Source organism: Epinephelus fuscoguttatus, linkage group LG21 (assembly GCF_011397635.1).
Source record: "Epinephelus fuscoguttatus linkage group LG21, E.fuscoguttatus.final_Chr_v1".
NCBI classification, from domain to species: domain Eukaryota; kingdom Metazoa; phylum Chordata; class Actinopteri; order Perciformes; family Serranidae; genus Epinephelus; species Epinephelus fuscoguttatus.
This window is the reverse complement of record NC_064772.1, coordinates 12,860,820-13,411,337: the sequence shown is the minus strand read 5'-3', so window position 1 is coordinate 13,411,337 and position 550,518 is coordinate 12,860,820. Positions and strand designations below refer to the sequence as shown.

Here is a 550,518-nt window from a genome sequence, read left to right as displayed (position 1 = left end):
GACATCGTCAGCGCCCCACCAACTGGACCCTGCTCTGTCCTGTGCCGCCATTACAAGGTTAATTCTAGCCTGAATGACTTCACTGAGGTTGAATTTGTGTTGTATTTTCCCAATAAAAACCCGCAGTCTTTCATTTTGAGGTCACAGAAAGGAAAACATGCATGTAAACATCATGTATCTCCCATGGGGACTGACCTACATGGGCTGAATGTTGTCACTCAAACCCTTGACTCAAACGCCTTTCCTTGTCCGCTCATTTTGTACACTGCTGCTTAAACAATTTATACAAACAGTATAACACTATGCAGCTGTCCCTTTCCTCTCCCTGTACTAATGATATGGTCATACTCGAGAGCTCAGAGTGAAATAATGGCACAGTGTTGGACACAATCAGGCGAAATCAGAGATCGCTTCAAGGAGATTTAAGGAGGGACGCTCTGATTGTTGATGCCTCTGTGATGCAGATCAGTGGATGGCTGGCTGGTTCTGCAGCACCCGAGTCGACTCCGTCTGTGAAGACTGATTGAATAAGGCTACTGATGAGGCTATTGTGGCCGTAGGTACGTGGTGTGAATGCCTGACAGGCCCGTGGCTGTCGTCATTGACTGGCTGCCATTGTGGCAGTCCACTGGGCCGTGACTTTCCCAGCTGTGGTATATAGCATATCATGAGCCACTTAAGTGAGTATTGGGATTGTGCAGTTGATAGACGGATCATTAGGATATCATTGGCACGACCATACACATGCATGAAGCTCTGTTTTTAGCTGATTTTTTTTTCCCTTGCTATGCCTTGAGCATTTTGGAAAGCTTCGCATTTGGGACACTTTATTGCTGCTTTTTATTCTCATCCATTTTCCATTCCTTTTTTTTTTTTTTAAATTAGAGGAGCAGAGGACAATGCAGTCTATAGCATTTCACCTTGTTTGTTGACTAGCTAAGTGGAGGCAAAAATGCCCTGAGGTGAAACTGAAAATAATAAATAAATGCTTGCATAAATTCATTCAATTTAATGCAGCAGTGAGGAGCACAAGCTAATCTAACTGTGGAAGCATAGCAATAGATTAGGAGCCAAATGTGATGCTAATGAATTTGTTGCAGGTTGTGTGATGTGAGTCGGCTCAATGACAGTGTATTTATAGCAGCCTTTGATATACAAAAAAAATGAATTCTCATTTAGACGTCCGTAATTGCAGATCTTAACAACACAGGGCTTCTTTGAGACATTTGTTCATAGCACCCTCTGCAGCTGTGCAGATGTTGATTTCACCTGCTCAAGGGTAGTGACATTCAGTTTGTGGTTATCTGGTTATTTGTGGTTACTATCTGTGTTCTATAAATGTAGAAGGACAACCACTGTTTTTAATGTAAAAAGCTCACAGATTTTTCTTTTCTTTTTCAACGAAACATGAACAAGACTAACGCCTCATTTCCACATGGCTGTGTCACATGCAAGTCAATCAGAAGTACATTCATTCCTATGGGAACCTCCATGATCTCTGACATGTTTGTGAAACTCCTCCTTCTGTTTTTATTTTGGTCGAGAATTTGCCTCGAGTACTTTGAAAATTTTAACTTTTGTGGTAGATTTTGGACAGACTGTATGCACTGCTACCAAGCCCCCAGGAGCAGCGCCAGGTTTTGGAGCCAATTTTACACAGTGGCCAAAAGTAGAATTACACCATGTGGTCACCATCACGTGATGCCATTGGGCCCAAAAAGACTTTCTCCGATAGACTTACATTGTGAAAGAAGAGTCTGTACATCAGTGGATACATTTTTTGTGCATCACAACTCCCGCAAAATGACTCACTAGCAGGTTGTGATCCATTTGGTCTGATAAGATTTCAAAAGTCTGGAAGAGCCGAATGATTAAATCATTTTATCCCAATTCAAGTTAGGGGAACACCAAAACAGGAAGTTAGCCGCTCGGCCACACTCGGCCACGCTTGCTCTATGGACCTCACAATGCAGAAGATTCAGGTAGTGTCATTCCATGGAAATCAAGCTTTTTTGCTCAGTGAGCAAGTTTTGCAGGAATGAACGGGGGCACACCTGCACCTAGAACGCTGTATCCAGGTGTCTTTATACATCCAAGCATAAAAACGAATTAGCTAACAGATAAATGGATGTAATACACCTCTATTCAGCCATTTTTTTTTTTGAGTGATAAGCATGTCGGCATGTGCTAACATTGGTTGCATGCTAGCTGTGTAATATATACAGTGGATTCATAGGGGATCATACATCTTTTGACAAAATAGTTTAAAAAAAAAACTGGTGACACACCTGAAAAGCAACCTCCTCTCTTATTTGTCGCCATGCACAATTGGTCAGTACTGCTCCCTGTGCATTTTCCACAAGACTGGATGACAAAAACACTAGAAACACTAAAACACTAAAATTAACTTTTTGCCACATATCTGCAATGATGTTATTCATCCATAAAGTGATGCATTTACTTGCATTGAACACTAGGGGCGTACTCTGCATACTAAACAATAAGGATACAAAACTAACTGTGTGAAAACAAGGCACAGCAGTGCTTTGAGCTAAATGCAGGGGCACACCGTCAGTGAGGCAAGTCAGGGTAAAAGTTTGGGGTCCTAAAAAGAATTTGGGAAAAATGGCCTTCAATGGCTACCCATATTGGCACATTTTGCAAAGCATCATAAACTGCCTTGACCCTACCAAAGAAGGCACTGTTCAGCACACAGCCACTTTCCCAAAAAACCCTTAAAAAGGGCCCCTTCTGTTGTATGACCTTGATGGGCTTCTAGGATCACCACTGGCTAAATGCTAATGTCTAAATGCTAACATGCTCACAGTTCACCATCTTTGTTTGATGTGTTAGTTTGCTAACATTTGCTAATTAGCACTAAACACAGCATCTCGATGAAGCTAAGGGGAATGTCATTAAAGGTGCAGTGTGTAGGATTCCAGAGGAGCCATCATTGGCAGAAATAGAATATAATATAATAAGTATGTTTTCTTTAGTGTACAATCACCTCAAAATAAGAATCACTGTGTTTTTGTTACCTTAAAATGAGTTGTTTATATCTACATAGGAAGCGGGTGTTTGTCTATGGAGATCGCCATGTTACACCGCAATGTTACTACAGTAGCCCAAAACGGACAAATCAAACACTGGCCTCCGCACTGGCCACCGTAGTTAACCGGCCTTCTGCAACAAGAGTGCCAGAAAAACAGATTTATTTATTTATTTATTTTTACATGAAACTGCTTTATACAGTTTTCACTGGTTTAAAATCACTGGATCTATTTGGTTTTGAGAGGAAGAGACCTCTATGAATAATATAAGTTATCAGAGAAAATAGGTGAGCACACATTAGCAGGTGCTAGGCTGGCAGTCCATCCCCAACATGCCAAACAGCTTCAGGGAAACATGGATTTGTAACATGAAACTGCTTTATTCAGTGTTTTACTGGTTTAAATCACCAGATCTGTGTGTTTTGGGGAGGAAGAGACCTCTGCAGAAAATTTGGCTCCTGGTAAAAAATGATAAACACTAAAGAAATTCTAACTGGGAGAAGTTTCAGCCAGTTGCAGTCTGCAGTCCTCACCACTAGATGCCAATAAATCCTCCTAAATCTTACACACTGGACCTTTAATTTTGTGGTATCTAGTCAGATTTTTCATATTGGTATGTAGTAATGGCCAAATTAAAGTTCTGATCCAGTGATGGAGCTTCATGAAAAATTAAGCGATCACCTAAGTCATTTTCACATTTGCCACACATTTTCATGTGTGGCAAATTTCAAGGCAATCGAATAGTTGCCGAGACATTTCACCAAAAAACCACAAATGTCTACCTCCTTTTGATGCAAGAGGGAATGTGAGGAGATCAGCAAAATCATTATAATATATCATCTGGGAACCATGAACACATTCACATAATTTCATGGCGATTGTTGATATTTCATTCTGGACCAAAGTAGTGGACTAACACAATGACTGCATTTATTGCAACATTGCTGTAGATGGAGCCAAGCCAGTACTGTGTTTAAAGAAATCTTCTTGCACAAGTAGTTCAGCAAGTAAGTGCATTAAATGCAGAAAATACAACATGAACAACAAACTGCTTCTGACCTTTCCCCGCCCACTCCTCTGCCATCCCACATAAGTACAATCAGCGGGGTACAGGACATGATGCTGAGTAGTTCCAACAGTGACTCATCGTCAAAGAGTTTGTCCTCTTCCCCAGTGGAGAGGAGTTGTATAACTTGCTGATGATGCAAATGCCCTCTTCGTATTCACCTCTCTGTCCAGATTTTAGGAGCACATGTGTCTGTGTTTTCATCTTTGCATCCCTGCAAGTCCTGGTAAAAGTTTGTTGTTTTCAGTGGTTGAAAAGTTTACAGTCAAAAAGAAGCACTGCATCAGCTTGTGCTGGATTAACACTTTCCAAAATATTTGTAAAATATCTGTTGACTTTCCTTCCTCAGCTTATTTTGCAGTGCTGGAATTCCCTGATGGAACGAACATATTGAACACTCTGATTAAACTGAATCGGCTTTTGCTCCATATGGCTGCAGTACATGGATTTCCATGTTCTGCAACACTGCCAAGTTTAGCTGAGATTCACAGCCGCAAGCAAATACACCCACCTCTCATGCAGTCAAACCGCATGTGGTCACACAAAAAAAAAATCTGCCAGAACACTGCAGAGTGCGCAAAGATAGTGTATTTTGTTAAAAAACCTAAATGCATGTTCTGAGAGTCTGTAAAAAGGAGGGGACATGCAGGGGTGAACCTGCAACGTGTGAGAACAACAGGCAGTTTCATTGGGAAACCCAGCACTGTGTAATTAGCATCTGTTATCATAATAGAGGTCAAGTAGGAGACAATACACAGAAAAGCCCAGCTTCCCCTAATCTGACAGAATCCCTCCTTCCCAAAATTGAAAAATACAGACCTCAGATCATATTCAGAGGCAGTGTGTGGCATGCAATCACCATCATATTCCCAAGCGTATCTTTCTTACAAAACTCCGGCCTCTATTGGGCAATACAAGACTATTATCATGGCAGATAGTGAAAGCATTTCCCCTACAGCCAAACCTCCCATCTGTCTGTGTTTCCAGATAATATGACAGCTCTGATCGGCGGTTAATGGCCGGTAGCATTTTAGTCACCCCACTCCTCCACTTGCCTTTTTTTCCCCTTTACATTCACTTTCTTCTTGTCATTAACCCTGCAAGTGACGACCTGAAGAACTGTGATAGAAGCATTCAAGTCAAACAACTTGCTCAAACATATCAGGAAATAGACACCACCACAAAGATGATGTTTTGATGTCTTCAAATCATCCCTGCTTATCAGGAAATATTCTGAAACATATTGTGAGGCACCCTGAGCTGTGTGTCTGCCTGGATTCACTCCCCGTCAAATGATTTTTCTTTTCTGTGCCAAAGATGTCTTTTTTTGTCCTGCGTCACTGGACGAACAACCAACAGGGTTTGAGGGTGGGGTTGGGGGGGGGGGGGGGTTCCTTCATTCTGTCATGTTGCGTATATTTCTACGTCACATACCATCATCTCCTCTGTGTCCAAAAAATGATGCATGCTAGGATGAAGCTGTCATGAGTTTGCTAGTTTCTGGGGAGGAGAGAGAGAGAGGGAGAAAAAAAATTCTCATTCAGATCCTTTACATCAGTAAAACCACTAATGCCAAACTGTAAGAATACTCTGTTAGAAATAAATGGTTCAAAGTATGTAAGTATAATCAGGAAAATTTACTTAACATATCAAAAGTAAAAGCAGTGAATGTATAAAAATGTCCACTGTGGTTTTGTACTATATACTATATACACATTATGTACTATGTTACATAGTGTTTAGTAGGAAGGGGGTCTTGAGTGTGTGTTTGCATCTGAATAAAGCTAATCTCACAAACTACTGGACCAATCAGCCTGATGTTTTGTGTGAACATGTATGCTTAAGGACCCCTTTTTGTTTGCAATGATTCACAATTGTTGAAAAACCTGTTTTATTGACTATTTCATACCACCATTGACTGCTGACCCCTCATTCCTACAGAAACTGGCTAGGCTAAACACAACAAGCCTTACTGTCATGTTGAAACACGGTTCCTCGCACATCAACCAACAGCGTGCAGCCAAATCGGGTGCCTCTCAGCTCAAGGACAGGGACTTTCCAAGGGAGAAGAGAGGACTGGAACACACTGATTGATTTACAGCCTTTATTGTGCAAACATTTCAATACCACCATGTCTTCAGAAGGAGAACAAAGACAGACAAGCACACACATATATAGTCAACCTACAACAGGTGGGCAGTTCTCATTGGATAATTGGTTGAAAAGGATTTTAAATCTATCGGACAATTCACAGAACACAGAACAGTAGTTAGAAAAATGTATAAAATACAAATATAAAAAGTACAAATTAGAAAAAGTTTGAATACTGCACCCATCATGTGGGACAAATCAGAGAAAACATGACAAATTTAGTGTTTCATTTAAGCCAAAGGGCTTTAACTATGTTAAGAGTATGAATCCAGTATGCCTCTCTGTGGAGTCAGTTAACAATGTCACCACCTCTAGGGGAGGGTGACATTTCTTTTATTCCCCAGAACTTAAATGACGCTGAAGAGCCATGGTTAACCCAGGTATAGTGCCGGGCATTGTTCATATATTGTGTACATATTGCAATTTTGTGTTATGTGGAAAAGGCTAGAATTAAAAGTTTGGTTTTGTTTGTGTGTTTATATATATATATATATATATATATATCCATCCACCCATTTTCTAATCGCTTATCCTCTTGAGGGTCGCGGGGGGGCTGGAGCCTATCCCAGCTGACATTGGGCGAGAGGCGGGGTACACCCTGGACAGGTTGCCAGAGTATTGCAGGGCTGACATGTAGCGACAACCATTCACACTCACATTCACACCTATGGACAATTTAGAGTCACCAATTAACCTGCATGTCTTTGGACTGTGGGAGGAAGCTGGAGTGCCCGGAGAAAACCCACGATGACACGGGGAGAACATGCAAACTCCGCAAAGAAGGGCTCCCACGCCCGGGATCGAGCCAGGAACCCTCTTGCTGTGAGGTGACAGTGCTAACCACCACATCATCATGCCGCCTACTTTGTATATATGAAAAGAAAAAAATAGTGGTCTCACCCCATAAAGGTGAAAAATGGTTTAGTCCACCCCTACACTATGATTTGTCTCTGAATACAGCTAGACCCATTTACAGGCCTGGAAAAGAGTTTTTCTAATTTATAACTTTCCATGGGAACACTGGTAGAAGTATGACGAGACACAAGATAAAGAAACCCACAGAAAGTACAAGAACCCCCCTATTTTCTTAAGTACTTAAGTCAATGTACTTAGTTACATTCCAGCACTGGCAGTTTCATAGTTTGATTTTTTATTTTGTCTTTGCAGCAGTTACCTTTTGTCTTTGTCAGAAAATAAATTCATAAAATAACCATACTACCATAAAATATATAGAATATACTATTGTTCAACAACCTTTTCGAGCCGCCAGCATACAACCATTTATCATTTTTTGCTCTTTCATCTCCCATGAGGCACCCCCGTCAGTCTGAGGACACCTGGGGGGTACAAACCAAAAAACAGTCAGTGCCTCTGACCCTGAAAATAGAGGTCGTACCAGTTTTACATATTTCCTCCAGTGCAAAGAGACGAGGCCATACAGGTGCTGCACAGAGAAATAGATCAACTTTAGTATAGAAACTCAGCCATAGAGCTTTGCATCACAGCTGATTACCGTACCGTAAACGTGCTGGCAATTGCTCATGGATGTACCTCATAATGTTGTTGCTGAGTGCAGCCATCTTGTCTCTCTAGGAATGAAATCACGCTCAAGGCAAATCATGACTATGGCAGCATGATGTCCCCACCCCCCTTCCCACCCCTGCTGGCTCTATCGAAGGGGCTGTCTCTACCCGAATGTGCTCCGAGGGGGGAGATGAGGTTTGGTTTATAGGGTCCCGTTTGCTGGATTCACCCCCACGAATACATTATGCCCCCTCCTCCTGCTTTTAAGCTTGTGAGACTATTATCCAGCAGCCCCCAGTAAGTTCTTATCAGTGGCAGCCAGATGGAGAGCACACCAGCAATACCTCAAGACTTGTTGATCGAGCTGCGCTGGCAGAGAGGCTGTCATTGTGGAGAGGTTCTGTGGTTTCAGATTAGCATCTTTGCCTTTTTTCTCTATTTTTTTTAATTGCCAAGAGACGTTTCATTAATGAGTATTATTTCACTGGCTGTGTGGACAGCTTGAAGGGTTTACAAAAACATCAGGGAAGAAAAACTGACACAGCAAACATTTTGTCTGCACGTGTCTGTGTTTTCCTATCCGTGTCTTTAGCTTAATATGCATATTTAAAGACTATAATAAGAGTCACCCGACACTCTAGTGGAAGCTTATTACAGTTAACCCATCAGACCAAATCTAATCAGCTGCGGCAGGGCAAACCGTGCATCGAGGGGTGTGTGATGTGTCTGGCCACAAACAATAGAACATGACAACAGTGAACTGGATACAACACTGTCCTCTAGCGCCTCTCATAGCTCGCAGCTCGGGGGGGCTACACTGAACCAGTCCTGCTGTTATCAAGTGGTTTCCTGCAGTAAATAAAGCACAAGGATTAGACATTAGCTTGGAGAACAAAAACATGTCTGTGTGTGTTTTCACTCCCAGTAAAAAGCTGAGGTGGAAACTGTTATGGTGCATTGACAAAAAATGTTGTTGACTGCTCCACCAGTCATCTGATGTCACTGCAGAAAAAAAGGACAAGAATAGACACCCACCAGTACGCAGACTCCAGCCCCCATCTCAATTCTACCACAGGGGGAAATACCCATAATGCACTACTTGATGCTTTTGTATTGAATTGGCGTTGCATTGGTGCTCTGACCCACTTTGCAGGTTATTTTAAGATTTCATTAGCGGAAAGACCAAGGGCGGAGGAAAGGTGAAGAGGCTCAGACGCAGACTCACATCAGCTGTCCGTTCATTTTTAGGAATTCAAATCTGACCTGCTTCTGTGCAGCCTTTTAAAATGTGTGCTTCCAAATGGAGGGCAAGATATGAGTAACTCTGATGACTGCTGGTATGTTGTCAAGTCCTGTACTTATTAAGATTTTTTTTTTTTTTTTGCTCAGGGGAATGCATCATACAGTTTAAAGCTTGATCCTGTCACTACTGCTGTTTAAAAAAAAAACAGATGCACCCTGCAGCCATACTTAAGATATAAAGCTATTCAAATAGCAGGGGGAACTTGAGCTGAACTTTAAAACCAGACTGTATTCAATGTGTTCTCATAACAGTAAAGTATAAAAATAATTTGGTCTAAAATGGAAAATAATGTCTATAAGATGGCAGCAGTGTGGGAGATACTCTTATTCGCTTTCCTGCCAAGAGTTTTATAAGAAGATTGATACTGCTCTCATGTCTGTACAGTAAATATGAAGCTAAAACCAGCAGCTAATTAACTTAGCTTAGCAGCATGGAAACAGTGGCTAGCCTGGCTCCGTCTAAGAGTCAGAAAATCCACCTACCAGCACTTCTTAAGCTCACTAATTAGCATGTGATATCTAGGTTGTTAAACCTTCACAAAATCTTATGCAACTTCAATCGATCAATCAATTTGCCATATGAAATCAAAAAATATGACTACAGTGATTGACAGTTCCATCAACTCACACAATAAATAAATGTCTATGGAGGTTAGATTTCAGATTAGGCAGGATCTGAGGGTGGAGGCTCTTCCTGAGTCTCTTCGTGCTGGCTCGGTGTAACAGTACCTTTCTTCCTGACTCCCCAATAGGGAGAAAAAGCAGTTACAGTTAAAGACAGTTAAAGCTCAGGTTGGCAGTGTAATTTTGGCATCACTGGGCAAAAATGCCTTAATAAACTTTGAGCAATTGAGAGAAAACTAGACTTCTGCACCTCCTCTTGGCTCTGTTTTCAGGTTTTAGAAAATCTAGCTTGTGACATGAGAGTTTGGCCAATCACAGGTTTCAGAGAGGGGGCGTTCCACAAATGCAGATGCGTGTGCATGTCCCTTTGCTGAAAGCCTGATTTAATGGTGGAGAATTCTGCACAGAAAGTTGCTCTTCCAGCTTTGGCAACAGTTGCCTGCACTGCAAAGCAGCCTAAAAAGGGAGAATGACTCATCAGAAAGACAGTCTGACAATAAACACATTAAAACATGTCCGTATTGAGGAAGTGTTTCAGAGATGGAGAGAAAATGTTGCTAATAGTTTAGTCCTCTGCTAACTGGAGTCAAAGGCTCATGTCAACAGCTAATTCAATCTCAATATTATGTAGCTCAGCTATAGCCTTGAATCACAGTGTGTCCTCCGCCCCACTTCCCGCTGATACCGACCACCTCACCTAAAGGAGAATGAGCAGTAGAATGACCCCCAGTCAGTGGCCATAGCAACCCCAAACCCTGCCAGCACAAACCCCAGGAGGACCGACAGTACACATTCCCCGCCGGACCAGCAAACTTTCTGTTGCTGCTGGTACATAGGTAAGTCTTGGTGGTGGTGCTGCTGCTGGCCACCAGATGCTGTGACACCTGCCGCTGAGAGGTTGCGCCCATCAAATTAGAGCCACTACAGCTGCTGACCAAAGGTCCTTCTAAGGAGCTGCTGCCCACTCTCAACCCAGCAAAAGTTGTCAGCAGTGGTGGAAAGCAAGGCAAAGGTGCCGTGGGGTAGGCAGCTAGCTAATTGTATAAATCAGTGTATGGGATAGACTGGTTTACTGTATGGAGCATGAGCATATGACTGCAGTCGTCTGGTGGGAGGAGCTTAGGACTCAGAGAGAGGAGAGTTGCAGGAGGAGATTGTATTTCTAAAATCTGATCAGATTTCTTCCTAACCCAGCTTTAGGGTGAATCCAGGAAGTAACTGCACCCCGCCAGGCTGGCTGTTTTCCCTCATTTCCAGTTTTTGTGCTAAGCTAAGCTCAACAGCCTAAGGTAAGAGGTCTGTAGTTTCATATATATCACACGACCCTGAGAGTGGTCTCAATCTTCTCATATAACCCTCCACAAGAAGGCAAATAAGCATATTTCCCACAATGTCAATTTACTTATTAAAAAAAAAGACTGTACTTTGTTATCCATAAAACAGAAACAGATTAAATGTGCTGCTTTATATGGCAGCAGTTTAACAAGACAAAAACAGAGAAATGCTATTTACATGTAAGACTAATAAACATACGGCGACAAATCGGTTTTCTTCTAATTACTCCGATTGAATGCCAAATGTTACGGCACAATCTTTAAAATCTGCTGGGCAAACAATAAACCATAGAAATGCCAACACAACTGGTTACTCAATATCTTGCAGTAATCTCAATAGTTGTGACATCACACGCAGTGTTTTTCAAGCCAAGGACTATTTTCCCCAGAGAGCATAAAATCAATTGCTCAAGTCTGAGCTCTTTTGGTCCATTACTTTGTAATCCTTTATATAATGTGTCTGAGGCAGTTATTACGCAGCAGGTCTGGCACACACTGCCAGTGTAACAACAAAACATAACCCCGGTCCATCTGATCTCACCAGTTCAAACACATTTTACTTGCATCATTAAGAGGGTGATTGGTGGTTATTACAAGCTACTCTCCGTGAGAACGTCCAGATGCTCTTCTTGTCAAGGTCAGGATCAAAGCTGGACAGGGAAGAGGGGGAGGAGGGGGTTGATTTTGTACCCATCAGGCACTTGGAGCCTCCGCAGTGACGTGGCACCTGCAACCAGGAAAGACACAAAATGGAGTCCCAGCTGGCCTCACACCGGTGTGAGTCAAAAGGCCGGGGGAGGAGGAGAGAATGCTTCAGGCTCGATTAGGCCTGCATCCTATCTCCATCTTCAGCCCTGAGCTCCATCACCCTGAGTCATTAACACCAAATTCACAGCTGCCACTCTGGAGTATTAGCAGGTGGAGGCTGAATTTTGCTGCTTTTTTCTTGGGGACGGGGGGATGGGGGTTCGCAAGAATGAAATAGTCATATACCTCGATAACATCCTCTACTTTACACCCAGCATCCTTTTTCCATTTCAGGATTTGCAGAAAACCTGCCTTTCATGTCTCGTGCTGGTGACAAGGAAAGCAGAACTGACGTTTGCATGCCTCAGGAGGTGGGAAGATATGAGTGCTGCCAGAGAGATACACCCACCTTTTTCTACCTCATGCTGCTGAGCAGACCAGCATGCACCTGTCCCCTCTGGCTGTGAACAGGCTGAGAGGAACTTCAGGTTGCCTCTGCTGTCGTGAAATGCTTCCAAACTCCACCTAGCTTCTTTTTGGTTTTGTTTTGGGTGAAAAGATGAGACAGTAAGAAAAGGAAGGGTGAGGAAGAGATGGAGAAGTGATAGGTAATGAGAAATGACTGAATGAGTTCAAAGCAGGAGAGGGCGGGGGTTAGTGGGGGAGGGGACAGACAGATTGGGATGTGAGAGTGAAAGATAAGCAGATAGCCGGCGTGTGAATGGGAGTGACAGTGACAGAGTCCCATGCAAAGATAAACAGCCCGGGTGCAGCCCCTGTAATGGCTTTGCACGAGTAATTTGTCACTCCATGTGAAAAGCAAACAGCAGGGAAGGCAATGGCAACACTTTGCACTGACACTTACCATTGCCCAAGGATGTCTTACCAAGCTTTTCCATCTGTCTACAAAATTGGTGCGGCCCTCTCCTCTGGTCAAGAGACAGAATAAATATATGCCTCTGAGAGAAAATTTAATACCATTTACATTTTTTTTCTGCATTTGCTGTCAATCAAATTTCAGCTTACAGATGACAGAAGTTTTGGTTGGATATTTTACTTCAGGGGGTCCCGCACCATCCTTTGACCTGGAATCAAGTGACCTCCTTTCTGAAAGGTTACAGATTCTTCTAAAGGTCACGTACAGCAGAATCATGTGTCTTGATACAGGACACTTAAAGCAGCCTGGGATAAACACAAAGGCAACACTGAAATCTCTGTATGAACAAACAGTTCTTATTTTCATTTGCTGGCAGTTCAGAAACATTAACACACTTTGCAGTTTTCAAATCGCTCGGTTCAGTTACAGCATATGAATCACAGGATAATGTTGACAAAATAAAATATTTTCACAAAGTCTATAAACAGAAACTTACACCTCCAACAAAAACCAGGTGCTGGAAAATGGAAATTGACTAGCCACCATTTTGGAGAGAATGACAAGAGGAGTGATTTTGAAAACATAATCTAACATGTGAGCACTGCCATCTTGTGGGTGTTTCTAAAACTACACACGCTTCTGCTCTTAAGATGAGACACACCAGGTGAAAACAGGTTTTTTTCATGCACTGGTTAATTTTTTTATTTTGGGTTATTTTGCTTTCCGAACATGTCTTCTTTTTAGACTAGTGGAAAGGAAATGTCCAAAATACAAATATAGGTGTTTATTTAAGTTCAGATTACTGGACTGGGGGGAGCTGACATTGGGCAAGAGGCAGGGTACACCCTGGACAGGTCGGCAGACTATCACAGGGCCGACACATAGAGACAGACAACCATTCATACTCACATTCACACCTATGGGCAATTTAGAGTCACCAATTAACCTGCATGTGTTTGGACTGTGGGAGGAAGCTGGAGTACCCATAGAAAAACCCACGCTGACATGGCGAGAACATGCAAACTCCACACAGAAGGGCTCCCCCACCCTGGGTTCGAACCAGGAACCCTCTTGCTGTGAGGTGCAACAGGGCTGACAACAGAAATCAAGTAGTAGTAATGACGTAACGCAACAGATGCAATGTATGAAGGTCCGCTTGCTGCAGCTCATTTACAGGCCAGATGCAGCCCCTTCCTTGGGTAAACTAAGGTTGACAATGTAAAGAAAAGGACAAACAGATTCAGGCTAAAAAAACCACAAATGATCAGACAGACATGTGAGTGCAAGTGTGGTGACATAATGTGTGTGTGTGTGTGTGTGTGTGTGTGTGTGTGTGTCTGTATAAAGTAAATGTAGATGTAAATGTATGTGACCAGTGGATCCAATCAAAACCCATTTACAGTCACCTTTGATGATATATAAGCCATTGTTTAAAATGATACCCTTGGTACATGCACGCAACATTGTATGTAGAATAATGTATGCTTCCTTAAGTCAAGTGATGTGTCAAACATCATGTGGGGATAAAGATGAAACTAAGTTACACAGTTGGATTATTCCTATAGAATAGTTTATATATCATTCATAGCTTGATTTATAGAACATTTTACTTCTAAGAATGGCAAAAATTTATTTTTTTTCTGGCTGCTGATTATATTTTCTTACCTGGCTTGCGCATGTGTTTGTTTGGAGGATGAATGAAACAACAAGACGGGAAAACTTTGCCCTCGCTCCTATCGGGGATCCCAGCTCACCTCTGCTGCGCCCCAGCTCCACCTCTCCAGCGTAAGCGCCACTGCCGCCGGGGTAAACGTAGCGATCGTTTGGCGAGCACTTCCACAGCTTCTTGGACTGAGTATGGAGCAGTGCCTCGTCTCTTTATTTCTCGGCACTCGCTGGACCCTGTCGACGCCTGGCTGGTACCTGTCATCGGCCCGGATGAGGTGTTCCAGCCCCGTGTCCCCTGCTCTCCTCGTCCCCACTGGCACGGGGTGAATCTGCGCAACCTGCGGCCTCTGTGTGTGGCTCCCCAGACAGCTAACGCTGTGGACCCGCCGGCTCCTGCCAGGATTGGGCTGGTAAATGCTAGATCGCTAGTGAACAAAACGTTTATCCTGAAGGATTTCCTGACTTCCCGAGGATTGGATTTTCTCTGTGTGACTGAGACGTGGCTGACTGTTGGTGAGTCCAGTGCTTTCACAGAACTTTTACCCGATGATTGCTGCTATTTTAACTACCCACGGACGTCGGGTCGAGAAGGAGGAATAGCGACTATTTATAAATGTAAGCAGCTAGGTAAGATGACGCGTGCCATCTGAGTGCCGTAAATCATTTCGTCCTGGAAGCGACCTGGTGCGGACCCAGACACAGTTTCCTAAAGGTATGGATATACACTATATAGAAATAGCTTATCTTCACACCGATGGTCTCATTTGCTGTTGTAGGTCACGCACAGACATCAGCAGAAACGAGAGACTTTTGCATATCCAGTTAAAGTTCCTTGTAGCGGCTTTAAGTAATTGTCTTACCATACTGTAAGTCATCAACTGGGGAAGTTACATGGTGATATCAATTAAAGAAATGTACCCTATTCACCTGGCGTGTCTCCCCTTAGGTAATAATAATAATAAAAAAAAACATTAGTCACAGCAGCTGTAAATTATTTTCATGGCTGTTAAGTACAAAATATACATCCTTAATGTGTTCATGTACTAAAAATAATTTGATTTTTGTTCCCCTTGAGAATCAACTTTTAAGAAAATGTAAAAATGCTACATAAAACATTTAAATCCAGCAGTTCAGATTGGTGGAAAAACAAACAGAATTTTGTGAAGGCATTATGTTTCACCTCCTCCTCCATGCAATGAAATAATAATCAACCTATTAAAATGCTCTCTGCAGTGCCCCCAAGCTGCTGCAGGTGAGAATGCAACACCCTCGGCCTTTTCCCTGAGATGGGCAGAAGCTCGCCGTTAGCTTTCATTTGGTCTATTTTCCTGGACAGGTCGGCGTCGCTGTCAATGACCAGGGTGCACCTGTGCGCGTAGCTGACCAGAGTCTCTTCTCCTTGGCGAAACATGCCCACCAGGGGGACCATGTCTTTGCCAGCCATGTGGAGCTCGGCGATCGATGCCGTGTTGGCAATGGTGTTCCGGTCGATTCCAAGATGGCGGAACGCTTCACTCATGCTCTTCTTCTTGATGAAGGCTGACAGGACTTGTTTGTAGCGATGGATAACATACTGGACACCGGTTGCTGGTGGAATGAATGGAAATGGTCATTACAGAAGTGATGAATAATATTCAGTTGCTACAAACACAAAGTTGTCACGTGTGAATTGACAAAAACTTAAAAAAACTTCAACTTTCAGAAAGTGTTTTTCATGCATTCCTGTCTAACTTTGTCTTACTTATTAGCAATTTTACTTTTTCTTCCTTCATAATTCTACGTGAACTAGCTTATGCTTCCTACACAAGATTACGCCTATTTCAGTTTCATACAAATAAATTAAAAGACATGCTCTAATTCACTGACTAAGCTCCATTAATCTTTTTACTTATGTATTAGAAATTTGAAGAGAGAGGTTTGTTTGCCTAATCTAACATCCCACAACTATTTTTTGCCCTGACAACTGTAGGATTGTTATTTAGAATTATTAAAGGGAATTGACTTGAATCATCTAGGAAGAGTTTATTGTGTTTACATTTACAAATAGTCAGTGTGCATTCCCAATATACCAACTTTCTCGTACTTGTTCTTGTTGTTACAACAGCTGGGCTTCTGAGCACAACATTATGCAAACCTTCTGCTGCTACGATACACAAATTGTGTGAAGGGTCATTTTTTCCCCACAATTTTGCTTTGAGGATACTGTTGATGTTACTGACAGCAAAACATACAATACAAATACACTGAAGATCTAAGAGTTTTTCTATGCATACAAAAGGCTCATTTCTCTGAAATTCTGTGCAAACACAAAGTCTGACACCCTCTTACACCTTAAGACAACAACTACCTACAAGACTACAACTAGATTCCTTCTGAGACTATTTCCCATCCTGCTCCTGGTGGAAAATATTTTGCCAAACTCCTTCTAAGAAATATGACATATAAACAATTCCTTATGTGTCTGCAAAAACACACAACTCTAGAAACAAGGTAAAAGGTGTCATATGTCGACAGTGTTCTTGTTAATTCTGCATCAGTGTAATCTATAAAAATGAAATGCATAAAAACTTTACATTTTGGATTTTGTTGCCTGATCTTGCTGACAGCCTTTGTTGGTTCCCTCTGGTCATGCTGCGGCTAACGCTCTGCTAGCCGCTCCCAGCTAGCCCCGGTTCTCCGTTTGGATCCAAACGGAGAGCCGGGGCTAGCTCAGAAGCTAGCGGAGGCTAACTGGCTGTGCTTCCCTCTGGTCATGCTGCGGCTAATGCTCCGCTAGCCGCTCCCAGCCAGCCCCGGCTCTCCGTTTGGATTCTAATGGAGAGCCGGGGATAGCTGGGAAGCTAGCAGAGGCTAACTGGCTGTGCTTCCCTCCAGTCGTGCTGCGGCTAACGCTCCGCTAGCCACTCCCAGCTAGCTCCTGTTTGTTATTTGGGTTAAAATTGGAAGATGCAGTGGGTCTGTGAGCAGCTGAATGAAGTGGAGCCTGAGGAGGAAGCACCGGTTAGCCCTGGTTTCACTACAGGCAGATTCACTCGCTACAGGACCGAGGAAATAAAACCTGAACAGCCAATCAGAGTGATCTCTCTCACAGACAAGCTCTGCCGGCGATTTAACATGCTCAATCGGCCAAAAAGCTGCCGACGCCGATGCCAAAGTGCAGATGGTGCGGGACACACCGCAAAAACTAGGCCGACAGACGCTCACCGACGGCCCGACTTTGGTCGATGGCTGACCATCAGGGCCTTAAGACAGCTCAGACTGAGCTTTTTTACCACCTGGCACCAAACAATCAAGATCGTTACCTCAACTAAGGTAAAACTCTGATTGGAAATATGTCTGTGACACAGAAATCACTTGAAAAGTTGTTTAATGTAAGGCAAACATTAGTGAGTTCTTTGCCAAGATAATCCATCCATCTGACAGGAGTGGCAAATCGAGATGCTGATTCAACAGCATCATTACTACAGTGCCTTGGGCTGGTCACAATAAAAGGCTACTCTACACTGAGGTACCTTTACAATGACACGACCTGAGTATTACCTCTCTTCCTGCTGTAGTCCTTCCCTTTCTTTGATCTTTTCTTGTCCTTATGGTGTTTCTTCCTTCTGTGTTCACTCGAGGCCGCTGAAACTTCAGATGAGTCTGACGCTTCTGAGCCGCTCTCGCTGCTGTCAGAGGAACACGAAGAAGCTCTCTCTCTCTTCCGAGACTTGTTTTCTGAGTGCTGCACTTTGCTGGGTTTAGGAGCTACATATGAGCAACAACAAAAATGGCCCAAATGACGTGAATAAGAGCATCCAATAAGTGTAAATATTATCAAGTCAAACACTGCTTCACTTCAGATACTGACCTTCAGCAAGTGGACTGGGTGATGCAAAAGTTGGCATGGAGCGGTTGCTTGTGAGGTTTTCAATTTGGCTCCTCAGGAACTTGCGGTCTTGCATCAGGTCCTCCACCTGCCTCTCCAGTGCAGCAATGCGCTCCTGTTTGCTTTCCAGCATGCACTGCAGCTTGGTGATGGTCAGCAGCACCCGCGGGGGCAGGCTTTCAGCATGTGAGCCAGCTGGTCAAAGAAAAGACAACCATGTGGAGTGAGTGAAAATAGCTTCATCAGATATTTTCTTTGGCACAACACTGTTTGTAGAAAAAACTTATCTTGTGATGTAGTGTGGTTGTTTCTTTAAGCTAGAGCTCTGATTCTCTGCCTGAATCCACCTGGATCTGAACCAATCTGCCGGGTTTGGGATGGGCTGTGATTTCTCAAAATTAAATTCTTAGGCTTGAATCGGATTCACCCAAAATTCCTTTTTTCCCCCCTCCCCCCAGCAGGCTAGACAGATTCAGCGATTTATTTTCGTTTGTGTCGTTAACAGGGACAATACCAACCCGATTTACAAGAAAAAATGTTGCCATTACATGTTTCAGCAAACGGAAGATACATTATATTTGCATATTATTATCTAGCAGATAATGTTGGAACAACAATGGGGTTAAACATGTGGTTATGTTTAGGTGCCAAAACCACTTGGTTATGGTATGGGGAGGATTATATTTTGGCTTAAAATACCTTGTTTTGGGGGCAAAATCCCAGCAAGAAAAGTAGCAATATCGTGGTAAAAAACACCCACTTTTCATGCCACAATTCCTGCCAACGAGTAACTACAAAGCACCCACGCTTGGAGCCCAAAAGCCACTGGTACAACACTGATGGGTTCCCACAAAAACCCCACTTTTGGAGCCTAAAAGGTGCTGGAAACCATAAATGGGTTGCTACAGATCTCTACAAAACACCCACATTTGGAACTTACAAGACACTGGAAACACACCGGCAGGTCAGTACAGTACACTTGCGTTTGGAGCTGAAAAAGCTGCTGGAAAAATACCAATGACTCACAAAAACACATCCATTTTTGGTGTTTGTTGGTTTGAACAGTGGTCTGCAGCTTGGCAGCTGTCTTGCCCAATACTACATTCCTGCAGTAAAGGAGGCTGCACTTTCAGGACCAGAGTTTCAGGACTGCAGCTCCAGGACCCCAGTGTTTTGCCACAGTACAACCCACCGTATTGATTGGCTGTAAAAGTGCAAAGTTTTTACAGTTTTGAGGGTTTGTTGTATTCAGTTCTTTTAATAGTTTCTAAGGTTTATTCCATCAAAACCCATGACCCTCAAGAGGATAAGCGGTTATGAAAACGGATGGATGGATAGTTTTAAAGGGTTAGTCCATCAAAATACAACTTTCCATTTCATTTTTTTAATCGTTTTATATATTTGTTATATCCAAATACGACTTTCTATTTCATTTTTATAGTTTTAAAAGTTAATTCCATCAAAATATGACTTTTTATTTCTTTTGTTGTATAGTTTTAAAGGTTTATTCCACCCAAATACTTTCTCATAGTTCTAAAGGCTTATTCTACCCAAATACTACTTTGCCTTGCAATTCCACTTGGTTGCTAAGACAAGGCAGTAAGCAATTTGTTTAATTAGCAACATTTGCTCAGTATATTCAGGGAAAATAAACACTGCACATACAGCCTAGGCCTCTGTGTGAAAAGTACCCTGAGACTTCTGAAATGATTTGGTGTGATGTTAATAAAGGTAACTTGACTAGATGTCAATCAGATATTTTTTAAGTTTAGAAAGAGGCAAGACAAAAGGATGACTCTTGGGGCACATATATTTATTGTACACAGGTTCACGTGTGCGCTTGCGCCAGACCATGAGACATGGGCACCGTGTTCATGTGTGTTCACACGCTTTCGCTGGTCTTGCGCGCAAGCCCACACACATGAACATGGTGTACAGAGAGGCAGTTAGAGCTACAGGCTACAATGAGGCTAAAAACAAGTTCAAATGACGTTTTTTCCAAACAACTTTTTATGTCAGGGCTTCAGGATACTTGGATCACTACGAACAAGCAGTATGGAGATATTTTGTGGTTTCAATTATGTGTTTTTGGACATTTGAATCTGGGGCACCGTAAGCCTCCATTAGGTGGAGTTGTGTTGCTACCCCCTGTCCCCTGGGATTTCCGCAAGTGTTGTGAGGACTCTAAAACTTCACCTGAGCCTCCATCAACATATGGGTGAGTAGATAATGGCTGAATTTTCATTTTCAGGTGCACTATCCCTTTAAGTGAAATATCGTAGGCAACTGGACTTGTTTGAGTTTCTTGATGACATTTTACCTCTCCTTTAATGAGGTTTCTTCAGTTCTGAACTGAAATACAGTTCAGTGAAATACATTTCTGGTGTGGTGCACAGGAGATAGAAAAAAAGAGACAGCATAATTGGTCAAAATAAGATTCTGAGATCATTTCACAGACAATTAGGCCCGAGCCTAGCACTGGACCAAAAGAAACTTTGAATCTTTTGTCTTGGTTTAAGCTTAGTTTGTGTCCCTTAAATCACTTCATATGTACCTTAACATGATAGAACATGTGGTAATATGTAGCATAGGCCTGCAGAATAGGCAGTAATACCTGTTAAAAAATGCCACATCTCATCCAATATTACACAACTATGTCAATCAAAGAACTCTGCCTGGTAACATGTATTGTGGGGTCAACAGGCAGGATGCACAGTTGAAGACTGTTTAAATGTTATAAAAAAGGTGAATAAAGAGTATTAAACAAGCATTTACACTGACGTTTGTTTATTTGTTTATTTGAAAGGGACAGTGCACATTGATGAACATGTTAAAACATGTAAAGATGCCGGATTGTAGCTTGACGCTAATTTCCATCCGTAGTCCCATTAACATAAAAACAAATTAAGACAGTACAACATTTCACAGTAAGAAAAAAGGAGCAGTAGCAATAAAACAAGCACTAACAGTGGAAAACACATTGAAAAACACAAACCATAATATACAGACAGACAGGTAAATTGCAATACAGATTGACTGTGGGTGGAGAGCTAGCCCACAGGTAGGGAGACCATAAGAGTTTCGTTTTGTTTGTTTTTGTTTTGAGTAAAGTGCATAGGTGCTAGGTAAAGTGTCAAGTGCTAACGTGCATGAGTGCCAGATGAAATTGCACAATGCCCTAAGGTGCACATCAGTTTAAAGTGCCAGTTTGTATTGCACGAGGCCCAGTACACTCAGTTGCACATGCAGAAGAGTGTAATTATTGCACTGAATGTGATACATAAATGTATTATGTAAACACTACTGATGAGGAAAAAATCATACACAAAAGTATTGCGTAATTTTTATAGACATATAACGGAAAAGAAAGAAACTCTGATGATGACCCAACAATTGCATTGCATTACAGGTTACAGGTGGTCGCATGTTTGATTTTCTAGTAACCATGCTTTCAGCTTCCCTTGAAAGTGCTAAGAGTGGTGCTCTCTGATAATAACTGGGAGGTTATTCCAGCTTTGCCCACCCTTTATGGATAGAACATTCTGACCAAAGGTGGTTCTTCTATGTGTAATTTCACAGTCACCTCTTATGCCTGACCTAGTACCTTATCCTGTGAGTCTTTTTTTATGGATGAACTCTTTGACCGGAGCTGGTGCTGGTCCGTATGAACATTTGTATATCACACAGGCATTTTTGAATACTTTTAAATTTTCAAAGTCTAGAAATTTGTGCTTTTCCAGGACCTTACAGCGATGATGGGAGTTTGGTTTCCTGTCAAATATCTTTACTGCTCTGTTATACATCTGCTCTATGGGTTTTAAAGTTGAGGTGCTTGCAAACGCCCAGTTTGTGAAGCAGTAGTCAATATGAGAGAGAATCAGGCTGAAAAGATAGGTTTTAGCTGCGTCATCTGTTAAGAAGGGCCGAATTTGTCTAAAATTTAATAGATTAAAGTTTACTGTGTTTCTGACTTTTTTAACGTGTTTCTTGAAAGTCAGGTTTGAGTCCAAGACGACTCCGAGGTATGTGAAGTGGGAGACCAGCTCTAATTCCTCCCCATCAAGAAACACATTGGACCTTTTGATGTCAGTAGGGCGTTTGCCGAACATCATACACACTGTTTTTTTTGTGTTTAACTGCAGGCAGGTGTTTTTCAGCCAATGTTGTATGTTGTGCAGCGCATCCGTGAGCCTTAGAGAGATGTCTTTTGAATCATTTCCATAAGTAAAAATGACCACGTCGCTCATGCGATTTGTGCATTAAAATCAGTACATACATTAGGCAAGTCATTAATGTACAGTGAAAATAGCAAAGGTCCAAGGATCGATCCTTGTGGGACACCAACTGTGTTTTTAAGAAAGGGGGATTTTACACCATTTACCATGACACACTGTTCCCTGTTTGACAGATATGACTCAAACCATTCCATTGTTTCAGCTGAAAAGTTAAAGTATGTTAGTTTTCTCAGGAGGACTTGGTGGTCTACTGTGTCAAATGCCTTTCTGAGGTCTAGGAACACAGCACCCACATGCGATGTTTTATCCAACATACTTTTTACCTTTTCTAAAAACACACAGTTAGCTGACTCAGTGGAATGGTGGGGACGAAAGCCAAATTGCATCGGGTGGAGTGGGTTAAATCCCTTATCTAGATGTTCAATTAGTAGTTTCGATACCCATTTTTCAAGCACTTTGGATAACACCGGGAGAATACTGATTGGACGATAGTTGGCAACTGATGTTTTGTCCCCTGATTTAAAAACGGGCGTCACCGTGGCTATCTTCCAGGATGGTGGTACTTCCCTTGAGGTGATTGACTGATTTACTAAAATAGTTATCGGTTTTATCAGTGCATCAGAGTATGTTTTGATGAAGTCGGTGTCCAAGTCAGATATATCCTTGGCCTTGGAACATTTCAGAGCAGAAATAATCTTCTTCACCTCAAGTTCAGTGATTTGCTTTAATTTAAAAACAGGATGGTCATTTATGATTGGTCTGGGAAGAACATTGGAGGTGGCAAAGAGCTTTGTTATGTCTTTTACACTGTCTAGGAAATATTGGTTAAAAGTTTGGGCCAATACTGCAGAGTCATTGACCAGGATATTACCAATTTTCAGTGCTAGAGTAGTGCTCGCCTCTTTGTTTTCTTTAACTAGTAACTTATTTAATAATTGCCAGGCTTTCCTGCCATTCCCTTTGGCCCCTTCAATAGCATTCATAAAAAAAGTAGCTTTGGTCCTTCTTAGTAGCTGTGTTACCTTGTTACGTGCATGTGTAAATTTCTGTCTGTCAACAAGCAGCCCAGACTTGAGACTTTGCTTGAGGAGTGAGTCTCTTTTCTTCATCATAGCTCTGCAATTTGAGTCTAACCAAGGAAGGTGATTTGTGTTTTTTGCTCTCTTTCGCCCCCTTCTGCAGAAAGCAGATTTTATCTCAGAGATCTTATCTAAGAACAACCTGCAGTTTTCCTCTGTATTTTTAGAGGAGAGGATCACTTGCCAATCTGTCCTTTTTATTTCTTCCCCAAAGTGCTGTTGCATGTGTTTGGGGATGTAATCGTTGGGAGGGGACGTTGTTTTGGAAGTGTTCAGAGAGCGATTTTTCCTTAGTTTCCTCGAGAACAAAATAAAGTTATGATCTGAGATACCGGTTAGAATGTTATGAATTTTACTTATTCTGTCTCTGTTATTTGTGAATAAGAGGTCATGTGAGGTGTTTGTCACTCTAGTAGGTTTTTCAACAAGTTGTGTTAAATTGTGAGCATCCATAATTTGCTTAAGATTCTTTCTGCTTTGTTTATCATCCCAATTTATGTTGAAATCACCTACAATTATTTTCTCTCTGTTTGAATCACATGAGTTTAGCAAGAGTTTTGACTGATCATAGAAATCTACCTTAGCAGTAGGTTGCCGATAGATGCAAATCAGGGAGAAGGACATTTCTTTAGAGAGAGTGATTTCAACACCGACACAATCAAAATTGAAAGCAGTTGACCAAACAATCTCTCTACATGTAAGGGTGTTTTTTACATAAAGCAGTACCCCTCCTCCTTTACCTTTCAACCTGTCTTTCCTGAACACATTGTAACCTGGCATAGATACAAGAGCTTCAGGGGACTGGGTTTTTAACCATGATTCAGAGATTGCTAAACAGTCGAGATTTGACTCATGTAAGATGTGCTCCAGTTGTTCACGTTTGTTACAGAGGCTTCTGATGTTTTGGTGACTGCACAAGAGACCCTTTGGTTTGTGTTTGGGATCCCAAACTGTTTTAGCTTGATTAAGGGTTTGAAACAGTTTTGTGGAACGATGCCTTTTTAAAATAGGATTCCTGGGTTTTACCTTTGATTGATTCAAGGAGGCTAATGCTGGTGGCATCTGCGGCCCCTGAGCTGCTGGGCTGGTCGCCGTGGGCGCGACTCCGCTGGGGGCCGCAGTTGCTAGTGGTGTCTCGGTTAGCCTCCCGGCTAATGCTGGTGGAGCCTCGGTTAGCCTCCCGGCTAGTGCTGGTGGTGCCTCGGTTAGCCTCCCGGCTAGTCCTGGTGGTGCCTCAGTTAGCCTCCCGGCTAATGCTGGTGGTGTCTCGGTTTGCCTCCCAGCTAATGCTGGTGGTGCCTCGGTTAGCCTCCCGGCTAATGCTGCTGGTGCCTCGGTTAGCCTCGCGGCTAGTGCTGGTGGTGCCTCGGTTAGCCTCCCGGCTAGTGCTGGTGGTGCCTCGGTTAGCCTCCCGGCTAATGCTGGTGGTACCTGCAGCCTCCGAGCTGCTGGGCTGGTCGCCGTGGGCACGACTCCGCTAGGGGCCGCAGTCATCATCAGCCTCTCGGCAAATGCTGGTGGTACCTGCGGTCCCTGAGCTGCTGGGCTGGTCGCCGTGGGCGCGACTCCGCTGGGGGCCGCTGTTGCCAGATGCTTCTCGGCTAGCGTTGGTGGTGCCTCGGTTAACCTCCCGGCTAATGCTGGTGGTGTCTCGGTTAGCCTCCCGGCTAGCGCTGGTGGTGCCTCGGTTAGCCTCCCGGCTAATGCTGGTGGTACCTGCTCCGTCAGCGCGACCCCGCTCAGGGCCGCAGTTTTTGTCAGCTCACCGGCGAACATAGTTCGGATAGGGAGGATCAGCAGTTGGAACACCGGAGGGGGGAGGTGGAGTAGAGATAGCACATTGCTAGCGTAGCTGTTCGGTTGTTGACCAGCTGTTGTTTGTTGGGCGTCCGCAGTTTGCAGTGGGGTAGTTCTCCCAGTAGCTGGTCCCGGACACGGGTGAATGTCGCCAGACAAGAGCAGGCACAGAGAGATAACTGCAAGGATGTCCTCCTTACCCCTCCGTGCAGGCAGGCGCAGCGAGTGACGTTCCGGTGTCCCATGGAGTGCCGCATGACCAAAGCCGAGGTGTTTGCTTTCTGGCCGGTCTGGTTGGATGTACCGGTTAGGAAAATTTTCCATGCGAACTCCAACATGAGTTTTCGGAGTCGGGATGCAGCGCAGTCGTGCTAACAAAATTTGTGCGGTGAAAATCACAAATAGTCCACGAATTGCACAAGCCGCTGCACTCCGCACTGCTCCTGCTCTCCGCGCTGCTCCTGCCGCCATGTTGCCAGATCCCTGTCTTTACGTCAAAGTGTAAAACAAATAAATGCACTAAACTCACATCTGCACCTTGAAGAAAGACTTGGGGCATTGGTAGCATAGTGGATAGTGCCGGCACCCCATGTACAGAGGCAACGCAGAGGTAGCAAGTTCAACTCTGGCTTGTAACCATTTAGTGCATGTCACCCCCCACTCTCTCACCCTGTTTCACTCTGTCCTGTACATTAAAGGCAAAAAAATAATCTCAAAAAAAAGAAAAAAAGAAAGAAAGACTAGGAGAGTAGTCAAATTTGACTTGTTAATATTATTTGGCACACGGACATGTGAAAATGCCCTCTTTCAGTGTATATTCTCACAATTCACTGTCAGTATGGGGTTAATGATAAGTGACTGCAACCACCTATATAACCTGTGTTGTGCTGTGTTGATTGTGAAATTAACAGAATAGACCTACAGGCTAAGTAGACCTTGTCTGAAACGCCCATGTGGCGTCCATGTAGCTAAAACAAATGCAAATATAAATAACATATTCGTAGATTGCAGAAATGTACAATGGCAACATTTTATTCTGGCGACTGGGCTGACAACATACATGTTGTTAAATACTAAGAGGTAATGAAGTAATGCAACAGGTGCAATGTAAACAAAATGTAGACAAAACAGATTCAGGCTAAAAACAACACAAATGATCAAACAGACATGTGAGTGCAAGTGCGGTGACATAATGTGTGTGTGTCTGTATAAAGTAAATGTAGATGTAAATGTATGTGACCAGTGGATCCAATCAAATTCCATTTACAGTAACCTTTGATGATATATAAGCCATCGTTTCAGAATGATACCCTTGGCACATGCACACAACTTTGTATGTAGAATAATGTATGCTTCCTTAGGTCAAGTGATGTATCAAACATCATGTGGGGATGAAGATGAAACTAAGTTACACAGTTAGATTATTAGTAATGAATGGGTTTTTAAAAGGAGTTGTTATAAGAGTGTATGTGCATGACAAAGACTTAGGACAAGAGAAAGCTTCAGTTCTGTGGGATGAACGTAAAGATAATTTTCACAGACATGTCCTTTTTTATCCTACAACTGACTACTATGTACAGTACAGGCCAAAAGTTTGGACACACCTTCTCATTCAATGCGTTTTCTTTATTTTCATGACTATTTACATTGTAGATTCTCACTGAAGGCATCAAAACTATGAATGAACACATGTGGAGTTATGTACTTAACAAAAAAAGGTGAAATAACTGAAAACATGTTTTATATTCTAGTTTCTTCAAAATAGCCACCCTTTGCTCTGATTACTGCTTTGCACACTCTTGGCATTCTCTCCATGAGCTTCAAGAGGTAGTCACCTGAAATGGTTTTCCAACAGTCTTGAAGGAGTTCCCAGAGGTGTTTAGCACTTGTTGGCCCCTTTGCCTTCACTCTGCGGTCCAGCTCACCCCAAACCATCTCGATTGGGTTCAGGTCCGGTGACTGTGGAGGCCAGGTCATCTGCCGCAGCACTCCATCACTCTCCTTCTTGGTCAAATAGCCCTTACACAGCCTGGAGGTGTGTTTGGGGTCATTGTCCTGTTGAAAAATAAATGATGGTCCAACTAAACGCAAACCGGATGGGATGGCATGTCGCTGCAGGATGCTGTGGTAGCCATGCTGGTTCAGTGTGCCTTCAATTTTGAATAAATCCCCAACAGTGTCACCAGCAAAACACCCCCACACATCACACCTCCTCCTCCATGCTTCACAGTGGGAACCAGGCATGTGGAATCCATCCGTTCACCTTTTCTGCGTCTCACAAAGACACGGCGGTTGGAACCAAAGATCTCAAATTTGGACTCATCAGACCAAAGCACAGATTTCCACTGGTCTAATGTCCATTCCTTGTGTTTCTTGGCCCAAACAAATCTCTTCTGCTTGTTGCCTCTCCTTAGCAGTGGTTTCCTAGCAGCTATTTGACCATGAAGGCCTGATTCGCGCAGTCTCCTCTTAACAGTTGTTCTAGAGATGGGTCTGCTGCTAGAACTCTGTGTGGCATTCATCTGGTCTCTGATCTGAGCTGCTGTTAACTTGCGATTTCTGAGGCTGGTGACTCGGATGAACTTATCCTCAGAAGCAGAGGTGACTCTTGGTCTTCCTTTCCTGGGTCGGTCCTCATGTGTGCCAGTTTCGTTGTAGCGCTTGATGGTTTTTGTGACTCCACTTGGGGACACATTTAAAGTTTTTGCAATTTTCCAGACTGACTGACCTTCATTTCTTAAAATAATGATGGCCACTCGTTTTTCTTTAGTTAGCTGATTGGTTCTTGCCATAATATGAATTTTAACAGTTGTCCAATAGGGCTGTCGGCTGTGTATTAACCTGACTTCTGCACAACACAACTGATGGTCCCAACCCCATTGATAAAGCAAGAAAATTCCACTAATTAACCCTGATAAGGCACACCTGTGAAGTGGAAACCATTTCAGGTGACTACCTCTTGAAGCTCATGGAGAGAATGCCAAGAGTGTGCAAAGCAGTAATCAGAGCAAAGGGTGGCTATTTTGAAGAAACTAGAATATAAAACATGTTTTCAGTTATTTCACCTTTTTTTGTTAAGTACATAACTCCACATGTGTTCATTCATAGTTTTGATGCCTTCAGTGAGAATCTACAATGTAAATAGTCATGAAATTAAAGAAAACGCATTGAATGAGAAGGTGTGTCCAAACTTTTGGCCTGTACTGTATATGTATGTATATAAGAAGAGAGTGGCGGTTGGAGCTACAGGCCTTTGAGGGTTCTGTTTACACAAATGTTCAGCTTTTACTTAGACAACTGAATCCCAAAAGCAAACACACAAATTAGAACAGTTCATCTTGGCCTTATCTTACCTTATCTGGCTCTCTTTTCAGACAGACTAAAGACTGTATACACTAAATATACTCTACTACAGGCAGAGATGGAAGAAGTACTCAGATCCTTCATTTAAGTCAGCTTGGTTCCCTCAGCAAAAAGCCAATGGGATTTGGATTTTGGATTATTGCAGGAAATATGCTCTGTGGCAAACCAAAGTTTGATATTCATACATTTTGTTCTTTAAGATAATCTTCACAAATGAACTCCACTTTTATGATTTTTTAAGCTGGAATGCCTTTGCCAGAAGTAAAAAGCTAACATTAGACTATAAATGAACACCACCACAGGTGAATGACTTAGGGTCCCTTCCAAAACAAGGCTGTGAAGTCATGTTCAGTGTGAAGGCAATCTGTGGTCTAATTTAGCCACTTGTTAGCAACCGCCTTTTATAAGATATGCAAAAGCTTCAAAAATCATGAGTTGGGTATTTACTGATGTATTTTATGTCTTAGAACAAAACATAAAAGTCTCTTAAAATTGTGTAAATCACAGACCTTGTTTCTGGCATCTTACCAAAACCGGACTCATTTCTGCAGAATGTCACGTCATGCATTGGTTTATGAACTCCTGTTCTGAAGCCTCGAGTTTGGCATTTTGGCCCTCGCCATCTTGGGTGTTTTTGGAGCCAGGAGTGACCATATTTGGGTGAGAGGTGAGTTTACCATGGGGGTCTATGGGGATTTACTAGTACTACTACTACTACTACTATTCAGTGTGTATGGCTCCCGCATGCCTGCACGCACTTCGACAAAGTCTGGGCATGCTCCTAATGAGACAGCAGATGGTGTCCTGGGGATCTCATCCCAGATCTGGATCAGGGCATCAGTGAGTGCCCAGACAGTCTGTGGCGGTACTTGGCGGCGGCGGATGTACCAATACATAATGTCCCATAGGTGCTCAATTGGATTTAGGTCAGGGGAACGAGAGGGCCAGTCGATGGCATCAATGCCTTCATCATCCAGGAGTTGCCTACACACTCTGGCCACATGAGGCCGGGCATTGTCCTACACCAGGAGGAACCCAGGGCCCACTGCACCAGTGTAAGGTCTGACAATCACTCTGAAGATTTAATCCCGGTAACCTAACAGCAGTCAGAGTGCTGTTGGCTATGACAAGGAGGTCTATACGACCCTCCAAGGATATGCCCCCCCACACCATCACTGACCCACCACCAAACTGGTCACGCCGGATGATGGTACAGGCAGCATAATGTTCACCATGTCATCTCCAAACTCTTTCACTCCTGTCATATGTGCTCAGTGTGAACGTGCTCTCATCTGTGAAGAGAAAGGGGCGCCAGTGGCAGACCTGCCAATTGTGGTGTTCAATCAAGCTGCACAGTGCTGGGCTGTGAGCACAGGTCTCCATTGACCATTGTTGCGTCACTTTGGTCCTGACAAATTATACATGTACAGTACAGGCCAAAAGTTTGGACACACTTTCTCATTCAATGCGTTTTCTTTATTTTCATGACTATTTACATTGTAGATTCTCACTGAAGGCATCAAAACTATGAATGAACACATGTGGAGTTATGTACTTAACAAAAAAAGGTGAAATAACTGAAAACATGTTTTATATTCTAGTTTCTTCAAAATAGCCACCCTTTGCTCTGATTACTGCTTTGCACACTCTTGGCATTCTCTCCATGAGCTTCAAGAGGTAGTCACCTGAAATGGTTTCCACTTCACAGGTGTGCCTTATCAGGGTTAATTAGTGGAATTTTCTTGCTTTATCAATGGGGTTGGGACCATCAGTTGTGTTGTGCAGAAGTCAGGTTAATACACAGCCGACAGCCCTATTGGACAACTGTTAAAATTCATATTATGGCAAGAACCAATCAGCTAACTAAAGAAAAACGAGTGGCCATCATTATTTTAAGAAATGAAGGTCAGTCAGTCCGGAACATTGCAAAAACTTTAAATGCGTCCCCAAGTGGAGTCGCAAAAACCATCAAGCGCTACAACGAAACTGGCACACATGAGGACCGACCCAGGAAAGGAAGACCAAGAGTCACATCTGCTTCTGAGGATAAGTTCATCCGAGTCACCAGCCTCAGAAATCGCAAGTTAACAGCAGCTCAGATCAGAGACCAGATGAATGCCACACAGAGTTCTAGCAGCAGACCCATCTCTAGAACAACTGTTAAGAGGAGACTGCGCGAATCAGGCCTTCATGGTCAAATAGCTGCTAGGAAACCACTGCTAAGGAGAGGCAACAAGCAGAAGAGATTTGTTTGGGCCAAGAAACACAAGGAATGGACATTAGACCAGTGGAAATCTGTGCTTTGGTCTGATGAGTCCAAATTTGAGATCTTTGGTTCCAACCGCCGTGTCTTTGTGAGACGCAGAAAAGGTGAACGGATGGATTCCACATGCCTGGTTCCCACTGTGAAGCATGGAGGAGGAGGTGTGATGGTTTTGCTGGTGACACTGTTGGGGATTTATTCAAAATTGAAGGCACACTGAACCAGCATGGCTACCACAGCATCCTGCAGCGACATGCCATCCCATCCGGTTTGCGTTTAGTTGGACCATCATTTATTTTTCAACAGGACAATGACCTCAAACACACCTCCAGGCTGTGTAAGGGCTATTTGACCAAGAAGGAGAGTGATGGAGTGCTGCGGCAGATGACCTGGCCTCCACAGTCACCGGACCTGAACCCAATCGAGATGGTTTGGGGTGAGCTGGACCGCAGAGTGAAGGCAAAGGGGCCAACAAGTGCTAAACACCTCTGGGAACTCCTTCAAGACTGTTGGAAAACCATTTCAGGTGACTACCTCTTGAAGCTCATGGAGAGAATGCCAAGAGTGTGCAAAGCAGTAATCAGAGCAAAGGGTGGCTATTTTGAAGAAACTAGAATATAAAACATGTTTTCAGTTATTTCACCTTTTTTTGTTAAGTACATAACTCCACGTGTTCATTCATAGTTTTGATGCCTTCAGTGAGAATCTACAATGTAAATAGTCATGAAAATAAAGAAAACGCATTGAATGAGAAGGTGTGTCCAAACTTTTGGCCTGTACTGTACATGTATACATGTATCTCATCATTTTTTGTCCAGTGTGCCAAATGGCAATTTTCCTTGTTTCAATTGTGTTCAATGCCCAAATCTGATCAGAGAAAATTATTTCTCACATCCTAAAACTAGTAAGATTGTGAAAGTCAAAGGTAGAATAACATGCAACACTAAATTTGTTGTATATTTATTGAAGTGTCCTTGCAATCTGTACTATGTTAGTAAAACAAAACGGGAACTAAAAACTAGAATCTATGAACATAAACATTCCATCCGCAATCATGATTCTAAATCGGCGGTAGTCAGACATTTTAACAACTACTACCACACCACAGCAGATCTCAGATATATGGGCATTGAGGCAGTTAAGATTCCACCTAGAGGTGGAGATCGGGATAAAATCCTTTTGCAAAAGGAATGTTTCTGGATTCATTTCCTTGACACTCTAGAGCCAAAGGGACTGAATGAGGAGTTGGTGCTCACTTGTTTTTTGTAAAAATGTTTTTTGTACAAATGTTCTTGACCAACAGGCCTACAGGTTAACAAGAAAACTGTATTAAAACAATTAGACATTCGCCTGTTCATTTTTTGTTAAAAAACTTTAAAAACCTTAAAAATGTTAAAAGCTAGAAAAAGCTAGAAATTGATATGCATTTCATTGTTGAATAACTGTTTTAAAAAAAAAAATATATATATATATATATATCTCACTATTGTTACTTGATTGTTTGTGTTGATATAAGAAGGGACACATTGTTAGGTTCCTTTTTTCTTCTCTTGCCATTACCTGCAGCTGCTGTGTCAGCCTAAATACTGATAAGTGACACCTGTGTGTGTGTGATCCATTCACTTTGTTGCTTGTGCACGCTGAGGAAGGGTTTCACCCGAAACGTTTGTGTGGCAATAAACACTATAACTGGAGTGCTGTCTTGTACCTTTTGTACACAATTTTACATTTTTTTGAGGATTCAGCACCCATTCATATTTCTGAGGGTTGAGCGTGTTTGTTTGGACTTCTGAAGGCTAAAAGAATAAAAGCCCCTTAAGGTTGCACTAGCCCAGGAGGTAATCATAAAAAGTGCAATAAAAAACCTGTAGTAGGGCCTAGGGTAGTGGATCCACAGCAGTAGGCCTCTCCACTACCCTAGTAGGGAAAGGGGAGGGGTGGAAGGTGCTATCAGCATCAGAAGTATGTATTTGTTTACTAAGTAGTGAGATGGAGGTGGGGATAAAGGACAGTTTAAAACGGTTACTCTTAATCTGCTGGGTCTGTAGTGCCTCCCCAACGGTAACAGTTCATATTGGAAAAAAGAACATGTGAGGGATCACTCAGGATTTTTTTTTGGCTTGTCTGACTACTGTGCCCTCATAAACTGATGGGAGAGATTGGAGTTGGTCATGTTTCCCTATTAACTTCATGGCAGTTGTCACCATTTTTTGAAGTCTAGCCTTGACTGTAAGGGAGCTGAACCCCACTGCCATACCACATCTTATAATGCTTGCTAATACGGCATTGCAGCCTCCGAAGAAAGTGAAGCCTCTGTGCTAATCTGTTACACAAGTGGTAAACATGAACGCTCCAGCTTACCATTCTTTATTGTTTATTCGGATCCCCATTAGCTTCCACAAAGTGGTCGCTAGTCTTCCTGGGGTCCACTCACAAACATTAAACATTAAAAGTACATCAATGTAAAATCACACAAAATCAATGAGACAATAGAATTCAATATCAACCCAAAATTAGGACAAAAACAGAGTAAGAAAAACAAGCTGCCATAAACTCAATGCACCAAGTAAATGAAATAAGATAAAATTCACAAAAATGCTCCAGAACTGCCATAACAAAATTTACAGGTGATTCATCAGTTGTAGTTTTAGTGACTCTTTGAAGGAATATCTATTATGAATCTGTCTAATGCTAGTAGGGAGCATATTCCAAACTGAGACGCCTCTATAAAGAACAGTTATCATCATAAAATGTGAGCTCTTAAATTCATTCCCAAAATGTTCATGCAACAATTCCATCGCCCTTGCATATGAACTGTCAGGAGCCATATGTTGGCAGCTACGTACAAAATCTTGTGGCTGCCCTCTTGTATACTGCTGGAGGAAGTACAGACAATCACCCTTATTGTTGGGTTTTTTCTTCTACACAATGTTGAAATGCTCTGATGAATGCTCTATATGACAGGGGATCTCCATCAAACACTGGTATTTCTCTTGTTGGCAGAGAATTAGAGTTTTGCTGTTGCTGATTGCTGATTTCTCATTTTGTCTATTCAACAAACTGTAGAAATTATTATCCTGATTGTGAGAAGATGATATCAACAGACCAGAATCCACATGTTGAATTGTTGCTCCAGGTGCTTGAGATTTTGTGGCTTTAACCTTTGACTTGTTTACTGTTTCAGATGTTTGTTGACTTGGTTCCATTATCCTGTGTGAAGGTGAGGTCAGTGTTTTTCCTTGCAGCCTCTGGTAAGGAATTAAATTCATCAGGATTGAGAGGTGTGGATGCTTCCTTAAGCTTTGCTCCTTTCTTTTTGTATGATTCCATCCCATCAAATACAAATATGAATACCACTAAGAAGCACCTCAGTACTGATGATGATCTGGAGAAAGCAAACGAACTGAATGACTTTTTTTCTCAGGTTTAAAAACCATGACTTTTCTGAGGAATGTAATAATATTATGGAAACTATTTTAACTGATGCTACTGTAATTGACCCACACAAGATTCAGTCCATCTTTAAACATGTGTGCATTAAAAAATCCACTGGCCCTGATGGCATTTCTGCACTGCTCTTAAAGGCATGTGCAGAAGAGCTCACTCCAGCTTGGTGCCCTATCTTCTAGCAGTCTGTGGATTCACACACTGTTCCTGCCCTTTGGAAAAAATCCACCATACTCCCTGTAGCTAAGAAACCGCGTCCAGTTGATAACAATAATTTTAGACCTATGGCCCTGACTTCAATTGTTATAAAAAGTTTTGAGAAATACATGTTGTCTGTGCTTAAGGCAGATGTCAATTTGGCACATGACCCATACCGGTTTGCTTATAGGCAAGGGAGAGGTACTGATGATGCCATCTACAGCATCACCCACTTCACTGTCAAGCACTTGGAATGCCCAAAAGCACATGCTCGGATTTTATTTATTGATTTTAGCTCAGCTTTTAATACACTTCAACCCCATCTGCTCATCTCAAAAATAAGGCAGATGAGTGTCAACCCTTTTTTTTAATCAAGTGGTATTTTTCCTTTTTAACTGATCGAAGTCAGCAGGTAAGAGTCAATAACACCCTCTCAGAATGCAAATCAATCAGCACAGATGCCCTGCAGGGTTCTGTTAGCTCCCTGGTCCTTTTTACACTTTACACAAATGAATGTACAGCCCCCCAGGGAACCTTGTTTTTAAATTTTCTGATGATACCACCATCCTCAGCCTACTGCACAAAAACTCAAGCCCTTCAGCCTATTTTTCTGAAATAGAAAATGTTGTGCAATGGTGTGATGCTCACCATCTCATTTTGAATGTTAAAAAAACTAAAGAGATGGTCTTAGACCCGAGTTCAGTAGGGGACTATAGTCCTGTTGTCATACATGACTCCCCCATTGAACAGGTCAGCTCATACAAGTATCTCGGAGTTCACTTAGATGACACTTTTAGTTGGAATGTCCATGTTGAAGGTCTGTGTTCTCGTTTACAGCAAAGATTGTATTTTTTGCGCAGACTTAGAGTGTATGGTGTGGACAAAAGCATCATGTTTTTTATTTTACCAGGCAGTACTAGAGAGCCTAGTCCGATACAGGATGTCAGCCTGGTATGGCAACCTCACTGTAAAACTGAAAAGTGAGCTTGCTCATCTGGTGCACACAGCCATGAAGGTTATGGGAAAAAGGGACTATCGCACCTTACATGTCTATTTATGAGCAAACTGTTTTAGGCAAGCCCAGAGGATAGTGACTGATCCATCCCATATTCTTAATTTAGAATATGACCTCCTACCCTCAGTCAGACGATATAGAGTCCCTAACTGAGCCTGTCTGATTTACAAAACTCTACACGATCTGGCCCCCCTCCGCTGAAAGAATTCATAAAACGTACAAACACTCAACCCTCAACCAAGGTCACTAGAGCAGTAGTTAGAGGAGACTGTGCTGTCCCTTATAGGCGGACCACTTTTGGCCAGGCTGCCCTGTCTGTCATGGGTGGTAGGTTATGGAACAGCCTGCCACTCACAGTCAGAGAGTGCCCCACTTATAGCTCCTTTAAAAAGCATCTAAAGAACTGGTTATTATCAAACCAGACCTGTACACACTATTAGTAATTATTAGCTGAAATTATTATTAACATAGCCAATTAGATTTAATTATAAGTCAGGGGATGTAGTCATTATTATTAGTAGCTATTATTATTAGTATAGCCTATTAGTCATAATAATTAGGGCAAAGTAATTAATATCACTAGTCATAGTGATTGTAGTTATGGCTATTATTGTGCAATATAATTAAATATTACAGGTACAATGCATATAAAAACGGTGTAATTTAGAATTACATTACTGAATGTATATTTGACTGATACTGAAACATGTTTACTTATTGACTGCTGCACTTAACTGTTATCCAGACCGTTGCACTTAGTACTGCCATATGCACTTTATTAAGACTGACTGCACTTTGTTATTGTTTGTACTTGAGGCATGTCGGCACTTTACTAGATGTATCAAGTGGATGTATTGTTGTTTTGTTTTAAGAATGTGATTATCTGTTTTTATTTGTGTTTTACCTAGGGAACATCTGCTAGGGACAACAGATGGAAATTAGCCAATGGCTACAATCTGGCATATTTACGTCATTGTATTGCTCGTATTGTGATGTTCATTAACTTGCACTGTCCCTTTCAAATAATAAATTTCAAAATTTATTCACAGGGGGATCACACTCCTCAGCCTACCCGGTAAGGTCTACTCCAGGGTGCTGGAGAAGAGGGTCCGGTCAATAGTTGAACCTCAGATTGAGGAGGAGCAATGTGGTTTTCGTCCCGGACGCGGAACCGTGGACCAGCTCTTTACCTTCGCCAGGGTGCTGGAGGGGGCATGGGAGTTTGCCCAACCAGTCCACATGTGTTTTGTGGATTTGGAGAAGGCTTACGACCGTGTCCCCAGGGGCATCCTGTGGGGGGTGCTCTGGGAGTATGGGGTTGGTGGCCCCTTGCTAAGGGCCATCTAGTCCCTGTACCGAAGGAGCACGAGTCTGGTTCGCATGGCCGGCAGTAAGTCGGACCTGTTCCCGGTGAGGGTTGGACTCCGCCAGGGCTGCCCTTTGTCACCGGTTCTGTTCGTGGGGGGTCCTTCCTCAGGTGGAGGAGTTTAAGTATCTCGGGATCTTATTGTGGTGAAGAGGGAGCTTAGCCAAAAAGCGAAGCTCTCGATTTCCCGGTCGATCTATGTTCCAACCCTCACCTATGGTCACAAGCTCTGGGTAGTGAGCGAAAGAAGGAGATCACGAGTACAAGCAGCCGAAATGAGTTTCCTCCGCAGGGTGGCTGGGCTCAGCCTTAGGGATAGGGTGAGGAGCTCGGACATCCGGGAGGGACTCGGAGTAGAGCCGCTGCTCCTCCACATCAATAGGAGCCAGTTGAGGTGGTTCGGGCATCTGGTAAGATGCCTTCCGGACGCCTCCCTTGGGAGGTGTTTCGGGCGTGTCCAACCGGGAGGAGACCTCAGGGCCACCCCAGGACATGCTGGAGGGACTACATCACCCAGCTGGCCTGGGAACGCCTCGGGGTTCCTGCAGAAGAGCTGACGGAAGTGGCTGGGGAGAGGACTGTCTGGGCTTCTTTGCTGAGGCTGCAGTGCAGTGCATGCTGTTGAAATATGACCTCTATTTCAGACGCATCAGTTAAAATGAACCTATTATGCTTTTTTTCAGGGTCATATTCATATAAATTTGTAATATTGGGGTCTAGTGGAATAGATTTATGTGCTTTACTGTTCAAAACACACATTATTTGTCTTGTACTGCTCACTGCTGCAGCACCTGTCTGAAATGCTGTGTTTGAGCTTATGTCCCGCCTCCCCAGCAGCCCAGTCTGCTCTGATTGGTCAGTAGGCATGTAATGATATATCGAATTTCGCAGTGTCGCAATAAAATAAATTCTCGATACCGTCGTGGGAATGCCACAGTAGTTGTATAGCTGCGTTCTCCTACAGAGCCGGTATGTATGACTGTGCGACTACATTCACCATAATCCTTTGCATGCAACTGCGCACGCAGGTGAGAGCAGACTCGTGCAGCTCAGCCTCTCAGCCTCCGACTCTGACCTGTGCGTGACTGGAGGAAACAGCAAATAAAAGTAACGAAATTGATTGTTCTTCTCTGTGGAATTTCTCCGCGACTGTTTGTCATAGCGACAAGCCACACATATCACGTGAAACAGCGGAATCGTGGCTTTCCGACAAGACCAACCTTGTCGGTAGTCCAAAGTTTTCACAGCGAAAAAAAATGATAAAGTTACACTAAAATAATGTATAACAAAGCTTTCATACAGCTTTGCACACACATTACTTTTGGATGGATTACTCGCGAATGCAGGGTCGCACAGAAATGCCACGCATATCACATGAAAGCGCAGGATGGAGGTCTGCCTGCCTAGCAGTAATGGGGGGGGATGAAAGCACATGTTCAACTGTGTGTTGATTTGTTTATGATATGCTTCCAAGTTACAAATAACATGCTGTACAGTGTACATGCACTATTTTTGAATAAAATAACTATTTTTAACAATAAATTTTTCCCTTGTATAAATATCGTGATATATATCGTACCGTGGACTCTATCGTGATAATATCGTATCGTGAGTTTCTCGTATCGTTACATCCCTATTGGTCAGCTTGCTCAGCCTGTTCTGATTGGTGCAACGCTTAGAGAGTGAATCGGATACGTCACATCCCTTACCTTATCTGACTTCACCTCTGGAGGTTGCCTCAAAACAACAACAGAGGCTAAAGCTAAAGACTGCGACTGTCCGCTATTATTAATTTGAGTGAAGAAACACGAGTCCACAGACTCTGAAGCCGCTTCAAAACAAACACTGGAGCTGGACATTTCTCCTCAGTGGTAAGTTTTTATTATGTAGCCGTCTTATATAAGAGAGCTGCCTTTAGCCTGGACTTTTTGATTTTTTTACTTAGCAGACCTTATAGAGGCAGAAAAATACTTTATAACACACTAAAAAAAGAGGGAAAACCCCAAAAAGCATAATAGGTCTCCTTTAAAGTGCCAGTGCCTAACGTGTACTCAACTGTAGCAATTTAATTTGAACAAACCTCCTCTGGCTGTACTTGTTATATACTGTAAACCACATGTTATGTTATCCGTTACATAATTACATTTTTTTGTGAATCTCCTCAGCCACAAACTGTTAAAACGTCTTAAAGCAGTTGATAACAAAAGTATTCAAACAGATTAATTGTATATCAAATTAGGAGGATATTAACTGGTTGACAACTAATCGACTGATTGTTGCAGATCTAGATATGATTGCTATAGGGCAACTTGCTAAAGCTTACTTACTCTTGCTTGATTGGGCTTTTAAATTCAGGTTAAAACAAGACTAGAAAAGTGCACTCAGTAGAGTGCAAATGTCAGCCAGGCGGCCACCACTTTAGACAATTTCAGCAGATGCACTGCAGCACGTTTCAGAAGCAGATAAAAATTAGGGCTGTAGTCTCCTGGTCGATTATTTGGTCGATATGCTCTCATCTGACCAAATTCTCATTGGTCGAATAATCTCGTGTTACTTTCATCAGGAGAAAAGTGCTACATCAATAGCTTTCCAGGTTTAATGCATTATTTCCTGCGGCGGGAGGGACAGACTAAGTTACCTGTGAAAATGGGGGTGTTTTCAAAACACCCCCTTTGTTTACACAACGTTGAACTCGCCCATCCAAATGCTGAGCGTCGCGGGGATGCAGACCTCCTGTCTGTTTCTGTATACTGACACCATTTCCCTCAGTGGAAACGAAGCTTGTATTTACTTGTATTTCACAGATAAGAAACAATAAATTGTGAAGACGGTAAAGCCTCAAATCAAATCAAGCAATCAAAACCATATCAGGAAACCCCTGAGAACACAGAGAATCAAAGTTGCTTATGTATCAATCTTTCACAGGTCATCTTATGCTTATGTATCAATCTTTCACAGGTCATCGCAACCTCAGAAACAAGCCAAGAGACTTTAGATTCCCTCCTAAACTTCAGCAAAAGTCTTGGAAAAATACCAGTGTCCTGCAAGGTAAGATTTGCTGTATAATTCCATTACAACTATAGTTTCTTAAAAATATCACAGCCCACTCAGCAGCACCCAACATCTCGTTTATCAGGATACACCTGGATTCATTGTAAACCGCCTATATACTCCCTACCTAGTGGATGCCATGAAGCTGCATGAGAGGGGTATGTATACAGTGATATCAATAGTAAAATTGCCATGGTTTGTGTATTGAGATTATTAACCATGATAAAATATCTACAACTACAGTGGGGCAATGTTTGGAGGAGAAATAGCTCTGCATATGAGGCTTTTCCATCAAGGATCAAATACATTTCAGTCACTTTATTGCACGTTACTTTTTTATGGACTAAAATGTTATCACATCTTCATGTGTAGTTTTAATGTAATAGTTAATATCAATGTCTGCTGTAATTTTCTTGTGAAATATGATTAATGAAAAAATGTTGAGTACTTATTTCACCAAGTGTATTTTTTTTTAGGGATTTTAAGTTAAAAAACAAGACCGCAAAATAACCTCAGTCATTTTGAGAGGAATTAACAGAGGCTTTATCTTTTTTTCAGTTTCTTTATCTCTGTATCAAAGACAGTGGTTGAGCTAAATAAAATAGAAGAGAAACAGAAACTAAAACCTTTACACGAACAAATCAACAGTTTACTGACAATTAATAATAAAATACACACTTTAAGTGCACATACAAAATATTCACATGTAGAAGGTGAATACGTTTTACTTCTACCCCCTTTGTTTATCATTTCTCCGTTGGAGAAGGTTCTATAGGTTTACTAAAAAATCCTGTCAGTCTAGTTCAGTTTATATGGTTATTTAAATTAGAATCGGTCTACATTTTCCTTTGTTAACAGCTTTTAATTTAACAGGTTAGACTTGGTTATTTTAGCTTTTTCCTTTTGAGTTATAACTATTTTCTTGTTTTCAGGTGAACAGGTAAGTACCCATTCAGATTCCCTTTTTAGGTTCAATCGTCATCATTTATTTATCACATGAAAGTAATACTTGGTACAACTCTAGTGAAATGGATCCCATCAGCTCCTTTAACTTGTGTTCAGTAATTTACTCCTTTTTTGTGTCTTCTTACATCATTGGCTGATGCCTTATCATTCTCTTCTGCAAATTCTGATTTAATACTTTTTCGCTATGTCTTGTGAAACTCTTGTGGTTTTATTTCTCGTATCAATGGTACCTTTGGCAACAAGAACAATCCCTTTTTGTCCTGGTTACATGTTCAACAGACAGTTGCTGAAGACAAAATTTAGCTTAGACTTGTTGTTAGTCGTTATAGACACTGACAGTGCAACAGGTAACATTAACTAAGTTAACAACATCTAAGTTAACATAGGTTAAATATTTGTTAAAAAAATAAATCAGTATTTGCTAAACTGAAGGCAAATTACTTTCGAAAAGAACCAGCGTAGCCACTGGGACAAACCACAGACAGTCTATGGGACTAACTAGCTTACTGCTACTTCCGCTTTCTCATATAATCATTTCTACAGTAGTGCCCTCAGGAATAAGGTGGCTAATTGTCCATGATTCCGAATGGTTCTGTTATTTCCACGATTTCTGATCATGGAATGATTTAATTGTTCACACATCCCAACCTCAGCAAGACGGACACATGCTCGCTCTTTCTGAAGATAGCGGCACTGCACCGCAGCCTCTTCTGCACGGTGAAATGTTACAGCAGTTATCCACAGCTGGACCGGGAGCACCTCACATTCCCACCGACACACGCGTCTTTATTCACTGTAAAGCACACTCCTCCTCTCCTTCTCATGTGATGCTTACAGTTAACCCTGTCACTGTGTGTGTGTGTGTGTGTGTGTGTGTGTGTGTGTGTGAGCTCTTGTCCTGCAGCAGTAGTCTCATGATAAATAGAGAAAGAAAGACAGGCTATGCAAATCAATACACTAAACACAGCTCTAAAATGAAATATGAAATAAGATTTTACCCATTTTAAATCGTCAAATTTGCAATGCAGCTCAATTATGGAAAAAAATCATAATCATGATTATTTTGGTCAAAATTGAAATCACGATTATGCGGCGCACAGGATGACTTATATTGTTTATACAACGGCTTGTCATTTCTGTCTCTACACGGTTGCGTGTTTACAATTCTCCTCTGCTCACACACACACACACACACACACACACACACACACACACACACACACACACACACACACAGACCAACTTCTCTCGCTCTCCCTCTGATATTTTCCGCACGCTGTTTTTGAAATCCTCTGCGATCACCTGCCCCTCGCATTATTCATAGTTCACCTTTTTCACTGGCTCGTAGAGTGAAAAGAGGAGAGGAGAGGGCGGTATTTTGTCTTCCATAGAAGACAAAATAACATCACGAGGTGTCTGTGACCAAAAATCGTTTACCCTCGATTTCATTAATTTTGAACTCGTTTGACCTCAAAATCGTAATTGCGATCACCAGACGATTAATTGCACAGCCTTAGTTGCTGTGGTTGGATAAAATTGCAAGGTTGCACAGAATTAATGAGGACTGGCTGAATTTGCATTGCAATTGCAGCATTGCAACATCCTGGAGGGATTGGTAAGTGGTTTCCACTGTATTACTGAGTAGGTGTCTGTGGCACTCTCACATTTGGTGCACAGCCAATAATAATCTGCTCTCACACATACCGAAACACATGCACACAGACACGCAAACACAGACGCAGTTTATGCTATGGCAACCTTTCATCTCGCCAGCTGCAGGGCGAATAAGACAGGGTGCTATAAAAAACAATTCCTGGTCTGTTTCAAGCCTTATGAGAATCAGGTCATTCATATCATATCTAATATATCCTTCGTTCATAATAGAGTATATGAGTATATATGAGTGTTTTTTCTTGCAAGAATCACTCAGTGCTGCGCTGCGTCCAGTTCGATCAGCCCAATTGGTTAACATGGGAAGTATGAACTTGGAATTAGTCTGCCAACAAATACACTGTCATTACCGCTTATCACAGGTGCTGCAAAAGAGAACGAAACAGAAATTGTCAAGATAGGTTCAACCTTAACAAGAAAAAACAATCAAGATTTACCTTTTAACTCAACCTGGCTTGTAGGGCATACAGAAAATCAGTAGGTCTTGCAGTGTCTCAGGAGCAATTGCCAAAACAAAAAAACTGCATCAGCTGCATTCGGTGGATCACCACCAGCACATAGAAAGTTCCCTAGGATGTAGGACACTGCATTACATATTGTCCGCTGGAAAAGCACCCTTGAGGAAACTTAAACACATTTACTTGCACACTGAGCCACAGTAAAGGGCACTTGTTTTATATACCACAGGAGCATGCAAGAGGCCATTTACGGCATTTTGGTGGACTCAAGGTAGTCACCAGTGAGTAAACAGTAAACAGTTGACAAAAGAAATATACTACACTTTTACTCTGTTTTACTCCACAAACGTTAGCTCAAATTGGCGGTGCGTGAGTTCAGTATCCCTGTAGTTGTAGTTTTTGGTTGATTTTGCAGCTTTGCATGGTTACAGTTTTGTTTTGCTCTTTTCTCCATCAGGTCACGGATCCATAGAGGACAATGACACCGTCATTAAACTTGGTCTTGGGAATCCCATGGGACCTTTTGAGCTCATGGATCATATCGGACTAGACACTATGAAGTCCATCATTGATAGTGAGTAAAATAATGTTAAAAATATAGGTCTAACTAGTGGTGAAACTTCAGTACAGTACAAGAGCATTTACTCAAGTAAGCAGAATAAGTAGGATTTGTTGCAATTTAGAAACACAACATTCAAAGTTGGCCCCTCCTCTCCCAGCTCATTTAATGTTAGCTCGTTTAATGTTGCAACAACAAAGAGCTGGTTGAAAATTAGCCATATTTACAGTACATGCTGTACAGCTGACAGTGTGGATGATTTTACACTCTGCAGCCCTAGATCGTAAAATAGGGCCCAGGTTGAAAAAACATTAGTTCCCCTTTAAGTTTATTTCTCTGATCATACTTGCATACTTTTACTTAAGTAACATTTCAATTCAGGGCTTTTACTTTTAACAGAGTATTAGTACTTTTACTTAAGTAAAGGATCTCAATACTTTCTCCACCAAAGGATATGGCTTTAATTTTTAAGGGGGTGATAATATGAAACAGCTGCAAGGAAGGAGAAACAAAGATAATTCAAATGAACTTATAAATTAAATCAAAATCCCTATTCCTTTTTGTTATTGCACATCTAGGTCTTCATGTTGCGATTCCTGACCACCCACTCTTTACCCCACCTGAACTGTTCAACAAAATGGTTGCAGAGGGCAAATTGGGCAGAAAGACAGGAGAGGGATTCTACAAGTACAAGTAATTTACTCAGAAAACAAGCCATCCAGCACTGATAAGAAACAGTGCTTGTGCCTTCTATAATTCCTAACTTCTCACTTTAACTTGTAACTTTGTCTTTAATTGCTTTAGTTGGCTCTAGTTCTTTTTTTCTATTTACCTTTACTCATATACTTGCTGTACCTCTTATTTTGTTTATTCTTGTTTTGTTTATCTGAAATTATTTCAATTTCTTGTCCTGCTGCAACATCTGAATTTTTCCTCTGGGGATAAATAAGGCTTATCTTGTCTTATCAAGATTGGCTTTTATCTGTTATTTCATTATCTTATGCATGTCCACTGAATGACTTCTTTTGTGATAGAAGATTATAGATTAAATCTGACTGAATTACTTGTGTCTGGTTTCTCTTCTTGTTGTCAGTGTGAAAGGTGTTGACTGCTGTGTAGACACACATACGGACCTGGGTGATATTTAACATGAAATGTGAATGCTTCTTATATCTGCTAACATCAGTCAAATTAATATTTGAAATCTAACAACAATATCACTTGAGATGGAAGATAAAACTTTTTTTGGAGTTACTGTAGAATATCTATCAGAAATGACCTCAATCCAAAGTGATGTCTTACAGTAGGTATTAAATTTACAACTAGAAGGGTACTCAGAAAGCGCAAACCTCCTCCAAGGCCAAATGCACCCTTTCACCATGCTGAAGGTACAATACACAACATTCAGAACATGAATATAGCAGCAACTAGGCCTACTATTTGCTATGTAAAGATATAGCGGAGTTATGACATAATGAGCACAGTAGCCTTAGGAGTTTAACAATCCATCAGTCCGGACTGATCTATCCAGGCTCTGGCGGTATCACGGTATTAACTGTATACCAGGCATAGGTGCCAATTCCATGGGTGCATGGGCGCCCAAGCACCCATGGAGAAGGCCAAGGCTATATGCACCAGCATACAGTTAAGGCCAATGGAAAGCCATCTCAGATCGTCTTTTTCCCACCTTACTGACTAGCCAATCACACCAAGGGACCAAAGCACCTCTGGGAGAAAAGAAATGCGTGGCAACTCGTTAAAGGTTAAAGCACAGGGCTGCAAGGAGTGACACTTTCCTCTTAAAGAAATAACGTCAATGGTGAGTGAAAAACAAATCCAATTTATTCAGTGGGTGTGTGGGTCTACATGTTGGTTAAGTGCTTTATTATTATTAATGTATTTCACTGTGTGCGCCTGTATGGTTTCTGTGCATGTGTAATGACTTTAGGTAGCCTGTTCTCTGGCCAAGCAATCATAAAGGCGCATTCGCATTGGTTAAAGCTTACCGGGCCAATCACAGCCGTTTATTACTTTGGGGCGTGCACGTCGTCAGAATAGGAGGGACAAGGAGCGGAGTGAATGCATTTCGTAAACAACCAACATAATTTTGAAACTGCAATGGTAAATGTGTTGAACGAACTGGAATGTACATTTTCTTTAAAAGCAGAACAAACGGCTGCACTGAAAGCTTTTAAAAAAAAAGGACATGTTTGCCGTCCTTCCTACGGGGTTTGGTAAAAGTTTAATTTACCAACTGGCTCTGTTGATCGGGAAAAAGATGGGACTCAGTGAAAACCCAGTGGCTATTGTTGTCTTTCCGCTAGTTGCTCTCATGGAGGAGCAGGTCAGGGAAGCGACCAAGCTGGGAATCACAGCCATGCGACTCGGAGTCCACAGTGAGGAGGAAAGATGGCAACACTCTATCCCAGACATCATCACAGCTCATCTCTGCTGCACGCTGCACTTGCTTGCTGGTCTGTTTACAGTGGCGTTGTGCTAGCCTACGTCACATGTTTCGTTTACTCTGATTGGTTTTCCGTCTTTCCAATTGCGTGAAGGGGCACTTTGAGTGACAGCCATTGATACCGCCCCCCGGGAATAGAATAAAAGTACACTCCGTGTCCAGACCCATTCGCGCTTTGTGAATTGGGTCTGGCAACGCCAGGCTAGTGCTGTTTGGGCTGAGAAAGCCATGTTTAAGTAAGGAATTAAGTAAGGAATAGGAGGTTGTTTCAAGGGCTCATCTTGGGGAGGTAAACTGTACAGCCTAACCCGTGGGGGGGGGGGGGGGGTGTTATAGCCTAACAAGGCTTCCTTCCCTGGGTCTACCTCCTCTTTGGTAGTATAGGTAAGTTAAAGGAGGTTGTTCGGTTGGTGCGGGGAGCAGTGAGACCCGGCATTAGGGGAGTGTCTCTGGGACGCCAGAGATCACTGTCTAGCGTCCTGGAGGTGTCGTGTCCCTGTCTTTCTTTCAGTGTACAGCTGATCCCCATCACTCCTCATCAGCATAGTGCCGCTGCCAGTGGGCCAACAGGCTGTGACAGAGTTGTCATTAAGACGTGCGTAACAGTTGAGAGTTTCGGCATAGTGTTGTGATACAATTGCTGGCTGTAGTTAATCTTTTCTGTTTTTGTGTGTTTCCCTGATAGGCAATCTGGTTCCCTTTTGGAACCTGTTTTTCATTGGTGGTCCTTGTTTGCACATTTTTGTTGGAAATAAACTTCCTTTTAACCGGCTATTTGTCTGGCTGCCTTTTCCTTTTTTTGAAAGATCCCTCTATTTCATGGTGGATATTCTTATTCTTGAAGATGATGACAGTCTAGCTTAGGGATGGGAATTGATAGGATTTTATTGATATCAATGCCATTATCGATTCTGATTATCGATCCGATTCTTTATCGATTCCCTTATCGATTCCTCCTCTGAATTTTCTGTGTAGAAGAAGTAGACCTTACAGGTTTTTGGTGTCAACAAAACAAATTTTATATTCTAAACAAGAGATAAGTGCTTGTGTAAGTAAACAAATATGAAATTGGTCCACCGCTATCATCTAAAATGGAACAAATGAAAGAATATTTGTAGAGCATTTGTTTTCATCTACGTCAAATAACGTTACAGAATCTGTCATTGAATGCATTGTGCTATCGTTGATAGCAGATGACTTCAGTAGCTCTACTTGGTGAGAATTAATCATTCTGAAATTATTATGCTGATATTGCTTTGAATGTAACAGCATAAAATGTGCTGAAAATAGGCATTTGTTCAGCATGCAGATGGCAGTGTTGTGTAAATGTTGTTTACAAAGTCAAACTAGATGTTTGATTTTATGTGTTTTGGGCCCGCCCTGTGTTTTGTGTTTTTCCCCGTCTTTCTTTCAGCATACAGCTGACAGTTGAGAGTTTCGGCATAGTGTTGTGATACTGTAGCTGGCTGTGGTTAATCTTTTCTGTTTTTGTGTGTTTCCCTGATAGGCAATCCAGTTCCCTTTTGGAACCCGTTTTTCATTGGTGGTCCTTGTTTGCACATTTCTGTTGTAAACAAACTTCGTTTTAACCGGCTATTTGTTTGGCTGCCTTTTCCTTCTTTTGAAAGATCCCTCTATTTCATGGTGTTACTCCCCCCATCCCCTAGACCTCAGGTGGGGACGCAACATATTTGGGGGCTTGTCGGGGATCTTTCAAAAAGAAAAAAAAAAAGGTTAGTAAAATGAAAATAGTGTTGGTGGTGTCTGTTGGAGAGGTGGTGGGCTCTTTTGCATTTCTGTGCCCTGGGGCCTGTTGTCTCATACTTCACTCGCCTTGTGTACATTTGACTTTACAAAGTCAACATACAGTTTGCATAAGTATGAAGCCTGTCTGCCTGGGTCTGTTTCAGTCTTAAAGTCCTGCAGCAGGCTGATCATCATGGCTTTCTCCATTCACCAGATCTGCAGAGGTTTTTCCTCTTCAGCTGTCAGAAATGCTGTTATTAAGCATGTAACAGTCATCGGAAGTGGGCAGATGGGTGCAGGAATTGCACAGGTAAGAGATGAATTGCCTTTGGTCTGTTTAACCATGTAGCTGGCTAGAAAATAGCTTCATTATATTTAGTCCTTTAGTTCGTCACTAGTGAAGCAGCTGCTCTTTGACTTTTTAATTTTGTGACTTTTCTAGTTTGAACAAAGTACATCCATGTCTGCAGACTCAATATATTGTATGGACTTGGGACACAGCTCTGGTTTCCACTTACATTTGTTGTTTAGGTCTCTATTTATCATTGCTCCCACCTGAACATCACTGACACTGACAGCTGCGTTCCTATTTATCTTACTATATAATGACGAAAACTCTGTGGGTGTGTGTCTGTTCCACGTTTTTCTCCTCACTGACTTGGTCAATCCATGTGAAATTTGGCACAGTGGTAGAGGGTCATGGGAGGATGCAGAAGAAGCAATATTACATCAATTGGCCAAAGGGGGGCGCTATAGCCAGAAATTGCAAACTTTGAATGGGCATATCTCATGCCCCGTATGTCATAGAAACATGAAACTTTGCACAGAGATGCCTCTCCTCATGAGAAACAGATTTGCCTCAAGAACCCATAACTTCCGGTTATATAGATTTTCCGCCATTTTGAATTTTATGAAAAACACTTAAAATCGATCTCTTCCTAGGAAGTTTGAACGATCTGCATGAAACTCAGTGAACATAATCTAGTGACCAATATCTAAAGTTCCCTCTTGGCAAAAGTTGGAAAACTTACTAAAACTGAGCTTCTATAAGGCAATGAATATTGCGGAGGGCGTGGCTCATCACATAAAGGTGTATAACATCTCAAGGGTTTCACCGATCACCACACAACTTTGTAGGCATATGACCACACATAATCTGAGGGGACTCCTCCATTATTGACCCCATCAAACAAAATGGGGGCGCTACAGAGCTAATTTCTTATCTAGGCCTAACCGCCACATTGATTTTTACTTAACTTGGTAGATATGTAGAAGAGGACGCCTCAAGGTGACTGGAGAAGTTTAACTCTAATTGGCAACTGGGTGGAAAAATGCTTAAAATGGCTAAAATGCAACTGATCGCTGTGGCTCCCCCTGTGGCCGAATGTTTTGGGGTTTTCTTTTTTCCAATTTTTGGTATGACTAAGTCATGGTATGGTATGCTGTACATAATCACGGAAACTGTCAGTCAGTCATTCTGTCTGTCCCATGTTTTTCTACTCACTGACGTGCTCAATATATGTGAAACTGCACACAGGCATTGACGACTGGCATAGGTAGAAGGTGACAAAGCTACCAATGGGTATGGACTAGTCTTGAAATAATTTATTTCTCAAAGGCTGCAGCATCAACTGGCCACTCAGTGGCGCTGGTGGACATAAATGACGACATCCTCAAAAAGGCTATCAAAGGAATTGAAGGGAAACTTAAAAGAGTGGTGAAGAAGAAGTTTGCTGATCAGCCAGAGGTGAGACACAGAAGACAGCCAGACAAAATCAAAGCAAAACAGTGAGAGAGTCAAGTGTGAGTTGTTAATGGGTCATGTTGACACATTTTTTTTTTGTTTCAGGCAGGTGAGGAGTTTATTCAGAAAGTCCTGCAGAATGTGTCAACATCAACAGATGCCGAGTCTGTAGTTCAGGACACGGATATTGTGGTGGAGGCCATTGTGGAAAATCTAAAAATCAAACAGGATCTCTTTGGTCGGCTTGACAAGCTGGCACCAGCGTAAGCACTGTCCCATTTCTGGGTCATTAATACATTTATAAAAGTGTTAGATTAGAGGCTGATTGCTGTTTGTTCTGGGTTTCATGGTGCTGTATGTGTGTTGTTATTGAAAGCATGTTTCTACTGCAGTTACCAGTATTTAAAAACACAGAATAAACTCATGTTAATTTCCAAATCCAAGACCACTTGGGTCAGATGCATACAATTCAGTATAGATTAGGCCTGGGACGATCAGCAATAAAATCGTATATTGGCAATTGGAGGGTTGCCAGGCAATTTGTTGGATATCAAGGCGATTTTGAAAAACAACAACAACAACAACAACAACAACAACAACAAAAAAACACGGCACTCTACCGTGCATTAAGAGATGTTTTTGGGGAAATACATGACTGTCAGAGAAGCCCTGTTTACAAACAGACCTACAATCCATCTTCTCTCCTCTCTCTCTTCTCAGCGGAGGGTGCCCTGTCAGCCCTGCACTGACAGTGGCAGGGCGCATCTCTTTGATCCCAAGTGACACAGCCCGTTTGCTCATGCTTCAGGGTCGTTCAATAGAGTAATTACAAATAAATATTGTTTTAATGTGTAACTACTGAAATGTTCACAAGGTCTTTCATAAATTCCTACAATGTTGCGGCACTGCCGCCTTTGCAGGTTAAAAGTTAATGACAGCGACTTGAAGTGAGGAGGAGCAACACGTCTCCGGCTAGAGACGCTCACTTTTACATGTGATGCAAAATATTAAAATAACGTCATTATAACACAAAAAATATAAAAATGCGGTGGTAGGCCTAGGCTATAGCCTATATCTTTTAGCCTATTGCATTTAAGTTCCTACCGACCAAGGCCGTAACCCACCCATGTGCCAAGGATGTAACCCCCCCCTTAGCGATTTAATCGTGTATTGGCAATCTAGAGCAATGACAATCCACAATATAAATTTAGAGGCAATCGCGCAGCCCTAGTGTAGATTCACAGCTAAAACTGTGTACACACACAAAGGCAGAAATGTGCATACACACTCTTCTCCTTAGATTCATAAAGCCATGCGTATGCCTGATTCTGTTTTGTAAAACTCAATCATTGTGGCACTGGGCACACATGCACAAGCCTTATTGCACACCCACAGTTTGACACAAAAGGATGTAGAAATGCTGTGTTCACATGGAATCAGGCAAACTATAGACAGCAAATTGGGTATCATTTTAATAGATGAGAACAAGGCAGTTAAATTGGGTAAGGCAAGCAGAAAATACAAAATTTACCACTGAATGTAATGTAGCCCCCCCCCCCCACACACACACAAGGGGAAAACCTGGGCGATCTGGACAATTACTGGACATTACTAGATTAATTATATAAATGAAAAAACACTTCCTTTTTTCCCCTCAATATAATTAAATAATTATTTTTTGTAAATAATACAACGTCACCATTGCAACATGTCGTCATGCATGTTTCGTTTTACTGTCCAACTATTCTGTTGGACTGTTTTTCTTGTGCCATCCAGAGGATGTTCTCTGTCTTCTGTCTACCATCTGCCTGAGTCAACTGAATGCAACATTAAACATGCATTTGCATAGCAACACTTGTGTCCCTCCTCCTAGAACTATCAGTGAATAATATAACAATAAAAGTTCCATTTTACCGACTATGACACATTGCACGGTTCTCTAGTAGTGCCAGAGCATCATTACGCACTGCTGTAGTTATTTGTAGTGTCAGTACCACTAATTCATCACACTTGTGCACACCATCATCGCAATAAAAACTCAATCATCATTATTGTTAAATTTCAGAAGGATGATCAATGATTATTCACATTTATTCACAATCAGTGAAACTGGCAAACGACTTAAAAATGATGCTATCCATTTCTCTACCTAATTTCAAAATCTTTCATATCACCCACTGCAAAAACCCAGTGGTAGCCTGGTCTGTAGATTGCATAAGGGGCACACATTCTCACCACACATTCTTCCTTTATAAATACCAGTTTATAAGTGGGAAAGGTTAACGTATGGTTGTTGAGCTTACACATCATTTATGCATCTGACCCCAGGTCTGGGAGGGAAGAGGACATACAGTATATTACATTTGGTGGTCTTCATTAAAGACAATGAAATGGAAAGCTCCGAATGTCACATCTGCCTTTGATATTAACTGCTGTCCATACTATGTTTTATGTACTATTTTAGACACACTATCTTTGCCAGCAACACATCTGGCATTCGCATTACTGACATTGCCAGCTCCACCAGCAGGCTGGATAGATTCGCCGGCCTTCACTTTTTCCATCCGGTCACTACAATGAAGCTTGTAGAGGTACGGCCCCAGAAAAAAAAAACAAAAAAAACAGTGTCTTTAATTTTGTTTATTTGTTTGTGTAGATAAAAGAGACAATACAATATTGTTTTATACTAAGATGTAATAAAACATGCAATTGGGGTGCAACAATCAATCATTTTTCTTTGCCCATTAATATGTTGATTATTTTCTAGAATAACTGATTAGTTGTTTGGGTTGTATAATGACTGAAAATGGTGAGAAATGTTGATCAGTGTTTCCCAAAGACCAAGATGATGTCCTTTTACAAAACTATATATAAAACTAGCGCTTATTCCGTTAGCTCGATGCTAACACATAATGGGAAGTACCATGAACATGGTAATAGACATTAGCATGTTTAGCAAGATAGTTTTCACAAATGAACACTACTCTTGTGATTTCTGAAGCCTAAATGCAACTGCCATTACTAAAAGGCTAATTTTAGGCTATAAATAAACTACACCATGGTTGCATGATTTCAAAGTTGCCTCCTACAAAGATGCTTTTTCTTGCATTGAACACTAGGAGCGTACTCCCTATGCTATATGTAAATATATACAGAAACCAAAATCATGTGGAAACTAGGTGTTAGTCTTGTCATCGTATTGATCATGTGATTACAGCCTTCCTGATTTCGTGGGTTGTGCACAAATTATTGACTCATGATTATGTGGGAAATAGACAAATTGTGGTGCATTACTTTTCGGAGGTATACATACAAACAGCACATGAGAACAGCCTGGAACAATTGCAATATTGTGCATACTGCAAACAAGCATATAAAGACATCTGCCAGGAGCTGACGTCAACTTGTCTCAAAAGAATGAGAAACAAACAAAAAAAAAAAGCCCTTGGAAACAGTGTTCAGAACAGTCTGAAGCCTGAGGTTTTTGCTCACAGGAATTACTTTTTTTCATCTAGGTTTACCTCATTATTTGAAACTTTGGCCATATTTAATATGAACATCTGACACTGAAACATTATGACCATATCAGGAAACACCTGGGAACATCTAGAATCAAAGTTGCTTAAGTATCAATCTTTTACAGATCATCGCGACCTCAGAAACAAGCCAAGAGACTTTAGATTCCATTCGAAACTTCAGCAAAATTCTCGGGAAAACACCAGTGTCCTGCAAGGTAGGATTTACTTCATAATGTCATTACAGCTGTTATTTCTCAAAAATATTACAGCCCACTCAGCAGCATCCAACATCTCTTTCATCAGGATGAACCTGGATTCATTGCAAACCGCCTAATTCTTCCCCTCTGGTTAGAGTCCGTGCGGCTGGTTGAGAGAGGTATGTGTATGAGCAATATCAATTATAAAATTGCCATGGTTCGCTTATTGGAATTGTTTACCATGAAAAAGTATAACTATGTTTCTGTGGGATTTTAAGTGGGAACACAAGACTGTAAAATAACATCAGTCATTTTGAGAGGAATTGAAAGTCATTCTTTTCTTTGTTGTAACTAGGGATGGGAATTGATAAGATTTTATTGATATCAATGCCATCATCGATTCTGCTTATCGATCCGATTCTTGATCGATTCCCTTATCGATTCCTCCTGCGAATTTTCTGTGTAGACAAACTAGACCTTACAGGTTTTTGGTGTCAACAACATAAATTTTATTAAGTTTCTATTCTAAACGAGAGATAAGTGCTAAGTAAGTAAGTGCAAAAAATATGAAATTGGTCCACTGCTATCATCTAAAATGGAACAAATGAAAGAATATTTGGACAACATTTGTTTTCATCTACATCAAATAAAGTTACAGAATCTGTTAGTGTTGTCAAAATTGTGACCCACAGTACAATACCAGTGAAAGTATCACGGTTCTGAGTAGTATCACGCCTTTCGTTTCTGCTGCTGGTTGAAATTTGTACTCGCACAGTGTGCTGAATGATTTCTTTTGCTCACACAAAACTATTTTTAGTCGCAAATGCAAGTAACGTTAAAATGCTCACACAGTAGAGCTCTGCAGTGGAAAACAATCACTGTAGCATTGGTGGTGTTTCCGCCCTTGCATGTAATTATGGTGCTGCAAAAATTGCACGTCATGCTGTTGTGATGAATGAAGTCTTTTTTGGTGAAGTGTAGCCAAGCTTTCCACCGCTTCTGTCTCTCCACCATTACGTCTTCTTTGTTGTTGAACGTACTGCTGACTGACGAGCGTGACGTGCGTCATCGATGTAAAGATTCGGCGTAATGAAAAGAATCAATAAGGGAATCGTTAAGAATAAAGGCTAATGATGTCGATGAATTGAACCAGTTGGAACCGGTTCTTGATTCCCATCCCTAGTCTTAACACATTTGTATGAAGGACTAGAACTAAATAAAATAGCAGAACAGAGATTAGGGCCTTTTAATGAACAAGTCAAGAGTTAACATACAAGTAATAATAAAACATACTTTTAGTACCCATATAAAATATTCACAGGTAACAGATGGCTGAATTAACACTTAAAGCCCCCTTTATTTATCGTTTTTCCTGTTCAAAGTAGCTTGCCAGTGTAAGTATGTAAGGTAAGTACCCATTCAAATTTCATTTTTAGGTCAACCTTCAAAGTAATAATCTTGAACATTTTCAATTAAATAAATGTCTGTCAAGTAGCCGTTTATCCCCAAATGATGTAGGCCGTAACACACAATGATTGAGCCTATGGTCCACTGATGAAAGCCCTTGCATTTGCAGTACTAAGAACTGGGCGTCTGTGGCAACATTTCCAGGAAGGAACACAAGCGGCGCACAGATATTGATGATCTGCTCTGGCACACAGCAAAACACACACACACACACACACACACACACACTATGCCCTCATCTTGCCAACTGCAGGGCTCATAAAATGAGCTGATATAATAAAAAAAAACCTGCCAGCTTGGTTTCAAGCCTTACGCCACATTCACAATGGACATGAAAGCACCTTGATATATTAATTGTCACACAAGGAGTTCTCTGGCCGTGTATTATTAATTGTCATTCTGTAGAAGTAAGAAGGGGTTCCATAATCTACAATTCATAAGAATAATTTATCTCAACACGCCACTTTTCACTCTCTTAACTATGCTGGGTTACAAACAGCATTAAATATTTAAGGGATAGTGCAACCAAAAATGAATTTCAGCCATTATCTACTCACCCATATGCCGATGGAGGCCCTGGTGAAGTTTTTTTTTTGTCTCAGTCGAAACTGTGTAAAACACTCACTCTTTCCAGTTGGTAGATCTGCCATCTAACTAGCTCTCCGCCATGCGCTCCAATCGCGGCTCTTTTAAAGGGAATGAGAGGTGACACTCTGATTGGCTTATTGAATGATATGCCCAAAACACACCCATGACTAATTCACAGAGTAAGTCCAGCCCTTTTAGACTCTCCGCCATGGCGCGCAGTCTAAAAATGTGCTGTCTAACTAGCAAGTGACAGTGACACGCCCATGCGCTGCACACCTGGCGCTTTGTGTTTTAGACCATTTAAATAGGGCCCTTAAAGGGATTGTGCACCCAAAAATGAAAATTCAGCCATTATCTACTCACCCATATGCCGATGGAGGCCCTGGTGAAGTTTTAGAGTGCTCACATCCCTTACAGAGATCGGAGGGGGAGCAGCCAGCACACCTAATGGCATACAGCGCCCCAGACTAACATCCAAGAACACAAAATTGAATCCACAAAGTATCTCCATACTGCTCATCCGTAGTGATCCAAGTGTCCTGAAGCCCTGACATAAAAAGTTGTTTGGAAAAATGTCATATGAACTCTGTTTTTAGCCTCACTGCAGCCTGTAGCTCTGACTGCTTCTCTGTGCTCCGAGCTCACGTGTGTGCGCTCAGGGTGATCGGTGATCTCTGAAGAGCAGCAGTCTCCTCAGTACTGATGTCCAGATTCTCAAGTGCAGGCATCGCCAATTCCCAGTCTGAGCAGCAAAGACTTTCCTCATCCGTTGGCATTGCTTTGCATTTTAAACTACACCACTAGGTTTCCAGTGCTCGACTCCAGTATTCTGCGGCTGGCTGAGGCTAATGAGCTGCGGCGGCTGCTTCGTCCAGTAGCCTGAGTTCCGCGTCCGTATACTCGGGCTCAACAAACAAATGCTGTTCCTCCTCAATTTCAAGGTCTTCAGACATGTTGGGCTGTCCTTTGCTCAAAGACCATAGTGCAAATTATCTTTTAGCTACTAGTTACCGTTGTCTCCCCCTGCAGTGCACGTGTCACGTGATATAAACACGGGTAAGCAAAGCTCATGCTTTCGCTGGTCTTACGCAGGCGCGCACACGTGAACGCTGAGCACAGAGAAGCAGTCAGAGCTACAGGCTACAGTGAGGCTAAAATCAGAGTTCATATGACATTTTTCCAAACAACTTTTTATGTCGGGGCTGCAGCACACTTGGATCACTACGGATGAGCAGTATGGAGATATTTTGTGGATTCAATTTTGTGTTATTGGATGTTAGTCTGGGGCGCTGTATGCCATTAGGTGTGCGGGTATGCCACTCTACCCGCCGATCTCTGCAAGGGATGTGAGCACTCTAAAACTTCACCTGGACCTCCATCGGCATATGGGTGAGTAGATAATGGCTGAATTTTCATTTTTGGGTGCACGATCCCTTTAAGGGCCCTATTTAGATGGTCTAAAACACAAAGCGCCAGGTGTGCAGCGCATGGGCGTGTCACTGTCACTTGCTAGTTAGACAGCACATTTTTAGACTGCGCGCCATGGCGGAGAGTCTAAAAGGGTTGGACTTACTCTGTGAATTAGTCATGGGTGTGTTTTAGGCATATCATTCAATAAGCCAATCAGAGTGTCACCTCTCATTCCCTTTAAAAGAGCCGCGATTGGAGCGCATGGCGGAGAGCTAGTTAGATGGCGGACCTACCAACTGGAAAGAGTGAGTGGTTTACACAGTTTCGACTGAGCCTTCAGTCTCCCTCAAAAGCGTCAGCAGCACGTCGGATGACGCTTCTGAGGAAGACTGAAGGCTCAGTCGAAACTGTCAAGCAGGTAAAGAAACATCTCCTTAACTCTTTTGTCTGAAGAAAAGAAACCGAACATTTCTTTAAAATGGTTGTGTTCAGTCATAGCGTAACAGGTAAAATCAGCGTGGCATTAATTAGACTACTTAAAGTATGGAAACCTGATCACTAATACAAGAAAGATCTTACTAAATAGAGTGTGCCAGGGCTGACGTCAAAACCCGGAAGTTTAGCATCGCGCTGATTCCCGGAAGAGAAAGTGGATGTGATTTTTGCATTGCGTTTTGGATTATATCAGAAAATAAGCTCTGTGGCTAACACAAGTTTATGATACTTACAGGTTTTGTTCAGCGAGATAATCTTCACATATGAACACCTTCCATACCGCATTTGAAGCTTAAATGCGATTGCCAGAAGTAAAAAGCTAACGTTAGGCTTTAATGGACTACATGACTACTCCACGGTCGCATGACTCTTGACGTCACCGCCACTAAGCTTTCAACTGATTTCGGCCGCTTTATTTTAAAAACATTGTATAATGGGGAAATCGGACTGTTTAAGCTAAATAAGAAGCTGTAATGGCGGACTGCCAGCACTCTCGCCTGTTCGGGGGTGATGATGTTAACTGTCCCCGACAGGGTTTTTAGTCGTATTGAGCATCTTGTTAGCAACCGCCTTTTTTACAACACGTAAAAGCTTCAAAATTCACAAGTTGGGTATTTACTGACGTGTTTTATGTCGTAGAACAAAACCTGAAACTCGCTTAGGCTATTGTTAACCACAGACCTTATTTGAGGCATTTTACCAAAATCCCATTCAAAAAATGTATTGACTTTTAGACGAGAGAACCAGAAGTGCTAAAAGCGCTAACGGAGTTCCGGGTTTATTGGCACACTCTATATCTGTGGAATATTATTCAAACCTGTTTTCATCATATAACAGTGCACAGCTGTCAGGACTGCCGCCGAGCTCCCCAAGGTGCTGATCCTGCAGCTAGGACCTGTTCAGTGTTTTCTCCCCCACCCACATTTGTTAATTGTTTTCACATGTTTCCTAGAGCTGTGTTTTGCCTCTTATTTGCATGTGTGTCCTCTTTACACTCAAAAAACAATATAATAATATAATATAATGTAGCCTAGTATATAATGTAGCCTAGTATAACATGTTAAAATAAATGCAACATGTGGGCTTTGGGTTTCAATCAAAAAAATCAGTTTGCTTACCAGGCTACAGATGACGCAGCTCTTCTGCCAGCTGATTCAATTCAATTCAATTCAGCTTTATTTAAAGTGTAAAATCACTATAATCATGGTCTCAAAACACTCTACAGTTCACATAGACAATAATACATTAAAAAAATACAAATTACAAATAAAAAATACAATTTACAAATAAGCACAATTATTTACAAAAACAATTAAAATAAATAAAAAAGTGCTATCAAGTTGTACCATATGCTTGGGAAAATAAATAGGTTTTTAGTCTCGATTTAAAGATGTCAACGGATTCTGCATCCCTTACTGATTGGGGGAGCCGGTTCCAGAGAAGTGGGGCACGGTGTTGGAACGTATGGAATGATTAGTTCAGATAAGTATGGGGGTGCTAGGCCATGTAGAGATTTGTAGGTGAGTAAAAGCAGCTTTAAGTCTGATCTGGACTGGATCAGGAGCCAGTGAAGAGTGATTAAAGCTGGGGTTATATGATCATATTTCCTGGTTTTGGTTAGTATATCCTGGCTGATCTCTCCTTGTCCGTGCCGCTGCTGGCGTATTTGGGTTAATTGGGCCTTCTTAAGTCTCTCTGTCTCTCTCTGTCTCTGTCTCTGTCTCTCTCTCTCTCTCTCTCTCTCTCGACGTCAGTTTCCATATTGACAGACACCCTCAACCTGACAAGTGTGTTAAAATACCTACGTGTGTTGCCATGATTGGTCAGATAATTTCACATTTCATTTGTCATTATTACAAATTATGATGATCATTATTACTGCGATTAGATCATTCTGATTAATGACTGAGACGTGTTTCTGATAAATATTTTAATGTGCACAATAATAACCTTTCACATTGTAATCATATTTTTATTTGTTATCTTTTGCATATGTGTGGCTGCTCCGTGTGTGTCTGAGCAGAGTGCACGCGCGTTGTGCACCCGCCTAGAGACGCATATTACTAAGTTGTTTAACAGCGAAATACTGCACCGTTGACTTTAGACCAGGTTTTTGTTGGTCACTGGAAGCGCAAGTTCATTTGCTAGTTAGACGACGAGGGCGCAGGGCGTGAAAATGACAACTGCGCCTGCATCTAAATAGCAATGGCACTTGCAACATGGATTATGCGCCCTCTGCCGTCCGCTTTAGACCATCTAAATAGGGCCCTAAGGCTCTAATTCAGTACCAATACTGTTTTGTAGTTTGGGGTTGATTTCTGCAGCTTTGCATGGTTACTGTTTTGTTTTGCCGTTTTCTCCCTCAGGTCATGGATCCATAGAGGACATTGATACAGTCATGAAACTTGGTTTTGGTCATCCCATGGGACCCTTTGAGCTCATGGATTACGTAGGAACTGACACCTTAAAGTCCATCATGGACGGTAAGTAAAGCTATGTGGAAAATATTTGGGGTGTAACAATCCATCTATCTGTATCGATATAGCAATTCAGTGATCAACGATCCAATATCATTGATGCAAAGTGAAGATATCCATATCATCATCTTTAAGATATGGCTTTATTTTGAAAGTCTGTGTCACTGTCAAACAGGGCCAAGCAGATGATGACAAGCAGCCAAGAGAAAGATGACGAGAATAACATTATTTACTCAGGAATAAATCAGCAGAGTGGAAAATATTTTGGATTTCAGAGAAAAAAAGAGGCCAACTATCGCTATTCTCTCTCTCTCTACCTCCTTTTTGTAATCTGCACTATCAAATCACTGCGTCTCAAATCGAATACTTCTGTACTTATACTTGATATTTTGAGTTAGCTGACTACTGTGGTGAATGCGAAAGCATTGTTCAAATACATATGTATTTGCTTTTGGAGAGAAGCAATCAGTCTATTTACTGAGTTAATTCTGTTAAATATGTTACCTGATCTTGCTAGCTAGCTAACAGCGGCACACTTTATCATCAACCATTTATGTTATATGCTGTGGAGTAAGCTATATAGTCATAAGCCCTTGAGATATTGTGCTCACAGGAGTGAGACAGATGCACAGTCACGTTGACCTTGACATTTGACCACCGAAATCCCATCAGTTCATCACTGAGTCCAAGTGCATATTTCTTCGAATTTTGAAAAAAAATTCCTTGAGGTGTTTCTGAGATATCATGTTCACAAGGATGGGACAGACGGACAACCTGAAAACATAATGCCTCAGGCCACAGCTGTCACTGGTGTGGAGACATAAAAATAGATGTTACCAACCAGTAATCAGATAATCAGAAATACTCTTGCTTTATCAAAGAGCAATATTAAATATACAAAAGAGAAAATAACACAGGACTCTTATATGAACATCTAATTGGTTTCCTTTTTAGAAAAATCTACATCATTATTGGTTTAATTGCAACAATAATTAGGCTCCAACTGCTACTTACATCACATGACATTTTGCCTTTTGGAGAGTTTTATGCATTGTTGTAAGGTGAGAACTGTGGGTGCATGTTCTTGCGTGTGTGTGACCATCATGATAATAACATAAATGAAGCTCAGGCTTTCACAATTGACTGCAGCATTTTATCTTCTTTGGTTATGTCCCTAATTTTGCTCAGCTTTGCTCAAGAAAAGAAACACAGAAAATAAAATGCTGTAGTCAGTTTGTGAAAGTCCAACCGTCCAACCAGTCAACAAATTAATTAACGTTGTTCAAAGGGAAACATTTCCGATTTCCAACAGCTTTGTGTCACTGCAGTGTGGGCAGTTTGTGCAAAAGAACGTTGTTTGGCTTCCCTCCGTGCTGACATTAGCTCCCCGTTCATCTGCTGGCAAGGGTCCAAGGTTTGCCGGCATCCTGCGGACTTTTACTGGCAAATGCGGGGAGCTTCAGACGCTTGCAGCCCGGAGGGAAGCTAACATTGTCAGATTCTGTTGGGTCTGCTTCGTGGACAGGATGCTTCATGCTAAGGTGCTATTGTGGTGAGCTACTTCAGTTTCATAGCAGACACGACATATATTAGACAGACATATTTACAAAAAACAAAAAATAAATAAAATCAATCAGTTATAACATTTCAACTCAGGACCATTACTTGTAAAAGTATTTTACAAGTATTGGGTATTTTTACAGTGTGCTATTAGTACTTTTACTTAAGTAAAGGATCTCAATACTTCCTCCAGGATATGACTAATTTTTCAGTGTGTGATAACATGAGACTGCTGCAAGGAAGGAGAAACAAAGATAATTCAAATGAACTTACAAATTAAATGTAAAACCCTATTCATTTTTGTTATTGCACATCTAGGTCTTCATGCTGCGAATCCTGACCTCTCAGTCTTTAACCCGTGTGAACTGCTCAACAAGACGGTTGCAGAGGGCAAATTGGGCAGAAAGACAGGAGAAGGATTCTACAAGTACAAGTAATGTTCTCAGAAAACAAGCCATCCAAGACTGATAAGAAACAGTGCTTGTGCCTTCTATAATTCCTAACTCACTTTAACTTGTACTTCTATTTCTATACTAGCTGATATTATTTGATTTATAATCATTTTGTGTTTTGTTTTTACTTCTTTATTCATTTGAATTAATTTCTGTTTTTTTGTGCTGCAACACCTGAATTTCTCTTTGGATCCATGAAGGCTTATCTTATCTTATAAAGACTGGCCTTTGTCTGTCATTACATTATCTTACACACGCACTGAATTACTTCTTTTGTGTGTAGAGACATTAAATCTGACAGATTTCATTAAATACTTGTCTCTTGTGTCTCTTCTTGTTGTCAATGTGAAAGGTGTTGACTGCTGTGTAGATACACATACGGACCTGGGTGATATTTATGTTTAACATGAAATATGAATGCTTCTTATATCTGCTAGCATCAGTCAAATTAATATTTGAAATCCAACAACAATATCACTTGAGATGGAAGATAAAACTTTTATTGAAGTTACTGTAGAATACCCATCAGAAATTACCTCAATCCAAAGTGACGTCTTAAACACAATGGAGGATTGTGCTTTTTACCTCACGGGGTCCCCCTACAGACAAAAAACGGTATTGTCTGTTAAAACTGTCACACACTGTCACTGTGCACATGCATTTGCTGACAAGCCAACAATACCAGTGAACTTCCTGAAGCTGGCCGTGTAACGCATGATCATCATGTCTTCAGAACAGATAAAGTAGCCTTATAGAGACAGAGCACAACACGTCATAATCTGAAAGCCATGCCCCCAAAGGGGAAACGAGGCCCGCTTTCCCGTCTGCTTCTTCGCTCATTCGCTATCGTTCTGCCTCCGCAGCCGTAGTGTTAATTTTGACAAGAATTTTTTAATTTCATTTTAGTCTTAGTCACTCACCAAAGACTGGATTTAGTTAAAGTCACATTTTAGTCTTTTAGTTTTGTTTTGTTTTGGTTAAAATTTCTCAGTGGAAATGAGTTTTAGTTTTAGTCTCATTTTAGTCTTTTGACGTAATTTCACAGTTTTGTTATACTGTAATAGATTTTACAAAAGGATGTTTGTCATGGTAGTAAAAACTCCATTGTAAGCATACCTTTAACTGTGTGTTTAGTCATTTAAACTAAGAATGTACTATATTACTCTTGTATAATAAAAATGAATGTCTAAGGCTTGTTAGAAAAAGTGCAAAACATAATCATGTCCTTCACAGGTTCTTGTTTATTTTCTGTACATTTGCACAACAAATGACTTACAATCTGCAAGAATAAAGCTCCAATCCTCTTAAGACATCAAAAGAAGATCATAACAGCTTAACTGTTATGCCCATTTTAATTTAGTATTTTCTTACAAGGGCATCAAAACCTAGCCAACACATTTAATCATATGCCCATTTTAATTCAATGTTTGTTAACACTCCAAGCCCCTCCAAGGGCCGCAACGGTCATAGTAATTTCATTGTTTATGCTGTCCGTGTGCTCAGAAGCACACAAAAAATGCATTTTTGAGTAATTTCCGAGAAGTTATGATAAAATAAAAAAAAATATTACAGACTATAGAATAGGACTGACAACCTCTCCAAAGTCTCATGTCAATTAATTAACACTATTTGTCGGCTTTTTATAATGCCTTTTTTTATTTTTTTATTTCTTTTGGCATGCTGCGCCGTGTCTCCAGTTGAAAGTTGTGATTTGCTAAATACATTCTACAATAATAAATTACATTAACTTTTGGTCTATAATATTGCTGGCTAAATTGCGCATTTTAATAAAAAAAACGTAAGAATAAAAAAAAATAAACACCGAAATAATTAACACACATACACACACACACACACACACACACACACACACTGAACACGCGATTGAATGAATGAATGAACATTGGGTGCAGTTCAGCTGCAGTCCCACCGGCCAGCGCGGTCACTGTTGAGATTACATTCGTTTTTTATTATTAACAAAATGTTTTTTATTGACCGTATGAATGGTTTTGTTTTCAAATAAATATTTGGAAACGAAAATGTATGCTTTGGTGTATTTTTACAGAGTTTTACAGGCGTTGTTGTTCCCGGCTTCCTGCTGTGGAGCCAAGGCTTCTGTGTGCCAAAACTGGACGTGCACTGCCACAGCGCGGAGGGCGGGGGGAGGTCATCCAATCAGAAAGATAGACTGAGAGTTTGAATTTGAGTTAAGATTATTAATTGGTTAAAAAGGAAAACAATCAAGGCATTGAGGATGGTTGTAATCCAGACTGTCCGGCCGGCCAGCCTCAGCTTTTTCGTCATGTTTTTACTCGTCACTTCATAATGAACAGAGATTCCGTTTTAGTTTTTGTTGTCAGTACTTATTAAATTTACGTTCTCGTCACAAATTAGTCACGCAATAAAGGGTCATCAACAGAAAGTTTTCGTTTAAGTTTTAGTTGACAAAATTAACACTGCGCAGCCACGCATTCAAGTCCCCACAACTGAATTGCTAGCTAGCTAGCTAAAATTATTAGCTATAGCTAGCTAATAATTAGCTAATAATAAGATGGCATAGGATTATTTTAGCACGCTATGCCTACCAGAGAGGCAACGGTATATTGATAAGCTTAATATTGCCAGTCTACCTCAGTGTCCCTTCTCCTTACCTTGCTCATTTTGGAAAAAACACGATGTGGAGATGTGTCAATGCTTTAGCTTAACATACATAAATACAGTTAACTGTTACTCTAAAAAAAATACATTTGGAGGGTTTGACAAAGTGTTTGCTGCACACATAGGCATACCGAGTGTCAGGATCCCACAGTTTCTTCCCTGTTGAAGCCGTTTTATTGCCTGTATCCACTTTTGTCTCCTACAAGGTTCTGTTTTTCTGCTCGGCAGCTGATAAAAGCTCAGTTCTGGGTTTTTATTGGCCGTGCAGCCCACCACACAGCAACTTTTCGGCATTTGGACTTAGGGAAAACTCAACAGGCTGGAAACGGAGGGGAAAGTGCAAGGGGAAAGCCAGTCTTGTTTCCCCTTTGGGGGCGTGGCTTTCAGATTATGGCGCGTTGCGCTCTGTCTCTATAGCATTTTGTACATACATTATTAGGCCGACTGCTTTATTTATTTATATTTATTTATTCATTTTCGAAACTCAGAAATGAGTTGCTCTCTGCATGTCAGGGCTGACCTCCTCCTCACAGCGCGCGTGCACACCCACACTCACACACACACACAAACTCAACTCAGTGAAGTCAGACAACAGCAGAGAGGCCACGGTGCAGATGAAGGGAATATAACTTCAAGATTTCTCTAGCTGACGACAACTACGCTTGTTACTGTAAGTAAGTGCAATAAAACCTCTGCCAGCCAAGCCAATACTTTATCAACACATGTGATCAGCATGTAGAAAGCCATATTTCAATCTGCTCTGCTGAGTCTCCTTAGTAGAGGGGGGACAGCAGTAACAGTGCCAGGTCACCATCGGTCAGGCATCCCTCCTCCTCTTACAGCTCTCGCCAGCATGTGAAAGCTGATCCAATATTAATCCTTGCTCGAGCTTGTTTTATCGCTCTCCCGTTTTCTTTTCTTCGTCTCCTCAGACAACACCTTCACCTTCTTCCTTTTCTTTGTGGCTTCAGCTATGACAACCATGTCTAACTTAGTTCACCTCGGTTCGGCTACACTACACTAAAGAGAGGAGGGGGATATGACGAGAGGGGGATATGATGTATGCCGTAAAGCAGCCAAATTTTGTAGTCTTTTTTTGTGTCTGGGTTCCTACCCGAACCCCGAAACTGCATAGTGCCAGTGCAAGTGAAACAGATGCTCTCAAGCAATGATGGAGGTGTCATCCAAGCTATTGTGAGTTGATGTACCATCACAAGGATCTTGGATATATATTTTGAGGGCTCAAAAACTCCATTGTGTTGCTTTAAAGTACGTATTAATTTACAACTAGAAGAACACTTGAAAAGCGCAGACGTCTGCCAAGGCCAAATGCCCAGTGGTGTGTTGTTAGCTGATAAGGTGAGTGCACTACTAGGTAGATGGGTAGGTTACCGAGGAGGAAGCAGCCAGAAAAAGCGGTGAGTATACCCCATATACCTGCATATACCCTGCTTTACACCACTGCAAATACCCTATCTTGCAATTTTGAAGGTGCAATACATGACATTCAGAACAAATATACACAATATATCAGCAACCACTATTTGCTATGTAAAGATACAGTGGAGATATGGTGTACTGAGCAGAAAATTAAGTCAAGCTCCTTCTGTGCGTGTTGTAATCTGAGCTTCTCTGTTCTTTGTTTTGGTAGCTGGTGGGGGTTTAACGATGCATCAGTCTGGATGATTCATTCATCAGTGAGCCAATATCGTTGATGCAATTAAGATATCTATCCATATCAACCCCTTTATTTTGAAATTTCCATGACCTGTCTGTGTCACTGTCAAGCAGTGGCACCAGGCAAATATCTACAAGCAGCCAAAAGAAAGCAATTACGATATTTACTCCCCTCTCGGGAATAAATCAGCAGTGCAGACATACTTTGGATTTCAGGGTAAAGGCGGGTCAACAGACAAAGCATGTCATATGCAAACAATGCCACTGAAATACTCAGGAAACATGACAAACTTGGATGGGTATGTCACTCCACTTGCTCTTGCTATGGCAACATTAGCTGCTCTGTTTAAACAATATCAGGCTAAAAAAAAACACGTGCATACAGGCTAAAATTCAACTGTGCTGTTCTGTCAGGAGATGCAGTGGCTTAAATCAACAGTGAGTAAGAAAAAAGTATAAACAACCCATGTTATTGGTTAGGGAGGTAAAGTCTGCGAGCTGCTAGGCTGATTCATGCAATGTAAAAGTGTTTAAGCTCATAATGTTGACTTGCATAACTAAACTAAAATTAGTGCTTTATGATTGTATGCCTCTGCAAACCAGTCAAGTTGCATTTACAGTTTACATCCATGTGTATGAAAACATGGATGCTCCACACACATCTTCCCCCTGGCAGCACAGAGGATCTATCCAACAATGGTATCCTGCTGCAGAAAAGCAGCACACAGAGAATGAAAGTGCTCTCACCAGACATGGCACTGCTGGGTGTGTTGTCCTGAACAGCATCAGCTGAGGTGCCCGTTTGAAAGTTCTCCCACTTGATGATCCGAAGGTCGTCTTGTTCCTGCTTCAGCCAGACCGGAGAGGTGAGCCTGTCTTTGCACCTCACAGAGCTGGAGTCAATCTCTACACAGGGGGAATAACCCGACGGCTCCTGCTGCCACACGGACGACATCTCTTCAAACCTGGGAGGGTAGCAGAGGGGAGTTATATGGGTCTTGTAACAGACGGATACTGATTCATTAACAATTTAATATCCTAAAGAAAGGCAATGTCAGAATTCAGAACTTATACTTTGCACCCCTTTTGCTCAAATTACATTCTGGGTAGTCTCACTGAACTAGCCTACAATCTACTGTATTTTATGTATTTGACAAATATTGTGTGGGTTTATAAAAATGTGCTAAGTCAAGACTAAAACCTGAACTATATCATTGTAATGACAAACTATACACTATTTCAAATTTGTGGCTTTTTAACTACACATTAGGTTTATACTATTTGAAGTATATGTATAATATAGAGCTGCCCTAGGGCTGGGCGATAAATCGATTTTATCGATTAATTCGAATTTGTAGTTTAGATCGATTTGTTTTAATGAAAATCGAGTTTCTCTTTAAAGTCCGCCACCGACGCTCCCCACTGGGCTCCCGTAGTTCAGAGTGGGCTCATCCCTCCCCCCCCCGCATGCTTGATACACAAACATCATGCGGCGAGCGGGGAAGAACTCGTTCCCTTTCTTGGGAAGGTTTTGTGGCGTCAGACACAGAACAAACAGCACCCCGCTGCAAAGTGTGTTTGAAGGCTGTTGCTACCCAAGGTAGCAGTAATACCAATTTACTGCAGCACCTCAAACAGAGGCATGCTGCTGAGTGGGAGAGGTGTTGCTCCCTACGAAAATATTGTACGTCATTTGATATTTACGTGACAACGCCTCAACGCAACACAGGTTTCACTCCATAGACTGTGTGGGCAATATAATGGTAGGGGAAACACTGCCATATGATGAGAAAGGGGCCCGATGGAAAGCGATCACAGATGCACTCGCAATGTATCTTGCAAGAGATATGGTGCCCATATTTACCGTGGAAAAGCTGGAGATTGTTCACATGCTGGAAGTTTTGGAGCCCAGGTATGTGCTACCAGGCCGCAAATATGTTCCTGAAAATTGATTTTAAGTAGAGGGGGAAAATCGATTTAAATCGTGAAATCGGATTTGTTGTGAAAAATCTGATTTTTTTTTTATTTATTTTTTTTGTAGGCCATATCGCCCAACCTTAGGCTGCCCTTGAAAGTCGGAGACTTGAATCATCAGTCAGAGACCTAACAGCTCACAAATACTTTATATGACACTGTCTCTGAGTTTTGTTTGATGTCTAGCATCAGAGAAAATACTTGTTGCACATTTCTGATCCATCATCAGCGCTGTTAGCTTGTTCACGCTATTACGTGAATGCTGCAGTCACACTGAACGTTCTGCTGAGCTCCGATCAAACTTTAATACTTAATGTGTGTGTGTGTGTGTGTGTGTGTGTGTGTGGGGGGGGGGGGGGGGGGCAGAATCGTTGAATATTCATATTGAACAGCCAAATCTGATTTGACTGACATAGTTCTGAGTCAGGTACAGTCCTAGTGTAATAATACTGTACAAATAAATGCAGTGACAGACAAATGACAAACGCCGTTTACTGTCAGCAGCTGGCAGCGAGTAAACTTGGACCAGTGGCAACATGTTTTTGTTTACACATGTTTATGAGATCTGACTCCTATAGTTATGAGAGGAGATCTTTAATAAAATATTGATTATGTAATTACGAGATGCTACGACAAAAGTATGAGATACGTAACAATGGGTCCAGGCATAACATAATCGCAGCAGAGCGCGTGACAAATACTGAAAAAGAGGTGTAGTAATGGAGGAAGTATTCAGAGCTTTGAAATACTGTAGTACAACAAGTAAGAGTGAAACAACTGTCAGCTGATATCTCTTATCTTCTGAGAATTCAATTAAAATATATATTTTGTTAAAATTGCAGGAGTCAACCAGAACTTACAGTGTGCTACTTATTTGCAAAAATAAACACAAAAATGTAAACGTTTTCGATAACAAAAGCTCTAGTTAAAGTTTTAAGTAGGCTAGGTATTTGCATTAATTCGTATATGAATTTCTGCATAACAAAAGGCATGAATTTATGCACATGACAATGAGTTATGAGAAACGCATACGATTAACAGCAACTGACTGATGCAAATCTGAATACAAGATCACTACACTAGTCAATGCAATGACAGATCTTTTTATCACTGTAACAGAAATTATGTCCAGCACAGTCATGTTCTTCTGTTATTAAATTAAAATGTTGAATATTGTAATCTTCATGAACTGCGTTTGGCGTTAGCTCTCAATGACATCATCAGGTTTGTGGGCCTTCAGTTAATGTGGTGAACTTTTTTTATTAATGATTGACAAACAATCCGTCTACTAGTCCAGTACCTTTGTACTGAATAACTTAATAATGACACACGACCGATAGTGGCCGAGTCATTAATTAATCATTACTGAGCCTCATGAGTTCATGATGTATGAACCATTAATACATTCATCAGAACATGATGAATCATGCATTAGTTAAGCATTAATTAAGAATAAGCAGGGAACCACACATATATTTTTGCACTTACATTTTAATTATTTTAGAAACAGCTTTCAAAATTTTATTTTATCTACAGAAATGTTGTTTTCCCCTTTTGATTTAGAATTTCCATTTTCCTATACATTAATATGGTCCTCTACTGTAGCCTACACGCGAATCAGACTTACGTGATATCTTTTTTTCAGTGATTTAAGTCAAGGTCAATTCAAATTTATTTGGCTAGGATGTCTCAATGACCCAAACCTCTCTAGAAAAGCCCCCCCCTCAAAAAACTGGCAAATGGCAGCATGCTCACCTCTTAAATAGCCATCACTGGTCTAGACTCATGCCTCATTTAAGCTAAAATATAATAAGGTGAATGCCAAACATAGGCAACAAACCTAAATATCTCTGATGGTATCCTCAGTATAATTTACACAAACCAAACAGCTGTTTCTGTATCAAGGAGTTACAGCATGTAGAGACATGCACTCTGTGATTGACACTTCACACTAGGGCTGTGATCTCCTGGTTGACTAGTCGACTATTTGGTCGCTATGCACTCGTCTGACCAAATTCTCATTAGTCAAATAATCGCCGTGTTACTTTCATAAGGAGAAAAGTGCTACATCAACAGCTTTCCAGGATTAATCCATTATTTCCTGCGGCAGGGGGACAGGCTAAGTTACCTGTGAAAATGTTTTTTTTTTTTTTCAAAACACCCCCTTTGTTGACAGAAAGTTGGACTCGCCCACGCTCAGCGTCACCAAAGATACTGGATTACTACAAGATGGCCCACCTACAATATACTCCCATTGTATAAAATGGTATACATTTCCGGTCTCCTAAGTAGGCGTTGTCCCCCGTACCCCAATCAAAGACGATGGAGAACCGCCAATCAAAGACGAGTATCCCTAACCTCGCTTGGTTATCGTAGATTAGCTGGGCTAACCATTAGCTGTTAGTGATGTCTGTATTAACTCAGTAACTCAATAAACAGCCCGTGAAAAAAAAAAAAAATTTCCAGCGGATATCTTAGTTACAACATAATTGAGCTAGCAAAGCAGTTTTGTGTTGCTATGTGTGGTATTTATTCAGTTTTGGAAAATCACGATGTCTAGAAAGCATCAGTGGCTGCAGCTGACAGGGACAGCTAACAGCAGCAGCAAAGCTAACATCAGGATGTCATCTGTTAAAAGCCTCCCATTGTCAGATATGACATGAAACTACTTCAGTTAGCTCAACCCAGTACAAGATCGTAGGATTAGTCTGATAATATCTGTTTTCTCCTCCAAAAAGAGTTCAAAAGTGCACTGATTTCAGCACCAGAGAGGAGCTATCTGTTGCCCCGGATCTCGTGAGAGTGTGTTGTTGAGACAGAGACAGGTCTTGAACAAAGTTAATTTTCTCCTGATTTGTCGGTCTGAAATTTGCCATTTTGGTGTCGGAATGTTCTGAAGATATTCGGCTTGTGATAAATGGGTCCAATATTTGTTTCCGTGACTATGAGGCAAAAGAATCGGCCATAATCTGTAATCACGTTCATTTCTCCCACTGAAGTCAATGGACTCAGGACCTGCTGTTAGTCTCCTAAAGGGGCGTGGTGGTCGTGAACCCCACATGACACTGATACTGGAAACTGACTCGCAGTGGACCGTCTTGGTTTATCCACTGTCTTTGGCGTCGCGGTAACACAGACCTCCTGTCTGTTTCTGTAAGCTGAAACTGTTTCCCTCAGTGGAAACGAAGCTTGTATTTACTTGTATTTCACAGATAAGAAACAATAAATTGTGAAGACAGTTAAGCCTCCACTAAAATAGCATTTTAAGTCTTGCATGTGATTTATACTTTGGGATTTATCCTGGCTTCATATGAGCAGAGGAAATCTCCGCTCATCGCTAGGCTAATGTATACAATGTAAAATGCCAAAGGCTGGCAGTAATAAAGTTTTGTTTTGTCGGTGAACCTTATGAGTTGTAATGGACCCAAATCATGTACCATTACCTTTGTTAAATGTTGCTATTGTCTAGGGTCGGGTCGGTTCTCTGTAATACCAATTTGGTCCGGTACTCCGTCTTGGACCGGGTTTTATTTTTTGAGACCGACCGGACCGCATACTCGGGCAGAACGTACGCGGAAAAGTGGACGTCCGCAAGCCCTCTGTGCGCAAAGCACAACCGCGTGGACTTCGCTCCACGCACCAGTGTCACACAAAAGACTGTTCGGCATGTATTTTTCACAACACAGGGATTTTTCACGGACATTTTTACACATAGTCCGCTCTGCTTATAGTAAGCCCGAGTCTGTGACTGTCTGCCTCTTCACCAAGCGCACAGCAAGCAGGAGAGAGAGTGGGGTGGGGCAGGGACTGAGCTAGGAGGTGCGAGTGAGCATGCGCCTCTACTGTAGCCTGGAGTTTGTTTAATAGTGACGGGGAGTCGATAATGGCGGACAATTTAGTCTTGACGAAATCAAGGAATGCGCCACTATGGCAACACTGGTTTTGAGCCAGACGAAGGAGGCAACCCTTGTTTGCACTGATTGAGTAAGCTGCAAAATTTATTTGTAAGGAATAAAAGAAACAACCTGTTACTGTCACTCTGTTGTCCTAAGGTCGTTTTTTATTTTAAATGAGTCAACTGCGCCCCCAAGTGGCGAAAATCTGGTATTACCAACTTGATGCGTTTTTTTTTTTACAAAAACCGGACCCTTTTTTTTTTTCTCATACCGACCCAATCCTACTGTTGTCCCTGGTTTTACATGAGAAGAGGAAAGATCGCTAGACGCTAGGCTAATTTATACAATGTAAAACGCCATAGATTTGTGCTAATAACGTTAGCATGTTGTACTGGTGGGGGAAATGTGTTCAGATAAAAACAAGTGTTTGTCTGTCAGTTCTGCAATTTATAGTGAAGTCAATTAGCGTACTTTTATTTTGTTTGAAATCGTCTCTATTAAGCCATATTTAATGTGTGTTTTGAATCAACTATATAAATAAAGTTTGATTTGAACTAAACTTTACAGCACAGTCCTCCACCGTCAACTAGTGTTTTGGAGGTGTAACTGCAGAGTGACACAGACACACCACCGCAGAAGTAAAAATAAGGTGCAGATTTTTTTTCCCCACAACTAATTGATTAGTTGAAGAGTATGTGTGACTTGAGTCGACCAATATTTTCTTTGGTTGACTACAGCTCTACTTAACACTGAGAAGTTAGGGTTAAGGGTGGTTGGTTTTCCATTGAAACAAAAAACTGTAATAGTAGGAAGGTATGAGAATCAGTGACATATTAAGAAAGACATAAAATATACAGCACTTTGTAAAACAGACACATGTTGCTTCATGGCCCAACAGTCTTTATTAATTGTAATGTATATTATATATATGGGCCAGCAGCCAGTCTGTGATGGGTCGAACAACATAAAAAAACAACAACACTGATTTGTAAAGTGAAACTGCTTTACTGTCTGTTTGCTCTGGAGAGGAAGAGACCTCTGCTGATAATTCAGCTCCTGGTAAAAACCTCCTGAACCATGAAAACTAGGGTTGGGCGATACGGCCTAAAAAAAAAAAATCTCTGATTTTTCACAACAAATACGATTCACGATTTAAATTGATTTTCTCCCTCTACTTAAAATCAATTTTCAGGAAAATATTTGCGGCCTGGTAGCACGTACCTAGGCTCCAAAACTTTCAGCATGTTAATAAACCCCGGCTTTTCCACGGTAAATATGGGCACCATATCTATTGCAAGATACATCGTGAGTGCATCCGTGATCGCTTTCCACCGGGCCCCTTTCTCATCATATGGCAGTGTTTCCCCTACCATTATACTGCCCCTCCCGAGTGTGAGACAATTATAACCGAGCCTGGCCCGAATCTGCAGCATGGCACCGAACACACAGTCTATGGAGTGAAGCCTGTGTTGCATTCAGGCGTAAATAACAAATTCAAGCACTTGAATGGGGATATTTTCGTAGGGAGCAACACCTCTCCCACTTGGCAGCATGCTTCTGTTTGAGGTGCTGCAGTAAATTGGTAGTACTGCTACCTTGGGTTGCAACAGCTTTCAAACACTTTGCAGTGGGGTGCTGTTTGTTCTGTGTCTGACGCCACAAAACCGAACTCGTTCCCTTTCTTGGGAACGAGTTCTTCCCCGCTCGCTGCCATGATGTTTGTGTATCAAGCGCGTGGGGGGGAGGGGTGAGCCCACTCTGAACTACGGGAGCCCAGCGGGGAGCGTCGGTGGCGGGCTTTAAAGAGAAACTCGATTTTCATTAAAACAAATCGACCTAAACTACAAATTTGAATTAATCAATAAAATCGATTTATCGCACAGGCCTAATGAAAACTGAAAGAATTCTAACCTGGAGAAGTTTCAGCTGGTTGCAATCTATAAGCCTCACCACCAGATGCCACCAAATCCTCCTTTCATCTTACACACTGGACCTTTACATCTGATTGTTACTTGTAAACTAGGGCTGTACCAGACTCAGAATTATGTCAGATTAGATTTGGAGCGGGGACATTCATTGTGACAATGAAACTCAAATAATATAGTAAACAAGCCAATGGTGCTAACAATAAGGGCTGCCCTTTGAAAGCCGGAGATTTGAGGTTTTGGGGGTTTTTTGCTAGTCAGTGTGCTGTGCAGTGTACTTCTGGGGATGTTTTGATCCCCAGATTTTGCTGTGGAGCGAGCGCTCTTGACTGTCATGCTCCTCTTCATTACAGACAGCCGTGGACTTAATGCAGCGATACAGAGGAGGAGAAAGTTTCCACCATAAGGCTAAAAGATAACATTATATCTCCTCTTATCTGTTTGGCATTGGTGAATTTACAGCCTACAGATACTTAATATAACATAGTCTTCAGCTTTCGTTTGATATCTGGTGTCGGCAAACAATGTTGCACATTTCAGATTCCTCTATTAGTTTGTTTACTATATTACATGAATGCTACTGTTGCACTGAATGTGTGATGAAAATGAAAAGCGCTAACTGTCTGGGGACAAAAATGAATAATGGATTAATTAAAAAAATCATGTTATTCATTATTTACATTTTTTTGTAGCCATATTATTTGTTGTTACCAAATATGGTTAATATTGGCTGCAGAATATCTGCGAGAGGTGATGCATTCAGGTGCATGATACCTGGATGCAATATCGAAGTACAGTAGTTTATCTTCATGTTTTTGTTGCAGGAAGTAAAATCACTGTTTTACTTCACGTCTCCATGGAGATAATGATGGATTCCGCTATTCTTAAACAAGTGCAAGCTGCAGCACCTAAACACACCATGCTGCAGTGATAAATCTGAACACCTGACACAATGTGTTAACATGAGAATTACTCTCACAGAAGTGAACTACCACAACCTATAAAGGTATTTTACATTTTTCAGTGATAGGACATGGGGTCAAAATACTCATAAAGTGCCATAATTCAACGTTGAAGTCAGCAGGCCCATTAACTGAATCCTTACTGATTTATTAAGGGAATATAAAGGTGTTTTAATTGCAAAGGATTTTAAAAAAGCATACTGGACATGACATAAGTTATAAACCTCATAAAACACACAAAGGTGTAATGTTTGGTAGGCAAAAGGAACAACCATTTCTCCTTGCAGTGGTTTTAATTAGCTTCCACCAAGATGGATGCTAATGACTGTAATTACCAGCAAAAAGGGGGAAAAGGAGCAACAAAGCCAATGAAACACACAGAACAACGTACCTTCAAGGGACTCCAGCGGATAGAGCCGGTGTGGGAGATGTTCCTGTGTTTGTGTCGCTGAAAGCTTGCCTCTCAACTCGTTTAAAAATGCCCCGTTTTTCCTAAATATAAACAGAGACGAGTGAAAAATGCGCGACTAGAGCACAACATGCATGTCTGAGTGAGGGGCGGCGCCAGAGAGCAGTGCACTGACGCCTCTGAAACATTACGATGCCTTCAGGGACTCGACGGAAAGTCGTACTTTTAATGTCCATATGAAACTGGTGGGAGAAGATTTTTACCTATAAGGAGCAACTCCACGTGGTAAATATTATGTTAAAAGTATGAATCCTGTATTTAAAATCTCGCTTAACCCGTTCAGTATGTAATTATGTTCCAAACACACAAAAACATATTGTATTAGTAAATTTATGCTCTAAATGCACTCAAAAATCCTTCGCAAAAATTGCTTTGGATTAGGATACTTAATTATGTATTTTCTGTCTATACCAGTGGACCATCTAATAGTAATAATGACAATAAATAGTCTTAACAGACCTTTTTTCTAGGGCTGTAGTCTCCTGGTCGACTAGTCGAGTATTCTCATTGGTCGAACAATTGCTGTGTTACTTTCCATATGGCAAAAAGTGCTGCATCAACAGCTTTCCAGAATTAATCCATTATTTCCTTCGGCGGGAGGGAGAGGCTAAAATACCTGTGAAAATGGGGGTGTTTTCAAAACACCCCTGTTATTGACAGAAAGTTGAACTCGCCCAACCTCACCAACGTCGCGTGACCAGACCTCCCATCAGTTTCTGTAAGTTGAAACCATTTCCCGCAGGGGAAACAAACCTCGTGTTTATTTGTATTTCACAGATAAGAAACAATAAATTGTAAAGACAGTGAAACCTCCACTAAAATAGCAGTCTAAGCCGCGTTAGTGATTCATCCCTTAGGGATTTATCCTGGCTTCCTATGAGTAGAGGAAATCTCCACTCCTTGCTAGGCTAGTATGTAAAATGCCATAGGCTGCCGCTAATAACGTTAGCATGTTGTATTTGCTTGGAAACGTGTTTAGTGTGACGGTTGTTTTGTTGGTGAATGTTGTGAGTTGTAATGGAGCCAAATTATGTACCGTTTCCTTTGTTAAATGTTGCGGTTGCCCTTGGTTTTACATGAGAAAAGGAAAAGATCGCTAGACGCCAGGCTAATTTACACAAAATACCGTAGGCTTGTGCTAATAACGTTAGCATGTTGTATTGGTGGGGGAAATGTGTCCAGATAAAGACAAGTGTTTGTCTATCAGTTCTGCGATTTATAGTGAAGTCAATTAGCGTATTTGTGGTTGAAATTGTCTCTATTAAGCCATATTTAATGTGTTTTGAATCAACTATATAAACAAAGTTTGATTTGAACTAAACTTTACAGCACTTAACACAGTCCTCCACCGCCGACTAGTGTTTTGGAGGTGTCACTGCAGAGTGACGCAGACATCACCGCAGAAGTCACTAGAACAGCACCCTGTTCCTTGTCCCATTACCACCTTTCCTGAAAATTTCATCAAAATCCGTTCATAACTTTTTGAGTTATTTTGCAGACAAACAGACCAATGCTGGCAAAAACACAACCTCTTTGGCGGAGGTAAAACTAATATGCAGATTTTTTTCCCCACGACTAATCGATTAGTTGAAGATTATGTGCGACTTTAGTCTACCAAGATTTTCTTTGGTTGACAACAGCCCTACTTTTTTCCCAGCATAACACATTAGGGTGATTTATTTTTCATTAATGGTTCATTCAAATCAATGAAGTGATGCTCTAAAACACACTGCCTATGCCTGAACAGGTTAAGTAAAAGTACATAAATATTTGCACCAAAATATACTTATACTTATGCAGAATGGCCAATTTTAGAATATATTATGGTACTGCATGATAATTACTGATGCATTAATGTGTGCATCCATAATGTTGCAGCAGATAAAGGTGGAGTTGGAGTTAACTACTTTATAGAATTACTGCCAGGTAGTTTAATATAAGCTATGACAATATATCATAATTCATTAGTTGATTTATATTTCTGTATTAATAATCTGAATCTGCAAAGTACTATCACCAAATAATACTTAAGAACAAGTATCTTGAAATTGAAGTTAAGAACAGTACCTGAGTAAATGTACTTAGTTACATCCTATCACTGAAAATAAAGTAAATAATAAAATAAAAATAAAATAAAATATCAGGTTTACCGTTATTCTTTCCCACTCTTACTGGGTTGACCAATTGAAATTTGTATTTTCCGACAGTACCTGAATGCAGCAAGGCAGTGGTGACAGGCTTTGAGGGGGCGTGTCCCTTCATATGAGGGATAGAAACATCATTCACTTCTACAGTCTTCACTGTTTGTTTTTGGAGCATACATAGGACAGCTACTGAATTTTTGATACGGTTATCATAATAATCATATTGACATGAGAGGTTGCCATGACAACTGCGTCATTATGCATAAAGAATTCTGTGGCAGGTGATCTAAATATATGATGATTCACAATAAAACTCTCACGTAACTTTCTAGACACTGAACCCCAACTTTTTTAAAATCTTATTTTAAAATGCCCTTTTTGCCAATTCCAGAGCTACGTATACTGAAAATAATGAAATAAATAAATAACACCAGATGTGCTGACACTACAGGGAACTTTATTTGCAGTTTAACTAAAATTCTTTGGCTATAGAGAGACAAAAACTAGTCCTACAGCTCCAACTGATGCCCTGGTTGATGCTGTATCTATCTCACTTGAGTATCTACTCAGCTTGTTGCAAAATCTTTACAATAGTGGTACTTTTTATCAAATCTCAGCTGCCTTATAGAGACGCACAAATGACATCAGACTGTCTAGATGTTAAAGGTTTCTTCTCTTATACCCTCTGGCCTACCTAAAACAGTAAACTAAATGATATATATTAAACACTCTACTGGGTTAGTTGCAAAATACAAAAAAATATATAACAAGGTGAGGTGTATTTGGATTTGTCAAGTTTTTCTAGTTATAGTAAAGGATAAAAACATTGAAAATCAATAGTTTCTTTCAATAGGCAACTGATGAAATATATATTCATAAAATTCATAAAATCCATTCACATAACATTGCATAACCTTCATAATCCCAGCTAATATTCCTTCATGACAAACGTTCACATTTCTTCAGTCTTAGCACAAACTTCAAGCCACATGGAGTGATTGCATTAGTAACAGCAGTGATCAGTCACTGAGCTTTACAGGCATGGAGGGTGAAAGCTATAGAACAAAAATCAAACATGAATACAGAATTATTTGATCTATAACAGTGTAATACTTGTACGGTGGTGATTATGTAACACTAGTGTTTCATTACAGGAAATGCAGCAGCAGAAAGACTTTTTTTTTGCCAGTGTACAAACATGTCTTATGTTTACAATGTGATTATCTTGTCAAGCATCACACCACCTGATCAAATCACACTCTGTAATCGCATCAGTGTGACGACAGTCAGCTCTTGGAAATGTATAAATCTTGGTGCTTGTGTACAGTGACGAAGACGAAACATATCACTGTGTAAATGCTGGTAAAGATATTCGGAACTGGAGCTAAAAGTTGACTACGAAATGGGCAGTAATTGACAGACACAAATGAGTAACTCCAGTTCAATTTCATAATTAACATCTGTGGAAAAAGTTTAAAAAGAGAGCCACCTAAATTCACAGAGTTTGGACAAGTCAAGCCAAGTTAATTATTCTATCACTTCCACCCTCCTGCTCCCTACATAATGTCACATGGAGAGACTGCGTAGTATTAGTGTGTTAGACAGAAAACAGCAGTGCCCTCAGTATAAATATACTCCGCTGTCTCTGCCTCTGCCGTCCACGTCCACCCTGCCTAACTCCCAGACTTTCAGTGGCAGATCGCCAGGAGGAGACGTTTGAAGTCACCGCTGCACTCGTCCTTCAGGGCTTCCTTCAGAGAAACGTCGTACTTCTCCAGGTACATGTCTTTAATGGTCTCCAAATCGTACTGTTGAAAGCAGGACAAAGAAAAAAAAAATAGAATTATGGCTTTGTGGTTGTATGCCTCCACGAACCACTCAAGTGTCAGTTACAGTATGGCCTATAACATGTTTTGTGGGGGTCACAGTGACCTTGATGTTTGACCTTCGACCACCAAATGCTAAGCAGTTCATTCTTATGTCCAAGTGGACGTTTGTGCCAAATCTGGGGAAACTCTTTTTTTTAGGGCCTTTTTGCAATATTGCGTTGATGAGTATAAGATGAACGCAAGGTCAAAGTGAAATTGACCTTTAACCGCCAAATCATCAGATTTGAAGAAATTCCTTAAAAATATTCTTGAGATTATACATTAACAAAAATGAGATGAATGCAAGGTCACAGTGACCTTGACTTTTGACTACCAAATCAAATCAGTTCATCGTTCAGTCCAAGTGAAAGTTTGTGCCAAATTTGAAGAAAAAAAAATCCCCACAAGGAATTCTTGAGATATCACCTTCATAAGAATGAGAGGTCAGCATCTTACACTAAAATCTGTCACAGAAAACACAGGCATTTTGGTTTCCTCAGTACTATTGAGCATTACCTTACTTATCCCACAACAACAAACAACACCACCAACTTTCAATATTTAGCTCCACCTGTTGATGTTTTAGTGCAATTACCTCAGAGCGAACCACAATAATGCGAATGAGGGTGTCCTCATCAGTGCCTGCTCCCTTCATCGCATCGTGCAGACGTCTGGCAAAGTAGAGCTGAGGGTTCTTAGCAACTCTCACTGAGGGGAGGAAAGAAAAGCGTTCATTAAATTCTACTGCTGTTTACCCCCATACAGTCTGTTTATTCAACACTATGCTTATCCTGTGGCTCTGTCTATACACACACACACAGTTATTATATTCTACCCATGTAATTCTGTGCTGGTTTTTATGTAACCAAATATTAGTAATCACCTGGCTTATTCTTTATGCGTCATCTTTCTTGGACAAGTAAATGATTACAGGCCTGACTTGAAGTCGTAGACTGAGTATATACTGTATTTCATATTCAGCTCTTTGTATTTCATACTAACCAAGAGCTTTGTAGCATTTCTTCAGTGTCCCAGAAGTCTCACTCTCAATGGCATCCAGGATTTCAGTTCCAGAGAGCTATGGAGAGAAAATGACACGTTCAGTCTAAGTACTGGCAATGACCTTAAAGTGGTAACGTTTCATTTTCTTGGTCGACACTGCCCTCCTAATCCTACAATTGTAAATGTTCGGGACATTTTAAAGGGCCAAGTATGGAAGCCCATTTCTGCTTGTGTGATGAAAAAAAAAAGATCCTGTAAACTTTCTCAAAATAATTAGAAACTTGACCAAAATAATGACTTACTTATCCCAAAAATAAAGAGTTACATATCCCAAAATGACTTGTATCTCAGGCTATCTGAAAATAATGACTCAGTATCTCAAAGTTATGAGTAACCGCCTAAAAATAATGAGAAACTAAAGAGTCATTATTTTCAGGATGTTTCTCATTATTTTTTTATTTATTTATTGCTGTCAGTTGACACCAGTTCAGATCTGAGGACCAAACCATGCCTTGCCGATTTGTGTTTCGTAAGTCAATTTAAACATTCTGAGCAGCGCCAGAGATGGACCATCTGTGGAGTCTGCCAAAAGCGCGCCAGACCACTTCCAACCAGGTAGCAGTAATGTCTCGCCAACTGCAGCAAACGCCTCACGACCCCCCGTCTCCCCCCCGTATTGTGTGTTGCGACATTAAACTCGTGTCTGTGCAGGAGACCAGAGGAAGACATTTTTAAAAGTCTCTGTGTGTTCAGCTCTCAGTACTTCTGTAGTTCTAACTCAATCTCTGTGGTTTGGGGTTTAGTTTCTCTCCTGCGTCCTGTTTCTGCTTTAGATATCTGCTCTTTTTTAATGTTTCATGTTGGCGTTCAGCTATAAAGGAGTCGTGTTAAGTTACTGCTGATGACAACCCAACATTTCCTTATTTTGCTGCCATACAATAAAGGCTAGTCGTGCTCTCAGCATTCCATATTTTCAATGGACACTTCGACACTGTATGGTACTTCACTGTGGCTGCACAGTGAAGTATGACTTGAAAAAAACATGGCTGTATAGGAAAAACACACATGATATCCCATATGACTGTTCTCACAGCGGCTGCATGGCCAGTGATCAAATATGACTCAGATTTAAGATCACATTCATTTAGGATTTCAGGATATGAAAGTGACCCATCTTATTGAAACAGAATTCAATTTCTTTGTCCATACTACTCTGAAAGAATCTGATCTGTTTCCCATGAGAGCAAAAAAATAGATTTGGTTGGAACATAAATAGGAAAAAAATATGATTTGCAGGTAATATTTTGTCTTAATTTTATTTTCAGGTTTATTTTCACGTGAAAATTAACATACAGGTCAGATCACAGTTGTTGAATGATACATAAAATGAAATAAAAAACACAAAATACTAGAAGAAAACAAAACAGAATGATAATAATAATAATTTAATGTTGAAATCCTCTGACTGCTGACTTTGTTTTAAAATATAATATCTTAGTTTTGCATGCATGAAATGTTCCAAAAAAATCACTTTAACTGTGCTGCCTAACCAAATTATTTGAACAGCGCATGGTTATTATAGATTCCACAGTTTCAGGTCGGGTCAGGTTGCAAACTAACTGGTAAAATGTGTGGGTGCTGGGGCGGGTCGGTATTGCAGGTTGCTTTCCGGTATTGCATGTTGTTTATCATTATTTTGAGGCACTAACTCATTACTTTGGGATACTATTTCATTATTCTGAGGAAAGCCTCTTGTTATTTTGAGGTATAAGTCATTCTTTTGGGATAAGAGTGTCATTATTTTGACAAATATTCTCATTATTTCAAGAAAGTTTCTCATTATAATGATGACAGGATCTTTTTTTCCCCATCTCATTGGCGGAAATCGGCTTCCAAACCCAAGGAAGCGTAATTAAGTCTGTCTGCACATACATGAGCACCCACACCAGTTCTCAAGGGTAATGTAAGACACCAGCCCTGATCAATTCACATGCTAGCTGAAGATGAAATGTCAGGTCATATATATGTAATATCACTGCAGCTATCTATGGACAGTGTGACACCAAAACCTACCTGCTCATACATCTTGAAGGTGGCCTGTAGCTGCAGGTAATTCCTGGAGGCCAGGATGTAGCTGAAAGTGGACTCATCCGTCCCAAAACGACCCTCACCAGCCTGCATCAGATACAGAAAATATTAATATTGTTCAGGATTAATGAGTCTGCAATGGAGTTATTATGAATATAACATTACAGAAAGTGTACCTCGAACAGGCTGGTAGCATCTTCTTCAGCCAGAGCCTCATCCACCTCGTAACTCTCATCTCTGTTGCCCTGCAGGACAAAGAGCAAGGTGACTTTTGCTGTGTCATGAGGCCTTTAAGTCTGACTGAAGGAACTGTATCTGGCCTCCGTTTTACTTATGAGAGGGTGTCTGGATTGTGGCCAGTGTGTGTGTGTGTGTGTGTGCGTGTGTGTAGGGAATGATTGGGCACAGGGAGAGTGAGCTCGATTTCAGTCCCACAGCAGACGGAGGAATTCAGTTACAGGAATGGAGTAGAAACTCAGGGCCACTTACTTCCAATAGAGCCATGAGCAGGTTTCTTACGTCCCCGCTTGTGTCTCCCTCAATATCTGCCTCAAGATCGCGCTCATGCACTGAAATGTAAACAAAAAAAGAGTCAAATACAACCACAAGTCACACTATTTATATTACGTCTCAATATTTAAAGGGGAAGTCCACCCCTTGATAGTCTTGTACCATCAGACACAAGTTTTGGTGTACCACCATTCCCTTAACCAGCCTTCACAATCACAATGTTTGATTACAATATCTTCTGCGGAAATCCCTGCGTAACTTATATTAAAACAAATGGCGCAGGGCGAACATTGCCTCAATTAATTAGTTTCTGGCCACCAAAAAAAGGCCTCCTTTTTGACAGGAAACTCAAGGCTTTATCTCAAGCCCACCAGGCTCCACTGACAAAAACACTAATTTTACTTTGTAGCACACAGGAGCTGCTGGTCTACCGCTGTCTCTGTCAGTTAGTGTGCAAGATAAAGCAGTAAAAAATTTCCAAATATAATGTACATTTAACTATAATTATAGATTATTTTTAGGTGGTTAAAATACGTCTTGATGTGGCCACCGTCCACAGCAGTACATTGCTTTTCTTCTGCTGGTAGATTCAAAGATTATAGCAAAGCAACACAGTGCACAAAATGAACACAGCAGAAACGTCAGGTAGGTTTGACGACCATGTTTAACTGTATATCTTGAAGCATTAGTTACATCTGAAAATGACGACAGAAATAAACAAATTTGGCCATTTCACATATCTCTACATTGAAATAATTTGCCGGATGTCTACCAGGAAGTGATGGTTGTTAGCAGACGTTACAGTGATTTGGTCTAATGTAGTGCTCTCAGTTCTGAAACAGAAAATGTACCCATTTACTCAGAACTTTCCCCTGAGTGCTCTCAGTGTCATCTAGATGTTCTGAACTGGTCTAGTTATGGGGTCCAGATTTCTCCATAGTCATTATAGTTCAAGGTCCACACAGTTTAATATAGTCAGCATTTGGCCATGTTGTCGAGCTAGTTTGCTTTCTCTGTCAAGTATTCACAGTACTTTAAATTACAGTGTCACTTGTGGTCCATTCAGAATAGACCCGTGACCCACTTTTGGGCTGCGACCCACCAGTTGGGAACCACTGATCTAGAACATCTTTCTTAATTTATTGTCCTAGAGTAGCTTCAGTCTTTTCACTTGATGACATCACAAATTTGAGTTTCAACATGCTAGTTTTTAGATTGGGAAGAGAGTTGCTCATGTTTACTAATATCTTTAGACTGTCAGAGGCCATATGAATAACATGTATACATTTCAAAAATGGGCATACTTCCCCTTTAACGGAACCACCAGTTGCTATCTTGGCCTTTTCGATGATGGCTTCCTGCCTGTATCACTGAGAATTTTGAGTCTAGAAAGCATCTTTCACATTTTTATTCTCAGACAGTGACATCACAATTTAATACTTTTAGATAGCTGAGAATGTTCTGCAACCAAATTCAATTAATTGTGATAACAAATAAAAAAAATATGTGGTCCCTTTAAATAAACCAAAGGTACTGTAAAATACATTAGTACAGTGACAAGAAAACGTGATTCGCTGGGTCGGGTCTGAGCTGAGTGAACAACGCACGCACTTGTGTCTATAACATCAGCTAAGAAACATGCTTGCTAACCAAAATTCCTCCTAAGCTATCTCACCCTAGCAAGCAGCACAGCTACCAGCATGCAACAGTAGCTGAAAACAACCAGCTAACAACCTGATAAGCTAACCAGCATGTTGCACGCACAGGCACCTCCAGTATCTCTGCCTCAGTCACTCATTCATTCAATTAATTATTAACTTCTTAAACAAAATCTTGTATCTAGAGTGACAGTGAGATACTGTTATATTTGGGATCCATTTGGAGGAATTACAGCATTCCTTTCACACACTGCAAATGTCCCTGGAGTAATGTTAAAGAAGATGTTGGTATATAATCAGCTATCAGCACTGGTATCATAGTGGACAGGAAGTTACAGCAGGATGGGCCTTGACTAAACACAGCGTGACTGTACATTAGCTGGCTAAAGGGACAGGAATAGTACAGCATGTTACGCATCCAAATGAGTCACCCCCAGCCATTTCCTCCAGGGTTCAAAATACCAGGAAGGGAAATTGTGACATTCATAACATAGCGGGGTGAAAGGTTTAACAACTGCACAGCATGATTTATCTACGGCCTAATGAAAACAATATGAATGGGTGGATGTTGAATAATAAAGTTTGCAAAAGACTTACCTTGAAAGTAGCATTCCTTAAACATGGCGATGTCCTGTGGGACATGAATAAGAAGTTAGAATATTCTACATCAAAACCCATTAAACTAATTTAATTGTTTTAACACCAATGTTAAAAGCATCTGACATGGCACACAGACTGTTGATGTGTTCACTCTTAAAGGAGCAGTGAGTAGGATTTTGTGGCAGTTAGTGGTGAGGATTGCAGATTGCAACCAACTGAAACATCTCTCCCGTGCCAAGCGCAAACTCCCTGTAAGAATTTTCATGTTACAAATCAGTATTTCTTAAAAGCTGTTCGGCATGGTTCAAATGGGCTGCTGTCCCCCCACCTGCCCCCTCTGTGCTAACCTTTTTTCTTTGATAACTTAAGAGCCAGAAATTTAGAAGGTTTAACTGAGAGCAGAATTATCCACAAAGGTCTCTTTCTCTGTGTTTCTTCTATGGAGTTTGGCATGACGAAGACAGGCTGCTAGCCCAGCACCTGCTAATGTGTGCTCACCTGTTTCCTCTCATAATGTAAGATCCAGACATTAAGAGGCTTTTTACCCTGAGCCGAATTATCCACAGAGTTTTCCTCCTCTCAAAAACAAATGGACCATGTGATTTAAACTGGTAAAAACACTGAATAAAGCAGTTTCACATTACAAATCAGTGTTTCTTCAATGCTGTTTGGCACATTGCAGACAGTCTGCTAGCCCACCTGCTAATGTGTGCTCACATTTTTTCTTATCCAGAAGTTCCGGAGGTTTTTATCATAAGCCGAATTATCCACATAAGTCTCCTCCTCTCCAAAATAAACAGACCCAGTGATTTAAACTGATAAAAACACTGAATAAAACAGTTTAACATTAAAACTCTGTGTTACTCCGAGGCAGTTTGGCATGTCGAAGACAGGCTGCTAGCCCAGCACCTGCTAATGTGTGCTCACATGTTTTCCCTGATAACTTTAGATCCAGATGTTCAGGAGGTTTTTACCATAAGCCGAATTATCTGCAGAGGTCTCTTCCTCTCCAAAACAAATGAACTCTGTGATTTGAACCAGTATATACACTGAATAAAACAGTTTATGTTTACAAATCAGTGTTTCTACAATGCTGTTTGGCACATTGCAGATGGTCTGCTAGCCCACCTGCTAATGTGTGCTCACATTTTTTCTTATCCAGAAATTCAGGAGGTTTTTATCATGAGCCGAACTGTCCACAGAAGTCCCCTCCTCTCCAAAACAAACAGGCCCAGTGATTTAAACCGATAAAAACACTGAATAAAACAGTTTAACATTAAAATTCTGTGTTTCTCCAATGCTGTCTGGCATGTCCGAGACAGGCTGCTAGCCCAGTGCTGTGTGCTCACTTGTTTTGTCTGATAACTTAAGCTCAGAAGGTTTTTTACTGTGAGTCGAATTATCTGCAGAGGTCTCTTCCTCTCCAAAACAAATGGAGCCAGTGATTTAAACCAGTAAAAAGCTGAATAGGGGCACCCAGTACCTCACCCGGTAAAGCAGGTACCCCACATGCTAAGACTGTGTCCTTGCCACAGTGGCCCAGCTGAGGCTCAGCTGCGGCCCTTTTCTGCATGTCATCCCCCCTCTCTCCCCCTATGACACTAAAGCTGACCTGTCACATAAAGGTGTATAATTTGTTTGTTTACAATTATGACTCTGTTGTTAAGTATTGTTTGCTGATTCCACCGAGGATCACTTTGGAAATAAGTGTTACAGGTAATGCTTTCAAATTTCCAACATACTTATTATATATTATTGCATATCCCTCTAAATCCTACACACTGCACTAATAATTTCATTTGACGCTTTTAAATTTGTGACTGACAGCGTTGGTGGCGGTGCAGAGAATCTCCACTAGGACATCTTCATCAGTGCCCGCTCCCTTCATGGCTTTCCTCAGCTCCTTCACAGCGAAGATAACGGGCGGGTCCAGCATGGCGAGGATGGCGTTCTCAAAATTCCCCGACAGCTCGCTCTTCAACACATCCACCAACTCCTACCACAGGGAGACAGATTTAATTAGGGATTGGTGATTGAATGGGGCAGAATATATTTCAAATTAGGGCAATAATTAGAATGGTTGTATTACTGAACGACACTCACATCATCATACTTGTCAAAATAGGCCTGTTTAATTTGCTGTCGCTGAGCTGAGCTGCGGTTTGCCAGGATGTCAATGATGGCCTGCTCATCAGTTCCTGTAGGGAAGACAAAACAAAAACAGATGCAGTGCAACGATAAAACTAAGTAATATGCAAGTAACCAGAATTTCATTCAGTATGTTTCTAACTCACCAAACCCTTTGCAGGCTTTGCGGATGGCCTTGATGTCAGCCATGACATCAAAATCCTCATAGTCCACGATTGTGGGCTGCGAGAATAAAAGATTATGTAGATGAAACAAAAGGCTAAAAACAGCATCCTATAATAACCTAATTATATCAAACTGATTGCTGTGGAAGTAAGTCAGCGATGTAGGAGCAGCTGGCGGACGGGGAAGGGGGAGGGGAGGACACAATGCTTTGGTTGAGGAATTCGGGGCCACAAGTCTTTAAACAAACTTAGTGGGGGCTGCATGAATGACGGGCAGTAACTAAAGTGCGGTCCAGAGGCCAACGGTGGTGTGGGAGGCAATTCTAAAAAACTATCTATCATCCCCAGTAATGAAGAGGCGTTCAGTGCCACTTTTCTGTCCTGTAACTAAAAGAATTTGCAGTAAATTTCACAGAATAACAGAAAAAAAATGTGTAATCATTTTGTTTTTTGCTGGAAAACCAATTTGAATTATTTGACTATGAAATTAGATGCTTTTTGTATTGTAAAGCACTTAGAAATACGTTTTTAGCACTTACTTTATAATTAAACATTAAAATAAAGGCGTTGTTAGATATTAAAAGCTTTTTTCACGGTGCATTGGTGTGGCTGAATTTGCAGTGAGTTAAAACAATAAAATAAATGAGCATAAATGCACCAAAAAGACAGAGATCTGACACAAACTACTGGGCACCCTCCCCCATCTCTGCACCCATGGACTCTTACCTAACACATTACACACAGAGCCCCACTCATTCATCTACACACGCACACATCTAACGGGGCTGTGATGCATTCCGCAGGGGAGTGGCCCTTTCCTCTGCGTAAACCCAGACACCACTGTCTGTCACACGGTGTCATTCGCGACGTTAACATTTAAAGAAACACCAAATATTATTAATATGATATCATTACTCTCAATTTAAGGTGGAATAATAAGATAAGTGCGATTTTTATGATGTGCGCAGATTGACGGCGAATGGAGGCGCTGCAGTGTTGGATCCATGATGCAGAGTCAGCACCAAATACAACATCTTACTGGATGTTAATCCCAAAATCTAACGTTTATCCTGGAATAAAATCTCGATCCTAGTCGTCAACCCGAAACTCTACCGCTCTTGGAGCAGAAGCCCAGACTGCTTACTGTTACACAGGACTTTCTCTTTCTATACCCAGCGCGTCTGTAGCACACACGCTCTCAGACCATGGTACCTACTTGACAGTTGCCCATTTTCAGGATGTTTTTCCGGCTGTAGCGGGTGATCTGTTAGGAGTGAAGTCGTAGAGTAGTTTAAGACACTTGTCCTCGTCCTGAAATACAGGCAGCGGCCCAAAGCAGCAGAAACCAGCGTGTGACGTCACCGCGAACCCGCTGCACCGTCGGGTTAACCATTTACATCCACAACCACTGACTGTACCATCACATGGTGCGCTTGATGAGAGCTAGGCCTACACGTCTGTGGCAGTGCTGGAACAAGTACTTAAAGCAGTAGTATTCATAGTAGGCATAGCGACTCCAGTAGTTAAATTAACTTTTATGTTATTTTATTTATTTATTTTTGCCATTTTGTGGGGTTAACTACTTAAACTACAAACAATTTAGGGCAATGAATGGAAATAAATTATTTTCTATTTTCATTTTACCATTGCTTCCCTACTACAATTCAACCTACTGAGACTGCAACTTAACTAACTGCATTTTCCCTTTTTTATGTATGACCTGTGAACAAGTTTGCACTTTTACGATAAACTTTTCTCGCTGGCATGTGGCTTTTTAAAAATTATATTTTGTTATAATTTCAGATCACATGTATTGCACATTGTTAATTTGATTTTTTTTTTTTTTTTTTTTTTTTTTTACAAAGTAGTTTGAACTAGGGGTAGGCGATATGGCCCTGAAATAATATCACAATATTTCAGGGGTGTTTTTTATGATAACAATATTCTTGACAATATGACCAATTAGTAAAAAAAAACAAAAACAAATAAGTGCTATAGATTTACAACAATTTGCCTTTAAATATTCAGTAAAAAGTAATTTACTGTATATAACTGTAATTTCTTTAGTTTGTAAACAAGTTACTCAGATTCACATTCTGTACATAATATTAATAGTTCCACATAATAAAATCTACCACAAATTACACGTTTAAATAGCTCTCAAATACAAAAAAATGTACCCTGGAGTCTATATATATAAATCAACAGATTTCAGCAAAATTCTAAATGACTGAGTTGGGGTTTTTTTTCCACCTGGACCTTTATGCTCTACCATTTCTCCTCTAATCATCACGCTGTAACCTGTGACAGGCTGATGCTACCATAGTGCACGTTCACATATATTGTTTTTTGTTGTTTTTTTTTTTGAGCCACAAGTGTCACTTAGGTTTACATTGTCAAAGATTTATGACAAAATCACTTAATGACACTGACTCTTGTGCCCCGCGGCGAGAGAGGAGAGGGAGAGACGCTGTGCTGCTGCCAGAGGAGCCGTTGAATGAGTTCCCTCTGAACGGTAACTCACTAAAAGAGTCTGAGAAGTCTGTGGCTGTTCATAAACATTCAGGACACCCAGGTCTAACAACACCACAGTTTATTCAACACCATCAAAGCAGCTTCTCTCTTTGAACCACTGCGGAATCGCTAATAATTTTGCTTTCAGCCATGTTTGTTGTTGCTGTGGGTCTAAATATCGCGAGCACCACGACATGAATTTTTCATATAATATTAAAAATCATACCGGTATTATCGTGAACAAGATGATATGGTACACCCCTATTTTTTTATTTAATAATTTAAGTAGCTGTAGTTAACCAAACTAGAGTTCTCCCTAGGATAGCATTGCTGTAGGTAAACTTCTTCCAGTGTGAAGTAATTGGTAATTTGTAAAGCTATGCTTTCAAACTATCTTCCCCAACACTGGCAATACCACAGTGTAAAAATGCTCTGTTACAAGTAAAAGTCCTGCATTCACAATCATATTTAAGTAAAAATGCAAAAGTATTAGTATAAAAATATACTTAAAGTACCAAAAGTTAAAGTATGCATTATGCAAAATAGCCCATTTCATACCATTATGTCTCTCGATTATAAATGATGCATTAATGTGCAAGTATCACTAATGTGATACCAGCTGCAGCTGGTAAAGATGGAGATAATTTAACTTCCTGCCTGGTGGCTCAATATATAATAATCAATTTGTAAGTTGATTCATATATTGTATTCAGGGTGTCTACAAGTGTCAGACACTTATATTTAGTGCTTTTTAAAAACCTTTTAATAATTTTTTTCAGCCAAGTACCTTCTGGCCAACCAAGACATTTTTGGCAGAAAAAAGGCCTATATAAAGAGGCTCCAAAGAGGCCCAGGGTTCTGACGGCAGGTAAACTAGTCCCACAACTCAACTTCAACTATCTTCGACTCAACCTCAAGGAGCACATCTACAAATCATACATAAGACAACGTAACACATGCTAATGCAGCCTAGTAGGCTACCTCCTCTCAGAGGGATCATCCACTATATTGCCCACATCATGCAGCAGCGCTTGGACACTGTGGGAGACTTGACAGGTGAGCCTACAGTCAAGCGAAACCCACCACATTTAGAAAACTAGGCTGATTATAAATATTTATATTCTTTAGTGTCAGCTCAATAACCTGATCCTTGTGAGCCTCATGAGACTAGCTAGGATGACACAGTCTGTACAGACAGGACCACTCACTGGAAGAACACCGCCACAAAATATTTTAACGACAGTGTTTTAGACAGCTTAGTTGCTGCGGCAGCTTTGATTTATAAATTGATGTTCAAGTTTGTGGTTTGTTTTGGTGTTAAATTTTCTGTAACTGTTTTAAATTGTTGTTATAACTATTAAATATAAATTATCCTGACCTTTTGAGCCTGCCCTGTCAGCACCATGAACAGCTAAACAGCTATGTGTGTGTGTGTGTGTGTGTGTGTGTGTGTGTGTGTGTGTGTGAGAGAGAGAGAGAGAGAGAGAGAGAGAGTGCTCCAATTCTTTATTCTGTTTATTGCTTATTACATTTTATTATCTGAAATTAATTTCTAATGTGAACTTAATTACTAAAGGGGAGACACTACAGGTGAATAGGGTAACATTTTAAAATAATAGATATCATCATGAAACTTCCTCAGCTGATTACTTACTTACAATGACTTTACTTATTACTTTTAAAATTGTAATGTTCAAATATGCAAATTAGGCATTATCTAAAAAATATGCTCAAATTTGCATAGATTTTAGGAAGATAAATCTGACCATCTGATAAAGGCAGGTGCAAAATTATTTTTTCATTTTGTTTATATATAAGATGAAAAAAATATTACAGAGGGATTTAAGGATATCTGCTTTTATTACCTAGAAAATCAAAATATACTGTCCATAGCCTTAAATTTTTGCCATATTTTTGGAAATAAAATGTCATATAAATCAGGCTGGGAATGATTTATTAACAAATCCCTCTGTAAATATCTTCAGAATATAGCTAGGTGTATAACTGGAAAGTTTGGTGTACATAGGTGCTACAGAGGCTGAGATGTTTGACTTGGAGTATGACAAAAAACTCATTTTGAGAAAACGGCATTCAAAGATTTACATAATAACATAATAACATTATACAAGTAGACAATGTTTAATAAAATAAACATCTAAATGTATAATTTGAATGTTTTCTTTATAGCAGTTTGAAAGAATACATATTCAAGGAGTAAACTAGCCCAAAATCTCAAAATTGACCACTGCATGAAAAATTGATGTTTTTGCCTGCCATGTCTCACCTAAATTTGTCAGTTTTTTTTGTTTGTTTGTTATATGATGAACTTTAAAATGTTTTTTCTCAAATGCACCTTTTTTTGATCTGTAATGATATAAAGCAATTGTAAAATTGTTAAACCCCCCAAAACTGAATATTTAAAATACATTTATTTTGTCAAGTCTTACTTGTTATTTAAAAATAATATGAACGTGAACAACTTACCAACTTCAAGAAAAACATATTTGGGTTAATTGATGCAGTTGCAGCAGGGTGTAAAACTGACACCCTCCTGGCAGTTCTTGGAGGTGTTAGAATGCTGGCAATTTTAGTGTTAAATGCTACATTTCAAATCTTTACAATTCATCATTACATTCATGGCAAAATCATGTTTGTCATCATGCATTAACACTTAAACCGGCATTGTAGTTAGGAATTATGCATGACTGATATCATTTAAATTAGCCTTTCAAAAAAAATAAACAATAAAATCCACACCCCCTGCAGAACTCCAGGGGTATGTGCACTCCCATTTACCATTTGAGAAACACCGGAATATGGAAAAAGAATTGAATAAAATACTTATTGTGCAGTTACAATCCTCATTCACAAATTGGTGAAAGCACTGAGAAAGTTCTAACTTGAGCAGTTTCTCTTCTTTAGTGCACAATGTTTGCACGAGACAGCAATGACCCCAAAGGAACAAGTTTACTTTTCCACAGTATAATTACCAACCTTGCAGTCTAACCATTGGTATTTCACTGTCCCTTATAACTGTCCCTACATGACAATTACCCACCCACCAAGGAGGCGAGCTGCTGCTGCTGCTGCTGCTGCTGCTGCTGCTGCTGCCCTCCACAATAAGGCCCTTTAGCCTATGCAAACTAAATACATGCAGTGTCTGAGTTAACTGTGCCAATTAAGAGCTTGCTAACGTCACGCACAAAGCCATGCAATTAGAGGGGGCTGATTCATCTCCCTTCACCATATAATTACATGGAAATTACCTGGAGGATCAATCAGGGGCTTTCTGGACAAATAATTCAAAGTATCTCAGTTAGTTATTCAAACAGTGTCGCTGTTTATCACAGTACACACTACCAATTACAGTAACACCATTCAGCTCATCAGTAGGGTTTAAATCTGTGGGACGACAACATTTTCACTGACCTGTGTAGGCTGATGTAAACCTGGCAAGCTTAAATTTTGCAGCAAATCAGAATCAAACATTAACAATTATACTAGTTCTTTGCATTGTTTGTGTCATATGTTTGATCAAACTTTAACTTCTCGTTCATTGTTAAAGGTTTGAATTCAGCTTCTGTTCTCAGTCATGCAGCTCAGCTGTTGTAAACTTGTCCTGTAGTTAAAGGGTTTGTGATTTGATTCCCAGGACTTAAAGGAACAGTTTGACTTTTCTGGGAACTAAACTTATGTGCTGTCTTGCTGAGAGCAAAGGCTTGTTTATAGATCGAATCACTCACTATGTTCACTTACAGTAACTTTGGCCTAGAAAATCCTTGTGTCACATACATAAAATCAAATGGCATTGAGCAAACGCTGTCTCAATGACTTAGTTTTTAAGCCGCCTAAAAAACAGAGGCACTGTTGTAGATGGCCGTGGTTTGTGAGGCCATTAAATACATCAAAACAAGTGGATGGAGAATTATTTTCATGTCTTGGTGATTCTTTCCGTTAAGACGGTCGGCTGTCGTTTGAGCGACACTTCACTGTCCCCATGATGTCAGGTGGTACTGCTCTGTTTCATCCTTATCCGTAAGTTTTCAGAAAACATGCATAAGTATGGATGACATGATGGCAGGCTTCATACGTATCCATAGACATTTCTAATGTTGACCATAAATAAGCCTTTAAATGAGAAGATTTATGCCCTAAATATGTGGCTGGAGCCAGCACCAGCCAGTTAGCTTAGCTTAGGCAAATTTTGTTACCTTTACACAGAGCCAGCTAGCTGTTTCCAGTCTTCATGCTAAGCTAAGCTAACTTGGTGCCAGCTCCAGCTCCCAATTTACTTTACATGAGACTGGAATCTATCCTCTTATCTCACCAAAATATCAAACTATTCCTTTAAGACTTAACTTGGACTTGACTGCTGCTAGACTGTTGCATTATGGGAACTGTAGTATCCAGTGTGTTTGGATTTTGAGCCAAACTAGAGACTAATGCTGTGTTCACACTACAAGCGACACAGTAACCGACTCGAAGCCATTTTCAATGGAAGATAGCGACACAAAGCTACAAACTGACACCTGACACTTGTCGCTGCTGATGGGTGACACGCTACAACAAAATGTGAGCTAGCCTCAAGTTTTTCAGTGCCCTGGCGATGCAGTGAAGCATCAACCAATCAAATGCCTGTATTTCTAGCTGTGGTTCTGTGTTATTTTGCAAACATAGCTGATGCTATGCTAGCTCTCTGTGTATTGCGGCGCACAAGATGATGCAATAAGGCGGCAAAATGTGATGTTAAAATGGGGCTCAGACGGTGATCAAAAGCATATATTGTTTTTTGACCAAAGACAAACGTCAGATAACCTTCAGTCGAGGTGCTGTGTGGCCTTTAGGAGATACACACAAGCATGTGACACCATAACTACGTTAATGAGCGCTTGAGTGACACCTCAGTGGCAATTTGACGATAATGTAGCTGGACACGCTGTTGCTGTGTTGCTGGTAGTGCAAACACAGCATAAAGTCCTGTCTAAACATATAAAGATATTTTTATAAAGACATATTTCCATCTGTTTTGGTGTCTCGTTTCCACACAAACGGAGTTTAGGTCACTAAAGCAGAGATTTTTTAAAATGCCTTTTAAAGGCGCAGATTTTTCACAACTCTGGTTACTGTGTGGACATGTAAAATGAAGTGTTTGGGTACGTTGTGTTTGTGCTTGGTCTAATGAATACTCTGGAGTTAAAATTTGTATTGCTGTACCACTTCAGGGATTAATGGAGGCAGAAACGATGTTTTGGATCTGCACCGGTCGAACCAGCTGATGGTGGGACGCTTTCTAGAGTGGGATTGTTCTTGAGGAGGAGTGGAAGGAAAACTTTCACATGACCAAAGCAGTGATGAGATCTTCAGTTGGTGTTTTGGAGAAGGTAACTTTAGTCTGTACTCTTAACTACCTTTGTGACGAGGGCAGACTGCTGAAGACAGCTAACACTGGTGAGCATTTAAAGTTGGTTTTGTGCTTTTGTGTGGACAGAGAGATTTCGTAAAACAAAGGTCATGTGGACAAAACGATTTCTTTAAATGACGGGGAAAAATATCTGTTTTCAATATGTTTTTGTGCATCATAGACAGGGCCTAAAAGTCAGGATGTGTTAGACTCTTCTTCTGCAGTGATTTTGACATTCTAATTCAAATCTATTTTTTCTGAGTCCCCCAGCTTTATAAACTAAATCACTAAGTGCCCCTTTATAAAAACTTGACTTCAGACTTAAATCCACCTCGAGAAGAATCGATAAGGGCCACAAGCCCCTTCTTGGTATGTAAAGAGGGAAATGTTGCTGTTGCAGGCACCTGTTCATGCAGAAACACATGCAGCTGTAAACAAAAGGCTCACTTGTTCTGAGCTCTCAAGTTGTTAATACTCTTAATGTAGTTTTTTTAATTTACATTCAGCATTTTTTTATTTTGTCACCATCACTATTTGCTGCCGAAAAAGCCCAAAACTGCTAATGGCTGCAAAACTATCATCCCGTGAACATATAAGTCAGAGAGTAGTATTTGCCTGGTGGCTCCGTGGTGCTCAGTGGTCTCAGATTGGGCATGTTGTGGTCTTCATTTCACAGGCAGCGGAAGGGGGTCCCACTGAAGCCTTTATCACGGATCTGGAAACAAAGACAGCATTCACAAACACCGGCTGGAGAAATGGGGCTGTAATGTGATGCTGGCCCAGGACCCAGACTCATGTTTAGACCTCAAACACAGCTTGTTTAGAGTCTGACCAGCTCCTACTGTTAAGAACCACAGACAGAGGTTTGAGTTTCAGCTGCTACGAGATGAGTGCGATGTGTGGAGAGGAGGTCAGACTGGAGTTTTACCTACAAAAACATTTTGGAGCAGCAAAACTCTGCAGGAGGCTCAAGTCTCAACGGGACAAAAGTAAAGAAACAATGTCAAGTGGATTTTTACTGTACCCGTATTTTTGTCTTGTCATTGTGGACAGTGTGTTGCCGCTTGTATCTAAAATAAACACAGAGGCGACACTGTGTCTTACAGCACAACAATCCTCATTTGTTACAGATTTGCGTGGCTGCAGACTCTTTCATTTCTTTCCTGTCAAAACCGGCGCGATCAGGAGACCTTCTGAGTACACTGGGCTTTTGTTGCATGGAACAATGCTCAGGGTGATAAACGGTGCATTGTTTACCTGCTCCTGGGGTAAAATCCCGGCAGCGTGGAGGCTTTTGGTCCGTTTCACTGTGCCCAGGTGGTAGTTTGGGGCGCCACTTCCTGGCATCCCCCAGACGGAGTGCTGCATGGTCTTATTGTGCTGCGGACGGTAGGAGAATTGTGACACCATTAGTAAACATATAAGTAATCTACCATCAATCTTATCATGAACATTTTAACTTATTCAGAATTGTGCTGCTTAACCAGAACAAAGAAGCATATTACCCCACTTTCAGCTACATTCCAGTGGCTCCCAGTATCTTTTAGACTAGATTTGAAGCTCTTAATGGTTTGGGACTGGCTGACATTGCAGACTCTCTGTCGTTTTATAATCCCTCATGAGCGATCAGATCTTCAACTGCTGGGTTTTCAAATACATACTATTACTATGCACCAAAATGATGGACTACCCTTCGAAAAGCTATAAAATATGCTAGCTCAGTAAATATTTTCAAACGACAGCTAAAAGTGTGACTTTTAAGTATAACTTTTAATTGATGTAAATCTTTTTTATTATTATTTTATATTAATTTTTACTACTGTAACTGATCTCTGTACTTTACCTTCACTTTTATATTTTGTTTATCATCCACTGTCTTTTTATTGGCTAACCTTGTTGTCCTTTTTGCTTTTGTGTTGCATCTTTAGTGTACAGCACTTTGAGCTGCCTCCCTTGTATGAAAAGTGCTCTAATTTTTTTTTTTTTATTCATTAATTATTTATTAATGAAAGTGCATCCTTCTCGTTATAAAGTCACTAACCTTTTGCTCGTCAACAGCATTGCTGCCTATGATATCTGTGATAACACCTTTGTTGTCCTAAAGAAACGCAGGTAACACTTTATAATAACCATAATCATTATATGGTCACTGATAGTTAATTGAACTTAATTAAAAGTTATTTAACTGTTAACAAACAATCAATAGATAATTAATAATGTTTTGTTATTATCAGTAATGCTGTAATTTATGGTAATTTAACATCTTATTTTTGCAAACATTATAACTTTTTATATACTATGTTTAGTATTCTATAATGGTAATAATTGATTTGTAAATCATGTATAAATATTATTTGGATGGTATTGTAAAGGTGCAAATTCTAAGTATAATAGTGCACCTACAGACATTGAAACTTTATAATGGCCAACAATTTTTTAAAAGTTTATAGGCAGTTTACAAACAAATTATGAACCCTTAACAAAGTGTCATAAATATCTTGTCCATTTATGTAATGATTAAAGTTATTAAAGGTTAAAAAATCATTTCAGAGTCACCAAAAACAACTTAATAGGCCTGTAGTATATAAAATATTATATTTGCAAAAATAAACTGTTAAAATACCAAAATAGTTAGTAAACATTATTAACTATCAATAATTGTTTGTGAACAGTAATATAACTACAAAGTGATAATTAATAATAATGCTGTTGAGCAGCCCTGCAAGAAACAGATTAAAGTGTTTCTTTGTGGTATTATGAACAAGTTTAAAAATAACTGCTTACCACAGATCAACACCTCCATCTTGTGGTCATATCCATCAACTACAATTTCAATTTGCTGCAAAGGATTGGGAGGTCTGCAAATATCCTGTATGTTTATTACTGTCAGCTAATCCCATGAAAAGACAAAACCAACAATGAACTGAACTCTTCCTAACAAGTACTGCCTGTGTGGTCTGATGTATCTGTGCCATAGAGCTCCACTGTTGCCAAAAAACCACATCACTGAGTCATTCTGTTGCAGAGGACAGCACCCTCATGACGATGAACACTGCCACTGTAGTTTATTTTGGGTCAATACCACATTCACCATCCTGATGCCTGAAATATTCTCAAGGGCAGTGAATGTGTATTTATCCTCTGCTGAAATAATCCTTAAAACATGCAATATATCCGACTGCTACTGTTTGAGTGATTTACTAAAAACTACAGAGGACAGATTTTTTTTAGAATAAAAATTATCTAGCATTTATATCTTCAGTAGGAGACACAAACCAGTTGGGGAAGTCAGGAAATATCAAGAGATGAACTGGCACATTGTGGTTTTAGCTTTTTGTGGGATTTGTTGACAATGACCTTATGATTTACGTTTACGATTTATATTTTTCTCACATGCCTCCACAATGAACGAAGAATCCAAAAACTGAGTAAAATTTTGATGAATTGGAGTTAAAGGGGTCTGCATTTAACAACAGCAAAACTATGTCAAAACATCAGTTTACAAATTCTCACATAATTCATGCAGTATAATCCAAGTCTCATTTATCCGGTTGTATGTTCAGTACTTACCAACCACATATTTAAAACACTTCCCGCATAAACAGTGTCAGACACAGACAATAAGCACACCTTGGCCAGCACGTGTCTTTGAAGTCTGCTCAATGGGGTGTACAAGCAGAGTTCAAATGCATGCTCAGATGCACTACTCATGAGAGGAGGTGTGTTGAGTAGTAACATTTTAGTGAAAATGTATGTGTTTGGAAAGTACTGAGCATACGACTGGATAAATGAGACCTGGATTCTACAGCATTAGTATTATAAGATTTTTTCAAGAATTCAACATAACATGGGGTGAGTAATTGATATAGAAAAGATCATTTTGTGGGTCAAGTATTCCTTTAAAGCTGTAGTTGTCAACTTTTCTAAAAAAAAAAAACAAAACATTTTTTCATATAGACAGTAGCACATGAGACAGATCATTAGTGGGAAGAGAAGGGAGAAAAAAAAGAAACAAAGCAGCAATCTGATGCATTTGTTGTAAAACCAACTGTGATGGATGCACAAATGGAAGGGATCCCCCTGGGGTCTGTGCTCGTCACACTTGCAGTCCCTTTGAGTACAAGCAATGGCGGAGGAGCTGAGGGAACAAAGTAAACAGGAAACAATTACATTCAACTAAAATGACACAATATCAGGCATTAGTCATATCTGGACTTGAACATATTTAATTGGTGAAACTGATAATCAATAAATTCATAATTTAAGACATTTATCAAGCAAAAATGCTCAAACACGCTCTAGTTTAAGCCTCTTCAATGTGAGGATTTGCTGCTTTTTTCATTACAAACTGAACATTCTTTTGCTTTGGGATTGTTGGTTTAGACAAAACAAGCAATTTGAAGCTGTCACTTTGGACTCTCTCACGCTTGTTTTCCTTTTTTTCTGACATTTTATAGACATTTTTTTTTTTAATAGATTAATTAAAAATGAAAATAATTGTCAGTTGGAGCCATAACAGTGTCCAGATCCATGCACTCTCAACATTTCATTTTATAACTCTGCCTTTGTCATCGTCTTTTTTTTAATGGTATAATGTGAAATCTGAGCCCTCGCTGAACACAACAGTCTAAAAGATATGATTTGAACCTAAATTGCTCTTCGGTGAAAAAATTCCAAATCTTAATAGCATGGTCAAGCAGGGCCTCGCATAACATAAATCAATAAATCTATTTTGTAACCCAGACAGTCTCCTCAGCTGAAAGAAAAAAAAGCCTTTCTATGAGTTATCCATTTAGCTCCCACTGTAGTGGAGCCCACTCATAATAAGTTGTACTACTAGGCTGACTCATGTTCACTCTCAGGCTGCGACTCTTCTCGTACCGTGCTTCCCCATGAGTGGAGGTGTGTGTGTGGTAGGGCTGTACCGTCATAATGGCAGACAGTCTCAGGCTGAACTAATTCAGTGCCTCTGTAATGTGGATTTAATCTCATCTCTGTTCTCCTTCAGCCATAAACACCTGTCTTCTTTATGTCCAGTTAAAACAGACCAAATGTACTGTGTGTTCATTATGTTTACACTATTTTATCTATCCTGAGATTTTATTCTTTATCTTTAACAAGCTCATTAACAGCCACTGTGCATGTGTAGTCCATAATTAAAGCAATTGCACCTGCCTAAGCTAGTTAGTAGCTTTAAAACGTTTGTCATATTGCTGCAACTGTCACTTTATTCACACAGTAGTGAATGAGACATATAATCTATGAAAAATTATCATGCTCCTCCTCCTTGTAGTGCTAGGCAACTAGGCAGCGCTGATCCAATATCAATCAAGAGACTGTTACAGTGTCGCCTATTTCTCACCTCAAATGTTTTAGAAACACATTTCAGTGTACTGTTTAGCTGTTAAATGAGACAGATATTCTTATAAACGGAAATTTTCCGTTCAATGTTTTGGCCTCTTGTTTCCACACAAACAGAGATTTAGGTCAAGAAAGCAGAGATTTAAAAAAAAAAAATGTTCTAAGGTGCATATTTTTAAAAACTCTGGTAGCTGTTTATCTGCGTGGACATGAAACAGTAAGCATTTGGGAAGGATGACGTAACCTCCTCACTTTGCATACGCCCACTGTTGCTCTGAGTGATGAGCATACACTCAAAACACCAACAACAATGGTGAACTGTTGGTTTGCTAATGTTTATTAGCACTGCTTGGTCTAACAATTACTTTACACTTAAACGTAGGGTTGCTGCACCTCTTCACAGATGCATATAAGTGTGTTCATAAGCACATACATTGAGCAGCAGCATCAACCCACCGTGAGGATGGAAACAGAGGGCTCAGGAGGGACGGAGCACCTGCCACAGCAAGCGAACACGCCGTCTGCTGTCATTTTGACTTGACCAGCAGACTTCACTGCAAGCCGACTGGCTGTTGAAACAGGTGATGCACTTTACGTTCTCAAACCAGCTGCCAGCGATTTGACCAGCTGAGTTGCAGGTGACACCCCCAAACTTGAGTCAAGTTCAGGTGGTCAGTTCTCATGGCTGCAACTTTTCTCTGCAATGTTCTAAAACGGTTTTGTCTCATTGCAAATCTTTGGTCTGAACTGGGCTTAATGTGGACAGATATTTTCTAAAACAAAGGTCATGTTGACAGAATTATCTTTTAAAACACAGGTTCTGTGGTTCTGTTTCCAACATGGAGGCCAAGTTGTAAACATTCTCATTTTACAACTAAACGGTACACTAAAATATGAGGTGAGAGACTGAGGCGAGAAATAGGCAAACAGAATCTTGATCTTGATTCATATTTGATCAGCGCTGCCTAGTTTGACGATTCACAAGCAATGACTGACATGATTGACAGCTACGCTAGAGACTCCTCGGCTCTGATTGGTTGTTTTCGTTCACGTGCGGTGGATTCTTGCAAGTATCATTAGAAGCATTACGAGGAAGAGAAGGAATATGATTTTTTCCACAGGCCATTTGTCTCATGTACTCCTGTCTCAATATAGGGACAGGTTCAGCAAATATGACAAAATGTTATTTTAATTAAAGTTACCAACAGACTTTTGCTTTTAGTGTCATGTCTGCACATATTTTTTCACATGTTGAGTTTCAAAGACCATCCTTGACCTTGGATGGACAGGGCTTTGCTTAAACCGTTGCTAAAAAGTTGGACAGGGTTGTCCACATACTTTTGTCCACACAGTGTGAATTCACTTGCTCATATCATGCTTGTTTTCTTGCCCTCTGAGGCCTCTAACTTACAGTAAAGTTTCATTTTTACCTTGCATGTCCTCGTGTCATGTTATCTATTGAGTATTGTGAAACACCATGAATACACCATCACACTCACACACACTCACACAGTGTAATTCATGTATTTTCAGCATAAACGATTGAGAGTGAATGACTAAGAGCGTGTGAATGATCTCACATTGGTCCCTGAGAGAGGCCGCCTTGCTCCCATCACTCAGCTGCCTGCATGTTACCTGGAGGCAGACACAGTGAAAAGATAAAGCACAGTTACCTTCTGGAAATTGCTATAATTGAGTGATTAAGACCGATGACGTCAAATGAAAGCTTTTTTTTTTTTTTTTTTTTTTTTTTTTAACTGAATGAGCGTTCACTTAGCCTTCATTCACACACACCGGTATGACTGTGACTCACCAGCGTCCTGGCCTTGGGCTTTGTGCTCGGCATCTGTGTTTGTGCTGCAGCAGTCGCTGATGAAAGACTGAGCAGTGACGGTGAGTCAAAAAGGCCATTTTTGCACCTAAAATCAAAAACAAATTGGATTATTAGTTGAGTGGACCTGCCTTTGTCCTTTTGTGATGATTCAGTACCGGAGCCATAATCATCCTCATGTTCATCATCATCACAGTGATGATGAGCCCTCAATTAATCACACTCATTTACTGAGCTCCATTTCAAGTACATCTCTGGTGCCAAACTTTTACTGTATGTCACTCACACGCAAGCTTCACTGTCCTCACAAAAACACGCAGAAAACTCGACTGACATTTCGGGTGTGGATGTTTTCACCCTAACCAACAACTCAACCCTCTCATCTCCAGACTGCTCGCTTTGCACCTCCACATCCCTCCTGCCCTGTGGAAATCACACAGACCCTCTTCACAACACTGACTTTTAAATGGAATCAAAGTCAGACAACAATGCAGTAAATATTTGTGGAGGGAAAAAAAACTATTTCAAGTTTTTCCTTTTCTTTCTTTTCAAATTATAGCTACTAGGCTGAACAGACGGTGAGTTTATGTGCCGCTTGAAATGTCTGTCATCTGACACTCCAAGGTCAGTAAACAGTTTTTGTTGAAATATTGAACAAACACAAACATTTTAAGGGGATAAAAGTGGTTGTGGATGGTCCTGGGGAGGAAATAAGTGGCAGAGAAAGTGGAGGAAGTACATGAAAACATAAATAAAATAAACATATACGCAGAGGCAACAGGCAATAGACTGCAAATGTACAAACCACTGATCCAGGTGGACACTGAGGAAAATGAGATGGTGACTTCTCATCACATTGCATGGTTTTCCATAGATCATCATCACATTTAAATCCAGATTTTGACTTTTAAATAATACAGCGACACCCTGATGTGATGGTTCAAGCTGGGGAGACAAAAAAGCTAGAGAGGAGACAAACTGAGGCTGAGTGGAGCAGTTTGTAAATATTTGAAATAAGCACAATCATGACGGGAAATACGTCATCGCCTCAGGACGTCAAGACGTTGAGTTCTCCCGCCGCTAGGGGGCGGGGCCGAGCCGAGCGTTACTTCTCTGTGCAGGTGAAGTAAAACCCCCAAATGAGAAGATGTTATTGAGGAGTGGAACTGAACTGCAGACACTTTATTTCTTTCTTCTTTTTTTGTATACAGTACGAACAGAGATATGTATGTAAATAGGCCTATATATAAATAACGGTGAACATAAAGACAACAGACTTTCAATAAGCAACATAAATGAACAATTTCATATCCAAAATGGAGGAAGAAGCAACATTCTTCTTGTTTGATGATTTAAATTTGGAAACGGTTTTATTTATTTCTATGTTAATTGTTTAATAATTCAGGTTTTCTTTGTTTGTTTGTTTATTTGTTGTTTTTAATTTTATATTTTATTACTTCCTTGTAATCTTATTTTGCCTTTAGTTAAGAATTAAAGAAAAGAAAGAAAAAGTAAGAAAAATATTGTGTATATATGGAAAATGTACTACTACTAATAATAAAAATAACAAAAAAGAAGAAAAATAAGGACAAGAAAAATTAAATTTAAAAATGTTTTATGTTATGCTGTCACTTAGTAATTTGATATTTTATTTTCTATTTATTTATTTTGAACATGTTACATTGTAAAATAAAACTACTAAAATGCCTTGTTGATGCCAGAGGTCAGAGGAGAATGGCCAGACTGGTTCAAGATGATAGAAAGGCAACAGTAACTCAAATAACCACTGGTTACAACCAAGGTCTGCAGAAGACCATCTCTGAACCAACAGCACGTCCAACCTTGAAGCAGATGAGCTACAGCAGCAGAAGCCCACACCAGGTGCCACTCCTGTCAGCTAACAACAGGAAACTGAGGCTACAGTTCACACAGGCTCACCAAAACTGGACAATAGAAGATTGGAAAAACGTTGCCTGGTCTGACGAGTCTGGATTTCCGCTGCCACATTCAGATGGTAGGTCAGAATTTGGTGTTAACAACATGAAAGCATGGATCCATCCTGCCTTGTATCAGCAGTTCAGGCTGGTGGTGGTGGTGTAATGGTGTGGGAGATATTTTCTTGGCACACTTTGGGCCCCTTAGTACCAACTGAGCATGGTTTAAACACCACAGCCTACCTGAGTATTGTTGCTGACCGTGTCCATCCCTTTATGACCACAGTGTACCCATCTTCTGATGGCTACTTCCAGCAGGATAATGCACCATGTCACAAAGCTCAAATCATCTCAAACTGGTTTCTTGAACATGACAATGAGTTCACTGTACTCCAGTGGCCTCCACAGTCACCAGATCTCATTATAACAGAGCACCTTTGGGATGTGGTGGAACGGGAGATACATCTGCAGCAACTGTGTGATGCTATCATGTCAATATGGACCAACGTCTCTGAGGAATGTTTCCAGCACCTTGTTGAATCTATGACACCAAGAACCAAAGGCCATTCTGAAGGTAAAATGGGTCCAACCTGGTACTAGCAAGGTGTACACATTGGTCTATAGACAAATTTTCTCTTATTCTTGTTCTGAACTTTGAAGTTAAATCTGAAGTGGAGGGCAAAATTCCAACCTCATCTTCCAGCCATTTTATTTTCCTTTTTTCTCTGTTCCCTCACTTTCTTCCTTTGTTGTCTTTTCTTCTCTTTCCGTTATTTTCCTAATAGCATCGAGAAGGAGGGTCCCTTAAGTTGCGTTCAGACCCTTGGGAGGAAGTAAACAAAACTGACAGATTAAACACATGCTCAGTCACAAAACAGATATAGAGCGACACTGAAAGACACAAACACACACACACACACACACACACACACAGGCCTATACTCGGACAAAAACACAAACATGCTGTACGTTCACGGCTGGAGTGTGTCCATGTGTGTGTGTATCAGTAAATGTGTTTTGTCTTCCAAATGGCAGAGATAGTATATCGTCTGACAGGAGTTTTCTCAAAGCAACGAGGCTCCTCTCAGCACATGTGGCTGAAGGGCTTCCCTAATTGGGAGAGGTGTCATCAGGCTCCGGCAGTTAATCACAACAATGTGAGGAGAGAGCTGCAGCTGAGGAGGATTCACCATTTGGGGGAAAGGCTCTCATTTTTCCTGTGTTTGCACATCAGGAGCAGAGAAGTCACATTTCACGTCTGGGAGGACTGTAATTGACACTGAGTCCAAATAATTTTAATCAGTACTGTCTGCAGCTCCAGATAATGACCGTAGAGCTGTATCCTACAGGACTGTGCGTCTTTGTCACTGGTATCATTTGACTTGGGCAAGCAGTTTAGATATAATTTGGCTCATCAATATCTAATGAGCACTGGTTGTAGAGGAGGAGCCCGGTGATTTATGACATCTCAGATTTCAGTAACACTAATAACATCATCGATTGCCAATATTTGAGGAGTTCATCTCCAAAAATACTGCACATTGGTCTGGGTCGAAGCCATTACCCACAGTTAGTCAGTCAATATCAGAGAGGAGCCAAAACTGGTCTCATCCCGTCAACCCGGCGGATAAATTGCCTATTAGCCTTTTGAGTTTATGATAATTTTGTGCAATCAATCATGATGTAAGAACAGGTGCCAAACGGAGGCTCATCTTATTTTAGAATTACAAAAACGTCCTTAATTGTATTCATAAGGAGTCTATTTCTGTGAGATGAGTAGGAGTAGTGCTATTATTAGTATTTGCATAAGGCTGCATCTGCTTTCATAATCCATTAATCCATCCATTTTTCATTTTTTAATCCTTTTTTATTATTATATACTTAATAAAATGTGAGAAAACAATGACACATTCTCACCACTATTAACCAGAGCCCAGTGTGTCCCAACTGATACCCCATTTCCACAATGATCTGCATTTAATTAATCATTCTGTTTATGCACTCGCCTTTGTTGTCATGTCAGACCCTGTTGTTTTTCTCCCACCCACCACTCGTCCTCAGAGTGTTCCTACCTCCTTAAGTCACCAGATCCTCCACACCTGACACCAACAGCACACACCTACCACCTTACCCACTGGACTTTTCACCATGGTAGTTTACAGTTTAGCTGTTACACATGAAGACGTATTCAGATTGATTTTTTGTTCGATCAACTGTCCACAACCCCAGGATATTCAGCTTGCAATGGAAATTGTCACAAATTGCTTGGGTGCGGTGGATCTCTTTAAAATTTCGTAGACTTTGTCATTGGCATTCTCTTGTTTACAGAGCTATTATTGGCCTGCTTCCAACATATTTATGTGCGTAGGCCTACATTAAGCAAAAAATTAAAAAATGTGTATGCTCTCTGTTCACAGAACATGTTTTTATTGTCTATACCAAGGGTACCTACAGAGTTTGGCAAGCAAACATTTATGTATGCAGCTCCTTATATGTGGAATCCTCTGCAGAAGGACTTACAGTTGCACTCATTGGTTTCTCTCAGCTGTATTTTATGAAGTGACTTTTGCTCTTTTGGGCATAAAAAAATAAAATCTGAATCCTGTTAGGTCAAGGGTCAACAACCTTTACTATTAAAAGAACCACTATTGGCCAAAAAAAGAAAGAAAAGATCTCTTGAGCCGCAAGTCATGTTTGAATAAAGGTAACAGCCTATGAAGTCTAAATTAGCCCATCAGCATTATGAATAGGTCTAAATGAGCATTCATTAATATGATTTACTACAAAATGGCTACTCTATAGTTAGGCTATTTATACCTCTTTAGTACTTTAACTTTGCAGCATTGGTGGTGAAAGCAAATGAATCTGTCCACACTACTAAAGCCTCTATTTTCCTTCAAGACTCTTCTTTTGTTGGATTTGGAATCCATAGCTAGCCTTGCTAGAGAGACCCCAGGCTAGCTACCGCTACTGAAGATCAGCAAAATTTAGAGAAGAAGGTACCAGGTCGTAGATGTATGATGCAACAGTTGCAACATTAAAACATTTTTTAATTAGATGTACAGGCTGCACATATTTACAGTTGTGGAATGCAATAATCACCTCAGGCCTACAACAATGACAAATCAAAATCTGAATATTAAAAAAATAACTGTTATTCATTTCCATATAATGTTATGTCAAAGCCACAGGGAGCCAATGGAGAGGGGCTCAAAGAGCTCCGGAGCTGAAGGTTGCCGTCCCCTGTGTTAGGCCAACTAAAATAATATGAGGCATTCAGTATCTGAATTTGGTCCCAGCCAGGCATTGTGGAGAAGGCTTTGGAATAGCATTCATACTTACAGAAAGTGTAGTTAAAGGGATAGTTCACCCCCAAATCAAAAATGTGAGCTGCAGAGCGTTGGAGATATCGGCCATAGAGATGTCTGTCTTCTCTCTTCACTCTGGAACTAGATGGCACTCGGCTTGTGGTGCTCAAAGTATCAAAAATACATTTGAAAAAAAAAACTCAACAGCAATGTCTCTTTTCAGAAATCGTGACCCAGTTACTCAAGATAATAACTGACCTTGTTGTGAGCAGTTTCATGTTGGAACTATTTTCTTTCTACCAAACTACACCCACCAACCATATCACTGAGCTGAACGAAGCATGCATCAGGATGCAGCATGCAACAGTCCATAGGGATCTTGTCAAGACTAAAACTCTTAATCGGGTCAAAGAAACCAACAGTTCAACAGAATATGATGTCACACCAATTGCTGAACATAATTTATTTCACATTATTTCTCTGTTAAGTAGTTCTCTATTCAGATTAAGGGCATGAAAAGCGGGTGATGTTTTAACCTCTTAATCCAAATAATAGCCTTTTTGTTGTGTTTTAGGACTTTAAACAACACATTTCAGAAGATACTGATCCTTTGGAAAAAGTCTTAAAAGGTCCAGAAGTTGTGAAAAAAAGGAGTGAATGTCAGTTCAGCTTTTAGTCCTGGATGAAGTCAGTTGCATGTTTTTGGATGTTTTCACATGACATGAATTTGATAGTCCTCCACAGATGCGTCAGTATGTGCTAATAGCTGATCTGCCTACATTAAACATCAGCAGAGTGACGCCAGTTTCAAGGCTCTGATGAGCTATAGTTCCAGTTATTCATCTCTGCAGCTGTCAGATGAGGACATTTTTTGACGTGGGGCAAAGAATTACTCACTGGACGACCTATTCATGCGTAAGTAATTGAACCATGAGTACCTGGACGGTGAATTGCAAATACATAAATGTGTTAATGTGTGCATTGTGGATAATGTTCCAGCTGTGGAGGTGGTAGTGGTGGCGGAGGAGCGTAACAGAGGCTCTCTGTGAGTCATGTATGCTCACATCACCAGGGGCTCCTCTAATGATGAAGCCACCATTGAGGCAGGGAAAGCGTGTGTAGGAGTCCAGACCAGAGAGTGGCTTCAGAGGATGGAGGAACGGGACCTTGTGGGTGGCTCTCTGCCTACTGGCTGAGGTCAAACATTACAAGACTAGGTGTTGCAATACATTGAGCATCACAGGAGGCTACGCTTTCTCAAAACCAAGACTTTTTTTTAACCAGTTCTGGTTGTGCAAGACGGATCATTTAAAGGGGACCTGTTATGCTCATTTTCAGGTTCATGCTTGTATTTTGTATGTTTACAAGCTTTATTGTAAAAAAACCCAACAACTTTATTTTCCTCAAACTGTCTGTGCTTGAACACCTGTATTCACTGTCTGTTGGAAACGCTCCATTGTAGCGCCTGTCTCTTTAAGCCTCCAGTCTTTCATAACTCAGTGTCTCTGCACCTTTATTGCAGCCAGGGAATGACTGTAATAAAGTATAGCAGCATTTTCTACCTGAAAAAATAAATAAATATATAAATAAATAATTAATAAATAATAAAGGTTTCTAAACCCCAGACTTCACAACTGGACATGTTCCAGCAGGAATATGATCTAAAATCAGGGAGAGATTATCAATATCAGCAACCAAGATTACATGTTTCCCTGAAATTAGCATATACAGTACAGGCCAAAAGTTTGGACACACCTCCTCATTCAATGCGTTTTCTTTATTTTCATGACTATTTACATTGTAGATTCTCACTGAAGGCATCAAAACCACCCTTTGCTCTGATTACTGCTTTGCACACTCTTGGCATTCTCTCCATGAGCTTCAAGAGGCAGTCACCTGAAATGGTTTCCACTTCACAGGTGTGCCTTATCAGGGTTAATTAGTGGAATTTCTTGCTTTATCAATGGGGTTGGGACCATCAGTTGTGTTGTGCAGAAGTCAGGTTAATACACAGCCGACAGCCCTATTGGACAACTCTTAAAATTCATATTATGGCAAGAACCAATCAGCTAACTAAAGAAAAACGAGTGGCCATCATTACTTTAAGAAATGAAGGTCAGTCAGTCCGGAAAATTGCAAAAACTTTAAATATGTCCCCAAGTGGAGTCGCAAAAACCATCAAGTGCTACAACGAAACTGGCACACATGAGGACCGACCCAGGAAAGGAAGACCAAGAGTCACCTCTGCTTCTGAGGATAAGTTCATCCGAGTCACCAGCCTCAGAAATCGCAAGTTAACAGCAGCTCAGATCAGAGACCAGATGAATGCCACACAGAGTTCTAGCAGCAGACCCATCTCTAGAACAACTGTTAAGAGGAGACTGCGCGAATCAGGCCTTCATGGTCAAATAGCTGCTAGGAAACCACTGCTAAGGAGAGGCAACAAGCAGAAGAGATTTGTTTGGGCCAAGAAACACAAGGAATGGACATTAGACCAGTGGAAATCTGTGCTTTGGTCTGATGAGTCCAAATTTGAGATCTTTGGTTCCAACCGCCGTGTCTTTGTGAGACGCAGAAAAGGTGAACGGATGGATTCCACATGCCTGGTTCCCACTGTGAGGCATGGAGGAGGAGGTGTGATGGTGTGGGGGTGTTTTGCTGGTGACACTGTTGGGGATTTATTCAAAATTGAAGGCACACTGAACCAGCATGGCTACCACAGCATCCTGCAGCGACATGCCATCCCATCCGGTTTGCGTTTAGTTGGACCATCATTTATTTTTCAACAGGACAATGACCTCAAACACACCTCCAGGCTGTGTAAGGGCTATTTGACCAAGAAGGAGAGTGATGGAGTGCTGCGGCAGATGACCTGGCCTCCACAGTCACCGGACCTGAACCCAATCGAGATGGTTTGGGGTGAGCTGGACTGCAGAGTGAAGGCAAAGGGGCCAACAAGTGCTAAACACCTCTGGGAACTCCTTCAAGACTGTTGGAAAACCATTTCAGGTGACTACCTCTTGAAGCTCATGGAGAGAATGCCAAGAGTGTGCAAAGCAGTAATCAGAGCAAAGGGTGGCTATTTTGAAGAAACTAGAATATAAAACATGTTTTCAGTTATTTCACCTTTTTTTGTTAAGTACATAACTCCACATGTGTTCATTCATAGTTTTGATGCCTTCAGTGAGAATCTACAATGTAAATAGTCATGAAAATAAAGAAAACGCATTGAATGAGAAGGTGTGTCCAAACTTTTGGCCTGTACTGTACATATGGTAGAAAATAAGAGAAAGCATAATAGGTCCCCTTTAAAGCATCAGTTTACTCCAAGGTAAAAAAAAAAACAACAAAAAAAAAAACAAGAACAAAACATGTATGACAAACTAAACTCAAATGTCCATTTACAGGTACAGGAAGTGATTGCAAAATTAAAACTTTTGTGTAAGACAAACTTTATGCTTTCACGGGGCGTTGGTGGCTTAGTGGTAGAGCAGGCACCTCATTTATAAGGCTGTTGCCGCAGCAGCCTGGGTTTGACTCCAGCCTGTGGCCCTTTGCTGCATGTCACTCCCTCTCTCTCTCTCCCTTTCACACTTAACTGTCCTATCAATTAAAGGCAAAATGGCCCAAAAAATATCTTAAAACAAACATACCAAAAAAAAAAACCTTAATGCTTTCAGGGTATTCAAGTATTTGGGGTCGTCAGGTACAACACCTCTATACTTCTAATTATGTTGTACAGTGTGTGTTTTTCTACACGTGTATGTCTCCCACCAGGTGCACCCACACACACAACCCTTATGTGTGAGTCATGAATCCACCACGACACATGACATGTCCTTGTATCCTACCACCACCACCACCACCACCAAGTCCCGCCAGACCGCCCCTGCATCCCAAAGACAGATGAGTCATTCATGGAGCATGCTGGCTTGTGCCAAAGTGATCAGCTTCCTCTCATCTCCTGTCTGTCCTCCTCCCCACCGCCGTCCATCTCTACCCACATGGCCCTGCCGCAAAAAGCTGTGATTCATGCACCGATCACCGTCTAAGGTTTAAAAATATGTCCTGCCATGCTAGAGTATGTGTCCTGCTGTACTGAAAAGACGCCAAAGAGACACACAAATGTCAATTGTCATAAAGCACCTCGGAAGATCCAGAGTTACAGGGAATGTTGGATGTGTCTTTTGCAGGAGGTGGTTGTTCTCTCACTGAGATATCACTGGAACAAAGAGATGGTTTCTGTCTTTTGAACTTTTCTGTTATTAAAATGTTTTATCTGGTTTTTGAGAAGGGCGCTTAGTAGAAATATTGCATATAATACTACCAGTTACAGTCCATCTGCAGGCTCCAGTAGCAAGGGAGGGTCTGGTTTCAGTGTACGTTGACTCTGTGGTTTCTGGGTGAAGGAGACCTTGAGTCTCCTTCAAGTAAGCACTGCTTTTATGGGATTAAAGACATCCTGAACACAGGTTGTTTTCATCGAGTGAAATTTCAAACTGAGGCATCAGCCCAGTCGCCAGAAGAAAATATTGGCATAGTACATTTCTGCAAACTGTAATATGTATTTGTACTTAACATACATACCATATCAACATTTGTAAAGTAACATAGTTCTGATTACATGTCTATGTACTGAGTGTCTTATCAGGAAGTGTATGGCCTGACACTACGGCAAGATGGCTGCCAAGCTGCAGCACACTGCTTGAGACCCTATGACAAACTGGTTTTTGTGTCTAAACATAACCACATGTTAACCACGGGGTTGTCACCACATAAAACTGACAATCTAAACATAAAGAAACATAAAGTTTCAACATATTTGCTACATATGAAACATTTGAATGTGACTTATCTGTGGTTTGCAGAAACGTGCAATGCCAACATGTATTCTGGCGATTGGGTTGCAAGCACATATTGGATCGACTGAATATATCTACTAGCAGCAAGGTAGCAGTGTGGTCATACACACTCTTGAATCCATACAAAGACTAATTTGGAAATGTTAATTTTGAATCGCATGTTTTGCTTACCTTAGAAAGAGCTGGTTATCTGCAGACGGAGTGGGTCCTCTTCCACAGAGTCCACCATGTTGCACTGCCATGTTTCTACAGTAGCCCAGAATGGACAAATAAGACACTGACTCTAGATAGGGCTGTTTACCTTGTCCTGTCGTTCTCCTACATGCTTGGCACACGGGAGACATTTGAGTTGGTTGCAACCTGCAACCTCACAGCCTCTAAATCCTACAATCTAGACAGGGGTAAGCAACCTGTACTATCAAAAGAGCCAGCTTTGAACAAAAAAAACCTGCCTGGAGCTGCAAAACATTTTTAAGCCTTATAATGATAGTAACAGTAAGTCTAAATTCGCAAATCAACATTACTCATAGGTGTAAAAGAGCATTTATTAATATGTTTTACCACAAGGTGGCCACTCTACTTTATGAGCAAAATATCTTTAAAATATTTAAAGGGGCAAAAAGCGAAATCATTTCACCGCTAGGTTTTCTGTTGTGCACTGCCTGTAGACCAAAACAAAGTGTGTCATGAGCCACACCTCCCTCTACCTCTGCTCTCCACCCCCACCCCTACTCCCCTGTCTAAACTTAGTTTAGCAGTGAGCGATGTCTTTCACTCACTCTCGGTCTCTGCTGTGTTTAGCTATTTCCCTGCCTACTTCAATGATGATGGTACCTGTAATAAATATAATATATTTGCTGAGATGGAGGCGAGGCTCAGTGACTAGAGGAGCTGGTAGAAGCGCTCAATAGCTGTAAGTTACTCCAGTAGCCGGTGGCAGCTCACTCGGCTAGAGCCATTGCCGGATCCAGGCTAGTGCTAACACCGGGAGCTAACGCTAACGTTCCTACTCTTCTCCATGAGTGAGAGGGATGTTTTAGCCTGGCTGCATTTTACAGTGCTAATTGCAAATGTTAGCTGGGCTGCCGGGCTACTTACCTAACACAACCATAATGCCTGACCCATTGCTGGGACCGAGCCGCTAATAACTCGAGCTCTGGACATTAACCCATGCTACGACTGTAACATTAAATTTAATTGAATCGACATAGCGACATGTGCTTAACGTTATTGTAACACTAATTAAAACAGACATTTGACTTTATGTTGTTACTTAACGTTACCTGTCTAGAAGAAGAAGAAGAGCTAGCTTCGAGTAGATTGTAGCCCCTTTAGCTCTTGCAGTGCTCTCCACCTTGGAAATGCAAGGCCAATGTTAATCCGGGTTCTGTCCCTTTCTTTATCCGACAACTTCTTTGCCAACAACCGTTGTTTCATAACAGGTAATGTCAGATCCTGGTTGTCTTCAGGTGGACATTTTGTTCTGCTCTCTGCCATTTCATTTTGAAAATACGCGCTGCCATTGCTCACTGGCTGTGGCCTTTTATAGGGAGGGAGGGCCAAGGGCTCCGAGAGGAGGGAGGGAGGCGATTCACATGAACATACATGAACGCGCAGCTGGACCGGCTTGTAAACAAGGGGCTGGAGATCAACACAGAGAGAAGGTGTGTGAGGTCATGCTATACTCCAGATGAAATTACACCTCTAGTTCTTTACATAGCGATTTTTTAATTCCTTCAATCTAGAAATGATAAATTTCTGCTTATTGCCCCTTTAAAAAAAATTCCTTGCCATTGTTTATCTGTATTTAAATGAACTCATAAGAGTATGGTCTAGACTTGCTCTATTTGAACAGTGTCCTGAGATAACTTTTGTTATGATTCAATGTTATATAAATAAAAATTTACTTTATCTTTAACTCAACTTTAAATGTTCCATATTTATATTTTATGTTGCTGGGAAAACATATGATTTGAAACCCAAGTTTTAGGGTTATTGATAACACACAGATAGGGGAAAATATATATATGTCTTTTAAGCTGCTAAATGCTCCACTATGGTCACCAGTTAATCTCTCACTGTGTCTGTCTGCTGTGTCTTGGTGCTGAGCAGTTAATGTACAGCGAGTTTTGAGAGCAAATACAAGTGATAATTCTCTGCAGGATCATCATTACAAGCGACCTTTCATATTTGACATTTCATACGTTGTTATCATGAAAATATCTATTATTTAAATGATACACGTACTCCATATTCGTGGAATGACTGCCATCTCACTGTAATGAATATCAAATGGAACATCAGTATCTCCACGTAACAGGTTATTTCTCATAGTTATCTGTTTTCTTCTCTGATGTTTCTCTGTTTTAGTTCCCTGCAGCAACCTGTATTGATCTTCTATTTATTAGAATGGCTCTGAAAGTGCTCTTGTAAACAGGAATCAATGCTAACATGTTTGCTTTACACAATACCCTTGCAATGTTACTTGGCTGCATCACTGCCATATTCATAGAACACATGAGTCCTGGTGACAGCGTAGACACCGTCAGTTGCATGTATTGCTAATGATGCTGAATTTTTGGGGCTGAAAAAGTATTAATAGAGCAAGAGATGTTTTTCCCTTTGGCTCGGGGAATATATAATTTCAGCTCGGCCAATAATTATTTTGGGATTGGAAAATAGCAGCGCTCAGTTTTTCTGCAGGGGTCTGGAGTCAGCGTTTGATAGCATCTTGTATCTCTCACTTCCTGCAGAGCCTCCATTGATCTCCGTCCAAAAGACCACATCAAGCCATAAAAGCATTTCAGGACAGTCGCCAAGATGCGCATATCCTAAAGTGGTTATGATGCATGAGGCTTTTAAAGGCCACGGTTTCTCCCAACTGCATGTCTACATGAGGAATAAGCAAACAAACCTGAGACAAGGATGATTACTAAGCACAAATGCATCATGGATCGTGTCTTGTAGAAACTTCCTGCGGGATTAGAAGTAGTTGTAGGAACAGAGACTCTGCTTCAAGGTTCTCAGCAAGCACATTTTCAGTTTGAAATGCAAATCATAACACAGCTTGAACCGCAGTAAAAACATCCAGAAGCACACTTCATTTTCATATAAATATTTATTGCAGAGGAGGTATCTTTTATGTACATGCTATCACAATATAACACAATATAAATCTACCAAATATTCCCATATATTGATGCTATAAGCTTGTCATAGAGCAATAGTTATAACAAGCACATAATACAGTGGTTTAGGGACAGTATCACTCACTATACAACTTGTAACAGTCCATAAAAGATCAATTTTTTTTCTTTTTTGTTCTATCAAGGGCAGTGAAACATCGGTCCTATTATTTATTTATTTTTTTCTTGAATTCATGCAGAAGCCACAAGAGCAAGATTTACGACGTTACAGCATTGAATAGTAGTAGTAGCAATAGTAGTAGTTGTGTTTGTTGTCGGGTGACTTGGTTTGGTCACAAGAGAAGAGAAGTCAGGTTGAAATGAAAGCAGCTAGCCAACAGAACGCACCATGGAAAGTAAAGATCCGACTGGTGGACAAAGAGCTACGGGACACCGTGTCACCTATGTCGAGATGGATACAAGAACAATGGGCTCCATTTGGGATTCAGACCTTCACTGATTCATTGATGATACGGCTAAAATACAATGATCATCTGCGGAGAAACAGACACCGGTTATGTATACACAAGTTAGTACACACACAGCTATGGACTGACTGAACTGAGGGATGCTACAGCAAGCACACTACCTGAAATTATGCAAATTAAACAATGACGTAGATTGAACCGAGCACGTGACGTCTTTCATAGTGTAATGGTGGGATATTGCATTGTTATTTTCTGCTCTAAGACAGTATGACTGTAATCGAAATCTCATGGGTCCACTGTGTAAATAAACAAAACATTCTCAATTCCAACTCGTCAAATACTGACGCTTGGTCAGTGGTCGTACACGTCAAACTCTGCAACATGTTCTTATCCCATCTCGTCAAATACCACTGCTTTGTCAGTCGACCTTTGCATCTAAATATGACACGTTGGGAAGTTCATGGATGGTGTGTCAATTCACACTTGTGTAATACATCTTCTTATTTCAAAATACACTTCTGTTTTAACAGGAAATGTTCAGTTTCTGCTCGTTGCATACATAGTCTGGTTCTCAATAAACTTACTATCTTAGTGAAACACCTTGATTTTGGTATTGTTCTTTAAGGTTAGGCAAGAAATGCACATGGTCAGGTTACAAAAAACGATGGTTTGGCTTTAAATTCACACAGGAAATGAACAGCAGACTCCCACGTGAATGTCTGGAATTTGTTGACCCGCCAGCCCTGTGCCGACTTTCTCGTCTTTATTCTTCGGTAGTTGCTCAGAGCTTAAAAAAATGCAGCCACCCAGTGTTTCACGCTGCTACTAAAGGATGCCTCTGTGAGTCACTATCTGACGCTGAGGGCCACTGACCAAGTGTTGCTGTTTGATGAGTTTGGAGTGAAATGGGGTTGAAATAAATACATGCCTGAATAAATTAAGTATCAACACTAGCTTGTCATAATATATTGCTTGTTATGGTTCTATTTTTTCTAACAAATGGACTGAACTTCAGCGAAATCAAACTTGTTTCAGAGCATATGAGCTCGGGATTTCAAAATAATCATCATGAAATAAACAGTTAAAATAACTTTCCTGTGAGGACAAAGCAAGCAGCTCATTTTAAAAACATACAGCATATTATTTATCACCCAGGGCAGTAAGTTCCAGTGCGGCAGTGGTTCCAAAGTCACTTTAAAAAAAGAAATAAAAGAAAGGAAAGGGTTTCTGAAATGTCGTTGTCTGACCAGGGGTCCAGTGGTATGATCCTGCATTCACTACCACAATGCATGTGATGGATGACGCCTAACATGAGGTTCATAAATATCACATAGATCCATCATATCATTTACAATCAATCAATGCACGTCAACAGTTCTTGTCTTTCCTAAAGGAGCTCATAAAACAGAGGCGATGACAAATCTCGTGCTGTGGGGCAAACACTCCATGCTTGAAATATTTCAGACAAGCCCCCAGCAGGTTAGTGGTGGAGATCATTTCTCAGAGATATAAGACATAGCATCTAAATCATTTTTATAGAGAGGCTAGCTGTAGAATTAAACACAATCGGACAAGGAAGGCTACAAATATTTGTCACTGGATTATTTTGATCCAAAGAAATTTAGCACTTGTACTGCGTTTAATCAAATAGGACTTTGTGAAATTCTCACTGACAAGCACTGACATTTAGTAAGGACTCCTACAGAGATTTGGATATTGAGGAATTTGACAGCAATTATAGATAATTACAATCAGTGACAACATTCAGTGATACCATGTAATTCTCACAAGATACCGTAGATGCTATATTGATACATAGTTTTCCTCACCACTGCAGTTATTGTCAGGTGTTTTAACAGTTTAAATGTACGTGGGAGATTTCTCTTTTTTTCACTTGGATACTGGATGATGAATATTTAGACATTTTGATACAAAACATCGAACAAATCAAATCCCTCGAAAGGTTTAGTCAGATTATTATTGATAACCACATTGTGAAGCCTAATTATCAAATGATCATCTTAATTAATCAATGGGGCATTAGCCTGCTTGTGTTAAAGGGTAACTTTACTATTTATCAACCACGACCCTATTTTCCCATGTGTCTTAGTGATTTATGGAGCCAACAATTTTTGAAACAGGTCCAGTGTTAAGAGACAGAGCTGCAGCAGGCAGCCACCAAACAGGCTGCAATGAAACCAGTCCACTCTGCATTTGCACCTCATCACTTTGTGTCCGCTAAAAGTGCTTGTTTTTGTCATTGACAGGCTCAGATTGTTAGAAGTTTCTGACAACATTATGGAAATGGTCCCTAAAGAGGCAGACCTTTCTTTACCTCATATAACGCCTAATAGAACCACCCTTATAGAACATTTTAAGGCTATCCATGGAATTATTTGAATAGAGAAATTAAATCTCGCCAGGTGATTATAAATGAATGTTACACTCCACCAACCTACATGAAACATAGACATGTCATATATCTTTATAAACCTGAGGTTTCTAACTATCTATTTATGAGGATTTCAATGTGTTTTCATTCATTTACAAGTAAGTCATCACCATTTGAAAGCCAAACACGGAACCTGTTCAAATGGGCGTCAAATGTCGTCTTTAACAAGAAACTTTGTCTCTGTGAGGATCCTTTCCATAACGTTGTCAGACACTTAGAATCACAATCTGAGCCTGTCAGTGGCAAAAACAGGCACCTTTACTGAACGCACATTGACAGTGTCAACATGCCCCAGGTGGTTATTTTACAGCCTGTTTCAGTTGCTGCTGGACCAATTTTAAAAACTGTTGTTCCCAGTAGTCACTTAGACACAAAAACGGGAAAATAAGCTACAGGTTCAAAAATAACAAAGTTTCCCTTTAAACTGGGAAGAACATGTCTTACGCTATTTGTGAACTTTCAATAAAGAAACGTACAGAAAAAATGGCAGTATAGTGCTTACACTCTGATATTTCAAATATGAAAGGATACTACTGCTGTATATTGGTGCTATAGTAATATTATCATATCTAAATATTACAGGATAGCTCTGCTTTAAATGAACTTGGGTTTTTATTTTTGGTGTAATGACCACTGTTTCTATTCGTTATAACAACATTGTACTCACCAATGTAAACAAAGTAATTAAGTCTGACAAGACAGGAAACACAACTGGGCATGTGATTAGACAGGTTTAGCCAAATCAGAGCAATTATTATTTCACGTTAAAATATGTGAGTGAGTGCACCTAAAAGGTCAAGGATCATCTAAGACTGGTTCTAGGTCTCTAAATCGTCACCTGCTGTATTTCTTCAATTTATTACATAATTAATGACATCTGGTCTTGTGGTAACTGATGGCTGTTTCCCTCCATTGGAAAAACAATCAACCAGTTAGAGCTTTTTAGATTATTTCAGGGCCGTCCAAACCAAGAATGATAACTATGACAATAACTACAAACGTATAGTTTTACAAATTGTTCTAAGTCAACTGAATGGTGAAGTCCACACCACAATTATCGCTCTTCAGTGTGGATGCTAATATTGTTGTTGCTGTTGTAGTTATCGTTCTTGGTATGGACAGCCCTTAATAACAGCAGTGTCATCTTTATATGTAAGTGCCGTAAAAGGCTTAGTAGATTAGATTTAGCTATTCCTAAATAGGAATAGCTAAATCTGAAAATAAATAAATGGCCACAAAAATGGCCGCGGGTGAGATCAAGGCAGGTTGTAGTATCCGACTTACAGGTACAACAATTATTATACGGTTATCGAAGACCCGAGGTTGACCAACGGCTGACAGTCAGCTTGGTGTGTCAGGGCCTCACAGGACCACTATGTCAAGGCGAAACAGTAAGTATGGTAGGTCAAAGGTAAAATGATACATTTTATACTGTATGTATATCCATCTGACTACTTATGTTTCTTCATTCCAGGTCCCAGCAAGTACAACGTTGTTATTACCAATTGGAATAATTTCCAAAACTTAGAAAATAAGACCCAAGTTATAATTAAGCGATACTATCCTTTAAGCATCAGCTTCTATCTGTTCTCTGTCTGAAAATTAAATCATTACCTGCTCACCTTTTTTTTTAGTTTGGGTGTTTGAGACAGTGGGAGTGTAAGGACAGAGAGCGCTGCCAGGACTTGATGATGTACAGAATTACATTTTCACTTTAAATTCATGATATTGTGTCCACAGACACACACACACTTGGTGCAAGCCAACACAAAGACCCATGCTGGATTTATAAAGAAAGCTGGTGCAAATTATTTCCTCAGTATTCCCCCAGTACTTATCTATTCCTACTTTTTACAGTGTACATATGAGCCATTTTGTCACACATTCATGTTAATGCTGCTCTCATATAATCGTCACCACCCTGAATGAGCTTCTGGAAATATGAAAGCAGGAAAAGGAGAAAAGAAACATCATTATATATTTGTCAACACATTAACTGTTTTAGTTGACAAACCGGTAGGATCCAACTACTCTCGATACCTGGCTGTGCATGCTGTTTATATAATTCACCGTCACAAAAGTGCTGAAGGAGAAGCCACTTGCTTCACTTCAGACTGATACAAGACAATGCTAGTAAGTTAGGCACATACAGTACATCTCTGCAGACCTGGAAGCATTTTAATCTGCCGAGAACTACAATTAAATAGATCTAAACAAAAACATGTCTAAGTTTGGTCGGCGTGTGATATCCTGTGTGGAATCATGCCGTGAAGTTGAAAATAAGAAGACAAAATGTACAAGAGGAACAGAGTCTGTCCTCAGTTCTTAATTTATGGAGTTGGCTAAAGTGCTATAGACTGATATCCTCACTGAGTCCTTCTCGCTGTGCCAAGAGTTGGACACAAACTAATAAATTAACTTTACCGCCTTAAAACCAACATCCCTCTTTGCAAAATGTTCCCTTTTTCTTTGGCTTTCACTTTTGCTGTTTTGTACATCAACCTTACTTTTCTCTACAAATCCTTTTCTCATGTCATATCCATTAACTGATGATGTTTATAGACAAAAAGAACTATGTAAGAATTTATGACTGAGTACAGAATACATGATAAATGCAGATTTTCCAACATTGCTCGTGAAGTGAAAAGGCTGAATCAAAAGTTGCATAATTAGTCTAAGATTTATCTTCAGGATCTTCCTGTAATAATCTGGAATGCTCGTCATGACTTTGTTTTGTTTTTTTGTACATTTTACTTATTTTCAAAATAGGTAAAACAGGAACAAAACCTCGGAAAGGAAGGCAACTTGTGGAACTTGATCAACTTTTCTTCCAAGTCACCGTACTAATAGTAAATATTTAACGATTTCAAAGTGAAAAAAAGTATACATCAATAACTATAATTTCAGTGGTCCGTTAAGGTTGAGTGTCATGCCTTCTTGCTCGATGTGCTATCCTCAAAGTCCCAGGGACAAACATCTGCCTTTTTGGCAGCACTCGGAGCTCCGCCTTTAGGATTTGGACTGCTCTGTTTCACTACTGAAGCACTTTTGTCTGTACCTTTTTTATCTGATGTATCCTCAAAATCCCACGGACAGACTTCAGCCGGCTTTACTTTGGCTGCTCCCACATTCGCGCTTTTCCTTTTTTCTACCACTGGCACTTCCTGATGACTCTCTACATCCCACGGGCATACCTCAGCCATTTTTTGCTGGCTCACGTGTTTCTCTGAAGATTTACTCTTGTCTTTCGCTTTTGTTCTACTTTTCTCATCATCAGCGTCTTTTGATTTCTCTTTCTCAACTGTTCTTGTGGAAGGGGTATCCTTCTTGTTTGATGGGGATTCCTTGGTTTTGGGTGCTCGAGAGGGACTAGGTGTCCTCTCAGAATTTGGAGACACGGCAGTGCTTTCGAAGTCCCAGGGACAGACATCAGCTTTTGAAGGTGGTGGCTGGAGTGAGCCTCCTGCTTTGGATGGATCTGAAAGGGTACTCCTCCCTCTCCCATCCACAGGAGAGGGGCTTTTTCTTTGTGATGTCATATCCAGTGATCGAGCTGTCTCTGTTGTCTTTTGAGCCTCTTCAAAGTCCCATGGACAAACATCCATCCGGTTCGTTTTGGAGCTCTCTGTTGTAGAATGTGGCTGCTGTGTCTTAGCAGGTTTGCTAGCCTGACTGTTTGTTTGTTGCTTGGATCCTTCCACTTGACTGCCTTGACTTTCACCTCCATCCTCCCACGGACATACCTCTGCTCGTACAGCGGTTGACCTCTGTAGCTCCTTTGAATGCCTTCTACTCGACGGAGGATGATCAGAAGCTTTCTGCTTCTGCTGATGAGATTTGCCTCCCTTGGTGCTACCCCCATGAACCGTCGTGGTTTCCTTTGGTGCAATAGATACATGCTTTTGGACCTTGTTTTCAGACGGAGTTGGGAGATCCTCCACCTCCCAGGGACACACTTCAGAGAGATCATAGAGGTCTTTTCCCTTGACTGGATCAGAGCAGATTGTAGGCTGGCTACCGCTCACCGGCTGTTTCATGATCTTGCCTGCTGCCGCAGTCTGTTTGTACTCAACAGACTGACTGATAATCATTTTGGGTTGGCACTCGTTTTCCGGGTCTGCATTGGCCTTTGTGTCTTTGCTCTTTGGCTGACTCTTCTTATTGCTGTCCTCCGTGCTCTGGGTCTTTCCTGTCAAGCCCAAAGTCTTCTCTTTGGCACTGGCAATGACACTGAGGGACTTCTGCAGCATAGAGGCTCTGGGGTGAATTGGTTTCTTGTCTGCAGTGAGGTTATGGGCACTGGCTGACTTACACACCAAAGGAACTGATTCCGTAGATTCACTGGGGGCACTTATATTCTCACTGGACTTCTTCTTGACCAGCTTTTTGCCCATAAGTGTATCCAGGAGAGAGCCTTCAGCTGGGGTCACCTCCATCTTGTCTGTCGCTGAGCTGTTGGAGTCCTCACTCTGGTCACGGACGTGGTCGTAGCTGCTGTGAGACTTCTTGAGGGAGAAAACCTTGTTCTTTAGAGTCTCCTCCTTCGCTGGCTTTCCTGGGTGAGCTGGATCGAAAGGGTTCTTCTTCAGCATACAAATGCTGTTACGGTTGCTCCCATGTTCTCCGCCCTCCTTATCTTCACGGCTGCATTGCCGGTGCACCGATTCTGGAATCTCAGTGATGCGCCTCATCAGCGAGCGACCCAGCCCTTTCTTGGAGCTCCGCTTCTTCTGAAGATGAGGGTTGTTAGCCAGCATCTTCTTCCTCTTGTAAATCTCCAGCTGGGAGTAGAGTTTCTTCAGCTCCTCCTACATTTTCAGAAAAGAATCAAGGGGAAAGACAGAAGCAAAGTTGCCTGTTTAGAGCAAAGAATCAAATTTAGTTTTGCTTAAAAAAAGGGATTTCTAATTAAAACACTGTTACAAAAAAAGCAGACATTCTACTGCACAGAGAACATGCAGTACAGGTTCATGACACGTGACTACAAACGGTTGATAAAAGATGCACTACGGAATATAACATGCGTGCTGAAAAAAAGCAAAGACAGGACAGTCTTGAACAGCATCAAATAAGGAGTGTGTTTTAATGTTAGGTCTGAAACAGCCTCGAAGCTCAGGTCTTTAATTTACTTCTGTCTCTATGCCCATCCAATACAATGAATGTCCTCTGGTAAATAGGCTTTCCCAAATATTTTGGTAGAGAGACTTCTTCAGCTCTAACAGACAAACAGAAATCTCTGCTCACGTTGGTACGTTTTTCCCAAAGACTGTCGCAAGACCTTACGCCACAGCCATTAATAGAACTGAGATGGCCCATTTCGTCTGGTGTCTGAAATAAAAAACTGCCATGGCTCAGTATTTTTGGACGATTTAAAAAGATATGACCAGGTTATACAATAGAGAATAAAGAGTTAAAGGAAACACTGCTCACCCGAATGTCCTCAGGGTCCAGACTGTGTTCGCTCCATGCTGATGTGATGCTGCTATTAAGATAGGATCCAGAGCGACCCATGTCCAGCTCGTCCTCATAGGCCTCAGAGGCTATATCATCTCTCATGTGGGTGCCAGCAAACAGGAACTGGTGGAGGAGCATATAGGAAAACAAAATTTCTTGAGAAAAAAGGTGAACGGTAAATAATAATACTTATGACTTTCTAATCATCAACAAACAAATCTCATGAAACATCAAAGCCATCAATGTTTTCCCTCCTGACTCTCACCCCAAAGCCCAATGTTTCCTACTGAAGATTTAAATCTTGAAAAACATGTCATTCATTTTTAAAAAGGCTAAATTATTTCCTAAAACAGCTGGGCACTGTAGTGCATCTGTTTGGAACTGCTCATGAATACACATTTGGTGCTTTAGTTAGTATTTACAGCAGCAGGATGGTGTATGTGGGCTTGGCTTAAAGGGACAGTTCAACCTAAAATAATAGATATTTTCCCACTTACCTGCAGTGCTGTTCATCAGTCTAGCTTGTTCTAATGTGAGTTGCTAAGTGCTGGATATATTGGCCATAAAGATGTCTGCCTTCTCTCCAGTATAATGTAACAAGATGGCGTAACACACGTATCACTGCGCAGAAAGAAGCATGCATCTTCTTCTAGCTCACCTAGCATCAGGAGGACGCCATTATTGTTTACATCTTTCGCTGCTGTGAGCAGGAACCTCTTGTCCATGAGTAGATGCACACTTCCTTCTGCATTGTGATATGATTAGCAGGTGTAACTCAGTAGAAAGAAAATAGTTCCTACATGAAACTGCTCACAACGAGGTCTGCTATTATCTTCAGTAAATGGATCACGATTTCTGGAAAGAGACATTGCTGTTTAGTTGTTTTTTTTTGTCATTTACTTTTTATTGAGTTTTCATTTAAGGTATTCATACAAATGAAAAGAGACACACCCCAACAAGGAGGGGGAGAAAACAATAAACTAAACAACATAAGAACAAACATCCTGGGGAGGATCTGGAGGGTCTGAGTTTTGTATATCTGGCATTGTACTTAAATGTTCGTGTGCACTTATATCTTTTGTTTCTTAGAATTACATTTTACATTCTCAAGTCTACATTCAAGAGAGAGAGAGGGGGAAGGAACAGCAAAATGGAATTAAAATGAATTTACATATTCACAAGTCAGGCCTTATAGTTGACACATGAGCAAGCCATTGCTGTTTAGTTTTTTTTAAATGTATTTTTTTGTCTCTTTGAGCACCACAAGCAGAGTGTATTCTAGTTCAATTATACTGTAGAAAAGGCAGACATCTCTGCAGCTGATATCTCCAATACTATGCAACTCACACCAAAACATTCTAGACTGATAAAGAGCACTACAGGTAATATGAAAAATATGTATTTTTGATTTTGGGGTGAACTGTCCCTTTAAAACTAACTACAGTTGCCACGTTCATTGTAATGCGGAAACGTGTCATCCAGCAATGGATGAAAGTTGATGATGAAAGTTTTTGGATAACAATGGACCCAGAAGACAGATGACACAGAGGACTATGTATCATTGGATTTATACACATTACCTACTAGGACCAGTTTATTGCTGTTTTTCATGGGATTTGTTGACAATAAGCAAAATGTATAATATTGACAGCCTTTAATTTATGTCACACTCTCAAAAGCAGGTGACAAGAGGCTTGACAAAGAAGACATAAGCAGGAAAATGCAAAGATTAGGAAGAAATAAAAAAAGTATAGTTACAGCAATTTCTTTTAGCATTTGTTAAATTAAAGGGCTGTCCTGACGTTTTGTCAAAAAATAAAAGCATTATTTTTTCTTTAACTTTTCATTTAGGGAAGTAGAATAACACGTGAAGCATGACTTGTAATGTTTTACCTTAGGGATGAGTAGCAGACCCAGTGTTACTGTTACAGTTAAGTGGGTGTGGGTGAAGAACAGCAGCAGCATCCAGTCTGGATGGAGCTCCGGCGCAAGGGTGAACCTGTCAGGATGTAAAGACAAAACAAAGAGGAAGACAAGTCAAACTCTATCTGCAGAACACATTTAAAAACCAACTGCAGCCGACCAAAGTGCTGAACAGGCACAAAATACCACAACAAAAGAATTCAGTGGCAAACAACAATAACAACAGATGAAACAGTAAGCATAACAGAGATTGAATTGCAGCACAACAGAAGATAAAGTCAATTAAAGGTGTCAAGCTCAAATCAGAGTATGCCAACAATAGGGGTGGGTCTTCAGCAGCAACTTAAAGGTTTTATATAGGTAAGCTTTTACAGAGTTTAGGGGCTGATACTGTTTTGGTGTCTTTATCTGGGAACATCCAAAAGCATCTGATCTAGCGCTCTAACTGGAGTAGGAAGATGCAAAAATTCTGCTAAATATGGCTGCACCAGTCCTTTGAAAACCTTAGAAAACAGAGAAAGGATGGCAGAAATAGGAAAGAGAGAAATTTAGTCAAGACTACAAGAGCAGAGATATCTAGAAGTTTAGCTAATGTTTATCAGATACTTTGTTGGCTGCAGATAGCTTCACTATTACTTATTCGGACATCAGTATATATAATAATAACCCAGAGTCATTAATCAAGCTGCTCAACCTCACCATGACAGTGTGTTTTAATATCTGTGCTCACATTTTCCCTCCACTACAGTTTTGTTAATAAACGCATCCTAAACATCTTTATGATAGCGGACTGTCAAATCCAAAAGGCACACACAGTAAAAGCAGCGAAGTATGACTAAATTATGCTGCGATATTCACACACGTTGCTCAGTCTGCAGTAAACCTCTTAGATACAGATGGAGCCGGGAGAGACAGACACCAGCAGACTTAATGTGTTTTCAGCCAAAGTAGATTTATACACTGTCTGTCTAGGCGTCAATTCCACTGCCTCATATAATGTTCCACTCGGGTGATCCTTTTGCCGGCAAGGACACAATATTTTCCTCATTCTTTCAGTTGGATTCACAATAAAGGGCAGTGACCTTGATCTAGTCACAAGATTCGGCCTATTTATACATCAGACAATAAAACACAGCGCTGACTGTGCCGCAGCAGTCGGTGGAAAATGAGATAATTACTGGCAGAGACAATAGTAGTGCGAGGAGTAGCTCCAGCCTTTTATTTAAAAATGAACAAACAGGCTTTCAGACCTCATGTGCACTAAAGATATGAAGGTATGCCCTGTCAGATGCTAATTCAACCACCAGAGAGCCTCTATCCAAGCAAATGTCATCTAGCGGGCTCATTACGTTGTTGAAGTCTGCAAATGGCTAATTAACGAACAGTTACTGTGGTAATAGCTGCGAGGCATGAATGAAGGCAAAGGTCCAGCTTATGAAATGTCCCAAAGCTTTGAAGTCTTCCCTCATTCATGTTTTGTGAGGAGTTTCTGTGCAGATGAGGATTTAATAACATTGGCATGCTGTCTCCTCTCAGCCTGCAGAAACACTCCTAATCACTTGTGCCTCGACCTCCAGCTATTACACTCCCTTCGTTTTCTCTCAGCGCCCCATTCACACCTGGCTATAACCTGATCACAAACAAGGAAACCCGAGCTTTAACTGGTCACTGTGGGATCAAATAGCAGGTTCTGTGAGTAACACAAATGGATGGCGGATGCCTCTAACAAGCCCCAGTGTACGCTGTGGTCTCTGGTGGCAGCCTGTCAGAATAACTAGCCACACCAGGCAACTTTCCAATTTATTAGGGGTCTCGTTTGACCATTTTCTGCAGAAAAGCCTCACAACAAGGCTGAAGAGGCAGATTAAAGGGGTTGGCAAAGTAATCATGAGAGCCAGATGTTCAAATACCATCAAAAACTATCAGCTTTTACGTCTATGATACAAAGATTTTTTTGGTAATGGATGTTAATTTATAACTTGAGTATGGCTGCCAATAATTCAAGCTATTTATGCCATCTTGTAGAAAAAAAAAGCATAAATCATTCTGACACGGTTCATTAGTAATAATGTGATGGAGCTGAGCTCTCAATTAGGGGGACTCCAGCTAGGAAAGGCTGTGGCAGTGTCAGCTGAAACGCCTCATTTATAAACTGCGTGCTGCAGCTATTTGACATGTATACTGGAGGGAGCGGGTACTACAATAAAAAATAAATAAAAAACCTCCCAGATGAGCAGAGGGGTTGAGCCTCATGTGGGAGCCTGTATGTGATGGAAATGAGACGATCTACTGGAGGACAAATGTCAAAATGACAACAGTGAAGGGCATTCAAAGACTATGATATTAAATATGAAGGTAAATGTGGAGTATGTTGGGAATGTAAGTGACAGCATCTGCATGTTTTAGAAGACGCTTTTGATAGTAATTATGTTTGTTTTATCTTCCTTGGAGCCCCTTGATATGGGGGGGGGGCTTACTGCACCAAGCTCATAAAGATAGCGCCATGATTCGATATTTATGATATATTCTTACATAAAGTTTAAAGGGAAGGTTCACGCAAATTACACAAAATGATATATGGCATCTGGGCATACAGACATTTTTTTCTAAGATTTTAGATGTCTATCTCTGATATTCATGTCTCCACATCAATTTGTCATTTTAATCAGGCGATACATTGTGCTGCATCCGCCCACACCACGAACAAAATCCCACCACATTCTGATCATATACCACCATCATTTATTATATCATATATATCAGCTGTTTATGACATGTTTATCTCTCGGAACTTGCAGGAATCAATCAAATCTAAAAATATCCCTTTAATTTGGACTATTACTGTTAGTAAAAATAATGTCCCAAAAAGATAAAGACAAAACTTGCTGTAGTTAAATCACTTTTTTTTTTTTTTTTACAATTTATACATATCACAGCCTTTGTGTAAACATTTAATTCTTCTGTCAGTCTTTGCCCTGTAAAATCATATCCTGTGAATCAAAAAGAGCAGATTAAAAAACTTTTAAATAATGTTTTATTAATATTTATTTACAAAAACAGTTATCTTGAACAGTTCACTAATTATTTTATAGCAGCTTCATAATGATAATGATACTACTAACATCATTATTACTATAATTAATAACAGCCTGGAGTTGAAACCAGGCATTGGAAACCTGTCATAAGGGCCATTTTTGAAAAAAAATGTATTTAAAAAAAATCTGCCTTGAGCCATTAAAAAAAAGCCTTGTCATAAAGGTAACAGTATATGAAGTCTAAATTAGCCCGTAAATAGGTCTAGGTCTAATAGGTCTATGAGCTTTCATAAATATGTTTTACTACAAGGTGACAACTTTGCAGTGGGCTTTTTATGAATATTTGGTACTTTAACTTTGCAGCTTTGACAGTGAAAGTGCAAGAGCCCATGCAAATGAAACTCAGATAAATCCCTTTTTATTCAAGGTTAGAGCAGGAAAAGGCAAAACTGACGATCACATAACAAAACCAAGGATCCAAAAAGGACTGAACTGAAAACCAGGACTTAAATACAAACTAGTCTGATGAGGGGATGAAGTGCAAGTGGAGAAAAGGGCGGAGAAGCTCAGGTGGGGAGAAAAGGGTGATCATGCAGAAGAACAGGCAGGGGGCTGATCGGCCCGGGAAAACTATGGAGCAGGGAAGGACCCATGATACAGATAGAGGGCAGGTACATGGATGGGCAAATGAAGGAAAGGCAGCAGAGGAAGGGGAAAACACAGTACACAGAAACCAAAAAAAACACAATTCTCTTTTAACTGGAGTGAAAATGAAGACAGACTACAAGATATAGGCAACTTAAATGATTCTATAGTCTATTACAGATCCTCCATCTTCCTAAAAAGTCTGAAGGCATCGGGACACAGAGCAGACAGAAAGCAAATAAATCAGTCTGTGCACTATTAACTTCTCTATTTTCCTCTGAGACTTTTCCTTTTTTGGTTTAGGTATCCATAGCTAGCCTAGATAGGTAGACTCAAGACTACCCACTGTTATTGAGGTTCAGTGAAATTTAGTGGAAAAGGCATCAGGCTGTAGAGGTTTAATGCATATTTTAGTTGACGACATGTTTAAACACTTTTTTTGTTTGGTGTGTAGGCTACACATCTTTATAGTTGGAGGATTGAAGAATTACCTCAGGCCCCAACAATGAAAAATGAAAACTAACATGGTAAAAAGTAACCATTATTTATTTCCATGTATTTTTTTTGTCAAAGCCACAGGGAGCCACTGGAGAGAGGCTAAAGAGCTACATGTGGCTCCAGAGCTATAGCTTGCCCACCCCTGGTTTTAGACCCCAGGCTCCCAACTCTAGATCTCCTGGACCTACCTGTTCATATGCCACTTCTCTCTGCTGTAGCCAGCCCGTTCTCATTTTAAAGTTGTCAAATACTGCTGCTGTGTCAGTAATGTTGACGCAAGACACCTTACGCCAAAAGCCACCTTTCATGGCGGTATGATACGCAGCTAGGTGGTGTCAGTAGGCAATGACACACCACCAGTCAGCTGGCCAGCACCTGTCGTGTCAGTATGATATGCAGAAAAGTGGAGTAAGTTCATAAAGTGGCAGGACAGCAACTGTCGTGGGGTATGATATGCCATTGGACAGTGTCAGGTTAAAACACTACCAGTAATGACATAATATAAGGAGCTGGAAAGGGGCTGTGGATGGGTCCAACAAACTCTGGACTTTCACCCGGGAGCCTGGTGTTCACTTCCTGTATGAATATAGAACCAAGAACCAATGTAGATGTTTTTTTTCCTAAACCTAACCATGTGCTTTGGTTAAGGTCCCAGTGTTGAACATCAACAGCAGATGTAGAAGGATACATAGTGTGTAATATGTAGACGTGAAAGGTCACTGACAAAGCAGCAATATGTGACAACTTGGGATAAAAATGTGTTGCACACCTGAACCAGCAAAAATCACACTGTTCAGTCGACATACACCCACTCAAGGAATCCAAATGACTGGAAGGAAGGAGTTCTCACCTGATGACATAGAATATTGCTGTCAGGACAAGTTCGTTGTGAACAGCGATGGCCATGTACCGAGGCTCGTGGAACGCCGATGGCACCGTCCTCACGGCGTAACACAGATACACTGCCCACAGCAGGAAGAGAAACTCAGCTGTGAAGTGAGAATGAGAGAGAGGCAATGAGCACAATGAACACACGGGCCAAGAAATCATTTTTATGCAACGCACGAGCTTTGCAGGCCAAAAAAAGGGGACATGCACCCACCAACCAGCCACTTCACAGTTCAGTGCTCTCATGGAGCTGGTGCAAACTATTGTACAACACAGGTATACAGGAAAATGCCCTGTTTAACACAAGCTATCAGACTCATTTGTAACAGCTGTGGCTGTATTCTCTGGACAATAAATGAATTCCCTGTGCACCTCCATGGCAACCCCATGTAATGTCTCCTAGGTAGCCAACTCCACAGCAATAAACACGCTGCCTTTTTTTCCATGAAAACCTGTTGCCATTATTTTCACATTTATAGTGTCGTCTGTTGAACTGTGGGGAGTGAATCACATGTATTTCTCACAATAGGAACAACAGTGAGCATTAGATGCAATTGGCCACTCAGAGGAGTTATTTGTTAGAGTTGTGAACGGCATGTAAAGGTCAAAATATCTGAAATGAATGAAAAGAGAGAATGCTAAATAAATCCACATTTTTTTCAGGCTGTTTCGGGTATATATCTGTGTCCTAAAACCTTATATTCTTTTTTTATGTATAACAATCTGACAGAAGAATATTTCAATTGGTTTCCCATTGAAATAAACTTGTTTCAAGTATTTTCTAGAAATAGGTGGACCTTTGTTGCACGTCACACTCCTTTCTTTCTCTCTTCCTTCATGTTCTGTCTGCCTATATACTGTCAGCTTTCCAATAAAGGCAGAACGCCCAAAAAAGAAATGCTTGTCTCTATTTTGAAAAAAGACAAACTGAGGGAGGCAGATCATTTACTGCAGCTTAATACATCAGTTTTATTTCAATAATAAGAAAATGTTAGGTTTGAAAACCTCTCTGGCTGGTCTACATCCTCCTCCAGCATGACAGCATTGATTTGATTTTTAAAGCTAGTTTAAAGCAGCTGGACTGTTTATCAAAGAAGCTGTATGTGACATTCTGTGCATTAATATAGCACCAAACAGCCTGTTTGGTGCTATATTAACGCATTAACGCACTAAGCACTAATTTGTTAGATAGTATACGAACCATTGTATGAGGATATGCTGCAGCAGACAACTATTTTCGATATAAAGATATAGAAAAGTCATGGTGTCCTGAGCAGAGACTGAGGTTTCCAAGTTTCTCTGTTCTTTGTTGTGGTAGCTGGTCCCACTGCGCACGTGAGACTCTGTGTCTGTATTCCACTGGCTAGCTAATCACATCACATTCTGCACTGTGCTCATATCGCAGTTACCGCTGATTTCGGGACAGTGGCGGTGCAGAAGTTTACACAGAGGAAAGGAAAATTCAAAATAAGATCTCTTCTTTGTCTAGCTAATTTCTCCTAGACATAACAGAGCTTCATGTAACATCAATATGAGATTTTGGCCCTTTTCGCATTTTTTCCTCTCTCACTGCAGTCATTTTTATTTGTCTGAAATGATCAGCTTTTCAGACGACAGTAAGATCCAAAAGAAAACTTGATTGGCTTATAAATAAGCCTGTGCATTTCAGACATTTTATCTGTTCTCAGAGTTGACAAACCTCTGAGAAGCCTATGAGCACAACAAAAGAACCCCTGCTGATTTATTCTTTTGCTCCTTATTTCTCCTGGGGGGTGGAGGAGAACATATCACTATTTAATCATTCTCCAAATAAGAAGCTAATTTTTTTCTGATAAGATAAAAAAAACAGACTGTTGACTCTGGGTAGTGCCCACCCTTTGGTTCTCCCCCCACACTGATATCTAGTGTTCTCCCCATTGTTGCTAACGCTAACGCTAACTCAATAAACACTGTTTATTGAGTTAGCATCATTAGCTGCTAGCTGCCAGCTCAGCCACCTCCATGTTGGGAACCACATGCAGACAACCCCATACCAGACTCTGAATCATAGCTATGCCCTGAATGTTACATACAGCTCCTTAAATAACACATTAACAATTATCAGTGCTTACTAGAAAATACGAAACCTTTGAAACTTTATCAATTAGAATTCACAACACTTGAAGAGGATGACCACAAGCCAAAATAATGATTCATTACTAATTTATAAAAAGTTACTAAACAATTTAGTCATAAGTCCTGATATATGAACGTTTATTTTTTTAACTTGTTTTGAAAAATAAGACAAAGAGGACTCCATTATAAAAAAATGACTTGATCAAAAGGACATTTCAACACTTTATAAACCAGGAAATATTCTGGCGAGTCTGCAAGAATACAATAAAAATTTAATAAATGGAATATCATGTTTTAGATAAAATGCACCAGTTCAACGTTAAAGCTGCAGTGTTGTTGTGCATGCTTGAGCTAAACATTAAACCCTTACTGGTTCGATTTTTTTTTTTTTTTACATTTTGTATAGCAAAAAAGTAAAATGTATTACAATTATACCCCTGACTGCGAGTGAATGCAGGTGCAGATTTCTACATCAGAACGATTTATTGCGCCTGGCTGTGTGTGTAATTTATGAGCTGTATGTAGGTGACGTCAGAGCTGACTCACAGCTCCCTATTACCAGCCTATTTTTACCCTCTAATAAACAGAATGAAATTGTGACTTCAGTATACAGTATCACAGCATGAAGCCTCTGCTGGGGGTCCATCTGTTTTCCCAGAAGTCAAAAAGGATTGCAGTTCTCTCTCATTTAAGCCTGAGTCAGCAGACGTAAAACAGCATGCAGATTTCCTCAATGCAAGATGCTGCTCCCCTCCGAGCATCTTTGATTTCTCATCTGCCTTTATCAGTTACTGGTTGCCTTCTCCACCATGCACAACGCAGGAAAATATCCAAAAGTGAAGTACCGGTGGAGAGGATTAATGTCTACCTTTGGGAAACGTAAGAGCATTGCCTAATGTATGGGGAGGCAAACAGTTTTACTCATCTTGGAACTCCAAATGCTATCACACCAAACAAATTACTTCTTGATTTTATGCCATGAATACCTCAAATAACCCACTCACTGTGGTGTTCGCACATAGAGTTCAGTGTGTATAAATCAATCCACAACACCCTATGGAGGTAGAGGGCAGTAACGGGGCTTACCAACAGCCATCATGTAGTCCCAGCGATCCAGCAGGCACATGCTGAACTGCAGCCCATCAGGCGTGTAGCCCACGTCAATGAGAGCCAACTTCCTGTCCGGGTTCTGACAGACGGCAGATGTCCAAGCCACCAGGAACCAGCAGACGATGAGCAGGATGATGCCCAGCAGACGCAACACTCGCCAGCTGGTCATATAGGGGATTCTCTGGGCGGTGCGGGAGAGGAACACCTTCAGCACCCTGTGGGGGGAGTTGAGATGCTCATTTGAAGAACATTACAAAAAATAATCACTGTAGATAATAATAGAATAATTTTCAAACAGTAAAGACAGCATCAAATCAGGGAAAATCTTTACTCTTTCTTCCTCACTACCCTCTTCCCCCGAATGTTCCCGAGGCCTGCTTGTCTTAGTGAGTTCCTACATGCCCAGAATTCCCTTCAGCAGCCCTTATTACCTGTGCATTAACCTGCTGCTGTCACTATGTGTAAGTATACATGATGACAGCAAACTAGAATTACCGCCTGGCATTGTGCCTCCGTGACCTGTCAAGTTGCTTTTACAGTTTACATCCACGTCTGTCAAGACTCGTATGTAGTCATGCGGGCAGACACTTTTATTGGATGTTGCTGCAAAGAAGCTAAAAAAATAAAAACACACTTTTCCCCCAGCAGCACAGAAGATCCATATAACCAGCACAGTTTCAAGATGGACACCCAAGATAAGTGTCACCAATTCAGTATTTCATCTTCTGTTCCTGAGTTATGACATTGAATAAAGGCTTGAAAAGTGTTTTATGCAGAACATTATGATGTCACAGTGAAGTTGACCTTTGACCATTTTGGATAAAAAAAACCTATGAATTCTTGAGTTATAGCCAAAAACATGTTATGTGAGGTTACAGTGACCTTGACCTTTGAACTTCAACCAACTCTGATCAGTTCATTCTTGGCCAAGTAGAACTGTCCAAATTTCATTCACGAGAATGAGACCGTTGCAAGGTCACAATAACCTTGACCTTTGATCCATTTCTATTTCCCACAAAGAAGGCAATATAATATACAATAAAAAAAGAAATATAAAAAGAAGCAACCACTAAAACATTTCCACTGGCCTCCATGCTGCTTTCTAACTAAGTTCTTTTCTGGCATGTTTGTGCTGTCGAAGGTGACTCACCAGTAAAAAAATAGAAAGGCATACTTGTCCACATGCAATGACAAATGAGTAAAAAAAGTGTATTGTAGATATCTCACTATGTAATCGTGGTAATATAATGTAAAATGCTCTGTAGCAGGTATTAACTATTGTTCGGTGATTTCACGAGTTTGACATCAAAAGTTTGAGAGTAATCTTACCAGAAGAGTGACAGCATTGGTCACTACCTCCAAACCTTTAAATTGATATATATTAATGTTTTTTTCTGACCAGGACCTCTTGTGGCTTTGCAAAGATGGTGCAAAATTAACTTTATTGTCCACTGGCCAAATGGCTTATGGATGTTCAAATTTTACCAGCCACTCAATAAATGATTGTTGTATTTTTGGCTGGAAAATGAAGCAATTCTACCAGCCACTTGCATATTTTCCATATTGGTTGGTAGATGGTGCTACTCTTTTGTACCTTGTTTGCAAATAACGACTTGTGTCTCAAAAGCAAAGGAGGAGGGAGTGTGACATGCCATTAGCGCTCTTAGCATGATGTCAGATTACCATTGATTTACAACTGAAAGCAAGCCCAGAAATACACAAGCTTAAGCTTAAGTATTTATGGATGTATTCTTCCTTCAGTTTTAATATAATGCAACACAGCAGAATTTCCAGCTCTGAAATGCCACATTATTTTCAGCAGTTATTTCTATGCATTTCTCCATGACAGTACGCAGCTTTAACTCAACAGACAAACACAAAGGCTGTGTAACAGGAATTAAACTGTGCTCATACACATGACCAGCCGCTGCTATTCTTAGGCTCTGCCCTTCACGCACATTGATGAAGTGTCCACTGCGCTCCCCACTAATGAGCCCCCCATCAAAAATTGATCTGTGCAATATGTTAACTTGCACCTCTAAGGGTTTACTCGGCTCCCGCTCGCATTAGCCACATCCTCTTAATCAGCATCTTCATTAGGCCTTTTTGACAGATTCACCTGACAAAAAAGCCCCCTCAGATGAACAATTTCAAGTGCATTACTTTAAATACAGCAGACCCCCTGTCTCATTATCAGCTATTCAGTGCTGGATAACCTCCCTCTCATCTCTCCCTCACTGTATCCTGCAGCAGTCCTTCCCCGTCCTCTGATCTCACACACATTTATCTCACTGTTTTGTCTCTAGCCAACCATCATTCAATACCACGTTATATATGGAGATCATTTGGGGCCAAAGCACCCCGTGTTTTCTTAATTACCTTTACTTGGCATTTCCCTCTTTCACTTAATGAGGCAGTGAATCCACCCCTAAACATGTGCAGCAATGTAGTCTGGTGATGAATTAGCGGAGGAACGTACTGCCTTGACACTTCATAAGGCTCTTATTTATAACAATGTTGGACAAATGGCTTTGTGTGGATGTGTGTGTATATACTATGTGTATATATGTGTTACCTGTACAACTTAAGAGTCAGTGTCCCGTAGACGGTGGCAAAACCCAGCAGTCTAACCCATCTCAGCAGGATGCAGCGGAAAACACTCGGCTGGAAATAGAGAATCCCGACCTGCAGGAGGACAGAAGGACATAGGTTGTGTAAAGAAACAAAGTAAAAATAAGTAAGCCAGCCATCCAGCTGTGAGTGTTTCCCATCGAGATGATAATGGGCCCTCTATCTTTGGTAAAAAATGAAATTGAAAGTTGCTGCCTGATTGTGCCATCAGTAGACGCTCTCTGAACAGTGGAGTAATCCTATTTAAATTTTGCTTAAATGTTTCTCCCAGCTGTCCTCCTCTGGCATATAGCAAGTGCACGAGCAGGCTCATATTATATGGTTTGGCCTTCTTTATCTTTTTACTCCCCTCAAAGCCTTGTTAAGTTGAACTTTTTCTTCTTTCTGTGCCACCATCAAACCATGACAGGGAATTTAAAATGATGTAAAATCAAACCTTAAAGTTCATTTGCAGTATTCACGATTAAAAACAACTTTATGTTCTATCATATAATAGAAAATTGTCTTATTCATAAACAACATAAAAACATACACCCATAAAAGACTCACATAAAAGTACACTAAAACACAAACAATGTCATGAATAAATGTGCAAATGCAAGTGGTGGAGGAAGTATCCAGATCTCTTACTTAAATAAAAGTACCAATACCACACTGTAAAATTATTCTACTCGTAGTAAAAGTCTTGTAATGAAAATGAAAAGTATGTGAGTACTCAGCTAAAGATGATCAAAATAATTGGCAATTAATTTTCTAATCAATCAACTAATAGTTTCAGCTGCATTTGTATATTTTCATACGGTTTGTGTGCAAAAATCTTAAGTTGTAAAGTAACTAGTAAATAAAGTCATAAAATAACTGCAGTACAGTTAAAACAACATATTTTCCTCTGAAGTCAAGCGGAAAGTGGTACAAGATAAAAATAATCAAATAAAATAAAAGTACTTCAGATGTGTACGTAGGTACAGTGCTTGAGTAAATGTACTTATTACATTACACCATTGTTAAAAAGTAGTGACATTAATCTGGCTTTGTTCAAAATGGATCTTGCTGTGGGATTAAAGGAGTTTTTGTAAATTCTCTTCTTAAACTTGGATACAGGATTTTGACAAAACACAGTCAGCTAAATACTTTCACAGTAACTCACTGCACCTCACTGTTTGTCTACTAAACTGCCTCAAACACACTGCAATGTTGCAGCCAGCTGTGAAGTCCTTTGAAGTTGTACTAGTAAACAAACAAGTCCTTAATGTGCAATCGTTGCATAATACAGCAATTAAGCATTTTAGCATACTGTGTACACTGTGACATCTCAGATGTCCAATTTAATCAATGAAAGGCTTTGAAAAAGAAAAATGAAGGTGATTTAACATCTACAACATTTACTGTAATTGGTCTGAGTAGTAGTACCACCAGTGGTCAATTGTTAATTTTTAACAAGGGGGATGCAATGTAGCTTTGATTTTTTTGCATGCACACATCATCAAACATGACAGCACAGATGTCCAAAATTAATCAAGATAAAGAAAAATGGCATGACCTATACCTGCTGCCTTTAAAAGCACAAATAATGCAGTAGTATTGCTATTGCAATACAGACAAAAAACATTTTAGATTATTCGTAAAAGTAGCTCTGAAATAGCTGTGAAAATTAATCTTAGAGTCACTCTTATCCTATAGACATTTCTTTAGCCAGTTATAATTTCTCCTAATCTGTGAAGCCTTGGTCTGATAATTGGTGCTGCTGTCAGGTCCCTGTCCCGATACCTGCCTGGTTTCTCCCTGTCCCTCTTCTATCTATTGCAGTAATATAGATAATAAATGTGCAAAGCAAAATTTAGAAATAGAATTAAGAATAGTAGTGGTGACATAGCTGTAGAAATTAATCGCACAGTCACTTTTATGTTATAGATATTTTCTCTCAGCCAGTTATAATCTCTCCTCACCTATAAGGACCCTGCATGATCATCCTGGCTGGCCTCTGGTCCACTGTCTCCTCCCTGACCCTGCTCTTTTTGTTGTGGCAATGAAGATTAAAAAAATATGTGGAAAGCAATAGTGAGCACAAGTTCTTATTAAGAAGGAGTGGGTTTATTCCTAGCATGAAACTAGCTAGCAAGGTATTTAACATAGGTAACAATAACATTAGTGTTCTTGTTAACTAGCTTAACTTGATATATTGGCATCTATTAATTAGTCATCATTTAGCTAACATTATCTACATGCAACAGCATTACTCAACTTACACGGGTTGTTTGGAAGAAACTGTGCAACGTTTTTTGCTTCTTGCTGGCTGCTTTGCTGAACATAGTTAACACTCATCAGCACTGCCCTGCAGCACATGTCTTGTCTGTGTGGACTGACTCTGATCACAACATGACAGCGTGTGTTTGCGCCTTCTCATGGTGCGTTTAAAGACGGCTCGGAAAAACACGTTGGCACATGTTAAAAACGAATTGGACGGTTAGGTGCGGGGGACGGAGGGCACAGATACGGGAAGTGCAGTGGACATGTACCCTGCGTCCCCCCCTCAAATTACGTCCGTGCCTGCACACACAGATTCTAGATTAACAAGGGGGATGCTTTTTGGTCAATTTTCTAACAAAGGGGATGGCATCCCCCCTCATCCCCCCTCAATTCGACCACTGAGTACCACTGATATCACTACGTGACCTGCCATTACCTCCCTGTCTCCTAGAAATTAGGTGTGTATATTACTAAATTGCATTCATAACTACATTGTGGTGACAAGCACTCTGGTTAAGGTTAGGGAAAGATCATGGTCACAAGTTAATAGAAAAGGTAATCATAAACAAAAGAAAAAAAAAACCACATTCTCAATGGCCCTACATGTCAAATGATGACGCTCTAGGTACCCCCTTCAGCATCACTTTTTGACTCTCTGGGATGGCGTGTCAGTTCACACTTGTTACATGCAGTGTATCTTTTCAAAACAAACTTCCATTTTCACATGTAAAGTACAGTTTCTACTCATTAAGTTCATACAGTCTCTTTTCAAAATAAGCTTAGAACGTAGGCTAAAATACTTTGTTTATAGGTTTACTTCCTCATGTTTAGGCGACAAAAGCACGTTGTTATGTTAAAAAACACATTCTCACTCCCACCTCGTCACATACTGACGTGCTTGGTCTTTCCACATCCACATACGACGTGCAAGGTACCCTGTGTGCGTTGGTTGTTGACGTTCTGGGACACCGTGTCAGGTTGTCGTCTTTCAAGATACACTTCCATTTTCACAGGAAATCTAACATTTCCTTTTAGTCTCTTTCGCAATAAACACACTACGTTGGTACAGCACCGCAAATTGATGTTTTTTTCCTTCAACACACATGGTTGGGTTTAGACAACAAAAGCAGGTAGTTAGGTTTAGGAAAAAAGAACAGAGTTTGGCTTTAGGGTGAAAGTTGGTGTTTGTTGGATCCATCCCCCACCTCTCCTGCCCAACCCCCATGGACTCTGCCACCTTAACTAACTTGCTTGCTTGACATTCTCCATTTTTATAGTTTCACCAGTTGCTGGGAGCATCAAAAATGTCACCACCTGGTGCATCTCATACCACTACTAAAGGATGCCTCTGTGTTTCCTCATTATGTTTATAGAAAATGTAATTTGCTCTGCATTTTATTTCCCACAAACTTATTTGCTGTTTCTGTCTAGCTGCATATAAATGTAATTTCTTGGAGACAGGGATGCTATCACTGCAACTATTACACGGTGGTAAAATAATTTCTGCAGTGGCATTTTCTGAAGAAATTTACATGCAATACATCAAAGAAAAGACATTTCTTTGGCTGTAACGGTTAAAACCACATAGAGCAGTGAAGTGCAGTGTCGTTTCATAACCATCCTTGGCATTACTCAAAAAACCAAATCCATCTGAGCCCGCTAACATCATACAAAGCTTGCCCTTGAGACAAGGAGGAGGGCTTTCACCCATGTTTGCAACAAAGACCTAGAAACATACTGAAATGGTGCCCATCCAAACCCACAAAAAAACACTGATGGTCTTCCAAAGACATGAAAAGCGCCAAAACAAACACACACACAAAAAAGAAACAAACATCTGAGGCAACATAATTATCTGTCCGCTGCAGATGTGCAGCGATTTCCCCTGTGGGATTGTTAATGTTAATCGGATTAGCCGAGGCATTATTACGCTCCCTCAGGCTGCGCAGAAGACGCAGGCATGTGGATATTTTTGCTCACTAGGTTTGAGTCAGTCAAGGGACACGGAGGACCCCACGGGAGTAAGGGTGGCCCACATCCTCATCTGCTCACAGATGCCGGTCGACCAAACACAGAAACTTCTGACTCAAACAAAGCTCTAGTTGACTCAGCTTTGCAAAGGGAATGTGGCACAGAGCAAATAATGAATAGATGAGTGCTCGGTTGTTAATCTTAAATGCATACAGGGTGTTTCATGCTGAGTTTTACTCTAGGCAGGATTGAAAAGCCTCAGAATAGTACATTTTTGACTATCCATGGACACCAGAACTGACAAGGTTAAAGAAAATATCTAAGTAACAATGCATGACTGCTCCTCAGTGCCATCTTTTTTTTAAATGAAGGGAAAGGGACAGGAGCCGATAAAGAGATAGCAGGCTGGGACAGCACTAAGCAACTTGCTGACGCACATTTAGGTCCGAAGGGACAGAAGAGGGCACAGGAAGATGAGTAAAAATACGCTGAGGGAAAACACAGCTCATGACTCCGTTTTAGATAAACTTCCAAATGGCATCTGGATTGTTGTCACGTGCCAGTTTAAGGCTAGAGTTGTTTGTGATGAGATAGAGACGGGGTGGTGTTATCAGCAGCACTGCTCCCTCGAGGCCCGACTCCAAATGATCTGAATGAGTCGTCATGAAGTTTTTTAACACATCTAGCTTCTCTTTTAATGGTGCGATCTCACCTGCTGTTTGTTTTCACTGGTCAAAACCACAAAGAAAAAGTTTTAGATTTAGTTGTTTTTTCACATTCGCCAACAATAAGCCAGACTGTGCCAATGAAGTTGTTATAACACAGTTTTGTAAGTTATCATCACACAAAACATTTTGTACAGCATCGCTTTTGTCTCTTGGAGGCCTTTCTCCTTACAAGTCTATTTAATGTTGGTATATGTTTCTTGGCCCACAGTTTGTATGCAGGCCTTCTATCTTGCTTTATAATACTAACTTTGTAACTCCTAGCAATTACATCTCTTAACCCCCTGGGACCCTGCATCCTCATATACGGAATTACATTTTGGGTTTCCTGCACCTTATACTTCTTTCTGCTTAACTAAGACCTGATGTTCGTGTTTGTGGACACTTGTGCGAGAAACCAAAACACACTAATCCATGTAAAAACGATGGCAGCCATCTCCGCCAATCAGTCTTCAGCTGATTCCGATACAAAGGTGGACAAGGTACAAAACCTGATATGATTTTATGTTGATATTTATGCTTAATAAAGTTTGTAGTTTTTATTACGGCATTATTGCAGCATTTCACACCGGCCAATTAGGTGTGACGGACTACAGGCAAAAAGGACAATACTAGATTGGAGTATGGATGTCCTCATATGAGGACATCATTTAAAGAAAAATAAAATACTTCCTGTTTAAATACACTACTTCATTTTTCATAACTATCAGGTTCTACTAGTCCCAGATAGCTAGGAGAAATTAAAAATGTGTACCAAACAAAAGCACAGGTCTCAGGAGGTTGAAAAGCAGATATTATTTTTAGCCACGACAGCACCAAAGCTGGAGGTGGTAATATTGCTTGGACCACAACTTGGTTTCAGACTAAAATACCTACATAAATATTTGTCAGCCATTCATGGTGCAGCAAGGATGAATCCTAATGACCTTGGTGATCCCTTGACTTCACTTCTAGCACCAGCCCAAGGTCAGAATTTTACTGTCATTGCTAGTTTCAGACCAACACTGTTGTCATTTCCGTGGACAGCACCCATGTTGTGTAGGTATCAAATATACAGTGGTGGACACCCTTAAAATTTTACACAATCTCAAATATTATCATGAAATATTTGTGGAAAAATCTTTTTTTGTGTTTCAAAAGGTGTGGCTGCATTAGACAGATACAAACAAATACAAATTATATTTTTTTTTGTTTATTGTTTACAAGAAAAACTAACAAAACTAAATTCTTGACAGTTTCAATATGTCAGTTCTCAACATTGTCGGTATCAAAGTCAACAAATAACAGAGAATGTGTTCAAAACTGAACAAAAAATAAATAAACCATCACATCATCAAATTAATATTTAGTAGTCCTGCCATTGGCACGTAGTAGAGCTCTAATCCTGGCTGGCATGTTCCCCATGAGCCTTTCACACTGTTGAGGGGTAATCTTGTCCCATTCTTCTTGAATTACTGCTTTTAATTCTTCTAAATTCTTTGGTTTATGCTTTGAAACAGATCTTTTGATAATCCACCACAGATTTTCAATGGGGCTCATGTCCAGGGATTGAGCTGGCCACTCTAAGACCTGGATACTGTGCTCCTGCAGCCAAGTTCTACTGGCCTTGGATGTGTGGCAAGGCAATATCTTGTTTAAACATCCAGTTTTTACCTCGACGGAACAGTGCACGCGCAGAAGGGAGCATGTGTGTTTTGAGAATGGTACAATACTTGGTAGAGTTCAATGTGCCATCACAGACAGTGAGATGACCAACACCAGCAGCACTCATGCGTCCCCAAACCATGATACTGCCTCCACCATGCTTGACAGTAGGTACTGTACATGCTGGAGATAATGCTTCGCCTGGCCTTCTGCGTACCCTCACATTAGTAGGAGGAAGATAAAGCTGGAAACTGGACTCATCTGACCACAAAATCTTCTTCCAATTCCTGGCTGTCCAGTTCTTGTGTGCCTGGGCCCAACGACGCCGGGCTAACCTCTGTCTCTCATTGATCAGGGGCTTCTTGATAGCCTTGTAGGACCTTAAGCCATGATCTAAAAGTCGGCCATGTACAGTGCGGGTGGAACACTGGACACCAGTTTGGTTTGACCACTGCTGCTGAAGCTCCTGTGATGTCATTCGGCGGTTTTGCCTGCACATGCGGATCAGGATGCGGTCATTTCTTGCTGAAGAAACCCTTGGATGCCCAGATCTTGGTTTGTCTTCCAAGCTGTTGGTTCGTCTGTATTTCTGCAGAGTGTATCCAACTGCTGAAGGACTGCATCTGCACTTCCTGGCTATCTGTCGGCAGCTGTACCCTTCCTGGCTGAGAATCTTTATCTTCAGGTGTGTTTCCTGCGTTAGGTTCCTTGTTTTAGCCATTTTTGTGTCTGAAGAACTTTCAAATGTGCTGGCTTTATGTAGACACGAAGCTTGGCAACAAAAATTGTGTCTTTTAATAAAAAGAACGACCTTCATCACTGGTACCAAAATGACCCAATACTCAAAATTTCTTATGTATTTTTATGGAACCAATCAATTTTAAGTTTTTAATGGCTTTTTTTAGGATTTATTTAGTATTTTGGCTGTGACTGTACTAAAAGAAATTGCACTTGAAGACCCAAGAGTGATTCTTAATGCAATATTTCACAAATGCATGGGGTGTCGGAAAACTTTTTTCCACCACTGCATTTGCAACCATCTGTGTGTCCATGGGTGTGAAGGTCTTGAAATGAGGTGTGGTCACCTCATGTTGCCATTGACCAACAAAAACCTGGTCTAAAGTCAGAATGAACTGAGTATTTCCTGGGATTTGAAGGGTGGCCTCTGTTTGTACTGTGGGAAAAATGACTGCATTACTATGTGTGATGTGTTTCACTGGACAAAAGGTTTTCTGTTCAGAAATCTCAGTAATTTTATCTTCATGTTTCGTCGGGCAGGTGAATCCCTATTAAGAGAGACACTGTGTGCATTTACACACAAGAGGCAATGTTGCTTCGTTGATTATTTCAGAAGCTAAAAGTTTAGTTCTGTTTCCTCTGCCAATTAACTACAGTTTTTAGTTTCACTGTCTAAATGTCCCACAATATTTGCTGCAGTGAAATTACTGCTCTTACTCTTAGCAAGAAACCATTCGCTTCTCCAATTTGCCGAATCCAACATGTAAATAGCAGTACGCAAGGTGCATCTAGGACCATGAGATGACACTCTCATTGGTTGAAATCATGTTATGTCCAAAACACATATTAATTAGTTAAGGGACTAAATTCAACCCTTTTGCCCCTTGCGCGTTACTTTGTGTCCAGATTATGCAACCACTTAAAGGGCCAGTGTGTAATATTTGGCATGGTTTATTGTCAATCTGAATCTGAATCTGAATATTCTACCCATTAATATGTTTATACAAGTGTATAATCGCTATAAAATAAAATTCGTTTGGTTTTCGTAGCCTTATAATTAAGCAATATCACACGAGAGGGAGTGATGTTGTACTATGATATCGTCACGGCTGTGATTCGGTCGTAGGCACGAGGCTGCACAAACTCGAGTGCTTTTATACAACAGTTCAACAGTTAAATAAGCAAGGCTGATTAAGAAATGTTGAAAAATGAGGACAAAATAGATAATTTAAGAATTTTATTTGTCTTCCGCCAACAAAAATAGTTCCCTCAGGACTCCGCTGTCACCGTTGCCATGTAACGCAGACATTGTGCACCAGGCACTTACTCTTTATACACAGTTATCTGCACATTTCCATTAATTGTGCAGCCGGTGAAATAAGTCTCTGGTGACTGCATGATGGACTGTTGCTTCACAGGCACAGCCAACTCTGCCTTCTGATCTGACAGTATGTTGCTTTTCTCCAAGTCATTGAGCTCCGCTGATGAAACACTGACAAACCTGGATGTGTGCTCAGATGGATTCAGCTTCTCCTCTCCCTCATCTTCCTCTGATGACCATTCATAGTTCAATTCAAAACTTATTTTAGGAAATAAATCCATATTTTTGGCTGTTTGACAGTGGATGAATTAATTAGCCTACAATGCAACTGCTGACCTAACTAACACTAACCATCAGTTTTGATTTGATTGTTGATTGTAATCAGCTGTGAGGCGGAGTGATACATACAGAGTGAAATAACCGTGATGTTGTACTCCAATATCATCACGGTTTTACTGTCTCTCAACTGATCAGATTGCAGGGCCGGAACTAACTGTTGTATAATTATGCTTTTATATATATATAGCAAGGGTCTTGCTTTAGAGAGGTCGCCATCTTGCGCCGCCATGTATGTAAGGCAGCCCGAGCGGACAATCCAGCCAGCCAGAGAACGTGTTTCGCGTGTATAAATGAACCAACAAAGACAGTGGAAGGAAGGAAGAAGGAGGAGGAAACAGCAGAGAATGTTAGTAGTTCGTCAATAGAGAGTAGTGAAAAGTTTTTTTAGTTATAAAGTTTGCGTATGGACCACACTTACCACGCAACAGGAGAGAATGAACCCGAACCGTCATCTGCGAGGAAAAGAGGACGCAACTTCACTCCTTGTGATGCATTCTCTACGGCGCTTTTCCTCCTGATGATATATCTCCCCAGCGATGGTAGCAGTAGCACCGAATCCCATTCTGTGCATTCAGCCTCTCTTCTCGCCCGCTCAGCATCAAACACATGGAGTTCCTCATCTGTATGCTCCGGCTCAAACAGGTATGGCTCTGGGTCTGTGTCCGCTACAAAATCGCGTTCAAAGTCGTCCATTGCAGCTACTATAGTCCGGAGATATTGCTAGGCTAAATAAACAGCTGAGCTCTGTTTACAGGCTACGCTGTCAGTCAGTGTGCGGGCTGGAGATTGGTGGAGCAGAGAGGGGAGGGGTTGCCCGCTAGGTATGGTAAACAAGTATGTGTGTAAAGTTATGAAGTATGTCTTTTACGCTAGAAGAGTCAGAGTTTGGGACGGAGTCTTTTACCCCCTGGAGTGTTACCGGAGTTTCTGGAGTGCTCAAATAAACTGGCCTTTTTCCCGAACGCTACTCTGATCTCCTGCTCATGAGGGATTCATTACAGTATCGTAACATGGCTTAGATTTCTAAATAAACATTCACCTCGTCGCTAGATAGACCTACTCCTGAAAAACTTGTGCGCAAGGCTTTTTGTCCCTATGAGGCCACCGTCATTTACCCGACGGGAGGGGTGAGCGAGTAAGCCCTGCAATCTAGAATTTGACCACTGATGTCACTGTTTTCAACCCATTTTACACACTGGCCCTTTAACTAGCAAAAGTGGTTTAACACACCCAAAATGCACTTTAGACCATAAACTATAGACAGGGTTCCCACACATTTTCATGGACAAAATTTCAAAACTTTTCCATGACTTTTCAAGGATCCTAATAACAGTTTTTGTCTTAGCTGATGTTTTTCAAACATATCAGATTAAATTTCTATTCAAACATAATTTAACCTAATTGGCATACATGATGGGAGAGATGAAATGTGGGGAGAAAACGAAGAAAGGTACGAGATGGTAAACAAAATGTCACACTCTACGCATATTACATTGGCAGCAACAGAAAATAAAGTTGCTGTTATATTACATGAAGGGTTAACCACGGAAGATTACGGTAACAATTTTACTACGCACAACAAAAGTCCATTACTTTTCAAAAACTTTCAATGATGTTTACAATGTCTATGACTTTTCTTGGCCTAGAAAACATGATTGCAAAATTCCATGAATTTTCCTGGATTTTCATGACCCTAGGAATCCTGCATATTATTTATATAGGGACCTTGTCTTGTTTAGCACATTAAGGTTTAAGCTTTTCAAACAGTTATTGCCAGCTGGATGTCAGCATCTGTCTTTTTTATTTCACAGGTAGTTACATTTCAAGATGAAGCAGGGAACCTACGTGGGCTCTTTTAAAACTCTTGGGGTCATGGGTTCTGTTTGATATATCTTTGAAAAATCTTGCATAAAAAGAATATCCTACTCAGACTCACATGGCAGCTTGACAGATTACAACAACTCTGCAAGTGCTGAAATGAGAATTATGGAACCAGACATGGTTGAGAAACCCCGCTACACTCGTAACAATGACACAATGTCACTTTTGACAAAGTACACAGCAGCTCACTTAGAGAAAATGCATTTTCAGGCAGCCTCTTCACTGTGATTTGGTGCCACCTGACTGGATTATTATTTACCTTTTGAGACAGTTGACAAAAATGCCTAATATGCTCAGTTTCCATGCAGCTTACACCACACATTGAAGATTCTGATGAGTTTCATTTTGTCCAAGAAGAGGATGGTCAGAAAATATTACAGAATATGAAGAGGCTAAAATTCTAGATCCACTGTAACACAAAACCATCAACCCATTCCCTCTGGACTCTCAGCTTTCCTCAGTTCATCTGATACAATAACGTTTATCCTCATCCCCCACTGTCCTCATTAATGTTCAGACCAATGGCAAAAGTAAGCAGTCGTTGTCCTCAAACATTGTCATGACCCTCTGACCACACACTTCTGGGCAGAAATTCATTACACAAGCCATGCACTTTCCATCAGTAGGGTTTCTGGGAAGAGACTGGCGGTGATCCCCCCGACAGGTTTCTCTTAACGCCAATGTGCATAAAGAGCAAGATCAGTTTCTGCCCCCCTTTTTCTTTTCAAACCTTCCATTAATAATCAATGCTAAGTGCTGGGAATCTCAGATTCAGCACTGTGGGAAGGGAAAGGGATCAGGCGTTGTATATGCGCATGCAAGTGTGCACGTAGGGGTACTGAGAGGATCAGGGTGCTGTAAACCTATCTAATGGACATCAATATCAAGGAGACAATTATCAACACACTTACTACTCTTCAGCAGGCCTCCCCTCGTTTGTCTCATCTCAGTTACAGCATGAGTAAAGGCTTCTGGAAATGCTGAGTGAACGTTGCCAAGAAGCCCTCTCAGCAGCCGCTATTACAATTTTCTGATTGTTCTACATTTAAGATCAGTGTTACAGATGTATATCTGTTTTTAAGTGCTACAATTTCATAGAAGTTCTTCAAGCTCAGTTGGCACAGATTTTATAGCTGGTACTGAAGACATTTTTTCAGAAATATCTAGGGTTTTCTAGGCAGGTGAACACGTCCCAGCTGGATGTCTGCCCTGACCATTATGTTCATCTGCTGACCTGTTCTCCACACTCCCCAGACACCTGACTTAACACAACCTGGTTCAGCATCTGCCCTCCAAAACAAAGCCTTTCCATGTGGAAACTACAAAACAGAACAGCGTGTACTACAGATGCACACCTGAGAGGAGCAACATTTAGCTTCCATAGGCAGATTAAACTTTTTTAAGTTGTGGAAGTGCACAATGGCACATTTGGAGGACTGCTGGGTCGCTATCCGGCTGACGTAAGCACTCCTCCGTGGCTTATCTTTCTTTCAAGGGTTTCAGTGAAATTATTCATAACCAGCCTTCTGCCCACGTCTTTTTTTTTCCATCAGACCTCTCTTTTACCTTTCATTAAGGGGAGCAAATTGAGACCAGATGTCTGCAGAAAATTAGTAACTTGATTGCTAAGAAATTAAGTCATCCAAACCCTAAAATGATTAGTTGGATTTTTTGGAAATATGCTTAACTTGGTACCACTTTCATTCTGTATTGGTACGGTAAATATGTACATAAATCTCCATTAATGTATAGCCAGAGAAAGCAGCCAGTTTACTAAGCAAAAAAAAGCAAAATGTGAAACAGCTCCTCTAGATATTTAAAATTATTTCTCTTTGATCTGGGGCAAGTGCAAGGTGCAAATATGGTTGCCTGAGCTTTAACCACTGGAGTTTCATTGGATGTTACCCAGTATGCCCCAAAATAGCAATGACAATACAGTAGACAAAATGATCACCTTTCTTGAAAGGTACTGGTCCCTATCTCTATTTGATTATATCAGAGAAGTTTTCAAAGACTTTTAAAAGGGTATCATGGTGTGACACTTTATACAGGGTAATATACACTCAGTTTATTTAACTTTCTGGTTGCATCCATGCAAGCTGAACAGCAAAGTCTGTCAGTATACCATGCTCCACTTTATAACACCACAGACTGTATGGCTGCATGTGTGGGAGTGGGACTGTTAGCATCACATGGATAATGTTACCTAATGGTTGTTGGGGGTTAAATGACAGAGTGTCAGTGTGAGATACTGTGACCTTTAAGCGGCTCTGTGTTGGATGTTAGCCACTGCCTTAGCTAGTGTTTACCAGGCAGATGTTAACCTGACTGTTCACTGGAGAGCGGCTCTGGACATGGCAGCAACAGAAAGTTTACTGATCTGGTGAGGATGCAGGACAGTCTGGGATCCGAGCTCAGAAATAATTAAATGTAGGCATAGTTTGACTGGAGATGTTTCAATACTGCTTGGTACTGGGTTACTTCAGTTGATACTTTAAAGGTTTGAGTACAGATAACAAGCACTACCTGCAATAAATCCTAACTTCATGACGATTGTATTAGTAAGTTTTTGTGGAAACTGTTTCAGAGAGGTGCTGATTCAGCTCCATGATCATGCTGGAGGATGCAGTTTGTGGAATTGTTGAATTGTTGTATTGCATTATGCAGAGAAGAGTTTATGTTATTTTGATATAAATGGGGCTGACAAAATAGTAGAAACACCAGTCAGTATAGCGCAATACAATTCAACAGCACCACAAAGTACATAATGACAAATGACAATACAGCTGAATCAACAACTATGAAAGTTCTCCTACATAAACTGGCATTACATAACGCATTAGTTGAAGTCTTTTATTGAGGATGCACATGGACTGTTGTGAAAGAGATATTAACCTGACAGCAGACGTAGCTAATGCTCTTATCAAAGATGACTTGTAAGACAGTGACTAAGCAGGTGGGTGGTCAGTGTTTTGTTTTTTGGACGATGACAGGACATGATGGCTGCTGATGGGAACATCAACTGTTGTTGGACATTTGAACCTGTGATGCTGTGGATAAAGGGCAGCCTCTTTAACCACAACATCAGTGTGCCACCAGTCAAACTTATTATGCGTACAGAAAGAGAAGACGGTCCCTGAAATATACTTACTTACTCAACTAAGATGTTGTTTTTTCACTCAAATATTTACGACAAATCAAAGACTGTCAGACTAGCTCACAGACATAGCCATACAGACATACCAGTAGATTCCCAATCCCAGTAGATTCACACTAGTAAAATGCATGATCCACATATTTATTGTTCCATCTATCCATCAGGATATTTGACAATGATCACTGGTTGAATTTAGAGTGATGGGACTCTAAAAGAACAGTAAAACCTAACAAGAGCAAGATTCACACACTCACCCACTTACTCATTCAATCAATACTCAGTCACTTAATTTGCAGTTATCTTTCATTCCTAATCATCTCTCATTTCAGCACCCACCAGCTGGCTCCACGCACACACACATTCAGTGGGTTGGTGTCCCTGTTGATATGACGGTGACGCAAGGCAGCCAGCTGTGGTGTGAGCAGTAGCTTTCCAGGGAGCTGTGATGATGTTGGCTACCACTGTGTTGGACCACCTCTGTGTTCGGCTCTCCTGTCGTAGTCATTTAAGTTGATTTTAGATTTTTGAGTTATCTGTTTGTACTTTCTATTTTGAAAAGTTTAGGGACTGTCTCCTCTGGTTATCTCTTATCTGTAAAGCGGTGAAAATATTCTAAATAAAGCATACACTTAAACTGATACATTCTTTTTTAGGTTGGCCGTTTTTTAGGTGGTTAAAATATTTTTTGCTCTTGCCCTCGTTCACAGCAGTACAATGCTTAGCTTCTGTGTTGGTACTCCTGTATGCTTCTCCAAACTGAGGGTGTGCTGATCGCCATCTGCTGTATGTGGTACACTGACTATGAATAAGCACCTCATACAATCCTACTTCAAAAAATCTGAACAATCCTTTTATAGTAGGCATGACTTAAATGTACTAAGTATGTTTTCTTTAGTGTACAATCACCTGAAATAAGACACATCTCGTCTACCATACCTTAGAACGAGCTGTTTATATCTATATATGGCATGGCCACTGACCATATTGCACCGCCATGTGTCTACAGTAGCTCAGAACATACAAACCAAATACTGGCTCTAGTTAGGGCAATTCTCATGTGTTTACCATAAATGCTTTTGAGGAGCAACTGTCCAAAAGTGTGTGCCAGTACCATCTTTTGCATGATGTACTGTGTCTCGTCTCTTCTTCTGACAGCAGGCTTCTCCCCCTTGCCTTTGATTATGGCCACTCAGAAAAGGTATATGACACTGTACAACCAAACAGGTTTAAAACATACTAAGCCCTAGAATATGGCCTAAACTGAAGCACAGATAATAGCCAGCTTTACCACATAAACAAAAGCACAGCTAATACTAGTGCCTAACTTAAATGTCACAAAAACACAAACTCTGGCACTCTGCAGTCCCCAAAGGCTTCATGTGAGAACAGTAACACACCCACAACCAAAATATGACACCCGACTGGATGCACCACAGAGCATACACAAATAATTTTGTGCTAGACCGCTTTAGATAATTAGCTCTCGCTGTAGGGCAAACAGGAGATATTCAGCAAATAACACTTAAAAAAAAAAAAACGAAAAAAAAGAAAGTGGGTGGATTCTTTTATTAGACTAATGCAGTTAGCAAAAGAGCAGCAAAAGAGCAGCAAAAAGCAGCGCTGTGTAATTAACTTGTAATGTGTAGACAATAAAAATGCAAATGTGTGTGTGTGCATGGGGGGTCGATGCAGAGGGTGAAAGCTTCAGGGATTGATCCCCTTCCCCGTGAAGGTCAGGGTCCCACAGGGTATCGATCACATAGGATGCCAGACCTCTCCCACAAGGAAAAGAAATGAGTTTACCGCAGTGAAAATACCTGTGGTCTATTTTTCTATATACTCAAAGTCTCACTTTCATACTTCACAAACAGTAGACTGTTTACCTGTCTAAATTTGTCTGTAGATGTTCTGCAGACATTGACAATATACAGCTCACTAATTAGGTGATTTTATTGGGAACATTATACCTAAAGATTTACTTACATATATACTATCAGTCGAATCCAAGCAGCAACACTCAAGGCTGAAAAATGAAGCCAACACAAGAAATGCAGTTCCTCTACTGGCCACTTGAGGCTGGCACCAGAAGTGAGTCAATCCCCATAGACCCCTGTTAAACATGTTTACAGTCTAAAGTAAGATCATTTGGTCTCTATGGCTAATTTCAACATTCATGACAACTGTATAAGGGATTTTCTTTTTACCTAACTCACCTCTTTAGATTATATTAAAGCTTAAAGTTATGCATAATTATGGGCAGGCTGCTCTGATTGACAGGCTGTCCATGAGGCATCATCACAGTCTACAAGTCAGATCCATCCCTTGCTCCTCCACAGCTCTACCATCTCATCCAAATATGGTCACTTCTGGCTCCAAATGTCCAAGATGGCCACTGCCAAAATGCTGAACTCAAGGTTTCAAAATGGGAGCCCCGGTAGGTGATGTCATGGTGGCTACATTCATTATTTCATACAGGCTGTATCTGGTAGCAGCTGGATATGAGGTTGTTGAGAATGGTAAGAGTGTATTACAACAATAAAGTTGGCGTTCCTAAAACCAAAACAATGAGCTAGAAGATGCTAATTTAGACCACATCTGTCATAATCCTTGCAACATTCTGCCTCAAAGATGATACTCCATCACTCTTATTCTCCGCGTTTTCAACACTTTTGGTTTAGTACCCTTAAAACAGTATGTAACCTGTATGGAGGACATGTACCTAAAACACATATCTGTTGTGCGTTTCCACCAAAGAGAGTAATCTCAAATGGTGAAGGGGTCGTTACCAGACGGTAATAGATGTAGCTGCATCACTGTTCATTTAGCTCTCCCTGTTTTTCCTTTTCATCTATGATGCAGAGGAACACCTACACCTCACCGTTTGTATCTGGAAGGGGGTTGCGTGACATTTTCAAAACAAGCTGGAATACTCTGAGCTTCTGTCGCAGTCATTGGGATATTTTAAAATAGCAGGTTTTTTGTTTGTGGATTTTGTCCTTGTCGAGCATGAGTGTAAATTTTCTATTGACACACAACACACTGCAGTGTTTCTAGCCCAACCTTTTAGTATAGGATAAGTGCTAGATACCTCGACAGAGGGGTGACGAAATATCGGGAAGGTATGGAAAGGTTCTATTGGTACCATCCTTTATGAACTTATCACTGTCATCCAACCCCTTAACCGACTGCTTAATAGAAACAAGACTTTAGTTTTGACTTTATTCTTCCTGCATTGTGCCATAAAGATATTCCCTTTGTGCCACCAAATCAAACCTGATGGACAACCGGAAATTACAGTGTAGAACCAAATTAACCAATTTGGTTAATATCTCTAAATGCATGTGGTCAGAACTTTTTGAAGTTAAGACTCTGATAGTGTGACCCAAATGGTTTTAATGGCTCTAAATTGTGCCTCTGTTAGACATCGCAGAAATTTAAAATTATGGTTTGAATGCTGAATTATTATTCTGGCTGGCAGCTATGACGGCTAGAAGAGCAACCTCATACTAATGGAGCACTTACTGAAATGAAAATGCCAAAATAAAATATCATATATTAGTCATCTGTCAATGATGCAGTATAAACACATCAGTTTGTAGATTTTAAAAATGACTAAAACTGAAAACGTTAGCCAGTTCCAGTCAGAGGAACAGACGGCGCTGAATATCAGCCTTTTGTTATCACAGTTTCTTTGGAAACTGCTACCAGCTAAAAGGGGAGAAAAATTACTTTCAGCCATTTAGTGTGTCTGTCTCCATCTGAGTGGAGAATGGGATGGTGCAGCCCCGGGAATCATTCTGTCACAACAAAGCTCTCGTGCTACTTTTAATGTTTTGACATGAAATAGTGACAGCCATCCGGTCCGCCCATGCCCCGCTTTTTCTGGTCATCATCTCCTGCTCATTCCCCTTCTCTTATTATTTTTTTTTTCCTAATCTACAAAACACCTTCAGTGTGAGAGAGTGGGAGGTGGGAGCAGAGGAGAGGTGGGGTGTTGTAATAGCAATGGATCCATTTTTATATGAAAGCCGACACTCACTGCCACATGGGAAGGGCAGCTTTCTGGAGGGAGGTAATGCTTTCTTCTGCTCATGCTGCTCCCTGAGGTGGGCCGAGTGTAAATTACATCCAGCTCACCCTCTGCACAGTCAAGACCAGAGCTGGCTGGCACTCGCCTCCCACAATTCCCTTCCCTCCTCATCACAAGTTAGATCCTGAGAGATATTCCCATCTTGCTTGGGCACAAAGGGAAACATATCAGATAGGGAACAGCCTGCCTTCATGTGGTGATGTTATCTTTCTTTTACCAATCTCTTGTCATTTCTATCTGTCTGCCCGTGTAGATAGAAGGAATACGCCAGCTGCAGCAGTGCATCTTCAACTTTGTATGTTTTAGGGGACTCCACTGGACTTTGCAGAAGCAAAGAGGGGAAGTGGGGTATGACGGGAGAGGTGGAAATGCAAACAGCAACCCTCCAGATCCACTTAAGTCAGATTGAAGGTGTCAGAACAGCTTGGATGGAAGGCAGAGCAGAGCACGGGAGAGACATGGCTGGCAGACTGTGTTTCATGGCCTGTCAGGTCAGGATGCATTATCCCCTGGCCATACTGTTTCTCATTAGCCCCCTGATGTGCTGTGAAACCCTGCCTGCCTGCCTGCCATGCATGGCAAAGCCCTGAGTTGGGCTGAGGTGGCACCTCGGCCCAACTTGGCACCAAGACAATGCTGAGATTGGACAGGTGGAAAGACAAGGAACGAAGAACAGGGGAATGGTACCCAAAGGTCACTTGTTTCAAAACCGCAAAGGTTTTCTTGAGCAGGACATGACGCGCTGTACTCGGCCCCTGACAAAGGGATTGTGTTAACAAGGGAAAGTGGAGTGACGCAGTCTTTCTCGGAGCATTTTCATCATTTTAGGCAGGTCCAAATTTGTCAGCCCAGTAGCATTACATCTGTCTTTATTAGAAAAACAAATGTGTTGGTCATTTGCCCCAACGCCCAAAACAGCCTATGACCTAAGTGCTGAGGTACAAATGACCTCTTGTGGGGAAGGCAGAAGTAGCAAGACACTGTTACGGGGATAGAAACACAAAACCTCTCAGTGTGAATGATTGGGTTGTGCAAAACCCTATGACCTTGACACTTTGACACTATGGTTCACATCCTCCTTCTTACTAACACTGGTGTCTTTAAAGACTGGAAATTCCCTTAACCAAAACCAAATAGTTTTACACGTCAAACCAAACTAAAACCATAACCGTAGCAGGTTAAAAAAAAAAAAAAAAAAAAATTATATATATATAATTATATAAATATTTTGTCATGTCATTCACAATGGGTTCTAGAAGGTAGAAACTATGTCATCTTGCCAACAGGGGCATCAGATCAGAAAAGAATAGAGCAGAAAATATGTTTGTTATCCATCAGGGTGGAAATTTGTAACATACAAAGCATAAAAACATAAAAAGCAGACAAACAGTGAAACAAACATCTAGACAAGGTCATTAAGAACACTTTACACAATAAATCAGTTAATTTCAGTGTCTGTCTGAATATTGATGGCACTTGGGATGAGGGACTTCTTAAATACATTTGTAGTTGCCAGAGAGCAACTATAGCTCCTCCCAGACTCAAACTGGCTGAAAACAGGATGGGAGCTATCTGCCAAGATACTCCTCACTTCTTCCTTTCTGTAGGAGGTTGGGTCAAGGGCTTTCATGGTTTGCCAACTATTTTGCTTGGCATCGACACAATACTAGAGAGCTTATTCTTAGAACTAGAGTTTAGGTGAGCAGAAAGGTGTAAAGTTGAAACACTCAAACATGTTTTTGTATGCTAGTTCTAAAATCTGCTGATTAACACAGAGCACACTAGATGTCCTGCTCAGTATTTCCAGCGATGCTCACCTGAGAGAACTATACTGAATTTTTCCACACTTTCAAAACTGGCTCTGTTTTCACATCTCGCTTTGGGCAAATAATTAATTATTTTTCCTTGGCCACATTCATTTCTCATATGGGTTTACAAAGGTGCTAAAGCAGTTCTGTTCCATTTAACAGCCATAAGACTGGGAGCAAATACGGTGATGTGTCCTAACAATCGAGACTGGATCATCTGCTCAACTAGTGACAGGTACTAAAAAATTAACATTAAACAATAATTTCACATAATAAAGTTTTATGTACATTCTTTTTGGCACTGAGAGTAACATAATTATACCAGAATGCAACGCAGCTACTAACGTGCAGCATTTTCAGCAGTATATGAGGTTTTGAAACCGTAACCAATTTAAAAAAAACAAAGTTGTGAAGATGTGAAGATGTTAACATATTTAAACAGCTAAAACAAATAATAAATAAATAATAATACTAATACACTTTATTTATAGAGCGCTTTTACTCAAAGACACATTCATGAATTTGAATACAATAAAATACACATATCATTCACACATTAAAAGGCGTTTTTTTTTAATTTCTCTCATTTTCATTATTCTTACTGTTACTGTCTTACTATTTCTTTTTTACCTTCATTTATATATCTTATCATCTGTTGTCTTTTATTGTCAAATTCTGTTGTCCTTTTTACTTTAGTTTTAATGTGTTATTTTTATTATTAAGAATTGGGTTGTAAACATGAGCTGTGAAAACAGAGACTCGTTATTATCAAAGGTAAATTTTAAGGGACAGTCTGATTAACAAGTTGTCTCTGGGAAGTGTAATGTGAAAAAACAACACCGCAGCAGTGGATGCTTTACACAAGAGGTGTCATCAAAATTAAAAATAGAAATTTGCACATTCCCACTTTTACATATGAGTTAACATTTATGAATGCACAAGCAGCAGAGCAGGAGGTGTGACATGTCTCACAGGGGAGAACATGCAGGGACTAGAACTATCTGTCTCTGCACTGGTGCACACACAGATGGGGAGGAAGTAGCAGAGGGAAAATAAGTCTCATACGAGACTGTGTTTACATGCAGTGGAGTGACTCGGTTATTGTCAGCTTTCTGCAGTAACTTCATCTGATGTTTTGGGGACCAAATCAACCAGGCTGACCTACTCCATCTGTGGTCTTGATTGCTTATAATACGGTCACCTGATCCCTCCTTTGCTAGAGTGCTTTGTCACTTGAGCATATGTCTGGTTGGGACGTTTGTTGAAACAACTGTTGTTCTTCTTTGGAAGACAGTGTTCGTATACATTGGCTTTACAGTAGCTTTGTTACTGTAGGGGATGAAGAAGTTGCTATACTACAGGATTTGTGCTACAGCCTTAAGCCCTATTCGGACAGGATTAGTTTATCGTGGAGACATGGGGTAAAATAATTATTACCAGGGATTTTAGTCCTGTCCGAAGGCCCCTGTCTGTAAACATTACGGATAATGTCAGTAAAAAAATTACAGCAACTTTTACCTTCTGTGAAATGGTCTGGCGAAAATACCTTGGGTAATATTAATCCCATGTGAACGCGATCCTCTTTAAAAATGTATGCAAATATTTCGCTAGTCCTGTTAACAACCATTTTTCCGCGTTAACAACTAGTTTTCCACGTTTTTTTGATGATGGAGGTTGCTTGAAGAAGCATTCGGTGATAGTGGACATTCTTCTAATGATCGCATAGCCCTATGTGGGAGACCAATCAAAAAGGTCGAGAAGAAAGCACTTTTCAGAGCCACAAGACTTCAGGTTGTAGGCCTAATATAAAACCATATTGCTAATTGTTGTGTACACACAATCCTGATCATGGCAAAATTTCATATTGGGCTAATGATTAATTATTATTATTACATAGGAAGCACGCATATGCCGACAGGGAGGTGACACCAGGGTGCAAACCGAATTACCACTCCCATCTCTGGTAGAATTACAGAGATTTCTTGTCTCGTGCAAATTGGACATTTATATTACAGACATCCTGTGGTAAACTGACATTGGTCCACATCCCTATGTAAAACTAATCCCGTCCGAATAGTACTTGAAATGATGATGATCCACTAGAAAAGTGGCATAGTTTTAGTCAGTATTAGTCAGTTAATCAGTACATTCATTAGCTGTCAACTATTAAATTACTCACCACCTAATTTGATAATTGATTAATCAATTTGAGTAATTCTTTAAGAAAATGAAGTAAAAATTCTCTGATTGCAGCCTCTTTGATGAAAAATATTTTCTGGTTTCCTTACTCCTCTATGACAGTAATCTGATTAACTTTAGGGTGTGGAGATATAAGATATTTAAGGACATCATCTTGGGCTTTTGGAAAACACTGATCAACATTTTTTATCATTTTCTGACATTTTACAGGCCAAGCAACCAATCGAAGAATCAAGAAAATAATCAACAGATTAATTGACAGTGAAAATAATCATTAGCTGTAGCCTTAGGTGAGGTTGGGACTTTATAAAATGGGAGCGAGCAGGTGCTAGACTGTACAGGCAGCACGCATCCAGTGAGAACGCTACAAATATCTTGGTCACAGCACCAGAAAAAACACAAATATAGCGAGGCTAAAGCCAAGCAAAGCTCATGCCAAAACAAAAGTGCATCTGAGATTGGCTTTTATTTTTATTTTCACTGGCAATGCTGTTCACGAACAGTAGCCGGTATATAATAGTATACAGGTATATTATCCTGCATAGTCTTCCTCTACCAGTTGTATGCATACTCAGATTAAAGGAAATGAGAAGCAAAAGTGAGGAGAAACTTAGAAACGTCAGCAGGAAATCAAGTGTCCGAAATAAACATGAGTACCCTACTGGAAAAAGACAGTGACTGTGAGGTAAGAAAATAAAAAAACAAAGTAAACGTGGAAATGTCATTGTTACCTTAAAGGTAATGTATGTGAAACATGAGCTACAAATATTGTTACAACAAGTGAAATCATGTTTAATTAACCAGCTTTTGCTTTTGCATTTTTCTCCCTCGTTATAGTGAAGCACCTATCAGTGTCTTTTGACAAGATGAGGCCAGGTGGCACCACGATGCCTCTGACTCATTACTCTTGTCTGTATATATTCCTGGCTTGACTGGAGGAGATGGTGGCATCTGGAAAAAACAACAACAACAAGGAGCAAAGTCTGTCACTTTACTCCCATCTAAGCCTCCCCAGCAGCGTCAATAAGAAGCTGCAAAGAGACAAATGCAGGGCTGGCAAGCTAATCCAGGGATCACATTGTGAATCACAAATGCGTGTCCGCTCTCCCCCTCTCTCATCTCCACAGCCAGACGGAAATAGCCGGCTTTGGCACTGCCATAATTTTGCCTTGCTCCTTCTGCACTCCCTGTTCCTCCCTCTTTATTTCAGAGCGGGGAGGGGGGGGTTGGGGGGTGGTGGGGTGGGGGGGGGGGTGAAGTTATTGCATGTGACACAGTCTGGAGAGAAAAGGGAGGGGGGGGAATTGCATTACTCCAAAAATCTGAATGCCATGGGAGCAGGATGAGATGTATCTCCTGCTGCTTAATAACAGTGGAATTATTTAAAATAGAAGCAGCAGCAGCGGCGGAATATTTCTGAATCTATATTTAGATTGGGAGTGATGCGTCTCACCCTCGCCGCTCATGTGGGATTCGCAGGGGAGACATGGAAATGCATCAGGGTGGAGATCAATCTAGCGTGCTGCACAGAGCCATGCAGAAAGATGCTGTTTTCACATGATCGGGCTGATATGTTTTGTCAAAATAACATCGGTCGTGTTCACAGTGAACCGTGCAGAATAATCTAATAGAATGATCTAATCTCTAAACCAGGTAGGATTAATAGAGTCAACTATAAAGCCAAGTTCTCTTTGCACTACCTTTTTACAAGCAATCTATTTTTAGCACTCGCTGCCATCACTACACCAGCTGGATACAGGATTATCATCATCCATTCACTAACCAATAACCTGACTCCCGGCTTGCTTTCACTCTGCAAATTTCAAACATTATTACTTTCCAGGACCTTGTCGCAGCAAATTGCATTGATTAGCCAGCTCTAAATCAGTTGGCGTTAATTACATTTACCCTGCATTGCTTCGCTAAGCATATAGCTCCACATGATTGCAACTAAATTGCAATTAGCCAATGCCCCATGCACCCAAGAGGAAGACATAATGGTAAATTCGTGTAAATCAACGGTATGTGGGTGTTGGACAGAGTCTGGTCAGCTGCCAGGATAATGAGGTGCTTCGAAAGTTGGCAAACCAAGTCGCTGTTTATCATTTCATACAGAATAACTTGGATTGATTTTTGCTGATGCAGATTATTATAATAATGACTGGACTAAGTTATTGTTTTCATGTGTTTAAGTGTGCGTCAATGACACTCAATATCTGTAGAGCGCTGTTTGAAACTACTGCTAATGCAAACTGAACATTTCCTACTGCTGCAGCTTCACATTAAAAGGATTTAACTGGTGAAACACGAATTGACTTTTATTATCAGGTGGTCACAGGAAATGTGTTTGTCAGTGAGATTAGCACTACCATAATGTTGTCCATCAAAAATGCATCTACAAAAGGAGAAAATGGGATTTTTTTGGCATTTGTTGACAGTGGATCGGTCTGAAACATGGCAGTGAAGATTCTCCGTCATCCAGGTCATAGTAATTGTAAGTGCTATATCCAGTGCTAACTGGACTTGCTTGAGTTTCTAGAAGACCTTTTGCCTGAATTGAAGAAGCCTCTTGGATGAGAGGTGAAACATCTTCAAGAAATTCAAGCAAGTCCAGTTGCCTACGGTATAGCACCTATGAGTTTGAAATATGGCAGAGAGCAATGGAACAAGAGGGAGCAACCTAAGTAGGCAATGTAACCAACTTCTTTTCCATCATTAACATTGTCAGGTTACCTTTTAGCATTGGATTTAAATCCAAAATATTGCCTAAAGGGCACTTTTGCTTTTTGCTTCGGAACCAAATCCACCACCATCTGCTTGTCAGTCAATTCTCCTTACTCTAGTCACACGATAAGTGAAATCTGACTCCTGCTACTCTGTGCTGCACAAGCCCCCAGGAACAGCGCTGGTCTTTGTAGCCAGTAGTGGCCAAACATCGAGTCACAACACCCAGGTCCGTCACGTGATGCCATGGGGGCCAAAAACGACTTTTTCCCACAGACTTACATCACAAAAGAGACATCTGAAAATCATGGGATACTTTTTTTTTTAGCATCACAACAACCGTGAAATGACTCGTTTCATTACCGGGATTTGATCCATTCAGTCTGAAAATATTTCCAAAGTCTCAAAGAGCCTCATGATTAAATCATTTTTAACCCCATTTAAGTACAGGGCTACAGCAGAAGTTAGCCGCTGCTGTAACTCTATAGTGCTCTTGCTTTATGGGCCCAACGCTGCGGAAAATCCAGGTACTTTCATCTGAAATTAAAATTAAACGTGATTTTTTTTTTTTTTGCTTCATGCGCCACTGAGCATCTTCCACAGGACTGAGTACCTCCTGCCTCAAATGCATGTATCCAATTCACTTTGTACATCCATGTTGCTGCATCTCTGTTGCTGCTGCTGCACGGAGCACAGCTATGACTGCAGCGTTTATCATTTGACTAACTGATAAAAGAGGCAAAACAATAGTAGGGGTGGTGTACAAGTAATGTATTTGGTGTATGCCTCAACATTGTGTAACACCAATTAATGGACTACAATACAATTTATTTGTGTAATCTTTTATATTAGAAATGATACAGGTCCAAAGGAAACAACCAAAAACCAATGCCAACAGTGAAAAGCGAAGAATGCTGTTTTCATTGATTGTCTGCTCTATAATAATACATCCACTAACTTTAGTCAATACTTTGATACTTTAACCTTTTACCACCCACTGTTCTGCCCCTGGGATATTTTCACAATATAAAACTTTAAGAGACTGCTAGTGTGGAAAGTTTTATGGACATAAACATGCAATATAATTATTGATCAATTGGATTCTTGTCTTTTCACTCATTGTGGTCATTTTGAGAAAACGCCATGCCTGACATTTCCACAGTGTCATATATCCTTGAAAGCTTTATGTCCAAATTCATCATAAGGGTCTCATGCAACAATTATTATCATTATCGATTTGTTTGACAATTATTTCCTCGAATAATCAATCACTTTGTCAATTAAATTTCAAAAGCCAAGGTGATGTACTTAAATTGCTTTTTTATCTGACCAGCAACCTCAAAGAAATTTAGTTTATCATATTTATAACATATTTACAAAATTAACTTAGCAAATATTCACAGTGAAAAGCTGGAGCCACCTGATTTTGAGATTTTTGCTTGAAAAATGACGTACACAGTGAATTGTTTTAGCTCTAAAAAATTGTCAGCTGTGTAATTTCGGTTGAGCATCCCAAAAAGAGAGGTGGGTGCTAAAAGGTTAATTGCTGGGTACTCCTAAGATCCCATACTTAAGAATAAATACATACATAATTCTTTTAAGTGACCGGTTTGATGGGGAAAAAAGGAAAAATAGGTCTTAAATTAAAAATGGAATTAAAATGAAAAGTCTTATAAGTTTAAGGTCAAATAAAATGTAATGGATTTTATTCTGTGTGAGGTCTGAATGAGTGCAGTCTGTATGAAGCAACGTGAGTGGCTGGTCAACAGATGGTAGTGTTGACAGGCTGCTGGGTTCATTGGCCAGCTCTGTGTACAGTTAGCAGGGGGTCACCAACAAGCCCTAGGATGTTTGTCTCTGCCAGTCCCGTTTTATCACACGCACACCTTGGCTGTGAAAACGCTGCTTATCACAGCTCCATGCGGCCGTCAGAAAAACCCACCAGGTATGATTTATGGACTGAGGTTTGTACTATCTGACAAGGCAAACAATCCTGCTCTGTGCCGCCGCTGCAGATAGGAAACTTTGTTCTGTTTGAGATGAATGAGCGACAGCGTGAAGTCAAGGTCAAACTGAATGCCAACCTTCAGTCGAGGAGCAGAGTTTTGTTTTAAGCTCAAAGGAGCATGGCATGAAGATCATCAGCTAACTTGTCAAAAAATGAGCACATGAAAGGATGCGAGCCTGCACGCATGCACACACACACACACAAACTAGCGAGTGTCTCAGGCTTACCGGAAAGTAGAGAAGCAGAGCTCCACACAGGATGGCCTCCAGTAGCACTAGACCTGATGCTCTGATGCTCTGCAAAAAAAACAGAGAAACTTATCATTTATAAATCATACTGCAGTCATTTATTTTCACTTGGGGTTAGCGCAACAAGCTGTTGTTGTTGTTGTTGTTGTTGTTGTTATGGTTGACGTGTAACTGAACAGTTGCATATTTACACATCCAGCAGACATGGAGCAACATTAAAGGGCCGGCCAATTATTCTGTGTTTTTATTATCCTGTAGCTTTCCGCTGGTGTCCCTTATGTATATATTATATTGAAATCGGAATATTCAAATTTTGATCAAAGCATGTTTTAGTGTCACAATGTTATTTTCCTTAGCCCCTCTTAAAGTGTTTTCTTACATGACCTGACACAGGTTTGTGCATGATGACGTTGCTACATATAAACCCCCTAGCCTGCATAAGGTGCCTGTTCGTGACCATGCCAAGTGCACATGGGAGAGGTTTTCCTTGAAGGCTTTCTCCAGACATCTATTCATTTTAACCCAAACCACAACTTTTTCCCTGACCTTTAAACCAAAAAAGCCCTCTAAGAAAACTAGAGGGCCAAGTTGTCTTTAGAAATTGTATGTTATCAGACCTATGCCCCCAGTTTGGAGAAGCAGAAAGGAGTACCGGCACAGAAGCTAAGCAATGTACTGCTGTGGATGCCAGGTCAGTTAGTTCCCAAAGTATCGCAATAACACAAACAAGCTAACCAAATGGGTGGTAGGCTAGCAACACTTCAGGGCTGTCTGACAGCAAGGTAAAGAGGTAAAAAACTATGGATAAGTATCACATAAAACCCCACTTTATAAAATCCATACTAATCGTTTCAGTTATTATAATCAGCGCTTGCCACTCCAACCCAAGTCACTGCTTTTTGCTGAGAGCTGAGTGGGTGTTTTCATTTGAAAAAGGGAAAAGGAAATTTGAAAAGGAAAGCAGATGGACCATCCTTTAATTTGGAGTTGTGTTTTTGGCCACCTGGCAAATGTAAGTCCAATATGCACTTTTGTTGAGTTGGGTACATCCACAAATATCACAAATACATCCGCAGTGATAGAGCCACAAATGAAAACACAAAATACATCCCCAAATCAGCAGCTAAATGCTAGAGGAGGCTACTGTATGTTTACCAGGTAGCTGCTAGGTCTGCTGTCTGGTGGAAAGGTTGTGTCCAGGGTTTTTATCAAAGCTTTTTCACTAAAACAGCTGACTGCTGCTGGAAACAATGCTGATGAGAGCTGTGGGACAGACAAATTAAAAACAACAGGCTCAAAGAAGCTAAAATATTGTGTCAAGATAACCGTTATCTTAACATAAAAATGAGAGAAATTTGAGTCTTTTTTTTTTGTCCAAAATCTCAAAATTATAATAGAATATTTTTCCTCTCTACAACATGGATAAAAGGCAGAATGGAATATAACTCCTGAAATGCCCCTCATACTGCAGCAGGTCTAAGCAAGTCTAAAACAGCAGGATATCATAATATTCCAGGAGGATTTAAAAGGGGAGCAGCGCTTTCTTCTTTGTTGGTTGAAAGAGAACAAAGTACAGTGAAAGCTCCTGCCTCAAGGACTTTTTATAGAAGGGTTCATCATTTGAGGCACTTTCTGTGCTCCTCTTGTGTAAGAATTTTAACAAAATATCATCCCATAATTGACGAGATGCTTGAGGGGGCTTTCAAAGAGCAGAGGACAACTGTGCCACCCATTTAAGAAAGCATACAAACACAGAACACCAGCCAGAGCTACCAGATGTGTTTATCTTGTGTAAAATATTAAAATCTGCAACCCAAATGAATTCATCTGTTTATGAAAATGAACCGTTTTTTAATTTATCACAAAGTCTGTGAGACGCTTTGAAACTAAGCTCCTAAACTTAGTTTGATAAGATTAATGGGGATTACATAAGTGGTGTTTAAATGATGACAAAGCCCCGGAGTATCTAAAACTTTTATCTGCTTTATTAATGAGAGCGATCCTTTGTTGAACTCTGGTTGAGATAATGGCAGAGTCTTCAGGTGTGTGGGAGATAGAGCAGCTAGATGCTCCCCTGTCAGGAATGTGGTGAATCTTCAGGCTAATCCTCGCATGTCTACTGCTCAAGACAAAGCTTTTAATTAAGCCAATTAATTGACAGTAGCAACTAGAGGCTCAGAGGATTTCACAAGTTCGGTCAAAAGTTTACTTAGGTGGAAAGTCAACTCAGGAAGTAAATTACTACCATCACCAACTTTTATTTAAGTTGAGCACAGCAGTTCTGTAAGACAACTCAAGGGTTTTGCCAACATGACCATGAGAAATGTGACATATACAGTGTTTACAGTCACATACAAAGTGGTGGTTAAATACAGCCGAAGTTTGGTGTTACTGCTCTATGAAACTTGTTGTATTTGCAGGATAAAATCTTGCATTCTCAGTAGAAACTGCAGCAGTTTTTGGGGGGCAAGACTTGAGAAGAAAGCAGTAAACAGATGTCATGGCTGAGGGGGCAGAGAGTTTATCCACAAATCACTTCACTCCACATCGTCCACTCCGATTCTGAGAAATACATGCACAGAAACACAGCTTTGGATAAACAACCAAACAAGGAAAAAAGGAGCTCATCAGTTGTCATTTTACTCAATAATATTCCAGTACTTTGACAATTTTCTGGTGATCTGGATGAAGACAATCCAACGATGTTAGCACCTTATCGTGCATATGGCCTCTGAAGTAAGCAAGCCTACTCTGTCTGGATATGCATAGGTGGAAATCACTTCATATAACAAAGGAATCTCTCATTTCTGAACTTAACTTTAGCAAGTGAGTATTGAACATAGTTGCAGCCATTTACATCAGACAAGGCAACTATGCAGGTTGATTCAAGCTCGGGAATAACAGCAGGCTATAACTGTCCATCTGATGAGCCATGAGCACCATTCAACCTTTAGTAACTGACTCTTGTTAAATCTGGCCATCTGACATACATGATCTTGTCACGTTAAGTAATAAATAAACCGGCTACATCTATCACCAAGCAACACATATCTTTTGTGGACTGGCACATGGACCCTAATATCCCGCTAATAATCAGAATAACAACAGCCCAATCAAAATTAAAATGCATATGTATCCACCTCAATCAAAAGAGACAGGACTGGTGTGGTACCATCTGATGGAATTTTCAATCAGGTTAAGAGGGGTGGTTTAAACCTTTGATAATCCATTCAACAGGAAAATATTAGCACTTAACAACCGTGAAAACACTAATCCACTAGTTTCTTTCTGGTTGGAATGAATATATCCTTTCTGCACATGTTGCCCCACATGGGGGTAACATTAGGTGAAATGCACCTCCTGCTGCAATCCATTGCACTCAGAACTCTGAATAAAACAACATGGAAAAGTAATGGAAAGGTCATTTCAGTCGGAATTCCTAGTCAGAAACTCAGGCAAGATCTAGCCTGAGTTTGCCGACATAAACACACGACATTGTTGCATCACGGCAGCACATGTAGCGAATCAAGCAGAATGACATTTTATCATTTTATTACTTTATATAAATTTATGCCATTTCTAATACTACTACTTACTCGAAATTACTGACTATGGATTGCAGCATCATTCTGCTGATTTTGACAGAGAATCGCTCATAGATTTAAAAAGTATTTAGTTCTCTGCTAATGCTACGTTCTTATTTGAGTGCTCTGATTAATAAATGTATTTTGGGATTTCAGAACATATGTCTGATGTAAGATTGTTGGGACAGACTGCTATGTGGAGTCAGTGGACATAACTGGATATGTATCGTCTGTCGCTACCAGTAGCCTGCATATGAGACGTTTAGGGAACGATGATAAATTGTAATGTCTACTGATAGTCCGCATAGAAGGTGTTTAGGGACATTTGTAATTTGCAGCTACAGAAAATAACCTGGGTGACACTACGCTACTTATTACTAAATTGAAAGCGAAACCACTTCTTCTTCTATAACTTATGTATATCATAAATTGAATTTTCTCAAGAAAGTTGGAAAAATAAATTCAAATTCAAGTCAAAAAAGGCATATTCTGATTAAATGCTCTGGGGCATGTAAATTCACGTTATCAGATTACTTTATTGTCCATCCATATACGCAGTTAAGTTAGCATCTCTAATCAAAATGATTTCAATCGGATTGAATAAATGTTGCCCATGTAACCGCAGCTATTGCTTTGAGAGAGACCTGATACTTTGCTTTTATGAATAAATCTTTTATTTCCACACAGAAAGCTTTGTGTTTGTGAAGTAGTTTCACCTTTTGATGATGCAGTGAAAATGTCATTACCTGTCATTACCTATTATTTACTCAGTCGAATAAATTAGACAGCGATGACAGTGTCAGCCAGGTCAGAACATACAAACTGAATCAACATTTCTCACTGCCACATTTCACATTATAAATAGATTTGATGAAAATATATGATAAGGATTTCATCCTTAGAAAGCTATATGCTGACATGTTATCACTGAGAAACTGTAAAACACGAGGCAGTCAGTGGCCTCCATGTATAAATCAGAGTAGATTTGTTTTAGTGGTCTCATTTGCACACACTGGTCGCTGTCCAAGTTGCTGATGTTGAGTTGATCCATGGTGCCTGAGCTGTTTGAAATGATTTCAAAGCTTTATTGTGACCACCCACATACAGTTTCACTGGTTTATTGATCCTAAGGGCTTTGATGACCATACGGCCCACAAAACATCAAACACACACTGATGTGGTGTTGTAATTGTGGATCTAATCTGTGTAGTTCCCTCTCAAACTTTCACTTTAATGCTGACAGAACAGATTCCCTAAAAGCTGAAGAACATTAGTGTGTGGTCACCTGTCTTAAAGGTTTTAATAATGGAATAATAAAAAAGAAAGCACCTCTTTAGCATTTGCAGTTTAGTCACAATTACTACGTCTATCAATAATTCATTAATCACTCACAAACTACAGCAGTTCAATTATGAAAAATGAAGTAAACTCTGGAAGGGAATGTTTGTTATAAGCATGTAGTGATTCATACCTTATTCCTGCGGAAGTGGTAGATGAGTATCATGCTGACAAAGACAATCAGCATGCAGAGGCACTGGAAGGAGAGCACCGCCAAGCGTAGAGCACCGTCTTCTCGTGCCACACAGGGGGTGTCGTCCTTGCAGTAGGCGCAGCCCTGCTGGCATGGCAGGCAGTCGCTGGAGGACCCCTCGTCAGCATTGGGGCCGCTGTCTGCAACCTTTCCCTTTCTTCCCATCCCTGTCAAAAACAAGATGGAGAAATAAAGGAGTTTAATTGCAAAATAGTTAAGCCAAGAAAGCTTAGCAATTGATCTAGTAATCTTCCTCTCACTGGCTGCGTTTACATGCACACCAATGTTCCACAGTTATTCCAAATATTCTTGAATTGATCAGGGTCATGTAAACAGCATATTCCATCTGAATATTCTAAATCAGGCCTTATTCTGAATGAAGCATCTTCTGATAAAGACGTGGAATATGCCGGTATTATTTTAGGATGTAAAATGTAAAATGCATGTAAGTGTTAATAATAGTGAAATACTGTTTTTTAAAATCATGCAAACAGCTTGGTAGGAATTTTGTCTGTTTTGGAATAATGGCAAAACCAGAAATATTTTGTGCATGTAAACATCCTCACTGACATTGATCAAAATTATCAACCCTCTGCAGATACCATTACTTCTGTGCTCCAAGACAGATTCCCAACCAGGGGTACATGTATCTGAGGGAGTTTGTACAGAAATGTTGTAGAGTAGCTCAGCTAGTTTGGAAAAAAACAAAACAAAAACAAAAACAAAGTTGATGTAAAGCCTACAAACAATAGGTGTTGCTAAAAGGGACCAAACAATGGTTGAAATCACTCTTAGTCAGCTTCAAGCAGCTGATGATAAAAACAGGGTAAGTTGTAAGCTTAAATAATGAATAAATGGTTGACATTATTGAAATAAAGTAATGCACTATGTACTTCAATGATTAAAGTTGTAATCCATGCATTAATTTTAATCTTGGCCCATCCACATGAGGTTACAGTTCAACAGAACTCAATTTATATACTCAATTTAAGGAAATTCTTGTACCAGAGAATCCCTCAAATTACAGTATCACTAAGTACAGTAATCACATTTAATATTCACAACTAATAACAACCAGAACAACCAGTGGGTTGCCCAGGTCAGGGTCACTCACTGGGCCCAGTTTTAGAAACAATAGAGTATCAAATATCTGTCAAAACATACAAATAAACAAGACAAGAAGTGTTTTCAAGGAGCAAAAGCAGAACCGGTGCCTAATAGAGTAAGAACAGGAGTAAGATAAGAATTGAGTTACTAAAAATAAACTTACATGATGGAAAAAGAGCATACTGGGCCTGATAATCAGTGTTAACTTGTATTGTGTATGATATAACAATGAGAAGCAGCATTGTATATGATTTGAGAAAATGATGCACTATATTGATTATTGATCATGATTTTGAAAAGTAATGGTGCACCTAAGGTAGGTGAATATTGTTGTTAGTGTCATTACAGCTCTCCTCCCTACAGAAGGGGGAGGACAGCTGAGTTTCTACATTGTCCTGATAAAGAGCTTTTTATCTCTTCTCCCAGGCTTTCTCCAGATGACTCACTAATTTATATGTTTCACATGTGAACAGATATCTCAGTCGTTGTGACTCTTCTGTATTTACAAAAGCAATATCTATTTTTATCTTACTAAACAAAGCATTGCACACTTCACAATAAAAAAAAGACATAAGAAAACAAATTGGAATCCATTTTCTGTATAGTTTAGAGAGCACATTGGACAGATCTGCTTTTCTTTTTCTAGATTAACATCCTGTCAAGTTTCAGCAGTCGAAGGTAAAATACCAGATCTCAATGGGGCACTTTGAAGGTACACAGGCATGGATTTGTATGAGAGGGAGGCCAGAATCGTGACCGTAACAGATGCTCTGACACAAACACAACATTAATTCATAATTTTTTCATCATGTTTCCATAATTTTCAGAATAAAAGCAGGTTGTGTAGCAACAACTGTCACTGTCTTAATGTTTCCTTGTTATTGAATTTTCCTCTGTATATGACACCGGTGAAGATAAAGGAGATGAAGTGCTTCTCTGACAGACTGAGTACATATATGCTTATCCCTCACTGACCTTACAAGGAGTCATCGACATTGTGTCAACACGAAGGAGATTGATCTATATGTGTGAACATGAAACGTCAACACTGCAGCACCTTGTTCAGTCACTGGCATTTCATACAAGGCTGATAACCATGGCTTCCACGGAAAAAAGCACACAGAGAGGCATGCCAGAACTTAGTCATTTTTATCCTGACAAGGGCAGAGACGATGGGGAGTCTGAAGACAGGGCAGATTGCCTGAAACTGTGAAAAAAATATGCTGTTTGAAGCTAGGCGCAAGATCTGGGTGGAGAAAGTAAATGTATTTAAGAGTTACCACTGAGGTTGGGGTATAAACCAGTCACTAAACACGAGCTGCTTCAAAAGGAGTTTTTCTGTTACCAAAAGTGGATGGGTTTGGTTGCACTGGACAGCAGTGACTGCTAAAAAACCTCCTGGTAAAATCCCTCCCAGGGTAAACTAAGGTAAAAACCAAACAGTGGACTTGTGATTGGTTTGTATAGAAATCCCCCTGAGAGATGCCCATATGGTTGGATAGATAACGAATGGTGGACTTATATAGAGCTTTTATGGAGGCTTTATTGGAAACAGCCATTGTCTCAGAGATTTGCAGGGATTTTGCCTTTAAAAAGAAACTGGCCTATTTTTCAAAGCTATGACTCTGCACATCATTGATCCCTTCAAAAGGACTACTTATCTCCGTAGCAATGAGTCATATCCTTCAGCTCGCTCTCATTGGTTTGTTGCTCCTGCAGTTAACTGACAGTCAGAGGAAACTTCAACAACTCCTCCCGTATATTTATATGCGAGATCCACAATGGAAGATCACTGGGAGACAAAGGAAAGTGAGTTGCGCTGGCTTTCTCTGCAAAGGAGTGTCAAGGATGTCCCCTTGTGGATTAACAGGCTTGTTATTGGCCCCATGGTGGGCCAGACTGCAGCACACTACGCCTCACTAACAGGCTTGCCTCTCCTCTCTATTATTGTGTTCTCAAACACACACACACACACACACACAAACACGCACGCATGCACACACACTTTCATGCAGACTTGCACACATGAACACGCAAGTTTGTGTGCACAGCACACTGCACAAACAGGCAGAAGCAGACGGCACAGATACCCAGCTCTTTGGGAAAGAAAATGTGGAGCTTTTTTTTCCTTTTCGGTGCATAAAGGGAAAATATTTTAGGGTAAAAAAAAGGATGCAATAAGATGGAGAGGGAGGGAGGGAGGGAGGGGGAAAAAACTGAGGGGGTAAAATTGAGAAAGACACAGAGGAACAAGCTATATGAGGTTTGTGTGGGATGAGACAGGAGGGAAAGTGGATCGAAATGAAAGTATGAGAGTGATGGAGGGCAGGTGAAAACCACTGGGGCTCTGTGTCTGCAGAAGCCTTTTTTAATTAACTCACAGCAGACAGAATAAACTGGGAAAAGTAACTACCATTAAAAAGATATTTCCCACCTTGAACCTGATTAGCCTCCCCTGGTACAGGGCAGTAACACGTGCTTCTTTCATTTACATAGTAATAAAGTGAAGCCGTTATATAATGTTAACATATGAAGGTCAACTTATAGTTCTTTTGCTAACAGCTGATGCTAATCTACATATATGCAACTTTTAGGGAGAGTCACTATCGAATAAAATGAGCTCATCTGCTACATTTGAACAAACTGGATTTACATGAAAAGACCTGTCTCCTCCAAACAGGCTGCTTTGTTGTTTTTTGAACTTTTGCTGGCAAATAACGTAAAAGAAATATGATCTCATAAAATTTTGTGATGAGCTCAGAGTCTAAAATGAATCTCAAGGTTGTGCTGGATACAGGACAAAACTGTTCAATAGTAATTCAGTTGTTTATGTGTTATTGTATTGACATTAACCCCTAGAACCCTGGGTTGGCTTTTGATTCATCAATTTATTTTTTTGCAGTCAACATTATACTGTATACATTACATTGTATGTGTATAGTACACTTATCATTAACAACTTTTCCAGTTGAAGACATTTTTAGAAAAAACACCACTGAACCACTGAACACCACTGAAAGAGAAACCTCAGATGATGATAATACTGATGATCATCATCAGCATTATCATCATCTAAGGTTTCTCCTTCATTGCCACTATTTTTTCACCAAATGTCTTGTGACCCCAAATTATAGAGCTGTTATGTGATTTTGAATATTAATCACGACAATATGTTTTCAGATTCACACAGGGAGGTCGATCTAAATTCTGTAAAAATAGTATGGGATTTATTTATGTGACAGATTTCATGTGTTTAAAGTCAGTAAGTGTAAAGTACATTCACCAAAAGTATTGAGGTAAATACTAAAACCCTCAGGCTTGTTCAGGTTGATCAAGGTTTGAATGCTGATCTTTGCCAATCAAAACAACAACAGTTTAACAAAATAAGGTAATAAGGTCTTCTTGCTAGCTTTTTTATAGAGCTTTCAACCACATCTCATGATCTTAATCAGCAGTCTTCTCAGTAAATGAAGCTCCAGAAAAAGCTGTAGGTTCAAATTGTTTTGTCAAACTTTTATATTCAAGGTCAAGAATTAACTTTGATGCTCAAAACTACAATTAATCTACTTCTGATTCATTACCCTAAAACACACCAACAAACCAGTTAAAATTTTGAGATGTCATGTGATTTTCAATGTGACATTTTTTGTTAATCTACTTTCAGGCACATGTTGTGAACCTCAAATTGATTATAAAAATAGTCATAAAAATTGTCCACTGAATCATCTTTCAGTGACCAATCAGCCTTATTAAAAATATATCTGAACAGGTGATTGATTTATCAGTGACTTACTTGTAAAGCCGTTGACAGCCACTCTGTTGGGGTGGTAGAATCCCTTCTTGCAGTGGCACGTATACTTGTCCAAGACAAATCCATGACCATGGATCGGCAAACACTGCAAAGACACAAAAACATACACATCAGCCACACAGAGAAGACAGGGAATGCAGTTTGACCTTCAGTTTCCTTGATAATAAATTATTCATTTCATTTATAGAACTTTAAACATGTCAGCCTGTATTACAGACTGATAAGACACTAATATAAAAGCAATTAAAATATGTCAATACTAAACCAAAAGTAAATGCCATAGCTGGAAATGAGTGAAGAGAATGTGGGATCAAATGTCTTGTAGGACGGATAAGGGTCTAATTATTTAAGCTGTGAGATTCCCCTCTCTGTCTAACTGTGCCTTCTCACCACTCAATATTAAATTAGTAAAGCTGCTTCCATTTGATTGAAAGTCTGATAGGAAACAGACTGAGGGCTGCTGAGAAAAACACGAGGGGCGTCAGGGGGCATCCTTGGCAGACTTTGTGTGCTGTTTGCCAAATTACAAGATATAATTAATATCTAAATTAAGAACAGACTTATTTGCATGATTAAAGGAGAACCATTAATTCTATTTCTTGTGGGAATGAGATTCCATCTTCTCTTCTGTATGAACACATTTGGGTCACTGCCATAAAGCTCTAATTTCTTTCCTCGCTCTTTCCCTAAAACTACATAACTGTCTTATTTTCTTGTTTCTCTAAGCAGAGATGATAATGACTTATGAGTCCCAAGGAACGACGAGGGGCCTAGAATAGCAACGTGCTTCAGCTGACACTTGACACGTTATGAAGTGTTTGTGACCTGACTGTGAGATCTAGAGGCAAGGCCAGTGGCAGCGTCTAAATGAAGCATCAGTCACTGCGATGCTCTTCACAGCGGACTGGACTCTGCACGTCTTAAGAGGCAGCTATTTCTGACTGTCTCTCAAGGTCCTTGCTGAGGTCTAGCTGCTGAGAGTGTAGGCCCTCAGTCAAAGCCTTGGAGAGGCTGGCCAGGGTTGAAAAGCACAAGGTAATTACCAGGTTACAATTCAGCGAACAAGTTCCTCAAACAAATTCCACTGGAGAGACCAAAGCATTTTAAAGTGGCACTACAGTAATGTGTTGAAAACGGTTCCTCATTTCAGTGGTGACAGTTGTGACATCATGGTCTTTTTGATCTTAAAATTGTAAATCTGTGTACAGTGCTTTGCTGCAGTGTAGTTAGACTTCAGCAACATATTACATCCACAAGACTTCCAGCAAAATACTTGCTTATGTCAAGGTTTCTTCTGTTTAATTGTAACTGTTTAACGTATTTGAACATCAGCCCCAGATGTTCTGAATGTGTATCACCAACAGCAGCTCAACTTGCAGTGCAGGTAACTGCAAACCTGACTTTGGTAACTCAGCCTCTCTTTGAGTAACCTGCTTATTCACTCTTTAGGACACAGTTTGGGTTACAACAGTTTAATTTAATAAATCCTGTGTGCATCACAGTGTACATTTTATCCAGGCAAATTGGATGTATCTGCAGGATAGACCGGCTGTAGACTTGTGTATCCCTTCATAAAGATCTGCCTGGTGCAACTTTAAATGAGCACTGTGGTGCAACGTGATTTCATCTCTGATTCCCCAACAGTTGTCTCCTCAGGACAGGTGGAGCGTGCCGCAGCTACTGCCTGCCACTGTTAATATGCCCACCTCACAGAGACACTCAAAGAAACAGCCAGAGACAGGTGTGTGTGTGTGTATGTGTATTTTTTCATGTGTGTGACAGGGGGAGCCAGGAATAGCCCTGGCAGTGCATCCCACTCCTGCCTGCTGCGGTGATTGATGCGGGGGCTCGGAGAGGTGGAGCATGTTGAACGGAGGAAGCGGTCCAGACAGTGCAGCCTGCCTCCCAGCTACTTGCCATTAGTCACATGTGATCTTAGCGGTCCAGCAAGGAGCCAGACTGTTATTGACGATCATAAAATGGAGCATTCGGACCAGATCTGTAAAGGTCTCCACACAGGGTAGAGGAGCTAAGGAGACACCTGGGATTATGTCAAGGTGTACGGTTAACATGAAATGAAGATTGGAGATGATTTCTGTTTCTAAATTAAACAATCATAATTTAAAAATAACACCCGATCCCATAAAAATATGAGTTAATTTTTTTTATGACAATTAAAAGTAATCTAAATGTACCAATGTACAGTACAGGCCAAAAGTTTGGACACACCCTCTCATTCAATGCGTTTTCTTTATTTTCATGACTATTTACATTGTAGATTCTCACTGAAGGCATCAAAACTATGAATGAACACATGTGGAGTTATGTACTTAACAAAAAAAGGTGAAATAACTGAAAACATGTTTTATATTCTAGTTTCTTCAAAATAGCCACCCTTTGCTCTGATTACTGCTTTGCACACTCTTGGCATTCTCTCCATGAGCTTCAAGAGGTAGTCACCTGAAATGGTTTCCACTTCACAGGTGTGCCTTATCAGGGTTAATTAGTGGAATTTCTTGCTTTATCAATGGGGTTGGGACCATCAGTCGTGTTGTGCAGAAGTCAGGTTAATACACAGCCGACAGCCCTATTGGACAACTGTTAAAATTCATATTATGGCAAGAACCAATCAGCTAACTAAAGAAAAACGAGTGGCCATCATTACTTTAAGAAATGAAGGTCAGTCAGTCCGGAAAATTGCAAAAACTTTAAATGTGTCCCCAAGTGGAGTCGCAAAAACCATCAAGCGCTACAACGAAACTGGCACACATGAGGACTGACCCAGGAAAGGAAGACCAAGAGTCACCTCTGCTTCTGAGGATAAGTTCATCCGAGTCACCAGCCTCAGAAATCGCAAGTTAACAGCAGCTCAGATCAGAGACCAGGTGAATGCCACACAGAGTTCTAGCAGCAGACCCATCTCTAGAACAACTGTTAAGAGGAGACTGCGCGAATCAGGCCTTCATGGTCAAATAGCTGCTAGGAAACCACTGCTAAGGAGAGGCAACAAGCAGAAGAGATTTGTTTGGGCCAAGAAACACAAGGAATGGACATTAGACCAGTGGAAATCTGTGCTTTGGTCTGATGAGTCCAAATTTGAGATCTTTGGTTCCAACCGCCGTGTCTTTGTGAGACGCAGAAAAGGTGAACGGATGGATTCCACATGCCTGGTTCCCACTGTGAGGCATGGAGGAGGAGGTGTGATGGTGTGGGGGTGTTTTGCTGGTGACACTGTTGGGGATTTATTCAAAATTGAAGGCACACTGAACCAGCATGGCTACCACAGCATCCTGCAGCGACATGCCATCCCATCCGGTTTGCGTTTAGTTGGACCATCATTTATTTTTCAACAGGACAATGACCCCAAACACACCTCCAGGCTGTGTAAGGGCTATTTGACCAAGAAGGAGAGTGATGGAGTGCTGCGGCAGATGACCTGGCCTCCACAGTCACCGGACCTGAACCCAATCGAGATGGTTTGGGGTGAGCTGGACCGCAGAGTGAAGGCAAAGGGGCCAACAAGTGCTAAACACCTCTGGGAACTCCTTCAAGACTGTTGGAAAACCATTTCAGGTGACTACCTCTTGAAGCTCATGGAGAGAATGCCAAGAGTGTGCAAAGCAGTAATCAGAGCAAAGGGTGGCTATTTTGAAGAGACTAGAATATAAAACATGTTTTCAGTTATTTCACCTTTTTTTGTTAAGTACATAACTCCACATGTGTTCATTCATAGTTTTGATGCCTTCAGTGAGAATCTACAATGTAAATAGTTACGAAAATAAAGAAAACGCATTGAATGAGAAGGTGTGTCCAAACTTTTGGCCTGTACTGTATGTATTTTTTATTTATTTATTTTTTTTTACCACTATTGGCACTATGAAGCAATGTTTTGATGGGTTAAATGTGTGTCAATTTACGCTGGCATTGTACCTTTTCAAAATACACTTCAATTTTCACAACGACAACAAAATTGCAACAAAAGCACGTTGTTAGGTTTAAAAATAAACAAAAACAAATGGTTGGCTCAACATTCACACAGGAAATTAACACCGGCCTCCAAGGTGAAAGTCCAGGGTTTGTTGGACCCATCAACCAGTGTCAGAAATTAGCAAGGGCCATGGGCCATTTGGCCCGCAATTTATCCAAGTATGACCCCAAAAGCCATGTTCCGGGGGCCAAAATTGCCCCCAAGTTTTCGAAACAACTATGTGTTTTTATATTTTTAACAGTATTACAATCTGACATTAAAGTATAATTTTATTTTCATTAAATTAATTTACCATTACGTCTACAACTCATTTTCCAGACATAATCAACGAGATTGCACTGATTACGTGAGAGTAATCAGACAGAGAAGGGGAGGGGGCTTTGCTGTACCATAAGTATAAATGAACCATTTCTTGGGTGATCTGTGTCTACACAATGACAAATTAATGAAAAATTAAGGTAGAATGAATGTTAAATTTTAAATTAACTTACTTCCAGGATTGCATCTAAGGAATTTATAGTAATTTGGCCTTTTTAACAGTGAAAGTAACTGTAATGTGGTGAAGCATTAGTACTGCTATCAGTAGATTAATGGTTAAATCATCACATTTAAACTGGTTGAATTATAGGAAATCTGAGTGACATTTTGCAACCATAACTTTATGTAACCCATTATTTATTTCATTTATAGTGGTTTCTACTGAAGAGTGAAGACACTATCTTAGTTGATTTTGCTTTTCATGTGCTTATTGTTAGAACATAATTACAATTTTTTGATGGCCCCCAAACATTTTGAAAATGCCCCCATTTTTTAGACCGTGGGGGCCAAAATTGCCCCCAAAATATTTTGTTAATTTCATACCCTGCCATCAACCCTCCCCTTCTGCCAGTGCTATAGGGACTTTCTGGCCAACACATTCTCACTCCAACCTTGTCACATACTGACGTTTGGTCATGGACTTTCCACGCCTAGATACAACATGCTAGGTACCCTGGGTGCTTTGGTTGTTGACGTTCTGGAACTCCGTGCCAAATTCTGCCTGTTACATGCATTGTCTTCTTTAAAAATACACTTTCATTTTAACAGGAACTGTATCTGTTTGCATTCAGTCTCTTTCAAAATAAACACATGACGTTGGTACAACACCGCAAATTGATGTTTTTTTCCCTTCAACAACAAGCGCACATGGTTTTATTTTGCCTATATACATGTGGTTGGGTTTAGGAAAAAGAACAGGGTTTGGCTTTACAATCTTACGGAAAGAAACCACCGGCCTCCCAAGAGAAAGTTAGTGGTTGTTGGACCCATCCACCACCCCTCCTGTCTGCCGTACCCGGACTTCCACCACCCTTACTTTTGTTGTTGTCCCCGTCGCATTACCCTCTAAAGCTGCTGGGCACCGTTAAACAATAATGGCGAGCAACTGCGTGTCATGCTGATGTGAAAGGATGGCTTTTTTGTTAGTGTCTGACCAAGCGTCAGATTTCGACAACTTTGCCGTGAGACCAGGTTGTTCAGGCTCCATATATTACATTGTTACTGGCAGTGTTTAAAACTGACACCATCTGCACCTTTGGTGGTGGTATACTACGCCACATAACATATCCCTAGAAAAGTTGCCTTTTTGCATTGGTGTGCGAAGCAGAAATCATTGAAAAAGCAGCTGGACAAGTTGGGAATGTGAATGGGGTTTTACACAGAACAGATAGGAAGACAAGAGTAGTATAAGTAGAGGCTGTGAAAATGTAAATAGTTCCATATACAGTACATGTGGAGATCCCATTTTTTGTGTGGCACTGGTAAAAACATCCATCCATCCATCCATCCATCCATCCATCCATCCATCCTCTAACCGCTTCATCCTCTTGAGGGTCAGGGCTGACACATAGAGACAAACAACCATTCACGCTCACATTCACACCTACGGACAATTTAGAGTTATCAATTAACCTAGTCCCCAATCTGCATGTCTTTGGACTGTGGGAGGAAGCCGGAGTGCCCGGAGAGAACCCACGCTGACACGGGGAGAACATGCAAACTCCGCACAGAAGGGCTCCCACGCCTGAGATCGAACCGGCAACCCTCTTGCTGTGAGGCGAGAGTGCTAACCACCACACCACCACGCCACCGTGCCGCCCGGTAAAAATGTTGTATAAATTAATTTCTTTTTCTTTTTTTTTAAGTTCCACTTCAATTTTTTTTAGGTTTAATGGCGTTATAGCTGAGATATACTGCACAAAAGACATCTTTCAGTTCTACTTCCCTCTAGCTGCTGTTTCCATAGAGGTGCAGGACTTATATAATGCAGTAAAAAAACAAGGCCACAGTAAGTAAAATATGACAGGAGCAATAAATGCCTTGAAACTGCTTGGGGTTTGGAGACCTAAGAAAAGACTCCAAAGGGAAATTTTTAGTCCTTGGTCCTTTCAGTCCTTTAAGTCCTTTAGTTAAATGGGCACTGTGTAGGAATTTCTCTCATCTAGTGTTGAGATCGTATATTGCATTCAAACAGATAGCGCACTCTAGCGCCTCACTGTTTCAAACCAAACGTGTATTGCAACAATGGTAGCTGCTGTGTACCAAAAAGCTATGATAACATTGATGAAACCATGTCATCCGATACATTCATTCTTTCATTCATCTTCTAACCGCTTCATCCTCTTGAGGGTCAGGGCTGACACATAGAGACAAACAACCATTCACGCTCACATTCACACCTACGGACAATTTAGAGTTATCAATTAACCTAGTCCCCAATCTGCATGTCTTTGGACTGTGGGGGGAAGCCGGAGTGCCCGGAGAGAACCCACGCTGACACGGGGAGAACATGCAAACTCCGCACAGAAGGGCTCCCACGCCCAGGATCGAACCAGCAACCCTCTTGCTGTGAGGCGACAGTGCTAACCACCACACCACCGTGCCGGCCCCTGTCATCTGATACTGATTCAGGCTCCTACACAGACACACGCTACGCGAGTTGACTAACCCCCTCCTCACCATGCTGGCTGTGTTTACAACGTAGGACGAAACAAACCAATCACATCTTGTCTTTTGACCACTGACAAGTGGCTCAACCTCACACACCTCATCCCTCTCCTCGCAACACTGCGTTGCTAACAGCTGTTAGCAACCAGCACCACTAACAGCACTAACAGCACTAACAGCTGTCAGTGGCGCTGTTAGCGGAGCTGGTCGCTAACAGGTGTTAGCCGCTGTTAGCTGTGATACCCGATGTTGACCCTTGTTTTTTGAAATTGACAGTCACATTGCCTTTTTGCCTTTTTTCAAATGCACCAGCACTTGTGACTAGCCTGCTTGCTGCTGCTTTTCGTCACACTACCTGCAGGCAGAAACTGGAAACTGACAAGTGAAAACGCGAAAGGTGATTCCGTATTTCTCAAGTATGTCCCTGTACATACCTGTATTTTGAACATGCCGCACGTACATGATGAGACACCAGTCACAATTTATATGGAAATGAGAATTTCGGAGCTTACGGACATACTTAGATACGCTGATGGAGGTAAATACACATGTGCTAGGACACACTTGTGACTGCAAAATTTGTTTGTCTCAAAGAACAATTGAAATTGTCACACATAGTGCCTTTAAATAAACTAAATTTTAGAGCTAAAAAGATAAGTTGATTCGTCAATTGAAACTAAATTATTTAGCAACTACTTTGATAATTTCCCTTTGCAAGCAAATATGCCAAAGATTTGCTGGTTCAATGTGATCTAATAAGTCTCTTAGTTGTCATATTTAGACACTTTTTAGACTGTTTGCATGAAGTTGATGGTTACGTGTAGAGAAGAAAACTACCTGATTAGCATTAGGAAAGTTGGCTGAACGTTGGTTGAAAGACTGACATAACAGGATTATTCAATGTTCACTTAGTTTCACAGGCTCCTGGGTCAAGGTGCTGTGCTTGTTGGACCTGTCCGCCTCCCCTCCCACTCACCCTGGCAGACTTTTTCACTCCTGATACTACTACCCACTTCTCTCTCAGTAAATATGAAATAGTAAATGGAATATCTTAGGACAGCTAGTCAAACAGGACAGTTGCAGACCTTTGGCCCTGGGAAGTTGTTGTTTTTTTTATTTCTTCACAGTTTTGTGACAGTAATTATTTAATTGCAAAAATAATCAGTAGATTGATCAACAAAAAAAGTAGAAATGAACTGATTTAATAGTGCTACCAAACTTCTTTTTTAAAATCAATGCAGTGTACAGAAAATCACTTTTGAAATACTGTTGTGGTCTATATATGATTACATTATTGTAAATCCCCTCTAATTATAAGACATGTTTCAGTATTTTAAACAGAGCACACATAGGCCATGACCTACTTTTATGTGAATGGCATGTGATATTAATTATGTTTGATGATGTTCTGTTGATAGCAAGTAACTCGGGCAGCCATATTGTTCTTTCTGCTGAAGGCACTGACTGTGCTGTCAGAGCGCAGAAATCACGTCAAATTAACAGAGAATTAATTAAGCCTATATGATTGAAAATGATGTGTTTGACTACAGAATCTGTGCAGTTGTTGCTGATAAAATCTGACACGGATGCAAGAAAAATTGCCTTTCAAAACTGAGTTACAATTTAACTATGATAAGAAAATAAATGAAAACTAAAAAGTGTTTCTATTCCTGTCGCCTGTGTCATCTGCTACCTGTGGATGCAGAGATAAGTAAATACCTCATTCATTCTTTATGACAGTCACATGTAAGAGAGCTTGCATTGTGTGTTTCCGGCGCCCCAGGTACCCTCAACAGCACCACTCGTTGTTTACATCCCAGCTGTGGCAGCTGTCAATCACATGCACTCTGACACATTAATTGCCATGGTGACATGTGTGTGACCGCGAGCGAGAGCCTTTTTATCGGAGTGCGTCATGTTGTCAGGCAAGCATGGTCTGCCTGTGACAGAGCACTTACAAAAGGGCCGCAGGACTCAAAAAAAGACAGAACACACTCGGTCTCTTGTTCTGTTTCTCTCTTGCCCTCTGGCTCGTGTGCAATTTCTTCTAGCAGTGGTGCTTGTAACATCACTGTGATCAATTCATAATTTAATAGTGACCTAATATCAATTAAACTCATATTAAAGCAATAAACAGAAACCAGAACATCTTCTCAGCACTGGCACAGGGAAAACAGCGTTGTACACTATGTGGCCAAAAGTGTGTGGACACTGCTGTCTCATTGTTTTCTTTTGGTCTGGGGGTATTTTTCATGATTTGGGCTGGACCCTTAACTCCGATTAAGGGAATTTTTAATACCATAGCACCTGGGTCTACAACAGGGGGTCTGTGACAGGTGATTTTTGTTTGTTTGTTGTTCTCTTTCAATTAAAAAAAAATTGAAATATGTATGAAAATACACAACATTAATGACAGGCTAACTGTTACCCATAAATCCTAGTGCAAAACCACTGTGTGGTGCTTATTCATAACAGTGAGGTGAACAAGTTAGCTAGCAGTTACATACTATTGAACCATATTGGCCAATTAGCTGTATCATTATTCCAAGTGTATGGATATTCATGTGAGCCACAGTGGATCATTTAGTAACTTTTTGAGCATGAGACTCTACCATCAGCAAAATTTAAGGCGAGGCTAACACACCTAACCATGCTGCAACTGCTGCTGATTGAGCAGCTATCCAGAGAATTATCTAAAGTGCAACTCAATTTTATACAATATATGTAGAAGGAGGTCCCTGCACAGTCTCTTCTTGAACTAAGGGGTCCTGAGCCTGAAAAATGATGAAGACCCCTGCAATATCTAATGATATGTTAGACAGTGCTCAGTATTCAAACTTTTACAATTCAAGAATATTAAAAAAAACACATATCACCATCCAACACCTCTGGGATAAACTGTAACTACCACTGCGAGCCATGGGCCCATTTCACAACAGCAATTTGTGAGCACTACTTACACAAAGACTGCAAATAATGCCATTAGCTGTTTCACAAATTATTATCACTTGCAAATTGCAGATAAATTGAGAATCCTACAGTCCTCTCACATGCTCATGCGTTGGTCACAAGTACTGGGTTTCATTCATTAGTTAAACGTGTCAAACTTAGTGCAAGAGGAAATTATCACGTGTTGCAAGTCGCAGCTTGTACGTTTGAGATTCAGTGAAACAGGCCACTGCTTATATCAGTCCAACCTTACTCATGTTCTTGTGGCTAAATGGGAGCAGATTTTAAAATATTTTGGCGGATGACATGCAAAAATATTTTACAGCTGGACGTGAACTAGGGAGTGTCGTATTAAATTCAATGAAATCTCCTAAGTATAGCCTTTTTATATATCTTTTTGTGAGTTTTGTAAATCACAAATGAGATATAAGATATGTCCTGGTTTATACAAAATACATCAATTATCTGTTTTGTTGTATATACTATATTGCCCAGAAGGCATTTGTTTGACCCTTACTGACACTGCAAGTTTAAAGCCCACCAGCAGGCAGACACGTTTAGTGGTGGTGTTGTGAGAATTATGACTATATACTGGATTCCAATTATTGGCTTTTTCTTTTTATTTATGGCTTTAGGCTGTTTTCAGAGTTGTATGTTGACCTTGACCTATTCTGGAAGATGACCAGATACTGCAAAGTGCATGACCTCTGAAGTGCACACTGACAGGAAATATTCTTCTCCATAAAAAGTATTGTATTTCACTCTAATGGAGAAACAATATATTCAGATCGTTAAAAGTGAATAAGAAAAAAAAAATTATCTCAGAATTCGGATAATAATCTGATTACCTCAGAAAAAAAGTATAATGTTTTTTTCCATAAATGTTTTGAATGTGTGATAAAATAAAAAGTATATTTTTGTAAAATCAGAAGAGCTTTCAAAGTATGTCTTGTTTAAAGCACAATATAGTGTAAATACTGGTGCTAGCAAGACAATTAGGACCTCAATAACTTTTAAAGTAAATTCACATTATAAATTCACTATTGCTGCATATTGCATAAATCTTACTCTCCATACTCTTCCTCCTGACATCAAACACAGCCGTTCTCCTCCATCACCTTTCTGTAACATGAAGCAGGGGAATTTAAACCAACTCTAAGAGCAGCACTAATTGATGCAGAGGCCAGTTGTCTTCCACCTGACCAGGAAACCAGGAACTAGCTCAATTCTGCCGGCTAATTAATGCCTGCTGAGGACTCTCCCTCTCTTTGAAATAAGCCCACGCTCTTCTGGTCCAGCACAGTGCCTAATCAACCACTAATAGGCCTCTGTAGATATTTGTAATGATCCTACAGAGTGCAACATAAACCCTGAGGAAAGCTCATCCAATAATTACAGACTGAACTATAGAAAGTACAGAAAGGAGGTTGGAAAGAGAAGACTTGGCCTGGAGGTAATTCAATCTGCTCATGCAGTGCAGTTGGGTCTGTGCGTGTGTTTACATGTATGTGCGGTGTGTTGCTCAGGATGTATATGAAGACGCTGGGGAAATTAGACGGTGTTTGTTTTAAAGGATGAATGAAAAACAAGGAAGTTTTACCTGCTTTTCTAAACAAGGAAGTTTAATATCTTTTGTGGTTCTGGAGGAGATTTGTCAAGTCTGAGAAAATAATCACCAGTGTTATCTCGCCTTGGGCTTGGAGAGACATTAACCAGGCATGGAGGGTCTAACAAAGAGACACTATCAAGTTGCATTTAGGGATGTCTGGGCTCCAGGGCTTTGGGAGTTTGACCCATTCTGAGGACTAAAAGTTGGGCTTGTTGGTCTGTATTTTATCTTGGCCTGTGTTGACCTTTTTTTCTTGACTCTTGCAAGTTACTCCAACTAATGGGAGGAAAATTGCTCAAATAGCCCTTTGACTTGGCTGTGTTTGGATGGGTTCAAATTTTTGATGACATCCAGCTCTTGTTTCTTTTGAGTTTGGGTGCACTTTTTAGACATCCCTTTGGACAAAAGCTTCTGCCAAATAAATGTTATGCAATGTAATGAGATGGGAACCAAGAGGCTTGATTAAGGCAAGGTTTTAACCAAAAATATAAATATCACCATTAATCATTAACTGTTAAGTGATATGTTTTATCAGGGAACAAACTGGAGAAATCTAAGGAAGACCAACAAGGATCCAAGTAGGATCCCTGTTTTCAGGCTGAATAGACACGCAATAGCTTTTGTTTGTAGAGAGTAAAATATAACAGTAGTAGTAGAATTTTCAGGAGAAAAAGAATGACAGGTCAATAAAAAATAACATACAGTATAAAATAGACAGTGTACAGATACGTAAATACATGCTCTAAAATGTGCTTTGAAATGTATTTCTATTAGGTTACTCAAACTTAGTGACATATTCTAAATACTTAGTGTCCTGTGGCAGGTGCACTGCACACGCCCTCTGTTTCTGGGAAATGCGTGCCTTGAATAAATTTTACACTGTGTCCCAACAGCAAGCCAGCGTCACTCTCTGTCTACACTGACTATGAAATATGCACTTCTGTATTTTATGTTAACAAACCATGAAACTATACCTATTAGCTCTGCGGTCAACTGGAGACGTAACTACTTAAAAGATGGGCGAGTACTTTCTATCTCCTGCACTTTTCAAACAGAAAACACACATTACTGGAAATGACAATAAAGCCAATAGCAAGTAGGTTGTTATTAGTGATGGTCATTTTCCAGAAACTTTCAGCTCCTCTGTGATCTCCCTCCAGCCTGCCACCTTATTTAGGTTTTTGCTGTTAAATGAGAAGGTATCATACAGATAATTTCTCATTTTAGCTCCATGAATCTGCTGTCCTTCGTCCATTGCAATGCTTTCAAACTGAGCAGGTATAAAGAGAAACAAAAGTTTAGCTGAAAATGGCAGCGCTTTGTCACTCGCAGCCAGGTAAGACATTCAAACAGAAAACAATTCAATTGAACTGATGCTTGCTTGCGTCAGGCTCAGCAAGGACACTGTGTTAGAGCAAATAAAACAAAACAAAAAATGCAGTAATCCCTTCAAGTAATCTATTGTTAAAGACAGTTATTATATTAAAAAATATACCACAGATTATAACTGTAACTGTTAAAGAACACAGTTATTCCTATTCTGTTACCTCCCAACCCTGAAAGCAGATGCATATGAGAGAGAGCAAACGAGACAGAAAGGAAAGCAGAGAGAGAATAAAGAATTTTGATGTCAGTATCTTTGCTTCAGGCCATGTTGATTCTAAAAAAAAATGTTTAGCTATTGGGCAGGGACTGGGCTAAATAAATTGGAGCTTGGTCTGGTTTAGACCACAATTTCAGGCCTGTGCATTACTGAAACTCAGACACACAAAGAGACACTGCAGAGAGCTGGATGGCTGTGGCTCTGTGCTCAGAGGGACAGCTAGACAGCCAGCCAGGCCTTTAAATGAGGTCAACTAGCAGAGTTAGCTGGAGCAGAGCTGCCCGGACAGCGGGACCTCGCTTTGGGTGAAGTCCAAAGACTAAAGCCTAAACACCAGTAAGATAAACACTCAGGCCTAGAGGGAGCTTAACACCGCCATCAGGCTGGGACTAGTAAACACACAACAGACACCACTGGGATATTGCTGTCATAATCACATTCACAGCTTATGTAAGTGTCAAAGTGAACCAGGCAGGCATATATTCATTCCACGTTCACACAGTAAAATGCACAGTAATGTTGACTCTTGCAACTTGTAACGGACAGTCCTGCAAATAGACATGTACACACACTCGTGCACATGAGCACAGAAAACAAGAACAGTGAGTACTGAGGGATCAGGCGCGCACAACGTTTTCTGACATCCTCAAAGCAGCCTTCAGGGATGACAGGCACAAATAGTGTCATGGGTGATGAGGAACAGGGAAGTCGGAAGCTATCGTCCACTCACCCAACACTTAAACTCCCCTCATATACAGTAACTGCAACAGTAGCAAGTCTCCTTTATGTGAAATCCCTGTTATCCTAATTTGTAGCTTGACAGGGATTCAAGGAAGCCTCATTTAAAAGTTTTAAGTCACCACAATTTAAAAATCATACTACAGAATATGAATATACAGGCGACCCTCCGGTTCCCAGCCCAAGTCCCTATGGACTGAGCTACTGCCGCCCACAGTAGACTAACATTGTCAAAGAGACTCCTGTAAATCAATGGACACATTTTTTTGAGAATCAACACCCACAAATTGATTCGTTTCACCATCGGGATTTGATTAATTCAGTTTGATAACAATTCTATATTATTAATGAGCCGCACTCTTAGTGAAGAGCTAAACTGGAAGTAGCAAGCTCGGCCAGCAGAAGACTCTTGTCTGCTTGCTCAAAGGGCCCAATAATGTTAAAGATCTGGGTCTTTTTACACAGGGGAAGTCAAACTTTTTTGGCTTTAAGTACCACTAATCAAAAGTCAAAGAAAGAAATGGGCCCAACCCCAAGCGCTGTATCCAGTTCTCTTTATACATCCATGGGTAGGGTACTTGCTCTTACCCTTGCTCTGGATGAAGGGAAGGCTCGTGTGGCCAGCAGTATTAATCTCCTTTCAGTAGTTTTTGTTGACAGCTGGTCTTGGTGGTATTTCTTCCATATTTGTAATTGGACAGCTGGGTAAAAAGTGACAGTAATAAGTGTTTTATCCAAAGCTGAACTTTTTTCAACTCTTGGCAGGCAGAAATAAAAAACAAAAACAAACATGCAGCGCTCAGCTCAGACACTTTGCACTTTGGCACTCCCATTGCAAAAAATTCAAAAAACAACTTATGACCACTGGAAAAAATGCTTTCGCGGACATATATTGCTACAAGGTAAACTGCACTTAATGCACTTTGATCGATTAAGTTCATCTGGAGAGAACGTGCAGATTTTTTCCCCGTTGACCAATGGATTAGTTGAAGAGTGGGTAGAGTTCCAATTGATCAAGATTTTTTTTGGCTGACAACAGCCCTAGAATATGTATTTGATTTTGTCAGATTGATTTTATTTAATCATATGTTCGAATCCAAAACTAGTGTATTTGCACAACATGGGATAAAACTGTTCGTCCAACCTGCTGCAGGTCATAAATATTAACTTATGTAATGCAAAATGGTTGTGCATAACAGATAATAATAACGACAACCCATTTGTGATTTAGCACTACAGATGAAAAAACCCCAGATACAGAAACAGTTTGCTGACCTTGTAAAATGCAACTGCTTGTGTCCCTGTATTATATAGCTTACATTAGCAAGTTACTAGAGAGCCAGTAGCTTGTGTTCATGAGATCTGGGTAGCGATTGAAACTAATTCACTTCAATTACAAGCAGTCGAAAAAGAGCTTGCTTTGGTGTCTGGAATTACCATTTAGGCACACAGTGAGCAGCTTCGATATCAGCAAGAAGCTTGGACTAAAACCCCTGCTCTTTCATGTTGAAAGGAACCAGCTGAGACGTCTTGGGCATCCGATCCTCCTTGATGCCTCCCTGTGGAGGTATTCCTCCACAGGTCCAATTGGGAGGAGACCGTGTGGCAGACCCAGAACACACTGAAGGAATTATATATCCCTACTGGTATAGGAATGGATGTAGGATGTAGCAGTGGAGAAGGAGGTCTGGGTTCTATTGCTCAGCCTTGTGTGGACCCACATAAGTGATGGACAGATGGTCCAAAACTTCATGTGGAATATATGTTTGATTTGTTGGATTTTATATCTGTGTATATCTGAGTCACCTTTTTGTGGCAACACTGAGGCTCACTGCAGGGTTTGGGTTATGTAAACATCTTAATCAAACCTTAACCCAAGTGTAGTCATCATTCGGGTTACTTCTGTATATGTAAATCAAGGTACTGTCAATCTTTTTGTCTGTATCCCTTATTCTTTCTCAGTCTATTTCTATCCTCTGTGAGCATATGGCTGTACTCATTTCACATCCAATCTCATGGGTCCCTAGACAAATGTTACCTCTACATTCCACTCTTTTCCAATCCTCCCTGGACGGAGTGTTTGCTTTCTGCCTTGGTTTACGGTATGCTGCTGAGGCTGGGCACAACGAATGTAAGACTGCGCCCGGGGGCGACTGTACTCAAGTCTTCAAAGTGTTTCCATGTAAATTCAGAGTTCCAGCTTTATCCGCAGAGCCAATTAGAGGGACAGTGGTTCAGGAAAGGCTGCACTGCTGAGGGCCGGGGGCCAGAGTTTTAAAACCAGAAGTGTCCTGTGATCTCTCGTCCCACTATGTTATAGCCAACGGCCCTCAACCTTGATGTTTTCATCTCTAATACCCCTCAGGAGATAGGATCGCTTTACACAGAGCATTTTTCTTTCAATGTAAAGGCTGTGTATCAGTGGTTTCATTTATTAGTTACACAAAAATGTCCTTAGATGACAAGATAGAGCAATTACAAACTGAATCCTCTAAACTTTTATGGATACTGAATGATGAAACGTAGGCAATGTTACAAAAATTTTCAAAGTATACTCAAGTTGTCTGACCCAGACTGTGTTGGCAGGACATGCCATTGGATGTTTCATTTTTTTGCTGCTATAAAAACATTTTGAAAAAAGGTTTCTTTTCTTTCTCCAGCACTGAAAACTTTTAAAAAACATTTCCAAGATGTAACACTCCATCCATCTGCCAAGCTGTGGAACTATCTCCATCCTTAAACTTCTTAAAGTGCTTGCTACAGTGGAAGGAAACTAACATTCACTGCCTTTTTCTTTTCTGGTCTTGAGTACAACTTAATGTCTTGGTCTCCCTACTTTAATACAATGCGGCATAATTCACCCAGCACAAAAGGATTTGCTCAAATTGAAGGGTGGATTTATATCTGCTGGCGCGCAGCAGTATTCTATTTCCTTCCTGTCAAGCCCCCTTATCAACTCTGAAGCATAATCACAGCTTTGGTGAGATCACTGTAGATAATTAGCAATTACCCTATTTATAGACTCCTGAACATACTCTAATAGGCAACATACCAAGGAATGTAGTTAATTAGGATGCTTTGTGTCCTTTTTCTCCACCCAAACTGCTGAAACGAGATCAGCAGGTTGAAAGGGCTGTGGCCTGGTGTGAAACTACCCTTGATACAGGTCCCCTGAGGGAATCCCTGCCCCACTACGATCCCGTGTTTCTCATAGCAGGGAGATTCCCAAGTTGCTAAAAGGCTATTTTTATCTTACGATACGTGGATGGGTCTGCAGATGAAGGGGTAAGCGTTTTTGTTCAATGAGTGTAGAGGGAATACTCGGACGGGGAAGCTGTCAGAGAAACAAGCAGATACTGCGACTCACCTAATGTGCATCACATTTACAAAGGGGTTTGGGGAATTTACAGGATGTCAAATGAACACTCGACTACCAGAAGAATGAGATATATGCAACATAAAACTATGTGCTACCTTATGACTTTGTCTATGATTTCAAGAAAACATGACCAAACCATGACCATTTAAAATTTGTGCTTTAAAAACAATAAATTCCTGGTTTTCATCATTTTTAACCAGGAATGAAAGTTTGCGTTTTTGTAAGCAAAGATACCACACTGATATAGACATCATAACAACTGTCAAGCCAGAAATCATTGTATCATAGAAAGTTTGTAATTTTTATGAAACAGTAGAAAAGTTCTATTACACACACACACACACACACACACACACACACACACACACAAAAAAGGACATTTAAAATAGATTTTATATCGTGCTCTGAGCTAGGTTGGGAAGTAACGGAATTTGAGAAATGGCTTTACGTATTCAAAATACAAAATATAAGTAACTGTATTCTGTTGAGTTAAGATGTGGTATTATGAACACAGTTAGTGTCTTTAAAAGAGGATTACTTAAATAGACTGCTATATCTATTTTTGTTTAATTTAAACCTTTTGCGTGTCTTAACTGAATGGGACACAAGCGAGCATCAGTTTGATTGAATTGTTTTCCACTGGAATGTTCCAACTGGTCACAAGCAACGCAGCGCTGCAGTTTTAAGCTTGACTTTGGTGGGATGCCCTGTTTTTCTTTATTCATGTTGCCCGCTATGATAGTGCCGCCATAGACAAGGGGGGGCAGATTCATGAAGTTGAAATGAGGAATTATCTCTGCTGCATCTTCTCATTCAAGTACAAAAACCTAAATTAGGTTTCAGCTGGCTGGAGGGAGATCACCGGGGAGCTGAAAGTTTCTGGTAAACAACCATTGCTTAAAACAACCTACTTCCTCTTGGCTGTATTGTATGTTATTTCCAGTAAATATACCACTATAAAAAAAAATGTGTGTTTTCAGAGAGAGCACGACTCGCTTGTCGTTACCACATGGTGTAAAGTTCATATGAGGCATGCATTTCCCATAAATAGATTTTTTTAAAGTGTGTGCAGTGCACCTGCTGTACGACACTGGCAGCTGAGATGCACAGCCAGGATGCTGTCATGTGTTTTTGGCATGGAAATAAAAGATCCAGGCAGATGAGCTCAGCAAGACGATTTTGAAGTATTCCAAAAATAATCCAAAGTATTTAGAATATTTCACTTAATTCAAGTGATTAAATAGAAAATTAGAAATAGAAAAATGCATTAAATTACATTTTAGGGCACGTGTTTGGTAACCTGGAGTGGAATTCTCAAAAGTAACACTGTCTCAGAGATACATTACTAGCTTTAAATGGGATTATAGAAGTAAAATTCATATAAAACAACAATTTAACTGTATATGTCATTGGTTTTGTTTTTTATGTTGCACACAGCGTTCATTTTAGCAATGAAATACTTACTAAGCCTGACAGTTTCATTTACAGTACAGCTGCCATTTGGATTTTCTTGAAGAAAATGATTGCTGACACAAAAGAAAAGTCATTATGGGACTGAATGAGGCCTAAAACCTTTGCATGCAAATGAAGCAACAATTCTGATGGCCAAATCAATCTTTTTCACTGACACACACTGATTAATGAATTTCAGTTGGCAATCAGTTTTCAAAGTGTTTTCAAATGAATCCCATCAATTCAACCTGCCATATGTCCTTCTCAGGCTGAGAGAGTAAACCAACCGAAACAAAAAAAAGGCTCTTGTGCACTTAAGTAATTCATCCATAATTCATAAGTGTACATGACACTCTTGTGCCAGGACCCTGGGAAATGTTTGTTCTTCTGTAGCTGTTGCCATCCTTTGCTGATAAAGGACTTGTTATAATAGCTGCCAATAAAATACATGGCCTTTGTCTGATCTTCACAGCTGTAAGTAAAGATTGCAGCACAAAAGACAATGGGATGTAAATCACAGGAACAATGTGTAACATGAATGGCTGGGCACCACTGGGGTTAATGCCATTTATTTTTAATCCAACTATCACAGCTCAACTACTGTTTTATTTCAACAAGGTTTAAATCGCTCTTAGGATAGGATAAGTGTTTATTTAGGATTGGTGATACAGTGGTTGTGTTTGGAACAAAGGTAAGCCATCAGAGAATGAATGTAAGTCAAAATAATGTCCTTACAAGTGAGGACAACAAGTGTGTGTTGTGTGCACTTTTCTGTTTGCAAAAATAAGACAGAGAGACAGAAGGTGAGAGCAGACAGAGCAGGAGGGTAGCAGCAGTTGTTTAACACTGATGGCGTTATTAATTCAGCAGCACAAGGTACACAGCGGAGAAATCAGCGTGTGATTGAGATGATAGCCGGCTGGGCCAGGACAACCTTGTGAACCAAGGTCAAGATGTAGCAGTGATTCAACAGACAGAGCTGGAATATCCACTTTGGCTTTTCAACAACAGAAAGAGCACCAAGGCAAGGCCAAAATAAACCACACATGCTGTTGAGTGTACAAAACACAAGGACCATCACATGTCCCCTGCCACGTGGTGGTTTGGCTCCTGTTGTGGGTGTGTTTGGGGAAGGATGTGTATGTGAATAGTGTGTGACATTTACAGCCATATGGGTTATTAGTTTTAGTGCAGGAATGAGTGAAATTTTATGCAAGTGAATTTGTACTTTAATGTCACATCCAACTGGTGGGAATACGTTGACTGGAAAAAGAAGAAACCAAAGACAAAAATGACAAAGGGGACTAAAAGTTACTGTCAGGTTTCTGAAAGTACAGTCACATCATGAACATGATTCCAGCTCATCTAAAATGGCTAGAAACATGGTTAACTCACAAACAAGAGTTGACTATCATGCTAGTAGCTCTGTGTTGTTAAATTAGGCTAAATTCTAATGCTAACATACTGAAACGGACATGTAAGGCCCCGATCAGACAGAGTTTTAGCAACCTTGGGCAGCTTTTTGTTGTTGTTTTCAACGAGAGTTAAGTGTTTTGCTCTTTGCTTTTGTGTTGCTGAGAGCCTCACATTTTTCTGCCCTATGTGCCTTGCATTTTTGGAGTAGGGCCCTGAACACCTTAAGCTGAAAAAAATTAAAGTTAAAGCAAAAAGACACCCATTGTCATTGGCATTTTTCCCATTTTCCAATCAGATGAATAGAGAGGCGGGCCTTCTGTGGTGGCGATGACAACAAGTGGTAGCAACATGGTTTGTGTTAAGCTAAAGTTTGCTTACTTTCAACGTTGTCCAGGACAAGCTGCTAGACATATGTTAAAGAACTGCACCCCTTTAACTACTTTGACCAACCACAAATCGGCTCTACAACTGACAGCGGATTGTCAGGCTTTCCCCATCTCTTCCTTAAATAACCCTTGAACCGCCCATCATCCAAGCAAAGCTTGTGGACCAGCTGGTGGTACTCCCTGTGATTTCACCTCTCTCTAAGGGTCTCATGTACCCGCACAGATCTCTGTCTCAGTTTCCCTGTGTCCAACGTACTATTTGGAAACATCTTCTCACCCTCAGAGCCAGGGAAAGTGCAGCCTCTCAATTTTTAAAGCAGATTTTAAGGTTCAGATCTGTGAGTTTACTTCGAAGCAAAATAGTGGTTAGGCTGAGCAGAATTGATTTGGTGGTTGCCTCGCAACAACAACAAAAAAAAGATGCAGGCTGCAAAATGCGCTATGTCTGATAAGGCCCTTAACATGCTGATGCTTGTCAGGTGTGTATTATGTTCACCGTCACCGTTAACAATGCTAACATTTGCTTAATAGCACAAACAGTACAGCTGAGACTGAAGGGAATGTCATCAGCATAAGTAGGACTGGACCATCATATATTTTATAAACTGATGATGTCTCTAGGTAGAAGTCAGGTAATCATCAAAGTATTATAATTACACTTAGAGGGTTAATGAATGTGTGTGCCAAATATTCAGTGCAAAGCGCAAGTGTCAACCTAATGGTGGTGCCAAAGGAAAAGTCAAGGTTCCATGGCTGAAAACAGGTACAAGCCAGATGATGCAATGCTGTCACTGATTTTAAACAAAATCTATGCACTACATTTTTAGATTTAAAACCCAAAAGGTATTATGACACTACACAACACTTTCACCTCTGCAAACAATCAAGATAAGAATAAAAAGCAGTCTTTCCTGTATGTCTGATCAAAGTCTGATGCTTTCATCTCATTCTCAATTTATAAATGTTCATTTCTAACCAGTGGCCCTCACTCCTCTAACTCAGCAGCCCTCAACAGGAAACAGCGCAGAGTCAGGAGTCCTTGTCGTGCCGGCTGGAGTAATCATTCAGGTTATGTGTCACTGCCTTTCACAGCCTACAGTCCCCCAGGGCCCCACCACTTGTTCCGAGCAATAAGCTAATTGATTGAAACATTCATCATCATCCACAGCCGCGTTCTCGTATGAAAGGTGCCCCCAGGGCGGCAAAGTCCTAGACTTTTGAAGAACAGTGAAACACACTAATGGAAGTGCCATTAGTGAGAGATGAGAGGTAGGAAGAAAGACAGGAAAACGTCAGCCTCAAACAGCATGTATACACCTTTTCAACAGGAAATTAAGTCGAGATTGTAGTTGATAATCTTTGGGCACCATGCTTGGTTATGTAATGATTCATCTAGCTTCACCATGATTGGCATAAATCAGAGCTGTACTGTGTAGTTAATCAAAGAAAATACAATGTTTGCTCTTGGCTTAATACATGCAGCGACTGGTCTGCAGTCAGAGTTTATAATAAAATTGATTGCTGTGTATTATATTGTCCTTGACAGCAGCGTTGGCGTATTCTGGCTGATTTTCTCTGTTGCAAGTTCTCGTAATATGATGGTGATATATGTAGTGCCTGTTTGCAAAAGCTTGCAAAGCTTATCTACAACAACATGGGAATTGTGTACTGTTTTTTCCTCAGCAACACAGCAGCATTTTATCAAGTCATATTTGTACATGATTAAAGCTGCAGTAGATAACCATTTTTAGCAAATATGACAAAAGTTATTTTCTATATTCTTACAATATTACATATGGCAGATATTCTGTGTGTTTCTTTATAGTGCTCCTAGAGGCATTTGCAAGAATCTCAAATATAACCAAAAACAGGGTCCATAAAGACATTATTAAATGAATTTAAGGACTTTCAAGTAATTTTTCAAGCATTATTTTTTTCATTTTCAAGGATTTCACTCAAAGCAATTATTGTTTTAATATAGTTTTTGTTTATTAAACTTAAATAGTGTCATCAATGTCTCTCTTTTCAGTAAAGGGTTACCTATCACACTCTTTTCAACAATCATACATACTTAAAAGGCTTCTTTTTAAGAAATTCATTGTTAAATAAACTAAAAAAGAGAAAATCCTATAAACAATATTCACAAGAAACAAGCTGCTCAAAATTCATAATAATAGGTCATTTTACACAAAATTCCTGCAGTTATTGTGTTCACTGTGTGTTAATTATGCGGTTTATTAGGTATTCTAAAATGTTATTGTTATGCATTAAATATAACATGTAATATGTCACTTAGTCACGGGTCATCAATCTACTCAGTCATAGAAAAAACGTCCCTTAAGTCCCTTAAGGAAAAGATCGGGAGCCTGGAAACAGAGCCAAGCAGTCCAGTTTCTCTCAGATCATTTGAATTACAATATGCTCAAATGATATTATGGGATTTTTGCCCAGTGATGCCAAAATTAAACTGCCTGCCCCAGCTTTCAGCCTGAAAACTTCTTTTTCTTAAAAAGGCAGGTCACTTTTATTTATACAGCACCAAATCATAGCAATAGTTCTCTCTGTACACTAGCATACTCTTTTGATGTATGGTCTAATGTAACATATATGATTTAAAACAAGAGTTTGGCTGGGCTATTTCTATAGCAAAGCTCAACTGCAGCTCCACTGAGAAAAAGAAAGGGCTTTGTGAAAATGACCAGTGAGGAAAGACTCGAGGAGAACTGTTAACAATTGTTGGATTTTAAAATAGCACGGCCATCAAATAACCATAGGTTTCTGACACTGTTGGGTTGTTGTATTTTTCTTGTCAACAGTCCGAGCCTCACTTTGTTTTGCCTTCCTCTGCTTGCCTGCTGAATCAGTCATCCATAGCATCTGCCTCCATCTGAGTTTGGGCTGCCTGCATGCTTGGCTGGGCAAACAGCAGCTTGAGAGGCAGGATGTGAGGGGAGGCCAGGGAGCCGGCTGGCTGGCTGGAACGACTGCATTTTGTCAAATTCAATCGCTGGAATGGTGGCACTTAAAACGCTGCTAAGAAGCAGTAGAACAACAGCGGATGTGTGATGAAAGGAATTCATAGACGTGCATGCAAAACAGAATGTGTAAGTGTGTAAGTGCAGTGTTGCTTCAAATGCTGTTATAAAGAGCATCTGAGGGTGGAATGGAAATGTGACTACGTCAGTGAAACACTTTAGTAAATAAACGGCGCCAACGCCAACTGAGCCAACGGCTTTGTCTCCAATAAAACAAAGAAAATAGTCCTAACATGGATCTGTAGCAGCCCAAAGTGATTGTCTTTTTTATTCAAATGGCCCCAAAGAAACCCATTAAACAACAAATCACTGTACGTGTGGAGGGAATACCTGCATGAAAAAAAAAATACAGCAATAACACAAAATGAATCCCTGTTTGTAAATACGGGGCATCCCTCCCAAAGCTGTTTTTATCACATTACCACACACACACGCACACACACACACACACACACACACAGCCCAACAAGACTTGATTACACTCCAGTTGAGCTTTCTATTCATAGCTGGAGAGACATCAGCCTCCCACGTCACCTCCGATTTACATGGTCGTGCACTTTAAGACCGGGATGGTAGGTAGTTAGCTGTAATGGATGCGGAGATGGCTTGCTGCAATTCCTACAAGACTGCTAGTGTGTGAAGGGAGATCTTGCTTAATTTATGAATTATGATACAAACTCTGCAAAACACATTCACAAGATATAGTGAGGTGGTAAAATCATTCCTGTTCTTGTGAAATTTACCTTGGGAATGTTGCAAGAACTTATACTTTGGGAACAAGTCGATGCCAAAATTCTGAAAACATGATGGTACTCGTTCTTTCTACTACTGTAGGTACCTTGGATGCAATTCTTCTAGACTTGACAGGGCAGTAAATATGCCTACACGAGTGCTAATCTGCAGTTAAATACCAAAGAAAGAAAAAGAAAGCCCACCAGCATGGAAGAAGGACAACAACCCGTGGAATATGGCAAAAAGCTGCAGCAGCAGCTAGGGCTACAACAACAGCTGACCTTGACTCGTTTGAAGGAGCAATTTTCCGAAGGCCAGCGTATTTTGATAATTCTTTGTAATGGGAGCAGCAACGGCAGCAGTGTGATGAAGTGCTTTTTCTTGTCACTGAGAGTTTCGGTAAAACACAGTGCTCATCACTGTCACTCTTTATCCAGTTGTCCAATCACAGTGATGGGAGGGGACCAACTGTCACATCTTACTATACAAGTGCTGAACAACAACAACACTGCAACACTGAAGGCTATGTGTTAATATATGTTCCCTCGCTCACAAAATTTCAGGAACCCACACAGACGAGTATTTGCATTTAAGACAGATCGAATTTATATAATTTAATACAATATGTTTAAGTATGTGGTTTTCATTGTTTGTTTGTTTTTTTACCATGGTTTTGAAGTGGGTGTCAAGAAATCTGCAGTTTCACTGATATTGTTATTGAACACTAAACTTCTGGTATTGTGACATTTTTCTACAGGATTTACCTCCATGTGTATGTATTCCTAGCACCTCTATACCTGTCCTTATCTATGATGATGTGGGCTGATGTGCAGATAATGAGCATTCTTGTATGATTAAGATGATAAAAGTCACACCCTGCAACATGCCATGAACACAGCAGATTTCATCATTCAGCTGTAAGCAAGAAAACTAACACACTCCTGCACTGTAAGCACACAGAGATCATTATTTTGCAAACCCAGCTAAAATCTATACCAGTAACAATGTACTTCTCTCCTTGTAGCCTCCCTACACACACACACACACACACACACATACACGCACGTAAGCACACACACTATGTCAAATGTCTCTGGCATTGACTGTCCACGGAAAGGTGGAAGTACTCAGACAAAGAGAGTGATTAATTATTCAAAGAGGCTCACTGCAATCCATTACATCACATGCATTATGAAGCAGTCTGACTCTGATCTACAGCACCTCTTCAAAATCTATCGCTCTTAATGATGAGACTGAAAAGACAGGTAAGAAGCATCGACCGGAAGACTAGCTGCTAGCTAGCTAGCAGTAATCTGCAAATGCGAGGTAGCATGACAATCACGCTGTCATATAACATGCTATTATCAGTTGCAAGGCTACATGTTAGTGAAAATTGAAAAGCTTGTTTTTTCTCTTGTATGTACTGATTACAGTGAATACATTGGTGTAAAAACAGCTATAATCAATAGTTTTATATTACCAGTGAAACACCAACTCTGCAGGTTCCATTGGTGCCATGCCATTGTTCTGATGGCCCAAAATTCTGAAGCCCCATGAGTCCGAAAAATCTCCCATTGGACCAAAAGCCCATTTCCGTGACAGCCAATTATCTCAAAAACAAATGCCCATTGCTCCTAAGTCCCGTTTCTCTGAAGACACACACTCCTTGCAGTTAATTTCAGTTTCCCAGCACATTTGAGTCTTTAAATCGACCCTCTGTGGCGTTTCCATGCGGCATTTGAGCAACCAAACCCAGGTCTTTTTCACCAACCCATCCCTGCTTTTTCAGTGACTTTTGTGCCACCAAATAGGTTTTTTTTAAGCCAAAACACAGTCTTTCCCTAACCATAACCAAGTGGTTTTTGAGTCTAAACCTAACCACACATTCACCCCAGTGTTACTGACGAATGTAGCGTTTCTGTGGCCTGCAGAAACATATGATGCGAACATTTTTATTTGTGAATGGGTTGTCTAACTACAGACAAAGTGTATTTTTGGAAAGATGGGACTTCTGAGCTATGAGTGTTCGTTTTTGGGATAATGGGCTGTCGGAGAAATGGGCTTTTGGTACAATGCAACATTTTTCTGGTAAAAGTGGCCAAAGAATTTTGGGCCATTGGAAAAAAGGGCAGTCCCAGTTCCCTCAGCTTCAAAGCATTTAGCATCTATCAGGCTAACTTTGTGGTTTTACAGTCATACAGTCATTTTAAACTTTCATTGTGTCATTTCCAGTTATATGCAATTAAAAAGTACCACCCACTGTACACCACACCTGCCCAACATCAAACAGCAATTAAACTAAGTGAGCAAATAGCTGGTGAACATAGCAGAGCATTTAGCAGCTAAAGAGCCAGATATTTCTCTCAGGGGTTGGTTGAGACCAAAAACAGAGCTAAAAGAGAGAGAATATTGGACTTACAATCATCAAATAGGCACAAACACAGCTCCCAATGAACAATAGTGTTGCTCTGGAACAGCTGGAGTAAGACTAAGTACGAAATATTAACTTAAAAGATATGTTGATGACATGTTTCAGCTGCCTCCAAGATGCCAAACAATTAGATACTGTGCAGGTTTAAGTCATGCAGCCACATAAAAGCAGAAATATTTTGACTTGCAAGTTGTGTACATTGCAAATTGGTTGCTATTTATTTTACCTAGAAAAATACAAATGAACAACAGTTCTTCTATTCAAAATGGAGGAAGTGGATTTTGACATCCTCTTAAAAATAGCAGAGAGCTGAGAGTTTTATTATCTTGTCCAAGAGCTCTGCCCACATGTTCCAAGGCCTTGAGACAGACTATTTTTCATCAGTATTAAAATGGCCAGGGCTAGTTTCTTCTCTGCTGAGACTGAGCATGTCTCCTTCACTATCATCACTTAAATTTTAATTTAAATATATTTATTGACCATGTAAAACGACCCTTATGATTTGGAGACATACTGTTTCACTGTTAGTTGTCTAAAACAAATATTGGTCATCTGGATGAGAGGTAAAACTACAAATGAAGTATTGGGCCCATCTGTCAACATAGTTTCATGCAAAGCTGTGCATTCAGTTTCAACACACAGACACATCATACTTCACACTACACAACCTTGATATAGGAAGGGGTGTTAAACAAAGCTTCAGGTGTGACCAAAACACATTTTCTCACTGCAACCTTGACACATCAAGGGATACATTTAAAAAAATAAATGCTGTGTGATTCGTTGCACAGTAACAGCTGTAACTATTGTGCAGTGCACTTAATATATGTTTGATGGAAACACAAAAAGCAAGCAGAGATTTTACTGCTACTGTCACATTTTGCAGAACACTGATCTGCTTTGGAGACAAGTCAAACTAATCCCCTTATACACATTTCTTATCTAAAAGAAGATATTAAAAAAGACATTTTTACGTGCATACTTTTAAACCGCAGCATATAGTGTTCAGTTAAGTGGAAGTAGGTTGTAAAAGTATCATTAAAGAGGATTTACCACAAGATGTACAGATTTAGTGCTTTTCCGTTGAGTGCCTTGTGGAGATGTGACTAAATGCGTGTACGTTACACTTCAGTTTTCCAGAGCGAATCAATCTTCTGTCTAATCCGCATGTTCGGCACACTCACCTCCATAGTGGTCAGGTTGCATCGATGGGTTCCAGCAAACCAGCCGTCAGTGGAGCACTGGTCGATATCAACATCCTGCAGATTAATGTCCACTCTCACCACGCCCCTGCAAGACAGGAGGACACCATTAACCCAGCTGTTGAGGAATTAAGTGTGTCAGTGCAAAGTGAGGAATACTGCATTTGTCCTATCCTCTAAAAATTTGGGGAAATGACAGTGATTTTTTTTCTTTTTTAGGAACGTAACAAAACTAACTGTTAAAATAAATTTGATAGATACCGATAAATAAATGACTGGATGTCAATAACAGATCGAGTCCCAAAGTGTCTATACTACAGATACAAAGTCTTGTTTTGAGTCAATATGATCGATACAAATTAAAAATGGATCTAGCACATCCTGGGTACATGTGCACTCTTCTTATTGCTGCAGTATGTGCGTCTCTGCTGCCGTTGTGAGCAAGCACACAGCTATCACCTCGTTAGTTCAGAGAATTCACATAATGAACATTTATTATTTACCATTAAAAACTGTCTTGTGTTTAAACATGCATGTAATTAAGTAATTAACAGGGAAGAGTTAAAAAAAAACTCATATTAAGCAAATCACAATGTGGTTATTAGAGTTTTTTTTAAAAGTAGCGTATTAATATAGCATTCACCCCATAAATAGTGATATATTTATCTCCCTTACATGATAGCACATTAACTGCTTTTGACAATAAAAACTATCAATATCTGATTTTTGGGATTCTGACCCTGGAACTACTTGGTGTTTTCTTGTATTGCCCAGCCAAAGTAAAAAAATCTGAAGAATTCTCTAAAACTACTGACACATTCTTAAGAAACTCAATACAACTATTCAATGTAACAATCAACAACAAGATCCCACTTCTACAACTTCTAACATTGGTGCTCATGTTAACAAGAATTACTACAATATAATATCCAGTGCAGGCATTTAAACAAAGAAATGAGGCCAGATATGAGGAGGGAAAACACCATCCACATACAGCACCTTATCCAAAGTCAATAAACCATATTGACAAAAAGAGAAACCTAATATTTGTATTTGTGTAGTTAAAAATAGGGCTGGGTATCAGTACTCAATGCCTTTCATGTATTGACCAAAATACCCCAGTGCCAAGTAGTATCACAACTTCTCCAGTCAAATGATACCTACCTTTACTCCTTTTTGTACCTAGCTCTTAAAAAAAATAGACTATTTGTATGGTTTGCTTGCAGCCAAGCACTATGAGCACCTACAATTTATTGCAACATGATTAACCCACTACAGCAGCAGCTACAACCCATACAGTCTGTGTTTTGGTGAAATTGGTGAAGGTGAAGATGGGTGTAAGACAAAGGTGTCAAATAAAGATTAGATTCAGTGTGACTTACACTTTCTGAGGACATCATTGCAATGAACATCCACTACAAATAAATGTTAATAAATCATAGAAATCGTAAGTCATCCAGTGATAGTTGTCTGTATCCATGGATACACAAACAGGAGCTGCTAATTAAGTTAATTCAACATGGTTTTTACGGTGCCAATTTCACAACATGTAAACAAATATACAAAAAAAATGGGGCTCAAGTTGGAGCCCACAGCTGACTGACTCCATGACAACATTACACTTCCTGTTTATACTGCCCCCAAGAGGATGGGGGCAGTGTCACACTTGAAAAACCCTTGTTCTGAACTATTCATGTACACTAATGTAATTTATTAATTTAATTATTTTCAAACCACACATGTAACATAATAGGCTATAATGCAAATTTTGAAAAGGATATGTATTGGTAAGGAACTGTTTAAACTGTAAAACAAATGTGCTTTTTGGAAAACAGAAAGAAAATGTGTCCACATCTTAATCTCCTCTCTTCCTGCTCAGCTGAAACTCAGCCTGACAGGGAGACGATAAACTGCCGATAGATCACTTAACACAACAAAACACTCAGCAACGGTAGCTTGGAAAGGCTTGAGTCTTTGTTCCATTTCGGCCAGCTGAGCCAGGCAGGAATTTCTAATGGGGCTGCCGAGGATTTACACTTACTTAGCTGCCTAAAGCTCTATGAAGAGAAGGTCAGCGTCTGTGATTCTGAAGGTCAGTCTCTCTGATTCTGACCGTCCTTTCACTGGCGTGGCATATGTCTTTTCTACCTGACAGCTGCAGCACACAAGACAAACCAATGGCCGAATACAGCACATATGGGTATACGAGAAAAACAAGCAAGTATACACTAGATCCCTGTTTTATTCAGTTTGTTAAATACACTTCTCAGACATATGCAGTTCAGCAAGAACCCCTGAACTGTCTCTTGGCGACCCCAGCCCACGTACAGGCTTTCCCTCCCAGCAGGCTTAAAAATGGAGCGCAGCCTGAGGCAAAGTGTTGTTACAAAATCCATACTGGCTTTAAACTTTGTAGAAGACATAGTCTAGAGTTATAGGCAGGATGAGTGGCATGACACCAAGATAATGTGCAAACACTACACAAGACATTTCACAGACACATGCACACAATTTGCATAAATAACTGATGCAAAAGGAGGAAAAAATGGATATTCTTAGGTAGTTTTCAACAAAAATCAACAACCATATCATCAGAGAGTTTGATCAGTATGAAAAAAATACACAACTCTCCTCCAAAGCGAACAGCTGTATCAGTGTCTGTTTAATCAGGCAAAACCTGGAGCTGCTTCACTGACAATATATCAGTGACTGACTTTGTAATAACCTTTAACTGTTTGTTTGAGCATTGACATTCACATGGGTTTTATTTTGTTAAAGGATTAACAGACAGAAAAGAGAAAAGCAAAGTGCACAGTGTACGAACTTTGGTTTTTCAATTTCTAGCCTGAGCTGTAGTGAGGATAAATGTCACCTCTGTTTCAGGGTTGATTACCCCTTTAGAGTAAATGTATAAATTTCTACCAGTGATCATTGGGTAATAAGGCTTCTGTTAGAATGCTATGATTTGTATTATTAACGCATTTTGCCCCCGGTGCCACTTTGTTAAAGAGCCCTCTGTGTTCTCAGCAAGATTTTAATTGAGGACAATGTTACCTGTGATATGTTCTTAAATGAACAGCACTCATACTACTCTTCTGGCAGTTTTGATGAATGAGTAAGAGGATTTTGTACACAAAACACATGTACTGTACAATAGCTGTTAAGGGCTTGGTATGGGAAAGGTACAATCCTATGGATTTTTTTTTTAATCCTATTACTGAATAGAGCTATCTGTACACTTGTATGTCCACCGGCCAAATGGCTTGTGAATATTCAGATTTTACCAGCAATGCAATTGACTCTTAACAAAGTCTCGACCCCAGACGAGCATCAGGCCGGCTCAGACCATGGTCTGAGAACAACACAGCTGTGCTCCATTGACTCTAATGCAGTTGTCTCAGATTGGTTTTGTGGATTTGGAGCTAAATCTTGTGCATGGAGCATGTCGTGTATTAATGATACTCATTACGTGGAGAGGTTGGAAAAAGATATACGTTTCTTCTCTGTTCCAAAACCAAAATCAAACCCTGAAAAGTGTAGGGTTAGCTAGCTAGCTACTGAGGATATGGCCTTCTGAATGTAAACTTTTTAATGATTATAACAGTGAAAAAAAGACCGACCCTGCTGTACAGGAACCAGTGAAGGGAAGCAGGGAAACTTTGCTGATATTCAACCAGCTGTGTGTCATCACAGTGTGTGCAGATAAACAATGTTCATCTGCACACACTGTGATGACACAGTGTGTGCAGATGAACATTGTTTGACTCCCCAATGAATGGTTATTTTGTACTCAGCTTGTAAAGTAGTGATGCAAAGAGCAAAATACAAGACAAAAACATGCCATAATGTGTGGTATGAGAAAGAAAAAGTTTTACTAGAGCTATTAAACATGTTACGATCTGCTGTCTATATTCCCTTTAATTATTGTGTAAATGGTCTTTTTTCGAGAGGAAAATAATCTTAAAAAAATCTAAACTATTTATCTCAACGACTGCATACCAAGTCAACACAAATCTCAAAACTCTGTCTCCATAACTTGCACCAAAATACAAAGTTCCTTCAAGGAAACTGTCTAGGAAATTATTAGGAGGTGGATTTGTAAACCCAATCTGGATCTGACTTGACCCCAAAGTCCGGTCTGTCCCCAAGTCCACTTGAAAAGGTGGTTAGGGTTAGCTATTTAACGTAACCAGAGTTTTTCACCGGTTATGAAACAGTCTCCTGCAGCCGTAGCTCCAGCAGGAGGAGGAAGCAGTGTGTGTCTGTGGTGCCCTTTTCTACACTTCAGCACAACAAAAATGTCACGTAGATGATGATGATGCAAGTGTACTCAGGTAAGGAACAATGTTACTAATGTGAAAGCAGAGCATCGGAGTAGTGGAGAGGGGAGGCAATCATACTCGGGCACTGTATGAATCAGTCATACCATGTATGAAAAATGCCCTAGAAATGGCAAAGAACTTTGCAGTTAGCATGACCAGCGATAGCAGCCATAACTGAAAACGCCATGAAAAATGCCCTAACAGCACCAACTCAAACCTCATCAACAGAAAAAGGTGCTTATTGACTGACACCAGATTAATTTACATACTGAATTTTGAATTCTTATCTAGAATATTCCATCTTTTTTCTCAGGTTGAGAAATGTAAATGCCAGGATTATATCCTAAGTGTTAGAAAAAAATTCAACAAAAAGACAATGCAGATATTAGCTGGGACACCGAGGCATGTTAACACCTTGTCCCATCTACTGCTCAGTTTTGGTTTCCATAGTAACGCCCCAGTCAAAGCATCCTCTTGTGGTAACTTAGCTAAACATCACACAAAGGCAGAAAGTGGCAGAGGGTGTTGTCAGTGTCGCTTTATCACTTTGGGGAAGAAAGAGTTCCAGTTTTCTGTAATTACAGAAGAGATGGCAGAAAGCACCAAAAACTGTGACTGTGACAAACACTTAAAACTCACTACTGATCTATATTAGGCCTTTTTAACAGCGCACATTTTGACACGTCACAGCAAAAAAAAAACAACACACAGGTGTGTAATAACAGTAATCACATTGCTCTGGTTGGCATGGTGTAGTGGGATACTGAAATAGACCGGAGGTGTAATTAGTGTTGCTGGTTACACCTCACCTGTGCTTTCTCTGCTGTGACAGGTCAACGGTTTGTTCCACAGTCTTGTATCTTTTTATAATAAAATGGAAAACACTTGTTTCTGATTGGCTGCCAGATATCTGTCAAAACTGCATTAAAAGACAGTGTAAAAACTGTAAAGTTTGACCTTGGAAATGTACATTAAAATCCAAGTAATTCATAGCAGCAGTGCTATGGCTTTGCGTCATATTACCAGCTAATGCTCACTAGTGAAACAGACCTAAACATGGCTTAAACTGACTACAAACTTGGATGACAATTTTTAACACAGCTTATTTTTTGGCATGGTCATGATATAAGCACTACAATAATAGACTCTGAGGGGTTCTGATACACACAATGACAAATAATAACTCCTAAAGACCTAAACTTCTTATGAAATGAATGTAAAATAAACCAGTAAATGAGCAGTATTCAAATTCTGCTGCCCTCCAACACACCTGTTACACATTAAGGTGTGCAGCGTTTTTACAGCATTCTTCAGTCTCCATTGTTTTCATATATCAGCAGCACACCTCTGAATGTATTATCATAGACAAAAACTCCCTATTTGTGGTAATTTAAAGGTCTCGCATGTGGGATATAGTGGCATCTGTTGGTGAGCTTGCAGATTGCAACTAACTGAGACTTCTATCGTGTGTGTGAAGCGTGCAGAGGAACTGACTGACACGTGCTGGGCTACTGTAGAATAACATGGCAGACCTCGTGGAAGTGGACCTGCTTGGTATGTAGATATAAAAAGTTCATTCTAAGGTAAGAAAAACAAAACAGTTCTTATTTTCAGGTGATTACAAGCTAATGAAAACACAGTTATGAATGTTAGATACTAGGCCTATTTTTCCTCAAATCCTACAAACTGGCCTTTACTTTAACGCGTATTTATTTAGCAAGTGCAAATTTTGACCATAAACTAACTGACACACAGTCTGAGGCGTATAGGGCCTTTGAAGGTCTGTAGGTTAAAGTATTAAGGCCCGAACATACTCGGGCAGAACATATGCGGAACGGACTCCGCGAGGAACCGCAGTCATTCGGGCTTCCATAGTTGAGCGCACTTCCGTGTTCTAGTTTCCTGTAAAAATGTCCGTGAAAAATACCCGCGATGTGAAAAATACATGCCGAGCAGTCACTGGTGCGCGGAGCGGAGTCCGCGCGGTTGTAAAATCTGAGCTCTGCGCGCACAGGGCTTGCGGATGTCTGCTTTGAGTCCGCGCGGACCTCTGCGGAGTCCGTTCCACGTACGCTCCGCCCGAGTATGTTTGGGCATTTAGGCTACAACATTTTTAGCAAGATAAATAAAAGCTCCATGGTGAATACAATGCAAAAACCATACATCTAATATGTGGATCACAAATGTGAACCATTATATATAAATGTATCTATTGTGAGCTCCACAGCTCATAGCCGATCATTGCTTGTTTGGTCAGCAAATGTAGCCACTAACAGCGCTGACATCTCACCATGTCAAACAAATGCAAATTCCCAATAGTTGAGACCATATACATGCATCCATCCACAAACATACAACTTCACACTTAACCTTCATGCCAAATTTCAGCCTCCCAAGGCAAAAGTTGTAGCCATGAAAGGGAATTTTTTTGTGGACTAGCCAACCAACTGGCTTAAAAATGGCTTCAATTCTTTTTAAATATTGACAATGTAGCAATAAAAACATCTCAATACCTATCAATAATTTAGCCATTACATCATTACATTACATCATCAAGAGGCAACCTCCAGGGCAGAAAATGAAGATAAAGTTAAGTGCCAAAAACTGCAGTTCTTGGAATGGCCACTTGAGGCTGGCGACAGAAGCAGGTCCCTCCGCAAAGACCCCAATATGGCCAACTTTACAGCAACAATAAACATGTTTATGACTGGTACAAAAACAGTTTTGGTTCCTACAGCCAATTCCCCTGTTCATGACAACTGTACAGAGGGTTGAATGTTTAATTCCCCCATTATGTTACCAAGGCTTAAAGTTACAAATAATTAAGGGACTGCCCGCTTTAAGTCAGCCTGTCTTGCAGACAGCGCTCTTGGGTTCTCACTATGATCTGACCCTTGCTACTCCACAGCTCCAGCCTCTGGTCCAGATATGGTCACCTCTGGCTCAAAAAAACTAAGATGGCGATGGCCTATATGTCACATTCAAGGCTTCAAAATGGGAGTCCACAAACCATTGGGTGACATCACAGTGGCTACATCCATTACTTTTATACGGTCTATGCATAACATACAATTATTGACATCACTGAGAGGCCAGAATTCTGTCTGTCCATTTAGTGTTCTCTTTCTTAGGCATACACACACACACACACACACACACACACACACACACCCACACACTTATGAATACTGCTGGTGTGGCATGTTCTCCAGGTGTATAGGAGCTGGTTTACTAAAACCAGCTCCCAGTGGACACAAAGCGAGTACACTGCTCACGTTGCCTGTACTTATGTTATTAATAACTGCTGCTCCGGTCCTGCCTTGGGGCAAACTGACCTCACTTTTTTCTCGCTGCACTGCTGGTTGTTTTGCTGAGAAATTACCTCCGTTTCAATTCTCCTGTATGTAATAAGGGTAGGAGAGAGTTCACTGAAACGCACACAGCACAAGAACAGGATGTAGGATTCATCAAAATGTCTTTTTCACTGGCAGCTCAAGTACTACCATTTGCTTGGGTTTTGCTTATAAAATTGAGAGCCTATACAAAGAATAAAATAGCCCGTTTTCTCCTTTTTTCCTCCACAATCGCCTCCTTTTTCTCCTCCAACTCTCCAGGCAATCTTTAGCATCCCAGCCAAAGTGGACATATGGTGTATTAAATAGCTTGTGAAAAAAATTGTGGAGCTGGGTCTAAAACAGAAACAGCAACTAAAGATGCATTCAGCACAAAGAACGTTTTAAACTGAGAGTGGCTATGAAAAATGTGAAGCAAAAGCATCATGGTGGCCATCAAGGCCCTCAGGCATAAAGACGGGATTATCACAGAGAGCAGGAGATAGTGGTGCCCCAGGATTCAGAGTGCCCTCTCCTTTCATCCTCCATTCTTTGTGGGTCTAAAGGCCAGGCCAGTAAAGAGAGGAGCATCCCACCAGCAGGGGCTCTGGTCTTTTCTGACAGACCAGTCAGACTGTTCTAATGTTAGCCCCAGCATTATGAAGTTGACCGTAGATACAGTATATCTGGGTAATTGCCTATGGGCTTAAAAAAGGACATTCACCAAAACATTCTTGCAATGAGGGTCTTCATGTGCCCTCTGTTACAAGTCAGTCTTTGATGTATTCATGAATGAATACTGAATGTCAGGCCTATATGCTTTGAGCTGTATGTCTCTATTCAGGCCCAGAAAATGGTCTCTGAGATTGATTTGCCCATTTAGCCACTCTGTACAGAGCAGGAGGCTGTGGTTAAGTCTGCATTTCAAGTAATCGCTGCACAGAAGAGACACATTCATATTATATTAGACATATTCATATTCATTTTGGTCATAGTTAATTTCATAATAAATCCATTGGCACGGAGATGTGGTAAAACAAGTGCAGTGAACGGATTAAGACTAATACCAGCTCAAGCGCTGCATGAGAATCTATTCTATTAACAGCTATTATTAGCTATCTCTCAGTGGAGACTACAGAGTGATAACATGAGGCTGATATGAGCAATGTAGCTAATCGTTTTTAGTGCTTTCCATATGCAATATCATTTACATAAACCTTTTTTTTTTTTTCAAATACAAGCATTAAATGTTCCAACCTGGCGTGGTTGTGCACATCCCTGCACAAAACTGTGACTCTTTTACTTTAAAAACAGATGCATTTTTTTTAGTGAATACTTATATAGTAAATAGTTTTGCTGTTATTAAGTCAATTAACGTTTAAGTCAATTAACATTTTGCACAAAATGTGCTGGCTAGTAATGTACTAACAGGTCTGCTTGTCTGATGTCTTAGCAAGACTTTGACAAGATGGCTGCTTAGCATAGGAGCTAAACTCACACTGAGCTGCTAGCCAACAACAAACCAGGAGAAATACACTTTTCTCATACTATAAAGCACTGTAGCAATGATGTATTTAAAGGTCAGCTTGTTTGTTGTCTTACCTAGAGTTTGACTTAAGGCCGGTATCATTTTTGTTTCTGTGGGCTAAGTGGACAAACTGGTCCAAGATGTGTTAGCTAAGCATAGATGCTACAGGTTAGCTGAGGCTGCTAGCCACCAGCAAACAAGGAGTAATGCACTTTTCTAATGCTAAAAAGTACTGTGCCAGTGATGTACTTAAATGTCAGCGTATTTGTTGTCTTACCAAAAGTTGACAGAGGGCCAGTATAAATTTAGTCTGGGTGGAAAGAGACTGGTCCAAGGTGCGTTAGCTTAGCAGAGATGCTAACGGCAGCTAGCTGGTGCAAAATAAGGAGGAATTCGCCTGTCTAGTAGCTGAAAGGTTGTCTACACATTTTCTTTTCTTAGCTGCTAGCTAGACGCTGCTAACTTTACATTTAGAAATATAAGATAAAGTTAGGATAGCTGTTGTTGTCCAGTAAATCCATCCAAACTGTGGGCAGTGTTGCCAGATTTCACAGACAAAAAGTAGTTTTAGCCCAATCAGAGGCTAGAGTACATCCAATCATATGAAAAACAAAATAAATAGCCTAGTATATTTGTGTGTTCAAAAATGTTTGTAACTAATTATACTAATAAATAATAGGAGAAATAAAATAGTATTTTAGATAAAATTACATTAAACATAAAAAGTTTTCACTCATATGAATAGAAGCGTTTCCACGTTGTTTATAACAGAATAATAGTGGAAAATTTCAAATTACTTGTAATAAACTGGAACCATGTTTGGTTTTGACAGTCATCAGTTAGGCTATTGACTATTGCCAGTGGAGACACTGTGACACTGTGCCATGTAAATCTCAAGCATATTACTCATGTGAGATTCACTGGAATAAAGTCTAACTTTTCGTCCAAATGATTCAAAAAGAAGCCCAAATATCACAATCTGACCGTAGGCTGACTGCACGTCAATCTTTTATTGTGACACATATTTAATATAGAAGATCTGACATTTGATGGCTTTATCTTTGTAGCACATTTCATGCAAAGATGCTGACCACAGTACTTTAAAAAAAAAAAAAGTCAGATGAAATAGCTAGCTGTATTGAAAAAACAAAAACAAAAAACAAAACAAACAAACAAAAACAGTTAATAATATTAGAATAAATAATATCGGTATTATAAATAATATCACTGTGAATTAAGGACAACTTATGGACATAAAAACTGATACAGAATCGTATGCAAAAAAATATTTTAAGACTAATTGTTTACTGGGCAGTTTTTAATGTAAATGTCATAGGAGTGTTTTTTATATCTTGCCTATATTTGCACCAAAATGAAGAGCATCTGGATGTTTCCTCCGAAGCAAAAGAAATAAGCTCTGACGTCTCCAGCTACATCAACTGTCTGCAGATAAATCAAGAATATAAAGGAGAGGAGAACATGGAAGACTGGCACAAGCTTCAATATTATCTTTTAGCTTGTCCATGTAGCCAGGAGTCTTGCACGCCCAGATGAACTTGCATGCACATTTCTCCTGGCCCAGTGTCTTGACAAGAACACATTGCTGTCCTTTTTAGAAGGGCACAGTTCATGCATTATGTCGTGGAACAATCACAATGCAAGAACTGTGCGGCCTTCCCAAGGAAAATGTCTCTTATGTGATGGAAATGCATTAAGCTGACAGGACGAGCAGAAGCTAATGTGAGTGTAGCCGCTGGGCAGGATGCTGCTTGTCTACCAGCGTTTCAGTGCAACCTGGGTCATTTTATTGAGTTCTGTCACTGGTAATCAAAAAAAGACACAGCGCCTGTGGCGAAGCAGCTGTCACAGAAAGCGAATAAAGACTTGTTTTTTTATTATTTTTTTGAAAGCTGGCACTTCTGGACTCTTGACACTCTTGTCATTAAAAGCACTCCTCTGAAGACCAGACACCAAGTTGGAAGATCACTCAATAATTTGAGCTGCTGACAAAGGAAAGCTGACAGTTGTGAGGAGGGCATAAGCTGATTGATAGTCTGACTGTAAATGGTGACAAACTATATCTAAAGAAAGAGTTTAATTCTGGAAAAAGAAAAAAACCTAAAGCACAATTTTGAACAAATAGCACTTTCCCTTGGTGTTTCCACCAATATCATTCTGTAATGTTCTTAAAATTGGTGACTTCATCTTTCAATTCATGCAACAAACAATATTAAATTATCCAACGTTATTCTGACACTTTGCAAATTTAAATTACATTCAAATTACTTTTCCATTTTGCAATATTGCAGACAGCTGCAGGGTAAAAAAGGACAAGATGAAACTGTTACAATCACTCTGTGGAAATATTATAACAAGATACACTAACTGACAAAAGGACAAAGGGATATCTGCCAGATTACAACACTTTTTATGTATTCAGATGTCTGTAAGCTGCAAAATGCCTTTTAACTTGTCTATTTTCCTTATGTGCTTGTCCTCCTTTATAATTGTTATATATTTATTGTGAGTCAGTAACTAAAAATATGCATGAAAGGACGACGTTTAACCAACCCAATGGCCAGAATAAATGTTGAAATGTATGTTTCTGCAAACCGCAGATATGTCACATCTGTATGTTATTATCAAGCAGATTAATTAAAACCATACCTACCTCTTTATGTTTCAGTAACACTGTGGTTAACATGTTGTCATGTTTAGGCACTAAAACCATTTGATCATGGTGAGTAAAAGCTCAGGATTTGGCTTAAAATACCTCCATTTGGTGGCACTATCTCAGCAGGAAATGCAGCAATTTCTCAGCAAAAAACAACCACTTTTTGAGGAACTATTACGGCAGGAAATGCAGCGATGTCTCTGTAAAAAACAACTGTTTTTCATGGCATTATACCAACAGGAAATGAAGTGCTGTCTTTTTAAAACAACCGTTTTTCATGCCACTATCCCAGCAATGTCTCTGCAAGGAACAACTGCTTTTCATGGCACTATCCGTGCAGGAAAAAAGAGATGTCTTGGTTAAAAACTTTTCATGCCACTCTGCCAACTGGAAAAACATTGACAGGTTGCTAAAAAATACCCACGTCTGTTAGCTAAACAGCCGCTGGAAATGCAGCAATAACTCAGTAGAACACAACTAGTTTTGTTGTCTGTTGGTCTTGAAAGGTGGAGGTATGAAATGTTGGTATGATACGTATGAAATGTACAAATGTTTGTGGTTTGCAGAAATGTACAGTGCCAACATTTTCTACTGGTGACTGGGCTGTGTTTAAAAGGAAGCTTCTAGTATTTTTGACGACACCTTTTGTCCACAAATGCACAAAACTTGAAAAAAGCTTAATTCCTTTTCCATATTTTGCAACTGCAAACTTTTCCAGCGCAACAAACCACTCTGTTGTCCACCCTGAGGCCTCCAGATTAGTAGTACAGTAACAACATTACAGATTTATAATCCTTTGAGAGGAATAACATCACCATAATAGCATCAAAATCACTGAGATTATTCCCATCATTAGCAGTATTATTAGGAATACAATATCTCTTTACAGAAAGCCAAAGAGGCTGGTATTTGGATTTTCTGTAGCAATGACATTTACTGGCTGAGGGCATGGTATTGACAGGCAGCCTTACTAAGCAGCGGAGTCCCAGTGACGTCAGCAGTGGAAGAAGCGGCACCTTAGGGATCTTTAACCCCCGTTTGCTTTAGGTTGCACTCAGTGGAAAGTCTTCAAGGTTAGACTCATTCCAGGTGCACTTATGATTTCAACATTCTTACATCTTTATTGGGCAAGAAAGCTTCCTGCTCTTAAATACACTCTTAGAAATAAAGACTCTAAAAGGGATCTTCCTGGAGGGCTGAGGTTCTTCCCAGAACCATCGGCCTCTGAAAAGCCTTTTTTAGAAGACAGGGTTCTTCAAGCATTCTTTGTAAGACTAAGAACCCTTTTCATCCAAACAGCTCTTCAAGGATGGTTTAAGGCATTGGTGTTAAAGGCCCACCCCCATAAATGTGATTGTGAACCATGATTATTGTGGGTTGTGCTGGACCACATCACCCTGGCCCTTCAGAAGCGTCATGAAGCCAGAGACTGATGGACGTGATTCTATTGGCCCTAGGGTAATATGTTAATCTAAAACCATGAGTAATGGGAGAGAGATCTACAGGGGAATGTAGTCAATTACTATTTTTAGACCCCCTTGGTGGGGTTTTGGAATACAGAAGGAGTCTCAGTAGAACCCCCTATAGGTAGATTCATGTTAGCATTCTTAGTAGGTTTAAAGGTTCTGGATAGGACCCCAAGAGAGATTTCTGGGTTTAACCACTACACTATAGAGGGGTTCTCTGCAGCAACTCTCACATATCCCTTTTCCACCAAATTAACTCTGGTTCTTGAACTGGTTCTGTACAGAATGCTTGGAACCAGCCTATGTTTCCATCAGTAGGTACTGCGATTACATATATTGCTATATATTGCAATGTATTACCTTTTTTTTTCAAACACAAATTATGTCGTCAAAGCAAACTTTGTCAGCATCTGTTTTATCGATCTCAGTCTGTTCATCTCACTTCATTTTTATTGCAGCAAAATGTATCTAGCAGAGTATAGCTATTGATGTTATTATTCTAATAAGCTGCCAGAAGGTTAATTTGCATTTGTAATATTAGTAATTTAAATAATATTTAAATCGGCATTCCTCTATCAATACAATAGTGCCATGCTAAAATATCCCAATGTTATGCTGTTGTTTTGATTTCTTTTCCCCAACCCCTAGTAGCAAGATGGCAGATCGCACTGATCATCTGCAAACATCTGTTCTATTAATACAGATATTTGCTTTTTTGCCACTGTGTGATCTTATTTTGGTGGATAATTTAACTTTATTGTTACCTTCTTCATCCTTTCGTTCCAACCTGTAAAATATGACTTGCCCACTGATGTTGTCACAGTTCGTACTTCATGTTTAAAAACGAATTCCTATTTTATGGTTCCAGCTGGGGTCCAACTTTTCAGGTTCCATACCAATTTATTTTTGGTCAAAATACTCTGAGGGTTCCAAATTTGGTGCGGGAACCAGAGCAGAACCTGTTCCATGTTGGTGGAGAAGGGATGACAGGGAGTTCTATGGGGAATATTTGACAAATGGTTATATACACAACCCTTTATGTTGAGTACTTGGTAGGACCTTTGAAAGGGTTCCAGTTGGAACGTTTATAAAAGGTTTTACGAGGAACCAAAAGGGTTCTCCTATGGGGACCAACCAAGGAATCCTATATGGTTTTACTTAGCATCTTAATTTCTACGACTGACTTAGCTGCGAGTGTCTAATAATTTTCCTCTTGGATGCAGATTTTTTTCTCCTGCTCTCTTTCATCTCATCACATATTATGGTGTTTGGCCTCGGGAATTGTGGGGTTTCCTTCCCATTTGTTGGTGGATGGTGTCCATCTAAGCAGATGCTGCCGGCTCCTCCTGGAGCTTGAGGCCTCCCACTCTGTTAGACGGCTGGGCGTCCCACAGCAGCCAGGCTGTCCAGACTTTAGCTGCTTGTACAGCAAAATGGGGCGCTAAGCCAAGCGTAAATGAAGACCATCCTGCCATCTAATTAGAACCTATTTGGCCTTTGGAGAAATATGTGGCAATAAAGATATATTTCTTTACAGTTTGGTTTTACTTTGTAGATAGTTTTGACTAGTTTGCCTGATTATACTGCTGCTGCCTGAGCTTCAGCCTCAAAGCAATTAAGGTCTGTGCTGTGAAAGGTGAATTTGAAGTACAGTGTGTCCTCACCTAACACATACACCACCTCCTCCTCTTCCTTGCTGCGTATTCCCACTTTGTGTGTTTGCTGAAACTAGTTTTTGAATTTGTGTGTCTGTGTAGTTACAAGTTTGCATCTGAAGTCAGAGTGATCTGCCAATTAGGACGCTTCGTATCATCCTGAAGAATGTCTCAGCCTCCGACAATGGCATGCACACACACTCCGATACACACACTGCACGCTTGAAAACAGCCAGCCCTCTCTGTGTGGTCTAAGCTGCCTCCCCTGTGCCTCGAGTGCAGCTGAAGAGACAGACGGAGAGAGAAGAGATGAAGTGTGAGAGGTGCGATTTCTTACACCTTCACGGAAACAACAGGTCGATCTATCACAAACACATGTCCACACACTCCAGCTCTAACAAGTCGCATTAGTTGTTTAGCACCTGCGCGTTCAACAAACAAATGGGAAAAAGAAAAAAAAACTGCTTTAAATCTGTGTTTACTTCCATGTGCTAAATGCATGAAAACAAGTCACCTTGCCTCTCGCAACATCATCACACCAAACAGGAAGTGACTGAAGCATTAAAAGGCTGGAATCAAGATGGCCTTGCAGTGTTGTTGTTCTACATCTTTCATTATTAATTCATTGTTGTATTGATTGTGTATTCATCTGGAGGGGAAGCGGAGGAGAGCCGATGTCTGAGGCAGCTATATTATCCCTTCCTCTCCTGTTTCTTATCTGGCAGGGTGCTGCTGAGGCAGAGGGAGGATGGAGAATGAGCTGCCTGCCACTTTGATATGAGCGTCTGAAAGATGGCTGTTAGGGAACAAACTAAGAGAGGGAAGATGCATGGCAAAAAGGACATGACAAAGGTGAAATTTTTGTGGGCTGAAATATTCTGCTATTTACTCTGTGAGACAATATAATGAGGAAGCCTGACTGACTAACTAAGCATAAGTGAGTAAGCATCATTGGAATTGCAGAGCCATACATAGAGCTATGACTAGCAAGGTTTTTAAGGCGTTTTGTGGGCGACATGGCAACATAACTGCATGGCAATCTACTCTGATGAATGGCCATTCAAAGAACAACATGCTTTTGGTTGTTGAATTTTGTAAAAATGTGTAAAATTTGCACAGAGGATCAATCTGAAAGATAGAGATGACATCATCACATAAGAAGGCGGAGTTTCAGTCATAAAAGAAACAGTTTGATATTTTGGGAAAGCTACCTATTTGCTGTCCCACAGAGAGCTACGTTGAAAACAAACCAAGCAGTGGTGTCAGCAGCTACCGCACCGAGTTCTGGCTATTTGATTCTGTGTTAAAGTTCAGCCAAACTAAAAGTTGAGGACAGTTTAAGTTTAAGTTGCGGCCAGAGAATACAGCAGCCCATCAGTAAACAGAGTCCTATGACTCCTGTGACATGTTGACCTATGCTGCAAAAATTTCTTCCCGCCTGAAACACATGAACACGCCTCCCAGCCACAGAAAAATGTAACTACTGCAGCAAGCTGAGCTTCGTCACTGCTTGGTGTGTTTTTGGCATTGCCGAAAAAGCAATAGCACTCTAATGTCTGTACACTAAATATGAGGCAACTAGCAAATGGTTAGCTTAGCTTAGCATAAAACATAAAGCATAAACACGTCAAGTTGTGGTTGTAGGAGAGGTTATGTTACAGACTATTTCTTGGCCAGGAGCCACGACTTTCTGGAGTGCAGCACAAGCTAATTCCAAGCTAGCTGCCTCCTTCTGCTTCCAGTCTTTATGCTAAGCTAAGTTAACTGGCTGCTGATGGTAGCTAGCAGTACCAATACAAGTACCCTAAGTTTCACCTTAGGGTACTTGTACCAATACAAGTACCCTAAGGTGAAACTGATACCAATGGAGTCTTTTATTTGAAATAATCCTTTCACATTTTATGCATTTATTTTTCCAGACATGACTGGCGTGTAGTATAACCATACTTTTGAACAGGATGCTGAACTGCCAACTCCATCACAAGCACTGGTCTGACCTGACATGATCTGAGCCTTACTTGTGATATTTTGATGTGGGAGTTTGATGGGTAGGTTGAGGCAACAGAACTAGCCTACTTGGTTAAGGATTAGGGAAAGATTGTAGTTGATGGGACACAAACATCGGTCTCCTGGGTCAAAGTCCTGTGCTTGCTGAACCAGTCCGCCTAAGTGGACTTTCACACTCTTAATGGACCGTTTCTTTGCTATTCTGTTGCTGGGGTAACAGCTTTGGTCCCTGTTTACTTCCTGTCAGCTACTCCATTAACAAAAAGTCCAACAGGAAATACACTTGAACCTATTTAGAATGACTCTCAAGTTTAAAGCAGTCTACACTACATCTGTTGCTCTGAACGTCTAATAATGAATGGGTTTACATTGGAGTTGGCTGGAAGTCTGTTACATCTCATATGGATGCCAAAGGGATTATTGGGCATCTATAACTGACACTGACGGCCACTGCCCAAGCAGCATTTCTGACGCACTGGGAGTGAGACCAGGCTACCACACAGCAGACTCTATGGGTTGTAGCTGCTGTAGTGGTGGGTCAATCATGTGTCACATTGAATCAAAGAACACTTGTAGTTCAAATGCAGGTATTGTTTGGCTGGAGAAGTTTCAATACTATTTGTTACTGCGTTATTTTGCTCAATACCTTAAAGGCATCATGTAGTGATACCCAGCCCTACCATAACCATATATAATCGTCTCATTTAACTCTCCAGCTAGCTGTCTAACGGTAACAAAATCCACCCACCAGCTCCTCTAAAGCTCAAGACGATTTATCCTGCGTCTTTAACAAACTAGTCAGACTGGCTATCTCCCCTTTTTTCCCCAGTCATTATGCTAAGCTAACCGGCTGCTGGTGGTAGCTTCATATTTAGTGTACACACATGAGAGTATCAATTCTCATTTTACTCTAGGCAAGACAGTCAATACGCGTATTTCCCAAAACAATTCCTTTAAACACTTACATCGCTCTTATGTGCAGAGTAGGCTAATACTTCTCCAAGCAATCCATACGATCTATACAGTAAGGACCTCCAACTGCATTATTTACAGTAAGGTTACCAGAAGTGATGACAAAGTGTGATAATGTGACAATGTCCTTAATTTTGATCGGTGCTGCAGTCACCTTTTTCCTGTGTAGAGAAAACAATTTCATGAATGGATGTTGCTGTCCTGCTTCTTGAAGCACAGCGGGATGTTTCTCTTAGTGCACTCTCCAGGGACATTAAACAATACCAAACGCCCACGCATGTCGCACCTTCGATCTGATGGAGGAGGCCTCGAATAGAGGAGAAAATGGAAAGCAAAACGGCTCCTTTGCCCGTGGAAGAAAAGCTTCTCTGACACAATTATTTGGAAAAATCTGCAAAACAAATATGAAAGGATTTGGCTTCACACATAAACTGGAGCTCTGACTGCTCATCAGTTGAGTGTACAAGCTAATTTCCTATCAGATTGCTTCAGACTGAGACTGAAGCTGCTGTGAGAGGCTTTAGTCTGGGATCACACCAGGTAGCTGATAGCCTATTACAGTAGATCACTGCAGGTTTTGACTCATTTGCAATCTGTGCCTGCCTGTGAGCGACTCCAGTGTATCAATTAAAGATTCATCGAAGGCAGTACACACACAACTAGTGATCTGGATTAAATATTCATTGGGAAGATGTTGGTCAGGATCATATGAAGCCTTAACACTTGACAATTCCAGTGCACATCAGGACTGATGGCTTAAACATGGCACATTAACACAGGCACGCTGCAGCAGAGGTGGCTTCAGGACATGGACTGTACAAAATATCACACATATTTCAACATTTCTTCATCGGCTGATGCTGGCTGCTGTTCTTCTTTAAAAAAAAAAAAAAAAAAAAAAATTGGCTGTCTCTCATCAGGAAGGTTCTGACTCATTGCAGATTTAGCAGCCTCCTTCAAAAGAAAGGGCACACGACATTTCCTGAGTAGTAAAGCATGCAGCCGAGTGAGTTTTTGAAAAATGAATTAGGGCCTGTAGCCAGAGGTTTCCACCGCTGCTACATCCAGTAACATCCAGGGTTATTTTTAGCACCCAGCCGCCTTGTCAGACTGGAGGAGGGAAGAAAACCCCCCTGGTGTAACAAGGGGGAGGCCGGTGGGAAGCTGCGGTATGTTTGGGGAGGAGGGAGAGGCAGGTTTATGTATGCGAGGCTGGAGATGTAGTGGTGCTTTAATCCACCTGAACTCACCTTACGGTTGACATAAATCTCTCTCTCATACATATGGAGTTTTGTAACACAAGCAGGCTAAGGTAATACAGCCTTAATGAACACTTTAATCAAGGGTGTAGGTTTGGTTTTTACATTGGAGGAATACATATGAAATGGGAAGGGGGTTGGAAGGTGCACCACCAGAGAGTGTGAGCATCAAACACTTAATTTCCTGCATATCGGTGAATTTTTATGCACCACTGTTTGCATGGGTGGAAAATGAGACATATGGGCCCTTGGGCATAAATATGCAAAGGGCCCCACCACCTCTCCTACACAGGAGCAAGACAGGCAGACTTGCTGGTGGTTCTGCATCTCTTCCTAGTTATTATGCGTCTTTAAATATCTCTTTGTGGTGATTTGTGTTTTCCTTGTGGTTGTTTTGTGTGTTTTTTGCAGTGGTTTTGGTGTCTTTAAGGTAATTTTGTGTTTTATGTGGTTGTTTTGCCCATTTTTGTAGTTATTTTGTGTCTATTTGCACTTCCTTTGCATCTCTTTGTGGGCTTTTTCCTGTCTTTTTTCTCATTCCTGGTTGGTACATGTTCATTTGACGTTTGGTATTTTGCAAGGTAAGGCCTCCTGACACTTTGGCCCCCTGAGCCTTTACCTGGCAGACCCGTTCAGTAATCCATCCCTGAACTTGTGCCGTTTTTGTATCAGTTTATGGTGTACATTTATTTAATTTTGTCAAAATAGAAGTCCTCTGTTATTTTTGTGTCTTTATTCGGGGGGACAAATGCCTTTATTATAAATATTGAGAGGGACGTTTCCCCATGTGTCCCCCAGAAATCTACACCTGCTTTTAATAACAAGGCAAACCTGATGTTTTGCTGAGCTTGTTGTTATTCATACAATAACATCAGTGCTCAGTTTTCAACCATCTGTGTGCCTACCTGAATTCAGGAGCCAGGTTGGGCTTCAGGCCATAGAAAGCAGCCGATAAGGTCAAAAGCCAACGGGGAACAAAATTCCCATTCTCACACTCCAGGTAGGGCGCAGACCATTTGACATGCGTCTTGTCCGGGATAAAACTCTCTCCTCTTTTTAAAGAATTGTCAACTGATCTGATATCTTGGCTCAGCACCCTCTTATGGAAACTGGGCTTCTTCCTGTCTTTGACATCGTGGTACCACTCTGTGTCTACTGTGCGGTTGTGCAGATGGTGGTGAGCCATGCTGGAGAGGTCTTGGAGGACTATCTCTCCGCCGGCCCTGGTGGCTTGGAGAAGCACCGAGGGCCCCGTCACGGACGAATCCGCGTTAAAAGTGACGACCGCCCGGTGAATCTTGGCGTCTCCTTCCAGTATACTCCTCACTAAAGCGTGATACCACTCAATGTCTCGCCGGAGACTGTGCTCCCTGGACCTGTTGGCTTGCAAGATCATGTTGAGGAAGTTTGTGGCGTGCAGGACCGTATCCAACACGCTGCTCATGGAGTAATGCGGGGTGGCTTGTGACCTTCCCCGCAGAGAGGTGAGCTCGTACCTCCGCGAGCAGTTGGCGTGCTTTAATGTGGTCGAGTCCCCCGTGTGAAGAAAAGCCGTGACCACCCGGGGGAGATGCTCCTCGATTTTCTGCGGCACCTCCGCCGTCTCCCCGGGTGGAGGATGAGGCGCACGGAGATGCGCCAGCTGCCGAAGGTGCGTCTGAGCGCCGTAAATCGCCTCCCGTGCTCTGATATCTTCCCCATGCGCTGACCATTCCGCGTATTTATGGTTTGATCCGATCACAAATCCCACTTGCAGCAGCAACGACAGCCGGAAAACAGCCATCTCCCTGCAGAAAAGCGTCCACAGATGTTTGGGGGATTGCTGCACGGAATTACAGTGTCGTTGGGCGGGCGTGTTGTAAAAAAAAATCTGCCAAATTGCTCCGCTAAAGCATCGCTTCACCACTTGTAGGATATTCTTGCAAGCTCCACGCCTCTGATCTTGGAATCAAAAAGCAAAGGAGGGGGGGAAACGGAAGGAACCCCCTCTCTGTCCGCGCTAAATCCCCTCTTCTTCTTCACAGATGCCTCATACAGCTTGTTGATGTTGAGTATCCGCTTGCAGCTGTTTCCCCCCACCTCTCTCTGTCTCACTGTAGACAAGACTGTCTTGGATTTGCTGTGCGGCGGCCGCTCTCCCTCTGCGCGCAGGCTACATAGGCTGAATCAAAACGAGGAGGAAGGGAGGGGTAAAGGGGGCAGGTTATTCTTATATTTATATATTTTTCAGGAGGCACCGAGTCAGGGAGCTTCTCACTTGGATGGCAAACGCACTCCGCCCTCTTCCGACCACAACAAGCATTAAGTAGGCCTACAGAAGCCACGAAGAGACACATCAGGAGCTGCGCGCTCTCAAAGCCCGTCTTCTCCATCATCTCATAGGGCTCCAGAAGCAACATTGATCCGCGTATGGCCGCTTTTTCTGTCAATCACGGCGCAGTGTTCGGTGGAGCCGTGAGGGAGCTGTCCGGTGCTGAAAGTGATGAAGTCAGCGGCGGCTGATTTATCAAAATTAAGCACTTAATTTGGATCAATAGGGAGAGATCTGTTCTCACTTTGGCATTCAGGGGTCGTTTTCTCACTGTTGATCACTGTACAAAAGCTCAGTTACACCCACTTTAATTTAAAGCTGTCAAATCATTTGAAGAAATATTGGAAAAATCGAATTCACTGATGGTTAAGAGAAAGGGGTATCTATTTTTGCATATTTATTTTCAATTTGTTTTTGGCTTTCTTAAGGTATTTGGGGACAAATAGGTTATCAACAGGATTAATCATGATATGTGTTTTTTCATATATAAATACCTCCATGATAGCTATGGGCGATATTCACATCATCCTATACTACATCCTAAACTTTATGTCATGTGTAATTTTTGCATTACACAATTTGGCCAAAAATAGGGGAAACAAACAGGAAATAAAGGTAGCGGCATATTCGGGAACTCTGAGGCTTTTTGTTGCAAGATATGTGATGGAAGATGGCACATACACAGATCTGGGGACACCCCTGCTAATACATGGGGACCAGACCCCTTAAATTCAATTAAATCCCCTCAGAACTTGGTTTCAAATCTTCTGTGAGATATAGAAAATATATTCATGAGGATAAAGAAGAAGAAACAACATATTTAGGTGTTATTGGTTTAGAGCTTAACACACAAACTCAAACTAAGTAAATGTGATTAAATAGGATTGTTTGGTTGTGGTTTGGTCACATTTCATTAACAGTGGTCAAACCACACATCAACTGTCATCAGACTCTAATTTAAATCCTGATTGGTGCATGTAAATACATGACATCACCTTTTTCCAACTGAGCCCCCGCCCACTGCAAGCCAGTGTGGAGAGCCCTGGTATTTAAGACAAAAGTGTGCTGCCTGCTTTGTGGCAACAGTTTGGGCAAGCCTGTCCTGTTTCAGCATACATAGAACAAACACAGTCGGAGTGGAAGTATCACCCTACATACATTACATTTTGTATGTTTCATACTTATCATATCAACATTTCTAAAGTGATGTAGTTCTGCTTACATGTATATGAGCTGAGTTTGTTACAGAGGAGAAGGGGATGGTGGATGTTAGAGAACAACAAACATCAAAACTGGTTGTTTTTGGCAACACATCGCACAATTTCCTGCAGTGGTTGTGCCACAAAAAGCATGTTGTTGTTTTAAGATTATTTTTTGGGCATTTTTGCCTTTAATGGATAGGACAGTTTAGTGTGAAAGGGGGAAAAAGAGAGGGGACGACATGCAGCAAGGGGCTGCAGGCTGGAATTGAACCCGGGCTGCTGCAGCAAGGACGGAGCTTTTGTCCATGGGGCACCTGCTCTATCCACTAAGCCACCAACACCCTGAAAAGCATGTATTTTAAGTCAACACATGATCTTTTCCTAACCCAAATCACTTGCTTTTATGGCTTAACCTAACCACATGTAACAGCCCCGCCATCTAGCTTCATGTGCTGCTCTGTCTGGTAGTTGCACGAGTAGGCAGCTCATCAGAGCAACTACTACACCTGAGAAGTGTGAGGGCCCAAAAGCAAATCCCTGCAGCCAGGCTCCACAATCTTATGAAAAGCCTTCCCAGAAAACAGCAAAATAAACTATAACATACCAAATAGATGATTCTTTGTAATGCCTAACCATACAACTGTTTTCTTTTTAGTCTTAGATAAAACTGGGACTCCATTTCTTAGAACCAACAGGGCCTTTCTGTGGGAATGCAATCATGCCTCACCTGAAACCTACACATGTTTCTAATCAATAAACTCATTTATGGTTGATGCAAGCTGCTGCTCCTTCACATGTTAGCCAAGCAACTACTCAGAGGGATAAGGAGTTTATTATGCAACAAAAAGGGGGGGTTCTGATCTCATTCTTTACTTTGTCATTGATCTATCAGTCTTTCTCTTTCTTATTAGTTTAAGCTCCAAGGTTGCTGTCTCTCTCTCTATCTCTCTCCTGGGTGTAGGGGCATGTCACGTCACGCTGTGTGGGCCAGAGGCATCTCGTCCTGGATACCAGGGCGAGGAAGACAGGCGTGACGGAGGGTGACAGAGCTGAGAGTTGACCTGCACGATGCATGGGCCACCAGGGATGCTGGGAGCTGGAACCTGAAGGCCTCGTGGATTTCTTGACCAACCTACAGCACGTACAGCTGCATCCAAGAGCCTGCTTGTTTGACTTGTCTTGAAATCCTGATACTGACACTGTACAGAAAATAATTGGGAAAACTTGATCCTGTATAACCTTACAGCCAGTATATAGAAACAGCTCACTGTAGAGCTGTGCATCAGTAGAAACCCCCAAATCAATGCCTGTTTGTTTGTATCCTTTTAGCATCTGGGTTCATTACTTGCCAAAGATGCCTGCATGAATTCAAGGTACCAACTCCTCTTTCAACTTCAGTCATCCTCAGTCTTTCTCTGACCCTAACAGAAACATTTCTTTCTCTTCTAGTTTTGATGTTCCTGCTACCAAAATGCTTGGTGTCGTGGCGATGATGACAGTGATGAAGGTGTACCTAGCACCTTCTTTTGAGGTGTGAACCATCTGCATGGGCGGTGGGTTCTTGATGTTAATGTGTTGCCAGTTGGAGACATACGATATGTCCTCAACACCAGTTCCTGGAATTGAGAAATTGTGGTGCAGCTTAATTACGTGCAGTTTTGAATAATGAGACATCTGAAAAGTACGACAACCTTAAGTGAAAATCTTTTTTTTCTGCCCCTGATGACAGGTTTGATAGTTTAGACTATGCAGGTGGTGTTTCACGCTGTTATAGTCTAGTTGAGAGTTAGCAGCACATTAATATGCCCTACTTATTACAAATTTTGATCCGAGTTGCTTAATGAGAGGCATTGTATTTTAATCAACACAGTAATGATAATAAAATGTTACTAGGGCTGCTCCCTGAAAGTCAAAGATTGAAATCATCAGTCAGCAATCCCTCAGTCAACTGAGATTCTTTTTTGTTTGTTTGTTTTGTCAGTGTGCACTTCTGGGGATGTTCCCCAGATTTTGCTGCAGAGTAAAAATTCCTCACTTTCATGCTTCTTTCTAGTGCAGGCAGCTGCAAACTCAGACCATCAAGTATAAAAATGACCTGGATGCAGTGTTGGAGGCAGGGCCCTGTTTATTCCTATGAAAGTTGCTAAGTGGTGCATGAAGAAAAAAAGAAAAAAGAAAAACATTTTGATTTCCCGGATTAAAAGGAATTGAATGAATTAATTGTGCGACTCTTTTAGACTTTCAAAATGTTATCAGGACTAATGGATCAAATCCCGACAGTAAAACGACTGGGTTTTGATGCTCAAAATATGTATTCACTGATCTCCATTATCTTCACATTGTAAGTCTATGGGGAAAAGTCTTTGGGGGCCAATGGCATTACTTGACGGACCTGGAAGTTGTAAGTTTATAGTTTGGCCTTTACAAAAATTGCCTTTAAAGCCTGTCACACCTCGTAGGGGCCTGACCCCAGACCCAGGGTGAATCTGAGTGAGAAAGAGGCAGCTACCCAGGGGAAGAGAGGCTTTGCCCAGTCATTGCTATGCCATTGTTCCAATGGCCTAAAATTCTGAAGCCCCATTATTCCAAAAAATGTCTGACTGAAAGCCCATTTCCTTGACAGTCTATTATTACAATGACAAATGCCAATTGCTCTAAGGTCTCATTTCTTCAAAAATACAGAGCTACAGTTAGTTTTGGTTTCCTTGTGGCATTTGAGGCACAGATCCAGGGTGTTTTTCCCTGACCCATCCCTGCTTTTCCAGCAACTTTTGTGCCACCAAATGCAGGTGTTTTAAGCCATATCATGATCCTTTCCTGACCATAACCAAGTGGTTTTTGTGCCTAAACCTAACCACACATTCACCACAGCATTGTTGATAAATGTAACATATCCCTGGTTTCCAGAAATGTACAGTCTGAGCATTTTTTCTGGTTGTGTAACTGCAGGGAGTGTGTATTTTCAGAGAAACAGAACTGCAACTAGCATTGTAACGAGCTGTCGGACATTTGGTCCAGTGGGATGTTTTTCAGACCAACAGGGCTTTGGAATTTTAGGCTGCTGAAACAATGGTCAGTCCCCACCTGGTCAGGCTCAGAGATATTTTTCTTTCTTCTGCTCAGAAGTGGTGAATTTACAGCAACGTAAACCAACAGAGGAACCTTATACAATTTAGTCTCTGGCATTTGTTTGATATCTAGTATCAGCACAGATGTTGCACAAATCCCAGACTAACTTGGCTTGCTCACTATATTACGTGAATGTCACCGTCACTCTAATTGTCGTGCCGAAACCCACTCAAACCCTCAAACTCTATATGGAAAAAAAGGAACAACTAGTTGAATATTCGTATTGAACAGCCAAATCTGATGACTGATATAGCTCTGAGCTGGGTACAGTCCTAGTGTCCTCACAGAAACAACACATAACAAACAATTCAGGGTGAAACAGAAGGCTTTATTGTCACGTATAAAATACAGTTTGCTATATGATTAAATTCCACTGATTTGGATGCAAAATTGCTATGTACAAAACCAGTGAAAATTGTTAATTGTTAAACTCATCCATTAAAAAAACACAACAACAAAACAAATAACTTACAAAATATAACTTATACATGTTCTTTCCAGAAAATGAAAACATTTTTATGAATGGATCTACAAGTAAATGTACCTATCTAATATGTCTAACTACCTACACATGCAGTGTAACTGTGGTCATAGTTTGCTGATACTCAAAATTTTGTCTTTACGTTCATCTTTCTGTGAGCTACTGCATGTTGCTAATGTCAGAACTACCGGAATGAAACTGAGGCCATGAAGCATCCCAATAAACATGACAAGAAAGAAGATCTTAAAAAATGTTCTGAATGTGTGAAATTCAGACGTTGCCAACACCACCACACCTAAAATGGTGGACAGGGCCCCCTGAAGTATGGGATAGCCTAAACTGGAGAGAGCGTCCACAGCTTTGTCGTCAGGACTCGTTTTCTTGCTGGAGGCGAAGACATAAGAAACGTGAGCTGAGAAATCGACTGTGAAGCCGATGCAGACGGTAAAAGCGATCATGGATATGGAATCGAGACTGACGTCCCAAAGCGCCATGAAACCAGTAACCCCTACAGTCACTGAACCAATCGAACAAGTCACCCACAATGCACAGAGGGGGTCTGGAATCAGCAGGAGGGAGACAACCAACATCACAGCTGTGATCACGCCAACGTTTTTAACCGTGCTACTCACTACGACGCCATACTGGTCGTAGAAGATGAATTTCTGATTGTAGACTAACATAGATGCTGTGCTGCATTTGCCTGCAGTGGTTTTGAGACCTTTAAGCATGTCAATTTCCATGTTGGCATTAGTGATATTGATGGTCTGTATGAAGAAGCGGGATGCATACACGCCATCTCCAGTGAGGTTCACGTCTTGTTTGAAAAAAGGAAATACATCAAAAAATTGAGATAGATTTTTGAGAAAAACATCTTTATCATTAAGGTTTAAATGTGTTTCTTGTCCATATGACAAATAAGAATCCAGCCAGGATGAATAGACATCCTCATCTACAAACTCGAGCTTCTTAAAGTCCTCTATGCATTCCTGAAGTTGGTGCCTCTTAGTTTTATCCCAGTATGGGTATTCCTCACTTACAATTACCATCACAGATGGACCATAACCTGAAAAATACTCCCTATCCTTCATAATAAACCTGGTAACGTGGGAGTTATCAGCTGCCAGATCATAAAGCTCAATCCCCTGTTGTATGTGAAAGCATCCATAAATACTTGCAGCTAAATACACCACATAAAGGAAGATTACAACTCCTTTGACACAGGGTTTGATCAAAAACGGGCCGTAGTAATCCTTAAAGAAATTACTCGCTGCTTGTTTTTTCTCTGCTCCAGTGTTCTTATCATAGTCGCCTCCCACGCAGCAGATGTTATATATCTCAGAATGATGATCAGAATTGTCTGATGGTATTTTCATGCAGGTCAGCCAGTGCCTGTTGCTGGCTTCCCGCTTCCCGTTTAGAGCCAGGAAGGCTCCAAAGAAGGTGATCGTGTAGATGTAGGAAAATATGATGGAGGTGCAGGTGTAGAGGCAGAACGACTGCACGGCTGGGAAGTCGGACATGATGCCGATAGAGAATTTGAGGACGTCGGTCAGGGCAGTGATGGTGATGGACATGATGGCTTCTTTGTAAGCGTGAGCCATCCGCTTTGGCACTGAGTCTTTCACGTGGGTGTGCTGCCAGTCGGACACCATTATGAACATGTTGTTGAGACCGATTCCTGGAAAAATGATCAGTGATGTAAAATTAATGAGTTTCCCATTTGTGAGACTTTAAACATTTTACAGGATTTTACAGTAAAACATAAAATGCTCATTAAACATGATGGAGTGCTGCAGTTTAATCTACCTAAGACCACATGAAGCGGTTCAAATACTGCTCAATTTAATGCCTTGCAAAACACCATAGAGGTATTTTTTACATTCACTTTTATGTAAATGCATTACATTACTTGATGGATGTTGCATGCCAAACTACAAGCTAAAACTACAGTCTGGAACAAAACAGGACAAGGCTGCTTTTTCTCACCGAGTATCAGGAAAGGAGAGTTTGCGACTGTAATAACAAATGGCACTCCGATGTAAAGCAGCAAGCCAAAAGAGGAGAGGACAGCCAGGCCAGAGGAGAAGACGCCAAAGACGGCCACCCACACCTTGTTCCTCACATTGTCCAATCTGTCACGGAGGTAGAAATAGGATGTTATTGGTGTAGAAAGCAAAATCATTTAACTATTCAGTAAAAATATACTGTAAGTGAGGTCCATTTATACAAATGTTATCTTGATAACTTCAACCTGAGCAGCCTCAGAACTAACCTGCTTAATGTCGGAGATTTGTGAAATAAATTCATTAAATAAATTCATTTTTAGCAAGTACTAAAAAGGTTTTGATGAGTAACTTAATACCAAGGTAAAAAAGATGGTGTTCCACTGCCCTCTTTGGTTGAAACCTTTGAGTATGTAACACCTTTACCACACCAAACACTGATGTCAGCGGGTACATACGAGGCAGTGTTTTATGTGGTGTCCTCATATGGTTTGTTCTCATGCATGTGCACGTTTCACACTATAATGCTGATCTATAGGTGGTAGCAACCAGTGTTTTATGTGAACTCAAAGTTCAGTTTACACCCATTAAAATGAGCTAGTTCACATTCATAGTTAACCATTTGAATTTTGAACTGGATTCACCCTCCCAACAAATGAACTTACACAGCTGTCATCTGTTTTTTCTTTTTCTTTTTCTTTAAATAAAATAGAATCTTGTGATCATCATTCACATATATTTCCAAAGACTGATTGGGTGCCTCAACTCGAAGTCTCGTTTCAAGTTTGTTGCAAATATGGCTGACATTTGCACTTTGTTTTTCAGACACATTTTGCGTGAATATGAGAGATTTTTTCCGTTGGAATCTGTAACTTACTAATCTGTGAAAATATAATATAACACTGATGCGTTCTATTCATCATTCATCAAAAATATAGGCATGTTCAATAAATTCTATCTTTTAGCGCATTCATGCACAACATTAGCACGCACCAAGACACGCAGCAATGTGTTAACAAAGGAAGGGAAGGAGAATGCTGTCTCAAATCGCGTACTTCTGTACTTACACTTACTATTTTGAGTGCATCAGTGCGTTCACACTGAGAAATATGGAAAAATGCAGTGCACTATGGATACCTGGATGGTGCACTCAATGGTCGCCATCTTGGCTACATAGTGGAAGGGGAGGGACCACTTTTCAAACAGGATATAGCGGCAGAGGACTGTGCGACCGCGAACGTTGCTGCATTGTACAAATACATGTGTTTTTTGCACTAAGCACCGCTATACTGTTGTCGGGTATAAGCCGGCAGTATGTTTATTGGGTTAATTTAGCAGTCTGTAATGATTAAGTACTGCGAACAATAACGCGAATGCTAATGCTAGTTTGCTAACTAGCTAATTTGCTGTCGTCATTTCTGGTGAGTGCACAACGGCTGTGTTTGGTTTGAGACAACACTACCCTGTCGAAATCTGCGCACTACGCCAATACATAGTGCACATAGAATACTACGTGGAAGTGTACTAACGGAAGTATGTGATTTGAGACAGCACTAGACTGCTAGCTAGCAAACATGGACGTCAACAATGCAGGTTTCAACCTTTCAAGAAAAATCTGATTTTCAAATGTTTTATGAAGAAGTAAATACATTCAACATATCTATTAGCCCTGAAGGATTCTCACAATTCATTTTTCTGCCTAACATGTAAGGTAAACAGGACCTTAAGTCGCTCTTTAAAGCTGGGCTTTTGCACCTTAAATAAATAGCTGCCACTGTGAACACATGATAAATATGTTGTAAAGGCCTCTATGGTAAACTGTAATTTGTAATATGAATAAAATTGAGTTGAACTGAATTAATAAATAGCCCACAGGATACTGCTAAATGCTAACACCTGCATAGCACAAGAAAAGAAGAGTCATGAAGTTAAAAAAAAATTAAAAAGTCAATTACAAAGATATATATATATCCTTATTTTTAAGTTTGCTAACATTAGCTATCATTAGCCACTATATGCTACTGGTCATTCCAGACTAATTAAAGCTGTAGCAGCAAAACCTCTGAGTCTGCTGAACTGAGACAATTTGCTGCTGAATTCAACCTTTCATGTGTAATAGGATGACTGTGCTATTTCTTCTTTCAAAAGTTACATAGTCTCGCTTTAAAACCAGCGATAAAGTTTTGAAAGTAGGCATACAACAATAACAACAAGACTTCTGGGGAAATTAATATAGTAGGCTAGCCTACGTATACCGGGCCCTCAATCAAGTTTGATGGAGAGAAAAAAAACTACCTTCAATATATCAAGCTTCATGTTCAGCTCTATAATTTTTGATTTTTTTTTAAATTATCAGGTACTTTTTTCCATTTCATGTACAGTCCCAGTCTACTGTAGCTGTTACAGACATAGCCTGTATAAAATTCCTAACCTGAGCTGTAAATCTTTACATACACATTGAAATAACTAAAAAAATAGAACTTAATATGAATGAAAACAAAACCTTTTTGAATTGTAGCTTTGGACACAGCGATGCTGAAATTGTTAGGATAACTCCATGTAACCTGCATGTGGCTTTCCTGTACCAGTCACTTTGATAAACACCAGCTCTGTGTGTTTCGGACTTGGCCCGCGGTCAGGAAATCGTTCACTGTGAGACAGTCTCTGATCACTCCTTACCTCAGGCAGGATATCACTGAGAAGGTGATAGCACAGGCATAAGTGATGAGGAATAAAGGGAAGCCATCTGTGGTGTGACTGTCAATCTCCTCCTGCCTGGATTTGGAGGTGTAGTGAGACACCTACAATGGAGTACAGCAGAGAGACGCCAACGTGAAGTCAGACAAAAAGTGTTTACACATGGATGTCACGACAGCAATAAAACCAGTGTGACAGCACAGCTTGGATTTCAGGACAAAGCAAGTGTGTCTGCAACACTGCCAATAGCATTATCTGAAAAGGAGGTGTAAAGATACAGTGAGAGCAGACAGGCTGTGGCTAATATGTTCAGAAAAAGCATCTATATGCTTATTTTTTCCATATTGACAGAATTTATTTTAGATTAATATCTAAGTGCAGCAGCATGTTCAGCTATGAGATGAAATCCACCTTTATTACAGTGATGGTTATTCTCCATTTTGTCATCTTAAATGTGTTCAAGGAGTTATTTTATAATTACGTGTTACAATTTGTGATTGTTTCTGTTTTTTCTAATGCAAATATTTTTAGACTTAACATCTTTGAATCTACATGAAATAAAATGTAATAATTTTTTTCTCCACCAGAATTACATGCATGATGGCACAAGAAAGTTTTAAAATCTTTACTCTTGTAAGCAACACAGCCTATTAAATCTAAATATAGCCTATCAACATTACTGATAGGTCTAAATAAGCATTCATTTACATGTATTATTGTGGCTACTCTGCAGTAGGCTATTTATGATTATTTGGTACTTTAATGTTACAGCGTTGGTGGTGAAAAAACAAATCTGTTCATGCACTATTAATGTATCTATTTTTCACCAATTTTCCTTTTTTGGATTTGGAATTCATAGCTAGCCTCACTGGGAAGACTCAAGACTAGCCACTGCTGTTGAGATTCAAACTAGAATATTTTAGCCAACAACAATGATAACTAAAAATTAAAATGTTCAAAAGTAATTGTTTAGGGCACTCAGTGGTTCAGTGCTGTGAGCGGGCATCACATGTACAAAGGCAGTGTTCTTGCTGCCATGAAACGATTCCAGCCCATGGCCCTTGGCTGCATGTCATTCTTCTCTCTCTCTCCCCCCATTTCATGCTTAAGTCTGTCCTATCAAAAAAGCCACAAAAAGTTGTCCATCATTTCCATATTTTTTTAGTCAGTGCCAAAGGGAGCTACTGGAGAGGGGCTAAAGAGCTGCAGATTCTCTACTCCTGCATTAGACAACCACTTAGGAAGATCAGTTTAGCAGAAAATGAAAGTGGACAGTTAAAAGGATAAAGAATTGAAAGAATCAGAAAATTTTATGTAAACTCTTTCGGGAATTTAGACTTGTGAGTCATTCCTGGTTGTCCGTTTTTCATATGGGTGCAGAGCATAAAAGTTAGTAGAATAAAAAAGAAAAGTTTAGTTAGGCAGCTAGTTTTCATCTGTAGTCATCACTGGCCATGTGCAAAGCTGGCAGCCCAAAATCAGCCTAAAATAAGAGCATTCAGTCAAAACAGCTCTTCAGAAGTCTTGTTTGTGGTCCAGGCAGACAAATTTTCCATTATGATATTCATATACATCACTGTCAAAAAAGAAGCGTTTGATTGAAAAAAAAAATGAAATAATTTTTTTGCACAATGATCTATAACATATTGTCAAAAAATAAGAGTAGTATCAAAATGTTTTAAAAATGGAATGTACTTTTCATAGATGGTCTTGACTGACCATCTACGACTGACCGAAAAGCTGAAAATACTCAATTGGTACACGTCAAAGCCTCATGGGAGCACGGGTGGATTATGGGACAATGGGTCTTGGAGTACAGACATGCAAAAGGCTCCAGCACCTCTCTTACGTAGGAGTAAGATACACAGACTTTGTGGGGGTTTTGTCTCTTGTTATTGTCACGTCTTTTTGGTCATTTTGTGCCTCTTTGCAGCAATTTTGTGTCCCTTTGAGGTAACTCTGTGACCTTTATTGTAATTTTGTGTTTCTTTGCAGTTGTTCCATGTCACTTTGAGGTAATTTTGTATCTTTTTTTGATCATTTTATGAGGTAGTTTTCTGTCTCTTCATTAATTCAGTCATTGTTACTTAAAGCAAAAAGGCTCAACAATTATCACACACAGCAGTGGCAAATACATGAAGTTTTTCAGAAAGACTAATGAAAGCAGTTTGATACTTACGTCAGTGTGTTTGCTGCCCGTCTCATCTGATAGCAGTCTCTTAAATCCTCTTAGCCATAACTTTGAGGCATCAGCTGTGCTTTCCTTGTTATCTAAGTAGTAGAAGAGTTTTACAGCCTGAGCACTTACGACTGAGCTGTTGGCATCTGTGATAACCCCGCCGAGCACAGAGCCTAGGAACACTGAGCTGGATCTGTGGGTATATACGGGGAAGGTGATGTTGGTTTGATCAGTTTCATTAGAGCTAATAATTTCCAGGAGGATGTTTGAGATGCATTCTCCATTGGCTTTTGCGCACAACTCACTGAATCCAAGGCTCCCATTGTTCACAGTGATATTAAGGATCTTATTGTTGAGTCTGATGATGTCCTCAAAGGCTGGATTTGTTAGTATATTTGAGCCGTTAGTCGACACAGCAATGAGGGATGCAAAGTTGCCCTTGTCGTACAGCCTGTCCTCTGAAAACATGGAGTCATTGTAAGGGAAGTTCTCCCTGACAAAAGCTCTCGTTGCCTTCGAGGGTCCTTTTGTGGGTGTGTACTGCCGTTCAAAGTCATTGTCCTCCCTGTCTTCGAGAAAAGTGAAGCCTCCACCGAGCGCCGCTGAGAGTATAAGGGGAATCACAAAAAAATAAAAAGGACAGGAGCCTACAAGTGATCCAAGTTTCTCAAAAACCCCTGACAGAGGCTTTGCCAGGCAGTCAGTGCGTCTGCAGCCCATCTTGCACAGTTGGACAGTTTGCACACATGTAGAGGGATGGCATCCTTTTAAAGGCTGTACACACCTGTTTTGGAAAGTTGGAGGAAGTGTCTTTGGTCAATGAAGCCTTGAAAATACCAGGAAACTAAAACAATGGGGAAAAGTATGTGGTGTTACTGGAAATCTCGTGCCTCTTGGTGATAATCAACTCTTCAAACAGACAAATGATAAGACCTGATAAAAATGTGACTTGCAAAATCACAGGCAAGGAAAACGTATTTTATTACTTTATGATGTAAGTGTGCCATTACTAAGTAACTACATAAGTAAATCAGAGTGCATTCTGCCACATCATTGGTATTCCTTACGAAAACATCAGGCAGCTACATGTGAATACTGAAATAAAAACTAGGTAATAAAGAAGGATCTTGTTGCACATGCTTGTTTCTTATGTTGGAGATTAAAGTTCAACTATGCTGTGTGTTGTAAATGTCAGTAACTGTGCAGCAAAATAGTAGCTGTGTCGAAATCGCTCCCTATTATGGATATAGTGCACTATATAGTGTGTTTGCCATTTTGTAGTGTTGTTCGAATTCTCCGCGGTTAATTTCATTCACTATATAGTGGACTATAAAATACCCACAGTGCACAGCAAATGTGAGTGAACAAACGATGTACCCTACATTTTACTCCTGTATACCACAATGCAATGCGGGCTATTGTTAGCTCACGAGCTAACAATAGCCACTTAGCTAGCACAAGCCAGATAGCTCGTAGCTCATGCACAATCGTGGGCTATTACAGCTCACAATGCAGACACACAACCGTACCTGACAAAACCAAACGTCCACACCACTGACATTTCAACAATTTATTGACAAAAAGTACAACCACCATACAGTTCGATCATCCTCAAAGCGCCCGGTTTGTTTACATGATGCTCGGCGCATCCACTTGCGTCACAGGAGTATGCGGCACAGCTACTGATGCAACGACGTTCAGAAAATTTCAGTTAGTGTCCGAAATCTCGTTCAGTCTTTCCCCATGTAGTGCACTATATAGTAAACACGAAATAGGGAATAGTGAGTGAGTGAGTGGACGGTTTCGAACACAGCTACTTACCCTCCACAGGGTCTGCCCATTGGTCCGACATCCCATTGTTCCGACCATATTAAACCCATTGTTCCGACCGTATTAAATCCATTGTTCCGAAGTCCCGTTGTTCCGAAATCATCATGATGCCCTGTGGTTAAGGTCTGGTTAGGTTTGGGCACAAAAACTACTTGGTTAGGGTCAGGAAAAGATCATGGTGTGGGTTAAAATGAAAAAGAAAGTGACAAACACATAAGCTGTGAGCCTGCTTCGCCTCAAGCCTTTCCCAGCTGACCCAGAGCCGGTTGCGGCGCACCATCAAGGCAGAAATACGCCCACTAGGAGCCGTTCAGCACCGCGGAGAGCTCCCCACACAACCCGGACCCCAGAGTTAATAACAGGAGGTTATGGTGTTTCACTGTCTTCTCTCTATGACACTTGTATCTCGACCAGTAGCCTACTTTTGTTGCGTTTGCTGATCCTCTATGGTACACAAATACAGTATAGCCTAGTATAATCACATATCGGAACAACGGGACGTCGGACTAATGAGAGATCGGAACAATGAGAGGTCGGAACAATGCTACGGCACCCTCTCCACAATGAGAGCTGGAGCTTCCTCGAATTAGGAAATACATTAACAGCTTAATAACTAACCGATAAACCTATTTCCTACACAAACTGTGACTCAGCAGTGAAAAGTAACTATGGCCAGTCTGTCAAGCTTTGGATAAAGAGTTTGAGACGAGGTGTATATTTTGTAAAAATAACACTGCATAGATGTAAGTCTGCAGAAATCAATCTTTTCTACCAGTGTAGACTTTCCAAAAACCAAAAAGCACAAGGGCAAAACTGTGAGGAATAAATTAATCAGTGTGTTTATGTGTTGAGATGTAAGCTGCAATCGTTAGCATGTCAGGCTAACGTTCAGATGTAAGCTGCAATTGTTAGCATGTCAGGCTAACTACAGTAACAACTGAGTCTTACTTCCAAGGCCAAAAGAACATCATTGGTTTGTTGGGTTACAAGTTATGTTTTTTTGCTGTTGTTGTTGTTTTTTTACACAACTAGCACATCCACTGTGCAGTATTTCATCATTGTGTACTGTATAAGCGATGTCATCTGAGAGTTACCCTCTGATAGGAAGCATGACCCTGGCAGAAAGAGTAAATTCAGTGAAAGTGGACCCACGTTACTACACTTTGATTTCACCTAAGTAAATGAAAAATAGTAACATGTGGATTGTTGAATTTAAAATGCCATAATGTTGTTTTGTCAACTAAATGTTTTTGCAAAGCAACCTAACACATGACTCAATTATCAAAATGCTTTGAAGGTCCAGTTTGTAGGATTTAGGGAGATATATTAGCAGAAATGTAATATTCAATTACGTTTACATCACTTTAGAATCACGTGAAAATAAGAATTGTGTTTTCCTTACCTTAGAATGAACTGCTTATATCCATATGGAGCGAGTCCCTGTCCACAAAGTCCGTCATGTTGTTTTTACTGTAGCCCAGAACAGACATACCAGACACTGGCTCCTGTTTTTGCGTCAGCCACCGTAGTTCTCCTACACACTTGGCAAGTTTAAGTTCTGTAATCTCACCACTAGATGCCACTAAATCCTACACACTGGACCTTTAATTCCTCTGTATGTGTTATTGAACCTCATATTATTCATTACACTGAACTGAAAATGTCTACTGAAAAACCAAGCCAATCATAATTTCCCTCGTAAAGCTAACATTTTTTCATGCTATTTTGACAATGTTAAATTTAGTACAGTCAATCGAGTTGATTACTTAGACATCCTATGTTACTATTTGGAAGCTAGAACCAGCCACGCTGTAATTCCAACTTTTGTAGGGAATTTGTTTGTTCAAATACACAGTCAATACTGTAACGTCAGGATCACTGCAGACTAGTTATTACATTGCTTGCCTTAAACGGAGTTCAGCATCGTTAACAAAATTGTGTCACTCTAATCCAAGTTTCCAGTGCTAATGATAGCCTATCTTTGAATATTGTTCTAAATGATTCTGAATTGACCCTCTTTAAAAATGTATAAAGGGCTTTTATAATGCAAATCAATTGTACCAGGCTGGACATGCAGTCTGTCAGAAGATGTAACCCCTCAATACTGCCCTACCATCAAGTATTGTATTTTGTATATACTTCAGATCATGCCTAATAACCTTCTTGAATATGTCATGTCACCCACATAGATTACAAACTGACCTTTTGCCCGGGACGTGCACCTTTAGCCACAATCATGAGCACGTCATCATTTATAGCCATCAAGTAGGCCTACATATTTACAGTAAGAGCTCTTTCACAATAGCTTTAAAATGAGTAAGCTGGAGACATTAGGTCAGCAGGAGACATAAGCCAGATTCCCATCCAAAGGAGGTTCAAATATTAACCACATTTTCACTAACTCATTCATTGCACTGATCGATACACCAAGAAGTCCACCTTAGCAATGTGTATAAACCTGTCTGTGATATTTTGAGGGTTTTTTTCAGCATTTTTGTTCCGTTTTTTTTTTTAATGTTTTTTTTTTTTTGAGTTTTCATTTGATGGCATTTTGTATGCAGTACACAATGTCAATGAATATATTGCTGAACATTGGACAGATGCACTATACCAATGAATATAAATGTGAGGATAACCTGCCCTTTCCCCACCCAGCTACCCAGCCCAACCCTCCCAACCGTCCTACTTATACTGTTGACTCCAAATCTTTAGGGGACATAATAAGATAAATGATTATGTGTTTTTAAACTCATTCAATGGTACTTGTAAACTCTCTAAGAAGGGGGTCCAGGTTTTCTTAATTTTTGCAAGGCGCCTTTTAGAGTGTATCTGATTCTCTGAAGTTTGGGGAAATACATAGAGTCTCTAATCCATCTCCTGAAGTTAGGAGGCGCTTGTTCCTACCAAGAGAGAAAAATTAAGTGGGATTCATACTTCTGCCGTTGATGCCGTACCTACAGCGTAGGCTCTGCATCGACTCAGACGCTACACTGTACCCTACGCTGTAGCCTGACATGCACCTCCCCAGAAATGTAACTACACGTCGGTGCAACGCCGATTTCGTGAGAGAATCTAGGCTCTGGTTGATGATCTATCGAACACAGTTAACTTTTATCAAGTTGTAATTATTACTGCTGGGAATTATAGAGAACAATCTGGCAATAAAGTTACAATCGTCATAATTTTGGGTGTAGACACTGACCAAAGTGACAAGACTGCCAATTAAGTGGGTCGAGACAATGATTAATCTTGGTTTAGCATTGAAACAGGAGTGGTATACCTGATCAACCCAGCTTTTCCAAGGTAGCTGACATCATCTTTGAGGTGCGTTTCCAGTTAATGTCTGACTGACTTGGCTTTGGAGTACACCACTGTTTGCCTGTCAGCCTCAGGTTACACTCCTTGTTTTGGTAGTGGTGAATCTGCACAATGAATGGCCATGAAGGTTTGTCCTGTCATTTGCAGTTGCTGGCAACTCTATAGGCCCTGTTGACTGATGGAAGAATAGAAAAAGCCTCTGCAACGAATATCTCTCTCAGGAATACCTCCATGAAAGCAGATGGCTGCGAACTCTGAATTCTGTCAGATAAGCCAATTATACATATGTTGTTGCACCTTGATCTATTTTCAAGATCATCCATCTTGAGTTTAAGAGCAGCAATTTAATCTGACAGGGATATGCAAGTCGATTCGAGTATTGCCAGTCCAGTCTTGTCCCCATATCGTTGAGGGCTATTTCCATGTGCTAAATTATCTGGTCACGTCCGTGATAGTTGCTCAGTCAGCAGAGACTTGGTCAGAAAGTTTGGATAGGTTTGGCTTTGGTTAGCGGTGCGTTGCTAGTAGCACACATTGCTAGTAGCTTCTGTCCTGTCATCCTAATTATTATGTGTAGACTGTTCCTCTGAAGGTTTGTTTTGTCTTCAAGTAGGTTTCCTCGTGTTTACCAGCCTTCTGCACAGCTTTGGACGGGTTGTCTTTGGCAATAAGCACTTTGACTCAAAGTTAGGCAGGATTTCAACAGAGCTCTTCTGGTGTGTGACCTACTCTGACATTGGCCTAACTGGAATACTTGTTTTTTAAAGCAAATAAAAAATGGTCACAAAAAAAGGTGGATGAAAATGTATCTTGTTTTCAGCAACCTCATTAAGCTATTGTATTGTAGCTAGTGATGACTGATAAAATCTACCAGCATCACTTGGCGTCTAAGGAAGATCAGTGATGCCAGCTGCTTTTGTCTACCTGACTGAAAGCAGGGATGTATTGTTTTAACAGCAACTGTGAATTTTGAGCAGCAAATCTGCTACTATTTTAACTGTAAACTACATACATGCTGTAAGGGACAGAAGCTTGACAGGCGTAGCAATAAGGGGTCAGGGCCTTGGCTAACGGTCGATTACAGGAATATCTTGGGGATTCAGCAACATCCGGCCTGCATGTCTCAACCCTGCCCTCAACACAGGGTCTGAGAGGGTCAGTTTTACACCTCCGAGCCAGTCGGCCTTCCCTGGCAGTTAACCTCTGTCAGTCAGCTGTCAATCTGAGCCCTGGCAAGTCCTCAGAGACGGGGCTCATATCTCATTTCACACAGATCCAGCTTGGGGTCATTGATTTCTCATTCTCCGAGTGAGAAATGGATTCTCTTTCCTTCATCACAGAGAGGGGAAGATCCTGGCAGATGGTCGCCAGGAGCTTGATGGAGGCATCAGTTAAATGTAATCTGTTTCAGGACCCTGCAGTTATTTTGTTCACCTTGAATTGAATCACTGCTTTTTGTCTGTGTGCTTATCAAAGACTGTTAACAGCAGATAGGCACCGACGGGTATTGTTCAGCCTCGGAGTTCACATCAAAATGCAAATGACTTCAATCCAATAACAATCATCTTCTGGTGGCAAGCTCCCGTTGACACCTTCATTAGCTCTCTTTTCTCTCCTCCTCTTTCTCACACTTCCACACGGAGGTATGTTGGGTGCGAATCAATGTCTTAGGTAATTAGCAGGGAAGCCTCGGGTGAACATGATGTTGAGATGTGTTGGCTGATTGTTTGGCTCCCGCTTCCAGGAAGAAACCATTGATCACAGAGAAAAACACTTCACTGTGCAGAATAAAAATCTAAAGAGAAGTCACTACACATAAACACATATGACATGCGCACACTGTTGTCACTGTGTGAGATCAGATTACTTTGACTTGGTAAGAAGATGAAACATCCTCCAGCCATTTCATAGAGAAAGGTCATGTCCCCATGTGTAGGATGTTCTAATATTTCACAGTCAACCATGTTTAAGTATAGGCTACTTTATGTCGCATGAATCCAGAGTTCAGATTATTTAAGATGCAGGGAGGAAATGAACACAGAGAGTGACAACATTTTTTATTACAGAGGACAATATCCTCGAATTTTTGTGTGTTTTTAATGACAAAAAAGTCACTTCTTATTTTAGTCCAACCAAAACACACAGCCCACATAGTATATGAGCTAATTTTGTCATCAGGAGTTGGAGGAGATGGTGGATGACATCTCACCTAGGCAAGATATCGGCAAAGCTGCAGACCACCGTTCGAGACCAACAAACAACAAAACTGGGTGTTTTTGAGCAAGCCATTGCTGTGTTTCCAGCTGCTTTTAGCAACCAGCAGGGAAAATGCCACCAAAAAGCGATTGTTTTTGTATCAAGACATCACTGCATTGCTCCTAACACACATTAACCACAGCATGGTTGAAATGTTAAATTTTGAAGTATCCACCACATAATAACATTCAAATGTTACGTATCTGTGGTTTGCAGAAACATATAATACCAAAATTTTGGTTACTGGGTTGAAACATACACACATTTTTCACATTGTGTCTATCAGAAATTGCAAGTGTACTCACCTCACATCTTCAAGGGGACATTAGGGGTGGTTTAGTTAGTGACCTACTTTTGGTAGCTCCTCCCACATCTTCATCTATAGGGCAAGGGCAGCAGGACCACACTTCCTCCTCTTTGTCTTCAAACATTCCATGCTGCCTGAGTGTTTGATGGTGTTTGCCATGTGTCTTTGAGACTTAAGTAACATTTCCTTTTATATTATGATGTGTACACAATTGGACTGAAGTTAAGGATGACATTTGATTAACTTGATCAAGTACACGTCCAGCTAATTATTATTCAACATTTATTGTATTTCAATGTGGAACAATTTAAAGACTAAGATTTATGATTCAATGATTTATTTGCAAATATTCTAATGTATTTCTCTCTTCATTTAGAGCCATGGCAAACATTATGATAAGCATCTAATCAGCATCTGTCATCATTTCTGAACAACAATAAGTGACAATAGAATGCAATAGTTGTCTCCTGATTGTTTGTGGCTCCAGTTAGATACATATATCTTTAATTTCTGTAATTATTTAATCTCCTTTTGCATCTAAAAAACACTTTTTGGTCTTTGTTTGTGTATGAATAGAGGATGCAGAGTTTTTTTTGTTTTTGTTTTTTTTAATCATTAAAATGTCCAAATGGGTTGAAAGTCATATAATCAACAGCTTTTCTGATGACAATACAGCAATCTAAGGTGCAATACTTTATCTTTTCATAACACTAAGAATGCATTAATTGCATTATTATATTCAAGGTTATAACATCTTATACCATCAGCTACAAATGTTACACCATTGGAGTTGTTATTGTAATAAACATCATAGCTAAACAGAAATGTAAGTAAATCCATTTTAGACAAACTGAGCATTACACGGCAGCATACTGCTTCATGCACAATGTGTTTGTTCAACCCTTTTGCATTATGACTGAGTGTGTGTATAACTCTATTAATACAGTGACAAATTACATATTTCTCTTTTGTTTGATTTTTCAAAATGTCCCCAACTCAGTTGTTGCAAATTCCCGATACACTGCAGTCTCTGTCATCACAGACCACTCTGCTGCCCTCAGGAGGGTGTACACCAACATCTGAGCTGGTCCAGAACACAATCCCTCACTGGCTTCCCACTTGAATACTCACAATCCCAAGGCAGAGGTGCTGCTGCCAGCAATTTAACTCAGGTCTTTGCAGTGGTGGGCGAGTGTTTTACTTCCACTTCAGAAACGATGTTTGGTGCCAGTGTTTCATGCCAACATTTATAAATGTGACGATTTTTGGTGCCAAGACGAACAAAGATTCTGAGTTTCCCCCACGGGTTTTATTCTTGGCAGGAGGGGGAAAGCCTCTGAAATAGAATTTATTCAAACCATCATGGGACAGAACAATTCCACTGAAACCAATGCTAATGACTCTCTTTAAGGATGAGTTGATCCAATTCACTTCCTCAATGGGGACATTCAGAAAAGTCACTTATAAAACAAATTATTGTGCAATTAAAAAAGTTTAACAAACTATTTTACATAACTGCAACAAGGTAGGGCCCTCAATCATGCCAACAGAGGATAATATGACCACCTGACTACCTATTTTCTAGCAAAACATGACATCAGCCCAATATAACCCACAAGGTTTTTTAGGGATTGACTCTAAAATCTTCTGAATTACTTTACCAGGCCATGAAAGCTCTTCATGGCCTGGCTCCAGATTACATTTACATTCTTCAGACAGAGGTCTGCTTGTCCCAGGGTCCAGGCTGAAGACCAAAGGGGACAGAGCTTTTGCCACCAGGGCCCCGAGGCTCTGGAATGACCTGCTTGAGGAAATAAGGCTCTCTGAGTCATTGGCTTATTTTAAGTCTCTCCTAAAAACATACTTCTATCAGAAAACATATCCTGACTTTATCTGAGCTGTCTATTTTATGTCAGCTGTCTTATTGATGCTATTTCCAATTTATTATCTTGATTTTAGTGTTGGCCTTTCTTATTTTATCTTTTACTGGATTACATTTTATGGCATGTCTCCTTGTGTTTTAATTGTGTTTAGTCTAGGTGCTATACAAATAAAGCTTATTACTTTACTGTCAGATCACAGTTGTGGTAAATGCAATCTGCAACCAGTGCAGTACAGATCCATGCGGGCATTGGCTATCGTGTCTTCTGTGTTCTTCTGAGAATTTAAGCAACCTGGGGTGTTCTACTGTTCATCAAAATTAAAAATACACATGATGCATCCTGAAATGGGTTATTCCAATTTCCTCAGATTCAGTAGGCCCATATATGAAGGTATATAAAGGTACATCATGCGCAATGGTTGGTTACAGTTTGCAGACACATTTAAACTTGGACCTTCCTATACTGATTGTACATAGAGAGCAAGTTACTATAGGAACATTACATTTGTTGTAATACAAAAGACGATACTTTAGCGAGCTAACTGCTGGCACCTACCTGTCTGACAGAAAACAGGCCAACTCAACACTGTTCTTCTTCCTCTCCTTCAGTGCTCGCCAGCAAAAGTGAACATGACAGCCAACACCAGATTCACCCTGCTGTCAGAATGAGCTTTGTTTGCTTTGTGTTTTGCCTCACCGTATTTGTGTTTTCTGGTGTTGTGTCCACTAATTTTGTAGCTTTCTCTTGGATGCATACTGCTTATGGTCTGATCATTAACTTTTCATAACGTCCCAACCTTACCTGTGCGCTGTTATCAGGTGGGGGCTACATGCCACTAGATGTCTTGACCACAGCAAAATAAAATAAGAAAATACAAGCAGAGGACGGATAAATACACCACCACACACTTCTAGTGGGTCATCAGTGATGACTGAGGAGGATTATTTTTGACTCTACACATTGTTTTTAGGAAGATCCTGCACAAAATCTAGTAAATTCACCCCACCCCAGGACGTAGTCTAAGCATTACAGCAATGATTTAGGAACAACCAAAGCTGGATTTGGGAACCTTGGACTTAGGTCCTAAAATCTTGGCTACACCCCTGCACCCATGCACAATGAAATGCACATCTTTGGACATGCACTTTTTAAAATTTACAATATTCTATGGAGGAAACTTCTTTCAAACACTTGTATGAGATTGTGGATACAAGCGGACAAATTGAGTTGCCTCAGTAAGGTGGCTGGGCTCAGCCTTAGAGATAGTGTGAGGAGCTCAGATATCCAGAGGGAGCTCGGAGTAGAGCCGCTGCTTCTTTGCGTGGAAAGGGGCCAGTTGAGGTGGTTTGGGCATCTGATCAGGATACTTCCTTGGTGCATCCCATTAGAGGTTTTCCAGGCTTGTCCAACTGGTAAGGGACCCATAGACCCAGATCACGGCAGAGGGTTTTCATGTCTCATCTGGCCTAAGAGCTTCGGGATGACCCAGGAGGAGCTGGAAAGCGTTACTGGAGAGTGGGACGTCTGGAGTACCTTGCTCAGCCTGCTGTCCCGGCCACACGGCCGTGGGTAAGCTGATAACAAAGGATAGATGAATGGACAATATTCATTTTTTTAGTGTTGAGGAGTTATTTACTTATGTGTAGCGGTGCTGACGTGAATTGCAATTTACTGAAATTAGTTTCCAACTTTCAGTCAGTACAAGGAGAAGAAAATATGGTGGCTGCAACCCCTTCAAAATGTTGTAGGAGACCCTGTAATAACCAAGACAACAAAGATGAAAGTAGCTGTCAAGCTGGTGTGCCCATATTTTGTTATTGAGTATATCTTAAACAAATTAAGGCCTGCAAAACTGATATTAAGGCAAACTGTTTCAAGTTATAGCCCTGTGAAGACAACATTTGTAGACCAGCTTCACTGATGCCTGCGCCAAATTCTGTTTATCATAATCTCAGTATTACATTAGGGATTTCAAAAGAAAAGAAACTATAGAGTCAGGGATCTTAGGAGCAGAAGCTCAAATCAATCCGGTTCACCGGATCCTCTTTCCAAACTCCTCCAATGCGTTAATTTCCTCCTCTCTCCTTTCTATTTCCCTCCACTGTGAAAGAGCAGTTTCCATTATGCCACAGGTTCACATTAAGGAGATGGGAACAGGCTGGTACCTGCAATTATCCTTGCTCACCCAGCCGTGGGCCTCTAGGTGCTGAGCAACAGCTGGCTCTCTCTTTCCCTTCAACCACTCACACGCGCACACACACACACACACACACACACACACACACACACACACACACACATGCACCTGCACACTACCCTCCTCCCCCTCCAGACACTTTACCCATCCATTCCTCACATTCACCTGCCAAGCAAGCAGCTTGATTAATAAGGCCAATGCTCACAGCGGAGCAAAGCACAGACACAGAGGAGAGGAAGGCTGCAAGAACAGAGTCGGTACAAAGAAGCCTCCAGTATGTGAGCGTGTGCTGTGTAATATATTCATGCACAGTAAAATAAAAAAAAAGGTGATCCGTCATCCTGTAAGCATGGAAACACACTTAAGTACAGTGTGAGGGGTGACTGTAAAATATTGCACTGATTCAAAAGAATAAGTCGTAATTTATCTTGATGTCCCTCAGCGCCTTTCTCCTTCTGTCTCACCACAACAACACCACAGCTCAGGTCTGTCAAGAGCAATGGATCACTTCAAACCACAGAGACGGGATTCTCCCTGTTGCTCTCTCATTTTCACACAAACACTGTCAGGTAAGCCGACAGGCTGCTAGAGATGGGGTGCCCATTTCTCACACACACTTCTGTAGTTTTTGACTCTTTGTGATACTTTGTGCAGTATGAGGCCTCGGGAAGAAAGCAATATGCAGCATACTCCTGTTGTGTTTGTTATCTCTACATCAGTGGTTACCAACTGGTCCAGCCACAGGGTCCAGATTTCTCTTTAGTCATTAGTTCAAGGCCCACACAGTTCAATATATTCAGCGTCATACTTGCAGTTAGCCATGTCTTTGAGTTTGTTTGCTGTCTCAGTCGAGCAGCTTTCAGTTAATCATTCACCCTACAGCAGGAAACCACACTTGAAAAATAAAAACTCTGTGCTGGAAATTTATTGTATTTATAAAAAGTGTGTTTTTTACAAACTTAACACGTTTGCAAGTCACTTGAGGACCATTCAGAATGGATCTGTGACCTACTTTTGGACCACAACCCCCAGTTGGAAACCACTGCTCTAGATGTCAATGCAGAAATTGTTGACTTTTGTTCTTTTTTGCCTTTTGATATTTAATTTCTTTTTGTGTGTAACTTTTTGTGTGAGTTGTAGGCACCTCTGTTCAGATTCTTGTGTGTGCTTTTGACCTGGCACTTTTTTTTCTCATGGTTTGGCCTCTTATTCCAGTTAAAGCCTTTTTGGCCTGTGATCCCTTAAAACAGACAAAGTCTAACTCTTCATAATGTCACTCTTTGTGACAAGTTAAACCAAAAGGGAAGTTTATTTACCATCAGTCTACTACACTATATGTGCAATACTAGTTTTTTACCTGTGAGGATTGGATGGCTGAATGTATAGAGGATGTGGTGTTAACTGTCAGCATCGTACAGGAGTAGCACTCCTAATTTTGTTGTACTTTTTAATAACACTATGACAATAAAAGGCACTCTGATTTTGATTGTGAATACTTTTTTTTATCAGTCAAACTTAATTTTTATTGTGTCTTTCATCCAGGTTAGTTTAAAATGCTTCAAAAGATAACTGACAAGCTGATACAAAGACAGTACAGATGTTAACAGTGAAACCTTGAGACTAATGCACACAAGAAATAAAAATGCTGGAAATAATAAATCATAATAATAAAAGTAGTATGTAGTAGTAATATTTTTAATTTTAATAAAATCAATAAAATCAATAAAACCAACAAAACAGAGGAGTAGATTTTTTTTAGTTAATAAAAGACAATAACAAATACAAGCAAAACTTTTTAAAGGAAAATTAATGAAAAAAAATGACCTGGTATTTCATAAGAAAATTTTAAGTTTTAGATGAACGATACGATACAATACGATATGATGCAATACAATGCCATACCACACCATATGTCCCCGTAGGGATATTGTCTTGACTCAGGAGCTCTTATACATTTTGAACTTTGTGTAGAGAAATATGTATCTTTCTTTTTTCCTGCATATCAGGCAGAATTGTCTCCACACTCCATTTCCATCTTCAGTCTGACATCCCACCACTCTACCTGATTCCCGTGTGGAGGAATTTGATATTCCCTAACCAATCATTTTAGACCAACATATCCAACTGGATCTTACAGCATTTTAATTCAAAACACACCTGTGCGGCCGCCATGCCAAAATACTGGTTTAAGAGTTTGGCGGAATTAAAACAAACTACGATGTTGGGTGATGTCGGCACAGCTTGACAACACTTAACAACAGCTTGACAGTGGCATTGGTCCCCGTGTGGCACTTGTTGGAGTGATCGCCTTGGAGTGGGTGAAGTAACGGTCTGGACCTAGGCAATGTCTTTTTCATGCCTCTGTGCTGGTGACAGCTGTGGCCCGAGGCAATACCTTTTTTTGGGTTGTCTGTCTGGCCTGCTGTCTGTTCCTTCAAGATTTTGGTGGTCAAAGGTCACTGTGACCTAACAGAGCACATCTTTGGCCATTACTCAAGAATTTATACACTAACTATGACAAAATTTCACAGAAATGTCTAATATAACAAAAATTATGAAGTGATGACATTTTATATCCCAAAGGTCAAATGTCAGCTTCACTGTGACATCATACTGTTCTGCAAAAACACCTTTCTGGCCATTACTCAGTGTCTAACATAACTCAGGAACAGAAGGGGAGACATTTGGTCAGATGCTGAACTGGTGACACTAATCTTGGGTGTCCATTTTGAAACTGTGCTGATGGTATAGATCTTCTGTGCTCCCAGGTTGGGAACCACTGTCTTAGACAATAGTGCACCTCACACAGTGTGTCAAACCTTATACATCACATCTGGGGACAACAGAGTTGTAAGAGAATAGGGTCCCCATATGTGAGTCTGTTTCTTTTCTGCCACAAAATCCTAAAAGCAAACAGGCCGCTTCTTTTACAGTTGAAAAGAAGAAGTGAAGAAAACATTTTTCCTCTCAGTCCTGGCAAACCCTCGCAGAGACAGTGATCCAGATCAGAGGGCATGCTAGCAAAGTGCTTTGTCAAATCTGGCCTGACTTTCCATCTATTTTAACAACTGCAGTCATAAGCAATCCTGGAGATCTATGAAACTTATCTTCCGCCCTCTTCTCCCCACTCCTGCTGAGGCAGCACCTGGATTTAAATGACTCGACTGATAGCCACAGAGACTGGAGTCATTTCGGGCTCTTCTGTTATGGATGGTGTGACGTCGGAGGGTGGAAAATTACCCTCGGGCCCACTCCGCCCCTGCTCTATATAACAGGATGTTGCTTCTGACAGATGTCTGGCAAAAAAGAGCAATGTGGTTTTTTTTTGACAGTAACAGAAAGCTTGTATCATATTACCAATGTCCATATAACCATCCTCTGATACACCAAAGTCACAAGCTGTAATTTTATTATTTAAATGATTTGGGTTTGTAACTACTTTCCAATTCACTCCTTTCCAAAATGATTGTCTTTATGGAATAATACATATCGTACAAGACGACATGACCTTGGTGCCCTTAATTCTTGTTAAATCCAGTGCACAAGCTGTTGTATTTAAATAAATAAGAGGAAAATAACTTCAGAAAAGCAGAACATCAACTAATTGGGACAACTCTCAATCAGTCTGTCAAAATATAATATCTTTAACCCTTTGAAATCTGAGCAAATTGCATTGATTTCTTTTAAAAACGTGGGAAGAAGGCAATGAACAACAAAAAAATATTAGCAGGAAATTAGTAAAAAGAGACAATTAAAAACAAGAAAATTAGTGAAAAATGAAATTGAAGTTTAAAACAAACAAATAAGGAAATGACCTGGAAAGAATGCTTAAAATTATAATATTTCTGAAACATAATTTTAAAATGTAAAAACAATAATTACATAGTTTTCCTCAGCTTTTTTCCTTTTTCTCCCTATTTTTAATTTTTTTTTTTAAATTAATTTTCTAAATCTACTCACTTTTTTGCACTTTACGGGACATGTCTTTCCAAGTTGCTCACTGCCTTTTTTTCCCATGTTTTTGAAAGAAATCGCACCAGGGTTCAAAGGTTTCAATACTCGCGAAAGGCATCTGAAAACAGCACAAAAACTGATGTCACTCCAGGTTTCAAGGGGTAAATATAACACAAAATTATTGTCAGAAAGGTAATATCTGTTTATGACATTACAGCGAAAACACGGTTCACTGCGTTGGTCAAACAGTATCAGAAATGAATCAGTCACAGGTGTTACTATGCCCTTCCTTGTTGATGAAGTCAGAAGGAAACATGAGCTGAGTCAAAAAAAAAACCTTTTTTTTCTCCTTCCTTTACCTCTGGAGGCACAGCCCGGAATTTTTTGACTAACGGAAGTGCAGGCGCCTCGGTGATCGCTCAGACCCTTCACTTCCGGCAGTGCTCCCAGGGAATCGCTGTGTTGTTTACAAATACTTCAGGTAGAAAACCAGCAGAGTTTAGCTATATATCACATTTTTTTGTAAAGTCTATAAACACAATGATTGAACAAACGTTGCTATTTCTGTGTGCACGTTTTGTAATTAATAACATGGTTATTAGCTGGGCTAACCGCTAGCTGTTAACGTTAGCCATTAGCGGTGTTTGTAATAACCATAGACTGTATAAAAATAAGGTATTAACTCAATAAACGGTCCGTGAATAAAATATTTTTTCCAGCAGCTATCTTAGTTACAACATAATTGAGCTAGCAAAGCAGTTTTGTGTTGCTATGTGTGCTATTTATTCAGTTTTGGGAAATCACAATGTCTAGAAAGCATCAGTGGCTGCAGCCGACAGGGACAGCTAACACTAGCAGCAAAGCTAACATCAGGACGTCATCTGTTAAAAGCCTCCCGTTGTCGGATACGACATGTAACTACTCCAGTTTGCTCAATCATGTTGTAACTAAGACATCCGCTGGAATTTTTTTTTTTTTTTTCACGTTGACGAGACGCCGTTTTGGGTGGAGCGATCACTATGGGCACGGAGCTTGCTGTTTCTGTAGGTACACATTTCCTGGGGACACCTGCACATCTTGGCCACGCCCCTTCCATTGTGATTGGCTAAAGCGCAGCATCGTTCAAACTCAAAGCACCGCCCTCCGCCCCTCTCTAGTCGTCTTTCACACAGGGCTGCCGACAGATTCTACAATGTAGATTGCAGAATCTGTCTTGAGAGATTAGGTGAAAGGCAACATCAGGCTTGACTTAAACACATGCACATTCACATCAGACAAAGATTTGAACTGAATAGATCGATTCTTAGATTCTAACTAATAATTGAGTCAGCTATTTAAGTCAGTATCGGCCTTAGATCTGATATCAGTATCAGTGCATCTATTGTTTCAATACAGTCTTTTTAAAGACTTTATGGTCCTGAGTGTTAAAGCTAAGAAATGTGAAGGAGAAAGGGACAGATGTGGTTCAAAAGGTTTTATATTAATAAAGCCTTTCTGCCTTCTGTGAAGTGGTTAATGAGACAGTGGACACTGATTGGATGAGTGTACCAGCTCAGGAGCTTCACCTGGCAATTAGTGGACTGTGGAAACCAATTCATTAGCTGCATTTTAATGTCACATTGTGAGATCCACCATGTTGCTTCAGCGCTCCTCACATCAGCCGAAAAAAGTTTAAGTCATAAAAAAAGAAAAGATTAGGTAAATAAAACATTTTAATATAATTAAAAATATTTTTCATGTCCATATTTATTACAGTGTATACAGTAACTGTCCTGAACAAAGACACAACAGAGCTTGACAGATATCATTAAGGAAATATACGGCACATAAGTATTGTCACACTGTAATGCATAAGAATACAATTAACTGGAAAGAGATGATTATCTCACTGACTGCAGATATTGATTTCACATCACTATTTACTAGTTTACTTGACCTTCTGACTTTGCCAGTGATTAATTCTCCTCATAGTGATAGGGTTACTGCAACACTTGCACCAGTGTTCCTACACAGCCACAGCAGTGGCTAAGAGGTAGACACCCCCATCTAGTGGGCCAGGGCTCTGATAATGATGTAAAGAAATGTTGCATAATCAATAGGCTTTAAATTGAGCTTAGGGCTCTATTACAGTGTAATCAGAGTGAACGTATTGTTCATTTTTCTCAATCCTGCAGGCTGGAGACTTTTAAATTATGTCTTTAAAATCAATTTCATGACCACACCTGCTGATAAGTGGTGATTTTTCTTCAATTTTGTCATTGATTTTTTTTTCTGTTTTAATTTCTTTCTTTTTTTTTTTGCCAGATTTGATCTTTCATGTGCTTTTATTTGTTAAATTTGCTTTAAAAACATTACAAATTAATTGGGAAAAAACAATATACAACCAGGATACGTAAAGACTTTTTGAAAATAATTAATTCTGATTTATATCAACATTAATTTAAGGTGAAACAATCCTACATAACTTTCAAGAAGGAGTCCTGTATCATGCTCTCCACCTCGTCCACCAACACGCCGTAATCTGCCTGACAAACAGCATGTTTCCTCCTGCCACTCTCCTTCAGGCACTTCATCATGTCTCTGTGGATTTCAGGTCTGGATGCAGTAGATCCGAGCTTCTTCAGCTGCTCGACGGGATCCTCGGGAATATTCCGGATTTGCAAAGCTTTGAACACAGCAGGTGCAAATTTCCCGTAGTGAGCGGTGGAACAAAGCACCACGGGACACGCACTGTCCTGCAGCCTATCAGCCACCACTTTCGCCACGGCGGTGTGTGTGTCCATGAGGTAGCCCGTTTGTGTGTGAACGCTCTGGATGGCGGCCAAGCAGTCGTCTTCAGAGCACCAGCCAGCCAGCACTTCCTGCTGCATCCTGCCAAGAAGAGGCTCAGGAACCTGAAAGTGCTGCTGCCTGTCTAAGCGTGTGAACAGCTCCTTGACAAGACGGCCGTCTCCATCTGAGACATGGAAGATAAACCTCTCGAGGTTGGAGGACTTGAGGATATCTATAGCCGGGGAGTGGGAGAGCACCAGAGGCCGTCCCCGGAGATCATACTCGCCTGTGGTGATAAAGTCCGTGATGATGCGGTTGTGGTTGGACGCACAGATGACTTTTCTTATCGGGATGCCCATTTGCTTGGCGTACACGGCTGACATGGCGTTGCCGAAGTTACCAGAAGGGATGCAAACATCGACAGGCTCCCCGAACTTGATAACACCGTCCCTGCACAGATCCAGATAGGCTGAGGAATGATAAACCACCTGCAAGACAGGGAGAAGTTAACAAAACTGTCACACTGCATGTTCCAAATAAAGTGAGCTGCTGCCTCACAAAAACTTTTAGAGTGTAACTTTGCAAACTATGTTTAATCTGCACAAATGATGGAAAATCAAGTGGTAGAAAAAAACACAACAGATGACAAATCAATTAAAAACACCACAATATAAAAGTATATGAGACATTTTTTATTTGCCAGTGTCAAAATATATTAAGTTCTGAAATGTTACAGATGGTGCAATGGTCTAATAAAGCTGTGACATTTTAAAGAGATGCTGTATCTGACTCAACATGTAAGTTAATTCCCTTGTTGCAGCCTAAATCACTGTAAACTGAAAATCTTTGGGTTTTGGCATTTTGGTCAGAATAAACAAACATTTTGAAGACATCACTTTTACCTCTTGGAAAGTTTGTGCATTATGCCTCATGTGCATTTGGACATTTCATAGTCTAACTATTCAGTCACTGATCCAAACAATCAACTGATTACTCAATAGCATTTTAGGGACGTTTTTTTTTTTCATGTCACAGTAGGAAAAACACAGGTGTTAATATTACAATGAATGACGGCAGAATTCCATTTAGCTGTTTCAGCGTCAGGCTCCTGGTATCATGCATGCTGGCTCACTGTCACACTTTAATAGAATACAGCCATAATTAATGTTATTACTAACTACGGTTACAGTGTGTGTTTCAAACATGACATGTTTGTGAGTCACTGGTGATCCATTCAGAATGGACCCTCAACCCACTTTTGGACCGCGACCCACCAGCTCGGAACCACTGGATTAGCAAGTGTACAAGGTGTGATAACCATCAATGAAACCAGAATATGCAACTCTATTAGTGACACCTAAGCTTCCCCTGCCATTAAAGGGTAACTTCCGTATTTTCCAATTTGGACTCTATGTTCCCATGTTTTTGAATCAAAATGACCAATGGGAACACAGTTTTTTTTAACTGGTTCAATACTGAGCAAGACTGCTGCAGCCAGCAGCCACGAAACAGGCTGCAATGTAACCACTTGGGGCATTTGGGGACTGTCAACTTATGTTCACTTAAAGTGCTTGTTTTTACCACTAACAGGCTCAGACTGTTACTCTCTGATCGCTTATGGAACAGATCCCTAAAAAGATGGACCCTCTGTTAAAGAGTAAGATCCTTTATATTCAACCAGAAACAACCTGACATCAGTGATGTCACATCACCATCACCAAACCCACCAGACTCCATTTAAAAAAAAACAGTAATTTTAGCTTGTACAGAGTCAGTGTATTTTTACATCTTAATGGGCGATTTAAGGGTTTATTTAATCCAAACCAGGATTGGTGATTGTTGGAACAGTGAAAAGAAGAACCAAGATGTTTTTTGTGAGTTTTATTTTGTTTCCGTCAGCTCTGAATGAAGTGTGTTCTACTGTGATTAAATGACTGTTAATTTAAATGGAATCTGGTGAGTTTGGCAATGGCAATTTCGAGCTGTTTCTGGTTAAACAAAATGATCTTACTCTTTAACAAAAAGGTCTGTCTTTGTATAGATGCTTTACATAAGTGGCCAGAAAATAACAATCTGAACCCTTCAGAGGCAAAAACGAGCACATTTAATGGACGTAAATTGATGGTGTGATACTGAACCAATTTCAGATATTGTTGTTCTAATTAGTCACTTAGACATGAAAACATGGGAAAAAGGGTCCAGGTTGAAGCATACCAAACCTACCCTTTAAGTCAAAATCTTTGTTATGGACAAGCCCTATAACAGAAAGTGGTTTTTTTTTCCATGGAGTTGTACTCAGTTATAAACCCACCTGTGGCAACAGCCGGGCCCAGTTGATGGAGTTGGCGGTGCTGAGGACAGTGCCGTACTCCACAGCGAGGTGTCCGGTCAGCCCAGACTCTCCAAACATCCTCTTTATGGTTCTCTGACAGAAATCAAAGTCTGTAAGGACGCTCACGGCCCTGGCGTTGCCCTCCCTGAAGCTCGTCATCTGAAGCTTCTGAATCTCACTCACACCGTCCTCTGGGAAGAACACCAGCACCCCTGTCCTGTGTTTGTCAACGCCACTGAGCCTGCTGAAGCCACTGAGCACTGCACTTCCTGTGTCCCCAGAGGTGGCCACCAGAATGAGGTAGTTGCACATCTGTGGGAGGCAGTAAGCAAAGAGCTGGGGCATCAGCTGCAAGGCGAGGTCCTTAAATGAGGCGGTGGGGCCGTGAAAAAGCTCCTGAACATACTGGTTGTGGACGAGATGTTTCACGGGTGCTACTGCCTCACTAGAAAAGTTAGATCCATATGCTTTGAATATCATCGTTCTGAGATCGAAAGCAGAGATGTCCAACGGGTGTATGCACTTTTCAAGTAAAACTAACGCTCGTTCTGGGTACGACATGTCAACTAGTCTCAGCCATTCACGAGCATCGAGGTTTGGGAAGCCATTTTTGGGAACATAGAGGCCTCCATCTGTGGCCAGACCCTCAACTACCACATCACTGAAGTATGCTTTTTGATTGGACGATGCCACGCTGTCACTCCTGGTTGACACATATGTTTCTGCAGCATGGTTCTGATACCTCTCCAGAGCCTTCAGCACCTTGTCTGCCACTTCCTCCACTGTGTCCCCTTTTCCACACAGCACCCGCACATCAAGCCACTTCTCATAAAACTGTTTCCTGTAACACAGAATGTCTTTCATGGACACCCCTGCCTCCTGGCCCACTATCCTGTTCACCTTCATCCTAGCAAGTCTCTGTATGATGTCTTCGCTGTCCACATCCAGGTAGATCACCAGTCCGGACTCTCTGATATGCTGCATCGCTGCAGCGTGAAGAGGGTTAGAGCCTGTCAGGGAGACAACACACCCAGAGGCAGAGAACTTACACAAAGCTTGGCCTTCTTCCTCCAGGAAACACTCACCACCAACTGCTGCCAGCTTGGCAGCCACAGGCATCCTCCATGTCGTCTCCAAGACATCATCATCAACGTCAATGACAGGTAGCCCCAGTCTGTGGGCCACTATCCTCCCCACTGTGGTCTTCCCTGCTCCAGGAGCACCCATGAGCAGGATGTTTGTGTCCCCCAGCAGGGAGGCTTTGGTGGAGAGGCATGATTTGGATGTTGGAAAGAGGCTGAGGTAGCATCTGACAGCTCTCAGTGCATTCAGGAAACCCATTGAGGAGTCAAATGACAGCAGGCTTTTGTCCTGTGAAAAATAAGGACATTTAAAATAAAGTAACACGTTTGCCACCTCATGTTTGGACACTCCTCCCTGACACTGCTTTAACTTTGCACGTGTTAGCCAGGACAGTTGATCTGTCATCATATAAGCTGAATGAAAACGACACTCACGTGAAATGGCGTCTTTCCGTACTTCAAACCGGATTATTCATGTTTTTAATGGACTCTGTGGTATCTATATGGTTTGTTTTAACGGTAAAGCACCATGCAGCTGCACTACAACACACTTGACCGGAGGATCACTGCACTGTGAAGTATTCACAAACAACTACGGTCAGCCTGGAGGGACAAAAGTGATGTGTCCTCAATGAGAAGTCGATTTCCTGTTGCAGAAAATATACAGTAATTCAACTATTTTAGTTTCTATGAAGTCTAACCGGGGGCTTACAAATTGAACGATACATGAACGTGAATCACTTTAACTACCATAGGTTTTTTTGCATCGCGGAACGTGCTAGAAGGTAGTCACCTTTGTGCTGCATTCAGGTGCTCCTCGGAATGTTGTATTCCGCTGAGCCGAATTCTAAAGTAGACTCACTTTCATGTAAGGAAAATGCAATTTTATGCTAATTATGATAAGGCAAGACATGGAAACAGAGTCAGAATCAATTAAAAAAAATATTCTGACCCTTTTTTGTGGTTAAGACTGATTTTTTATAAATTTGTAATTCAGTGGCACAGAGATTGTGTGTGCCGTAGCATTTGAAAAAAATAAAGGTTTTAATTGGATAACTAAAAAGAGATGTATCCGAATTCTTTATCAAAACCATGACACTGTTCGTGAACTTTAGCTTTACTTACATATGAATCTAAATTTACAGCTTTACAACTGTCTTGTAACGCAGCATTTGCTCCCTCCGTTGCCTAGCAACTAGCCGGCTGCGTGTTGTGAAACAAATTACTCTGACCCCAGAATTTAGTCCATGTTAGCTTGGCCAAGTTAGCTAGCCAGTTTTTTAGTTAGTTAGGTGAACTTTCACCGTGTCTTTTTAATCCTTCGCCTGCTCAAAGTCTGTCAAAATGTCGGAAGTTGTGTATCCAACGGAAAGCGTTTACAACCTTCTTACAAAGGAGGAGGTTCATGCTCAAAAGCCGCAAAGGTACCTACTCTAAACCTTATGTTAAATTAACCTAGCTTCATGTAGCTAAGCTAGTTAGCAGAAACAAGTTGGCTAGACTACAGGCTGTAACTAAGGAGTTGTTCATGTTCAAAGAGTAAAAAGACCTGTAGTTGGGTGAAGAAGTTAGGCCCTTAACATTGACAAACCAGGTGGAAATTAGCTAAGATATTTATTGTTACTTGGCTAACATTTGGCCTATATCAGAAATAAGCTAAAATGAATAAGTAATAAGAAGCATTTATCATTGTGTTTACCTGCTGCAAAGTTTGTCTTAATTGTATACACATTTTATTTTATTTTGGCATATAAATAAAAGAAAGTTAACTAATCTGAATTTTACTGTCAGCCTGTTTTATTGTGTTTAAAGAATGTATTCTTGTGCTGCACCTGAAGGTACATGTCCAAGTACCGGCCAACAGTTATTCTTGAGGAAAAGTCAAACAAGGGTGCAATGAGGACAATGGGACCAGCAAAAGTAGAGGTGCCCTCCCCAGAGAAGTACCTCAAGAAGCACTCAAAGGAGCCCAAATTACCTGAAAGTGGGTTCTCCTACTGACTAATTCACCAGTGAGTGGGTGCATCTTTGATCTGTTGTTCATTCAAATTTATATGCTGTTTCAGAGACACAGTGTTCGAAAGAGGTCCGAAACATCTGCACTATGAAGAGACTGCCTGTTCCTGCGAGGACAGAGATCCCACCTATGGGTATTCACACCAAGAGAGACTTCATAAAGACAGCTACAGTGGTGCCAATGAAGCCCCAGCCTGTCTGTGTGGACACCAGCAAAGGACATAAGCAGCCTCTTGAGAATTCAGGACTTGTCCCCAAATACATCAAGAAAAAGGTATTTTTCTACAATATTTGACACTTTAATCAGCTATGGCAGTCGGATAAGTTTAGAAAAAAAAATAGAATATTACATGACAGCACATAGAAAAAACATAATTACACTCCCCTTTTTAATCTATCTTGCCACTGTGAAAGTATTATCTAAAGTTTCCAGTTCCTATTTGCAGCATTACGGAGAGGTACCAGAGTACCTGCAGCAGCGCAATGAACAAGAGCGGAGAGCACAGGAAGAGTATGACGAGTTTGTGAAAGAACAGCGGGAGCAGGGAGTCATGAAACACCTGTCTGACGAGGAGCGACGAGCCGTCCTGGAGGTACTTAACACATGGCTGCATGATGCCAGTTCTCTTCCAAAAAACAGCAGGGGATCATACAACTGGAGGAAATGAATCTGATGATTTCATGCCTTTGATGTTTTTAGGAAAATACTTTTTTCAGTCTTAATAAATCAGGATAAAATGGCCTACTGTATGTGTTTCCCCCATGCAGATTTTTGTCACAACTAGCTGAATTAATACCATATGTCTAAGCTACATTAAGTGCTGAATGCTAACAGTCACATTATCAAGCTGATTTTATTGTGACAGTTGTGTGTTTGACCATGTGGGTTCACTATGCAGGGCCTGAGGAAGAACTTGCATCAGCTGCACCGTGAGTACCAGGGCCTCTCTCTCGTCACGGACAGCCTGTCCAAGAAGTCCCGCAAGGAACGTCTGGAAGTGGCAATAAAGCAGCTGGAGAACGACATCAACCTCTTCGAGAGGTTTAAGACCATCTACATCTCCAATAACTAAGATATTAAAAAACATTAAATTAGATGTACTGTACTGTCTTGAGACCAACACCCTTACTTCACATATCATGTGGGCTTGAGTAAAATAAAATTCTGTATGTGTATATTCTCATGATCTGTCACATGAAACATGGAAAATAGATGAAACTCCAGTGCGAGTTATTGAATCATTTAGAATTACCCTCTGGGGAGTGTGTAAATTCACAGCAAATTCAAAAGCAGTCTGGCCAGTCAGTGAGAGAATTCACAATGGACTATTGCCATCGTTACATCTACCACTAACAGGGCAAATCATGTTTTTAAAGTGATGTACTCTTGGTGAAATATAATGTAATTTTGAAGGAAATTTTGTAATTTAAAGCTACAGTTTTTAACTTTATGAATCAAAATGAATCATTATGATGAAATAAAAATCAAGATTCAGTAAGAAAATTTACTTCAGCTGGTGGGTCGTGCTCACTTTTCGGCTCAACTGTCGTTTGACATGGCAACCAGGTAGCAAAAATTCTCATTTTACAGCTAAACAGTACCCTAAAATATGTTTGTGAAGACATTTGAGGCAATAAATGGGCAATGCAGTAACGGAATCTTGATTCATATTTGATCAGCGTTGCCTAGTTTGACAGTTTGTTGGCAGTTCATGACCTGATTGACAGCTGTGTTAGTGCTTGTGTCCACATAATTGTTTTACTTTGGCCGAAAAGCTGTGGCAGAAAGCGCTCCCAGTGTCTTGTTTGATGACGTTATGTGAACAGAGGGTTGACTACACAGCTAACAAGCTTATACAAGTACTTGTGCTTTGGATATCACTAAATCATTATGGTGTAAAGCACAGCACACACCAGCAACATCCAATGTCTGATCTGCGCCCACAAATGAGCTTTTCTGTTGCAATGGTTTTTGTCCAGCGCGAATAAATGCGGCCAGAACTAGCTTCTCCTCCACCTTGGTTTTTAGGGTGATGAGTACTGTCCCAGGTGATTGATTTCCTGAAAGGGAGCATCACAGATGACACCAGTGGCATTCTAAAAAGTTTAGAGACTGCGCAAAAAAAAGACGCTGGGTGTGGCACTTTTTTTTCTAGTCAGCTGCATGCGGCCGCATTAGTTGGACTTAATTGGAAATAATTGAAAGAAGAGCTTGAAGAAAAAAAAAAACACTGTGGACATAGGCCCTTTAAGACTCCTGTGCTCTGATTGGTTGTTTTCATTCAGGCCTTTTCTTTCAGTCTTGCAGATACCATTAAAGGCATTTGAGGTGCTTCTGAGAGCAGTAATTTAAATTTTTCACATATTTTGTCTTACTGTGTATGACAGTTTCAGCCAATATGACAAAAGTTATTTTCATAAAAGTCACCAACTGTAGCTTTAACGCCTCTTTGTATTATAGAAATATTACATTTTGAGCTGCATATAATGGCAAACAGCTGTTTCTTGTAAATGTGACTTCTTGGGGAACAAAAGACTAAATAGTTGGCTGTGTAGTCTATAAGAGTGTCCTTAAAATCAATTGAATTCTGACTGAATAAAATGTCCTGCATAGAAACTGAAGCAAATATTTGTTGTCAGTTGTTTTCATTGTCCTGTTGCAGCTCGTGAAGCCAGCATCACATGCATCTGATTATCCCTGTAATTCTCTACGACTAAAACAGCGCTGTCTTTTTATGCAAATGACTAAAGCGTGATCCCACAGCCCACGAGGCTGGACAGGACAGGACGTCCCCAGATATCTTTTGACACTCTTGTTTTCCTCCTTGGTTTGTGAATGGTGGCTGGAAAGAAGGCAACAGAACTGTGAGTATGTTTCTCTTGTTTCTGTTATTGCTTTTTCATGTACCATATCATTACAAGGAAAGATGGAAAGCCTTCTTTATTTGATCCAGTGTATGTGCAGTAAACTATGTGTGTTTCCTCTGAAGGTCACTGCTACCTGTGTCCTATCCTGAGTCTTTGTCCCAGTGAAGACAGTTTTCACACCACTACAAATGGACAACACAGGCATGAAAAGAGGAATTGTGGTATGTTCAACACAAACACATGATTCAGCCAGATTATCTCGTGCTGTATTAAATGTAGGTCACATTATTGTCAACAGAGAGTGATTATTTATTTGTGTGTAATTATTTGCTCAGCTGCTGTAAGAAGATAACATATTTGCTTTTCTCTGAATGAATCCCTTGAAGTCATTATTTGATTAATTCAACAGTAAGCAGCTTTTAAAGAGCTTTCAGGGTTTGTGTTCATTCATGAACACAGAAGAATATGATTAAGATAAAGTCAGTAATTGTAGTTAAAATGCTTCGCTGTGTGAGGGTACAGATGCTGAGGGATAACAATGCTTGTTAAACTAGAGCACAAAGCTGTGAAGTTCTGTCGGCAGCTGCTTTGAATTTAAGTTTTTAAGACTCCCGGCTTTTAAAATGCCTCCACATGACTTCCTACTGCGCTATCTCAAAATTATGCAAAGAAATACCACATTTTATTTCTGTTTGACCAAATAATATACTTACACATCTAACAATAAGCTGTCTGTCCCAGATTAAAGATGACTGGCCAGGATACAGCCTGGACCTGTTCACCTACCCTGAACACTACCACGAAGACATAGAGAGTGTCTACATACCACATGGTGTCATCATGAACAGGTAAAAATTTGCATAAACATACCTGCAAAGTGACTTTTTAAAAAATAATTTCCTAGTAATTTGTTTTGATGGGATTTTTCTCGTGCAGGGTAGAGCGTCTGGCCGGCTACGTCATGGATGACTTTGGGGACAGCATAATGGTACTGTGTGTCTTGAAGGGAGGCTACAAATTCTGTGCAGACCTGGTGGAGTTCATCAAGGTTCTCGGCCGCAACTCCAACAAGTACCTGGAGACCCGGGTGGAGTTTATCCGTCTGAAGAGCTACCAGGTATGTGAACTGCAGTGTATGAAAATACTACTACATTACAGCAGGGGATGTGAGTATGGAAGCCAATAACAGCCATGCTTGCACTTATTTTTGATCTATTTTTATTTTATTTTTTATTTAGTTTCACAAAGAAAGACAAATGAAAGTTCAATATGCAGTTGTGCAAAGCTTTTTTTGCCCACTCAGCCACCACCCTCTGCAGCCCCCCTGCTCCCCATGGTGCGAGTAAATAAATAAATAATATTTAACAATTGTAAATGAGTAAAATAATGAATTAATTTTAAAAAATCAAAGAGCGACATGGTTTGATTGACATTAACCAGTAAGGAAGTTGTGCCACATTACATTACAATTTGCGCTGAAAAGCTAAACATTGCCTTATATTTCCATAAACAACAAATGCAATAGAACACTGCATTTTCTTTTCTTTATTTTATTTAATAGGGATTATTCGATTAACATTGTTCCCAGTTAGGCTTTTACATATAGGCCTACAATGTTAATAAAAATGAACAGTTTTTAACATCATAAAACCACAACACACCAGAAGCATGGAAGGCACAATAAAATACATAACCACGATCCACATAGTACAATACTCACACCAGTACATATACCACAACACACATCACATCATTCACAACATATACTACAATACACATACCACTACACTCCATTACAAACAGCGCAACATATACCACGTTACACCTACTACTCATGATAACAGGTCATTTTAGGTCAAATAGAAATGCTGAGTTGTCAAGATGACAACATCATTTTTCACAAGAAAACAAAAGGATAGTTGTGGAGAACTTTAAAATTAGTGTCTGGTTCATTTGATCACACCTGATTTTATCATTGTCATGACTGTGGGGGAGGATTCATAACTGAACCTTGATTTAAGTTGAGTCCAAGGCATTAATAATAGATACTCCTTGATCTAACATTTTCAGCTGAAATCAGTCGCTACAGTTGTCAAGACGCCATCTATGCATGCGGCTATGGCACTCCTGCTCTCTGATAAACATCATAAGTAATAAGAGGAAACAACATTTTGTTTTCTTGTGATAACGACTTGATTATTTCATTATCTCGTGAAAACAAAGCTTGTTTTCTCCTGATAACAAAATAATTAACTCATGATCTCAAGATAATGACATGAAAAAAATAATTGAAGGCACAGCCGTTCTCTGCTTCTGTAACTGAGTGCATTTTCTTTCTTTTTTTTTTTTTCTTAGAGGTTATTGCAGATGGATGTCAAGCACCTGACCTGAGTTATGACTGATCACTTAAACCTTTATTTCAGTGGCACTAGCCATGATCTGCAATGTCCCTTGTTCAAGTCCAGCCAGGAGCCCTTTTTTTCCAAGTTATTCCCCATCTTTGTTTTCTCTAATGAAGGCAAAATATTGCCCCCAAAAAGACAATAAAATGCAATTACATCGTGCTGAAATTATGTAATAAATGGAACATTTAGTGAGTTGATTATTTGATTACTCAGTCAACAGAAAATGAACTAACAAAACTGATCATTTTGAGAACTAATTAAAAGCTATTTATTGAGTGAAAATGCCAAATATTTACTGGTTTCGCTTCTCAAGTGAGAGGATCTTCTGCCTTTTATGACTGTTAACATGATAAAGTGAACATCTTTGGGTTTTGGACTGTTGGATGGGCAAAACAAGCCATTTTCAAGCCATTTTAAGAATTATTTTTGTACATTTTAGACAACACGACTGGCAGATAACATAATAATCGAAATAATCCTCAGTTACAGTCCTTACATGCATGTACCAAAGACACTTTCCCATCTTTACATCTCACATCTGACTAAATATTGCATCTGACTTTGGCTCAGCCACCAGCAGATGTCACTGTTGTTCGTGTTTCATGAGGACAGAGCAACATTAGGGCAGGACACCTCAAGGAGGATTGATTGTGGAGCCGCTGCAGAGCTCAGTTCATGAAAATACCACACTGCTAATTGGCGCTGTTGCCGCTGCCAAGAGAAACAGCTTATGACACTGTCTAACACCTGGAATGCATAAACCCTGGAATTAACTCTGGGAGTGATGTAGTAATGTTTACAGTGATGTCTCTTTGCACTTGTCACCACAGTCCATTATTATTCTTTAGTGTACTTTGGCACAGAGCGCATCCAAAATGATGTGATTTACATTTCTCTGCATGTGGTTGCATTTTGTCTTTTCTCTCCCTTCAGCACAGGGGAGGATTTTAAGAACTGGCTTTTACAGAGGTTTAAGGAGCTATATGGACAGCATAAACTGAATTATTGTTATTGCCTTGCTGGATCGCTTCAGCCACAGTGAGGTCATATTGTAATGTCACAAATTAGATTTTTTACCATGCAATAGGACAAAAAGAACAAAATATACCTGCAGGGAGTTGACAAGGCTAGGTCATAATTCTGAACTCAATTCATTTCAAAACAACTTTAATAAGCCCTGTAAAGACAATCGTATGCAGCAGCATGCCACCCAGATGAACAGATATAAACACAGAACAAAGATAGAATAAGAAAAAAAAAGAAAAAAAAATACAAACATGGAAATAATGAAAGGCTATAAGCTCTCTTTCTTTCTTTCTTTCTTTCTTTCTTTCTTTCTTTCTTTCTTTCTTTCTCAAGATCCCTGTTAGCATCAGCATCCTGTATTCCTCCTGAAGTCCACAAACATACAATGATACACAACTTACACACACTATAACCACATAAAAACAACAAACAAAACAGCTCATTTCATTGAATTAACATTCTAGTATGGAAAACTCAACCATAAATCCTCAAAAATTCACTGCTAACTTTATTTTTTTAGTCTTCATACTAAGAAATAGTGACTCTAAATGGGTAAAATCCTTGTCTGAATGGCCTTAAATTACACATTTATCCATCCTGTGCTTTCACACAATTAATTCCAAGAAAATAGGAACTTCTCATTCCCTTCCAAATTGGGATATCTGCTTTCACCCAGGTTTACATTTTATCTCTTACATTGTTTTTTTTATAGTTTACACACACAATTCAAGCTTAAAACTATATGTGAAACTGGTAATAAGTACATTACCACAATATAAGAGAAGATAAGATAAGATAAGATAACTTTATTTGCCATTTGCACACCTGGACACAGTCTGAGTACACAGGAATTCTTGTGCAAAAAACAGTCATGTCAGAAACAGTAAGGTAATAAATAGTAAAAGATAAAGTGCACAAAAAAGGTATAAAAAAGTATGTTAAATATAAGAATAGAATATAGAAGAATATAAGCTCCACCTGCAGGGCATTCAGATGTTTGTTTTTTCAAATTTTAGGTGTTGCACATTTCCAGTTTTTATTGCATGTAACATGAGGTAGATAAGTTTGTGTATTTAGTTAGTCCTTTTTTGCTTTTACCATCAGTCTCACTGTGGCAGGGAAAAGTTTTACATAAATCAATAAATCAAAATAAAGTATAAAAGTAATGAGGCTGCACAAAAGTATAAAAACACTAAAATAATCATTAAAACACTATAACAATCCCAAAACATAATAATTACATTCTGATGTCAACAAACAACACGGCAGAGTCACCATTACGACACTAGAGGACAGTGTCTGAGTGATGACGCTGTTAGTCAGTCTCACAGGTCATGATGGAGTCATGTGACTTGCCCCCAGGGCCAGGATTTTGTCCATGTCACTGCTCCTCTTATCCAAGTGATGCATCTGTAGCTGACCAAATCTAACTTCAAAGCCTTCAAAGCCGTCCTTCAAAGCTTTGCCTCGCTGTGCTTCCCACAGGGACGGAGAGAGCCTGTCTTTGTTTAGGGTTGAGGGTAATATTTTGCACTCTAAAGTCTTGTAAAATAAATTTTGTGTGGCATTTTTGCTGCAGACAGTTCTTTCTTATTTATTTTGCAGTAGAGCCAAATTATTGAGAAACACTCCAGTTACATGTCCATAAGAAAACATACAGTGCGCTATTTCATTCCACAGCATTTATTGTCATTTCTGGCCGCTGGAAAGAATAAATCTTGATTTCATGTAAAGAAACTGCTGAGGAAGAAGCAAAAGTGTAATAAATCAGCACAGATTTAACAACTTGAGACATACTTTATTTAGAATAATTGCATAATACGAATCATCTTTCCATTTTTGTCTTCTCCGCCCCCAGAATGACCAATCGACAGAGGAGCTGCACATCATAGGAAGCCGAGATCTGTCTTTCCTACGTGGAAAGGTGAGTGTAATCAAGTTTCCTACATAGCTGTTAATATTATGCGGTCAATGGGGCAGTGCTCTTTGTCAGTATTTTGATTTCTGTTAAAGGGACAGTTCACGCCCCAAATCAGATCAGCAGTTTTATGTAGGAACTAATTTCTTTCTGCTGAACTACACCCGCCAACCATATCAAAGCACGGAAGGAAGTGTGCATCTACTCACTGACAAGAGGCTCGTGCTCATGACAGTGTGAGATGCAAACATAAATGGTGTCTTCCTCAGCTTAGCTGTAATGTTAGGGTGCCATGCCATAGTTCCGACGACCCAAAACTCCAAAGCCCCATTAACGCGGAAAATGACTTTGGATCGAACGCTCATTACTCCAACGGCCCTTATCCCAAAAACAAAGCCCCATTGCTTCGAGGTCCTGTTTCTCAGAAAAAACACACTCCTGCAGTTAGTGTCAAGAGGATCTTTTCCCAACCAAATCCAAGTGGTTTGTGCCTAAACATAACCACACCTTTACCATAGCATTGCTGACTCATGTAACGTACCTGTTATTCCAGAAACGTACAATGAAACCATTTTTTAACTGTTTTGAGTGTGTATTTTCGTAGTAACAGGAGTTAAAAGCAATGAGCATTCCCAAAAGACCACAAAGAGATGCAAAGGCAATGCAAAGAGACACAAATTAAGAACTAAATCACTACAGACAGGCAAAATGACCAAAAAAGACTTCAAATTACCTCAAAGAAACACAAAATACCTCAATAAGACACAAAATGGCCTCAAAGAGTCCCACACGACTATAGAAAGACACAAAACAAACAACAAGGAGAAACAAAATGACCACAGAGACACACAGAACCACAACTACAAAGAGATATGAAATGCAAGAAATGTGCTTTCGTCCAGTGGGACATTTTTTGGACCAACAGGGCTGTGGAATTTTGGGCCGTCAGAACATTAGGCAGTCCCCAAGGTTAGCTAGCTCAGTGGTGCTAGGTGAGCTAGCAGTAGATGCACGCTTCCTTCTGTGCGGTGACTCTCTTGGCGGGTGTAGTTCAGTAGAAAGAAAATAGTTCCTACAATAAACTGATCACCATGAGCTGAGTGCCATCTAGTTCTATTATATTGGAGAGAAGGCAGACACACCTCTGCAACATCTCTTCAACATTCGGCAACTCACACCAAAACAATCTAGACTGATATAACCACAGGTATTAGGAAAATATTCTGATTTTGGGGTGGACTGTTCCTATAAGTGAAACAGCCTCGGCCTCAAGAGGGAGCTGTCAGTCAACTGTCAGGTACACACAGGTGAACAATAGAGACTTTCTTTCTGAGAATACATTGAATCTTTTAGCTAAAATAACAAAACGCAATCACATTTCTCATCCTCAATCAATAAGTGACAGTGTTTCAGATATACTGTCATTGTCCCAAACTTGCCCTTGGACCAGGACACACCCCTGCACCTCAGTTTTTTAAGCTTTCTCCTCACAGCTGTCCTCTTCATGCACGCCTCCTGAGTGTCACTTTGTTAAAGTGGTTTGCCCTTCACCAGCCGCACCATGAATCAGACGTTTCAGGAAAACAAATGTTCCCACAAGGCAGATTTACTGACTGTTCATCCCTGTTGAGCTCTGGCACAGAGGACTGAGGAGTCTGCAGAGGACAGGGGATCAAGAGGAATGATTCTCTGAGATAGGCATGAGACAGAGACTTCACTTACTCAGCTGAATGAGTGCGCAAATATGCCCAGACATGTTAGCTTTAAAGAGACTGATGCTGAACACTGTTAACTGAGATGTCAGCATGTGCTGTAGCTAAGATGCATTTTCAGCGTGGGTAAAAAGGTCAGTGGGAGTTAAACCAGAAAAGCTGGTCACCACCTTGCACAGAACACATGAATCACTCCACTTTGTCTGTGCTACAAAAGTCAGTGCTCTTGTTACATCCTTCACCTTGGTGAAAATATTAAACCTCCCACAAAGTCTCTTACAGCATATAATCAAAAACTAATCATGAGTCATCTGTCTTTGTTGCACTGAAACATTGTTGAGTCACAGCTCCAGGTAGATAATAAGTGTGGTGCTGCTGACACTGCTCCTTCTAAACCTATTAATTTGTGCAATGATCAGGGTAACTTAATGACAGCATATAAAAAGTAAATGTTATGTTGAAGAGTGGGGTGGCATGAGCAAGCTCTCTGGTTTCAGTGAATTGAATCCTGGCCAGCAGCATTGACCGGCACTGCTGAAAGTTTCTCATGCAATTGTTACTCACGGTGGATTCCTAACACTTAGATGTCTTAATCCCAAGTGTTAATATGGTAATCTGAGTAGTTTAAATTTAGCACAGTGTTAAATGGAGCTGTTGGAGCATGGATAAAATACCTGTTTTTGCTGAGGAAGAGATGATTTGTTGCTCCTTGAGGCTGATGGAAGTCATAGCACCCCTTTGTGTTCACAAAGAAATAGAAAACATTTTATATCATTGTCCAGGATTTATGTTTATGAATGTCAGTCTGTGATATTCCGTTCAATCTGTTGTCCAAACTGAAATTTCTCAACAACTATCAAATGCTCATGCCCAGGTAATTTTGTATAGACATTCATAGTCCCCAGATGAAGAATCCTAATGCTAACTTTTCATCTAGCATAGGGGTGCTCAAAGGTTTGATGCCAATTTATGGAGCCAGCATATTGTTGAGGGCTGAATAGTGCAATTGCAAGTTGTCGAGTGAAAACGCTAACTTTAGCTACGAGCACTAGCCCAGAACTGACAGAATTCATTAGGGGGGTGCAGTTTCATGCATTCTCCTAGTAGCGTATTAAATATAAGCTATTGAAAGTGAAAGTACTAAAACAGACCGCAGATGATTCACATTTAATGAATGCATTTCATGTCATGTATGGACGCCACATAAAATGTTTTTGGGGGCTACCATTGGCGGATTTTGGCAACAATGATCTTGCGCCACCATGAGGTTAACATTTGTGGTTATGAGTAAAATGTCACAACTATTGGATGAATTGCCATGAATTTTCGTTCATGTTCCCAGCCTCAGGATGAACCATAGTAACTTTGATAATCCCCTGACTTTTCCTCTAGTGCCATCATCAGGTTGAAATGATCATTACACTGCTAAATAGTAGCATGCATGACATAAACATAAGCACTTGGTTTGCTGTAGCCTCTTAGGGGTGAATTTACAAAGAACATATTGCGGTAGCTGATAGCACCATAAAGTGCACATCACTTGCAACAGCTATCTGCCCCGTCATAAGGTCCAGTTCACAAAAGATACTCCAGTTAGATATTGCAGATGACTGTAGTTTGCCCCTTTTCTTTGCGTCTGACTGCAGTTATCCATGTGGTAAATGTTGCTTTTGCACCAAGATCACGTTCAGGCAAAACAAAGGCAGAGGGAAAACTGAAATTTTCGGGCCGCTAGCTACACGTCCTGACTGATGGGGTGCAGAGACGTTCCTCATAACTTCAGGCAAGGAATTTAATTGTGAGATTTGGGATTTATCATCCCAGTCTGTCAGTGTGCCTCAGTAAACACCAACTCTCTGAAGAGGGGGCTATGAAGTCTGATCTTTGTGTATTGGATGGCTCATTTGCAAAGACAGGGGCCAATTTTGCACCAGAAGCATGGATATTACCTTGTTTAAATACATGCAAATAGCACGGGAGCACCAAGACGCCATTTGCTTGGCAGCACAGTTAGGTTTCATCCTTTGCAGTTGCTTTGAGAATTACACGGTGTCTTTTGTCTTTTTTGTGCAGGTTTAGCAGCCGCAAAATTCTTTTGTGAATCTGCCCATCACTCTTCCAACTAATGAACCATTTACAATCTTAAATTGTTACCTGACCCTGGGAGAAGATAAAGAGAAAATAAACACCATCGCCAGTGTTTTGAATTGGCCCTCTTCAGCTCTCTGTACTTTTAGAGGTTTTTAGTCAGTGCCTACTTTTAGTAGCAATGATTTATTATCAACAAAGTTTTTGCCAGAGTCAGGACTGATCAATTGAGCACACAAAACTTGAGATCCAGGGATCTAAGGAGGACTATAAATTCCCAAACAATGGTGCTAAACACAGTCAAATAACTGCCAGTGCACAGTTATTGTCCACCTGGCTGTATAGTACCTTTACAGATTGCAGCATCCATCAACACAGGTTAGTTATGTTGAAGTTTTCATGTTTGTTAACACTTCCCTGTTGACTTTCTCTGAGTGTTGTATAACAGTGTTCAGGTGTAGACCCAGAGAACATTGGCCAGGCGCCTGCATTCTCTCCGATCACTCTCCCTAAACCATAGATACTCTCCACTGGTCTCACAAAGAGCCCCATACACCCAGCCAAGGGAACAAGGAGTCATTTGAAACCCTGCAGCAGGGAAAGTGTGCAACACCCGGACACTTTAGAAGTGACTTTTGCTCACTGTAGACACAGATGTTCATTACTGTTGAGGAGAGAATGAGTTGTTCTGTGTTTTTGTCGAGGCGCCGATGTTGCTGCCAACATTGTTGCTATAGATACTGTCTGTAAGAAATGTAGATCTTACAGACACAATCTCGCCTTTGTTTTCACTTTGCTTGAACTGTGCTAAAATTCAAAGGTGATGCTTTACTAATGGTTGTCTTCTCTTTTTTTACACGTTACCAAGAGTGTGCTCATTGTCGAGGTGAGTGTCCTCAGTGTTGTCTCTTTAGTAAACTAAATTAATTCTATCAAGCATGACCTTTATATTTACACCTTGTTTGATGCCTTTGTTATGTTTTGTTGCACCTTATTTGGTGCCTTGTTGTCTTAGAAGCCATTGTGCTTTTTTGTTTTTGGTCTACAAAAGGACAAAAAGAACAAACTCCCCTCTCTTCAAGATCATGTTTCAGTTGTAAATGTTTCTGGACGAAGGCAAAAACACATAAGCTTGATAATACAATGTATGTTTACTGCAAAAATCAGTTTTGAATGGGAGGCATCTTAAAATTATGTCACTGAAAATTTCCAATTTCCCAGTAGTAGTACATACCCAGTAGTTCTTTATTCATTGTACAGTTAATCAAGGTAGAAGTTCTTCATCCTAAGATCTGCATATTTGGCTGCCATTTTTTCCCCCTTCAAAGCATTCTGAACTCAAATGTCCCTCATCCCTCCCTCTTCATCTCTCCCTCTTCCTTTGCTCTTCCCTTCCCTCAGGCCATAGTTGACACAGGAAAGACCATGAAGGCCCTTCTGAAGCATGTGGAGACCTTTGAACCCAAGATGGTCAAGGTCGCAGGGTGAGCTAGATTTTCAGTCATCTGTGTTTGTCCGCACCAGGGGAAATGCCAAGCGTGTGATGAACACAAGAAGAAGATATCGCCTGTCAGCGGTCACTATCTGGTGTCCGTGGGCTGTTTCTATGCACTCCAAGATCACAGACACAAGATAAACATCTTTCCTGGCACATGGTCCATGTTGAAAGTTTATCTCTTCTTGTACTGTATGTGTAACACGTTTGAAGTGTTTGCATGTTGCATGGATGTAAGTTCTGTCTTTGGATTGGGATGCATATTTGTTACAGTGTAAGACTATTATAATTCTTTAAAAAAAATACTAGATATACTTCCTAGGTCATGGTAAGTTATTGTAGCACTGAAGCATTTTCTAAATGATGTCTATATTTCATGTGTTCCAGGCTGCTGGTGAAGAGGGTCCCTAACATGGCTGAGAGTCTGACAGACTGTAAGTACCTCTGTTTTTTAGTCATCTGTTTCTCTCATATTATTACAGTTCTATGTCTGAGCTCAATAATCATTTATTGTACGCCGTCTGATAGGTTTTCCATTCAGTTGCAATTAAACAAATGCATATTTCTTTCATTCTTTCTCAAAGCAGTTGCATAGTTAGTGTGGTTCTACACTTTGTAATGTAAGTAGTAGCAGGAATATGTTCATCATCAAGAATATTGTCTGATCTGATAAGCCTCCTTGATTAAATCCTACTGACAAAAAATAAGATTCATCTGCAAAGTGTCTTTCCTTGTGGATTGTGTTGCGGGCGGTCAGGAAGAAACCATTTGGTGATTTGGACACCCAGTAAGGAGATGTACTAGGCAGAACCAACAGGGACAGCCCAGTCACCAGAGGGAAATGTTGACATTGTATGTTTCTGCAAACCACAGATATGTTACATTTCTATGTTTCAAATGTATCATTTTAATCATTTTAAGTAGCATGGTTCTGATTACATGTATATTTGCTAACAGACGGCTGCCAAGCTACAGACCACTGCAGACTCTTTTTCGAGACCAACAAACAGAACCGTGTTTTTTTAGCAAGACATTTAGGGCATTTCCAGTCATGATTACACCACCACAAGTGCCAAGCTGTGGACCACTGTTTGAGAGCAACAAACAACAAAATCAGGTGTATCTTATCCAGATATCGGCATTGTTCCCAGCCGTGACTGTGCCACCAAAAGCATGTGTTTTAAGCCTAAACCTGATCTTTTCCTAACCATAACCAAGTGTGGTTTTTGTGACTAAACATAACCACAGATTAACACAGCACTGTTGAAACACAAAGAAACAGAGAGTGTCAGTATACCAAATTTGTAATATTAATTATTCTGGCAATTTGGTTGACATAGAAGAGACATCATGGTGAAAGGCAGCAAGCAGCATCCACCACAGCTGAGTGGTGAAGCTAGAGCAGAAGTGCTTTAAGCTGCAGTTGTTAGACTGGTGGCTACACCCTCCTGTAGCTTCAAAAAACCTTACATTGAACTCCATTTAGAAAGTACCAACTTCAAAGGTTGTTCTCATCAACTAATGGTTTAGGGACATACAGCAGTATGTAACCACAGTGCACCTGATTCGATCTCAGCTTGAGACCTTTGTTGCATGTCATGTGAAATTTATGGTCTTAAAAAACACAAAATGTATGTTTTCTTATGTCATTCAACCTCAAATTAATTTCAGAATTTACACACACCATGTTACTCTTTAACATTCATACCTGTGTTTCCTCTGATAGATGTTGGATTTGAAATCCCCAACCGCTTCGTTGTCGGTTATGCCTTGGATTACAATGAATACTTCCGTGACCTGAATGTGAGTCCTGACTCTGCTGACACTGCTGCACATGGCACATGACCTTTTGAAGAGCTAAGAGAAAAAGATGAAAGAGACAGGAGGGGTGGGGGGGGTGGGGGGTTAAAGTCAGTAAATCAAAGAGATGCACTTCTCTGCCTGAAACCTAAACTCACCAAACAGGTATCCTTCCTGCCTGAGGAGACTTAACATGTAGGCAAAGCAGCTAAAATCACCTTTCATCAGGTCAAATGCCTAAAATAATACTATTCCCGTCAGCCTCTGCTGTACTTTGTGTTTAGCATTAATAAGCATTTTTTTTAAAAAACCTTTTATTTAATTCTTAATTTTCAACAGAACAATCCCTGACAGGGGACCTCAGATATACAAAAAATAAAAAATGAAATAAAAAAAATAAAATAATATAATTAAATACCAATAATAACAACAATAAATAAAACAAATAAACAAAATATATATAAAAAATAAATATGTACATTTTATATTTAATTATGTATAATAATATATAAATAAAATATAACAAATAATTTAAAAAAAATAAAAAATACTTGTTAGCAAATGTTAACATGTTAAAACACTTAAAATGCTCAACATTACCTGCTAAACATTAGCATTTTAGCATTGTTGTTAGCGTTTAGCTTGAATTTTAGGCCTCATAATTACCTAATTGGACATGGTGACCACCTAATGTACTCTGAATCTGGTATAGCTATACATCAACTCGCTCTTTTTCCTTTCTTGCTTTTATATTTCTCCGTGCAAAGAAGTTTAACCCCTTTTGCATCTTAAAACCATGTCTGGTATTTCTACTAGTCTTTACTTCTTTCTCCTCTGACCCCTTCACTGGTACATTTGACCCATCTTACACCTCTACCAGCTTTGAGTCAGGAGTGCAAAGTATCTATGTTTTTGTTGTTGCACCTCCGACATCTTATTTCAAGCCAGATTTCACAGTGTGAAATTAGTAAGTGCAAACTTATGTGAACTTTGTCATTTTGATATTTGTAGAGACTTGGCCTCAAATTTACCTCTGACTCATGTGAAACACTAAGCCAAGGTCGACTCCCAGAGCTTTGTATGCGTGTGTGTATTCACATGGGTGTGTGTCCTGTGTGTACTGTACGTACTGTATGATCGTGTGTGTGTGTGTGTGTGTGTGTCTGTTGTGCATGTTTGAGGGGGTTGGTTTTCATTACGAAAGAGTTAAAGCTTCCCCTTTCTTATCTGTACTTATCCTACAGCAGAAATATGAGTTGAACCCCCGGGACGCCCAAAGTTAGATTAATGAATGTGTCATATCTTTGCAGATTACCCTCCTGGCTTTCGCATGATTGCGAGCTTCATCTTTCCTTACTGTATGTGGCATATTGAGGCTCTAAAAACATGCTGGAATTTCCCATAGGGCAGCATGATCTTAAACAAATATTTTGCCATCACCAGATTTTGGACAAGATTGAAACATACTGAAAAGTAAAAATCTTACATCAAAGTCACACATGCTAATTTTGTCTTTCTGCCACATCTTTCTCTTTCAGCATATCTGTGTCATCAGCAAGACTGGAAAGATGAAGTACAAGGTTTGAGAAGTTATGCACAGTTTTACATTAGCAGCTAAAGTCTGCCTGACTTTAAATTTGTAGACGAATCCTAACTTTTGAGGTCTTTATACAATGTTTTATAAAATAAAAAAAAATAATGTGATGTCTGCCTCCTCCTCCCTTTCATATTTTGTTTTGATGCACACGGGAACAAAGGAACAGATAAATAAAAGAATGAAATGCTGACCAACAGGAGAGGACTGTTGGTGACAGATGGAGAGAGCTTATGGACGTTGGCATCCCCGGTGCCCGGATAACGCCCACTCTGACTCATGGAAAACGCTCAGTGGGCGCAGCAGGCAGGCCGAACTGCGTCTCCTCACCATACTGTGTCTATTTGTTCCCAACTTTAATCAAGTCTTACTGGAAATCACAGCCAAATACATGAGTTTAACTGAGCATTTTGGGAAAAAATTAAACTTTGAGTGTCTGTTTATTATGAATAACTACTTCTACATGCAATCTCATGCTCATTCCTAGACTTTGGGACAAACAAACTAAAGGGAGACAAAACTTTTTCAATGTCAGATTTATATGAAACCCATTAGTTCTTTCATCTGATAAAAAAATGTCTTCATTCAACTGAATTGCACATAAACTGTTGTCTTTGTAACGCTGCAATCAAACTCTGAACCCTTGATCTCAGGGGGGGAATTGCTCGCTCTATAGACTTTAAAAAACCTACACTAACACACACACACACACACACACACACACACACACAGAGGTATTTTGTATGTTCTGTTGCCATTGTTGGGGCGACTAAGAGAGTCAATTGTGCATGTCGACAGACAGACCAGAGCATGCTTCACCTCATGCAGCGTGCACTTGACGAGTGTTATCATGTGGCTGTGCACTCTTGATTCTTAATTATCTGAAACTCCAAACAGCCGTCACATAACAGGAACGCATGCACACACTCAGGTTTCATGCTAAGTGTAAAGATCTAGTGCAGTAACAGCCCAGTCACCATAAGAAGATGTTGGCATCTTACATTTCTGCAAACCAAAAATGTTACATTTGTATGTTTTATATGTATCATAACGTTTCTGAAGTGATGCAGTGTATGAGCTGACTTTGTCATCAGGAGGTAGAGGGGATAGTGGATAGCGTGACACTAAAGCAAGACCTGCCAAGCTCCAGGCAACTGTTTGAGACCAACCAACAACAAACCTGGTTATTTTTAGCAAGTCATTGCAGCGTTTCTAGCAGCTTTTTAGGCATCAAACGTGGGTGTTCTTAACAACCTGAGGCTCTTTTTCCAGCACCGTTTTAGGCACCATACATAGGTGTGTTTTTGGGACCCGTTTCTGTTTTTTTTGTGGCTTTTTAGCCCCAAAACATAAGTGCAAGTTTGGCTCCTTTTCCAATGGCTTTTTTAGATACCAAATGTGGGTGCTTTTTAGGGACTTGTTGCTGTTATTCCTACTGGATAGTGCCACAAAAAATCAGTTGTTAAACCTAATCTCACATCAACCACAATGTTGTTGTCATCTCATAGTTCCACCTGAGATAGCAGCAACCAACTTATGACCAGACCTGGTCCTCTGGTCGAAGTCTTGTCAGTGTGCTTTCCTCATACAACTAACTGTCCCTTGGGAGAATGCCATTGAGGAGGTGTATGAAAGCAAGAGACTGCACTGCGCTGACCTCGTAACTGAAGTGGCGCCTAGAGGCTGGAAAGCTGAGGTGTGACCGATAGAGGTGGGCTGCAGAGGCTTTGTCGCCAGATCCACCACTAGGTTTCTCAAGGAAATTGGGATTAATGGGCAGGTCCAGAGGGAAGTGGTCAAGGATGTGGCCAATACAGCTGAGAGGTGCAGTCATTGGCTATGGCTGAAGAGAAAGGATCCCGTCTGGGCCCCTGGGTTACCACGGAGGAGCCAACGTTCTGATACACACCCAGGCCTGATAGCGAGGTTTTTTTCCTAGGATGGCAAAGGCAAGACCCACCCTACTCTGCCTTAGTCTGCCTCCGATTGACTTACCCTGACATTCTTACACTAATCCTAACCAATCTCATTCCTCATGCCTAAACCTAACCAATCCAGCCAAAAAAGGCAATGACTACTGGCCAATCAGAGGGAGAGTAGGGTGAGCCATGCCTTCGCCATCCTAGGAAAGAAGATTGTGTGGCCCAATCAGCTTGTGGTGGGCATCCCTTAACAGAGGGTGTCTTGTGATAAAGGCCGAAACACCCGATGATGTTGAGGTGCACAACTGATTATCTTGGTCTTTCTCTAGAGCACAAACTTCTTGTGTTTATTTGAATACTGCTGGGTGGTCACGACTGAAACACCTATGCTCTGGCATGCAGCGTCCTGAAACTCCAGGGATTGTAACACCAAGTCCTAACTGATGAATCATGTGTTTCAACGTATCAGCTATTCACTACAAGTGTAACATATCACGTATGGTTTTTAGAGACATGCAATGGCAAAATGTTTTCTGGTGGTTGGTTTGGCAATAATTAGTGTTCATCTCTCCACCCCAAGACCCCTAAGTGCTCCATGTACAGGACACCAAGGTCAGCAGTGACTAATGACTGATAACCTTCAACAAAAAATATTGTCATAACTTTTGTATAATTCAGGTATCAGATTATACAAACTGTGTGTGTTTTTCTCACATTTCCCAAACATGTCTCGAAGCCAAAGGTAATGGTTCAGCTCCAGCGACAAGGCCTGTTCAAGTTAAATGACCTGAGAAATGAGTTGCTATTTGGATAACATGGGTGGCTGCAAACAAAAGAGAGTTCTGGGGGGTTCGGAGCACTTAGATTCTATGTTGTGCTTTCAAAACACTCTCAGGTTTCACGTCTGTAGTCGTAAACAACACCTTCAGTAATTCCTTTGGAGGAACCCTAAATGAAGCCAGGCTTTATTACTTGTCCATGACCCCTGAGCTACAGAGGAGCGAGATAAGCAAGAGGTAAGAAACTTTACAAATTACACAGTTTTTTGGTTGGGTGCTATCTGTGCAGGCTCTGCCACAAAGACCCCCATTGTACCTCTGGCTGCAACTCTGTGTGTCCTTATCACAAAACATCAGCACTTGGCGGTCGTGGTTAACTTATCCCAGCACTGATGCCCCCCACACTGCCCTGAGAACCCAGAGGCCATTGTCTTTCACCTTGATGCAGGGCTTGGTGAAAGCGAGATGGGACAAAAAGCCCTGCAGGTTTCACATGCTGCGGCTTTGTAGTACTCCGTCAGGGGAACTGAGGATGGGGCCGACCGCAGAAAGTAGGCTACAGGTAAACTGGGCTCAGCACAAAAGAAACAAAACGGGAATTGTACATTTGAATGGCCGCACATTCATGCATTTGACATATGAAGCCTGTGGTTAGAGGCACAGCAATGGGATTTTATTTCACATGACCAGTACAAGAGACAGACCTTGTTAACTTCCTAAACTTCCTATTTTTTTGTTCTGACTTTAAAGAAATAGGTTATTAGGAAATAAGCTAATATCAATGGCTAAGATATGGGAAGCTAAATACCATTCTTTTATGTTAAATATAAAGCTACAGGTAGGAGACAGCTAGCTTAGCTTAGCATGAAGACAGGAGGCAGAGGGACTTCCTGTGGTCCTACACTTTGATTTTTGTACAGATTACACAAACAACGTTATTAAGTGAGCTTTAGAGTTGTCCTCAGGTGGATTTTTGTTACATTTGGAAAGAGCCAGGTTAGCTGTTTCCCCCTGTTTCCAGTTTTTATGCTTGGGTAAGATAACGGCCTTCTGGATGTAGCTTCATATTCGAAGGAATAGTCAGACATTTTGGGACATACTTACCCAGGCTATGTCCAAGAGTAACAAACCCCACTCCCCAACACTTGTTTGTTTAATCAGCACAAAAATCAAAGTGTAGAAATTACAATTTGTAATTTTACATGTGACTGTGTGCCAAACTATTTCTTTGCTGGTTGTAGTAGTGACATTAGGCTTTGAAGCCAATTTTTGTAGTGGCCAAACAGTGGAATTACAACTTCCAAGCATGTGACATGATGCCAGTAGGCCCCAAAAGACTTTTTGCCATAGACTTAAAAGAAAGAGACATCTGTTAGTCAGTGGATACATTTTTTTGAGCATCATAACCCTCTTGAAATGACTCGTTGCATCATTAGGATTTGATCCATTCAGTCCGATAACATTTAGAAATGGTGCAAGGTGAAAGGGTAAATCATTTTATCCCCACTCAAGATAGTGGAGTTCTAAACTGGAATTAGCAGGCTCGGGCGCACCTGCTTTAGGGGCCACAAAGTGCGGAAGCAATGCCGATCATCCGGGTAATTTTATACACGGCATTTGAACTTTTTTGGCTTCATGCGTCACTGAGCAACTTTCGTATGAATCAACACTGTATCCAGTTCTCTCTATACATCCATGAGTCCTACACTTTGGGTTTTAGAGGTGCTGGTTATATCATGGACAAGATAGCTGTTTCCCCCTGCTTCCAGTCTTTATGTCAGGCTAAGCTGTTCTGTGGCTCATGTTAAAGACACAAACATGAGACTAATATTTCATGTAGGAACTACTTTCTTTCTACCAGACTACACCCGCCAGCTGTATCACTGTGCAGGAAGAAGTGTCCATCTAATGCTAACTCACCTAGCACCTCTGAGCTAGCAAACATTACAGCTCAGCTGAAGAGGTCACCATTAATGTTTTGTCTCTATCTCAAACAATCATGACCACGAGCCTCTTGTACATGAGTAGATGGACGTTTCCTTCTGCACTGATATCTCCAACACTCGGCAAATCACACCAAAACAATCTAGATTAATAAGTAGCACTACAGGTAAGAGGTAAAAAGTGTATTTTGATTTTAGGTGAACTGTCCCTTTAAGATCAGACTGCTTCAGCGTCAAAGCTGAATACATTTTATGTGTGCTTCTGCTCCAGTTGTAATAAATGACCCAGCCTTAATTTAAGATCTAGAACATTTATTTATTGCACTTGATCCAGCAGATGCTAAATGATTACATTCTCAGTTTGGAACTTAATAAAGACTGCTATACTGGAGCATCTTAGTACACAAATAGAAAGAACATCCTCTCCAGTGTTCATTGTGTTCCAATTAGGGGCTGGCTGGCTCGAGGGCTTGATAGATTGACTGCTACTAGGTTTCATCCAGTCATCAAACTCAGTGCCAGATCCACTTATACAACCTGGAGTGGGAGAGTGGTCCTCTTAAACTCTCAACTACACTTTAAAGAACTCTATATGAATGAAATGTACGTTGTCATGCCCGACAAGTATTTTGCATGAAGGAGTGTTTTGAATTAGTTTCACACACAGAGCACGCTGTGCTGCAGAGTCATTTCCACCTGTCCTAATCCTAACGCTGCTGGGCTTTGAACTTGGGCTTCATGTGATGCCTTAATCCAGCCAAACATTTTGCTGCCACGAGAGAGTGTGTAATCTCTCTGCTGCTGAATGTTTGAGTCACTCTGACTTTGCAACTGCACATTTGGCATAACAGAATTAGCAATAAATGTTCATAGAAATACCCAAACAAAATGTAACAGAAATTATTATAGTGGGAAAAAAGTTACAAGCATGCCTCAGGGAGCAGTTGCATACGGAAGGTAACACAACAGCACCGTAAAGGGATAGTATCGATAGTCTGTGCATTATCTTCAGTAGATTTCAGTCATTAGCCCCACAGTTTGGAGAAGCAGGCAGAAGTCCAACACAGAAGCTAAGCAATGTAACAGCTTTAGTTCCCCATCTGTACTCTCATCAAAGCTACCAGACTCCCTTGAGAAAAACAGTCATTTTAGCTCACTGAACAAAGGAGCTGCTGGTCTACTGCTGCTTTGATCAGTTAGTTTGTTTCTGTTCCTGTGTGATTTTGGTGAATCTGAACGTACCCTCTTAAATGCCAAAGTCGCACAATGACACAAACAAACAAACTGATCGAGGCCGTCGTGGCCCAGCAGCTCCTGTGTTCAGTGATGATAAATCACTGTTTTTCTCAATGGAGTCTGGCTTTGAGGACCGCAATATAACGGCTTAATCCAGTTGAAATCACTGTCTTACATTAAGGTAAAGCAGTGACAATACCCTCAACAGAATGTACACTTAAACTTAAAGTTTTTGGGTGGTCAAAATACTTTTTTTTCCCAGACCCCTCCACATCAGATTGCTTAGCTTCCATGTCAGACATCAGCTTGCTTCTCCAAAATGTGGGCGTGCCGACTGACATCTACTGCTTGTAATAAGCCATCTATGGATAAGTAACTCAGACAACCCCACTTAAAAAAATCTGAACTGTCCCTTTAAAGTATACAGTAGCCATACATTCAGTCATTAGGGATCCTCAGTGAGCTTTGTTTACCGCTCATTGATCTGAAATCCTCTCTCCTCCTCTCCCTTGCCATTCATAAAAACAACACTGCACTGCATGTGTGTCTCGGCTGTTCTGCACAGAGGAGAATGCACTGTTGTAGTAACTCGAGTGCTGGGCCAAGTGCTTTTTTGGGAAAGTACCACAATCACTGTTGGCTCTTCTACTGCTGCACCAGTAAAACATTTTTATAGTTTGCTTGTGAATTTTTATACACGTATGTAATCCAGAGAGATTCAGGTTGTGAGTTGTTTTTGTGGGAAAACATACTTACATGTGTTACATTAGCTATTGCTTGCCTGGGAAAACTTAAGTTGTCATAATGACTTTAGTTTCTGATGCACAATCACGCTTTATGACAAATCAGTAAGATCTTTTTGCTGCATTAATAATGTAGTATGTTTATTAGACAAATTGCATTAAATTAATAGGAGCCTCATGTCTACATCACATAATGCAGAGTCCCACTTACATCAGTTTAAGTTCTCCATTGTCTCAATGAGGGTGCACCAGCTCTTAGACAATAGCTCCTCTCTGAAAGCAGGGAAACCTCGCCACAGTGTGGGTCAAAAGACTCCTATTGTCCCATCTTCTATTGTGCTGCTGGAGTAGCCTGCAAACAGAACACTGTCAGCCTTTGTCTTTGTGCGGATCAGCTGTGCAGCCCTTTTTTTCATGCACCATGGAGTCCCATGTGGCTGCCATGCCCTACATGTCACCATAATAAAGTTAAGGACACTGCTGTTACAGTTGATAATGGATAGGCAAATATGTTTCGCCAGTTGAACGTTAGGAAATTGGAGAGTTCAGCATATGTGTTGGGCCTCGGGGCTTTTCCTCAGCCCTCACAATGATGTCCCTGTGATTTCATTTGCTCACTTTAAAGGTCTGAAAGGCTCAATGACAGAGTGTGGGAACAAAGTGTTTATCAGCTCATGGCGAGCTGATTATTGAAATGCATTGTGTGGGTGAAAAGTGTGGATTCATGGATAATGATCATGTTGCATTAGTAAGAGGAAGTATTAAGATATTTTAAGATAAATATAAAAATATTCTGTTACAATAGTCCCACATTCAACATTTTACTTACTTTAAGTAAACGTACAGAAGTAATAAATGCTAAATATTCAAAGTATCAAAAGTGAAAGTAGTAATTTGAGGAATGGCCCCTTATAGAGGGTTATATTATTATTGAAAAATAGAAAGTATAATGTCTCCCTCTCCATTGTAGCAGACTAGAAATACAAAATAACAAGAGGCTACTTTACAACCTTTTGTAATTTTTTGCTGCAGAGACATTGTAGTTTATTATTTGTGACTATAAAAAATGTATTTCCTCTTATTCTAAAAGGAAAAAATTACATTTAATGGATTATATCACAGCTGTAGCTACAATTAATACATAAAATTATAGGTGTATTGGATAAAACTGCAACACTAATTTGACATGGTCTGCACAAAAACTTTCAATCAGAGCTGGAGGAAGTACTTAGATTGCTTACATAAGTAAAAGCACCAATACTACAATTTAAAAATTCTCTATTACAAGAAAAATTCTTGCCTTTAATTGTGTTTACTTGAGTAAAAATACATAATAGAGCAGGGAAATAGAAGCATCAAAAGAGTAATCCATTTCAGACGTTCATGTTGTCATATAATATATAATGTGGCCTATATATTGTTAAATATTGTGTGGAGCTAATTTTAACTACTTTATATAGTGTTGGGCATTTTCATCTTGACCTATAGACCATTTACAAGATGGTGATGTGCTTCATTTAAAAACTTCTAATTTAGATGTAATTATTGCAATGAAAATAATAAATGTAGCTGAGTAGCACCAAATGTAAAAAGCCAAGTAAATGACTGAATGTAACATAAAAACAAAGTTCCTTCATAGTGGTATTCAGGCAGGGACCAGAATGGACCAGCTTCCACTCTTTATTGAAATTGTTATGTAACAACGCCTCCAATTGGCCCGCTTCAAAATTCCAAATTTAATCCACCCCTCTGATTGGACAGTGCTTGGAAAAGGGGCAAGCGGAGGGGCGGGGCTTAGCAGAGTCGGGAGATTCGTCAATCTGTGTACAGATTGTCGCGCCGCCAACCGGGGACCACGTAGGAGTACATGTTACTTTTTTTTGTTTGCTATTTTGACTATTTTAACATCGAATTAAAGCTCGGAAATGATGGGAAATGAATGAACACCACATGTTTATTTTTCACGGGGTCTCCCTGACGAAGAAATGCACACTGAAGGGCGTTTACCGTGTTTTTTCCAGTGTGTTTTTCCTAACAGGTAGTGAGCCTCAGCGGTCAGTCAGTGTGGCTCTAAACGGAGACTGAATATCCCGCTTTGTAATCTCTTGACAGCCTTTTTAACCCATCTTTGGCTCGACCGAGGCTTTTAACCAACAACCTACTCCCCCTACAAACATGGACAATGTGTTGCTTTTGTCATTTCGGAGTAGTTTGCTGAATTTGTAACAGGTAGGTTTTTGGTGTTCACTATTATAACCACAGCAACAACCTGTCGTCTTCCCTTGTTAGCTTGTCAACAGCGACCCGTAGTAACAGCAGTAAGGGGGATTTCTGGCTAAAAACGAGTGGAAAAACAAAGAAAATAGGTCGTTTTGGTGTATGTGTGCCATGTCGTAAGAGAGAGAGTATTTAGCATCCAGTCCTGGCTGTTTATATTTAGCGTATGGCTTAATACATGATGGCTGGTGTGGCGCTTTTAACACCGCAGTCCTTATAATGTGCACTTTCCCCCCACAGAGTGCCATGAATTCCGCTTTTATTTGGCATGCACGTCTCATTTCTTTTCCTTCATGGGTGCAAATGATATTACAGAGGTGTCAGACATTTTTTAATCAAGGCTTGCAGAGAAGCTCGACTATCCACCTGACATTAAACGCCACATTTAAGCAAACGCACGCTCCATTAACTGAATAGGAGTGTTGTGCATGTTTGCCATTAATTGGAATTCATATAAACCCTAAAGTCATGCTGTACCATCTGAAAAATCACAATGATATCCTTCCGTATTGATCTCAGTTTGCTTTATTGTCAAAGCTACTGTGATACCAGCATAGTGACCTTTAGATAAACAGCATTCTTCATTAAGAGTGAAGAAGGTTAAGATGTTAGGCTGTCCTTGGTTGACCAGGCTCATCATAAATTTATGGAGCTTTGATGTGACATTAAATGGCTGTAGTATTTTCAAGAATGCATTCCAGGTTATCTTCTTGGCTGCATGGGACAGTGTGGACAGCATTTGCCTAACTAACTTGTGCACTCCTGTGTTCAGATTTCAGCCACTGATGGACATGAAGAAGGAGGACGGTGTGGATTAGGATCTTTTTCCTCTTCCTTTTTCTTTTTTTTTCTTCCTTCTTGTGTTTTTCTGTTTTTTGGCTTCATCCTCCTCACCTCAATGTGGTCTCTAAAGGACATCTTCCTCCTCTGTGGTTTGAAATGAAATGATGGCAGCACGTTGGAGTGATTCACCCCAGGACAATGAAGAGCGTAAACACACAGCCGTGACTGCGTCTTGCGAGGTAAGACTTTGGATAGAGATGTGTCTGGGTCCCAGGCTGCTACTGTTCACTGTGCTTGTACAGCTCTTGCATGGTGGCTTTTGATTCGTTAGCTACTGTGGCGTATTCACAAGTATTTGCAGATGTATCAAATAAGAAGACTGTGTGTGTGTGTGACCCTTGGCAGTGTGACAGAGATAATTTTTAATCCTGATTTACCAGATTCCTCTTGGAACATCTATTTTTGATACAATGGAAGCTTTATACTACCACTGGAGTGGAAAACAACATGCATGTGGATTCAGTGGATATAACTTTCACCTGAAGTATCCATGAAAACCATCAGACTACTTAGTGGCTGTAACTTCATCAGCGCTGCTTCAAAGGTGTCCTCACTTTTTAGAAACCTTGTGACATGCCACAGAAGTTGCAAAGTGTGTCATGCACTCGGAGGGAAACAGAGCAGAGTGTGAGCTAAGTGTTGCAGCGCGCAGTACATCACATCTGCCAGTGTTCGGGGTGACTAAGTTCATTTCTGTCTCACTCTGACAACTGTTTAAGTGCACAAAGAGACTTGCTGTGCTAATCTTACTGGGTCTTTTGTGGGTCTGCATGCCAAACTCTGGTAAATGGCACATTGTGGAGCTCATCCCTTTTCCCTCTTACGCTCGGTAGCTTCAATGGTTACATCATTCTAATCATCATCATAGTCCAGCTCGGCTTGATGCATGTCATAACAGCATTGCAGCTGTGGCATGTTTTGGATTAATCCATCATCAGAAAATGGCAACAGTCCCCTGTGTGTATGTGTGTGTGTGGCTGTAATCCTCTTACTATGTCGGAACTAGCTGAGGATGGACGACATAAATCGCTGGGAATGGGGTAAAGCAGCAACCTAAAAGTCGGGACAGCTGATGGAGTAAAGGAGGAGCAGATATTTATTTAAAAACATCTTACAGCGCAGAGCATTTGCTGCATCAGAAGTAGTTTCTGGCAGTTTGGCTCCTTTTTCTTCGTCTAATGTTTTGTGTACTGTCAGACTGAGAAATCTGAGAATCTGTGAGATAAATACACGTAAGTTAGTTATCATAAAAATCTTTTTCTTTCTTCTCCGCTAGCTGCTTCAAGTGTCATTGCGGTGTGGTTTTCCTCATCTGTTTCTGCAATCTAATAAATGTTTCCCGTAACATCACTTAACTCACCCTCGCTGAGTGAAACTGCAACCACCGCAGCCTCCCAAACGCCCAGCTGCTGAGCAGAAGCATCAAAAATACATCAATAAACAAGCTGCCTCTCCACTTCATAGTCTCTCATGCTCACAAGCTTTGGTCAGCTTCAACCAATTAATGCCTCTCACACACTTGAAGACTGTGAAAAGACTTTTATAAGATTTGTAAGTCGGACACCTTCTCACATCTAATGACAATGTGAGTTTTAAGTCACACACTGTAAGAGTTTGCAAAGACTGGGGATCTTGCAGGGTCACTATTTGCAAGACTACATCTTGATTCCTCTTGAAATTTTGTTTTGTGGCTTTAAAGGTTGAAAAAGGCACAAGAAAGACGAGGATGCTGTGTGCAGAGGTGTGCTCTGCAGGTGCATGGCTGCTCACTGAATCACCAGGACGCCCTGATAAAAGTGAAATTTGACTCCATCAGTTTTTTAATAACCTGAGGACCAGAGCGGTTTTTGGCACAAACACTGCACCGCTGCAGAGGAGGTGACTCACCTGTGAGTCAGTACCGGTGTTTATCCTGATTGTTTGCAGCCCGGGGCTTGACACAGGAGCAAGGCAGGTCTTTTCATCTACCTGATGCCTCCTACAACACAAACACAAATCTCACCCAACTTTCAAGCTTCACTGCCTATGAACTGCCTTCCCCCCTTGGGTCTAATGAGAGCTGAGATCCCCAAGGCGGGATGAACCTCCCTCTCCCCTCACCCCCACTCACTCCACTGCATCATCTAGACTCGCTAATGAGGGAGATTGCAAGGGGCGTTTTCTCTAAGACTACCCCCCCAACACACACACACACACACACACATACATACAGTCACCCGCCCCACCCTGCTACCGCCAAGCGATGGTAGCAACGCTGGGGTAATTTAGGCACAGCTGCCCTGATCATTAGGGGAAAACACCCCACGTGTGTAACGTCTGCTTCTCTCTCTCTTGGCCTCATTCACATTCCCTTCCTTATTTAATCTGCTGTCACACTGATACTGGCAGAGTTGTCATGGAGCAGCTGAGGCTCAGCACTAAACATCCTAGAGCAGTGGCACTCAAACTTTTTTTCAGTGATGTACCCGTTTGAAATGTTTTTTTAAGCCAAGTACCTCCTGACCGGCGCAAAACATTTTTGGTAGGAAAAAAAGCGTGTAGAAGAGGTACGATACAGAGCTGCGCCATTAGCGTCTGATCTACGAAACAACCTTGTGACTAAAAATTGTTAGAAGCCATCACTAAATTCATGGCAAAACATTTATTTTATTATTATACGGCAAAGCCAAGATGGCTTTGTAGTTTCATTAAACTGCATATTTTTGATAAATTGCACTTCCATTTTAGTGATATCATTATTTTAGGAATCATGTATGACTGATATTTAAATTAACATTTAAAAAAAAAACCTCACATACCCCCTGCAGTACTCCAAAGTACCCCTTGGGGTATGAGCACCCCCATTTAAGAAACACTTTTGTAGAGGAAGACGACAAAGTGTCTTTTTTGTTGTTAGAAACTATGCGAAATGATGAAAATTTATGTAAAGTCCAAGCTGAAACTGGGAATCATATGGCATTTTTGATAGAAAAATTACTTGAACGACTATCAAAATAGCTGCTGATTATTTTTCTGTCAGTCAAGTGATTGACTAGCCTAATTGTTTCCTGTCTAGCTAGCTCTAGAAATTTTCCAATACCATTTTTTCCTTCCTAAATCTGACTCTGTCACTTTAACTTGTGTATCGGCCGATTCCAGGTTTCCGGTCCCATACCATTAGGCTACTTAAAAAAAAACAAACCTGTATGTGTTTGAAATGACTACTATCATTGTATGCTATGGCTCAGGTACCCCATAAACAGAAGGGACTTTCCAGTGTAAAATATTTGCCATATTGCTGCGATTTTGCTAACAGCTAACGTTACAGTGTTTATCAGAAATCAGTCTTTCTTCGCTGTTCTGAAACAGTAGCGGCAAGTGGCTAACTCTTTGTGTAGGCTACTATTTTAAAGTGGCAAAGAAATGATTTCTAGGAAAACTGCTTTTTTCTCTGGGTGTGAAACTATATAATGTAAAGCATTTCTGATACTGGTATCGGTATTAAAACAATTCTAGTTAGCTTAGGGGTTGACTTTATGGCTGCCATGTTTGGACATTTATATTTTGAATATCATAAAGCACCTGCTCCTCCAGTGAGATCTCTCTGCCGCTGTTGTGTTTACTATTACAATGGCATGTTAGCTATTGTGACGTAATGGAAGCTGAAACGAGTAGTCCATTGGTAAATTGAAAAGAAAAAAAAGACCTGACAGCTTATTTTGATCAATGATCAATCATTTAATTCATTTTTTGTTAGTATAAGTGGCAAATTGATCTAATTTACAGCTCCAATGTGAGGGCTTTCTCGATTTTCTATGAATGTAAACTGGATATCTTCAGATTTTTGACAGTTGGTCAAAAAAAAAGAAGACAATTTTATAGACCAAACCATTCATAGATTCATCAAACAAAAAAATAATGAGGAGATGAATTGATTAGAAAAAAAGTCATTGGTTGTAGCTCTAAATGGTAGTCAGTGTATGCCTGTACAAGCATTTGATACTTTACTTTTGCTGGTTATCTTTCTGTCTATCCCTCTCTTTTCACTCAACATCAGTTTTACATTTTCAATTTTAGTTAGCAAAAAGTAATATTAATTTTTGTTGCCAAGGCATATAGAAAATAAGAGTGGTGTATAAAGGAAAGTGGAGCAATAAAGCAAAACAAACACAATGGTCGGGCTCTCTCTCCATGTATTGATCACATCCCTCATTCATGTCGGGGCGGATGAGACCAATGGTGGTGCTGCGAGTGCTGGTGATGCTCTCCACTTTGCTCTAAATATAGCCCCTCCCAACTCCATAAACCCCTGCTCTTTTTTCCCTCTCCCCCGTCCACATGCTTGTCTTTCACCCGTCCTCTATTCCCGCGTGTTTTTAGTGATGCTATATTTAACCCGTGGAAAGATGAATGCTGGTGAGGGAAAAATGAAATCACTGTACCGGAATCGGCGTTCGTTTTCTCCTCAGTGCTGTTACAAGCAGTGGATATGTGGCTGTTGGTCAGGACAGTGTCATTTTAGGGGTCTGGGAATGCGACAGTGGTCAGTTTTAGCCATGTGAGAGGCTGTTTTTTCTCTGTGGAAACTAGGAAGACTCTCTTTTCCACATACATACCCAGATGGTAACAACTTACATTTCCAGTGTCACATCCCGGCCCTAATTAAACTCCCTATGATCTCACTTTTTTGAAAGTCTGATGGGTTTATTTTAGACATTGCAAGGAAAAAAGAAAAGAGAGAGGAGATTACAGTGTCTCCTAAAGGAAATGCCCCACGCTTTTATCAGTGTTTAGAGCTGTGGCAGTTCATCAATCAAAGTAGCGGCAAAACGATTTTGATTTGCATTCATTTGAAAAGCAAATGTGTCTCATGCAGCACATCAGGGTTCTTTCCCATTGAGCAAACAAGACACTGACCTGGACATGAACCGGCTTCTGTCTTAGCTCATACGCTCACAGAGAGAAAGTGTCCTGGGAATAACCAGGAGCACGCTCTCTGAAGGGTTTCCCCGCAGTTTGGAAACACCAGATCCGTCTTGCGGTCACCATCATCATAATGCAACTGGCATGTTTATTTTGGCGTCTCCTTATCGGAAACAAACTTCCCCAGCTATTGTCGCTATTTTTTCCTGGAAGAGATAAAAAGGGAAATCTGTGCGCGTGCTGCGTCGCACTCAAGGTCATCCAAAGTATGTGTGCATGTGCTGGGCGGCCCCCTTATCTTTTTACCTCTTGTGGAGAGATGACGTTTGTGCTCAGCATGGCTCCTCTTCATGTCATCCTTCAGTGTGCTAAAAGCCCGCACAGTCACACTAGATGCCATTATTCTGCTGACCACAGGCATGGATGGATGATTGATGGATGGAGGGAGGAAGGGAGGGAGCAGGAAGAAGGCAGGGGTCACAAAGCAGATAAAAGTTTACCAATGGGAAGAAATACCCCCCTTTTCAGTTGGGTTGGGTTCACCTTTGAACCTGTATTAGTTTTGGTACCTAGAATTTGTACCGTTACCCACCAGTACCTTTTTTTGCTACCTTGCTTTATCTGTAATAATTATTTTTCATGTCGTGCCAATTGGCTCAATATCAGTCTCTCCTGCCAAGATGCCCCCCGTCCGTCTGTAAGACAAAGGAAGGGCAGGAAGAAGATGGTGAGAGTTTGTTAGGGGGAGGGTTGCAGATGCAGGCAGACAGGCAGAACAGAACCAGTCTAATGCTCAGTGAGGCTGAGACGCTATCCATTACACATGCCCAAGGCATCTCCGTCAAAACACTCGCCCCCCTATCTGGCTCTATCGCTGGCTCCAAGACATGACATACACTAGTCAGGAGCGTGTGTGTGAAGAGCATTTAGAGCTCACTTTATCTGCGGAGCTCATTTCTTAAGGCAGTGTCATATTTTACACCGTAGGCTCTATAAACCACAGAATTATGCAATGCACTGTGTAGCTGGTGGTAGATAATAGATGTATAGAGTAGACTGCCGCCATGAAGCTTTTTCACACAAGACAGACCATAGATTTCACATGACAGTGCAAGTACACTGAGATTTAAGTGTCTTTCATCCATTTCCAGTAAGAAATTTTTTCCTATGACTCTTGGCGGCACTTTTACTTTTTTGTTTTGTATGTAAAACCGCATATAACCACGTGTGTATGAGCGGTATTTGTTTTTAATCGACTCTTATGTAACAGGGTGTTATCAGGACATATCTTAACGCGCTTGTATTAGTGTGGGCTTTTGAGGTCTTGGCAGGAAACCACATTATTTCCTGTCAGCGTCAGCAGTGGAAATGAACAAGGGCGCCCTGATGAAGGAATGATTTCATGAATGGATGACAGAGAAGCCACCAAATGGCAGAGCCACTCTGGCTCTGGGGGGCTCTCTGATTGGCTGGGGAAGCTTCTGGAGCTCAAGACTGAACAAGTCGTCTGTGACAGTAAATATAATTCCCCCAAATTGACCGCAACGGCCTAATTGTAGGCTAGCAGTTATTGCTAGAGAAACCACTGGTTTATGTCATATAAAAAAAGGCCAACATGCTGTCAGTTAAAATGGGCAAATATTGAAAACATTATTTTAGACAGATCTGGGGGTTAGAAATGTAATATTTTCAGACCTAACGAGACGAAATGAAACAATGAAACAGTGATTTTCCAAAACAATTTAATGTCTTTGAATTTTGGACTGTTAGTTGGACACAACAAGCTATTTAAAGACATACCATTTTTGAATTTTTATAGACTAAACAATTATTCAAAGAGGAATTAATCAGCAGATTACTCAGTAGTGATCTTTCGTTCAAGTTCTAAAAATCGCAGGTTGGACCCCATCAACGGCTGATGGACACTAAACTCCACCTGCAGTCTTAATAAATTGGACGAGACTGCAGTGGAAAAAACTGCTGACTAAAAAGTAATAACTCTCTTTCATCTATATTTAATAACTCATCTGTCAACCATCTCAGTAAGCCTCAGGTCCCCACATGACTGTCATGAAGTTATATTCCTGACGTCCACGTCTATTTTCTGTCAGTGAAATGACCTCAGCATCCTTAAAGCATGCATGCACTCCCTGTTGTTTTGAACACCAGGAAGGGTTTGGGACTGTGTGTGTGTGTGTGTGTGTGTATCCAGAGAGCGCCACAAGATCCATAACTCACAATTGATTGGATTATATTAGCTTCAGTGTGGGGGTAGGGCACATGCTTTTACTCTTTGCTGTCCTCCTGCTGCTGGCTTTTGATTGGGGGGTGGGGGGGAATTGCAGCTCATACACGTGTTGCTGCATGATGTCACAGCGGTTTGCTGCTGAGATGTTGTTCACTGACAGTTGTACGATATTAGATTTGCAATTATTCCAAAACAAACTGTAGCTTTTTTTTTATCTTTAATAAAGATGCAAGTCCTCTTCCACTGCATCCATGGGCGGATTATGGGACAATGGGTCCCTGGGCAGAGATATGCAAAAGGACCCACCACCTCTCGTACATTGGAGCAGTACACAGGCTTTGTAATGATTTTGCCTCTCTTTTTTGTAGTTGTTATGCATCTTTTTTGGTTTTGTGTCTCTTTTTAGTTGTTTTGTGTCTCTCTAAATCTGTTTTGTGTCTCTTTGAGGTACTTTTGTGTCTTTTTGTAGTTGTTTTTTCATCTGTGAGGTAATATTGTGTCTAGTTGAGTTAATTTTATGTCTATTTGAGGTAATCTTGTGTCTTTTTGTGGTTGTTTCGTGTCTCTCTGAGGTTATTTTGCATCTCTTTGAGGTAATTTTGTGTCATTTTGTGGTTGCTGTATGTCTCTTTGAGGTGATTGTGTCTCCTTGAGGTAGTTTTCTGTCTCTTTGAGGTAATTTTGTGTCTCTTGGCAGTTTTTTTGCATCTCCTTGTGGTCTTTTTGTGTCTTTTATGTCATTTTTAGTCTCTTCCTGGTTGCTTTGGTCTCTCTGGGGTAATTCTGTGTCTCTTTATAGTTGCTTAGTGTCTCTGAGGTAATTTTATGTCTCTGTGGCTGTTTTGTGTCTCTTTAAGGTAATGGTGTCTCTTTGAGGTTATTTTGTGTCTCTTTCTGGTTGTTTTGCCCCCTTAGTAGTTTTTTGTGTCTCTATGCAGTTCCTTTGCATCTCCTTGTGGTCGTTTTTTTGAGTCTCTTCCTGGTCAGTACATGTTAATTTGAGTGGCATTTTGCAGGTGAAGGCCAAGGGTGAGTCCTGACATTTTGAGCCCCTGGGCTTGTGCCTGGTAGGCCTGTTCAGTGATCCATCCATGCCTGCATTGTTAATATCTAAAAGATTTACTCGAAACATTTTTGTAAGCTTTTCCATCTAATTCAAAAGGTAGTTTATTATTTTGGAACGTTTCCCTGCATTAAGGCGACTTGTTAGATTCGCCTGACCTAGATAATTTTGTGAAGAAGATTTGCTTGTATTAATCCCTTTGACTTCTTACGCATGTGCAATGTTTTGTTTTAAGTGTAAGATGGAAAACAGGGACTCTGATGTGTTTCATTATGCCAAGAGGAAGCTGGCAATCTGGAGACAGCTGGGCGGTTTGGGCTGGCATCACATTTTAATTTTAGTCTTGGATCGCAGAGAATTTGTTTTGGTTGTGTCTTACATGTTTTACCCCCTATGTGATGAAAGCAAAAACAAGTTTTTGGTTTGTTCTGCTGAGTTTGCCTCATTTTTTATTTTTGGTTTGATAATAAGCATCTTCTTCCAGTGAATCATTTGCACTGGGGGTCTGGCCTCCCAAGTTAAGCAAAGCAAAGAGGTTGTGTGTTGATCATTGTGAACGCTAGGCGGGTTAAGAGTTATGGGGGGCAAACAGAGGAGAGCAGTGAGTGATCACCTCTCCAACTGGTCTGTTGATGGTGTGTAGTGGGGCCCAGGGTTGCCATGTCTGGTCACTGAGTGTGGCCTGTGGGACTTGGCTGACCTTTCTGACCAGACTGTGTGTGTAGCCTCATGACCTAACACACAGTCTTGTGTCTCTATTATCACTCAAGTTGTCTTTACCCTTGTGTTTGTGATATATCTATCTCTGAATGAAAGCATGTTGCTGCACCTGTGCAATTACCAAAGTTGTCACAGTGGTGTCTTGTGTTTTAGACTTCCTCTTCCACAATAGATATTGAGCTTTTGTGGTCAGTTGTTATCCTGGGGGCCGTGTAAATGAGGAAAAGAGAAAAAAAAAGTCTGAGACTGGGTCGACACTTAATTCTAAAGGATTATTAAAAATGTATGAATATCTTAAACCCCACCTCAGGCTTCTCCTTGCTCCTAAGTGGTTGTGGCGTTTTTCATTTGAAGTGAGCTTTAGAGTATCTCACTGATGAAGCCGACTCACAGCTAATGTCACAATCACAACCATCTGGACGTCATACAGCATCAAAGGGTGGAAGGAACATAAACAACCCCAGACAACTATTTACTGGCATCCAGTAGTTTTCTTAATTCTCTCTTCGTGCATTTCCGGCATATTTTCCTCCCTCAAAAGCACGATTTCTTTGACATCCCACAGTGACAGGAAGTCTTTAACTTAAGTTAATTTGCTTAAGAGAGCCGACTTGAGTTTTTGCTTTGCAGTGGTGGTGGGGGCTGCGGCACTCCTCTTGCCTTTTGTCAGGGAGTCTACCCCCTGCAAAGTAGTTTTTTTTTTTTTTTTGCAGAGTAATGAAATGAATAACTCAGGCGGGATAGAGTCCCGCATTGCTGGCAAAGTGCAGAATCAGTCAGGTTTGCAAAGGTTGCATAGTCATCTTCTCTGTGGGTTTTAACAGGATCACACAGACAACTTAAACCCTCTTGAGGTGTTATGAGCCTTAGGTGTATTTTCACTTTAATGAGAGACAGCAGGGGAAGGTGCACGCTGAGTCAATGACAGAGACCTTTCCTTAGCTGTGGCCAGAGAGAAGAGAAGGAAATGATTTTGTCCCTGGTCGTGTCCTGCATTGCGGCCTGACGTTTGATGAATTAGAGAGAGCCTCTGTTGCTCTGATTCTCAGGCTGCCTCAGCCTGGTACGACTGCGGAGACGAGCACAGGGAGGCACAGCCAGCTGGGAAGAGACACCATCACAGGAAGAGAGTCAAAAAGAGGGAGGGTTACCAAAATGCAGTGGCTGATGACAAGAAAAAGTGCAGCCTGCTTCGTCGTCTTTTAGGCTTCTCCTCCACCGGTCAGCCTGCATTCTGCTACGTAACCATGGTGATGCCTCTCCTGCACGGCGATACTCAGGTGGACTTCTTTGCTCCGGACTGCTGATAACTCCTTCCTGCTGCGTCCCTCTCTCAGACACATCTATAATAATCCCCTGAGTTTTTGGCATGACTCATTAACATATTGCTAATGAAGCGCGGAGGTGGCGTTGGCCACGGCGGATAGGATGCCTGCTGGGTTTGCAGATGGGCACGGAGATGCACCCTTCGCCTTCTGCTGGTGATTCCCTCCCGCCTCCTTGCACCCTCCTCTCCGTCAAGGTGGCATCGAGGAGCGTTGCAGCCAGCAGGGTGCCGCTGGAAACAGCAGGGTTCAGTACACACAGCTGAGGGGCCAGTGTCTGGGCAGCTTGGGTATTGTCAGTAAAACGTAAAATGGCTCATCTGAAAGTTCTCGACTGTATGCTTAACAACAACTGGAGCCTGATCTGCGATCTGTACTGCGCCTGGAGCAATCAGGTCAGTTTTATTTTTGTTTTGTAGGCATTTGACTTGTAGGATCGACAAGGCAAAGATGGAATTTATTCTTTCTTTTTTAATATAAATCTTTGTCTTTTTTATTGATAGTGACAGTAGAGCTAGATGGGTAACATGGCGAGAGGGATAAGGGGGTGATATGCAACACCCCCTTATCCCTCTCGCCATGTTACCCATCTAGGGAAAAGGGGGTGATATGCAACAAAGACCCTGTCCGAAATCATACTGGGGACTTTGGGATTGCTTTATATAGTACACATCCTAACTACTAGGCCGCCGCAATGCCCCATTAGTTTCTAATCATATGGCAAACTGGCAGCTATTTAGGCATCACGCTAGTAACCCTCTGGCTGCAAGACAGTGTCTTCCGCAATGGTGTGTCCCACAACATTGGAACTAGTTGGCCCTTGTCCGCTGTTTTCATCTGGTTCAGCATGTTTAATCAGCGTCAGAGACAGTGGAGCCCATTGGTGACACTGATTGGTAGCTCAGCTCAGTGCAAGAGAAAAGAAACAGAAGTGAGGAAAGCACACAAATGACCAAGGCCAAGAGTGTGAGAGATGGAAACAAACTTGTTAGGTAAGCTCTTAAGCAGAAATGCTTCATAATCGTTTGTGTTATTGTTGATTAGTGTGCGGTAAATATCCTTTGCTCTTTTTAATTTTAACATTGGGTTTTGTCGTTAATGTTGACAGCAGGGCTGGAAATTGGCACCAGAAACCAGCAAAATACTGGTAGAATATACAAGTGGCCAGTAGATTTGCTTCACTCACCAGCCAAAAAAACAATGGCTATCTATTGAGTGGCTGGTGAGTTTTGGAATCAACCAGCCATCGTGACAGGTGGACAAAAAAGTTAATATCCAACTCTGGCTGACAGGCTAACTAGCATCTTGATTCCATACTGTCCATCTTCTGGTTTCCATTTTTGAATGATGAATGCAGACTACTGCCCCCTGCTGCTATGGAGAACGCAGAATGTGTGTGCTATGTTGCTGTTGGCTGTATTCTTTGAGGTGTGTTCAAGTGCAACTCTTTGGCAATGCAACAGTTGGCCTTCATTGCTGCCAGTTCGTTGGTGTTGTGTTTGGTGTGTCTGTGCCTTTGTGATATGGCCAAAAATTTCTATCACTGTATATCATGGCAAAGGTTCGTATCATGATACAGTAAATGTTCTGTAAATTCAATTGAGAAATGGTTTGAAATAACCATACCATCCGTAATCACATTTATTATTTTTTTAATAATTATTTTCCTCTTTTATTTGGAACTTCCATGCAAATGAAAAAAACAAAACAACTGCCCCACCGGTGGACACATTTCAACTGTTATATACCGTCATATCGCCCAAACCCAGTCACCCTTCCTTTTAATGAGCTTGTCTTCCTCGCTTTCCACTGTTGCTCTCTGGAGTCCTCCAGGAAAGGCATCCCTGACATCCCGTGTATTAATAGCCAGAATTCATTCAGGAGTGCAGCGTGGAACTGGAGACACAGGAGTGCTTGGCATGCTGACCTCTGGGTGTCCCAGCTCTTGCACAGAGAGTGCCTCGTGCAGCTGCAGGTGGCTCAATACTACACTTGATTTTATCTTATCAAGTTATTTAACAAGTCATTCTTGCACTTGTATCAGTCTTTATCTTAGCTTTGCATTTTTTGTAGTAAATGACATGAAGACATTTCACACTCTTTTGCAATTAAAACAACTCGCAATAAGTGGAACAACATTGACATTTTTCCTCCCATTGGCAGTTTAGAAACTGCAAATTTTGGATGCAGTCTCAGATCAAAGGCTAGCTGTTAAAGTCCAGTAGAAGATGCTCTCTTCTAAGAGGATGGGATGTTAAGTGCAAGGGTGCAAAGGTTGTCTATGTTCAGAGAATGACGTGTTTGCCTGTGAATCTGAGTATATGAATGTGGACGTTCTCTCTATCATACAGAGCTCTTTGTGGTGCTATCATGTATGTGTCCATTTGTCTCTATATGCTCAGAAGTCAACTTGGCCCCCTTACTAACACTTCATGTCTCATGTACATGTCTTTTCGGCTGTTTCACTGGAAACTCACACAGACAGCTCATTGTTTCATGCATTTTTGTCCCTCTCTCCCCTTTTTCATTTTGCTGTGGAATGCCTGATGTGAGGAGTAAAGAAGTCTTGCCGTGTCAAGCAATGCAGCCGAGCTGCTCTCTGGTATGCCCCTTCCCCTAATTTAATTTTAGCAGTGCTGAAAATTGTTTGCGTCCCAAGCCGAACTGATAGGCCTCTGTTTCCAGAGAGCCTCTGCTGTCCGAGGCGCTGAAAACGGCCTTTGTGCGCCAGTAGCACAGCACAGAGGCCTCATGAAATATTTACAGGCTAACACCTGGTGTGAGACCGAGAGGGAGAGCGGCCAGGGAACTGACAACACTGCCACCAATAACAGCAAGGCCTCGGCTCTATTAATATGTTGGTCTGCCAAAAATATTTGGATTGTTATCATTTGATCTTTAGCATACTAATGAACAATAGCATGCATTTAAGTCTCAGTGAAAAAAAAGAATGAAAAACAGTCACAAAACTATTTAGAGTTGAAACAGTTTGTCAGTTAATGGGCTTGTTGCTCAATAGAAAAATAATCAATCAGTCTTTCTTTTTTGTTTTTTCAGAAAGAAAACATTCTCTGGCTCTAACTTGTCAAATGAGAGGACTTTTTTAAATTGGGTATCTTAAGGTGTCAGACTTTTGGTAGTTGTGATGGTCAGTCTTTGACATGTCAGACCTATCGATAATGAAAATAATTGTTAGAGGTCGTTATATTTTGCGCCGACAGGTATTATAAAAACGCATCCAGATTTTGGACTAATGCATCCCTCACTGCCAATCCCATCAAATCAAACTATTGGATTACACCAGCCCATTTTACGCAGAGATCCCGCAATACTGTCGCAATGAAGACCCTTCATTACGCCAACTCTGCATTTTTACACAGAACCAAGCAACACCTGTATAATGCTGCCCCAGTGTGTAATTTTTGATAGCATGCTGTATTTGGGAAGCAAAAGAGGCATGATGGGCATGACATGAAACACAAAAGCCATGGCTAGTGTGACACACAGTGTAACTAGAGTTGTTCCGGTATTGATACCAGTGTCCGATACAGACACTGCTTAAATTGCTGGATCGGGTATCTACACGGTGTTCCAAATGTCAGAAATGTGGCGATATTTTACATTGGGAAGTCCGACCAGTAAATGCAACATGTGTAGTATGCAAATCTTTAGTTTCGAGGGGTGGCACTAGTGTTGCTAATTTCAACACTGACATCATGTTTTACAAAGCTGTCAAACTTTTTGTGGCATCGGCTGATACCCAAGTTCAGCAGTCCGGCAGTACTTTCTAAACAGTGACAATGGAATGGAATAACATTGTAATAATAATTATTTACTGTCTCTGTTACATGGCAGTTGATCTCGTCCTCTGCTCAGAGGGTAAGGAGCTCCCGAACCTCTTTATCAACCCAATTTCAGGACATTTTTGGTTGCTATTCTTCTTCTTTGAGTTAGCTGCTAACTGCTTCTAGCTGCTTTTTTAATATCCCGGTGGTGGGTGGCACGCATAAGATGTTGTCAAAATGTCACACCCTTCCTGTTCTGCCAGCTCACACTTCATACACAGATGTTTATTCAGCTGTGTTACTACCTCTGCTGCTGGCTTAAAGGCGAGTCAACTCTGTCCCCCCATCCTGTGTTTGTACATTTTATACAGAACATCAGAGTGTAATAACGGTGCAAAATTCCAGCCTTGAACAGGCTGTTAAAAAGGGCTGCTGTAAAATGTTGCTTTCTGCATTACTTCCTGCTCAGATTATATCTGAAAATATGATAGTACATGTAAGATGTAAGATAATGTTCCATTAGACTTTTAAATGGTTGCATACTCAAGCTACATCATTTCAAAGCGCCCATTATGGCAGATGTTCTTCTAAAACAAACAAAGATAGTGATAATCCATCGCTGGTTGTTGTGAGAGCCCTTGGACATATCTGAGTCTCCTCACTTTGTTCTGAGGACTAGTTTTAACATGGCACTGGGGGGTTAAACAGGAGAGTCTGTGTGTCAGAGGGCGCACTGTCACGACCCTACTCTGTCAAAAACCTCAAAGAGCGACCAGGATTAATAATTCATAGATGAGGAAACCAATTATACAGGGCTTTGCTCGCATCTAGTTGGGGGGACCCTGGGGACCCTAATTGGCCCACCTGCTCTCTAGCTCTGAAGGGCTGGGCTGAGGTTGCTGGCTGGATGTGAGGGTGACATGCATGTCCTCTCTTTGTTTGGGTGCTCCCTGCTCTGAGCTCTTTATGTGGGGGGATGGCTTCCTCAGCGGTGCATTGGAAGCAACCTCAAACTGACATCCCTGAAGTGATGGACCACACCCAACTCAGCAGACGGGGCTTCCCATGTGTCCCACTATGCTGTTTGTGGACAAAGAGACAAGGCCAACAAGATATAACAAAAATTCAGATGATTTAATAGGAGGGCAATATCTGGTAATTATTTTTCTTGTATTTTATTATATTGAATTATATATCCTTTGATCAGTTTGGAAGTTTTGATGGGCATTTTTTCACTATTTTCTAACAATCCAGAGGCTAAACGACGAATAAATTAATCGTAAAAGTAATTCAGAGATTGATCAATAAATAAGATAATCCTTACTTTCAACCCCAATGGTTTTGTCTATAAAAAGTCAGAGAATAGTAAAAATATTTGGTTCATAACAACTAATTTTCCTGATGTTTAAACGGATGGATAAACTTGGATGAGTCAACTATTCTAAAAGTAAGGAAACACTCAAAAAACTCAAAATTTAGCACAGTTTAAACAATAAGTTTGAAAAGTGTCCAGAAAAATGTTGTGTTTAACAACCATTGACAGTTCTAAAAGTGGGTTAATGGGAAGCAAAACAAGTGCTAAAATATTTTGTCGATAAATAGAAAAAAAAAAACAGAATGAAAGCAGAAAATTGATCTGCAACAAATTTGATCAGCAATTAATTGTCTTTTTTGCAATAATGCCAGAACATTCACGAGTTTTGGACTCACAACAAGTAATATGAATATGTCCTTTTAGGCTCTGGGAAATTGTGATAAATAGGTTTTATACTATGTCATTGTCCAGACTGGATAATAGTCTATTTTCTAGCTGTGAATTTGATCAGTAAGTAAAATAAATATTTGTTGCAGCCCTAAGCCAAACTAAACTAGTAAACTAACAAATGCTAAAAACACACTCGAGTAAAAAGCCACCCCTGGGCTCTTTGTACTGTTGTATCCAACCTTTCTTTGGACGCTGATTTGGGTCTCTGATGTGCATCAGCCCACTTTTTTTCTAGTCTCTGTCTGTCCCTTTCTCTCCTCTCTCCTTCCATCTCCATTTCTTTTTTGTGGAGAGGAATTCCAGGCTGTTGGCCCGCACAATCGCCCTCCTATTAGCATATGAAAGCACCCGAGGGGCAGTGAGTGAGGCGGGAAAAAGGGAGGGAAGGGTAGTCATAAAACTTCCAAATCAGTCCTAAGAAGACAACTTTTAACCAGTCTCATGGTAGCACATGTGCCTATGTGGCACATATTTCCCTCAGGGAAGTCCTTTATACTGTAATGCTAAAAGAACAGAGTTAATTTGCTCTTTCTGTTTCATCCCCGTGGTTTTATTCATGGACATTGTTCTGTGTTGAACTGTTCCGCCTGACAGTTGCAGCATGTCAGTGATAACTGACAAGCTTATCTTTTCAGCCACGGGCAACAACTCTTGTCTTCCACCTAAGATGTGATATTGCCTGCTCCTTATACACTTGTCTCAGGCATAAAATCAATCAATCTGAAGGATTTGCCTCGCTCCTTTGAGATCTTAATGTGGTCCCAAATGAAGCCGCATGGCATTGTAAGGTGGGTAAATGTGAGAATGCCGTCTATATTTGAAAATGACAAATGTTTGCCGGTCATTTTTTGGTGCATTACTTCCATCAGTTGGAAAGAAGACTGACCTGGTTATTCTGCTGAGTTTCAGCAGTTCATACTTAGCTCTGTCCTACAAGTTTTCATAGCAGGCATATCATGATACCAGAAATGTAGTCGTTGATACCAATACCACCAAATTCCATGCCCAATTTGATATTGTGGCTAAAAAACAAATAAAAAGCAAGAAATCCCATGCGCTTAAACATACAATCCATTATTAAAAACATTTAAATCAAAATCAATTTAAAGTTTATTCTTAATCCTTGATGATCCGCCTCGAACGCAAAGTACTCGTCTTTGTGGATCCATGAGATTTTGTGGGCCAGGAAACATGTATTAATATACAGCCTGCACTGCAGTATATTAACATATTTCTCCTCCACTGTTGTTCTGCACTTGTACATATAATATGTTAAAGTTGGTCTTTGTGGTAAGCTGTTTGTCCCCTCTCCACTGGGGTTGGATGACTTCGTAAAAAGTGACAGTGATGAGCACAGCCTTTTACCCTAAGTTGAACATTTTTTAACTCTCAGCATGTGCAGCATTGAGCTCAGAGCAGATGCTTCAGGCCTCTTTTCTTTTTGACAAGTCGAGGTGGAGCTGTCACTGCAGCTCCAGTTGTCACTATCTTCCACATGCTGTCATTGTTTTTCCGTGCTAGTCGGCCTTCTTCTTCTTCCTTTGGCATGTAACAGCAGACTAGAACACTTGTGGCAGTAAGTGCTGCCCATCAGGTCTGAAAAATATTGCTTTCTCGTTACCTGTGGTACCTACAAGTGGCAACTTCCGGGGCTGAAAATAGAAGCCAACAAAAAACTGCAGTTCCTTGAATGGCCAGTTGAGGCTGTCTCAAAAAGTCAGCCCCCATAGACCCCTATGTTAAAATGCTCAACTTAACGGCAAAAATAAACATGTTTACAGCCTGGTACGAAAAACAGTTTTGGTCTCTATAGCTAATGTCCCCCTTATGACAACTGAGTGTTTATACAAGTCACCAGTTTACATTTTATTAAGGCTTGGCAACGGCTGAAATGCTGAACTTGAGGCTTCAAAACGGGAGTCCACAAACCAATGGGTGACATCACGGTAGCTACATCCATGATATTTACAGTCTATGGGTAGCTACAGTGCTGGAGAAAAATGAGTACCCTAAAGTTTTCAAAGTTTGGCATTGACTTGGCAGAGATAGTTCAGAATAGATTGCTGCTACACTGCACCTGATCATGTCTGTAGAAGCATCACTGTTTTGAAAAAGCTTTGTTTCCTCTATTCTCAGTACAATGCTTCTTCAGATTTATTTGTTGTAGAGAACCATTAAGGCATTGCTTTCAAGTGTGAAGCCTCCCTCTAGAGGAGGAGATGCATTTTGAAATATGTGCAGCTGACTGGTGGACAAACTGTACGGCATGTGTGTTGTGTTAGGATGCACTGAGGCATTAAACTATGAAGCAATACCTCCCACTGAGCCAGGCTAATGTTTACACACACAGAGGACAGTTTTAAGCCCCGTGACAAAGATTATCTTGCGATACCTGAACCTCTGACTTGCACCTCTTAGCATCTTGATGGGATCATGTTGCAAGCACCAATAAGGTATACGTTTTGATTTTGTAATTTATGCTTTTACAATGATTTCGAGCAGCTGAGTTATGGAAGATGTGTGTGGCATCAAGAGTGCTAACATGTTAATCCAAAATAAAACTAAATTAATGTCAAGTGTGAAGTAGAAAAACATCAAAAAGAGTCACAGTGAATTATTAAAATTGTCAGAATGCCAAAGATTGTGCTAAATCAGCTTGTAGTTTTTACTCCACTTCAAAAGTAGGTCACATTTGATACCCCAGCATCAAGAAATGTAAGAGATCCCTCCCGTGGCTACTCTTGCTGTGTCATTGTCCCTCTGTGCAGCTGCAGACTATGGGGTTTTCTTCAGCGTAGACTCGGGGCATGTCTGCCTGTGGTCGTAAATTTGAGCTGTACTGTAGTCCTCAGCAGTTTGGCTGAGTTTGTAGTGAAAAGCGGCGTGAACAGAATGCTGATTCACCTCATGCTGCCACATTAACCCCCCCTCACTCCCCCTCCCCACGCCTGCACACAGACACATAATCCCTGCGACATATGTGCACAGAGCTGCAGTAAACATACAGGGATGCTGTTTGTAAAGGTGTGTGTGGCAGAATTGCAGAACAGAATAGAAAGTGTCTCTAGAGGCTTGGCTCAGCAATACTAAGAAACACTGTCAGTGTAACCTTGGTAACACAGATAAGGATGGCGCTTTTCTACTGTAATATTTCAAGTGTTCTTCTCAGCCAGAGGAGAGAAAAGGAGAGAAGACAGCGGAGGACGCGAATAAGAAGTGGCTGGATGCTGCTGAGTCTGCTTGGCCCGGATGATGAAAAACCGGCTTGGAGGAGATGCAGCTCTCTTTGGTGCAATGCAGACAGGGCTGGGAGGAGCCTCGCCAGTGGGTGGAGCTCTCTGTGCATGCATGTGTGCGTGCAGGAGGGCACGTGTGACTGTGTTTATTCAAAGGTGTTGTTTGTTTTCATCTATAAGTGATTAAACACCCCCCCCCCCCCCCCCCCGGCTCCCTCTCCCTCTCGAGGTGAGGTTGTAAATATCGCCGGCACGCTTGAAGAGAATGGGGTTGCTATGGTGATTGTTTTTTTCTCTTTACATGTGTGTGTTTTGAATGCCAGAACCAGCCACTGTGGTGCACGGTACATCTAAACTCGATCAGCCTACTAAGAGCAGTTGCGTCATGTAAGACAGTCGGAGGGTGGAGCAGGGAGGATGAATAATCCTTCTGCAGAGCTCTGACAGAGAATCCATAGATCACTGGTGTGTGTCGGTCACCCTCTATACTCTTCTCTGCTACTGCTTTCACAGCTTGTCCTTTATAGTGTCATTGAGCTAACACGGACTGATCACTAACTTCAGGAGAGTAGTTTGCAGACAATATGGTGTTAAATATTTAAAAAAAATCATGCATCATGCCCTTCCAGCTCTTCTATAAAATGGTGAGCCCGGCATATTTTTCTTTTTTCCTCACGCAGCCCTGAGGCATCCCAGCAAAAGAGGCGTTAATTGGCTGCCTGCTCAGTGCCAGAGCACACTATTGGCCAGGCGATACAGGCTTTACAGCGATCCAGACAGCGATAATGATGCCCTCTGTCCAGTGTCAGTCAGTGTGCGCCGTCCGCTTTGTTCCGATGCCGACGAGACAGCGCTGCATTAGCATTCAGATCACCTCCACACCTACGGTCCTCCGGCGGAGATAGGCTGAGCCCTGATTTACTAATCAACAGTGATGAATTGCAAGCAAAACCAATCTGACAGTGTCACAGCAGAGGTCACCAGAGGAAGATGGTGCCAAATTTGCTATTTTTTTGCAAATCTGAATACCTCTCCGCCCGCTCTAGGAAAGCTATTTCGCTGCCATTGTCTGTCTTTATTACACAAATGACATCCATCTGTTTCTGCCTCGCTGTTTTCCTTTGGCTTTCTATTTTTTAAAGGGGCCTGTGCGTGCATGCCAGAGAGAATGGCTCACTCAGTCGACTTGAGTGTTTACTGTGGTGATGGAGAATGCAATGGACACTCCCTCTCCTCTCCTGTTAAATGGGGCCTGAGGATGATTAGAAAACAGTCTGATAAAGGCAGAAAAAAAGAAAGAGCGGTGCCAAGGAAAAGAGACGCGGGGCTGAAGCTTGAGATCCTAAAGTTGAGGTTTTAATGTGCTGTGAGGTGCAGTGAGAAGGAGCAACAATAAAGGATAGGAGATGGAGGAAAAGAGGAAGAGATGAGGAGTATGAGGTTTTTATTGTTTCCAGCTGGGCCTGGGTGTGGTCATCATGGCCTGGAGACCTGCTGTGTTCAGTTCTGCTCCGAGTCCTTCTTCACAGTCTCCGACCCATCTGCCAAATGGCTTCTCTGTGTGTTGTTTTGTGTCTGCATATGGTCCTGCACGTGTTCGAGTTAATGGTGATTTAATCGTGTTGTTGTGTGATATTATTATTTCGAGCTGAAGTATTTACATCTCGCGGATTTATGTGCAAATTGGAGCAGGTTGAGGTGGTGTAGGATACAAATCAGCTGCTGCAGGAATCAAACTAGTGCCGTTTCCATTGCAGGGTGAAATATTGAAATAGTAGGAAACCCTGCAAGTGGAGTATGTGCGTCCAGGCCGTAAATCTAATTGGACGGCTGCTCTGTTTTTTATTGTTTGCTGTGACTACCATCAGTTTTTGACATGTTTTATTCTCTGTTGAGGGTCAGCCGAGGTAGTGACAGTGGTGTGACTTTGTCAGCACTTCCTGTCCAGGCTGGCATACATCCACATTGTCAGCACTTTCTCCTCTTTCTATGACTGGGAGACAAACTGCTAATACATCTTTTTGTCGTGTTGATTATGAGAGAGCTTCCATGCCAGGAAAAAATGCCTCTTTTTTGTGTGTTTCAGTTTCCCCGAAAAAAAAAAAAGCAAAAAAAAAAGCACCAAACACCTGCAAATTAATCAGTGCTTAAAAGTTAATTTGCGAGGAGACATTCCCTGTTATTTTGTTGCGCCACAGTTTGAATATGATTCAACACAGTGTACAAATGGGATGGAAAAAGCAACAAATACGTGCAGAACAGCCAAACATCCAAACAGTTACGGGAAGAAAACAGGCTGCCAGATGGACTTTGAAAAGGCTCCATTAGTGAAAACGCCAGTTAACATGGATTGAATTGGCTTATATTAGCCAAACTAAATTACGAAGCATGGATTTAATTACATAACATGATGCTACACTTAAAACAGTTGCTTTTGTGATCACATTGATGGATAGAGTGTAACAAAGGGAGGTGGGGGTGGTCATTTTTTTTCTCCTCCTGACAGGATTTAGTTTTGGCATGTATGAAAGATAATGAAAGTGTCACTGACAGACATGTAGCCACAGCGCTTATAAAAAAGGCCGCTTTAAAACCAAAGTATTCGGCCTTCACCGCACAATCCTCCCCTGGCAGCCTGTCGGTGCAGTCCTCGGCCGTGTGGTTTTTCCTCCTCTCTCATCGCTTCATTATTCAATTAAGCAGTAAAACACATGTTAAGCTTAACATTAACCGCACAGAGGATCCCCTAGTGGGACCAGAGCAGTTAACATCAACCGTGGGCTCTTGTATCATGCTCCATCGGCAGCCATGAGATTCTCAGCCTGGTTTTCATTTGGATAAAGGTGATGCTGCACGACAGGCGCACCTAGTAAATACCTTCTGGTTTGGAGGGTGAGACTGCCGAGAGCCAGGTTGCCAGGTCTGGGGTGGATGAGGTGCAGATGGGTTGGTAGACGAGCCAGGAAGAGACATTTTAGCATAAGTGGAGGAGACGTTTGGTTTCTACTAGCTGTGATTATTGCAGAGCAGGCCTATTCAACTGGCGGCCCACTGGTTGATCAAGCCAGACTGGCCGGCCCACTGGTTGTGTTTCCGAATAAATTAAATTTATAATCTGAAGAAGAAAGAAATCATGCAAATATAGGACATTTTGCCAGAATAAATCCCTCAAAGCAGCGGAGTGCTTCTGCACACTTGGCCTAATTGCCCTTGAACACAGCAACCCGCCAGCAGGGTTGAAAGACATGTGTTCTTTAAAATATTGCCAAAATTACATCATTTGTCAAAGTCAGAAACTGTAATAACAAAAGTGTGTGACAAGCACTTCCTTCAGTAAATGTGACCAAATCTACGCTTGAAATTGTTTCATGCAAATAGTGCTGCCACGCAATATTGCAATTTCTTGATGTTGACAAATCAACCACAGTTACAGGCATTTTCACGGATATTCTGTATCATAGCAACCAGATGCAACCAGAGAGTTTCAGCTGATAAAACGCTGTGCCCCTTATTGCACCTCATTGCCCCTTTGTGTTCCACATTTAACAAGAACAAGTTTTTAATTTGTTTTAAAACTGTTTCGTCTTAAAGCAGCAATAATAGCTTAAAAATAAAGCTTATTGAAAAGTCACAAAAATCAGGAGAAATGAAATAATTTGCAAAAACCACAAAAAAATGGCAGTTTTACGGCGTATCATGCTGTTGACCCTTAATCGCCATGGGGGAAATTCCATCATTGTGACAGGCCTACATCAAAATCATTTTATTCTACACGTCCCATTTAAGATTCAGCCATAAATAAACCATTTGCACTAACCAGATCCTGTAAAAAACATTAAATTCTGCGCTTCTCAGCACAGCTGGGAAACCATGAATGACTCGGCTGAGACCAGAATCACGAAACAAAAAATTCAGTGAATCTGCGCCTGAACTGCAGGCTGTTTACAAAGACGAGGTCAAGAGAGGTTTATGTGGAGGCTGCAAACATGTGAATGAACAGTAAATGTAAGTTGCAATGCAAGTTTTGAAAACTTGGTTCAGTTTCAGTTTATTCACATAGCGGGGATGTGAAATGCAACACCCTAATAAGCTATCTAAAGCTTGAGAATAGGGGTCCAGACACGAAGCAGATGGTTTTAAAAATGTTTATCAACATGTCTAGATCTAAGAAGTGAAAGTGCATGTATTATACAGTACCATTTACAACCTATAAAACTCTTAAGACTAACCAAGAACCTAAAAACTAAACTACCCTAACACTAACTACTAAATGGTCCCAAGACATTTATTCCATCAGTCTGAACATCATTTATATAAGATACAGTGTGGTGGCGTGTTGTGTCAAGTGTTCATACATAATAAGAATAATAGTTCAGGGAAATGTCCGGGCCCCCTGGCCCTTAGCTTTCTGTAAATGTGGCCCCCTGAGCAATATAGAATAGTCCTGCTGTAGAGGTTGATGGCTACAATCCTTAACACTATATCTATATTAACCTGTGTGTGTGTGTGTGTGTGTGTGTGTGTGTGTGTGTGTGGAGGCTAATAGGGTCAAGAAACAGTAGGATGTAGAGCTGTGATTCAGGTGCAGAGATGCTCTCATGCAGCCATCCTGTCAGTCCCAGTGGGGGCATCCATCACCCGAGCTCCAGGGCTTTTTTTTTCTCTGATTTGATTGATTGCTAACGACTGGCAGTAATGGACATGTGGCTGCACACACATGTGATGCAGTACACACGAATGCGTGCATGCAAACACATCAGTGTGCATGAGTATCATTCACATTGTAGAAATTCACACTCCTCTTAGACACACTTATTCCGGGCCTTTCCACAGTCTCCACATTCCACTGGCCGTATCTCACCGAAAGGCCCCAACTGCTTTTAATCAGCCGGGTCACGAGGCGCTCCAGATGGGCCTCAGCGTTGGGTGGGACTGCCGCGGACGTGGTGGTGGAGGAGGAGGAGGAGGAAGGGGGCCTTGAGCTCGTAATAGTCAACATATTTGTGCCCCCCTCTCCTCAATCCTCAACATCCCCTCCCCTCCCGTCCTGTATTGCGTCACCCTCCTCAGAGACCCGTGCTGGACAGCTTGAGCTGCCGCATTGAGCGCATGCATTTCCAAGGGCTCTCACTTTTCCAGCGTTTTTACTAGCTAACATTTTCCATCGTCGGACTGCATGCTCTGAGTGTTTTGAAAAGAGCACTGTGTGCTTTTGGAGAGCGCCATCGCAGGATGTGCTTTTACAGTCTGAGGAAAGATGTAGGTGTACATTGCAGTTTGTTTTTTCCCCTCAGATGTCTGTAATACTGAGTTCATTGAGTACAGAATGTCTTGATCGTGGACATGTGGGCCATAAGACAAAATATGTTCAGAATGTGCATGGAGTCTTGTAGCCCAGTGTGTATCCGCCTAATCAGGGCAGAAAAAAGGCCTCATAGATGTGCCAGCATCATTTTTGGCCAGCACACGCTGTATATAGTTAACACAGGGACACAGGGGGAAGTTGAAGAAGAGGAAGGAGATATTCTCAAGGATTCCTTAATGTGCATCCAGTCGAAAAGATCAGCAGTTCAAAGCTGGTCTATGATGGCATGAATCCTGTTGGCAGGTGTAATATTCACTTTCTTTGCCAAAACACCACACAGCATGCACATAAACACGCAGAGTAATTTAATCCCTCTAGTTGTTTAACTGCCACAATAGCTGGTCTTTGTCAGCATGTCATTATACAGTCTTGTGCTTTGATTCGCTCCGTGTTCAGTCTTGCTTTGACAGTGTTTACGACCGTTACCTGGATACTGTAGTACTAATCTCCCCTTTCCTCCTCTCCCCTCGTCACCTCTCCCACTTACTGCCGAGGTCTCGCGTTACAGGGGCTGACGTCGCCTCGTTCCCAGCTCCGGCCTGTTGGGTTACTACTCACAGGGGCGCACGCCCTGGTTGAAGGTCACAACACATCCACACTGCAGGAAACGTCTGGGATAGTCTCGCATATTCTGAGTGGAACGGGATCTAACATAGCACTAAGCTGTTCCTCAAAGTTCATCGTCAGCAGAGTGGTTCCTGTCCCCATACTGAGATTGGGGTTTGGTGCCAAAATGTGACACGACCACTTGACTCGTGTTGCTCAATTGGCAGGCAAAGGGACATGAGAGAAAGAAGTGGCTACAAGAACAAGGGAGGGACTTGCCAATTTTATAGGCAAAGAGAAAGATTCTGTCAGATCTTTGAGACTGTCCCCCCAGGAAAAATAACAGAATCAATTGTCTTAGCAAGTGCCCTGAAACAACATATGTTAACAATCGAATAACAAAGTTCTCGAGCAGATTAAATAACAAGAAAGAATCAAAGGAGGAAATCAAGTGAGGTTATTATAGAGTGTCAAAGTCTGCATAGGGAGGAGGTCTGGATGAATAGATAGGTCAACAAAACGTCGGACTGAAATTTAGGAGGCCACCGTTTGCCCTGGAAAAATCCAATAATCATCATTTTTGTTTTTTGTTTTTAGTGAAAATGAAATGCAAAAATAACCATTTGCTAAAATAGTGACTCCTGTTGAAATTGTCTGTCAAAAATGTATCTCAGTATGATTTTTTTCTGCATATCATGCAGCCCTTGTTACCATGATAATGGATGTCCCCTAATGTTAACAAAGTAGTTATTTTAACCCAAACCATGATAGATGCTCAAGTCACTTTTGTGCCTAATCCAAATCAAATTCTAACCATGGGTTTGTCACATCATACATTTAAGGGCTGCACAATATGAGGAAAATATGCAATATGTGATAACATTGTTGAATATTGCAATAACGATCTTACCTGCGATGAAAATACAGATATAATACCTGGCTCAGACCTGCACAGTATCTTTACATGTGCCACATCGTCTCTCCTGTATCCAAAATATTGCCAGACTCATGGCCAACATGCTACTGTATTTTTAGGCTCTGACATTCACACTTAAGTCTGCATTTATCGTGTCACACTTTCCTCTTTCAACCATGGAGAGTAGAACGGCAGCACTAGTCTAATAACCCTCACTCACATGCGGCAGACCAATCGGATGATGTAGAACAGCGAAGGCTCTGTCTGACTGGCCAGAGAGTTAACAGCATGGCATGTATCAGACAATAATTAGACATAGCACCTACAGACAAAATGTAATTTTACACATTGTTACTATATTCAGAGTGCTGTATTGCAGTCTTTTGCAAAGTGTTTATCACGCAAGTTGATATCAATATATAGAGCAATATATTGTGCAGCTCTAATGCGTTATACACCCTGATTTGTAATGGTTTTGGAAGGCACTGACAAAGAATGTCATCTGGCTGTCACATCAGAAAACTAATTTTGTGGTGTTCTAAAGATCATGGACAAACAACATGTTTTGCTTTGTAATTTTTGAGGACTTGTTTTTTGCCTTTTGGTTGCAAACCTCTCAGCAGCATTAGGTTTTGCAGGCAGTTCAGAGCAGTGAAGGCCTCATGCAGCAGAGCGTGGATACAGAGATACAGAGTGACCTCTGCCACTATTCCTGACTCGATGGTGGAACATTCCTGTCAATGGGATTGACTGAGTGAGGTTTGCTTAGTTTAGCTGCTGATCTCAGCTCTCCTAAAAGGATTAGTGTTGTTGCGCCTACAGGGTAGACGTTGGGCATCCCTTTGACGGCTGCTACTGTAGCTTAAAGTTGTCTGTGGCTGCCAGGCTGTCCTGCACTCACCTGTACTCTTGTGCACATAGTCAATTTGTCCTTGCCAATTTAGAAATGCAAAGGTGCTAAACTAATGAGCTCTGGATTTAACTAACCCTCCCTGCTGCTATCTATCTCCTCACACTTTCTCTCTGCTAGCCTTTTAATCATGACTTGTTGCCCTGTCAACAATCCCCAGCCCTCTTGGCAGGTTGATGGCCACTTCAGAGATGTTTCACCTACCACTGATAGGACATAAACAACCTGTTTGAATGCTTCAATTGATTTTCTTCACGGCTAACATTGCCTTTTCATTGGCAGGGGAGTCACACAGGTTAAAGGCAGGAAGCTCTTTGCTGTGATGTAATGCTGGTTTTTATGGGAGGATACATTTATAGCTGGACAGAAAAAGTCCTGGCTCTTTGATGTTCGGGATAGACCCAGTGAGTCTTCAAAGTCCAGGCATGATATAAAAAACATATTTCTGGTTTGAGTTTGTTACAAATTTATGGCATTTCTTTTTTTTTTTTTTTTCGCCAAATGGCCTAAGTAGTAGCAGAAATACTGCAGGTTTCTAAAATTAAAGGGGTGTTTGTTGAGCCTGTGGACTCACACACACATACACACACACCTGGTCTGAGACAGTACAACATTCACTTAAAGAGGCAGTGGCTTCATCTGTTCAAGTGTCCATTAAGGGAAAGTGTCTTGTCTGGTGTCACTCACATGTAACCTCTCACCTTTGGCCCTGACCTTGAAACCTAATTCCATTTTACTTGCCCATGAAAGCTCAGTGTTTGTGTGTGTGGGTGCACGTGCATTTGATTGTTTTCCTACCACTGTTTTGTGGTTCCCATTACTACGTAGAGCAGCAATTCTTAGTCTGTTAGTCAGTTGTCTGATCAGCTAAAACTTAATCAGCAACTGTTTTTGTAATTAGTTAATCGTTTGTCATTTTTCAAGCAAAAGTGCCAAAATTTCAGATTGATAGATAATCTTTTGCAATGTTGCTTTAAGTTTTACAATAAAAACATAAATACAACACAAACACAAGATAACATGAACAGTAAAACAAGTAAATTTCATATCGACAAAACCGACACATTAAGAAAAGCAGGAGTGTTAATTATATAAAGCGCCGTTCAGTGAAAGCTTAAATTGTTTTGGGGTCAGAAATTTGTCCACTTTAAGAGAATCCTGAAGTTTATTCCACCTCTGCGGGGCATAATAGGTGAAAGTAGTTTTCCCCAGCCCTGTGTTCACATACAGGATCTCCAAAGTAATACAATCTTAAGAACAAATATGGTATCCCATATTTTTAAGTCTTAAAAACGGCGATAAAGAAGGTAGCTTATCAAGATAGCTTTGTAGATAATACCAAAAAAGACAGTGTTGTTCTCTTCAAGTCAAGTCAGTGATGGCAGCCTTACCTTCTCATAGAGGAACAATGATGGGTCCTAGAAATTTCACCTGTAGTTAGTCTACAAGAACTATGATAGATGGCATTAAGGGGCTTGAGGATATGGGCGTGCATGTATATTACATTCGCATAGTCGAAATGTTGCCTGATCAACCAAATTTGACATTTACAAGTTTGCAAATGAGAGGCTTTGCTGCTTTTCTTGGCCTTACAATATAGTAAATTTGATGTTTTTAGACATCTGACGAAGTCACTTTAGGCTCTAGGATACTGTAATAGCATTTTCTCTGTGTTTACTAATGTTGTGCAAACCAAAGGATTAATCAAGAAAATCAGATAACATAAAATAAGATAATCCTTTCTTAGTCCCACAGTGGGTAAATTTGCATCATTACAGCAGCGGAGGTTGCGCAAAACAAAAAGCATGGGTAAAAATCACAAAGCAATATAATAAGTGAAGAGTAATATAGCAAAATATAATAAATTGACAGGCTGAATGCACATTATTGCATGTAGGAAGTATAGATATTGCCCAGTTTAGTATGTACTGTTTAACTAAGCGGTAGCAAACATAGTTAATTGCGTCTCCGTAGTATGTTTTGGTGTCATACACAAGTCCTCTCTCTGTCCCCAGAAGAAACCGTCGTCTCCCTGCCAACAGATTAGAAACAGATTTATTGCTTAATCAGTTGCTGTAGCTCAGCACCACCACCACTGACGACTTCTCCTGCATAACACACACACATACAAGAGGATGTCAGTGGTGTTTGCTCCACCAACACCTGTAGTATAAAAAAACAACTGTATTGTCAGACTAGCACGTTTCTGCTTTGGGCCTTCATCTGTGTCATCATTAAACATATAACAAAGAACATTGAAGTAAGGTGGGTATGATGCAAAGAAAAATATATAGAAGACAAGCAGTAATACATGAACCAGTGGATGTATGGCCATAGAGACACTGGTTGTTTGGTCATGTGGCTTCAGGCCAGTCACCGTACCAAACTGGCAGAGAGGCAAGGGGTGTGCCCAATAATTTTGTTTGCTGGTGAAGCCATCTGGCCCTCAATCTGGGCTCGCAGTACCACCAGCAGCCTTTTTCTCTTTCCCTCTTACAGTAAGACATAAGCTCACACATGTGCTACATCCCAGCACAAACAGTCACTGCTGAGTCACTGTTGTAAGCGTGTGATCATTCTGTAATGTGAGGAAGTTTTTTTTTTAATTCTTTTTAATAAGGATTTAAATATGACGTTCTGGCCTTCTGCCTCCAGATCTGCAGTTTGTGTTTGATAGTAGCTGATTCTTCAGGGGACTGACTGTATTTATTTATATATATTATACATCATATGCAGGTACTGCATGTGGTGTGCTTTATTCTTAATGGCTGCTGCAAGGCGAGTTTACCTTCAAGAGATAAAGTAACGTAAAAATAATTAATGACCATAGAGAATTTAACACTTTGGTGCCTGCAGTGCTTCAAATTATTTAGGATGTTGATATAAGAAATTTTGTTCCCAGCACTGCTGAGATAATAATTCTCAGTACAGTTGTGCAGCAGTGCGTGCAATGTTTCCCCCCTTGACACTGTGTCTGTGTGATTGGTTGACACATCCTCATACATTTTTCATATTTAGACTTTGCACATTAACCTAAAGTCATTTCAGAGTCTCCATATATACAAATCATGCATTTACACCAGCTTGACAACATGAATACACAAAACAAGAACTCATTCATTTCAGATGAGTTCTGGAAGATGAGGTGTAACAGAGAACATCTGGTGGAGGGACGTTAGCGACTTGCCAACAGGAGAAAGTTAAATGGTGGTTTTCTTATTGCAAAGGTCAGCCATGTGGTGTACCAACATTTTATTTAAGGGCATCTTATTTTCTTCTGCAGTAAAATACCATATAAGCGTACTCTGACAGTCTATAACAAAATGCAATTACCAGTTGCTGGGAGGCTCGACTATTAGGAACATACAGTACAGTCTAACCAATACAAACGTACTGTATCAAAGGCCAGAACTGAAGTCCACCTGTTTTTACTGCTGTGTAATTTTTGGCTGCCCTCGATGTCAGACAACTACCTGATGTAACTGCACCCAGCTGAGCAACAGTCTGCGCTGGTTGAGTGAGAAGAAGTTTTTTACATTTACATAACTGTACATACCGTGCCTTTCATACAGACCACAGGGTTTAGAACATCATCTACTGGTGTTAAGCTGCAGGATGTACCCGAGGGCAGCACATGATGAAATTTTAAAATCCTTTACGGTCACACTCTGGTATTTAGCTGCTGAGTTAATCCAAAGTGACTAACAGTAAGCTAGTAAGTAAGAGTTGGCTAAATGTCGTGTTTAAGGGCACATGACAATTTATGGACTTGTTGACGCAAGAATTTAACTAAAGGTGTTGTTTCTTTGGAGTTTGTTGTGCTTTTTGACATATTTGTGGGGGTTTTGTATTTGTGAAAGTATAAAAAGTGATATTAACGTAGATGAAAATATAAAGCCCTGACTACCTACTTAGAAAAAGCAACAGGGTTTGTATGAATGCTGGAAATCCTTGAAAATACTTGTATTTTAATGTGGTGTTCTCAAGGTTTTGTGTTTGGCTTTAGAAGGCCTAAAAATGCTTGTAATTGCACTACTTTCATAATAAGTAACTATCTAACTGAATAGTTTACTTTTTAAATAAATAAAATAAGTTAGAGCCATATTGCGTTTGCCTTTACATAAAATGAAGACGAGTCCACTTGAGCCTCACCTGCGACTCTGCATATGTGTGATTTGTCTTCTTTGATGAGTGCCCTTTGATGGAACATTGGGAGGCAAACAGACAACAACATATTGGGCTAGAAAACAAAAAATAAATGGTTGAAACAAGAACCAAATCCTTGAGCAGCCCTCCGTAAAATATGCGAAAAGGACCTGCAGCTTTTCACCATGGGGCTGTCTGCGCTTTCCTAAATAAATCGTAGTGGGGAATTCTTAATTAGGCTAACATCACACTGAAGATGGCTACAAGTTTCTTTAGCTGGCACATTCACAGGGTAATAAATAATAGTTGACTTTCATGAGGAAAAGAGGTCAATAGAGGGCAGAAGATTAGAAACACCGTTCGCACAACAACCCTATGACCTCATTGCTAAACATATCAAGGATTCCTATATTAATTTATTTGTGGTCCACTGCCACATCAGTATCCACCTCCACATTTAGATATTCTAGTTTGGGAGCTGCATCTCTGGCTTTCCTTCATGGCAGAGCATACTCTGGGCACAGACAGAGCCACAGAGCACCGCAGTGAATGTCAGACTTAACTGTTAGTTAATTTTATAGTTAAAGTGTTGTCTATCATTTTTCCAACTTACTTTAGATGAAGCAGGCTGCATTTCCATGGAAAGCGTGCACTCCGAATGTGTTAATCAAACACTTTGTTTCTCAGATATCCACCCTGCGACTCAAACTTCTGTTGAAAACCAACTGTTGAAAAAATAAAGTCATGAAAAGTTTGCCTGCGCTGCATTTACAGACCTGCAAAAACCTCTGAATTCAGAGAGGAGACAAAGAATGACCACAAAGGTACAAACTGAGAAATAAACAACTCTGCGACAATGTCAAAAAACATGATCATTATAGGCATCATAAACGTTAACTTTATGGCTGAACAAATGTATTGGATTGTTCTAGACTGTACAGGTGTACCTAATGAAGTGGCCACTGAGTGTATGTACTGTATATAAGTATGCAATTTACCACAGCTGTAAGGGGCTGGAAAAGCTTGCAAATGCACTGTGAAAAGTGGCTGAATTTTACTTTGGAAAACATGTAGGAATGTTGAGGCGAGATAAGATGTCCCCTTGATGCAACTCTGATGTTGTTTCAACTCTCGTGCGGTTAAGTGAAGGGTGCGTTTGACGGTAAAATTAATGAGTAAAAAACACTTATTATTCAGTTCCTATAAACGCTTACTCATCAGTCAACATGGAATCATTTAACCTAGATTAAAACATACGGTCAGACAGTTAAACACACACACACACTCACACAGAGCACTGATTCGTCAGCCCTGCGCTTCAGGGTCTCAGCCCCCCTGGACAAACATGGGAGGAAAACATTCCAGTGAATAATGGCTGAGCTGCTCCACTCTGCGGGGAGAGAGGTGGAGAGCTAAATAGTCTTTTCTTCAGCTCATCTGGCCCAGGTCCTCATTACATAACTAGGTTTTGTTGGACAGACACACAGAGAACAGGCTTAAGAAAAGCAGGGACTGTTGTAGCTGCAAAGAGCCTCTGATGTCAGCTGTTAAAGGAGATGCTGCTTGGGTAAACAGTCAGCACTGAAAGAATGCTTTGATCCAGTTTGATATTTGTGCGATCAGCTCTATTGAATGAAACAAGACTGGCTGTAGGATGTCTGTCTATACATCACATGTGTCTGACTACTTGTTAACAGGCAGACAGACATCAAACAGCAGGCAGCTCATGAACTATTCACCACCAAGTGACGTTAGCGCTCAGCTGAAAGACGACATTCTTCTCTGCTCAGCTAATACAGGACATTACTGTTCGGTCACACCTGCCCCGCCCTGTATAAATCCCATGTCTGTCTGTATGTCTGCAGCAGGTCACATGAACTCTCTTGAACCCCGCTGTGAACGGCAGTCCTGGCTGAGGTTAGCAGCAGCTACGCATCATCCAAACCATTTTTCAACTGAGTCAAGCATCTCTTGGGGCCATCACATTGTCTGTATTCCGTTTATTTCACCCTGATTCTACGACCTTATCTCACTCACTAGTCCTGGCGCCCCTTCTCTTCTGAGGAAACTGACCCTCAGCTTCCAATTCTTGATTCACGTCAGTTTTCCCAGCATCTTATGTCAAGTTCTTATCCCCATCTTTGTTCCCACTGGTAAGCCCAGTCCTGTAACCCCAGGCTGCAGCCCCAGGCCCTGCACTGACTTCACTGAGAAGTACCAGCTGACATTAGACAGCAGCTCAGACAGCTCAGATATAAAAAAAACCTCTCTGATTACAGTCGTGCTGATCCACAGAATTGCTTGGGCCATAAATCAGACCTGCATCCTCTCTGAGATACTGCCAAATGAACTCAGAAGGAACGCCTTGCCCCGCAGCAGCACGAAAGCTGCTGACTGACATCTCAGTAAGTGTTTTTTTCCATATAGCAGAAATTAAACCATGTGATCCTATGTCGGGAAGCTTGTCAGGTTTTCTTAGGTTGTGATATTTAAGTTTTTAACCCTTAAAAAGTAGACATCCCATAGATGGCCGCAGGAGTTTGTCGTTTGCATGACCCTGTTTTAATCGATCTAAAAGACGAACCATTATAACTAGAGCATTCATTCTTTTTGCAACAGAAAACTAAGGCTTCTGTGTTCTGTGTCGTAATGTTGTACGCTCATGATGACGTTATTATGCAGCATTACATGTGGTGTGATACAGTGTGAAAATGTGCGGTGGCTCCAAAGGAATGTATGATAAATCTGCCACAGTGCCTTTGCTCTCTGCTCATAAACATGATCATTTCTCTACGATTAAATAGTGCATATAGTTCAAATAAGTTTCGTAATGTTAAGGAATATTTTGTTTATGTTTGTACATGTAGAAATCTTTTGGATCAGTATGTTTTGAGCGCATATTTTGTAAAATCTGATGGAAAAAATTTTTTTTAAGATGTAATTTAAATACTTTTAGCAGTTACTATGGTTTATTGACTTGCGTAACCTTTTAGCTTTGGTTGTTAAGATTTTAAGATATTAAGCATTCGAAGATACTCCAGGAAATGACATCACAATAAGCAAAACTACTAATTTAGGCACTGGCAGACTGTTTGTATGGGAACGTTCAGAGGGTTAAGTAAGTAAGTAGAGCTGATTATTTCTATTATCAATTTCCATTAGAGGTAGATTATTTGATCATTTAGCCAATGGCATGTCAGAGAACAGTTAAAATTATGCCCATCCAAATTTCCTAGGGTTGAAATCGATGTCTTCAACAGTCAAAACCTGAAGACATGTAGCACACAACAATATAGAATAAAGTAAAACAGCAAATTTTTACACTGGAGAAGCTTCAACTGACTAATTGTTTCAGTTGTACTGCTTTTTATTTTCTCCTGTAACACTTTGGCTCATCACTTGAACTGGATCTTATCCATACACTGACTGCGGTTTTGCACCAATGTGGTCCATTTGATGAGATGCAACATGATGTCACTAAGTGAGTTTCTGGGCGTGCATGTCAGCGTCTTAATTGATGAAGCCACTGCGGCTAAGCCTGGAGGTTTGATGAAGTGCTGCAAAGGGTGTCTGCAAAAGGGGGCGAGCTCAGAAGACACACCCATTGGCAGGAAAGTGAAGGATGGAAGAAAGCAGAGAGGGGAGGAGGGTAGATCTACAGTACTGTATGTGCTCCAGCTCAGTCCATGTGTAGGAAAGCACCATGGTGTTTTCCAAGGACCATCATTCCTTTCTCAGACACTACAGGCATCCACAGTGACTCTTGAACTCTTCCTCTCACTTTTTCTGTCTGTTTCTCTCATTTTCTCTCTCCCCATTCTCCCTCACACTCCTCCTCTTGCTTGAATCATAATAATAGCGGTGTAATTTACAGCTCTTGGTCAGCCCGGGGCTGTGTGTGTGTGTGTGTGTGTGTGTGTGTGTGTGTGTTGTTTAAAGGGCGTGTCCCACAGCCCTCATCAGTGTTGGCTCCAGTGCAGAGCGCCTCTCTTCATAACCAATACCAGATCTGTCTCATACCAAAACTGTTACAGTCCACTGAATGCCTTTACAAAAACGCATTGGCATCAGTATTTCTGATAATTTAAATGTGCTCTAGCATATGAATATATCATATGAATGTCTTTAGTGGACAGAATGAGGGCTGGACTATATAACAATATTATATTGACAGTGAGATTTGATACTGGATATCATCTTAGATTTAAGATATCGTTAATGTTGTCTTTTCCTGGTTTTAAAGGCTGCATTACAGTAAAGTGATGTAATTTTCTGAACTCACTGGACTGTTCTAGCTCTATTGTTAGTTGTTATATCCACAGTACTGATGCTAATGTGAAAATCTCATTGTGTAGGCCCATATATTTTGTGAAATCACCTATAGTCAGCTGTACAATATTGTTGCAATATCGATATAGAGGTATTGGATCAAAAATATGGTGATATTTGACTTTCTCCATATCGCCCTAGACAGAATATTCACAGCGTTTCCATAAAAGCTGGAGTGCTAAAATCCTGTGGCATCTGTAAGAGAAATGTAGGGTCAGAAAACAGTAACAAATGACATTATATTATCCCAGAACCAAATGTGATGCCTTCATAATGCTCATTGTGTCAAGCAAATGGTGAACAACCCAAATATTTGCAACAATACATGTAAAACACAGAAAATCCTCATACTTGAGAAGATGTAGTAAGCAAAGCAAAACATTTAACCTTCAGAAAAATTTAAACATCAGGTTTTAAACTTGACCTGTGCATCTATGTATTATGTGTTAACGCAGTATTTCTGCACAGTGGTAGATAAAGATAAGACTACATTAATATTAAAAGGGCCGTACACACCAAGAATGATAATTGTAAAGACCTCAAAGCTCGTTTGTTTAGTCAGACGGGGCAATCTTTTGAACCTCAATGATGAGTCCCTCCTCAATGTTTTGTGCCATGTTGAACTTGATGCTCTGTTAGTTCGGATGGATTTTGATTGGCTGTCAGTGTTGTGTGATCAAAACCTTTCCAATAACTCTAGCATTGTAAAGTCCAAAAGTCAAAATTTGTTGAAAAAAGTTTTCATGACGTAGCCTGGTAAGACCATCCTGAATGCAAGAGCTCAGCATTCTGTTTAGTTCTCTATCAGTCCGGCTCTGGTGCTACTCCCAACACTTTCAGTTTGCAGTAATACTCACCTTGACAGACAAACTCCTTTAGCCAATCAGCATAACGAAACACTGGGGAACATCTTCTCAATCACCAATGAAGCCAGCTGATAAATAAAGCTTTTACCAAATGCGGTCGGACTACAACCCTGATTGGCGTCTTACATCGTGAACTCTGGTGAATCTCTTTATCCAAATTGAGGATTTTGTTCAAGGATTTTGTCCTTTCATTAGAGCGATGACATCAGAAGATTTGACAACAGACTTTCCAAGCTTCTTTTGAAAACCTCAGTAGAAGACTGAGAAGATGAAAAGTCACATTACAGATCCAAAAGCCTGAAAAGTGTTGACACAATCTTGCATGCAGACCCATCCCTTCTCTGTAGAGCTGTGTCAGTGCTCTTTCATGTGGGATGAGTATCTACAGTAATAATCACAATCAAGAGAATAGCAGCTGCTGTTTTGGCTGCAATGTTCAGAACAGCAGCAGGAACACATGTCAGAGCCGCTGCACGTGAGCGAGGTAAACACCACATTGCCAGATGCTGCAAAAGAGTTCATACCAAGATGAATATTTCATATTCCATCACGCTGTAAGGAGTATTTTTAGAGTTTGGGAGCATCTCCCCAGTTGCTTATGAATTTTAAATGGCAGTTGTGAATATTTCACCAGGCGACCAGGAGAGCCGGGCTGGATGCAAGAGATGACGTGTTTGGTATTCTTCGGGTGGATGCAGTCAGAGGTGTTCACACTTCTCTGTACTCGCTTTTGCATGTCCGTAGGGCTGATGATTATTTTTATGATTGATTAATCTTTAGATTAATGGAATAAGAATATACTGTATAAAATTTTTCCTTCGCAGCGTGACATCATCAAAAGTGCTTGTTTTATCGGACAGATATTCAGTTTGTAATATTATAAACTGAGAAATTAAGGCTTCCTGGTGGTTGAGTGGTTTTAGATACATACCATCTACAGTAGTCGCAACATTCCAGGTTTGCTTTCGGCCATGGACCTTTGCAGCTTGTTATCTTCTGGCTTCTTTCCTTGTTTTAATTGTCATTCTATACTTTCATTAGCTATATCAAAAGCAAAACAACGTCTATTTCACGCCATTAAAATGACAGGAAGCCAGCTGGAATTGGCAAATCTTTGCTATCTTTACTTGATAAGTGACTTAAACAATTAATCAATTACCTTAATTGGTGCAAATTTAGTCTTTGCCATTCGTGCACTTCATTAATCCACTGATCATTCCAGCACTTCATGTGTGTCAGGGACTTACATAAACATTTGTTAGTAGTGGTGGTGGAAAAAGATCGATTCATGTTCTTATTTTCAATAATCATTATCTTCTATGACAAAAATATTTGTACATAGATTACATTTTATTTTTTACTATTCTTATTCAGGCACAGGACTGTTGCAGGCTTCCTTCCTTCTCACACATGCTCAATCATGAATCAATTATGAATCTAATCATGACACCAAGAATCTGAATCTAAACATGAGATTCCCAAAGATTTCCTCCCCTATTAGTTAAATCAATACATTGTATTTTGTATTGAGTAAATATGCTTCAGGTAAAGGCAAAATCAAAATCACTGTCAGCTACCCCCAGCATTAATACAGTTTTAAATGTGTGTAATCACAGTAGAGGACCCTACCCAATGTTAACCTCACGTGTTTTCATACCATGTGGCACTCGAGTACTTGTCACCGCATTCCAGCCTGGTTTACTTTTCATCCCATGTCTGCTCCAGCAGTTAAACTATAAAGAAAACCATGAGTATTTTTAATGAATAAACACCTTAATAAATGGGATTTCATTATGATGAGAGCTGTTCTCCTTCCATGTGTGTTGTCACCCATTACACTGAAATATTATGTATCCGTCAGGCATGTGTCTGGAATGAGTGGACCCTCCACCCTTTTGAGTCTACAGCAGTTCAACCTCAAACCTCAGCCGAGGGAATTCCAATATCAGCTTACACCGCTGCTATATGGGCTCTTTATGAAGCACACGTTGGCCAACGGTCACAGTTTCTTAATGGAGCCCTTTCAGACCTGAGTGACTTAGTTTACATTCAGGGCGGACAGGTTAGTCCATACGTCCTATTCTTGCATTTTGGTAGCCTCACGTCTTGAATCAGGGGTTTGTCTGCGTGTCTCAGTGTCTGATGGATGATGGAGTTTCCAGACGTGGGCGGTTAATGGTGTTGGGTGGGTTCAGGGTAGAATAGAGGTGTCTTATGTTGGGTGAATCCTGTTTTACTTAGGGCTTTTTTTTTTCAGGCGACTTTCTAGAATCACTTTAGCACACAAGCTAAGGGTATGGGGAAAAACTGATTCTTAGATGGATCATGATTCTCTTGAAAGATTATATTTTGATGCGGGAATTGGCTTTAACAATTTTGTAAGACTGGATTGGACAGTCCTTGCCAATACAAAGTCCTGCCCTCCTTAGTTACTGTTGCTAGGTCGAACAAGCCTGACAAAAAGACACATGGTGACCCCATGGCCATTTGGCTGGATGCGGAGTGAGGCAGAGTATGGTGGGTCATGCCTACACCATCCTAGGGGAAAATAAACCTTGGCCAGTTGCAGCATTGTGTACTAGATAGTTTTAGGCTGTCTTTGTTGCTTTGATTACAAACACTACTTCGACAGCGCAATGTGGCGTCCCAGTAATTAACTGCTAGCTTGTTGAATGAGCCAGCCTTTTGCATATGTGCCATTTGGGCCTCATTTGGAAAAGACTGTTTAGATTGTGATTGATAATTGATGTGGCAACTTATTCTTGCAAGACGAGCTTAGCACATGGCGTATCTAAGTATAACAGGAAAGGGGAAAGTTGATCGAGGTTCTGCCGGGCACCAAGCTTGCTCAACTGTTTTTGGAGCACTGAGCGACAAGTTGGCATACATTTGTTACAACTATTGTTTTACTAAAAGACAATAGAACTAAATCTATCTGTTGTATTTTAGTTATTATAATTATTCCTACTGGACAAAAAACCAAACAGCTAACATCTAGCTTTTTGTCTTAAGTGGGAAAGGTCACAATTGCCATTTATTCCTGGGACAAATGACTCTGTAGTAGTAGGGTATTTATCTGCTCCAGCTCCGACCGCTCCAATCAGCAGTGATGAAAACACGACACCTGGGATGACGCACTCATTTATGCCCCTTTTTTGGCACAATGCAATGACGGGCTGCCACAAATAAGTAACAGTTATAAAATGAAGTAACCACCACAACATTTTCACTGGTCTCTGTGCTGTTTTCTACTGTTTATCCTATACAGAAATCAAAAAAATTTGATGCCTCAAGACACATCTATAACTCTTGTATATAGCATCGTAGCCCTCTGAATCAAATCAAGAGGTGCCTAGAGATTCCCACCACTGACTTAAACCCTGTGTCTGACGTGTTAAATTGGACCCATTGATAAAGACGGCTCTCACAGGTTAATCCCTGGTCACTCACGCAACACCTGCCACTGCTACTGCAGTTCAGACCTGGCATAAACAGATCTACTAAACAGATTTGTCAACCTTAAGTTTATTAAAAGTGGTTGCTGTGGTGCTGGCACTGGAAATAGCACATGGCTGGCAGTTATTTTATGTTTTCCTCTCAGTCACGAACACCAGTTCACTTATAGGAATTATGTTGTATAATTTTGTAGCAAGGCTATGTTTTTAATTGACTTATATCCATATATTTAAAAATAACGGGTGAGCTTTACTCCCGTCTGGTGCCAACTAAATATTTCAACAAAGCTACAGTATAGTATAAAGAGCGTAATAATAATCGTAGAGTTACTACAAAAAGCACATTCACTCCTTCAAACTTAAGCCAAGCAATGTTAGAAACATTGCACAGAAGCAGGGTTTAAAGGTGGGTCAGATAATGCATGTGGACCTACTGATCTTTGCCTTTAAACACAAGCTTATCTCACATCACTGTGTCAGTCTGACAGGAGTATAACTGTCTTCATTAGTGCTTTCTGATAATCTGAGGCTCTTTCTTGCTTCACTTCTTTTTAACCATGTGGTATCTCCCGAGGGAAGCTATCTGAGCGATGAGGAGAGATGCAATAATTAAACAATGACGAGAGGACTTTATTTTTTTACATTTATTTATTTATTCAAGAGGTGTTTGAGACGGGGTGGGGTACGGCTGTCATCACAAACATATTTGCTCCTTTTTTTTGCTGTCTGAGAGCAGCTGCCGAGGAGTGAATGAGCGGTCTGCTGAATGCTTGATTGGCAGAGGCATTTGTGTGGAAGTGTCGAGGGACCCTCTGGAGACAATTGTCCAGATCAAGCAGGGCTCCTTCACTGGGGGAGCTCGCTAATACGCTGAGCTCATGTGAACCCCCCCTGGGCTCTGAGGCTTTTGTCTTCCCTGTTAGTTTTTGGGTGAGTGTCCAACCCACAACCTCTCCTCGCTGCAGCCACAGCTCCTTCACAGTCTTGAAGGAAATCCCCTGTATTTTTTTTTCTTTCTCCTGGACGTTTTTTGCTGCCGCGTGTTCCTTCTCTGCTCCACACAGATGGTCTCCATAGCAAACTGTGAATTTTGATAGTTGTTTTTGCCAGTGGAAGAGAAGAGATGCAGTGGCTCATAAATATGCCGTGGGCATGACTCACAGGGAGTTAAACTGGTAGCTTTTGGAGCTGTTGCGTCATGACTTATGTTTTGGTTGGATACTTTCTTGAAATGAAAGGAAAGCTGTTGCCAACTTCCTCCTCACAACAAAAGCATGCATGAGAAAAGGCAGTCATTGTGTTGCTAGTGGGTTTTAATATGAAGGCTTCTAATGGGAGCTTTGACAGTTGTTGCAACATGATCATTTCTTGAGGGAAACATTGGCTCCTACTTGAAATTAAAATGTGAGTTATACATGTGGACATACTCATTCTAGTTCCTACATATTTGATGACCCAGTGCTGCAACAATACCAATGTTCTACAATACTACTGCATGTTTAAGGCAGGATAACTGAATGACAGTGGCAGCTAGTGTACTTATTACACTTTCTATGTGACCTCCAGCAGTCTCGCATGGCCAGACCCATCCCCACGGTGCTGTGGCAGCGCTAGAGAAAGGTGTGGGAGCACATGTTATTCTGCTATATGGGAAAATGCTCTGGCTTGTTCGTATCTTTACTGACCAATCACAGTCTTCTTTGGCGACAGTAAGCCCAGGATGCAGCGGCGGTGCTCTTGCAAAATAGTGTCTAAGGTGAACTTGTTTTGGTAGAACATTTTCACATGGGGAGGCGAACCCTGACATTAAAATGGCTAATTCTTTACAAAAAAGAAACACCACAAAAACAGCAGGCCTAACAGATGTGTGTCGACTGTGTGATTCAACTTTTAGTGATTAAAATAATCTAAATTATATGATAATTGGTGCTCTGGAGGTGAAGCATGACTGTGCTTTTGCTTTGTAGGAGCTCACTGAACCCATTAAAATTACAGACAGTTCTCTCGCTGTATTTGGCTTTTGCAGAACAATGTAACGATGATATCACAGAAGCTCGTTGGGAGTGGAACGAATCAGTAAATTGTTGAAGTCAGTGTCACTGGTGCGTGCTGCTGCCAGGGTAAAAACATGTGGCGAATCAACTCTGACTGGCCATGTCAGAAAACAGATCAACATCAGGCATGAGAGTCCTGCGAGATGGATTCTGAGCTTTTACGGGGTGCGTTCACACATTGTTTTATTTGTTGTAGGTCTTTATAACAATTCACCAATAGAACAAAGAGGGCAAACCTAATGGCATGATCCAAATATTCATCAAAACTTGCCAGTTTCAGTGTGTAGTTGTTAGCTCAGAGGTTGTTGTTGGTTGTTCTAGTGGATGGGATTTTGAAAATGGTAACAGGCAGATAGTGGAAGATAGGGAGAATGCATGCCTTAATAGTCGGCCAACAGCGGGCTCAAAGCCACGGTCCGCATCCAGTGTGCCACACAAGACCGCCAGTGCATTGAACACAAATATACACAGAACATGAAGCTGGGGCTACAACAAAGGATTACTTGCACAACCAATTGATCGACCCAGGGCTGCAACTAATGATTATTTTATTCGTGTCCATTAATCTGCTGATTATTTTCTTGATTTAATAGTGTTGCTGCTGAAACTTTATTTTCTCCTCCAACAGAACAACAGAAAAAGCCATGCTGCACTGCCTGTTTCAAATTGTATATTTCTTTCATTGCTTTAAGCAGACTGTTTATGATATTCCCAACTGCAAACAGCTTCTCTCGCTTACTTTCTTTGCCCTCATTTACTCTCTCAGTTTCGTCATCTTCCCTTTAGGAGAGAAAGTCTGGCTTTGTGTGTGCACTCCCTCCTCTCCTCTGAGCGCATTGGCATATGAGAATGCAGTAAAATTATATTATACACCCTCATATGCAGTACCTGACTCTGTTATTGCCTCCTACGCTGAGATTGAGTTACTTATCTGAAGCTGAAATGCAATCAATCTGCTCCAGTATCTGCCTAATCAACGCCGGGCAGCCTGCTACCTCCTCTGGGTAGTCGATTGTAGGGTTCATACCCCTCGGTACCCCCTGAGGGTTGTATGAAGAAGGGCATTATGGGTGTGCAGTGGTGTGGGCGCATAGAGGGAGCAGTCTGTTCCCTGGCCCTCATTAGCCAGTCCTTTGTTACAGTAAGCCATACCTCGCGGAGCCCAGATGCAGCATGTCCAGATTAGATCTTACACCCGCCAGGAGTCCTGAAAAGCCACCCCGACTCGAGCCTAATCCTCCCGCAAGACTTTCTCTTTTCTTCTCGCTCTCTGTACCACACACAGACACACACACACACACAGCTGCAGATATATAAAGTTGGTCACACACAAGCACCAATTGGAGACTTCAAAATTACTTATTGTAGTTTTCAGAGGCCTGTCGGTGCCTTGTGTCTTTAATCCCCGTCCAGAGATCCTGTCAGCTGCTTACAGACCACAGGCCTTTTTTTTCCTCCTTTGTTACACAAATCAGAGCTGCAGATAATCATCTAATAAATCCGCGACTCCAAGATTTGAGTGGATTAAAATGAAACGGCGTCATGAAACAACCTGGTTTTCATTGTGTTGTGTTTTCCAGAAATGTAAACATCTGAAACAAGTTTCACAACTCAAGGAACACAACTTTGGCTGTTAGGGTTTGGATTTTAAGGATTTTTCTGTGGTGAGTGTTGACGTACTGCTTTACATGTAAATATCAAAGACCGAACAGCAACTTTTCAGCTAAAAAGTTTAGCTTCTTTAGCCTTTTCAAATGCACAGACTGGACTTATCTGCCCTGGAGTTTCTGAACACCACTAATGTAATTTCATCTTAAATACGACACACCAAAAAGCTTGTCGATTTCTCCATCCTTGTCTTTATTTCACCACAGCTGCAGTCTGGATGTTGTCTTTGGCCCTGCATGTCATGTTGTGTGAAGCCACAAGGCCATTTGCAGAATTATCAGCAGGGGGACTCCAAGACCAAATTGCTCTGTGTTGGGTCCAGCAGCCTTGAGCGGTAAAAGCGCAACACATACATCAGCTAACCCTCCATCTGTTGGACAGTTATTCATAGTACCGCTTTCCACACCTGCTGGTAGAATTTCATAGGTGTCTGTGGCCACGCTCAGTGGCCTTCATTGGTATTATTATTATTATTGGATGGACAGCGTTGCTTACAATTTACACCTCTGTGTGACCTCCATAAATTTTTTCAAAGCATTTTCCGGACTGGTGTTAAAGAGCTGCGGCCGATTTATTGTGCATTTGAACATGGTCATCATCCCATTAACCTGTTGCTGCTTTTGTCTTTTTTATATCAAAGTCAACAGAATACATTGTCGCACAGCCAAAATAAGCATTTTGAGGACGTGACTTCAGACTTTGGGAGTTGTTTCTGGCCATTTTTTCCATTATCTGACACAGGCCCCATTTACACTGGTAATTTCAAGCACTTTAGTACACTCATATCACATCAAGGCATCCCTGTTGGCCAGCTCATAGATCTCATTCCAACCTGTCTTGGTTTTCTTGGGCTGTATGCACATCAGGGTCACTCCCTTCTAGTTCAGAGAGTAGTGTTTGGTAACTCCCATAAGCATCAGAAGATGAATAACCTCTGCTCTTTAAGTTGTAACAATAAACAATTAGCAATAACACAGTTGATTCCAATTTATAGACTGTGAGGAAGACAAAAGTTTCAGCATCTTCACTGGCTCTAAGTGAAATTCTGTGTAGCTTCAGCTGCCTTTATCACATGGGTAGAAATGGATATGATAGGACACTGGAAGTGACTATTTCCACAGATCGCTTACCAGGCTTGGTCAAGATGTTTGGCCTTACAGCTATTACAAACTGATTACATACTTGCCCATCGCCCCCACCTTTGTTTTCCATACCAGTGTCCATGTTGATCAAATGAAAAAAAACCCCTCTGATTTGTAAAATACTAAGCGTGTTATTAATACCATGGACGCTACAATCATAAACTAGAAGTGTCTGTGCCATACAGCAGCAGCAGAGTCACAGCACAGAGCTTCGACCACAGTATGATGACGTGATCGTAGTGAATTCTGCCAGAAGCAAGCCGGGACCTTATTACCTATTACTTATCTTTATTACTACTGGGGTGACTGCAGCCTGAATGTTGAGGAGACCAAGGGGATGATAGAGGAAGAAGCATTCATTCTTGGGTGGAGAGTCCATTCTGTAAGAGGAGACGGAAATGAATAGGAAGAGGGAGCCACCGCTGAGCCCAAGCTGCAGCTGCAGCCCAAAAGAAATAAACCTTTGCAAGTTTATTGAAATGAAAAGCAGGCACTGCCACACCGATTTTGTTTTGTTCAAAGTAACTGGAAGATCTAAAGAACTTACGTTAAAGGTCAGAGTAAGAGCTCTTCAGATATTGAGCGTCGTTGATGAACTTTTCTAGCACCTGTTTTTTAACTGGTGGGAAAGTTTTCTTAGCAGGGTCTTCCTATCTCTTACTGATGTAGTTACAACTGGTAGGAGTAAAGACAACTTGTCAACCTCTGTCTACATCTAGTTGTATTCTAATCCCTCTAGAATGCCTGTTGATGGGATAGCTGTCCGATCTGCCCAATATGTATGAGGTGTAAACAGGCTCATCGTTTCTGCTACCTGAGAATGTTAAAGTGTTGAGGCTACACTGTCGTATTCAGTGTAATGCTTTTAGGCAGTCAACAATATTCACATTTTTCTTTTGTATTCAGGTAAGCCTCTGATGAAAATTGCCACAGCACTTCTCTGAAGTAACACTGTTTACCGTGATTCATTGATATGCCGGGACATGATTCCTCCACTTACCTAACTCTGCAGCTACAATTTCTGAGATGACCTGAATTATCCTCGCTGTATCAGTCCTGCCCAGACATTAAGTCATGATCCAGCTTACCCACTAGTAAACAGAGCAAAACTAAATCCAAAACACACATAAATCCTTTCCTTTACTTCAGCCTGTTTGCTGTAGAAAGCATCCTCAACGCTAATAATGTTTGGCAAGTCTCAAATCACCTCCTCTGCACTATTTGCTCTCACCCTTAGTCACACCGATCTATACATAAACATGGAGACGCACACAAACCTTGAAATCACATGAGCGCCCACGGAGAACACCCCGGTTCAGCAGCCGACATTGTTGTGGTGTGGTTCGTTGCCACGACAACAGCACAATATTTCTGGGGCGGCATGTCTAGTTTTTGTGTCTGCATGGCACCAAATCCACTTCCTGGCCAACAGGAATTCCATTCAAGGATCTTTTTTCCCCCCTCCTTTATCATGTGTTTTAGATTTCCAGGAATAATTTAGAGACGTATATGATGTGTGTTGAAACCCTTTAACAGTCTGAAATTTATTAGTGGAGGTAAGAAGCACTGTTTGACAGGAAATTTTTACCTCTAATGGGCTTGTAATGCTCATGTAAATTCACTTATATATATGCAGTAGACTGTATGGTTCCCATATATAACCATTCTTATGAGACATAATCCTTGTTTTGGCTTCCACAGGTCCAGTGTCTCAACTGGCTGTGTTTGGCGACGTCTATTTCTGCCATCTTTTCCATACAGAATACCACATGCTATATTGAGCTGAGTGAATGTGGTAACAAGATGCTCATAACAAAACGCTGAGAGGGAACATTCCACCACTGGGTTCCTGATGTTGTTTTCACGGTCACCACCGTCTCGGATGGCAAATATTCCTCAGAATCAAAATAGACTGGTATTTACGTTTTCGCCATTTAGCAGGCGCTCTCATCCAGAGCGACTTTACAAACCACAGCGCCTGTTGACAGACAGACATTGGAAGTGAACCAGTAAATGCCCAATTATTAACTAATAACTCACCCTGGAGACGCAGTGAGGTATTGAAATTCAAAATAGACGAAAGGCAGACCCATTGTCCTCAAGCAACGTTACACAGACTTATTCAACATTTATTAACAGGCCATCTCACAGCACATAGTCCTGATGTTGCTGTTGGAGCAGCACGAAAGCTCCTGAGAGCCCTGAGATGAAAATGTGATTAAATATTAAATTGATGTTTTGGCCCTGCTCTCTACCAGAGAGATTTACTAAAAGGTATCAGGGCTGAGTCCATCCTGCTCCCAACTCTCTCACTGCTTCTGAAATAAAGGCAGCTGCCAAGCCTCTGCGGGGTTTTGTTTACCTGGAAGGATTGAGGAGGTATTCCCCTGTGGCATGGCCGGCCCTCTTACGCAATACTGCGAATACTGCGAAAGGAGATTTGGTGGTTGCAGGTGGTGGAGTTTAGATTCACATGAGGCTCTAATTCAGAGCAGATTGCCCTGAGTGAGGAGGTGGGGATTCACTGTCACAGTCAAGATGATTTTAGCCATTATGGGACAGTTTTAGGGATTGAACATGTAATCTTTGGGTTTGTGACAGCTAGATTTGCTCCATTGTTCCACACAGTCAGCACAGTTTAAGAAATTACTTGTAACAGAACCTTCTTGTAAAATAACATCAGCAAACTAGATACTCCTCCTAATGAAACCTCAAATTGGGTTTAACAAGGGGATAATTTTACTATTTTACTTTTCTTAAAAGCTCTGCACTCCCACAGAGGAGTTTTCAACTAGTCTTACTAATAAAACCAAGTCAGGTTGAAGTTAGTTGGACCTGGGCTGGGAAATGAGTGATGTCACTACAGGGCACGAAGGAGGTCTGCGCACTGTTGGGTTCCAATTAAACAGTTTATTTCTCATTTTTCTCCTTTTAAGGCAACGTTTCAATCCACAGGATCTCCCTCAGGCCACCAAACTCTGTTAACTAATAAGAATGCAGCCCAGTTGGCAGGAAAAAATGTTGGCATCGGGCATTTCTGTAAACCACTGATACGTTACATCTGTAGGTTTCATATGTATCATCAACATCCCTAAAGTGACATAGTCTACATTACATGTTTATGAGCTGAGTCTCTCGTGAAGGGAGAGGGTGGTGGATGGTATGACACCTAGGCAAGACATCTGCCAAGGAGCAGACCACTTTTCAAGACCAGTTTTGTTTTTAACAAGACAATGTGGCATTTCCAGGAGTGGTTGTGGCAACAAAAAACAAGTTTACAAAGCGATGTCGACACATTTCCAGTGGTGGTTGTGGTGACAAAACCTGGTACTTTAAGCCAAAACAGGATTTTTTCCTAACCATAACCAAGTGTTTTTCGTGCCTAAACATAACCACACATAAACCATGGCGAGGTCAGAACATACAATTTAAAATTTAAACATGAAGAAACACAAGATAGTGAGGGAGCTGTCAATCAAAAGTTCTATAATCTTGACAATCTTTAGAAAAAGTCAATTTGGCAACATAAAATACCTGGACCTGGGTGGACTGTAGGTGTGTTGGTCTGATAAGTCTGATTGATTAATGAAAAGTTATGTAATGCTGTCTATTGTTATATCACCAAATCCTGCTTCAGGCTAATTTCATACTACAGCAAGCATTATGGTACGTTTTGTTTTATTATCAATCACCTGGCACAGAACGGAGGCCATGTTCCCTGTTCCCACTTTATCAACTTTACTCCAGCATCTGTCTTTTTATTTGGCATGTCTGTTGATATTGTAAAACAGTTAAAAGCTTAACCAGGGCTGTGGCTGCAAATTCGCTTTTAACTACATGCTCTATATACATTATTCTGTTGCATTGCTTATCCTTACCTAACAATGTTTATCTGTATGGACCCTATTAAATAGACAAATAAATAAATATACAGGAGTTACTGTGTGTTTATGCAACTCCTGGAAGTCTCTCTGACCACAGCGCCTGCCACCCAGGCGTCAGGTCTTTGTAGTTTCCAGATGAGCTGCAGGCATGTGAAGGTGGGTGGGTCGGCTCGACATTTTTGTGCCTTATAGATTTCACAGAACCCATATGCTTCCTTATCTGTATTAGCCCCACTTGACTTCTTCCACCGGCTGTGAAAACAATCCAAGTTATTCCCGTCTCCTGGCAGATAGCAGCTTTGCTCTGCTTGTGCTTCCTGCCCGAAAAAAAAGCCTTTTTTGAATGTTCCTCATATTTAACTTACCTTCGACTTGTGTGTGTGCTTCTCGTCTTCTCCTTTCATTTGTTCTTATGATTTATTGATTAACACGACACGTGAGTCTGTTGGCGAGCTCACAGCAGCTAAAACTTTTAAAGGCTGGCGGTAGAGGAGGAGAGTTAGAGAGAGATGGAGGAGACAGGAAAGGAAGAGAATTCACTTCAGGCCGCCTGGTGTGTGTATGGGAATATGTGTGTGTGCGTGCATACTTCAGAGAGAGTTTTGTGTGGTGAGTGGGTGGGTGCGTCAGTCAGTCGGCCCGGGCTCTCTGCAGTGCACTCAGCTGCTGTGCTCTCCCCTCGGCTGAGTGGAAACATCATGTGTGTGTGGGACGCCCAGAAGAACAGCCCTGTTTCTCCAAAACCAGAATAGACAGTTGAGGACGGAGCTAGGAGGGAAGAGGACGCAGAATGGACTTGACCAGAAACTTGGAATAGAGGACGTAGAAAAGAGGAACCAAAAGACACCGAAAGTGGAGCATTGTTGAGGACGGTTTTTATCTATTTGATCCTACCACCTCAAACCTGGCTATGCCATGCTGGCCCAGAGGAACGGGCTCCCTCCAGGCTGTAAGCCTGTTCCTCTGAAGGATCACCCAGACCTGCGGGATGTGGACGTGAACGCTGAAGGATGCTGCTCCCTCTCTCCTTCCCCGTCATCCGGAGGGTGTCCCTGGGCTCGGTTGGCCGGGGTGGACGGCTGCCTGTCGGAGCCGTACTGCCTCTGGTTTCAGCTTTTGGCCAGAGCTTACTGGGGAGAGGTGGAACTGGGGCTCACCAGTCCTAATCGCAGCGTGTCATGGGCTCGGCTCAGAGAAGCCTCCAGGAAGAACTGTGTCCGATCTCGGGTAAGGACAGCCATGCATGAGAAAGATGGAGAGCATCCTTGTGGAGTGACATTTTGAGGAGGCAAGCTGTGATGTAACTTTGAGGCATTTAGGATTACCCTGATCTGCTTAAATATGTGTTGAGGTGATATCAGTGTTTGGCAGATGTATGTAGGTTTAGATAGGAAGCATTTGATATGGGAGGAGAGGTTAGGGGCGGCTACACTTTGTTGTGCTGTCTAAGGAATTTAGCGTGCGTCATCCTGCTCTCCAGCGGCAGGGTAGTCCTGTTTCACTGACCGATATCTTTTGTAATGCGAGTGTGTGTTTGGGTTTTAGGTTTCATTTATTGTTGGTAGTTACACAGCGACACTTTGCTGCTGTCAGAGGAAGATATTATTTATTTTCCAGCTGTGTGCATTTTAGAATTTCATCCTCTGCCATTTCTTTTTCACAAAGCATGGACTGAAGCTTAATGGAATGAAGTCATTGTGCAGTGGTGGAGCACATAGAGAACTGGAGGCATATTCTCCTTTAAGTATAGTGAATAAGGGTGACTAATGTTAAAGTCTGTGGTCAGAAAGGGAGCGAAGTTTGGAAAGAAAAGGCGAGAGGGAGTGGAAGAGGTAGATCCATGAGGTCAGACGACCCAGGAGTGACTCACGCACTTAAAAAAGCAATAGTGTGGAGAAGAGCTGAGTCCACAAGTAATGCCATTCAAATCCATCTCATATACATAAAGAAGCAGGAATAGGCATGCAAATGCACCATCCCGCAGGCTGCGACACCATATGGCAGCACACAGATCAAACCCTCAGTGGCACATAATGGTGACTGTATTGATGAACAGATTGCATGCATAATTGAGTGTCAGGTAATTGTGTGAGCTTGTTTGGAGCAGATTTACAGTATTGTACCTTTTCGAATGTCTTTCACTGAAGAACGATGCAGCTGTAGTTTCCCTTCACTTTGTGCCTTGCTGCTGCCTCTCTTGCTGTATAATTCAACATGTTATATATAGAAAGAGATGGAAAATGTGTGTGTGTGTCTGTGTGTGTGTCCCTCTTCCATGGGGCATTTGAGCCAAACGGCTTAGCTATTGCATAATACAGCATTAAATTTTAAGCGTGAAATCAAAACAAACAGCTGAGCTGGACTGTCAGCTCTCCCCTCCTCTCTCTGTTACATTGTGGACTGTGGCTCTCTGCCAGCTCCACACCACTGAGTATTGGTGGTGATTTCACCAGTCATACCATTAAGCCCACACCCATCCCGTTCTCTGGAGGCCCCTACATCTGCTGCTCCCAGACAGGCCGAGGAGAGGTGCGGATAGAGAAGCCCGAGGGGTGGTGGGGAGAATGTCTTTGTTTTGGATCTACACCTAAGATGTATTTTGGTAGGAGAAGAGCCTGCAGAGAGCTCTGGGTTGAGGCTCAAACTCTTGGCAGGCTCGACTAGCCCCGAGTCACTATGGTGGTGTTAGCAATAACCGCTAACGCACGCCCTGTGGTGCAGCGGTTCAGCTCCATCATTACTTTGATGATGGATGTGACAGAAGTCTCGCTGCTCAGACAGCTCGCAGCAGTGGGAGAGGTCAGAGTGTTTCACAGTGATGACGCAATATAGAGACATCGTGATTAAATGTTAAAGAATATTCCTGATGAATCTTTAAGGTAATGATAAATCTGTGTTGTTAGGCATTTGAAAAGGCTTTGGAAAATAGATGCAAAATGGAGTTGAAGTCCTGGATGTTTTCTGCGAGTGGTATTGTTGTTTTGTGTGTTTGGACTATTGCAACACATAACATTTTTGACTTCTTTGTACTTTCTGAGTGAAAATAAAACAGCAATGCTCTGAATTTGTGATTCATACACCAACATAACCATTTTCCATGCATGTTTAATCTGACTCGCCTTGCTTGTGTCAGCATGTGCAATAGATGTGGATGCAACAGCCTCTGTCATGGTGATTTATATCGTCTGTTGTCCACGTGTTTCAGTCATTCTCCAGATGTGTTTTGCAATAGAACAGTGTTTATCAATGGATATTGTTTGTGTTCCACTACAAAGCTGAACGTGCTGCAAAAATGTCTACCCATGCTTTCATGCAGAACATTGGGGTATTGCCTTGCACATTCTTTAGCAGTACATTTTGTTGGTAAATGTGAGACGGTCATGCCACACATGTCTGAATCTTAACAACAACAACAACAACAACAGAACTCAAGTGTGATGATTGGTCAAATTAGCGGTAAAGTGGCAGTAATTGGGCAAAATTTCAGGGTTGTGCAGAATTCACAAGGATTGATATAATTTGTTTTAATTGTGATCACAACATCCTGGATGGCTGATTAATAGTTTGGTTTTTAAATGGTCACAAAATAGTAATAAAAAATGCCTTGCACAATTTTGCAGAGCCCAATGCAACTCCTTCAAATTGATTGATTCTTCTAACGAACAGTCCAAAACTTAACTTAATCCTTGTGTTCAGTATTACAGCTGTCGCCATCTTGTTTTTTTTGCCAGAAGTGACCATATTTTGGTGAGATGTGAGATGATGGCATTGTGGAGGAGCAAGGGGTGGATCTGACTAAGGACACAATCAGCAGACAGCCTGTCACTCAAAGCAGCCCGGGCTTAATTATGCATACTTTAACCTTGATAAAATGTAAATAGTTTAGAGTTAGAGTTAGATAAAAATTCTTCCGCCCGTACAGTTGTCATGAATGTTGAAATTGGCTATAGACACCAAAACCTTTTTTTGTACTAGGCTGTACACATGTTTATTATTGCTGTTAAGTTGGGCATTTTAACATGGGTGTCTAAAGGGATTGACTGTCTTCTGGAGCCAGCCTTTAGTGGCAATTCGAAGAACTGCAGTTTTTGCTACTTGGTGTTGGCTTTATTGTTCAGCCCCTAAGGTTGCTGCTTGGTCCACTTTGTCCAGTTTCCATGGGACGGGGGATTTGATTTTCCTTAACCAATCACAGGAGACCAACATGTCCGACTACGATGTTTGGCAATATTAGGAAGATCTTTGGATTTAGAACAGCCTTCATAGCAGCGTCTAGTTTGACTATAGTTCTTGCCATTGTTGCTGTTACTCTAATTGGATCCATTGCACTGCATGACAACTCTTGACGACTATTGACAACGGCACTAGTCCCGTCCATGGTGCTGATTGGCTAATCACTAGTCCCCCTGTGGCTGCGTCATTGGTTGTTTTTTTATTTTAACCGAAGCTGTTTTATGTCATGATGCCAGACCAGTCAAGTAACTCGAACTTGGTTGAGTGGGAGGATTCAAAGGTCTGGACCCAGGCAAGCTTGTGCTGTATTTTAGTTGGATAAACATACGTGAGTTCTTTATACATGTTTTGGGAAAAGGGTCAACCAATAGAAAAGTGTTTCGATAATTTCGATAATCAATTAATTGTTACAATCATTTTTTTAAACTAAAAATGTGACAGCAGCCTCTGTTCTGGTTCCAAATGTGAATACTTGCTTGTTTTCTTCTTCTATGATATTAAACTGAACATATTTGGTCCGCTTGTCAGACAAAATAAGATATTTAAAGCTGTCAACTGGGACCCTGGGAAACACTGATTAATATTTTTTAGACCAAAATGATAAGTCAGTCAATCCACTGAATATTTTGTTCCTGAACCAACAATGAAGTTGCAGCTCTACATCATAGTATTAAGCGAATGACGCAATCTTTATGTTTAAATCTAACATGTGACCACCCATACTCCCTCTGTGTGTATGAGTGTGTGGGTGTGTGTGTGTGTGTGTGTGTGTGTGTGTGTGTGTGTGTGTGTGTGTTTGTGTTTGTGTTACTGTGTGTTTTGTAACATCATATTCAGGAAGAGAGTCATGAACGTAAACTGCGGTGACTCACTGTATTTTCAGCTTAGCTACAGTTGCCACTTGACACCAAGTCAACGCAAACAACTTTTTGTTACAGAACATTAAAAGTCCGAGTTTTGCTGCTGATGTGAAGCACGCGTTGTGTGATGCAGGCATAAATGTGATATTACGCAAGGGAGAGCTGCCAGCATTTAATGGTTGTTTTTATCCCTTGTGTTAGTCACAGAAGAAATGTAGAAGATAAGTCTGTCATCATGCAAACACGCCAAATAGCCCTGCAAAGCCCCAAATGTGCAATAACTAAAGCCATATGTATAGCTGTGTGGAGCTCAGGGCAGTACAAATGTGGCTTATATGACAGTCCCTATTATTTTGACAGATATTGTGAACACTGACATTAACCACCAACTTAGAAACAAAATTATTTGACTGCATTTTTGGCCTCTGTCACCAACCGTTTTTATCTGAGGATACCAGCTGTGCTGACTGAAATTACTTTTTTTTCCCGTGTTTGCAAGCTGAAACTCATTTTGGTGTCTTATTCAACAGCTTGTAGCAAATGTGATATATTATATATCTATATACCCACCGTTTAGACAGAGCGCAGTAGCAGAGGAGATCAGTTTGTTGGTACTTGAGACCAGTTTTATTTAACTGGTGATGACAGTAAGAGTCAGGAAGTATTTTGAGCTCTATGACACTTACTGTATGTGGACTAAAATTATAGAGAAGTCCAGAAAATGACACAGTTAATCAGCAGAGTAATCCCATTACAAACTAATGATGTCGTAGTGATGGGGGACTTTGTTTAGACATTTGATTTTAGATATATAAAATATGTTTATGTGGTTTGAGGAGGGTAACTATGTTTTACAATTTTTACATTACCTACATTTAACATCCAAATCAGCCACTGTGATGTTATCAATCTGCCATAGTGTTTATAATGATAGACAGCAGAAAGATTGCTGGTCAAACATGTTTCACATACTCAAAAACAACCTTTTGTAGCAGGTTATAGTCGACAACCAATGTGCTATAATCTATTTATACAGCAGAAACACCCTACAGCATATCTTTTATTAATAAACCCTCTTGTTTTCCTCTTTTTCTCATTCCCACAAGAGCAAACCTTGACCACAAATGACACCTTGGCAGAAACAACAGCCTGATAACTGTGAGAAATCACTGTCAGGGGATTTCTTGTGTTTTTAAATCAAGTTGATTAATAAGACGTATGCGTAGCTCTGGGCTGTTTCACTTGTGAAAACACACTTGTCTTTGTTGTAGCAAACCCACTTTTCTTTACACAGTTTCCAGGGATGAAGTGACTATACTTCTTTTGTGGCTGTGAGTTTGTTCTCAATAGTGAACATGTGGAAATGGCAATATTACTATTAGTGCGTCATTGTTTTCACGACCACGTTTGATTTCTTTGTTGTGGAGCGGTGCATCATTTACAGCAGTGGTTTCCAAACTGGGTGGTCAAGACTGCCCGAGGGGATATAAGATAAATTTCCCGGGCGGCGGTGAGGATATGAGGGCGAACAAAGAGAATAACATTTGTTACACAAAGTTATGATTATTTTCTCATGACTTTTAGCTTTTTTTAAATTTATTTATTTATTTATTTATTTATTTTTGTTAAAAGGGGTCTATGTAACTATGAAGAAAAAAAAGTTGATTGTTGAGTCGCATTCCCGGGGCATCAAACCAACACTTTGGATGATTCGTGCTGACTACCAACCCGAAACGCCTGTATTTAACAGGGTACTTTAATGTGCTGGGCCTGTCAAAGTTTAAATTGACAAAAATTATGAGAAAGAAAAAAAAAAACCGAGTGGCAATGCCTAATTTTAAGTACAAAAGTCACAAGAAAACAAGGTTGAGATCCACTGATCTACACTTTATTTCCCCTGTTTTTTGGGGTTTTTTTTCGCATTCATCAGCATGGTTAAGAGTTAGATAAGAAGATCAATACCACACTTGTGTCTGTGTGCTAAATATGAAGCTACAGTTAGCCAGTTAGCTTAGCTTAGCATAATGTAGGCAGATTGTTTCATTTGGACTGAACCAGGCTAGCTGATTCCCCCTGTTTACTGTCTTTATGCTAAGCTAAGCTAACTTGCCTTCTGTAACTGATAGCTTCTCATCTTCTCATCTAGATCTCAAGCAAATAAGTGTATTTCGCTAAATGAATTATGATTAAAATAAGTCTCTTAAAATCGTTTCTCTTCTTTCATGTTCTGTCCATATCAACACCATAGTTTATGTCCTGATGATCAACACTGATATACCTGCTATTTGTTCCTTCTCTCAGGCCAAGCAGAAGGATGGGCGCGATCAGAGCGAGGCGTCGGCTTTGGCTTCTCCCGGGCCCGAGGAGGAGCCTTTTTCCTGGCCGGGGCCCAAGACGCTTCACCTGCGCCGAACCTCCCAGGGCTTCGGCTTCACACTGCGACACTTCATCGTCTACCCGCCTGAGTCTGCCGTCCACAACTCTCTGAAGGTGATATAACGTCATCTTTTACCAAAACAAGCATCATACCATCTAATGCAATTTAGAGCTCAGTAATAGTTTAAAACAAGCAATAAATTCTGACAGTTGAAGTAAGAAAATACACAAAGTAAATAACCTTTTGTTGAAACAAGTGATGTCAGCCTCAGGCCAGTAGGAGGATCTGACTTAATGTAAAACACTGTCATAAAAACAAACTTTGTATCAGAAGCAGATGAAATAATCTCAGACATCAGGCAGGATAATGAAATTAAAGGGAATAAAACTTGATTTTGACTTGTATAGCTTCAGGAAAAAACATATTTTCAGACTTAAATTACCCAAGTAGCAACTGTACAATATGCATTTGATCGGACACAGTAAATCAGTGTCCTATACTCTTGAAAGATGCAACCCATTTCAACAATATTAAAAAGTATACGCATTTGTTTACAACTTCGATTGAATCATTCTCCAAATTTGAGTCACTTTGTTTATTTTGCTGCTGTTGTAACTCTTCAGTCCTTTCAGTTCTTAGTATTATACTTTGTTCCAGTTCCATTATAATCATAAAATGGTTTGAACTCAGTCCTAAACAAACACCTCAGTATTTAGTGCTGTTGGGACAGTAGAGATGTGTCCCAGTTCCACACTACTTATTAATTACATACAGTATGAACTGTTCATCATATTTATCATGTTTTTGCTGTTCTGAGTTCTTCCTGAAGGTGTTTTACCGCCATCGGCCACTTGTTGTAATTCCTTCCAGCTGTGAGGAGCTCCTCAATTTCCTTTGTGCAGTAGAGTTGTGAAGAGGGAGGAAGTGTTTTCTCCCTGTTCTGCATTCCCGTTTCAGATGTTTCTATTAACAATGTCCACAATGTGAATGGACACAGAAACAAGTAATGATTGTATAAGTTTACTGTATCACCTAAACACCTGTTTTAATTATTTTAACTTGGCGAATGGCACCAAATACTACAATACCCACACGTTTTGGTTGGAGAAGAAGCCATTTAGCGGTGCAAATCAGAGCTGTAGCAAATTCAAAATGCTTTGTCACAAAACATGCTGCACAGTTGCTGAATTCATCCAAAACTGGCCCAGAATTTAAAAGTAAAGCTACAAATTGTCAGCTTCTTCCTGCCGTAAGCAGCATTTTTAGCTTGGCAATTGGATGTTGAAATGCGCCTTTGGGGTCATAGTTAAGATCTCACCTTATATTTTTGTGTACACAAGCTAGACTTTTTATTTAAAAAAAACTGTTTATCTTATGTACTGATGATTCAAACACAGGGACTTTCTTGCCGATCTAAACAGTTTAGTGCTCCTCCTTGAATGAGGCTGCTTGTTGTAAAACTAGGGTGGCTCCACATACTGTAGCTCCTTCCACTTTACATTGCTATAGATTCTGGTAGAGCTGCATTGGTTAGTCGAGTAGCTGACTGACAGAAGGTGAATCTGTTTCAATAATAATTTTAAATTTAAGACATCACCATAGACTTTAGTTCATGAAAATAGTTATTTTTTATAAACTTAAAGGTATACTATTCAGAAATTGTTGGATGCAGTTTGTAGACACAGCATTTAAAATTGGCCCCCACTCTCTAAACTATTGTACACTGAATGATACTGTACTATTGTAGGAACGTTACAAGCTGACCACCGGCATCTACCTGTCCAACAAAAACAGACCAACACCGCCTCACTTTTCTTCCTCATCATTTCCTTCAGTGCTCACCAGTGAAAGTGAAAGCCGACCCTGGATTCACTCTGATTTTGGAACGAGCTTTGTCCGCTTGGCGTTCTGCCTCGTTATATTTGCATTTTTTGGTGCTGTATCTGCGATTTTTGTAGCTTCCTCTTGGTCTGGCACCTGGTCCTTACCTTATCTGTGTACTGTTATTGGCTGGGGGTGCATGCTTCGAAATGTCCTGAACACAGCAAAGTAAGAAGTAAATAGGAAAAAAACAGACAGAGAGTCGCTGTAAGAAAATACACCTCCCAAGTGATGAGTGAGAGGGATTACTTCTGTATTAGTTAGTACATCTTTTTGGGGGGAGAATCCTGCGTAGTTATTTTTAACGATAAACTATTCGATTAAAGGAACAGATTTTGTTTGTATACTAATGTATTTGATTATTGTTTTTTTAAAATTTAGCCACTTTGCCAATATGGACATACGACACACCTGTTTGAAAATACAGTGAGTTGTCGTGTCCTGTCACTGATGCAGAAATGCAGAAAGGTTTTTTTTTAAGAGCCACTCTGACTCGTATCATCCCACCTGGGAAGCTTGCCAGCCGTCCTCTGGATAACATCAGCACCAATCTGCCCTTTGGTATTAATCCTGACGTTACAGCACTTCCGGCTCCTAATGCACAGACGAGCACAGACTAACACACACTAAAGGGCTTTGGGTAAATACGACAGGCTTTCTTTAATGGGAAAATGTGCCGGTGTTTCGAGTCAGCTTTCCCAAAGCTTATTGCCGCCTCCTGACTTTTTTTAAAGTGATAATTCAGGATAAATTGGGTTTACTTTTCTCTGAAGTGTATTTTGACAGCCTCTTCAGTTTGCACAGAAGGATTTCCTACAAAGTTAGCATAGTGCTTTCTGTTTATAGTTTTTGGCTTCGGTTCTGCATGTTGTAAGAGAAACTGTGGCACGACAGTTCTTCAGACATTTCTGTAACCAAAAAGAGAGACAGTATCTCCCAGAGGCCTTCTTGGGTATCACAGTGTTTTTTCGGACACTTTCAAGTTCATCTTGCTGTTACTTAATAAAAGGATATAAAGTTTTTGTGGGCTTGACTTGAACTGACATTAGCAAGTTTGTTCTCTTTAAAAGCCTGGCGGTCTTAGATGCATACCATGCAAAATGAAGGCAGTGAATTCATCTTGAAACACTGGCAGCTCCTGACAAAGCAGAATTTAGCTTTTAGTCTCCTATAAGAGGTTGCCATTATTCTTATTTATGTATGCAATAATTCTGAGACACTGATATATAGTATTACACAACTGAAGCTATAGTTTGTCTGCCTTTCAGCTGACTGTCTTGAGTCTGCTGTGGATTTCTTATCATAAGACATCATTCTGGGAAATATTCAAAGTTAAGCTTTAAATTTTCAATCCGTCAGGTCACACTCACTGTAAACCCAAACCAGTTCCCCCATTACGTAACCCAAACCAACAAGGGGAGGGTAAAAAAAATAAAATCCTCATCTTCTACATTCATCACATTTCAGTGTAATTACTTTCAGGGTCTTGGATTGGAGATCTTGATTAATCGCAGTTTGGGGATATTGGGGTTAGCTTGAAGAGGGTCAGAGCGTCTTAAGGAAAGCCCTGGGAGAGCAGGGAGTCTTTAAAGATACAGTGGAGAACATATGTGTCACTGAGGGGAGGTGGATTAAAGCAGGAGCGTGTGGATTTTAACTGAGGCTCGGAGGGAAATTAAAGTTTTATGTATTGAGGAACAGGAAAAAACACAAATGTGGCTATGAAGTGGCTTGTGGAGGAGTCTTGTCCCCTCTTGTGTCTAGATTGCCACAACAATTTAAATGTAGCAATTCTAAATGATAATTAATGCTTCTGTTTTTCTCTATGGCTCATCTCATCCATCACTCAGTGCTGGGAGAGTCCCTCTATGGCAGCAGTTAACTAGTATTTGGAGTAACAATTGATTTCTCTTTAAAATGCCATACAACACTGTTATGCTCATTTCAGGTACATAATTGTATTTTGGGGCTGCTACTAGAACATTTTTACATGCTTTAATGTTCAAAAAACACTTAATTTTCCTCATACTGTCTGTGCTGGAACACCTGTATTGACCCTCTGTCTGCTCTACTCTGTCTACTCTGACTGGTCAGTGTTGCCAGGTCTACTGTATCATGGAATCTCTGCACCACCATGATGGTAACAGAGAATAGTGACACTTTGTTCCATGGAAAAACACCAGTAAAACTTCTAAACACAACCAGACATGCCCCAGCAGGAATATGATCCAAAATCAGAGAGAAATTTGCAACATTGTCGACCAAGATTGCATTCTTCTCTGACGTTAGCATGTTGCTACATGTAGCAGTGTAGGCTATATAATGTAAACTCCTTTGTAGTTTGCCTGCAGCAGATGACCACATAAAGAAATCCGTCACAAGCTGACATCAGCTTGTCTCAAAAGTAGTAAAATTATACTATTCATGTCCATGTGGTGACTGTAAGTCCAATATTCACTCTCTTTTAGCTCTGTTTTGGTCTGTACTGAGGGAAATATCTGATACTTTAACTGCCTAATGTTCCGCTATGTTCACAAACTGTATCTAGACTGAACCAAAATGGTAACTGGACAGCTAAACAAAGACTGAAACTCATTAAAAAGCTCTATAAAGAGGTACTGATTCAGGTGATAATTCACGAGCGACCCTTTTCATGTTGTTTACACATCGTGATTTGATATTGTTGTTATAGAAATATGAATTATAGCTGCTTTAAAAGTTTTGTTTTTCTTTTGAATGATGAGGAATGTTTTTATAGGTGGTTCTAAATGGATTGTTGTTTTATAGTATAATGATTATGGTCCTTCCTCCTTGTATGGTTATTTAAGTGCAGAAATTGGCCTGAATTTGGCAACTATTTATGTATTTTCTCTTTCTTTTAACTTCTATAATTTGGTCAGCAGACCCTTTTTTGTTTTGTGGTTTGTTTTGTTTTCATGAAGCAAATAAAAAATAATTGGAAATCACTGAGTCCAATTTGACATCTTTGATATGCTTGTTTTGTCCAAACAATAGTCAAACCTAAATATGTTAGATACACAGAAATAAGAAAGAGAAAAACTGGAAATTGCCTCTTTTTCGGCAGATATTTAGCAGTTTTCTTTATTAGTGACTCAAATTGTTAATAGATTAGGAAACCTGTTATCATTCTTGTTTGGGATGGGGTGGGAAAAATTACATGTATTTTTTTTATGTAACATATGATGTAAAATGTCTTTCATCATTTATATGCATAAGATTGGTAAGGAATCTAAAACCGGAAGCTCTTGAATGACATTAAATTACATATCTGACATTGAATTTCTGTCTTCTTCTCTTGCAGGATGAAGAGAATGGCAGCCGAGGTAAGTGTTGAAATGAACCTTTTTTTTAATCACTGTATGTATTAGAGATGCACTCTGTGATCTAGGACCTCAGGTGTGACAATAAGAGCAGTACAGAAACCATTTACTCCTTGCTATTCTTCAGTAACTCCCCAGAATAGAGCTCAAATTAGGATTGACAGTCCATTACTCCAATGTATTCTCACTTCATATAGATTGAAATAGATGCATGTTGATGATTCTTAGTGCCTCAGTCAGAAAAATGCATTAGCATTGGCAATTCAGTCCCATCATTAGCTCTTGAAATGCACAGATTGACCCTGTGATGGTGCTGGAGCCAGTGTAAACAACATGTTGCAGCTTAAGCTTTTTTTTCTGCAGAGAGGCGGTGTCGTGCTGCACTTTGGTGCTTAAAGCTTTGCTGTTCAGAGTGGCAGTCGGAGCTTTGCTGTTAGCCTGGCAAGGCCTCGGCATTCCTCAGAGCATCCAGCTCGTCATTCCGGTCCCTCAGTATTCTGCTCACGTCTGCAGCCCAGCATGAATGCAGGAGAATTGCTCTGCTGCACTTCTTAAACAGCCCTGCTTCTCACGTCTGTGTGGCATGCAGAAACACAAAGCACGTGTATGTGGGCCCCTATAAACATACTCAAAGACCGAACAGCAACAGTATGGTCTTAAAGGATTAATCCATTGCATTTTTATGTAAATAAATATCCACTTTTTGGAAAAGAGGGATGTTCCCTTTACCCCAGTTTCATGTAAGCCTTTGTGTTTTCTCATCTAAGCTCAGTGTTTGATAGATCTGATACCTCTCTGGCAGCAGCAGCAGTTTCTCTGTCTGTAATAAGAATGAAAACAGGAGAAGATAATCATCATTATCTGTTTGTTTAACTTGTAATGAACCCAAAACCCTACCAGGTGTGATTCAGTGAATTGTTATGGCATGAGTGGACAGTCAAAGTTAAGAGTCCAGGGTTAGAGGAGGGTGAGCACAGCGCTTTGTGATAATTCTGACTCTTAAACGCCTCTCAACGGGAAATTGAGAGATTCCTGTAAGTGTCCCTCATCATCTCTCTTGGCCCTCTGTGTCACATTCCTTACACTACCCCCCCTCTCCACCCATTTTAACTCCTCTGTGTCCAGCCGCCTCATTCAACACAGGCCTCAAAACATTAAACGACTCTCACATGAGGGCCCTGCTGTGGCAAGGGGAAACCCTACAGGGAATTTGTGTGGCTCCACATTCTTGAACTTAAATTCCTTTTTGTGACTCTACCTGAAAGAAGTCATGTATGTGTGATTGTGTGCGTGCCTGTGTCATTAAATAATATGTGGTAAGTGCATGAGAACCATTCACTGCAGCGCTCAATAGATGGTGAATAACGATCCTCGCCTGGAGAATCCCCCCTGCTGCGACAGGAAGTCTCTTGGCTCACTTCCAGTCTCTCATAAATCTGTCTTTGCCTCTCAGCAGGCTCAGAGACCCGGTGGTGATGACGCTGACAGGTAATAGGATCACAGCTGATAGCGACAAGGGCAGCTAAATTAATCAAGACTAAACATTTGTAATAGGAATAACAATTAAGTGATACCATTCTCGTGAAGGTCGTAACATGGTCGTTGTCCTGTGAAAGCCCTGTATCTCCAAATCTAGTGATTTTTCAGGTATCCTGAAGGACTGGAAATAATTAAATGTCTGAAAGGAGAACTTCACCCCCCCATATGACCATTTGTGTATCAGTGACTCAGCCTGTCTTACATGGAATTTGTGAGGAAAACTCAAAGACAAAGAATCCAAAAATGGAGAAAATTCTTGATGAATTGAAGTCATAACAATCCACGTTCAACAACAGCAAAACAATATCAAAACTTCCATTTAAAAACTCTCCCACAAGTCGGCAGTATAATCCAAGTCTCATTTATCCACTCGTATGTTCAGTGCTTCCCAAACAGACAGCCCGTTTCGACAGAGAACTAAACTAAAAGTGAAATTTATCTATGCCCTCCTTAAAGCCAGACTCCATTCACAAAAACAACAATTTTACCTAGCTGAACACGGGAGCTGCTGGTCTACCACGACCTTGATCGCTTTGTGTTATTTTGTGACTTTGATGTTTTAAATGGTAGTTCAGATTCACCAAAATCACACAAAATCACTAACACACCACAGACTGAGGCAGCAGTAGGCCAACAGCTCCTGTGTTCAGCGAGGTAAAATTACTGTTTTGTCAGTGGGGTTTGGCTTTGAAGAGAGCATAGGTAAGTTTCACTTTCCATGTAGCGTCCCACTGGAAAGGGATGTCTGTTTGGGAAGTACTTTAAAACATTTCTCCAGTGCTTTGAGAACTTTACATCCATGTTGACTCAAAGGTTTAGATTGAAAGGTCATTCCTGACCTATCTGTCATGGATCAACATGTAGCCACGGAGAGACGGAGGGCATCAAAAAGAGATTTGGCATATCTTTTAACTCCCAGACATGTAGCTTTGGTGGTTGCTATCACAGCAAACTGACCACACCCTGAAACACCATAACATCATTGAAAAACTGCTTTCTTCAAGCCTTTTTTTTTTTTTTTTACTTTAATCCTTACTCAGAATGCTGAGTTTCTATTTTATCTGGAGCATCAACTTCCAAAAGTTTTAGGATTATCCGCCATACTTGCATACATACCGTTAGTCAATTTGGTTTCCTTTTGTCCTCCTACCCCCTCTGGCTGTTGACGTACAACACATCACATCCGGGTTGCCTGTGCAGGAAAGTTGCCAGACACCACAACTCTGGCTTACTGGTAAATACAGAGAGCTTTCCCAGGCAGCAGTAGGCTTAATTAGCATAGTGTGAACCTGTTTGGCAGAGGCTTCAATGCAACAGATGTTCATTTATTTGTTAAAGGCCCGCACTTTAGCTTTAAAGAGAAAAGCTGCATTCTGCAGATTTCTCTAGTTTTCTGTGCCTGAGTCAGGTCTGTGATGTTCGCTGCAGCCTCCCGGCCTCCTCAGCGCTCTGCAGTGCAGTTTATTTGCTTGACTCTGGGCCAGTGTGTGATGAGGCTGTTGGTGTTTGGAGACAGAGAGAAAGAGAGGGGGGGCGCCTGCTGACCGCATGTTGACTAGCTGGGTGTTGCCGCTGGAAACACTTCAAACCTCCAGAAAACACACACACAGACAGACCCACAGAGACTGACGTAGATAACATAGATAAACAAACGTAAACATTGATGTACAGTGTGTAGGTGCATAGTGGAAACATGGGAACAGAGTGTGTGTGTCAAGTATGGATCTGTTTATTTCCTTTCACAGCGGTTGTCTACATACCAAATCTTCCTCTCTATCTCACTTCCTCCCTTCTTCCCTCCCTCCTGTCTCTGTCTCTCCCTTTCCTGTATCTCTTTCTCTTCAGCTGTGTATTTTAGCAAGCTGTTGAAGGGTAAAATCCGAATGAGGCATTTGGTGCTATGCTTATGAAGCTGTGGTGCCTCCGCAACATAAAAAAAATTCCTCCATCTGTTCAAATATTTGTTTTTCATTCAACGAGAAACACTTTTCTCTGCAGATACCAGATTTATTTCCCCACTTTTTTTGTGTGTGTCAGATTTTGCTTCTTTCCCATCAAGTCTGCAGAGGGAATGTAATGCAGCACAAGCAAACAGAATTCCCCAGTATTCTCCAGTGTGCTTTTCAATGCCCCACCTTCTTTAACAAAGCTGTGTCCAAAGTTTTGTCTTTCTCTTCTTTTTTCCTTCTCTCTACTCCTTATTCTGTCCTCTAACCTTCCTGTCTTCCTTTTTCTTTCTGTTTCTTTCCATGTCTGTTTTCTTACTGCCCTCCTTGACTTTTTGACTTTTCCGGTGTGAGTTTTATTACCATTAGGCCTTACGCTGAACTCCCCAAATCTAGATTCATTAAAGTGTTTTTTTTTTTTCTTTTTTTTTTTTTTCTTTTTTAATTCTGGCTATGAGTAGTTTTCCCCACCGGTTTTTTGTCTTGAGTGTGAGTAGTTGTAAAGCTGACAACTTGTTTATTTATAATGACATGCACCCACATAGAAGTTGTTAAGATCAAGACTTGAGTCAGAGCCTTTTTTTAAGGCAAATATGCAAATACAATTGACCATATGCCCCCTTTACTAAGTAATGCTATGGTTATATTCCCCCAACTATTTTCTTGGCATTTTCGTCAGATGACAGTGTAGAGGCATAGACTATATGAAATAATGGACATAGCTACGGTGACATCACCCATGGGTTTGAAGCCACTTTGTTTTTTGGAGCTATATTTTGGCAAGAAGCTGGGGCTATCAAGATACGAGGGGTGGATCTGACTGAGAAGCCATGGACACTGTCAGCAGACAGGCTGTCACTCAGAGCGGCCCACCCTTATTTATGTGTTATTTTAAGCCTTAACAAAAGTTAAATGGGTGAGTTATATAAAAATTCAACCACTGTACAGTTGTCATGAAGGGGGAAATTAGCTATAGAGACCAAAACCTTCTTGTACCAGGCTGTAAACATGTTAATTTCTGCTGTAAAGTCAGGCATTTTAACATAGGGGTCCATGGGGATTGACTCACTTTTGGAGCCAGTGTCAAGCGGTCATTCAAAGAACTGCAGGTTTTGGCACATGCGTGTTAGCTTCATTTTTAGCCCGGGAGGCTGCGGTTTGTGTCGCGGCAGCCTGGAAATGGTGGACAGGCGAGAGAAAGGGATGACATGCAACAAAGGTCCAAAGGCTGGAGACGAACCTGGGACGTTGTGGTTATGTAGCATGTACTGTAACCACGTGGCTTCCAAGATGCTTTGCTGCTAAGGTTTTTATTCTCATATGTGCAGTTTAAAGTTATGATAATGGTAAATTTAAAACTAAAAATCCAGGCCAATTTTACAAACATTTAGTTCTAGATTTCACAGATAGATAAAAGCAGGTTTTTCATTTCTAGCTGACAAACATACATTTTGCTAAAAGTCTGCTTGTCTCAGGCAAAAAGTTAGCATCAGTTGATGATCTATGTAAAAAACAGGATTGTTCTTGTGTAGAGCTAGTCAGTTCTTGTACTATAAGTAGGATAAGGAAAACTGCCAGATTGATAATATCATTATGATAGTGTGTGCGGGTAATAAAAGAAGAGGCTTTCAGGAAGAGGACAAACAGATGTGTTTTGCCAGTGTAACACTATCTCTCTAATGTTGGCTGGGGTTGCTGGGCTGAAACTTGGCCAAATCTGCTAACCTTAGCCTAAACTCTGATAGAGTAGCAATCAGGACCAGCTCCCACACTGTGAGGAAATCCTACAGAGTGAATGTGCTGTTGTTAATGTGGCTTTTTAACCTGTAATCCCACAAATGTATGTAATTAGTGCTACTGTAGGTAGCCTGCTTGTTAGCTGAAATGCTAACGACTGCAACTGACAGAAAAACACACAGTTTAATCCTTTCTTTACACGTTTGCTCTTGTGTTTATGTATATTGGAAAGACTAGAAAAAACAGACACCACCCACTACAGTCACAGCCAGTTGACTCATTTCGCACATTTCTTAAGGCAAGAGCCAGAATTTAGGATAAAATCACCCCATCTGTCTCCAGATGTTTGTCACTTGTTCCCTCAGTTGAACTCAAACTCCCTTGGTGGATAATTTGGCTTGTTTTACAGAAAGAAAACAAAACACTGGATCCACTTTTTTTTTGCTGTGTGGTCAGTGCATATCCTCTCTCCCTTGGGTGGATTTTGGTATTTGGAGTTCCTAGAAAAAAAAGTGATGGAAAGTACTCAACCACCTTCCTGTCTGTGGTGGAAAAAACACCAGGTGTGTGTGTCTGTGTGTTTATGTGAGAATCTGTTGTGATGTAGTGGTGCTGTCGGGCATGTGTTTCTACATCAGCATGTTTCTCCTAGGTTAGTGTTACAGTCATGGAAGTGACTCATTGTGAAGCTCTCCATGAAGTTATCCCTGCTGAGTGATACATGTACATGTACAGTTGCATATTACACTTTATTTGGTTTGTGCACCTTGTGTTTATGATATTTTATCAGATATAGATTTATTGGTAGTGGTGTATATAGCAGCCAACATACACTTTATGGTATTGAAAGTTTATTGTAGGAAATATGCTTTGCAGAAATGCCATAGTTATTTCTGAGGTAATTAACAGTTTAACAAAAACATTTTTTCTTAATGCCCTTGCCTTAGTGTTTCTTTCAGAACCTTCAACCACATCTCTTCCTTAGCTGAAAGCATTTGCTCCGTTGTCATGGAAATAGCGCAGTTGTCTCTGTCCTTGGTCACTAGTCTTTGCAAGGACACTATAAAAGAAGAATAGAGGAGCCAGACTTTGGTGTCTAGTTTTATTGGAGTCAATGGGGCAGGCACTATAACCAAATCACACTATAACCCATCATATCTTTGTTGCTTCAAGTCTGACTGAAAAATTCCACCAATTAAAAACACACATTACATGATGCTTTGTGACATTTTTTTTAAATCTAATTATGCACATTTGTCTTCCTTGTTATTGGTCTCCAAACAGATCATGTCTCAGTCTAGCAGCTGCATCTCAAGCTGCTGTTGGATCCAAGATTTCTAAGGATACCTGCTATTAGTGGGTATATGTATGCTGTGATCAATAAGTAACTAAACTTGGACCAAACAGGGACTTAAGAGACGTCTGTGATTTGTTTGGAGCCCAATTGGAGAATCATGTAATGTGTGTTTTTTTTAATTTGGTGCAAGGATTTTTCAGTCAAAGGTGTAACTGCACAGACATGATAGGTTAGAGTGTGATGTGACTGCTGAGTGATGTGATTGCTGTGCCTTCCCCATTAACTTCAATAGAACTGGCACCAAAGTCTGGCTCCTTGAATACTGTCGCTGACATCATGTCCTTTCCCTCTTTAATAGTTTCCTTGGGTCTCTGGTGTAGACTATGAATGAAGTATACTTAGCTGAGTCATGTAATGACAACTAAGCTGTCTTGGTGACAGCTGAGATAAACCAGAGGTCGCATGTAAAAGTTCTGTAAAAAGCTAGTAAGTGGACCTTGAGTTTTTTTTGTCAGTAGTGAACTTTTCATGCCCAGTGTTTATGTTCAAAACTATTGAATAACCAAATCGATATATAGGCCTTGCCATTTAAAACAAATTTAATAAAGTCAAATATGATATAGGAAATAGGGTAAAATTTAATAGAAAAGTTTTGGAAAGTTTTTGGTAATTCATTTGTAAAAATGTGTCAGAACCCTGAATCATTTTGTAGATACATTACAACCATATCTTTATCTATCAGCTGTTATGCTCACTTTGCCTGAGCTGTTGTCACTTGCCATTGCTGTCATTTTTGTTACAGTGTAGCCCGGATGCTTGCTGAGTAACTGAGCCACACTGTAACAAAAATAATAACATGTCAAAAACTGAGCATAATGGGCTACTAATTAAAAATGTGCAAGCTAGCTAAGGTTACATTGATAACGTACTGTAAATTTTTGGTGTAGATTGTCCACTTTAGATAGAGATAAAAAGCTGCTGGATTGGGAGCAGAAATGACAGATATTTCTCCAGTGGGTCCCTTGGCCACTGAGACATAAATCCCAGTAGGCTCTCTTTGTTTCTATTGCGTCATCTGTTAAGTTTATTGTGCATACATTGAATTACAGCATTGCATACTTCTGACTGTTTTCATCCTGGTGGATGATAAGTGTTTCAGGATTCAGTTGCCCTCTTTAGCTCTGTGTCCCTGTGTGTTTATATAGTATTTTACAGTGGCTTCGAACATGGCTAAACCAAACTGTCCAAAATGGACATTTTATCAGTTGGGCTATATTTCTTATATTCTTTGTGTAACTGCTGTTTAGAAATGCGCTAAATAAATCAAGTAAGCCTACTTATTTACATACATGCAAAGACAAACAGTGGACTTAATGGTGTCTGCGATGTTGGGGACTTTAAAGGGAAAGTTCAGATTTTTTGAAGTGGGGTTGTATGAGGTACTTATCCATAGTCTATTCTGTTGCCTGCAGTAGATGGCTGTTGACACTGAGAGTATTTTCACCACTTCACCTTTCCGTCTGACAGTGATTTACAGCGAGGAACTAAAGCCATTATATCACTTTCATTAAAGCCACACTCCATTGAGAAAAACAGTGCGTTAATGTTGCTGCACACAGGAGCTGCTGGTCTACCATTGCCTCAATCAGTTATTATTTTGTGTTACTGTGTGACTTTGGCATCTAAAGTGGTTAGTCCAGATTCACTTAAGTCACACAATAGCACAAACAAATTTACTGATTAAAGCGGTGGTAGACCAGCAGCTCTTATGTTCAGTGAGCCAAAATGACTGTTTTTGTTAGTGGAGTCTGGTGGCTTTGTAGAGAACAAAGACGTGAAACTGAAGCCGTTAATGGCTTTCCTGTTGGAACGGGCTGTCTGATGGAAAGGTAAAACTGAAAATACTCTCAGCATAGTGTACATTTAATCTGTGATAGATTTTATTTTTTAGGTGGGACTTTTTTAGGTGGCTAAAATACGTTTTATTATTGTCCCTATTCACAGTACTACATCGCTTAGCTTCCCTGTCATACTCCAGCCTGCTTCTCCAAACTGTGGCTGTGCTGTGGCTGTTTACAAAGTGCAGCCATCACTGAAATAAAACATGTCCATCTGAGACCGGCACCTACACTTTGTTTTGCCATCTGACAAAGTCTATTGACACAGTTTGTGAGGATGTGGGTTTATTGCGTATTCCAAGGAGGTCATGACTGGGCTACGCAGGTGTTTTAGCAGAGTTTAAACTTTCAAAGTGAAGTTGCGTTTGGACTAGTTCTGTGTGTGAACTGCGCAGAGTGTTTCTTCGTGGGAATGGGAGAAAGAAAGACAGAATTACAGTATTTATTTTCACGATGGCTTCATCTGCTGTCTTAAAGCAGTCTTTGAGAGTATGATGATGAAAAAAAGCAGGTCTTTTGAAGGAAGTTGGAGTTTATGGATTTATGTAAAGTGTACTTGTGCTTTGACCTTCCCACACTGTGGGGGGATACACTGTGCCAGGATTATGTGCCTCCCATTTTCATATTTTTCTGCTGGAAGAGATTCGACACAGATAGCCATCTAAACACATACACAGTCCTCCTCTGCCTGTGTGTTTGGAAAAAAATTACTCCTCCTCTCAGTGTCAGAGCAAAGAACAAGCAACACATCTGCATAGGCTTTTGTATATGTTTGTATACTGGTACATTTGTATGTGGGTGTGGTGTTTGTAAATGTGAGAGTGACACAAATGGTAAAGAACAGCGAGTTGGAGGGAGAGGTATTAGACGAGGGTTAATGCAGTGAGCGGGCAGCGGGCCCAGCCCTCTGAAGAATAACATTATCTAACCCAAAACAACGGGGGAGCGGGGAGCTGGCCGACACAACCGGGCCCAGCTGTGCAGCCAGGGACGACAGCCAAACCAGAGCTTGTTGAGGCCAGAGAGCAGACATCCAGCCAGTGGATGGCCGGTGACTGCTAGATCGGACCAGATAGGGTTGTATTAATCTTACAATAAGGAAAAGAAATTTTTTTTTTGCTTCATATAATTGACACGAGTTGTGGTTCACATAGATACATTATTTTGTTTTCCTGCGCTTTAAAACAAGAGTGTGGAAGACGCAATAAAAGAGGTCAGTTTGTGGCTTTTTAAAGTCAGAGAATACAATCAGGGCTGCTACTTAAATTATATTGATGTAGTCTAAGAGCCTGTTTATACCTGGTATTAACATGAGTTTCAGTGATCCAAAAAATGATGGACAATTCCAACACTTAGTTCAACTTGTTGTAAAGTGGGCAACTGACAGAGCGTTAGTGCTCGCTCATCAAAACAACTACCACATCCTGCATCATGGATGGGTATATCTTGTATGCCCTTGTCGGGGATGCATCAGGACATATTAGCGTTTACACCGAAAAAGATATGTGGACGAATTTGTCACAGATCACCTTGGCAGGTGGATCTTAACCCCCACTTTCCACATACTCCGTCGCCGCGCCACGCACTGCATAGCATATACCCTCCCATTCTAGTGAATAGCTTCATTTCCACAGCATGCGCCACACAGCGTCTCTGGAGTGTCCCAGAAAAGCCACGGCGCTTCGCTTTGTCGGAGATACGCGCCAGGTCTATTTTTCAGCAACTGCGCGCCCATAGCACATCAAGCCACATAGCTCAGATCGCACCAAACTGGAAACAGAATGCACACAGCATCCGGTAAATTTCAAAATAAAACACAATGCACAGGCTACGGATTGTAAACTCTCAATTTTTAAAAAATAAATGGAGTAAATGGTGCTTATTATCACGTGATTTTGCAGTTCCCACGTGTGAGCTTGTGGCTCCGCTATGCGGCACGGCGCTTCAGAAAGTACGCGCCGTTGGTCGCTCCAGATCCGTGGTGCTGCGCAGACGGAGTATGTGGACATTGGGGGTCATGAATCTGGTTTGCAACTCTATTCAGCAATGTCCACTTGTTGTCTGATCACCCTAGACACATGTTAATACCAGGTGTAAACAGGCTCTTAGATTTTGGATATCGTAACATCATATGCGTGGTTCTAGCTGTTCCATTGTTTGCCATTACCCACCTCGTCTTCATATCCACATTACTGATGATTATTTATCAAAAATCTTACTGCATGAATGTTTTGTGAAAGCACCAATATTCAACCCTATAATGTTGTCACGATATCAACATCAAGGTATTTGGTCAAAAATAATGTGATATGTGATTTTCTCCATATTGCTCAGCCCTTTTTACAATTAACAACTTTAGTAAGGGACAGTTTTAAGGTGCTAAATTAGGCTTGAAGTGTTTTCACATTTGTTTTGACTTATGTTGGTCTTTTAGATGCCAAATGATAAAGACTTGGTCACATAAAACTAAAGGAGGTGTGTAATAAAATAAAAAGTTAATTTATCTGGTTTACTACACTGGCATTTTATGTAATGCCACACTGAATGGCATTGATGTGGTTAACTTCACTTATGTGTCATCTACTGCAGTTTGGGGAAAATAACCTAATTATTTAAACCTACTTTTAAGCGAAGTTCTGCTACAAGCCTGCACCTGCTTACTAGAGTGTAAAATGATGTAATGGCATGTAAATGTAGTGCCTTGTCCAGTGGTGAAACATTTGCCCCAAGTACCACCCAAGAGTAGCTGAGGTTACTCAACACTCATTCTGTGTCTTGGAACAGACAAAGTCATTTTGAGGCAGGCTGATGTATTTCATTAATCCACACAGTAGTTTATGCTCTGGTAAGACAGTTGGGAGCATTAAAAATATCCAAAGCTTTAGATTTCCACATTTAATCCCGCTCATCCAGCTGCGTGGCATGGAAACTTCCAAAAATCCAATTTGTGCAGCAGAGTTGGAGCTCGGTGAGATTGGCTCGGGATTGGGAATTTGCAGAGTTCACAGAGAGGGAGGAGGAGGGAAGAGGTAGAGCAAGCATTTGTTAACATCTGTACCTTTACCTCGGGTCAGTCCTGTCCTACATTGTGTTAGAGATGCTGCACATAAATGCATCAGTGCAGTCATGCTCTGTAAAGGGGCTGCAAGTTATTTCTATAGGTGAAGTTATTGTCATGTAATCAGCTACCAGGTCGTCCAGTAAGAACATGAATGGAAATACAGTGTTGTCTTAAACAATTCTACTCGGTTCCTCACTATGATGAGTCATTTTATGCGCTGCACTGCCTTCTACTGGATCAAAAACAAGCCTGCAACTGAAAAACATCTCTGTCAGACCTTGAGTGTATTCCGTAATTCACAATGAATGAACAGGGTAGGAATACAGTGGCGCTTCAGAAGGGGTACATTGGCTACCTGTGATCTTTTATTTTGTAGAAATGTCTTTCAAGCAAAGGTTGTGCTGATGATTACAGTGTTATAAGGTGTAAAAGGGCCAGAGTGTCAGTTTAAACTCACTTTGATTATGTTGTTGCTCTTACATGCTTTTGGAAAGCTGAAATCTGAATCAAAACACGGGATGTCACAAATTTAAATAGTTTGCAGTAACTTTTTCAGCCACAGGAGGGAGGCAGCAGCGTGCATTAGCAAATGCATTCTACAGCTTTTCATGCCATTATCACAAGGACATCTAAGGTGATTTGCTTACATTACAGCAGCTCATACTTTAAACATTGTCATGTTTAGGAACCCAAAAATATCTAAATGCAAGCTGGCTATAGTCAGGATTTTAAGGAAAGGGGTTACAGGTTTGGATTCCTAAACCAAGTTGAGCAATCTCATGATTAGCTCCTCACCTTTGAAGTTACTCCTCAGCAACACTTTGAACCCACATCTGCTGCAGTCCAGCTGTTCAGGGCTCCACATAGCACTGGGTCATAAATGCACATACCTGCTGCTGCTGTGTAAATGTTGAGGCAGGGCGTTCATGAAAAGAGCATGCGTACTCAGTCAGCGTTCCCTGAGGAAAGAACAGTGGGATGCTCTGATGTTGCACTTCCTCAAAGCCTGTGGCCTCTAAGAGGCAGCTGAGGCCAACTGAGATTGAGGCTTACGGCTCAGAGAAAGACGATTTGGCTGTTTTTAATCAGACACACAAACAGTCACTCCCTGTTTATTGCATGCACGTAACTGCTATAAATAGATGTGAATCTTAAAGAAGCTAGTTGTGATTTTTTTTTTTTTAGTCTCGATTAGCTGGATTCCATCAGCTAGTTTGCCAAATGCACATCACGCGACATGCCATGCTGTTCCTTCCCCTGTCATATGAGACCAAACTCCCCTGTGGTCTGTTTGCTTGTAGCCTTGTCAGCACACTCTGACCTCTCCTCACTGTCCTGTTCTGCAGCTCAGGACACATCTGACAGCAGAGTAGATTCAGTGGGTGGGACAGTAATGTTTGGGATGTTAAGGAATACTTTGAGAAGAGGAAGAATTAGTTTCCGTGTTTGCTGTTTCATAAAACCCTGAAACTTATTTGTCTTAAATTACCAATTTCACTGAGAAAGAGCTTGTGTGTTTTGATTTAGAAATCTGAAAGTAGTTTTGATCAGAACTGAGAATAAGGCGATCTGCAGGGCTGTTAAATCTATCAATAAATCCCCCACACACTTTTTTACTATTATTACTATTTTTTACATATTTAAATTGCATTGTTGGAGGGAGTCTGTGTTTTTCAATGCCAACAACTGCTGTATAATTGATGTTCATTTGACAATAACCCTGAAAATTGTGTAGCAAAAGCCAATTAAGATGATTGAGAAGCTGTTAAGTTCCCCTAACCCCTCAGACTGTAGACATATTTTTATTTACTCAAAGAACAAATAATTCTTGTGTCACATAAATAAAGGTTCTCCACATTTTGTCAGACAGGCATAATTCTGCATTCAGATATCTACTTCTTAATATTGACAACTCAACTATTGTCTTTCTATACAGAATGTCAAAAGAGCTTCACATTTTGCCCTCAAGTTGCGTCTTTTGGAGAAACAATACTTGCACTGTTCCAACATAACTACTCAATTCATGCTTTTGTAAGTGCCTCTAGCAGTCATTTTTTGTTGGCGATTAATCTGCTGACGATGTACTGAATGAATCAGACAATATTTTGGTCTAAAATGCCAGCACAATGTCTTTGAATATTTTTCTGTGTGACCTACAGTCCAAAACCCCAAAAATGTCCTATTTATAATGACATAAGAAAAAGAAAAGTTAAAAAAACTCAGAGCTGAGGAGCTGTAAAGTAGGGAGTGTTTGTCATTTTTGTTTTCAAAAGTAATTAAACTAATAGTTAAGATTTTCTGTTGATTAATTGAATAATTGTTTCAGCTTTACTGACAACTCAGCCATTTCCTTTGGATAAAACATAAGCAGAACTTAAAATTTTACTTTGAAGTTACCTGCTTACTTGACTTTACAACCAAGATATCCTCCAAGTTTGTATCATTTGAGTGAGTGAGAAAATGTGGAGAACATGTGCACTGCTGTCACTCTTTCTGCAGTTAAATTTCCAGTTCTAGTGCAACATGGCCTAGTTCTGATTCTGCTGCTGCTTCTCTTCCTCACTGTGTGACCAATCGCCTCGCTGCATGTGCTCTCCTGTTGCCAGGGAGACAGCGGAACCGTCTGGAGCCAATGGACACCATTTTCGTCAAGCAAGTGAAGGAGGGAGGCCCCGCCCACGGAGCTGGACTCTGTACAGGTACACACACACACACACACATGTAACCCACACACACAGTCTCTATGGAGATCGCCACACTGCTTCTGATAACCGGCTGATCTTATGATTAACTCTGCCTGTCTCACATCTGACCTCAAAGCGCCGTTTGATGCCAAGATTTCTTCACGTTTGTACTGTAGGTAATTCCACCTCCTTGTAACCCGCCAGGAAAAACAGATACAAGTTACAAAATAACAGATGGCTCCTTCGTGGGAGGTTGAACAAAGTGTAATATGCACACTGTTATTCCAACCTTCCCCTGATTCTGTTTTTTTTTTCTATGACTTTGTTTTCTCTCTTATTGATTTGTGAATCACTTCTAATTTTAAGCAGCAGGGATAAAAATACTTATACTACCCCCCCTCGAGTGAAAAAGTGAATCAGCTCCTTCCAGTTTCTAGTGAAATGAAGGTGATAGCTGAAGCTCTGTCAGCATTATTGCCAGATTAGCACTCTGTGTTACAGGAAATGTTAAGTGGGCTGGACAAGCCCTCTAAACTGTCTGCTTTTATCTGTTTGCTCTCCTCTCCTGGGATAAGGGAGTGCAGTGTTTTCCCACAATTATCCAGTTGCTCTCCTAAACTCACCTCGCCTCGCTTCCTGTAAGATGGCCATCTTCAGAAAACTTGAATGGGGATGAATCCTTCGCATGGGGGGGCCTTCAAATAAACACGTATTGGTATTCTCCTTTTGATCTAAACACAGATGTGTGTTTGTGCTGGAAGCAGCAACTCCAGAGTGGTTTCTGTGGTCAATAACCATATTGACTGGATTCCACATCTTTTTTTTTTTTTTTTTTTTTTTTGCTGAGCAGCTGGGTGAAGAAGTTAAAGACATGTAGAGTAAGGGTGGGCCAATCTGGATTTTTGGGGTTGATCATGAATTGATGGAAGCAGTTTTAGCCATTAACAGGTCTATTTGAAGTCTTTTATTTATTGTGAAGCATTATTTATTTAACTATTCTTAACAACAATGTATATTAGGTGTTACAATTATGGCGTATTCCACATGGACACTGATGTGTTTTGAAAATGGGGTTTTTACCTCCTTCGTTCCAAAAACTGTGATAAACACTGTTATGAAAAAAAAAATCGCCATCCAAATGAAAACACAAACACAATTCAAGTGCTGTCAAGAACAGCCAAACCAACAGGCAGTGATATAACATAAACCCAGGGGCGGAAATCCCATTTCATAGTTGGGGGGGGGGACAATAAACAGTAAAATTTTAGAGAATAATTCCGGGGGGGCGGGGCAAGGAAAAAAAGTTGTAGCCTGTCTTTTATACAGCATCTTTTACCGCAATTTGACGCTTTAATCTTCTCTCTATCTCTCCAACAGGCAGAGTGAATGTCTATACTTATGAGAAATGGCTTAACAACTAAACATTTCCTGCAATTAAACTGGTAAACTGGTTTACAAACAGTGTGCTGTCAGATCTGCCGCTGCGCACCCCTAAGGAGCACATAATGACCGCTCCTTAGGGTTGGGTTGGTTCTTGGTAATATCAGTTTGGTCCAGTATTCCGTCTTGGACCGGACCGGACTGACTGGACCGCATACTCGGGCAGAACGTACGCGGAGCGGATGCCGCAGAGGTCCGTCCGGTAAAAGTGGACGTCCGCGCGCAAAGCACGACCACGCGGACTTCGCTCCGCGCACCATTGTCACACAAAAGACTGTTCGGCATGTATTTTTCACATCACGGGGATTTTTTATGGACATTTTTACACGTAGTCCACTCTGCTTATAGTAAGCCCGAGTCTGTGAGCACCTGTGTCTGCCTCTTCGCCAAGCGCACAGGAAGCAGGAGAGAGAGGGGGGTGGGGCGGGGACTGAGCTAGGAGGTGCGAGTGCGCGTGCGCCTCTACTGTAGCCTGGAGTTTGTTTAATAGTGATGGGGAGTCGATAATGGTGGACAATTTAGTCTTGGCGAAATCAAGGAATGCGCCACTATGGCAACACTTTGGCTTTGAGCCAGACGAAGGAGGCAACCCTTGTTTGCACTGATTGTAAGTAAGCTGCAATTGTAAGTAAACTGCAAAATTTATTTGTAAGGAATAAAAGAAACAACTTGTTACTGTCACTCTGTTGTCCTAAGGTCGTTTTTTTATTTTAAATGAGTCAATTGCACCCCCAAGTGGTGAAAATCCGGTATTACCAACTCGATGCGTTTTTTTTACAAAAACCGGACCCTTTTTTTTTTTTTTTTTCCCCTCATACCGACCCAACCCTACCGCTCCTCGTCAGTTAGACTGCACGTCTCTCATGTTTGTCTCACTGACAGGTGGAGAGCCCACAGACAGGTACCCATTACCCATGAGCCGCTCCGCCACTGACTGCTCTTGTCCTGTCCTCTCCCTCTTCTTTCTCTCCTGTCCTCTCTATCACTAAACTCTGAGCTTAATCATTAGCTTTTAGCTTAGCAGCACTGGTAATTGAGTAGGCTTTTGAACAATGCAGGAGAAATGTTGCAGACAGTTTATATTATCAGCCTGGGTCTGGGGCTTGTTGTAACAGTAAAAGGGATGTGTTGAAACTTGTGTAAGTTAAACTGTGTCTGCGTGAGTGAATATCTTACCCTGTGATGCACGATGTGGACAGCGGTTGCAGCCACACGCGGCTACTGCTGCCAAGCAGCCTCGCCCGTTGGAAAGAGTGTAGGATATACCACTACTAGGAATGGGAGGGGGGGACTCAATCTTTTAAGATTTAAATAGCACATTATTGCGCGATTATAATGAGCACTGCTTACATTGTGCTTTCAATAAATACTACTGCATTGTTCAAAAATTATTAATTGTGTCTGAAATGATTCTAGGGGGGTACAGCTTTACTGAAGGGGGAGTCATGTCTCCCCTGTTCCCCCCGGGTTTTCCGCCCCTGCATAAACCCTAAAGCCACATAAAGAAAAAGAAAAAGATGTAGATATTGACCGATCAGCACCCTGATAAAAACTGTGACCTCATTCCTACGGCCAACTGTTCGTCAGTATAGTGGAAGTTACTATACATACATGTGTAAACACGTAAAATGTCCTATTAGCAACATTAGCGCAAGCACTAGTTTTGACACGTCCACCATTGCACGAAATTTTGCCTCATTTGTGATGCCACATAAAGGAGATAACAGCACACTCTACATTACAAGCTTAAAAGTCAGTTCCCCCGTCTACACATCAACACTGAAAACAGAGTTCATGAAAATCTTCATGCTGGACGAAGTTGTACGAAAGGTCTGTTTTCAGTTACCAATGAAAGGCCAAAAAACATAGAAAAAGCTATGTTTTAAATATAACTGTGTATGTGTCAACTAAGCCTAAGAGATGAGACCATGGCATAAACTGAGAACTTAATTTATTGGCAAACAACATGCACAACATTTTCCACTTTTTGGTTGCATTCCTCCCATAGTAATGTAAAAATAATGGACGTAGCTACTGTGATGTCACCCCCTGGTTTGTGGACTCCTGTTTTGAAGCCCCGAGCTTGGTATTATGGTCGTTATCATCTTGGGTTTTTGGAACCCCGGTGTGGTGGTATTTGGATGAGAGGCTGGCACTGTAAAGGAGTGAGGGGTGGATCTGACTGAGAAGCCGAGGACAGTATCGGCAGACAGCCTGCCATTCAAAGCAACCCACACTTAATTATGCGAAACTTTAAGCCTTGATAAAATGTTAAAATGTGGGTTATATGAAAAAAAAAAATCATCCCCTGTACAGTTGTCATGAAGGGAGAAATTAGCTTTAGAGACCAAAACCGTTTTTTGTTCCAGGCTGTAAACACATTTATTTCTGCTGTAAAGTTGGGGATTTTATCATGAGGGTCTATGAAGATTGACTGGCTTCCTGAGCCAGCCTCTAGTGGACGTTCAAAGAACTGCAGTTTTTGGCACTTAAGTTTTGGCTTCATTTTTCAGCCAAGGAGGCTGCTGCTTTGTTCCTTCACAATGGATTTCAGTGGAACACACTTTGCAAATTTATTGTCTTTTTAGACACCTGGGGTGTGTTCAGCCCTGCCAAAATGTAGCAACTCTTGTTTAAATGTGAAAGATGGTGTGATGAACACCCTGCTGTGTTCAACCCAGAAACTGAAGCAAAACAGTGCACGCCATTTTCTACCTCTGGTAGAGCTGCTGGAGCAGTGAAGCCATTGTAGATGCTCACAGAGATACTGTCTGGCATGTTTTGTGTCATCTGATCAGCTTCATAGAGATCACTGATCAAACTGTTAAGAACAAATGTTGGCTGATAATGATTGTTGGCTGATCGATCAGAGCACCCTTAGTGCAGAGCTTATTTGTCATGTTCCTGTTAGCAGTAAACAGCAGGTTTGTGATGCATTACTGTAATTCTATCCAGGGGACCGGATAGTGAAGGTGAATGGAGAGAGCATCATTGGGAAGACATACTCGCAAGTCATAGCCTTGATCCAGAACAGGTAAGAATGCTGTCATGTAATTTTATGGTTTATATACACAGAGTGAAAGAGCCTGGCTGACTCAGACCACTGCCAACACTCCCCTGCATGTTTGTGGACTAACACAGAAAATGAGACGGAGCCGTTGTGAAACTTCCCAGAAAAAAAAAAAACACATTCACTTTTCCAGAGAAAATTACGTCCTTATCACAGACAAGCACGCTTATAACATTAACACTTCATTAAACTGCAGCTATTAAAGTTTAGATTTTACAAGTTGAACTTATCCTCTTGAGAAGTGCCATTACTTTCCACAGTCTGTGCCCCGTGGTATAACAGTTTCTCTCTCCTTTTCTCTCACTTTCACTCTCATTCTCTCTCGTCCTGCACACTCTTGTCTCCATCAGCGATGCCTCACTGGAACTCTGTGTGATGCCAAAGGATGAGGACATTTTGCAGCTGGTAAGCATTTATTCATCAGTAAATATTGCAAGTGTGCTTGAAAATGCCTCTTGTTTGTTTACACAGCAGAAAACCATGAATAAAAGATTTGTGATTGTGAGGAGTTTTAACACCAGACCAGTGCTCTGTAGTTTTATTCATTTAACTGTTTATTTGTGAAATTTAGTCTAATTGCAATTAAAATGCAGTTTTTATCTGGTGATGAAGGGCGTATCTTGGCTTTAAATTGTTTGTTTAACCTGTATGTGCACAGAAATTTAAAAATGGGGTGGATGTAGTGTAACTAATTCTCTGTGGAAAATCAATTTGTCCGTCCAGCCTGTACTTCTATTATAGGGCATGTTGTCAGATATGGTCAGTGAACACAGGTTTTTGTCCCGTGCAGGATTAGTGCAACCTGGCAACCCATCACTCCATGCAGCTGTTATCACCAAGAAATAGTTCCTGCATGAGCTGTGTTAGCCGATTTCCCCATGTTTTCATGCTTTATGCTAAGCTAGCTAAACAATTCCTGACTCCAGTTTTGTTTGTGATCCACAGAGAGATTGATTTTTATCTTAGTCCTCAAAACCGTAAATCTAGTCCGTCAAGCGAAGCCCAGAAATCTTTGTATGAAGCAATACTCAACTCTGACATGGGCTAACAATTATTTTTATCATTGATTTATCGTCTGAGGTTTTCTTGATTAAACACTTCTCTGTAAAATGGCAGAAATTTGGGAGAATTGTCTGGGCCAGTTCTCAGAGTCCAAGTCGATGTATTTAAATGTGTTAATTTGTCAGTTTAAAACCCAAAGATATTCCGTTTAATATGGTGTAAAACAGAGAAATGCAGGAAAAGTAGCAATTAATTGATTATCAAAATAGATGGCAATAATTTTTTTTTTCAATTGACTAATCAAAGTCGACTTATCGTTGCAGCTTTACTTCTGATTTATGTCAGATTGATGTCTGCCTCCGTCAAAAAAAATTAAGACAAAGTGTTGACAAGCCACCCACGCCACAGCAGATAAACTTCTAATGGTTACAAGCCTAAGTGAACCATAAACATTTTATTGGACTCAGATTACCAGACAGAGTGGGCGAATATTTAATCATAAAGATTTTAAACATGCCCACAATACAGCCAAATATTTAGAGAGTCACAGGGTTGGTCCATGCAGGAACGTGGATAATGATCAAATCCTGTGGGGACACAAGGTGTGTCTTTCTGACTACCTGCTCATCCTGTCATTGAACTTGATCTTCAAGACTAACACTGCCTGACTCATGTCAGGTTGATATGGATAAATGTGTGGATCAGTTTCCATAAATGTGAGCGTACATTTTCATTGAGAAAAGGCTAATGACAAAAGGAGCAGATCTAGACTTCATGCCACAGCTCCACAGCCCCTCTGCTTCTAACGCTGATGAACTCAGTGGTGCAAACAGCCAGCCCACTCCATCAGTCAGGGTCCAGAGCCCCACAGATGATAGAACAGCGCCAGGCCACGTCAAACCAGTCGCTACACGTTTTTCACCTCCGTTTGGGAAATTTTCTCTGGGAGCGGAGGACTGAGTCAGATCCCACTGTGTTGCTAAATTCCACACATAGCTTGTTAGCTTGGCCGCAGCTCACCAAAAACCACAGAAACTTGCTTTTGGCGTTTTGGAATGAGTCTGAGCACTCACAAGGCTGAGGGATCCGAATGGAGCAATTAGCTTCTTTCTCCCCATTGAGGAAAACAAAAATTAAACTCAGTGTTTGATGTGTCAGCTAGGGATTGTTTTTTACTTTCCTGATACAAGATGTGATTTAAATGTTTCTGTTTGTATGCTATCGAGTTCCCTGTGGACATCACAATGAAGTCATTCCTTTAAATTGTCTGTATACACACTTTGTCTTCATCAATACAAATCTTGAAAGCTGCTTCGTGTGACCTTTTATCCTGTTTTTACAAGGGGGAAAAAAAAACTACTTTGGAATGAATGAAGTATGCACATGGTGATTCCCGTAGCTGTATTTGTGTCTGTGTTTTTAAATGTGTTCATGTTTTTCTGTTTTGTGTTTTGGGAGACACTGAGCCCACTCACTACCAGGGGGAGTGCAGCTGCAGTCAGCTGACTCCTGTCAGCTACAGGAGTGAGTGAGGGAAGGAAGCCAGCGCAGATCAGGCAAGCGTGCTGTTATGCTTACCCAAAAGTGAACATGTTATAGATAGAGCAGCGTCTTACAGATGAGCGAGAGGATGAAAGAGGGCGCGTAGAGAGTGTGTGTAGTGCAGGAGCCACTGAGAAACCAGAGAGGGGGAGGGGAGGTACGACAGTGAGCAGGTGAGAGTGACAGAGCAAAGGAAAGAAATGCTGAGTACATTGAGAGTGAGGAGGCTAGCAGAAAACATTTGTCAGTGTGTTTTAGCAGCAGCTTTGTTGTGGTTGGAAGAAGATGTGGGATGAGAGGAGGAAATAATGGGGATGAAGAACAACTCAGAAGATGTTCATGTCTGAGAAGGACATCAACACCTCCATTCTCCGTCTTTCTTCCACTACCTCCGATTATGATGCTGCTGCTCAGGGAATGTATTTTTAGCCTGTGCTGAAGTCAGAGAAGTTGCCTGTCTCACCTCCATCGATGGCGTTGTAACTCTCATTTCTTCATGCTCACCTGTATACTTCTCTTTATTCCCCTTGTTTTCTCTCTGCTTGCCTTTCTCTAACCTGTGGACTGCAGTTTTCCAGGGATATCACTGCACTGGTAAGAAGGGAAACTATACTAACTAATCACTTTCTTTTTAAAGGGACGGTTCAGCCCAAAATCAAAATTACATATATCTTGCCTGTAGTGCTGTTTATCAATCTAGATTGTTTCATTTAGCGTGAGTTACCGAGTATTGATATTGCCCATAGAGATGTCTGCCTTCTCTCCAATACAGTGGAGCTAGATGTTACTCTTTCCAGACTCTGGTTACTCAAGATAATCCACAGACCTTGTTGTGAACAGTTTCATGTAGGAACTATGTTCTTTCTACCAAACTACACCCACCAACCACATTACAGTGCAGAAGAAATCGTGTATCTACTGCTGGTTCACCCAGTAGCCCTGAGCTAGCTAACATTACAGCTCAGCCAAGATATCATACATGTTTATATCATACGCTGTGGTGAGCACGAGCCTCTTGTCTATGAGTTGATGCACGTTTCTCAGCTGGCCACCAACCATGTTAGATGTGATGTTTGATTGCGTTTAGGTTGTGGCAAAAGGTGACAGAAATTCACTGTTAGGACAATGACTAATGCCGTCTGTGTCAGTTTGACATAGAATACGAAGAATAGATGATATTTGGAGATTTTTTTGTTGGTTTTAAGTTGTGTTGTTGAGTGACCAAAATCTAACGTCATCTTGATACAGAGTAACAACATCAAAATAACGCAAGGTATGGAGAACAAAACCCAATGTTTGCAAAACGTCATGTTCATATCCACAACATGAAATTCTAAGATCGTTAGACTTTAAAAACATTGTCAGACCAATTCATTCCAATTAAAATTTAACATCTGTCAAACACAAGAGTCCAACATCTTTCTGATATCACAGTGACGTCCGGTGCCAGCTGGGTTCTGTCTGTGTAGTGATATGGTTGGCGGGTGTAGTTCAGTAGAAAGAAAATAGTTCTGCACATTATCATTCGTAACCAGGTCATGATTTCTGGAAAGAAACATTGCTGTCGAGTTCTTCAAATGTATTTTTTGGTACTTTGAGCACCACAAGCCGAGTGCCATCTAGTAGGAGATACAACAAACATCTCTATGGCTGATATCTCCAACACTCTGCAACTCACACCAAAACTAGACTGATAAATAACACTACAGGTAAGAGGGAAAAAATTATTTTTGATTTTGGGATGAACTGTCCCTTTAAGTTGTCTTTCCAGATGATTCATAGCTCCTATGACATGCGGCACCACCTTTAGAGCTCATATTTGCACAGGTAGAAGCTGGCAAACCCCTAAAACCCCAAATATACTTCCCCTCTTTGCAGGATATGTATTGTGGTTTAGTACAGGTTAAGTTTTGGGAATTTTCCTGGGATAGCAAGTTGAGAGAAAGATGTGTGTACCGAAAAAAACAAATGATGTGAGTTCAAATGTCAGCAGACCTCAGACACTTTGCTCTGTACTTTCCACAACAAGGAAATTGGTTTCTGTTAAACCATATGACTTATGCAAATCTAGAGGGAGGCACCTCTCTGCTGCTGCTGTTCGTAGTGCAATTGTAACCTGACACCCTAGGTAGAGTGCTATCGATTAAAGTCCAACACCACAACTCTCTCCCTTTCATTTTCTCAAGAGCTCGTGCGCTGAATGGATGGGGGAATAAAGCGTGTTCAATATGCTGCCAGGCGTTTTCTCTGAAGCCATCTGTCATTCACTGGAGAGAGTAAAGGACTAAAGCTAGCAGGATTTTAGTGTTTTTCTTCAAGTTTTAATCAAGGAAAGTACCCTAGTTGTTACAGTGACAATACAGTTGTGAAGCCATGCTGACAGAAGTAGCGTTCGCTGCCAGAGGCAGACAGAGGCGTCCCCCGTTCACCCTCTCCTCATGCCTCAGGGCACACTCTCCGGTTCGAAAGGTGGGTAAGCCCCTGCCAGCTTTATCCTCTCTCTCCTGGCTCCATTTATTCTGGACTTTCCAGTCTTCTTTCTCGACTTATTTGCCTTTCTGGCTATCCCCCCCCCCTTCCACATCTGTTACTTCTCAGGGCAGTTAATTTGTATCATGGCATGCTGTAACATTTGTTTGCCATCTCCAAGGAAAAGATTGAGAAACTGTAACTGAAACGGAGTGTGTTTGATTTAGAGAAGTAATGCCGGAGCACTGTGTCTACTTTTAGTATGCTGTTGTTTTATTGTTATAGACAGACTGGATCCAGCTGTCTATCTGTCACTTACAGTTCTCTTGAGGGAATGCTCTAACAGTGTTTGTCTTGCTGATAATCTCATCAGCTCTCACAGAGAGTCTTGTCAGTAAATGACACCAGTGGATTAACAACCTTTTCTCTGCTTTAAATATGTGAGCAGCCACATTGCTGTGGTGCAGTTGAGATATTTTAGAAAAAAGATCAGTTCTGGTACTGTGAGGGCAGAGGGAGATGAAGTCATAGGTGAGATGTGGCAGTAATTTCGTCATCTAGTGATAGAGGAGGTTGCCCCAGTGTTGAGCTGTAGATTCACAAACGGATCCACAGCCCTTCCTGTTCTGTACATGTCTTTAGTAAAGTCTAATGAATATTGTCCCTGGTTGGGTGGGATGTTCTCCCAGGGTTTAATGTAATCTATTTTAGCTTTCCAACCTCTCAGCAACCGAAGTGACATAATGTCTTATAATCTCTTGCAGGCGTATTCCCAGGATGCATACCTCAAAGGAAATGATGCGTACAGCGGAAATGCCCAGAACATCCCGGAGCCCCCTCCCATATGCTACCCTCGGATAGAAGTTAAGACTGCAGGCATGGCTCAGACGTCAGAGCCAGCCAAAGTAACTGAGACCCCCCGAGGGCCGGCTCAGGGACCAGGAAGACGAGGGGGCGCCACGGAAAAGAGCTACCGGGTTGAAATCCCTGTTCCACCATCGCCTCCGCCCCAACAGACGTCAAAGTCTCAGACAGTGGTGTGTGTCTGTAATGAGAATGTGAGGACAGTGGCCATGCTGCCTGATCCAGTTGACAGGGGGTCCCGGGTGGCTCGGGCCGGACCCAGCCACAGGACAGAGGAAAACCGGTACAGCCCTTCAGCAGATTCTGGCTCAGCTAGACCGAGACCCCTTATTCCCTCCGTACCTGGGGGTGCACAGTTGCAGTACCCCTTGTCCCGTTCCACAGAAAGCCCACTCTACCCCGCTTCATCAAGACCTGACCCAATCTATCCTGACACATTAGCTCCACCAGTACGGGCCACCACTGCCTCACCGGACACATTCTCCACTGCCATCTCGCCCAGCGCCAACCACTACTCACCCTCTCCCACAGCCCCTTCCACCTCTCCACACCAGAACATTGACTGGAAAAACTACACCACCTATAAGGACTATATTGATGCTAAGAGGCTGCACACATACGGCTGCCGCACCATCCAGGAACGCTTGGACAGCTTGCGCGCAGCTGCGAATTCCAGTTCTGCCTACGCCCAGCAACGTACACCACCTCCTCCAAGCGCTAGTCAAAGAGGGGCACTGGGCTCCCAGGTCAGAAGAAGAAGCACTTCCAATGACCGTGGCGTGGATAAAGGTAGCCAGGGTACTGTGGTGACTCCTTTACGTAGCGTCTCACAAGAGAGGCTTGGAAGTGGAGCAGAGAGGACAGCGCTGATCAGAAATTGGCCTCGGAGCGTTTCAGAGGATGCTCTGCCTTTCTCCACCCCCACTGGAGTCCCCAAACCTCGGGCGCGGTCTTGTGACTACCTGGGGCAGCAACCTGCAGAGCCAGGTGGGTTGGCTGTCTTTGGAGATAGAGTGGCGTTGGAGGACAGGCTGCTGCTGTGTCGGGGAGAGGAAGCCAGAGAAAGCAGGCAGGGGACAGGCCTGAGAGCGCTACCTCATCTGAACAGGAGTCTCACTGGACAGGAAGATGAAGGACGAGGAGGTGGATTATCTAATTCGCCTTTAGCTACTCCTGTGTTTACTAAAGGTACGACGGATTCTGTACTAACCCCAAGGGCAGACAGTGTCATATTGAGACCATCACGTTTGCCTGTCAAAAACTCCATCTCAGAACCTTCACCTGCCTTATCCTCCACTAAAACCACAGACCCTCTTAAAGACCAAAGAGCTAACATCGTGGGCAACCACCTGGGCTACTCCTCGCCTCTGCACCTGCAGCTCAGGGGCAGGGCCGATAGTCTGAAAATGGAGAGCAGGTCAGAGGCTGGGTTGGCAGTCAGGTCCTCCTCCTGCTCTGGTTCCTCCTCCAGACTGCCCCTGCAGAAACAACTACAAAGTGTGGTCACTGCCTCTTCCTCTGGTTCCTCCACCACCAATGGAGCTGTCACCCAAAAGCCAAAAGTCAGAGAAATCTCCAGCACCCTTGTACGGACTAATGGCGGGCTTGCAGAGGGCGTGGAAGGACCAGATGCAACAGTCGTTGTCCTAAGAAGGGACAAAAACTCTGCACCTCCCCACATCCGCCCTCCATCCTATGTACTAGCTGTTAATGACAACCAGGGAGGAGTGACTCACAAGTCACCAACATTAGTGAAGGCAGGCTCTGCAGATGGAGCTATGTGCTGGACATCTAATGACAGCTTTAGGGAGATGCATCTAAGAAGGCTCGGAGACACACGACACAAGTCTGGCTCCAACAACTTGGACGACTCCCTGGATTCAATCCCCTTCATAGGTAAGTCTGCACCCGTCTCTATCCCACCTTCCAGTTAAACTCTCCTTGTTTCTATAGCAACAGCAGTGACAGGGTGAGAAAATATGACACAGCATGGTGTTTGTGTGAGTGGAAAAGTATGTTTATGCATGAAAGCTTGGCAGCTGATTTGAATCTGTACCAAATTCTCACCATACTTTTAATGATCTGACAGCATATTATATGCATGTTCTGACATATCCAGTCAGGGCTGGGCTTTGAACATGAGCCAAAATCCGTTTATAGCATCAAGTAGGAAGTGTGCATCAGATGCTTGGACAGATCTAAATCTTGTTTGTGTGTTGATGTGATATTTCCTTATCAAAATCAGGCAGTGATGTACACTAGATACAAATCAGGAAATGTCAGACTGCATTGTTTTTGGGGAAAGTCCCTGTACTGCTGCTTGTGCTGAGAAGTTTGGCTTTAAACGACAGCAATGGTTTTGTACAAAAAAATGTGTAAATGTTGTTTTGGCATCTGTTCAGCAACTTGGGTGTTGTATTGGCACCAGTATGGAAAAACTAAAATGATACCCCAGCCTCTTTATACAGTAAATGAAAAGTGGGAATATTTTTATAGACTAGATCGTTTATCCACTGTGAAATTATAACAGGGGTTTAACATGCTGCGATACCTGTGGCAGTCTAGAGCATAACACATAAGCTGCAAAGGAGAAGGTGTGTGTGTCTGTATACTGTGTATATATAGCATGTTGGAGGCAGAGAGCAGGGTATGCTATTTCCTGCTTGCAAGGTGTAACTGGTGGGAGTGAACAGCATACTGTACACTCTAAAGCCCTATTCGCAGAGGATCAGTATTACCAGGGAACCTCATATGATTTAGAAATGTACCCCCACATCTGTTTTGTGTGACATATTCACACAGGATAAGTAAAGTCTTTACTCAAATTTACTCCCAGTTATGATGCTACACAACACAGAAACACTACACAGCACCACTAGCATCGATGTACAGTGTTAACCTCCTTATTTATTTATTTATTTATTTATTTATTCATTATTGTGGGTTAAAAAAACAGAGCCATTTATTCCACACATTGGGCCTCATTCACAAACAGTGCGTATGCACAAATCTGTGCTTAAACTGTGTGTACGATCGTTTGACACACAAATCCGGGATTCATCAATATTTTCTTATCCGAATTTGTTCTTACTCTGTGAACAAATTTAGAACTGCCTCAGACCATGCGTACGCACAAATGAGGAAGGCTGAACTGACTTAGAAAATGCAAACATACCTTTTAAGTACATGCAGAGTCTATAAAACCACATTCATGAAAAAGAGATTTAATTAACATTTTTTAAAATAATTAATTTACTAATATATTGGCCAAATGGATTAAATTACCATGAAATTGACACACGTTCACCCTCATCATTGTGACAATTAAAATATTAACAATAACATGAACAGAAAAACTATCACTCCATCAGCGTGCAGATGATCTGTAATGCCGACTGCCATATCCTTAAGGCTGTGGCCCGCTGGCCAGGAGGCACCCACGACTCATTTATTTTGCAAAACAGTACAGTGGGAATGCGTTTGGAGGCAGGGGCTGTGAGAAGTGGATGGCTTGTTGGTGAGCATCTTTTGTTCTAGTCTTTTATTTCAATTGTTTTAAGTTAGTATTTTCAGTAAGTCTCTATTCCGTTAATGTTAAAATGTTATATTGTTTGGGTGACCGGGCATATGGCCTTAAAACATGGCTGATGACACCATACGCAAACCCTGAAACCCCTCAAGAGGTGCGCTATAATAACATACATGCCCACACACGCGCCGTAGAGCACACTTTTGGCGTGCTTAAGGGCCGTTGGATGTGTCTGGATCAGATACGGCCGGTGGCAAACTACTTTATACCCCTGAGAAGGTGTGCAAGATCATCCTGGCATGCTGTGTCCTCCACAATCTTACAATGACCCATGGCATTCCTGTAAGACCCGGCACCATCACGTCTAACAAACTGTGAAATTTACTACTTCTCTCCTTGCGTAACCGCTTCCTTCATTCATGAATCAACTCTAGGCAAGCAGTTTCCTTATATGGAGAAATGGGGGCATGGTAGTATGCTGATTGCAGATCGCGGACACGCGCCTGTCAATTTAGAATGGTTCTGCTTTACTAACATACGCACAGTGGTGAGAACAAAATTGGCCGGCACGCACGTTTCATGAATCCGACGGTGATTTTGCGCAAGTACTTATTTTTTGCGGAGAGTAAGAACATTTCTGCGCAGATATTAGTGAATGAGGCCCATTGTCACGAGAGAAGATGTTACGAAACATTTTTTCCCCTCCAAGTACTAATGCCAATGCCGTAACTTGCACGTCAACTTATACCAAGTATCGATCCAATACCTTTGTGTTGAAAAAATGTAATTGTTATTTTAATCGTATACTACTAACCCTGTATGGATGTGAAATGATTGCTGTCATCATTGTATGGCAATGCTCTGGTTAAATCCTTTGTAAGACATGGACATATACATTCTTTTAACCAGTGTAAAATATTGCCACATCGCTGACATTTTGCTAACGTTTCACTATTCATTAAAGTCAGAGTTTTAGAGCAGTTTTAGAGCAGAAAATTGACTGCTAGGAAAATGTTGTTTGTGCGGATGTGTTACCTAGTATCGGATCGGTACATAGACTCGTGTACTGGCCAATACTCAATTCAACATTTAGAGCAGTAACTATCGTTACAAGTCGTCTATCTCATCTTTGGACATTTTGCTCCTGTGATGGATTTAAACTTGCTCTACGGGGCTCCATGCTGTGTAACGGGATAAGCATTCTGAGCCCAAAATGCTGTCCAAACTTTTATTTATAACTGCCAATGCAGCCTCCATGATTTCAAATGGGAAACAGAAGAAGCAGAAGAGAGGTGCAGAGAAAACAAAAAAACCTAATGAAGACCCCAGATCACAGGATTAATATTATCTCATGACGTCTGTGTTTGGCGAAATATGGTAGGTAATTTGCAGTGGATTTTTTTACTTTACAATTTATGGACATGGCAGATTCTCTCAAGAAAATCACAAACGACCACTGCAGGTATTACAAATTATGAGACATCCCCAGGTAATACTGGTCCCGTGCTAATGGGGCATTGGTTGCATTAATATCCCATCTTAAAATCCAGTTTAAGTTGGCCTATCTGATATCCCTGTCCAGTTTTAGAGGGGACATAAATGTGGTTGCATTTTCAATATTTCAAAATTTTACAGTAAACATTCCTCTCTCCATGGGAACTAAATTACAAATAAACAAAACATCCTGGGGCTCCCTTCTGCTTCAGGGGTTCATGCATTAAATCACAAAAAATGCATTGAAAATCAAGTGTAAGCCTTCGCAATTTGGCCTTATTTATCATACTACAAGGACATCTATTGTGTCCAAATGTCATCATGAATATACTGCGAGTCTTATGTCTCTCAGGAAATACCCTGGGAATTTTGTTGCCTATATAAGAATAATGTTGGATTGAATAAAAAAACAACCACTTGTCCCAGGTCATGAAGGCGGTGTCATACTGCTGTACTTATGTTACAGTCATAGCAGAACCTGTTATATAGGTATTTAAATGCTAAAATAAACTGGTCCCTTTTGGCGTTTTGAACTCAGGGTGACATAGAGTCAGGTGTGTGATTATGTGACAGCATGACACTGTACTGCAGGCAACCATGACATATTCAAACCACCCTTTGGCATCTGAATAGGGCAGCACACACACAGACGCACACACACACACACACACACACACACACACACACACACACACACACAGAGAGCTGCTCTCTAACTCAATACACCCCTCCACCCACTCCCTGAATTGTCTCATATTTCCCCCCGGTGTTGTCCAGCAAGAGAAACCCAAGAACATCGTCCTAATGGACTGTGACATAACAGAGAAATAAGAGCATTCCTGCAGCTTCAATTAGATTTCATAGTACAATTCCAAACAATAACTTGAACAACTGCTGTACATTAGGTGTCTGCTAGACATTTTGTACTGGGAACAGGACACAACTGGCGCTACTTAAGTACATGCAAAATATCACGTCCCACCGATGTTTAGAAATCTTTGCTTTTTGTGTTTTTGCTCAGAAACTGAATGCATTTATGACAGATCTAATGCATCGCAGTGGAACTGAGCTCTTTATTTACTTATACAAGAAATACAAAATTAAGTTCTTTAGTTTTGTCCCTTCTGTGTCTTTTGTGACATCCCTGGCAAATTATCGGCTGACATAACTGAACAAGCTTGAACTTGACCTTGCATCCTCAGTTGTGTCATCATTGATGACTCATCAGCAGCCAATGAGAGCAGATCTGGTGTGTCTTCGTGCCCCAGTAACCTGCAGAGGTTAATCATTTCCTCCTCTAGCAGCATCTCTCGCTGTTTACACAACCACACCTGAACTGTCACTTTTCAATTCTCTATATTTAGATCTACATTAAATGACAATTACAGTGCTTCCCAGTGTTCTGGGTTTAACACTGATGTGCTTTTACTCTGATCATGTCAGATGGTTGAAGCTTTATATTTTGGCAGACCTTAATGGGATAGTTTAACATTTTGGGTAACAGTGTGTATAATTTAGGGTGATTTAGTGTCATCAAGCAGTGCGGACTGCAGATTGCAACCCACTAAAACTTCTCCTGGTTAGAATTCCTTCAATGTCCATTGTTAGCCGAATTATCCGCAGAGGTCTACTCCTCTCCAAAACATTGATTTAAACTGATAAAAACAGTAAAGCAGTTTCACGTTACAAATCAGTGTTTCTTAGGCGCTGTTTGGCTCATTGCAGAAGGATTGCTCGCCCTGCATGTGCTGATGTGTGCTCTCCTTTTTCTCTAATAACTTAAGATCCAGACGTCATTGAGGTTTTTACCGGGTGATGAATTATCCGCAGAGGGTGCCTCCTCTCCAAAACAAATGGACCCAGTGATTTAAACTGGTAAAAACATTGAAAAAAGCAGTTTCACATCAAAAATCTGTGTTTTTCCAACGCTGCTTGTCATGGAGAGGCTGTTAACTACAGTAGAAACATAGCGGTACAATGTGCCGATCTCTGTGTATAAGGACCCTCTTCCTATGTAGATATAAACTGTTCATTCCAAGGTAACAAAAACATGAAGATTCTTTTATTCAGGTGTTTATACATTAAAGAACACATACTTATTATATTATATTCTATTCTTCCAGTATATCCCCTAAATCCTACACACTGGACCTTTAAGATTAAAATGTCTGTCTTGTCTGAATGCTAGATATAAAACGACAGGCAGCTGCTGCTCAACTTAACTTTGCATAAAGACTGGAAGCAAGAGGAAACCACAAGTTTAGCTCTGTCCAAAGGTAAAAAAAAAAAATAAAATACACCTACTAGCACCTCTGTGGCTCACTTATTAACATGTTACATAGTGTTTGTTTTGTACAAAAGCTGAGGTGTAAAAATGACATGTTACACTTATATGGGCGGTTATATGCTGGACTCTTTCTTGGCACAGTAACCCCTTGGACAAGATGTTGAAAAGTCGCAGCACTTACGTAAAAAATAGCCTGGCATAATTCAGATTTTGTAACCTTTTGACTGAACCAGGGTAACTGCTTCCCTGTGTTTTCAGTCTTTAAATGAAGCTAAGCGAACCATCTCCTGACTCTAGGATAAGAGACCTGTAAGTAAATAAGCTTACTTCCCAAAAAGTGTTTTTCTAATGATCTTCATCCTCTGTTTAATGCTTAGTCGTTCTTGATATTCACAAATTGACATTCTCTGAAAAAGTAAACTGTTACTATACGTGTCAGACATCACTGACTGCCACAACAACCCCAGAAACAGGATTGAAGGTATACAAACAAGTGATTAAACAAAATGGGCGTCTCTGCCGGGCCGGGAAGAAATGAGGTTTGCAGTGTCATGGGAGATGTGTTTAAGGTTTGAGGGGAGAGGGATTTCACAGCAGTAATCTGTACACAACTTGTTCTATTTAAAGTTAAACATTGGCATTAGTGCATTAGGGGGAATTTAATCATTTAGATCTTTTTAGGGTCCGGGCAGCTAAGCTGCCATGACACTATTGCAATCCTAGGTATTCTTCTTCTTCTTTCTTCTTCCGAGGAAATCACACTTCCCATGGGTGAAAACTCACCACACTTTGCACAAAGGTCCAGTCTCATGCCAGATATCCTCAGCTGTAAACTCAAGCCAGTAGTCCTGATGGTACAACTTCACAACTTTGATCAAACTGTAGCCTCAATACTGAAGAAACGTTTGTACACTTAAACCTGTTAAAAATTATGAAGTTCATCACTCTGTAAAACTTCTTAAACCTATCTCCTCCCACAATTTTTGCTCAATTGACACCAAACTTGCTACATAGCATCTTCAAACTGTCCTACAAAGACTATGTTTCTCAGATTTTTGATTTATCAAAAATTGAGCCTACAGTGCATCAAAATGTTTGACTGTAAACGGTACTGTAAACATATACATGCAAATTCTTGCTAAATAAATCTTCACTGTTCATGAAAAAATGACAAAATTCTAGAGTCATGGTAGATGATGTGTGGCAAATTTCAGAATTTTATCTCAAAAACTGAATTTTTGACAGCATTTTGAATTTTGCTCTAATGTGAACAATTGGAGTCAATGTAAAAATGGCATTTTTAAAATTGCCTGAGCGTGACTGATCACAGTGCAGCATCTTCAAGTCTTTTTTCTGCTAGAAAACCTGCCTTTTCATGCTTGAAAATAAACCAAACTTTGCACAAAGATCCAGTGTCAATACTTCAGTGTGAAACCATCTGAGGCTTCTCACTTTGCACATAGCTCAACTAGTTAAACATCAGTTTTTCACTTATGGAGCAAATCAATCATTGTTACAAACAGATTTCCAACATCTCCATGCTGTCTAGATGCAATATGTGTATTTTCAGATTTTTGTCTTAATAACTGAATTTTTTGCAGTGGTTTCAAATCTGCTTTTGCATGCATGGACGGCTGCTAAACCTGCACGTCTGGCTTAGTCAATTTGTGAAGCTACACATGTACTGTTACTGACTAACTAGCTCAGTGAGATAGAAATTGATTCTTAGTCTCAGAGGTTGTGAGTTCAAGCCCCAGCTGATGCAAAAGGCAGGTTGTGTTGCTAAATTCCTAAATGTCTTCCAATTCTTCTCCTTGTTGCTCAGAATTGCCTAAAAATGCCCGGACCCGACCCATCACTGTGCAGCAGCTATAATTTACTCTTATTCTTTCTTAATTGTAATGATTATTTTACAATAGAGGCAGTGTGGGGTTTCATAAATATGACGTGCTCTACTTAGCTCTAAAAAGAGCGCTAATGTTGGTAGTTCTTCATTAGGTTTCACCTGCCCTCATGCATCACTGCAATTACAGATATGATTCATGGTACAGGTCTCTTCATTTGTTTTTAGGGCTTGCCATCCTGCTGATATTGCATATCAGACGCTCTGACACAGTGGTGTGTCTGTGATGATGTAATGTTAGCTGACTACCCTGCATGTGTGTATTTAAAAGGAAAGGTGTGTACGTGCTTATCGGAACAGAAATGCGTATACGCTGTCTGACTGCGTCTCTGTCTGCATCACTTAGCTTTTAGCCCCATGCATCCTTATCACAGCGCTTTATGGCTGTCTGCTGAAATGTTTATTCAAGTAGAGATAGCAGAGGTGAATTAGACTTTGTCTTTAGATGATTTAATTTACAGGATGATGTTTCCTGTTGCAAAATGCAGCTGATTATATGCCAAAGTTATAGAAAGATATAGTTATAGAAAGATTGAACTTCTGTATTATAGAAGTTCAGCTTCAGGTGACCACACAGTGGATCTGGTATTTGTGACCACCACAAACTAATGTAGTTAGCCGTCTGTCAATGGCTTCAGAAGTAATGCTCGCTTGCTAATGTTGGTGGGAAGCTAGTAAGCGAATATGTTAACCCTTGCAGCTTATAAACATGCAGATAGACACACAGTTTAATCTTTTGCTTACACTTCTGCGCTTGTGTTTTTGGTTTCAAAATATTCTCAAAGAGATGCCCTTCAAACTCTTTGAATTGGATTGGATTAATTGGACAGTCACTGTTTGGGGGAGGAGTTTAACTAACAGTTCCAACCTGAAGTGCTCAGGGGCAAAATCACAAAAGGAGCGTGGCTTTTGCAGCCGCTAAACCTGCACAAATAAGGCAAAAATAAACGGTGTAATGTGCCCCTAACTGCGCTGCCACACAAATAGCGTCTCGGTTCTCCTGTGGTATTTGCACTTATGTAAATGAAGTACTTTGTATAATTTTGGTGCGAAATTGGCCCCTTCCTATGCAAATTAGCATCATTGCCAAAAATAGACTAATTCACAAAGATCAACGCTAACTGTCACATGCAACAGTGAAATTATTAGCATCTATGGAGAGTTGGTGGTAACTGAAACACATTCATAACGAGTGTCACACCCAGACTCTGTCACATTAAAATTCCTTGTTGGTATGTTTGAGCTGCAGTTACATCAGCACAATATCTTTTGTGAACTGGACCTTGAGACGGGGCAGATAGTGGTTGCAAGTGATGAGTAATTCATGGTGCTATCAGCGGTGGCAATCTATTCATTGTGAATTTGGCCATGTGATTTCTTGCTCTTTGACTAAATACATTTGTCTTTGTCCTCAGATGAACCATCTAGTCCCAGTACTGATCAGGACAGCACACACATTCCTGCCTCAGCTGTTATATCTACAACGCCCATCATCACCACCATCCCACCCAGCCCCACCTCTCCGTCCCCTCTCATTCGACGCCAGTTGTCACATGACCAAGGTATGTTCATGTCAAAGCAGCAAAACTGGGCCTGTGACTTTCACTGAACTTGCCAGTTCATTTTATGAGCTGTTACAAATAATTATTTTAACCCTCTCTTAATAGATTCTCTCCGTCTCACAATTATTGAGTCAGATTCTGGTTCTAAAACAGAGCGGTCCAAGTCATACGACGAAGGCCTGGATAACTACCGGGAAGAAAGCAGAGGGTAAGTTATACCCAAAACAGTGTATTTACTAGCTGCTAGTGGGTTTGATAGTAGCAAAAAAGTACCCCTTGTGTAAATTTATAAACAACCTCTTCTCTTCCATGTAGGAGGTCCTTAATACCTGGTCTGAAAAGTCTGCGGAAGGTGAGTTCAGTCATTTTTTATCAAGCATGAGTTGTCTAGTGCCAAATGAGCTCATCCACTACGACGGCTTTATCAGCATTTCCTGTTTGAACGTTTATTAGCTCATTAGTTCACACCCTGAAGATAAAACTTCTCCAAGTGAAATGTGAATATATAATGAAAAATAGGGACGGCTGTAAAAGCAGCATTAGGTAATCAAAGTCTATTTGTATCTGTATTTACGTCAGCTTGTATATATCCTTGACTGATTAAGTGATGAACTTTCAAGTTGGCCAGTGCAACCACTGTCTTACACTGATGATCGCTGCACCATCCTAGATTTTAAAAATGAAAAGCTTTTGTCCATAAGCATCACTCTTTCTCTCCATATTTTAATTTCTTGAAAGGGAACCGATTGTGCTCATTTTCAGGTTCATACTTGTATTTTGGGTTTCTACACAAACATATTTACATGCTGTAATGTTCAAAAAACTCTTTATTTTCCTCATACCGTCTGTGCTGGAACACCTGTATTCACCCTCAGTCCTTGCAGGTCTTCCCCATCTCAGCGTCTTTGCACCATCATTGCAGTCATGGAATGATTGTAACAGAGAATAGTGATGCTGTGTACAGTAAAAAGTCACCAGTAAAGGCTCCTAAATCAAAATTATTACAAGTGGACATGCTCCAGCAGGAATATGATCCGAAATCAGGGAGAAATGAACATAATCGGCGACCAAGATTACATGTTTCCCTGATGTTAGCATGTGGCTACATGTAGCAGTGTACTTGCAGCTGGAAAATACCTGTGTACAGTAGTACTTTTTCCCGTTAAAAATCACCAATAGAAGCTTCTAAACACAACTGGACATGTACCTGCAGGAATATGATATGAAATAAACAATATTGGCAACCAAGATTACATGTTTCCCTGCTGTTATAGCATGTCGCTACATGTAGTATTGTAGGCTACATAATCTATACACTTAGTAGCATACCTAGAGAAGATGACCATAAAGAAATCTGTCAAAAATTGAAAAAAAAACTTTGACCATGTTAAATATTAACACCCAACATGTATGACAGAACATAAGGATAAGCATAAATGGTTTCCATTAACAAAAACACTTTTGGCTTAATGTTATGTTTTTTTATCCGTCACAGGGGGTGGACAGATCATCAGATGATTCGGGGTCCAGGAGGGATTCTACATCTGACGTCTTCTGCGACGCCACCAAGGAGGGTTTGCTGCATTTCAAGCAGCTCAGCACAGACAAGGGCAAGGTGTGGACTGTCTCTACGTACAGAGCCATCATATAACTCACACACTGACACAGAAAGCACATCGTGACCTACTGAACAATTCGGTTTGTAAACAGAAGCAGGGCTGCCCTTGTTTCCAGAGTATAGCTTTGTCTGGCTGTGTTATGCTGTGCTGTACGTTTCACCTGTTGGACCAGTTTGAACTCACAGCCTTTGACCTCTTTGTATGAGGTCTCACTGCCCCCAAGGCAGCAATTAGAGTTATGATGCCAACAATAGGAACATTTACAGAAAGCTTACAGTTTAATTCCCTCCATTTTGCTTTGTAAAACTCGTCTCCTTCTCATGACCTATTTCTGCAGCGTGTCGGAGGAGGTATGCGACCGTGGAAACAGATGTACGCCGTGTTGAGAGGCCACTACCTCTGCCTATATAAAGACAAAAAGGAGGGACAGGCTCATGCCAACTGCCAAACAGTGGACGAGCCCCTGCCTATCAGCATCAAGGCCTGTCTGATTGACATCTCATACAGCGACACAAAGCGTAAAAACGTGCTGCGGCTGACCACGTCGGACTGCGAGTACCTGTTCCAGGCTGAGGACCGCGAGGACATGCTGGCCTGGATCAGAGTCATACAGGAGAGCAGCAACCTGGATGAGGAGGTAAGAATCAGTGGTTCTTGCATGATGCATGCTCCATTAATTCCTAAGTGGCACCTGCAAGTGAAAAAAGAGTACAACTACATACAGACTTAATTCAGTGTATGAGTCGCCACAGGGGAAAATAATTACAATACCTCAATCTGAATGACTAATTAACGTAATTTGAATATGAAAATGGATAAAATAAACTTCACCATATTACGGGTTAACAATTTACTGAGCGGTACAGCAGCATCTTTTTCTTTCTGGATTTCATGATTTTTCTGGCATCTATACCTCAGTAGTTCACACTAGGACAGCTGCCTTGGGGTCTCCATGTACTGTGCTGTCCAGGTGTACATCCTCTGTTACAACACACCTAACAGTGTGACATCACCTTCTGAATACATGTCCTATTGCCCTACAATGTCTGTCACATCCTCTTCGCCTCCTCCCAAGTCATCATGACCTACTTTTTTTTAAGCACCAGTCCTTCTTTGTGTCTGTAACTGTCACAGAACAGTCAGTGGCCGCTGTAATATTCTCTATTGTTTGGAGCCCTGATGTAGCACGACTGATGTTGCTAAATTTGTTATGTGTTCATCGGCTGATATCCGACAGGGTGACCTGAAGTTCCGCAGTGTGAAATCCTTTTTTTGTGAATGAAACTTGCCCACAAACTGAGTGGAACAGGAAGACTTTAATAGCAATTTTTGATCAATCAACCTCTCAAATATGAATATTATTTTCTTTGTCAAACGGCCAAAATACATGGGCTACGGACGCAGCAGCCGCCTGCTGCGTCTGCCGCAGCATGCCCACAGCAGAGCGCGTCTATTAAAATCATTTGAAGCTGCTACACTGACCACAGAAGTCATGCTTGCCCAGGTGGGCACTGCGCTGTTTAATGCTGTCTGGCTGATCTATTGCTTTTTTCTCTGTGCACGGCTCTTCGGCCCTATAAAAGGTAAAAAAGTACAATAGTACAAAAGTACGGCCTGTTAAAAACATTTGAAATACTCCATGGGGTGCCCTGGGCAGCTCACCTGGTATGACCTGAGCCCCCCCTCTCCCCTCTTTTCTGTCCTTCAGCTGTCTATTGAAACAAAGGCAAAAAAATGTCCCCCCAAAATATGAAAAATAAAAATAAAATACATACTTTCCTGTACCAGATGCAGCAGAGTAACCTTGTGGGTGTTTTTACATTCACATTAACATAAATCAATTCAATCAATGCATCCTGTTGTTAAAACGACCCACTAAGTATTCCAGTAACAGTTAATAAAGTCAGTACACTTCCAAAACCAGCATAACAAGCTGCATTATCACCTGGCAAAAATTAATACGCACAGAGTGAAGCTGGCAGCAACCACAAGCCACAAAGACAGCATCTGTGTAGCAGGTAAAAACCCCGCTCGGCCCCGCCTATGTGACGCGTCACGCCCTTGCATATCTTTGTGGTTTGGAAAAAATCTTAAGAAGTCAACTTGGGCTTTTGTGAAATAGTGTTCAGCATTTTTCCACTGTTTCTCTGCGTTTTATAGACCTAACGTAATTGGCAGATTCGTCAGTAATAAAAATAATTGTTAGTTGCAGCCTGAAGAATGATTAAATCTCACAAACACACACATCCTCGTGAACAGGTGGCACACCTCAGGTTAAAACAAGCGATTTATATGAGTAAACCTCATCGGAAAAAGGAGATTTAAGATGAGGAAATGTTCTTGTATGAGGCCCTTTGTTTTAATTTGATACATTGCATAGCCTTTCCTGTTGACATTCACAATATCACAAATGTAATATCATATAGCATATAATGAGAGGATACAGTGTATATTTCTTGCTATATGCCCCACTGTGTCTTAAAATAGGCACATCTCCCCCAATTAGAAATTTAAGCCGCTCCTTCCCCCTCTTTTTACAACCTAACCACGCTATCCATACTATGACGTCCAATAGTCTTACCTGTGTCACCTGATAGCAGCAGGTTCTATGGAGACCCGTTATGGCCTGTTAGGGGTGTGGGGTGTGAAGGGAACTGTTGCACCTGATGCCTTAACTATCACCTATTGTGTCCTCTGCTCTGCTCCCCTTTCCTTCCTTCCTTCCTTCCTTTTTCTTTCTTTTTTTAGAACGCGGCCTTCACGAGCCATGACCTCATCAGCAGGAAGATCAAGGAGTACAACACCTTGATGAGGTAAGTGGGGAGGGGAGGGGAGGAGTGGAGAGTAGGTGGGGAGAGGAAGGAGGTCCTCACACTTTAGGAGAACTTGACACAGTGCTGGATAAGTTACTGACAGGGAAGTTGAATTTGTGATTTATGTTCCCAGTCCGACAGGCAGCAAGACGGAGCCATCACCCAAACCTTCACGCCAGTCACTGAGCATCAGACAGACGCTGCTGGGAGGTAAAGGAGAGACCAAAGCAACAAGTCCACTCACACCCAAACCTGAGCAGGAGAAGAAGAACATGCACAAAGGTAGGAAAAGAAACAATTTCCATTTAATGTACGTTTGTTTATTCTTAGCATTTTATGTCTTTTGCAAGAAAAGAAATTACATTCTAAACGTAAAAAAATAAAATAAAACGTCATTCTCACTGTACTCTATGTTGCACTGTGTTTGCAGATGACACCAGCCCTCCCAAGGATAAAGGGACATGGAGGAAAGGCATCCCGGGGCTGATGAGGAAACCTTTCGAGAAGAAGCCGTCTCCTGGAGTCACGTTTGGAGTGAGGCTGGACGACTGTCCTCCTGCACAGACCAACAAGGTCTGTACTGATTTTATTTGTAGTAAAACATAAAAACACTTTGTGGGGAAAATTTAATAATTTTGGTCATGGAAATCCCAGTCACATTGTCCTGGCCTGGAGAAGTCATGGAATTTTGTTGTGTGTAATAAAATTGTTACAGTAATCTTAAATGATAACCTCCCACGTAATGTAACATAACATTTTATTTACCATTACGTATGTTTCTTTATTTTCTTCCTATGTCCATGTATGCCCGCTAGTTGAAATTATGTTTGAATAGAGTTTGAGTCTGATGTGTTCGAAAATACTGGGCAAGTGGGGGTATGGGTCCTTGAAAAGTCATTGAAAAAGTTTTTAAATTTCTTTCTTATATGTTACTGTAATGCATTTCTTTAATAAGTTCATCTGTTTCTGATCTTGAACAGACTGTAATAGCATCCCTGCATGTCCAATGAGCTAATCGTTATCTGCATTTGTCCTCTAGTTTGTGCCTCTGATCGTGGAGGTGTGCTGTAAGCTGGTGGAGGAGAGGGGGTTGGAGTACACAGGCATCTACAGAGTCCCAGGAAACAACGCAGCCATCTCCAACATGCAGGAGGAGCTCAATAACAAGGGCATGAACGATATCGATATCCAGGACGATGTGAGTGGCACTTTATCGATCGGCGTTGCTTTAATTAAACTCACCTTGGAGTTTCACGTTCCACTGTGCTGTCCTTAATGTGTTTGGACAGATGCAAGGCTGAGATATTTTTAAGGCTGCAGTTTTATGTAGATGTTTGCACACAGAACAGATCTCCACACTGAATACCTGCCAGTGATGTGTCATTTCGCAGCCTTTAAAACTATTTTTTTTGGCATCCAAAGCAATTGACAGCAAAAGCAAACATTAAATCCTACATTTCTGGATTGTCAAGATCACAGCCTGCTAATGGTGGTGCAGTAGTTAAAGCTACAGCACTGTGATAGTGGATGTGACACATTTATGTGACCTTTAAATCATCCTGCATGTTGAATAAACATGTCTTGCATCATTATCATACCATATTATCATGTTTTACAGAAATGGAGGGACCTCAATGTGATCAGCAGTTTACTCAAGTCCTTCTTCCGCAAACTTCCAGAGCCGTTGTTCACCAATGGTAAGTAGCTTTTTTCTCAGGCTTTGCATGCCATCTAGTGGTCAAAATAGGGAAATACAAGTCAGTAAAATGTTGACTGTTGGGGCTTCTCAAAGTCAAAGATGCTTCCTCAGTTTGACAGGTCCTTCTTAGATGGGTCCTACAGAGGCAAGACTCCTTTGTAGCATTCAGGGAACACATAATTGAATTTTTTTTTTTAGGATTTTAGGATACTTCCTTGACTTTGAGTAGCACCTCAAATTTCCAGTCCTTAACCTGATTTTTTATTTCTGCCTACAGAAAAGTATGCAGATTTTATAGACGCCAACAGAACAGAGGACCCAGTGGAGCGACTCAAAGTGCTCAAGAGGCTGGTGAGTTTCTTTGACAATTAATTACCTTTTCCTTTTGTGTTCTATAAATTCCCATTTTTCTTGTATATTATATTTATTACTTAAATTGTTTTTTTTTTCTTTCTTTTTTTAACGTGTTCACACCATGCTAATGAAATCTGTATGAAATGCAACAAAATATATTTAGAAAAAAATCCAATGAGAATTCAGTTTTGTGTTTCTTTGTGTCTCCACCTAACATCTCTGTTTCGCCTCCATCTACTCACAGCTTCATGAGTTGCCAGATCATCATTACGAGACCCTCAAGTTCCTCTCGGCTCATCTCAAAACTGTGGCAGAAAACTCAGAGAAGAATAAGGTGTGTAACTTCGAGAACTCTTCATGAACTTTTAAGTTTTGATCATAGAAATTACAAATTAAAACTCGGTCACTCGTTTGTTAAGATGGAACCAAGGAACCTGGCCATCGTGTTCGGTCCCACTCTGGTGCGCACCACGGAGGACAACATGACCCACATGGTGACACACATGCCAGATCAGTACAGGATAGTGGAGGCCCTCATTCAAAATGTGAGCATCAGAGCTTTAACTTCTATTAAAGATTTGAAACCATTTATTTCACAAAATAAACGCAAAAACTAAATTTTAAATATTATTTTTCATTCCTCTAGTACGACTGGTTTTTCACTGAAGATGGAAACGAAGATCCAGTGGTGGGTACAGGCATCACTGCCATTCAATTATTTCCTCCTGGCTCTGTCCTCGCAATTAATTCAGACATAAAAAATCAACCAAAAAACAGTGTTTAAGGCCAATCTAGAGGTGGTCCGCAATCTCCAGCTCTACAGTGAACTGACCATCTTGTTTAAAAGACTTTGGCTTTGTGTATATTTTGGATTTGCACCTTATTTGCATTTAATTGTTAATGTTATCTAAGACTTCTATATTTGTAGTCTGCCCACTTTGTATTGCAGCTGCTGCACAGCAATTTCCCTGGGGATCAATCAAGTTTTATCTTATTTCATGTACTGTAGCCGTTCAGTTCTTTCTGTTGCTGAAATACAAAGAAAACTTTTATTGGTTTAATATTCAGGCGATGTTAGACACATTTCACAATGGAGAATTAGTAGAACAGCTTGTTGAAAACCTTTTACTGTGTTTTTGGCCTTTAGTGATGCACATTTCTCTAAAATGTCCTCATGAATCTGCTCCTAACTGAGCTACATCTGGTCCTTTCAGACTGTGTCCCACGAGGAGAGCGCGGTGGAGTCTCAGCCTGTCCCCAACATCGACCACCTGCTCACCAATATCGGCCGTACGGGCACATCGCAGGGTGAAGTATCAGGTAACACGCTGCCTTTGGCAGACCAACTCTTTGGTGGGTTAACCTTTCTCTACCCTTTCTCTGCTGAGCGCTGTGGTCAAAGAGGGACTGGTGTGTAATCTAGTAACTGTTCATGATAACGCTGCTTCTTCCCGAGGCCAAGCTTCCCCTTTTTGCTTCTTTGGCTGTTGCCACTAGATAGAAATGTCTATGGCTAACCATGAGTCCATATGCCTGTGTGGGTTTCAGTAGGCAATTTATTTGCATGACTGAAAGTTGAAAGGATGCAATAAATTGTCTCGCTTCTTCATTTGCTGTAAGAGATTTATCCCCCCTCTTAGGTATTTATTCGTCCTTTAAAGGGTGACTTTGGTGTTTTTCAGCTCGGATCCTATTTTCCCATGTTTTTGTGTCTAATAAACAATTTAAAAAATTGCTGTTTCCACTTGTCACTTAGACACAAAAACATGGGAAAATAAGGTCCAGGTTGAAAAAGACTTAAGTTACCTTTTTAATACTTAGACGTCCTTTTTCGTTTTTGATCACCCCTCTGCCCCTTACTTCCTCGTTATAATCAAACTCCACACCTGGGCTGTGTTTCCTCCCTCCCTTTATCCTGCCTACTGTTGCACTAATAAGGCATGTTCTTTCCCACGTCAGAAATAGATGTTTTTACAGTGAAAGGCGACCTCTGATTCCTCTGTCTCTAGTGAGGCTCTGTCGGGTGTCCTAAAGGCTTTCCCAGCATTCACACATACTGATCTTGACACAGGCCAAGTGGGAGGCGTCTATCACACCATGATGACACTGATGGACTCTATAATGTCCGTGATGGACAGCTGGAACTGTAGGAAGAAGGAGGATTGTTGCCCCCAGTGTAGCTGCCTAGTCTGCAGGAACCCGCAGTTGTTTTAAGTGCCAGAAAATGCCAAAGAGAGAAAAAACACAAAAGAATTCAGGAAAGAAACCGTGATGAAAAAAGGGGAAGCGAAGCGGCTACACGGTACTGTGCAGTGTCCGGGTTTTCTATCAGAGTATACCTAACACAGGCCGGTGCTACTGTCTGAAAGGCTCTCCGCTGTCTCTCCTCACTGTCTCGCAAGCTTGCCAACAGGAGAGATAGCATGGTATGGTTTCTACGTCACCAGTCAGTGTGCACTTACATATTGTGCCATCATCTGTATTGCAAGGGGTGTATAGGGGGGCTTGGCTATGTCACCCAAACAAACAAATTTTAAGCTAGATGGATGATATGAGTAGATGTGATTACAGAGCAGGTGAGGACTGATTATAGGTTTTCCTTGCTGACACTCTCTTTCTCATGTAGTGTCCCCTCTTCTCATATAGCTAGCCCCTCTGTGACCCCCCTGTCACTTGTGTCATTATTTTGGTTTCTTCCATAGCCGTCTCTGTCATCACCGTGTCACTTGTGTCACTGTCACCTCACATTGCTTCGACAGTTCATCTTAAGAGCATCATCATTGATATCGTCTGTAAATACCACAATATCTTTTTGGATTTAGCCTTTAATTGTCCAGTCACATTAAATCAGGTTCATGTCTGCATCCCTGGATATCCCTCACCATCCTGTGTTGCATGGAGCATCATCCGCCTCGCTGTTCAGCTGCTGTTAAATGTACTCGTTGTGTTCGTCGCTGAAGTTGCACTCAGTATCACTCTGAAACTTGAGGAAAGATTAGAACGATCTTTACCTGACGTGGACGCGATGTTCTGGTGTGTTTGGGAAGAACGTCCCATGCCATGTAGATGTGGACCTGAGTGTAACGTAGAGCTCATCTGTCCCTGTGTGAAGCATGGCCCGTTGTCTGCTCATGTGTTTGCTCACTTGTCTTGTCAGTTCTGTGTTTTCACTCCATGTGATCCTTCTCATCAACATTGTTCTCTTCTCCTTGTTTTCTCCCTGATTCATTTTCCCATGTTGCACCTCATACATGTGTTCATCGGTGCTGTAAAATCATCTAACGTGTCGCTCTCTTCTTTCTCTTTACCCACAGATTCACCGACTAGTGACTCAGCTAAATCAAAGGTGAGTGTGCGTGCGCCCAGTGTTCACCCTCTCAGGCCACTGGTAGTGTAGGATGACAGGAGGTAGGTGCCGAGCAGGAAAGATCGCCTCCACCTCCAGTCAAGATCAGCGCCAAATAAATGTTTCAAAGCCTGCTTTAAATACTTGTTTCCCCCAAATCAGAAAAAAACACCTCTTGTGGTATGTCTTATTGCAAATGGTTTCAATGCCCAGCTTGGATAGATATCCCATTTTTCTGTATCCACCCTGATAGAGAGGGATAAAAATTAATTTGTGCTGCACACAAACAATAGAAGAAATGCATTTAAGAAAGTCAGCAGCAACATCTCTTCACTATCTAAAACAGTAGACCAAAATTGTCCTCATCCTTACTGAAATTTTGCATGAAATGAACATGATATTGTAAATGTTTTTTCATTTTTAAGTCATGACAGGGATGCAGATATTTGCAGCAAGCTGATGCTTTGTCTGTGTTTTTCTATTTATATCATAGTGCTGTAGTTCACTAGGCATTCATCATGCAATGTAACGTGCCTAAAATGTGATACTATACAGTTCACAACAGATTTCAGCTAAGATTTTATTAAAACTCATCTGGCAGTGTGGCGTGCAATGAGCTCTCAAGACTGTTGGAAATAGTCCCAATAAAAGCTGTTGACAGAAACCAGGGTGTTGTTTCTTAGGAAAAATGTTTCTGTTGAATTTTTGAAATGTAATATCTCAAAGGTGTGAGCACCACAAATCATACTTAGTTCAAATCCTTAGTATCAGGGTGGAGGCAGACATGGGTATCTCCAAACTCAGATGAATAAACCAAAACTATCTGCAGTAGTAGATACCACAAGAGCTGCGAGAGAAAGCATGTTCTTTTTTATTTGGGTGAACCGACCGTTTAGGTTCATGAGTAGTCTGTCAGGTCTAACCAGACAAAGCCGACTGTACATCCAGTGAGCCACAGCCTCTTTTTCTGCATCATGACACATCAAACTAGAGGCTGAGAAGTTCAGGATTATGCAGTTCCTCGCTATGAGAAAGAAAAGTAATACTTGAGATTGTGTCATCAGCAGAAGCAGGTCCCTTTCATCACTGCGCTGCTGTTATGTGGCTGCTTTCCTCCATCTTATAAGCCAGTCATGTCAGAGCTCAGGCTCATGCAGGGATGCTTCAGTTTATGCTGTACTGCTGCTTCTTCTGCTTCTGCTTTAAGGCTGGCATGACAATAAAACTGTGCTCCCTGTTTGTGACGCCTGTTAATGTTCCTCTCTCTGTCCACTTCTTCTGGTTTGTGGTGCTTCACGGGAGCAGGTGAAGTACAGGTTTAAGTGTCCAGGCAGTTGTGAAGGGTTTTTGTTCTCTTGTTCTGTTTTGTTCATCAGCGTCAGAAATACTCATTGTCCTCCTCCCCGTCTCTCCCTCTCTGCAGGGTTCCTGGGGCTCAGGGAAGGACCAGTGCAGCCGAGAGCTCCTGGTCTCCTCCATCTTTGCTGCAGCCAGTCGCAAAAGAAAGAAGTCAAAGGAGAAGCCGCAGCCTAGCAGCTCAGATGACGATCTGGATGCTGTGTTCCCCAAGAAGGAAATCCCCAGCCAGAAGCCGAACCACCATGGCCTCCAGACTGAGGTGCAGAGAGAGACTCGCCCCAGCCCCAATGCAAAACCCAACGCAAAGCAACCAGCGCGAGCAGAGGAGAGGAAAGAGAACGGGAGAAATGTGGAGCTCACACCTAAAGTCAAGAGAGAGCATAGAAACTCCTTATTCCTGAAGGACAAGACTCCACCCAGACACCCCTCACCTGTCCCCTCCCCATCCCCAAATATCCCTGGCTACCAAACTGCTCCTCAGGTGAAGTCCTCCCTGTCGGATCCCCCGTCCCAGCTGGATGAAAACACCTCAGACCTTGGGACCATGAGCTCTGGAGCATCTGTGTCCCGATCAAGACCGAAGAAGTGGACCGGAGCAGCCCCTGATCTTCCTGCAGGAGCGATTGTCGGACTGGCAGCAGGTCCAGGGGCGTCTGCCGGTGCAGAAGTGAGCTCCATCACCTCTGACTACTCCACCACTTCTTCCATCACCTTCTTGACCGGAGCGGAGTCCAGCGCACTCAGTCCGGAGCTGCAGGGTGGGGAGGAGGCAGATGACGAACGCAGCGAGCTCATTAGCGAGGGACGACCCATGGAGACGGACAGTGAGAGCGACTTCCCTGTTTTTGCTCCGGGCGGTGGCAGCAGCCAGTCTACACCCTGCCCAGAGCAGAGTCTGGAAAAGGCTGAACAAAGAGGAGGTGGAGGAGCTGAGGGGAGCACCACACCAAAAATGGAAGCGCGGCGGCTTTTCCCGACACACAGGATGATTGAGTGTGACACCCTCTCCAGAAGGTGGTCCCTCAGACAGAAAACAGACAGTGAGTCATCAGTGGAGGGTGTTGCCGGCAGTGGGGAGCGTGGAGAAGGGAGAGCAGAGTCCTCAACGCGTCTCTCTCGAGTGCTGGAAGTGATGAAGAAAGGGCGGTCCACGAGCAGCCTCAGCTCATCCTCACGCAGCGAGTCGGAGCGTCCTGAACCAGCCTGGCACCTTAAGATCACAGAGCGGCTCAAATTCAGGTTACGCACATCTGCCGACGACATGTTCACCCAAAAGAACCGAGGTTCAGACGCTCGTGGGAAGAAGAAGAACATCCGCCGAAGGCACACCATGGGCGGACAGAGAGACTTCGCAGAGCTGGCGGTCATCAACGACTGGAGGGAGCAGGGCGGGGTGGACCAGGCAGCTGAACTGTCAGCTCTGGACCGCCTCAAACCCAGGTGTTCCTCTCAGGACTTCTCCATCCGGGACTGGATCGCTAGAGAGCGGAGCAGGGGCTCCGATTCAAGCGTTGAGGTCGCACCCAAAGCAGTTCCCGAGGACGATCGTCCAGAAGCCCAGGACGCAGCTCCGACTTCTGAGTCGCCGGCCGTGCAGCCGCTAGCGGGGGAGCACGTCAATGGTAGTGGGCTGCAGGGCAAAAACAAATCCAGCCTCGGGGCGGACGCTCACCCACACAAACTGTCTGGGGCGCAAGTTGTCCGCTCACGGTTCTACCAGTATCTGTGACGACGGCAAGAGTGGGCTTGTCTGGTGTGTTTGTGAGGAATAAAAAAAAACTGAATGAATGCGTAAATGTACGAATGTGGGTATTTTAGCTAAGGTTACTGCACAATATTTTTTCTACAAAGTATACTTTATGTATCTACTGTACATACTGTGTATAGGCTTATGTGATTGTTACTGGAATAATGCTGAAGAGATGTTTATGTGTGTAATTCCACTGACTTGTTGGCCATACTGGAACAGACACGGACAAAACTCGGACTTCCTCCTGCAACATCGAACCCTGCAAACGCAAGAATGTGACTTTGCTGTCGATAGGTTGTGTCAGTGGGACAGGAAATGGACTCTGGAATGTTTTACAGCACTAATGAAAAGTAACGGGTTCAACGTGACTGTTACTGAATGCAGGAGGAGGATTTATTTTAAGGAATCATGGATCAGTTCTTCCTATTATAAGCGGTATGAAGAATGTATTACTCTCTCTGGACTAACACTAGTTGCTTGTGACAATATTGTCAATTCAAAACAATATGTATGTTTATATTTTGCCTGTACTTGAAGTATGTGGATGTAACTGAGGGCTGCTTTCTGAGCTGCGTGCTGTGGGAAGTTTCTTTTTTCACAGCACAAGTCACAACAGCCAGATATTAGCTTGATGGACTGGAAGATTATTATAGTTTTATCAAATAAAGACTGAAAAAAAAACAGTAATGAAATGCTGATACTATAGTATGTAATGCTTGGTACAGTAGTTTATTTCCAAACTTTGTCCAGTTATAGTCCAAAAAAAGTACGTTTTTACACATTGTTTTTATCTCGAAAAGAAAAAGTGCCTCTTTTTTTTCCCTTTTTTTAAAAACTGTTTTTACCGACAGTTGACAAAACATTTTTAGGAGAGAAGAATCTCACAGGCATTCCAGAGATATTTTTTGTTGTTGTGGGGTCTTTTCCTGTTTTTAGTTCAAACTCACGTCAACATCAGAACATTCAAATGTATGTTAGTGTCTGTGTTACATTTATAGGTTGACTTCATTTTTTTCCCTCCTCTGTATTTTTCGGGTGCATGGGCGCTTAAACCCTGGGAGAAGAAAAAAACAACAGTTATAACTGCATGAGACAATGTTTTCTGAACAGTGAACATCTCACCTGTGTACAAATAAACATGGGTGCAATGCCCTCCCTCAACAAACACTGGAAATAAATAATCTTTATTAGACTCTCGTGTGTGGTTGGTCTTATTGTTTTATATCCTACAAACGTCTGGAGGGAATAAAAGACATTGTGTTCTTAATCTTTGCCAAATTGTACACGTATTTGGAACTTTGCTTATCTGTTCAAGCTTTACTGGAAAGTCAACATTGATTTAGTGCAAACACTAACAAAAATAAGTAAGCTACATGACATTTAAAAAAATTATGGCACACTATACTATGATTTTTTAATGGAAAACTACACTATGGCATCGTTATAGCATACTTCATGATCAATTGACATTGTACTAGCATATATTACATACAGTACTGTCTTTTTATGACTATTATATGCTATAACATTTTTATGAAAAATTGTGCATGATATACTAAACTATACTACATTTTTATATTTTTATGGCTTAATTAACTGACAATTTTTTATGGCATTCTTTTTTAATGATTTTTTTTTGGCATACTGTACAATGATGGGGTATTTTTTAGTGGCATTTTCATGGCACTCAGCACTATCACGTTTTTTTTATTTTTGGCATAATGTACTATGACATTTTAATCATCTTTAATGCCATACAATATATACAATAAGATTTTAATGATTTTTTATGGCATCCTATAATATGAGCTTTTTAGGATTTTTCTGGCATGACATGGTATGACATTTTTCTAAATTTTTATAGCATAATATACTATGACATTTTTAAATAATTTGTTATACCAAACTAAACTATGGCATTTTATGATTTATTTTTTTTTTATGTCATAATAAACTATGGTATTTTCATGACATTCTTATGATACACTATGCTATTTATTTCTCATTACTTTTTTATTGGCTATACTATACTTTAATTTTATGACATAGTATATTATGCAATTTTATGATTTTTCATGGCATACTAATTTATGCGCTTACATTTTTTCTATGAATTCTTTTGGCATAATATACTATGAATAAATTTTTATGGCATACTATATTATAACTCAATGATTTTTTTAGGGTAAACTTTAATATGACATGTTTTAATATCTTTTATGTCATACTAGCTTTTATGGCATATTTATGACTTTGTTTTATGACATACTATATATTTCTTTTGTGTTTTTCTCAATGGCATGCTACACTGTGACATTTTTATGATTTTTTTTATGGCATACTATACTGTTATATTTTTATTGGCATAGGATACTATGACAATGACATGACAATTTTTAAATCACATAATATACTATGCCTTTTTATGGCATTTAAATGGTATACTTTACTGACTTTTTAAAGAATTTTTTATGCTTGACTTTGTACTGTGCTATGAGTTTTATAATTTTTTATGGCACCATGACTTTTTAATGATTTTTATATACATGACATTTTTGTGACGTTTTTAACAGCATACAATACTATGATATGTTTTTATTGCATACTATATAATTACTTTTTTAATGACATACCATATCATGACATTTTTTGTCTTTTTTTTTTTTTACACATTGTGTGACAATTTTTTGTGACATCCCATGCTATCACTTTACAGTATAATAATAATTTTTAATGGCATACTATACGGGTTTTTGAAATCGAAGTTTTGATGAGTAATCTCAGAGTTGCTCTAAACACATTAAATCACACCTATGGTAACTTTGACACAAACAAATAAATAAATATGTACATTATAAAACATTTAGAATTCATGTTCATTATAATAATGAAGCAGTAAATAAGAGTGTTCTTAAAAATAAAAGTGTTCTGGGAACTACACCAATCAACTTTTAACCCTTCTCACACTGTCTGCATTTTCACAACGTGGGAATGTGCGCATGATGACAATTATGTTAACAAGCTGCCTCGTGCTGTGGGAGTGACGTTACTTGAACGTGAACACACTCTCAGTCTGTGTTTGCCCAGAAAGCTCAGACAGTTTCAGCAGCTGCAGCTTCCACCTGACATCTTTAACCCTCATACACCTGAGGTAAGAAAGCTTCATGTCATGGCTGAATTATGCTCACATGTAGTTTTTACAGGACACATTTTTATTTTCAAATATGGTAAAGTTTCAAATAACCCATTTTTCCCCCCTGCATTATAGAAGAGCTTGTTTTCCACTTGGTTTTCTTCTCTGTGGTCCTTAATTAGCATTCAATTTTAACTACAGCTTTTCCTTTAACATCAAGATTAAATCCATTGAGAAACTATTAAATATAATGTTTGTTGTTATTAATACACAGTAGTTTCTCCTACTGAAAAGGAGCCTGTTGCTCTGTAGGTATAGCTGTTACATGAAAACCAGAAGAACAGGTGATGCAACGTGATGTTTTGTAAAGGCACAAAAGAAAAGGTGACACTCAGCTGCAGCAATAACAAGAGAGAGAGAGAGAAAGATAAAGAGAGTCTTCTGGCAATGTTTTTCACCGCTATCTTATTTCACAAAACCATGAACTGCCAGTCAACCACTTTACATCTCTATAGGGAACAACAGAAGAAGAAATGTAGCATGCCAACACCCTCCACAGACTGCAGTTAGACTGTAACCAAGAGGGCTGTACGGTTCAGTTGTTTAACAATGAAATAATTACAACCTGCAGAGAAAAGCAAATATACATCCAGGCCTATTCACACACAGCTTGCTACGACCTGACAACATTATGAAAAAACTCAATCATTTGTCTCTGATTGCTTGGTTGAAATCTATATTATTATTGTTATATAAGTGTTAGAAATATTTTTGCGCTGGACCCTATTTCCCTATGTTTTTATTCTATTTCATTATTAAGTGACAGGGCTGCAGCGTAATCGCTCAGGTCATGTTCACATTGTCAGTTTATGTCCACTAAAAGAACTTGTTTCACTCTGACAGACTCATATTGTTAGTACAGTATGAAAATATGCTGCCTCTGTGACATGCTGCAGTGCTGTTTTTCTGTAGGCCAGTATGGAAGTTAGCATCGCCCTGGTTCCCTCGTCAAAAAGCCAGTGGCATTTTTCACTGGATTTTGTTCAGCAAGATAATCTTCACAAATAAACACCACCTTTATTATTTCTGAAGCCTAAATTCAATCACCAAAATTAAAAGCTAACGTTAGGCTATAAATGAACTTCACCATGGTTGCATGGCTTTCACCTCCCCATCATAACGAGGCTGTAAAGCCGTGTTCAGTGTGATGACGTGTTAAAAGGCTCATGTAGTCTTTTGTTAGCAACTGTCTTTTGTAAGACACACAAAAGCTTCATAATAAACAAGTGGAGTATTCACTGATGTTTTGTTGTAGAACAAAACATGAACATCTCTTAAGCTTGAGTTAACCACAGGCATAATTTCAGGCATCTAACCAAAACCCATTAAAAACAAGCTCAATGACTTAAAGACAAGAAAACTGGAAGGGCAGAAATGCTAACTCCTTTCTAGGTTTAGGATTCATTCCTGCAACACTCTAAATTACTGACAATTTCAATGGAGTCTGGTGGATTTGGCGATTGTGATTTCAAGGCTGTTTCTGGTTAAACAAAAAGGATTTTACTCTTTAACTAAAAGGTCTTTCTCAGTCGGGATCCTTTGCATAATGTTGTCAGACACTTAGAATAACACTCGGAGCCTGTCAGTGGCAAAAACAATCACTTTTAGTGGACGCCCACTGATGGTGTGAGCATGCTCTGAGTAACTACATTATAACCTGTTTCGCTGCTGCTAGCTGCAGCAGTCTTTCAGTTTCAGAAATTGTTGTTTCCATCAGTCACTTAGACACAGAAACAAGGGAAAATAGAGTCCAGGTTGAAAAATACTTAACTGACGATTTAATCCAAAATAACATGCAAATAATACAAATTAGACCATTAAAAAAAGACTCAATCTATCAGCAGATCACAGCACACTACATTTTTGCATCAACCCTTATGTTCCTATACAAAAAAGTAGTTAAATCAAGCTCATCATTAAACTCAACAACTCAAAGTTTACTCAAACCCTACATTACTTTCTAGGTAAAATATTTACTCTACTAACTATGCCCTACTTTATACTGAGCTACATTTATTGAATAACTTGATTTGCTTTTCAGACTGACATTATGATATTAACAATGCTTTATTTACTAAAAAAAGTACTGAAAGACCTGGGTACCTCTTCCACTGCTTGATAATTTCAGCCTCTGTAGCCTTCCTTCCTCTCCTGAAGGAACCATGTCCGCAGTCTACCTCCTCTTCCTGCTGCTCCCTCTGGTGTCAGCACAGACCTATCACTGGGGTCCCTGTCCCACTCCCAAGGTGCAGCCCAACTTTAACCTCCAGCAGGTAAACACACATAGAAACATTCATTCATACACTTACTATGAGCTGAACTACACAGAGCTAATGAAACCTGTCTGTTAACAGTATCTGGGCAGGTGGTATGAGATCGAGAAGCTGCCCGCTTCCTTCGAGAGAGGAAAGTGCATCGAGGCCAACTATTCTGTAAGGAGAGACGGAACCATCCGGGTGCTGAACTCTCAGTTCTAGTGAGTACTGAGGGATGTTTTTTATTGATTAATTAATTAATTAAGTCATTTTTTGCTAACCTATGTGCAGCACAGTGTGCAGTGGTTAGCACTGTTGCCTCAGCGGGTTCATACCAACTGGCCAGCATGGGCCGTTATGTGTGGAGTTTGCATGTTCTTCCCTTGTTAGCATGGGTTGTTTCCAGCTTCCTCTAACAGTCAAATGACACACGATTTAGGCCAATTTGCCATTATCCTGCCTCGCCGTTCTGTTTAACACTTACGATCATGAAATGGGGGGACAGAGTGGTCTCGCTTTTAAGCCAGCAGTGGAAGTTGTAACAGTGCCAAAGCGGTCTTTGTAGAAACGGTACAGCTTGCAGATTGGTAACAAGGGCAAGCTGTACCGTTTCTACAAAGACCACTACAGCTTGCAGATTGGTAACAAGGGCGTGACGGATGTGATGTTTTGATGACATGCTATGTATGCAGTCCACTGCAGGAGATTTAAAAAGCAGCTAGCAGCAGTTAGCAGCTAACTCAGAGAAGAAAGGACTAAAGCCCTGATCATACAGAAAGCATTTTAGCTGCTGGAGGCACCTTTTTGTAATTGTTTTTAATGAAAATGAAACTTTTCACTTCCTGTTTTTTGTGTTGTGACATGCCTCGTGTTACTGTGCTCGAAGCACCTGGCGTTTTTGCCGGAGAACTCTGAACTCCTCAGATTGAAAAAACTTCAACTCAAAGCGGAAAAACACTCCACGTCATCTCCTTTTTTGTCATCTTTTTACCATTGTCCAGTCGGATGATTTAGAGGCGGGCCTTCTGTGGTGGTCACGACAACAAGTTTACAGTTAGTAAACAACGGAGGAGAAACTGGTGGTAGCCGTTGCTGGATACCCAGAATTATACGGCCCGATGACAGACAGCAGGTTGTCAAACTGCGTCCGAGTCATCCTAAAATATGTCTGGAAATGGCCATTATCAAGGTGAAGCTCCTGGACCAACTGGTGTACTCCCTGTGATCCACTCTCTTTATAGTGGCTCATGTACCCACACAGATCTGTTTTAGTCTGGAGGCCTGTCCACAGTGTACCCAACCTCTCGTTCAATGTATGCTGGGATCGGCTCCAGCCCCCCCTTGGCCCTGAACAGGCGGTTACAAAATTTTTTTTTTTGCTAATCTTGTTTTTCTAATCTTTTCATTTTCACTAATCCTCACTTGAACATTTAGCATGCACTTTTGCTGACTTAGTGTATCCCTCATATTAGTTTAATAAAGTCAACTGTTTCTCTGTCTCTCAGTAAAGACAAGGTGAGGGTCGCAGAAGGGACAGCAGTGATTCCCGACATGAGAGAACCTGCCAAACTCGGAGTCAGTTTCTCATATTGTAAGTGCTCTTCTTCATCTTCTCCCTGTTGATATGTTTTGTTTCTGTCATTTTTGCTGTTGTCTTCCTCTTTCTATTATTCTTCTTTCTCATTGTTTTGTCTTGTTTTTTATTGTAAAAAAGGAGTCAACTGTTTAAGATAATTATAATAATAAAACCATTATATAGTTCTTTAATTTTTGTACAAGAAGACAGAAAATCAAACAGAAATAGAGCTACTTTTTTGCACTTTCCACTCGTCACTGAGCTTATTTGACCTCATCCTGCTGAAAGAGCTCACATACCTTATGAATGATGATATATCAGCTGACACATGATGCAGCAGCCTTGGTATATTTGTAATTTCAACAACAATGAGCCTGTCTCTCCATCTGTGAGATCTCATCGTCTATTCCGGTCAATCTTATTAGCAGGAGATGTTTATGTTCTTTTTCAGCTAACTTTAGAATGACATCACTACTGCAGCTGCTATGGACTCCTGTGTAGTTACATGCTGTTCTCTTTCATCTGTATGCAGATGATACTGTCATTTAGTTATGCTGTATTCTGAAAGGGAATGTTCTGAAACAGTTAAAACCTTAATCCAAAAAAAAAAAAAGTAAATGTGACTTTCTCTCCCAGTTACTCCCTACAGCCCTTACTGGATTCTGACCACTGACTACACCAGCCTGTCGGTCGTGTACTCCTGCGTGAACATCCTCTACATTTTCCACGTCGACTACGCCTGGATCCTCGGGCGGTCACGCTTTCTGCCTTACGAGACCGTGAGTTACGCCAAAGACCTGATGGTGAAGGAAGGGATAGACCTGCACAGGATGAAGCCCACAGATCAGAAGGGCTGCAAGGATAACTAGGGATCATGAAGACTCCCACAGCACTCAGATGAGGCAGGGCTGAATACTGGATTAACAAATTTTTACTCTGATTTCCTGTGTTTATGCATCATTATCCGGGTCTCGTGTTGTAACTGTTCCACACAACCCTGACAAAAAAAAAAAAAAGTTTAATCTGCTGTGTTACAGATATGAAAATATTTAAGATCTTTTAAAATATATTTTTATATTTTAAAATCGCTTTAAAGAGGAAGGAAATGGAATTTGTAAAACCCACAAAATTCCATTATTCAATGAAGTTACTCATTATTTCTTGTATTGTGATATTCTAGTAGGACGTGTTACATTATGTGAAATAATGTTTTACATAGTGTTGCAAATAAACAAGCACATTTGTGGTGATGGCAATAAAACAAGTGGGTGAGTTATGTGTATATTAAAGCTGTATTCATTAAGCAGATCATTTGGTTGCGCCTTTTTTTTTGTTTATCTGGTGAGCACTGTACTGATTATAACTGAGCAACAACGCAAAGATAAGAGGTACATGTAATCTTCTGACCCAAGTGAGATATCCAAAAGTTCCACAGCTACTGTGGGGAAGAAAAAAAGTTACAGTGGAATATCCTTTAAGCAGTTTTTGTCCACTGACAGAGAGTTTCAACATGATTATTGAGTGAGGCACTCAGACAATGACAGCTTATTGATTAAGGGTAAAAATTTACACTGTGTAGATCCCTGCTCTGATGCTTACGCAATGTGTGCTCAGCAATCTATAGTCAAAAAGTCAGCCTTAAAACTGGTATGTCTGTTTTTTTAATATGCACTAATAAGTTAATTCTCAGTTTAGGGTGCGAATTCATGTGGCATTATTACAGTGGGAGGGCAACATGTGCACCTACGGGGAGAAAAAGAATGTGTGGAAAGATCAACTGGAAATATCAAGGAAGGACTTCTCTGTGTAAATAAAGCATAATCTGGGTATGTGTGTGTGTGTGTGTGTGTGTGTGTGTGTGTGTGGTGGAGGTCCACTGGCTCTTCCTCCACTGAGCTCCACACACACCACAGACCACAGTTGACCAGCAGCTGAACAGCAGCATCTCTCTGCACGGCTTCCCAAACCATTTACAGGTAATTATCTTAATGTCATTTTACTCTTGAAAAATGTTGGTTAACTATAGGAAAGATTTGTTTTTATTTGGAATTAAGAATCATTATAATGCAGAAACCTGGAGACTGTACTGATAGACTTGACATTGGACTAAAACTAAGAGGCATTCTTGTGTACTTAGGGCAATATGAAGCTGTTGGTCTGGCTCAGTGTTCTCCTCTGCCTCTTTGCCTGTCATCTCAGTGGTGAGTGTCTTTTTTTAATCTGTATATTATATTCTGAGTTTAATCTCATGAAGGCAAAAGTTTGCATGCTGGAACTGAAGTTTAGTTTGTTACAGTAAAAGCATGTAGTGGTGAGGTGATACAGCTGATACATAAATACTGTTTTAGAATCATATATGATCCCAGATGTGATTGCATCATCCATAGGAGAGCATTTGTATTTGCATGGGCAACAAAGAAGACTCTGTCCGAGGATGAATTCTTTATGCTGTGTGTGTGTGAAATGGTCAGCAATAATATTTGAAGAGGGACCAGGTATCCTGGAGTCCTCTGGGAGGAAGCTCAGTTTTCAGTTTTCTGCACTTGAATCCCGTCTTTGTGCACGGGAAGCTTTGGAATGCTGAGGAATGTTAATTTTTTTCTCTAACTCTCTCTCTCTCCTGCTCACAGAGGCCAGAGTCATCCCAGAAGGAGGTACAGTATATAAATAACATGTCGCCTTTTAGATGCCTTAATATTTTGCAACAAACAAAATACCTCCAATGTTATAGTGTTCCATCTTTTGCACTTCCAAAAATGAATAAGCTTTGCCTCTGTTTTCTACTGTAATCAACACATTTACACACAGAAAATATGCTTATACTGAAGACATTGACTGAAAAGCACACATAAAAGTCCAAAGTAACTGTATTTGTAAATTCAGTTTAGATTATGTCCATTTTTTAAATTATGGTACAAAATCAAAATAGTTTCCAAAGCTCACTTAAAAGGTTATTATTTTAGTATAATATCTTAAAAACAAAGAGCACCCTCGCACATTTTCTTGACTGATGGTATAATTTTTCTTAATGAGATATGGCTGGGGGAAAAAAAATGTGTTCATATACACATTGTCTAGATTTGCGAAAAGAAACTGCATGTAATATATAATAATATTTATATTGTACAAAACCGAGAACCCTGGAGACTAAACTAACTAATGCTAACTACTAAATGGTCCCAAGACCAGAAACGCCATCATTTCCTAAAAACATTTTCAAAGCTTGATCAATATTGTAAAATTCATCATATATACTTCAACAACTGAAGCCTCAGAGGGCCAGAATGCATTGCAGTCACCACCAGTGGTGGAGAAAGTACTCCGATTTAAAGTAAAAGAAGCAAGACCACAATGTAGAAATACTTTGTTATGAGTCAAATCCAAACATTCAAATTTTTACCCTATATATTACCTCATAATTGATGATGCATTAATGTGCTCATCACTTAAGATGGTGAAGGTTGAATTAAGTCTAGTTACTTTTATACACTATATAGGTAGCCTAATCTTTAATAATGCATCCTATTAATGAGTTGATTTGTATTTTTCATTGATAATCTAAATCTGCAAAGTACCTCAAGTCGTCAGTTAAATGTAGTAGAGCAAAAAAGTACAATATTTGCCTCCAAAATGTAATGGAGTTTAAAGTAAAATAAAACAGACATGCTCAAGCACAGGTACCTGAGAATTGTATTTAAGTGCAGTACTTAAGTAGGTGTTGTTATACTGCTCACAACACGTGTACCACTTTTAAATCACCTGTGACTCACGTTTTGGAGTGGAAAAACTCGCTCTTCATCTCTTTTCATAATATGTTCACACCTTTCTCTTCTCTGCACGTTGTGTGAAATCATCCCGGGAATTTTTCTGTCTCTCTGTGTTACGATTACGCACACCCTTTGGACTTTTATCTCTGTACATTGTGTATTCTATCTAGACTCAATACTGTGAACCTTTGCACATTTCTGCACAGCATTACTACTTACAATACGGTTTATCTCTTTCATTTTAAAGCAGATGTATTGTGCTTATTGTGTGTTTTTAAGTGTTTTTTATATGTACTTATATTGTTTACTATTCTATATCTATGTTTTTTGACTTGTGTAGTATTTCCTCTTCTTCTAATTTTCTCTTGCATGATTACTGTATTGCATGAAACACCAAGGTAAATTCCTAGTATGTAAAAAAAAAACAGACCTACTTGGCAATAAGCTGGATTCTGAATCTGATTTCAATATTTTGACTGATCAGGCAGATAAAACAAATAACTATAGAATTTGATATATACCAGTACACAATGAGAGTGAATTGAATAAGTTGTCTCCTGTCCTTCTCTTACCTGCTGTGTGTCTTCAGTTCCATATGACGAACCACCAGCTGTTCCTTACTGGCCCTACTCCACCTCCGACTTCTGGAACTACATTGAATACTTCAGATCCATCGGTGCCTACAACCACATCAATGAGATGGCCCGGGCCTTCTTCGCCCACCAGCACCTTGGAGACACCCTGGGATATGAGACCAATGCAGGACATGAACACTGAAAGGGGGCTGAAGGGAGCCCAGATTTATTGAGATAGCCAGAGTGAATAAAATGGAAAACATATGAGGTCATGAGGGATTTAATATAGAGTAAAAATAAATTAAATGAGGTGAATACTGCATTTTTTTTCCCTTTCCAAAGTATATCACCGTTTGTAGCGTATCCACACATATAGAACACAAATGTAGCGTATGTAGCCCTTTTGTAGGATTGTATAATATCTTCATGTAATGTGCCAAACATAAATAAAATATTTCCCAGATATGTTAAGAGTTTCCTCCTTTTTACTTCTGCATCTTCTAAAAATGTATCGTTATCCTATTTTCTTCCTTCTTTTCTCTTATTTTATTTTTTGTTCATTAACTACTTACCAATATTAAGCAAGCCTTGTATTAAGTGAGTAAATGCTAGTGTCTAAAATAAATAAATAAATAAATAAAATGAAATAAAATGAAATAACATGAAATAAAATGAAATAAAATAAAATAAAGTAAGATAGAATGAAACAAAATAAAATAAAATAAAATAAAGCAGTTCAAAATCCACACTTACAGAACAAGTTTCCTCGTACAGCTATTATTTTCCAATATATTTATTTTGTTGTAAGCCATGCTCTTTTACATACAGTGTATTCTATTATCACCTTTATCATGGTCTTTGGTAATAGAATAGTAATAGTACAGTTTTATCTTTAAAAAGCTGATATTGCAGCATTTATTTATGAATTTGTTACCAATTCTCCGCATTTATTCCCAAATAAAACCACCTTTGACTTGAGAGAAGAGATTTAATAGACATGAGCAGTTGATAAATTAATAGGTTAATCTAATTAAAATTAATTTTCTTCACTGTTGCGGAACAAAACTCCTCACATTGCCCTTTTTTGTGTTGTGTTACAGTGAATAGCGGAATTATTGAAGCAAGCTGTTGGAGTCAGCCGAGCACAATTTAGTGTTGCACGCATTTGTTTTGTTTCCGTGTGCCGCAACTAGCATTGCTAGCAACAAACTTGAAACTGCAACACCTCAGCAACCATACGTGCTGTTGAACTGATACTAAAACACAATGAAACCCGCAGTGGACGAGATGTTTCCTGAAGGAGCAGGGCCCTATGTGGATCTGGATGAGGTGGGTTCAAAGATTTGAAGCGAAAAATAGCAACATACTAGTCCGAAAGACTGGCTAATGCTAACTAGCTTAGAGTGGCACTGCTAGCTACATCCTGAAAACAATGCTTTGAGAAACACTCAGTTTGCTGCCTTTTGGTGACAGTTTTGCGAGGTTCTTAAACAGCTTAATATTGTTAAGTTTATATTTATTTGTCCCTACCGTAATATATATATACACCAGGTGTTGTGTCGGGGACTTTCGGTGTTTCCCCCTCATCTTACCAATGAAACACTGTCTGAAGGGGGTAACGTTAGGACACACCTGATTCCTTTGGAGCAATTTATTTTAACACTTAAAAGAGCGTAGCGTATACACGATATTATAAGGGCTACTTTTGCATATTAATCTGGTGTCTAGCGTTTCTGCTCTGTAGAAAAAGTACAGGACAAACTGTTCTTTCAATACAATGCAGTGTTTTTCAGATAAGTATCTCTATAGTAACGTTACATAATGCACGAGTTATTGAAAGTCACAACCCTTATACAGTCTGTGGCCAGATAATCTCAATCATACAGGTTCATCTGTGTTGAAAGCAGATTAGAGTTATATGCTCTAGATATGCAATCAGTGGTATGTGCCAGATCTAGTTAAGGCTGGTCTCATTCAGTGTTCTCAATGCAGTTCAACAGGCTTTATTGGCTTGATATTTAACATGTGTTGTCAAAGCACCAGTACATTTATAAGGCACTGAATAAAATTAACTGATTACACAAATGACAGTAGTCAACAGGGCAAATAGGTGATTAAATTAGTGAGCAAAATAGAAAAATATAAATACAGTACATGCATAGACATACATATATACATACATATCTCATATGCCTCATATATGATTACCTATGTGTTTGTTTGTAAATATTGAATAAATGCAGACTATGAGCTGTAAGGAGATGGCTTTGATGTGTTGTTGTTGTTGTTGTGTGTGTGTGTGTATCTTAGGTATAAGTTGCTGTGCTTAATATCAACCAAGAATCAATTATTATATTGATTCACGATCATAGATGTAAATTGTAAAGAAAAACTCATTAAATCTAGGACTAAATTAAAAGCTGTGAGCTGTGAGGAGATGAACTCCAGCTGATATGTGCTGTTGTGTTGGATGACTCTTGGGCTGTGACATGCACTGACATATCTTGCTGCATCTATTGTGCTGACACTATTTTCTCTGAGTAGATGTTGCATTTTAGTCAGGTTCTCTATCTCAAATGTTTAACAGTAACAATCAAGTATCCCACTCCAAATGTTAAAGAAAACTTTATGTGTGATGAGGAATATAAATAGATTTTGATGGAATCAACATGCTCTCTGAAACTTTTTGTACTTTGAATCAGGTGTTATATATTTACTCTGTATGATTGAGGCTCCAGCATCTGAAGGTCATTTACTACTGTTCTGTGTTGTTCAACAACTACCTCTGCATGGTGAAGATAATTGTACCAACTTCCTCTACACAGCAGTTTACGCAACTTCATCTACCTGCAATAATTCATTCATTCATTCATCTTCTAACCGCTTCATCGTCTTGAGGGAGGCAGGGGGGCTGGAGCCTATCCCAGCTGACATTGGGGCGAGAGGCAGGGTACACCCTGGACAGGTCGGCAGACTATTGCAGGGCTGACACATAGAGACAGACAACCATTCACGCTCACATTCACACCTACGGACAATTTAGAGTTATCAATTAACCTAGTCCCCAATCTGCATGTCTTTGGACTGTGGGAGGAAGCCGGAGTGCCCGGAGAGAACCCACGCTGACACGGGGAGAACATGCAAACTCTGCACAGAAGGGCTCCCACGCCCGGGATCGCACCGGCAACCTTCTTACTGTGAGGCAAGAGTGCTAACCACCACATCACCGTGCCGCTACCTGCAATAATGTGTTACTGAATTCAAACACACTCTTCCCTCCAGTTACATTGTTCATTGCGGGGTACCATGAATGAAAAATGAATTACCATGTTACACAAGTTCCATATCTGTTATCACATTGTACCCTAGGAGCTTCTCTATGCCTACTGTTAACATGTGATGTAATGTTGTGTGCTTGAATGTGTGTGAGAGAGTATGTGATTTGCTAATGCCATAAATCTGGTTGTACTGCTGTGTGTTAACAGGCAGGAGGCAGCAGCGGTCTGCTCATGGACCTGGCAGCCAATGAAAAAGCAGTGCACTCCGATTTCTTTAATGGTAAGCCGCAGTTTTCTCTTTGTCTTTTTCCCCCAAATCATCAAATGTGCACACAATGGAAAGAATATGTTTATCACTTGAGTTATCTGTTCTTTAGATATAGAAACATGATATATCAGCAGGACAGCGTACAGTGAGGAAGACGCTTGCAGAGTTAAATGTGGAACTTCTCAGTCTCAGTAATAAGCTTAAAGTCACTGATAAGTAACATGACTAAAATTAAATGATGATTAGTGGTGGTGTGATATCTATAACAACATATAAATGAGAAACTCAGAGCCCTTTAAATGATCAAGGGCTTTACAGAGACCTGGTTAACACATAAAGAGAAACCTGATCATTTGTAAAGCTTTGTTTTAGCGTCCAACTCAAACTGTAAGCTGAAACACATGACTAAACTGTTCACACATATGTGCACAGTTAAGTAAAAAAAAAAGCTCTACGTTTTTAATATGGCAGCATCAGACCACCTGCCAGGTTTCTTTCCCGTAAATGCACTTAATCTATTTATTTTTTTGGTAATACGAACATGTAAAGGGGAAAAAAGAGATTACTGACAAACTGCTGGAGTGTTAGTGTAAGCACATTATCTAGTGACTTGCCAAACCACTTTGTCTTCTCAAATTAACCCTCAAAAACCCCATCATTCCCCTGTAAACACCAGTTTCACACATAAACACATGCACAGAGGACGCACAGAAACCCCCAAGCTAATCTTTTTTCCATCTTGCAGCGTCGGCTGCAGGCAAAACAATTTTGGCTCAGCAACACATGACCTAGAAAGAAAAGAGCTGATTGTTAAAAAGGAGGGAATGAAAGAAAAAAAAGAGAGGAGCAGAGAGGAGGATGGTAAAGTGAGTTTTATGGCTGCTGTCAGACTGAAGCTCAGCGGGACACCTCGCCAGTCAGCTGCTTTAAACACACACATTCATACACGCTCCTTTGCATCACTTTGGTTGTTAGCGCTGCTAAAAGTGCCGTTCAGTGAATTTGCACGTATGGCACATCTTAACTTGTGGCGCTACCAGGGATTAGAGTCCTATAAGGGCCCTTTACGCTAATAATGCGAGCACTTAAAGTACTGTAATGTCATGTTATGTTTGGAAATAGACACGGCTGGTACACATGATTAGACTGACATACAGTGGCTGAACTGATGCATCTTAATGGCATGTAATTTATTGTAATGCATTTGCAGTGACCACAGATAGAGCACTAATGGGACTTTTAAGTCATTCATCTTTTCATATGTGCACACCAAACACTGCTGATCACATCAGGATTTAACCAGAGGACAGTGAGGAATGGGAAAGCAGGGCTTGTTAAATAGTTGTGATCATAGAGCTCGGGTGGTAATTTAAAACCACCGTGTGATTTCAAAGAGACTTTGCCCTCTGTACGCCCACATTGGCATGGCAATATCATGTTAATCCGTGTTACAAAGTCACTTGAGCAGCAATTTTTAAAACCATGTTTTGAAAACATGGTATCTAAAGGAAGACATAGTTCCTAGTGCTACTGTGTGGCTTGTGTTTTAAGTTGTATACGTAGCCAAAGGGCAAGCTGTTTGACTTGTTGCCTGTCCCTTATTAGGCAAAACATAGGAATGTCCTGTTCCTGGAAACCACAGAGACATGAAAGAAAGAGTTTCTCAAGCCTGCTGTGCTGAATCGACTTTAGCCTTTGGACAATCTCTCTAATGTAGTTAAACATGTCAGATTTTACTGTACAGCCGTTATAAATGGCTGCAAACTACTTTCAGCTCATTCTGCAAAAAAACATTGCAGCATACACAGCCCCTCAAGGGAGATCTGTGATAATGGGCTATGTGTTTAAAATTGACTTGACTCAAAAGGTCAGAGTAAAACTTACATCAACTGCAGACTCACAGCTTTTGTTCCAAGGATGTCAGCGGTTAAAGTAATGTGTGTGTGTGTGGCAGGAAGAAGTACTTAAAAAAAAAATGCTCATCATACTTTTTGAAGCCCAAGTTGCATATTGGAATTGTTTGTTGCATCCAAAACTTAAAGATATTATATAAAAGGGAAGCTAGAAATGGTGAATTTTAAGTTTGCTTCACAAAATGATTAAAGCTGGTGTAGACAGAAATCTGAAAAAAGAAGAAAAAAAACAGCAAAATTTGAAAATCACGCCTTCCTCCTGTAGCACTCAGTCTCTGTCATAATTCCTTCCTACAAGATGACCATGGGCATATGCACTTCATACAGTTACCCAGTGTTTCCCATACAGTGATTTATTTATCTCCTGCTGTCTCTCTATCTCTGTTTACACAAATGGGACAAAATTTAGCTAGCTAGCCAACCTGGCCGTCACTGACCATTTTAAGCATTTTTCTGTTGTTATAGCGCCACCCAGTTGCCAATTAGAGTTAAATTTCTCCAGTCACCTTGAGGCGTCCTGTTCTACATATCTACCAAGTTTAGTAAAAATCAATATGGCGGTTCGGCCTAGATAAGAAATTAGCTCTCTAGCGCCCCCATTTTGTTTGATGGGGTCAATAATGGAGGAGTCCCCTCAGATTATGTGTGGTCATATGCCTACAAAGTTGCGTGGTGATCGGTGAAACCCTTGAGATGTTATACACCTTTATGTGATGAGCCACGCCCTCCGCAATATTCATTGCCTTATAGGAGCTCAGTTTTAGTAAGTTTTCCAACTCTTGCCAAGAGGGAACTTTAGATATTGGTCCCTAGATTATGTTCACCCAGTTTCATGCAGATCGGTCGAACTTCCTAGGAAGAGATTGATTTGAAGTGTTTTTCAAAAAATTCAAAATGGAAGAAAATCTGTATAACTGGAAGTTATGGGTTCTTGAGGCAAATTTGTTCCTCATGAGGAGAGGCATCTCCGTGCAAAGTTTCATGTCTCTACGACATACAGGGCATGAGATATACCCATTCAAAGTTTGCAATTTCAATCATTCGCTATAGCGCCCCCCTTTGGCCAATTGATGTAATATTGTTTCATTCACATCCTCCCATGACCCTCTACCACTGTGCCAAATTTCACATGGATTGACCAAGTCAGTGAGGAGAAAAACGTGAGACAGACAGTTTTCGTCATTATATAGATAAGATAAGATAAGATGAGATAAGATGTATGTGGATGGCATGTATGCAGTTCCTATGCATTTGGCCATAACAAAGTAAAAGACACCCTGGATAAAAGTGCCCACCAAACAGCAAATGAAGCTTTAGCTCTTAAACTGAGTAGCTAGATTAAAAAAAAATAATAATATGCCATAATTGGCATAATTAGCTGAGAATGTAGGAGTTCTGGCAACAGCTGGACTAATTCTAACCCTGTCGTGTCTTCTTTGTCTGTCTTTCTCTCCATCTTGTATTCTTGCTTCCTTTTACACCCACAGACTTTGAGGATCTGTTCGACGACGATGACCTTCAATGATGACGGCATCTGAGCACCTGCGTGTTGCTATGAACGTGTACATAAGAAAAATCGTGATATTGGGCTTTTGCTGACTACAAGTTCTCTCTTATTTGTACAGCCCCCTCCTCCTTTATGTCTGTCATCACTGTACTGAAATAAAGACTTTTTGTTTTTACTAAAAGAAAAGCTGTCGTGGTGAACCAGGTGTCTGTGAATTCTGAGAATCCCTTACATTCCAGCTTTAGAGAAAATTATGAGTATGGTTTTGGCGTCGTCGTGTTTGAATCTGCTCCTTGCTGGATTGCAGGTTTGTGGGCTCTGCGAAACACCTGTTAGCAAACTTAATTACACACGAGATACAGTGTTAACATGAGCACTAAATGTTCAGTTGGGGCACGATGGGACAGGAAAGGGGCTGCGAAAAATGTGGAAATGCTAAAAAATACAGCAAATAAAGTGTGCAGGTGTAGACTCTACAGGGATCATAAATAGGAAAAACGGAAAAGCTGTGACTTTCAGGTTAGAATCACTTCTTATGCTCCTTCAGCTATTTGAATTGACTGTTGCATGAACTTTGGAGTTCAAATGACATTTTAATGTATTCATTTATGACTTTCCCCGAGGTAATGCAGCACATAAACCAGCTGCATGTGCAGGCTTAAAAGATAAGACTAGGGAAAAATAGTTTAATGTATATTTACACCACACATGCACATTAGACTTGTAAATGTATTGCTGAGTTTACCACAATGACAGACAGAGAGAGGGCTGATCAAAGCAGGTGATAACAGAAGAAGCTAGTCCAGAGCCAAAAGTATGTTTGCCTCATTATTGTAATTATTATCCTCTGACGGTTTTCTGCAAGATTTAGGAGCCTGGCTAAAGAGATTTGCACCCATTCAGCCATGAGAGTATTAGTGAGTTCATCCCAAGGTTGTTGGACGTGGTTGAGGTGCAGACCAGTCAAGTTCCACCACACCTAACTGGGAAAACTTACTCTATGAAGCTGGCTACATGCACCGAGTTATTGTAACATTAATCCTGGAAACAGCCTTCCTCAAACTGGTGCCACAAAGTTGGAAACACATTGTGTCCTGTAGCACTCATAGAACTTATCGGGCCTTAAAACATTTTCTCAACCAGCTTCTTTCTATGAGCAACAGATACCCACATGAACACAAATGATAACTTTTGTTTTTGCCTATGCTCCTCTTACTGGTTTAGAGTGGGCGTGGCTTGGGTGGTAAAACTGGTGATATCTGTGCACCAGTCAGAATCTAGCTATATTCGAATCAAGATGAGATTACACACCTGCGTACTCCTGAAGTACTTGAGATATAATAAACTTTTCAAAACTGGTAACTGTTGCTTTTTTAGTCATAAATATTTAACGGCATAGACAAAAACACAAACACTTAATTGCAATTAAGGGGACAAGCCATACACAGTATGAGGGTGGAGCTGATAGAGAACCCAAGGACACTGCTGTGATAGAGACTTGTCAATCACAAGGTAGCCTCGCCCTAAAGAATACCCTGCTTTATCCTCTATTTTACTTACAATGGGACCATAATGTGGTGCAGTGGTAGCATTGTCGCCGCACAGTAAGAGGGTTCCTGGTTTGAACCTGGATTGGGGGGCTTAAACCCGGGGTGGGGGAGCCTCTAAATTGTCCGTAGGTGTGAATGTGAGTGTGAATGGTTGTCTGTCTCTATGTGTCAGAACTGTGATAGTCTGGTGATCTGTCCAGGGTGTACCCTGCCTCTCGCCCAATGTCAGCTGGGATAGGCTCCAGCCCCCCACGACCCCCAACAGGATAAGCGGTAAGGAAAATGAATGAATGAATGAAATTAATAGGACCATAACGTACAAAATGAATATTATGTTGTATTAAAAAGACTAGAAACTAGTGATTGAAGCCATAAAGGTCATAAATCAAGTGAGAAGTAGGCTTATTTTCTCATCGACTCATAAACATCAGATTTCTTTTTGCAACCACTGGAGTCGCCCCTGCTGGCCATTAGAAAGAATGCATGTTTATGGCACTTTACATTGGCTTCCCTTTAAAACCCCAGGGATGACCTCTTGGACCAAGCTCAACCTTTAAAGAGCAGCTCCAATATTACACCAAATAGTTTGACTGTCTCACAGAAATGTAGTCTCGATGTCTTCCCTATAAGAGCCATTGCTCACATAGTGGCTATTCTCCAAATAAAGTATGTCCAAAAATAATAGAAAAGTGTATCCTCTCTCTAAACTGTACCAAGATAAAATTTAAATCTAATTTTGTCCTCAACAAACATGACTGACTTTGGGTTAAAATCACTTTTGGTGTGAAAAAGCAGATCTCAATATCTCCATAAATTTAATAAAACCTCTTCAGAAGCTGCCTGGGCAAAAACCTCATAAGACCACTGAGTGTTATAAAGAAATTATAGGCTTATCCAAGTCAGATGTGTTGATATTGCATCACACATCACAGCTATATGGCTCCTTCAGAGTACCACTAGACTGTATGTGTATGCGTGTGTGTGTGTTACAAGGCTGGCATGCCTGAACACAGTTAAACTGAGGAGGAAACTGTAGATTATCAAATTCCTCATGTGTAGACCAGCTGTCCCTGTGTGTGTGTGTGTGTGTGTGTGTGTGTGTGTGTGTGTGTGTGTGTGTGTTCAGGTTTAGACAGAAGCTGTGGTTTGGCCCTCACTGAGGGTCTCTGAGAAGTGCTTATGTGGCACCTCAGCTCCCCTTCATTATTTCCTGATGTTTACTTTCTTCTGTCTTTGTTTGTTTTTCTTGCTTTGGAGTGATTGTTGCATCCAAAAGAAGAAGATCCGGAGTTTAGTGTCTGATCTCCAACCCTAAATATGACTCACAGAATTAATTAACAATCATGTTAAATTAAAAAACACCACAGGATACATCTTCTCATACCCCATCTCTCCACGTCTCCATCTCCGCTTCCAGCCCTCCCACCTTCCCTCTTTTCCTGTCTTTAATTATGGTGCCTCCAATTGGCTGAAACTTTCTGAAACATCTAACCAATCGGGCGTCTTGTTGAGGTGGCCCTTGACCCCCTCAGGTGGTCCCTGCATGTGTTTTTCTGTGCGGGTGCTAATGAACGGGCTTGGTTTAAAACCTTGCCAGACTCGTTCATGAGGGCAGTCTGTCAGAGGGGCCACAGGGACAGGGTGCACCAGGAGCCTTTATCATACGCCCAACACACACACAAACACACACTTTGTGTTTGAGCCCAGGTGGACTGAGTCATCGGGTCCTCAGCTTCGAGTCCGCATCTGGATCTGCAGACAGGCACGCCGATAGGATAACTACAGGTAAGACACTGTGGTGATTCTGCTCTTCTGCACTTTTAGGTACTTACCAGAGACCCAAGTTCAGGTTGAAGTCAAGTTTGACACCCACATCCGGTTCTGTTTTACGATGACAAAACCAGTAGCTTCAGGAAACCTTGTGGCAACATGTTAGTTTAAAGCCTCCAGATCAGAGTTCACTTCCAAGCTGCAGGGGTCACTTCACCAGCTCTGCAGGTGGAAACTAGCACAGGTCTGGGGTCTCATGTTGCAATTGGGGTAAAAGTCTAACACTGACAGACAACCAAACATCTTTTGGACCCTTGGTCTGAGAAGATCTGCTTTGAAAATGGAGCCATATAGGGAATCAGTGAGAATAGCCTTGGCTGGGTGAACCCTAACCTAAAATATCTGAACATACACAGCTGTTTATGGAATATGTAGCTTTTCCATTATTTTTAGGGTATTACGATGCCTACAAAAAGTTGATGTCACCAAAAAAAAAAAAAGGGAAAAAAAAACCAAGCCAAACAATGAAAATTGTGTTAATAGTTTAAGATACAAAAATGATGGACCAGGAAGTTTGGGGTCTAAAGCATCATTTTGAATGTCAGTGTCTTCGGCAGGAGAGGAGGAGGTGAAGCCATGTCTGGAAGGAGGAGAACCAGTTTCTTGGGTGTGTCTGTCACAGCTCTGCTGGCTGTGATTATATTGCCTGGTGAGTACACAGTGGGGATCTGACATAACAAGGTCAGTATGTGAAATATCTGTCACCATCTAGACAGTTACTATGGCAGCATATAGTATCTATAGGCTATACATGGTGAGCCAGGGCTGTCTAAATGTTATATAATCACCAGCACTGGAAGAAGCACTCAGATCATTTACTTAAGGAAAAGAAGCAATACCACACTGCAAATATCCTCTGTTCCAAGTAAAGTTTTGAAAGTGTTACTAAGTAAAAGCTTGTAAGTTTTATCAGCAAAATTTACTTTGAGCATCAAAAGTAAAAGTTGTCAGTGCAGAAAGTGGTAAAGTATTTAGTATAATGTCGGGTGGATTAATTTAGGCTGCAGCTAATAATATAAAATGCCCTCAGCAAGTCCAAGATGCCCAAATGTCTTGTTTTGTTCGACCAACACTCCAGCCACCGCCACCCCAAAATCTTTTTTCACATTAGTGAAGCTGAGAGTGGTTGACATTCTTCTTCACGTCAATTAAACAATTACCAGAGTTGTTGCAGATTCATTTTCTGCTGATCGCCTAATTGGTTAATTAATTACTTGTTTCAGTTTAATTTATTCATTTTAAAGATATTTTTTAGGGCATTTTGTCTTTAATTGATAGGACAGTGAAGTGTGAAAGGGGGAGAGATTAAGGGAGAGACATGCAGCAAAGGGCCACAGGCTGGAGTCGAACCCAGGCCGCTGCGGCAACACAGCCGCAACTGCTCTACCACTAAGCCACTGACGCCCCAGTTTAATTTATAACAATGGATAATAATGACTAGGAACAGAGACAACACTAAGTTGTTGCAAACATTTCTTGCCTCTAATATCAACAAAAAAATTAGAAAAATACAGAAAAACATCTTTCAGATTTTAACTCAACTCAACTCAAACTTTATTTATAGAGGACATTTAAAACAACCAGGGTTGACCAAAGTGCTGTACAGATTAAAAGCAGCACAGATGTTAAAAGTAACCCATACAATGCCGCAACTAAAATAAATACTAAAATACATAAACACAGTGCAATAAAATAGAATAGAATAAAATAGAATAAAACAAATTAAAATTAAATTAAGATTTTGCCAGATGTCCACTTAAGCTCGATTAAAAGCCGGGGTGAAGAGGTGTGTTATTAAGGAGGATTTAAAAACCTCAATCGATCCTGCAGAGCGGATGTGCCAGGGCAGGTTGTTCCAGAGCCTAGGGCCGCCGCCACAAAGGTTCAGTCACCTTTGGTTTTTAGCCTCATTTTGGGGGTGACCAGTAGCAGCTGATTTGAGGATCTCAGTGTTTTGGCAGGGGCATGAATACGAACGAGCTCCGTCAAGTACTCGGGGGCTAGGCCATTAAGAGCTTTAAAAACAAACAATAAAATTTTAAAATCTATTCTGAAAGCAACCGGGAGCCAGTGCAGCTAAACTAGGACAGGGGATATGTGGTCACGTTTACGTTGGCCAGTGAGGAGACGGGCAGCTGCATTTTGTACCAGCTGCAGGCGGTGCAAGTGTGAGTGGTCCAGGCCAAAATACAGTGAGTTACAGTAATCCAGTCGTGTGTTAATAAAGGCATGGATTACAGTCTCGAGATCTCTACGTGGCAGGTATTTTACTGATTATAATACTAAATGAATGATTAATCAGGTGAGGAATATTCCAAATAACCAGCTGAATCATTTGAGTCCTGATGATCACAGGGATACATTGATGAAAAACATCAGCTATTATCTCCAGATGTTAGCAGAGACACAGCAGTAACTGGTCCTAATTTAGAGCTTTTTTCTTCAAGACAACAAACCACAATCTGATAAAATCCCCAAATTATGGTACTTCATTTTAAAGGCTTCTTATGTTATGTGTTTTTTTAAATGAAAAACTCCATTTTGATACATCCAAAAGAATACTTTCACATTATTCAAAAATGATAAGTGATTGGTGATGATAATGGTGTTGATGAAACTCATCATACCATAAGATGCATGGTGACAAAATCTGTCTGATTATGTGTCATTATTTTAAGTTTTCTTGGACTCAAATCTCAAATCTGTACAGTGCAGCTCTGAAAACCCAACTGATTGAAAAGCAGAAGAGTACTGGCAGCAAAATGTACTTGAAGTAAAGTACTCATAGGGCAGCATGCAGGCAGTGTAGGCATCATGTTGTAGGTAGTTGATTTAAAGTAAATGTTGTAAATGTGTACTTTACATCATGCTAATCTATAACAATGCAGGATATTTTACAGGCAGATCATGTTATTTTGTATATAAAACCTTGATCCTCAAACTAACTAGAGGTCTCAAATAAAAAAAGCACAATATTTGCCTTGGGAAATGTACTGGAGTTGAAATATAACGTAGCATAAAATGACAATACTGAAGTCAAATCTCTGCTTGAATAAATGGACTTTGTTACTTTCCTTTAATGGTTTTAGCCAATTCTATTTCTTTATGGTCACCCATAAAATGATTCGCTTAATGTTTTACAGACTGTATTTTGTTCTTCTGCCTCTTTAAAACTCTTCAGACATAAATTTTATACGAGTTATAGCTTCACAATCTACATTTCAAGGCTAAAGGGTTAGTTGGACTGCATATAGGGTTCCTGCCCTTCACCAGTTCATGGACATGGACACATGTCATCACCACACTCACAAAGAGCGACTGTAACTCAACTGTGCTTCATGTATATCATGTAACATAGCCTTTGGTGTTCATATATCATCTGTAATGTATTGACATTAAGAGAGAGGTTGCTCCTCCACCACCTGTTTCCAGTTTGCTCTCGACGTGATTGGCAGATTTACACCAGGGCAAGTCTCATCTTTCCTTTAAAAATGGTTTTTAAAATGGCAGCGTTTGATGGTTAAAAGGTGGAAAAAGGGAGTAGTAGGAGGAGGAGTTTCTTTCATCAGTCCTGGTCCTGTAAAAAATTAGTACCTGTCAGCATCACCTCCTCCGTCCTCTTAAAGCTCTGCTGTTTCCAGATGTGCCAGCCAGTTTTTTACAGGCTCATAAAAAACAATACAGCGGATACACTGAGACAGCATCATTTAGCCCACCCTCCTCTTCCTCCTCCTCCTCCTCCTCCTCCACATCGCTTCATCACCTCGGGTCACCTTCACCTTCTTTTCCTTAGTCAGTTTCTCTCTGCAAATTCATACCTTTACATGTTCCCCTCCATGTGTCACCTTCCACGCTACAGTGCGCATCCCATCTTCCTGATTACTCCCATCAAAGCTTATCAAAACTCTTTTTTATAAAATCAGGAGATTGATGTTTTTCCTCTGCCGACACGCGTCGCATAACCCTGAATTATCCCCACTGGATCTCTCTTTTAAACCTGTCATCTGTTCCCCTCTGTTGTTCTTCCTCCCTCTCCTCTTCCTCTCCTTCTGTGATGCATTAACACCTTTTCCCCGTGGAGATGAAAGCGACCCGGAGCAGAGCTGAATCTGCTGTTCCCTCAGCTGCGTGGGGTCAACAATGCACATACGCACACATATATGTGCACACACAGCTCTTTGAAAACACAGCGTGAGGTTTGATGTTACAGACTCACCTATAAAATCTACAAAGGGCCGCAGTTGCCTTGGGCACAGCCAATTACCCCTGCCCTATTTAATGAATAATGTCTGCCTGTAAGTGTTTGAGGTTTAATATCATATACTGTATCATCACTTATATATTGCAGACACATTAAAGGTCAACATAGACCTTTAAACATATAATAAGCAATTTCCAGGACTTAATCTTGACTCCAGCAGCTTCTCAAATTTTCCATCTGTTTTTGCTTTTCTGTGTGTTTGTAGCATTCTTGTCTGCGGGACCAATTGTGCAAAAGCCAAAAGGAGATGGTAAATATGTGATTTTCTTTACCATGGTACATATTTGCACATTGCTGTTTGTTCCTAAAAAGTACACAGTAGCAATTTGCAGAGGCTGTAAAGCCATAAAGTTGAAAAATGCATCTGTTTAAGTACTTTCTGATTACAGAGTGACACCCAAATTTATCACCTCACCTTGCTTTAATGTAGCAGCAACACTTAACCCTGAGATATCTAATGTGATGTATTGGCAAGTATAAACAAACGAGGGCTAAGTGACCCCCAAAATATAACAAGTCTTAAGCCTTGAATATCATGTTATAAACTTTAAAAGTCACTAGAACGTCCTTGAACTTGATGTCCAAGTGAGTACAAAAGCCTCAGGGATCAGCTGTGTCTTTCTGCCCTCAGTGGGAGAAAGTATCCGCAAGACAGCGGCTGCTGCAGAGTCACACAGGAGGCTGATCCGCAACCGCAGGAACATCAGCTGGTACAAGCAGCACTCTGACTTCTGGAACTGGTACAAGTACTTCACCGACAACGGCAACCAGGAGGCAGTGAGTGCACACATCCACAAAAAAGTTTTAAGTGACAGTAAACCTTATCTTAGTATGAATCAAAATGATTTCCCGTTTCAGCGATGCTACAATGGATTCCAATAAAAACATTTCACAATGTTTAATGCTGCTATCAATATTTATATATTAACAGTAAGTAAGATAATTAAATGTAATGTGAAGGACGTCACTTTTACTGATTAAAGTTACAGAGATTTATCATTCTTCTGTTTTAGCATCTTTAAGCTCCTTGTTTTGTTTTTTACGGCCCACAACTCTGCTGTTTTGGTTCAGCCTCACTGCTCTCATACCCCTGCCCACCAAACTAGCTCTGGTTCTTGAAACACTTCTATTTAGGACTCTTGGAGCCTGGTGCTAACTAGCAAATCAGCCTGCGGTTCCACCAGTTTTGAGCAGAACCATTGTAATCAAGGATGTGGCATCAGTGAAGCATATTGCATGACCCACAATGGAAGTAAACAGTAATAGCAAGATGGCAGATTGCACTGATCACCTGTGAGCTTTTGTTCTGTTATGACAGATAATTGTTTTTATCCCGAAAAAAGCATGGACCAACTGTTAATGATAAGAAGATGTAGAAAACTATTACATGCAGGACTCTTTTCAACCTGTAGAACATGACACGCCCACTGATGTTGTCACAGCTTGCACATCAGGTCAAGAAAAAACTGTTTTTTTTTTTTGTTCCTGCAGGAAAACAATTTTCTAGGTTCCAAACCAGTTTATTTTAGGTGGAAGTGTTGTAAACAGTTCAAAATTAGGTGCTGCTAGCCTGGTTAGCATGCTGCATTTAAAGGGAATGATTAACCATGATAATGCTAATGCTAATTTTTGCTAGCAAAAGAAGGCCTAAAAACATAAAAAAAAAAAAAGTATATATACTGGAATAACTGAATATTTGACACATCAGAGGGTCTTTTATCACAACCAAATGCTGAACAAGACTTTTTTAGGCAACCAATACACTACAGTTAACTTTCACAAACTGAAAACACACTTAAACAGCAACAGCTACGGCTATGCTCTGTAAATCTGGGATTGGCCATGGTTGGATGACCTAACCAGTGGTAGCGACAGGTGGTAACAGATGGCACCCACCTGTCACTCAGCACCACCATTAATTACGCATAACTGTAATCCTTAACAACATTACAAGGGAATAAAATCACTCCTCCATACAGTTATCATGAATGTTGAAGTTAGCTATAGAAACCAAAACTGTTTTTTGTACCAGGCTGTAAACATGTTAATTTCTGTTGTAACACGGGGGTCTATTGGGATTGACTTGCTCCTGGAGCCAGCCTTAAGTGGCCATTAAAGGAAGTGCAGTTTTTGGCACTTCCTTGTCGGCTTCATTTTTCAGCTGCAGAGGTTGTCTCATGAACAGCTCACCTCTGAACTCTTTCTCCCCTCACAGATTCAGGAGATGGACCGCATCTACCTGGCCTACCTCCAGAACAAGAACCGTGCTGAGGGACGTCGCTCCTACAAGGCCTACTTGCGACACCTGGGGGAGATCTACAAGTCCTGTGCTGATTCTGATGACCCTAACTGCGTGTCTTCCTCCACCAGCAGGCCCAAACCTAAGCCAGAGGCCCCAAAACCTGCACCAGTGAAAACCTGTGATCCCACCAAGGACCCCTACTGCCTGTATGCTGCTTTGGTCCAAGGCAAGAGCCCCTACCTGCCCCTGGTGCTCCCGGCTGCCGCCCCTGCCCCGGCACCAGTGAAGGCCCCAGCCCCTCTTTATGTCCGCTCTGCTGCTCCAGCAAAGGACCCACAATCTGGATATTATTACTATGCTCCATCTGCAGTGCCTTTCCTTTCCAAGGTATGCTTTCAGATATTTTAGGTAATTTCATATATTTAATATACAAAATTTGGCAATTTACTTAACCTTACGCTGTTGCAGTTTTGTACCTGTACCGAAGACTTATATCTAAGAACCATCATGTATCGGATTTGCAAATTTTTAACTTTGGTCCCCCCTGTGGTAAAGAGGACACTGTTGCAGCGTCTCTCCTCCAGTTGAAACAATATGGCAATACTGATAATGAAAGGCAGGAAACAACCTTAACTGCACAGTTTTCACCCTTACTTGTCTTAAAGTTTCTACAAAATCCAACACATATCCTATCAAAATAAACTCAAACATAATATATCACATAAAAACGTCATGCTTCCATCTCTGCCTCTGTTTTTTATACTTTAGGAGCAGAAGGCCGAGCTGTTGCGTATCTGCTCCTCTGATGACGTGGAGTGTCTGCAGTACCACCTGAGAGCAGCCTATGGGTATGCACCCTCTGCTGGACCCCTGCCTTCCTACGCCCACCTGGGCTGTGACCCCAAAAAGGACCCCAGCTGCAAACCTAAACTGGTGCAGAAAGCCCCCTCTGGTCTCTACCTGCAGTACCCCAACTGTGATCCACGGGATCCCCTTTGTGCCCATGCTGCCTCCCTTGTGGTATGCTTTATTTTATTGTAGTTTTAACATCCTCTCATTGTTTATATTTAATCTGTGTCTGTGCCGTGATTATCATGTTCATGGTGTTTCTAATGTGATGTGTTCCTCCAGGCGCCTCGTACCCCTAACCCCCCTGCAGCTGCTGGCCCTGGATCCTGCAACCCTCTTTTTGAGGAAGGCTGCAACCCTCTTACTGCCACCAGATTTGCTACTCCCCCAGAGGCGTACAAAAGTGAGGAAAAAGAGGAGGCTGCTGCCATTCGTGCCGCCCCTCCTGCTGCGCAGAATAACGACCCCTATGCCATGTTCAGGGATGCTTATGCTAATGCTAACAGAGTTACTGACCCCTATGCTATGTATCGCCAGGCTAGCGCTCCATCTGCCCCTCCAGCTAATGACCCCTATGCTATGTATCGCCAGGCTAGCGATCCATCTGCCCCTCAAGCTAATGACCCCTATGCTATGTATCGCCAGGCTAGCGCTCCATCTGCCCCGCCAGCTAATGACCCATATGCCATGCTGCGCCAATTCATGGCCCAAGCTCAGGGTAATGACCCATATGCTCCACGCATGGGGGCTGCTCCACGCATGGAGGCTGCTCCAGAGTTCAACCCCAATGATCCGTTCTCTGCAATCCATGAGGCAGCGTCTGCTATGCATCGCCATGGTCCTCCCACCCCCAGGCAGCAGTTCCCTTTTTCCAATCCCAGTTATGAAGAGCCAGCTCAAGAGGAGCACCACCCTCTGGGCCCCCCAGGAAAAACCAAGGAGGGCTATGACTGCTTCATTGGCTACGATCGTGAATGCTACCCTGTGAAACCCACTGAGCCTCGCTCTGGAGTTCACCGTCGCATCCCCTACTCTGCAGAGGCCTACGAGCCCCACCTGAATGCTGATGGCACCCGAAATGGAGTCTTGGAGCCTTCCAACCCACACTGTGACCCTGAGTACGACCGAGACTGCCGCCTTCGCCGCTACGAGCCTCAGCCCGAGGCTCAGCCTGAGCATCATGCAGAGGAGGACCACAACCAGGGGGCAGCAGAGAGTGAGCACCATGCAGAGCAGGAACAGGAGCAGTATGAGGCAGAGCCCTACCAGAGCGGCCAGGAGGAGCCTCACATGTCCTATCAGCCACTCTCGCAGGGTATGCCCAGCCTCCAGGACATACTGAGGCGCTACGGAGACCAGTACCCTGACCAGGATGATCACAGAGCCTATGCAGATGACTACCGCAAGAAATAAACATGACAACACACACATGCATGCAGATGGACATGAATACACAGTCCCGTGCGTTCCTGTAGCTTAGCCGTTGACCGCCTCATGCAGCGCGCAGGAAGTCCTTCCTGGACCTGATATGGGACATAAGAGAAGTCTATGGACCCAATGAGCAAGTACATGCACGTACATCCACACATAGCTTGCAGCTGTAGGAGCAAGCTCAGAGAGCCGAGGGTCTTCCAGCAATGTTTTCATTTCTTTAGCTAATTTAGACCTGTTGCTTTCCAGTTTCCACCTCCTCAAACCACTCGAATGTGTAATACCTTCTCAATGCTCAGCTTTGCTTCTGTATCTATGCATCTCACGTTTTTTATTGTTTTGTTGCTTTTTGTCAGTGATGGATTGTGTAAAGTTTTTTTTTTTCATTTTGAATGTTCTAATAAAGAGCTCTAGAAAGCTGTTTTTGCATTTCATTTACTGAATCTTGACATTTTACTCCCACAGATGCAAAGTGAAAACTGACTACTGCATTCTGTGGGTGTTTAGATATTAGACTTTTCTGACATATAAAGAAGTTAAAGGGTATTCCAGTTATTTGATACTGCACTTCAATGAAATCTGAGGACTCACAAGTGACAGATTGAAGAGTACAAAGAGTCGACAACCTCAGTGAGCCTGTACTTAGGCACCATACACTGTATATAAAGATGGATGAGGTGACAGCTTCCCAAAAGTAAAGCCAAAACATTTTGATTGTCTCCTCTATGAGCTGATGGGACATAGGCCACATGTCAAATAATTTTTTCCTGAAGATGGCCTCTGTCGTTTAGGCTGTTTATACCATGTTGATGTATGTCCAAGTGTTCATGCTTCTGATAAGTTTGGTTATAACTAGTTATTTGATGGTATAAAAAGGGGCTAATCGCGGATGGTCGAACAGCGGGAACTCGATACTATGAAGATAGCTTTGCAGACTCTGGCTCCAAATGATGTCACCATTGCAAGATGGCAGCGGCCGTATTTGGGGTATTTTGGCTTCATTTTTGTACAGTGGGAAAGACATGTAATCTGTCTTTATATACAGTCATCATTGACCACAGCAGCACTTTAAGCTAAATGCGAACATCACAATGACATTGCTAACACTTTGACCCCAAGTAGGCGAAATGTTTACTATGATCACCATCTTAATTAAGCTTGTTAACATGCTCATAATTACATTATAAGGAATGTGGAGTTGATGTGAGGCTGTATTAAATTAGAAGCACGGGCACCATCTTGTCAGAGACCGGCTCTATAACCTGCCCTTGCTACAGTGGTCAAGCGATGTCATTTGGACAAACTTAAACAAAATACACCCATAATGGCAGTCCAAGGTTGGAGTTGTCATTTCTGCATACACTTTGCATAAGTGTAAAAAACAGAAATCCCCAGAAGCTCATGAACAGTTTTGCAGTGGCTGGGTGCAACATCTGCTAATTCACAAGGCTGCAATCCGTGAAAGTACAGTCATACTCGCAAAGGTGCACTCCTCTTTTAACTGAATTAGCCATTTATACTAAACAAAATACAAAAGGTAAGTAGGTAACCACTGTAGCAAGCACAGATAACAGTACATTACTCATAGAATGATGCCCCTTTCCCAACCAAAGATGTATAAAGAGAACTGGATGCAACGTTGATGGTGGGACCCTGTTTACTCCTATGAAGTGGCGCATAAAGCTAAGACTGATTATAAAATCTGCATTTTTTACGCACTGCATGGCCCATAAAGCACATGCACTTGAGACTTTTGCCAGCTGAAGAGGCTACTTCCAGTTTAGCACTTTGCTAACTTGAATGGGGATAAAATTATTCAATTAAGCGGCTTTCCCAGGCTTTCCAAATTTTATTGGACTAAATGGATCAAATTCTGATTGTGAAACGAGTCATTTTGTAGGGCTTGTGATGCTGAAAAAGTGCATCCTCTGATATAGTCTCTTTCACTATGTAATTCAATGGGAAAAAATGTTATGGAGCCACTGGGCATCATGTGACGGATGCAATTGCACTGTCTGGCCACAAGCAATATTGGCTTCAAAGCATGGCGTACTTCCTGGGGGCCTGGTCCCATCAGCATGACGTACTTTCACATTCCTTATTAGCAATAAACAAAGTAGAGTCTTACTCTCCTAGCTTCATCTTTCACTGAGCTGGTTTTCCCCAGCTCCAAATACACACAACATGAGGAGCGTCACAGGGAGCAGAGGCTGGACTTAATTGATCTGAGCTCTCAAACACATCAACAGCAGCAGCTATTCAGAGGTCCAGAGGGAAGCTCTCAGTGCTTAAATGGTTACAGAAAACTTTTGCTACCTTTAAAAGAATTTTCAGTTGCTGTAGCTTCTTCTCGCAGAAATGTTACTGAAACAAAAACAAGAGATGTGGTGACAAGGTGAGGATTTGGTTTGGAGGATTAAGAAAGATTATGCTTTTTGTTTTTACTGGTGTTACAGTGAGAGGTAAGGAGCACCCAGAAGATGAAATAGTCACCGACGATTGATTAATTGCTAAGGTAGCTTTACATTTATACAGGTTTGGTGCTTTTTACAATACAGCAGGATGTAGAGTTGGAAACATTTATAAAACATAAGACATACATTTGTCGGTATTTACCCGATCAGCTTCAATAGAATTGTACTGCAATGTTAGGAGCAAGGAGCATCTGTAGATAGGAGGACTATGACTGAAAGAAATTCAGGCCCAAATGGATTTTAACAGGTTTTTTGTTCATCAACCTATTACATTAAGTTTAAATTGAAAACACTATAAAATAAACACAAAGACAAGTAAGAGGAAGTAGAGTAAGTTAAGTTAAGATCAATATAAGTTTTTAGACGGGGAGTCTTCCATTCCATTATCTGAGCTAAAGGTTGTGCAGTCCTGGAAATGCCAACCCAACCTTTTAGGCGGTTGAGATATAGATGTTTAAAAAAGTCAAATCTGACAACTTATGACCTTCTAAACAACGAAAGATAAAAAGTTTGAAAATACTTCAAGATTCTGGGGAGCAACTTTTGTTCAGCTCCTCAAAAAGCTGAACCAATATGTGCCTCTGGCAGGATGGAAAAAATGCTCTGAAACAGCTGATGAATATGAATAAAATGGTTAATGCATCAATAATTATAATCCAAAAACACTCTGTAATTGGCCATTTCTGATGCATGACTGCTTTTACTTTTGGCACTTTAAGTATACTTTGGGGAGGGATGGGAAGAAACTTTTTAGTATTTCTGTCTTCGCACAGAGGTGCAATTATTTAGAGTAACATTATTTTATTAACAACGTACAACAACTATTTTTTAGAAATGTTGAGCATTGCTACTGTGAAGTGTGGTGGCTCCTTACATCATTGACAGGCATGACTTTAAAACAAGTCTCTCAGAAGCCAGTGACAGCACGGTCTTAAATCTGCCGCCCAGCACTCACGTATCAAACGGTCTGTGCTAGCAGGCTCATAACCCTCAGGGAGTCAGTTTGGCGAGATTTGCTGTCCAGTGTCAATTCCCTGACCTGAAGGCGATGTATGAGCCCTGAGACTATCCAATATCGGCTATGGGAAGAGGACAGGGGCAGAGGAGAACCCTTTCATCTGACCTGATTGTTTGAAGGACCCGATGCACACGTGAGATCTATCTTTTGAGAGTTGCTATCTCGGGGTAAGATGCACTAACTTTGGAGTGACCCCCAGATTGAGATATTCACTCGTGGCGTCCTTCACTTGCAATAACATGTCAAAAATGCCTCCAATCTTGGATAACCCTTTGGGAAATTCTAATTAGTTTTCAGATCTCAAAATGATCAACTTTGTTCATTAATTTTTGTTTACACCTCTTAATTTGGTCAGTTTATTTTCACTGTTAGCTCAATTTAAGTTAATTAAATAATTGCATGAAGACTCAAAGTAATAATTTTAATTCATTTTATTAGCCCCTAGTCTAAGGAGCTAACAGCTAAAAGGTTCCACAGAGCTCCTCTCCTGGGAGGCACGGAGAAGGATCCCTACACAGGTTATCCTACCCTGAGGTGTAGAGTGTGTATAGTGTGTGGTGAGATGTTAATTGCACCAACTTTCAGTAGTTTTCCCATTGCTTTTGCCTCTTTCTGTCAGGAGGAGAGAAACACAGGTGTGGGACAAAAGTAACAACTGGATAAATCAACCACAAAATAAGTAAGTATTTAATATTTCTGGCACATAAAGCTCATCAATGCTTCAGTCTGTCCTCCAAGCAAATAACCATGTTACTCTCAAATCAGTTTATCATGTTTAATGTTGCAATTGTATAAAATGAGTCCAATGCATCAAACCTGTGTCAGTGTATAATCACCATTTTCTCTTATGAAAAACATTGAGTTGGAATAATATGTTTAAATTGTAACAAATCCTTTTCAATCATGTGCACTCAAATCATACGAGTTCCTCGGGACAGGACAGCCAAAGCAAACCGATCAGCAACACTATGTCACTTTTGTACCTCCTGTCTCTCTCAACATTGCCCTGGCTCGCACCAAAACTAGGCCAGCATGATGCTTACTACTTACTTTTTGTGAAAAATCATTTATTTACTGTAACTCGTGTACCTCCTGTGGACTTCCCAGCAAGGTCTGTGTTGCAACCATCCCCTACTTATTTTTCCACCCCTGGTTGAAAGGTTTATGTTCAGTGGTTCATTAATAGGTGTGGCTGCTCCATGAGATGTGGAGTCATTGTTGATACTGTACCATCCTGCCCCTCCCTCACTCTTGCGCTAAGCATAAATGTGCTTACAGACTAAACATGAGCTTTGTAATTACAGTATGTCGTACTCCATTTTCATCCTGAATTTTTTGCTGTCATGTTTTACTTCTGTTTTTTTGTTGTTGTTTTTTTTCCCTTGGTTGCCTCCAGAAAACCCCCTCTGAGTTACTGTTTGTTTACTCAGACAAAATTTCCACTGGGAGTGACGTCATGACTAGACATTATTGATGTCTCCTTTCTGTTCACAGTTCTGGTTATTGTTTGGTTTTTCTCCTTTTTTATCAGATTTCTATCTTGCTCTAGGAGACATTCTGTCTTTATGAAATTAACTGTCTGATAATATCTGAAAATGCACAAATGCCTGCAGTTTATCTTCAAAATATAAAAAGCCTGTGTTTAGTCAGTTTTATTTGAGCAGATTAAATTGCTCCAACCTAATCTCCACTGGAGATCCTCAGTGCCAAACAGAGTTTCATCTTGACCCTTTTCATGATTCTGTGACTAATGTTGTAACATAATTGACCTATAATTACGTTATTAATCTAATGTCCCTTGTAATATTTTTGTCTTGGTTAAATGGCAATCTGATGCGACCTTATATGTCAAAATGAATCCAATAACAGGGCGGCTGGAGACATACTTGCTTTTCAACCACGTTGCATCGAAAACAGAATTTTTCAGACTGTACTTCATGTACTACCAGAGGATTTCCACTAGAGGGCATACAAGAGAGCTCAGACTGTTTAAAACTTTCAGATTTGCACGATGTAAACAAACATGATAACACCTGAGGAGTAGGGATTATCTATATCTGGTCAACCAGCTTAATGATCTGTATCCGTAAATCAACAAAGCAACAAAAAGAAAGTTAAACATAGAGTAAATACAAGCTACTGAGGACCCAAAAGAAACACGCCAGGGTACAAGCACTAGACAGTTTAGAGTGGGACAAAGGTCATTTTAAAAAGATGGGTCTTCAGTTGTTTTTAAAAAATTTCCACACCGTGTTGGAGCCACTGTGTCAAAGGTACGATCACCTTTTGTTTTGAGTCTGAAGTGGAGGACAGTCAGTACTTCCTGTTCAGGAGACCGAAGGGACCGAAGATCACTTTGTATTCAGGTGCCTGACCATGGAGGGCTCTATATGTGAGACCGAATATCTTGAAGTGAATCCTTAACCTGATGGCAAGCCAAAGTAAAGAAACTAAAATGGGAGTGATGTGGGTTGACCTGCTGGACCTGGTTAACAGCCTAGCAGCAGCATTCTGGATTATTTGAAGATGGTTCCGGGAGGACACTAAAGCATGGATAATCATTTGTAATTACGATATTTAGTAGTTATTGGAAAACTAATGACAGAACAACCTCAGGAATAAGCTTCAAATAAAAGGATTAATCATTTATTAAGTGATGTATATCGAACTTTTGGTCATGTAATGGTTAACACCTTTGTCATGGTTAATACCTTTGTCATGCGTAACAACTTTATAAAACGGCATGTATAGAATGTCATACACAGCACGATTCTGTATGGATATTGACACATTTTACCCTGTACCAGATACTCATTTCATCTGAGTGTTCCACTCAACTCTGTTGAAGAGGTTATTATATTGTCAATCTTGATATCACTGTGGATCACAGCATGAAAAGCAACAGCGGTATCATGGTATGGTATCTGTGAAGCACGTGTTGACAATGCCAAGTATGTTACTCCTCAAGCACATAATTGAAAGCAAGGGGTCATTAGGTCATTATTTGTGTAGTTTAAAACAAGAACTGTTTTGCTTTCTTGCCAAATTCTAGTAAAAAAGATTGCTACTGCTTTCCTACCAAAAAAAAAAAAAGAAAGTTGTAAAAATGTTTAAATTAAACTGTGCACAAAAATAAATTGCACAGAAAGGGAATGATACTATTACCAAAATATGTAGATTTATTCATACATATTTGTTTTTAAATCAAAATATGTTAACTAAAAGATGCTTTCCACATTATCATCTATCATTTATATCTACATCACAGCGTCTTGTTTTGCTATAATGTAGTTAGACACACTGCAAAAAGGTTAGGATCAAATAATTTGAATTTTTTAAAAAAAATTATACATCACTGCTGCTGCACTCAATGGTGTGAGCAGACAAAATAACACTCCACTTGCACTGAGGTGACAAATTATAATTCAGAGGCAGATAGCCACAGCATACCAAGCTCCTGTGACTCCCTTTGGAAATATAATATAAACACAAATTCAGTGACACTGATGGTAGTTATTACATTAAATAGACCAAGTCTGGGAAAGGTTGGTGGAGCATGTGCTTCCTTTAAAGAGAGCGAATGAGAGATAACAAAGCATATAAAAAGAAAAAGTACGAGGGTCTCCATCTTTACATCTGTGTTAAACTCCTGAGAGAATAAATAGACACAGATCAAAGAGAAGACAGCATGAGACAAACTCCATCCGAGTGCATGGAGATGTAAAAGACGGCATGTGGTCTCATCTGTGTGTGTGTGTGTGTGTGTGTGTGTGTGTGACATAGATATATTTAGGTGCGACACTCTCTGTGAGTCAGTCTGCCTCCAGCTGCTGACAAAGTCATACCCCCTGCACGGCTGGGATCTCACACACACACACACACACACACACACACACACACACACACACACACACACACACACACACACACACTGTAAGTCAGGACTCCCTCTTGTGGAGAAGGCAAGGTGGTCGTCAATGCTGTCAAGACTGATTATCTGCTGAAGACTAACAATAGATCGCACTGTCAAACTAATTACTGCACATCCTTTACGCTTCATTACTCCTTTATTTACGCAAGACATTTATTGTCACCTTAAATCTAAAAAATAGTGGCATTACCTCAAATGCAGACAGGAGAAAGCCAACTATCAGGCTGTTATACAAGTATATTTTATCATATTTTCATGGGTGGATTATGAGACAATGGGCCCCTGGGCACAGATATGCAAAGGGCCCCACCATCTCTCCTATAAGAGCAAGACGCACAGGCTTTTTGAAGGTTTTGTGTCTCTTTGTGGCCATTTTGCAGTTGAAGGCCGGGGGAAGCCCTGACACTGACACATATTCTCACTCTGACCTCGTCATATATCCACCTTTTGGTCATGGACTTTCCACGTCCACATACAACATGAAAGGTATGGGGGCATGTTGGTTGTTGACCTTCTGGGCCACCGTTTCAAGTTCTTCCTGTTACATACATTGTCTTCTTTCAAAATACTTCCATTTTCACAGGAAATTTACCGTTTACATACAGACCCTTTGGTACAACACTGCAAATAGACTTTTCGAGAACTTGCGCACGTGGTTAGGTTTAAGAAAAAATAACAGGGTTTGGCTTTGTAATCTTAGGGCACACAAACACTGCTCTCCTGGGTGAAAGTTGGGGTTTGTTGGACCCATCTACCACCCCTCCAACCCACCCTTACACCACCAAGCTAAACTAGACGGTGATCAGCCGCGTATCATGCTGACGTTAAAGGATGACTTTTTGACTTTGTGTCTGATGCCACAAGTACCCAACCATTGGATTTCGACGGCTTTGGAGTGAGACCAGGTTGGACACTGGGCCCTCATGCCTGGTAGACCCATTCAGTAATCCATCCATGCATATTTTAAGGATATGTCTACCTGTTATCTGATTTTATTTGCTTATGATGGTATTTACTGTCAATGAAAAGTCCCTCAACACTTACTTACATTCAGATCGGTGTATATTCCAGCATAACTTCCATCAGAACAACAATGTAGTCATGCCATTTCTTTGTTTTAACACAAAATGCTGCTCACTAATTAGCATGACTTGATTGCTGGGTTTTATTTGGCACCCTTTTGTGTCTCTATGACACACACTGGGCTTTTAACTAACTCCAATGTAAACCCATCCATGGCAATATTTGATGCATAAAGCAACTGATGTAGTATAAAGAGTGAGAATGTCCGCACAGGGTTGGGGGGGACGAGTCAAACAAACACAGACTTTCACCCAGGGGGATATTCCATCAACTCTGCTAAGGGGATTTGCACTTAATTGAAAAAGGGCAGGTGGACTTAACGTCAAATGCCACTTAAGGCACAAACCGTTCCACTAACACAGTTCTGCATTAACTCAAGCTTGGCTTGATTAAGCTTCCATTGCATGCACATATGGGGTATATTAGGGCTGGCTCAGGCTTGCCCTGTACCAGCCCCTAGTTAGGCTGATTTAGGCCTAGTCTGCCGGAGGACCCCCCTATAATATACGTGGCACCTTCTCTCCTTCTCTCTCTCTCTCTCTCTCTCTCTCTCTCTCTCTCGTATTCTATTACTGCATCTTGCTAACTCGGCCATTCTGGATGTCACTAACTCGGCTTCTTCTCCGGAGCCTTTGTGCTCCACTGTCTCTCAGATTAACTCATATCGCAGCGGTGCCTGGACAGCGTGACGTGTGTGGTTGTGCTGCTGCCGTGGTCCTGCCAGATGCCTCCTGCTGCTGCTGTTATCATTAGTCATTAGTCATACTTCTACTGTTATTATACACATATGACTATTGTCACACTTGTATACTGCCAGATATTAATACATACTTTCAACATATTGTACCACAGTAGCCAGAACTATAACTATAATATTATTACTTTCAATAATGTTGTTGTAAGCTACTGTCATTACCTGCATCTCTCTCTCTCTCTCTCTCTCTCTCTTTCTCTGTCTCATTGTGTCATGTGGATTACTGTTAATTTGTTATGCTGATCTGTTCTGTACGACATCTATTGCACGTCTGTCCGTCCTGGAAGAGGGATCCCTCCTCAGTTGCTCTTCCTGAGGTTTCTACCGTTTTTTTTCCCCGTTAAAGGGTTTTTTTTGGGGAGTTTTTCCTTATCCGCTGCGAGGGTCATAAGGACAGAGGGATGTCATATGCTGTAAAGCCCTGTGAGGCAAATTGTGATTTGTGATATTGGGCTTTATAAATAAAATTGAACTGAATTGAAAATTGAATATAAGCAGCCCTGTTCAGTCGATCCCTTTGAAAAATAGAAATCATGTCACAAAAGGATGGAAAAACTAAGTCAACATTCATTACTCCGGAAGTCCATTCATTCCTACTGGAATCTCAATGATATCGAATTTGCCTCCGTAATATATTATTTTCGAGTACATACAAAAAAAAACAAAAAAAACAAAACAAAACTTTTGCGGTGGATTTCAGAGAGACTGTATGAAAATGTGTTAGTTTCACTTACAAGCTGCTAACTGGCTATTTCACAAAACGTGCCACCTACCTGGCAGGTCCTGTTTCTACTACTGGAAGGCTAACAATGGGACAAAATTAGCCTCTCCCCCATGGCTATGGGTAGTGTCTATCAGGTTTCTATCTATCCGTAAAGAAATGCACTTCCTTGCGCTGGAGGCATCATCCATATATTTACAGATCTATATACAGGTCACATACGTAAGTGGAAACCAAGTGTAGAGGGGGCCACTGGCATCTGTATCACATGCTGAGGGACATGAGAAACGTTAGTATTTCACAACCTAGGATGAGAACATGTTGGATTGGCTGTTGTCTGCAGTGATTGTCCTGTGAGGAGTAACCAAACCACCAAAATTTGTACAAATCCTTTGTAATCACGAGTCAGTAATTTGTGCATAACCCATGTACTTTAAAAGTCACATGACTAATGCACTGATGGGAGAAAAAACAGAAGAGATCACTTTAGGGAGGCAGGTTGGTGCGGTGGATAGGGGATTTGGAACTGTGTCAACTTTGAGTTAACTCATTTTGAGGTACGGCCTCACTGTGTGTATTTTCTTAAACCTTCCTCACACTGTAGTCCATTTGTGCAGCCACACTGATCAGTTGCTGTACTGAGAAATTAAATAGAGTGCGTTGTTCTGTCTTGCTTTGTTTTGGAATTCATTGATTTTCAGTGGCGGCTCCTGCCAAATTTCTCAGGGGGGGCAATTGTTGTGATGATGGCTGAGGTGACCCGTTCAATGGGTAAATTTGAATTAATTTGGCTCTACAATGACTGAACAATCCACTGTGGTCATCAGCAGACTACTTTTCATCAGTTTGCCCACATAAATACTTTTGAATGTAAACAGAGACCTGTTTTACCATTAATCAAATAAAACTGAGTAAGGTATTCACTGAGTCACTGTCAGTCTTAATCGGAAAACATTTTATTATAGCTAAGTGGAAATTCATTTTGTGTTCTGATTAAATGCAGGCATACCCTACAACTTAATACAATGCACATCACATAGTATCACTGCTCCTTGACCTGATCTGAACAGGTTTTTTTTTGTTTTGTTTTTCAGTTTCAGTTATATATTGGGAGGCATTTTGGGCATTGGGGAACGTGTCCCCCTCAATGTATATGGTGACTAGGCTACTAAGGCTAATTGGGCTACTGTTGTCTGGGTGTGCAAAGGTGAAGTGTGCTAGTCTTGTCATACAATGATTGATGGAGTGTCAACTGGACAATATGGAGATATTTGCATCTTGAAAGCCAGACTACAAATGTGGATAGACAGAGAGAAACACAGGCAAGCCTAAGATGTGGTAAGATACAATATTCCTCACTATATGAAGTGACTGATAACAAGATCTGTATAATGGGTTGTAAAGAAATTCGTCAGGTTTTTATCTTGTAGACACTTGATCTTGATTTATAGCATGATGGGATGACAGCACAGTGATATGTGTGATCACTGGAAAGCCCCGTCCTGTGCTCCGGTTCCGCTGTTTCACGTGATGTGTGGCTTCTCGCTAATGGTCGCGGAGAATATCCATAGAGAAGAACGGGTGTGAATTTGGACGCACTATGCGTCGTTACTTTATAACCTATATGGTTAAAAAGCCTCTTGGATCAGCTGGAAACGTTAGCCATGTTGATCTTGAATGTGACCGCTGCGCAGTGGCGCTGCCTCATGTGATGTCGGAATAATCGGAAAAATGAGTTTCCGACCATAAAGCAATATTTCAGTGCAAACGGTTGATGACGTGTTTTTTAAACATTTTGAGTGATAAAATACAACACATCTTCTTTGTAATGTCCATGATGTCAACGCTCATGAACACACAATGAAGTAAGAATGACTTCCCGACATGGGAAATTGGACCATCCAAGGAGCACATGAATGATATTTGGTGGTTTACGTATGACGAAAACACGCTGGGGCAAGCCCTCCTGGAACATTCATTCATCTTCATTCATCTTCTAACCGCTTCATCCTCTTGAGGGTCACGAGGGGGCTGGAGCCTATCCCAGCTGACATCGGGCGAGAGGCAGGGTACACCCTGGACAGGTTGCCAGACTATCGCAGGGCTGACATGTAGAGACAAACAACCATTCACGCTCACAAGTTATCAATTAACCTAGTCCCCAATCTGCATGTCTTTGGACTGTGGGAGGAAGCCGGAGTGCCCGGAGAGAACCCACGCTGACACGGGGAGAACATGCAAAAAAGCTGATTTGGTGACGGATTTGATGTGTGTGTCGTAAGAAAGAGTGGAGTCCAAGGTGACACCCAGGTTGCGAACCTCAGAGGACGGCGAGATTGAGGAGCCATCAACAGTGAGGACAAGATCTCCAGCCCCACGGAGCAGAGTCTTGGGAGCAACAACAAGGAGTTCAGTTTTCTGGCTGTTGAGTTCGAGCAGGTTGGTGGTCATCCAGATTTTTATTTCATGAAGGCAATCGATAAGGGACTGTGGAGGGAACTGGGTGGAAGGTGAGATAGAGCTGAGTATCGTCAGCATAGCAATGGAAATCCAACCCATGGCGGCGGATGATCTGGCCAAGCGGGAGCATGTATATGGTGAAAAGGAGGGGGCCAAGGACGGAACCTTGCGGCACACCATGGTTAACTGTGGCAGGGTGAGAGCTGGATCCATTGAAGGTGACCAACTGTTTCCTGTTGGATAGGTAGGAATAAAACCAGGACAGAGCAGAACCGGTGAGGCCAAGGTGGGTAGAAAGGCGGTTGAGAAGGATGGAGTGGGAAACATAGAGTAGAGATTGCACATAGAGATTGCATTGGAGTGCCTGCATTTAGAAAAAAAAAGCATTTTACATGGAAGTCTATGAGAGTCAGTCGGGGCGATTTCCAGCCAGGCTGATATCGCCCCAAAGGGCCGGAACGTGACTTCACACTACATCTGATTGGATATTCAGAGGCAGGACGAGTTGTTTCAAGTGAAAATGATCAGAGTAATTAATATATTGTGTGTATATATGACAATAATGATGATGATAATCATACATTTATTATCATCATCTTTCTTTTCTTTTGTGGCTCAAGGAGGGGCGGCGCCCTATCGCCCTCTATTGGCCAGCTGCCCCTGTTGATTTTTAACCTTATCAGAATGCAGCAACACAGAGTGCAACAAAACCATTTGAAGTGAAGGAGTTTTGGGGTCAAGCCTTCTTCAAACAATTAAAGCTGAATGGATGATAGTCTTGAAAAAGACAGTCAAGTTTCTAATATGCACAGCTCGTCAAAAACTTTTCTGTCCATCAAACTGGTCATGAGTACGGCAACAGACTTGTTACTTTAAAACACACAGTGGATCAGAGATGTCTTCATTCCTTAAGATATAAAAATGGGGAATAGTATTCTGACAGCATGAAATCTCCAGTAAGTGAATTTCAAGCTTACACTTTGTCAGTCTTGTTAAAGAAGAAAGGGGGACAAGAAAGCATTCATAATCATAATAATTGTATTTATGTGGCACTTTTTGGAGCAGACAGCATATTAAGGCAGTCATGCATTCAAAAACAGCATGGAACAGTGTCTCAACAGAGAGTGTCTACTTGCACCCGGCTGAGAATAGTCACACTGCAGCTATTCGGCTATATACACCAGTACTCACTAATACTTGTCACAATGAGGTGTCGAGATCAGAAGCAGTTTGGATTAGGGCCATGGGGTCATGGTTAAAGATAGTGCTGGCCAGACTCAGATATTCTATTCTAGTTTTTATGATAAATATAGCTGCTGAATGCACACTGTGTTCACTGTGAACATTCACTTTAGCAGAATAGCTGAATGAATATATATTTCCATAATGGTTGGATGCCCATGAGTACACACCAGGATGTCAATGGCACTGCTGGCCACAGACACCTGGGTGCTAATAGCATCTGCCTAAAAATAAGCATGACGTCTGGTGGTTGACATGACAGCTATATGAAACTTTAATTTCATTCATCACTTGTAAAGCAGGGAGAGAGAAACTGAGTGAAAATCTGTTGACTACATTGTCACATAATTGGAGAAACATTAGATCCTCTGCATGATGGACAGCTAGAAATGACTCACAAGCTGTAATGGTATGGCAGCGTGACGCATCACCTAAAATAAAAAGGTGTTACTTCTATCACCTTGTGTTCAGAGCTGAAAACTGGTCCTGGGGGGTATAAAGCCTCAGGGGGCATTTCACCTCTGCTCCTGTTTCCATTACCTGATCTTGCAAAAGTGAAACGAGTCCATATGAGTAAAAATAAGTGAGATGAACAGAGAAAGAAGGTAAGAAGGCAGCGAGAGTGAACGTGCTGATGAGGATACAGGTGAGGGGAGGGGAGACACACAGCAGGCGTCCTGCTAAAAGGCTGTGTTCACAGAGTGTCTCGATGTTCAGATATATTCTTAACACGTCACTGGTTATGAGGTAACATGATGAGAAGTACAAGTGTTTCAGTAGCCTATTAAATTATGTCTAGGTATATTCATCACACAGAATCATATCTGTGCTTATTAGCAGTGAGTTGGTTGGTGAGTTAAAAATAGTTCTGCACCTGTAATATGTATTCATCCACTTTTTTTTATTTCTTACTTACTTCATTCACCTGTTTGATGTGATAAGAATATTGGGTAACATTTTACTTGAAGGTATCTACATAAGAGTGACATGACACGGTCATGAACATTATGTACATGTCATAAATGTTTCTGACTACTGTCATTAAGTGTCATTCGTTTTTTATAATAAGTTGACATTGTTTGGGTTGTCTTGATTATGACAACTTGACATTAACCAAAGTGACATTACCAGAAGTTGTCTTTTAGGACTGTAGTCAACCAAAGAAAATCTTGGTCGACCAAAGTCGCACATAATCGTCAACTAATCGATTCTTCTTGGGAGAAAAAAAAATCTGCACGTTATTTTTACTTCTGCGGTGATGTCTGCGTCACTCTGCAGTGACACCTCCAAAACATTAGTCGGCGTTGGAGGACTGTGTTAAGTGCTGTAAAGTTTAGTTCAAATCAAACTTTATTTATGTAGTTGATTCAAAACACCATTAAATATGGCTTAATAGAGACCATTTCAAACACAAGTGCGCAAACTGGCTTCACTATAAATCGCAGAACTGACAGAAAAACACTTGTCTTTATCTGGGCACATTTCCCCCACCAATACAACATGCTAACGTTATTAGCACAAGCCTATGGCATTTTACATTGTATAAATTAGCCTAGCGTCTAGCGATCTTTTCCTCTTCTCATATAAAACCAGGGACAACAGCAACATTTAACAAAGGTAACGGCACTCAGTGTGGCTCCATTACAACTCACAAGGTTCACCCACAAAACAACTGTCTTACTAAACACGTTTTCCAAGCAAATACAACATGCTAACATTATTAGCGGCAGCCTATGGCATTTTACATTGTATAAATAAGCCTAGTGACAAGCGGAGATTTCCTCTGCTCATATGAAGCCAGGATAAATCCTGAAGTATAAATCCCTAAAGGATGAATCACACACAAGACTTAAAATGCTATTTTAGTGGACGCTTTACTGTCTTCACAATTTATTGTTTCTCATCTGTGAAATACAAGTAAATACAAGCTTCATTTCCAATGCTGCAGGACATTAATTAATCCTGGAAAGCTGTTGATGTAGCACTTTTTCCCTTGTGAAAGTCACGCGGCGATTATTCGACTAATGAGAATTTGGTCGAACAAGAGCATATCGACCAAATAAAATAGTCGACCAGGAGACTACAGCCCTATTGTCTTTGTCATGACAAGTTGACATTAAATTTGTTTGGGATGTCCTTATAATGACAACTTGACATTAACCAGGATGACATTACCAGAAGATGTCTTTATGTCAGTGCCATTACAAAGACTGAATGACACTTAATGACAGCAGTCATATACGTTTATGACATGTACATAATGTTTATGACAAGTTCATGACAATGTCATGTCATATTTATGACAGTGTCATGTCACTCTTATGTAGATACCTTCAAGTAAAGTGTTACTGAATATTGTGATTAAAAAACAAAGACTGATTGATTGATGTGCCCCAAGTGTGTGGTCTCAGGTGAGGACATCATTCATAGATAAAGCAGATAAAGCGACCACAACGGGCTGCAGCACATTTCCGAGAACAAGGAAACCTGGGTCCTATTGTCCACACAACCCACTACAGAGAAAGGCACATTATTTGACCACACAATGGTGCTGCCTATTTCAGTGATCATGACAAGAAAGTTCTTTTAAATGTTAGACTTTCCACAATGAAGATGGAAAATATCTTAAGCACACAGAGTTCATGCTCAGGCCCCAACAATGACATCATTAGCGGTGATGGTGTATTACTTAAGCATTAATGGAGATGTGAGAGCCCTATGCTTCATCATGGTACGTAGATTCATCTGCGCTCACAATCGGTGAAAGAGAGGTCACAGGAATACGAAGTCAGCAGATTCACACAGGCTCTATATCTGCAGGATTACACCGAAGAAGAGTCCACAATATTAATATTATGGGATTTAAGGGAAACTTACCTCCATATTAGTCTTACTCTTTTCTTGTCCCCCCCTGTCACCAACTTTCCAGCAGCCTGGCTTTACTTTTGATCTTGATCAAGGACATCAGAGACCTGCACTCTCCAAGAGTTCGACTCATTTTAAACAGTCCACCGCTGCATTTTATTTTTTCAACTTTGAGGAAAGTTGAAGTTAAATTGTTAATGCTGAATTCGAGCTGTGTTTGAGCTTCTTTCCTCAAAATCTTATTTTAGGTTGATAAATAAATCATTTTAACATCCAAGAGCTTCAAATTATTTTTCAACTGGAGCTCACCAAAACAAAACAATAAAATCTAATAAGTGGATAGTACTGTTGACACAAGACATTCTGCTGTCCCTACAAAGGGGTACAATACAACCTCCTGGTGAAGCCCCTTGCCATCAAATGTAAATAATCCCAAGACTTCATGTCTTATTTACTCCTGAATTCAGAGAACTGAAACGTTTCATTGCTTATATCTAATATCTTTGAAGTAAGGCAGTGCTGCGGAGTCATCTAATACTATTAAAAATGTGTTTATTCCCTATCTTACACTAAGGTGGAGGCATATATCACAGGTAGTCCTTAAATTTTTGGACAGTTACCAACTAAAGATCAGCTTGGGCAAGATGAGATTGTGTTCCCTCAAGGGGTTAGCTTCACAAAGTCCGTTCCCCATGTTAAAAAATTAAATCACTAACTGGGGAGAGACATGTCTACTCCAAGACCTGTGCATCAACACTTACAACACTGTAATGATGCCAACTCTGACAGCAAGAAACCTGCATGTTACCCTGTAACTGAGAGACTGAAATTTCATTTTGTGCCTTACAAACAGTGGATGTCAGATTCTGGAAATCAAAGTCAAAATGAATTTTCAGTCTCGATTTGAAAGAAAACATGGACAAAAAGAAAAAAAAAGGTACATTAGGACATTTACAAGGAAATTACAATGCGACATGTCTGTTAACATGTTTGCAATGGCTACAACGTCACCAGCCACGGGCAGCTGTGCAGTGTCGGACTGGGAACAAATATGCGGTCCTGGAAATTTTCCTTATGTTTGATTTAAAAATTATTTTATTGCTTGCTGCCAAGCATCTACGAACAGAACTGCGTCAAGAGCTGCAGTCTGTCATTCATAGCAGCGGTTTGCTATCCAGAAATAACAATGGATTTAGAACAGGATATACAGCGCAGATACACTCTGTTAAAGCCTACTAAGTGATAAGTTCAAGCCACCTGAGTGGTACAGCTTTAGCTCTGGCAGTACTCTTGTAAGTGGCTAGCTCTGTTAACTGTCATCATTAGCTGCTGAGAAGTTGTCATGTCATTAGTCCTCAGCAGTGGGCAGCAACCTCCTCTTCTTACCCTTGGCCTGTAATGTTATTCTGCTGGTATCTGCCTGCGACTGCTCCTTTGTCCTCTTTACTTTCGTCTTCTTCATTTGCTGCTGCTTACTAACTGCTGTTATTGTTATCACTGTTACTAACGTTAGAAACACTTTGCATCATCAGCCTAGAGTACTTATCGTTCTTTCGTCTTTGACCTTTTGTGCTCCACCTTGAAGACAGATGCACCTACCTTACAGCAGCCTTTTTTTGGGTCCGTACGACCCCTAATCAGATCGTCTGTTCCAACATCAAGCCGGTCGCAGCTGGCCCGTCTTTTTATTTTGTTCCCCACAATCTTTTTCTAACATTGTTTGTGGTGGTCTTGGCGGCCCACAAATCTGGCATTTGCCAGAATTGCCCAATGGTCAGTCCGAGCCTGGCTGTGGCTCAGGAGGTAGATCATATGGTGGTTCATTCCCGAGCTCCTCCGGTCTGCATGTCAAAGTATCTTGGGCAAGACACTGAACCCCAAATAACCCCTATGCAGGTGGTACCTTGTACAGTAGCCTTGGCCACCAGCGTATTAATGTGTGTGAATGGCTGAATGTGGCACGTAGTGTTAAAACGCTTTGATTGATTGGGAGACTAGAAGGTGCTATTCAAATGCAAGTCATTTGCCATTTATCATAACCCCCTTTGTGCAGCATGATTTTGCGGTCGGTCATCCTGGTCAAAGGTCTTCTCTGCGCTGGCCCCAAAGTGGTGTATTAAAGAAAGGACAGCAACATCACTCACAACTCATCTGTAGGCTGAAAACCCACCTTATTAAACAATATTTCCTAAAAGAAAGCACACATTGAACACTGTTAGTTCTATGAAGGGATGCACTTAAAACTCTCTCTTGCACTCAAGCGCACCATTTTAAGTTACCATGAAGATCTATTGAATTAATATAATACCGCATTTCTCGACATTATAGAATATTTGTCTTCTACTGTACGAACAGGGGGATTTTTTACAGAGTGGGCTTTTCTTTCAAACGACATAGAATCCTTTCTCTTTCTAGTTCAGTCATTGTGGTTCTTGTTCCTCGAGGAAACAGAGAAACTGTTCCAACAAGGACGAGTGAGAGAAAACTGCAGCGAAAGAGGGACAGAAAGAGAGGTGGAGTTGTGTTGTCTTATCATTGTGAAGCAGGGTTGCCCAGAGACAAAAACCCATGAACTAATTTCATACCAAATTTACATGAAAATTACTAATAATTACTCAGAGATATTAGGTATGTTGGAAACAATTATATGATCCATATGCAGACATTTATTATGTAAATGTAATTCGTTTCTGTTCCTTATGTGGCACGCATGCTTCATCTTGTTGGGGTTTGAAAAACAAAACAAAGAAAGAGTTTAAAGTTTTTGAAGGCCAGATCTCACACACACACACACACACACACACACACACACACACACACACACACACACACACACACACACTGTCCTCATTCAAACGTTCCTATTTATTGTTTCCTCCTCTTGTTGTTGTATTAACTTGGTGATTAGGTGTTCTGTGCTGCTTGAGGGCCACGGCTTTCTAAGACGAGCGGCGGGAAGCGGTCGCCAGGCGACAACTGGTGACAGGTTGTCGTGGCAACCTTGGGGTGATAGATGTCCCCGCCTCCCGCTGTCGTCTTGGCGATGCTCTGGTGTTTATCTTGCCATCCTTCGCCTGGAGCACCCATTCATCATCCGACTGCTCAAAGGGGCACTAACAACACGTCTGATTAAATATTAATCACTTTTTAAAACACTGCCAAACGTGTGTGTTCATGTACAAAAGAGTTTTTTGTCCTGCTAGTCCAGACTGGTAATTTTCCAAACTTTCTTCCATCTCACAGTGAACAGAAGCAGCATTTGCTCTGCCTCCCTCTCAGTAGGCCTGTGTCTCCTTTCCACATTTAATTAAAACAAAGTAATGGAACGCTCTGAAAATTAAATCTGAAGGGCCATGAAAGTGGAGCAGCCATTTGCTCGCTGTGACAAAGTCCACTCTAATAAAATTTGTCTGAATATGTAAGCATGTGTGCGTCTGAATTATGTCGGTGTCTCTCTCTGTGTACATTCTCCAAAATTTCCATGTTTGGCTGTGAAGCGGTGCCATCTGGAGCAACGATGCCTCCAGTTTATATATGTGTGTGCACATCTGAGCAGCAGCTGTTTAAAACAGCAACAGATGGCTCCTCCTCTCTCCTGGGGCCCCTCACATTTAACCCTAGTCAGAAAGACAAAAAGGAAGAGCGCAAAGCAAAAATAGTTACTTGAACCTTTACATAAAAACACTATTAAACACTAATGATGTTGGTGTTTTTTTGTGGAGCATTTTAAAATTAATCAACTTAAGTATTAAAACAGCTTTCAGGCTTTAATTAATATGTTGATTTAATTCAGTTATTAAATCAGACCCTCTTTGAAATATGCTGACAGCAGCTTTGTCACACCAGTATTTCAAAGCAGTAAAAAGGTGGCCTAATATGACTTCAATAAAATTGTCACTGGAATCTCTTGCAGAGGGAAGGTCTTTTTTTTTTGGTGGTACTTTGGCACAGAGTTTGTCTCTTGTCCAATGTCCAATTAAAAATAAAGGATAACGTCATACTGGCTTCTTTCACCATCGAGTTTTATATAAGTTGCAATGTAAACGTACCTTTCTTCTTTATGTTGATTTGACCACAAACAAACCCACAGGCAGTTGTAGGTGCCCTTGACAACTGCCAAGATTTGTAAATCAGAATTGCTTCACCCTTTTCCAAAAAGGAAAATAAGTATGTGTTGATGTGTCCACAGACATTTAAGTCACTGATTATGTATGCATGCACAAAATACTCCAATACACTAATACTCTCACTACTACTCTGTTTACATGCAGCTATGCATACTCTGATTAACATGCTCTAACACGTTGATTATCACATCAAAATGTGCAAAAGTGGAATGGCTGAAGTGACTGTTACTATTTTGCACTGGAGCAGGGTTTTTAAGAGTTTGCCAGCGAGGCGGAGATGTTGGACCGTGCAAACACAGCCTCCCTCTTAATTTCCTTCACCCACCTTCTTGAAAATGTTGGCGTTGCAATAGTTGTGCATATCCAAAAACCCTCTGATTTCAAGTCTTTCATAATGTTTAAAAGTGGGTGTGTTTCTCCTGCGACCAGAGATGTGGGCTTTTCTTTTGGGCATGCATCTCTACACCAGCCTTGCAAACTGTTGACTACTTGGTTTGTGGACAAGGTCTCCATGACATGGCACAGAGCTGACCATAAACAGGCAAGAGGCCATGTGGTGGGAACTGTGGTAAAAACCACAATTGAGACACATATTCTGAATGCGCTGTGTACACGTCCAAATAATGCTCCTAAAACCCGAATAATATCGGCATATCCCACATGTCTATCACATAATGCCACATTTGGAATAAAGCCTAATGCAGAGTATCCAAAAAGAATATGCTGTAACAAATTCAGAATGCTGTCATATTCACAATATTAATGGAATATTAGTGTAAATGTAAACAGTCATTATTAAATTGCTCCTGTATTTTCACGTTTGTGGTGCATTTTAAAATTCACTTTTTCATCTCACATTTACCCCAAATTAAAAGGGGCTGAATGCAAAATTTAGAGCGTATAAGTTGTCTGAACACAGTTCAACATGGAGGTTGTTGAGCCGGTGGCTAGAAGCTAATGGTGCTGACAGAGCTAACAGTGTTTACCAAGGAGGTAACAGAGGGTTGGCGCTATGTTTCCATGATGACTGCATCCTGATATCAGAGGTAATCATTGTATGAATGCATTGCAAAGTGGTGGTGATGAGTTAGCCTGTCAGATACACACACGCATGTGTGACTAGCTTACCAGAGAAACTCGGATTACAACACAAACAGCGGTAGTGTGACTTCATTCTCTGCTCAGAACACCATTACTCCACTATATCGCTACATAACAAACAGTGGTTTGTTGCTATATTATTGCTCTGAATGTCACATAAAGCTCCTTGAAAATAGTCGGTGCCATTATACAACATTAGTTTGTCATATGTGCGCTGCAATAAAACATGCATACTTCAAGCTGAGGGAGGTATTGAACTGGAGGCAAGAGTGCATGACAAATTGTCTTGATTTATTCAGGCTGATGTTTCCCTCTGGAAACGGTGAAGTGACCTTGTTAAGTGTTCTCTTCACTTTTTCTCACATTTTTTGTGTTGTAGACATACATTTTTTTTGTCAGTGCCCAATACTAACAAAAAACCTTTTTAACCTTTAAAAACCTTTATCCATGTCTTTGCAAGATCATCACTGGCATCAATTACAGCTTCTTCTGTCCACCAGCTTTGCTCATCTGGATTTTGGCACTTTCTTTCATCCTCCACACAGATTCTCTCAAGCTCTGTTTGCATCAGATGGGGCACATCTGTTAATTATTCTCAGGTCCCTTGTAGCATTTTCAATGAGGCTTGTCCCTATGCTGGCCTTGTTTTGGCTGCGTGCTTCAGGTTGTTGACTTGCTGAACTGGAAATCTTAACACCAGTAAGTGCAGAGCAAATTTTCTTCCCAGTCACGGCTGCAGAAAAGCCTGATGCTGCCATCACCAGACATCACTGTAGAGATTATGCACATAATGAATGAGTGAGACCTGGTTTGTGTCTGAGTATTTTTTTTTTTTTCCTACCTGTCTGCATTGGTCTTCGTAGCTTAGCGCCACGAAAGGGTGTAAGCTTCTTATGAAGATTGATGCACTGTTAATCTTGCAGTCAAGTATTTTATACCCATACTGTGCGTGGTTGTGACCGTAACCCACCCTCCCTGGAGACTAGCCTATCAGCCTTTATTGGAAAAACTTCCTAATATGAGCCAGAGAGGGCTGTGATACACCAAAGTGTGTCAAGGGGAAAGTAAGGAACAAGCAGGGGGGATTGAGGGGCAGGTGCTTAAGTCCTGAGTTATATAGTGAGAGTGCATGCGGAGAAGAAGGAGGAAAAAACAAACAAACAAACAAACAAACAAAAAAACAGAGGAGAAACAGGCAGTGTAGCTGATGTATTGTGGCCTTGAGGTGGTTGTGCTCCATACAGATTATCAAAAATAGACATATACACGTCTACTATACTGTACTAAATATTTGGCATTAAGGACAAAGAGGTCAGTTTTTGTTTTTATAAATGAAGGAAAATTTACGATCATTGTCACTGTAAGTGCTTTGCGGAAAATCTTAGACAAGCTGTCAATGTTGTTTACTTAGAAGTGCCACAGAGATGGTAGTTCTCCCGTCACTGCAGAGGAAGTTCAGTGAAGCCTTTTTCAGATATGCACATTTTATAAATCTTGTCGCCCTTGTCTGACCTAGAATTACTTCCTCGCGGGTGTATGCCTCTGCCAAGTTGCAGTGGACATCCATGTCTGTCTAGACTGACAGCTGACAATACTTCAAATATGGATGTTGCTGCAAAGAAGCTGCATATTCTAAAATGGAGATGCTTCACACATATCTTCAACCCAGCAGCACAGAAGATCTATACAGTTGGCATAGTTTCAGTGTGAACACCCAAGATTAGTGTCACAAGTTCAGTATCCCACCAAATGTCTCCCCATCTTTTCCTGAGATATGGCAATGAATAATAACCAGAAAAGTGTTTCTGCAGACTAGTACGATCTTGTGGATATAAAATGTCATCACTTCATAATTTTATTACATTAGGCATTTGCATAAAATTTTGATCTTTTTTGGTCATAATTAGTGTATGAAGTCTTGAATTATGGCCATTAACACATTTCATGAAGTCACAGTGACCTTAACATTTGACCACCAAAATCTAATTAGATCATCTCTGAGTCCAAGGGGACGTTTATGCCAAATTTGAGGAAATTCCAAGTTGTTCCAAGTTGTTGAAACACTGCCGTCATGCAACCAAGTCTCACTCGGAAGTTGTCGAAATCCAGCACTTGGAAGTGACTTCTGATGCTGGACACCGACTAAAAAAGGGGTCCTTTCATGTCAGCATGATTGGTTGCAGTTATTGTTGGGCGGGAGGGGTGGTGGACAGGTCCAACAACCACCGACTTTTACCCTGGAGGCTGGGGTTTTCTTCCTGTAAGACTGTAAAGCCCAAACCTATTATTTTTTCTAAACTAACCACGTGTGTGTTGGCAAAAGGTAACCACGTGCTTTTGTTGCTGAAGGAAAAAAACAGCAAAGCGCAGCGCTTTGTAGCGCAATGTAGTACGTTTATTTTTGAAAGAGACTGTATGTAAATGGTACATTTCCTGTGAAAACGGAATTGTATTTTGAAAGAAGCAATACATGTAACAGGGAGAACTTGACACGATGTCCCAGAATGTCAACAACCAAGGCACCCAGGGTACCTTGCACGTCGTATGTGGATATGGAAAGTCCATGACCAAACATCAATATGTGACAAGGCTGGAGTGAGAATGCGTTGCTTCAAGAGAATGGAACGTACAACCCAAAAAAAGCCTCTGACCACAGCTGTTGCGAGGCATAAAATAACCCCCAAGCCACTTCTATGTAAAAGTCATGATGGCAATCTCACATGGTTGAATATTCAGATACAGCATATGTCGGCATAGTTTTGTTGTTGAAATTTGAGTGTAGTGTACAAACCTCTCATGAAAAAGTAGAAAGTGATGCTTAAAAAGCTGGAACCTGATTCCGAAGATCTTCTAAAGTGGCAGGTATGAATTAATAAGACATTTTTGCTAACTATGCAAATTAGGATCAGATGATAATAAACCTCTAAGAGTGCTGAAAATTCTGGATATTAAAGACCCTAACAAAAAGCAGTTGGAGCACTAAATTGTTAGATCAGCTTTTGAAATCCCATTTGGTCATCTTCCCTGACCAATGCCATTCAAAGCCAGATGCTCAGTTTGATTGGCCAACTCATGAAAATGATATGAAGAAGTGGCTGACACAAGGATTAACCATGCTGGAAACTGCAGCTGAACTAGCGGACAGAAGCTTGAGTGGAGCTGGCTGAAAAACAGAGGCTGGACAGCTGACACAAAATAGGAGAAACTAACAGGATGGCTGGGGTGAGAAGGGATTAGAAACCACCTGGGGAAACCAACCAGCTGGGTGACCACTGTGGAAGCAGAGAAGGTAATTCTGTGCTGCTGAGCCCCAATTGTGTGGGACCTTGAGGGTCAGCAGCCTCATTATGGAACCTAACAAGTGTAGATGCGGGCTGAAGGCCAGTCAGTGGAAATGCAATTGCCAGTAACATGGGCAAACAGTCTACAAATGGAGTACTGGACTTCTGCACGTAGGTTCTTTCAATAAGCTCCTCTGTAGCACTGGGAGACACCACATAAGAACTGGAAGATGCCAAACAGGAACAGGAGATGGCAAAGAAATATGGAGGAAGGGCTCAGGAGACTTTAAGGTGTCTTAGTTCTGTTTTTTTGTTTCTCCCAGTTGTGTGAAGAGTGGAGTGAAAGTCTAAAATTGTTGTGGCAGGAAGGTCACGTGTACCTGAATACATCAGTGTTGGAGGGAACCACTGTTTACCTGCTTTTCTGTCATTTTCACCTTTTTACCCAAAAAAAATCCCATTTATTTTTATTTAATTTAATTTTCTTATTACAGAGACATCGCTGCTTTTCTAACTGGGATTGTGCCCCCAAATATTTTCAGAGCATGATCTTTTCCAAAGCATAACCACATGGATTTTGTGCCTAAACCTAACCACACTTCAACCACATTGTTGTTGAGAAGTTTCAAAGTTTCATAATAATGTAGTACAATGCCACCATTTCATCTGGCAATTGGGTTGAGAAAAAAAAGGCTCATCATGTGGACTTGACTGCACAAATTTATCTATAGTCCACTGGGATGGCTCATAAGGTAAAGTTTCCTTGGGGAAGATACTGAACTCCCTCCTAATCACTTGTGTGATTGTGCATGTGAATTTTTATCGGATTTGTAGGCGGCAAATTGCGTGGTAGCCTCGGCCACCAGTTTGAATGTGTGGGTGAACAATAATACGTGCATGCATGATGTGGTGGTGGACAAATGTGTTAATTATGTGCTGGCAACACAAAACAAATGAAGTTAACCAGTTAACTTAGGTTCGGGAGCAGGGTCACGCCTCAACCACACCTCTAATCACCTGACAAGCCTACTTATACCAGGCCAATCCATCCAGCCCTGTTTGTCTCAGATCTCTCATAGATCCTCAGACAGACAGTGCTTCACGCACAGCTAAACAGCATCCCTGACTAAAGTCAATACAGCAATTAGCTACTCACCCACTATGGACGCCGAATTGCACATCGGTCCACCTGATTCCGACAGCGATCTCTACAACAAACTGTACGAGACCGGTTATCCTCCTTCGGAGCAGCAACTGGACCGCAGCCAAGCGACCCGCAGGAGCCGGGTGCGTTCGGTGGTCAACATACCACAATCTCACCGCTCAAGCTCCACCAACGAGATCTCTCCTATGCCCAGCAGAACCCAGGCATCATCTCGACCTTCCGCGAGGATCCACCACACCGGTCGCCGCAGGAAGGATTGCGGAGGCCGGCTTCATCCCTCCGCACCACCTACCCATCGGCAGCCTCCTTCACGACAGCGAAAAGCCTCCGGTCCACAAACACAGCACCCACGCTCTCCGCCTCCACCTCCAACCCGGCAGTCTCCACGTCCACAATCACCGCCCGACATCAGGAACTGGACCGTCGCCCGTCTCCAAAGGTTCCTGAAGGAGAAAGGCATCCACTTCCACCGTACCGACAACAAATCCAAGTTGTTTCAACTGTATTCAGCCTCCATCGCTGCTGCTTTGACCACGCTTCCCGTGCTTCCGGCTTTGACGCCCGGGCCAACCAATGCCGGCATCACCAGCCGTGACGTCACTCAGGTCACCTCGCCACAACCACAGCCTGCAGCACCAGCCCTGTGCCTGCTCCCTCTGTCTCTGACTTCTCTCAGCTAATCTCAGCTTTCTTTTCATCCCTGTCTTCGCAGGCTTCACAAAATCCCCGTGCACATGCATCCTTTCATCCCATCATCCCTTCCTCTACCCTTCCTTCAGTCATCCAAAATGAATGAATTTGCCCTTGCCTTTTCTTTCTACAGAGATGTCATCTGCTCAGCCTTCCCTGCACGGAGACCTGAGTTTGACGACTACCTGTCAATCGTGCTCGACATGGCACTACGATTCGGAGGGACAGGGTTTTACTCTTACCTCGTCCATTTCACTAATCAAGCAGCCGGCCGCATACAACAATTCAACCAAACAACATACTGGGGCACTCTCGATTCCGAGTTATACTGCTGCATCTTCGCCGCCCGCACATCCCTTACCCAGATTTCTCCATGCAATACACAAACATTGACCACTCCATCACCCTCATCCGTATAGCAGGACGTGGGGCATGGCTTTCCAAAGCTAACATCACCAGCACATTTAAAGTTCTGTCCATTCACCCAGACTACTGCCGTTTTTTCGGCGTTTGCTGGAAAGGACGTTTTTACTTCTCAGTACGCCTCACCTTCGGATTCAGAAGCAGTCCTAAGATCTACGGCTCATTCTCAGAAGCCCTTTGTTGGATCTTGGTCAACAACCACAAACTCCCTCATGTATTACACCTCCTCGACGATTTTCTCATAGTCACTTCACCATCCTCACCCCCTTGCCACGAGCTCACTACCCTCATCAAAGCCTTTTCGGAACTTGGTGTTCCTCTTTCTGAAGAGAAAACCTCAAGGCCTGACACATCCATCGAGTTCTTGGGCATCACTCTCGATTCAGTCTCCTTCCAGGCTTCTCTCCCAGCCGAGAAAATACAGCGCATCACTTTGCTCCTATCTAACTATCTCCTAGCAGACAGATGCACCAAACGCCAGCTGCTAGCCCTCCTTGGCCATCTCATAATTCACATAATTCCTCAGGCAAAATCCTTCCTCTCCAACCTCCTGACTAAAGCAGCAACCGTCCCCTCACTCCACGACAGAGTCACCTTAGATGATGCCTGCAAAATGGAAATGCGCATCTGGCAGCATTTCCTGTCCTCCTGGAACGGCATTTCGTTCTTCAATGAAGACTACCTCATGCAGCCCGAGGACATCCAACTTTACACGGACGCAGCTCCCTCCAATGGTTTCAGTGGCTACTATGGAGGGAGGTGGTTCGCTTCAGCTTGGCCCCCAGACTTTAGCTCTCTCGATTCAGAGTCCCGCACTCCATGAGCTATATCCCATCATCATAGCTGCCATTCTTTGGGGGCATGAATGGTCAAAAAAATCCGTACTCATCCACTCCAATAACACAGCAGCCGTAGAGATAATTAACAAAGGGCGATCTCGCTCTCCCATCATCATGCAGTTCATGCGCAGACTCACACTAATCTCAGCTCAACAACAGTTCATTCTCCAGGCAGCTCACGTTGCCGGCCATTACAACAACATCGCTGAGTCATTGTCTCGCTTTTCATTCCAGAGATTCAGACACTTGGCTCCAAACTCGGATCTTCATCCCACATCAGTCCCACCGTTTTCAGCCACAATATTCAATTAGCTCCACAGCTAAGAAACCTCACAAGCGCCTCACCATACTGAACAGCCTCGCTCCCAGCGCTCTCTCTGCCTATCTAACCGGCTGGAACTCTTTCAAAGCATATCACACCACCTACCAGATGTCATTTCCCTCTCTCGACATCACATCCATCTGCAACTTCATCACCCATGCTCATTCCATCTTAAACATCCGAGCATCCACTCTCCAGACCTACCTAGCAGGAATCAACTGTTTCTATAAACTCGTCACTGGCTCCTCTTGTCCAGCCATCTCTCATTCACACCTTACAATGCTAGTCAAAGGCTTGCGCAAACAGGAACCCGTGCCTCCAACTAGATGCCTACCACTCACCTCCAACCTTCTCAGCCTCTGCATCCACACCCTACATTCAGGCTACGTGTCCCTGATGGTCGACTTAACCCTAGAATCCATGTTCCTGCTGGCTTTCTTCGGGTTCCTGAGATGCTCCGAATTTGCCCCAACTTCTTCTGCTTACAACCCTTCTCATCATCCCAGCATGTCCGACATAACCTTCCATACCTCTGACTCACTCATATTCACACTCCGAAGGAGCAAAACCGATCAACTGGGCATTTCCTTCCCCATCTACCTCTTCCGCCTCAACTCCTATCTCAGCCCATATGAGCCACTGACAAAATACATCCACTCCAGGTTTGCTTCCAACGCCTTACCTCAACACCCACTATTTCTCACCGACACAGGAAAAATGGCCACCCGATTCTGGTTCCAGAAACATCTACACAGAGTCCTCTGCATTTCAGGCATTTCTTCTGAACATTACTCAAGCCATTCCTTCCACATCGGCGCAGCCTCCACCGCAGCCAGAATGGGCATCTCTGACCAAACCATCCAGGTCCTAGGTCGCTGGTCCTCTCAGGCATACCGCACATACATACATAACAACCTCAACGATCTACATCAAGCTCACATCCAATTGAGCTTATAAAAAATCCAACTCTTTTGGGGGTCCATAATCAGCTTGGTCGGAAAACGCTGAGACGGAACCCCCACACTGAGTCTCCTTCTGCCCAGTGTCCAGCGTACCCTCCGGACCAGCCTGGCTGACGACACCCTCCATCCATCCTCACCCCTCCCCTCTACATCCACTCACCATCAACATCATCTCATACCTCAGAACATTCATTAAAATGTTGCAGTTGCAGTTTTGTTAAGTTTAGGGAAATATAAACACTTTTAGAAACCAGATAAGATACTTTAAGTAGGTTAAGTTTAAGAAAAGATTGAGGTTTAAAGCTGCAGTAGGTAGAAAGCCTGAAAACGGTTGATTTTTGAGTCTCATCTGAGTTAGGTTTCGTTCGTCTCCGCCCTGAGCCCCTCCTACCAGACGAGCACACGAGTATTTTATCCTACTTGGTTCTATTTCTCCCTCTCTGGGAGCCTCGGCTCTCCCTCACCACGCAGCAACCCGCCCTATCCCTCCCTCGCGGCTCCGCACATATACCCCCGAGGCTCGGCTCTCCCTCTCCTCGCAGCAGCCCTCCCCATCCCTCCCTTGCAGACCCACACATACTCCCTCACTCCCAGCCTCAGCTCTCCCTCACCGCGCAGCAGCCCGCCCTGCACATACCTCCGAGGCTCGGCTCCGCTCCCACGGCCGACCCTTGCGTCCTCCGGCCGGGCCCAGCCCCACCTCACCCTTCCCCTCCCTCCGGGGCTCCGGGGAACCGAGTTCTGTCTCCCTTTTTTTGGGTTTAGCCATGTAGGCAGTTGTAGCCAATGCTGGAATAGCTATTTTACCTGGTGCACTGTTCGCCATTTCCGCTTGCTCTCCCCTTCTTGCCGGCGGCACGGGAACGCGCATATGCAGTAGAACAGCCAATAGGAACGCAGTGGTCTGAGCTGACCTTTGATTGGTTGATGCACATCGGCACGATACTGATTCTTTAGAGGCTGAACACAGAGCCATGGTGAGGTGCAGAAACCTATTGTTTGTCTCAGACCACTTGATTTACATTATGCTGAGAGGATATTATAAAATTTTTACTCAGTTATACCAAAACAATGTTGCCTACTGGAGGTTTAAAGGATAACTTTGGTATTTTTCAACCTGGGCCCTATTTCCCCATGTGTATGTGTGCGTATGATTCATGGGTACAACTCGTTCTAAAATTGGTTCAGTATTGAGGGAGGCGGATGCAGCCGGGAGCCGCGAAACGAGCTAAAACGGTAATGGGGGCAAATGCGTCCCGTATGAGTTTGCACATTAAAAGTGCTTTTTTTTGCCACCGACCGGTTCAGAGCCAGTGTTATCTCTGTAAATAGCATACTAGCCTTTCCCTTACCTCTGGGCTGTGTGATGTCACGAGCTTTGCTCCACTGTGTCTGTAGCTCTCTCTACTCGTGGGACAGCCGTTTTCTTGAGGAAGAGGTGTTTCGGGATTGGATGTCTTCTCTTCTTCGGCTGGCAGTAGTCATCTTGGGAGAAGTGAGCACTGCAGACCCAATGGTCTGCAAGGCGCAGTGTCTGGACAGGAGTGTTAGCATCCATTTGTAGCACAACTAGCCACAACTTCAGCATCTCGCCGTCCGACAAAGGCAGCCTATGAAAGCTGTACAGGGTGTTGCACGACATCCTGTTCTTGCGTTCGGGAAAAAGGCCTGTTTATTTGAGCACTCCAAAAACTCTGGTAACACTCCAGGGGGTAGCACGTAAAAGACTCTGTCCCAAACTCTGACTCTTCTAGCATAACACACACTCTTCATACACACATACTCTGTTGCAGCTGTTTTAGAGCAGAGGAAAATACTGAACACCCTAAAAAAAATCCCACATTTCATCGCCTTTAAGAAGTGAGAAAACTCTTTTATAGCCTATGTGAGAAGAGGCACAATTAGTCTCCCCACAGGATCCATCACGATCCAGCTGAGCTCCGCTTGCCTTGTCTTGTTCATTGTTTGTTTGCCAAGATATTCACAGCATGCATCTCAACCAGCGATACACTCAAGTGTGTTATTTTCTGTGAAATGAGAAATTTATTTATTTATGCAGTGGTGCCGTCAGTGGCCATAAATAATGTAGAAATGTAAATATCAGCTGGACAGCTAAGAACATATGTGCGTCACAAACATACGAAATGCACTCACCTGTGAGAGGCCACACAGACACAAAGGTTTCCAGTTAGCAAATAAATATTTATACATCTCATTTCTGGAAGCTTTCCTGACCATTTTTCATTATATTTTGCCCTCCAGCAGCACTGAAGCTTTTGTTTCCAGACTATTTCTGTGTATCCAGGACACACACGCTGACTCTTACAAAAGGGCAAAGAGAGAGGGGAAGTGACTGCATCAGCTAGGACCCAGAGAGGTCAAGGATATTGGTGAGGATGTTTTTATGAGGTGAGGATGAGCAGCAGCATTTGTCTTCATCGTCGTGATCAGCCACAGGATGGAGAGAAGGACAAAGGTGAGGGATGATGAATGGAAGTGAATAGCAGCACAATAAACAAGCGCCACATGGCTCTTTGCTCATGTTGAATGTGTGCGCCCAGGTGTAGACCAGAGTGTGTGTGTGTGTTTGAGTGCAATTTGCTGTGATGAATTTTCTCATCACTCAACATGCCCTCTGACATCTCCTTTGGGAGCTCATTCAGAGCTCATAAGAATAAGACGACAAACACAAAATGAGTGAATGAATGTGCATGAATATGTATGTACATGTGTTTGTGTGCTTAAAATCTTGTTTACAGCAAACAATATTAGCTCACAGCTGTGATTACAGACAACCTGAACAGAGCCTCTACAAAAAAGGGGGATGATAGGACCATGAGACAGAAATGTAATGACAAAACAAACATGTTTACAACCTTATGTGATTTTTTGCAAGATTAGGCCCATCAATTTATCCACTTATACATTCAGGCACTGCACATCTAAAAAAATAAGCTTTTCAAAATTGGCCTCCAGAGTGGATTCATCTGAAAACACTGTTTTAGTGTTAATGATGTGAGAATTCTCTGAGCCATTTGTGGGCTGTGTGACAGTCAACCCAAGAAAACAGCTTTTTTTGCTTGTAAATTTCGTTTTGATCACTCATATTTTATGTCAGTTGCCGATTTTCAACCAGCTTTTTCCTCAAAACAATTTGGGTAGTACATATGTGTAAATTAAATGTGGTAAACTTCCCTCCATCTTGCTAGCACCAGATCTCCCTGCTTATTTGCCAGCAAAAACACGTCATCCCGTGGATTTTCACTGACAGATGACATAATGAGTACAGAGGTCGATCTCACTCTCATAAATTCAGACCAAACTAAAACTAGAAAGTGCTAATCAACTACAAACCAAGATTCTGTTCTGTGTTGCCTATTTCTCACCTGTCTTCAGAAACATATTTTAGTGCACTGTGTGGCTGTAATATGAGAGATTGTAAACAGGCATTGGGCGCCATACTGTTTTGTGAACTGATGATGAAAATATTGAGATCAAAACAGTAAAACTAGGCAGTGCTGATCAAATATAAACCAAGATTCTGTTACTGTGTTGCCTAATTCTCTTATTTTAGCTTTCAGTTTATCTGTTACCAGCCAGCAGCCATACGTTTACGGACAGGCAACCCGTGTTATGTTAGCCACCAGTGGTCATTTCTTGGTCCATTGCAATGCAGTGCATTCTGGTGGTTGTATGTTTTCCACCTCTTGTGCAAAAGCAAATGCTACAGCCCTTTCTCTGTTTTCTCTGGTCATCAATTTCAAAAGTATTTGCGTCTTTCTACTGCATAGACAACCTAGTTATGTGGAAAGGCCATCTTTCCAGCAGTGAAATACTTCTTCAAAAACTTTACATTTACTTTTATCTGACAACTTTGTAACTATAAAATAGTGATCTGATCAATAGTAGTGCAGCAGGATATGAATTTCACTGTTTATCATGCAAAAAGGATTGATAATCATATCATTCTTTTATACTTTTAATCGAATGACAACAGAAACTGAAAAACATGCCCCACATAAGTAAAGCATGTGTTTGGTTACATTAAAGACATAACAGGTGATGGAGGAGCACAGTTCAGAGATTAGGCCAGCTGAGACTGTCTCACTCTTCACCAGATATTAGCTGTGGAGCACTGTTGTTTGTGGAACAGAAGACAAGGAAATGAGGTTGAGTACATGAGTATACATCAGATAAAGTGCCTGATTGTCAAATAACGTCTGAAACCCCCTACAGTTTTCTGACATCCCAATGTGGGAGTCTCCCTGTGATCATTTTTGTTGCTTTCAGGAACTTCACGCAGTGACTGTTTAGCATTTGAATCACTCTTAGGTTTTATTTTCTATTCACTACACAACTACAGCCACTTTTGGTGTGTATACGACACTAGAAAAACATTCATTCCTGTGTAGGAAAACACTAATTCCCCAGTGTTTGCCTTCTGCTGTGGATGGACACATTGCTTGAACCGTTTTGCTTTAAGTGTACACTGGCCATTAGCTGTTCTCCTGTTTGGGTGTTTGCAAATGTTCTTACGATAGAGTTAGGACAAGGAAAGAGCAACGGAAAGGAAACGGGGATAGTTATCAGTGAGACAGATGCGGGGAAGAGAGAGTAAATGCGTGAGAGGCTATGAAGTGTGCAAAGTGTCAGTGATCACACAGGGAGGTGAGAAATAAACAGTCTGCTCAAGTGCTGACCAGAGGGGTTATATGAGGTGAAAAACAATAAAACAGCAGACTTCAGGGACACACTGGCCATTCTCTTGTTGCATGCTGGGAGTAGCTAGGTTTGGGGCTATCCATTTTGGGAGATTACTCGTCAATTTGATAATAGGACAAAAAAAAAGACAAAATAAATCACCAGAAGATAATTGGCACCAGGTTTTTTATGCCAACACTGTTGAGTATAATGAGGCAGGCATGAGGGGATGCAAATTTGACATTTTTGCTTTAATAGTGTGCAGAATCCAGAATCCTCTTTATGTGCGCCGCCATTTTCATGTATGCTGGGGCTTCTAGTGGGAGGTAGTACTCCAATCTGTGTCCTGGAGCAGTGTCACAGCCTCCTGGATGTATTTCCCTCTATCCATGACAACTACAGTACCACACAGCCCTTGTCTGCTGAGCTGGATGACAAAGGATGTTTTTTCTCAGAACTCCTGCAGGCCTTGTAGTTCAAACCCCGAGAGATTACTGTGCTCTTACTCTGGTTTAAGTTCTAGATTGTCTGGTGGTCCCTTTGAAGTAAAATGCGAAGCTCCTCCAGGAGGTTGGCAAGGTTTGGCTCCCTGGACGATCTTAAATAGAAAGGAGCCAGCTATAAGTTTGGCTGCTGCCCAAAAAGAGCATAGTGCTTTAAATGTCTTATATCCACTGCGACAGACAACAATGGGCTGACGGAACCTTTGCTATAGCGCTCCCTGCGTTGTGTAACAGCTTCAGATAGAGATCTGAGGCAAGGCACAGGCCAGCACATGTCACTCTGAGTCCCTCTGGCCATATACACTGACCAATGTAATGTGAAGTGGAGATGATAGTTGATAGATGTAAAGGCATTAGTCAGTCTGAGGCTGGAGAATGACAAGTAATTGGCTCCTGTCTGTTCGAATGGAGTCAAAGAGGAGGCTGTAGAGAAAAGGGCTGGGTCACACTGAGTTGTTGGCCCAAGTTGAGTCAGTGGTATCTGCTCCCTCAAGAGCCCAGCCCAGGTGGTGTGCATCTGAGTTCAGGTTTTGTTGTTTAAAGTTGTATAAAAATCAGTTGAGCGAGTGGACAGTCGCTCAACAAGCCAAGTCCAAATATATATCCTTTTCAAAGCTGCTACCCATGTGCACTTTACACACCTGGTCTCCAAATTAATTGTTTGCCCAGCACACCAAACCGAAGGAAATAGATGTTAAGTACATACTCCCACTCTGTATTTATGGTTTATAGTGCAGACTAAACACAAGAAGCCAAGTAGAGGAAACCATTTACATCAGCCTTCTGTTCGTTAATTGCTGGGGGATTTCTATTATTTATTTATTTTTTTTGGAAGGCACCAAGTCGTTAGAATTTAGGTTGAATTTAGGTTTATCAGCCACATTTACTTCATTTCACAATATATATTAGTCAATATATATTGACTATATTAACTGATACCAGTGTAAACTGACCACTGTCCTACATATCTGGAATGTTCAAACTATTTGGTATCAAATTAAGTACCCAAACTGATGTTAAAGGTGTCCCACAAGGATCAATATTAGATCCTCTGTTATTTACTGTTGCCTACAAAATTGCATCATCAGCATAAAAAAGATATTGCAGTACTGACTTGAAAAATATTCATGTAATCATTCCTAAAACAAACCTTTTGTGCTTTTGACAGTGTCCAAATCTTTATTATCTACATTTTGTTGTTAACTTCAACTGGTCAAACTGTGTATTTCACAACAGTACCACTCCTTGTCCTCGAGAGATATTGAAATAAATGCTGTAGTAGAGCATTAATAATAATAACTAATGATTTAGATTACCCCCATTAAACTAAAATCTTAAATTGGCTTCTTAAGCATGTAGTTGTCCTCCAAAAACAGGGAAAATTGAAGAATCCACTGTATTGTTATCTGGAAATGGAGATATCCTTTATGCTTATTGAACCCTGGAATGAAAAATTAGGTTTTGTTTGCAGTTTTTTTTTTTTTTTTACTTTTGATTTATTTGTGCTGTAACTTTGCATTAAAAACAAAAAATGTAGTGGAAGTGCCTATAGGCCCCTCTCCGCCGTTGAAGGTGCAAAATGGTTTAGTCTGCCCCTGCACTTGGGTTCATCTCTAAATCGAGGTAGTGACTGCTTATGCTGCTGGTGCACCAACTCACACTGCCATGTCTTTGCCCCCAGAAAGGAAAATCTGGGTTAAAAAAAAAAGAAGAAGCTGCCTCAGAGAAACATGGATCAAGGGAGCAAGGGCAGGGGCCCACAGAGACTGCTTATGCATAGGACCCAGAATTTGGTGCTACGCCCCTGGCTGCTGTCACTACTTGTAAACCAAGAGGATGTCATTTGAGTGATGACTCAAACCCAACGCACTTTGAAATTAATATAATTTTCTCGCTCAGGTCTCTTTTGCAATGCAGATCATTCTGAATAATTGAAGCTAAATAACTGTTTGCCCTGAATAAAGCAAGCTTAAGTAAATTATTAAAGCTTAAATAACTGTTTCTGTTTTTATCTTTGTCCTCTTTACTTTCCTCACCCATCAGTTCCCTTTCTCTCCCTCTCACTCTGTCATACACAGTTTAATATATTCATTTGTCATTATTTTACCATAAATAGCCCAAATTTATCATTTAGTTTTGGCAGATTTTAAGCATCCTTAATCCCTCTTCCCTATCAAGAGCTAATGCGCTCAGGGTTGAGGAATCAATTCTCTACCCTGAAAACATAAACCATACATATTCATTGCTGTTCTGTCTGAGTGAGCAGTGGTTTTGTGATGGATTCCCCATCAGCAGATATTGGAGGAGTGTGTGATCAGCGTTCAGCGTTTTTATTATCTTGTCTCAGGTGGCGTGTTCAGCAGAGCCCCTTCGTATCGACCAGGAGTTGATAGGAGTGCTGTGCTGAATGAGTGTCATTTATCAGTAGAAGGTCTCTATCCTTGTGTGACAGGTGGTGCTGAGAGCTGTTTTTGTTTGGTAGTCACTCTGTACATGTAAGTCCCCATATCTACAACTGCATTTAACAGCTTTTTTTTTTTAAATGCTCCACAGAGGAACAACATTCATAATAATCTTTAGATCATGTCTTGTGCAGAACACATGGTACTTTTTCTGAAAAATTCTTTTCATGGATGCAAAACACAACAAATGGGTTGTTCAAGAGTTAAATTAAAAATGGGATTTTAAAGTAGCTCAGTTGCCAGAGGTAAATGTTTGCATTGTACTTTTCTGCAAACCACGTATACGTTATATTTGCTTTGTTACACATAACATATCAGTGTTTCTAAAGTGAGCACGTTGTGTTTCCTAGCAGAATTTGTGGCATTGAAATTGGGTGTTTTTTACCGACAAATTGTGGTGTTTCCCAGCGGTGTTTGAGCCAATAAACATGGGTGTTTTCACCAACCCCGCTTTTACAGTGTAATTTGTGCTTCCGAATGTGGGTGTTTTAAGCCAAAACACTCATCGCCTTCTAACCCTAACCAAGTGGTTTCACCAGTGTTGCTAAGAAACATGAAGTTTTGAGTTGCAAAATAATGTACATATGTAACAGATCCATGGTTTCAGAAATGTAAATGCAAATATTTTTCCCCCTGTGCGTTGATTTAATGCAGACGCATTAAATCAGATCAGTGTAGTCTGCCTTGTGTGCCATGTGCATTTGAGTCCTTACTGATTTTGCAGTGGATATTGCTGCCGTGATTTGATGAGTTTAAACCATTAGTTTTGCCCTTGATTGCCCTGCTCCTGCCCGCCTCAACCCAGGACTTGTTCTGATTAATGTTGTGACTTATTAAATTAAGACTGACTACTATTTTTGTAAGCAGTGGTGGAGTTGTCATTTCTCAGCCTCTTTCTTGCCCGGGTGAAACAGGTTTATTTAAAGGTCCACAACTTCTGTTAAATCATCCCTAAAACAAACTTTATTACAATATTAACTTACTTTGTGGTTCAGCCCTGAGGTTACAACCCCTACAAACATATCAACAATGCTCCCTTAGTTTATTATTGATTTCCCCATTTAAAAAAATACCACCACAGATGCTTTGTAATCTTAAAACGTCATTCTGGGAAATGGGAGCTTTAATTCTTTTTATTAGTTTAATTTCCAGCTGCAGGGAAGTTTTAAGGTTTGGCTTTTCTGAAAGCGCTGAAATGTTGCGATAGCTGTACCTCATTTATTCAGATTTCAAGATGGCTTTTGTCCACTGACACTCATATCTGTTCTGCAACCACAGTCTCAGACAAAAACAGAAATAGAATCTTCAGATCAAGGTGTTAAAGTTCCCCACACAGACTGAAAATGAAACCACTGCCTAAACCCTGAGCTCAAAAACCTTGTGAAATATACCATTAAAGTCAGCTACAGAGAAGATTCAATCAACAAAAAGTAAATGTAAATGGCAAGTTCAGTGACAGATGACTCTTTACTGATTACATTTATTTTACCACATTTCATGACAGAGGAGATGAAAAAGAAGAAAGGCAAAAAGCCAAATCAAACACAGTCCAACTTTCAACCCACTTAATGGAGTCCAATCAGTCAAACTAGCTGCAGCTGCCCTACAAAGGGCACCTGACTGATTACACTGCAACCCACCTGGCCTCAGTTGGGTAGTGGACCTCAAAGTAAAGACTTTAAATTTAAAATCAGCAAAAAAAATCACACACAAAAGGATTCAAAAGGTCTCATTAAAATACAATAATTTACTTAACTGAAGGGATTTTTTTCCCCGAGTTGAAACGGATTATAGTTCAGATCAGACCAGCCTTTAAAATTAATGACAGGGTGAAAAACCAAACCTGTGTTGCATCATCCACTTTTATTCAACCTCCTCCACCAGAATATGAACTCAAGGAGAGAATTTTAGACAGTTATTGGACAAATACATCTCTTTAATAAGCTGTGAGAACGTAGTGTATTGTCCCTGTGGATATAATAAAGAACTGGAAACGAACTCAAAGATGTCACCCATTCACTTGAAATAAACATTGCTGTCTGACCACTGAGCCAAAAAAGTTTTTTAGCTTTTAATGAGCCATCAATTTTACATCCGGATAATATTACACCCATAAAAAGACCTTTTCTAGGTTCTGGCAAAGCTTTAAAAATATAATACCTTAATGAATTAAAAAGGGACTACAGATGCGAATTAGCTTGAAGCTATAATCTGGTACGGTGCATCAAATGGTGACATTTATGTTTGAGCTGTACATTGTCCCTTTTAAATAAATAAAATTAAAAAATAAATAAATAAATAAATAAATTCACAACATAAAGTGAATTAATTGACCTGGTTTGCAGATAGATCTTTTTCAGTCACCAGAAGAAAATGTTGGCATTGTCCATTTCTGCAAACCATGAATATGTTTCATACATATCATATCAACGTTTCTAAAGTGACGTAATATATATACTGACTTTGCCATCTGGAGATAGTGGGGATGGCAGATGGCAGGTCACCTAGGCGAGATGTCTGCCAAGCTGCAGACCACGGTGCGAGGTTGTGATTCATCAAGTCAATGCTATGTTCCCAGCAGCTTCTTAGGCACCCAGCATGGGTGCTTTGTACCGACTTGTTGCTGTTTTTCCTTTGCAGCTTTTTGGGTCTGAAAAAACGGTTGTTTTTACTGAGACATTGCAGCTTTTTCTGCTGTGATTTAGCCCCCCAAACGGTGCATTTTTAGCCAAAAGATAATCTTTTCCTGTTAACCTCAGCCTTGTTTGAAGTTTTAACGTATCTGCTCCATAATAATGTGGAAATTATAACATATCCGTGGTTCGCAGAAACATTCAAAGCTGACTTTTTTTCTGGTGATTGACTTGATTTTTTGAAACTGATAAGTATATACAAAGTGACAGTAATGTCAGTTTCCCATTTAGCCCTGTGAGTGGCCACCAGCTTTTAGCATCACCTATTTTTTGATTGATGTGCGGATGAACTTTGCTCTGGCACTTTATGGGGTCTTTAATCAAAATGAGAATAGCACACTGAAGAAACTATATTAATACTGTAAAAGTCAAATATGCTGCCAAAGTGTAACAGATTCTTCTCACGCTGGTGAATTTTAATAGTTTTATAAAGGAAAACATGCATATAAATAAAGAATTTTCTAAATCCATAAAGGAGAGTGTAATCCCTCAGCTTAATTAAAAAAAAATCATCCAATTTTGATTCAAAGGAAAAAATACATCCAATTTACAGAATTTCAGTTAAGTCTCTAAAACCACTGGGCCTATTTGGCATCTTTTTCCCCACAGTTTCACTCGCTCAAAATGCACATTCATCATGATAATGTAGTATTATATAACAAGTTTTATGCTCCCTCTCTTTATCAAGCTGCTAATAAGGGATGCAAGTAGTGATTTTAGTGGAGATTCATACTCATTTTTCCAATATGACTCCCGTTAGGATTGGATTTGGCCCAGTGACAAATGAGACATCAGTTGATGAGGAGACATTTCTGCTCAATCCAATTATAATAGAGTCAGGAGAGAGACACGCTAAGGACATGTCAGACAATCAATTATTAATAATGGAGGTGCTTTCCTCTTGTTTTTGCTCTTTAACTGTCTTCTGGCAACAAAGACACACGAAACAAGCTCATTTATCCTTCTGTTTCATCTTTAGTGTGTGGATCAATGCCTGTGAGAGAATGACCACCTCATTAAAAGCCATTCACAATCAACCCCATCCAAAGGATAAATGATTGCTTGCATATTTACATGTAAACTACGGATATATTACATTAGAAGGTTCAATATGAAGCAGATATGTTGAAACTTTACATTTCTTTATGTTTCAGTTTTCAAATATATGTTGTTACAATGTTGCGGTTAACGTGGTTACGTTTAAGCACAAAACTACTACTAGTGCCCAGTTTGGTCGCTACAAACACAACCGGAAATATCCCGAACTCTTGTTAAAAATGACCTGCTTTTGTCACCACAAGAAAGCTGGAAATGTCTCAAACTTTTGTTTAAAAGGCCCTGCTTTTGTCGCTGCAAACATGGTTTGAGATGTCCCAAACGTCAGTTAAAAGTTACTGCTTTTGTTACCACCAACAAAGCTAGAAATGTCCTGACATCTCGTTGAAAAAACAACAACAAAAAAACACTTTCGTCACTACAAACAAAGCTGGAAATATCCTGACATCTTGTTAAAAAATACCTACTTTCATCACTACAAACATGGCTGGGTATGTCCTAAACTTTCATAAAAAATTACTTGCTTTTGTCACTACAAGAACGCTGAAAATGTCCTACATTTGTTGTTACAAACATGGCTGGAAATGTCCCAACCTCTTATTGAAAAATACACATTTTTGTCATTACAAATATGCCTAGAAATGTCCCAGACTCATTAAAAAATACTTGCTTTTGTTACCACAAACACAGCTGGAAATGTCCTGACATCTCGTTAAAAAATACTCACTTTCGTTACTACAAACATGACTGAAAATGTCCCAAACGCTCGTTAAAGATCATAGACCGCGGAACCGGGGGAGCCAGGGGGGCCATGGCCCAGGTAATTTTTGTACTCTGACATAGAGGGCTGCATTGGGATTGGGTCCCGCCAGGTTCCCATTAAACAGTATAGCAAAGTAGCCTAGCGACAGGATGTCAGCACAGGAACTTGGTGCACATGCATGAGCGTTTCCACTCCATATTTATTCATAAATGGACGAATATGCCCTGAACCAGTTTTCATACCAATTTGCCGCTTGCTCCACCCATCTGTCTGTCTGTCTGTCAGCTTTCCTTTCTTCTTTTTCATCTCCTCTGTCATGAAATGTGGTAAAATAAATGTAATCAGTGAAGAGTCATCTGTCACTGAACTTGCCATTTACATTTACTTTTTGTTGATTGAATCTTCTCCGTAGCTGACTTTAATGGTATATTTCACAAGGTTTTTGGCTCAGGGTTTAGGCAGTGGTTTCATTTTCAGTCTGTGTGGGGAACTTTAACACCTTGATCTGAAGATTCTATTTCTGTCATGAGACAAACATGAAAGAAGACATGCAGTTTATTGTGCTTCACCGGCGACGAGCTGTCATTACGCGCGACTATTACGCACGACTGCGCGCTCTTTATAACTCACTGTGTGAACCTATGTTGCATAATTAAGATTTGCCCCTTCGTAATTTTTAACCGCCCCCTCAGTAACTTCATCCTGGTGCCAGGCTTGCCTTAACCTCAATCAATGCATGATTATATAAAGGCAGAAAAATAAATAAATACAGAGGAGGAGAATAGAATATGAAACAGCCTTTATTTCATTAAAAACTAAATGAAAACAACGAAATAGGAGCGCTATTCCTGGCCAGTGCGTCAAAAGACATGCAGACCAGGGAAATGAAACAAACAACCCCATGAATCTCTTTATTAATAGATTAATAGCCTATAAAATGACGTGCTTTCTCCTGCGGGACGGGAGAAGACACAAAAATCAATGCATCTCTATTCTTGTGCGGGCATAAATTCTCAGAGTTTTGGGGGAGCAGGCGGGAGTGGACATACACATTGCAGTTGCGGGCGGTAATGGTCAGAAATTCAGCGTTTTGGTTACTTTTCAGTAACTGCACAGCTGCGCTTGTTTTGTTGTTGGTGTGTGTGTGTGTGTGTGTGTGTGTGTGTGTGTGCGGCTCTGCACATCAGTCTGATATAAGTGCTGACTTGTGATGATAATGAATATGATGTTGATTTAGATTCAAGGCAGCAAGATGAGTTTTGGTTGTGGTTGTGGACTGGATGTACTTTGTTGTTTGCTATAGTTTCATCTGTGCGTTTATGTGTGAATAGGCTTGGCCAGTTGTGTGTGAATGATAGAGTGGGATCAGAGGGGTTAACTGAGCAAGCATGTGTTCGTGTTCATGCGTGTGCTGTAGATGTGACTGTGTGGCGTCGGAATAAAAAAAGTGCTCCGCAACGTTATTTAGTGTCAGTAATATTGTCTGTTTCAATGCATATGCCCTCCCACCCCCTCTGCGTGACTTGAAATTATGGCCACCCCTTGTTCAGATGCATTCCGCGGTCCATGATAAAGATAACCTGCTTTTGTCACTACAACAATGCTAGAAATGTCCCAAACTTTTTTCTTCTTCTTCTTTTATTTTATTTTTATTTTTTTTTATTCCTGCATTTGTTGTTATAAACATGGCTGGAAATCTTGTTATAAAGGACCTGCTGCTTTTGTTACCTCAAACACAGCTGGAAATGTCCTGACATCTAGTTAAAAAATACCCGCTTTCATCACTTCAAACAAAGCTGATAATGTCCCGAACTCTCATTTCAAAATGACTTGCTGTTGTCACTACAAGAAAGCTTGAAATGTCTCAAACTCTTGTTTAAAATGACCTGCTTTTGTTGCTACCAACATAGCTTGAAATGACCCAAACTTCCGTTGAAAATTCCCGGTTTTGTTGCTAAAAACACAGCTGGAACTGTCCCAGACTCTTATTGAAAAATACTCACTTTTGTTGTTACAAATATGGCTAAAAATGTCCCGAACTCATTAAAAAATACCTGATTTTGTTACCACAAACACAGCTGGAAATGTCCTGGTATCATGTTAAAAAAATACCCACTTTCGTTACTACAAACACATCTGGGAATGTCCTAAACTCACTTTTGTCGGTCTCGAACAGTCCACCTGATGAGACAGTCAGCTCAGATATATATAATCTGAACTACGTCACCTTATAAATGTTGACATGATACATATGAAATCTACAAATGTATATATCCATGGTTTGCAGAAATGTACCAGTGCCAGCACTTTTATTTCAGTGATTTTGGCTGTCACAATGAATAACAACATCAAATTGCAACGTCTTTCTCATTTTGATATCTTAAGAGTATGCTGAAAGTGCCATTATATTGACTTTATGCAGAAATGAATGAACGCAGCACTGTATTATCATAAAAAATGACTGTGTCAATGTTTAGTTGTACCTTTTGAATTCTCAGCTGGAATAATGTTGATGACATTTGTTGATGACATCTGACTAAAATTTCAGACAGACTTAAAATATGCACATTATGACCAGGTTAATCTGATTTGGGTCCGTGGGGCAGAAACTATCCAGCTGTGAAGTGAGTCTGTTTAATAATGGAGGCTATCTTAGCTGATGTAACACTGAAAACTTCCACTGCCATGTTGATAATTATCCTGCACCAAACCCATCATATCCTGAGTTACTTCATCAACTGGATCTCTCAGGCGGAACTGTGTGAAAGGGTGGGTGACAGACAATTTTCTGCAGAAATTAAACTTGGCTGTGCTTCAAAAATGAACAAACCTGCAAATAATCGAGTGAAGGCACACATATGGAACAATTTTGAGTATATAAACCATGAATATAAACACAGCCAGCTGTCTTTTACGAAGAAATGAGATTACAAGAATTTCTTATGCGTAGCGCTGTGAGATTTTTTTGAGCTGAGCAGTGTTAGGCCTCCAACTTGCTTTCAACTTTTCAGTATAATTCGATTAAAATGTGAACTCTGTGTCCTGACATCCCATCACAACAGTGTAACAATTTATTATACAATCTCACATAAAGGGTATTGCTGTTAGTCTGGATGTCTGGGCCTGATAATCAGTCGTCCATATTTAATCTGTTTGATTACGTAATCTTTGTCTCTGCAAGTGATAAGGCCATGGCTCTCTCACTTCTTTGTTCCTGTGTTTATAATTGCACCCAGACAGACAGACTCAAACATACGTTTACACACACACACACACACACACACACACACACACACACACACCACACCACACACAAAGCAGCCCTGAATCAATCTAAAAGAATATATTCATGGTGAAAAGGGCCAGGGCCAGTTTGTTATGAATGCTATGAGAAGATCACTTCACTCAGATTGCATACCAAATCATATTTTGGGAAAATGTAAACACAGTGTGAAAAAATGTGGCCTATTCTGTCATTTAAATGATGCCCCTTGCCCGCTTCTATTACAGCAGGGCTCTGATACAAAAAGATAAGTTGTTTTGTGCAGCTGAAAAAGTTCAACCAAGCTGAACTTTTGATGCAACATTTTTCAACATCACTGTAACTGTATCTTCCAAGTAGAATACACTGCAGTGGGAAGAACAGGTAATTCTGTGGTTAACGTCTTGATTGTCAAGATAGCAGGTAAAATAGTTGTTACTGTGATAACTTGAGGAGATAAAGGCATGGATGAACAATAACTTTCTCCAACTGAACAGTAATAAAACAGAGGCACTTCTCATTGGCACCCCACACCAGGTTCAGTCTTCACCTATATCCCAACTTACCTTTGACGGCCAGCTCATCCCTCTCTCCTCCTCAATTAAAAATCTGGGGGGTCGGTTTGAACCCCACTTGACCTTCAATGACCATATAAAACACCTGTGCAAGACCTCATTCTACCATCTTCGCAACATCTTCAGACTCCGCCCCACTTTAACCCTCCCAGATGCAGAGAAGCTAGTCCATGCCTTTATCTCCTCAAGACTGGACTACTGCAAGGGACTCTTCATCGGGATTCCAGGCAAGAACATCCAGAAGTTGCAATACATCCAGAACAGCGCTGCCAAGGTCCTGATGAGAGTCCGTAAACATGAGCACAGTAACTCCCATTACACACTCACTGCACTGGCTCCCTGTCTCATCCCGGATCAATTAAATCCTGCTGCTCACCCACAAATGCATCAATGGACACACACCTCTCTACCTACAAGAACTAATCACTCCACAATCCTCCACCCGCACCCTCAGATCTGCAGGCAGCCTACTTCTCCGAGTCCCCAGCACCAAGCTCTGCACCGTGGGAGACCGAGCCTTTTGCTCGGCCGCACCACGTTTGTGGAACAACCTCCCTCTCCAGCAGAGGGCTGTACAGAGCCTGGACTCTTTTAAAGGAGGCCTGAAAACCAAGGGGCACAAACCCTGGTCCTGTGTTTGATGGCTTGTACACCACCCTGACTAACTCCCTGCACAGACTTTGCGTGTCTTCGTGCTATGTTGCCTGCCTTCCTCCTTTGCCTCCATCATATGATGAAAACAGCCTGCATTGCATTGGTCATGTGATCACAGTGTCCTAGCTCATGGTTACGTAGGTTAAATGCAAATTATAGAACATTACTTTTCATAGGTAAGATTGAAAATACTGAATGAGAATAGCCTGATTTATGTGAGCCTTCACAAATCATAAACTGGGGAATTTTAATCATCTTTACCATCATTCCATATGCTGTGAACATGGCATGAAGTCCAGCCAAAATGACCTCCCTGCAGCACTGGATCAGTGAATTGTTGGTCTTTAAAGGTCATGCACCGGGGCTGCTGGCTAATAGGAGAGCTAGGATAGAGCAGGTCCCCTCACATGTGGAAAAACTTCTGATGTTTGAGCCTGGAGGTGTGTATTAATTTAAATCTTGATAAAAATCGGATGATAGAACTACTACTTCATGTAAGCCTAACATCTTCCTGGGATAGAATACTGTATACCATATTTTATGCCTGGTTCACACTACACAACATTTCTGTCCATTCTAACAGTCACGATGTCAGATTAGGCGATTGTGGAGTCATAAAATCATGCCGTGACTTGGCCGACAGACATGACACACTACATGATGGTACACACCAATCATCCCCGGTCATCTTTCATGATGTGTATGATGTCATCGGGTTATTCTTGTCCTATTTTTATTACCTTTGCAATTATTTCAGTCACTGTGTCTGTTCATGTGCCAGCTGAAATGTTATTGTAGTAACATAAAAAAGTGCCAGCAGATGGCAGGAGCTACATTTGAAGTACCGCATGCAAACATGCAAGTCACTGAATCCACAACAAGTTCCTGCAAATGTTTCACAAAAAAAGCTTCTTTAGAAAATGAAGGGGGCGGTCGTGAACAACATAAAGCAAATCAAACATGCGAGACTTTCTGTTGGAACGTCATGAGGCGTCCCAGACGTGGTGTTGGTCGTCATCTACTATGACACACTACACGAGATGAAACAACAGATTATCGTGTACAACTCTAGTTGTCATTCACGATCCTTGCCAACACTGTATGTCGCTGTATTGGGCTATAATCGGGCTGATATCTGTAGTGTGAACCAGGCATAATACATCAAGGTATGTTTGTCAGAATGAGACTGTAAGCAAATCCTCATGGTGGAAAGCATGAAATCAAATCAAGATAATTATTAATAAATAGATACATAAAATTTGACAAGAATCGGACATGTTTTCGAGTCTGCTAAGTATATTGATGGACAGAGAAAGGGTGGATTTTGCTGCAAGAGCGATTTGAAATGGTTTTATGGACATTTTTAAACTTTATCCTGCTGTGTAAACTTATCACTGTTACAATCAACCACCATAAATTCAAGTTTACCTCAGCCTCTGCAATCAAGGAGCAAACTACAAACTTTTTACAGCCACTTATAAATCCTGCAAGACTTGAATACCCAAAAAAAATATACCTCAACCAAACTCTAAAAGTTATTCTGAGCAGCTGCCCAGATGTGTAGTGAGACATGTATTAGTAATGACTTTTTGTCTGTGTTTGTGTATGTATGTTTTTGTAGCCTACAGCTCATTATTCATTCATGGCTGTCAGTTGTGATATTCCACTCTAACGCTCCAAATGCTGTTTGTTTCTCACCGAGACGAAGGCTGTAATGTAGAATGTTAATCTGTTTCCCTCCCTGTAAATAATGCCTGTGTTAATAATTTATGGATTAATCAACACATGTGGAGTAAAGAGACTGAGAGACACTGAGCTCCAAAAGGAACGCACACACACACACACACACACACACACACACACACACACACACACACACACACACACACTTTGGGTGAAGTAAATAGAAAAAGATTGAGACAGTTAAATCTGTTTGTGACATGATTTCATTTGTTACGTAAGCAAACAAAAATACATCTGGAGACAACACAAAACCACGTTTCCACTAAACAAAGAGAAACAGCAGAAACATCGAGACAACTCAAAACAGTGAAATCAGTTTATGTCCCTCAACATGGTGAAATGTGCTTTTATTGGCTTCCATAACGGTCCCAGCATCGACGACAGAGAGCCTATACGCAGCAAAGTTCAAATAAAGGCGTGATAAAAACCTTCTCATCTCTAAAATTGCATAAAATTGTTTGACAAATCTTTAATACTCTGTATCAAATCCTCAAATATCAGGCGTGGAAATGGGGTCAGGAAAAAAATGCTTACCTCGCTTCTTCAGCCGAATTATCGCCGAAAAAAGAAAGAGTAATCCTGCTAACAGTAGCTACGCAGTTGAACCGACAAAATAACTCATGGCCCCGTTTACAAAAACACACACCAAACAATTAATGAAATCTCTACCAAAGAACGCTGTGCTTCTCCAAATTGTTCCTGAATCATTTCTCAGATTAAGAAAGAACATTATTTAGTTACGTAACAAAGATACTTCATCAATACAAGCAAAAAGCTTGACCTATTTAAGTGGGTTTTTTTGTGTGTAATATCAACATGAAGCACTATGCTTAGCCCTATTCTCCTGCTGTGCATACAGTGCCTCTGGTAAACAGAGTGAGACTGGCATTTAGTGTGTATCCCTGTTTACTGACTTCACAGAGCGATGATAACCTGTCCTGGGATTAAAACGTCCCAGCTTGTATCTAAGAGTCCCACTGCAACTTTGACCTTTTGACTATTGAAAGGATTCGGTTGTTAATTGGAGACCTGCGTCCTGCTTGTCACTATTGTAAAACGTTCAGCTCCTGCTGTTGTTCCTCTTTTTATTCCCTGTAGTGAGCCACCAGAATCAGTTTGGGTTTGGGGGTGTTAGCAGCAGGAGTGTGGGAAGCAGCAGAGTGTCCATTCGATGGAGGTGGAGGTGGAGATAATGTGATGTGATTGGCTCCCTCCGAGGACCCGTGGATAGATTTGGGCGAGGGCAGGACTGAAGAGGGGGCAGGAGCAGACACGTGTTGTTCCTTATCCTGGCGGACGGTGCGGAGCGTCTTGGTCGGCCGTGAAAATGTCTTTATGGTGGAGCCTCGCTCGGGGGTGGAGCAGCTAAGGAACGCCCTGAAGCACCTGTAGAACTACACACAAACAGACACATACAGGATTACGGTCATTATTAAGAGTGTAGCAGTTGTGCACAAAAATAATAATGGGACTAGCAGTACTCATTATAGGACTCATGACTGTAAAAATAGTGAAACTAGGAAAGACATCATCAGTGAACATGACTACAAACACTTTTTAAGTAAAGAGATTTTAGTTAAATTCATATATTAGATTAATCTAAAGAGATAGAATAAATAAGGTCATGGCCCTGGTGGTAGAGATGGTGATGGTGGAGGGCATAAGCAGTAAACATGTAGTTTAAATATCCTTCTGCTAAGGTTGTGATTTTTTTTGATAGAAAAGCCTTCAAACAGATTCTACTCAAATACATAATAATAGTAATTTTAATAATAATAATAATAATAATAATAATAATGATAATAATAGCTAAGAGACCTTAGAGAGATGAGCTACAATGATTAACCACTGACTGAACTTGTGCTAAATGTTTCTTTATTGACAGTAATCAAATAGCTGATTGATATTGCTATATGGAATAGTATCATAAGCAGTACATCTAGCTGTAGTAATATAGTCATGGTATTTGTAAAAGTAGTAGTAGGGGTAACCAGCCCAGTCGCCAAAATTCTTTACACTACATATATGTTACATCTGTACATTTCATAGGTATGACATAGTTCACTTTACAGGTATATGAGCTTCACATCAGGAGGTAGAAGTAATGGTGGACGAAGTGACACCTAGACGAGACAGCTGCCAAGCAGCAGACAGCAGCAGACCATTGTGACCAACAAAAGCATTATGTTTTTCGTCCCAAACCAAATGGTTTTTGTGCCTGAAACCTAACCACACCTTAACCTAACCACACCTTAAGCTAACCACACCTAAACCTAATCACAGCGAAACACTGAGAAATGTTAAGCTTCAACATATCGGCTATGAAACGTGCAAATGTAACATTTCCTTAGTTTGCAGAAAAATACAATGCCAACATTTATTGTAACAACTGTGTTTCAGCAAAAAAATAATGGTAGCAGTAGAAGTACATATGGTGGCAGTAGTTGTGTGGTACTAGTGTATGTGATAGTAGTAGAAGAACTCAAAGAAGTAACTGTCATAGCGATAGTAGAAGTAGTGGTTAATTAGCAAAGGGATGATATTTATATGACGCAGTGAGCTATCATGCAAGGTGCTGGTAGACAGTAGTAGTTGTAGTGGTAGTTGTAGCAGTAGAATAGTAGGCTACTAGTAGAAGTAGTATTAGCAGAAGTAGTAGCATTAGCAGAAGTAGTAGCATTAGCAGTAGATTGTAGTGGTAGTAGTAGTAGTAGTAGTAGTATCAGTATCAGTAGTAGTAGTAGCATTAGCAGTAGTAGTAGCATTAGAAGTAGTAGCATTAGTAGATAGTAGTAGTAGTAGTAGTGGTAGTAGTAGTAGTAGTGGCAGCAGCGGTAGTGGCAGACAGTAGTGGCAGTGCAGTGGTGGCAGCAGTAGCAGCAGTATCAGCAGCAGCAGCAGCACTGGCAGCAGATAGCAGCGTGGCAGCAGGTGGTGGTGGTGCATCAGCAGCAGTACTAGCAGATTAGCAGTGGCAGCAGCAGTAGCATGGTATCAGCAGTATCAGTGGTAGCAGTAGTGGCAGTGGTGGATGGTGCAGTGGTGGTGGTATCAGCAGCAGCATCGGTGGTGGCAGCAGCAGCATAGCAGTGGCAGCAGCAGCATCAGCATCAGGTAGCAGTGGTGGTGGCAGCAGCAGCAGTGCAGTAGTGGTAGCAGCAGTGGTGCAGTAGCAGTAGTAGTGGTGTAGTATCGGTATCAGTAGTAGCAGTAGTAGCAGTAGCAGTAGCAGCAGTAGTAGTAGTAGTAGCAGTAGTAGCAGTAGCAGTATCAGCAGCAGTAGTAGCAGCAGCAGTAGCAGTAGTAGTAGTAGTAGTAGCAGTAGCAGCAGTAGCAGTAGTAGTAGCAGTAGTAGCAGTAGCAGTAGTAGCAGCAGTAGCAGCAGCAACAGTAGTAGTAGTAGTCGCAGATGTTCAGCATTGTACACATTAGTACAGCAGGGGTGTCAAACTAATTGTAGTCCATGGGCTACATACAACCCAATTTTAACTCAAGTTGGCTGAACCAGTAAAACCATTGCATAATGACCTATAAATAAAAACCTCCAAATTTTTCCTTTTCTTTTAGTGTAAAACATTACAGTGTACAACATTAAGTACATTCTAAAAATGTTTACCTATTAATAGACCAATTGATGAACAGTCTGATATGTAAAGTGAAGTAAAATATGTGTAATTACAACAATATGTCTCATTTTCTCCACATTCAGGAAGTCCACTACTCACTGTCATTACATGTGCATTTTTTCCCCATACATTTCCACTCCTGTATAGTAATGCTGGCATCACCACACCAAACTAAAGTGGAAACCATTGAGGAAGCAACTGAAGTTATCCCTGCCTTACAAACAGTTCACAAACCAAACATTTTGGCAGTGCCTTAGCAATACTGATCTACCAAAACTGATTAGTACAAGATTCTCTTGTACTGATGCTGCCGATTGACAACATTTTGCACAGTGTTCAATATATTTAAATATGACTACAATAAGTATTCTTTTTTTCCAGAGAGCTGTTTGGTCAAGGTAGAAAAGCCTCTGAAGCATCATTTTACATAAAGTAGGCCACTCACTGTTTAACTTGTTCCTAAAACCTGGCACCTCTTCACAAATCCATTAGGTGTGCAAAGTTTTTGGGCCAAATTGGACCCTTAGGTGGGCTGGTTTTGGCTTGTAGGCTGTATGTTTGACACCCCTGCATTAGCATCTGTAATAGTATTAGTAAATTAGTAAGTAGAAGTAGTAGACCTATGGTAATGGTAATGTTAGATGGTAATGCATATAACAGTACAAAAAGTATCACACTTAATGGCTGTAGTCCTGTAGTAACAGTAGGCTGATTAAAACTACTGGTAGTTGTAGAAGGAAGTAGTGGTAGAGGTTTAGGTTTACGTTGTATGCAACAGAAATTGTAGGAGCAGAAGTCGTAGTTGACTAGATGGTAGTATTTTAATGGTCAGAGCATTGGTCAAATACATGTACCTTATAGTTGCAGTTGTGAAAATCATGGTGGTACTAGTAGTGACAGTGGTAACAGACCTTGTGCAATGACAGTTAAGTTACTTGAGGTAAAGACTAGTAGTGGTAGTAGCAGAACTGATAGTAATGCAAGAGCAGTGAAATCACAGTACTATAAGTAAAACTAGTGTTAGTGGTGAGTCACTGTAGCAGTTGTAGTTAGTACCATATAGTACTGTATTACTTATTTTCTAAATTATAAGACCATGTATGAGTGGTGCAGTTAGTGACATCCGTCTTCCCTCCTCCATGGTGGGAGTCCTGCAGGCAGCGTGCTGCCCTGGATAAACGTAGTGTACTTAGTATACTCTCTGGTTCCACACGTATACTTTAAGTCTACTACATTTCCCCAGAGCGCCGCAGATCAAACAGACGTGCTGCGTGAAACATGACACCTCAGTACATGTCATTACATCACTAGTGAGCAGTTTCCTCCAGCGTGTCTCCAGTCAGTGAGTGATATGACAAATGAGACCGGTTTGTGAGGCCTTTTAACTCAAATACTTAAGCAGCTGGCTGACAATTCATCATATATGAGCCAATTAATTTTTGTTACCCCAAGGAAATTATGCAGCTTTCAAAATTAGCACTCTGTTTTAAATCTTCTAGTGTCTCAGATCTCGATGTATTAATCGACTGGAGAGCTGTGCTTGGGGACGAAGAAAAAGCTGCTGGTTTTTTAAAGCAAAACCACAGGGGGTACAAAAAGAGCAGGCATGTAAAGAAGAAAAAGGAGGAAAAATAGAAGAACAAAAAACCCCTAGAAGAATGTAAGAACAGGAGGACAGCTGACGTCATGAGGGATTACAGGTAAAACCAGCACAGATTGAGATTTTAAGACTGAGAAGTGACCAAATCCTCACCTGCCACTCCAAATCTGTGTGTGTTTCAGACATGTGATAAGTCTGTCTGCAATAATATGTGCTTGTGTATCTGAAATAAACTCTCTTTCAAGACCAAGAACAGCCTGGTGATATATGTCACATTTGTCAAACGCTTGTGTACATTTACTGAAGTGGCAGGAAACCCAAAAAGAGAGGGGGGGAAACAGAGAAAATGTCACAAAAGAAAAGCTTTTGGTTTGGCTCAAGAACAAGAGTTGGCATATCTGAGAAGACAGGATGTCACAAAGGGAACAGATTTTCAAATACACCTTTGCTGCTTCTTCTGTTACTCTCAACAAAAGCTTTCATGCCAGCTGCTCCACTCCACCAGAAGGCCCCAAAAAATTAAGAATAAAGGGAGCAAGGGCATCGAGGATGTACGAAACCACAATGTTCCCATCCAAGTCTGAAAAAAAAGCACTCCTTTTGTGTGCCAACACCTTTCTGTCACCATAGTGGCTGAAATAAAACCATAAGCTGTATCAGAACAAACAAATTCATTCATGAGAAAACACAAATGTAATCTTAAGTGAGAAGCAGCACTGAAATTCCTGGTGTATCCCTGGCTAAGGTCACAGAGTTTACATTTTATGATATAAAGATACACACAGTGGGATTTAAAGGCTGAAACCAATATTTTTCAGAATCAGTCAATGTAAGCTCTTTGAGCCAGATAAAAATGAATAAAAATCATGAATAAATACATAGTTTACCACTTATTGTGCAAGAATATCTATATTTTTACAGTGAAAATACCACACATCATGTATGTATTACAATGACCCTGTACAACTTAGTCATGGGCATACAGTATCTGTATAAGTGAAAGGTATATATAGATTTTATTTTATCTTATTTTTATTTATCCTCAGATTTTATCCTTATCTAGCACTCTATGTCTTAATTCCTTTTTCCTCTTGCTTCTGACTCTTAAACTGCTGTAACGTGTAAATTACGTCAGTGTGAGATTAAGTCGTATCTTATCTTATCTTATCTTATTCAGTTTTCCCCACCAGAATTTAAATCCTGACAGATTAGAGAATCTGGAGGGGTCACGACTCCTACTTTAAAAAAATAAATAAATAAATGAATAAATTAAAAAAAGAAAGAAAGAAAAAAAAAGAAGAAACATATATTTAGACTTTCCTCTGATTTCTTAAAAATAAATTAAAACTGACAAAACTAATAAGCTTATGCCAAAAATTCACAACAGATGGAGAAATTATTTTGTTTTCCCTCCTGACAATTTAAGTAAAGTTCAAAGTATTTCATATACAGTAGTAATGCTGTTTCAGTGTAGTATTTCTTTTGTTGTTTTTACTCTTTAAAAGTGAACAGAATGCATGAAGCAAACTTTCCGAAACTCGAATTTTCTGGGCGAGGATCCACTAGACCCATGTCGTTGGTTTTTGTTATTGGTTTGGACCGTGTTGTGACCAGTTTAATGTGGGACCTATTTTCTTGCTACTGAGCAACAACAGTCAACTGTATCACTGCACAGAAGGAGGCCTGCATCTACTCATAGACTAAAGGCTAAACTTTAATGGTGTCCTCCTTGGCTGAGCTGTGATGTTAGTTAGCTCAGTGGTGCTATGTGAGCTAGTGGTAGATGCACTCTTCCTTCTGCGACATACTACAGTTGGTGGGTGTAGTTTGGTAGAAAGGAAGTTTCTTTCATGAAACTGCTCACAACAAAGTCTGTCGATTGTCTTGAGTAATGGTCCATACAGTTTAATATATTTAGCGTCATACTTGCGTTTGGCCATGTCTTTGAGCTAGTTTGCTGTCTCTGTTAAGTAGCTGTTACTCACTCTAGAGCAGGAAACAGCACTTCAAAATAAAAGCTCTGTGATGGAAATTCACTGTACTTAAAAATGAAGTGTTTTTTAAATTCATTTATTTATTTTTATACAAATGACATATTTGCGAGTCACTTGCGGTCCATTAAGAATGGACCTGGGACCCACTTTTGGACCATGATCCACCAGTTGGGAACCACTGATCTGAGTAACCAGGTCATGATGTTGGCACTCAGCTTGAGCACCACAAGCCCAGTGCCATCTAGTTCCAGTATAATGGAGAGAAAGCAGACATCTCTGTGGCCGATATCTCCAACACTCGGCAACTCACACTAAAACAATCATGATTTAGAAATAGCACTTCAGGTCAGAAGAAAAGTATACATTTTTGATTTGGGGGTGAACTGTCCCTTTAAAAGAGATCATTATGCCCAGCAAGTACTTTTATTTTAATACTTTAATACTTTTGTTAAAGTTACAGCTGGTGAAGCACATTTTAACTTCTTTATATACTGTTGGATCGTTAACTCTGCAGCAGAGCATCATCATCATCATCATCATCATCATCATCATCATCATGTTTGTTTGTAAAATCTGAATCTGTAGAAGTAACTCCAGCTGCCAGATAAATGTAGTGAAGTTAAAAGTACAACAACAATTTCAGTTAATGTGCTTAGTTACTCTCCACCTCTCAAAAAGATGATAAGGGTACACAGAAACATGTGCATGACTGTAAAGGTGTAATTCCCATGATGACAGTTTGAGTCCGGGGCATGAATCTGTGCAGCGCTTGAAGTCTTCAACTCGCCTCAACACACTGCTGCCATAGTTATGGGCTGGGAGGAACTGAAGACTGAAAGTGCCACACAGCGCGGCCTCCTGTGCGTCTACCTGTGGCCCTGAAAACTCAGTTAGTAGCTTAATCATAACACACACACACACACACACACACACACACGCAGCGTGAAACTCCACGTGATGGAGCAACAAGTCGTGTGACGAGTCAATCATCAAAGAAAGTTAAAAGTCTCCAAGAAGACAGGCGGTTCAACAGAGGAGAGAGACTGAGGTAGATGCAGATAAAAACAGACAGACAGATAAAAGAGTGAGAGTGAGAAGAAGAAAAGGTCAGCGCCGCAGTGTGTCGCTCCCTGATAGTGACATCACATGCTAATCAAATCAAAGCTACGCTACCTTTTGGAGATTAAAAAGAACTTTCTTTTTATTCTGGTCGCGTCTGTCACCTTTCTCTGTCTCTGTCAGCTGTATGCCTGTTTACGTCTTTTACACATTTTACTGTCTTGTCTGTTCTTTATTACTTCTTTTTCTAATTTATCATCCCTTCTTTTCCCTTTTCTTCTGTTTCTTGCTACTTCCTGACATTCATTTATTGCTTTGTCCTGACTTTCATTTTCTCATTACTTTATTTCTACCTCTCTTTATTTCTGTCCTCATTACTTTTTCAAATCTTTCCCTCTTCCTTCTGTCCTTTCTTTCTTTGTTGCATTTTTGCTCCTCTCCTTTTTCCCTCACTTTTCTTTCTCTTTTACTCTGCCTTCTTTCTTTCTTTCTTTCTCCCCATCCTTCCTTACCTTTCTTTTTTCTTTTTCTTTCTTTCTTGCTCTCCATCTTTCCTTTCTTTCTTTCTTTCTTTCTTTCTTTCTTTCTTTCTTTCTTTCTTTCTGTCCTCTTTACTCTCTCTCTCTCTCTCTCATTCCTTTCTCCCCTTTCTTTCTCTTCCCTAACTTTTAATCTATCCTTTAGTCTTTCTTTCACTCTTCGTCCCTCCTGTCTTTTTTCTTTCTTTCTTTTTCTTTTCCCTCCCTTCCTTTTCTCCCCCTTTCTTTCTCTTTCTTTGTTTCTTTCTCCCCCTCTTCTTCCTTGCTTTCCCTCTTTCTCTTCTCTTCTTCCTTCTTATTTTTATTCTTTCCTTTGTTCTTTCTTTCAGCCCTTTCTTACTTCCATTCTTTCTCCCCTTCATTCCTTCCTCACCTTTCTTTCTTTCTCCTTTCTTTCTTGCTATCCATCTTTCCTTTCTTTCTCTTTCTCTTTCTTTCTCCTCTCTCTCTTTTTCCTCTTCATTTCTCCCCTCTCTTTTTTCCTTCCCTTCTCCCCTCTCTCTTTTCTTCTTCCTTTTCCCCCTTTCTTTCTCTTTCCTTCCTTTTGATCTATCCTTCCTTTCTCTCTCTCTGTTTTTCTTTCACTCCTTCCTTCCCTCCTTTCTTTTTCTTTCTTTTTGACCTTCTTTTCTGTCATTTATCCTTCTTTACCCCCCTCCTTTCTTGTTTTCGTTCTTTCTTTTGTTCTTTCTTTCCTCCCTTCCCTTCTTCCATTCTTTCTCCCCTTCATTCCTTCCTTCCTCACCCTTCTTTCTTTCATTCTCTCTCTCTATTTCTTCCCTGTATTTTTTTCTTTTTCCATGCTCTCCTTCTTTCTTTCTTTCTTTCCTTTTCTCCTCCCTTCTTTCTCTTTCTTCCTTTCTCCCCCTCTTCTTCCTTTCTTTCCCTCTTTCTCACCTTTCTTTGGTTTTCTTTCTCTTCTTCCTTTCTTATTTTTATTCTTTCTTTTGTTCTTTCTTTCCTCACCTTTCTTTCCTTCTCCTTCCTTTCTTGCTCTCCATCTTTCCTTTCTTTTTCTTTCTCCCCTCTTTTTTTCCTTCCTTTCTCCCCTCTCTCTCTTTTCTTCTTCCTTTCTCCCCTTTCTTTCTCTTTCCTTCCTTTTGATCTATCCTTCCTTTCTCTCTCTCTCTTTTTTTCACCCCTTCCCTCCCTCCTTTCTTTTTCTTTCTTTTTGTCTTTCTTTTCTGTCATTTATCTTTCTTTACCCCCTCCTTCCTTCCCCCTTTCTTCTCTTTCTTCCTCTCTTTCTTTCTCCTCTTCCTTTCTTGTTTTCATTATTTCTTTTGTTCTTTCTTTCTTTCCTCCCTTCCCTTCTTCCATTCTTTCTCCCCTTCATTCCTTCCTTCCTCACCCTTCTTTCTTTCGTTCTCTCTCTCTCCCTTTCTTCCCTGTATTTTTTCTTTTTCCATGCTCTCCTTCCTTTCTTCCTTTCTCGCCACAACTAACTTTGCTTTCTGGTTTTTTTATACCTCCTATCCTCCCTTTTTACTGGTTGCTACTTTCTTCCTTTACATCTTCTTTCCTTTCCTCCTCACTTCTTTCCTCCTTAATCTCTTTACCTGCTTCCTATTGATTTCGCTTTTCTTAATCTCTTCTCTTTCTTTCTTTCCTTCCAACATTTATCATTGCTTCTTCTTCTTCTCTTTTCTTAGTTTTGTCTTATTAAATAATGATGCAAGTTGTGCAGAAGAGGACTGTAAACTGAACTCTCTCTCTCAGTTCTCACCCCTTCACACTGCACTCCTTTCTTTTTCTTTCTTTTTTCCCATTACTTTCTGTCATTTATCTGTCTAAACATCTGAGGCAGTGTCTCTTCTCTTGTGAGCTGTCCTCTCTTTCTTTCTCCTCTTCCTTTCTTGTTATAAAACTAATCAGCTAATGACTGTGGTAATCTTTCTTCTTTCCTCCCTTCCCTTCTTCCAGAGCACCTTCCTTCCTTCCTTCCTGTCCTTCCTCAACCTTCTTTCATTTCAACCGGATTACCTCTCTCTTTTTTCTTCCTGTGCTTGATTTTTCTTTTCCATGCTCCTTCCTTAAAATGCATCTGCACAGATTTCTGTAATGGCCCTTCCTTCCACTGATAATAATCTAACACCTCTGTGTTTTATCTTCTAATTTTGTGTGTGTTTCACATATCTTGTGTTTCTGCCTGAAGGTGTAAAGAAGGAGCTGGTAGAAAGAAGTCTGTGTGCACCTCCCCATCGCTGTGGAGCTCCTATCCTCCCTTCACTGGTTGCTACTTTCTTCCTTTGATATCAATTTATCCTTTCCTCCTAACATTTTGCTTTCCTCCTTAATCTCTTTAGACACAGACATCCATCAAAAAGTTTTTGCTTTTCTCTTAGTTTTTCTTTCTTTCCTTCTAAAGAAAGCAGAAGGTCATTGCTTCTTCTTCTTCTCTTTTCTTAGTTTTGTCTTATTAAATAATGATGCAAGTTGTGCAGAAGAGGACTGTAAACTGAACTCAAACTAAACACTGTTCTCCTGTGGTTACACTGCACTCTTTTCAATCATCAGCATTTTCACCATTACTCCCTGGTCAACAGTTTCAGATCTAAACCCATCTGAGGCAGTATTAGCCAGGTGTGAGCTGACCTCTCCTTTGTCACTGGCTCCAGCCACAAACAAGAAGTCAGTCTGATCCGTCATTCAGGCTGACAAAAGCCACTTTGTGAAAATGCCAGAGGGAGCTGTGATTTAATCTGAGCGGTAAATAGACTGCATTTGTACAGCTTGTTTTCTAGTTTAAGCAACATTCAAAGCGCATTACAACACAGGCACCACTGACCCATTCACACACACGTCATGGCCGCCTCATACAAATACATGAAACAGAAACAACCTCTTAAGAATGTATTGCTTGGTAGAGGGCACAAAATGTGTTTCAGGTATACTATGTGTGGATTTCTGCCTGAAGGTGTAAAGAAGGAGCTGGTAGAAAGAAGTCTGTGTTCCTCCTCGCTGTGGCATTGCATTTCTCTCTCTCTCTCTCTCTCTCTCTCCCCCCTCTGTCCTCTTTCTCCCTTCTCTCCCTCTCTGCATGTTGAGAACTCGGCCGTCTATGTCTGTCTGTCTGTGTTTCTCATACTTCTACTGTTATTATACACATATGATTAGTGTCACATATGTATACAATCAGATATTAATTCAACATATTGTACTATAGTTGCCAGAATTATAATTATAATATTATTACTTTTATTAATGTTGTTGTAAGCTACATTATGTGCAATAAACATTTGGGAGCTGCTATGACAGATTGCCAGTCTGATCCTTGTGCACAGTGTTATTAAATCAAATAAATAAAAAAACGACAGAGGTTTGATTTGAGCTGAGGATGAATTTGTGCAGTGTAATATTTGAACGTTAAGACAAAAAGTGATGCTCAAAGAAATGACTGATCTGCAAAAATTCAGTAACTTAAGACAGTCCTGAGTAACAAAGAAATGTGCAGCAGGTTAACTTCTATCACAGCGGTGCCTGGCTGGTGACATGTGAGGTTGTGTTGCTGCTGTAGTGTGAAATGCCTCCTGCTGATTTTGTTATCATTACTTATTAGTCAAACTGAGCTTGAAGTCACCTAATGACATGGTCATTAATTAGCACAACAATGGCTTCACTCTGACAGACACAAGCCTGTGTGTGTTTGTGTGTGTGTGATGTTATTTGAATGTAAGGTGACGTTTTTCACAAATTCTGTCGAACAAAAATTATTTGCTCCTACACCGTTTATCATAACTGCTTCAAACTTGCACAAATTACAGCTCTACCCCTGCTGAACATTACTTGTGAAGGACTTTGTCATAACTTGAACGGTTTGGATTTAAGAAGCGTTAGAAGGTGCAGGACACAACTCCTCATGATGATCTCTGGAAGAAAAGATGAATGAAAAAGAAAAGAAAGAAAAAAAGAAAAGATAATAATATGGACTCACACAAAAATAATCCCTCACAATCATCGCTAATGACTTACTAGCAGTGTGTGTGGTGTGGTGTGTGGTGGTCTGCCTGTGTTTCCGTATTTTCTATATTTTGATTTGTTCATTTCTGGGTGTCAGCCTTTGGGCAGTGGTGTGTAACCCCCAGCTAATAGCAGCTCGAGACTCAACAGCAACAAGGTTATATCGCTGTCTCCGTCTCGCCTCTGCTCTCTAGATGAAAGCTACAGGTCTGTGTGTCTCTTGGTTCGAGGGCGACATTGAGTCACACACACAGAGCAGAGAAGCCAAGCGGACAGGATGAAGCATCTCGTTCAGCTGAATTCACACAAAATCCGAGAGTGCACATACAAAACCGTCGAGAAGCAATCAGAAAATAACTTTTTATTTCTCTGATTCACTGCTTTGTTCTCGTTAACGCCATTCTGTCTCTTCATTCGATCTAGCTCGCTTGATCACCGCTGCTCTCTCAGTTTTGTTGAGCTGAGGAGGCGCCAAATTTCTACATTGTGTTTACAAATCCTGCAGAGTATGCCATAAAATTACATTCTGGCAACACAATGCCAATGCGAAATCTGTTACAAACAGTTGCAGTTCTGTTGTGAAATGGTCACAGTGTGGTGAGGTTTAGGGTAAGCCTGCCACAAACTAAGAATTTGGATGGCAGATAGACATGGCTGATAGTCCATGTTCGTTGATCCATCCATCCACCATCCGCCTGACCTCTGTTGACTTTCTCACTCTTTATGTTTATTTCATGTAACCACCACAAGATCCTTGACTTTGCATTGGTATCGTTTTCATATTGCCAGCACATACATTTAACCCATTTTGTACCCACCACTACATAACACATTGTTATGAGTTTGTGTGTTTCACATATTTCTATGAGACCCATCTGCACATTCATACAGTGGTGACTGACACTACCATACAAGGTGCCACAGTCTTACTTTGTGAGAGTGTGTTTTATTTTGTCTGTTTCAGCTGTTTCCAGCTGTAGTGAGTCCGTGGGGATCTGGTGGGTTAGGAAGTGTGTTTTTGTTTTGTTTGTTTTATGATTTGGCGCCACTCACAGTGCTTCCCTTTGTTTCTTTCATCACTTGACTCTCTCTGTTGGACATTCTGTGTTCACCTGTTGAGCCGTAAGCATGTAACTTTGTGTTTAGTCATGGTGCTTAGCGTTTCTGGATAATTTCTCCCACTCATATATGTTTTATCAGCATTCCCAATTCCTCTTGAAAAGCTAAAATGTGTCGAGTTATTCATAACGTGACTGCTTTTAACAAAACAACACACACTGACTGAAGCAGATTTGGACTAATTTGTGGTGCCTAAATCTTAACCACCATTATGTTGTCCTCCTCCATACTTAAACTAGAAAAGAACACTCAGAGTGGAGGTCCACTGAGTGTGTCTGGGGGCATGTGGGCAGGGAATGGGGAGTGCAGAGGAGGCTGTGTGTCCAGTGTGTAGTGGAAAAATGCATAGAGTAGTGTAATGGTAACAGAGCATCCTGGGTTCGCCTAACTGTATAAATTTAAGGTTTTGTGTAAGATATTCAGAGCATTAATACGGCACCAAGTTAACAGCTGGCTCTGTCAGCACTGTTGCTGTTGTCAACACTGTTAGCACTGCTAGAAATGAGGATTTATTCATCTAAAATTGTGCCTAACTTTAGTAGATCATAATGTATCAAATGACACCAAACTTTTCTAAGGATGTAAATCCTGAGTGACAGTGAAGACCAAAATGTGGCCTGCAACACATGTTCGCTCAATGTTAGATTTGGAGATGATGAGATTTCATCTGTATTTGTGCATATTTCCTGAAATCTTAGGGATACAGACCAAACAGAGCAATACCACTGGAGATCATGGCGGCAGTGTAGTGTATTTCAAATGAGATACGACCATAGGAAACAATGAAGACATTTAAATAATGGCGGATGGAAAAAAATGGTAATACAGTGAAAATAATTCTCCATCCACATGTTGGGATGTAATGGACCTTTGATGATATAATGGTCACACAGATCACAGCTGTCTACAATGCTGCTTCTGTTTAAAGGTACAATATTTTGACCTCCTCCACCGTCGCCTCGTTTGTTGTGTGAAACTTTTGACTCTGCATTCGAGAGCCATCTATTAACTGTATTTATGCCATCATAAAAGTCGCATGGGAAGTATGAGGGCAGTGACGTTAAAAACAGGTTTTTCAACTAATGTGAATCATCGCTACCATGAAAGGTCTTTGAGCAAACAGTCAGAAATCTGCACACAAAATATTAGGCTGATTGATCCAGTAGTACTGGTAAAGACAGACAGATACACACACATGACCAAACATGGCAGGGATAATAACGTTTTAGAAGAAAACTACAGAGACTAATGTTTTACAGTAAGATAGGATGCACATACAGATCCAACAGGAAGACAGAGAGAGAAGGCAATTGTAAGAAATGAGCAGTAAGAAGAAGAAATAAGAAGAAGAGCGGCAACTCACCTGCCTGTTCATGAATATATAGATAAAAGGGTTGATGACAGTGGAGAACTTGGCCAGCAGCGACGGTGTGATGCTTGCTTCTGGTGTCAAAAGGCCGTGGGGACCAAAAGTTGCGAGCAGAGCTGCCACTCCATATGGCAGCCAACAGACCAGGTAGCACACCACCATTGTAACAACCATCACCAGCACCCGCTGCTCTCTGCGGCGGGTCACCACTGAACTCACACTGCGGACCTGTGTAGGAGAAAAAAAACTTTATTGGTGCATGGTGTCGAAACACACATAAGGGCACCCTGGTGGCTCAATGGGTGGAACACACGCAACTGGGACTGAGTCCTTGAGTCAAGCCTAAGGCCCTTTGCTGCATGTCATCCCCTCTCTCTCTTCCTCCTCGCCAGGCAGGAAAGGCAATGCCTCCTCTGTCTTTATCTAACAAAGTAGAAATGCTAAAAAATAATCTTAAAACATACATATAAGCAAGAAGAAAAAAAGGAAAACATTTCTGTTCCAGCAGCTTGAACTACAATTCATGTAGACTAAAAATTTCTCTGTCAGTGTGTTGTGCACCTCGGGCCAGTTTATGTACAATACACTGAACAAACAGTTCCCCAGCTGGTGTGCTCACGAAAAACACCCGCCAGCAGAAAAGAGCCCACATCTTACAGTTGGATCATATGATGCAGTGTAAAGACCACTCTTGGGGGAAAACTAAAAATGAGATTTTAAGAATTTTAACTATAAGACCAGAGGCTACTCTTACCTAATTCCTGATAGAGGGTTATTATTCATCAAATATTGAGGTTTTTGACAAAATATGAATATTTTATAAAATATTTTGACTTGATTCTTAAATCAATCCCATTATATCACAACTTCCTCCAGAAGTTTTGGAAAGATTTTATTTAGGTTTAAAGTGTGTTTACAAGTGAAACTCTTATTTTAGGAACAGTATTATTATCATTATTATTATTATTATTATTATTATTATCATTCACTTTTTAAATTATAATATAGTATAATATAATATTATAATATAGTCGTAGTAATAATATCTTCTTATCTTATTCCCTTTTCATTATAATACATTTTCAAATGTTTTAATCGTGTATGCATAGACTTATTTTTGACTTTCTTTTCAACGTGATGCATCTTGACTTCCAAAATCTCACACAGTGGCTTTAATCTAGGTCATAGCATCAAGGTGTTTTTAGTGTCTATCTGTTGCACCCAATATACAGTACGGGCCAAAAGTTTGGACACACCTTCTCATTCAGTGCGTTTTCTTTATTTTCATGACTATTTACATTGTAGATTCTCACTGAAGGCATCAAAACTATGAATGAACACATGTGGAGTTATGTACTTAACAAAAAAAGGTGAAATAACTGAAAACATGTTTTATATTCTAGTTTCTTCAAAATAGCCACCCTTTGCTCTGATTACTGCTTTGCACACTCTTGGCATTCTCTCCATGAGCTTCAAGAGGTAGTCACCTGAAATGGTTTCCACTTCACAGGTGTGCCTTATCAGGGTTAATTAGTGGAATTTCCTGCTTTATCAATGGGGTTGGGACCATCAGTTGTGTTGTGCAGAAGTCAGGTTAATACACAGCCGACAGCCCTATTGGACAACTGTTAAAATTCATATTATGGCAAGAACCAATCAGCTAACTAAAGAAAAACGAGTGGCCATCATTACTTTAAGAAATGAAGGTCAGTCAGTCAGTCCGGAAAATTGCAAAACTTTAAATGTGTCCCCAAGTGGAGTCGCAAAAACCATCAAGCGCTACAACGAAACTGGCACACATGAGGACCGACCCAGGAAAGGAAGACCAAGAGTCACCTCTGCTTCTGAGGATAAGTTCATCCGAGTCACCAGCCTCAGAAATCACAAGTTAACAGCAGCTCAGATCAGAGACCAGATGAATGCCACACAGAGTTCTAGCAGCAGACCCATCTCTAGAACAACTGTTAAGAGGAGACTGCGCGAATCAGGCCTTCATGGTCAAATAGCTGCTAGGAAACCACTGCTAAGGAGAGGCAACAAGCAGAAGAGATTTGTTTGGGCCAAGAAACACAAGGAATGGACATTAGACCAGTGGAAATCTGTGCTTTGGTCTGATGAGTCCAAATTTGAGATCTTTGGTTCCAACCGCCGTGTCTTTGTGAGACGCAGAAAAGGTGAACGGATGGATTCCACATGCCTGGTTCCCACTGTGAAGCATGGAGGAGGAGGTGTGATGGTGTGGGGGTGTTTTGCTGGTGACACTGTTGGGGATTTATTCAAAATTGAAGGCACACTGAACCAGCATGGCTACCACAGCATCCTGCAGCGACATGCCATCCCATCCGGTTTGCGTTTAGTTGGACCATCATTTATTTTTCAACAGGACAATGACCCCAAACACACCTCCAGGCTGTGTAAGGGCTATTTGACCAAGAAGGAGAGTGATGGAGTGCTGCGGCAGATGACCTGGCCTCCACAGTCACCGGACCTGAACCCAATCGAGATGGTTTGGGGTGAGCTGGACCGCAGAGTGAAGGCAAAGGGGCCAACAAGTGCTAAACACCTCTGGGAACTCCTTCAAGACTGTTGGAAAACCATTTCAGGTGACTACCTCTTGAAGCTCATGGAGAGAATGCCAAGAGTGTGCAAAGCAGTAATCAGAGCAAAGGGTGGCTATTTTGAAGAAACTAGAATATAAAACATGTTTTCAGTTATTTCACCTTTTTTTGTTAAGTACATAACTCCACATGTGTTCATTCATAGTTTTGATGCCTTCAGTGAGAATCTACAATGTAAATAGTCATGAAAATAAAGAAAACGCATTGAATGAGAAGGTGTGTCCAAACTTTTGGCCTGTACTGTACAACGTACAACTCCAGTGAAATGTGATCCCATGAGCTCCTTTAACTTGTTCACTGTAATTTAGTCCTTTTTGTGTCTTCTTACATTGTTGGCTGCTGCTTTGTAATTGTCCCTGTTTCCGGATGGTTCTGGCAACCCATCATTTTTGGTTGTGGAATGATTTAACTGTCCACACATCCCGACCCCTACAACAGGACCCACATGGTCACTCCTCTTGAATATGTGCAGCGACTTCAAACTGCAGTCACCTCACATTCCTACCATCACACCAGTCCTTACTCCCTGTGAGGCACATGCTTTCTCTCTTTCTCTCTCCAGATGTCAAATCTTCACGTAGGAAAAAGAGCTTTTTGGTTGAAAGCTGCTGCTCAGGATTTAGTTCCAATGAAACAAAGGATTGAAGAAGCCAGCCCAAAATAATCCGACTGTAAAGGAGCCAAACAAGAAAACCTCAAATGTTTCCAAAGAAGGTAAATTCTCTTTCCACTCTCTTTCATCTGCACATTCCCATTTAAAATTTGCCATATTTGGGGCTGTCTCACATCAGTTTATCTACAACCACAGCCTATGTAAAGTGTAACTGCTGCTGTTTCTAGGAGTGTGCATCTTCTATCTATCCTAGCCTATGTCGCCCACACAAACTGCCTGTACAACTCTTCAAAACGTTGCTGTGAAGACTTATCAATAAAGTCAATGTCAGAAGTCTCCCTGCTGTGCTGTGCGGATTGGCCCTCCCCTGGTTCCTCAGTCACGTTGGACAGAAAGGGGACACTAGGTCGTGCAGTAAATTAAACACCCCCAAAGGAAACCATCAAGCACCTGCCCTCCTGCTGTTTCCTCCTGTTATCTTGTTCCCTACTGTAACTAGTCCAGCCAGGATTATGAGACAGTCTCAGCAGTAGTTCACATTTATGGGTCTTACACTGCTCTGAAACGAAATTCTCAAAAAAATACCACAGACTCCCAGAGAGGTAAAAGCTGCAAACGTCTTCTTCTGCTTGAAACAGATGCTTGTTACAACCGAACACCCGAGTGAGAGCAGAGACATATACATCAATACATCGCTCAATACATTCCACAGAAAAATCCTCGACAACAACAGAACTAAATCTATTACATTTTTCATTTCCAGGAGCTTCAAATGCTCAAGTGACATTTAAACCCAAACAATCATTTCCTCTCCTGCCAACATAAATACTGCATTAAGAATCTCTTAAATATTCATAAAACAGTGCAATATAATTGAAAAATCTAAATTCCAGATGAGACCGATGATGGGGGGAAGAAGAATGAAATTCAGACTGTAGTTTGGGTCCATGCAGTTTTGTTTAAGTTAATAATTTGGACTCATGCCTCAGTGCCAAGCTTTGCAGTACAAGAAGAGACATACTGGGCGCCACTGCTGCCAACTCTCCTCTGAGGGAAGTAGCTACTGGGTGCTCGAAAAGTCACTAAATATCATGTGCAATTTTTGTTTATGCATGACTACTTATTTTTCATGCAAAGTGTGTATAAAGCTGTGAATCTGTGTGTGCGTCAGCAACAGACATAACTGGCCTGCAAAGAGGTGCAAAGCTGGAGTGCAGCGCTCATCATTGCTATTTTCCTTATGCAGCTGTCATATTCACAGACAGCCCCTGTTGTGTGAGAAGCAAAAGTATTTGCACCCATTGGTGTTCCCATGGGTGTGCAAGTCTTAAAATAAGGTGCGTTCAGGTGCATTTAGGCAGCAGAAAGTGATTGCACCATTGACCAACAAAAACCTAGTCTGAAATCCACGGTGCAGTATTTTCCTGCTGTTTAAAGGGCGCATTATTCAGACAGTAAGATGCACCTCTATAGGCTGATTAACAGTGCCCATACACTGCTTGTCACACACACAGTTAAAAAAATGTAATCTGTGCATGTCTTCATATGCTGTCAAATAAAGTTGTTGATGGGTAAGAGGGTTGGAAGATGGCAGGCTGAGGGTCCACGGGCCAAGGACCACATACCTGTCCTTCAGCTAAGACAAATGCAACTGTAAACTTCATGATAGCAGACACCTGTAATGTCATGTCAGATAATTTTGAGACTAATGCTAGTTGTCCCTATACACTGCTGGTTGCTGTCAAAGTCACTGCTGCGCTGCGTTTCTTTGCAAGTGGGTCATTCCAGTGCCCAGAGTTTAATTAGACACATGTGACGATCTACCCTAAGTTCACCCATACACACAGTTACATCTCCAACATGCCAATGATTTCATTCATGACGGCTGCCAGCCAAGAAATGCTTAAGCAGGATTTTTTTTTTTTCCAAACGTTCAAGTTCATGTCCCACCAGAGAACCCTTAGTAAACCCTATGGCAACCTATTCCATCCGCATTCAGGTGATTCGCAATGTGTAACGTTAATGGGTGTGCCATATCATATCATTCATGATAATACCGTTATAATTCTTAATATGATATGAAAAATTCATATCATGATACCTGCAATATTTTGACTCTTGACATCTTGACATCATACTGTTACCTACAGCAACAACAAGCATGGCTGAAAGCAAATTATTACCAACTTTTCAGTGGTTCCAAAAAGAGGAGCATCTTCAATGGTGTAGAATAAACTGTGGTGTCCTGAATGTTTTATGAACAGCCCTGGACTTGAAAGACTTTTTTTTAGCGATTTATCCACTCAGAGGGAACTCATTCAGCGGCTCCTCTGGCAGCAGCACAGCGTCTCTCCCTCTCCTCTCTTGCTGTGTGCACACCGGAGTTGTGTCATTAAGTGATTTGACATAAATCTTTGGTAAACCTATGTGCTGCTCACGGCTTGACAAAAAACTACATACATGTGAATAGTATGTGATAGTTACTGTAGCATTAGAGGAAAAATGGCAGAGCATAAAGGTCCATTCTGGATTTTGCTAAAAGAAGGAAATCACCTGTTGATTTGTATATATAGATCCAAGGGTACATTTTTTTGTATTTGAGAGCTGTTTAAATGTTTGTGATAGATTTTATTTTGTTTAACTATTAATATTGTATACAGAATCTGAATCTCACTCTGAGTTACTGTTGTTGTTTAAAAACTAAAGAAATAAGACATTATTATTGTTTAGTTTTTACTGAATATTTGAGACAAACGTATAAAACTATATTACTGATTTTGTTGCAATTCTGTTTTCTTAAATTGATTATAAAATACTTTTTTTTTTTTACTAATTTGTCATATTATCAAGAATAGTGTTATCGCAATAATATCCTGAAATATTGTGATATCATTTTAGGGCCATATCACCCACCTCTAGTAAGGTTACACATGTATTCGCAAATGATCCTAAATCAAGCCATGACCCCTTTATACTGGCCAACTGCTGTCTTCCGGGGGTCCTCCTTCTTGACGTGTGGCTTTTAGGGGACAATGGCTATCCATTAAAGACATAGCTAATTGCAGTATACTGTATACTATGTCAACAACAGTGTGTGATATTTCATTCAATAGAGAACAGCCAAGAGCACATGCTGTAAAAGATAGAACATTTTGAATGCTGAAAATGCGATTCAGATGTTTGGATAGGTCAGGTGGAACATTACATTACAGCCCTCAGAAGGTCGGAACATTCTTTGTGGCATGTTGTGTGTTACATAATGGATGGCTTGAAAGTTTCTTGGACATAAATGAGGATGTGAAGCTGAACTGCACGTGCTGATGCCAATAATCCCAAATATGGCAGCAGCAGCACCACGGGCACTCAGAGATCAGCTGACAGAAGAGCGGCTTCATCTGTAGACTGATGAGCACACTGACATCAGTTGTCTCAATTCAATGATAGCAATAATGGAGGTTTTGATATTACGTCAGGTAGCTAACTATTGGTTTCCATTAATTTTTAGAGCTACTTTCAGAGAAAAAAAGTGCAGGCCCCATTGTCAAAATTCTTACTGGAGATAAATTCAAGGTTGTTCTTATATCCAATATCCTGATAGATAGATCCTGATACTCTGTTAGAAGGGTGCCAGTGATTATTACATCAACAAGCTACATTGTCAGAAAGCTTAAATCAGAGAACGAAGAAGTAGACATCAATCCTGGAAAACATTCTTAGTCTGTTATCACGGTCACAGGTAGTCATTTGTCATTTTGATTGGTTGCTAACTTCCAGAAGGCTATAATAATTATAACCCTCACCCCTGAAGTATTTTTGGTGGAGCTTCAGTCTGCATTTATTTGTTTACCGAAATGAAATGAACCAAATGCTGAGCTCAGTGCACGTTTGGTAACACAAGATAAAGATGCAGGGCCGGCCTGACACTGTGGCGAATGCAAGCTGAACTCACTGAGGTTTCAGATAAGACCTGCAGCCACAGGGTTTATAGGTAATTAAATCCCCTGGACCAAACAAAAAAACATTTTACCAGTGTTACGTGTGTCATGACACTATCAAACACATAAACATGGACATCATGAAAATGATATGATCATTTATGGCATTAAAGGGATTGCTGTTTGGCATCTCAGAAGTCTCAGATGTCTGAACATACTTGAACTCACCATGGAGAGATTTTTCAGAGTCTCTGCTTGCAACAGTTTTAGCACAAGACACTAATATTACTGTACTGCTACATCCTGTACCTGCACTGGAGTGTGTGTGTTTTATAATAAGACCAACTGTGACATTATCTGGAGTAGAAAAGAAACCTGAAGCCAGTTCATTAGAGTATGACCCAAAATATGCCCTGACTGTTCTACCCAAGCACGGAGCAACTTGAACATGCCAAAGTTTCCACAAGGTCTTAATCAATTGGCAGAAATAAATCATCACTTCCGTGTTACTCTAAGCAAAATGCACCCTCTCAATCCTGCCTACAGGTGCTGTGTCAGCCGGACAGGTTGTCGAAGGATGTCAAAAGAATATTTCAGGCCTCTGCCTGGAGTAATTCCTAATGACAGAGTGCAAAAGATACCGCAAAAACTGTAATATGTCATGACATGTGACAGTATAAGGTCAATAACTGACCAGATACTGTCAGGTGAACAAGGACTTACTCCATCATCTTGCTGGTTTGACATCAGTGATGATGTACATCAGGGTACCAAGAGATACTAAGAAGTGGTGATGCTGAAGCACATGGGTTTTATTTTCTTGCTGCAGGATATTTAGTACGTCAGCTGACAGGACGGGGGCTTGAGACATACATTTGTACACAGCTGCGGAGGTTGAATTACATGTAATAAAATGCATCCCATAATGTCCTGTCACAATCCCTCCTGCATGTGGGGGCAGATGCAACAATTGACATCTAATGTTACAATCAATAGAGTCTTTGCATTTGACATCATACATCGGTGTGCTGTCCAGATGGATGGCAGACAACTGGAGGCAAAGAATACAACACTGTACAGATGCCTATGATTGGTGCTGTTTACAGCTGGTCCAAGTGATTGATTGGGAAGAAACAAGGGCCACTTTAAGGGCCTGTCCCATTTCCCTTAAATCTTCCACTTGGTACTGAGTGCCCTCGTTTGCAAGATAACCCTTGATGAGGGAAGTGAGTAATATTAGGGTAGAGAGCCTTCCCAAAGAAATGGGACACCACTTCATGCAAATCGGCGTGGCCAACGTGCAGGCATACGTCACGCATAGTAGCGACACAATGAAAATGCCGGCTCCAGCGCTTGTGTTGTGGCATGTGCTATGTTCATTCTTCTCCATCTGATGAATCAACAGAGAAGAAATGCTGAAAACAGGAGGCACCTACGATGTCTTCTAGTTCTGATCAATTTTGTTCGGGTAAATGGATTTGTTTAAATATTTTGACGCTGTGTTGAGTTTCTGAGGTTTTTTTTCTTCAGTCTGGAGAAGCGGTTAACTAATTTCAAATGTAAACACTAAGGCATTAGTGTTCTACCTAGTAGGTAGAAAATAGTAGATAAAGCCAGGCCAGCGGTGTTGCAACCAAACAGTTGCACTCATTTACCCACCTGGCCAAAAACATGACAGTATCTTTCCAGTCATGTACCCAACCACACACATAATACTTACAGTCCACTAGACTCTACCATTGGCTCACCATGTGACGTTATAAACATTTGTAACATAAGGAGGTCTGGAGGATGAGATCATTTCTAACGATGATCAGGTTCACATCCAGTTTCATTTTTCTGACAATACCTGCTGCCTGCAGGTTCATCCAACTCTTTTATGTAATCATTTCCTGCTGTATCCAGTTCACCTAGTGTATGGATTTATCACTTCCTGCCCTCCATCTGAATTTGTGCGTCATAAGAATCATGTGATTGAAAACAACCTTTTTTGTGACTAACATTACTTGTGAAAACAACTGATGACTGTTAATAAGTAGAGCACAGATACAACTTACCTACATAATAATTGTATCCAAATAGTTCAAGAGGTTTGTGAGTGATGACATCAAAACCAAACATTGTTACAACTGCCCCCGTCTCCCCTAATCAACCCTGTGTTTCTTGTTGCAGAGACAAAACGGATTTAAATCCTACAAATAGAGCTAAATGTAAACGTTTTAAGAAAACAGCGGAGCGTGGAGCAGCCTCTACAGCGTTAAGTGCTGTGTGTGTAGCAAGCAAGGAGAGAGATGATGTGTCTGTACTCGGGAAAGGCAGGTGAGCTGGACATTAGGTTAGCAGTAAACCATGAATGTAACAGTGGATGTTAAGTCTGAGCTGCAGCTTGTCAGAACTGCCAGATTGATGAAGTTATTTTAGCGTTGTATAGAGAAATTTTCTCACATGTTTTACATCATCTGATCGGCTCTTCTGATCAGCCTTCAAACTTTTTAGAACAAATATCATAGATAAAGATCAATGGCGAATAAATATAATCCTTGCTTGTCCCCGACTCTGGCTAGTTAAAGGGCCAGTGTGTAAAATGGGTTAAAAACAGTGACATCAGTGGCCAAATTCTAGATTGCAGGGTTTACTCGCTCACCCCTCCCGTCGGGTAAATGACGGTGGCCTCATAGGGACAAAAAGCCTTGCGCACGAGTTTTTCAGGAGTAGGTCTATCTAGTGACGAGGTGAATGTTTATTTAGAAATCTAAACCATGTTACAATATTGTAATGAATCCCTCACGAGCAGGAGACCAGAGTAGCGTTCGGGAAAAAGGCCCGTTTATTTGAGCACTCGAAAAATTCCGGTAACACTCCAGGGGGTAAAAGACTCTGTCCCAAACTCTGACTCTTCTAGTGTAACAGACGCACTTCATAACTTTACACACATACTCGTTTACCATACCGAGTGGGGACCCCCCTCCCTCTCTGCTCAATCTCCAGCCCGCACACTGACTGGCAGCGTAGCCTGTAAACAGAGCTCAGCTGTTTATTTAGCCTAGCAATATTTCCGGACTATAGTAGCTGCAATGGACGACTTTGAACGCGATTTTGAAGAGTTTCTTGTAGCGGACACAGACCCAGAGCCATACCTTTTTGAGCCGGAGCATACAGATGAGGAACTCCATGTGTTTGATGCTGAGCGGGCGAGAAGAGAGGCTGAATGCACAGAATGGGATTCACTGCTACCATCGCTGGGGAGATATATCATCAGGAGGAAAAGCGCCGCAGAGAGTGCATCACAAGGAGTGAAGTTGCATCTTCTTTTCCTCGCAGATGACGGTTCGGGTTCATTCTCTCCTGTTGCGTGGTAAGTGTGGTCCATTTGCAAACTTTATAACTAAAAAAAACTTTTCACTACTCTCTATCAACGAACTACTAACACTCTCTGCTGTTTCCTTCTTCTTTCTTCCTTCCGCTGTCTTCCTTGGTTTATTTATACACGCGAAATGCGTTCTCTGGCTGGCTGGATTGTCCGCTCGGTCTGCCGTACATACATGGCGGCGCAAGATGGCGAGGCCCTTGCTATATATATATATATATGAAAGCATAATTATAAGGCTACGAAAACCAAACGAATTTTATTTTATAGCGATTATACACTTGTATAAACATATTAATGGGTAGAATATTCAGATTCAGATTCAGATTGACAATAAACCATGCCAAATATTACACACTGGCCCTTTAAAGTAGAGATAGTGAGTGTATGGGGAGATGTTTATATAGCACTGCCGCTAATCAAACTGCACTAGTATGGGGGGGAAACACTGACCCATGGCTCATTAAAGTGAAGTCCACTCTCATGTCTGAACACTAAACGTAAAGCTAGAGACAGCAGCTAATTAGCTTTGCTTAGGAAGAATTTGGTAATATGAGATACAGAAAGTTATTTTAGGGTTTAAGAGAAACTGCTATATATGTTGGTTTAAATTCCTTTCAAATATAGTTTCTTTAGAGTGAAAACTTTTTTGTGTGGTTTTCCAATAGTTCCAAGGTCAAATTTTAAATTCACTCTCTGTGCGCAGTCGTCCCAAACAAAACAAATTAGAAAATCAGTCTGTGCTTCAGGAGAAAGACCTGAATAGGTGGAAAGTCTACAGCCTGACTGTCCATCATACTGAAGGGAAGGACAAAGGAGACACATTTGTACATTTCTGTGCAGAAGCAAGAACTGAAAATCCACTCTGAATCTTAAAGTCTACAACTTAACCTGACCGAGCAGAGGCAGCCCTGGAACATTGGGGAGAGTATAGATATTTAATGCTACCTTTCAAGGAGCCCGCAACTTTTCTCAATATCCATACAAACTGCAAACAACCTGCATATCTTGGCACTAAATAATCGTACTTTTCTTTCCTTTCTTCATCAAGTACGTCACAAAATATTTTTATGTACAAGGACAGTTAGGGGGACAAAGTATCTCTTATCTCCTTTAGCAAAGACACGTGGCTGAGCCCACTCTCCCCACCAGAAGGAAAAAGAAAGAAAAAAGGTAAGGTTTCAGTTTCAACGGCTGTGAAATTATCAGAAATGTAAAACTGTTGTCCTGGCATTGAATTACCTGTTCCCAAAACCCTTCTTCCAAATATCTGTCCAATCATAGCATAGCAACTATAACTAGTCACAGCAGGTCTGTCATGTCATGGAGCTCAATTTAAAGGCCAAGAAAACCAATGGTGGTCATCATAGCAATATTATTTCCACGTGTGTGTGTGGAGAGTTGTGAAACAGTATCTCAGTCTGCATACTGGCCTTATTCAGACTGTCAGCCTAAATCTGATTTTTGGCATTTTCAGACCGTATCCAAATTGATTTTAAAAAGTTTGGCAGGCAAAATACCAATGAAATGACATATTTGCAAATCACATCCAAACCACAATTTGAGGTAGATCAAAATCAGATTTTAAAGTGTTGTTTGCATCACTTGCAATCACAGACTATATAATCATGGCGGTAGCTACTGTGATGTCACCCATTGGTTTATGGACTGCTGTTTTAAAGCCTTGAGTTCAGCCTTTTGGTCATCGTCATGTTGGTTTTTTGGAGTCAGAAGTGATCATGTTTGGATAAGACGGTAGAGCCATGGAGGAGTGTCATCAGCCAGACACTGGTCGTCATTTTAGTCTGCAATGGCTACGGTTGATGTTGACTGGTAAATCTACTACCTTCATATCATTGCAAACTGCACTGAAAAATAAAAAGTGTTCCCATACTTCTAACCAGGGACTTCATTCATCTAACCTGGACTATGTATAAAAAATAACTGAATATTATTGGATTTGTACTTCTCAAACGTTCAATAATCTGCAGTTTATTTGCTGTTTTGATTAGACAATATAAAAAAGCTATTATGGAGCAGAAGAAACAGTGTTGCTGTTATATTACAAGTGCTAACACAGATGTAATCACTCTTGCAAATACGAGCTATTAGTGTAATATCCATGGTATGAAAGAAGTAAACAACTCATATTTCAGAGAGAAATATGCAAATAGATGCACAACTGTATCATAATGTGCATTCATGCTGAACAAAACGCTTCACGTTTTTTTAATAACGCAAAAAAATGATATTGAATACCAAATGAAAACAAATAAAGCTCACAGTGAGAGGAAAAACTGTGAAAGCCGCCTGCAAAAAAGTCCCCTCTGCCCTCTGTGTCATTCTATTGTGCAGTGTTTCAGGTTTCAACATACAGTATAAAAACACACACACACACACACACAGAGATTAAATCGCATTCTGCAAAATGACCATGTGTGTGCCCTGCAAGTGAGGAAAATGCATGCTGGTTTGGCAGGGGATTATCTTCCCCCCCAGGTAACCTTACACCAAGGCTGCTGAAAGACACCAGTACACACACGCAAAACCCAAAAACACACACTATCTCACACAGACAAACAATATGTAGACGGCAGAAATTAAACACACTTCTTGCCTGATGCCAATCTCAATCACCTTGAGCATTTTCTCTTGTCTGTCTTCCCATCAAGTTGTAATTCATTGTGGTTAATTAACAATTCTGCCAAAGATCTTCACACAATATGAGATTATATCATAAATCATCATCATCATAACAAAGCTGTGGAAATGATTAGGACTGTTATCAGTTCATTAACTGAAGCGGATATCTGCACGATTCTTGTTTTCAGATTCTGGCAACATGTTTGTTTAATGAAGCTGACTCAGTTATCAGTTTGGTAATTTGGGTAATAGCTTAATAAACTGCAGTGGATCACCAGCAGCTATGAATGTAAGATTCAAATCAGCTCTGTGTGTTGTGCGTTGACTGTGCTACACGCAGCTCCAAGCAAGAATAAACACTTGCAAAAGCTAATACGCGAGATAAGGACAGTTATCTGTCTGCCTTCTGGCTCGCCGACAACTCTGCACAAATTGGGCTTTATCAACCAACACAATCACAAATGCCTGTCTCAACTTTCCCACAATGTCATTGGTATGTGACACCAAAACTGCATATGGGCTGTAATTTAATTTCTTTATTTTGCTCTGCAGTTCATTTGAGGTAATGAACAAAATGTGACTGAACTCAGCAGAAAACAGTGAAGTTAAAGAGTTAATGCCTGAAAAACTTGATTAAACTAACAAGCAAACAGTTCTCCATTGTCAATCAATATCTCCCCCAGGCATAAGCCTGATGGGATCATCCATTTGGCTGTGTGTCTGTCTGTCTACAACTAATCTAGCAAACTACTGGGCCAATCAGCCTCATATTTTGTGTGCACATGTATGACTGTGTGCTCAAGGACCTCTCGTGGTTGCAGTGGTTCACAAATGTTGAAAAACCTGTTTTATTAACTGGTTTATACTGTCATTGACTGCTAACTTCTCACTTCTCTTAACCAACTAGTAGGGCTCAAAAGTTTTCTGGGACTCATCTCCAAAAATCAGCAAGCCCTTCCCTCTGTTAGAGGCCACATTTTGGCTTTTGTCATGGCTCAAAACTCACATACTTAAAAATCTGATCTCATTTTGAGTATCTGCAGATAAATTTTAAAACTGATATGTTACCATCCACTAAAGTTAGGCACTATTTTAGAAGATATAGTTCATTTTAAAAGATGAGCAAAATTTTGTAGACTTGCTGTTTTGGGTGATTTGATCATTTTTCCTTGATATTTGTGTTTCTACCATAAGTAGGTATGCAGGCAACGTAATGTTTAATGGTTTCTTTTTTTATCTGATTCAGATGAAGCTCAGCCTAAGTTCAATCAAGAAGACTGTCTCTGTGCTCATCCTTTCACAATTCTCTCCATCCCACTCTCACTATTCCCTCTAATCAGCCGACTATGTGTGTTCACTCCTCTAGCTATCCAATTTAACTTTGCCACAATCTCTCTCTGCCAATCAGGATGCCACTGCAAAATTTTAAATCTGCTCTACTCATCCAGATCATCAGCACCTCTCCATCTTCCTCTCATCTCCACCTCCTCTACCACCACCAGCGTCTAGACCCCAGGGGGGCTCCCTATTCGACTATGGACTCATCACCCTCCTTAAATCATACCATCTCTACGGGGTCTGATTGCCAAAGACCTTCCATGTTTTTATTCATATATCTGTTGTCATTTCCTACTTTGTTGTGCTGTCATCCACAGACAATGTTAATACAATTCAAATCCCAGTTATGAGCAACATGGGTCAAAGATTTCTGGCTGTGTTGAAGTTATCAAGAATACATTCATCCTCTTAACTTCATATCTATATTTCACATAAGGTGCCTGTTAGCAAGAAAACTCAATCTGCTCTGCAGCTCCATCAAAATCCACAAGGTGCATATTTTTATTAGCTCCTCGGACACTGCTGAAACGTGCTGCAGCTTGTCTGCTGGAATTACAATAGTGAGTGGCCGTGATCAGCTTGCTCTGTTTTGGTTTCCTGAGGGAAGTATCTGGCTTTTAAGCAGCTAAACGTTTAACTGCTTTCACCATCTTGTTGCTATCCATGTTTAGCTGCCCTTTGGTGCAGGGCAGGTAGCCTTTTTGCTAGTAAGAACTGCCTGCTGTGCCTGGAAACAACGCTGATGAGGGTGGTGAGAACTCAGTGAACTTAAAGATGGTAAAATGCTCCATAGTTCTGAAGGCGGGAAGGTTTGCTGTGGGTTTGTTGCTACATTTTCTTTTTGGGGATTGTCCTCAGGATACTATAAAGCAAAAAGACAAAGTAAGTGTGCAGGAAAAGATTTTTACATCTCCCAGCCCAAACGTTCTCTCCCCAGTGATTTATAAGTTAATCTATCTGTAAAGCATCAATAAATTATTCATCAAAACGTAATAAAGTTGGTATTTGAAACTTTTAAATCTGCCTACAAGGATCCATCAACATATCTGCCACCTGTACTTCTCACTTGTACATCTGGCACTGTTTACCTCTGTTTCTCAGTTAAATTAATTCAGCAGGCATCATCGGCTAAATAACAGAATCTGGAGAGTCACTTTCTCTCCTTCTGTCTCAACTTCATCAAACTTAAGGCGTTTAATGACGACTTCCAGCAGATGTGAATTCATCTGCAGCTCTGAAAATTACAACAGTTGAGAAGAGGCACCACAAGTGTCCCATCCCCAGTGAGTGAAAATTGCCCAAATTAATTTCAGGAGTCTTGCATGACCACTCATGGAAAATCATCTTGTGTACAAGGACTTTAACTAAGTCAATCTTCTCCTACACTGCAGTAAGCAGGTTGTGTTCCTGAGAAAACACAAACCACCACTACTTGATGAACCAGCTGCTGATTGAATCTGCTGCGTTAGTGCTTCTTATTTTCATATTTGTTTGGTGACATTAATGTTTTAAGGCTCCGTATACAGCTTTGCTCACAGATGGTTTTCTTGACGTGATTTGAACATGATTCATATTTTGGATTGTTCCATCTGTCTGTCACACAATCCCCAAATTTACTTGTGTATAGAAAACAGTGCAAGAAAACAGTGTAATATGCAGTGGCGTGTGATCCATTAGGGTTCCCTGTGGGATTCCAATTGGGAAGTACATATTTTAATGAAAAATCGCTTTTGTTATGGTTATGTTGTGTGTATAAATTTGTTGTGCATGCATCTTGGAGTTTGAGTCTGGGCAACAAACGTATTGGTTAGCTAGGGTTAAGAAAAGATTGTGGTTGACACTGGTCATGTGAGCTGATCCACATGAATAACAACTGACTAATGATTCTTGTGACTAACAAATGACTGACGATTCATGTGACTAATCAACCCGGTCACACTCCGAAGTTGTCGAATTCCGGCGCTTGGGCAGTGACTTGCAGCGTCAGACACTGATGGAAAAAATCCATCCTTTAATGTCGGTATGATACCTGGCCAGTCGCTGTTTAATGGCGCTTGGCAGCGTCAGGGGGAAATGTGGCGGCACAAGAACAAAAGCTACAGCGACGAAAGTCCGACTAGGGTGGGCAGAAGGGGTGGTGAATTTCGCGTCCTGTAAGATTATAAAGCCAAAGCCTGGTTTTTCCTAAACACAACCATGTGCTTTTGTTGTATTGATGTAGTGGGTTTATTTTGAAAAAGACTGTATATAAACGTTAAATTTCCTGCACGAAAAGAAGTGCATTTTGAAAGAAGACAATGCTTGTAACAGGTAGAACTTGACATGGCGTCCCAGAATGTCAACAACTAACGCACACAGGGTACCTTTCCTGTTGTATTTTGTCCATGACCAAACGTCGACATGGGACGAGGTCGGAGTGAGAATGTGTTGAACTAATGGCAGATTTGACAAAATGACTAAATGTTGACTTTTAGTATCACACAGGAAATGTTGGTCTCCTGGGTCAAAGTTCTGTGCTTGTTGGACCTGTCCACTTCCTTTCCCACTCACCCTAAGTAGACTCTCACTCTTTTTATACGAGGTCTGTTGCTCTGAATGTCTAATAATGATGGGGATGGGTTTACATTAGAGTTAGTTGAAGCCTGGTGTTTCTTGTACAGACACTAAAGGGTGCATTGTGTGTCCATATCTGATGCAGAGAGCCACTGCCCAAGCAGCACTATTTGACACTTTGGAAGCCAGACCAGGCTGGCCAAACAGTGGTATGTGGGTAATAAGCTGGAATGTTTCTGATGTCACTGACTGACAGTAACTGGATCCAGAGCGAAACCTTTTACACCCCAAAAATGTTACCAAATTGGGCAGCTTTAGGATGGATTACGTGGGTAAAAATAGGCTTGAGGAGGGTAGCAAAATTTTCTCCTGCATTGTCATAATGCACATATATGTCTTATTTTTCAGTATTGATATTCTTTTCTGGTAATGATGTTTTTGAACCAAACTGGCAACACTGCAGAACCTAGAAGGCCACTTGACCAGCTGGTGGTCAACCACCAGAGGTATGCCCGCTGGCTTCTAAGCCGTCAGACCAGCTTGTAGTAATGATGTTCAAAACATAAAAATATCAGGTCATCGTCTATCAGCAGGCCTCGGGCACCTTTTGACGCTGACACCGCCATGTTTGCCAGGCAACTGTGGTGCACAGAGATTTAGAGAGCTGGAGCAGGCAGGTGTCATCCGTGCAGAGCACCTGAACAAATCACATATTTGACACATCACTGACAGTATGATAACATTAAAAACAGAAGAGCCAGTCAGTGGTTTCTGTGACGTGAGAAATACTTTCAGAATACTTAAGTCTAAAAATAAAGAAATGGCCAAAATACACAGAGCTAGTACCATATCCCCCGGTGGAAAAGTTATGCTGCCACTTTGGTATTAGGTGAATTTATATCAGTAATCAGGGTTCATGGACATTAGAAATGATGCACGGAGGCACAGGAAAGGGTCTGTAAAACAAGACTAAGAGTCTACAGCTTTAGCAGATCTGTGAGGCTGTGCTCTTTTTTAATTTGGTACTAAGGCACTGCAAAGCTTTGAGTTAAGCGCTCTGCATGCTGACATGTTCCCAATGACAAAGCAAACTGATGCTGATGTTACGCAGGTATAATGTATACCATCTTAAACTAATTTGAGCATGCTAGCATTTGCTATTTAGAAAAAATGACAAAATACAGCTAAATCTGATGGGAATGTTATAAATTGTGCAGGCATTAAGTCACAAACGCAGCAGTCCATCCAATAGTTGTTGAGACATTTAACTGAAAAGCACTAATGTCAATGTCATAGTGGTGCTAGATAAAAAGTCACAGAATCAGTTAAGTCAGCAGGATTAATCTTTCAGAAATCATGAATGACTGCACCAAATTTCGTACCAATCTATTGTGTAGATGTTGAGTTATTTCTAGGATCACTGAAAACCATAACCTGCTGGTGGCACCGGATATTAAGTCAAGGAATGACCAATGTCAGAGGGATTCATCCTCTGGGAACCATGATTGTCTATAAAATTGCGAATTAAATTTCATTGTAATTCATCAAACAGATATTTCAGTCTGGACCAAAGTGGTAGACTGACCAAAGTTGCCTGGTATGGCAAGACTTTGGCTAAAAATGATAAATACAGTTGTATTTTCACAGCTAATTCATGCTTTATCTTAATGCACCATTTAATGTTAATACAATAACAACAGGTGCAAGATTGGGTGGGAAAAGCTACAGCTGTAAAAACCATTCCTGTAATCCTCTGTTACAGTCTTCCAGTGAGCCAATGTTTGCAATACTAAGGAAATTTTATCCAATTTTATACTTTGTATTCAATTATGTTGCTATTATTTCATATAAATGCACATTAAATGTGACGCTACTCCTGAAAGAAAGAAAGAAAGAAAAAGATCAGTGTGCTTGCAGGCATCGCAGGAACCCACAAAAGCATTGCACATGAACCGACAAACGGTGTGGCAAATTAAAAGCTTGTGCAAACAGCATCAACACACTGACACCCGGGGCTCACGGAGACGAACAGAGTGCGGTTCATGGCTGCGAACAAACACATTTAACCATCCCACACAAAGTTAGGACAGGCCGTATGACGCACAACCAAACACTGAGGCAAGTGTAATTCAAAGACACACTCTGTTTGCATGGAGCTGCCTAATAAATTATATAAAAGAAATTATTTATTGTCAGAATGAAGGCAAAAGCGAGCACTGTACTTTCAAAAGGACCAACACAGAGAGGTTTTTGTAACTTCTACCTCCCAGCATGATGGTCATATTTTTTGTTTTGTCTTGTTTTGGTTTTGTTTTTTGTTTTTTTTTGCAAAAAAATCATTTTAAGTTATTGAGTTTGAAATTATGATCAACTTTCAAACCCACTGTGTATAATTTGTGTGTAATTGTAGAATATCAACTCCTCCTCAGCTCATTAAAACCCCCACATTACAAGCTACAATATGAATGCTCTTGGTATCATGTGGTTGCTACATCCCTGGTACACCACACACACACATGTGCACAGACACAGCTAAATGAAGAGTTTCTGTCTCTTGTGATTAGCTGACAGTGGGTGTGAAGGTCTGCAGCCTTGAGGTTTAATGAGGCCCCTCAGCAGAGTGTAATGAAGACAGTCAACTGTAATCCTGTCATTAACACCAGTCTGTAGACAATCCCTCCCATTGCCTAACTACTGCGCAGCTGTCCAGCTTAACTTTTCACCCACCAGACGGTACAGCTCGTTACTTTCCTCTAAGCTACTCTCACCTAGTTGGCTAAACTTTGTTTCACTTTAACTTCAACTCAACCAAAGCAGCACTTCACAGTCAGATACAGGGCTGACCATTTATAGATTTGGCAGAAAAGGCTCTGCTCTCAACTCACTGTATAAAAAAAAAAAAAAAAAAAAAAAATCCCTCTCAAACACATAACCTTTAGATCTTAGTACTGAAGTCTTACTGACTTACTGAAGTCAACAAAAGTTTGACACATAAGACAGAGGTTGGGATGATGGTGCGAGTTGCAGCAGCAAATGCTGGCATGATGATATCTGCATATGTAAAGGTACAGTCGCGTTATATTTTCAGCCTATCAGTATTCCCATTCATTTCCTTTGAAGCACAAAAAAGGGCCTAAATCAGGCATGTGTTTTCTGTTTCACTGCAGTCTCTGACTGGCTGTGACATGTCAGAGTTTATCTCTTCCCAGCCTGAGCCAATATAAACCCAGATGAACTGTGTTCAGAAATGGAGAAGTTATTATTCTTGCCTGTTTTATGACTATATTTACCCCATTATCACACTGCTAGACTAGAAAACGTAGCATTGCTCTGCACACTGTATAAACTGTAGTTAATGCAGACATCATCTCCTTTTTCGAGGCAGTTTAATCAAACTGAAATATGAGACTTTGAAAACAATTTGAAAACACTTTCCAATTACTTAAGTCTGACTCCCTCTCACATCTAAAGACAAGACTATAAGCCTGGGGATCTTACGGGGTCTCTATTTGCAAGACTACAACTAGATTCCTTTTGAGATCATTTCCCTTTTTGGAAAATATTATGCCAAATCCCTTCAAGAAATATGACATATCAACAATTCCTTACATGTCTGCAGAAACACATAGTCTGGAAAAACAAGATAAAAGACGTCATATGTGAACAGTATTCTTGTCAGTTCTGCATCAATATAATCTACCATGGGATGGGAGGCAACTCATTTAAAAACCTTCCCACAAACATAACTGAACAACGTATCCACTTTACTTGCCTTAATGACGTATCAGTTAACCATTTACACTTAGTACAGAATGCGGCAGCACGGCTCCTCACAAACACTCGACATAAGGAATATATCAGCCCAGTCCAGGCTGAATTACACTGGGTCCCCATTCAGTGCAGAATGCAATCTAAGGTTCTATTGATTACTTTCAAGTCTCTACATGGTCTGGCTCTACCTTGCATTTCAGAACTCCTAAAACCCCCTATTCTGCTCCAAGATCCCTCAGATCAGAGAACCAAATGTTGTTTAAAGTACCACAGCCCAGGCTTAAAACTAATGATAATATTAGACTTGTTTGATTTTATCAGAACGTCAAGGTGAGTAGGGGAATGACTTAAGACAGCTTGGACTGACTTTAGCAACTGTAACAAAACTCTTATGGTTTTATTCCAACATTTGAAATCTGTCTGTAACAGAAATAGCTTTGAAAGTCATTAAGGCTGGCATAAACGATGAGAAGGTCAGGTTATGTTAAGTGTACACATACATCTACGTGACTGGGTGTACTCTTCATCTGGTAGACAAGCACCTAATTAATGAGCCACTGAGGGTGTAGCTTGAGTGAAGCATCTAATGCCAATCAGCTAATACAAGTGCTCTGCCTGTACTAACACAATGCCCCAAAACATGGCCTGGTTAGCACTTATACATTTTAAAAAGTTGAAATAATGCAGGAAAGTTGAACAAACACCATAAATCTCCGTGGACAGGAGACTGTACCTCAAATTGATGATATGAAACAAACATAAATTAAATATTTCTTTCATGTTTTCCACACTACTCTCCATATTTGATGGGCACTCCTTCAATTAAGACATCTCATTGTGCCCTCATCTTCTGTTCTTAATTTATTAATCAGTTAAAGAGAAATAGAAAGAGAGAAATCAACTCTGAACTAAAACATATATATTTCTAAGACAGCGCGTGCACTCACACACAAACTGTGTCTTCATTTGTAATGCGCAAATCTCCTAAACTTTTCTCTCTCCATCCTTGATGTTAGCATAATGCAAGTGCCACCATTTAAGTTTTTAAATTGCAGTGTATTTAAGAATACACTACAGCAGCCAGTACACTTCAAGCAATTAAATCAGGACACAAATGATGTCGGTCAACCAGAAATTGGATCATGTCTCAACCTTTCTTGTGTCTACTGTTCTTGCAGCAAGGTTTAAATTACATTCGGCAAATAAGCTTCAGACACTAAAACAGTAAAATGTCACAGTGGAATCTCTGGGAGTCAGCAGCAGTGTGAAGCAGACGTCAAAAGAATAAATTGGTGTTGGCAGCTTTAATAGTAGACTTTGTCCAGATGTCAAACCTGACTGGAGATTGTTAAGATTAGCTAATGCATGACTACAATGCTCTTGTCAACTCTGCAGCCCCCGATCGACCATTAAAACTTTGCTGGAGGCTTGCTGATACAGGAGTGGATCAGTTTATTTAAAGCACTTTTGAACACACTTTCCCCACTTAAATTCACCATGTAACGCTTTTACCGGCTTTTCAGTTGATTTGGCTGTTTTTAGGCGATTAAATGGCTGTCATCAATGGCAATAAGTGTCTTTGATATGAGTTAGCAGGGGCCAGCCGTATCTACTATTAGGTTAAAAAGGCCATTATCAGGCCATGAAATGAAACTTTCTGCCAGAAAGCGTTTTCATGGGACTTTCTTCCATGTTCTAGATAGTCTGCATACAGGGTGATAGTCTGCATGTAGGTAGGGAGGGAGGTAGGGGTGGCTGAGTACAAGAAAGGACTTGGTGAAGCCAGTATTTATGCCCAACCATTTTCTTTTTATAAACTTACCCATGTCATTTTGGCACCTAAACCTAAGAAAAAGTGAATGTGAAACCACACAGGCTGTTGTTACACACTGTTTGTACATTTTCCTATGAGAAGTAATGCCAGTGGTGAACCAGTGATTCATACATAACCCAAGTATCTTGAAAAGCTTCAATCATGTGACCAAGGCGCAAACAGCATAGACTGTAAAAAATAATGGACAGCCTGTCACTTTAAGCGCGCCGCCCTGACTCAAGCATGACTTCAAGTGATGTAAAAATCCCCCCCTGTACAGTTGTCATTAAAGGGGGAAATTAGGTAACTTATTACCAGGTAGTCTATGGGGATTGACTGGCATCTGGAGCCAGCCTCAAATAGCCATTTAAAGAACTGCAGTTTTTGGCATTTCATATTAGCATAATTTTTCTGCCTCAGAGATTGCCGCCTCGCTGACAGTAGTAAAGAAACAAGGCGGTCCCGAGAAGCAGGTTGATGCAGTGGATGGGTCACAAAACACAGGACTTTTCCCCAAGACTTTCCCAGGGCAGACTGGTGTTCAGCACTGTGTGAACTTTGAGTTGTTTTAAAATACGTCATCATGTTGTTTCTTTTCCTAAACCTAGCCACAGTAACTTTACTTGCTTAAACTGGACGTCTGTAACTTTACGTTCATTTCTTAACTTTACGATAAGGACTTAATGTCATTTGTGGGATACTAATTTGTAGGATCTCATATGTATTGATTTATGAGGATACGTTGAGGCAAAATGGCCTTTAAATGAGCTGATAACAACCTTCTGAACCTACTAGTAGGTGTAGCAGGCCCGTGACCCATGATCCTTATATCCACAGATAAAGGCCATTTAATGGGCTGATAATATTCCAATCCAGTGCACTCGCAGACACTCCCTCTGAGTTTTGGACAGAGTCAGCATATGTTTTTACCAAAGGATAATTATCTCACTTTGGAACAAACTCTCTAATATAACATTTACATTTGCAGAATCGCACCTGTCTGATGGCGTGCAGCAGCTTGCCGTAGGAGTAGAGGATGACGCTAAACGGCAGGACCAAGCAGAAGGTAAACAGGCAGACGATGTAGGAGATATTGTTTGGTGTCTGGGTGCTCCAGTCCACTGAACAGGTGGTGCCGGGACCCTCGGGCCCATATCTGCTCCAGCCCAGTAGTGGAGGTACAGTCCAAACTACAGAGTAGAGCCAGGAGAAGCAGATCCCTCCCAGCGCCGGGCGGAAGTCTCTGCCGTCAGCTATAGTGGGCTTCATCATGGTGCAGTAACGTTCATAGGACAGGACAGCCAGGGAGATCAGGGAGACAATGCCTGAGGAAGGGGAAGTGCAGAACAAGTAGTAAGAAGGTGTGTAGCAAAATACTGTGGCATAAATGTGGCCCGACACCTGGAGGAGCTGAAAAATGGAGCACAGTCTCAAGTACATGTTATCAGTATTTGACCTTCTTCTTCCTTATCTGCAGATTGTTTCCTTTGGGAAATGGTTAATCCTTTGGTCCGTAAAACACCACAAAACAATAAAAATATTGCCATGACAATTTCTTAGAGCTTAAGGATGTGTAATCAAATGCCTTGTTTGTCCGTATGACAGCTGAAACTCAAAAGAGAATCAATTATATTGTGAGACAAGAAAAAGCAGCAAATCTCACAATTCACTTGCCAATTTTACTTAAAAAATAACTTAAATGATTAATCGATTATCAAATATAGTTGCCAGTTATTTTTCTGTTGTAGCCCTGATGAAATATGGAACTTCAAATTTAAGATAAAATAAATGATTTTCTATGTTCGTGGTTTATTTTCTGTCAAACATTGTAAAAGTATTGGGTGGATCAAACCATGAGCCCTGTATCGTGACTTTACCCAGATTGTGAGCTAAATGCATCATCACAGTCCATCCTCCACAGTCAGCGGCTTTAATCTGTCCACACTAAATACAAACATGCACAGAAACACAGATTTAGTAAATTGGTGCTGAAGTGATGAAGTCTTAAATCAGAGCTAATCAGCACCTATAGCCTAAAGTGCTGGTCCACAAGCACTTTACTTCCATTTCGTTGAGTCTCCCACGAACAGAGACTTTGATTACAGACAATCACAGCATCTCTGTGCATAATGAAGGCTTTTGATTGGCTGACACCGTGCATGTTTGGTGCGGACAGTAGGCTGGGGTTGTCGGTGCACAATGTGGTGAGAGCAACAACAAGAGTGAGAGTCTTGAAAATAATGGGAATTATTTTCTGTTTGTGTGTGTGTGTGTGTGTGTGTGTGTGTGTGTGTGTGTGTGCGCAGGTGGATGAAGAGGCAGTAAGAGCTCTCTGGATTCATTACTGACGCTCTCTGGTTAGATAAAGCACGTGGACTCCACAACTCTGCCTTTGTCGGTCAAACAGACACTTCATTAACATGACATGTTTAAATAGTAAATGTGGAGGAAAAAATATGACATACATGAACGTCCTTAGGTGTAAAATATTTTCATAATTGAAGGGCATTATTCTGTATGAATAAGTTTTAACGATGGACTGTTGACTACCTGCAATTTTTATCTCACCACTAGGAGTCCCCAAAGACAGAAAATGTTGCAATCGTAAATATCAGAGTTTTAAAAGAGCAGTGTGTAGGATTTAGTGACATCTAGTGGTGAGGACTGCATATTGCAACCAATTGAAACCTCTCCTGTGTGCCAAGCACTCCTGTTAGAATTCCTTCAGTGTTTGTTGTTCAGGAGGTTTTTAACGGGAGCTGAATAATCGGCAGAGGTTGCTTTGTCTCCAAAACAAACAGACTTAGTGATTTGAACCGGTAAATACACCGAATAAAGCAGTTAACTGCTAATACAGTAGCTGACATGAAAATACGATTGGCCCTATCTAGAGTCAGTTTTTGGTTTGTCTCTTCTGGGCTACTGTAGAAACATAGCCGTGCAACAGTGGCCTCGTAGAGGACCCGCGCCCTATGTAGATACAAACCGCTCATTCTACGGTAATCAGAACAAAACTATTCTTATTTCAGGTGATTATACATTAAAGAAAACAAACGTATTCTATTCTATATCTGCCAATATATCCCTCTAAATCCTACACACTGGACCTTTAGGACATGAATGAAAACAATCTCTGACAAGGGGTCACAAATTGCTTGTCTATGACTGTGACAAGCCAAAAAGGTTGGGGAATCGGTGGGCTAAATCAAGAATAATACGCTCACTATTTCCCCCAAGAATTCAAAGAAATGAATAGGCTAACCCTGGAGAAGCCCTGAATTGGGGCTGGGTGATGTGGCCTTTAAATAACATTGCAATATTTTTAGGCTATCACAATGCACAATATATACACCGATCAGCCAAAACATTCAAACCATTGGTGTGTGAAGTGAATAACATTGATCGTCTTGTTACAGTGCAATGTTCTGCGGGGAAACCTTGGGTCCTGGCATTCATGTAAATGCTACCTGATGCTCTCCACCCACCTGAACACCGTTGCAGACACAAAAAAAAACCCTCATGTCAACGGCACATATCAATGGCAGTGGCCCCCCAGCAGGACAATGCACCATGTCACATCACAAAAACTGCTCAGGCAGGACTGGAGGAACGGGACAAAGAGCTCAAGGCGCCGACCTGACCTCCAAATACCCCAGATCCCAACCTGAACCACTGAGGGACGTGCTGGTACCCCAGAGGTACCCCCGATCCATGGTGGGTCCTCCTTGGACCGGACTTGGCTCTGACCTGTTAAGGCATGAATACAGGACCTCTGTAGGGTGTCCCTTGGTGTCTGGCACCAGGGCGTTGGCTTCAAATCTTTTGAGTCCTGTGGGTTGTGAGGTAGGGTACCAGCATGTCCCACAGATGTTTGACAGATGGGGATCTGGAGATTTTGGGGGAGCAGGTTTTGTGGTGTGGCATGGCGCATTGTCCTGCTGGGGGGCCAATGCTACTGGGGAGTGCCGCTGCTATAATGGGGGGTGTCTGGTCTACAATGGTGTTTGTGTGGGTGGGTGGGTGGGTGGGTGGAGCATGTTTGGTGGTATCCACTCGAATGTCAGAACCCAAGATTTCCCAGCAGAACACTGCACTGTAACAAGATGATCAATGTTGTTCACTTTACCTGTCAGTGGTTTAAATATTTTGGCTGATCAGTGTATCTGCAGACTGAAATCTCCACTAAACTATTATATACCTGGGGCGTTGGTGGATTAGTGGATAGAGCAGGTGCCCCATGTACAAGGCTGCTGCTGCAGCGGCCCGGGCTCGAGTCCGGCCAGTGGCCCCCCCGCTGCAGTTAGCGTTAGAACCATTTCATAATTCAGATTGCTACTTTAAATAGGTCAGATAGTAATAGTCAGATGAATGATGATGGCGAGGACAAGGATGTGGACCGTACCACAGAATGTGGAGACTGACAGGGAGGACAGCTCTGCCCCTTCATGAAGCTGCGGCAAAGAGCATGGATACCAAGAGGCGAAGCTCCGTTGAATTTTTGCCAACAGCCACTAGGGGCGCTGCTGCCGTTTTGGACTGTTGAGTTTGGACTGTTGCGCCAAGACAACATGTAAGATGTCAAGGAGAGAGGAGAAAAAAAGTAAAAGAAAACAGTGTAGTGCAATTAACTGCAACAACTATCAGTGAAACACCCCGCACCTGGCCTTCCACCGTTTCCCGAAGAATCCCGACAGGTAAGAATCCCTGAGGTGTAAGTTTTAAAGTGTTTTAATATCAATTTAATATGCCAGTTTTGTTTTGTTGTTTTGTTGTGTGTATATATATATATATATATATATATATACATATATATACAGTACAGGCCAAAAGTTTGGACACACCTTCTCATTCAATGCGTTTTCTTTATTTTCATGACTATTTACATTGTAGATTCTCACTGAAGGCATCAAAACTATGAATGAACACATGTGGAGTTATGTACTTAACAAAAAAAAGGTGAAATAACTGAAAACATGTTTTATATTCTAGTTTCTTCAAAATAGCCACCCTTTGCTCTGATTACTGCTTTGCACACTCTTGGCATTCTCTCCATGAGCTTCAAGAGGTAGTCACCTGAAATGGTTTCCACTTCACAGGTGTGCCTTATCAGGGTTAATTAGTGGAATTTCTTGCTTTATCAATGGGGTTGGGACCATCAGTTGTGTTGTGCAGAAGTCAGGTTAATACACAGCCGACAGCCCTATTGGACAACTGTTAAAATTCATATTATGGCAAGAACCAATCAGCTAACTAAAGAAAAACGTGTGGCCATCATTACTTTAAGAAATGAAGGTCAGTCAGTCCAGAAAATTGCAAAAACTTTAAATGTGTCTCCAAGTGGAGTCGCAAAAACCATCAAGTGCTACAACGAAACTGGCACACATGAGGACCGACCCAGGAAAGGAAGACCAAGAGTCACCTCTGCTTCTGAGGATAAGTTCATCCGAGTCACCAGCCTCAGAAATCGCAAGTTAACAGCAGCTCAGATCAGAGACCAGATGAATGCCACACAGAGTTGTAGCAGCAGACCCATCTCTAGAACAACTGTTAAGAGGAGACTGCGCGAATCAGGCCTTCATGGTCAAATAGCTGCTAGGAAACCACTGCTAAGGAGAGGCAACAAGCAGAAGAGATTTGTTTGGGCCAAGAAACACAAGGAATGACATTAGACCAGTGGAAATCTGTGCTTTGGTCTGATTTAGTCCAAATTTGAGATCTTTGGTTCCAACCACTGTGTCTTTGTGAGACGCAGAAAAGGTGAACGGATGGATTCCACATGCCTGGTTCCCACTGTGAAGCATGGAGGAGGAGGTGTGATGGTGTGGGGGTGTTTTGCTGGTGACACTGTTGGGGATTTATTCAAAATTGAAGGCACACTGAACCAGCATGGCTACCACAGCATCCTGCAGCAACATGCCATCCCATCCGGTTTGCATTTAGTTGGACGATCATTTATTTTTCAACAGGACAATGACCCCAAACACACCTCCAGGCTGTGTAAGGGCTATTTGACCAAGAAGGAGAGTGATGGAGTGCTGCGGCAGATGACCTGGCCTCCACAGTCACCGGACCTGAACCCAATCGAGATGGTTTGGGGTGAGCTGGACCGCAGAGTGAAGGCAAAGGGCCAACAAGTGCTAAACACCTCTGGGAACTCCTTCAAGACTGTTGGAAAACCATTTCAGGTGACTACCTCTTGAAGCTCATGGAGAGAATGCCAAGAGTGTGCAAAGCAGTAATCAGAGCAAAGGGTGGCTATTTTGAAGAAACTAGAATATAAAACATGTTTTCAGTTATTTCACCTTTTTTTGTTAAGTACATAACTCCACATGTGTTCATTCATAGTTTTGATGCCTTCAGTGAGAATCTACAATGTAAAATAGTCATGAAAATAAAGAAAACGCATTGAATGAGAAGGTGTGTCCAAACTTTTGGCCTGTACTGTATATATATTTAAATATGTTATATATATATTTTAAATATGTTATATATATATATATATAAATATATATAAAAAGCAACTAAATGGTCATGGTCTAGAGCCCTGCAGATACAAAAACGCTCACTCATAATCACCAAGGAAGGAGTGGTCTGGAGAGGTGGGGGAGTAATTGTGACGGATCATGCTTGTGCCTGTGGCTTGGAAAAGAAATGACATGACAATTTATACGATATAGTCATTGTATGAATCCAACATGGAAGAAAGCCACAATACATTGAGTATATTTCATATTTTCAGCCACGTTAGTGGCAGCCAGGGGCGGACTGGCAACAAGAAGCAGCCTCAATTTAACACACAAAATTCAAACTGAAACTTGTAGATCAACAAATCCCTAAAAGAGTTGTTTAATTTGTATTGTTGGTGTTAGGTTAATATGTAAAATGATTTTACTAATTTTCTACGGTTTTCCACAGTTGAATTAATGAAATAATCACCTTACACCTGCTTTTCAGAATTATTTAAAACATTGCAAAACAGTCGACTGTTTACACACAGAACTAAGTTAAAACCAGCAGACTCAAAAGTCACACTGTATTCACACTACATGTTCACACAAAGAACACACTCAGTATTAAATAAATTTAGACGCTAGCTACAGGGCGGCACGTTCTGCCATTAAATGTGGTCAAACCAGCCGTCACACACTTCTCTGTGGTCAAATCAGCTGATGCTGCAACTGTAGTGCACCCACATTCCGACTATCATGATAAATGCATTCCAACGGCCCACATCAAGCTGAGAGGGAGAGCTAGCGACCAACGTGGCGAAGTTAGTGGAGGGAGGTGTTAACAAAGAGTATGTAATGCCGAGGTTGAGAAAAAAGACCTCAAACTCTCACAAGACTGATCTTGTGAGAGTTTGAGGTCTTTTTACTTAACTCTGATAATCAGTCGGCGCCTGGTGGCAGCAGAACAGGCTGATAAACTAATAATGGGCATATTGTCATCTTGTAAAGCTGATTTACCTACCCACCTACCAGTGGTCTATTATACATACAGACTCAACATTAGCATTAATATGTAATTTTGTCATCTGATGAATTTAAACCCAAAATCTGAACTCAAATCACAAGAATAAATCCTTCCATTGTTTCTGCAAACCACAGTTATGTTACATTTGTGCGTTATTATGTAGCAGTAAGTTAAAACTGCTCTACTGCGTTCTAACAATGCTGTGGTTTATGTTCAGTTAGATTTAGGAAGAAAAACCTCTTGGTTATAGTTAGGAAAAGATCATGTATTGGCTTAAATTTTCTGGTTTGGTTGCCACTGCTGGCAAAACCAGTGATTTCTCTGTAAAAAAAACAACCTTCTGTGGCACCACCTCTAATGAAAAAACAACAGTGTCACTAAAATCCCATACATTTGGTGAATAAAAAGCAATGGGAAACTCTCACTAAAAGCTGCTGGAAGAACTCTAAAACAAAACTAGTTTTGTTGTTTGGTCTTGAGCAGTAGTCTGCAGCTTGCCAAACCTCTCACCTAGGTGTCACACCATCCACTATCCCCTCCACCTCCCGATGACAAAGTCAGCTCATATGCTACTTCACTTCAGAAACGTTGATACTGTCTTCCTTTCGGCTTTTAAAATTAGCTAGGCTACTCCTACTTCACACGACAAGAAATCTTCCATTTCAGCACTTAAATTAACTTTGGCATTTGAGTACTGAACATACAGCCATTTACATCAGTGAAGGCTACTGTTCCGTCCGTACCATTCAACCTTTGCTGTCTTCATACGTAATCTTGTCACGTCAGCTAACCAAACAACATGCTACATCTACCAACAAGGAAACATTTGTAAGGTAAGAGAGGGGGCACAAACTTAACTATTGTGAACTGCCTTACATTATTATACATATGACATGCAAATGTGACGACTTGTGGTCTGCAGAAACGTACAATGCCAACATTTCTTTGGCGACCGCTGAATATTCACTTTGCTCTTTTTTGGTCTCCACCTAGCGTGCTCCTGAGGGAAATATCTGGCTCTTCAGATGCTATACAGAACTTCATTGAGCGACTTTGTCTTTATGCTGTTTGGTAGCATACAGTGGGTTTATTAGAGCTTTTTTTCTGCTGGAAAAAACTGCCAGAAACAAGGTTGATAAGACTTTGCGGTCCAAGAAATCTAAACAATGAGCTAAAAGCAGCGAAAACACTCCATAGGGCTGAAGGAAATGGCAGAAAGCTTTATTGTTTAGTTTTTGCATGATAAGGTTATCATCTTTTTGTGACTTAAGTAACCACATCTGTCTTCTTGTAATCACAAAATTATGGTCTTGTAATTGCAACAATAAGTATCTTGTGATCTCAACATATTGTTGTTGTATGATTGTGTAATTGCACGTAATGAGCTGACAGATGAACTAATGACAAAGAACAAACTGACAACCGAAGGCACATTATCAATCACCTGTAAAATCATTACAAGGATGAGGAAACTAAATCCGTGTGGAAATTACAACATGATTATATAATAATGGATAAATGAATCTCACGACGACACCCACGCTCTTTTCAGCCGAGTTTAGTGGATTCTTTTAATATGAATGGTCTGCTACCTCAGCAACAGGGGAAACTTCTCTCAACAGCCACCACTTTTTCATTCATCATTTCGTATAGAGATTGCATGGTCTTTCTCCTCTGGGCCTGGTGGGGATTCAGGGGGAACGTATCTGTCCCTAATGTTGGCTTTGATTCAAACATGGCCCACTTCGATTCTCCACCATGCATTTTAATGGGTTTTTCACCTGAGGCCGAATTCTTCCTCACCATCTCTGTGAGTGGTGTGGAATAGATTTATGTTAAAACGAATGACCCAATGTCCTGCACCTGAGTCAGCACAGGAACTAATCATCTTTCATTGTCTCTCTCTTTTTCCGTTGTCCCTCTCCCTCTTTCTGTTTCTCTAAATCTGTATGACCCTCTTCCTATTTCTCCCTCTGTTATTTTCTACCTCACCTCTGTCTCACCTTTTCTTTCCCTCTCTTCTTCTTTGTTGTTTCAGGTCCAACTGATAGCAAAAAATCTTGTGCCAAATCAAACTGTTTCTGACCCAGATGCCGAACAGACAGCACAATTACACGATTACACACGATTACTTCACTGCACACTTTCTTTATTGAATAAGTGGTAAATTAGTTAAAATGTCAAAGAGGAGTAAAAAATGTAATCCAATCGCCAGAATAAATGTTGGCAATGTTTGTTTCTGCACATTGTACATTTCATATGTAGCAGAACATATGAAGCTTTACATTTTTTTATGTTTCTGTTTTACAATGTTATGTTGTGACAATGACGTGGATAGGGTTTGGCACACAAACCATTTGGTTAGGGATAGGAATAGATTGTGTTTTGACTTAAGACACTTGGTTTGGTCGTCACAAATAAGGTTAGAAATGTCCTGTCAAGTCGTTACAAAAAAAAACAGTATTTTTCACCACAAACATGGCTGGAAAAGTCTCATGTCACCGAAAAATTACCAATATTGTTGCTAAAAATACAGCTGGAAATGTCCTGGCATGTTGCTGTAAAAGTACCTGGTATTACTGCCAAAAACACGCCTGGAAATGTCCTTCCATGTCGTTAACAAAATATCTGGTTTTGTTGCCACAAACATGGCTGGAAATGTCTCAACATTTCTGTCATATCTTAGAGAGCTCATAGTGCCCTATTATCCCACCAGCACACTGCGCTCTGAGAATGCAGGGTTACTCGTGGTCCCTAAAGTCTCCAAAAGTAGATCAGGAGCCAGAGCCTTCAGCTATCAAGCATGTCTTCTGTGGAATCATCTTCCTGTTGCAGTCCGGGAGGCAGACACCATCTCCACATTTAAGACTAGACTTAAGACTTTCCTTTTTGATAAAGCTTATAGTTAGGGCTGGCTCAGGCTTGTTTTGGACCAGCCCCTAGTGAGGCTGACATAGGCCTAGTCTGCTGGGGGACCCCCCTATAATACACCAAGCACCCCCTCTCCTTCTCTCTCTCTCTCCTTTGCTAACATTCATGTCCTGTTACTGCATCTTGCTAACTCGGCTCTACTGCATGTCATTAACTCGGCTTCTTCTCCGGAGCCTTTGTGCTCCAAATCTTTACCCCGTATCGCAGTAGTGCCTGGATTGTGTGATGTGGTTGTGCTGCCGTGGTCCTGTCTGATGCCTCTTCTGCAGCTGTTACCATTAGTCACACTTCTACTGTCATTATACACACATGATTATTGTCACATACATATACTATGCTATATTAATATATACCCACAACATATTGTACCACAATAGCCAAAATCATAATTATAATATTATTACTTAAATTAATGTTGTTGTAAGCTACTGTCATTACTGTCTGTCCTGCATCTCTCTCTGTCTCTGTCTCTCTTTCTGTCTCATTGTGTCATACGGATTACTGTTAATTTATCATGTTGATCTGTTCTGTACGACATCTATTGCACGTCTGTCATCCTGGAAGTCTGTTAAAGGGGTTTTTGGGGGAGTTTTTCCTTATCTGCTGTGAGGGTCCAAAGGACAGAGGGATGTTGTATGCTGTAAAGCCCTCTGAGGCAAATTGTTATATGTGATATTAGGCTTTATGAATAAAATTGAATTGAATTGAACTGAATCTGGGCGGCACGGTGGTGTGGTGGTTAGCACTGTCGCCTCAGAGCAAGAGGGTTGCCGGTTCGATCCCGGGTGCGGGCCCCTCTGTGCGGAGTTTGCATGTTCTCCCCGTGTCAGCGTGGGTTCTCTCCGGGCACTCCGGCTTCCTCCTCCTTTGGACTCCCACAGTCCAAAGACATGCAGATTGGGGATTAGGTTAACTGATAACTCTAAATTGTCCGTAGGTGTGAATGTGAGCGTGAGTGGTTGTCTGTCTCTATGTGTGTCAGCCCTGTGATAGTCTGGCGGCCTGTCCAGGGTGTACCCTGCCTCTCGCCCGATGTCAGCTGGGATAGGCTCCAGCCCCCCCGTGACCCTCATGAGGATGAAGCGGTTAGAAGATGAATGAATGAATGAATGAACTGAATCTCACCATAAATGTACATACATATCTGGTTTGTCACCACAAAAAGGGGCTGGGGATGTTCTGATGTGTTGCCAAATAATACGAAAAAAACCCCCACGAAAAACACTGCTGAATGTGTCCCGAGGTGTCATTAAAAAATATCCATTTTGTTGCCACAAACACAGCTGGAAATGTCCCAATGTGTCATTAACAACATTATCAGCTTTGTTGCCACCAACAAGAATGGTAACGACCCAGCATCTCACTAGAAATGTCCTGATGTGTTGCTAAAATATAACAGGTTTTGTTGCCACAAACACAGCTGGAAATGTCTCCACGTGTTGTTAAAAATACCTGCTGTAGTTGATCTCAAACAGTGGTCCACTGCTGTCTGCTGCTTTGAAGCTGTCTCATCTAGGTGTCAGGTCACCCACCACCCTCTCAGCCTTATGACAGGAAACACAGCTCATATACACATGATCTGAACTACATCACTTTATAGACGTCTGCGGTTTGCAGAAATGTACTATGTCAACTTTTTAATCTGTGAAAAAAACTCATTTTTAACTTTATCTTAAGCCTCAGGAGACATCTACAATAGTGTAAAATATAGAAAAGCAACTGGAGTCACATTTGAGTAGCATAAACTTCAATGACACTTCGATCTACTAATCAATATACAGTAATCATCTCAGCTCTGCATGCAGCAATGCATCCTTGTATCAATAAATTCAGTTTAAAGCCTGACTGAACCTGACCTCAGTATCCTCTGTAAGTCTGAATAAGTTTTCACAGCTGTCGATGAAGATTCTCAGTCATCCAGGTCATGGTAATCCTAAGTGCTATATCACAGCTGAGTGCCACAATATATATATTAAAAAATCAGGCATATTCATGCAGGGAAAAGCTGTGTCTTGCATCACTTATAAACACAAAATTGTTAAGCTATAGGTTGGAGTGGTACAAGATCTTATATTTAACCTACAGCTTGTTTGAGGATTTTACAATATGCAGTACAAAACACTGTCTGATTTCCAGCATAACCTCATTTCTCATGGTGACCTGAGCCAATGCCTTCTATTCAAGCCAGTTCAGAGTGTTCAGACGTGGCCAAAAGATTTACAACTAATACCTCTCTCTTTCTTTCAGATATTACCCAACTTTGGCTCTCACATATCCCTGCACCTGTTGCTCCATCCAGAATCGTGACAGTGGACTGCTGAAGGACGACAGCAGAGAGAAAGGACAAAGACATACAGCAAAAGACTGTGAGCTCATGATGAAGACCTTATTCCGGCAGTAGTGACCTGATGAGACTTGATTACAGGCTTAACAGTGCCCAGCTGCACGGTACAATAGCTCTGATGTTGTCTGGGTAACCGCAGCAGGACGGGACGGACAGTGTCTCATTAAGTGAATGAGCAAATGAACCGGCAGGAAAAAGGTGAAATGAAAAGTCTCGGCTCTGTTTTTACTTCAGTCCTGCCAACCTGAGTAGATCCATTTCTGTTTTGTGGGGCCTGAAAGTGGTCCATCATCGCTATTCAGACTGAATGTGTATCCCTGGTGAGATACTGATGAGTAAGTGTTGGAGAGTGTTCACTCCTCCAATCAGAGGTTATTGTTACATATTGCTGGAAAGTACTGAAAAAAACACAATGTAATACTGTATTACTTGAGCTTTGTGACATGGTGCATTATCCTGCTGGAAGTAGCCATCAGAAGATGGGTACACTGTGGTCATAAAGGGATGGACACGGTCAGCAACAATACTCAGGTAGGCTGTGGTGTTTAAACCATGCTCAGTTGGTACTAAGGGGCCCAAAGTGTGCCAAGAAAATATCTCCCACACCATTACACCACCACCAGCAGCCTGAACTGTTGATACAAGGCAGGATGGATCCATGCTTTTATGTTGTTTACACCAAATTCTGACCCTACCATCTGAATGTTGCAGCAGAAATCCAGACTCATCAGACCAGGCAACATTTTTCCAATCTTCTATTGTCCAGTTTTGGTGAGCCTGTGTGAACTGTAGCCTCAGTTTCCTGTTGTTAGCAGAGAGGAGTGGCACCTGGTGTGGTCTTCTGCTGCTGTAGCCCATCTGCTTCAAGGTTGGATGTGTTGTTGGTTCAGAGATGGTCTTCTGCAGACCTTGGTTGTAACCAGTGGTTATTTGAGTTACTGTTGCCTTTCTTTCATCTTGAACCAGTCTGACCATTCTCCTCTGACCTCTGGCATCAACAAGGCATTTTCACCCAAAAATAAAGCATTTGCATGACTCAAAGGCTTTTGTCAACTCAAGGATTTCCTCTTCAGCTGCTTACATTTAACTTTCAAGCATCAAAGGGTAAGTCTTAAAAAATGAATAACTAATTTACATGGAGCTTGGGTCATGCATTCCCACCATTCACTCAGTGAGGCTCGGGGAAAAACATCTGTAGCTTCAGGGAGGGTCAAAATTAAAAGGGAAAGAACAGTAGTGTATTTGTCTTCAACCATCTTGCCAGACTAAATATTTGCATTGTAAGTTTCTTCAAACCACAGAAATGTAACATGTTGAAACTTTACGTTTCTTCATGTTTCAACAACACAGTGGCCAACGTGTGGCTATGCTTAGGCACAAAAACCAAATCCTTATGGTTCGGAAAGGATCATGTTTTGGTTTAAAATATCTGCTTTTGGTGGCACAATACCAACTGGAAATGCAGCACTCTCACCGGGATCCACCATCCCCTCCACCTCCTGATGGCAAAGTCATCATATATACATGTAATCATAACTACGTCACTTTAGAAAAGTTTATATGATACATATGAAACTTACAAATATACATTTCTGCCAACCACGGATTTGTTGCCAACATTTTGTTCTGGTGACTGGGTTGTTGTCTTTGCATCAGAGTTAACAACAAATGGCCTGCCACTGATCAGAGGACACTCACTTTGTGCATTTTCTGATTTTTGCCCAAACAATACGAACAAATGCATCAATACTGGAACATTGTGAAGCCACTTGCATGCAAAATATTTACTCAGCTATTGCACAGATTTAGTGCACTTAACACAAAGATACTGTAGCTTAATATGCACTTCTAAAGAGGCAATGTAAGCTAAGTCTCCTCCTCAGGCAGCAATTTTTTCCAGTCAAACCACAATTCAGTTTGAACTCTGCAGAGTTCAAATCTACATCAGAATGGTTCAAAGGATCAGATTTAACTCTCCTCCAAAAAGTAACTCTCTTCCACTAAAGATGATGCTGTATTCATTCACTTAAGCAGTTCATATCCATTATTGATTAATCTGCCAATTACTTTATTAACAGATAAGCCCAAAGATATTTAGTTTAAATGAAAGAGACAAAAGCAGCTGATCCTGTCAGGTACTATAACGTCTTTTTGGGTAACAGTTACACCTGTACACTATTTTTACTGTTGCTTCCAAGCGTTCATCAGCCAGAGTACAGTGTGGAATACCTCGAACCCTCAGGTTATTTCAGGGTATTTTCAAAATGAGCTGCATTTCATCTTGTTTTTCCACAATCTGATCAATTCTGACCAAACTACTCACATAAATCTTTGATGTCAGGGTACCCGTCTCCATCTCACCACTCCTCAGAGCCAATAAGCATCCCAGTCCAGAATTCAATCTCCAAAGCATCTCATTCTGGTCTTTTTCAATATGAGCCTGTGATCCTCTCATATACAGTTTTGATGTTTTTGGTTATTGCTTGTATATCCTACAGATGCTTCTGAACATACACCACTGAAACACGCTGTGCAGAATTAATTGTGAAAGATCCCAGGTCATGGATAAACTGCAAATCAGGTATATGAATTGTGAATGTCTCACTACAGAGTACATGTCAGTTTGTTGAAAGATGTGCATGAAGCTTTCAGGATTGTATTGGGATCTATTGACCCCGTCAGTAGCTGTATAGTGGAGTTATAGAGAAACTGAGTTGGCAGTTGTTCAATACAGAAACATAGAAAACAGAGTCCGGGTCAAAAATGGTTTGAGGAGAGAACAACTGATTTATAGGAGCAACAGCAACACCTCACTGCACCTTACTTCAAGTCCAAACTAAAGGGAAAACAAGAGATTTAGTAGGTACAGCACCCTGCTCTGCCTTACTTCAAGTCCAGACTATAGAGGAAGCAACACATTTAGGAGCACCAACACCTAACTGGAAGTTCAGACTCCTTATTTTAGAGTAACAGCACCTTACGTTTTACTTCAAATTCATACTCTCAGGAAAAAACAGGAGATTTAGGAGCTGCAACACCTTAATGTGCCTTTAGCCCAGACTGCATATGGATAACTCATTTAAGAGCAACAAAACTTTACTGCAAGTTCAGACTTCCTTTAAGGTAGGGTCTGGAGGATTTTCCAGTTGCTGTTTGTAAACACACATTCAAATTTGGCCCCTCCTATCAGGCTCAACTCTCCCAGGTGTACGGAGCCGGGAGGTACGGAAGAAGGCTTCACAGAAGAGGTTCAGGCAAGGCTCGCGCTGGTGCGGAAGCAGAAGCGGTCCAAGCTCACAAAAACATCAAAATACAGTTAAAGGGCAGGAGCGCTGCAAACAGTCACCACCACACATGAGTAGAAGCCCATAGGTGATGATTAAGCAGGATTTCATTTGTACATGTCTATATTTTGTTTAGTTTGAAAATCCTCCAGATCCTACCTTTAAGAAATCAACTAATCAAGAGCAACGATAACACCTTGCTGCTGGTTTCAGAGCACCAACACCTTCATGTTAGCAGGGACTCCAGGGACGCTTCACTGCAGGTCCGGACTCCACAAAGAAAAGATCAGATTTAAGAGCAACGACACCGCTTTACTGCACCTTACTTCAAATCCAGACTCCAAAGAAAAAACAAGAGATTTAGGCTGTGCCTTACTTTACGCCCAGACTCCAGACTCCATGGAGAAAAAGACTCATTTAGGAGCAACAAAACACATGCTTTAATGCAAGTTCAGACTCCCTTAAGGAAACAGCACATTTTAAGTGACAACAACACCTTACTGCTAGTGCTCACTCCACAGAGACAACTGATTTGAGAGTAACAACACCTTACTTCAAGTCCAGACGCCATAAAGGAAACAACTGATTTAACAGGGAAAAAAACAAAAATTACTGTACCTCACTGTGAGTAAGGCACGCTAAAAATAGATTTTTAAGTGCAACACCTCAGTGCTAGTCCAGACACCTCAGAAAAAAACAACACAACAACACCTTACAGCAGGTTTAGAATCCACAGAGGAAACAACTTATCGAAGAGCAGCGATATCTCACTGTGAGTCCGGACTCAGCTGCAACAAAATGCATTTTTGATTGATTTATTTGGTGGAGTTTTTGCCTACAGCTGGAGGGAGACAGGAAAGGGGCAGAGAAAATGGGAATGACACACAGAAATGGCCTGCAGGTTGGAATCGAACCCAGGCTGCTACAAAGGACTAGGCCTATATGTGGGAAAACACTCCACCTGTTGAGCTAACGGTTGCCCCAGAAAACGCATTTTTAAGAGCAACAACACCTTACTGCAAGTCTAGACTCCAAAGAGGAAATGACAGATTTTAGGGGGAACAACACCTTCCTGCAAGTCCAGACCCCATAGAGAAAACAACTAATTTAGGAACACCAAAACATATGCTTTACTACAAGCTCAGACTCCAATAAGAAAACTAATTCAAGAGCAATGATAATACCTTACTGCTAGTCCAGACTCCCAGGAGAAAACAATTGATTTCAGAGCAACCATACCACCACACTGCACCTTTTTTCCAGTCCAGACTCCATAGAGAAAACAACTGATTTCAGAGTAAGTACACCTTACTACTAGTCCAGGGTCCATTAAGGAAACAACTGATTTAAGAGCAACAAAGACTTATGTTTTTAGGGTTTGTGCCTTTATTACAGTACAGCTTGAGAGAGACGGGAAAGGGTTAGAGAAATCACGAATGACCTCTACAGCAAAGGCTGAAATCGGACCCAGGCTGCTGCACAAGACTCATGTAGCGTACACTTTACCCGTTGAGCTAGAGGTCGCCCCAGAAAACTAAATTTTTAAGAGCAACAACACCTTACTGCAAGTCTAGACTCCGACGAGGAAGCAACAGATTTTAGGGGGAACAACACCTGACTCCAAGTCCAGAACAACTTTTGAGAGCAACACCTTACTGCAAGTCCAGACCCCCCTAGAGAAAACAACTAATTTAGGAACAACAAAACATGTGCTTTACTACGAGTCTCCATTAAAAACTAATTTAAGAGCAATGATAACACCTTACTGCTAGTCCAGACTCCCAGGGGAAGACAACTGATTTCAGAGCAGGCATGCCACCTTACTGCAGCTTTCTTCCAGTCCAGACTCATAAAAACATACATACATTTTTAAGTGCAACACCACCTCACTGCTAGTCTGGACATATCAGAAAAAAAACAACACATTTAAGAGCAACAACACCTTACTGCAAGTCCAGGCTCCAGAGAGGAAACAGACGATTTAAGAGCAACAACATGTACTGAACCTCACAGTGCTTCAAGTCCACGCTCCGTTGAGAAAACAAGAGATTTTAGAGCATCAACACCACTCCAGAGAGCAATAAAACTAACAGAGATCGATGACGAGAAGGTGAGTGAAGGAGAAAAGAGATCTGTACTTTTAGTGCATTGAAAGATTGATTCTTCACACATGTGCACTCAGAGTCACTAAAGTCTAAAGAGAAAAACGTCTAAATTCAGTGAGAGCAAGAAAACACTGACGGCTAGAAAAATAGGTTTGTGAGTAGTTTCTCAGCAGAGGGGTGACATTAATTAAGCCAAGGGCAGCAATTAGTGTGATTGTCCTTAAAGTGCGAGGTCACAGATTTGATCTCAACACCAGTGAAGAGCTCTGTCAACTGTCCTGTGTGCACACATGAACACCAGACACAACCTCTCAGGATCTGGAGAGCCTAACAAGAGCGGATTTATTATGTAATACGATCAGAAATGCTTTTTCCATGCTTTATGATTATTTTAGTATTCATCTCCTCTGCATCTATCATCCTCCCTAAAAAAATGTCTGGGACTAAATATGAATTATGACACATTACCTTATCACATTACAGTATGTATGTCCCTGTGGGAAATTCAGTTGGCTAGATTGAACAGAATCAGCAGTGAACAGCACATTACCTCCACAAATTAATAGGATTGTGATCAAAATTAACTGCAGAATGAAACTGGCTAACAGGATTTTGCTGCAAGCCATGAAAGCATGTTTTCTTCATTTTCTTGCAAGCTGCAAGAGAAAAAAATCTTGCAGAGGAAATCTAGATTATTATACTGCTGTTTCTAAAGCTGCAAACCCTGAAAGATGAAGAACTGATGAAGTGCTGTGACTTTAGGTGCTTGTGGAATCCTTTTGGATAAAGGGCATAACGTGCAAAGTGGTTAAACTGAAAAAGGACATTTTGGGGACCAGATTTTCACACTTCCAGCGACATTTGGAGTTAATTAGGAGTTATGCTAAGAAACGAAGGCCATGTCCGAAATACCACACAGACCCTGTCTAACTGGCGGCAGAATAAAGAGGCAAAATCAAATCTTTTTCTCCTCTCAGAAGTGAAAATGAGCGGATGACCAGATTTAGATTTAAAGATTTAATTCGTTACTACAGCCTGAAATGTGTTCACTTGTCTCCAGTGACACGTGCCAAAGAAAATGTAAACAGCTGCTCACCTAAACATGCGTTAACGAACCCATACCAAACGCACCCAGCGCGTCCGATCAGCCACCGCCCCTGGGTGCTGGCCGCGAAGCTGAACGGGGTGCCCAGCACGCTGACCAGCAGGTCGCTCGCAGAGATGCTCACCAGCAGGAGGTTCATGGGCGTGCGCAGAGTCCGGTAGCGGCAGAACAGCGTAAGCACCAGGAAGTTACTGAGGAACCCGAAGGTGCCGATGAAGCCGAGGCACACCGCCACCACCAGGTGCCCCCTCGGAGTCAGGGACGGAGGAGGGAGAGAACCGGACACCTCCTCGTAGGCGTCCGTCGCCGCCGTGCCGCCGGCTCCTCCCCCGGGACAGTGCGCACAGCTCAGACTCACGTTGCAAACGATCATACTGGGCTGAGCCGCGAAGTTTGCACCAGCCCGAAGTTTGCACCGCGGGACGGAACCATCCAATGTTGCCGCTGTCAGCCCATCCGGAGCAGCAGCGAAGGCGCGCGGGGAAGTCCTCTGTTGCACCGTGCGCGCATGTGGCAGCTTTCAATAAAGACAAAAGAGAGTTGTAAAGGCTGGACTATCCAGTCCAAGAGAGTCGGGGGTGAGTGAGGATTCAGAGAGCAGATGCCGGTGTCATGTTGGATCCGCCCCTCCGCCGTGCGCTCCGAGTCCGGAGAGGTGCGCTCCTTTTCCTGCGCGGCCGCCCGTCCAGCTCTGAGTGCGCCCGGGCTTTTATCACTCACAGCGCCTTTTAACGCGCTGGGGGACAAAACCCTCAAGATGTGGCGCGGGGGGTGGGGGGCGTGTAGCATGTGTGTGTGTGCATGTATGTGTGCAATAGTCTCAAACCATCATCAAACCGTAGATATTTGGGGGGATAACGCACACAATAAGGGAATCTGACTGAAAAGCTGTGTGGCAGGTGCATGTGCGGAGCAGGACTCCACTTTCCTTCACATAAACCAATGTAAACCTTCATTATAGATTTCCTGCTGCACTCTTGTACATGTATTTGATTAAGAGACATCACTGATTCCTCACGCATGATGATCGAAGTGAAGGAAAGAATCTATAAATTGCCTGGGAAGAGATCAGCCCTTTACAGCCTGAGGGACAAGGACCGATTTCTTCTGAGCTCATTTGAAACACTGTGTCAGGCCAATCATTATTTCAAACCAGGTAAATCAAGACAACAGATACTTATGTAGATAGGTCTGTATTCTCTAGGGTGTTACGATATGTATATAGGCCTCTGAGATTAAAAACATCCAATCATCTTAAAGTCAGCAGGGATCGGTGGCAAAGGGAGCCTAAAAGGTTTGGATTCGACCGCTGGTCAGATTTAATCTATGAGTTGAATTCTGAAAGACTCAAAGGCTCTCAGACAAGAGCTCCCTGTGACAAAATGCTTTTATTGATTGTTTTTGACAATCATTCGCTGTCAATATCTGCTTTTCTGTGTTTTCACCAATACGTTTCAACGTCCTTGTGGAGATTTTGCAGCACCAGAAGAAAATGTTGGTGGTGTACACTTCTGTAAACCATAAACACATTACATTTGTTTGTTTCATACGCATCAATTCTGTAATATATAAGCTGATACTCATTGGGAGGTTGAGGGGATGGTGGATGTCATGACACCAAGGAGAGACACCTGGGGCCTGTATCACGAAGCGAGATCAACCTTTCCTGGGTTACCCAGACCTATCCTGGGTTGACTAACCCTAACAATGGCAGTCAGGATAATCGGTATCACAACGCTGGATATCAACTCGGTAACTCAACCCAGGATTGCTTTATCAAGAGCCGTGAACACACACGCAGCGGACCAATCACAATCATGAGAGAAGCGTAGCGTCACTGAGCGTCACTGAGTGTCCTCACAGAGCGCCGTATGTGAGGGGAAAAAAGTGTTTCTCGTGAGGATCAGAGATTAATTCTACTAAAATATGAGGAGGAGAAAAGCAACTTTACAGAAAAGGCCAACACCGTGGCAGCTGCAGGAGGAGGAAACATGCGTGGCAACACATAACGGGATGAATAATGTTTAGTTTTAGTTTAGATTAGTTTATTTGCACATAAAATAAAAAACAGACAGTATAAAATTTACAAGATTACAAAAAGAAAAGTGCCGGAGAGGTTAGAAGCCACTAAAAGCTCAAACATCTATGAAATCACATGGGCTTATAGAGAAGAAAAAAAACGGGTCAGGAAAGAAGAAATAGAGGAGGAGTGTGTTTCCAGCAGCTTCTTAGGTACCCAACTTGGGTGTTTTTTAAGGGACCTGTGTCTGTATTTGTTTCAGCTTTTCGTCCTGAATGTCTGTGTTTTTAAGGACCTGTCACCGTTTTCCTGCCACTTTTTCTCCCCAAACATGGGTGTTTTTTATTGAACCATCAAGGTGTTTCCAGCAGCTTTTTAGGCACCAAATGTCTGTTTTTCAGGGACCTGTTGCTATTTTTCTTCCAGCTTTTTGTCCCCAAATGCAGGTGTTTTTAAAGACCTGTCATGGTTTTCCTGCTTTGTCCCTCAAACATGGATGTTTTTTAATGAATCATCAAGGTGTTTCCAGCAGTTTTTTCGGCAGTAAATGTTGGTGTTTTTCAGGGACAAGTCACTGTTTTTCCTGCGGCTTTTTGTCCCCAAATGTAGGTGTTTTTTAGGACATGTCACTGTTTTATTGCCGCTTTCAAGGCACTAAAAATGTTGAGGTTTTTCAGGGACCTGTCCCTTTTTTTCAGCTTTTTGTCCCAAAATGTGGGTGTTTTCAAGGACCTGTCACCATTTTTCTGCCACTTTTCCCCCCTAAACATGGATGTTTTTTACTGAATCATCACTGTGTTTCCAGAGGCTTTGTAGGCACCAAATGTCGCTGTTTATCCTTGTGGGGATAGTGCCACAAAAAGTGGAGGATATTTTTGTGTTTCCAGCCGGTATTCTACCAACAAAGCTGGATATTTTGTGCCAAAACATGATCTTTTCCTAACCACTACCACGTGGGTTTTGTGCCTAAACCTAACCATGTTTACCACAGAGATGCTGAAACATAAACAAACTTAAAGTTTTAACACACTGCATACTGTTGTCTGAAGAAAGATACAATTAAAGCATTTATTCTGGTGACTGGTTTGAAGACAAATACACTAACAAACATGGATTACAAGTGATTTTAACTGTGCTGAAGTGCACCACATCAGCCAAGACCTAAGTGAAAACTACAATTACCTTTTGAGGGTTTTTGCATTTCATGTAAGACTTCTTAAAACCTTTGTTGTACCACATAATTCAGTTTAATAGCCGTCAAAGCAAAAGTTCGATTAGAAAATCAACAGGGACAATGTGGCCCATAATAATTCATTATTACATCATGTTTTCTCAGTACTTTCCAGCAATATATAACAATGATAAAATTCTATATCTTCTAATAACATGCAAATGTAATGTATCTGTGGTTTGCAGAAATTTACAATGCCAACATTTTTACTGGCGACTAGGTCGAGTTTCTGACCTCTACTGATGCTATGGAGTAATGTTTTTACAAGAAGGTCATGCATGAAGATGCATGCCTCTGCTGCTTCCTTCATCCATAGTTGTTAGTGGCAACATGTAGAAAGTAAATGTGGATGTAAACAATGCAGGGTTTATAATATAATAAAATAGACTTTGCTAATGATATATGAGGAATATAATAAATTCAAGACATTTGTTAGACCCCCAAGATACTCAGTCTGAATGTAAACATAACTTGATAATACCCCTTTGAGCGCACAATAAACTAACCATGATTTATGAACATTTCAAAAGTCTGACATCTCTTGCCAAGACAATGAAAACCAGTTTAACTGATTTTCTTTGGCATGCACAAAACATGATTGAGGAAAATAATGAAAATGGATTTATCTGTTTTTGCAAACAAACACTTTTTTTTTTTTTTACAAAAACACTCCTCATGGCAGTCATGGTTCAAAGACACCAATGTTGACCTTATTGGTTCCAACTCGTGCTTAATGTCACTATTGATTAACCTAATGATCATTTTTTGATCAATTGTTTGACATTAAAAATGTCAGCCAATGTGATCGGTACAAATTTAAGGTGACAAATGCAGCACAATGCCACATTTAAAGGTTTAGTGTGTAAGATTTAGGGGGATTTAGTGGCATGTAGCAGGGAGGATTGCAGATAGCAACGAGCAGAAACTTTTTCAGGAAGTATACTGGGAGCTGTATTATTAGCAGAGGCCTGTTCTTCTCCAAAACAAGACCAGGTGAGTAAAACCACTAAGAACACTGAAGAAAGCAGTTTCACATCACAAATCAGTGAGCACATTTACATGCACACAATAATCAGAGAACTGGGAATAATCAGGTAATGGTAATAATCCGATTTAACACGTTTACGTGCACTTCAATAATCTGATAATCAGAAAAACCTAGTTTACATGATTCAGTCCTTCAGTTGGATTTCTCCTCAAGTACATGACATAAAACTCAAACTTCCTGTTACAGTAGGTACTCATATCCTTGAAAAACCTCAAAAAGTACGCAAGTCATATATTTGCAAAATAAAGCACTCATCATGCTGACAGCTTATATTCTTACAGTACTGTTTGTTTTTATCATTAACAAATACATGTGAGAACATTTTAGTGTGTAGTTTATCAATGTGGAGCCAATTTTACATACTTTGGATAGATTTGGAGTAAAAGTACTGCAAAGAGCAATATACAAGTGTATTGTATATAAACTTGTCACACAAAGTGCATAACATATAAGTAAGATAAAATAAAAGTGACAATTTAAACACTGAGAATATAAAAATATATTGTTTTATGTAAAATCTTTATCTGAAAGGAAACAAAAGTTGTCAGATTAACGTAGTGGGGTAGAAAGTACAATATTTCCCTCTAAAATGTAGTGGAGTGGGAGTATAAAATAGCAAAACCCGAAAGAAACCAGATTAAAGGGTATACATGCACTGAATAATCTGACTATTGGGGAAAAAGCTAGGTGTGTTTATCTGATTTCTCGTAATCAGATAATGGCTTTTATCTGATAAAGCCTATTGGATTATGCTGTTTACATGACCACTTGAATAATCAGGTAACTCCAGAAACCAGATAATGATCGGTTTATTAGTGTGCATGTAAATGCGCTCAGTGTTCCTCCTATGCTGTGCGGCAGCTTGCCCACCATATGCTACAGTATAGTGTGCTCACCTTTTTTCTCTGATAACTTAAAATCCAAATGTTCAGGTGGTTTTGCCACCGGAAGCTGAATTGTCTGCAGATTGGATAAAACACTGAATAAAGCAGTCACACATCACAAATCAGAGTTTCTCCTGCGCTCCTCATTGAAGATAGGTTTTTAACTATGGCGGCCGATGCAAAAACACAAAGATACAAATGGCCCTATCCGAAGCCAGTGTTTGGTTTGTCTTTTCTGGGCTAAACATGGCAGTGAATATGGTGGACTCCATCTGCTCCCTTTGTAGGTATAAACGTCTCATTCTAAGGTAACAAAAACACAATAATTATTATTTTAATGTGATAATACACTAAAGAAACCATATTTACTATGTTATGTTCCATTTCTGCTAAGATATCCCCCTCAGTCCTACACACTACACCTTTAAGAGCCATAAAATATGAAATTAATTGATCATCAAAACAGTTGCAGATTGTATTTCTGTTGAGTGACTAATCATTTCAGGCCCAGTCATTAGTAGTGAAAAAGACTTTATTATTCCAACCCAGCTGCTTAACAAGAATCAATGGCAAACTCCTTCTCTCTACAATACCTGCATGTGGCAACTGTATGCTTAAAGTTTGGGACAGATGGTTTTTTAATTATGAAAAGGTCTGTGATGTGACGCGTGTTAATCGTGAGGTGTGAAATGAGATGTTCTGTGAAACTGTCCATTATGGATGTAAAGATAGCGGGCTGCACTGTTCGCTGTCACTTATCAGGAAGGCATTACCATGAGTTCAAATAAAAGGACCAATTATGACATTTTTCTGGCGAGGGGCAGCCAGATAAAATAATAGGCCATGTCATACTTATTATGCAGGTGATGCAGTGAAACGGATACACGTATTGTACACACTCACACAATGTTTCTCCTCTGCTCTCTCATGTCTCCATTTCCTTTCCTTTGATTTCAAATGTAACCTTGCCAACGGATGCACTCTTGCACCTCAGTGAGACATTAATTATTAATTAAACAAAATGAGTTAATTTAATGAAATTTGTTTTATAAAAAATGTAGCAGTGTTCATGAAAACTTGAGTGCAGGGCACATCTCCCTGAACTTTTGTCTCTCAAGGGACTATCCTCTCATTATTTCATTTACATATTTGACATATAGCCAACAATCAGATTTGTACAATATCATACAATTAATCTTTAATATTATAGTCTTTTTATGATCATGAGGAGTAAATTTATTGCAACAAATGAGTAGAAAACCAGGGCTCGACATGGATATTTCACACTTTCTAGAGTCTGTGACATTTAAGAAGTTCTGACATAATGTCAATAATTCAACAAAAGGCTGGTTGTTCTGATGTTCTTCAACGAAAATGACCAAAACATTTTATTTTTGAACTTTGATGATGTTTTGTTTTGAGCTTGAGTCAAAAGTCAGCCTGAGGGAAAAGAATATATAAAGAAGGTCTAATCAAATCAAATCACTGATTCGTGTTGGTTAAGTTATCTCAGGACACAGCACATCACTGAAAGCACCACAGCAACAAAAGTAATCCAGAATTTAGAAAACATTTAATAGCTTTGTGACACGATTCATATATCAAGTAGAAAACCCTCTGTTGATGAGAAAAAAGACGTTTGTGCGTGATGAGGAAACCCGTCAGCGTGACGTTTGTTGACATTCAAAGCAAATCATCAAAGCTCCAACCTCACAGTGTGACACCCAACCTCATTTCACCTCTAAACCTCACTTTTTTTTAAGCACCTTCCACAAAGCGAAACCCTGACAATTCAAAAATAAACTGAATCTCACCATTTCCTTTCTTTGAAACTCAAATATGGATTCATGGACACACACACAAACAAATCATGCAGGAAAACATGAAGTGAAACAAGCAAATATTTTATGATCAGCTGCAGCCAGCTTGGTGCTACACTGAAGCTTGACACTGTCAGTGTTGGTGAAGCTATTTCAATCAGGAGAGACTCATTCTGAATGAAAATCATATTTTTTTTACATGTGTACATAAGTTTGACAAATGTAAATAGTATTTAGGCGATTAGACACCATTGTGATGTCATCTTACTATATAATGACGAAAACTGTCTGTGTATGTGTGTGTGTGTGTGTGTGTGTGTGTGTGTGTGTGTGTGTGTGTGTGCGTGTGTGTGTGTGTGTGGTTGTGTCTGTTTCACGTTTTTCTCCTCACTGACTTGGTCAATCCATGTGCATTTTGGCACAGTGGTAGAGGGTCATGGGAGGATGCAAATGAAGCAATATTACATCCATTGGCCAAAGGGGGGCGCTATAGCAACCAATTGAAATGCAAACTTTGAATGGGCATATCTCATGCCCTGTATGTCGTAGAGACATGAAACTTTGCACAGAGATGCCTCTCCTCGTGAGGAACAAATTTGCCCCAAGAATCCATAACTTCCGGTCATATAGATTTTCCGCCATTTTGAATTTTTTGAAAAACACTTAAAGGTATAATATGTAGTTATTCCACATAAAAATGTCTAAAAACGAATAAACCAATGTTATATATTTTGTTTAGTTGTGTCCTTTGATTAACAGAGATGTTTCCAACAATTTTTCAAACCCAGATAAATATGAAATATTAACAACAGTTACGGACCGTGTCATTAGGTCGCATGTCAATGACATAGACATTAAATGAAGGAGAAGAAGAAGAAGCAGACCAGGTGAGACGTCAGAGAATGAATGTTACTGTTGCTAGGCAAAGCTAACTTGCCATGGATCATGGCTGTAAAACCCGGTAAAACGGAAACGTACGGGTCAACCAAGCGATCCCAGAAGAATTTGGGATAAGAAGAGAGCTAAATCCAGGATAAATATTGCCGTGGCCTTTCCAAGATGGAGAGAGCTTTGTGAAAGTCTAGGACTACAATTTGACGCCGACCTTGTGTGTATTCTACTAGACAGGTAAGCAAACATCTGGCTGATTTTATCGAAATATTAATCATTTCCACGAGTGTATTGCAAGCACTGCTGCCCACCGGGGCACCAGCGCTCCGGCCAGCGGCCTCTGCTGCGGAGCGGTGTGGAACAGAGGCTGGCTAACCACAACATCTAACAATAGGTTTCTATAATGCTGAGCTGATGCCGGTAAATGAACTGCATTTATAAAAGAGACAGAGGAATAGCTAAACATAAGACGCACTGAGCAAGAGAGAGCAGCAGAGAGGGAGAAGCCATCGCTAACTGTAAAGCTAAGTAACTAGCAGTTTGCTCAAATAACTAGCAGATTGCTAACCGCTCAGCTAAAGTAAGTAGCATTTCTGAATAGAGTGTAAGTAACCGAGGTTAGCGAGACAGTGGCTAAAAAAAAAGAGCTATGACTTTTTCAGCAGAACTAGTGTCAGTTCAAATGATGAATCCGGCACAATTGACGTGGTGTAGATGCAAAGAGATGCTTGTGATGTAAAAATCAGACAGAAACGATTGAATGAGATCCACCTGGATAACCATGATAGGGACAATGTGTCATGAGAGCAGCAGATAAACCAATACACAGACTAGAAACAACAAATAGGAAGTGGTGTGTTGATAAGAATCAAAAGGTTTTTACACTTGAATGTACTTTTCAATAAGACAATGCTCTTCTAAATGATTATGATATAACTCTATAACATTTAGCTGAAAATCCTTTTGCACTCAATTTTTTACATATTTTGAGTGACTTCTATTGTCAAGTAGCACACAGTTATGTATATACTGTATGTTGCTGCTCACAACAAGTGTCAAACTACACACACTTCACAACTACAAAACTCTGTAGGGTTTCTTATGTGGCTTCTGTAGTTTGTACAAACTACAGTCAACACTTAGTTACGCCTTATACATATTATTCATATACAGATCTACTAAGGAATGTACAGGGTATGTTACTCTCTTTTCATGTCATTTTAGGTTGTGGGAACACACACTTACATCTGCTACATTGGCTTTACAAAATGTGAAAAAAATGTCTTATTTTGTAAAGATGAGGATATTGTTTTAATAAGCTTTGATTCTCAGATGAAGAATTATTTGGAAGCCTTTTTTCAATATCAACAGTTACCAAAAAGGAGGACCATCTGTTTCAACTCCCAGCAAGAGACATGGACTGCTTTTCCAAACCCTCTCTGAGATAGCACCATCCACTGCCTCTCCATCAGAAAGGTCTGAAATACAGAAATATTAGAATGTCACAAGTTGCTGCATATGATAAGCACGCAGATCAAATGACAGAAATTTATTTTACAGAGATGAATGCTTCCAGGAGCCTGGAGTTGAAGACCTAGAAAAAAATGTCCTTGATGAAAGGTAACTTTTACTCGTGGTAATTTTTAAAGGAAATGTGGTATTGGTCGTTTTTACATTTACACAAGGCTATATTATAAATTCCTTCAGCATGTTATCATTACTTACAATACAGCCTATAAACCATATGTGTGGGCATCGCAAGTCAGATAGGGCCGATGTGATGCATGTTTGTTTCCCACCCCTGTCCGTAAAACGGACCCCAGTTTTAAACTATAATTTTCTTTTGGTGTTTTGTTTCTTAGTTTCTCTAAGCTGAGTGTTCATGATGAGTCCACTATTAGCGTGGATGAAGACACAAATGACCTTGAAAACATAGTGTAAGTACATTTCTGATGCATTCTTTCAAACTCAGTCTGTAAGCTTTTTCCCCTTTGTGGAATTTGTTGTGTAGTCCAGTGAGTTGTGATTCATTTATTTATGTATTTATTTTCAGGATTGACTGGAGAGACCTAGATGATGATGACACATGGGAAACAGTGAGTGAAGACAGTAGTTCAGATGAGGACTACATCCCACCTATTTGTCTGAGGTTTGTCAAAATCAATTTTATTTGCCAAGTTTATTTGCAAATGCATTGAAAATGGATTGTTAGCTTGATAAGTAATGTTACAAGATAGTTAAAGATTAATGTCTATTGTCTATGATAATTTTCCCTCTTATTGTGTTCATTTCATAAAAAGAGTAGAAAAACATACATTTTGACAGGTATAAAAATAATATGTTTTTCTATATTTTGACAGAGCTGGTGGAGGAATTCAAGCCATGTGGACAATAGAGGAGCTTCCGGTCATCAGTCTAGACGACACTGTGCATCTTGCTACAGAGGATGAAGTACCACCCCACTTGGAAGAAAATGTCCAAACATCATCCGATAGCCACCAGGTCATGTGCGAGTATGATATAATAGGACAACGGGCATCGATTACATATGAAGCCAACTTGAAACAGCTCGTTTCGTTTCTACGGCTACCTGTGTTGAAGTGCAATTTCACAAACAGTGTGACAAATGAGACCTGCCAGGTTTCAGCACCTTTTGAAGTAAATCTGACTTCAAGGGACACAGGAACAATCATCGAATGGGTGAGTTCAAAAATCATTCTTAATACCACAACATGTATACTATTGCATAATAAGAAAAAAGAAACATCCAAATTGTGGTCAGGCTACTACACCCCATGCAAAGCAACTTAAATCTCTGTTTTGCACGCTGTCTATCAATCAGCTTATTGTGTCTTTATCTAACAGGTATGTCCCAACGGCCACCAAATATGCAGGTGGAACTCTCAGCCCATACTCAAGTACAGCATGCAGGCAGGGGACTTCATGATGGCTACTAACATACTCCTGTCTGGGAACAACTACTACAAAGTGTCACACCTTTTCAATTATATGAACATGGGCTTTGTTGGGAAGGACACTTTTTTCAACATTCAAGACACATACTGCCTGGGAGCAATAAAGGAATTCTGGGAGGAGAAGAGGTCTACCGCAATCAAACGTCTGCAGAATAAAGATGGTGTTGTTGTTCTAGGTATATCCTATGTTTTTTCCAAATACAAAATCAATACCATAATGACGTTCAATGTACAAAGCCCTTATGTCATGATATCCATTAGAATGTTTTTTTTAACGGTTCCTTTATTAGCTTATGAATATTATTTTTTTGGCCTATATTGCCCTGTTACATTTATTGTTTGACTTTTACAGCTAATGGAAGAATGGACAGTCCTGGCCACTGTGCCCAGTACTGCTCCTACACCACCATGGATAATGATTCTAAGGAAATCATATCTGTTGTGACCATTGACAAAAGGCAGACCCAGCACAACTCTGTGATCATGGAAAGAGAGGCTTTTTTGACCACCATGGACCAGCTCCTTACAGAAATTAAGCTGACAGAAATATGTACCGATGCTCACACACAGATAACATCTCTTATGAGTAAGTTGTTCAAATTTTTGGGGAAGTTTAGCAGATGTGTATGGTTAGTCTGTAGTCTCTATTTGGTCTGACATTAATTGACTTGTTTTTATTTCAAAGATCCAAAGACTGGTCGATACAAGGACTCTGGAGTAGTGCACTCATGGGATATGTGGCACGGAGCAAAGAATCTTTCCAAGAAGATTGCTGCAGTAAGTATGTTTATTACAGATTGCTTTGAACTTGCATGTGGATATGTAAACTAAATCTTCATCTAAGATATCTAATGAAATATACATGTTTTATGCATTTAGGCAGGTCAGCAGTCAGGACAAAAGATCCTGCTGCAGTGGATCAAAGACATAATGAACCACTTCTGGTTTTCTTGTAAGACGGCAGAGACAGTACAGCATTTCCTAGTAAGTAATACACATCTCACTTGGTGTTATCTGTTATTGTAAGTGACAAGATAAAGTATCATTCATATGTACTCAGAAATTAACTCAGAATTGATGTTAATGTTTATCAATGCTATTACTTATGTATAGTAAGCTTTCATTTTTGCCGTTGATCTTAAATTTTGACACACCACCTGTCTTTGGGCACAGCGCACTCAATACAACACCATTAACAACACCTACACAACCCATGCATGTTTGCTGTTCCACACTCTGGCCTTATCACCAGCTATGTCTTTCAGAAACTCTGGAGCGGTGTGCTTCACCGTGTGACGAATGAGCACAAATGGTACCTTGGCCACTGCGTACGTGATAGCCTGCCTGAGAACCATGACAAAGAATGGCTGGAAAGTGGTTCACAAGCTCACAAGGCACTGCAAGCTATAGTGCTCAACAAGAGGTGGCTCAAAGATGTCCACCGCTATCTACCTTTCAGGTAACTTCAGAAATCAACTACATGCCTGTTTCAAGTCAATCATGTCCTAATTACATGAAGCCAAGTAATGGGCATAGTAATATATTTTTAGGCCAACTACAAGCTGTGTATGTCGACAATGATACCAGTTTTTGTGAAGAAATGAAATAGTGAAGTAAGCTGTTAAGACTAAAGTATATTATTTCCTGTTGTCTGTAGCATCGTTTTATGAATGAACATATAATGAATGTTTTCCTCAGATCTACCTGTCAGCTTGAATCCTTTCATAACCACTTGCTGATGTACACAAGCAAGCGGTTCAGCTTCTCACCACCAGTCTATGAGGCAAGGACTCTCCTGGCAGCCCTGGATTACAACCACCATAAAGACCGACCACCAGTGCTGAACAAAGATGGCCAAAAGATGTAAGATTAAAAAAAATTCTCACACCACCATCCCACAAGGGGCCGTGGGCAGACAATGCAGCTCATCCACACAGAAATGTATGTTTGCAAACTGATACCACTGTATGGGTATGTTTTTCACTTTATGAAGAACTGTTCATTTGAAATCTCAACCTGTTGACATGTTTATTACCACCATGTAATATTTAAAAAAATGCTTATGTATATAACAAAAAATTTAAACATTAGGGATTTTAAATATCATATTTTTCTTTATAGCATGCGACGACAATATCAGAAAAAATCTGCAAGATGGACTGTCTACGCTGTGAGAGTCGCAAAGGACTACAGTTACATCCCTGATCTGCAGGCAGCCATTTTGTAGAAGAGACTCCAGTCAGACAAGGGAATGCCAAGGCGAAGGATTCTAAGGCCTGATGATCCCAGGACACTCGGCCTCCTTCCAAATGTCCCACCTCCTTCAACTGACTCCATACTTGAGTCCCACATCAGTAGAGGCCTAGGTATGGAAAGCTAAATGTGTTCCAAGTATTCATGGTGTATACAGTACATATCCTGCAAAGTAATCTATCATCAGCCCATAATAGCAGAAGTTTAGTATGATACGAATACTATTCTGTCAGATTGACTAGTGGTATTTCCCTAGTCAATATTCTTCTTAGGTAGTAAATTATTTTTATTCCTGCTCATCTGAATGCAATGTCTTTTGCCTCACAGGGGCCAGCTCTACACCTCAAGAGACAAGAGACGAGAGCTGAACCTGCACAACATCCTCAGTCATTCGAACCACACATCTCTTTAATTGTAAAAAATGTAATTATATGTAAATGTAAATAATATCTTTCACACATTCAATGCAAATCAAAAATTGTACAAATCAATATTCATTTTTTGAAATAGAAATAAATATTTTGATCTGTATATAAAAAACATAGATTATGTCTTCTATTACTCTTACTGTGACAATAACTGAACAATGAGTGAACTAATTATGGAACAATTAAAAATATATTATAATATAACAATTCCAAACTGTACAGATAATATCCTAAACAACAAAAAGTAACATTGATATAAAGAAGTTATCACAGTACAGCTGGTATGAAACCAGTGTACTGGCCATTAGGGTCAGGGGATGACAACCCAGTTTCCTTCTCCAAGTGCACCACACCGCCACAAAACGAAATTCCTGTCGGCAGCGTGGCGGTATTCCCAGTTGTCATCCCCAGGCTCCTGTGTGTCGTGAAGTGCGTATATGTCATTTCTTAATCGCCGTGAGAGGCGCAACACATGTTCATCTAAAATGAACAATGCCATGTGGGGCAACCTACTTATACAGTTGGCCTCATCCATGCGACAACATTTATTTTTGATGTCAGTGGGCATTAACCTGCACCTTGTGCATCGGCACCATTGAGGCCCACCCTCAACTGGTGCTTCTGGTCTCTGATGAGCAGGTTGCAGGACATCAAAAATGAGACCAGGTTCCCTGTCCATAACCCTTTGTAAAAGTCCACTGGCATCATCCTGTGACATGTTCTCTATCAGCTCCTCAAGGGGAAATTCACTTGTCTGGCAGCTCATCTACCACTTATTGAAGAATTATAAAGCCTGATGGCTGATATTATCTAACTCAAACCATCAAACTTTACCTGTCTCGGACACTTGCAGTATTTCCTTACACACCTGTGTCTGTGACCTCCTCTCCTCCTGCAGCCTTTCCACCCTCACTCTGTCCTCCTCCGACACTCCAAATGCTGTACCAGTCCCTCTCCCTCCAGCTGACACTCTTCCCCTCGTCCCTCTTACTCTTCCTCTTCCTCTCCTTCTCCCTCTCCCTCTCCCTCTCCCTCTAGCTGCTGGTCTTCCTCTTGACTCTCCGCTCTCTCCTGCTGCTCTGCTTGTCCCTGCTGTAACATTCATCTCTCTCTCTCCTCTCCCTCTTGCTCTCTCCTGTGATGAACCGCCACTATGGAGAGAGGGACTCCAGGTCTTATCTGACAAATCCATAGTTTCCTCCAATGAGGAACTATTACTATCTCCCTGCAACATATTCACATCAAGAGACACACAAAGCAGGGTAAAAAAATCTTGAGATACAGAGAGGACATGATCGGCTTACAATAGATAGGTTGCTACATTAGAAGACTTACGTGTTTTAGCTATTAGTTTTACTTATTTATGTGGAGTGAATCATTTATTTTGCTATATATTCAGTTCAGTAGTCTAAATTTTCTAAATACTAAGTGGTGCATGATGTCTCATTGGTGTGACTATGTACAATGGTTTATTGCGATGGTTTTGTGCTTATGTAATTGCCACACTGGTTATGACTGTCATTAACAGTTACACAGCATTTTGTAACACAGTTATCAGTTGATTACTGTGTATAACAATGTAACTGTACATTATTATGGTACTGATACTCAGTATTGGATCTAACGGGTGGGCGGTGTCTGATTTTTTTATCTGCCGTTTTCAACATGGTGACAGCGTCACAAACTTTCTCATTTTACACGTAAAACAGACAATGCAGTAACAAAATCTTGATTCATATTTGACAAGTAACGTAGGGTGACCATATTCTGATTTCCAAAAAAGAGGACACTCGGCCCGGCCACGAGATAGTCTACTTAAATGATACTCACAGTTTACTCAAAGATGCCTTATAATTTTAATATATTTAAAGTTTATATGTATGGATAGAAAATTCAGTTATATTACAAAATTATATCTCTCAAGGACAGAAATTCAGATAGGCCCCTATAGGGGACACATACACACACTAGAGTGTGGCTGTCCGGTCGGGCCGGATTTGGTCAAAAATAATAATAATAATGATCATAATAATAATAATAATAATAATAATAATAATAATAAACTTTATTTATATAGCGCCTTTCAAGAGCATAAAAGTCACAAAGTGCTTTACAGAGGCAATAAAGCTAAAAATATACATATAGACATAAAACACAGTAAAGGGAAAACATAGACAGAACATTAAAAAAAAAATCAAACAAAGGCAAGTCTAAACAAATGGGTCTTAAGCTGCTTTTTGAAGGTGTCCACAGTGTCCACAGATCTTAAATTCATTTGGAGAGAGTTCCAAAGTTTAGGTGCCACAACCTCAAAAGCGCAGTCTCCTTTGGTTTTCAGCCTAGAACGAGGAACTACCAGCAGGCCCTGATCTGAGGACCTCAGAGACCTGCTGGTGACATAAGGCTGCAGTAGATCACTAATGTAGGCCGGTGTCTGACCATGCAGAGCTCTATATGTGACCACAAGAACTTTAAATTGGATCCTAAATTTGATGGGGAGCCAGTGGAGAGCAACTAAAATTGGAGTCACATGAGACCTTTTGGGGGACCTGGTCAACAGTCTGGCAGCAGCGTTCTGGACTACTTGTAGGCGATCCAGAGACGATTTGCTGAGGCAGGTAAAAAGAGAGTTGCAATAATCCAGACGTGACGAAACAAATGCATGGATCAACATTTCCATCTCTGCTTGAGACACAGTGGGTCTGAGTTTGGCTATGTTCCTCAGCTGGAAAAAGCAAGAGCAGATCAATAACTTCACATGTTGGTCCAGAGTCAGAGCCTGGTCTACAGTGACACCAAGAATTTTTACAGATGATTTAACCATTGAGGTATGAAAAGACTCCCATGATCCCACGCTTCTTCATGACGTCATCCAACTCCGTCTTCTGTTATTGTTTTGGTTTGAGACCCCTAGCGGCAGAAAATTACAGATTGCACGTTTAAAATTGACTTCCTAGGAAGTTTGACCGATCTGCATGAAACTCAGTAAACATAATCTAGGGACCAATATCTAAAGTTCCCTCTTGGCAAGAGTTGGAAAACTTACTAAAACTGAGCTTCTATAAGGCAATGAATATTGTGGAGGGCGTGGCTCATCACATAAAGGTGTATAACATCTCAAGGGTTTCACCGATCACCACACAACTTTGTAGGCATATGACCACACATAATCTGAGGGGACCCCTCCATTATTGACCCCATCAAACAAAATGGGGGCGCTAGAGAACTAATTTCTTATCTAGGCCTAACTGCTATATCGATTTTTACTAAACTTGGTAGATATGTAGAACAGGATGCCTCAAGGTGACCTCAGAAATTTAACTCTAATTGGCAACTGGGTGGCGCTATAACAACAGAAAAATGCTTAAAAATGGCTAAAATGTGACCGATCGCTGTGGCTCCCCCTGTGGACGAATGTTTTTGTTTTTTTCTAATTTTTGGTATGACTAAGTCATGGTATGGTATGCTGTACATAATCACGGAAACTGTCAGTCAGTCATTCTGTCTGTCCCACGTTTTTCTACTCACTAACGTGGTCAATCTATGTGAAACTGCACATAGGCATTGAGGATTGGCATAGGTAGAAGGTGACAAAGCTACCAATGGGTATGGACTAATATTTAAAGGATAACTTTGAAGTTTTTCAACATTAACTTCACATATCAAAATTTGGTTTATAGTGTGACATAAAACAACATGCTGCAGCAGTTGCAGGGTTGATTCCACCCCACAGCCCTTTGCTGCATTTCCTCCCCTTTCTGTTATTTAAACTGTCCTGTTAATAAAAGGCAAAAAACCAAAAGAACAAATCTTAAAAAAGAGGATGTTATGGGCGAGGATATTTTTTTACAGCGACCCCACCTGAAGAAATGCAGCAGAAAGCATCCGAGGCTGCAGCTGAGCCATACAAGGGGATAGCCAGTGGGGGACCATCCAGAATCTGAGCTGCTGAGAGCAAACAGTGAGTTGTTGGATGCTGTCACCAACTACAAACCGTCATCTGCTGAAAGATGGTGGGAAAAACAGTGTGTAGAGCCAGAGTTTAGCATTTTGAAGCCATGGACTAACCAACCATGATGGTTTTAGTGAGTTTTATTTTGTTTCTGTTGAGTTTAAATGAAGTGCTTGAATACATCGGCACTCGCCGGTTGTTGGGCCAAATGTGGCTGGTTGGAAAATCACTGGAGACTTTTTTAGGATTGCCAAGATAAACTGAAACAAAAACAGCAGAGCTGAGAGGGCAGATGATCAGTTGGTGAGTATTTTTGTCACCTAATACTATGTTTTAGCCAACAAAGTAATAGCTTTTGGTGAGGACGGTGAGACAAAGTTTTCCGGCACTACACAATAAGGCATGTTTGTTGTTGATAACACTATTGCATTTATGTTGTTTTTTTCTGGTGTTCTAGTTGAACTGTTGAGTAACTTCTTTCAGGCTCCTTTATTTTTTATAAACAAATCCGCTTTTGAGACACTCACCTGCACCTGCATCATGTGGGTAGGGTGCAATGCATCCTAATGCACAGAGGCACTTCAATAACGGCTGTGCAAGAAAGACAACTCAGAAAAACTCAGCCTCTCTGTCAATGCAGCATGCACTGAGAAAAACTGAATGCTTTCACCAGTCAATCAACAGTGATTGGGTTTTCACTTAAAATGTGTTGAATTTCTCCTTAAAGGACGATGATAAAGCCATAGTAGAATAGGGAACCCCCTGTGGAGTCTATACACTGGTGATGGGAGTGGTAGTGATGAGATATAGAGGATCTTAAGGATCTGGATCTGAAGAGGAGTTGGCTTTTGATTGGCTTGTTCTGGGCTCTGGATACTGTGCCTTGGAGGTGAATTGGGTGGGGGAAGGCACAGCAATTTGCCTATAATGACAGCTGACTGCAGCAGAGAGGAGACCAGATTTAAAGTTTGACAGGAGCAATACTATTGGCTGATAGAGATTGTGGCAAAGTTTGATTGGTTACCTGGAAAAGTGAACGTCCAAAATCAGCCTTTTGGATGAAGCGGCAGGGGTGAGAAGCATCAGGAGAGAGAATTGCGAATGAATGAAGCATAAAGAAAGTCTGCCTGATTGAAGCTGCACTGAGCTTCATAACAACACAGCTGAAATCAAATTGATGCAGCCATCAAGCCCTCAGTCATCAGACTGGTGTCATTTTACTGGAAGCTGCAGAGATGATGCACCATGTTACTGGTTGGTGAAAGGGAAAGTGCATCAGTTGCTGAGGAAGACTTGTTGCATTTTGTTGCACAATGTTAATGTCAAAGGATGAGATAAATGAAGGGTACATTTCATGCATTGGATGACTGACTGCTTGATTTGCGCACTGGATGACTGATTAACTGACTTACAGGCTGATTGGATGACCGACTGATTTGTTGACAGATTGAAGGCTTGACTGATTGGCTGACTAAAAGGTTAATTGAAAGACATTCAACCTCTGGGGCTAAAAAATGAATCCAATAGACAAAGCACATTCAACTCCCGCCAGACAGAAAAACAATTCATTGCTTTCCACTGACCATGTATTGCGTGAAGGTGCCTCCTTGTCATTTATGTCTGCTAGCAAACAACGCAAAAATGCTTAAAGACTGCTTTGTTGGATGCACTACCTAACATGGTAAAGACACAACTACGTTTCTACAGGCTGTAGAACTGAAACACTGACCTTTTCAGCAATAAGTTGTGAGGCATCAGCATGAACATATGGGAAACTGGGATCCTGACACTCTGTATGCAGCATTTGCTCATTTGGCCAGACAAACGTAGCGTGGTACAACCATCCTGATGACGTAAGCTTATCATTCTGTTTCGCTCTCTGTAACAGTCTGGCCCTGCTGCCGACCCAAACACTTTCAGTGGGTGGAAGTGCTCACCTTGACAGGCAAATTCCTTCACCAATGAAGTCAGCTGATAAATCAAGCTTCTGCCAAATCCAGTTGGACGAATGGCAAAAACCATCTTTTCTTCTGAGAAACTTGTGACTGCAAACTCTTGCTCTTGTTTAATTGTTGTTAACTGTGGGGCAGCAGTAGCTTAATGCATAGGGACTTGGGTTGGAACTGGAGGGTCACCAGCTCAAGCCCCCATCCAGACCAAATATGGAGTATAGGGATGCACCGAAATGAAAATTTGTGGCCGAAGCCGAATATTATTAAACGCTTGGCCAAATACCGAGTAC

General features: G+C 40.8%; 14 protein-coding genes, 1 long non-coding RNA gene and 1 pseudogene across 27 annotated transcripts; 9 read left to right on the top strand and 7 right to left on the bottom strand.

Annotated features, from left to right (window-relative positions):
* Nucleotides 1-14,154: 14,154 nt before the first annotated feature.
* On the bottom strand, nucleotides 14,155-75,933 carry LOC125881882 (coiled-coil domain-containing protein 106-like). 2 transcript variants are annotated; one of them, XM_049565309.1, is made up of 6 exons: nucleotides 75,818-75,933; nucleotides 75,281-75,381; nucleotides 66,880-67,097; nucleotides 18,194-18,406; nucleotides 17,884-18,090; nucleotides 14,155-15,930 (listed from the first exon to the last, which is right to left on the bottom strand). In XM_049565309.1, exons 3-6 carry the CDS (start codon nucleotides 67,085-67,087, stop codon nucleotides 15,551-15,553), a joined length of 1,008 nt encoding a protein of 335 aa, XP_049421266.1. In that variant the 5' UTR covers nucleotides 67,088-67,097; nucleotides 75,281-75,381; nucleotides 75,818-75,933; the 3' UTR covers nucleotides 14,155-15,550. The 2 variants fall into 2 exon arrangements, with proteins under 2 accessions (XP_049421266.1, XP_049421265.1); XM_049565308.1 differs by lacking the exon at nucleotides 75,818-75,933 and having other exon boundaries at nucleotides 75,281-75,427.
* On the top strand, nucleotides 48,083-61,897 carry LOC125881890 (hydroxyacyl-coenzyme A dehydrogenase, mitochondrial-like). The gene is made up of 8 exons (XM_049565320.1): nucleotides 48,083-48,199; nucleotides 49,508-49,636; nucleotides 49,739-49,896; nucleotides 52,098-52,224; nucleotides 53,277-53,366; nucleotides 53,455-53,527; nucleotides 59,675-59,791; nucleotides 61,664-61,897. The coding sequence occupies exons 1-8, from the start codon at nucleotides 48,083-48,085 to the stop codon at nucleotides 61,780-61,782; spliced, it is 930 nt and encodes a 309-aa protein (XP_049421277.1). The 3' UTR covers nucleotides 61,783-61,897.
* A 2,006-nt stretch (nucleotides 75,934-77,939) lies between the features above and the next one.
* anxa13 (annexin A13) lies at nucleotides 77,940-88,916 on the bottom strand. Its single transcript, XM_049565310.1, has 11 exons — nucleotides 88,757-88,916; nucleotides 87,523-87,598; nucleotides 87,332-87,426; nucleotides 87,054-87,224; nucleotides 85,226-85,259; nucleotides 82,950-83,029; nucleotides 82,637-82,705; nucleotides 82,446-82,547; nucleotides 80,373-80,448; nucleotides 79,966-80,078; nucleotides 77,940-79,310 (listed from the first exon to the last, which is right to left on the bottom strand). Exons 1-11 carry the CDS (start codon nucleotides 88,769-88,771, stop codon nucleotides 79,191-79,193), a joined length of 951 nt encoding a protein of 316 aa, XP_049421267.1. The 5' UTR covers nucleotides 88,772-88,916; the 3' UTR covers nucleotides 77,940-79,190.
* A 10,544-nt stretch (nucleotides 88,917-99,460) lies between these two features.
* On the bottom strand, nucleotides 99,461-103,673 carry LOC125881892 (uncharacterized). Its single transcript, XR_007448262.1, has 4 exons — nucleotides 103,574-103,673; nucleotides 102,630-102,735; nucleotides 102,397-102,451; nucleotides 99,461-99,593 (listed from the first exon to the last, which is right to left on the bottom strand). It is a non-coding gene; the product is annotated as an uncharacterized LOC125881892 (long non-coding RNA).
* Nucleotides 103,674-117,558: 13,885 nt separating this feature from the next.
* gpr158a (G protein-coupled receptor 158a) lies at nucleotides 117,559-223,732 on the bottom strand. Of its 2 annotated transcripts, XM_049565301.1 has the most exons (12): nucleotides 222,274-223,732; nucleotides 202,136-202,241; nucleotides 174,231-174,333; nucleotides 169,271-169,497; nucleotides 164,195-164,263; nucleotides 137,060-137,169; nucleotides 134,461-134,699; nucleotides 131,222-131,360; nucleotides 126,164-126,269; nucleotides 124,247-124,393; nucleotides 124,061-124,144; nucleotides 117,559-123,624 (listed from the first exon to the last, which is right to left on the bottom strand). In XM_049565301.1, exons 1-12 carry the CDS (start codon nucleotides 223,149-223,151, stop codon nucleotides 121,744-121,746), a joined length of 4,089 nt encoding a protein of 1,362 aa, XP_049421258.1. In that variant the 5' UTR covers nucleotides 223,152-223,732; the 3' UTR covers nucleotides 117,559-121,743. The 2 variants fall into 2 exon arrangements, with proteins under 2 accessions (XP_049421258.1, XP_049421259.1); XM_049565302.1 differs by lacking the exon at nucleotides 124,061-124,144.
* Nucleotides 223,733-228,328: 4,596 nt separating this feature from the next.
* On the bottom strand, nucleotides 228,329-237,213 carry LOC125881879 (patched domain-containing protein 3-like). Its single transcript, XM_049565304.1, has 5 exons — nucleotides 237,195-237,213; nucleotides 235,374-236,157; nucleotides 233,177-233,298; nucleotides 230,481-230,626; nucleotides 228,329-230,172 (listed from the first exon to the last, which is right to left on the bottom strand). Exons 2-5 carry the CDS (start codon nucleotides 236,091-236,093, stop codon nucleotides 228,599-228,601), a joined length of 2,562 nt encoding a protein of 853 aa, XP_049421261.1. The 5' UTR covers nucleotides 236,094-236,157; nucleotides 237,195-237,213; the 3' UTR covers nucleotides 228,329-228,598.
* A 15,572-nt stretch (nucleotides 237,214-252,785) lies between these two features.
* Nucleotides 252,786-258,083, bottom strand: LOC125881880 (threonine synthase-like 1). 2 transcript variants are annotated; one of them, XM_049565306.1, is made up of 4 exons: nucleotides 257,740-258,083; nucleotides 257,308-257,593; nucleotides 256,202-257,208; nucleotides 252,786-254,378 (listed from the first exon to the last, which is right to left on the bottom strand). In XM_049565306.1, the coding sequence occupies exons 2-4, from the start codon at nucleotides 257,561-257,563 to the stop codon at nucleotides 253,575-253,577; spliced, it is 2,067 nt and encodes a 688-aa protein (XP_049421263.1). In that variant the 5' UTR covers nucleotides 257,564-257,593; nucleotides 257,740-258,083; the 3' UTR covers nucleotides 252,786-253,574. The 2 variants fall into 2 exon arrangements, with proteins under 2 accessions (XP_049421263.1, XP_049421262.1); XM_049565305.1 differs by having other exon boundaries at nucleotides 252,787-254,378; nucleotides 256,202-257,593.
* Nucleotides 258,084-258,648: 565 nt separating this feature from the next.
* Nucleotides 258,649-261,940, top strand: enkur (enkurin, TRPC channel interacting protein). The gene is made up of 5 exons (XM_049565321.1): nucleotides 258,649-258,728; nucleotides 259,143-259,288; nucleotides 259,371-259,594; nucleotides 259,767-259,913; nucleotides 260,220-261,940. Exons 1-5 carry the CDS (start codon nucleotides 258,649-258,651, stop codon nucleotides 260,391-260,393), a joined length of 771 nt encoding a protein of 256 aa, XP_049421278.1. The 3' UTR covers nucleotides 260,394-261,940.
* Nucleotides 261,941-262,076: 136 nt separating this feature from the next.
* On the top strand, nucleotides 262,077-276,715 carry prtfdc1a (phosphoribosyl transferase domain containing 1a). Of its 3 annotated transcripts, none has more exons than XM_049565311.1 (11): nucleotides 262,077-262,185; nucleotides 262,311-262,409; nucleotides 262,930-263,036; nucleotides 263,125-263,305; nucleotides 267,478-267,543; nucleotides 272,206-272,223; nucleotides 272,739-272,821; nucleotides 273,220-273,266; nucleotides 274,559-274,635; nucleotides 276,171-276,212; nucleotides 276,427-276,715. In XM_049565311.1, exons 2-11 carry the CDS (start codon nucleotides 262,377-262,379, stop codon nucleotides 276,619-276,621), a joined length of 849 nt encoding a protein of 282 aa, XP_049421268.1. In that variant the 5' UTR covers nucleotides 262,077-262,185; nucleotides 262,311-262,376; the 3' UTR covers nucleotides 276,622-276,715. The 3 variants fall into 3 exon arrangements, with proteins under 3 accessions (XP_049421268.1, XP_049421269.1, XP_049421270.1); XM_049565312.1 differs by having other exon boundaries at nucleotides 276,390-276,474; XM_049565313.1 differs by lacking the exon at nucleotides 276,427-276,715 and having other exon boundaries at nucleotides 276,171-276,316.
* A 7,956-nt stretch (nucleotides 276,716-284,671) lies between these two features.
* On the top strand, nucleotides 284,672-396,442 carry LOC125881876 (rho GTPase-activating protein 21-like). 5 transcript variants are annotated; one of them, XM_049565298.1, is made up of 26 exons: nucleotides 284,672-285,078; nucleotides 285,899-286,148; nucleotides 341,689-341,877; nucleotides 346,968-346,989; nucleotides 361,071-361,163; nucleotides 365,544-365,622; nucleotides 366,009-366,063; nucleotides 368,773-368,796; nucleotides 371,436-373,431; nucleotides 382,164-382,310; nucleotides 382,416-382,518; nucleotides 382,626-382,662; nucleotides 383,806-383,925; nucleotides 384,267-384,566; nucleotides 386,678-386,742; nucleotides 386,876-387,024; nucleotides 387,173-387,315; nucleotides 387,782-387,940; nucleotides 388,361-388,439; nucleotides 388,719-388,792; nucleotides 389,040-389,129; nucleotides 389,215-389,340; nucleotides 389,442-389,483; nucleotides 390,010-390,115; nucleotides 392,110-392,141; nucleotides 393,565-396,442. In XM_049565298.1, exons 2-26 carry the CDS (start codon nucleotides 286,071-286,073, stop codon nucleotides 395,227-395,229), a joined length of 5,973 nt encoding a protein of 1,990 aa, XP_049421255.1. In that variant the 5' UTR covers nucleotides 284,672-285,078; nucleotides 285,899-286,070; the 3' UTR covers nucleotides 395,230-396,442. The 5 variants fall into 5 exon arrangements, with proteins under 5 accessions (XP_049421255.1, XP_049421254.1, XP_049421252.1 ...); XM_049565297.1 differs by lacking the exons at nucleotides 284,672-285,078; nucleotides 285,899-286,148 and adding an exon at nucleotides 334,892-335,521 and having other exon boundaries at nucleotides 382,446-382,518; XM_049565295.1 differs by lacking the exons at nucleotides 284,672-285,078; nucleotides 285,899-286,148 and adding an exon at nucleotides 334,896-335,521.
* Nucleotides 396,443-398,296: 1,854 nt separating this feature from the next.
* Nucleotides 398,297-403,369, top strand: apodb (apolipoprotein Db). 3 transcript variants are annotated; one of them, XM_049565314.1, is made up of 5 exons: nucleotides 398,297-398,401; nucleotides 400,572-400,716; nucleotides 400,798-400,919; nucleotides 402,204-402,289; nucleotides 402,911-403,369. In XM_049565314.1, exons 2-5 carry the CDS (start codon nucleotides 400,606-400,608, stop codon nucleotides 403,141-403,143), a joined length of 552 nt encoding a protein of 183 aa, XP_049421271.1. In that variant the 5' UTR covers nucleotides 398,297-398,401; nucleotides 400,572-400,605; the 3' UTR covers nucleotides 403,144-403,369. The 3 variants fall into 3 exon arrangements, with proteins under 3 accessions (XP_049421271.1, XP_049421273.1, XP_049421274.1); XM_049565316.1 differs by having other exon boundaries at nucleotides 398,302-398,401; nucleotides 400,601-400,716; XM_049565317.1 differs by having other exon boundaries at nucleotides 398,317-398,401; nucleotides 400,581-400,716.
* A 152-nt stretch (nucleotides 403,370-403,521) lies between these two features.
* On the top strand, nucleotides 403,522-407,072 carry otos (otospiralin). Its single transcript, XM_049565318.1, has 4 exons — nucleotides 403,522-404,250; nucleotides 404,412-404,475; nucleotides 404,905-404,928; nucleotides 406,631-407,072. The coding sequence occupies exons 2-4, from the start codon at nucleotides 404,418-404,420 to the stop codon at nucleotides 406,816-406,818; spliced, it is 270 nt and encodes an 89-aa protein (XP_049421275.1). The 5' UTR covers nucleotides 403,522-404,250; nucleotides 404,412-404,417; the 3' UTR covers nucleotides 406,819-407,072.
* A 687-nt stretch (nucleotides 407,073-407,759) lies between these two features.
* On the top strand, nucleotides 407,760-413,768 carry cops9 (COP9 signalosome subunit 9). The gene is made up of 3 exons (XM_049565319.1): nucleotides 407,760-407,945; nucleotides 410,102-410,174; nucleotides 413,563-413,768. Exons 1-3 carry the CDS (start codon nucleotides 407,883-407,885, stop codon nucleotides 413,598-413,600), a joined length of 174 nt encoding a protein of 57 aa, XP_049421276.1. The 5' UTR covers nucleotides 407,760-407,882; the 3' UTR covers nucleotides 413,601-413,768.
* Nucleotides 413,769-417,538: 3,770 nt separating this feature from the next.
* Nucleotides 417,539-425,858, top strand: and1 (actinodin1). Its single transcript, XM_049566078.1, has 7 exons — nucleotides 417,539-417,611; nucleotides 421,429-421,473; nucleotides 421,855-422,000; nucleotides 423,439-423,852; nucleotides 424,234-424,485; nucleotides 424,597-424,806; nucleotides 425,128-425,858. The coding sequence occupies exons 1-7, from the start codon at nucleotides 417,539-417,541 to the stop codon at nucleotides 425,725-425,727; spliced, it is 1,740 nt and encodes a 579-aa protein (XP_049422035.1). The 3' UTR covers nucleotides 425,728-425,858.
* A 27,172-nt stretch (nucleotides 425,859-453,030) lies between these two features.
* On the top strand, nucleotides 453,031-454,231 carry LOC125882287 (uncharacterized; annotated as a pseudogene).
* Nucleotides 454,232-473,813: 19,582 nt separating this feature from the next.
* On the bottom strand, nucleotides 473,814-531,452 carry tmtopsb (teleost multiple tissue opsin b). 2 transcript variants are annotated; one of them, XM_049565656.1, is made up of 4 exons: nucleotides 530,766-531,439; nucleotides 512,529-512,857; nucleotides 488,876-489,109; nucleotides 473,814-475,009 (listed from the first exon to the last, which is right to left on the bottom strand). In XM_049565656.1, the coding sequence occupies exons 1-4, from the start codon at nucleotides 531,145-531,147 to the stop codon at nucleotides 474,701-474,703; spliced, it is 1,254 nt and encodes a 417-aa protein (XP_049421613.1). In that variant the 5' UTR covers nucleotides 531,148-531,439; the 3' UTR covers nucleotides 473,814-474,700. The 2 variants fall into 2 exon arrangements, with proteins under 2 accessions (XP_049421613.1, XP_049421614.1); XM_049565657.1 differs by having other exon boundaries at nucleotides 474,814-475,009; nucleotides 488,880-489,109; nucleotides 530,766-531,452.
* Nucleotides 531,453-550,518: the final 19,066 nt, after the last annotated feature.

Excerpts from the sequence above, each read along its gene's own strand:
- LOC125881890 (XM_049565320.1), top strand. The coding sequence starts at position 48,083 with ATGGCTTTCTCCATTCACCAGATCTGCAGAGGTTTTTCCTCTTCAGCT. Across the intron at positions 48,200-49,507 it reads TGGGTGCAGGAATTGCACAG|GCTGCAGCATCAACTGGCCA; the intron begins GTAAGAGATGAA and ends TATTTCTCAAAG. Across the intron at positions 49,897-52,097 it reads CTTGACAAGCTGGCACCAGC|ACACACTATCTTTGCCAGCA; the intron begins GTAAGCACTGTC and ends GTACTATTTTAG.
- LOC125881882 (XM_049565309.1), bottom strand. The coding sequence starts at position 67,087 with ATGTCGTCCGTGTGGCAGCAGGAGCCGTCGGGTTATTCCCCCTGTGTA. Across the intron at positions 18,407-66,879 it reads ACCCAGCAGTGCCATGTCTG|CTGGCTCACATGCTGAAAGC; the intron begins GTGAGAGCACTT and ends TTCTTTGACCAG. Across the intron at positions 18,091-18,193 it reads ACCCAGTCCACTTGCTGAAG|CTCCTAAACCCAGCAAAGTG; the intron begins GTCAGTATCTGA and ends GCTCATATGTAG.
- anxa13 (XM_049565310.1), bottom strand. Across the intron at positions 80,449-82,445 it reads CCTTCAAGATGTATGAGCAG|CTCTCTGGAACTGAAATCCT; the intron begins GTAGGTTTTGGT and ends TTCTCTCCATAG. Across the intron at positions 80,079-80,372 it reads GAAATGCTACAAAGCTCTTG|TGAGAGTTGCTAAGAACCCT; the intron begins GTTAGTATGAAA and ends TCCTCCCCTCAG.
- gpr158a (XM_049565301.1), bottom strand. The coding sequence starts at position 223,151 with ATGGCTGTTTTCCGGCTGTCGTTGCTGCTGCAAGTGGGATTTGTGATC. Across the intron at positions 131,361-134,460 it reads GGACTACATGATGGCTGTTG|CTGAGTTTCTCTTCCTGCTG; the intron begins GTAAGCCCCGTT and ends CTCACTTCACAG. Across the intron at positions 123,625-124,060 it reads TTTGGGAAAAACGTACCAAC|GAGGAGCTGAAGAAACTCTA; the intron begins GTGAGCAGAGAT and ends CTGAAAATGTAG.
- LOC125881879 (XM_049565304.1), bottom strand. The coding sequence starts at position 236,093 with ATGGGCTGCAGACGCACTGACTGCCTGGCAAAGCCTCTGTCAGGGGTT. Across the intron at positions 233,299-235,373 it reads CGGGCAGCAAACACACTGAC|GTGTCTCACTACACCTCCAA; the intron begins GTAAGTATCAAA and ends ACTCCATTGTAG. Across the intron at positions 230,627-233,176 it reads TCAGTGATATCCTGCCTGAG|ATTGGACAATGTGAGGAACA; the intron begins GTAAGGAGTGAT and ends CCTCCGTGACAG.
- LOC125881880 (XM_049565305.1), bottom strand. The coding sequence starts at position 257,563 with ATGGGTTTCCTGAATGCACTGAGAGCTGTCAGATGCTACCTCAGCCTC. Across the intron at positions 254,379-256,201 it reads GGGCCCGGCTGTTGCCACAG|GTGGTTTATCATTCCTCAGC; the intron begins GTGGGTTTATAA and ends CCTGTCTTGCAG.
- enkur (XM_049565321.1), top strand. The coding sequence starts at position 258,649 with ATGTCGGAAGTTGTGTATCCAACGGAAAGCGTTTACAACCTTCTTACA. Across the intron at positions 259,289-259,370 it reads GGAGCCCAAATTACCTGAAA|AGACACAGTGTTCGAAAGAG; the intron begins GTGGGTTCTCCT and ends ATGCTGTTTCAG. Across the intron at positions 259,595-259,766 it reads CCAAATACATCAAGAAAAAG|CATTACGGAGAGGTACCAGA; the intron begins GTATTTTTCTAC and ends TCCTATTTGCAG.
- prtfdc1a (XM_049565311.1), top strand. The coding sequence starts at position 262,377 with ATGGACAACACAGGCATGAAAAGAGGAATTGTG. Across the intron at positions 263,306-267,477 it reads TCCGTCTGAAGAGCTACCAG|AATGACCAATCGACAGAGGA; the intron begins GTATGTGAACTG and ends CTCCGCCCCCAG. Across the intron at positions 272,822-273,219 it reads AAGATGGTCAAGGTCGCAGG|GCTGCTGGTGAAGAGGGTCC; the intron begins GTGAGCTAGATT and ends CATGTGTTCCAG.
- LOC125881876 (XM_049565295.1), top strand. The coding sequence starts at position 335,210 with ATGCTGGCCCAGAGGAACGGGCTCCCTCCAGGCTGTAAGCCTGTTCCT. Across the intron at positions 382,663-383,805 it reads GTCTGAAAAGTCTGCGGAAG|GGGGTGGACAGATCATCAGA; the intron begins GTGAGTTCAGTC and ends TATCCGTCACAG. Across the intron at positions 389,484-390,009 it reads ATGGAAACGAAGATCCAGTG|ACTGTGTCCCACGAGGAGAG; the intron begins GTGGGTACAGGC and ends TGGTCCTTTCAG.
- apodb (XM_049565314.1), top strand. The coding sequence starts at position 400,606 with ATGTCCGCAGTCTACCTCCTCTTCCTGCTGCTCCCTCTGGTGTCAGCA. Across the intron at positions 400,920-402,203 it reads GTGCTGAACTCTCAGTTCTA|TAAAGACAAGGTGAGGGTCG; the intron begins GTGAGTACTGAG and ends TCTGTCTCTCAG. Across the intron at positions 402,290-402,910 it reads CGGAGTCAGTTTCTCATATT|TTACTCCCTACAGCCCTTAC; the intron begins GTAAGTGCTCTT and ends TTTCTCTCCCAG.
- otos (XM_049565318.1), top strand. The coding sequence starts at position 404,418 with ATGAAGCTGTTGGTCTGGCTCAGTGTTCTCCTCTGCCTCTTTGCCTGT. Across the intron at positions 404,476-404,904 it reads CTTTGCCTGTCATCTCAGTG|AGGCCAGAGTCATCCCAGAA; the intron begins GTGAGTGTCTTT and ends TCCTGCTCACAG. Across the intron at positions 404,929-406,630 it reads CAGAGTCATCCCAGAAGGAG|TTCCATATGACGAACCACCA; the intron begins GTACAGTATATA and ends GTGTGTCTTCAG.
- cops9 (XM_049565319.1), top strand. The coding sequence starts at position 407,883 with ATGAAACCCGCAGTGGACGAGATGTTTCCTGAAGGAGCAGGGCCCTAT. Across the intron at positions 407,946-410,101 it reads CCTATGTGGATCTGGATGAG|GCAGGAGGCAGCAGCGGTCT; the intron begins GTGGGTTCAAAG and ends GTGTGTTAACAG. Across the intron at positions 410,175-413,562 it reads GCACTCCGATTTCTTTAATG|ACTTTGAGGATCTGTTCGAC; the intron begins GTAAGCCGCAGT and ends TTACACCCACAG.
- and1 (XM_049566078.1), top strand. The coding sequence starts at position 417,539 with ATGTCTGGAAGGAGGAGAACCAGTTTCTTGGGTGTGTCTGTCACAGCT. Across the intron at positions 421,474-421,854 it reads GCAAAAGCCAAAAGGAGATG|TGGGAGAAAGTATCCGCAAG; the intron begins GTAAATATGTGA and ends TTCTGCCCTCAG. Across the intron at positions 424,807-425,127 it reads CCATGTTCAGGGATGCTTAT|GCAGCGTCTGCTATGCATCG; the intron begins GCTAATGCTAAC and ends GCAATCCATGAG.
- tmtopsb (XM_049565656.1), bottom strand. The coding sequence starts at position 531,147 with ATGATCGTTTGCAACGTGAGTCTGAGCTGTGCGCACTGTCCCGGGGGA. Across the intron at positions 512,858-530,765 it reads GTTCGTTAACGCATGTTTAG|GCATTGTCTCCCTGATCTCC; the intron begins GTGAGCAGCTGT and ends CCCCTTCCTCAG. Across the intron at positions 489,110-512,528 it reads TGCTGCACGCCATCAGACAG|GTCCGCAGTGTGAGTTCAGT; the intron begins GTGCGATTCTGC and ends TCTCCTACACAG.